Source organism: Lepidochelys kempii, chromosome 1 (assembly GCF_965140265.1).
Source record: "Lepidochelys kempii isolate rLepKem1 chromosome 1, rLepKem1.hap2, whole genome shotgun sequence".
Taxonomy (NCBI): domain Eukaryota; kingdom Metazoa; phylum Chordata; order Testudines; family Cheloniidae; genus Lepidochelys; species Lepidochelys kempii.
In genome coordinates, this window is record NC_133256.1 from 23033976 (window position 1) to 23531535 (window position 497560).

Consider the following 497560-nt stretch of genomic DNA (forward strand, 5'->3'; position numbering starts at 1 on the left):
AAGGGTGCCAAATAGAAGTTTGCCCTGGGTGCCATTTTTCCTATGGCTGGCAACATTAGCCAACATTGGAGGGCTTGATTCTTTAGCAGCTGAACAAGTACTTTATTAATTAACAGTCAGACACACAAGCACAAACTTTCTCTTGACAATAATGGCCACCTGTACTGCTTTAAAACCACTAAAAAAGGAAAGTATCTCGAGTCTTACATTAAACTCGGTTTTACCAGTATCGTCAGCTCTGGGATTGAAAAAACACAGTGCGTCATTGGCTGTGAAGTTTTGTCTGCTGAATCCATGAAACCATGCAAACGGCAGCCACTTCTTGAAACTGGACATCCTGAGCATAAAAATCAAAAAGTGGGTTTTTTTCAAACACAGAGAAGAAGCAACAAAGGCTGCCAGGCTTGATGCTGATGGAAGTTTCCGACAGCAACGTCCTCATTGAATCATAGAATATCAGGGTTGGAAGGGACCTCAGGAGGTCATCTAGTCCAACCCCCTGCTCAAAGCAGGACCAATCCACAATTAAATCATCCCAGCCAGGGCTTTGTCAAGCCTGACCTTAAAAACTTCTAAGGAAGGAGATTCTACCACCTCCCTAGGTAACGCATTCCAGTGTTTCACCACCCTCCTAGTGAAAAAGTTTTTCCTAATATCCAACCTAAACCTCCCCCACTGCAACTTGAGACCATTACTCCTTGTCCTGTCATCTTCTACGACTGAGAATAGTCTAGAACTATCCTCTTTGGAACCACCTCTCAGGTAGTGGAAAGCAGCTATCAAATCCCCCCTCATTCTTCTCTTCTGCAGACTAAACAAGCTCAGTTCCCTCAGTCTCTCCTCATAAGTCATGTGTTCCAGACCCCTAATCATTTTTGTTGCCCTTCGCTGGACTCTCTCCAATTTGTCCACATCCTTCTTGTAGTGTGGGGCCCAAAACTGGACACAGTACTCCAGATGAGGCCTCACCAATGTCGAATAGAGGGGAACGATCACGTCCCTCAATCTGCTGGCTATGCCCCTACTTATACATCCCAAAATGCCATTGGCCTTCTTGGCAACAAGGGCACACTGTTGACTCATATCCAGCTTCTCGTCCACTGTCACCCCTAGGTCCTTTTCCACAGAACTGCTGCCTAGCCATTTGGTCCCTAGTCTGTAGCGATGCATTGGATTCTTCCGTCCTAAGTGCAGGACCCTGCACTTATCCTTGTTGAACCTCATCAGATATATTTTGGCCCAATCCTCCAATTTGTCTAGGTCCCTCTGTATCCTATCCCTACCTGCCACCGTATCGACCACTCCTCCTAGTTTAGTATCATCCGCAAATTTGCTGAGAGTGCAATCCACACCATCCTCCAGATCATTTATGAAGATATTGAACAAAACCGGCCCCAGGACCGACCCTTGGGGCTCTCCACTTGATACTGGCTGCCAACTAGACATGGAGCCATTGATCACTACCCGTTGAGCCCGACAATCTAGCCAACTTTCTACCCACCTTATAGTGCATTCATCCAGCCCATACTTCTTTAACTTGCTGACAAGAATACTGTGGGAGACTGTGTCAAAAGCTTTGCTAAAGACAAGAAACAATACATCCACTGCTTTCCCTTCATCCACAGAACCAGTAATCTCATCATAGAAGGTGATTAGATTAGTCAGGCATGACCTTCCCTTGGTGAATCCATGCTGACTGTTCCTGATCACTTTCCTCTCGCGTAAGTGCTTCAGGATTGATTCCTTGAGGACCTGCTCCATGATTTTTCCGGGGACTGAGGTGAGGCTGACTGGCCTGTAGTTTCCAGGATCCTCCTTCTTCCCTTTTTAAAGATGGGCACTACATTAGCCTTTTTCCAGTCGTCCAGGACTTCCCCCGATCGCCATGAGTTTTCAAAGATAATGGCCAATGGCTCTGCAATCACAGCCGCCAACTCCTTTAGTGCTCTCGGATGCAACGCATCCGGCCCCATGGACTTGTGCACGTCCAGCTTTTCTAAATAGTCCCTAACCATTTTTTTCTCCACAGAGGGCTGGCCACCTACTCCCCATGCTGTGTTGCCCAGCACAGCAGTCTGGGAGCTGATCTTGTTCGTGAAGACAGAGGCAAAAAAAGCATTGGTACATTAGCTTTTTCCACATCCTCTGTCACTAGGTTTCCTCCCTCATTCAGTAAGGGGCCCACACTTTCCTTGGCTTTCTTCTTGTTGCCAACATACCTGAAGAAACCCTTCTTGTTACTCTTAACATCTCTTGCTAGCTGCAGCTCCAGGTGCGATTTGGCCCTCCTGATTTCATTCCTATATGCCCGAGCAACATTTTTATGCTCTTCCCTGTTCATTTGTCCAATCTTCCACATCTTGTAAGCTTCTTTTTTATGTTTAAGATCCGCAAGGATTTCACTGTTAAGCCAAGCTGGTCGCCTGCCATATTTACTATTCTTTCGACACATCGGGATGGTTTGTCCCTGTAACCTCAATAGGGATTCTTTGATATACAGCCAGCTCTCCTGGACTCCTTTCCCCCTCATGTTATTCCCCCAGGGGATCCTACCCATCAGTTCCCTCAGGGAGTCGAAGTCTGCTTTCCTGAAGTCCAGGGTCCGTATTCTGCTGCTTCCCTTTCTTCCCTGTGTCAGGATCCTGAACTCGACCAACTCATGGTCACTGCCTCCCAGATTCCCATCCACTTTTGCTTCCCCTACTAATTCTTCCCGGTTTGTGAGCAGCAGGTCAAGAAAAGCTCTCCCCCTAGTTGGCTCCTCCAGCACTTGCACCAGGAAATTGTCCCCTACATTTTCCCAAAACTTCCTGGATTGTCTATGCACCGCTGTACTGCTCTCCCAGCAGATATCAGGATGATTAAGGTCGCCCATGAGAACCAGGGCCTGCGATCTAGTAGTTTCTGCGAGTTGCCGGAAGAAAGCCTCATCCACCTCATCCCCCTGGTCTGGTGGTCTATAGCAGACTCCCACCACTACATCACTCTTGTTGCTCACACTTCTAAACTTAATCCAGAGACACTCAGGTTTTTCTGCAGTTTCATACCAGAGCTCTGAGCAGTCATACTGCTCCCTTACATACAGGGTCACTCCCCCACCTTTTCTGCCCTGCCTGTCCTTCCTGAACAGTTTATAACTATCCATGACAGTACTCCAGTCATGTGAGTTATCCCACCAAGTCTTTGTTATTCCAATCACGTCATAATTCCTTGACATCACCAGGACCTCCAGTTCTCCCTGCTTGTTTCCAAGGCTTTGTGCATTTGTATATAGGCACTTGAGATAACCTGCTGATCACCCCTCATTCTCAGTATGAAGTAGGAGCCCTCCCCTCACAGATGTTCCTGCCTGTGCTTCCTCCTGGTATCCCGCTTGCCCACTTACCTCAGGGCTTTGGTCTCCTTCCCCCGGTGAACCTAGTTTAAAGCCCTCCTCATTAGGTTAGCCAGCCTGCTCACAAAGGTGCTCTTCCCTCTCTTCGTTAGGTGGAGCCCGTCTCTGCCCAGCACTCCTCCTTCATGGAACGCTTTGCATTGGAACTCCATGTAAACCCATGCACATTGAATAATTTTGACGCAACCCCATAATGTCCATGTGGTATTCAAAACTGGGCCCCAGATTTGCTCAAAAGGTTTCTGAACCTTAATGCTCTCAATCTCAGGTTCAAGTCTGTTAGCCTGAAATGAGGGGAGTGCCACATGATTCATGGTTTATTTGAATATATAATAACCAGCATCATAGTTGTCACTGGGAACTGGACCTTGGAGCTCTGGAGCTAACAGCATGAACCTTTACAGTTTGAGTTAGAGAGTAGCTGCAGCAACCTCATATCCTGTGTAGACCAGGCATCATGGGGATGATGGACACACTCTGAGCATTAATTATAATGCACGAGCCGCAGTGTGAATACACATGGTATTATACTGTGCATGCTCTGGAGGCTGCAAAGCCCCCCTGCCACTGCTGCCATATCATACTTGGGTCCTGAGTCAGCCAAAAAGTTAAGCACGTTTTTAAGACATGTGCTTACTGACTTGGGGGCTTGGGGCATTTCATTGGATATAAGGTAACCAACATCAAAGCTGAAAAAGCCGATCCATATTGAGAGGCTACCTACCTATAAATGAAATTTGCCATGTGCCACCAAAGTACATGGGAAAACTGCCATTGACTTTAATTTTAAGGATCAAGACCTTAAACATAATGAGTCCATTTAATTCACAGCTCCTTCCTCCAGCTGAAAAAGCCAGATTTTAATTGATGAGTTCTCTGCAACAACATGCTTGGTGGTGTGTACCACGCAAAATTTCCCTGTGTCACAGAGCTTGTGACAGCTGGATAAACTTTCAAAATGAAACAAATGTAATTGAAAAAGTTCTATGAAACCTCATTAAAAGCCCAGTCCTGCATCATGACACCAAAGGGGGATTTTGCACTGGATTTCAATGGAAGCAAAGTCAGGTCTTAATTCAAGGAGGGATACATATTGGGGTCAGCTAGGACAGTGATTCTCAGCCGTTTCCATACTGTCCCCAGTGCCTCTGCTGCTTCCCCCCGCCCTAGCTCAGCCAGCTGGGATCCCTCTCCCTTTAGCAGCATAGGAAAGGCAGAATGGTTGCGATTCCTGGCCCCTGATACCTGTTGATATGCTCCCCAGCTTTGCTTAACCCTCAGGTGAGTAATACACAGGAGTCACAAGCATTCTGTTGGGCAGGGCCCGCTGGAGATGGGCTTCTTTGAGTCTGAATCCATTTGCTGCGTGAATCCATTCTGTGTGGGCAATTTGCAAACCCTCACTGAAAACATAACAGCCACCCCCTTCCACCACACAGCAACCCCTCCTGCGGAATTCAGCGCCCCTCTCCCTTGCCTGTAATACTGCCGGGAATTGCATTGCCACGCCCTCACGTTTGGGCCCTTTCGATCTGCATCCTGAGAGTGTATGAAGGCTGTTGTTAGCATTGCAGAGGACATGCCTGCAAGAACGTGCATTCCTCTCTTACTCTTTAATCTTTGCTCCTCTGGCAGGGCCACTGTAGTTCCTTTCCTTTCCGTAATCTCAGCAGTCCCACTTTTTGACAGCTGTAATTGCATTGTGTGGGAAGCTGACTAATCCAAACAGGACTACATGAGGGAGTTTGATTTTTGTTTTGTTGCAGCTTTTGGAACTATATATATATATTTAAGCCTGTGTAAGGAAATGCTTCTATCTGGGCAAAAGGCGCTTGTCACCAGCACAAATGAAAAAAGAATGTGATCTATGTATAGTGCCTCCCAGCTATATGAGCAGTTAACACAAAAACCTGGATCTGAATGTGTTTATACAGGAGATGGGTTAACACATGGTCCCTGGTGCCTCCACTCTAGAGTTTCAACCCAGTACCGAGAAGCACAGGGGTGATGACAAAGAGTGGTTGGAAATTTTCTGTGAGAACTGTCTTTTCAACAGCAAATTGGGTTTTCGATAACACAAAACTTTGGGAAAAAAAAGTCTGATTTCGGTGAAAAATGTTGACATTTTTGTCATTTCTGCAGTGTCTCATGGGAGTTCCCTTTCGGTTGCCTTGTGCTCCTATTCTCCTGTACATACTGGGGTCCCCGGCCACACTACGTCTCTCATGGTGTACCGCCTTCCCTTATGAGGAGGGCGCACTGTGGTGCATCGTGGAAGATGTAGTCCAACCAGGAAGTCTGGCCTAAAGAGGAGAATGGGAGCATGAGGCACCAGGGCAATATTCAGAAATGAAATATTTCAATTTGTGGCAAAAATATTTTGAGTTTAGATTTTTCACCAAAACCTTTTTCCATGGACAATCCCCGCCCCATTCCCCCACCCATTTTTGGACCAGCTCTACTGATGACACTAGACCAGTGGTGGGCAACTTGCAGCCCATGGGCTGCACGCGGTCCATCAGGGTAATCTGATTGCAGGCCGCAAGACAGGCATGGCCCCCCACAGCTTCCAGTGGCTGCTGTTCTCTGTTCCCAGCCAATGGGAGCTGCGGGAAGTCGTGGACAGCACGCCCTTGTGGCCCACTGTTTTCCGCAGCTCCCATTGGCCAGGAACAGCAAACCATGGCCACTGGGCACTGTGGGGGGGCTATGCCCCCAGACGGTCAACGTCAGCAAAATGTCTCACGGCCTGCAATCAGATTACCCTGATGGGCCACATGCAGCCTGTGGGCTGCAGGTAGCCCACCAGTGTCTAACTGTTGTTTAACCAGTTCAGGCTGCTCACTACTAGGTAAACTTCCAGAATAAGAATCTTCATGAGTGTCTTCTTACCTACAAAGTAGGGACATTTGCGATTTTTGCCAGTAGGCTTTGAATGTTGCCTAAAATGAATGAGAGCAGGTGCAAAGGCTGTTTAACCTCTCTTCAAATTTACTTTGATATGAATTAAAGTTATATTACTTACTTGTTCACATGTCCTTCCATGAAGTGCCAGGCATTTAATTCCTCTCAACGTATCATGAAATTAAACTGGAGCCTTTGGTTTTATAAATAGCGTATGCACATTTGTCTTTCCTTCCTCTGCCAATCTGGTGCCGCGAATGTTGGACTCTTCTGAAGGTTGAGTGCAAGGCAGCTTCAGAGCTGGGAGCTAGACTGAACTCTTAGGAGAATCATTTGGACTGGTGATGAGACAAAGACAGCAGACATTACGGAAGGTAGTAATATTTGACTTACAGTGCTGTGAAACTCAACTTTGCATCTACCAGAACTAAGAATTCTAAGTAAGACAAATAGTTTATTCAGGAGAGGCAATAACTGTAGCCATGAACTATATTGTCAGGAGGGCCTAAGCAGTAAATAATTGCAGAGCTTGGCAAAGTCCTGACTACCCATTTGTAGTCATGAAACATAAATGCTATGTTGCATTTATTGAGCCTATTATGTGAATCTATATGTTTTTATGTTGCAACTGCACATGTGAATTAAAATGTTCATCGAAGGTCTCTATTAAAAATATCACTAAGGAGAATAAATTGTGAAAAATAATGTTGAAATGCATAGTGCTGGCTTGCTTCTGTCTTCACACAGTTGCAAGAGAGCACTGAAGAAAAAAATTGTCTTGTTTAATGGAAGCATAACACCTACCTATGTGTACATGCTACTATGAGCTACTACACTAAACAGATTCTGGGCTAAATCTGCCCCATTAATTCAGTGGCAAAACTCCCACTGACTTCATTGGAACCAGGATTTAATCCTCCATTTTTTCACTTTAAACTATAAACAACTGAGAAAACAGCACCAACTGTTCCTGTTCCTAGTGTTCACAGTCAACAACAGCCTGTATCACTTTCTGTTCATTCCCTTTGTAGTTATTAGGTTGAATAGTATTAGTGCGATAGGCCCTTTTTTGTGAAGGTTTTAAACAAGGTGAGAGGACAGGGTGAAAACGGTAAATGAGGCTTTTTAAAAAACAGTTTTTGTGAACTTTTTAATTTTTATGTTTATTTCTTTAAATGACCAATTTCTGATCAAGTTTACTCACTCGCAATTCAAATAAACTTTTAAGGGAACAGTCATGACAGAAAAAGTGGTCAGCATTGAAAATAAGCCAATATAGAAGCTGAAAAACAAAATACCTAACCATAAACAGTAAGTCTTGTGGCAAATTCCATGACTGTCTGTTTCCATATTTGTTTTCTAGGCGGGTTTGCACCTGGATCCCCTGTTAGGGTTCATCTGAACTCTCTCGACCAGATTCTAGTCTGTTACACAAGTACAAGTGCAGAATAAAACAGATGACCAGTGAGTTCAGTGGTAGTATTCTGAATTTACACGGCTCCTCTATTTCTGCTTTGCCCAGTATAATGTTGTTGACGTTTTGCTGTACTCCCGTCTGCACTTTCCTCTAGGAGTGTGATAACAAGGACTTCCAGGTCTATCTTCAAGACAATTGTTGATGGTGCAATCTGAATAATCAGATAATGAAATACCTCTGTCTGCCACTATGTGGTCGATTTGTCTGCCCAGGATAGTAAAAGGATAACAAAGAGATTGGAAACCCACTATCTCATGTTCTCATCAGCAGATAATAAAATAGATGGTAATACATTAATAACAGATAAAATAGATAACAATAAAGATAATAATAAAGATAATAAAATAGATAATAAAAAAGATAGTTTACTACCTATTCATATAATCCATTGCAGCAGAGTTTGAATTTTCTGCACAACCTTACGGGCTTTGTTTATCTTTGCTTTGGAGCTCAATGTGCCTTGAAGGTACTACAGCTAGTTTTGCTCAGTAGTAAGAAATACATCCACCATTGGACTAAATTCAAGCTTTATATTAGTAAAGAACCGATAGAGAGCTCAGATCATTGATTTCTATGAGTATTTATAATAGAATGTTGACTCCCTCGTAGCCATGATCCGTTCTGGTCCTGTGGAGGCTCAGTATAGATGAGGGAAGTCTAATTCATTGAAGCAACATGTGTATTAACTGGGTTGCCACTGTGCTTTCCCCCCATCTGAACAGATGCTTGGAATAGCAGCACAGCCATGATGCATAGTATCTTGTAACAAAGTGAAGTCATAATTCCAACTGCCTCCCAGTGCTCGTTTGAAGGCAGTGGGAGTGATTTGTAAGTAACCTTGGCACAAACCAAGAGACTCCATCGGTCTGTTTTAAGATGGAGCTTGGTGGCGCCTGCCATTTGGCTCAAAAGCATTTCAACAGATGGTACTCACATATGGGTGAGGTTTGACACCGTTAAAAAATCTTTAGCAAGCTCTACTAAGCCAGATATGTCAGGCTGAAAGAAGACCTTTTATTTTAAACATTGCTGCTCTAACTTGTGGGCAACATTTTATATGGCAATTGCATAATTATCCAGTGCCTCTTTAGCCAGTCTATAGCAGTGAAAATATCATGCAAGCCAACAGAGCAAGGTACTCTAGGAGGAAATGCAGTCAGTTTACACTGAACACAATCCTTGACAGATTTCTCTTTGGGTTTCCATATGGCTATGGCATGGAAATCAGTCTCCTCTAGGGTAGTTAATGAGCTCCCCTCTGCTGTTGACAGCTCCTCCATCTGCATTCTGCTTGATCTCCGTGCAGCCTTCAATGCTATTGACTATTTCATTTTATGTGAGCCTCCAGAGTAGCGCAGGCATCTCTGGCTGCCTCCTTTCATGGTTCCACTCTTATATAACAGATCATTCCCTAAGTCTGGCAATAGCTTTTCCTTTCCACCTCTTCTTAACAGCATCTCAAGATTCTATTTTTGGCTCTCTTTTTTTTCTATCTCCCTTCTCCTTCTGAGTCAATTTATCTCAGCTTTTACTCTTCAAGTGCTACTTTTAGGCTGTATATCTGAACTGTCATCTCTTTTCACCAGTTTTATGACTTCTGCTTTGACATCTCCCCTCTGCCTATCCTGATGGGCTGACATTTCATTTATAGGCTTATTATCTCAATTTTATAGATGAGGATAGAGATTAAAAAACTTCCCCAAGTTAGCACAGGGATTTTGTGGCAGAACTGGGAACTTAACCTTCATCTCTTGAGTCCCAGAGTCCAGAACCTTAACCACAAGGTCATTTGGCTTGTGTGATTTTTTGGTTTGCTTGTGGTGTCACACAAATGGCTAGAATGCAGAAGCTATTCTCCATCTCTGGTATCTCCCTCCTTGGCTCAGAAATTCTTCTATTTGTCTCCAGAGACTTGACCCTGAACTGTTCTTCATTGGTGTGTCTCCCAATCATACATTTGGAATATTGTCGACACAGTCCAATGCCTGGACGCCATTTCCAGCACTGTTTATATCTGTGTCTGTGGCTTCCCCAAATCCTAGATCTTCAGGTGTCAGCATGTGCAGAATGCTGCTTGCAGCTCTTCTTGTGTACCAAGGAGCGTGACCACATCACCCATGTCTTCAAACACCTCGACAAGATTCCTGTTAATTTCAGGATACAATTAAAAAATTCTCTCCTTCTCAGAACACTCCATGGTCTTACTCCAAGCCAATGTCTGGAGCATGTCTGTCTCTACTTCTCTCCCTGGTCTCTTTGCATATAGCAGCTACCCCCCTCTCTGTTCTCTCCAACAATCTCATCATATTCCTGCCATCTGAAACAGCTGCCTTCTATCCAGCTGCTTAATTGGCACTCCATCTCTCTTCAAATCTTTGACATCCCTCTCCGGCATTGCCTATGTCATTTAAGTTCTCTAATCCTCTGTTATTAACCCATTCAATGAATGCTTTAATTTGTGTCTCATAGTGCAGTTTTACACTACAGCTCTGTGCAACTTACTTATTCCATATATGCAACACAAATACAGCAGGCCCCACAGCAGCAGCAGTTTCATGGAGACACCTTGGAACTCATTTCTGCTGCACTGGCTGAGTAACTCCCCCTAGCAGCCTTGCTGGCACTCTCTGGTGAACAGAATGGCCTCAGAGACTGAATTCGCCCTTCATCCCTTGAGGCAGTTCCTGCAGATCCAATCTGAGTGAGCACTGGCACGATAGGATCGGGGAGCTTGCTGCCTTTCTTATAGCAAAGTTGTTGGATGCCCATCACCTGTGGTGCTTCCTTCCTGTTGGCAGCTCCAGACTCAGCTACAGTCCCTAGTTCCCTCCAGAGAGCAGACCTGCTGGCCTGTGTCTGAAAAGAACTGGCAATACTTACTAGTGAAACAGTGGGCTCCTTTCATCGTTGTTTAAGGAAGCCATGGGGTACGGTAGTCAGCAAGTTACCGGGAAGCATGGGGCTCGAGTGTTTGAAGCTAAGTGGAACTCTGAGTTACTGTGTGATATTGAGCAAGAAACCTGACCCTCTTGGACTGCTAGAAAATTGGATAAAATACAGGACCTCACTAAAAACCAGATGCTGCTTACAAATTTAACTTCTCTGGATAAATGTAAATACATCACTAAAGTCTTCAGCTATTGGAAAGAACCAAGTCTAATTCTGATGCCATGACTAATACATAATGCGCTCCACTGTGGTTTCATCACAAGTCCCTCACAAGAGGAGGCATGTTGTTGCCTGGTCCTGGAGAAGACCTGAAGGCAGTTGGACCCAGATCCTCAAAGGTTTTTAGATGCCTTGAAACCAATGGGAGTTAGGTGCCTAAATGACTTTTAAGATCTGGGCCATGGTAACTCTGAGATTCACCATCTGTGTTCCAGGTTCCTCTTTACTCTGTGGGGAAGTACCAAACACCAGGTCTGAGGTGTTTGGGGAAGGGGGAGCCAAGCTTCCACCCACTTTTGCCCTGATTTGTCTACTTATGCAGCACCTGTCCCGGGGGCCACTTTCCCCCTTACACTGTTCCTGTGATCCAGGTAGTGGGAATTAGTGCACTTTGCACCCTCTTACTCCCTTGTGGTGCCACACAATATTTCTATGAGCTCCATGTAAGGGCGGTGAACTCTGATATTGTTATGATTAGAATAACTACAGGATTCAAGTTAGTGAAGTCATTTACTAGCCTCTCTAGTGGGGCACCTGGTTAATACTAGTGTCAAATCAGGAGCAGAAAAGCTGTTAGTAGGAGATTGCCATCAGAAGGAGGTAGGTTTTCTTTTGCCAAGAGGACAGTAAGCCAGTGTTCCACAGAACGTGCATCTACCAGACATTAGAGCAAACAAATATAACTCAGTGAAATAACCCATTGTGTTTAAAACGTGCATACCTTCAACTGCATGGGGCTGACTTGGCTAAAATTTCTCCTGCTTTTTTAAACAACTGTCAATTTAAAATGTAACAGTGTATTTTTCTGGAAGCAATTTCTCCCTGCAGTGGAATTGTTTACTTTGAGATCTGAATTTTTTGAGCTGAACAAAGGCACAAAGGACAGCTGGGTGATTTTTATCGGGAGTTGGAGGCATGCCCTTCGTGCCATTGAATGCCCTCCCTTTCAACCTTAAGTAGCAAAGAGAAAACTCCAATAGACTTTATGGGAACTTCTCCCAAAAATAATAGGCTTGATTCTCATCTCACTTAGGCCCTGCTCAGAAGAACGGGAGCCTACATTGTTTTGGTACCAATCTCCACTGTGCTCAGTGAAATTATTCCTGATTTGCACTGGAGAGGGGAATTTTGGAATGGAGTGTGGAAGACTACTAAGAGGAAAGGGCTCTTTAGTCTAGCAGACAAAGGCATAATAAGATCAAGTGGCTGGAAGCTTAAGCTAGATACATTCAGGCTAGAGATAAGACAAAGCACAACTTTTTTAACAATGTGGGTAACTGCCCATTGGAACCAAGATCTGTGGTGGATTCTCCATCACTGGAAGTCTTTACATCAAGATTGGATGTCTTTCTAAAAGATATATTCAAGCTCAGACACAAAATGCAGGCTCAGTGGAGAAATTACTGGGTGAAATTTTATGGCTGGTGTTATGCAGAAGGTCAGTCTAGATGGTCATAGTGGTCTGTTCCGGCCTTAAAAATCTATGAATGAATCTATGGATCAGGGCCAACATTGCTAATTATAATTGGGATAATCCCACCCACCCTTGTGAATTATGCACGCTGGTGTGCATATGTGTGTGTGTGTGTTTATGGGGTGGGGAGGGGTTAGCTCTTTGCAGAATGTGGGCATTTGTATGACCATCAAACGGTTAGTATGCTGGCTCACTTGATCCACAGAAAAACATGTGAATAACATCTTATTAAAAAAATCAAAGTTTAAGTCATATCACAGGATTTTTTAATACTGTTCAAAAAGTACCTGACTCTACATAAACATCAACTATAACATGATGTAGACAACCGAGAAACAATCAAATGTATTTTTAAATGCTAAAATAAATTACATTTATACAGGTAGACCGCAAAACCCAAAGCTGATAAAAATGTTAAATTTTATGAAAAATCTTTTTCAGTTCACATCAAAATAATTTTACATTCTCTATTGTTTTAATAGTATAAGCAGCAACATAAGAAAGGGACAAACACTCACAGAAGGTTTAAAACCAGATTTTCATAATAAGTTATTAACAAATAAAAATAATAATAATAATTACAAGCACTTGTAGCCCACACAAATCTTTTAGAATTGGCACCATCTCTCTAAAACATCTATATTCTATATAGAGGTCAAATTACAAATATCACCAGCAGCTGCCATTGAATCCTATCAGTACATATAATATACATAGTATATTTATTCCCATTTGGCAGATCAGAGTGACTCAGCTGTTTATTATTTAGAGTTTGCACTGTCGTTGCTCAGACAAGAGAAAACCAGCCACGTATGCCAAGTCATCAAGGAGATGAATTTCTTACTTACCTTTATGTTTCACTGATCTGTATTATTTAGTTATTTATTCTTTTCACAGTATAAAATTGTAAATGGCAACTACAGAGATTTCAACAGCTTACGTGTAATGATAAGCTGTAGCAAAAAAGTGACCTTGGGTAGTTCAGTCAAAGTTCCAACATGTGTCGTACATACTGGGAGTGTAGCATATGACTCTTGGGGAAACGTTTTAATTCTCTTTCTGGGAATCAGGAAACAACAGTAAAGCCATGACTTATGGATAAATCATTTCCTACTTATGGATAAATTATCCGCACAACCCTTGACATTTCCAACCACAATTTTATTTGTCTATAGGGATACCTGCTAGGTAAATGGTAAAGCAAATCCATGGGGAAGGTTCTAGCCACTGAACTAAAAGAGTTCTCTTAAGAATTAATCTAATCAACTATTTATGGTGTATGGATCAAGCAAAATCTTAAGAAATCTCTTTCCTCCTACCATCCCCTGATGGAATAAACAGTCAATGTCTACACTTCACTGTCCATGGCTAGACTCAGATCTCATTTACACTGATGTAAACCTGGAGTAAGACCTCAGTGGATTTCCACTGGTGTCTGTTGAGATAATGATCTAGCCATAATTACTCATCGCAAACACAGTAATCTGACTTCTCTCAGAAACTGGCATTTGCGATAAATCTTCCCCTATTTTCTCTCTTTCTGTCTGGTGGGGTCTGGCTGTAGTAATGAGCATAAAGATAATTTTCTCTGAGGCATCAACATTTGCACCTATGTTCTCTATCTAGTCTCTTTTGCTCTCTAGGTAAAGGTTCACAAATGTTTTCATGTGAACCACATGGTAATCCAGAGATTGTCTCATGGATCACCTTTCCTCCTAATCACACTCACATAGACGACCTCCCCTCCCATTTGTGATCACAAACATTCCTGTACCAACCATAGCAATTGCGTATCTGCCCAAGTAAGTTAAGGAAAGTATTTAAGATATTTTTAGCTATCACTTAATGCTGTTTCACAGCAGGAAGTCAGAAGAAGGAGCCAGCACCATGTGATTAGCCAGGTCTTCAGAAGCCATGAGCAAGTGCTCTATGGACCATGATCTAGGAACCTCTGGTCTAAGATATCTATAGGAGGCCAATCGCCAAGTATCTTAGATATTTTTAGGTGAGAAATAGGAGGGGATACATCTCCAAAGTCATACAATAAACAGCTAATTTTCAAATACAGTTCTGCCTCATTTTTTCTAGCACTTTACACAAATGCTTGTAACTGGGCTGCTGTAGTTGCTCACTTTATTTCAGAAGCATGGCTTCCAGAGAGGGCTCAGACCTGCACTCTCCCAGGGCTGGCCTTCAGAACAAGTGTGGGGTTTTGGGGGTGTCTTCACTGTCAAGAATGTTAGTGTTTTCCCTGCAGTGTAAACAATTTCCTTTCCAGCAGCAGAACTGGAAGGTAACCCATCATCTACTTGCACATTGTTTATTCATACTGTGAGGTCTTCCAGGTGGGAACCTTGTCTTCACATCTCCCTGTAAAGAATCTAGTACACTAGTGGTGCAAGGAAAATAATTATTAGAACCTCCAATTTCTCTCCCTTCCTCCACCAAATCCTCTGGACTCTTGCTTGGGACCCTGCAGTTCCATAAAGCTGCCTCTGACTCTTCCAATGCTTAAGTCCTTTGTGTTGCTCCTCATTATTCCCACAAAACTTCTCCTATCTCTATAAAATTCAAGTAAATCCAAGGACCAGCCTGCCCAACAAAATGTGTTCTGCCATCCCATGCCTAGTACTAATAACAAGCTATTCTTCATTGCTGATTAGATATCAAAGTCTTGGAAGTCAAACAGAGAAGAAAAGTACTATCTCAACAGGGCCAGTCTTGAATTCCTTGAGCATGCAGAACTTCCTCTACAGCAAACAGGAGTACAAGGAAAGTGAATCCTTAGTGACAAAAGCAAAGAGTGTTTAAAAGATGGCTAGTATAATGTTAGGGTCCTAATCAACCAACAGATGGAAGTGGTAGCCAACCATTAAACTGAGGGATGAATGCATTATTGGCAATATAAAAAAGATGAACAAACTCTGAACAGCAACAGTGGCCAGTTAGACTGAATGATTCTTCAGAATTATGACCTAGGAGCTGTGTAACAGTGAATGCATTATTTATATTGTATCATGATTTGATAGCCTTCCCCTCTTACTCCTTCTTTTTTCTTAAAGAAGATTGATTAACAACACATTTTAAGGGACCACTTGTACAATCCTCACTCAGGCTGGTAATCACTTACTCATGCAAGCAATCCCATTGAGGGATAATTGTGTAAGTACCTGCCAGCATGAGAAAGGAGGCTACACAACCGACACATTTGTTTAAGGAGTGGCGGGGTATGGGGAGGGAAAAAAGTGAGAAGAGGGGAGGGGAAAGGAGGGAGGGGCACTTAATATATAATATAATAATACAGTCCCTTTGAAAACCACCCACCTAAACTATCCACGAATGAAAGCAGCTCTGTGTTAAAGGAAAACATATACAGTACCTTGCAAATTTTCCATGTACAATATTTCAGATAGTTTCATAGAGGTTTAGAGTCCCTACTAAGAACATATATATTGTGTTCCTGATTTGAAATGCCCATTTTTCCAGATGGACCAAGAAAAGTTAAAAGGTCTGTGTCTCATAAGACACAGGCAGTTAATTAAATAAAGAATTACTATTCCTTGAGCAAAATGTACTGGATCAGGTTTAGGGGAGGGTGTTATTTTATAGTTGTATCATTCAGATATTTTGTTAAAAAAATTAATTGAATGGAGAATTGGGATGTATGGTATAAAATCATGGCAGAGCTAACTTAACAATAGAATAGTAATACTCTTTGCTGAAATGAACAAATGTGCTTTCACTTTTTAATCATATGAAATTTTTCTGTTTTAAAATGCCTGAAAAAAAAACAATTTGATTGAAAAGTATTTGCAGAGCTGCAAAGAAATAAGATTAGTGAGTTTAAAAAATAATACACGGCAGCCTTATTCCGAGGCTCCCTTCCATAAGGCTATCTTCTATATATAAGGCTGCATCAACTTTACTTTGAATTACAGTAAATCACCCACCGCTTCATACTATCCTTATTTATAAGAAAAAAAACCACAAAATTTTGGCACCTGAGGATAGCTGTGTCATTGGGGGAGGGAAGGGAGAAAGCAAATTATACTGGGCATTGTTTACACATAGCTATCAAAAATTATGTTGCTTCTATTCAAATTTTAAATCTCTTCCTGCATGTATTTAAAAATGCCATGACAGCATGAAGTGTACTAAACTGTACTAGTAAATATTTTGATACAGGAAAAAAAATGTCAATAATTCCCTCGCCTCTTCTATGAGCTGCTAAGAAACAAAGAAAGACTCTGTTAGTTTGTATTTCATTAGGTCCCCCTTGTTTGAACATATACTCTGTATTGCTTTGAAAATCTTCTTTTGTCACAGTTCATAGCTGCAATGCATCTGCAGTTAACTAGAGTTAAAATCGTTGCTTATTGAAGAGTAGCTAAACCACCTCTAAGCCACAGGGGTTTTTTCATAAATGAATTATGATCATGACAATCCTTCCATTGATAGTATTCCTTCATTATAATCCAGACTGCTTTCTCAGTATTCTACCTTTATAAAAACTGAGAAAACCCATAGAGTGTTTACCTGTTCCTTAAAAGCAAAGGATATGGGAGCCTGTATAAGCATGGTATTTTAACTGGCAATATTACCATAAGAATGACCATAAAAATGTGTTAATTTCACAAGGGAATGCAGCTATGCTATAGCTCAATAATACTGCTAGAAACAGAATATTCTCCTCAACACTTGTCCTGATAAGGGAATTACAAAACAGTACTCCAGAAAATATTTTTTTGCTACTCCATCATTGGCTGGCAACGTGGTGAAAGAGTCAGGAAATCATCCTCACATTTTGTTGCTATGAAGGTGTATCCAATGTGAATAAATTGAACTTTTAATACTTATAGAAGAGAATTTCATAAACAAATCTGTAGGTTGAGAAGTCACTTGTAAAGCCCTCCATATTGCAGTCACACATTGCAAAGCCGCAGTTTATTGTTATCTACACGTAGCATATCACCAGCATGATACGCTTCAGCAAGAGTTTGGTCGTTATGAAGCATACGTTACTGCTTTTTGAGATCTTCCTAGAAAAAAAAAAGAGCCTGACACATTGGTGCCAGGTTTTGAGTCTGTTAGAAAATGTACATTCAATGTTTGGTCTTCTATTCTTGATAATAGATCAAGGTTCACTTCTGGGTAAGGAATCGGAGTAAATAAAGAAAACATTGTACAGTCGCTTACAGTCTACTTTTTTCATATATTGTACACACAGTTCATTGTTATACTAAAGCAAAGCACTTGGTATGTAACTGATTTAACAGACTCCTTATAAGCCCTCAAAAATAGATGCAGTGTTTCTTAAAAGCCCATGTTTTGTAAGGCCACGAAAATCTGCTCAAAGTTTTGTTTCTTTAACACAGCATAATTAATCCGATGTTTCCATTTATCGAATAATTCTCTATTGCCCCCTCCGTTCTTTACATGATGACCCAATGCCTATCACTGTATCTGTGTAAACACTGGAGATCTTGAAGGCTTGGCTGTCCCCGCTCTATCTGCTTGTAGCTGTCGAGATCCAATGGTGTCTTGAACTACATTCACAATGAAGAAGAACTTTGAGAGTAATCTCTTATGATAAGCTTGTCATACTTCGGGGAGGATGGGATACAAAGCGCTGATTCTGACACTGGAGAGCCGGGAGATGTGCTCCCAGAATCAATGGAGTCTCTAAAAGGTGAGGGAGGAGTTAAAGCCACCAACTCCTCAAGATCTTGCTTCACCGCTGGTGCCTCCGAAGTACCTTCTTTGATGCTGCCACATGAAGGTTTCCTAGCAGACTGCGATGCACCATTGACTTCAATGGCAGGGAGCGGCTGGATCTCTGCAAAAGTGGTCATTGTTGTAGGAAGCTGGATCTCTCTTGGGATCAGGTAGGAAGAGCAGAGAGGAGTGGCCACCATTGCCCCCGGTGTGGCTGTTGAAAGCATCATAGAGTTCAGCTCGCTGATGTTGGCTGTGAAGCGTGTGACCACACTGCTGATTTGCTCCATCAGAGAGCCTTGGGAGGAACTGCTTCGCTGGGTACGTTCTGTCTGGGATATGGGGACATCATCATCTGTTCGGCTAATGGAGGCAGTCCTGTGGCTCACCGTGCTGATAGGCGAGGGGGTCTGTGGCTGGAACTGAGCTGGGTATTGCTCCTCTGCTTCTGAGACATCATAAAGCATTTTGGCACTGGTCTCTGGAAATGTGGCACTGCTGCTGTGTCGGCTACTATCTGTGCTCTTCGAAAAGGGCTTGATCACGGCGGTTTGATTAGGGTTCTCCTTTTTGTTGATGTGGACTGAGAGCCTTTGCCAGAGGTGTGCTCCCCTGCTGCGGCTCTTCTCATTCTGGGCCCATGTGACCGATTTTCCATTAGAGCTGCGAATGAAAATGAGAGAAGATGCTGGCTTACATTTAGCTTTTAATTGTAATGACTCACTTTAACTAGCTCGTTAAATCACGAACAGGGACAGCTGACATTCTGGCACGTATACGTCAGACGCGTTGTAAAGCTGATGGTAAAAACAATATATTCTGCTACGAAAAAGAACAAGCACTGATGCATGCACCAGTTAAGCAGAGGTTACAAGTGGCAACCTGCTACGAGGATGCTCATCTTGCAATGATTACAATAACTTGGTGAATTAACTTCCCACAACAAATAAATTCTCATTACTTCTTTCGTATTAGGGGTACAAAGTGACTCTTCAGTGTATTAATCTCAGGTAATCCCAGGCTAGGAAAACAAGATCATACTGCTTGGCAAGTTAGGGCAGCCACAATCTGGCCTGGTCAAGTGAAATTTGATTATATACTGCTTTCTGGAGAAGCTGCTGACTTGTATTTAAAAATCCCAGTGGCATTACCTGTCCAGCTTGTCTGAGCAGAGGCTGAAAATAACAACTGGTCTCTTGCCTTGTAAACATCACTGAAGAACAGGAGAAATGAAGTTGTGCCAGCCTGGCCCTGATACTTGTCTTATAGACATTTGTGTAATAATAGTGTGGCAATTTTCCCTTACAGCTCACCTCGGTCTCAGAACAAAACTCACAAATGGATCATGATGCATCCGCTCTGGAGACATCAAAGCAGTGACATTAGCAGGAGACTGAGACTGGTGGGCAGTTTTCATTTTCAGGCTTGGGTCAGGTATGTCACTCAGTTAATGCACCCAGGATTTTTAATTGCAGGTCAGCTCAGAGCAGGAGATTGTCCTTGAGGGAAGTAAGTGACCCACAAACTGTACAAGGGCCATTTTTCTGGCCCAATGGCAGGATGAGTTTTCAGACAGTGAGAACAGTGGCAACATCTTGCTTTCCCCTCCTCCAAAACTGATCTCCTTTCAGGCCCTCATCATAGAGACATCTCCCCTTACTGTTTGCTCAGAGCCTCCCCAGCACCAGTACATCCCCCTATAAGAGTGAGCAGGTTCCAGATCTCTCTCACACACAGTACGCAACTGCTCCTTTCACCTCTTCCCCCCTCTGTCAGATTGGCCATGGGCGTGTGCCTGGGCATGCCCATAAAACTCCCATACATTCACCTGTGGCTCTTAGGATTAAAAAAAGACCATGAGCAGTGGTAATATTTCTCCAGAAAAACAGAATGTGACTAAGAAATGATGTCCACAATAAAAACATAGGTCCATACATACAAAATTACATACAGGCATGATTTATATACAAAATAACGGATTTTTTAACAAGTTATTTTGGCTTCCAAAATATTTGCAACAACCATTAATAGTTTTGGAAAGACAAGCAAATTTGAGATCCTGGTTGTGCTAGAACAAATTATCTTAAACAAGGTGTATTAAAGCTGGAAGTGACTACACTTCAACTTTTTAGTTTGTTATGAAATAGTTTGCAGTACTAGAACAATGGGAATTTTGTATAGAGCTTCATAGGGTGCTTGCAGTTTGCAGGGAGTTGCTATTGATTCACTGTCTCTTCCAGGGATCTAAAAACCTCCCAGGGAGTGTGAACAAAAGAACTCCTTCTGGTCGATTCATATCTATGGTTACGATATATGGAGATACAGTCGATCATGTAACATGACACACTGTGACACCTTTTTTTTTTTTTTTTTTTTTACAAACAAACTCTAACAGATGAACACAACCTAAACCTCTAGGGTATTAGCTGTTTGGAAGCAAATTAAGGCTAGGCTGTCCGATAACCTGTGTGGGTGCATAACTGCATAAGGGGGAATTATACTCCATTTCCACTCCTGCAAGCCCTCTTTGCACTCCTACACAGCTCACTGGACATCAGGCCTGCACAAGGAAGTGGATGCTGTGCACCTACAGGTCCCCAGTTCCTAGCAAGCGGGTGGGGAGTGAGTGGAGCTTTGGTTCTCTCCTCCACCACCCTCCGCACGCAAGCCAGAAGAGCTGTGCTTCCATGGGGCGGGGGCAGGAGGCTAGTAATGTGCGACTAGAATAGATCAGCAGCAAATCACTAGCCCCTTGAAGGAAGGAGGGAACAGGGAAGGACTCATGTTTACCTAATGTATTGTTCCATCCCTCTGCTGCGCCAGGGATGACACACCAATGTGCGGCCCCTTAAACAGGGCAAGAAGAAACAGCCCATTCTTATCCTTAGCTTTGATCCATTCTACTCTTCACTGTTCTGTCATTCTGATTCATAACTAGCGCCTGCTCCTTTAAGCCAAAGGGCCTGACATGATTCCTATTCACTAACAGCCAGATGCCGGACCAGCCCTATGTGGTTGTGAAGGGACATAAAGAGAAAGCAATAGGAGTAATATCCCCCCCCCCCCACATCTACCTGCATGGCCTCTTGGGTTACTGTACTTGTACCAGGTGCAAGTAGACTTCTTGAGCCCTGCACCTCTGTGACCAGTTAGTAGAGAAGCAGACAGTCTTGAATGAGAGGGGTGGGGGTGGGAGTGAAGAGCTGAGCCAGCATGAGGAGGAGAGAAACTGGGAGAAGTAATTTTCACCTGGGAGAGCCTCAGCAGTAAATTAACTCTTTCATGGAGCAGCTGTGACTCCCTTGTGTTCCAATTCCTTCTGTGGGCCAGCCTGATGGATGCAGCTGTGCACTGCCCCTCACACAGCATTAGAGGTAAGGGCTCAACCTAGCTGCATCTGTGGCTAAAAAAAGGAACATTGGCTACTTATGGAATTTTCCTCAGGAATGACTGAATGGGTTGGCCCTTAACTATTTCAAGTCCCTTGTTATAACCAGCTGAATTTAGCATGCACCAAGTGAATAGCAATGTATCCATTAAAAAAAAAAGCCCAGACATGAAAAGTCAACAACAGTACATTCAGCAATAATTAGAACATTAATTTCAGGCATCCAGCTTCTCTGTTATATCCTGCTGCTCCTAATTCCTATTCTATCACCTAATGCAGTGTTAATAATGTCATAAGAAGAACTGATCTTGCTAATCTCTCTGTAAAAGTAATTTGATCTTATCTTTTGAGGGCTGTGTGATGTTTGGTAGGGCTGCACCTTGGATTGGGGAGTGGAGGGGAAGGATTGATTAAAGTATCACCTTTTCAATTCCTACTCCAACTACATAGTGCCAAGTTAACTAAATCACACCACAAAGTGCATGCTTTATAGAGAAATAAATAGATAAACACGGACAACATAGACCATGATGTCTGCTAATGGAATATCACAAACAGTTGTTTATATTTATTGGGCTGGACTATGCCATGTTCTGTTGAGTGATGGGAACCTTTTGGTCAGTGATATTCTGGATCAGGGATTCTTCTTACCAAGAAACTTTGCTTCCTCTCAGTTTCTCTCATGGGGACAGTATATTTACTCTTTTCAGCTTCCAAATGAATGCCAAAATGTCTTGTGGAGTACAGAATATATATTAATATGCTACTCTGTCGTGCAAATCTTTTGGTTATGCTGTTCTTCGCTGGATGGGTCATTGATTATAATCCAGGGATGCAAACTTCAAGACAGTGCCAAACATACAACACACAATACAAATTGGGCCCCCCCCTTTTTTTTTTCAAAGAAAGGTCTTTAGTGGTGAAACATTTTTGTGTTTTTTATTTCTTTTTTACAAGGTGGCTAACTTCAGTTTTATGTACTGGAAGATCTCCTCAAAACCTGTCACCTAAAAAATTTTATTCTCAGCCAGTTTGGCTTACAGTGACCTAACATGTACAAGAAATTTAAGGCTTTAAATGCGGCCTTTGAAGTCCCTAACATTCACATCTTCCCTCTACAAGTGTCCACATATTCTGGTAGAACAATAGCTTGTGTACATTCCTTATTCTCTTCCACTCTTTATTTTCTAATCTTCTAACTGGGCTTTCAATATTTTTTAATTTATGAATAGTAAACCAATGTCTTCAAGAAAGGAAAAAAAAAACAGAAATGAAGCCAACACAAATGAATGTTTTCCCCTCTACCTTTTCTCTTTACTAATTTAGCAAATATTATTTTGCCCTTTGTTTTTGTTGATGTAACCAAAATTCTGCATTGTTTTGCTCCTTGTGTTTCTAGATATCTAAAAGAATGTGTAATGCTCTTTAGTCAGATGCCATTATAGAATTAGCAAAGGAAGCATGAAGGCAGTGACTGTGCTTTGCGGAGGGGATAAACGAGAAGGAAACATACTGAAAGTCACATAAACTGGAAACTCTCTATTAACTTTATAGCAAGATTGTCATTCCCATGGATTACTTGAGCTTGATATAAATAATTTGGTGAAATGCTCTTAGTTGTACTATGTGAATATACTGTCTTCCTCTCTTATTAACAGTGGGTAATATATTGTACACCAGTGCAAGCTGAAAATAAGTCATTTATTTTCTTACTAACATCTGTTGGCTACAGTATGTAACTATACATAAAACCCATGGAATTCCATGTTTATGAGACAACCTAAAACAGAGAGCTACACATTTAAAACTATACATTTCTTGAAAGCAGAATAAAATGAAACTATATTTTTAAATGCTGCCTAAAACTGTACAGACCAGATTCAGTCCCCAGTTACACCGTTGAAAATCCGAAATTATGTTGCCGATTTCAGTGGTGTTATTCTGGATTTCTTATCCAAGTCTTGACAAAGTCGTGGTCTGCACACAAACTTTCATGGAAATGAAAAGGTCTCAGTTAAAACTGATTTAGCTATTTTAGTGCAAGTGTAGGTGTGGGTGGTCTTGTTTCTGGAGAAAACTCAATTAGCTAAGGTTGGCACCTAAACTGACTTTAGCCATTTCTATTCCTAGCCTACTGTGCCCACATACAGACTTGAACAGAAATAATCATATTGTTTTATGCAACTAATGTAGTTAGGGCATTGTCTTACTCTATCTGTTTAATCAGAGGCCCCTCCACCCTTCTGCCAAGAAGGATTCTTCAAATGCAAAGAAAACTGATAACAAGCATCCCTTCTCAGAGTTCTCTGCCGCCACCTTTTTGAAGACCTCTCTAAATAATCATTCTCTCTGAAAAAGTGCTGAATAATATTAGCTACTTTATCTAGTAATTGACTTTCCCTGACTGGAGCTTTGTGTGTGTGTCCTGGCACTGGTCACTTGGGCAACTGGCAATTTCAGGTTGATAGAAATTTTTTTGAAATGGCCCAAGTTCCTTTATCCTTCGAAGACTGCAAACCATCCAACTTCTTGCACAATGCAACAAACACTTGGGTGAACTAAGTGGCTTATAAGGACAGCCTCAGTGAGCCTATAAAGAATGTACAGTTTCTCGAGAATGTCATCTCAACCTTTCTGTCCACTTGATCGCTTAGAAAACGGCACTGCCAGCAATATCCATTTCCCTCAACTTGGTGGACAACCAAAGGAAGCCTGGCCATTTGCACTGTAAAGCTGATGCTTCTATATTCCTTTGGAGTTTCGGTGTGGATGGCTTTGGTGGGTTGCTATCTATAAGCTTTACTCTTGATCTGAATTACTCTATTATACAGGGTTGGGCAGAAATGTGCCCTGGATCCTGCTTTATATTTCTCTGAATCAGACTCAAGGAGTCCCTCTTCTCTAAGGCAAAGGTCTTCCCAACAAAGTGTGGAAGTCCAGGGGAAGAAGAGATGAGGAAATTCTTTTTTTTCCCCTCCTTAGATTGAATGAAGCGTTGGAATGCTCGGGATCACTTTTGAAGGAAGACCCACACAAGTCGTACAGTGGGAGTAAGCAGGTAAGCCCTTTCACTGCTCATTTGATATGCCTCTTTTAAGGCTCCCTTTACTTTTTTTAGCGAGGCTCAAACCACACTTTTGAGCAGGGTTCCCTGAAGTGTAGGGATCAGGCCTGCTTGTGTGTGTTACAGCCATATTCAAAACAGTACCTCTGAGGAGGGAGAGGTCATGGGGCACAGGAAAGAGGAGGAGCACCTCTGACGTCCTCTACTGGCATTACTCACCTGCCCTCCTTAATCGTGTGTGCTCGTTGGCAGGTGGATGAGCCTGGTTTTACTGCTGGTGATCTTACTTTGCGTCAGCTGAGCTGCTGTTGGGATCAGTCTTGGACTGAGTGCATTTTGTCTCAGTGCCAGGCCTCCTGTTCTCTTCAGCTGCTGCTGCCTGCTGAGTGCTGCTTTGAGGAGGCGGTTCTGTAGAGTCCCCCTCATCAAATTCCAACAGCCTGTGGGACCTGCGAGCTGAAGACACAGGCTGGGCCTGAAGCTGAGGGGAAAAGAGAGCCCCTGTACCTGGAACCTGGGTGGTCCCCTGCCACAGCTGCAATTTGCAGCTGCCCACCCACTGAGCTTCCCCAGCTGCGGAGAAGGAGAGAGCAGTAATTGGGGGAGTAGCAGAAGAGGAAGAGGAAAGCAACGGAAGGAAAATAGGATGGAAGAACAATGTGTTTCACGGCTGAAGTAGTGGAGAGGTCTGAATGGAGCAATCTATCCACCTCCGCAAAGGCAGACATTTCTGGCAAGATACTAGTGGGCAGGACTCCTGGGCTCAACCTGATTGACAGCTCCAGCTGCCTCTGAACAATCAGCAGGAGAGCAGTGGTGGCAAGTGTAAAGACACATCCTATCTAGGCTGGTTAGCATTTTAATGACCAGCTTTATTAAACACAGCAAATAAAGTGAATAAATAGGCATGTCATTATTTCCCCCAGTGGCACTGTAATTCCACTGTGCATAAGTAGCTCACTAGTGACGTATCCATCAAGCCACACAGCTTAAAAGACTCCTATGCTGTGTGCTTTGTAGAGATAAGAGGTAACCAAACAAATCAGACTGGAAATAAACACTGAATCACACAGAGCAAGCATCCATTTTGTCCTAGCCTGTGTTCCTGGGGGAGCTGTGCACCCATTGCACTTTGACTGCAGATCTGTCACGTGATGGCAAAGAATAAAATGGCAAAGAATAAAAAAGAGTTGCTTTCCTCTAACACTGAACAAGGAACTTTGTTCATATTATTCCTCAAGACCCAGGGACCTCGTGGAAGAGACACCATAGCAGAGATACCCTGGGTCTGGTATCTATACACTAATTCACCAAAGAGCACCGTGTAAGGTCTCTGTTGTAAGCCTGGGTCACACTGGTCGTCATAATCATTGCAACATGTATTTACAGATAACATGTAAGGAGTTATGTATCTATATGGGAAAAATATATTCTCAAGGCCAACAACTTGGGGCTAGAAACAGGCAAGAGATGTTTATCTATCTTTCTGGCTACATGTAAATTGAGTATCGTATGGTTCACAATAGGTGCCGATATACCATCTGAGCAAAATGCTAAGGAAGGGATTGTGAAATTTTTACAGAGGGGGAAGTTACAGAAAGAAATAAACCAGCAGGAGGAAGCCCTGTTTACAAGACAATGGATCGCTGGAACTATACCTAAGACTGCAAAGGGACATCCAATTATCCTTCACTGAGGAGACGAACTGCCAGCCTGTTCTGTCTTATGAAAGAAGGGTCACAGCCTGCCTGGTTGAAAACCACGGTAAAAACTTTGGGTCAGCTAAACTTCATTAGCCCAGGGAAATATCTGGTTAGTTCCGTTTAGGCTCCAGAAAGTACATTATGATTTTATTTTATATGTAACTATTTGTTACCATTATTTCTACTTGCTTCTTCTCAAGTCTCTATTCTTGTTAAATAAACCTCTTCTTGTATGTACTGTAACAGCTCTTAGATAAATGAAGTTGAGCGGAGTAGTGATACTGAGGTGTAACTGATAGGTGGGTGTGTAGCGGATCTGTGAATTCTGAGAGTGTGCAGAGGAACAGGACCTGGCTGTTCCGGAGGGATGGTTGGAGAGGACCTATCACTGACCTGAACAGAGAATGCAGGGCCTGTGGAGGCCTGGAAGGCAGTGCTTCTGTTGCCAAAGGCTGGTGGAGTTGGGGAACCAACCACAGCAGCCACAGATAAGGTTCCCTCACCCTCAGGGCAGGTGGTAGTAAGATGCCTCACAATGCTGGGTACCCCCAGGAAGTGTCAGACTCTTTAGTATGCTGGCAAGCTTGTACAATCTTCTGCACACTTCTAGGGTCCCTCCTATAAGAACTGGTGGCTGAGATTTTTATATCTGCCTGGAGGATTTGGACACCCAGTTCCTGCTAATTTTAATGGAAACTGGGTATCCAAATAACTTAACAGATTTGAAAATCTCAGCCAACATTGACAGAGCAATTTTCATTCCAAAGGAACCCAAAGCAAATTATAAATAGATATACAAACCACAGAGGCAAATCACAGCAGCTGTTTTAACAATACATAGCTGTTTAGGACAGGAAGTGAAGTATATGGTATCTAACTGAAACTACTGGGTGATTTCTAGTAGGACTAATATAATTACCCAAGCTGGAAATTGGTCAGGACCCCAGAGTTAACATTTTTCTTCACTTACAGAGGCCACCCTGAGGCTGCTCATTAACACAAGTGGTCAGGACCTGTGTTTTATTTTCTGTCTGAAATATGGCACTTGCAGCATCACAATGCTCTATCACCTCGAGTCAGTATGATTCAGAGAGAGAAGAGTTCCACCTATCGAACCATCAGCTCCACTTCCTACAGTAGCTAGGTATTCTTTACAGTTCTTCATCCCTGCTTAGCTGAGGCCTGATAAAAAGCCCATGGAAATTGGTGGCCGTCTCTCCTTTGATTTTAATGGGCCTTACATTACACCACTTATAATATCTTTTGGAGTAAAAGTGGAGAAAGTCCATTTCATCTCTCTACAATGAGAATCACACACACACATCATGCAGAACAGGGAGAAAGATTTAGCACTATCTGGATTTTGTTTTTAGTCTCTAGACTCGTCTTGAATTTTTCCAGTCTGATTATTTCCAGTCTGCACAGAGTATCTAGCATGGAAGTAATGTAGGGTGTATGGCTTGACTGATATATTATTGCAGAGACATTTATGTCATCATTGGAAAAATCACTTGTGAATTATTAATCAGCTTCTTATTTGTTTCATTTAATTAAGACAGTAATTTAAATTCTAAATCATAGCAATGCTACCGAGACGCCTACTTTTTGACAGCCTCATAAAACATTCCATTTCATAGCTGATGTTTATGTGATGTAGGTGAAAGATGCTTGTATGTGATTCAGAACAGATTAACTCCCCTTACATATAGCGTAACTTGCATACAGTAACACAAAAATAATAACTGCTAACATTCTAACATTTATATAGCGCTTTCCATCTTGAAGAAGCCCAACCCCTACTATAGGATGCCAATATAAGGATAATTCATCCACCTCAGAATTGTACCCACATCTAGTTTGGAATACGGTAGCAATACTGCACAAGAATTTTTAGAAGTGAATAATGTGTAATTGAAACGACGTGTGTAATGTGTAATTTAAACCCAAAAGACATAACTATAATTTGGTCAGTACCCCCTACAGTCGTGAAAAAAAAATCTGATGGGGTATTTTAATCATCCAAAAATAATCAAAGCCTTGTTGCTATGTTTCCTCAAGACTTCAAGCATCCCTGTGCCTCTAAATATGGGTTTGATACTTACTGGAAAGGAAGAACATCACCTACACTGCTTTCTGCAGCACCTACGGTTTCTTTGGAAGTCTCCCATCCTATTCAGTTCCAGCTCTAGTTAGCTTCTGGGAGCTGACAGAACCACAGCTTGGGCTACTATGGCTGGAGACAACAAAACACCGCCATAAAATACAAATCTAATATCTGTTAAACAACAAATATTCTTAACTGTTTGAGTAGGTCTTATGAATGACAGTCTTGCTATAGAAGTATTACACTGATAAAGTTTCCAGTCTTTCTGACTATTAGGGCATCATCTTTCACAGGAACCTCTTTCTCATCTCTACTTGGCTCAGATGGATTATACTCTGGAATGCACATAGATTCTTCACTGTGAAGATATAAAATATAGGGAGAGTTTATATATATATAGTTTATATATAGTTTTATACATGTAATTTATATATATATATATATATATGTGTGTAAAGTATTTGTAAAAAGGGGAACTAAACTATGTACAATGAAATACAACTGTTTTACATTTACATGCACTTGTTTCCTCTTCAGTTCTCTCTTATTCAGTGACTCTAACTGGAAAAAACAAATCTAATTGCAGGAAATGGAAGTTAAAAATACCCCCAAAGAACAGAGTGCAGAACACAGACAGGTTGACAAACAAACAGCAGGTGTAGATAAATTTTGAACAACCACATGTGAATGAATGGTGCTGACGTTATTTAAGCAGCCAGGATCCCCAGAGCATGCATTGTTATAATCACATGCCTTGTGCGCTTGAGTGAGCGTTGTTAAGCACAAGGGGAACATCATGCTGTGTGCATCTTGGAATGCCTTCCTGCAATTACAGGATGGTTCTCTGGTACAAAAATCAGTAAAGCCAAAGGTACATTTTGTTCACCCCTTTGGTTATGTATTATGTTAAAGTTACATTTCTAAGTTGTTTATAAAGGGTTAAATACATCTTTTAAGAAGTGGTAAATCAAATTGTTATAGACTGCAATAGAATCTAACAGGTCAATACGTTGCTTATTATCATGGCTTATAATCATCTATAATCATCTTCTACCGATATGCTTATAACCATGTATGACACATGTCACTCGCCTGTAACACACTGATCATATTAATCATATGTTAATAGAGGTGGTCGGAAAATGGAATTTCCATCCCATGGGAAATTCCAACATTTCAGTATTTGCTTTTGTCCCAACTTGGGATGAAAATTAAAAATCTTGAAACATTTTGATTGGGAAATATAGGGGAAAAAATCATTGAAACGTTTCATTTCACTAATGTCAAAACATTATAATATCTTATAAAATATTACTCGCAGTGAATATACTTATAATATTAAACATATTATAGAAATATAATAGTAAAATTTAATATAAAAGTCAAAATGAAATGTACTGAAATGCGAAAACCTAAATGAAGCAAAATAGTCTGAATTAAACAAAACAAGAACATTGAAATGAAACTAAACAACTAAGTCATGCTCCATTTTGATTTTGAATAATTGTGAAGCTTTTCCGTCAAAAAATTTGTTGTCATCAATACATTCCCATGAAACATTTCAATTCTGACAGTAAACTGTTCCATCGATTTTTTCCCAACTAGCTCTCTTCATTAATCCTTTAGAAGCTATTTATTAAGGTAACCCCTTATATAAAGTATGACCCACATTTAGATAGAACTCAGAATTTGCTTACTTGATAGCTAGACTCTGTATTACCATTGCTTATTGTTACCTTCTAATGGGCTGGCCAGGGGTCAAAAGTTTCTCTTGACAAGAGCCCCATATTATGACAACATCATGAATGACAAGTGGTTCCGATTACCGAAATGAGCATGGTGCATTTTTTCAGCTCAAACATAACATGTAAACCAGGGGTGGCCAAGCTTTTTTCTTTTGGACATACTATATGGGATGCACAGTCATTACAGATAGAGGATCTGGGCCAGCACTGTCCCAGAGGTGCTCCTCTTGCTCACAGACATATCACACGGCCCCCAGGCCACTCCACTGTATGCTTACCTGCTCATTGTAGCTCTCCCACCATTTCCCATACTCCCTTTTGGGGTGAAACACTCTATTTCCGACTTGTGCTGGGCCAGCCTCCTGCCTTTGTACCTAACAAATCATGACAACAACAGGAGCAAACAGAAAGAAGTGATTTGTGTGCTCGGCTGCCACCCTGTGCTACAGCTGCTGTGCAGAGTGCCACGCGCGGGAAGCCTGCTATTGCAACGGTGGCTATTGCACCAGCCTGCCGGAGGGGTGCTGGAGAAGCTGCATAAGGCCCCCAGGCCCGTGCTCAACACAAGCAGCAGTGCACAGGAGGTGAGCTCAAGCGCTTTCTTTGCTCTAGCAGGAGCGGAGTTATTCTGCAGAGTTAAAACCAAACCAGCCTTTTCTCTCTAGTGTTTCGCTTGTACCAGGTCAATCAGATGCACAGACCGAATGGAAGATTAAGGGAAAGAGAATTTGAAATTAAAGAGCAAAGAGAAGTTAACTAGTTGCTCCTGGGTCACAAAGGACAAGGCCTGAGTTCTCATTCCTAGCTTAATATCCCTCCCTAAACCACTGAGCTCTGCATCTCTGCAGCATCTAACTCATTCTCTCCATTTGTGAAGCCTGAACACTGACCCCTGTTTGGATACACCTTGAGCACAATTTAACACTATGAGTGAATGTCCATAGCCCACACCTGGGTGAGCAAGTGGTACTCAAGGGTCTAATTCATTCCTATGCAGGAGACTAGTGCAAGGCCTGTTCACCACTTACGTCCTCAAAACAGAATTACAGTGGGACTTAATGCAAAGGTCTTATGCTGGCTCTCTGCACAGTGGTGAATTTCACCCTAGTTGCTCAAGTTCTAGTTGTATGGGTTCAAGTAGCTATTTAAATGCCTGAATTTGGGATTTGGAAAACCTACAGAGATACTCATACTGAAAATTGGGTCCCCTCTCTTTAAATAGTTGTTTGTGATATTCCACTGTCAGATGCCATGGTCTGCATCACTCATGTTTAGCAAAATTCTTTAAAGCAAGTCTGTTTGGTTTGATGCTAGTTAGTTAACATGCTCGTTAACATGACATTATCACTAACATAACCAGATAGCTAATTTGTGGACAATTTATTAACCGGAGGGAAAGTAGAAAAGACTAATCCAAAGCCAGCAACGCAGTAAGACAGCAACAATCTGAGGGCAAGCAAAAAGGGAGCAGTACTTTGACTGACAGTTACAGTGAATGCTGGGTAGGGAAACCATGCCATAGTGAGTGGCAAAGGAAGGAATTAATATAGATCAGCCAAAAAGTTAGTGTAGCAGTGAGCTGGAGACTGCCATGTGGGATGTTCTCAGTGTAGCAAAATCTTGTGTTATTTAAAGGTTCTAACAAGTGAGGCACCATCCTAAAGGAAGAAGCAACAATGCTGTAAAAAACTGCTACCAAAGACTCCAAAGTAACCCATTGTGCTGTATGTGCAGTGCTCCCAATTATGAATGAAGACCATGCAGGATACATACGTCTGAATTGCAAGTTGATTCCTACAGTGGAGGAAAAAGTGGAGGGGCTTGATCAGCGGATGAAATCACTGAAAGATATAAAAGGGCGTCAAACTGGATCACACAGGTACTTCCAGCTGCACAGGAACCTTAACTCAAAGAGAACAACAAGAAAGAAAAAGAAAGAAAGAAAGAAAGAAAGAAAGAAAGAAAGAAAGAAAGAAAGAAAGAAAGAAAGAAAGAAAGAAAGAAAGAAAGAAAGAAAGTCTGAACCACACAGAAGAGAGAGGAGCAAATAAGAGGAGGAGGAATGTGACATCACGGAGGAAAGAGAATAGGAAAAGCAGGAGAGAAATACAGACACATTTAACCTTGGTATCCAAAATAGATACTCTGCTCTCCACAAGGCAGAAGGAAGCAAAGCAGAAGGTAGCAGAGATGATTCTATAGAGAAGAAAAAGAGCAACCCAGGGAGGTTAGAGGTCGAACTACTGACTATGAGCTGAATGGTGAAAAGTAGCCACCAGAAGAAAAGAGATAAGTAATCCTGATTGGTGATGTCATAGTGAGAAACCTAGGCTGGGACACTTGTAGCCCAGATAAAGAAAACAGGATAATTTTCTGTCCCCCAGGTCCCATTATAAATGTGATAATCAGGATGCTGGATCTTGGAAAGTCTGCTGGGGGATCCCAATGATTATAGTCTTTTTGAGACCCAATGACACCTGTGAAAGGAGACTTGATATGATCAAGGGTTGCTTCAAAGACCTGAAAGAAGGGATCTGCTCCATGGTTGCTTATGCAACACTAATTTTTGCCAGTGTATTCATGTCATTATGAACCCCCTGAACCGATCTCTCCCTAACCTACTCCCTAAAGTCCTCTTCATGTTACAGTGGAGGAAAAGCATCAAAGAGCACATAAAGGCTGTGAGTCTCTCTGCTTGGCCTCTGTAGAGCCTGCATGCTTCCTTGCATGGAGCTTCTGTAGGATATAGGGTTTTCTGTGCCAATGGAGGGCAGGGAATGTGGGGCCTGATTTTGCCTCAGTGTTGTCTTTATTTGGAAATACTATAAAAAGATTTTGTTTTTCTTCCTAGCTGTTAAATGCAAAGGTTTTTTTAAAAAATATTAAATCTGAAAGCAAAGCACAAAACAAAAACCCCTTCAAATATATTTTTTCAGTTACCATTAACAAGTTCTATGCAAAAATTATTTTGCACTTTAAATACAATCATATGGAGTGAGGCCAAGCCAAGTTTAACTTAACTACTTGTGTACAAGATGATTTCTTCTTTTTTATGCAAGCACCTGAACTATAGAACATCACGATGACTCTCTTCAGCAAAAAGGGTAGGAGAGATTTGCTCCTGTGCAGAGGGCCAGTACAAGAGCCATGTACCACTTAAGCTATATTTTGTGGACATAAATGGGGCATATAGGTTTTCTGCTGGTTTTCTGCACAAGGGTGAGCTGCATCCAGCGGTAGATGTGTTTTATACACAATGAAATGCACCATACAATTCTATCAATAGTAGGAAATTTCAAAAGTAATCCATCGTGCAGATCATTTCTGCACTCGCTCCATTTACAAAATTCCCATTGACCCTAGAGAGGGAATTTAGAGGTGATCTGTACTTTATATGGGTGATCAGCAGAGTATTATGGAGAGAAGAGTTTGCTTGCAGGCTGAAAGAAAATATGACAATATAGTGTGAGCTGTTGCTGTGTGTGCTACATCATGATAGTAGATAGAAAACCCTAAGTAGGATGTTCAGGTGTAAGAAAACAATGGCCTAATTCTGCAGTCCTCTCTCAGATAAAACTCCCATTGAAGACTAGCAATAATTGAAGCATTGGGAAGCCAAGAGGAATCTAGGAATTGCCATCATGGATCAGACCAGTGGTCTATGTAGTTCTGGCACTGAGAATGGCCAAGTGCAGGACACATTTTCTGGCCTTGCTTTGTCTAATATAAACACATAGCAACAGGCATATTTATAAATAATACTACTATTAATAATACCCTACCACAAGACTCTCCTTAGCACACGTTTCACCTTTTGGGGAGAGAAGGAGAGAACAACACGTGCCAGACATGTGGTCACATTGCTGAATGCGCTACTGGAAGGCACTCAGATATTATGGTTATGAGCACAGTATAAAAACCTATATAGAATAGAACAGAATAGAAGTACCAATTACTAAGAGGAAGGTGCAAGAAACTTTGCAGTAGGCAGTTATCGGGTAACCTGCCCGCAGGAAAAGTTTCCTCCTGGCCCCCAGTAATTAGAGGTTGAATTATGCCATCAAGCATGAAGGTTTCTATTCCTTCCAAAATTAAAAAAAGATTAATATAATGACTTAGGATATTCTTGGTCTCCCTACAAATATCTAATACATCTGTGAATTTTGCTAAGCTCTTGGCTTTATTAATATCTTGATGCAATGAGTTAAACGGGTTAACTGAGAATTATGTAAAACACTATCTCCTTTTGTCAGTTTTGAATTTGCTACCTCTACATTTCATTGGCTCTCTCTTTCTTGTGTATTATGAGAAAGGGTAAATAGAAGATCTTGATCTACTTTTCTGTAATATTCATTAGTTTTTTTCTTATGCTCTCTAAAAAGAGTAGAACCAATCTCTGATCATGTCAGAGTGTTTCCCTGTCTCAAAATCCTTCTCATCATCAGTCTCTGAATTCCATTGCCTAAATAAGGATTAAATGGGACTGCAAAATTTAGCCCATTGTTCATGCACCACAAAGCAAGGATAATTTGCTGGGGTAGGATATTAGAGAACTGATATAAATCTCTCTCCACTTGCATTTTAAATGGCTCCTCCACTACCATGCAGGTATTTTATTGTTATTATTTATTGAATGCCAACAGTGTGCTTGGCTCTGATTAATCATAGAGAAACACAGCCTCTCTGATCAACAACGTTTTTCCTTCTCAAGGCAGCAGTAATATCCTCATAAAACTGAAGCCTGGAGGGATGGAAAAGGTGCCATTTCAACAGGAAAAATGAAAAAAACGGAGTCAAATCTGACCATTATTTCTAGGAATGGGCAAAATGGTTAAAAATATGCCTTTTTTCACAAACGGCCTTGCAGTAGACCATTCCTAGAACGGAACCCAAACCAAGGCTTTCTGAAACTCCCTGGAATGCTTGATAAATCTGTATTTGAAGTTTAAAAATAAAATTTCACCCACATCTTCATTTCATGATAGGTTGAAGTGTATGATACTAAAATGCAGCAAGAACACTGGTTCTCATGACAGTTCCAGGTACGTTTTGCAGACTCCCAAGATCTGAACATTTTGAATAAGCCTCTGAACTAGACCCTAACTCCACACTAGGGTAAATCACATACCTTTGTGCCCAAATGTTTGCGAAGTGTCTAGGCTGAGATTGACAGTCGTGTTGGTGAATTTGAGCTGACTGGCAATCAGCTAACTCATGTTTAAACAGGGCCATAAACTCTAGTCTAGACAAATGCTTAAATATTCTTAGCATGTGGCAGTAGGGCATTCTAGTTATGGGGGAAATGATGTAACCTCTGAGCTCAGTTGGTACAATTACAATCTGGTTGTAAACAGTTTGGAGAAAGCTCCTCTCATGAATTTGTTTCCTTCTAGGATTATGACTACATTTTTGCTGTGCACAGGAGTCGGGACTATGTTGGGGAAGCATGTGAATATGTCGATTGCTCCCTGGCTCACTGGCCAAGCTCCTTCATGCCCCTCCATGACTCTTGTTGCAGAGCAGATTCTCCAGGATTTTTCAGGTTAGCCAGGGCTATGGGTAATCATTGGCAATGTACTTCAGGTTTTCTGGTATCCATATGAAAAGAAGGCAAAATTTGGCTTTTAGAATCAGAGCTAATATGGCCTGAAAAGACTGCTTGTGTCCTTCAGGTGCTGATTCAGCAAAGCATTTATGCACATACTTAAGTCCCACTGACTTCAATGAAACAAAATTACTACTTAGGTGCTTTTGCTGAACCTGACCTTCAGTTTGTTCTCCGTACATTTTCAGGATTAATGATTTCCTCATTCCAGTTTTCTCTGCATATGGAGTATATTTCTTATCAAACTATAAGCATGTTATGTTTAAATCCCTAAACTCCCAGTGTCATGTAAGAAAGAGCCAAAGTAGTCTATAATGTTAATAATCCATGGATTTAAAGTCCATAATTAGGCATTGATGAAATGCTGTCATTTTGTTGCCAGAGTTGCTTTTAATGGTGCTTTTTAATCTATTTGTGCTTGGAATTTACCTAGAAACTTGGGTAAAACCAAGCCTTCCACCTTCCCAGACAGTGATACATTTTAACAGTGTCAGCTCATACACACATAATATTTTTCAATACTATCTGGCCCTGACACTCGGAAATGATGAAGATTCTACATTTCACAGCAACAGGATAAGCTCTGCCCTTCACTCTAGATAAAAGAAACAAACATTGCGTGCATGGAGAGTTCTGAATAGTTTTAAACTGGTAAAGATAGAACTCTGGAGAATGTTTAATATATTCACTTGATCTGCTACACTGAGCTACAAAACACACTAGAGTTCTTGAAATTCAGTACTGCAATAATTTGTATACCCTGATGGCATGTCTCCGTACTGTACCATCGTGAAGTGATTGGCTTAAAATGGTCTCACTCCCTTATATTATAATAGTTTTGCAATGCCTAAAATAAGTTATATACTGTTGAACACTTCAGGGTTGAGTTTTTTTAACAGAATACAAGCACAATTGCTTAGTGGCACAATTTCGACAAACAGAATTACTTTAAAGCCAAGTTTATAATTTATTTTTTTCCATGTAGGGTGTAATCTTTTTCTTTATAGTCAATTATAATTAAGCAACCATATGTAATTGCAACTGGTGAATTAAAATGACTTTTCTTGATGTAGAGATCTACAAAGGCTCTGAGGATTCCACAGGTAGATGGAAAGAGCAGACTGTCAGTGCAGACTGAATAGTGCTCCCGTTTATCTTCTTCCTCTAGGGGTGCTATTGAAAAGATAGATCTTCAGAAATCCTACCCACAGAATCCCTGTAATAGTAGAACCCTGCTATTTTATACCCTCTAGTCCATGCACAAAGCCAGTATTCTCACCTCACTTCCCCATAAAAATATAACAATGTATGCAGTGTGTGGGGGTCTCATTACTAAGACCTTATTACTTTTAGTAATAAATAAGGAAAAATGAACAGTGCACAATGCTTTATCCTGGCTTTGCGTTAAACATTACAACACACTGGAAATTTTCAAGCTACTTGAGTCTTGTGGTTTGGAATCCCAAAATATTTACAAATGGAAAAATCACCAAAAACAGTTGATCAGCATTCAGTAAATTACTCTGCAAGGAAGATCTTCTCTGATTAACGCTGTTTTAACTCTATCCTATGTTTCTAGCAAGTCAGCTTTCTTTCTTTTTTAATTATTTTCTATACATGTTATTAATCTGCTACTTCTTTATTCAATTTTCAGCCTTCCTAATCTGGTTTCAGGATTCTACAACTGCATGATTTGGATTTTGGAGAAATAAGATTGCCATAATTTCTCAAGCAGGAGAAAAACCACTGCAAAGCAATGTATTCTTTTGGTCAACTTATCTGTGCTGTAAACCAACCTCAACAGCTGGCAACATACCATATGGACCATATCACCTGACGATAAAAGAAATATAACTGTACCCAAACTAAAACTGTAGGAAGAGGGAAGAAGTTTTATGGATGTAAAGCCTGATTTTAAAGGGTAGCCATTTTAATACCAATAACCAGAGATTGTGCTAAACTAGTTTGGAGAAGTTCAGGTACATCAGGCAATAGCTACCTATTGCTGTCAACTTGCATCTATGGCCAGCATTCATGCACAGGTGCCATCTTCATAGGATTACTTGCAACTCAGTAGAATTTGTGGGTTAGTGCAATGATGGAAAATTAGATAAACAGAGGACACTGTTATGAGGCAAAGTAGTATCCAATTTTTTTTAAAGAGTAATACTGCAGGGGCCCACCTTCTTTGTTTCCTCTTTTCCTTCCTGAAGATATAAGGAAGAGACTTTCTTTTACCTGCTAGCACATACACTGTTTCAAAGCTGGCAGGAAATTTGTATATAATTTAATTTGTACAACTCAGCCTATGATGCTCAATGCAAAGTTATGGGGATACCATCTTAATAACAAAAATAATTCCAGAAAGTAAACTCAGTGTATGTAGCCAAACAATTTATATCAATCTATCAACAATGTTTTAATTAAATTTTAAGTTGAGAAAAAATCCCCAAACAACAACTCTAGCATTGCACACAAATTAAAATTCATTGTAAGCAGAGCATTCAAGATGATCGATACATTATACAGATGGAGTGCTTTAGCAGTAATTCATCAAAATAATTTAGACCTAATATCCTTCAGAGAGTTTCCTAAAATGTTCCTCAATTATTTTACAATCCTTGAAGTTTAATTAATCACATTATCACACTTGCCCAGAAAGACACTGGAGTAAATTATCTATGCAGAACTGAATGATTCAAACCATTCAACAACTTCCAGATCTCAATTTTTGTGGTATACGAATTTAGGACAGCTCCAAATGATCTGTTTGGAAAATGAGCAATTAGTAAGTGCAATCAAACCAGTCAAAAAGATGACTGTTTTCTTTGAAGAGTCATACTCTTTTCCTTTTTCTGTCAAAATTGTTCTCTCAGCTGTGTAAACTGACATCTCCATTACAGTTCATTGAGCTAAACAAGTTTATGCCACATATGGATCTAGCCCCTAGTCTTTTTGGGAATGCTGTAGTTCAAAAGGCAACTTCTGCAATCACATATGTGCAATTAGCATTTGCACAATTTAAACTTCTCTTCCACTAAAAATTATCCTTAGCATCTCTTGCATCCTCCTCTCCATTTTCAAGCAGTAATTTTATTGAGCAACTTCCATTATATTTACTACATTGACAGTGACAGTGAAGTCATACTTTGTCTCTGCTAAGATGTGGGGTTGTGATCCATTATAGTTCTTCACTTCTCTTCAACAGTTACAGTTACTCTAAGAGTATTGTCTCTGGACCATCAAGTCATTTCTGCGCTAAGGGATGGGTTTATTTGTATGTCATCTCTTAAGGGCTGGTTTCTCCTAAGTCACAAGGATAGATCCTACAGAAAGGCTTTCTGCTTCTGACCTCTGATCATTAGTAGAAGAAAAGGCAGGCTATGAAAGACGTCTAAAATTCTCTATGTCAGAATACAACTAATTAGAGATGCCATTCGCATCTCACAGATGTTCTAGTAGTTATGGGGGCAAACACCATACGTGGTGAAAATGCAGCCTGAGTTTCATGGAGCCATCAGTCCTGTGACTGATAGAGAGTTGAAGATAAATCTAACCACTAGAAACTGCACATACCTCCTAACAGAGAAACTGCTTCTCATGAGCACAAATGTATGTCTGTTAAAGGTTGTACTTTGTGTGCCAATCACAGCATACTGTGTCATTGGGCAGTAAAATCACTACTCAAACCAGTGGCAATTACAATGCTATAGATATTGTACATTCTTAATTTTTCAGGGAAGCATAGTAAGTGGCAGAGACATACAGAACATTTAATTGTGACTGACTTTTAAAAATATTTGAAGACAAATGTTTTTGAAAGTGATTTACTATTATTCTTAATTATTTATAGTCACTAGTATATCATTTTATATACCACAGTAGAATTTTCCTTTACATTTACTCATTATCTACATTCTAAAAGTAAGAAAGCCCTTGTTTGAATATGAATAATCACATTTCTTTTCAGCATTTTGCAAGGTTCACCTAATATATACAGTCACCTTTCAAGCCTATTCTGTTTCTAAATGCGTACAGCATACAACCCTTTTGGTGTGCGTAGTCAGCATAAATGGTGATCCAAAATAGGGATAGGTCATTACAAGCAGCTCTGGAGCCATCCTTCTAACTGATCTTAACATAGTGAAATGACCACCTTCTTAGTATCTCTCTGTTTGGGCCAGAACACCAGTCTGAGCAGAACTACAACCATTTGTAAGAACTGTAAACAACTAACCTATAAAATTCCAAAGCCTGTTATTTCTATGCATAAGAAGTGCTCTTCTAAGATCTTCTCTGTATTTATCTATTTGTCTTGCCATCTGATGTACCTATTAACTCATCAGTCTCTTCAGTCCAACAGACCTCTAAGATTTGCTCAGCCTTTTGGTTGTAATGGATGTGATATTGATTCTTAAAGACTATGCGCTGATGTAAAACACCGGTAGACAAAAAAATGCCTCAAGTAATTGGGTCTTGAGAAAGAATTATACACGTGTTCAAGAACTTGTCTACACCTCTGATTAATCAAAACAGGAACTGTGTCTTTGCAAATTGGCATTGGTACTAAAAATGCCCTGTGTTCTGACAGAATACGGTGTAGCCGACTCTAACGACAAACTTCTTACTTAGTGGGGATATGGAAAACAAGTGCCTGCCATCAAACAACAAGGCCCAGTTTTCAGCAAGGATCAGCTATCTTCTCCTGCTGCATCATTCTGGCTTGTGTTCTTCACAGCATGGCCTTGTCTTCTTTCCTCGACTAAACAGTTCCATATCAGGTAAAAATCCTTTTACTTCCCTTAGGATTTTCATCTCAGTAAGGTACATAGAATTTGAATCTCTCTCGGGCTCATCACTGGCATTGCATTGCTGGTGAATATGCATACTGACAGCACCTGATCCAACAGCTTGAAGTCCATGTCTCAGAGTCTGTCCACTGGTTCATGGACTTGTCCTCCAACCACTCAAAATCTGCTACCTGGACTATATGAATGGCTAAAATATTGCTTATAATAGACTCTGTCCTACAGCAGGTTGGTATAATGCCAGAATTCAATGACAAATACTTGACTTGAATGGGCTGGTTTCCCAATGGCTGGAAACTCAGGGCACTCTCCAGAGTCTTCTAAATAACAAATAATAGCAACAATTTACTCTTATATGACAGTGGAGTCTCTTAAAAGAGTTGCTTTGTCTCAGCAGATGTGGAAAAGAGGACTGATTTCTTCATTGTGATGCACTGGTTTTGCTGAGGGTACTGCAGCAAAGACAAACACATTTAAAGAGTCTCTAGTTGTAATGCTGTAAATCTCCAGAGTGAAATACAAACAACTAATCACACTCATGAATAATACTCTCAAAATACTACACAATTAATTTGCATCAGTAGAATCTTGCTAATTCACACCAATTATTGGGAGTCCCATAGTGAATTACTGAATTTTGTGAATTCACAAATAGTGAACAAATATAATAAAAGATCAGGATAAAACATCACAAAATATACTTTATTAATTTCTTTGAGAACTGCAATTTAATTTTAATCCTTTAAGAAATACTGCATAATGAACTTTTCATTCCACCAGGAACTCAGAAGGGATGTTAAACAGCAGCTAATAAAACTAGACATTTTAAAACTTAGAAAGTCTGGGTAACTTGCAACCAAGAGCTGTGAAAGAGCTGGCTGGGAGCTCTCTCAACCAGTAATGTTTATTTTCAAGAAGTCTTGGAACTCTGGGGAAGTTCCAGATGATGGGAAGAAACTAATGTTGTGCCAATACTTACAAGGGGTAAATGGGATGACCAGAATAACTGTAGTCCTGTTACCCTAACATTAACCCCAGGCAAAGGTATGATAAGATCAAGTGACTGGAAGATGACGCTAGACAAATTCAGACTGGAAATAAGGTGCACATTGTTAACAGTGAAAATAATTAACCATTAGAACAACTTTCTAAGGGCTATGGTTGAGTCTCTATCACTGGCAATTTTTAAATCAAGATTGGATGTTTTTTCTAATGATATGCTCCAGTTCAAAGAGGGATTAATTTGGGGAAGTGCTATCACCTGTGTTGTACACGAGCTCAGACTAGATGATCACAGTGGTCCCTTTGGGACTTAGTAGGCATGAATCTACAAATCTAAGCAATGTGCTAATGAAGTTTTAGTAATACCAGATATCACTACCACACTTTGTTATTAAAGTTTAATGCTAATGGACTCTGCAAGTTTTCTGTGGAAGCAGAAATTAATTGGAATTCTTCTCTGTTCACAGGCTCTATCTTGCTGTTCAGATCTGGATGGGTGAAGAGTTTCAAGTGCTGAAGAATTGAAACACATGGTCAGTTGACCATCTACTTAGTCAGCTGCTGTTGAGTGACTACTATGTATCACTCTATGTACATACTCCTGCTATGTAACGATCTCTACAACTGACTTTACAGTATGGCTCATGCTTTTTTTAAAATGGATCCTCACTTTCCATAACAATCAGTGTCACCAAGAGTAAGTGGCCAATCTTGATCTGCTTGTCACTTTTGTGTACATTTGATGCTCCCAATTGACCCTGTCTCTTGTGTGACTGCTGATGGCATTTCCACCCAAGTGGGCTCCTACATCATCACAGAGGGTGTGGCCAGTTAGGACAGCAACAGCTGCCTGAAAAGGTTGCAGAAATCATAAGATGATTACCCTTACCTCCCACCATTTTTTAAAAAAGTGGATCTGGGTGTGGGGGGACTAAGTGGGGGCAACTGGGAAGGAGCATTTGAGACCTCCCCAGCTCTGGGGACAGGAAGAGCTAAAAAATCACCCTTCAAAAGGAAAATGAATGAGCAAGTGATGGCCCAGGCCTGAGCTAAGGAGGAGGTCTTGGATGGATGCACACCTATCCTGGTATTTGTGAGCATAAGCTGGGCATAAGGAAACGTGCCTGTGTGCTTTTGGGAATGCACATTTTAAGGGATAGGCCAATACAGACACAAATGTACTGCTGAATAAACTTTCAGACCTAAGAAGTTAGATAGAACCATTGGAACATTACTTCCAATCTCTGTGCAATAGTAGATATATTCCAAACCTTTTGCTTCTGGTCCCAGCTAGGAATGCTACAAGAGCAGATTTTGTGGAAACATTATGTGGTTTCATCCAGGCTTGGGCATGGAAGTCCATGAAAAATGAGGATGAGACACTTCACCCAAATATTTTAGAATCTTAAAAAGATGTTTGGTTGATATTTTGTGCTAAAAATTGCAGAGGCTTTGCGAGTGAATAGGGTATTCATTTTTTCCCCAACCAATTTGCCTATCTCTCGACCCCTAGATACTATGGTGACTAAGCACTCTGGAAATGCAGAAATAAGATGAGATGAAAGGTAAGTAGGCTGTGCGTCTTTGATTCTGGCTATGATGTGTAGTACATAATACTTTGTGGATTTGCTTCAATTAATGTTGTGCATTGATTTGATACATGATCTTTTCTTTTAATTGAGGAGAGAATGTATTTGGGTGGATTTTGCAAAATCAGAAGAGCTTGCATTAAATTCACAACGTGAATTTCATTTAATTGGGTAATGAATATTTCTGTAAGGCGCACTCTCTACATATTTCAGCATTTGAAAGCTCATTTCAGCGTATAGCCATAGTATTTCTGAGTTTTTGAATTGAACAGCACCGTATGCAAAAAGTCATTTAGGATTCTAACAGATGTACTACTTTATTTAGGCAAGAGCAGTCTCTTTATCTGTCATTTTGCAGCTGACGTGAAAGCTTTGAATGGAGCCATGGCATTATCTGTTTGACAATAATTTGATGGAACACTACATTGTGGTATAAATTAGTGTCAAGAAGCAAAATGTTAATGATAGGGGCCCTTCCATGCACTGGTGACTTAAATAGCATGTTTCCTTAAAAACTCAACAATGACTCACTCCCCATTTTAATAAAACCCCTCTATGCTATTTAAATATGTTGTGTAGTTCTGGTGCATATTTTCTTTGATTGCAAGTACTTTAGTGTTGACTTGAATAGGTTCCAAATAAATAGTTGAGCATAGTACTGATTTATTCTCTGAAATATGTTACTTTATACACCATATTATTATTGAGAAGTGTTTGACCATTAAATAAAATGGTGTTCATATAGTATAGTGGGCAGAATTAAAGTTGAGAAAGCTTTTCTGTTCCACCTTGGAGATGACATCAGATCCAGTAAACTCGGGAGTGGAATCTTAAATTTACCCTATGAATTTAATGTTACTATTTAAAATGCAAACCCAAAAAGTATAAAAAAGGCCTGACCCACAGAAAGTTTTTGATGGATTAATGGACTTTTTTAATTCATGGTCAGATTCTCAGTTGCTGTAAATTGGCATAGCTCTGTTGAGCTCAATGAAGTTATTCTAGTTGGGATCACCTGAGGGTCTGTTTTCATTTATTTTAGGAGTCATTTATCCATGCTCCTCACAAATAAAGGAACTATTTCCCCCTAGAATTCAGATTAAATGGACTTGCTGTTAATTTCTACCCTACCAAACAGATAGGTCAATCTGATAGTTTGGGGGCATATGCTTCTTGTATATATGTACATTGCATTCTGAGTGCTGTACAGAGCCAAGCTCACTACCAGCAAAATAGTAACAATAAAAAAGAACAAATTACTGGTTTATTGGGTTTTTTTTTAGAACTCAATGCTCAGGGCACATGTGTATCAACCGTTAAAAACACAACAGTAATTTCAGGTCAGTGTCCAACAAACTTTTCCACCTGGATCTCCCCTAAAACTAAGAGCTTCCACCAAACCAAACCAACTGCCACTCCCTGCTACTTAGAAAAATCCTGGGTGAGCAAATAGGCCTTGCAGCCTGACCTGAAGTTGAACACATTTGGACTCTAATGATCCAAAGCAGGAAGAATATTCCACAGCTGAGGCTCTTTCATGGAGAACATTTGCTTCCAACCCCTTACAGACAAACCATGGAGCTGTTAGCTTGAGCACTTCGGATGATCTCAACTGCCCAGGTATTGCATGGAGAGAACCTCTATCTGAAGTACCCATGTTTCAACTCATTTAAAACTCACATCTTAAATTGCAAATGAACTGGAAATGAACTGGAAGCGAGTGTTGATCACAGTGTGCCCGTGTAACATATTTCTTTCTTTAAGCCTATACTGACAGGCACAGCCTGCATTAGTGGAAATTTCAGAGTGGTCTTAAGTGGTCACCTCGCAGAGTACACTGTAATAACTGAGGTGACAAAAGCCTCTGGCAAAGGCTGTACCTCCTTCCAACCGGTACAAGTGTGTACTTGACCCTGATTACTACCTGTGCATGAAGAAGCATATGGAAGCAAACTCCCACTGATTTCAACAGGCTTTGGCGCTGCGTATGTGAAGGCATCCAATTCATAAGCCCTAAAATGCATGCCCTGGCTCCCATTTATTTCAATGTGGAATGGAATTTGTCCCTCTGTAATTTCAATGCAATACAAACATAGCTAAGTAATGAAAAGGTATGTTTTCTGCACCTGTACATAGCCAGGTCTTTTCCCACATAGCAGCATTTAGCTAGCTGAAATCAGTCCCATTGCAACCATGCCACAAGTGGTAGGGACCAAAAGAAGTAAGTGAACCTTCCCTATTTTATCTCCAAGCTAGACTGTATCTCCTCCTAAAGATGGGCTTCTGCTTCTGCTGTTCACCTACAAATTCTTGTGCCCTGAATATGCATCTTTTCTTGATGACCATTAAGGGCAAATGCTTCATTGGGAAGTACTACTTGGTCAGTGACAGGACAAAGTACGGTTGCAAGAGTGTAACCTGTTGACAGCAGGAATTGAGGAGATTGAGAGGATGGAAAAAGAGAAGGATCTCAGGAAAAAGGAGAGAAGGTAGATGAGGGCAAAAGAGTAAAGATTGGAAGAGAGTATAAGAGAAAGGAAAATAAGAGAATGGTAGAGAAGAGGTAGAATAGTCACATGAAATAAATCCCTGGAGGCTCAAGAGTTGCCATTAACGACCGAATTTATATTGATAGCTTCACCTCTGATTATGTAGCTTTAGCAGCACTTCTGTTGTCTTACGGTTGTGACTAGATATAAATACAGTATGTTAGTGGCTATGACTTTCACCAGAGTGAAAGAGATTTCGAATGAACATGTTCAGGAAAAGGCAATCATTTATATTTCTTGGGGGGGGGTTACGATCTTATTTCCCTCTCTTTAACACATATGCAGTTGACTCAGCTGATGCTTTCAACCTAGTAATTATGCTTGCTTATATTTGGTTTGCTACTCTAAATGGTCTTCACCCATAGGTAGCCTTTTGCCTGAAACAGACCTACCATGAAACTGAGATAACACAGGTTTCAGAGGAACAGCCGTGTTAGTCTGTATTCGCAAAAAGAAAAGGAGTACTTGTGGCACCTTAGAGACTAACCAATTTATTTGAGCATGAGCTTTCGTGAGCTACAGCTCACTTCATCAGATGTTTACCGTGGAAACTGCAGCAGACTTTATATACACACAGAAATCATGAAACAATACCTCCTCCCACCCCACTGTCCTGCTGGTAATAGCTTATCTAAAGTGATCAACAGGTGGGCCATTTCCAGCACAAATCCAGGTTTTCTCACCCTCCACCCCCCCACACAAATTCACTCTCCAGGAGCCCATATCTGCCCATCCTAGGTGAAATACATCTCAGTGCAGAGGTGAAGTAAATTAAATTGGCTCCTATTTCTCCTTCCACTAGTATTATTCCACACTCAGAAGACCATAATTGCTCCAAACACTCCCATATTCGCAAAATTTACCTTAGAGTTTCACCAGACGATCCCCTTCTTTTCCATAGGTTGACCAGGCTACTTGAGCGGCTTGCAGCTGAAGATGACTTTCCATCCCCTACATGCATGCGGACCACGGTTGACGTGGTGAACGCGCTGCGTACATTCCTTTCTGGCTTAGCGAGGATGATGTACACCTTTGGCACAAACATGCACCCAAGGGCCACAGTGGCACTCAGGCTTACAGAAAAACACATGGTGATTATCTTGTAGTTGCTACCAAAATATATGGGCACAAAGGCCAGCCAAATGATACAGGTGGTATACATTGTAAAGGCAATATACTTTGCTTCATTGAAATTAGCCGGGACATTTCTGGTCTTAAATGCATAAAAGGTGCAACTTAAAATTAATAATCCATTGTATCCAAGGGGAGTTACGACACCCAAGTTGGTGGTGTTACAAATCAAGTAGACCTCTCGGATACTTGGATAATCATGCATTATATCTGGTGGCTCCATTATGAAAAGGGCAACAATTATGCCTAACTGTATACATATTAATATAAATGCAATAACCAACTGGGCACAGGCACTCATGAACCTAGGTTTCTTTGTACAGATTTTCTTCTTGCTGCCAGCTAGAATTCTTGCAATGCGATTGGTTTTAGTTACTAGGGCAGAGTAACTCATAGCTGGGGACAGACCGATGCCAATTCTTTGAAGGTAACAATAAATCCGTTGGGGCTTTGCAATGAGACAGAAAGTACACAAGTAACCCAAGCAGATGCCAGCGAGAATAATGTAGCAGAGTTCTCGGCTGGATGACTTGACAACTGGGGTATCGCGGTACATGATGAATACAGCGGTAACAAACAGGGTGGCCAGTAAACCCAGACAGGAAAAAACAACCGCTGCTATTGGTTCAGGATCGCCCCATCTGAGGTACTGGACTGGGATGAGATCACAACCTGTTGTAAAAGAAAAAGTGGCAAATGGAAATATACAGAGTCAGATTTGTATAACTGCAGTTTCTTCTTGCTAATTTTATCTAATTTCAGTCTTTCCATAACTTTTCAGAGGCGTATGTGTATAGAATGGCAACGGACTAATTGTTTAGATGACATTGCTAGGATGGCACGTGAGACATTTTTCAGTGTTATCTTATTTTAGTAACGTAGAGCATCTTATTTTGAGCCCGTGGGGACATCTTCTAAAAAAGGCCAGTACAAGCAGACATTTGGAGCACGAATTGCAAAAGCATTTAGCACTGGCCTACTTCAACTGACTTCAGAGAGTTAGGCCAACCTGAGAGCTTTTGAGCAGGCCACCTATAGTCATGCTGTGTATTTTGGCATTTTATGTGTAATTATAATAATTTATCAGCCATTTTCACAGTCGTATTACATGAAATTGAATGTAGTTACTCTGTAGTAATATACACCTCAGTGAGGCACCACATCTTCAGTACGACCAGGTATGCTATATTCTGTGTACTATATTGTTGCCTCCGTCTATGGGAACAGAGATGTCAGGGATCTTGCTTTGTCTCTCAGGGGGCATGGAAGGACAGCACTGTTACCCCCTTTTCCGCTCCTCTTCTTGGGTGTTCTATGGGCTCAGAATACACGGCTGGGGTGTAGTGGGGGGCCTGATAGCAATCACTCTCTACGTCATTGTATCCTCCCTTCGGGGTGAAAGTAACTTAAAGGACTTACCAGTATGCCAGAGTCCTGAGCGGGGGCGTGGCCTCAACTGAAAGAGGCGTGGCCTCAACCGGAAGCGGCAGGGCCTTTAAATCAAGATTTAAAGGCCCTGGGGCTCCGGCTGAGAGCCACAGGGCCTTTAGATCACCCCCGGAGCTCCCAGCTGCACAGGCAGCTGGGAGCCGCAGGGAGATTTAAAGGGCCCAGGGCTCCAGCTGCTGCTACCGCAGTGAAGCTGTGGGCCCTTTAAATCACCACCGGAGCTCTGTCACCACTACCCCGGGGCTCCAGCAGTGGGGCTTGGGCAGCGATTTAAAGGGCCCAGGGCTCCAGCCACTGCAGGGAGCCCTGAGTCCTTTAAAGCGCCAGCCTGAGGAAGCTGGTCCGGTCCAGCACAGCGTACCAGCTCTTGCCAGTACGCCGTACCAGACCGTACTGGCTTACTTTCACCTCTGCCTCCCTTCATCCTCATGAGACATTTTGCAAGTAAGGCCTTGTCTTTGCAAGACAAATGGCACTGAGTTGACTAGATGGGTTTAGAAACCAGTTGAGTTAAATCAGTGCAAAGCCTTCTCATGGACACTTGCATTTTGGTTTAGTGTTTATATGAATTTAGTTTCAGCCAGTAAGGAATCAAATTAAGCTCAAAATAATTCACTCTTATACCAAATTAAGGCCATTTACACTTAGGTATTGCACCGATTTAATAAAACCAGCTCTAAACTGCTATAGACAAATTTTCTCATGGAACAGAATATCAGGGTTGGAAGGGACCTCAGGAGGTCATCTAGTCCAATCCCCTTCTCAAAGCAGGACTAATCCCCAATTTTTGCCCTAGATGGCCCCCTCAAGGATTGAACTCATAACCCTGGGTTTAGCAGGCCAACACTCAAACCACTGAACTATCTCTCTCCCCCAAGAAGGAGACAAGGCCTATGTTAGTGCTGTCTCTATTGTCAGCCTTGATTTGGCTGGTTTCATCCTCTGCAATGTGGAACTTCTTCTGGGGTGATGAACTGTTCCCAGGGGAGCAGCCAGGTGTGGAGCCCTTGGCAATCCAGCTCCATTAGAGCTTTGTTGTGATAAGGGCTGATTGGCATTGCACAGGGGTCTCTGAATAGATGCACCTGCCTCTGAGAATCCCAAGGGATCTTGTTTATCTTGTGGCCAAATCCCCAGTCAGTCCCACAAGGGGAACTGCAGCCCCCTTAAGGGAAGATTAGCTGGGGAAGTCTGAGGTTTCCTTCACAGAACCAGTGGTACCAACTCTCACAAACCTCACAACATGTGGTATTTTTCTTTAAGCCTCAGTTGCTGGACTCCACAGATTATGTGGGAACCTGAGCTTTCACTTAAAAAAAAGTACGTTTATAACCCTCATGGTTACAGAGAAAAGCTTGAACACGTGAAATGAATTAATCCTAAAGACTCACAAACCAGAAGGAAAATGAAAAGAACCCCAACATTTACTTATTTATTAAAACCACAGCATGATTTTTAAGCCAATCTCTTGATTTTCTGTAGATTGATTTGGGATTTTTGAAGGCTTGAGCTTTGCAATAGCACCTGTGTCGTGTAGGAGCAGCCCACATACTAGATGGCTTTCAGGCCTTTTACACCTGCTCCGTGCCTACATAGTTCAAACACTGATTATTTTGTAAATCATCATTTTTCAGACCACACTGTTTGATTAGCTATTAATAACATATACTTCTGTCAATTTATCACTAATACCAATGCTAATAATATTTAATCAAAATAAAGACATGCAATTTTTGTTCTGTTACTTCCATAATAATGATGGCTTACAGTTCAAAATGCACTTAGCTACCACGGTGAAAGGTGCTTAAGGAAAACACAGACTTGACAGAGAGGCACTAATGGATGCCTGTAATCTCGCATTAACACGTCATTCCATTTTCCCATAGCTATAACTTTAACAATCAATGCCACAGTGAATTAAATATTTCCTAAGCAGGAAACTAACTACTGGTCTCATCAGCCCCCATGTTGCTGACCTATGACTCTCCAGGCTGGAAGAGATGACTCAGTACATTTTCTCAGCTAATAGGGGAGGATATGGAAACACTTTGTATATGGCTGGACCCAGGAAGTGACACCTCTCTCTTTGCAGGGTGAGGAGGAGCAGGCCAGGCCGGAGCGGCTGCACGGTGAGCTGAGAGCTGTTTATATTTTACACAATCTATGTGTTTATTTACCTACGTTCTTTTAGGATTTGATCCAAAGACCATTGAAGTTAATGGAAAAACTCCCATTGACTTCAATGTGTTTTGGATCAGGCTCATACTCCTCCCTACACTGAATGTCCCTTATATAGGTGACATCTCTCACTGAGTTTTCAAGGGCTCTGATCTTATTATGGAAGGTTCCTTTCTGGGAATGTCAACATAGCAAAACCATTGCCTAAGGAAGGTTGTTTCAGTGCTTGAGAATGTGACATGGCACCTGGATAGGGCACTTGTCTCTGTGCCAATCTGAGGTCCCCCCGGCTTTCAAACACCATTTGTTCTAAACAGAAGTGCCAAGTGTTTACAGATTGAGAATGAGATGGACAAAATAAATAAATAAATAAGAAGGGAGGTACATATCTGCAGGAAAAAAAGAACTCTGCAGAGAAAATTGTTTTTATTACTAAGAAAGAACTTTTGTCAGTAATTAAATCTATTGTCCATTTGCACCATTATTTGTATGGGAGAAAATCTGTGCTTATCTCAGATCACGAGTCTTTACAATGGCCCTTTACAGTTGGAGAATCATGAAGGGGCATTTAGCCAAGCAGCTGCAGGAACCCAGGACCTGATCCAAAGCCCACTGACATCAATTAAGAGTCTTTCCATTGATGTCAATTCAATGGGCTTTGGATCAGGCCCTATAAGCATATGATTCCAAGGTCACACACATGATAGATGGATGCTTTGTCCAAATGCCCTTGTTGAATGATGTGTAAAATAGAGGATGTGACCATTTGTAGTCACTACCTGCCCCCATGGCATTTTTGATAAGAGTAGAGTGTTAACTCTGTCCAAATTCTAACTCAGTTAACTGCATTCTGCCTACAGAAACATACACCTGCCATGTTTCAATCCAGAGACTGATAAATGTCAGTGGTGAGGAAAGTGATCCCTACATAGTGTTTGTATATTAGTTAATGGGGCACTTTGTTCTCTTTTGGGGTGACACATAGTATACACACTGATAACATAATATTGGGCCAGATCCCCAGTAGGCATAAACTGGCATTAGGCCAATGAAATCAATGGAGTTATGCCAATTTATACCAGTCACGGATCTTGCCTACTATTTTGTAGTCTTTTTTTTTTTTTAAAGACACTGGTGGCTCCAATATAAAAACCCACTGTGTGAGTGGGGATGGGAGTGGGAACTGAAAGAAAAAGGAAGATTTTTAAATGGCAGAATCACCAATTCATCTACCTTTGTCTCTCTGCCTCTATGTGAATCTTCTGAGTTTCTGCATTGCTCCCATTCTGCCTTATTCTTAGCTGGATCTCTGCATTGGACAATGCATTTTTCCTTTTCTCTGAATATTTTACTCTCTGCAATATTTTGGCCCATTGGCCCACACAGCCCCCAGTTAGGCTCCTGTAATGTAGGTTCTCTGTGTGTGTCTGTGAAGAGCCTTGGATATAACGAAGCACTTTAATTGCTGGTGTTATGGGAAACTTGCCATTTTAAGCAAATGAAATTTTAAGTCCTTTGAGTCCAGTTCACTCAACTGAAGTAAGAGCTAGCAGGTAACTTGCTGCTGGCATCTCTTTAATGTTTCTATCCATCCATCTCATTGTTTGCACTAGAAAGTCTGGATACCTCTGGAAGCAGATGGAAATAAGGAGGAGGAGCCAGCCACTGTGGGCTGCTGCTACTTAACAAGGAGGAGGAGAGGAAACAGGAGCCACTGAAACTGTGAGCAGGAGTCAGGACTTCCTGAAAGGAAAGAACCCAGGAGACATCTATGGGACCAAAGTCCTCTAACAGCAAAGGAACATTAAGGAAGTTCGGGAATAGGAAGCTCAGCCGCTGGGAAACATGTATTTTTTAAAAGCTTTAACCCTTCCTAAAATATTGATGATGGTGGCAGGAGTCTATATTTCAAAATCCTAACTATTATCTTCTTGAATACAATTAAACCATAATTTAGATACCTTTTTCATAATTGTCTTCTCATCATTCTTTATTGTGTTGGAACCCTCTCTAAACAAGTTACAGCAAATTTACTAACATCATGTTTGAAATTACAGAAGAAGTGTATGTTTTAAATATATTATTTTTCACAGAGAAAAATATATTCCCCATAGTTTTGTTCCTATTTGATTAGGTCAGTTGTAAAAAATATATCAGGCCTGCCCTTCAGTGGGTACAGCTCCACTGGGTTTAATGGACAATACCTACTCTCCTGGAGACTCTTTGGGCCTGACTTCCAGGAATGCTGATCACCCACAATTCATATTTTCAGCGATGGGATCGGATGGTGCTCCCACTTCTGAAAATCAAGCTAAAGACATCTCACGTTGGGCACTCATGAACTGGGGAACCCAGGCTAAGTAGCAAATTTGGACTTCACAGTGGCTTGTCAATTGGGAGTAAGGGCTTGTCTACATGGGGACACTCAGGAAAATAAATCAAGATTAACCAAGTGTTTTAAGATGCATTAAACCCCTGTGCAGACACTTTCATTCAGAATTAAAGTGGACTTAATTCAGTTTAGTTTAATTCATTTTGGAATTTATTCACTTTGAGTCATTTTGGATTAACTTTCCTGGGTGACCCCATGTAGACAAGCCCTAAATGTAAGAATTTGGATTAGAATTTAGAAGGTTCTATTTCTGAGCCTTGTGCTCATATCACTAAAAAATGCCTCTTTGTCTCTTTCCTTTATTTTCAGGGGCTATTAATGTTTTTCCTAGGCTGTTTCCTGACCATATCACTTATGTTATTAAAGGCAGAATTCATTTCAAGAAAAGTAACCCCTTTTATATTAAGTCTAATTAGTCTCTTTCCATTGTTTCTGTATCACACACTCAAACATGAGTGTCGCTGAAAATACAATTATCCACAATATGTCAAAAAAAATCAATGGGGTGCATGGCAAAGGTGCTAGGCAGAATGATCTGTTTCACCATGGAAATACCATAAGGATGTGGGTCATTTAGCCTTTGATATCAGTGCAGCTAAGAAGACAGAGGAACACATTTACTGGCATACTGGTGTTACACAATTTGGCCCTTAGTTACTAAATGCAGACTGATATGATTTTCGTATTGTAGCAGTCTTAGCATGAAAAGCTTTTCATGGCAATAATGAAGTTATCACCATTTCTTAGTGTAACAAAGACATTTGGATTTTTATGAATCACTCTCATTAACATTAATAAAAGTTACCTGTGTGACTCCCATTCACTTTAATGAGAATATGCATCTTATTTATCCTGAAGAAGATTAGGGGGCTGATTCTAATTTCACTGACATTGGCCTAAATCAGGAGTCATTCCACTGAAGTCAATGAAGTTACACCAGTGTAAAACTGGCGGGAGAGCTGATTTGTGATATGTAATCACACTAATGCTTTCTTAAGATAGCACCTGCATGTATATTCCACCATTTCCCAATATATTATAAGACTAAAGGACCTCAATGACCTATACGTCCAGCTTCCATTTTACCAAAGGATCACTTAATTAATGTTTGCTGGGACCACTTTGGTATTTTATATTCACAATGCTGCCTGTAGACTTCTGGAGCAGAAAACATTAGAAAATGATCTTTTTCTGGCAACCGGCCTTTATACACAGCACAAAGAAACAAGGACCCGTTTTAGGATGACTCCTAACTTTTCAACAGAGGTGACTCATGGACATGCACTTATCATCAGTTCCAGCCTATTTCACGCCTTTCAAGGTTTATTACTCTTTTTTAGATTCCCTTAATAAAATTCCCACAAAGAGATGAAAACTCAGGCTATTTATTCTCCTTCATTTTATTTGGAGGATGCTAAACTATATCCAATGATTTATTCCTCAATTAAGTTTAAAGGCTGAATGTTGTTTATGAAATGATGATCAGTAAGGTTATCGTATGCACACATTTGCAGGTAATTGTTTCTGAGGATGGCACTTTGAAGGAAAGGATTACATAAAGTAAAAGAAGGAAAAGGGAAAAAAGATTTTGAACACTATGACAGATTTAGTGGCCAAGATTAAACTAATGTCAATACTGAAAAATGCATTATACATAAAGGAGCCCAATTCTGCTCCACCAGACGTATGCCTGGACACACCTTCCACCTACTTGCACCTCATTGGCAGGGCGAAACATCTGGAAAGCTTGCTTGATTGGTTGGCTGGGGAATCCTCAGCCATAAGGGCATTCGCAGGTGGTATAGATACAACAGCCCTCTTGCCTGCCCCCTAGGGTGCACTGGGGACAATCTCAGGTTGGTGGAAAGGCTTTTATCAGCTGGGGCAGTTTAGCACTGTCTGGAGGGTGCACTATGTTGTGCGGAGAGCAAACTGGCCCCAGGCTCGCCCTAGGGTTGGATGATGGGTGGTACAAAGGTGGAATAAAGCTGCATGAGTATATCTGAAGCTAGAAATTTAGCTGCCTACAAGCCAAGGGGATGAGCACCTCAGAAATAAATTGATATGTTGACAGACAAGAATTTCCCCTCTATTGCTCTTTGACTTGTAAGGGAAAAAGATGTTCGCACCAACACACTGCAACATTTATATACACTAAGTTGTGTGCACAGTACTCTGATATGCAGGATCTTCTATCCCATAAAAATGTCTCTCAGTCTCTGAGATATGAAAACTACAAATTACAGGCAAGCTCACATGTTGACGGGAAACAGCTACATTTTGTGAAAAATATAGATGACTTTATTTGGAGCACCCTCTCTACAGTGTTACAAATTACATTCATTTGTGATCTTCTGTATCACTGAACAATTTCTTCAGCAGTGAGAAAAGGGTAGTATTCACCCTTGGGATCTGATCATGATCATGTTGTTTATTTTATTTATTTCTCTGGATTCCTTTGAAACCCTAGAGGCCCTATCGTGCTAGGCAATGTATGAATACATAGACCTACTCTGATGACGTTATAATCTAAATGAATAAGATAAACTAAGGGTTTATCTGCATTGTCCCACAGTTTGGACTGGGGGGGGTGTCTATAGCAGTGCGTGCCAATGTGCTGCTCTGAACTCCCCCAGTGTGGATGCTGCAGGCGCCCTCTTCAAATAGGATTACATTATCGCAAACTAGGAATCTTTTAGTTTGCACCTGCTGGGTCCACACGGGGGAGTTACAGCAGAGCATTTTGGTGCATACTGTTATTCACACCCCATAGTCTGAATTGTAGGGCAGTGTGGACGTAGACTAAGGGCGAGAGAAAGGAAATGTTGTTAACCTCATTTTACAGATGGAAAACTCAGGCACAGAGATTTAAGAGCCTTTCCCAAAGCTCACTGAAGTCAGTAGAAAAACCGTCATTGACTTTAATGACTTTTGGATCAATTCCAGTGAAAATCACTTCGCAAAGCCAGGAATTAAACCCAGATCTTCTGAGTTCAAGGCCAACACCTTCACTACAATCTCTCCTCACTAAATACAAACTATCTTGAACAACTAAGACACAGCAGCTCTCCTCAACTGGAAAGGGGAGAAAAAAACCCTCTCCATCCAATGATCCCACACACAATATAACTGCTCTACGCCTTGATTCATCCCTTCACTCATTCTTTCTTCCCGCAAAGCCTGGCAAAAGCATAATTTATGCAAATCTAATTTTGCAAAGAAAGAAGAAAACAATAAGTTATGATGAAAGCAATAAATGTTCTATACCGTGGAGTGTTTGGAGTCATAAAAGCAATTGTGTAAAATTGCACTCTTCCTGTACCTGATCCTTGTGTGTCTGAGTTACAGCTGTTCAAATTACAGACAAAAGCAAGTTTTTAATGTCATTATAGTGGCAGAGTCAATATGAGACATGAGTAGATCCTGTTCTGCCGTGCGCATTATCACCAGAACTGTCAGCTAATTCCTGACTGCAGTGTCTTTATTTTTACTCATGATGCCATAAGAAGCATAAAGGAGAGCTACAGTTGTGACATAGTTCTTGTGTATGTGTGTGCATGCATGATTTTAGCAGCTAGGGTCTGATCCTACCAGGTGCTTTGCATATCATCTCCCAGTTATTTCGGTAGGAGTTGAGGGTGCTCAGCACCTGGCAGGAGCAGGCAATCAGCATCTCAAAGCATCCATAGAGACTTGCCAATGTAACTCAACCCTGGTCTGTGCTTTTCATAAGCTGTCATACAAACTGTGCCAGAAACCAAGACTGAGCAGTGATTGCTTCCTGGGAACTGGTCACTTTCTGTTGATCTTCTCAGTGAGAGAGCAAGAGAGAGAGAGAGAGAGAGAGAGAGCAACTGTACATAGAACAAAGGAAGGAGTCATCTTGTTCAGTACTTACAAAACTAGATCAGGTTTGATCCTGGGCTCTCACTGACAGAATGCTTTGTATGGAATACAGCATGGAATTGTCAAGCTCTTTCTATGGAAAGTGCACTGCAAATGCCTGTTAACTGGTTTTCTGGGGTTGGGCTCTTCCTGTTTTTTATCCACACTATTAACTCCAAGCCCAGTTTTCATGAAGTATCCTGGGCTCCTACTCACCTGCCCCCAGACAAAGAGGAATGAATGCAACACCCTTTGCAGCCTTTCACTGCTACTGCAAATGGTAATCAAATGGGCTGCCTAAGGGTGAAGCAGAATTTCCCAGTCTCTGCCTCTCCAGGGTTAGAATGCAGTCTCCATATGCAAACCTAGTCCCTGACAGCTAGGGGCTCAGAACAGGGCCGTAATCTGGCTACATCTGTCCAATATGACCATCAGACCACAAGACTGGGCCACAGTTGTAATAATGTCCTTGCTTTATTTTGCCACATCAAATGAAAACATTTCTTGTAACTGTGATGAAAAAAGAATTCTATTTCTGATATTCAGTCTTTGTCTACAAACAGCCGTCCAAACAAAGAAAGAAAAAAGAAAATGAAAACATTTCAATGAACTGTGAAATATCTTCCCTCCTAATCTCATCTGAAACCAGCTAAGACAATCAAATAGCCAGCACATGCAGAATACATTAGGAAGAAGAACCAAATGTTGCTGATATTAATAGTATCTACCCCCTGTTTCTGCCCCCAAAGTAGCTGCTGCTAAAACTTTGTTGCTATCATTCTTGTACAGTGTCACAAGTCACACAAAGTGTGACTTATTCCCCCACCCCCACCCCCCAAAAAAGGTTTGAAATCAGCCATTAAGGAAAAGGAAACAAAAAAAGAGGAGTCAGCTGGAACAGGCTATCTCCAAGATACACCAAGGCAGCACTGGAATTTCAAACAACACGAATATGAAACTTTATTTCTTTTCCACTCTTCCTTTTTGGACACAGAAGGCTGTGCCCTCAAAAACAATGTGATCATCTGGGGAATCAGTGGGATATTGTTTCTGATTCAAATTCCACTGCAGTTCCTGGAAGGACTCCCATTCATTTTACTGGGGTTTGGATCCGGCCTGTTAAGAGAATCCCCTTGTTTCTGTCTGAAAATGTTTGGATTCTCTCCTTCCGCCACTGTAGAGTTAATGCAGACAATACCCTTGGGTGGGTCATTAAATGAGGGACCTCTGGATCTAAACCCATGAGCTATTATTGCTTGAGCTGAAAGACTCAGCTGTGTTAGCTTAAAGGCTGTAATAGTCTCATAAACCTTTATATGGGGGAAGAGAGCCACCCTGAATAACCATGGATGCTATTCATATAACATTTAATGAAGAGTCCTACTGCAAATTTGAAAAGTATCCATCTCTGTCTTTCCTGTGGAACTGCTTACTTAGCTCTTCCTTTTCTTCAGGAAGGCCTACATTTTCCAAACGTGACTAGTGATTTTGGGTGCTTCCATTGTTAGATGCCCAGTTTGAGACATTTTAAAAGGGCCTGACTTTCAGAGGGTGAGTACCCAAAGCTTTCTGAAAGTCAGTCTCTTTTAAGATATCTCAAGCTCCCTTCTTGAGTCACCCACTAGTGCCTCTAAATGAGCACAGGAGATGCTCCACACAGTCTTCTCAACCTCCTCCAGCTGCACTAGGGCTGGGCAAGAGAAGGTGGGGCAAAGCTTCTGATGTAGAGTGGAAGCCCTGTAGTCACAGCACCCAGACTTCTTTCTCCCCTACCAGTGCCTTCCTGCCTGGCCCCAATGGAATGGAGCCCAGAGCTTTCTTTCCCCACACACCAGCCAAAGGGCACCTGTTTCCCTAACCCTACACACCAACTGCGGAGACCTCCAGCAATCAGAGGACACCTGCCAATTAAGAAGCCAGGGCTGCCCATCATCCAACCCAGACCACTACCAGCATAGTCCCATTATCACCCAAACAACCACCCTACTATCAGAGACTTCAGGGCATCCTGCTAGCCACTATTATTACCACAGGAAAAACCACCACCACCACAGCTGCCATGCAAAGGAGCCCCCAAGAGGAGGTACTGGGGAGGAAGGGGTGCAGGCGTTCGTGAGACATCAGGCGGGGAGGAGATGGAAAGATAGATGGATTTGGGAGTGGGAAGAATATGGAACTGATGGGTTTTGGGAAGGGAAAGCAAGAATTGTCTAAGGGGATGAGAAGTATTTTACCCAGGGAATGTTGCATATATGGCTGAAAAGTTTTGAGGGATCCCCTAGTTAAAATTTTGGCCACATATAACTGTTTTCCTGGCCTCTGGTGTTTACTCTTAGATGGTGTCAGAGATACTTTCCAGTGACTGCTCTTATCAACAGAAATTCTTCCCCCTCCCGCCAATACATCTGGGCTTTAAACTTTTCCTTCAAGTCTTAATCCTCATTTTCTATTTCTGACAATAGTTTTCCACCATTTGTTCTGCCTTCCTTCTTAAAACACATTTGTGTTCTGATGTCCTACAAACATATGAGTAAAGAGATACACCAAGCTCAATTTCTCCCCACTGGCAACCTCCCAGCTCCTCCCCATTACATTTAATCAAGTCTGTGGCATAAAACCAATCCTGGCCATTGAGCAGAGGAAAGATGGAGCCACATTTTGTCGAATGAGCCAGGGGAGATTTTATCAGTGCTCCAATACCTGGCAAATAATGAGATGCTACAGGTGTGGCAAACAGTGAGATGCCATCCTTTTCAGGTGTGGAGTTGATATATTTCCAGGAAGGCACAGCATCAAGCCTCTCATCTGAAGGAGATAGTGGAAGAAAGACTTTTTCCAATCAGCTTTTTATGAATGAAGCTTTGTGAAGCTGTCATTATTACCTGTGACACAGCTTTATCTTGCAGTGAGGAGGCAAAGGTTGCTGCAATAGCAAACATAAGGGCATTTCAAGGAGACTAGTGTGTGCTTTGTAAAACTGAAGGAAATTTTCTGCCAGAATACAAAATATTCTCTCTCTCTCTCTCCTCCCCCACCCAAAAGGTTATGTTAAAAACAAGGCTAGACTGAAATGCATTTTCTTTACAAGCTAGAAATGCTGGCGACCTTAGATATGATTATAAAACATTATTGCTCCATCCACCCTACAGATCCCCCAGAAAAGCATTTTTCAGAAGCTGGTTTTTAATACAGCGCTAAAGAACAGGGGTCAGATCACACTGTTTGTCACAGAAACCCACAGGTGCTTTTATACGTACATCTGTCAGTTTCAGCAACAGTGAGGACATTAAATGGAATTAATCAAGCAGAAGAATGATCTATAATAATGCAGCAGTGCGTGTATTGATATGAAGCAGTAAGCATGAAAATGGTAAAAAAAAGCTACTTTCTTTAAAATTGTGTATATGGTAAATAGATACCTCAGTGGTGCACACATTAGAATACTATAGCTTTCCTACACAGCAAGAGAAATATTTAGTCTAACAACATCAATATCACCTCTATATCCTAAATGCCAAATTCTGGCTGGCTCTTCAGTGCGTACGCACACACACTCTCTCTCTCTCTCCATTATCATCTCATTCTCCCTTCTCCACACCCCATCCATTTGTTTTGTCCATCTTGTCATGAACCAAGATTCCACACTCTTTGGGGTAGGGACTGCCTTTTGCTTCCTGTTTGTACACAGCCCAGCTAATGAGAACCCAATCCATGGCTGACATTTGTAGGTGTTAAGGTAATAAAAATAGTTGAATACTAGTGCTATCATTAGGCAGCTAAGAGAAAACCCGGGCAGTACCAGTGTTGAGGCCACACACCGATGGTCTCAAAATCTGCTAACAGATATTCTGCAGACTTCCTTGCACGGAAACACAGAGGCACATTATTCAGAGCTGGGAGGACAACATTCCAGTGTTTTAGCTTAGACTGCCTGGTGTTCCCAAGGCTATTACAAATTTTGATGCTTCTTAGATTAGTTGTGTTTTTGGGAGGAGTAATCTGCACAGGAAGTTGTCCAGAGGGTCTCTCAACTGGCTAGAATTTGGATGGAAAACAAAATCTAAACACCCCTAATATTTAGTTTTGTAGTGCATATATGACCCCAACTCATGTATAAAGTGTATGAACATTTCCATCGACTTTTGCTGGGTTTTAAACACAACAATAAGTCAGTTACCTGTAAGGTCATAGGTGGGCCAGGAGCCCAGCTGGCACGCCTTGCATGTGTATTCATCAGAGACAAACTCGTTCTCTTTACAAGGTGTACAGGTCCAGCAGCAGCTGACTTCTCCTTTACGGATCACCTGAGATGAATATTTAACAGTGCAATTAGATTTGTTTTTTTAATCGATCTTCTTTAATGCTGCTGAGGTTCCTTATTTGATTTTCAAAGTCCCTTTTTTACTCACTGTTTCTAATAGAGATGAGCCCGTTCTTTTGAGGAAGCCCCTTTTGCTAATATTATTCTTACCATTATAAATCCTTCTGATTAGAACTGGATGATCATTTACACAGCATGAACTGTGACTCATGGGCATCGGGAGAAACAATCACTGAGGATAGTTTGCAACCATCTTATAGGCTGAAATAGGGTCAGATAAATCGTTTGTCAAGCAAACAAAGTTGTAAAGATCTAAATCTCTTCAGTGATCATTTACACACAGAAAAGGGGGAATAATATTGTTCACTGTAGATACAGCATTTCATCCAGTTCTAATCCAAATGTAGCATGAAAAAGTGGGAAACCAGCTTTGCTTCCCTAAGGATTGGGCTGGGATAGGGCTCAGTTTTCATCAGTTTGTGATAGTCTGAGAAAATTCAGGTTTTATGTCCCTTTTCCAAACCAATTCAGATCAGCTACGTTTTAAATTAACATTTAATAAGGAGAATGTAATGTGTGTCCATTTTAACATTCAGCACTGATTTTCACCTCTTTCCATTCAACATGTTACATCCTACTGCACCGTGGCAATTCAAATGTGAGTTTCCCCAAATCCCCATGTATCTTCTCTTGGGCACTGAACACATCTGTGACCCCTGGTGATCTGCCAAGGGCGACGAGAAGGCCTTTCCTCTTTGCGATGAAGTATTCTCTGTGTCGGTGTTTATCACATTCTATCAATTTTTAAACAAATGCTACCAACTACAACATTCGGCTGACTTGTCTCGCCTTTGTAGGGATCAGTTCAGAACGTGGTTTCACAAGCAAACGTCACGGATTGGGATTTTAATCAAATGCAAAGGAGCACAGTCAACCAAAGTCCTGAAAGGCTGTTGTATAGCGCAGAAACCTGGGAAATAAATCTCCTTCAATGGCTTTGAGCGAGCTTGCAAAGAGAGGTGATTGTTTACATTAGATTCTTAAAGGGCAAAATCACCTGAAGAACTAAGTAAATGAGAAAACAGATGGGAATATTTCCAAAAAATTTCCTTTGATTGTGAAGGGTTGGGAATACCCACAACTCCCACAGGAGTGAGTAAGAAACTCTTCACAAACCTCAGGATCAAACCCCCTGTTGGATGTGTTTGTTAAATGGACTTTTCAGCTGCTTCACTGTCCATTTCTTTTTAGAGTAGCAGCCGTGTTAGTCTGTATTGGCAAAAAGAAAAGGAGGACTTGTGGCACCTTAGAGACTAACCAATTTATTTGAGCATAAGCTTTCGTGAGCTACAGCTCACTTCATTGGATGCATTCAGTGGAAAATACAGTCAGGAGTTTTATATACACATAGAACATGAAAAAAATGGGTGTTATCATACACACTGTAAGGAGAGTGATCACTTAAGATGAGCTATTACCAGCAGAAGAGCGGGGAAGGGGAGAGAAAACTTTTTGTAGTGATAATCTAGGTGGGCCATTTCCAGCAGTTAACAGGAACGTCCGAGGAGCAGTGGGGGGTGGGGGAAATAAACATGGGGAAATAGTTTTACTTTGTGAAATGACACATCCACTTCCAGTCTCTATTCAAGCCTAAGTTAATTGTATCCAGTTTGCAAATTAATTCCAATTCAGCAGTCTCTCGTTGTTTTTGAAGTCTTTTTGTTCTAATATTGCGACCTTTAGGTCTGAAATCGAGTGACCAGAGAGACTGAAGTGTTCTCCGACTGGTTTATGAATGTTATAATTCTTGATGTCTGATTTGTGTCCATTTATTCTTTTATGTAGAGAATGTCCAGTTTGACCAATGTACATGGCAGAGGAGCATTGCTGGCACATGATGGCATATATCACATTGGTAGATGTGCAGGTGAACGAGCCTCTGATAGTGTGGCTGATGTGATTAGGCCCTATGATGGTGTCCCCTGAATAGATATGTGGACACAGTTGGCAACGGGCTTTGTTGCAAGGATAGGTTCCTGGGTTAGTGGTTCTGTTGTATGGTGTGTGGTTGCTGGTGAGTATTTGCTTCAGGTTGGGGGGCTGTCTGTAAGCAAGGACTGGCCTGTCTCCCAAGATTTGTGAGAGTGATGGGTCGTCCTTCAGGATAGGTTGTAGATCCTTGATGATGCATTGGAGAGGTTTTAGTTGGGGGCTGAAGGTGACAGCTAGTGGCGTTCTGTTATTATCTTTTTTGGGCCTGTCCTGTAGTAGGTGACTTCTGGGTACTCTTCTGGCTCTGTCAACTTGTTTCTTCACTTCAGCAGGTGGGTATTGTAGTTGTAAGAATGCTTGATAGAGATCTTGTAGGTGTTTGTCTCTGTCTGAGGGGTTGGAGCAAATGCGGTTGTATCGCAGAGCTTGGCTGTAGATGATGGATCGTGTGGTGTGGTCTGGGTGAAAGCTGGAGGCATGTAGGTAGGAATAGCGGTCAGTAGGTTTCCGGTATAGGGTGGTGTTTATGTGACCATCGCTTATTAGCACCGTAGTGTCCAGGAAGTGGATCTCTTGTGTGGACTGGTCCAGGTTGAGGTTGATGGTGGGATGGAAATTGTTGAAATCATGGTGGAATTCCTCAAGGGCTTCTTTTCCATGGGTCCAGATGATGAAGATGTCATCCATGTAGCGCAAGTAGAGTAGGGGCATTAGGGGATGAGAGCTGAGGAAGCATTGTTCTAAGTCAGCCATAAAAATGTTGGCATACTGTGGGGCCATGCGGGTACCCAGAGCAGTGCCGCTGATTTGAAGGCATACATTGTCCCCAAATGTGAAATAGTTAAGAGTGAGGACAAAGTCACAAAGTTCAGCCACCAGGTTTGCTGTGACATTATCAGGGATAGTGCTCCTGACGGCTTGTAGTCCATCTTTGTGTGGAATGTTGGTGTAGAGGGCTTCTACATCCATAGTGGCCAGGATGGTGTTTTCTGGAAGATCACCAATGGATTGTAGTTTCCTCAGGAAGTCAGTGGTGTCTCGAAGATAGCTGGGAGTGCTGGTTGCGTAAGACCTGAGGAGGGAGTCTACATAGCCAGACAATCCTGCTGTCAGGGTGCCAATGCCTGAGATGATGGGGCGTCCAGGATTTCCAGGTTTATGGATCTTGGGTAGCAGATAGAATGCCCCAGGTCGGAGTTCCAGGGGTGTGTCTGTGCGGATTTGTTCTTGTGCTTTTTCAGGGAGTTTCTTGAGCAAATGCTGTAGTTTCTTTTGGTAACCCTCAGTGGGATCAGAGGGTAATGGCTTGTAGAAAGTGGTGTTGGAAAGCTGCCTAGCAGCCTCTTGTTCATATTCCGACCTATTCATGATGAAGATAGCACCTCCTTTGTCAGCCTTTTTCATTATGATGTCAGAGTTGTTTCTGAGGCTGTGGATGGCATTGTGTTCTGCATGGCTGAGGTTATGGGGCAAGTGATGCTGCTTTTCCACAATTTCAGCCTGTGCACATCGGCGGAAGCACTCTATGTAGAAGTCCAGTCTGTTGTTTCGATCTTCAGGAGGAGTCCACCCAGAATCCTTCTTTTTGTAGTGTTGGTAGGAAGGTCTCTGTGGATTAGGATGTTGTTCAGAGGTGTGTTGGAAATACTCCTTAAGTCGGAGACGTCAAAAATAGGATTCTAGGTCACCACAGAACTGTATCATGTTCGTGGGGGTGGAGGGGCAGAAGGAGAGGCCCCGAGATAGGACAGATTCTTCTGCTGGGCTAAGAGTATAGTTGGATAGATTGACAATATTGCTGGGTGGGTTAAGGGAACCATTGCTGTGGCCTCTTGTGGCATGTAGTAGTTTAGATAGTTTAGTGTCCTTTTTCTTTTGTAGAGAAGTAAAGTGTGTGTTGTAAATGGCTTGTCTAGTTTTTGTAAAGTCCAGCCACGAGGAAGTTTGTGTGGAAAGTTGGTTTTTAACATCCAACTGCTGTCAGTTGCAGTTGATTGCACTGTAACCCCTCCCGCAATTTATCCAGCCCTATTTAAATAAATCTCCTTTTTTCAACTGCAGTTACTTCCCCCAGGCCACTCTCCTGCTGGTCGTTCTTGTGATTATTCGAAGAGTTTTGATGTCTCCAGAATATTTCATGTGTTCTGGGTTGTACTGTATTTGGTTTGCATAAGGCCACACAGGAAGGGACATGCTGGATGCTGCTGTATAATGGGACACTGTTGCTTTGTGTGCATCTAGATTCCCTGGGTGAAATCCTGACTCCACTGAAGTCAATGGTAAAACTTCTGTTGACTTCGTTCAATGGAGCCAGGCCTCATCCCCTGTTTTAGTACATGGGCTTTTGTCCATGAAAGAAAATTTGGGATTTATACTCAACAATCAAATGTAAGAAGAAAGAGGATTACAGATATGGGTCCTGATGCAGAACATTTAACTTTAAACACGTTCTTAAGTGCTTTCCTGAATTAGGATCCACAGTGAAGAGTAGAGTCTGGCACTAACCAAATCCTGGATCCAAACATGCCTGAAATTTCAGAAGGTTTAGACCTAGCTCCAAAACTTGTGTCCTGGGCCTATCTCTAGTACAGTGACGCTGTTTGCCACACATATTGCTTGTTTTGAAGCTAGATCACTAAGTTTAACCCCCATGAACACTTATTGTTATTGCAGACTATGGCCTGATTCGGATCACACATTGCTATCTCTTTTTGCTTCGGTGAGTTACTCCTGATTCGCATCACTTTCACTGAGAGCAGAATCATGTCCACATTCCTGTGCTCTTTTCAAACAGATGTCAAATTGTGCCATTGCATCTTCTCATTCAGGGGGCGTCCCTTTGCCCCCTTAATTATAGACTAACACAACTTGCAGACTGCAGACCGCTAATGAAAAAAGGAATTAAAGCAAAACAAACTTGTGATTTTAGCAAATCCAGCAAGTTACTTACCTTTTCATGAGATTCTCCTTTAAACATATTATTAATAATAAATGAAAGATTTTTCCTGTGTTTACTGTATTATTGTTAATAGAAGAAATTAAGGGCTCTTAAGAGCTAAGGCTAGAAATTTCAAAATTGCGTAACTAAAAGTTATATTCCTAAATCCAGATTTTAGCACCTAAATGATGATAATTATTATGAGTTTATTTGCTTTGGGCTGGTCCTTTAGGCCCCAATCAGGGATTGAGACCCCATTGTGCTAGGCACTGTACAAAAACACAGAACAAAAGGATGGTTCCTTCCCAAAGAATTTACAATCTAAGTATAAAACAGGAGGCAACAGATGGATACAGACAGACAATAGGGGAGCACAAGAAAAGAATGAGACAATTATGAAAAGAGTAGCAAGAAGCAGTAATCACATAAACAGCTTTTTGCACTTTTTATTAAGGTGCCAAAACTGGTTTAAGGTCTTAATTTTAGGTTCTTATAGTTGAAAATTTTGACAAACATTCTGGGTATCATTTCACAACTATGCAAATAATACATCAATACAATAAAAAAGCACCCTATTTACCTTTATCTGGCCTTTTTCACACGGTTCACTGCAGACCGATCTGATGACAGTATTTTTCTTTGACCATATTTCATCGTCATCCATCTTCAGTTCACCATTGTCCCAACTTCCAACATTAATATAGTCAAAGTAATCCTTCCCCATTTGCTTAAAATTCATAATCTCATACCTTGCGAAACACAAAATGAACAAACAGTTGAGTTTAGGATACAGTCACTAAATCTTTTCGATTTAAAGGAGCACTATCAAATCAAAATCTAATTAATTAAAAAAGAGTTAAAAGTATTTTCTAGTGCTACATGGACCACTGAGTCTCCCCTGCCTATTGTTGTAGTTATATAAGCATATTGTCCTATCATTTTTAAAACAAAGTTTTTCTCTCTCCTGTTGCTGTGTGAAAGATCCCTATAGAGTATGGGAGAAACTGACTAGACACAAAGTACTGCCAAATGCACTAACTCAGTGGTTCTCAAAGCCGGTCTGCCGCTTGTTCAGGGAAAGCCCCTGGCTCATCGGACTGGTTTGTTTACCTGCCGCATCCACAGGTTCGGCCGATCGCGGCTCCCACTGGCCGCGGTTCGCCACTCCAGGCCAATGTGTGCTGCGGGAAGCGGCGCGGGCCAAGGGACATGCTGGCCGCCCTTCCCACAGACCCCATTGGCCTGGAGCAGCGAACCGCAGCCAGTGGGAGCCACGACCGGCTGAACCTGCGGACGCAGCAGGTAAACAAACAGGTCCGGTGCGCCACGGGCTTTCCCTGAACAAGCAGCGGACTGACTTTGAGAATCACCGCACTAAATGAAACAATAAAAAAGGAAAAATGTTGTTCTCTAATCTCTGTGAGCTCTATCTGGGGTTCTTCTATGGTTCCCATTACTGTACTGTCTGAGTGATTGACAGTCTTCAGTGTATGTGTCCTCGCAACACCCAGGTGAAGTAGGGAAGTACTGTTAGCCCCTTTTAAAGATGAACTGAGGCACAAAGCGGCTTTCCCAAGGTCACACAGGGAGCCTTTGGGATAGCTGAGACTTGAACCCAAGACTTTTAAGTCCCTGAATAGCACCCTAATAACTGAATCATCCCTCCTGCTAGCCTAGTAATTTTAGGGTTCACTTAGTGGCAACAACATACTTGGAGAGTAGTGCGGTTTTTTAAGGTTATGCTAACAACCTCTCCCTTACTGAGTATCTTAATTGTACAGAAGAAGATTGCACAAGACATCAGTGCATGACTATGAAAGCAAATGCTCAATTAATTTCAAAATAGATAGTGAATTTAGGTGCCACATAGTCACTGCAAGCATTTATAAAAAAAAATTAGTGACTATTAAGTGCTTAAATTGATAATTAAAATTGTTGCAGACAGTGGGCAAAAAATGAGGCCACAAAGCCAAGCCACTCTGTCATGTTTACAAAAGGACAGATATTACTCAAAATGTAACATGGGAGTTCCTTGTGTGCAGAGGTTGGTGAGTCACCTGCATTAGTTTAAAGGTCTATTAAGCAAGATAAAAATGTTTTGATGAAGTGCTTAACACACAGGGACTCAGTGGGGATATAGTACATCACACTGATATAGCTCCCAGTGTGCCCCCAAAAGCATAACAATTACATCATAAACAAAACATTTATGCAGCAGTTTTCATCCACAGATCTCAAAGTATTTTAAAGGAAGATATCATTATGTCTGTTTTACAGATGGAGAAACTGAGGCTGGGAGATGAAGAGACTTGACCAAGGTCACACAGTCGGTCAGTGGCAGAGCTACAAGCACTATATCAAGTCCTGTGCCACTGAGAAAGAAAGTAAAAGCTGATGGTAAGATTAAGTGTTATTGAGTGATATCAGAAGCTGGTTTAACACTATAGCCCAGAAGAAACAATTAATCCACCACACAGCCAGGAAGAAGAGTTGTATTTTAGTGCAGTGGTTCTCAAAGCCGGTCCACTGCTTGTTCAGGGAAACCCCCTGGTGCGCCGTACCAGTTTGTTTACATGCCGCGTCTGCAGGTTCAGCCGATCATGGTTCCCACTGGCCGCGGTTCGCTGCTCCAGGCCAATGGGGGCTGCGGGAAGTGGCGCAGGCCAAGGGAGCCGCGATCGGCCTAACCCGCGTACGTGACAGGTAAACAAACCGGTCCGGCATACCAGGGGCTTTCCCTGAACAAGCGGTGGACCGGCTTTGAGAACCACTGTTTTAGTGGGTCTGGGTCATATTTATTTTCCTTGCTCTTTTGGGCAAAAAATGATCACCACTTCAACAAAAGATTGTCTAATCATGTGCAGTGTGGCAACAAAACAAACCTTAAATTAAGCAAGAAGAAATGCTAGGTTGGTTTGAATGACACATACACAATGTGTCATTGTATGACTATGTAAGACACATACACAATGATGAAGGAGCTCAACTAGAAAGGGGGATCACCTGTAGAAATGGAAAGACCCCAAAACAAATAGGTCTTTCAGAGAGATTCATGGGCTCGTAATCACAGCTAATCAAAGCCACTCCCCCACAATTAAATGCTCCACTCAGAATGTTGCCTGATGATGGTACAGCCTGGCACTGGGATAAGTGGCAAAAGACAACCTTTGGGGGATTTAAAAAAATAGCTGTCCCAGAAGTACCTATGGGATCCATACTTAGCTTCCTTAGAATATTGTAACACTCCTTATAATACTGTTTTATGAGGATCACCATTCAGAAGGACAAACTTTAATGCCAATATTTCACAGTCTTCTGGAGCCAAAGACAATGAAACCTGAAGTAGTTACAAAAGAACTCTGTGCAAACATCACATTGGAAAAAATGGAAGGGAATGGAAAAATGGAACTATTGCCCTTTTCATTCTATATCTCGCAGAAGTCCTGTTCTCAGAATAGGACTGGCAGAAATTCCCAGTGCTATGAAGTCCTTTACCTACCTTGGTTGTTCAGTAGCTACTGCTACATTGAAACTAGCTTGAGATAATGCTGTGGGGACTGTAAGGTGCTTTCGGGAGCCAGGGACCAGACACTAATGTAAGTTTCCAGCATTGTCCAATGCACAGGGCAAAATACTTATTGCAAACTCAGTTTCAGAACATACGAATTGGCATGGTGAAGGTGGTAATTGCAGTTACCCTGTTGCTGAAGTCCAGTGTGAACACTAATGCCCTCTTTACTTGGCTTTTCAATTCCTTCTTTAGAGTTTCCATAATATTGACTAGCTAATAATTTTCTTCTTATGAAAGACAATTCCTTACATGTTACTTTGTTTTCTCCAAGTGTTCTCCTAAACAAATGGATTTAAATCCTCCATGAGCCTACCTGTGTGCTTTAAGTTAAGCATATGCTTAAGGGCTTTGCTAGTTCCAGCCTAGAATGCCCAGCATCTTGCAGGATCGAGCATTTGTTGTGTATTGTCAAAATCTTGAGCTCTCTGGGGCATGAAGTGTATTTGTGTTATTTATATGAACACGAGGGCACTGAGGCACAACAGTAACAACCGTAACACCAATTTAGATCCCCCTGTCACTGCATCCCTCCCTGTTCCAACCCCCCCACGCACCCGTCCCCCTCACTGCACCCCCATGCCTCTCACTGCATCCTTCCCCATCCTACCCTCTGCACTCCCATCCCCCTGTCACTACTAATGCAGATATTTAAGACAGGGAAGAGGTGGGGATGAGTTCTGATTCTTTCTCCTACTATTGCTAACTACAGTTGCTGGAGTCCTGAAAGAACTAGGGACCAGTCCAGCTAGAAGACAAAGCAGAAGCTAGGAAATAGAGGTAGACCTTGCTAAAAAGGCTTCTTCTTCATACCTGAAAAGAAAATGTTGCCCAATCTTTATAAATAGAGCTAGATTTAATAATGTGTCTATCACTAGGCTGAAAGATCACAGAAACCAGGTCTATGTTTTTAAGTAATGAGGTCTTTAGAACCTTTCCTCCTCTATATGATGCATTAGTTTGCACATGGAGAGCCATGCTTTACTCAGCGTACACTCAGTGAGGCAGGACTTCTTGACAACCACATTCTCTCACTGAGTAAAGAGCACAGTCAACCTGGAGCCCTTCCCTTGGTGAGTGAGCATCTTGTTGGGGATGCCCTCTACGGTTATGATTAAAATCAAGAGTAAATAACAAAGCAGCATATCTGGCACTGCACTTTCTGATAAATATCCACAGTACCTTCCTGGTGAGTCTCCATTCTCATCAAACAAGATCACCTCCCCAGAAACCCCAGTGAAGTTAGTCTTCATGAGAGAATCCAGGAGTTTTTGACCATCTATAGGCTTCATGGCATCACAGAGACCCGCATAGCCTGGGCATAGTGACATCTGCATGTTGTGAAGACCGTACGCCATAGAATATATGGCATTGATTACGAATCCCATTTTAGAATCTTGAACATGTTGCGTTTTGAGAGTCAACTGACCTGTTAGGAAACAACACAAAGTTTAGTCATTGCCATAGACAAAAACATGATGAATCTTCAAACGTTTTGCTGTGTATCTATTATTAATATTTAAAAACCCTCTTAAGAGACACTAAGCAGTATATATATATATATATATATATATATATATAAAGAGTGGAAAGAACAGGTCCTCTTTTAAACATCTCATGATCTTGTTGGTCTCCATCTCAATGAAGCAATAGAATCTGTGCAGCCTCATTTTCAGTTACCCCTCTTTCACCCTATATTTTGTGTGTGTATGTATCTATTATAACATACTGTAATACTTGGAGGCTCCCAGGAAGTGACCACCATCTACGAGATTCTTTCCACTGACCTCAAAGCTAGTTGATTCAGCCCTTTGTGGTTGGTGTGCCACAGAGGGTGCCTATGTAATAGGAACCGTATGTATCATCTTCTGTGTTTCCGGATTTATGGAGAAACCAAGCGTTCAAAAATAACTAGATAAGTTCATGGAGGATAGGTCTATCAATGGCTATTAGCCAGAATGGGCAGGGATGGTGTCCCTAGCCTCTGTTTGCCAGAAGCAGAGAATGGGCGACAGGGGATTGATCACTTGATGATTACCTGTTCTGTTCATTCCCTCTGAATCACCTGGCATTGGCCACTGTCAGAAGACAGGATACTGAGCTAGATGGACCTTTGGTCTGACCCAGTATAGCCGTTCTTATGTTTTTATGTAAGGAATCGAGAAATCCACTACAAGCCAAGATGCTACCATGGAAATGAAATCTTGAGTGGAATTGGCAAACTGACATTCTGTCAGCAAAGCGTTCTTATTAATATCATACTGCTACCTGGTCGTGTAGTAGCTACAGCTCCTGCTGAAATCTCTGGGAGTTGTGAACACTCAAAACCTTTCAGGTTTATGGCTTCTGTGAGTTACTCAAAACTGAATCTTCCTATGTTTGGTAGTGGGTCTGGAAGTTAATGGGATATGTGGAATTGGAAAGGAGCATCTAACTGTCAGTTGACCCCGTAGAATTTTTGTCTGGTAACAGTGTTAAAGGACACAAACCACTAGTTTTAGGCCTCACATGTAGATAGCCTAGATTATCCCTTGCACTGCAAGTGCAGAGCAACCCTGAAGCTAGCTTAGCTGCCTGCAAAAGCATCACTTCACCCTACGTGGATCTCCAGTGGTGTGCAGCTGAAATAACAGTGCCTGTCTCTCCTTCTTGCAGTCCACATGGCTGATGATGAGAGGGTGTGGCCAGGGCTTCCATGGGATTCCTGGCTACCATAACAGCCTTCCGCTCTTCATAACCTCCCTAATGTGGGGTTTCCTTTTCTTCAGGCCCATCTCTGCAGGGTTTCCTCTTCCACACACCAACCTGATGCATTCTCTTTGCCTTATCTTAGGGACAGTCACCACCCCTCTCCCTGATGAAGACGCCAATAGAGAAGCAGTGAGGAGCAGAAGTGTAAATGGAGGCAGATTACGGTTTAACGGGAGAGGGAGGCATTCCACATCTGTAGTGGGCTGGGTTCTGAGGACAAGTTAACTCATCTGTCCCTTCAAAAGAGACAAGTTACTCATTCAGAAAATTAATGTAATCCTTTTCTGTTAGAAAGAATGTTCAACTTTATGAAGAAAACTTTTGTAAGGAAACCTGACTCTGGTTAAATAAATACATCAAATTTGAAAGTTGGCCAACTTGGTCATTCTGCTCAGACACATTCTATTCAGGGGATTCTGTATCCACGTGGTGAAAGGTCAAAACAATGAACTGACTAAATTTCAGGAATGAGCATCAAACCCAAACCTGTGACTCATGAAAGACTTCAGTACCTAACACATTTAAAGAGAGTTAGGATCTGTTTAAGAAACCTGCCCAGCTCAATCAATACTTCCACCTTTTAACAAGCTTTTAAATATACTAGGTAATGGCTCCTGGATCTGTTTTGCTGCCTCCTTTGGAATTAAAACCTGTGCCAGGCAGCAGGCCAGACAGGAGTTTACAAGGATTGGGAGGGCTCCTCACCAGAGGACTGCAGCCAAAACAAACACAAACCCGCACCTCCTGGTAAGTTCCCATATAGTGAACGTGGCTTTTCATCCATTTCCAGATATCTTCATGTTTTCCAGTACATCAGATTTTCTGGCACAATCCCAATCAGTTATTATTATTATTATTTTATTTATACTAAAGCAGTGTCTAGAGGCCCCAGGTGCATTGGGGACCCTACTGTGCTAGGTGCTGCTCTGAACATTTTACAATCTAAAATCCCAATCCAGGGAAAAAAGAACAAACGTGCTAAATTTTAAGCACACAATTAGTTCCATTGTTGACCCCCCACACCCATCCCGGTCCAGCGGCCCATAGGTATATTGTCCAATTACAAAAGGAGGTATCTGACATGACTTTTCACATGGTGCTGGAGAACTAGCCTGTTCTTCACTCGCCTAGCAGTGGTGACTCCTGTCCCGTAGGGCTGGGCCCAGCTCCTGTGCTGTGATTCACTGAGCCATGTTGCAATGCCACTCACTCAAATTTGGCCCAGCTGCCCCTCCTTCATGACCTAGGGGCAGCCAGGCCAAACTTGAAAGGCACTGCTATCCTTGCACCAGGTCAGCGTGGAGAGTCCGGCCCAGTCCCATAAGACAGGAGCCACTGCTGCCTGGTGAATGTGCAGGAGGCTTGCTTTCCAGCCCTGCCCCCGTCAACCATTCCACACTGGGTTGAGATTAGGTTTGTGGTGGGTGCAGCAGGCATGATCGATCTCATGTGTGAAATACACAGGCATGACAACAGGTGTGAAATTAACAAGCCAAAAGGTATAATGGAAAGTGGCATCACCAATGACTCTTCGCCCCCCTACCCCACCCCCATTGCAAAACCTGGCTCTGACACTGTCTCTCCTCAGAGAGGGTTTGGGCATGTATGTGCCTGACAAGAATATTCCCTGAGAATATAACAATTAATGCAACAACAAAAAAGTCTTGGAGGGGAGATAAAACCTCACGCTGCATTAAAAGAATGTTTAACTATTAGTGAGACCAATTGGAGAGCAATTCCTATGTTCCTGTGTTTTAGTGACCTCTTGATTTTAATGTCCCTGGAAAATGCATTAATTGAAGACTTTATTTGTCATTATCGCTTTACTTCTAGTATACAGTACTAATCTCTTACCTTAATTCCTTATCTTTCTGCTGCTTCCCTCTTCCTGGTGTTTCATCTTTCATACATGTCTCTCCTTTATTGTTTTTAAATTACTTCTTGCATATCCTGTTCAATTTCATTGGTCTTCCTATCCAGAGTATATTTACGGCTAGATGACATTAATAACCTTCAGCATCCATTAATTTATCTTCCAAGATCTTATCATTCCCCGTTGTGTCCCATTGCGTTATCTGATTTGCCGTTAATCAGCATTTTATGCACGCTTGCAAACATTAGCTATGTTGAATGTCAGGCTGCTTAACTTTTTTCCTTTTTTTTTAGCTTGGTCCTTTGGCCTACTTTAGTCGTAGTCACATTGAGAGGCACCCTACAGGGTTTCTTTTATAACCTCCGAGTCTTAACAACATGTTGGCAGCGCTCATCCAGCCAATAGAGAGTAGACTGGATGCTACTCAGCCTCACGTATCATCGGCAAAACTGTCAGCCACATTCCAGCCATCTTTATCATTCATGAATTGCTGCACCGCTCACCCCTTCCCACACCCAAACTCCCTCCCTGAGCCTGCACCCCGCACCCCAATCCCCTGCTTCAGCCTGGTAAAAGTGAGTGAGGGTGGAGAGCAAGTGACGGAGGGAGGGGGGGATGGAGTGAGCAGGGGCGTGGCCTCAGAGAAGGGGTGGGATGGGGCATGGCCTCAGGGGAAGGGGTGGGGCAGGGGGCAGGGCAAGGATCTTTGGGTTTGCACGATTAGACAGTTGGCAACCCTACCGGGCGGGCATGTGAAAGCCCTGGCCATGCTGTAAGAGTGTGCCCAACAGCACAGCCAGCAGCTCGCTGGGCACCAGCCAGCACAGGTGCAGCAAATGCCAAAAATGTCAGGTGGACCGCGTCCGCACATGGGGGTCCATTGACTCTTCTGCCCAGTGGCCCAGAATTGCTGTCGGGGGTCAATTGTCACGAGCAATTTCATATGTAATGGGAATAACTGTGATGTGGGCAGTCATAAGGGAGAATAAACAATGAGCTCTACAATATCTTTTCCAAACAGTCACTATTCTGGTTACAACTACACATTAATCCTTAGGGGTCCATTCTGGACCTGAGAAACCTCCCTGACAGAAGCGTAATCACAACCAATATGTTTCTGTGAAATGTCTTGTTCTCCATGAATCAGCTTTGTCTCATGGAAATCATGTCATTAAAAAATTCCTGACCATCTTTATGAAGGATTGCTGTGTGCCTGCACTGGGGAACAAAAGGGGGCTACATACATCCCCAGGGCCTGTGCAGAAGGGAAGTAGCTGCTGCCAAGTGGCACTCGCCACGCTCTCCTTTGAAGGCTCCACCCCACCAATGCACCAGTCAGAGCACCCAAGATGGCACAGAGTGGGAAGTAATCTGTGCCAGTAACAGAACTAGCTCAGATTTCATTCACCTTGGGGAAGCAGGGGCCAGATTGTGACTCTGAGAAGCACAGTTTGGTTCCTTCCCTGTTGTTGGGCAGTGCACCAATGTGCTTGGCCCTTACTGGAGGAGGATGAGAGGATGACAATCCAGTCCTTAATCATGTCTAAAACGTAGGAGTGGTGCGAAAGTTCACCAGGGGAAAATATGTCTATAAAACTGTTTTGTCATTGAAAACCATTTCATACTTTCAAAAGATAAAAGGTGACCTAAAAGATCTTTCCCTTCTCTCATCTCTGGTCCTGATTTTCAGAGGTGCTGCACTCCCACAGCTCCTGTGAACATTGGGTGAAGTGGTGGGCACTCAGCTTCTCTGAAAACCAAATTTCCTCAGTCTATGACTGAGTATGAACTTTTTTTTTAAACCTGCTAATTATTTGTTTCATTCTCCTGAGGTAATGTTTTTTCCTAATTAAAAATAATAGGCGTAATAACTGTAACGATAGATTACATGTAAAATCCACAGTAATCGAAATTAAGTGGAAAATTGAACAAGCGTATTACATTACAATGCATACAATTACTCAGCCTCAAAATTAACAGCTCACAAACTGTGCTGTTAATTAAAGTGGCCGATAGAATGAATCTGACATGCATCAGCAATAATATTTATTTTAAAATGATATTCCAGCTGCCTTATTACCAATGATGGCTTAAAAACGGAATAACTTTACTCTGAGTTGTAGGAACTCTTGTTACTGGGCTTTGTGCTGCTGTTTTATAGAATTATTACCCAGTCTTTCATTACACATTTGATCTCACTCAGTTCACCTGATAAATTGTAATGAGGCTGCTTAGCTCCTCATAGAAGTGGCTAGCAATCATCAAAGGAAATCTGAGGGAATTAGCTGTTCTGGTTTCTGTACCTGGGGAAAGGATTTCCTTTACATGTGATTGCTTCCACTTGCCACAGAGGGGCAAATTTGCCCCACAGCATGTGGCTGTTGGTCTGCAATACATCAAGGCTCTGTAGTTAGAGAAAATTTATATCCTTCACTTTGGTTTTTAGATTATTTTAACAATACCGAAACACTAAAAAATGGAGATTTGTTTGCATTAAAGTCCCAAATCAGAATACTCCCAAACTTTGGGAAAATTTTGACCTGGATCCAGACTCTGTCCTTGGTCTGCAACTCTAATTCTTTTACAAAGTCTAAAGTGATCTGAGGCCAGTTCACCAAGCATTGTGAGCTTTAAGCATACAGATATTTCCACTCTCCTCAGTGAGACTATGCATGTACTTAAGGTAAGGCACATGCTTAAATACATTGCTGAACTGGGTGTTAGACCCGTATTCTAGAAAGCACTTCAGCAGATGCTTAAACCTATACCCATTTAGAATAGCATTTAAGCATACAGTTAAAACTTCCAAGCATGTACTTAAGTCCCATTCTCTTTGAATGGAACATACACATGAATGTACACTTTGGCACATACTGAAGTACTATCCTCAGTAGGGATCTTCCTGTAGATGGTAATGAGGATGAAACCAGTAGCATTTAATAGAAATTACTCTTAAACAATCAGTAGAATCTAATGGAGAACAACTATGAAATTCTATTTTTATACCACCCTATAGAATTATTAAATAGACAACCATGCCCCTGGGGTAGAATACCATGTGCTGGTTTAAAATGTCCATAGAAAATATATGATTCTTTTCTATTACATGCTGCATGATTTTCAGGATTTACTTGCTCTGTCTTGCACATTCACATAGGGGAAGAATTTAAAAAGAAGGAAACAAACCCACCTATTCAATTTTCCAGCAAACCCCTTTTTGCTTTCTCCCATGCTGCTCCTCACACATGGGAGGAGCACTCTGTAAACATCTGCAAAGCTGCCTCATTAGCCTCCTTCAAAGCCTCTTCGCTATGAGGCCTACAAAAAACTTGACACAAGACAGCTGATGTGATGAGACCAATGGCTATCATAATGAGGCAATGTTATCTCATTGTTTCCTTGTACTCCTCTATTTGTCTGTCTGTATCCATCAGTTGTCTCTTGCATTATACTTAGACTATGAGCTTTTGGGGGCAGAGGCCACGTTATTGTTCTGTGTTTGTACAGTGCCTAGCACAATGGGATCCTGGTCCACGATGGGTTCCTAGGTGCTACAGTAATACAAATAAACAAAACAGTAACTATTTGAACCATAAGCCCCCATATTAGAGACCTCCAGACTGACAACAACAGATTGGCAAATTCAATGGATAAATTCCTTGCCCCATTGATATCAATGGCAGTTTTGTTAGTAACGTCCATGCATCCACTCTATGCCTTATTTTGGTGAGGTTTCAGTTTGCCTAGAGGGAAGATGTGTTAGGAAAACATTGTTGCTCGGAAGAAAAGGCACTAGGAATTTGGAACTCTGTGTGTATATTTTCTTTTGAGAAAGAGGGAGACATTGATATATACTCAGGCTGCAAAGGGCTAAAGTTATATAACATCAAGGGGCTGGCTTAACCTCTTGTGACATGGTGCTGGTGTTGGAGATTCATCGACTTCAGTGGAATTACTCAGCTGTTTAGACCTACGCTCATGTCTCCTTGCCTCGCTGAACTGGGGCCTTGGTTAATCAAAAGCATCTGACCGGTGCCAGAGGGGAAGCACACTCCAATTCTTGTAAAACCCCAAGTATTCTTGGGCTATGGAAAGTCTCCAGTTCAAGGTGTATTTTAAACCCTTTACTCTGACCCTCAGTCCACTTAGGTGGCTCACATCAATTCTCCAGTGACACGGAATTGATAACGTTGAGCATGAAGTCAGATAAGTCTGCACACTTCTCCCTTTCAGTAGTGCTCTAGCTGGGCAGAAAATCAATGTGCTTTGCAACACCAGTTGCAGTAGCGCCTGTTTGGATTAGGTAAATATACTCAATCTGCAAATGAAAAATGGCTTGATGCTAAAATGTTAACCTCAACATGAATCAAAGTATATGTGAAGAGATGGAAACATATCAGAAGTTGATAGAAATGAAAGAAGAAAAGCTATATTCATTTGAGGCTGTTTTTCATGTGCTCTTTACTTTATCATCACATTTTCATTTCGCAGTGACTGTGTAACAATGACTGTGTACATTTTTTGCTACTATAAAATGAGATCTACAAGGCTAGCATCACTCATGAATCTTGTGATAGGATGTTCACCCCACACTGGAGTGGAAGAGCTTAATGGAGGCCTCATGGGCCTGCCAGACTCTGTCCCAGAAAGGAGCCGTGGAGGTGAGTCCTCCAAGAAGCCTAGGGAGGCTGCACAGGAAGCAGCCAAGTGGAGGGAGGCTGCACAGAGCAGCCAGTCAGGGCCCAGCAGACTCACATAAAAGGATCTGCAAGGCCAGAGATAGTCAGTTGCTGTGGGGAGTCCAAGGAGTGATGACTGTATTCCTAGTGGGCTGCAGGAAGGGTAGCACCTTGGACAGAGAAGTTGCTTGGGGGGACCAGGGGAGCAAGAGGGAGCTCCTGGCTGACTGCTGGGACTTGCTGGCTGAATACCCCGAGAAGAGGGCAACGAAGGTGCTGGAGCTGCAGGGAAATGGCCCACAGAATTGACATATCATTGAGCGAAGTTCAGGAGGCTGCTATCTACAATGTCCCTGGGTTGTGACCCGGAGTAGTGGACGGGCCCGGGTTCTGCCACTCGCAACTGGAGAAGTGACTAGACTATTGAACTGAGCTACTGCACACCTGGAAGGGGGAAAACACAGATGGTGACACAGCTGGAGGGCCAATTCATGAAGAGGACACTGCGGTAGTTGGACTGAGGCAGGTCTGCAGGCGGATTCAATGATGGGAAAGACATCACCTGGACAGGATACTCCATCTGACAGAGCTAATCCCTGTGATGGCCAGCAGGAGGCACTGTTGCGGTGAGTGGACTCCATCACAATCTATACACTTTGCATTTGTGAGCGTGAATCTATCATCTCAATATACAGGGATTTGAAAGCACGGGCTAGAGTTTTCAAACATGGAAGACTACGTTTATGTAGCAAAATCCAGATTTAGGCATCCACATATGCAAATTTTTGGCCATAACTCCTATTACTTATTTCAATATTTTTAAAATATATTGTTTATATCAATAGTTGTTCAATATGACATTACTGAATTAAAATGAAGTTGTTGACTATAGGTCAAATTCTGCACTCGTGGTGACCTAAGTGTATTGCTTATTCACCAAGTTGTTCTTTTAACTATTACCTCACCCACTTCCTCCATCCCACCTTCTTGTTGATATCTTCTTGCCACTGTCTTAGACTATGTGGTCTCTGGGTAGCGGTTGTGTTTTCTTAAATTTTCTGAACAGCTCCCAGCACAATTGGGAGTCCTTTGACTGGGGTCGCTAGAAGATACTGTAATAATTTTTTATGCAACTCCTATTGAGCTGAAAATATTTAAATAGATGAAATTAAGGGTAAAATTCTGCTCTCATAGCATGATAAATATGACACATCAACAATATATTATTTTCAGTCATAGGCTTCAGAGCATTTTACTAAGATGGGCAAGTATCAATATCACCCTTAATCATGCCAGAAGAACAGGAGACAGTGTCTGTGGTACAGTTAGGCCACAACTTTACTCACTTGAAATATTTGGGAGTACCTGGCAATAAATAGTGCAGGTCATCATTATTTCCTCAACTGTTTCCCCACTTCCCACTTCCCATCCTGGCTACAGCAAGCCCCTTGCTCGGATCCCAGTGCCCTCCCCTCATATGGGACTTATTGGGGGCTGGTTTCCTGCTATACCTGGTTTCCTGAATCCCCCTCCTGCAGCTTCCTTAAGGGATGCACTGCACACCTGCCACATTTTTTAATTTACTAAGTTGTGATGTGTGAACCTCCCTCCCCAGCCCTACTGTGGGGATGGTGAAAAAAACCACCCCGTCTCAGTCAGTCTGACGGAGGGAAAAATTTCTTCCTGGCCCCCAAGGAAAGAGGTGACTAGTGTAATGCCCACATGGTTCCTGAAGGCATCCAGTCCGACTCTGATTCTATGGGTGGGAAGGTGGATGGTGCCAGCAAGATCCCAGTAAGAGAAGGCTGCTCTGGAACTGCCCGGGGTAAAATACCACACCCTCCTCTGGTCACCTGGAAGGTCAGTACCCTCCACCGAACCTGGTATGGCCACTTCCTGTTCCTCCCTGCTTGATCTAGGTAAGCCTTCCCTGTCCTCCCCCTCTGTCACCAATAGCAGAGGAAGCTCCTATAGGGGCTACAACCCTTGTTCTTTCAGTCAGCTGGACAAAAGACCCATTGCACAGAGTTGCAGTGAGCACATTTTACAAATGAGGAAATTGAATGAATGAAGCAGTTAAGGGTATTCTAGCCTGGTCGAGTCTGCTCCTTTTCCAGAGTTCATGGATGTGGTAGCACTGGACAAAGCGCCAGAGCTGGAGCAAGTATTCAGAGAGACCAATCTGACAAATTTAGCCCTTCTTTTTCTGCTCACAAATTGTTAGCGAACAGATTATTAGGAGCCTACATTTCATTTTCAAGAGTGACAAGGCACTCAGGAGCCTAAGTTCAACTGACTTTCAACAAGATTTAATTATGAAGGGACTTAATTAAATGTATTTTGGTCACTGCAGATAGGCACCTTGTGAGATTTTCAAAAGTACCTAGGCCTCTAACTCCCAGTGAAACCAATGGGAGTTGAGGGCTAGTCACTTTTGAAAATCCCACTAGCGGCTTCTTTGCATTTTCAGGCACCTCAATACATTTCCAAATCTGCCCTTAAGTGCCTAAATTGGTTTTGAAAATGGGATGTAGGGTCCTAAACCACTTAGATACTTTTGAGAATTTTTACTGTAAGTGACAGTAAGGTCACCCAGGAAATCAGTGTCAGGTCAGGGAGCTGGACTTGGGGTCTCATAAGCAGGCTAGTACTCTAACTTCTTGACCAGTCTTCCACTCAGTGGCAGATCTGGGATTAAAATTCCAGACTTTCTGACTTCCATTCCTGCAAACCTCGCTGCCTCAACATGGTATTATCTAGTTAAATCAAGGCTTTAACCTTAGTGATTTTACATATAAATACATCAATAAATCCAGCTGCTTACTGTTGCAAGTCTTGTTGTATTTCGTATTCTCTTGTGGATACCCCTTCAGCTGGCACTGGAACCTGTGCTGCCAGAATTCCTGAAACCAGGGGTTTCGGAGATTGGTTTCTGGCCGAAGCTGCAGGTAATAGTCATCAAACCATTTCACATCAGGAGACTGAAGCTTGATCGTTATTCCACCAACAGCTTCCCGCTGATACCCGTCTGTCACATCGTACCTGTCTGCCCAGCCGTCACTGCAGAGAAACAAAAGAGAGAAAACACTGTGAAGCTACTGCTTCATGCACCATTCTAAAGAACAAGGGAAGTGCTCCTTTCAAATAGCAATAGAAGCAAATAGATGCACACTCACACCAGAGAATTGGAGGGTGAAGTATCAGTAATACTTCTATTAGTAGCATTCAGCATCTTCTATTTTCTCACACTGAGCATTCAGCTGTAATCAGCATCTTCTATTTATATAGTGTATTCTTAAGCTTGTATCCCAAGGAATCCAAACCAGCATTATAAGCCACTGCCCCAGTCCTGAAATTGACTGTGTGCATGTGCACCTCTGCACTGCACTGAGCCCTGCTGACTTCAGTGGGGTGGTGCTTGTTTGGGGATATTCTAGCCAGGGGACAACTTAGCGAAAGTTTCACAGAATCTGTAATGGCATTGCAAAAACCAGACAGGAAGCTGGCTTTTAGATTCATGGCTAAAACAACATCACAGTAAACTGAGATGCCAATGGCAAACTACCAAATGATAATGGCCATCAAGCAGTCCGCTAGCGATTCTCCTCCACTTATGTCACCTAAAATCCCTCCAGAACTCTGACTCTAAACTCCAAGCAGAGCTGGTAGAAATACAGGAAAAAAGTCATGAACATTTCAGTGGAATTCTCCATGCACAAGTTTTTTTTTTCTTTCACAGAAATTCAAAATTTTGACAAAAATTTTCCATAGAAAAATTAAAATTTGGAAAGTTTCATCTGGCTCCACCTCCAAATTTTACATATCTAAGCATAGTGTTGCCATCTACTGCTGTTTTATCATGATTGCTATATTTGGTATTGTTCATAGAGCCCCAGCTTCTGAGGCCATGGGATTATGGGAGAATCTTAGTTTTCACAGGGGAAAATAGAGAGTTTCTCGCCCTCATCATGCTTTTTGTAACATGCAGGAAGACTGCTGGAACTGCATGATCTGTATTCACTTCAGTGGGGCTTTGTGTTAGCACAGAAGTCTGCCTGTCCTCTACACAATACAGGATTGGGGTCATAGACTGTAAGGTCTATAAACATTGTACTTGCAAACACAGAACAAAAAAGAACTGCCTAAAAGAACTAATAATCTGATGAAGGGAAAGAAAGTGCTTCAGATTTAAAATAAACATTAAAGGGTAAAATGAGTTATTTACTGCAAGAAAGAATGAGATACATTTATGAAGGAAAAGAGGTAAGCAGTGATTTTTAGTTGATATCACAGAGAGATGTGCAGCATGCTGCTTTGAAATGTATCCTAAGATTAAGATCATATTAGGGGTGGAAACAGGAGTTAATGTTCCTGAATATGCTAATGGAAATCAATTCTGGCAAAAAGTCTAGCTTCCCCAGAAGGATATTTACTAGTCCAAGGGCTGGAATCATTTACAGGTCTGTCTTGGTGCTATGATAAAAAAAAAAAAACCCTTTCAAACAAATGTAGGAATTATCTAAATAGATTTAGTATATTCAAAATGGTCATCTCATGTTCAGCAAGATTTTAAATGTTTCCACCCCATATAGCAAAGTCCTATAGAACTGAACAACAAATAGCAGCTCTTCTATGGGTTTTTTCAATCATCTTAGCAGAATTACGTCCATACTATAGAATTGTATAGGATTGTTTAAAAAAACCCAATGCCACACCTTTAGAAAGGATCTTATGTCTATAGTAAATGTCATGGGTTGTTAAAGCAATAGTGATAAAATACGTAGGGGATACTAATGATCAAAGTTTTGGAATATTATAAATGAGAATTCTAGGCCACATGTTTTCCATGAACTGACTCCGTGTTTCAATAACATTGGAAATAGCCCATCTTAGCTTCTTTGCACATCAGAGAACTAGGGATTTTTCATATGAAATATAGATATTTAACAGAATTTTACAGGCAACATCCTTATGTTCTGAGTAGGTGTAAAAGGTATGGAGGGAGGAAAATGGGATAGGAAAATATGCATGCAAAGAGATACAGAAGTACTAATAAAGCAACCTCTCAGGTGCACTGGAAAGGGTGTTGTGGCCATGAAGAATGGTACAGAAGACTCCAGAAGAAGGCATTCAGCACAAAGAAAGGGGTAAGTGCATATGCTGTAACTATTGAAATGCTGGTTGTACTAAGATACGAAACGGGGTTCATCTTTTCAGTAGATAAATGGTCTAGAGCAGCTTCAGCCCAGAGAATAAGATCAGTCCATGTGAAGACTACTTGGGTGCAACAGTGTAAGAATTTAGATAAAGAACAGTGTCCTGTCCCTTTAAATGTTTGAGCGCTCTCCCCTCCCAAGTGCAAAACCTTGTCTTTGTTTCAGTTTTGCAGCCAGAACAATAAAGCAAGCACAGTGCACAGTTGTGTTTCTATTAGCTCCCTCTGTGTTTGTGTCTATCTCCTTCTCTGTTGGATCCAGAAATATAACATTCGATGACGAGGAATTTATATTCCAGGAGTGTCCAGTGCTCCCATTGATTGAACACGAAGAAGAAAAAGTATGTAAATAATACTGTGAAAAAGGGGACAAAGTTCACTTAGAGGCACAGGCTGTCAGACTGCTTTTCTTTGCTCCTGGGACACTGGGAACCAGCCAGCTAGAGGGGGCAAGTAGGTAAATAAAAAGGGAACAAAGGATACAAGTTCTGCATATACTGCTAGAACTGTTCAAACAGAGCAGTGAAGGGGTAAACAGCCATCTTTGTTGACCATGTGGAAGCAGGCAGCCAGGCAAACAGCCTGCAGCCTGCACTGAGGGTCTACAGCCAGCAGAGGGAGACCAGACATGCCAAACCCACGAAAAAATGCAGAAATTGGACTTGTTTTTGGCTTAATTGGTTTGTGACTTGCTTGTTGCCTAGTTTTTGGCTTGTTGCTTCATTTTTTGATCACCTCCCTGCAAACGGGTGGGGGGGACAAGTAGGGCAAGGGGCAAGCAGGGGTAAGGGGGGAGAGAGTCGGGGTGCACAGTGGATCCACCACAGTCCCAGACTACACGCTGGGGGGATCTAGTCACATAGAGTGTTGTGGTTCTTAGGGATTGGCTTGTTTTGGTCTCATTTTGAAATGGGATTAGCTTGATGTTTGTCTTATTGTGAAAGTTGGGGTGCTTATTTACCGCGTGAAAGTTGGCAACTGTGATGGAGACCAAGTACAGCCAAAGGAAAAATTCTGCAGTTTGCCATGTAAGCACATGGCCAGCAGAGGGGGTACAAATAGTGCAGTAACAAATAAAAACAGTTTCCTTGTGGCAGGAGATGTCCAGGAGGCATGAAGGTCAACAGGAGAGCAGTGAAATGGCACTTTTTGTGGGCAATGTTGATGAGTTTGATGACAACTGTGAATCATGGGTGGTGTACCTCAAACATTTTGAGCAATTTGTAACCTGCAACGCCTTTCCAGATGGACAATGGGTTTCAACCTTGTTGATAATGATGAGTAAGAAGACATGGACTGCTGTGTGACCTATTATCTCCAACTGTGCCCGGCACTGCCACATATACCACAATTATTGCAGTTGTTCAGGGACATTTTTCTCCTATTCCATCAGTGATAGCAGAACGTATCAATTTCATCAACAACATCACAGAAGTGGGAAGTCAGTAGAACAGTTCGATGTTGTTCTCAAGAGGTTGTCAGAGCACCATCAGTTTGGACAAACAGTGAGTGATGCCCTGCGTGACCAGTTAGTCTCTGGATAATGCAGTGACCAGGTCCAGAAGACGTTATTCACTGTGTAAGTGCCTACATACAAAAAGGCTGTTGAAGTACAGTTGCAATGGAGACCACAGAGAAGGATTCTCTGGAATTTAATGTGAACCAAAAATTTCATTTCATGAATCACTGAGACAGAGGATCATGGGAACATAAGGAATTTTCGTGTGGTTGAAGTGCACAAACTACACATGCTGAAAAGGATTGCTGGGCATGCCAGGTTATTTGCAGAAAGTGCCAGAAGAAAGAACACATTGCTATGAGCCGTGGGAAAATTCAACGATCAGCAACACAGAGTAACTATAGATTCAAGAAAACATCTATGACAACTGAACCTAAGAAAGGACGGAAGTTGGAAATTCATAATCTGGAAGAAGACAAGAGCTCTAGTGACATTGACCAGGATTTAGCACGACACGTGTTATTGCAAGCTGGATTCAGAGATGGCATCTGGGTTACACCGTTGATTGAAGGAGTTCTTACAAGAATGGAACTTGATACTGGAGCTGCCGTCTCATTGGTTTCTGCATCTACCTATCAACAGACTTTGTCACAAGTTCCTCTGGAAGAAACATCCATGATTTTGAAGACTTATACTCCAGGTGAAAGTTCAGCTGGATGGACAATCATTTGTTTTACTCTTATGTGTGACTGAAGGAAAGTGTCCACCACTATTTGGCAGATTTTGGCTTGAGAAGCTCAAGGTGACTTTTATTGAGGCAATCACAAAAGCACCTAAAAATCTTCAGGAAATACTGGACAGGTACTCTAAAGTTTTTGAAAAAGAGCTTGAGCATTGTCTTTGTGAAAATTACTGATAAGTCTGACAGCCAGCCAAAGTATTGCAAGCCCAGACCTGTGCCTCTGCTCTGAAGCCTCAAGTGGAAGCTGATCTGGACCATTTAGTGAACATTGGAGTCTTGTCACTGGCTTCACATAGTGAGTGGGCTACACCCATTTTACCAGTGATCGAGACGGATAGCTCAGTCTGATTTTGGGGGGATTTCAAAGTGACATTGAATCCATTTTTTTTGTGCAGACCAATATCCATTACCTCATACTGAAGATTTGTTTGCTACTCTCAGTGGACGACAGTGTTTCAGTAAATTGGATTTGCTCAGTGCATACCTAAAAATGGAGATTGATCTAGCATCTTGCAAACATCTCACAGTCAACACACAAAAAGGCTTATTTTGTTACAACAGGTTGCCTTTTGGTATCACGTTGGCACCAATCCTGTTCCAGAAAGCCATGGATGAGATTCTGAAGGGAGTGAACAGAGTTGAAGTCTGGTAACTACTACGGTAAATTTCTACCTAATCTGGTAACAGTACTGGCACCTTGACATGAACCGTTACAAGCAAAGATAAAATAGAAATGGACTAAAGAGTATGAGTATACAGTTAAGGAAGCAAAGAAACTGCTAACATCAGCCAAAGTTCTTATGCACTTTGATGCTTTGCTACCATTACAATTGCCTTGTGATGGTTCACCCTCTATATAGTGGGTGCTGTTCCCACATTTTTCCTAATGGCATGGAGAAATCAATTGCATTTGCATCACAAACACTCACTACTCTTGAGAAGAACGATGCGCACACAGAGTGAAAAGCTCTCAGCATTATCTTTGGAATTCGGAAGGTCCATGCCTATCTGCATGGTAGATATTTTACCTTACTGATGGACCATTACCTGTTACTTTTGATTTTTGGACCAAAACATGGAATTCCATCATTAGCTGCTGTTCATATTCAACAATGGGCATTGCTACTTTCAGCTCATTCCTATACTATTCAATTCCACAAAGGGAAGCGTGGCAATGCTGATGGGCTGTCATATCTACCATGCCCAAGCTCCCATCAACCCAAAGAAACTTCAGACAAAATGTTCTATCTCAATTTGATGGATAGGTTATCCAGCACTGCTATGAGAGAAATGGATTTAGCATAACTTGGAGTTGACATAACCCGCAGTCATCTTCTATACTCAACCACCATAAGCTGGAAGCGAGGACACCACATAGTGAAAAGGAATTTGGCCTTGCTTAGGCAGACAAAAACAGCTGCAGCTGCCATGTTACTAACAAGGATAGATACAGTGTAATGACAGATTTATGGGAATGGAAGAGAGTGTGGATAATTGACCTTGAGTCTCTGTAAGTTTCTTACTGGGTGTCTGTAACTATAAGTTTCTTGCTGAAGTTGCTTTGCTGATAAGTAGAATAATGATTTATTATTTGCTGTTTCTAGGGAAATCATTAGCATATTAGGGGCCATTATGAGATATGTGCTTTTTTCTGGAGAAACCTATAAAGAGTTTAGTGGGAGTGTATACTTCGGAGAAGTCTGACTTTCTATGAGCTTGGAGTCTGACAGCTACCTCCCCAGCTGCTAGGAGAAAGACTGGTCACCGGAACCCTGCTGCTGTCACTCCATACCACCTCAGACTTTGGGTAATTATATTTTGGTTTGTCTAGACTTTTGCTGTAGTTTGATGTGTGCTTAGTACTCAATTAAAAAAAGGATTTTTGAGTGGAAGCACTCTTTTTTGTACCAATCATTTCTCAGAAGGAGGTGCTGTGTCCTCCATGGATTTCCTGACATTGCCTGGAAAACAGAGATTAGTTACCATAGCTTTGGGTTAAGACAATTCGGTAATGTTGCTTAGCAAAGATATCAACAAAAAACCCACTAAGGATGATGTGCTTTCTCTTGTGAGGGGAATGGTACTAGAAGGTACAGTGAGGATCAAAAGAAACCCCAGTTTACACAATTCATGTCACGTCAATGTGAATTATCTGTGAATAATGGTTGTGTCTTATGGGAAATGTGAGTGATCATTCCAAAATCACTTCAGTATCAGGTTTAGGAACCTCTTCCTGAAGGTCATTTTGGCATTGTGCAGATGAAGTCAATAGGCCTGGAGTCTTATCTTGTGGCCGCGGACTAACAAAGACATTGAGAGGAAGGCAAAGTGCTGTACTACATGTCAGCAAATTCAATATGATCCTGGCCCAGCTTGTCCACATCCTGGGTCATGGCCTCAGACTCTTTGGAAAGGTATTCACATGGACTTTGGTGGACCATTAGAAGGTTATATGGTTTTGGTTGTTGTCAATGCCCATTCAAAATGGCCAGAAGTTTTCAGAATGACTTCTGCTATAGCTACAAAGACACTTGGACATCTTCGTACCTTGTTTAGCAAATGTGGTTTACCATTACAGTTGGTGAGTGACAATGGACCTCAATTCTGTTCTGAAGGATTTCAGAGGTTCCTAGCTTCAAATGGAATTCAGCACATATGCTCTGCTCCATACCATCCTGCTGAACATGGAGTAGTGGAACACTTTGTACAAATACTAGAGCATACTTTAAAAGCTAACAAGTCTATTTTGAGACATCAGCAGAAACTGGACAATTTCTTGCTGGTATACAGGAACATATCACATGCTAGTACCCAGGAGTCACCTGCAACTCTTTCTTGACATGGTCTTTGCATACCTGTTGGGACCTGTTACATCCTGATATTGCCTCATGTGTTCAATGTGAGACTTGTCAATATTCTTTTCAAGTTGAAAACTTGGTGTGAGCTTGCAACTACAGTTGTGAAGTGAAATGGGTACCTGGAGAACTTGTAAAATGCACAGGATCTGTTTGGTTCATGGTAAAATTATCCAACAGCATTTTATGGAAATCATGAACCAGTTGCAGCCTTGACAAGTACCAGAGTTCAGGGACGTTCCAGTAGGACTTTCTGATCCTCCTATTGAACCACTTTTGTTACAACTCCTAATATCAACAATTTGGTGGAAGAATCTCTGGTACTGGATCCAGTTGATTCCATACTCAATCTAGCTGATTTCTTACTACCTACTGTTATTGTTTCTCAGGACATTGCCACACCACCATCACCACAATATCCCAAGACAGTGTGAAAACCAGTTGTGCACCTGAGCTTATAAATTGTTTAGCTAGTAAATTGCTGTTCCAGGGCAGAATAATCCCTTGCAATTCAAGTCCATCTGCAACTCTTAGTTAGGTCATATGGTGTTTATTGTTAGCCATGTAAATGATAATGTATATGTGTTTGGGAAGTGTTTTAAGGTAGGGTAGAAGAATGCGATATCCCATCCCTTTAAATATTTGAGCATTCTCCCCTCCCCCGTTCAAAATCTCACTTTCCTGTTAGTTTCAGTTTTGCAGCCAGAATAAAGTAAGCACAGCACACTGCTGTGTTTCTATCAGCTCCCTCTGTGTCTGTGTCTAGCTCTTTCTCTGCTGGGTCCAGAAATATCACAGACAGAGTAGACATGTCCTCAGTAAATACACAAGCCTCTCCTTTCAGAGTGGTAGCCGTGTTTGTCTTTATCAGCAAAAACAACGAGGAGTCCTTGTGGCACCTTAGACACTAACACATTTATTTTGGTATAAGCTTTTGTGGGCTAAAACCCACTTCATCAGATGCATGGAGTGAAACAATCTCCATGCCTGTCATTTGTGGAATGCTGGGTACTTTCACTCCCATCTGCTCTCTGAGAGGTTTTGTATGGGTATTTTTCGGTTGAACATTTGACTTCTGTTTAGTCTCTCATCTCTTTTCCCCACAATGCCACCCTACTTTATTTCTCCCTGGCTATGTCTAGTGCTTTGGCTACTGCCTTAGGCATTAGAGTATGTGCACTAGTGATTTCTGCCCCTTTTCCTACAGTGCAAACCAGCACCTGCCCTCACTATGCACTGCAAAGCACATGGAGTATATGGCTGCATCACTCTATTTGTTTCTCCATTTAAAACAATGCAAGCCCCTACCTTAGAAGCTGAACTCTTTGGGCAAGTTCTCCATTTTATGACCACTCGACTTAGCTTGGAATAGGCAGTGCCAAATGCATTTCTGTCTTGGTTTCATAGCTTATGTCTATATTCATGTAAGGATGGATGGCTCTTGACCTCAGCCTGAGTAGCCTGGTTGTGTACTGGAGAGAAGAAGAGGGGGCGGGAGGGAAAGAAAGATTCTGAATTTCCAGGCCAAAGACATTACTGAAGCCCTAGAACTGATTTGCTCCCATTGCTTCTGGCCCCACTCCTCCTCTGGCTCATCCCTTCAAACCACGTTTGTCTGTGGCTCTCTATACCCTCAAAGGTTTGTCCCACGTTTGGGGACAGATCACCAACTGGTGTAAATCAGTGGAGTCACCCCAAGCTGAGGACCTGGCTGTTAGCACGTATCAAAGTGGCATAGTAGCAGAGATGCCCACCTCTTTGCCACGAGGTGAGAAGGTTGAGATCAGAAGGAAATCCCATTGGAAAGACTGTGGGACAGCAATAAAGAATTCTGTATAGCTTGAAGTATGATCCTTTACTTAACTCTGCCTTTGTATGCATATGGTGTGTGGGTGTGTGTGCACGCAAAGAAATGTGATTTTAAAAAAAATCAAATGCCATATGCAAATTTTCTTAAAATCTTACCACAAGGAGTTATAACTAGGGTGGATCATCAGGAAATCCTGGCTGCTTGGAAAAATAAACAGTTCTAGCAGCAGTGGTAAAAGGCTCACACGGCGATTTTTACGAGGTACGTGGTCATGCATATAACTCATTCATCATCTTGTCATGACAGAAGACTATCAGTAAAAGAAAGATGACTATGCAATGAGCAGACATTGCTGCTGCTAGTATACTAGACACACGTACACAGCAAGGGATACTATTTTCAGGATCATGTCATCCCGTCCACTTGCCCGGTTCTTTAACTTTTGTCTTTGTATTCCATGCTGTCAGCCTAATGACTGGTGTTTTCTTATTAAACCATCACATTGTAATGTACGGAAGTATCTTGAAGGATTGTATCACCATTTATGGATCTTTTAAAAAAAATTTTTAAATGCTTGCAAACCCAAGATAATGAACAATTACATCATGAAAGAGGAGGGAAAAATTGGCATTGCTCTCATTAGTGTCAGTTATAGCTAAACTCACAACAAGAGATCACAAAGTAAACTCCACCAGATCTTTAACCAGTTGTTAAAAGTGAAACACTAAAAAAATGTATCATATATAGAGCTGGGAACAAATGTCACAAAAATTCACTGAAAAATGCAATTATTTTGGTGCACCAACATTACTAGTGAATTCAGGTTAAACTCAGTGAATAGTTTTGGCTGAAAAAATGGATTTTTTAAAAGTCAAAATGGTTCTTTTCAGCCACTTTAAAAAGAAACATTTTGAGTTTTCATTTTGAAATGGTGCTTTTTTGTTTCTTAATTTATGTAACTTTTTAAAAAGGGTGAAGAAAAATACTTGAAAATGACTCAGAAGAAAAAAACCTAAAAAAGATCTTTTGGGGTTGAACAAACCATTTAATTAGACCAGAAACCATTTTTTTCTCTTTTTTTAAATTTTGGTGAGAAAAACTGAAAAAAAATTGAAACATTGTTTTTTGCCACCTGAACCAAAAAATCAGTTATGCGTTCAGCTCAAATTCAATGTATTATACTCATACATACATATATGTTTGTACACATACATCTTATGTGTGTGTGTAGATATTTATACATGTATACACACATATTTTACATATTAAAAATACGGGTGTGTACAAAGTACATAAATGAATATATATACACATATCACATGTATGCAAATTCATCAAATACCAACATTTAGTTTAGCGATATAGGTGATTCTATCAGCAAATATCTAGTCTATAATTGTTCTGTGTGTTCTGAGGAAAAAGGATCTTCTTCAGAAATACCAATATGCTAGCCAATCTTCAGTTAAAAACTGACCCGGAAGAAAAATTTGGTAGAGAGTTAAAAGCTTTATTCTGTAAAACAAAAATATGAGAAAGATGATCAGGATCAAAGAATGTGTGCATTCTCTTTTCTAATTTTATTTGGGAACATATACACGAGAGTAAACATCTTGCATTTACAGTATCTTACAGATGTCAAAAAGGATGTTCCAATCTATGACAGATGTGTTTGTTTGCAAATATGGCAGACCATAGTGAAATGCTGACACAGTGAAGTTGCAAATGGCCATATTTTGCTCCGTTATGTTAATGTAAGTCTGAGACAATACCACTGACTTTACTAGAGCTCCTCAGAGCAGATTTTGGTCCACAATTTTCCATATATGACATTATTGCTTATTTCCATGATTACATTGCCACAGGTTTTGGTTTTCCGAAGATGAGTCAGAATGACGGAGAGTTTAGTCTAAAATAACCCTCAGAAAAAAATGGAAGAAGGGAGTTTCACATCGGGAGAAAAGGGTTGCCTAATTTACTTGTATTAAAAAACACTACAGTATTACTCCACAGCAACGCTCCAGTAACATCACTACAAAGCCTTGCACATTTACTGCACTTACAAATAAACATAACAGCAGCAATAAATCCTGCAGAACACTGACACACAATGGTCTAGGTCTTTATGACAGAAACTTGTTGATTTCCTAAAATCTGAATAGGCAAGTAGGATTATCATTGTAATGTGCTGTATAGAAGTGGCTGTACTGACATTTTAATGTAAGTAAAAGTATTATGATTGCTACTGTAAGAGGTGGGAAGTGTGCGTATTCTATTAATACAGTTTCACATGATGAGTGTTCTCTGTTTTGGTCTTTCACGTCTATCATCTACTCTGAAATACCCAACTTTATTAGTAATATGCACCTAATAGCTTTTCATCCAGAATAGCAACATTCCCTGTTCTACATTTTTATTCTGCCTATGCTGGAGTTGATATATGCACAGGATAGTTTGTTTGTTTGTTTGGTCAGTCAATGAAAACCCAAAAACATTTGAAGACAATTTTAAATGAAAGTGAAAACATTTTTGTCTTCATAGAATTTTTTTCATGGAAATAAAATGCATTTCCTGACTAGCTCTCCCTCTAATATCTTTCCGTTAAAATATTTTTTTATATTTTTGAGAAAAAGTCATTTAAAAAAATCTACCATCTCTAACCTAGACACTTTCCCCAAAAGTTTTGGATAAATATGGCTCTGAATACCTAATGTTGGCACCAATTTTGAAGCTCTTATTCTGTATTATTGACTTATGTGCAAATTCCAGTTAAATTCACAGATAAACACTTCAGGCTATATTCAGCTCTGGCATGTGAAGCTATAATAGCAATAAAGTCAATGGAGTTATAGCAGGTCTGAATAACTACAATGTGCTTATACCAACAGAAAAGACCCGCCCACCAATTGTACCTGTGATTTAAAACTGTCTCCTCTTGAAACTTCTGCATTTCAGAATAGCAGCTTCTTTTGCGACCAAAAATGCTACAATTCTTGGCATATTTTATGACCCTTTTATGCCCTAACCATTGTATTTAGCCTTCTCTCAGTAAGTAACACTGCTTCTGGAGAGAGCAGACTGGATAATACACTAGAAAATGTACCAACGCACAAGCCTGGGGGTGAACTAGCTGATCTAATAGATTGTTTTCCATCTCTAATTTGTATGGGTTAAAACCACAGCTGCTGCACGGCAGGTGTACTGGGAGGTTCAGGGGAACAGGTGAGAGGGCACAAGAATTCACTTTCTTGTACAAAACGCATCCAAAAAGCAGTGTCTGCTTGTGTAATAACCTCACTTACAGGAGGAACCCCAGACCATCAGCACTAAAACTGGAATCACCACTGCGTGAGCTAAGGGAGTAACTCTTCAAGCTGGGAGCACTAATTGACACCGTTTGTATGTGAACCAGCTACTAAATGAAACAAAAATCTATGCCAGGATAGGTTACACTAGCACTGTCAGCCATACTCCTCTCCCACATGGTGTATCCCAGAGACCACTCTGAGGGGAGCCCAAACTATACCTTGGCAAAGTTGTAGCAAGGACTGCAAATGGGTGCGCTTGTAGGCATTGTGCCAGCTATCGAACTCATAATGCCACCAGTCATTGTCATGGGGGAAATGCAGCGTCTCCCGAGACCAGCCCAACTCCACTTCTAGTAATCTTACAGTGGCCTGTGAGTCCATGCAAAATGCATAAATTAAATCTCTGTCAAGCCTTTGGAACATTTTCAGGACATCAAAACATAAAGCTGCCACTTACATGTCGTGTTTTGTCAATGAGTTCCATGTAATTAATGCATTATTATTATGTTTTATTGTTTTCTGTGGTGGTACAATCCTGACTGGGCCTTCGGATGCAATCTCCATTGTGCTGAGCACTGAAAACCACAGGAAGATGCAACCCATGGCCTGAGGAGTTTACATTCTAATTTGGTTCAAGATGTAACAGGGGAATGTGATGCACACCAGGAAGGGAAGGGTGGTGAGAGCATGAGGGTAGCTATAAGATCATGTCATTACATATGTTAGTTTTTGCACAACTTGACAGTTCCAAATAATCAGAATTTAAAAAAATAAATAAACATGTCATCATCAAAATTCAGATGCAGGATGCTGGATGAGTGGTATTGCTACTTAGCATTAAGAAGCGGATTGCTGTAACTATTTAACTTGCCAAAAGAGTTATTTTGAACAAAAGGAAATCTGCAATTCCTTCCTCACACACAGACTGCCATAGTGAGCTCTCTACCACTGCATTAATGGGAAAAATGATTCTGCCTAATAGAAACACTTGGAAAACATATGAGGATGTCTGGTCACAAATGAAACTGTTTGCAGTTTATATGTATTAGTCCCCGATACTCACAGGTTATGTTCTCACTTATTTATCTATTTAGTCACTTTCATCATCGATACTCTGCATGACCTCTAAGGATTCAGATTTTGTATTTGTTATTAGATTTTTTGTTTTGTTTTTTCCAGATTTTGCAAATAATGAACATTGACTTTTGTTATTGATATGCTATTTCCATCTTGCCCGTGTATTTATATATGCTTTGTTTCATTATGTGTTTATATTTCATATGAAAACAATAAAGTTAAAAAAATTCAGCTGCTGAGCCGTTTATTTTAGCACTTCGGAATCACCTTCTTTACATGAAGCATTAACTATAAATGCATTTTAATGTTATTGTATTGATAAATGTTAAGCATCATGGAACACTACATATTTGAAACTGTGAGCAATGACAATCTTCCAATGAATCCTTTGCTATCAAATGCGCATCGAGGAGCATTTTATCACCAAATTGTATGGGGAATGAGCCCTTGTGCTTTTGTGCTAATGTGCCAATTTTTTTCTCCCCAAAGGTGGATCTGTTTGGATGTAATATGGCTATCTCTAAAGGTGAGCACATGTTTTTAAATTCAGGTGAGCAACACTTTGAAATGATTGTGTGGGGAGAGAATGGAAATAGGTGGGCCACTGACTGGCTTTTTTTAAGATTGTAATTTCTTGTCTTTGTCTTTCCTTTCATGCAGGTTATAAGAAGAAATGAATTTTAGGGAAAAGGGACATTCAATGGAAAGGAATCCTCTAAATATTTTTAAGCTCATAACACCTGCTGTTTCTGCCAAGATGATTTCTGGTAGGAAAACATATTCAGTCACCATGTAATCACGGCTACTAATTAGTTTGGAGTGTTCAAACTTTGCCCAGCCAAAGACAGCTCTGATGGCATATGTGTAGGCTATGGCTGCACCTAATTCACATAAAAATGAACAGATTTACAGCTGCTGACATCTGTACTTCAGAAGTGAGATCTTCAAAGAATACACAATGCTTCACCTTGATACAAGCTGTCTTGTCTAGCTGCTCAGACTAAAATGGAGCATTGGATATCAGAACCTGTATATTCTGTATTAAAGAGATGGGTAGATGAATGCTACATTGTGGAATACCAAGGGCATTTTTCAGCCTATCTGCCCACTCCTGAATTACTCAGTTGTGAATGAGAGAGGCAAGGTGGGTGAAGTATTAGCTTTTATTGGACCAACTTCTGTTTGTGTAAGCTCGAAAGCTTGTCTCTCTCACCAACAGAAGCTGGTCCAACAAAAGACATTGCCTCTCCCACCTCGTCTCCCTGATATCCTTGGAATAACACAGCTACAACAACACTGCATACAAACAGTTGTGAATGGCAAGCAAACAATCGGTGTACAACCAACAATCTTGGATACATAAAAATAAAGGGATCATGGACCAATGATTGAAAATAAAAACACCTCTATGCCGAGACAATTTTCTAAGGGCCTACTCTCAATTCAATTTATGTAACCCTGACAAAAAGTTAATAAAGTAATGGTCCTACCTTTATAGCTGCGATTACATTGAACATAAAATCATATGGAGATTATGCTTTGCATTGGCAGTTATATTCAGCTATTACTTGCCCACTCTGGTTTCTTTAATTAGATCCATATCAGAATATTTATTCTAGGAAACAGGGCATTGGCAATTATTGAGCAAAGCCCCAAAAGTAGTTTCATATCATCATTCGCTGGGAGTCAAAAGAGTTGAAATAAGCTCGTTTATATTTCACCTGTATAACAGGACTTGCCCTTCCATTAATTAGAAAGAAGAATTACTTTTTGAAGGTGATTAAGTCACTCTGAACTCTTTACATTGCAATCTTCTTGATAGTCACAGCTTTTAAAAATGTGGGATTACCGAAGAGAACAGTGTCACAAAGCCACGTTTCTGCATCCCCCACACCCAGATCTGAAATAGCTCAAAGATGGTACTGCAGAAGCCACTTCCCAAAGGTTCTATAATTTGTTCCATAATAATATGACATTATCAAGGCTATTTTTCTACCGCTGATTAACTCTACATGTGCTTGACTGATAGGATGTTTCATTGCATCACGTCCACCAGGAAAAAAATAGCTTACATCTAATTGGATTTCTCTTGGATTGATGATTTGCTTGAGCTGCCATCTACTGAATGATTTTCCATTAGATATCCAAACACAACTTGTATAGATAAGCAACAGGAGTATGTGTGATAAATTCACATGTAGTCACAATAGCGAACAGGTACCAGAGATAGGCTTTTAACTAAAACTGGATGAATACTGCAACACAGAACACAACACTTGTTTCAATAAAACTGAATTCGCCTGAAGGGATATACAATCCTTTTTAATGTATGCCCTAAGAATCATTTTGGAGGAATTCGATAGCCTGTGTTACACAGGAGGTCAGACTAGATGGTCACAATGGTCCCCTCTGGCCTTGGAATCTATTAATCTTACTTTTCAATTTTTGTCTGCAAAAACATTTACAGGAATAGACAGTGTGGTATATGTAAGTGTGTGTTTTACATACACACTTAGGGTTTATTTTACATACATGTACAAATCTGTCAAATATATACATTATAGAGGGAGCTCTTAATGACCCCTATATTTAGATAACCTAACAATTTCTATAGTCAGAGCTAAGATTAGACCCCAAGAGGGATTTGTGGGATGAAATCCTGACCCTGTTAAAGTCAGTAGGAATGTTACCATTGATTTCAGTGGGGCCAGACTTTCACCTTGGTTCCCAGTCCTGTGCTCAAACCACTAGACTTTTTTCTCTTTGTTCTCTCATGTTTTCTCACACAGCACAGGATGGCTCCACATGCAGTGGTTCCTGCTGGTTCCCGCTAACACTTATGCTGATCCCCTTATAGTTTCCCTCCTGGTAACACTGCTTTGAATTGGATCTGCTTTTGAATGTCCTTATGAGGCTCTGCCATCTCTCTAAGCTAAATTCAAACTTACTTAAGTGTTATGGGCCCCAATTATGAATTTCCTCAAATCACTGTCCTGGAAGCTGAGCACATTCCCAGCTGCTAATCAGATATGAACATTGTAAGAAAGGTTCTTTGCACAAAGAAAGCAGGCAAAAGGTTTGAAAGACCTCACATAGCCAGTGTAACATCATCTGCACTATAACATTCAAAGCCAACTTCTTCCTGAACACTGTGTATCATAAGAAACTCTCTGAAATGACAGACTTAATCTATAATATACATTGAAAGATTCACGAAGCAGGAATAAAAGATGCCTTTCTGCAGTGAGCCACCAATCTCAGGACCCACAGCAAGTTTAAACAAGAACATTCTCACTTCTTAAGAATGTGAAGTAATCTAAAAACACAGAGTAATTTCATTTCCTATATAAATATATTTTATTGAGCTGAAGTAGTTTATATTTCTTATTTGCTTACTGTGGGCAGGGGGGAAGATGAGGGGTTGAAAGGCATTTACATCTTTATTTTTTTTTAAGAGAAAGCATTTTGATATCACATATTTGATATCACTTATTTTACAATACACATTTTTTTCCATCAGAAGGAAAATAATGTATTAATTTAGGCCAAAATTTTCTAACTTGAGTGCTTAAAGTTAGACACCTTCAATAAGTGACCAGATTTTCAAAGGTGAGGAACTCCCATTGACTTCTATGACCATATGTATATCATGTCAAATTCTACATCATAGGAACATAGGAATTGCCCTGCTGGATCAGAACCAAGGTCCTTCTAGTCTAGTTTCCTGTCTCCAACAAGTACCAAATTCTTGTATCCAAACTGAGATTTCCATTACAGAAGGCAGCATTTTGCCCTCAACTCAGTTCAGCAGATGCCAATTCATGTATTCTACTAATATTTTACGTGTGTAATCCCTACTTGCTTGGAGTGGCATTCTGTCCCCTTCTAGTGGTGGCTAGGCCAGCTAGAGTTTGATAAGCCTGCTACAGCCTTAGCTAAGAGAGACATGTCTTTTAGCTCATGCAGCAGAAGCTCATGCGTTAAGCTCCAGACGTCTCAGGTTTGATCCCCACTGCCAACTCCCCTCTGTGGGTCAGCATTACACATGGTTGAAAATGTATGTCATCCAGATAAAGCTCAAGTAATCTGGTTTCAAGTGTGCTGGGGTTGCTGTGTATATAAGAATCCACTCTAGCTTTGGGCCAAGGCACAGGGCTGAAGCCCAGGGTACAGAATCTTGGACAGTGATTAGAGCCCTCTCCCCACATCAATTGTATAAGGCATAGGGTATGGGATCTTCAAAACTGTGGTTACAGTCACTCCTCTCCGAGCCCTTGCTGCTGCTGCTCTCCACACTAGTATGTCCAAAGCCACAGAATAGACTAACCCTTCCCTTGTGTAAGAAGTGCAGAGACCCCTTTGAGCTGTCACTCCACTTGATTACACTTGCAGAAGGTGAAGCTAAAAGTAGTCTGAGAGGTCTTCATAGATTTTAAGGCCAGAAGAAACTATTAGTTCAAGACGATTAGATGGTGCATGGGCTTTCCGCACAGGTGGGCCTGATTCTCACTTAGTGGAATTTTTGCCCACTTTAATGCCCATTTACATCACTGGACCGGTGTACCAAGGCCTGGATGTATATGAGAATCCAGAGGTGAGTTTCAACCTGTGAATATAAGTCCCATGGGCATGAAATAAAGATTTCCTCAAAGATTTCAGTAGCTGGTGCGCAAAGTGAAAAGCCACATACTGCACAGTACATACTCTACAGCATCAGCCATCACACTGTTCCTGAATTAAAAACAGAATTAATCCTTTAACATAGCTTCTTCGTCTACTGCAAAGAAAGAATGTGGGGCCTGATTCTTATCTCACAATGGAATAAATTAAGAGTAACTCCACTGAAACTAATGGGGTTATATTTATGTAAAGCCCTTAAAAGATCAGACTCATACACTAGGATTCCAAAGTTTTTGTTATGATTACCAATATGAGTAATGAATATAGCATGTAAAATCTATCATTATATCTACATACTACTCTACAAATATTTTGCTGTAGTTTTATATTCTGAATATAAAATTGGTAATAAAAGGAATTGAAAAGAAAGGAGAATTCATGTTCTAAGGGCAGAGTCCTGATATTTTGTGATGGTATTTAAGACAGCTTAGATAGATGGTTATTTTACAGTGCAATAATACAACACAACTTCATTTTGTATAGCATTCTTCATACAAACTGGATCCCAAAACACATTACAGAATTAAATAATATAAAGCCGCAGAGAGAAGATGCTATATATTTCAGAAAACAATAGTGTAAAACCAGAATCTTCTTTTCAGTAAAATAAGTGACAGCTCGATGTGATTCATGTTCTGATATATTACAGTCATATTTCACATAGGATTTTGATAAGTAACATTACCTTGTAAATATTTCACAGCTGAATATAATACATGGCACAGTGTAATGTGGTTTAATCTCAAATTATATAAAAATAAATCTACAAGATTACTATCACGTGTGTTTGAAGATTTAAAACAATGGTGAATTATGATAAGAGACCATAATCTGTCATAGATTTATCAATGAATGAGTAGCTGGGTCTTGCTCTGTAACATGTGAATAATTGAAAGGTCTCCAAACTAAAATAATAAACTGCATGGCTAAAATAAACCCATATACTTTCCAGCTTTTCCATTCCAAATGGCACAGAGATTTCAAGACCCACTGCTTGTTTTAAATATCATTGTACATGAATCTTCATTTTATTTTGAGTAGGCATGCAAGGCCCATGTGACTTACTCTCTTAAAGCCTGGGCTTGTCCCACTGAAATCAATGTCAAGACTCCCACTGACATTAGGGATTATGGGTTCGTTTCTAGGATCCAATTACCCAAGCATGGCCAGATGTAGTGCTTACTACTTGGTGTAGTTCCATTGACTCCAGGAACTAGAGTTGGATCTGAACCAAAACCCAAGAACTGAACATCCTTGGATTCTGTTTGAAAACTGGTTCCAAATTTTGTGGCCTGATCCTACCTGTAGTAGAAACTTGATTGTCCTCTATCCATGTGAACTAACAGCTGCATAGGGCTCTCTTATCCCCTTTGTCCTTAAGCTTTCCCATTGTCTCTGGTAATGCCTGAGATAGCTAAATAACTTTACCTCAGTGTCTACTACAGTATTCTAGGTATTCCCAATAGTAAATATAGATAAGTTTTGGTAAAACAGCAAATACTGAGGAAAATGTAGCTATTTATTCACGGAATAATTAGCAATCTTTTAAAGGATAACCACTATATAAAGGTATGAGCTCCAAACACTTGCTGCCAGGCATACTGTTTATTCAGTGAGAAGTCAGATATATAGATTCTTGAAGGAAAAAGCAGAGTCAGTACTGCAGAATCACAGAGCCAGTATTCACCACGCCAGAGCTCAAACCAGAGCTTGATTCTATGGCTCACTTAAGCACATGGTTAAATCCAATCTTATTCAACAAAAACACACACATGCTTAATTTAAGCAGGTGCTTACAGAATAACTGAATAAGGATGCTTTCCTGAATCAGGACTTAAGAAGACACTCTTCCAGTTGGCTAACGTAGAATTAGTATAATAACAAAAATAGGTATTTACTTGGCTTTCAAGCTGCAGGTACTCTTATGACAATATGATAGAGACAGGAAAAAGTGTGAATAAAGAAGATCAAAATAGATGAGTGGGATTTTTAAAATCACCTAAGGGCCAGATTTTCAATAGGAGTTAGATGCCTAAATACCTTTAAAAATCTGGTCCTAACTGCCATATGATCACATGCCCCATTGACTTTTAAGCAGACTTGTTTTCCTGAGAAAAGATCCATACTAGAAACCTTTGCTTGCATAGCTATTTCAGTTAAGGAGTGACATTTTTACAATTATGCATTGCTGGAAAAGCCCCAGTGCAAAAGCAGTTATAGTGGCTAAAAGTGCTTTTGCCAGAATAGCTTATTTTGCTTACAATATTGGTAAACGTTTCTATTGTAGACTAGACCTAAGTCATCTAGGTGCTTTAGACAATCCTATCCAAAGATACTAAATCAATGAATTTAAGCCCCTCCCCCATACAAACAAAAATCCTCTAAAAAGCTGGATTTTCAGAAGTGTTCAGTATTCCCTAATTCTGCTCTTACTGAAGACAGTCGTAAAATGCCCACTGATTTCTAAGGAACAGAGTTAGCTTAGGGATGAGCACTTTCGAAAATCCACCCTTCCCCCACTGCTGACCTTAGGGGAATCCTGAAAACTGAGCAGAAAGAATCCAGATGCCAAATTTCTTCATATTCATTTCAGCGTCTACATGAATACATTACCTTAGTCATTTAACCTAAACTAATCTGCAGTAAAACCTGTTGTGGCTTCACTTAGCAAGTAACCACTTCAGCAAACCGCTGCCTTATTGTATACAAAGCAGTCATTGCTTTCATTGATCTTTTAAATGTCTGAAACCTCCAGCCTCCCTTGTGATAATTAAATCAAAATTGATTGTTTCAACTGAGTATTTTATTTGATTAGTTCTTAAATGTAAGTTGTTTTACAATAGATTTTACTGTAAGCTGACACTATTCTTTCATGTACTTCCCTTTCCACTCTGCTTAAGGTTGCATTTTTAAAAGGGTCACAAAACAGAACCAAAGAATTCATTTTCCATTGTTACTTTTAATCTGAAAGTCTGCAACACCTCAATAAATGAAAACCAGATTTTCACTGTATTTATAAAAATGTTAACTGCAGTGATCAACCCTATTCTGTTTGATTCAGATTCTTATACCATGCTAATCATTGTGGTGACTGAGCACCGTATATCACTTAATGCACTCTATTAGAACTAACATCTGTCATGGCTGGTTCTCTTTTTCTCCCTTCCTCTTCTCCAAGGGAAAATCCTACCCCAACAGGAGTTTTGACCTTGGAAAGGAAGATGTGCCAGAAACTCCATGAAGTCCACTAGGGACTTTACAGTTGCTATTGAACTTATGTAGAAGGTGCTCAGATACTTCAGGGATGAGAAGCCGTATAAAACCCTAAAATAGAGAGATTGACAAGCCTAGATTAGATGTTAGGGCTTTCTGCACTTCATCTGATGGTAAAGCATCCTCCAGCTGTTGAATGTTGAGCATCACTGTTTTAGGATATTCACACATTGAGTAGTTGAAAGTCTTTGGCAAGGTTTTCAAGAGTGACTAGGGATTTGGCATCAGTCCATTTTCTGGGGTCCGAACTGAAAGGGCCTAATTTCCAGAGGGAAGATGTTTAGCACTTCCTAAAAGTCAGGCCCATTAAAAGTATCTCCAGTGAAGTTCTCAGAATCACAGGTCACCTTTGGAAATCTTCGCCTAGGATCTCTCAAAGCAGTAGCCCTATACTTTGTCAGACTTTGCTGCTTAAATAGGATTCAGATATTATCTTATGACAATTAATTATCCATGGAGATTATTTTGCTTCTAGTTTATATAGTTTTCATCTCTTCTATGCTGTGGGGAAGTCTTGCCTGACTTCTTCACATATAGACTTAGGAAAATCCTTTTTGAATAAGTAAACATTGGTAATGACTAATGACAGTAGAAAGGTGGTATCATCTTGTAGCTAGGGCCCTGGTTTCTAGACCTAGCTCTGCCACTGGCCTTGGCCAAGTCACTTCACCCATTTTTGTCTCAATTTCCCCTCTACAAATTGCCTGTGTGCTTGTTCAGTGCCCAGCACAATAGGGGCCCTGATGTGGGAGGAGGCCTCAATTGTAATTTTGTAGTGTAAATTAATAACAGGTTTGAATTTGGTCTGTAACATATTGAAATCAGAATGAATATCTGAAGGAAGGAGTGGGAAGAGGGGTTCATAATAATACCCTGCTTGAGAAATAATTGTAGTTGTTTGAAATAAACGCAAAACGCCTGGAAATAAACAGTTACAATACACTGAAATTCATAAAAATCAAATCCAGTCAAGTTTTCTCATAGAATATAATTAAAGGACAAAAGAATCTGTTCGCTTTTGAAAAAAAAAATGGATTGACAGAGCCTCAGAGGCCAACATTATTTATGAACTTTTTTAAGGAAGGAGAAGAAAGAAGATCTGAAAAAAACTATTTGCTAGAGCTCACACTTTTGAAGTAGATCCTATATTCATTAGTTCAAGTGTTGCATGTACATTAGCTGTCCAGTGTCACAGCATACTACTCAATGGGCTATACTTTATTTTGATCTTAGTAATTGAAATCCTTTAGCAAACAAATCATGTCACAAGTGGAAAGAGTTGCTAGTACATTGCTGACACCAAAATACGACACAAAGCTTTACATTACTTTTATGCAATTGCAATGCCCTTGACTTGATTTACACTAATGTGAAATCAGAATCAGGTGCTGTATTTTAGCTTAGGTTTGGCTGCAGTCAGTGGCCTAAGCTTCTTGGTGCTAGATTTTTAGAAAAATATTGCTTACAGTCTACACTATGAAACAAAGTAGCGTTAACTGCAAATGAACAGGGTTACAATGCAGCAGACAATGCACAATGCAAAGCACTGATAGATCACGAAGTAATAAAATTACTGTATTTAATTAAGGTTTCAGAGTAACAGCCATGTTAGTCTGTATTCGCAAAAAGAAAAGGAGTACTTGTGGCACCTTAGAGACTAACCAATTTATTTGAGCATAAGCTTTCCGATGAAGTGAGCTGTAGCTCACGAAAGCTTATGCTCAAATAAATTGGTTAGTCTCTAAGGTGCCACAAGTCCTCCTTTTCTTTTTGTATTTAATTAATTGTTCCGAGGTCCTGAATGAAAAGTGACACAGCAGTGCAAATATTTTTACTTTCTATCTGAAAGAAAAGAAAGAGGGGTAAGAAATTAACAAGTCACTTCCATCGGAACAGACGTAAGGAAATAGTTCTTTGTATACCTGTATCAAATACTGCAACTATAATATCTTGGGGGCAATTTGTAAGGTTTTGTGTTTGTACAGTTTGTTCAGTGGTTTATGATTGGGGTCTCTACTAGAAATAATAATAGCTGTTTAGAGTATAAAACAATTAGGTAGCCACCTTCAAAAACCCAAATACAGAAAAGCGGTGAGCTTTTGGCCTTTATTCCCATGACATACCCAGGGTATAGTCTATACTGTTGAACAGCTGTGTCCTCTCAATTCTCCAACCTGGGGTGCCTTTTACACTGCTTCACTGTGAGAGCAACCACTCCTGGTCTGCCTATACACAGCCTCCAGCATCTAAATCACTCCCAGCTATAGTCCATGAGTGCTATAGCTAGCCATCCAGCCACCCGTCAATTATATTGCAGAGTAACACCAGCAAATTCCCAGTCCCATTCTTGTTTGCCAAAATGTGTGGCTTGTACTAGCCAGTCCTCTGCTGGACAATACAAGCTCATAGAAAGCCCATCATTTCATTAATAGAAAGTGATATGCACAAATCTTGTTATCTCAGATGGAACACATACTGGTTTAGAAAAAACAATACAAGTTTATTAACTATGGAAATAAAGTTTTTAAGTGATTACAAGTAATGAGGCATAAAAGTCAGAATTTGGTTACAAGAAAATAAATGGTAAAATACAACTAATATCTAACTTAACAAGCTAAGTGAACTTAAACCAAAATGTCTCTCACTGCATGATTTTGCAGTCATACTGGCTGGATGCTTTTCAACCAGGGCCTCTCCCAGTCCAGTGCACCTTTCCTTGTCCTTCAGGCATTGGGGATGCCATGGGCAGAGAGAAAGGGAGGAGAAATGATGTGTGTCCTTTGTTCTTACTTCTCATAGTTATTTTTGATTTGAAAATCATCTCCAGCTGAGGTTCAGAAGGCAGAATGTCTGCTTGCACGGGAACCTCCAACTGTTCCATTGCCAAGATGTAAATTTATCACTCCCACCCTTCTTCCTGCCAAAGAATGGCCACTGAACCACATGATCGTCCATTTGATTATGTTGACACCAGGCTGAGGCATCAGTCTGCCTTTTTGTCTTTAAGAAACTGGTTTGTGCCTGCTTTTCTAAACTTGGAACATGTCTCAGCAATGTCATAAAGTAGAATCTTATAACTTTACATACAATGTTGTCACACATATTTTACCAGGACAATGATGATCAGCAAATTATGAGTTTTCAAATGATACCTCACAAGGCACACTTTGTACAAAATTTATCATAGTCCTGTCAAAAGGATGAAACCTTAAGTATCATGACAAGAGTTATACCTTTACAGAGCACGACCGTGGTGTATGGGTAATAGTAGAGAATACAGCTCCAGACATAATTTGCCCCACTGCATATACATTTCTCACTTAGGGCAGGTCTTCACTACCCGCCAGATCAGCGGGTAGTGATCGATCTATTGGGGATCGATTTATTGTGTCTCGTCTAGACATGATAAATCGATCCCTGAATGCGCTCCCTATCGACTCCAGAACTCCAGCTCGCAAGAGGCAGAAGTGGAGTAGAAGGGGGAGCGGCAGCGGTCAACTCACCACCATCCTCACGGCCAGGTAAGTCGACCTAAGATACGCCGACTTCAGCTATGCTATTCGTGTAGCTGAAGTTGCGTATCTTAGGTCGACCCTCCCCCCCCCCCCCGCAGTGTAGACCAGGGCTTAGATAATCATTACAACATAAGACACTGATTCTCAGCTATGCTAGAGCCACTTTACTCTGTTCCGCTAGCACAAAGGTGTCCTAAAGCCAATTTAGTCAGTCACTGGAGGATTCCCCCTGGGAAAAGGGATCCATAGTCTGTCTAAAGGCACCACAGACGCTCCTATGCTGCCCTTCTTCTTTGACCCATGGAGGGACAAAAGGTATTCAAAAACAAAATCATAAGGTCACATGCCATTAAAAACAAATATATTTATTTAATCACAAACCACACCTCGAATGGAGTCACAATTAAAATATTATGGGTGTGAGTCAGGAAATTAAGCAGCTAGTAGGATCAAAAGTACTTGTTGATGAGCACAGCTGTACTCCACTGGCATTTCTGAAAGCTGCTGTACAAAGCATAGGCTCACTGCTTAAGGTATAACTCAACTAAGCCTTCTGGTTCAACATAAGGAACCTTTTGGCATTTCTGTAATAGCTACTGTAAAAAAAGCTTATTGGAGGAGAAAAGGCACAGTGCTGAAGTGGGTGTTGTAGTGGCACCTGGTAGAGGCAACATGAAAATTACCAGGAAGGCATCTCTGTGCAACATAGTGGGGAATGTCCTTAATTTCACTACAAAAGATTCCCCCATATCAAATGTGAATAGGACCTTATGATCATACAGCTATGTCCTTCCACCAGACCTAAGAGGCCCAATGAGAGATAAGCACATAAGCTAGTTGCAAGGTGACGATGCAACTCCTTCACATGCTTTCTGTGCTCCAAACAGAGATTTCCTCAGTCGCCTCCACACATCTTCATTAGTTTAAAGAGGAAACATGATGTGACCAGTGAATACTCCTGAATGGATGAACTATTGCTTGACAGTTTCAGCAAATGAAGATACATAAGGCAGTCCCAGGTATGCATGTACGTACTGTGCAAGGTGTGCAAGTGCTAAGATATCAAAGCAAATATTAGCAATCCAGAACAACACACTCATTGTGGGCACTAACTGGAGGGTATGTTCTCCCAGACCCAAAGAAACCGAGATAAAGTAAACTAACTCCCCACTGCAGTGCTGTGAAATGCATCTGTCCCAACTACTTCGCAAGAGCAGAGTCAGTGACTCCAGCGACTCTAAATGCTATAGAAGGTATTCTCTACTCGTAGGGGCAGGTGGCTCCTTGGCAAATGGAGTATGAGTCAGGTAGGAAATGAAGTTTCAAAGCAATGGAGTAAAGGAGTACTTCTGGCTGATAGATCTGCTTTGAAGGTCTCCCAGGGACTGCATAAGGGACCTTTTACCCATAGAGACAGTGACTTGCACACGTGCAATTGGTTCTAGAACATCTGAGTTCAATCTTTGGCTTTGCCATAGATTCCCTATGTGACAGAGCAAGTCACTTGATCACCCCGTGTTTCAGGTTCCGCCCTGTAAAATGAGGATAATATTTATTTTCTCCCACCCTATATTAGTCTTGTCTAGTTAGACGCCAAGCTCTTTGGGGCAGGGATTCTCAGTTACACTCTATGCATGGACAGTACCTGGTACAATGGGGCCCTGACTGCAGTTAGGTCTTCTAGTTGCTATGTTAACAGAAATAATAACCACAGTGAGAAATGTGCTTTGTGATTTCAGCACAGCACACACATTTCTCAGTGTGGTAGGGTGGGGCACTGTGACAGGTTAAGGACGGTTACACAACAGCATCAGAGTGAGGGAGAAAAGAATGAGGATGATTCTGTAATCACTATGCAACCCATCCCCTCAAAATAGTCATCCCCTTCAGTCTCTTTCAAAACGATGCTGCTAAAATTCTCTCACCAAATAAAGAAGCAATGATAACCCACTGCAAATAGAACTTATGGAATATAGATAAGACATCATGGAAGCCCAAAGAGGACAGACTACGTAATCAATATGACTGAGAAGAAATTGAAATGGAGAATTTTTTATTTTATTTTGTACAACATACAATGTACAACATACAAATAAATATTATGAAGATTTCTCTTCTAACTCTCAGAAAGAGAAAATGAAGATGTCCCAGTCAAAAGAAAAACACACACACAGTAACCCCAGCAGGGGTGGTCAGTATTTTGGAACCAGTAACCTACAACTTCATAACAGATCTTTACTCTGTGAGCTAAAATACTAACTCCATTAACTGGTCACGATGTTATCTTCTATATAGACTAACCATTATTATTTCTTTGTATTGTGGTAGTGCCTAGGAGTCCCAATCATGTACCACGGTCCCACTGTGTTAGGCACTGTACAAACACAGAACAAAAAGATGGTCCCTTTAGAGGGACCATTAGAGGGAGATGCAGCACATACTGTGTAAGAAATCTAATCAGAACTTTCAGAAAAAGGAAAGTGGTTGTAGAAGCTTTCTGACAATATACTTGCCCCTGAATCAGAAACAGACATGTATGACACCCTGCCCGCAGACAGATTCTCCAGTCAACATGAAACTTGACAACATTTTTACATTTTGTCATGCCAATGGAGCTGGGAAAACTTTTTGATACAAAACCTTTTTCAGTAAAAAACGCGGATCCAGTGACACACAAACATTTTATGATTTCACGTCAATTTCATCAATTTGTTTTGGTCAAAAATAAACCTAAAATAACCCTCTGGAAAAAAACAAATAATTTTGTTTTGAGATTTTCTAAATGAAAATGTTTTGATTTTTTGTCCAAAATGAGTTTTAATTTCAAAATTTCCTTTAATGTTATTTTTAAAAATATCAAAAATGCTCAAAATCAAAGCACAATGAAGCATTTTGATTCTCCAAAAATTACACCCCCCAAAAAAAATGTTTTTTGCTTCAATCCTAACTAATTGCTTTTGAATTGCCAGCAAAGCATAAAGTCTGTTATATGTCCAGCTGTACATGCCAGTACAAACTGGAAAGAGCTCTTCAAAGAGGAAGTTCTGTTGAAGTGAGATGTATAAAAAACAGGGAGTCTCTGTGTATCTGTTTCAGAGTAGCAGCCATGTTAGTCTGTATTCGCAAAAAGAAAAGAAGTACTTGCATCCGATGAAGTGAGCTGTAGCTCACGAAAGCTTATGCTCAAATAAATTTGTTAGTCTCTAAGGTGCCACAAGTACTCCTTTTCTTTCTGTGCATCTTTGTCAATGACACAGATAAAGACAGATGAATGCAGCCATGTTTGGGAAAAACTCCCTTTTCCTTCACTGTGTAAGACGCTTACCATTGGCCACTTAGTATAAGAAGCTGTATTTAAAAATAACGTGTCAAAAGCTTGCAACAGCCATCCCTGCAAAGTCTTATTGCCTATTTCTGGGAACAGTAATTTTGTCTTAAACTCATTTTGTCAGTCTGCTTGTCTTCCTTATTGCTTTAGGAAATCAAACCTAATTCATTTAAAGTATAGTTCAGTTAACATAATAGTATATTAACTAAGAGGATAAGGAATAAATTAGTGCTTCAAGTAGTCGTAATCTAGAAGGTACCTTATTGCATGCTTGTCTACAGTAGGGTATATGATATAACAGCCTTTTATCCACAAAAGTGAATATATCAAGCTGGTAATATTTTAAAAGAGTGTAAAAGATGATAACTTTTTCCTATTAATGAAATTAAAACTGCTGTGGTTCAATGAACGATGTTTATCATCATTAGAGCTGTATGAATAACAGATTTTCTAGTTCTGTCCGTTCTGAAAAATTAGGAAAAAAATTATTTGCTGTTGATCCAAAAACAAAATTTATGGGAATTTTTGGTGAATTGAAAAGTTGAAAAAAATCGTTTTGAGTCTAAATGTTTCACTTCTGATTTAGAGCAGGGATTTTTTTATACAGTTGCATTTTAAAAATATTAAATTGAAAGAAATTTTAAAACAAAAAGTGGTTTTAACACAAAATATCAAAATGTTTCATTTTGAAACTGTTGAAACTAAACATTTCAGTTTTTTCAGAATATATTTTTTCTGGCTGAAACAGCTAGTTAAAACTAACATGAATTTGCAAAACATTCCACTATTCCTGAATCTGTATATGTCACCAACAAAAGTTTTTTCCCTAAAAATTTCATCCTGCTCTTTACATATATATGTGATGATTAAAGTATGAATCACCTACACGGTAACTTGATTTAGAATGAGTTCCAAATGAACTGTGCTCCAAACTCTGCTCTCAGTGACACTAATGCGGAGTTACTCTAATTATACCAGTTTATCAGAGAGCAGAATTTGAAGCTATATCATAGGATGGTGAACACTATATTATTAAGAAATCATAACTACCATCAAATTACCTAATCTTCATCTCCTGGTATTGAACTACAATAGCCCAATTATATATCTCATTAGAAGAATTTCAAGGTGAAGTCTAATCACAATAGATACAGAAAAGATGTATTTGTCCATAAAAAGAAAACGGATAAAATACCTGCAAAATAGTTATGATTCAATAAATTTCTCAGTCTAATTTCTCTTTGAAGGCCATCTGTAGAGTTTGTGTGCGTGACTTTAGTGCTAATGAAGGTATGATATTGAGACTTGGATAATGGATGTAGCAATTTATTCAAATGAGGGCAAGCACAGAGCTAAAGAACCTTGATCTTATTCCAGAGGGACTGTGTCTGGGGGGAAAGGATATGTGAAAACACATGCAATCCCTAGCCTTTGGACTGAGATTACCAGACTGGGGTTGTTGTTATGTAGGAGGAATTTTACCACTGGGAGCTGGATGAAGACCATCATATTCTTTTCATGCAGCCCATCTTAGAGTCCATAGCTGTAAATAACTTTTGCTTTCTGCTAACCAAGAGGGCATGGAACCCAACCAGCAACCTAGAGGTGAAAACTGGCTCTGTGCTGTTACCAAACTCACGCTGGGCCAGCCAGTCCCCTATGCTAATTAACTGCCTGTAAAGCTACAGTTTAGTCCAATTCTGTTGTTCAGTACACACCCCATGAGCTGAATTCCCGTTTTAGAGGTTTTACACTAGTATAAATCCATTGATTTCAACAGAGTTGCACTTGATTTACACAAATATAAGTGAGAGGAAAATCAGAATTCACGGGTTTTAAGTGACCAGCTCCTTCTTTGAGCCTTATCCAAAGTTCACTAAAGTCAGTGGAAAGACTCCTGTTGACTTCATTCGTGTTTGAGATCCAGCCGTCTGAATTTCCAGCCTTTTCAGTACTATTATTTATATACTGAACAGCAATATAAGGGCCCTTATTTCACAATTTATTTCAGTATTGAGGAAATTATTTTAAATTTCTACTGTGGGAAGGTGATTAGCACTATTCTCGGCTCCGGTGGAACTGACTCATGTTGTTCAGGGCAAACTATGCGGATATCTTTGAAGTAGTACAATCATCATATCCATCTAAATGTCAGCAGGCTTATAACTGTAGCATGCTTATGTCATGGAGTCTTTTTATAGAACAGCTCATTTTCATATGCAATGTAGATCATTTCTGTACAGTACAGTAGCTTATGCAGGTACAGATCAGTTTTAAAGGATCTGTTACCAAATGACTTCCATCCGTGCTCAAGGATACTGCCACAGACTCCGCTGTATGGCACACACTAGTCCATGCTCACACATTTCCTTTCACCATATGGTACCTCCAGTTTGACATACTCCCTGTGGCAATGCACCTTTACCAATTCTGATCTGACACTAGTTTTATACCAATGTATAATGTCAATGATTGCAACTGAGTTAGAATTAAAATTAATTAAAATTGCATATCTTCACAAATTATATTAATGGGCAATATTGGGTAAAAGATAATAAAAAATTGTGGTAGCCAGACTAGCAAAAATCTGTTGAAAAAAACAATGCCAGAAGGCCTATCACCTCATAATCTATGCAGGGTCAGGAACTTGGCTAAAGAGCACCAATGAGCTCCTACAGTAGGTGATGCGGGCAGTGCTGCTGGTGGCTCTCACACTGGCTTGTGTAGTGGGAAGAGGAAAATGGTATCTCTTCTTCATATGCAACACATTGTCTCCTTGTGATTTTTATTACCAAACGTGGTTGCAGTAGAAAAAATAAATAGGGCAGCTAGACACTGTATGTATTTACTTAGGTTTAACAAAACATACATGAAACCCTAGCTTTAGGTGTCTTTGCAATCACTTAAAAATCAATACAAAATCATTGCAAAATCTAAACAGTGGCACGTTCCCCTTCCCGCCCCACTAGTGCATAAAACTAAGAGGCAGTAAAAACACATTTAAACCAATGATATTTTCCTCCTCTGAAATTCCCTAGAGAAAACTCACCTCCAGTCAGGCCAGCCCTCCTCAAATGCCTGCTCAAAGAGATGGACTTTGCAGCATGCCTTGAAGGTCAACAAATTCAGACTATTTCAGACCAGGAGGGAAGGGATGAACTCATGATGTCCAGTGGTTAGGGCACTAGCCCAGCACTTTGGAGACTCAGGTACAAGTTCTGTTCCGCCACAGACGATCTGTGTGACCTTGGACAAGTCACTTAGCCTCTCTGTGTCTCAGTTCCCTATCTGTAAAGTGGGGATAATAGTACATGCCTAGATCACAGGCATGTTGTAGGAATAAATATGTTACAGATTGTCAGGTGGGGGACATGTACGTACCTTAGATAAAGGTAAAGGTGATGGGCCCTCATGGAGAACACCCTGCCAGCAGCTCCTCACTTACAGACCAAGAGCATTTCAGTTTGACGTTCCTTACTGATCTCTGCTTCAGCAGTATGGTACAGAGAGAGAGGCTGTCTCTCAGGATGGAGAATCCGGGGCCATTTAGGTAGCTTAAAACAATGTATTAAATCCCATTCAGAAGACCGTAGGCAGCCAGGGCAGTTCATGGAGCAAAGGTCTCAAGTGCTGGTACTGAAACACACCTGCTGAGGTGGAGCAGGTGCACATGCCTGGTGTACGCTTACCAAAACAACTGTGGTACGTCCAACTCACCAAAGGAGAAAGGAAACAGGAAGGCCAAAAGAAACGCTTCAAAGACACCCTCAAGATAAACATCAAGAGATGTGGCAACACAGCAGCCCAGGATAGGGATAACTGGCGAAGACTTGTCAGAGAAGGAAAAACCACTTTTGAGGAAAATCCAACACAGTTCGATTCAGAGAAACTTCTTCGTTACTGAGAAGCCTCCCAAAACTGCACAGACCCTAAAAAGGGAAGATTCTGCAGTGTTATGAGTGAAACAGATCATGGAAGGTAGCAGGTTGATGTATTTAACAAGTTGTTTTCCTTGCACTGAATTACTCAAAACCAAAATACATTGTCAGGTGAAAGGCATGACAGAGGACGAAGCAGCCAGTCATAACAAGAACTAGATGCAGTGATATTAGATGGAAGTCACAGAAAGATCAGGATCTGCTCTTCACCCTACAAAAGAAGTGAGCTGATGCTTTCTATTGTAGCTTCAACTTCTAAATGGACTTAGATATAGTCCCATCCAAAGCACATTGCAAAGAACCAATCCACAGGTGAGACAAGTCATGGATCATAATAGCAAGGATTAAATCTGAAAGAAATAGTCACACCAGTCCTAGCTGGAGAAGATGTATAAAAAGCCAGGTTGATGTCTGATCCTATTTGTTAGTCTAGAACCAACCAGTCAGACACCTGAGCTGTGAACTTTGATGAAAGGACAGCCTCAGTCAAAGAAGCTGATATAGTCTCAGCTGTATACTTGATTTGTTTTCTCCAACCCATTATTAACACCTGTCTTCTCAGTTCTGGGCTTCACTGGCTCACTGTCATCTAATCTTGCCCCCAATACACAGCTGTACTCTCTGCATCAGATGAGAGAGAGAGAGTTATAAAGATGAGAGTCACCAGCACACTGAAAACACTTACAGTCCATATGTCCTCACTAACTCTCCCACCAGCCTCACAAACAGATTGAGTAACGGGGTGACAAAGTAGATACTCAGGATAATCCACATAAAGGAACCCTCGGTCCATAAAAGCAATTGCCTAACACTGCCCCCTGGATCCTCTCGAATCAAAAATGGAAGCCTCTGAGGGTAGCCCTATCCACTTTTACACACACACACACCCCTTCTACCTCTTCCTGAGCTGTCCTCCTATGATTTTGGCTTGCAATATTGAAGTAAAGAATTCCAGGCACACAGAGATGCACCCAGTCCTTTGTGTTTGTTCCCAAAACTCAGACACCAGAACAGCAATAAAATAGCTTGGCTTGAGCTGGAAGAGCATAATGTCTATTGGCAAGCAAAAGAACAGAGCAAGCATCTTACTTGCTTCTGAATTTCTCATATCCTTGGTGCATCTGTTTGCATACCAATGAGCAGAATGGTGTTCCCACTCTAAGGACAACTCAGGCCATGCTTTCTTAAACACACACACACACACACACACACAGAGAAAGATATATTGCTATTTAATAAACTACTGCTTATTATTATATATGTATATAGCAATCAAGGCAACAAGATACTGTATTGCAAACTAAAAGGTATTTTAAGGAGTTAGACTAGTATAAAAGTCAAAAAAACCTTCCACAAAGGGCAGTGTTATTAACAATAATGGGATGAGAATGTTCAGACAAACTTTTGCAAGTTCTCCTCATCCAGACTTTAACTAAACCTACAGAGGCCTGACTCGCACAAGTCAAGCATCAGCTGCCTCCCACTCATTTAACTTCTAGTCCAATCTAATCTCATTCTGTTTCCTTTGACTGCCCTGTACACTTCCTTTCTTCCCATTCTACCCCTGACTCTGGCCCCCTCCACCGGACCCCAACGTACCGGCCATTGCAAATTAAACTCTCCATGTGCCAGAAGAGCAGTGACATGGTGCCAGAAATGAGAACAGGAGCCAGAAGAGAAAGTAGGGGTTGGCTGTGAGAAGGGACTGAAGTTCTAACCTATGAAGAGAACAGGTAGATGAAAGGGTATTAAGAGTTCAAGTCCTTGAGTTAGTTTTCAGATTCAGGTCTCATTTCGAGTCAGTTCCTAATTTGCCAGGACGAGTTCGCCCATTGTATTCCACTTGGTGCTCAGATACTAGAACTGAAGGTCCTATAAGTATCTAAAGTGGATATATGCACAATAAATGAGTGAACTCTTCAATTATATTTAGACTAAAACTTTTTCTTGTGTAAATGTTTATAATGCCAACTAGAAGAGTTTTTGAATAGGAAATAGGTGTGCTGGTACAGGGTACATGATAAGATGGTGAAAGAATAGACAGTATGTATATTGCCACCTACAAAGCAGGAAAGACCATTTGAGCCATTCTGAAATGTGGAAGCACCATTTATGCATATCTGAAATTTCAACAGTTTCTAACTAAATGTCCCATGTGAACTGTATAGAATCAACTAGCAAAGGTCCAGGAAGAATAACACTGATTATTCCTACCCTTTTCTATTGCATCAAGGAGATCTCTTCTGAAGTCATTAATGTGGCCCAATGTTCCTATTAGGCCTGAGGGAAACAAACATAATTCCATAACTTTTTCACCATCGGTACCAGTGGCTATGGATATCAACATATTTTCAATCTCCTTATATTAGCTAGTACCCTGTAATGACTTATCTAAAAAAATCATAGGTAATTTGGCACATGGCTGCTTATTTTGCTGACATTTTGTTTCCACTTACAGCTGTTTTATGGTTTTATGCAAGGGATAAAACACCTACCAAAATCTGTTGGAGATTTAGAACCAGGGTTTTGTTTCATATCTTTGGGCCCAAAGCCAAAATAGAGATCCAGCTTCAGATTCTGATCCTCCCCAAAGCTGAAGGGGTTTGGGACGAAGTGGTTGTCTGGGTCTATCTCTAAATGCAAAGAACAAGAATCATGCACTCTCGCACGAAAAATAGTATCTATATGCTTGCGTGCAGATTTAGCTGTAGGATCACAGACAATTTTTAATGCTTGTGGTAGTGTTTAAAAAGTGTCATGGATTAGATAATTCCATTCAAGGCTGAAACAGTTTTCAGAACAATCTCTACATTTGTTTTACTTTCTTTACTCCGACCAACAGTTACACAATAATTTCAGTTGATTAAGTCGGGAGGACTTTGCCTTATTCACAGTTTCTTTTTTATTAAAAAGTAATGAACCATTTATTCCACTGCCTCTTTCTGCCATGGTGCCACTTATCATAAAAGCTTCTTCTCTGCTCCAATGAAATGGACTTTGGAAAACATTAATTTTCTTTGGTAGGGCAGCACAATTAACTATTACAAATAGCAGAGGCAGAGAAAGCCACAGAGCTTGCTCTTTTGAAGAGTTCTGCATCAAAGACAACAGCATGCTCATCATCAGACTCTGTTGCAAGCTAATTATCATAAACCAGGGATGTTCAAGGAACAATAATGTTTTGTAAAACTAACACTATGGATACAATACAATGAATTAAAATCAAAGATGAATTGGGAGATTCATATAAAGCAATTTAAAGGCAGCATGAAAATTATGGGATGTAATTTTCTATAATTTAGCAAGACAATGTAGTACACACTATAAATGGACCAAAAGAACATTACATTAGGCAGCTTTTTTTAAATAGTGATTACTGTACTTTAGCCTTTAGATTTTGTTAGTAATTAAAAGCACTAAATAGGAACCCAGGTTTTTAGGTGCAGTTGTCCGAGAATGTTTGATATAAGTTGCATTATACAGTATGTTTCATGCACTAATTCGTTATCCACATTATGATTTTATAAAAATGTGAAGCTCAGTGATGCATTTTGCTCAGATTTCATTCCCAACTGGGGCATTCTTTAAATGTTTTCATATTGTACAAACTAATACAGTATATATTTAGGCCTCAGTTTTGCATTGTGATCTGCTTTACACCTGCACCGAGTCCCATTGATTAGAATGGAATTCTACATGGCATATGGGCCAATGATAGATTATGCTATTGCAGAAGCAATCTTAATTAGGAAGAGTGAAATTCTTCACTGACTTTCCCCATATGTCCTATGGATGTGAATGGTATTGCACAGGGTACAAGTCAACAAACTATTTGACCCAATCAGCTTAAACAATACACAATGTAAACAACAACAATATAAAATTGATGTTTTTGTTGATTCTAAAAAAAAGGTAAGGTACCATTACCACTGCAGTTTGATGTATTAATTATACTCATTGCACTTCATTCTCCTTAGAGTAACACCAATGAGAAACAGGGGTAACATCAGAAAGTCAAACAAAAGTGAGGTTAGAAACAAGCTCATCATTTATTATTGGATTGATGTAGTTTCCTGCCACAGGTGCCTCAAAATGTGAATGCAACCATCAGCTTACCATTGTTACGTTATCTCCGAATAGGATACAAAGAAACGGTTTGCAAATCGGGTGACAACAGAGAGAGATCGATGCCACAGTGAGCCATGTAATTCTGAAATACAATTCACTTTTATGAAGACACACCTCATTACTTCCTAATTTCTTTTCAGAAAAATAGACTGGAACTGTACTCAACACTTGGTATCCTGTTATCACTGGCAGAACACATTGGCTAACAGAGTGTATTTGGTCAACAGACATTTCTAAAATTAGTACTGCTGTGAGCATATTAAGTGCCTCGCTAACTTTGGATGTACTCCATTACAGTTGTACAATGCAAATGAGGAAAGGATTAGCACCTAGAAACTGTGTTGAGCAAATGCAAATTCCTTCAGTATTGTTCTCTTAGTATGAATATATTACAACTTTGTATTTGAATAGCAAAATATTTAAGAATTAAGTATGTAAAAATGCATGGGCACTCCTGTCTATTGAGATTAAAATATAGCTGCATTGAAAAACATAATACATACTCTTGCCAACATGTGTTCTACAGAGATGTCCTCCCAAGCAGGAAAAGCTGACACATAGGTAGATAGTATAGTGTGACAAGTTAAAGTTGTCATGCCAATGTGCAGAGAACAGTCTCTTGCACATGTAAGCATGGGAACCAAAATTATGGTGGGCATATACACCTTTAAATGAGAATTCTATGACTTTTCTAGCTCTTCATTCTTAGCATTCATTTTCCTTCGGCTATGTTTTTCCTTGTAGGAACAACTGATTTGATTCTCAAGATATTTTTGAGTTAACACCATCTTTCTAATAGATGCATATCTATTGTGAATGTAAGTCAACAGCCAGTGATGGTAGAGATTTTAGTTCTCTCCCTCCCACCCCCTGCAGGTTACACAATTTCCAAAATTTTCTTGATGTGATCATCCATCCATCCATCCATCCATCCATCCATCCATCCATCCATCCATCTCTTTAAAATAATATTAAGTAAGATTAAATAAAACAGTTACAAGAGTTTAATCTGGGTCTCCCCAGGACAAGGATGCTGGAATAATTTTTATAGTGGGGGTGCTGAAAGTTATTGAACAAAACTGTAAACCACGAATATGATAGAAATCACTTCAAGCAAGGGGGTGCTGCTGCACGCCCAGAACCCCTAGTTCCAGCAGTTATGCCCCAGGGAAGTTTTACAGAATTTTATTATGAAGGGTGAGAGATGGATCTGCAACTATATTTATTATGGCTCATTTGTACGTGATAGACACAACATTCAGGGGCCATTTCTGTCAGCCTTATCTACACTGAGTGAATTCTTATTCCATAAGTTGTCACAGTCAACCATGCTTTTCTCTTTAAAATCTTGTTCTCTCTTGGTTTCTCCTGTCCTCTCCTGGTCCTCCTCCTACCTCTCTAATCACTCCTTCAATGTGTCTTTCCCAGGATTCTCAACATCTTCCCTCCAGCTATCTGTAGAGGGGCCCCAGGGCTCTGTCCTCGGTCCTCTTCTCCCTGTACACTATATCTCTGGGCAATCTCTTCCAGAAACACAAATTCAGCTACCACCTTGTTGTATCAACCAGGCAAGGTACTAACAAGCTTCAACAGGACTTTATTTTCAAAGTGGAAACCACTTTACCAAGCTGCTGCTGCACCCTCTGTAGCTCTCTCCCAGCCTCTCAACTCCTCCCCCCTCCTTCCTGTTTCCTGTTCTTTCAGACTCCCAACAGCCAGTGCTCCCAATTCTAATAATTACAAGCAACATCTAAACACCACACACCTCTATGATGACAACTCACAGATCTACATCTCTACTTCAGACCCATCCCCTTCTGTCCACACTAAAATCTCAGACTGTCTCTTTAACATTCCTCATAGGTGTTTAGCTATCAGTTTAAACCAAACATGGCAAAAACAGAGCTCCTAATCTGTCCCATCCCACAGCCCTCTCTGCTACCTCCTTCCTTGACCACTGTGGACAACACTACCATCCTGCCTGTCACTCAGGCCCATAACCTGTGCATCATCTTTGACTCAGATCTTTCCTTAGGTCCTCACATCTAGGCTATATCTAAATCTTGCTGATTCCTTCTGCATAACATCTGTAAGATGCAGCCTTTCCTGCATCTTCACAGCTAAAACTCTCATCCAAGCTCTTATCACCTTGCATCTTGATTAGTGCAACATCCTTTTGTCTGGCGTTGGCAAAGGCAATCTTGCCCCATTCATATCCCATCCAAAAGCTTCTGCAAAGATCATTTTCCTAGTCCATCTCTTTTACCATGCCACCTCTCTCTTTGCATCCCTTCACTGGCTCTGCTTTCTCTACAACACCAAACATAAGCAAAGATGACCCATGGGAGGTCCATGTGTGGTCACATGCCCCCGCAAATTTACTGAATGGCTTGTATTGAGCATGCGCACACTGACTGAGAATGCTCAGTAACACTCCTGAAGCCGGCTGCCCTCACTCTGTCTCCCCCCTGCCCGCTATCTGCAGGCAGGGGTTGTCTCTGAACATAAGTGACTTGCTTTCCTTTTCAAGCCATTCAGAGCAATCTCCACCCGATCTACCACCTCTTATTGACTATCAAACTGTCAATGCTCATTGCCAGCCCATGATTCCAGTCTCTTCTTCCCACTTGCTTAATTTTAAAAGAAAGACTTTTGTGCTTTCTCCCATGCTGCCCCACCCACTTGGTAGGTGTAAACATCCTTAAACTACCTCATTATGTACTCAAATCCCTCACTTGGCATGATGCCCACAAAAAACTTGATATCAGTTAGACTGCTGGTGTTCAGAGAGCACTGCCCATCACGCTGACCAATATTTTCTCATTGTTTCCTTGAACTCCACTTTATCCATGTGTTGCCTCTTGTCTTGTACTCAGATTGTAAGCCCTTTAGGGTAGGAACCATCTTTTTGTTCTGTGTTTGTACATTGTCTAGCACAATGGAGTCCTGGTCTACAACTAGGGCCCCTAGAGACTGCAGTAAGACTAATACATTATAAGAATCCCATTAATATCAGTGGGACTAATTGTGCAGCAAGGGATTTCACAATGGAGGTAAGGGTGACAGAACTGGACCGTCAGACTCTGGGCATTACCTCATTTACACCAGTGTAAATCAGGATTTACCCCACTGATGTCAACTATGACACCAGTGTAAAACTTATTCAAGGGAATAATCAGCTACTCTTGTGTTCAAACAATTTAAATGGAGAGTAATCAGAAAAATGGTCTGAGAAATACAGCAAAAAGATATGCAAACAATGAGAGAACAGGATAGATTATTTAATCAGGCTATGACTAAGGAATTGGGTGTTGTAAACAATAACTGTTTACATTGGAAAGATAACTGAAAACCATCACAAAAATGTTATGCATGTTTCAAGCATCTTAACAAAATCACTTATTTTAAAGATCACTTTATCGTATTTGAATGAAGATTTAATGCCATCTTTCATTGTTACAGTGCCTGGCATCTTAAAGCACTTTATAAACTCTCTATGTTAATAAATCATTTAGTTCGCAGCTGGAAAGTAGCCACCTCTGGGGTGGAGGGCAGCAGACTGGCTAGCAGTACCTAGCACCACAGTGAATAGAGAGGGGAAGATTCGGTCAAGGACAAAATGCCCACGCCAATAAAAAAATACCATAGTATACAGATGTGTTAAATGTCCCATCTGAAAGGCCCCATAGACTAAAGTGCGTGGAAAGCATTCTATCTGCTTTGAAAGAATGATGAGCTGAGTCAACGCTGTCAAGATTCAAAGCTGGGAAACTCCAGGTATTTCACACTTTAAGTTGATATTTAGCCCTCCCTTTCTGTATTATAATGAGCATCTGGATGAAATCCACACCCTATTGCCATCAGCTTGAATGGAGCCAGGATTTCAACCTAGAGTATTGTATTTCTGGAAGCCGGTGTCTAGGTGGTAAAGTATGTAGAAAAATCAAGGAGAACTCAAGTTGATTCTTCTTCTTAAGCATTATTATTATTATTTTCAGAGCCCCTGAAGTCTACCCATCTCTGCACAAAACATGGAAGTAGACATCAACTCTTCCTCAAGGTGCTTACAACCTACACATGGATGTCAATGGGACTACTCATATGAACAAATGATCACAGAATCAGGCACAACATTCAATAATGGTTACCAGATTGTCAGATGGTGAAAATTAGCATCACTTCTGTCAGGATTCCCCCCCACTCTGAACTCTGGGGTACAGATGTGAGGACCCGCATGAAAGACCCCCTAAGCTTATATTCTACTAGCTTAGGTTAAAACCTTCCCCAAGGCACACATTCCTTTCCTTGTCCTTGGATGGTATTCCTGCCACCACCAAGTGATTTACACAAAAATTCAGGGAAGCGTCACTTGGAATCCCTATCCCCCCAAAATATCCCCTCAAGGCCCTTTAACCCCTTTCTTGGGGAGACTTGAGAATAATATACCAAACAATTGCCTTAGCAATGTGAGTACAGACCAGACCCTTTGTCTTCAGGACACTGAAAATCAATCAAGTTCTTAAAAGAAGAACTTTATTTATAAAGAAAAAAATAAAAGAATCACACCTGCAAAATCAGGATGGAAGATAACTTTACAGGGTAAATAAAGGATTCCCCTCTGGCTCATCTTCACAGTTACAAAAACAGGGATAAAACTACCTCTGTAGCATAGAAAAATTCACGAGCCAAAACAAAAGATAATCTAATGCATTTCCTTACCCTATTTACAATTTCTGTAATTTTATATGGATTATTTTCAGGAGCTGTTGTACCTGTTTGGTCTCTCCCTCCATCCGGAGAGGGAACAACATTGAGAACAACAAACAACTCCCCCCCCCACCCTCAGACTTGAAAGTATCTTCTTTTCTCATTGGTCCTTTTGGTCAGGTGCCAACTAGGTTATTTGAACTACTTAACTCCTTACAGGTAAGGCGATTCAGTACAGCTGCCAAGGAGGGATTTTATGCTACCCTTCTCTTTATATTTATGACAACTCCGTTGACATAGGTGGAGCAATGGCCATTTACACAAACTAAAATGGTGTAATCCACACATCAGATTTCAAATCAATCATTTCAAATCCTGTAAGGAGCCTGTGTCTTGGGAAAGATGTGAAATTCTTTGCTTCTGTTCCGAGAGGGATAAAATGTTCTAGTTGCAATGGGGATATTTGCAATATGGATATCTGTACACTAGAAATTGGAATGTGACTCCAAACTCATCTCACATAATACAGGGTCCTGGATAGTCATCAAATAATAGCTTCCTGGCACTGCTGAACTGGGCTGTGAACGAATGTTTAGAAGGTGATAAGTTACCTATCCCGTTAGCAATCAAATAAGTCATCCTGTCCCCAAATCAAGTTATTTTTGATAAGTTTACAATAACTTTACTTGATTTCAGTGGGACTATTTGCATGCTTAAAGAGGTGCACATGCTAAGTGCTTTCCTGGATCAAAGCCCAAGTATGGCTAGATTTAATTCCAGCTATGAATTACCCATCAGATTGCATCTACTTAAGAGTGCTGAACAATGTTTCTGAGAATGAAGCAAAGCACTGAATTCTAATGCTTCCACTATCCAGACAGTAAATGACTCTGTGCATGAAACAAGCAGCACAGCATGGAGGAAGCTTGTTTTTTTTAGTTTGTCAGTTTCTCTAAACTGCTTCCAGCAGCATGAGAACTTGTGCATGTTCACTTTTAAATGTTCATTTTGTTTAGGCCTGTGGCATGAAGCTAGTGGTTGAAGGCAGAAATAACACAAGCTTTGCACTGACAACAGCTCCCTTTTTCTAGGGACCTTCTGATGTCAGTGGAGCTAACTTCTAATGAACTGTTCATTCATACAGGGTAGAGGGCTTGGGGTGAGCAGCTGGAGGAGGACATTATTTTAATGAGGGAGGTGAAAGGAGGAGGCTGGGAGAGAGATTGTTCTAACTAGGCAAGGACTAACCTTTCAGGAAAAGAACAAAAAAGATGGTTACACAAATGTAGGAAAGAGTTAATGGCTTGATCCTGCTCCCACTCACATTATTGGCAAAACCCCTGTCAACTTCTGTGGTGCAGTATCAGCACCTATGTGAGTAAATCGCTGTGGATTCAGGGAAATATTAAAAAGATAGAAAAAAATGTATAATACAAATGTATAAATTCTTAATGCTTAAAAAGACTGAACAAAAATAAATACAGCATGGCACATAAAAAATAACCAGCTAAGGCTAGCAAAGGTAGAAAGACCACACTCAAGATTCATAGGAAGAAAAGCTACAGTGACATTTATCACTTTGAAATCTAGTTAGTTTCAAAGAATAAATTAGTGTTCGCTTCTGGTACTACACTTGCCACCAAATCTCTCTGCCAATTGTTTTACACTCACATTTTGCTATCTTCTAAAAAAATTTCTCTTTCTTTTTGTTGTGCAGAAGCCCATGGGGATAATACCACCTATCTTACAGGCAGGGTTACTTGGTTACTTTTATAGTTGGTTACTTTTATAGTTCATGCATACATAGATTATTTGGACAGAAAGGACCACTGAAATCATCTAGTCTGACCTCCTGTGTAACAAAGGCCACAGGACTTCTGACTTCATAGGGGAAGTCATAACACTGACTAGAGAAAACGGCCAGATGGAGGGTAGGAGCCTAAATACCTTTGAGGATCTGGACCAATGTGCTGTCAGAGTAAACAAACTGGAAAAACAGAGATCTATTTTTTGTCTCTAATGACTTACAGTTCTAGTAAGCTTATGTGTATGTTATAACAACAGCAAGTAAAAACAGTTTTAAACAGAAGTGTAATTTTGTAAGTGGATGATGTACCTTTATTATTACAAACAAAAGAATGAGAGTGTGTTGCATCCTTTCGCCCACTCCTTTTTCTACATTTGGGCCTAATCCTGAAAAGCATTCCTTACATATGTGAATAATGCCACTGAAATCAATAGGACTAGCCACGTAAGGAACTGATCAAATTTTCAGTGAAGTCAATGGAAAGATTCCAAGTCAAGTTCAGCAAAGCAGTTAAGCATGAGATTAATGTTTAGTGGGATTTAAGCATGCTTTGCTGAATCAGGATGGATTTAAGCAAAATTGCTTTGCTGAATCAAAATCCTATGGAAGTTGGATTGGACCTATAAAGACAGACTGCAGAAGAAAGTGTTCTCTGGATCAAATCCTTAGATTGAAAGGTCGTCACCGCAAGGCCCCATTTTACTCTTTTATAGCAGCTATGTAAGGAAATAATATGACAAATACATGTTGAGGATTAGTAACCTCTATTGCAGCCATATAAATCTTCAATAAATACATGTTAGTAATTGATGTTTATATTTAAAATGCAGTTGTTGTTTTGCAGTTGGACAAGCAGTGACACACAGGTTTGCAAATCTAGAACATCAGTGTTTTGATATGTTTGTCAATTATCTGACAGCATTTTGATGTTTCCATCTATAATTGTGCATGACAACATGGGGGAAAAAGCTGTAAAGTGTGTGTGTGTATCAATATAATGTCCATTGGCACAAACAACAATAATCTTCCTCCGTAATCACAGTTTAAACCATAGAAACCAACTCCTCTAACAAGTATTTCTTCTACTTGTTAGAGGGCTTTCCCTTTACCCTCTCCCCTGGTTCTTGTCACGCAGCCAGAAGGCAGAAGACCAGATGTTCGAGGTGCTGGAAATGCGATGTTTATAGGAGTTAGTTTCCAGCAAGCATGTCCCTAACTCTGATGCCGCAGAGCCTTGTTTCCCAGTGTCCTGCCCCACACCCTTGCCCCTTAGCAGGCATAATTATACCTACAATGCACGCTCACAGTCCCATCCCTTACAATTTATAGTCATGTTCCATTTGGGGGCAGTCTGGGGTCTTCATCCCACCTCTTTTGTATCCCATGGGAGGGCTAAGGAGTGAGGATGTGCTTCGGTCAGGGGCAGGGTTTTCTCTGGCCTTTTAGTGTTTTACCTCCCCTCCCAAACCCCGCTTGCCCCTCCTGACTGGTTGCTTGACCTTGCCTTGAAATAGGAGTTGAGGCAGCCTTACAGTGTGTGCTCATATTATATTCCCGCCATGCCCAGTAACACTTTAACTGCTCTTATCTGTTCCCATTATACGAACAAACCCATCTGGCTAGAGAGAAGCAACATACACAGTGTCTTTGTCCTTTGTTTACACATATTAGCAAGGATCCTTTTGTTCACACATATTAGTAAGAATGTATGCATCAAAAATCAAACAGGCAAGCAAAACCCAAAATACTATCTCAGGCGAAAATACAAGCCTGAATCCCACACTGGCACTAGCGCTCCTAACACTGCTCATGACCCCAAATTACAATTGGGATTTCAACAATTCTTTATGAGTGAAAGCCCAATGCAGTTTGCACTGGCTGCAGTTATCCAAACACCGGTGTCACCACCAAATGCAAGCTCTTTATTCTTGTTGGCTCCGTAATAGTCTTTCCCTGTACAGTGAAGGGATCAGCAGTATCATTGTTTCACAGCTTGGCAAACAGTTGTAATACAATGCTGCTTGTCAAAACGTACTATTTTCCAGGACACTTCCCTTGTTAGACTAAATATAGCTGATGCCCCCTCTGACTCAGGTTAATATCTCCAATGCCCTGCAGCCGTGGTGTCTGAACTGTGAACTGATGACCACTTCCGGCACTGGAGACTCTGACTGTGACTCCAAAGGCTGACTGTATTAAGGAGGAAATTCATATCTGATTACAAACAGAAATTGTGCTCCCTGAGCTGCACCCTGCAATTTTAAAACAGACGCATTTGAATCAGAACCACTGCTACAGAGCCAGAACTCCGTCTTCCACCACTTCCCCAAATGAGCCCGGAGTGCTCGGAGGGACTGATTACCCCTCTAGGGCTGGTCAAAAATTTCTCATCAAAAAGGTTTTTCATTGAAAAAAATGGCTCTTTGAACACTCTGAACATTTTCACAAAGAAGTTATATATCTTGAGAAATGTTTGGATTTTTCAATTAAACCATTTATTTTCATGTCACTTCGAATCAAATGGAAGCAATATTAGAAAGGTTTGTGATTTCCTCCCTCTTTTCCCCTTTATCCCCCCCCTTTTTCAATTGGAAAAGGGCAGAAAAGGGGGAGGGGGAAGGGGAGGAGGGAAGGAAACCCAAAAAATGAAAATGATTTTTTTGTTTAGCTTCCATTCATTTCAAAGTGGATATTTTTCATTTCAAACCATTTTGCCAAAACATTGGAGAAATATTTTTCATGTTGTTCAAATTTTCACAAAAAAAAAATAATTCCCATGTTTTGACTCTCTAGCCCTAAGCTCTAATTTGCTGCAGCTGCTCAAATGCTCCCCCTTCTGGCCACCTGCTGCATTGCAGGAGAGGGGGAAGAGAATCGTTATGGCTATCCCATTGCAGAAGAGCGGGATAGTACCTTGACTGTCTCTGCCTGAATCTAGGGAAGCTCCCCTTACAGTACGCCTCCCGTGCGAAAGGCATCCAGGGCAGCCCTGGAGAGGAGAGAAAAGATGAGATGCTGAGAACCGGTGACCACTGTGATGCTGGCAGATCAGGTACCATTTGTTGCTAAATCTGTAGGCGTCAGCTGAGCACTGACAAATTCATAGCTGGAAACCAGACCAGTTCACCTACATATTAGTATTGTTCAAGATAGGTGTTAGACTTGTGAGAATCTGTTTAATTGTTCAGACTCTATCAAATGCTTGTAAATTGCTGCATGCATTAATCTTACTTGTATTGTCTGTAGCCTATGCTATAATAGAATATGTAAGTTTTGTTTTAAAACTGTAAACATGCCTGCTCTCAACTTGTGAACAGAGTCAGGAAGAGTGGTTTCCCCACCCATCAAGAAGGACTATCAAGACTAAATAGACCACTGAAGGACAAAAACCTTGTTGATTGCCCCATCTACCCATGAAGAAATTACACACAGAAGCCCTCCTCTCATTGGTTTGAACTCTTGGGGAAGAGCATATAAAGATGATCACAAGAAGAAATGGCTATCTTTCTGCTGTTTGGACTATTGCAAGGGCTGGAGCTAAAAAATAAAAGAAGAGCCCCAGAGCCAACCTGGGTTAGCCCTAGAAGACATTCAGTGGACAGATTACTGCATCTCTCACCTTTTGGAGCCTAAGACTGCAACTCATTTGTGCTTATACGTTGCCTGCTTTAACCTGCAAATAACTCTCTCATTTCTTTTTCCTAGCTTATATATCCTTAGTTAGTTTACTATATGTTTTACTACCAGCGTTGTCTTTGGTGTGAAATCTAAGGTACAAATTGATCTGGGGTAAGTGACCTGAATATTTTGTGATTCTGTTGGTGGCAAGCTAGACTGAAGTGCCCAAGGGGACTATGACTCTATGGTAAGACTGTTACCGGGTAGTGATCAATGGCTTGATGTCTAGTTGGCAACCGGTATCAAGCAGAGTGCCCCAGGGGTCGGTACTGTGGCCGGTTTTGTTCAACATCTTTATTAATGATCTGGATGATGGGATAGATTGCACTGTCAGCAAGTTCGCAGATGACACTAAACTAGGGGGAGAGGTAGATACGCTGGTGGGTAGGGATAGGATCCAGAGTGACCTAGAGAAATTGGAGGATTAGGCCAAAAGAAATCTGATGAGGTTCAACAAGGATAAGTGCAGAGTCCTCCTCTCAGGACAGAAGAATCCTATGCACCACTACAGTCTGGAGACTGACTGGCTAAGCAGCAGTTCTGCAGAAAAGGACCTGGGGATTACAGTGGATGAGAAGCTGGATATGAGTCAGCAATGTTCCCTTGTTGTCAAGAAGGCTAATGGCATACTGGGCTCCATTAGTAGAAGCATTGCTAGCAGATCAAGGGAAGTGATTATGCCCCTCTATTTGGCACTGGTGAGGCCACATCTGGAGTATTGTGTCCAGTTTTGGTCCCCACACTACAGAAAGGATGTGGACAATTTGGAGAGAATCCAGCGGAGAGCAGTGGAAATGATCAGGGGGCTTGTTTAGTCTGCAGAAGAGAAGAGTGAGGGGGGGATTTGATAGCAGCTTTCAACTACCTGAAGGGGGGTTCCAAAGAGGATGGAGCTCGGCTGTTCTCAGTGGTGGCAGATGACAGAACAAGGAGCAATGGTCTCAAGTTGCAGTGGGGGAGGCCTAGGTTGGATATTAGGAAACACTATTTCACTAGGAGGGTGGTGAAGTACTGGAATGGGTTACCTAGGGAGGTGGTGGAATCTCCATCCTTAGGGGTTTTTAAGGCCTGGTTGACAAAGCCTTGGCTGGGATGATTTAGTTGGGGTTGGTCCTGCTTTGAGCAGGGGGTTGGGACTAGATGACCTCCTAAAGTCTCTTCCAACCCTAATCTTCTATGAATGTATTTTACAGTGATCCAGTTTACAGTTGTTACTGGGTTGGTGAATTCTAAGTGTCAAACATACAGCCAGCACCTGGAGTGTCTGCCCTGCTTTTCGACAGTCTGCCCTGAGGCTGGACTCACGGTCGTGAACCACGCCAGACAATTTAACAACCAGTACTGGCACAGGTTAGGCCTGCTCTAATTGGTACCAGTTGACTATGGACCTCAAGGCAACAGTATTAGAAGGAGTGTAATGTGCTCTAGCCAAGCCCCTGAACCCCAACATCTCCCATGATGCACTGTGGTCTCTCCTTAGGGCTGAAGTTCCTTAGGGCATCATGGTGGATGGGGTCTCACTGAGAAGCCTGACGTATAGGGAGAATGGGGGCATAAGCCGAGTGGAAAAAGGTCTCAGAGACAATCACATTATTGGTGCTGAAACTTGGGAGCCACTTGTGTGGAGCAAGTAAAGTAAACTAAGTGACCAGCCTGGAGTAAACACAGGATCAACTCCTCTGGAGTAGGTTAAGTATAAACCCCTGAGTGTGAGGGTCACTACCTGACAGTAAGGAAAATGGCACCGGAAGGGTTTAAGGGTTTAAATGTGAGGATGTTAGTACCATACTGCAGAAGTGGGTTAAATCTAAGGGTAGACCCTGTGGACTCCTCAGAGAAGTATTAGGGAAAAACTTGTACTGGGTTAAAAAGGAACTCCAGAGAGTGGTAGTAAATTAAAAAACAAAAAGAATGCCTGGCAGAGCATGGCAGATGTCCATTGAATACCATAAATAAATTATTGGCAGATCACAGCAAAGGTCTGCTGAATGACACTGAAATTTTCAAAAAATAGGACCCATTGGTAGCAAGAGGAAAAAATAGAATCTAGTTTTTTTATCCTAAGGCAAAGGAAGACCATATCAAGGCAGCAGTTTCACAAGGATTATTTCTGGTGGCTAAAATTTTACAAAATGTGCCACCTTGAGCGATGAATGCAGACGGCATAAAGAGCAAACCGAAGTTGTAGAGGAGGAAACAATGGAAACAATGGAAAAGATTCCTGGAAGGTCAGGGAGAAAACAATGTCTGTTACCTATTTGCATAAATCCAAAGTAAAAGACTGCTGTCCTTCAAGGATTGTATGTAGTGAAGACAGCTTTGCAGGCAAAGTGTACTAAGTTAAGAAATAAGTGCCAAAAATGTAAAAGATAAGTTTAAAGCCAATAAGAAAAGTTGGCTGAGAAATCTGTTACTCTGGGTGATAACATAGAAGAGTTACGGTCCCAGACTTTAGTAGCTTGTGAGGTCTTTGGAAGTGTCTTATAAAACAATGACAAATTGAAGTGAGTGATTTAAGAAAAAGGTATATGCAGTTAAAGAAACTTTTGCACAAATCAACACTGCAGAGTTTCTAGGGGACTAGATAGCTCAGGGTAGTGGAAGTGATAAAGAATTAAAGAGGATATCATTAAAATAAAGAGTGCTTGATTTGAGAATAAAACCCGGTTATGGCAGTATAACTTGGTGTAGTCATGCCCGGTAAAATCCTCAGAAATCAAACAAATTATGCAAAGTGCAGGACAGGTAAGGACAACTACTTCCACTATGCTTTCTTCTCCAGGAAGCGTTTACAGCTATTCTGCAGGAAATGGGCCCTTCCTTCTATGTCTGTGAATAATCAGTTGTATGCTGCATGTACAGAGTGACATTTTAATTTGAATTACTGGACTATGGATGATTTAGTCAATATCACTAAAAAGGAAATAGGGATTTATATATTGCTTGACTGCTTCCAAATGTACTAATGGGGATATTTGCACCTGGGGGGACACTGACATGTGTAGGTGTAATGTCTTATAGACAGAGCTGCCGTCAAGTGAGTTCATGCTGCAGGAACAGACTGAAAATTGTGCACTATGGTTGAGATGCTGGGAAGCTGGTAAATTAAAAACTACTTATACTGGGAATGGCAAGTATTGTGTGGTGGCTGAAGGAGACCACTTCTGGTATGGATCCAGGGAATGTTATTTTAATTGGCCTATATGCTGTTTCACACCTGAATTTCCTGTGGTGATAAATAAAAACATTATATTCCCTACCAGTTTTTTTTAATAATGCAACTGAAATATAGGCAAAGTTTAAATTGTAGAAGGATGCTTTATTAGCAGTACCCAAGCTTGGGCATCCTATTCCTCCTTAAGCTTGGATCTTAAAAAACGTAATGGTCAAAACCTCTGAGCATCTTATTATTTATTATTGTTATTAACCCCTTGTTTTATTTCTTCTATTGCCTGAACCAAATGAATTGCATGTTTATTACTGTATATATCACATGCAATAGCCTTGAACATATAATAATAAAATAATTAAAAAAATAATAATAATATTCCATGTGATATATACAGAAATAAACATGTAATTCATTTGGTTCAGGCAACAGAAGAAATAAAACAAAGGGTTAGTGGAACGCACTTTAGAATAGTTGGTACCCTTCACTGAGATCATATTTGAACAAAATAATGAGATAGACACCACCACGGCAAAAACAATTAACCCATGGTGGGCCATTCCAAAGCACTCCTCCATCCTATAGTTCATACATTGTTTGCTTTTAATGGCTGTACAATTAGTAATCACCACTGTAGTCTTAGGAATCTGTTGCTGGGTAATAAGCCTGGAAAATCACAGGCAAAAAGAGAAAAGAATATGTCTGAAATGAAAACACTGTTGTACTATAAAGAAGGGGGTGGGGGAAAGGAGTGGAAATGACAGCCTTTCATGAACAATGCAAGAAGTAAGGATAAGAAGTAAGGGAACAGTTCATGATCTGTACAGGAATTGGTTACAAAAATTAATAGATCAGGCATAAAGTGAGCAATACGAGATGTTAACCAGTAGTATTAAGTTTGTATATAAGCTTATTCATGATTACATACTGTGGAATTGTGGTGTACATTGTCATCACCCACTGACCAACTCAAGTGTAATTTGATTGAATGCCAATAAAGAAACCTCAGTGACAAGTCCAGAGTTGACCTGATTTCTTGGATTCCAGAGAACTGGATAAAGTGTTCTCTGAGAACTTGAGGAGATGTACTGGATAAGCTGAGTGGAAGAGGTCTCGGAGGGAATACCAACAATGGGGCTTGTGGCAGGGGTGTCAGAAACTGGGACCAAACACTGTTGTTGTTGTTGTTTTGTAAGGTCAATGGGAGGATTGAGACAGGGCCCGAACACATGGATACTCCCACTTTTCAAGGGCATCCGGTCAACTAACCAATGTGTCCAAGTGCCTCCCTTACTCTGCATGTGGAATAGGGTGCACATCAGACGCAGCAGACCAGGTAACCCCCACGGGCAGGGTAACCCTCAATCGTTAGCTGCTGCTCAGGGTCACTAACTCACTGCTCTACCAATAACACAGGGCATGCTGAAGGCTGGCTGCCATGCACTGGGGGGATTAATCTCCCTTTGTTGTTCTCCATTACTAAAGAGGAGGAAACAATCCTCCCATCTCCTGAAGTCCCTTCACAAAAGAGGTGGAGAACCCAGTGACCCCTCTGACGCAGAATACTAGTCCCTTGCAGCATGGACAAGGGAACAGACTCCCAGCTGTGCTCTTCTCCCAAGTTTCCTAATGCTTGGTGGCTGGTGCTGAATCCCCCTATTCCCAACCCTCCATTATGCAGTGTACATGAGAGGTTGCTCTGGACTGTGGGAGAGGCTCGAAAGACTGGGGACTAGAATAGATGGGGGATGGGGAAAGAAAAGAGACAGGAAGAGGAAAGAAAATTTGAGGATGAAGGAGAGACGACAAGAGACGAAGAAAGAGCAAGGGGAAAGAAGAACAGAGGAACGTGGCAGAGGCAAGAACAGACACAGAAAAACGAAGAAGAGATACATCAAGATCAGCAAAAGTAAAAGACCTTGAAGGGGAGTGGAGACACGAAGGGGAAAAAAGCACTTACAGCAATAGCCGGGGAGAAGTAGCGGCGGTAATGCCATGATTTTTGCACTAGCAATACTGCAAATAGGGTCTGAGTATGAAATTCACATGCTGGCAAAAGGCCAAATTGCCCGTTTTCACATTGTCTGTGAACCAAACAGCCTGCCTCAAACAGAATCAGGGTGAACCAAGTCACATTGTATCATGTAAAGAACCCAGACCAAAAACAAACCAAAAACAACAAAAAGAACCCCCGACAGTTTGTTTCAGTTGACAAATACTTGATCAAAAATGACAGACCACAAGGAGCAGATATTTGTAATCACAGTTTCTATAGCTACATGACCATGCTGACATTTCTGGCTATACCTTCCAAAGAATGGAGTTTGCAGATAGTTATTTTGTTCACATTTTGGTGATCTCTGTACTGGTTGGAATGGAAATTTGGAGTCACCAAGCAGTGAGCTTGTTGCAATATTTTGACAAAACGTTTTTCTCCAAAACTTCCATTTTTTGTTGAACCCAAAATGTTTTGTAGAAAGTTTTGGTTTCAGTTAAAACTTGCTCAGGTCCAGGATGGAATATGTGGTCCAAATCAGAAAAAGAGAGACCCATCCACCACAGATTTTCTGCCTTATTCAGAGCAGAGACTTGAATGTGAGTTTCTCGCATACCACTTGTGCTACTGGCTATTCTGAGATGTCTGGCTCTCAGAAAGTTTTGAAAGGTCTCATTTTCATTCCAAGTCCCATCTATTCCTCCAGCTGTTCAGCATAATCTCTACCTTATCCAGACTGATCTTAACTCAGCTAGGTTTCATCCTAGGTTCCATCACAGAATGGCACCAGAAAATCAAGGAGACTGGTCCATCCAGATTTAAAGAGAAAGAAAGAGAGCTGAGGTTCATGTCAGTGATACCAAAGCTCCAGACATCTCAGTCTCCCCCAGCAACCTCAAATGTTAAACTGGAAAGTGACAAAAAATAATTCTGGAAGGCCCCAAGAAAGAGAGCTTAAAGAGAATGGAAAATTGATCAGCACAACCCTCTGGGTCCTCAGTGAATCCAAGGAGGGAAGTCACTGTAAAGCAACCATGAGCTGTAGATTAATCAACAACTCCACTTTACCAAAGGTTTTGGAAAGGTGTGAGAGGTATAGACATCTAAACACTGGCTATCACCAGTTCATCATTAGGGAAAGATATCATGGCAAAGTGTGTTGATACTGGGGAACCAAATCTGATATAATAATTCATCAGCATGAATGCCACAATCCAATGTTTGTGTAGTATTATTGCTCATAGTGGATTCCAGTCAGATTCATTCACCTCCAGGACTGAGCCATCGAAAGGGGTCCATTACTATGGCTGTGAGAATGTTTAACACACTGATCATTGTGTGTTACACTTCCCACTCTGTGCCTGATCCACAGAAAATGCAAGTCAATTACAGGCTCCAGCTAAAGACCCTATTTCTTTAACTCAAGCTGTGGAGACTCCTAGTTTCAGATCTAAATGTCCCCGGTTCAACCTCAGTGTTGTCCAAAATGGCAGCCATCACACATGGCTAGACCTCAGCATGAAGGAGAAGGATTTCTACAACTCCCACTAATATCCTGACAATATTAGATCCAATACATGAGTAAAGATTGAAGATTGCTGGCACCTTCCCATGACTGTCCTGGAGAGCATATATTACACATATCACCTTTATACTCTATCTCACTTCATCCAGGTCTGTACAAAAGTTAGCACTTTTCATTAAAGATGTAAAACTATCTACAGTTGATCTTCTGATTTACATTAATATATGGCAGTTGACACTGACATAAGCAAGAAAGAGGCACAATTTGGGAATATGATTAAACCTATTACAAAATATTCCAGTAGTAATCTAGCTAACAAACTTTCTTTCTAATGTAGCCATAACTGCAAATCATGTACAATTCCAGACTAGGTGGTTTTTATATACTCATTAATTAAACTCTAAAAGTGATAACAACTATTATTTAGACATAATTAAAAATTTATCATCTGTAAGCTATTATTTTAATTCCTTACTTTGATTTCAATTTTTAGTGGAAATAATCTCAGGATATTCCTTCCACGTTTTGATGTTGATGAAAATGCATTTTTCAATTATCTTTCAATTTGACAGAGGTTACTCATTTTCTCAACTGTTACCTCGTCTGTTTGGTGAACTGGGACCTCATGCCGTTCCGCTCTCCCTTTTGACTTGTGCAGGAAGATACAATTTTAATACCATCCCCATTGCACTGGTTTAAAATGATGTGGCACAAATGCACTGCCAAGACAGGCAAACACACAGGCAATATATACACACCCCTCCCACAACTCTCCTCTTGAGGAGCCAAGTTGTGATAACAAAAGAAAAAAGATATAAATGATTCTGATTTAAATGTGTAGTTTCTAGCATGCCGTTCTACATGGTTGGCAGATTTCAACATGGCTAAATTAAAATAAAAATTCAAATTTTTTTCCCCTTCACAGTAGAATTCTCTTTCTTGTCACTGGCCCTGATGGAAACAAAGATCCTTCTGAAACAACTTTGTCAAAAGGTCATAGAAATAGGTTATGCTGGATGATATTAACTTTCATTTCATTAGTTACTCAAAAAATAAGCATAGCAGAGAGCATTTATGTGCTTTTAAAAGCGACATGAGGCTAAAAATGATTATCAGAGCAGAAAAGCAGCATGAAGTGAGCAAAGAGCCAGAGTGTGGGAATTGTATGTTAGTGAATAGCAGCTCAAATCATTACTCTGACTTTAATTACCGTAGGTTTGTAGGCTGCCACAGACATGCCATTAAGAGTCACAGAAATACATTGAACCAAATCAATTTCCCGGCCCCCATTATAAAAGTCTTCTGTACGACTACTGGATATCATATGCGTCTGATGAAAACCTCCCTGCAGCACAAATTTCACTAGCACAAGCTATAACTATAGTGGTCACAATTAAAAATTAATTTTGGTTTGAGGTGTATGCACTATATTTAAGTGGAGAATATTGCTGGAATTAGTAATATCTCTAAAATGAGAGTGGACTTTCTAATTGTGACTGGCTTACATAATAAACCTTTATAAGAATTCAGTGGATTTTCAGTATAACCATGATTCTGTATTAAATTTCATAACCATAAATAAGTTATGATAAAGATGATAAAAATGTGCTCTCTTCTCACAATTGGGAACCTCAGAATAAAACTTAGCACTTATATTTACACTTTATTGTTAATCCATCTGAATAATAATTTACCTGAGAGGTACCAAAGCGTTGTCAGAAGTTGAGATTTAGGGGCAGATTTTCCAAAAAGCATTCAGCACCAACAACGGGGGCCTGATTTTCAAAACTGTGCAGGCTCCAATTTAGACACCAAAATAAGTGGCCTTAATTGAGGGTACTGAGCACTTGAAAAATCTGGCTCTGAGATCTTTTAAAAATCTGGACCCACATGACTTGTTGAAGGCCACAGAAGGATCCCGTGGTAAAGCCAGGATTACAACTCAGAACTCACTCAAACAGCACCAGGCTATGCCTCTCTCACAGTATGCTCCCTTTGCCATTATTAAAGTTTCTGCAATAGAAATCCAGTCAAAAACTAAGATGTAATGCTTGGGTTCTGACACAACACTTCACTGGTGCACCAGGACTTTTCTCATACCGAAGGACTGCAGTGCTACAACCCAGCTGGAAGATCTTTAATATCATCTTCCAAGAATTGCATTGCTTAAGGGTGATTCTGCTGCATATATTCTTTGACAGTTTGTCATTTTCATATACTTCATCAAGGCAGCAACAGAGGCCAAAGCCTTCAGATTTAAGTTTTATAGGTCACAACTTTATTTCAGCTTATTTTTGTGTACAGAAAAACATGCAATCTATTAATGATGACAAAGGAGAGAGAGTCACTTAATCTCCACAAAAAGAATTCTGTCATTACGGATCAATTTAACCAGTAGAGTTTTATTAATATTATCCAACATATTTCCTGCCCAACAATCCATCTAATTACAAAAAGATAGCAAATCTTGCCCAAATCAGAAAGAATTCATGACTTCCCTAACAGAAAAGCAGTTACATTCTCAGAATCCACTCGCTATATCTATTTCCACTCCTCAAGCCACGTCAATGGCAACAAGGGTTAAAGTCTACTTGTTCCTTTCATTCAGCAGATGTTACTGTCCCTGGCAGAGATTTCACCCAATGGTCTTTTTCAAGTGGGTGAAGAGGATAGGATGAAAACATTTCCTTTACTGAAAGACATTATTTAAATAGTTACCTGTCTCTTTAAACTCACCTACTTCACTCAAAGGGTTTTGTGCACATACCTAGCTAATTTATGGCCTAATTCTGATCTCCTTACTCATGCTGATAACACCTTTCCCTGTTAATTTCAGTGGAACTACTTGCAGAAGACTATACGAAGTGTGAGGAAAGGTATCAGAATCTGGCCTTCAATTTATAGTTCAGTTTACAAAGTACCTGCCTTCAAAAAAAGAATCTTCAAAAAAGTAGGAAGTCATGGGTTATTGTTAGCAGAGAAATGACAGTTAAGAATCAGTTCCTTGCCAATAAATGTGCTCTTAAAGTGACAATGAAGGCAATGAAATGGAACAGATATTCTCCTTCTGCCAATGTTTGAGAGCCTTTAAGGGGAATCCTATAGTCAGTGCCCTATAGATCTGCATATGATGAGAGTTTCCTGAAGCTACAGTGAGAGTTCTTGTATTATTCATGGCTCAACCAATGGTGCTATCTATCCAACAAAGCTAATTTTAGAGAGCTATTCTAATTGCCATACAAATTACCAAATGCATGCATCCAAATGTAAGAATGCTAAGAGTTCTTTAAATTCAGCACCTCAGCTCTGCCTGGAACCAGGGCTAAGTGTGACAGAAACTGGTTATCAAAGGATGTAAGTAAACCTTTGCTATGCTTAAAAACAGGTTGGTACTGCAGTAATTGATGTAGACAGTAGACGATAATGGCTGACTGCCATTTATACTATAACACAATACACTAAGCGGACACCCCTCCCCCCACCCCATGTTACTCTGACTCTGGATCAGCCCTGTAGCTCAGCCTGGAAGTCACAGCTGGTCCGTTTGCATTTACAAGGGCTGTATTTACAAAGGCTGAGCTACAGGGCTGATCCATTTTAAATGTTGCTCTGTATCCATGTGGACACAGCTGTGCATGAGCCGGCCCTGGGTCGTAGCTGTGAGTAACAGGAGAGGGGGGAAAAGAAACACAAAAATGCCTCCCACTATTTTACCTTTTATTCACCTCTGTGCCAGCCATTTCTCCAGCCTGGCCCCAAGCGCAGAGAGAGTTAGGAGAGGAGTTTTCTTCTGCCAGGTCCAAATAAATTGCAGATCTTCCTAATAGAGCTGGTTGAAACTGAATTTCTGGTTTGCTGGAAATGTTGACGTTTTGAAATTTGATTTTAGTCCAAATGGGAACAACAACAAATATTTAGACATTTCCTGCAAATCAAATTGTCTAAAAAGAATTGGGCTTGGAATTCTGAAATTTCATTTCAAATTTCATTTTATTTCATTTTTATATTATTTTTATATTATTTCATATCGTATCAATAGTAATATATGGATAATGACATGTACCTTCTTTGTCAAGCACTTTGAAATCTACTGATGAAAACTGCTATATAAGAGCTAGGTTTTAGCAATAAGGAGTAATGCATAATACACACTACTACTACTACTGACATCGTCTGACATAACATAATATTTAAAATATTCTATTAATTTAATTTTTTTAAATCATTAAAGGAAGTACTAATTGAAACATGTTATGGTCTTTTTCAGATCTAAGTGTCTCCTGCTTGTTGTAATGAAACATTTGATACTTTGTTCTAGAGCTTAAGGCACCAGCCTAGAACTCAGAAGACTCGTATTCAAGTCCCTGCCGTCACAGACTTTCTGTACAACCTTGGGCAAGTCACTTAGTCTCTTTGTGCCTCAGCCACCATCTGTAAAATGGGGATAATAGTATTGCCCTGCTATTGTATTGAATCAAGTGTAAAACCCAGAACCTGGAGTCCCACTCGCAAGTTCTAACCACCTGGCAAAATGTCCTGTTTGACTATGGCCAACATATCATTAAGTTGCTTTATGTATAGTGTTCTCTCCCTCTGTCCAGACATCACCCTGCCTGCAGCAATCCAGCCTTGGAATGGATATTTATCAGTGTTTATTCTTAATCTGTTTACTTTTATTCAGAATCAATATGGCAAACTTTCAGAACTAAAATAAGCATTGCAGATTTATGCCAGTGCTGCAAGAGCTGTTCAGTAAATAATTATAACATATTATAAATGGTGAAAGCAGCTTTTTGATTTATGCTCAGAGAGCCCTTACACTTTATATAAAAGTGATTTTATGCATGTTCCCTGTAATAAAATTTAACTAGCCAAAATATAGGTTTTTTAAAATGCAATCAAGTCACTTAGTTAATCATGCTTTTGTGGGGCAATTTGTTTCATGTTCCCCTGGGATACACTTCAAAACTTTTTGACCTTCTTAAAAAAAATCTGCTTTTTTGGCTTAGTTATTATGTAGTCCAGGTCAATAATAACTATCTAATTGGTATTAAGTGTCACTATCATTTAAATCAGCTTCTGTACCAGATGACTGGAGGATAGTTAATGTGACACCAATTTTTAAAAAGAACAATATTGTCAGACATATAGATGAACAAAATTGGTTGAGGAAGAGTCAACATGGTTTTAGTAAAGGGAAATCATGTCTCACCAATCTACTAGAATTCTTTGAAGGGGTCAACAAGCACGTGGACCAAGGGGATCCAGTGGATATAGTGTACTTAGATTTTCAGAAAGCCTTTGACAAGGTCCCTCACCAAAGGGTCTTACGCAAAGTAAGCTGCCACAGGATAAGAGGGAAGGTGCTCTCATGGATTGGTAACTGGTTGAAACACAGGAAACAAAGTGTAGGTATAAATGGTCAGTTTTCAGAATGGAGAGAGGTAAATAGTGGTGTCCCCCAGGGGTCTGTTCTGGGACCAGTCCTATTCAACATATTTATAAATGATCTGGAAAAAGGCGCAAACCGTGAGGTGGCAAAATTTGCAGATGATACGAAATTACTAAAGATAGTTAAGACCCCAGGCAGACCACAAAGAGCTACAAAAGGATCTCTCAAAACTGGGTGATTGGGAAACAAAATGGCAGATGAAATTTAATGTTGATAAATGCAAAGTAATGCACACTGGAAAGCATAATCCCAACTATACATATAAAATGATGGGGTCTAAATTAGCTGTTACCACTCAAGAAAGAGATCTTGGCGTCATTGTGGATAGTTATCTGAAAACATCCACTCAATGTGCAGCGGCAGTCAAAAAAGAAAACAGAATGCTGGGAATCATTAAGAAAGGGATAGATAATAGAACAGAAAATATCATGTTGCCTCTATATAAATCCATGTTACACCCACATCTTGAATACTGTGTGCAGATGTGGTCGCCCCATCTCAAAAAAGATATATTGGAATTGGAAAAGGTTCAGAAAAGGGCAATAAAAGTGATTAGGGGTATGGAACGGCTTCCATATGAGGAGAGATTATTAAGACTGGGACTTTTCATCTTGGAAAAGAGACAGCTAAGGGGAGATATGATTGAGGTCTATAAAATCATGACTGGTATAGAGAAAGTAGATAAGGAAGTGTTGTTTACTACTTCTCATAACACAAGAAGTAGGAGTCACCAAATGAAATTAATAGGCAGCAGGTTTAAAACAAATAAAAGGAAGTATTTCTTCACACAACACACAGTCACCGGTGGAACTCCCTGCCAGAGGAAGTTGTGAAGGCCAAGACCATAACAGGGTTCAAAAAAGAACTAGATAAATTCGTGGAGGATAGGACCATCAATGGTTATGAGCCAAGATGGGCAGGAATTGTGTCCCTACCCTCTGTTTGCCAGAAGCTGGGAATGAGCGACAGGGGGTGGATCACTTAATGATGACCTGTTCTGTTCATTCCCTCTAGGGCACCTGGCACTGGTCTCATGGGATTTTGTTTCTTTAAAAATGTGTACAAGGTGTTGGGTTCATTGTGTTCTTTGGCCAGGAAAGGGCTCAAACACAGCTAAATACCATTATGGCAAGAGTCATCGAACGGCACTGTTACACTTAGTGTTACAAGTTCTTTTTCTTAGTATGCAAGCACTGTTTAGTCTTTGGAAAAATGCTGCATTGCTAGCTTTGTTATCCTGTTTCTTTTGAGGAAACTGTGGCAAATAGTAGTTTGCACTCCGCCCTAATCTCTCCAACTGGAGTCAATGCTTGGGACACAGTTACTTCCTGGGGACTGGACATTGCTGCTGGAATTTTGATTCCTGAAAGATGAGATGGTCTGTGTGCTGTTTGATCATCTCTGTCCAAGGGCTGGTGCATATGTTATAAACAAATTACACTAAGAAAATAATCAGATACTGTGACATTGATTTCTTCTTCAATGGGGAACCAAACTGCAAGTTCAAAGATCTGCTACAACTTAGCAGAGGAGTATCAACATTTAAGAAAAATAAACTACCTATGAAAATGATTATTAATTATTTGTATCACAGTACCAAGGTACCTCAATCAAAGTTCAGGGCCTCATTGCGTTAGGTGTTTTACAGATAGATATCAAAGATAATACTCTCTGCCCCAAAGAGTTTTTAGTCCAGGTGTCAGAAAGGACAAAACAAGTGGTCAAAACAGCATTGAAGAGTGAGGAAATGAGGTAACAAAATGCACCAAAGTTTAGCAGAAAAATTCTAAAAATGGAAAGTAAAAGTGTTCATTTCACCTTCAGTAGTTACATTCTGCCTTGTTTAATTCCCTCTGTAGTTTAAGAAGGATAAACTATTCTGCACTGTTGATCCCAATATATTCCGCTAGACAGTGGGTCGGAAGGGCCTATTCAGGTCAATGGGCCATTAATAAAAACAACAGGCCTTAGGAGAAGCTTATCTCCCACCTGGGGAGCCTTCCTGAGAACACTCCAGACAGTCTTCAACTGCTGCATTCCACTGAAGAGGTGGTTCCCACCAGTGGTGGAAAAAGTGATCCTTGTACATAGTTTAAGGGCCAGATTCTGTTCTTAGTTACTCCGGTATAAATCTGTAATGTAGGTTTCTTAGTATCAGTGGAGGTACATCAGGGTAACCTGATGACATAATTTGAACTAGCATTTGGACAGTACTTTGGGATGAAAGTGGTTATACAAATATAAGCTACTGTGATTGTTATTAACATCATCATTACTATGAAGGCAGCAGGAAAGAGCAGCAGAGAACAAACCTGTCTATATAAGATATTTCAACTGTTTTTGCAGTGGCATGCTGAAAAATTCCATTTCAGACCATGCTCCTGTCTGCTGCATCTATGGTTGTGTGTATTATTTCATTTTATTAGTTAAATTTTCTATAGACCGAGAATCAAGTAGCAATGACACAAGTGTGACGGGTTCCCTCTGGGGTGTCACCTGGAACTGGGGTACCACTGAGCCTCCTGACCCACCAACCTGGGCTCCCTCTCAAACTGTACTGCTGCAATAAGCTGCAAGGTCCTCCAGTCTGAACTTTCACCAGCATTCATACAGGTAGGGACACACCCAGCTGCAGTGACATGCAGGCTCTCTGATCAGCCACTGCATGTGAACCAACAATAGAAAGGCTACAGCTAAAGCAACTTCCTGCTCCCCAGGCACACACTCCCTCTGGAGTATAAACCCAAAATTAAACCGTCTTGCACTGCATGGGAAACTGTAAAGCACAAGCTCATAAAGTTCGCCCCCTCCCTCAATGTGGAGAGGAATATGCAACAGCCTTTACCCCTTGAGCTAAGATTCCGATACACTTCACTCCAACTCACTGGTTTAGAGAAAGCAAAAACAAGTTTATTAACTACAAAAGATAGAGTTTAAGTGATTATAAGGGCTAGCAAATAGATCAAAGCAGATTACCTAGCAAATAAACAAAAAAAGCAAACTACACTTAATATACTAAATAGATTGGATATGATTTAGCAGATTCTCACCCTAAGGGATGATACAAGCAGGCTGCAGATTCTTAAGGGACAAGCTGCACTTGCTTTACAGCTTGGAATCCCCAGGTGTTTCATTCACAGGCTAGAAATCCCTTTAGCTTGGGTCCAGCACTTTCCCCAGTTCAGTCTTTTTTCCTCAGGTGTTTCCAGGAGTCTTCTTGTGTGGGGAGTGAAAAACTACAGCTGATGTCACTCCCTGCTTTACATAGCTTTTGCATATGGCGGGAACCTTTTGTTCCCAAAGCTTGGTTCCCAGATGAGTCTGTGGAAAAACACTGTCATCCCAAGATGGAGTCCAGAGACATGTGGTCTGGGGTCACACGTCCTTGAAAAGTCCTAGCAGCCATTACCTGGAGCTGTCTGTAGTATTCTCAGAAAGGCTCCCCAGGTGGGAGATAAGCTCCTCCTAAGGCCGATTGTTTTTTCCTAATGGCCCATTGCCCTGAATAGGCCCTTCCCCACCCACTATCTAGGCTAAAAGCATCTTGCCTAGTGGGCATTACCTAGGCGTAACTACATTTGAAATAGGTACATAGTCGTAATTCATAACTTCAGATACAAAAATGATACATGCATACAAATAGGATAATCATATTCAGCAAATCATAACTTTTCCAATGATACCTCACATGGCCCGTCTTGCCTAAAATACATCATAATTATGCTATAACCATATCATAATTATATCACTATGAAGAATATGGGGTGCAGTGTCACAACAATGTTAACTTTGCTCCCCACTGTGTAATCTCACTCTATTTCCCATGAAATGTCATGAAATTGCAGTAAAGCATGCAATTATTTCAACTGGAAATAATGCCTTAAAACTGCAGCAAGCTGTGTAATGCTTCAAATTCCCTGTGTCTCTGTGGTTGCGAACCTTCCAACACCTTCCCCTGACTTTATCTAATTTGTTTGTTGCAATCTCTCTCCTCCAATTCTTCATCTTGGTGAATAATTAATGCCAATAACATAAAGAGAGAAAACAGGTTGCCTTTTTCACAAGAAAACACAAGTATCTTTCCAAGAGGGAAAAATATTACAATAATTGTTGCTTGGCACTGGGCTCTTGTATTTCAGATTGTTTGATTATCCTGCTGCACCAAGAGAAGCAATCAACATGCATCCTAAACCAGAGCCAGAAATGAAAGGGTATTAGTATCTAGAATTATGCTGATCTCTACATCAGTGATTGCTAATGACATGAGGAACATTATCATGGGTTATTCATATGTTCTTAAATATATATAAATGTATATTAGAATAGTTTTCAAAGATAGGACACTTGCTTAATGGTGGCAGTTGAAAGAACCAGTAACAGTTACAACAAAAGATGGTGGCCGATGAATGCTATTTCCTTTAGAAAAATGTTTTGTGCAACAAAATGTGAAGAGGACTGTTCAAATCAAACCTTAACTACTCACTCATTGTCAGTGAAATCACCCCTATGCAGAGAGTCCACCCAAGACTTGTGCCCCACTTCTGTCCCAATAGCATACAGCCATGTGCTGGCTGACTGTTCAGGAGTGAATTTTACCCTACAGGGCCTTGGGCATGTCAGCTACACATAGTCTTTTAGCCTGAAAATTCCTTTGTTGACCTGCAGGATGTTTCTTGCCCTGAAAGGAGAGTTCCATTGAATACCATTGCTTTCCTCTAAAATAAAACACTCTTTTCCTACAGTCCTCATAGCATTTTCACGGACCAGAACTATATCTGCAAATGGTCCCTCTTTAGGCACAACAGTCTCTTTCTTTTATTAAAAAACTATAGTTTTTCCACTTGCTCAATTCTCACTCTCCTAGTCCAATGTATTTCAACTGAGTGAAAAGATATGCCCCCATGTCTCTATCCACATATACCTATTTACAGATGTAAAGTGTTGGCAGGTATAAAGTCCACCCATGCCTTATTTACCCAGGAAGTTTTACTGGTACAAGATAAGGTGTGAATTTATACTGCTGTCACTATGCAGGTATAACCCCCTATGGACACTCTAAGTCTGGAATAAGAGTGGCTTTCTCCAGGATAGCTTAAAACAGGAAGAAGTAACTCTGCATTCTGGAACAGTGCCCAAACGGGGAGTAATATGAGTGATATAAAGTGATGTAAATTCACACCTTATGTTGTAACAATATAACTTCCCATGTAGACAAGCCCTCTGTCCCCACAGATGTAAGGTGGAGTGAAAAGAAAACTGGGCAAATATATCATAGACACTGTTATGGATATGACATATTATAATTTGCAGGCTAAGTAAAATAATGGGTTTTAGCAAATTATCCTTTTTGTAAAATGGAATCTAAACTTTCCCTTTTCTTGCTAAATTATTTATTTTGAAATTTAAGTATTTTATCGATATTATCTATCTCAGTAACTACCAGGCTCTATTCAGCAGAAATGTTGTTCATCACTTGTGTCTGCAAAAGAGCCTGAAATGTAGTTTAACACCTGTTTGACCTATTTAATTGCTTAGTGTGCAGGACGATTTTAGGAACATTACATGGATGCCTTACACAAAGAACTGAACCAGTGGTGGGCATGCAGATATCATTACAAATCAACTCTCCACCCTGTAATACATGATTCAACAGGACCAAAGCCTCTTACAGAGCAGCTGCAGGAATTGTTTTTTAAATTGTTTGTGCAAATTAATCCAGCCCAGAGCAGGAAATGCAACGGTCTAACCCCTTACCACATATGGAAGGTTAGGTCTTTTTGGTCTGGGATTCTAGCCATCAGCAGCAGGCATATTTGATACTCACAGATGGTCTCTTGGCTGCCCATAATCATACCCATTTCTGAAGCTAGTAATGTTCTCCCAATCTTTTGGCTTGCTTCATTCATAACGGTTACTGTAGGTGCCAAGTGAACATGAGTTGAAATGGGGAGCCTGTATCACACTGAAAGTACTCTCTCTTATGCATGAAATCTCTCCATTGCAAGATAGTTGTTGCAGTGGGACACCCTCCCTCACATCAGGCCCCTCTACCTGATTATAGCAGTTGATACTTATGTGCCAAAAGGATTTAAACATAAGATTTAAGAAAAAATACAGAATCCTAAATTTTCAAAAGTGACTTGTGATTCCGAGTGCCCAGCTTGACGCAGCGTTAAAGGGTCTGTTTTTTAGAGGGTGGGTGCTCAGCACTGTCTGAAAATCAGAAGGGACATCCTACTAAAGATGTCGTTCATTTTAGTCCCCAAGTTACCTCTGTTCCAAAGAGATTTGATGTCCCTTCACATTTATTGTTGAACAGAATAAGTGCTACAATAATGCAAGTAGTAAATAATATTGGGTAAAATTTTTAGAATTGCCTAGGTCCCATTTTCAAAAGTGAGTTAAGCACTTAGGGCCAGATTTTTATAGGTATTTTGGTTCCTAAAGATACATATAGGCACACACGCCCAGATTTTTAAATGTATTTAGGTACTGCTGCACTCAGCATTGCAACACCTTAACTGATTTAGGAGCCTAAATCTCATTTTGAAAACAGATGTAGGCACTTAGAAGCCAAAATCCCACTGAAGTCCTTTTTGAAAATATGATTTAGGCTCCTAAATTAGTTAAGGTGTTGCAGTGCTGAATGCAGCAATGTCTAAATACCTTTAAAACTCTGGGCTCTAGTGGGATTTTGGGAGTAAGAAACTTTTGAAAATCCCACCTAGCACCTGTCTGCATCTTTAGATGCCTAAATACCCTAAAATCTGGCCCTTATGAGTCTAAATGACAATGAAAGTCATTGGGACGTAGGTGCCTACGTCACTTTTGAAAATGGGACTTAGGATCCAAAGTCACCTAGGTGCTTTTGAAAATTTTGAAAATTATCTTTACAGATCACTAAGATTGCTGTAAATTGCATGTGCATTTACAATGTAGATCCTAGTATAAGACTCCTCTTAGAATAGATTTACAACTTGTTATTTTAGTGATCCTAAAATCTTAAATAAAAGAGACTGGGACCTCCCATTGTATCCCCTTGGTAACAGGAAAATTACATTCATGATAGATTGGATTAATCATGCTTGGTAAATCGCTATTCTGATTATTCAGATGGTGAACTATGCCTATACGAAGATACGTAATTAATGCAGTTTGGAAAAGAGTCAAAGAAGCATAGATAGCGCAGTAGGGGAACAGGAGATACTAGAGTGAGAGATGAATTATCTAGTAACTGAAGGAAAGATACTAGGGAGTAGATTCGTAAAGAACAGTGAGTCCTATCCAATTCCCACTGAAATTCACTGGAGTCTTCCACTGACTTTGTTAAGAGTTGGATTGGGTCCACTGAGAGCGGAAGAGAGAGAAAAAATGGGGCCTTAAGAAATTATTCAGCGCTGAGAAATCGGTCCATTGAAAAGGACTATGATTATATTTTAAAAATAATTAGATATAAAACTATCAATTTAGAAAGTACTCTGGAGTTTTTCAAAAAGTTACAGGGCCAAGTTCTCCATTGTTTTCTACCCCCTTAAACCAAATGTCTACATTAAATGGGAAATGTAATGCTTTGTGAAACTGAGCCTTGGAAACATTTCAGACCAGGTAAATATTTTCTGCTCCTTTTTCATTTTCGTGAGGTGAAGCAGTAGCACTGAGATCATCTATAGACTAATTTCCTGTAGTGATATCATGGCATTGTTCCTGGACAATAACACAAAAATGAGATAGCTATCACAATCCGTTTCACTTAAGTTGTCTGCATAGGGTGAACTGACAGTTCTTTCCATTATCTTAAAGTCCTTAGGTAACATATTTGTGTTTTGCTTAGTCCCTCTTTTTAAATCTTTTTCATCTGCCAGCATCAATCACTTAAGCCCTGGTTCAGCAAAGCACTTAACGCATGCGCATAACTTTATGTATGTGAGTAATCACATTGAAGACTTTTCAGGGTCATCTGTTCCATCTCCCTTCCAATGCAGAACAGTTTCCTCTTATAACTTTGCTAGAGTTTTCAGAGTTCACCTCATCTACTCCCCTGTGTAGTGCATGCTTGTCCCCTACATTACATTTTCTCATGTTATCTCTGGTCTAATTTTAAATGTTGCAACAATGGGAGTTTCAACCCATCACGTGTTCCACAGTTTAATAGATATCACCATACAGGCATTCTCCTTAACTCTTCCTTTCAATTTCATCTGGTTACTCCTAACTATGTCTGCTTGCACTATTCTATTTCTTCTCATAAACAGGCAAATACACCTGTGGGAGCATAAAGGCCCACTACGCAAGAGCACCATTCTGCTTCCACTGAATATGGGCATGATATATACAGGAAATTCCATGTCTCTAGCACCCCACAAAGTTGTCCTGGATGGGGTTCCACCTGCAACAGCATGCAGATGTGTTTTGGAGGTGAATCAGTGTTCACAGAATCATAGAATCATAGAATATCAGGGTTGGAAGGGACCTCAGGAGGTCATCTAGTCCAACCCCCTGCTCAAAAGCAGGACCAATCCCCAACTAATTCATCCCAGCCAGGGCTTTGTCAAGCCTGACCTTAAAAATATCTAAGGAAGGAGATTCCACCACCTCCCTAGGTAATGCATTCCAGTGTTTCACCACCCTCCTAGTGAAAAAGTTTTTCCTAATATCCAACCTAAACCTCCCCCACTGCAACTTGAGACCATTACTCCTTGTCCTGTCATCTTCTACCACTGAGAACAGTCTAGATCTCAGTGGTAGCTGATGACAGAACGAGGAGTAATGGTGTTGTGTTGGGGGAAAGGTTTTGGATACCTGAGTAGGTGAATCCAATGACCAAACATTCCCACACAGGGGAAGGGATTCAGCTGCTGTGGGAATAAATAAATAAATAAATAAAAGTTTCCCACAAAACAAAATTCTGGAAAAGTCAATTGTTTCAGGCCAATCAAAACATTTTGTTCCAAATAAATTGCAACATTTTGCTCCAATTTAACCTATTTTAACATTTAAAAAATTATTTAAAAAAAACAATTAATTTCATTTTGAAAAGTCATCTTGAAATGGAAAATCAAAGAGTTCTATTCTGAGAATGTTACAATGGGACATTTTGACACCATCAAAACACTTTCCTGGAAACAAAATTTCATCAAAATCAATAGTTTTTAAAAAACATCTCAATTAAAAAAAAATTAAAAATTTCCAGCCAACTCTACTTAGAAAGTTAAAGTCTGTGGCAAGCCCAGGGCTGGCTGCTCGTGCCATATCATAAACCTACAGCCATTTTTGGCTTGACACCCAAAAGAGTTTTTCATATAATTCATCACCTTCAAGAATCCTTCCAGATAAAGACAGGACATGCCCAGAACATGCTGTTTGCACATAACCACTACTGAAGAACTGAGGCTGGCATGTAGATATCACAATGATTGGAATTCTCTATACAGTCAAATACATTGCGGGTATTACAGTCAGGAGTGGAAACCGGTTGTAGTCAGTTATTTTTTTGATGCAGTTTAGTTTTTTTACAAAGAGTGTACAAAGTCCTGTGTCTCTGAACACAGAAGGAATCAAACAGAAGGAAACAACTTCTTTTGTCACTGCACCAAGAGTGCTCTTTTCAACCTGCACCCCTTACCCAAAAACCTCCCCCGCAGGTTTCTTCCAAAGGCAGCCACTGTGCTTTCAGCTGCTGTTTTGGTCTCTCTGTCTTTTTCATTTTTATGTCAATTCTGTAGGTTCTCTCTTTCCCCTCCCCGCAGCCAAAATAATATATAGCCAAAAGCTTCTGGGTGGGTTTACACACACCTCCTGTCTTAGGTGGGGGCTGATTCTTACAGTAATGTTAATTAACAGGTGAGTTCACACTTACCAATCTCAATCAGTTTTTAACTCAACCCATAACATGATTTCACCCAGCTCATGACACTGTGATGAATGGATGCTACAGACCAGCTCCTGTAACATTCCCTTCATCTGTGAGGGAGAATTTTATACCCTACCCCAGCCCATTTATTCAGCCTTGGTGCAGGATAAAGTATTTAGCCACAGAGATGATATTCTGTAGACCTGGTTGAAACATATATCAGGTCAGGCAGGCTCACCCCAGAGGTCAAGGCACTCAGCTGAGATGGGGGAGATCCAGATTCAAGTCCCTGCTCCGACTGATTAGGAGCAGGGGCGTGAATCTTCATTTCTCATATCCCAGCTGAGCTGCCCAACCACTGGGCTGCAGAGTCAATCTCTCTCTCTGGCCTAATGAATATATATTTACAGAAAGCGGAACACCTCTAACAGGAGACATTGAACCACTAGGCAATAATGTCATCTTACAAGCCAGTGGCTAGAGCCTAGGTCTTCCACATCCCAAGTGAGTCCCTGAACTCCAAAGCTACTGACTAGTCTGGGGTGGGGGAGGGGTCTCTCTCTCTCTCGCTCTTGCTCTCTCAAATTTGAAAGATCTCAGTTTCATTCCACATCAGAACAAGAACAACATTTGGAACTGAGACATTTTTCACGAAAAGCAATTGTTGTCTTCTGGCCAGTCCCAGCTGCCAGTACACTACATTGAATAGAAATCGGAAGCTTTAAGAGCATTTGGAAACCACCTGGTCGCTTTGAGGCCTGGAAATTTTTTCTCTGGCTTGGCCATAATGCACAGGCTTGGCATTCACTCCATCCTTTCAACTGCGGCATGGCAGTGATTGACAGGAGATTCTAGTACCCTTGCTCAGAGCAAATGAGCTACTCTTTATATGTAGTTTAACGATTTACTTTTTTTTTTTTTTGGTTCTGACTCATGATTAAGCATGTTTACCCTCAGACAGATTGCTGTGCCTTCCTGTGGCATCAAATAAATCATTCATTTTTGGCTCAAGTTAAGGGTTTTATAGTTCAAGGTCACTAAGGCATTAGAAAAATGAAATCTCTCTCGACTCAACCATCTAAAAAATTCCACTATACAAATCCAGTCCTCCCTTTTCTCTTTCAGAATTAACCATAATACTAGAAAAGCCTATAACCCTCCTCACCCCCCGCTTATGCGATAACAGACATTCCTTCTTAGTGTAAATTAATCTTTGGGCATGTGTTTTAAATATCTAAATAGTTGCTTCTGTCATTTAATCTCTTTAGGTAAATTTGTCAATACACATAGCATAACATTACAGCTCTTAAAATACCATGTTGTTAAAAGGAATAATTTGTTAATATCTGAGGCTGAAATTTTCAAAGGAGCTAAGGGACTCAGATGCCCCAGTCCCAGTCTGTGACTCCATGTTAAGGCTGTTGTACTGCCTGAGGAGTTCATACTTGATATTTGGTTGGCGAAATCTAAGTATACCACTCACAACCAATTTGGCATGTATGCCCTGATTTTCAGCAGTCTGCCCAGAGGCTGATACTTATGCTCCTGAGCCACTCCAGACAGCTTGCCAGATGGAAGCACAGAACAGAAAGGAATCAGCACCCCTCTGTCCATGTAGGGCTGTGAGGTGGTGTACAAATCCAAAACTGGAAAGGAAGCGGTTAAAGAGCTGCTCTGGGCCCAGGTGTCCCCACCCTGCTTGTGATGCTTCCTATGGACACTGACGGTAGTGAGGCATCTCACTATCACCTGCTCTTAGCAGGAAGAAGCCTTGTCTGTGCCTGCTGTGGGTCAGCCCCCTAACACCACCAGCCACCAGCCGGGGCAACACAAGTACCCCTGTCTAGGCCTCTGCAGGACTCACTGTCTCTCTACTAATTAGCATCAGGCACACTACAGCCCCCAGGCATCTCCCTGGAGTGTCCAGTCCCTGATCCACTGGACACCTGTAGTATTCACAGATTTGATGCTTCTAAAGAAACAGTTTACCCTAGTTTACCAGTTCTATCACAGATCGCCGTTCTGCTTAACACACAGCACTTAGATAAGTCTATAGTGAAATCAAGCATGAGTTTATTTAACACAGCATAGATTCAAGTAATATCAAGTAGAAGTACTGGAAAAAATGATTACAAAAATAAAATGAAATAAAATCATAACATGCATTCTAGAGCCTAGTCTTAATTACCTGGATACTCTCATGTCTTGTAGAGTATTGCTCACCCAAAATCCTCACAATGTTTTACAGTCAGGCTTGCCTGTGATCCTCTTTTCATGAGGCAGGCAAGCTGATTGCCTGCCTCCTAGGTGAAGGACCCTGTGTGTTTTTTTGCCCCTCCAAAATATACAGGTCCCATCCTTTGGTTTCCGTCATAAACAAGACACACCCCTGCTGTTTTGTTTCTTCCTGTAGATTTTTATAGATTTTTAGTATAGATTTTGCAGTCTTTTGACTGGCACCTGGTTCAGTGTGAAAGTAGGCCTCCATTGTAAAGCAGACAATACACAAATGATCACACAGGGAAATAAGCGTCGGTTACCTCCCCCTGAAAGGAACATGCCCAAGGCTCCAAGACTTTAACTGAACTCCAAGGCTTTAACATAAGTTTTAGTATAGATACATAACTCCTTAAATGTTATCCACACTTGCATTTTGTAATGTTTACGATGACCAGTGGGCTACTGGCTTTCAGAAGGGACCTCACATGCCACCCTTTGGTGTACTTTTATGCATATATCTGAACCAAGGGATTCCTGTAAAACCCTATGAACTCACAGTACCCTCTGCCATTTGGCCCCCAGAGGTCCCTGGGTCATACTGCCACATCTGCAAAACATACATGGGTTGGAAGATGAGCTTAAAAGGGGAGCAGAGCAGCTCAAGAGGAGGCAGACAGTGGCAGTGACCTACAGTCTGAGCTCCTGGGAAGGAGCATTGCAGGAACTCCTGCTATCTGATGCCTGGCTATAGCAACTTGGTCACATCACAAAGGAGGGACTTATAACTATCCGAAGGTTTGAGACTTTATCTTTGAGTTCAGTTATTTAATGACTTTACTTTAGTTCATGGAGGATAGGTCCATCAATGGCTATTAGCCAAAATGACCAGGGACTCAACCCCAGGCTCTGGGTGTCCCTAAGTCTCTGACTGCCAGAAGCTGGGACTGGTCAACAGGGGATGGATCCCTCAAAAATTACCCTGTTCTGTTAATTCCCTCTGAAGCATCAAGCACCAGCCACTGTCAGAAGACAGGATACTGGTCTAGTTGGATCATTGGTCTGATCCAGTATCTTATGTACTTTATACATAAGGGGGGGACTAGTAGGCAGAGATTCAGGGAGGCAGCAATATACCACTTTGGGGTGCAGGATTTAGCTGCTTACCACTGGGGCCTGGATTAGAACCCAATGGAAAGGGTGAAGCTGGGTTCTCTACTAATACCTAGGCAATGCCAAAGGCAGAAGTCTACACCCGGCATGGGGAATCCAGTTGAGGGAAAGACCTGAAGACAGAAGAGCTTGGACCTTAGACCCTGACCCAAAGAGATGAATTAACTTCTTCACAAGGGCTATCCCATTGCAAATATAATACTGAGAAGAAACTACAACCAAAAAAATTCAGTATGACAAACTGACAAAACTAAAATGACAGAAGAACATACGAGCCTTGGTATACAAGGGACAGAGAAAGCTTCTGACATTATTTCTAATTTTCCTATTATCTAAAGGACATCCCACAGGAGAGCTGAGTTAGAAGTCAGTGACTGAACACCTTCTGAGAGGAATGATATGCAGAGCGGATAACGGCATGGAACACATTCCTGGTTCAAAGCATTTTAGTATTTAGTAAAATATTTATTTGAACACAGAAGCAGTAATCCAGTCACCTCCCTCTTCAAATGCTTCCATGAACTCCTCATAGCTCCCCACATATCAAATTCAAGAAGTTAGTACTCATTTTCACTCAGACCTGGCCTATATCTGACATGGTCTCCTTTCTTCTCCCTCACCACTCCCCACCTTACACTGTGATGCCAGCCTCAATAATCCCTTCATCTTCCACTCCTTCTTATATGTCTTGTTTAGTGGAATGCATTCCTAAAAGCCATTTGCTAGACCACCTCATTCACATGCCTCCTAAGAACTCACTTCTGCTGTGTCACCTATCAGAAGAGAATCAATTATCCAAAAAACCCAAAATGTATCAGAACCATCAAGATGTGTTCAAGACTCACTGAGTATCTACATGCTCTTATTGTTGTTCACCCTTTTCTACTTCTCATCTCACTGTGCTGCTCATGTTGACGACACTCCCCGCCCTCCCCCCCCAAAATTATTCTTATTTGAAGATCCATTTACAAATAAATTTCAAATTTAGAGTTGAAGCCCTACCACAGAGGCAGATTCTCTCACCCACTTATTAGGAGACAGGATCTTCTGATCAAAAGCAAGCTATAGTAAATTGCTCCTGTTTCAATCTGTCCTTCCCAGAAGTGCTGCTGAGTCAAATTATGCAAATAGCTGAACAAAAAATAGCTTTTCTTGATCACAAATATCTTTGATAGAATAATTTTCATTGTCCCCTAACCTTTAAAGCTAATACAAGATACCCTTTTTGTCTAGAGACAAAGCTATGAGAAATTAACACTTCAAATTTAATTTTGCATTCTACCTGCCTTTGGTTGATTAGGGTCAGCTATAATCAACCTTAACTGTGTGACCATAATGTGAAAATTTGTTTTTTTTTATATTATAAAAATTGTTCTTAGCATGTATGAATCTTTGGGGCCAGGGCCATGTCTACTTATGTGTTCATATAGCACAGCTGGGTCCTAATCCTGATCAGGGTCTCTGGGCAATAATATAAATATCAAACAAAAATAGTAGTGTAAGTATTTTATGTGCTATGTGAGGAAGTTGCCCAGGACATATGGGGCCACAGAAGGCCCTTAAGTAGCTTCCATGCTCAGCCTAAGGATCAGCTAAGCATGAGTCTGAAAATCTTAACCAAAAGATGGATTCCACTCAACAAGAAGCAGCTCACCTACTGTGCATTATTTTAAATAACAATTCAAGCAAAGGAATAGACAAACACTGAATGTGATAAATAATCCAAGCTTGGAGACTGAACAGATAGCTTTCCAAGATCTGCAAGTGATAAGCTAACTTGATTGCCACCTGGCAGTGTATATTTTTAATTAATGTTGCTTTGTTCCACTATTGTGCATCCTTTAGAAATACATAGTGAGATTTCCTTCTAGACATTTGACACAGCTTGCAGAATGACTATGGCACTATATTACATTTAAGCATCTTAATGCCTTTGCAACAGTTTAATTTGGAGGAAAATAAACATTCCCACCATTTCACAATACCATTGCACAATCTTCTTGCAGTAACACTTCATGGTAAATGTTTAGTACTGAATCACTGTGGATGGAATATATAACACTTCATTAGCATTAACTACTGTTATGTCTACCTACTTGAATCTAAGTCAGTATGCAGAAGACTACTGAGACTGAAGTGGAGGCTGATTGAAGAGTATGTACCTTGAAATCCCAGCCCAGGTGAGGCAAAAAATCTGTTTGCCTGCAGATCTTTTACATATTGCCAGGTCATCCCCAAGAATTGAACCCAGAACTTTTCGCTCTATTGCTTGAGCTCCAAGAGTAGCTGCACTCGCTGGTGGTAGGCACGTAGCCTTGTGAACTAGCGACTGAAGGAGGACATGTAACACTCACAGAACAATGGTTACACAGGCAGAACTCTAATCAAAGTCAATATGTTTTCCTGTAGACTAACTAATATATAGAATAAATACATATTACTGCAGTTATGGCCAAATTTTCTGAACAAAAGAAGGGTCCCGAATAAAACAAAATGGGTGCTTTTCCATTTCAAGTGAAATAGCAGGTGTAGTATCTGCACCATCTATGTCCCCAAGGACAGGCCTTTTGCAGGGACTCCATTTACCCAAACATGGCTGGGGAATGACTGATGGAGCCACAACTTCAGAAATCCATCATACAACCTCATACAAACACATGTAATGGAAGTTCAACAGCCATGGAAGCTACCACAGCTCAGAGATGGCAGTAATGAGTCAGGGGGGTTCTGTTGGCAATCCACATCCAGAAGGGAGGGGTTTTTACCCCTATACAACTTTCATTTAGCCTTTCCTGGTGCCAACACGCTTACCTTGGATGGGGACAACACAGAGTTATTGGTCCTTGATGGTAAAATACATTGGGATGCTAATGAAATTTTATAGATTACATCCACAGCAATGCAGAACTGGTCATTTACTGCAAAGCATTACTCCAAAAAGATATAATCAGAAATGATGGGGACATTTATTTTCCTTCATTTACAGTTTTTGTATAATCATGAAAAAGCTTAAACATTATAGAGAGCTTTCCATTATGAAGTCCTATTAAAGCATTCCTATAATTTTGCCTTGGGAAATCGCTTTGGGGTTGACAATTGCCCAGATTGATTCTAGAATATTTCTGCAAAGTTTGGAGAAAATCCCAATGATTGTGAGTTACAGGCCTTTAGAAAATTACCAGGATTAATTTTTGAATTTCTAACATTTTTTTGTCTGCCCTTAGCGTGAAAAAAGCTGTTATTTCCCCTTCAAACTTCAAAAAGTTAAATCTCCTTGGAAATCCATGCACTACTAGCTATTGTTGAAGAAAATAGGTTAAAACCAAACAAATATATTTGTGATTTTTTGTTGTGTATTGTTTGGGGCCCAACTGTGATCCCAGTGGTGATGGGAGTCTTTTTGCCATTTAAGTCAGTGTGAGAAGGATCAGGCTCTGTGTTTTTAAGCCATCTATTTTCTGGTTACTATTCAGAAAGAATATTTCTATGGCTAGAGATAGAGCAGGTCAAATTTTTCATCTGAAAATTTTTAAAATGAAAAATAGCCTCTTTTTAAACTAAAACTTTCATTTTGTTTGAAATTTTCCAGTTTTTGTCGAAGACCTGAAAAAGCAAAAACTGAAGAATTTTCAATTAAGTTTGCTAAATTCACAGTCCTGAAATACTTACGCTGACTCCCAAAGAATTACTCCTGTGCTTCAAGTTAAGCACGTGCATAAGAATTTGCAGGGTGTCAGTGCCTGGGTGACAATAGAGTAAATATTCACCACTACATTTAGAAGCACAAAAATGAATAGTTGAGGACATCATAAATCCTACACTGCCAACTTTTCCCCAAAAAAGTTGGAAAAAACCACTGTTGCATGAAATCTCTTTCATTATTTGTTTGAAATGTAGACTGAAAACATGCTTCCAGTATGCATTCATATTTGAAGGGGTCAGAAAGAAATTCTAGAATTAATCACACAGATTACTGCAATGCTTTAGTTATGGTCCCAATGACTGACTGATTGCTTATACCTCCTAGTAAAATAATACAGGTTTTATTTGTTGTATAGAAAGCAAAATTAAACCTTTGGTCTAAAGCTGCTATACCAAATACAGACCCATGGGAAAATGTATTAATCTAATATCTCCGAGCCGTTTAAATGAATCAAAGACCTGAACATAGATTCGATCTCCAAGAGCTTGGGGAAGGGATGTAGCATGGACATTTTCAAAATTTGTGAAGAGACCCAGTATTAAAGTGGATGACGATGGCATTAGATTTTCCTCCTCCATCATTTTAATTTTTTCCTCTCCCCACTATTGTGGTTTGAATTTTCCTATGTACTGGAACCATTCAGTTGTTCTTTTTATGTATGTAATGTTCAAGATAAAGGAAATCTTTCAATTTTTCTCTTTGATCATTAGGCTGATTCTGTAATTCCACAAACTAACATTATCTTGGAATAACTTTTTAGTAGCTTTGTATGGGATCCTTGTTTTGAGACACAGCATGACTTCAACCAGGCAGGAGTATCAACCCAGTCCCCTCATGGACTTTAGTTAAAATTACTTCTTGAAATCTAATCTAGACTACACATGATAATGAACGTACTTTAAAAGTCTAGACTAGACAAGGTATCTTGCCTTCAACACATGCTTTACTTAACGGGACCAGTTTAACATGTATTAAACCACTGTGTCTTGTCCAGACAGGATCTTTAAACCTGTTAGTTAGCACGTGCGTCTAAGGTGATAACATCACACCTTAAATCCTACACAAGATTTTATGGAACACCTACATTGGAATAAAAGACCTGTGGTTGCCCGGGTCAGCTAACTCAGGCTGCAGGACTAAATATTGCTATGCAGATATTTGGGCTGGCATTGGAGCCTGCGCTCTGGGACCCTCCCTCCCTTTCAGGGACCCTGAGCTCGGGCTCGAGGCTAAGCCCAAATATCTACACAGCTATTTTAAAGCCTGGCTGTCCAAGTCAGCTGACCTAGGCCAGCTGCAGTTGTTTAACTGCTGGGTAAATGTGCCCTTAGTGGCCACAGACCTTCTGCATGACCCCAGTATGGTGACTCTTGGTGGCTTCACCCAAGCCCTTGAAATCAATCCATTCCCAAAGTTACATACATCTTATTATCAGTCAGTTTTCTAACACATTTCCACTAAAACACAGTGGAATACTTTGCTTCTTCACTACTGGGAGATAATACAATACAACAAAGCCTTCTATTCCATAATGGTCATTTCCAGCTGCCTTTGTTTCCTTTTGAAATCTCCCACAAAATGGCAGCAGCTAAGAAGCCAACTTGTGTTACTGCTTCTGTGTTTGGGGGCTTGAATAATCATATGTTATGCTGCAAAATATTCTGTTGTCACTGAATGGGTTGGGTTATTGTCTTGTCATGAATGCTAATGGCATATCTTAAAAAGGAATATCTTTACCTGGACCTGTTTCAGGTCCCAAAGGCGCACTTTTATGTTGCCATTTCTACAAGATGCTTCTGCAGAATGGTCTATGGGATTTGCTAGCTTGAGCAGTTTTCTAATTAACATTCTCATGCACTCCTTCAAATGAATAGATGCAGTACTTCACAACACACTCCCCATTGTCTTTGAATAGAATGTGTGTCTTGCGGTAGGTAGCACTAATCACTACCAATTAAAACTGTAAGGATTATTAATTATTTCTTTTCTTGAAATCAGTGCAGGAAAATGACTGATTAAAACTGAAGACATATTATGTCCCGTACTGGAAGTGTTTCAGTTTTTAACTTTGTATTAATTAAACAAGACACAGGCACAAACTAGAATCCCAGAACATAACTAGATCACCTTTCGGTCTCCCTGTTCCTTGGCTGTCTGGGGTCAAAATGATCCCACAGTTTAACTCAGAAAAGCTTAGGGGATAACTGTGCCCCCCATAGTTCAGGCAAAGCCTACCCCCCCACACACCATCCCCCACACACACCCCCTCCACTCATATGAAGAGGGTTGCTAGCAAATGATATAGAGATATTAGGGGAAGTTTTTAGCGAGTCCCTTTAAAACAGCTTTTCTGCTAGCAGACCCACAGCTAAGAATCTGTCCCATTAGTACCATTTCTTCCTTTGTTCTTCCTCCTCACCCTTTTCTCCTTCCTTCACTTCACTTTTTCTTTCTGTCTGTTTTATAGTTGTTAAATGACTCCATCTTTCAGTGTCTGTCTCTTGCTCTACTGTGTCACACAGTGTATGATATATCTCCATTAGTAACCTCTTATTTCCCCACCATTTCTACTTCTGGTTTTCTCAAAGAGACTGAAGAACAGGATGAAAGCTTTTTTATTTTTTATTTTAATTTAAATAAATGTTTTATTGGCTTTATTCCACGTTCAGCTAAACATGCACTTTACAGTACAGTGCTTGGTATCATCTATGTAGACCACAAGAGTACTTTCTATAATGGCTACGATAAGCATTTTCCAGGAGTATGTAATGAACTGTCATAATTGATTCTAGGACAACAATTAACATTAAGGGATTCAGTCTGGGAGCAAAAAATGGTTTTGATTACAAATTTTCAGGGAGGAAGTAAAAGGAAACCCCATTTGGCTCTTTTGAAGTTAGAAAAGATGGTGTACATACAAGTCTTGCATATTATTTTATTTATTATTGATATGACAACCAAATGAATGCTGGATAATCTACAGGCAGCTAAGACAGCTGCCTTCCTTGTATGGCTTAGAATCTAAATAGACAGTTTACAGACAAGAGGAGGAAGGATGGTTTGTGGTTAAGGCACCAGCATGCGACTCAGAAAATCTAAGTTCAAATATGTGACCTTGGGCAAGCCACTTCACCCTTCAGTGGCTCAGTTTTCCTTCCCTAACTTATAGGGCTGTGAAGATGATACATTCATTAATGTTTGTGAGGTACTCAGTACTATGGTGATGTGGGCCATACAAGTACCTAGCTAGATACAAGACAAAATAATTTTCCCCTATTGGAGGGCTTGATCCTGGAAACAGTGTCTCTTGCATTCCTGCTGGTCTCACTGCTGATGCTCCAGGACCAGAGATCATTTTACTTGCTGTCCCCAGATAGTGATGGAGGGGTGGGAGTAAAGCTCAAGTCTACAATACAAAGTTTTGCTGGCATAGCTATGTGAGGAGGGAGTGTGAAGAAAAATCACACCTCCTAGCCAACATAGCTATTGTACCCTTTGATTTATGTGTGCCCAAATAGTAATTTAAAAAATGAGGAATAAAACCAAACAGAATTCTTTAAGGTTCAAGACTCCAGGGAGGTTACAGATAATTTAATTTAATGGAGGACTGTGAATGACACAATGAGTGATAACATTAAAATGTTATTTATTATAAAATAGGTAATTAAGCAAACAGGTCTGACAAGAAAACCAGACACTGCCTTTATACTCACATTCTAAGATGAAATGATGCTCAGTCCCTAAATGAGGAGAATAGGTATAATCCTTTCTCTATCAGTACCTTTATGGTGGAGGGTGCATCTAAACTAAAATTAGTGTGCTACCCTTTATATAATCAATTATAAAAACACCCTTCATTAATTAACATTAAATCCATCTTTTAACATATCTATATTTCTGCTTCCATAATTAAATATTATCTACTTTCTCATTGACTATTTAACATTAAACATCCTCTTACTTAGTGTCTACATCAATATAGATAGCATTTGCCGAAACATTAACATTTAATCTAAAACACGTCAAACTAGAGTGGACCAAAACATGTTTACAACACGATCTGGGGTTATGTCCTAACTTATCTCTAACTTGCCTCTGAACTGTCTCACTTTGGTGCAATTTGGACCACAACGGGGTTGTGTCACCCCTTACCCTGTAATCCTGAGGTGCGTTACAGTGCTTTGCTGCTGTAGCTCCCAATATGGGGCACTCACAGCTGGACTACAAGACTGCAGGTCACACCCTAAGTTGTGCTAGAAAGCCCTGGTTCAGCAGCGCTGACCCTGGCAGCTAGTCTACAGCCCCACAGTTCCACTCTGGCTTCCACCAGCCTTGGTTACAACCAGCAAGGTGACCCCAACATGCTCCCACTCCCAAATTTCCCACTGTGTGCTCTGCAATGTCGAGCCCACTCCTGGACAGCCCAGAGAAACAATAAGTTTGTCTCTCCTTTAAATAAACCAAAAGTACATTACAGTTTATTAATTTAACTTGGGCAAATACATCCTTCCCTTCAAACACTGCACTGAGTGGTTTCTAGTAAAAATAAAACAAAATTAATAACAACAGGACATAGGTTAAGTGATGACAAGTAAAAATATAAAAGTAGAGATGGTTACAGGCAAATAAAAGTGAAAACACATATCTAAAAATCTAAAACTTAATCTAGCAAGGTACAAGCTTTGTTCAAGATGGTTTCTCTCACCAATCTTCCTCCTTTCCAGCCATGGCTGACTTTCTATCACTCAGGACCTTCCACAGAAGCACAAGGTGCTGGTATCCCTTGTCTTTCTAGGTGAAAGATCTTTTCCTAAGCAGGTTTTTCACCTATATTTACTTTCCAGAGTCTTCAGCCCCTCCCTTGGTTGAAAGACACATCTTCCTCAGCTTCCAAGAGGTCTGTTCCCTTGTGTTCGGAAGCCAAAGATGGCTTCTGTCCTTGCATATATCTTCCAAAGTTCAGTGACCTTGTTTTGAAAGGCTCTGAAACCCAGCAAGAGGTGTGGGTCTCCAGCCTGAGCAGGAATGTATGCACCGCTACTTTTAGTTCCTGAGGTCCCTTCATACTCTGATATTCTATGATTCTATGATTCATTCTTGTTGCTTAGCCTTACATTCTGAAAAGTCTAAAGATAAGAAACACTTCTCATTATAAGCTATGCAAGTCATTTGAAAATAAAGCTTTTGATGGCAGAATTTAAGTTCTTTGGGACAGGGACTGGTTTCATTTTGTGTATATCACTGAGCATTTTTAACAAATCAATTATAATAATTATAATCCTAGAATCTTCTACTGGCAGCATTCATATTGTAAAAATTGACCAGTGGTTAAAAATGCCCAGTACCAAAAAATACAAGCTAGATTCTGTCCTATTTTACTGCTACTTCAACAGCCAGAACACAAACATACCATAATGTTCAATATTGAAACAACTATTTAAAATGGAACTCTGGAAAATTACTGAACAAGGAATTTCCCCTCTACAACCAATATTTGTCTGGCATGAGATTCAAACACAGATTAATTGGCTGATCTCATTTCTGCCTCTAACTTAACACCTCAAGGATACAGTACAGAAGAAAGCTAAGCTGAATGGATAGTCTAATTTATGTGACTGTCTCACAAAACAAAAGCATTTTTTCATCTCTGAAAACTGGGTTGAGGTAAAGAGTGAGGTAAATATAGGAAAACCAGGAATACGTTTTTTGCAACACATTTAGCTCTAGATAGAGATAACCCAGTGCTTCATGACAGACTCTTTAATCAACATTAGCCCAAGTACAGGGCATTTATTTCAATTCAATTGATTTTTGAATAACCATATATGCAGGGACACCAAATTCAATATAGAGGGTCATTTACTACAACTTAATTAAATACCTAAGCATATAGAAACATTTTTGAGAGCTAATATCCTGAAGGCTGATTAGGACATTAATTCTGAAATAAGGGATAGATTGTGCCCTAAGATTTGCACAGCAAATCTGATGTCCTTGGAATCAGTTATGTAAAAGGAGCAGCTGAGAGCAGTTTCTGCTCTAAGTAATGAGTTCATATGTCCTCTCCTGAAAAGCATGACTCTCCAGATCCACATATTTTCAAGGGTTGTGATGGAGGAACCCCTTAAAAAGGATTGGATGCACATGCATAAAGTTTTCCTGTGCTAATATCTGAAACAAGTAGATATGGAGCCTCTTTTTTAGGTATAATTATTTATTAATTAATATTATTATTATTATTTGTATTATAGTAGCACCTAGGAGCCCTAATTATGGACCGGGACCCCATTGTGCTAGCTGCTGTTCAAACACAGAACAAAGAGAGTTCCTGCCCCAAACAGCTTACAAGAGTAAGCTATATAAGAGTATAAGAGTAGCTACAAACAGGTGGAGACATACTGAAGGGGGAGTACAAGGAAACAATAAGACAACATTGGCCAGCATTGTGGGCAGTGGTCTTGGCATACCAGCAGCCTAACCATTCTCAAGTTTTTGTGGGCATCATGAAAAAGGAGCATTTTAAGAAGGGCTTTGGAGGAGGATAAGGAGTTAGTTTGGCAGATCTTTATGTGGAGCATCTTCCGAGAGTGAGGGGCAGCATTGGAGAAAGCATTCTTGGGTCTCTGCAGAAATTATACAACACTCATATATGCTTACAGAAAACAGTTACTTCGTGGAGTTTACTTATTGTTATTGTGTGTGGCTTGGCACAGAATGAACAGTCTATCTTAACAGCCTACCTTAAAAATGTTGAGATAGCAGAAGCCATCTTAGCACTGCCTCTGTATAGAAAAATTGTAAAAGTTTATTGGTATTGCTTACAGCTGGTGTGTCTGATGCAAGAGCCTATTTAAGTGGGATAATTATAGGGATGATGAGGACCACATCTCCAATGTAACACAAACACAATGAATTGTGGGCAATGCAGACAGAAAAAAACATAAGCAGAAATGTAAAGACCAAATTCTTAGCTGCAAAATTTTATAGCTACTGAACAGAAACCAACCTAATTTTCTGAACTCAAGGAGGTCCTCTGACTGTCAGAGGAGCATTGTTTTTATCCAGAACACACAGATTTCTAGAATGAGTGATAATTTTTTGGCCAAAAGTTGTTTCCATTAAATAACATGGCCTTTTTTCAAAAATGAAATTTTGTATGGAAAATTGTTGACATTATCAGTTTTTGATAACACACACTCACACACACACAGCACCCAAACTATTTTCCAATGGAAAATAGGCCAGTTTCAAACAAAATGAAAAGTGTAGCATTTTTCTCAAAAATTGTTTTCAGAATTTTGACCAGTGCTACAGATTATTTATGCAAGTGGCTGTCTAAAATCCTGGCTTTTGCTTAATCAATATTTATTTCCAAAAGCAAGCAGCTCAAACAATGTCTTTCATCTATGTTAGTCCAGAGAAAATTTTAGAAGATCTCTGGGCTTTCCATGATAGACACTCATATGTCACCAACATACAGCTATAAGACACTTGAAAGTTATGTACAAGAATGTGGACTTTGCTATACCAGTCTCCTTTGGCAGAGTCCAAAGTAAGTATAAAATTAAAGCAGCTTTACGTAGGAATTATGAGACAATCTGTATCACAGCAGAGCAATTTTGTTGTTTTATGAACACAGAACTATCGTAGCCTGGCTCTGAGAACATCTAAAACACCCAAAGCTCGAGAAAGTAAAAGCAATGCCAGGATTATTGTCCCTGTCAGCTGACAAAGAGGCAGCATGGGACTAGAAGCCAGAAGTGGAAATGCAGAAACCAGGAAAAGAAAATTACCCACCTGTAATATGTCTTTTGGTATAAATTGTGATACAGTCATACTCTTGGGTCTTGTGCTTCCAGCACAAGCCAGGCCAGGAACTCCCAAAGGCAGAAAGTTTTGAGGTCTGCTGATTTCCTCTGTGTCCGTGGGCAGAAAATTCTGTCCCTGCTTAGAGAGCTCAGCAGTCCCATGGTGTTTTTAACTGTCAGTTCCTTTTCAAGAGAAAAATAGAAAGCACTAAGAGATGCCAGTACACGCTGTCAAGTATGCAGGGAAGGTGGGTGAGTAGACATGAATTTATTTCTGCACATACCTTCTGGAAGAAGAATGAAAGGTAAGTAATTCTCTCTCTCCAAAGTTAACAGTAAAAAAATCCCACTTTTGGGGATTGGCTCTCAGGATCTCTCTAAGAAGAGCAATCATCCATAGAGATTGACCATGGAGAAGTTGACATGCAGCCATCTGCTAGTGAACACTGCCAGAGTTTGGTTTGTTCCCCAAGAAGCATATCTGCCACTTGAGTATATAGAGATGCTTCAAGAATAAAGGTGGCAGGAAAGGTGGACACTTCACCCCAGGGTATGCCCTGATTCTGTAAAAGGGCTAGATTCAAGACTGTTGAATGAAAGTTGAGGTTACAATTTAACACATTCTCTGACTTATCTTGGAAAGAAATAGTGCCCCTTTTCCTACAGCCATGTGACTCAAGAGAACTGTGAGACTGTCTGTACCAGCCTCAGAGAAAGAAAAACAGCTTCTTCTGAGTAACTTCTTCACCTCAAAATGAGCTGGAACAAATGCAGAAAAGGGCTGTTAGGATGATCTGAGGACTGGAAAACCTACCTTATGTGAGGAAACTCAACGAGCTTGGTTTGTTTAGCCTAACCAAACAAAGGCTGAGTAGAGATAGGATTGCTCTCTATAAAAACGTCAGAGGGATAAATACCAGGGAGGGAGAGGAGTTATTTAAAATAAGTGTCAATGTGGGCACAAGAACAAATGGATGTAAACTGGCCATCAACAAGTTTAGGCTTGAAATTAGGTGAAGGTGTCTAACCATCAGAAGAGTGAAATTCTGGAACAGCCTTCCAAAGGGAGCAGTGGGGTCAAAAAACCTAACTGTCTTCAAGACTGAGCTTGATAAGTTTATGAAGGGGATGGTATGATGGGACATGCCTATGATGGCCCATGGCCCGTCAACGACTGCCAGTAGCAAACATCTCTGACAGCTGGAGACAGGACACTAGATGGGGAGGACTCTAAGTTACTACAGATAATTCTTTCCTAGGTATCTACCTGGTGAGTCTTGACCACATGCTCAGGGTCTAACTGATAACCATATTTGGGATCCAGAAGGAATTTTCCCCCAGGTCAGATTGGCATAGACCCTGGGATTTTTTTGTTGTTGCCTTCCTCTGCAGAATGGATCACTTGCAAGTTTAAACTAGTGTAAATGGTGAATTCTCTGTAACTTGAAGTCTTTAAACCATGATTTGAAGACTTCAGTAACTCAGCCAGAGATTAGGGGTCTATTACAGGAGTAGGTGGGTGAGGTACTGTGCCCTGCAATATGCAGGAAGTCAGACTAGATGATTATAATGGTCCCTTCTGGCCTTAAATTTTATGAGTCTATGAGCTTTCCTGAGTTAGGTATGAGTCTTGCGGCTTGCATAGTGGGCTGAAGGGAAGCCATACTTTGATCCCTCCCTGAGATGTCCATGATCTTCAACATGATCAATCTCCTGTGATCTTTTAGGAGAAAACTTTGACCTTCCCAACTCTCAGACAGGAAAGAGGAAGCTAGAAAGATTGTAATACTCATCCATCATATTCAGCACACCTGGTGGGACTAGAGACCTCCAGATATGGAAATGGTTTACCCCAGCTCCTGTCAGTTCCCCCAATCTGATGAAGGAGAAAATCTGACACCTCTAGGATCACCTCACCCATGGCAGGGACACTATCCCTCCTGGCCTAGAGAAAAGTCAGATCCTTCCTGCCAGTGGCTGAAGAAGAGGTGTTAAGCTCAGGCACCCATGAAATGATAGAAGGACCTCCACCTCTAGTCCCCTCACTTGTGGAGTTCCATAAAGATCACTTCTCCCTCTGTTCCTTTTTAACATCTACATGCATTCACTAAGTGAATATGTCAGACCACCCAGACTAAAGTGTAAATGATATACAGCTCTACCTATTCTTCACCACACAGGACCACACCACTACTATTGAGATGCTTGGATGAAAATAGCTCTTGGATGTAGAATAGCTGGCTGAAGCTTCACCTGAGTGAGACAGATGTGATGCTGGTGGGCAGAGGAAAGAATTTTAAAGAGTTTGCAGCATCAATGCAATCTCTGTTAGTTGAAGATAGACGTGCAGTTGGTCTATTCAGTCTGAAATCTAGGAGTATTCTTGGATTCCCCGCTGATTCTGAGTGTGACACTGGCAGACCAGGGGCCAGCTCATGCTAAGGTCCCTCAGTCTCAAATGAACATCGACAAATACATAGCTGGAATCAGTTTGGCTCACCTGTGTGTTAGCATTGTTAAAATAGGTATTAGAATTATAAGAATTTGTTTAGACTAAGAAATGCTTGTAAATTGCTGCATGCATTAATCTCACTTATAATATCTGTATCCCATGTTATAAGGTAATATTTAAGAGTTTGCTCTGTAACTGTACATCACTGGACAGGAGAGAAGCATTAACAAATGTGAAACACTAGTTTCCAACAGGAGGTGCAATGGCTGCAAAGATGCCTTGCAGAGTTCCTTTAACCTCTTATGCTTCTGACATGAGACACAACTCGGACAGTAATTTTTAGTCTCAAACATGTGAGGCCAATATAAATTCTGTTTGAGCCTCTCACAGGTTCTCTCCACTCCTAAGTGTCCAGCAAAGGAGCAACCATGAGCTACCTGCAGCAATTCTGTCCTGTACTTATCAGGCACAAGCATCTGCTTGCAAACCTCACCAGGGCATTTCTTTTTTCCCTATGGGATCCTCCCTGTACAACAAACCTCCCTCTAGAAAAAACTTACCCTTTCCTTCCCCAGCCAGGCTATTATTCTGAGCCATATTTCCTCTCCCTGCCTGGGCTTCAATTAACTCCTGTTGAGTTGCACTTAAGAGCAGACTCTGGCAAAGCAATAGAATCTCCAAATTTCTCCTCTGGGGACAAATGGTTACTTTCAGCTTACAAAAGCCTGAGTATATTTCCCTCCCCCTCACAGCCCTCCCTGCTGTCCATAGACAAAACATACTCTTTCTGGCTGCGGATTATAACATTAACCTGCTTAGACATGGCTAAAATGCCATTACCTTTTAAAATATAAGTGGGAAGCAGATCCCTAATGTCTACAACATCTCCCTTAAAATCCTTGCACTCAAGGTAAACCTTGGCCAAAGGTACAGATACAGGGAACTCAGCCAAAGCTAATACATTTAAACTCTTACCAAGAAGCCTGTCTTCCTCCTTTACCAAACTTACCCTGACCAGAGTGACTTGGGATGCCGTATCACTCCAGCCCTTATAAACTATGCCATTGACCTTAGCATCCTTCATACAATCTTCACTGCTCTCCCAAGACTCAGTCCTAATACAGTTCATTAGGGTTTTCTTCTCCTCTCCTGCTGACTTTGGAGCAATGGTAGTGGCATTCACTGGGACAGGTGGAGGTGTGGATCATGGAGTTACCTTAAATTTTGGGCAATATTTTACATGGCTGGGAGCCCCACGGTGACAGTAGACTACCTGCCTTCCATTTTGGCAGGGGACTTTAAAGCCAGGCTACCTTGGGTTTTTTTTAATCAAAGCTGGCGTAAGGTTTATAGCCAATCCCTTCTCCCCGCTTAATCCGAGTGACATGGGGATTTCCCTCCGCCTGGGATTTGCATCCCCCATCAGCCCTTGATTCAACAGATTCATCAGCAATTTCTGCAGCCTCTGAAACTGTGGATTTTTATTTTTAGGTCACAGATAGCTGCCTTTACCTCATCTGTAACTACCAATAACAATCAGTTTTCCATAATCACCTTCATCTTCCAGTCCCATTATCCCTTTTCTCATAAAATTACACATTTTATGTACATATTCAGCATGAGTGATATTGTCAAACATTCTGAGATTTCTATACTTTCATTGATAGGTCTTGGGTCATTTTAAATCTTTTCAACACATTTTCTTTAAATGGCATGTGTCCCTTAGCATCACTCTCTTCCATATCATTACAAACTTATCTGGCTTTCCCAGTTAACCTGGTTAAGAGGATAGGTATTTGCTTATCCACTGGGATACTGTGCATCCCACATAGTCTCTCAAAGGTGGACAGGAACTCTGTTGTACAGTCAGTTTCTTTATAAATTGGGCAGAATTTCTCCCACCCCCTTATGTTGAGGGGGGCTATAATCACTAGCTGGGGAAGCTCCTTTTTCTGCTCCAGTATTTTGAGCTGAAATGTTTGGGCTTCCATTTACCTGCTGTGTGCCCTCTCCTCAACTTCTCTGCTGGCTTTATCTGCTGCTATTTGTTCCATGTGTCTTTGCTGGGATTTCTCCTCGACTGCTTTGGTCTGCCTGATCTGCAATTCCACCATCAGGCTTTTGTGGTCATGTTCTTCCTGGCTCTCAGGTGCTGCAACTGGGCCAGTTCCACTACACTGGTCTCCTCTGTAGTGTCTGGGCAAAGGGCCCTCTCTATCTACGCCAGGCTCCCCTGGTTCAGAATTTATGAGCAAAGCTCTCAGCTTCTGAACTGGGATTTTCTATTAATGGTATGTTCCCCTTTCCTTACATAACTGCTCAAGGTCTTGCTTCCCACGACCATCATATGACTGTGTTTCATTCATTTTATCTATTCTTTAACCTTAAAAACTCTCATTATCAAGTTTAAACCTTAACAGTTCTGGGAGTATGATCTATAACCCTAACTGACCTGTGGTATGTGAATCCTGACAAGATTTCATCTGTGTCAAGCTGTCCTGCAGTGGCTCAAGAGCACAAACTCAGGGTAGATTGTTAAAAACCAGGGCAGGATGAGAGAACAACCAATATCTGACATGTTGCTTAATGCGCTATTGGAAAGTGCTCAGATGCCACAGTGGTAAGTGTGGTATAAAACCATACATAGAATAGATTAGAAGCATTACGTGCCCCCCTCCCACCAATAAAAAGAGCTTGAGCAGTAGGTAACTAGACTCTTGACACTGATATAGTTACAAAAGTAAAAAGTAAAGATATTAGACCTTAAGTTCCATAATTACTAAGTATCATTTTTAATTGAAAATACAGGTCAATCCTTTCAACTGTTTAAACTGAGTGGAGCCAATTTCATAGCAGATGCTGTAGAGCAATCTGATTAAGACTTTTTTTTTTTTTTTACAAACCACTAATACATTTATTAGCATCCCGTGCGATATCAAATCATTAAAATTCAACTACAATTGATAAAATACATAAACAAAGTGCCTTTTGTGATGCTTTTGCACTGTGGTTATTCATGTCCCGATTCACAAAACTGCACTGGATTTTCCAGACATTAGTGTGCAGTTCTGGGGTTCTACCATGTGTGTAATTATATAACACACTTTGGCGTATATATTTTTTGTAAGAAATATCGCATCTGTGTGGATTACTTAACAAAGCTTTATATTTCATCACTAACAATCTCTATGTTATAGCTGACCTGACATTATATGACAATGTAATGCTTGTCAAGTCAGAAAAGCTTATTTATGCTTAGAAGATCAATTTTTGAGTATTCAACTTATGCACTAAATGTTTTGTTATATTGTACAGTTCATGGGAGGTGTCAACATGCTGATCTATTTGCTATGCCAAACCTCCTTTTTTAGCCAGATTCTGTCATCTTTTGGCCATCTTTACCCTGGGAAGATGTTTCATGTCAGAAAACATGTTAATTAACATGTTGTAACTAACATGATTTTGCCTTTAGTTTGGATAAGCACAGTCTTAGTCGTATTTAAAAATGTAGGTGGACATGGTTAATCCTAGGTTTCAGAGTAGCAGCCGTGTTAGCCTGTATCTGCAAAAAAGGAGGACTTGTGGCACCTTAGAGACTAACAAATTTATTTGAGCATAAGCTTTCGTGAGCTACAGCTCACTTCATCGGATGCATGTAGTGGAAAATACAGTGTGGAGATTTTATATACACAGAGAACATGAAACAATGGATGTTACCATACAGACTGTAACAAGAGTGATCAGGTAAGGTGAGCTATTACCAGCAGGAGAGCCGGGGGTGGGGGGGAAGAAACCTTTTGTAGTGATAATCAAGGTGGGCCATTTCCAGCAGTTGACAAGAACGTCTGAGGAACAGACGGGGGAGGAGGGAATAAACATGGGGAAATAATTTTACTTTGTGTAATGACACATCCATCCCAGTCTTTATTCTGTAAAGGTCTGTAATCGAGTGACCAAAGAGATTGAAGTGTTCTCCGACTAATTATAACATTGAAAAACCAGTCGGAGAACACTTCAATCTCTTTGGTCACTCAATTACAGACCTAAAAGTGGCAATTGTTCAACAAAAAAACTTCAAAACAGACTCCAACGAGAGACTGCTGAATTGGAATTAATTTACAAACTGGATACAATTAATTTAGGCTTGAATAAAGACTGGGCGTGGATGTGTCATTACACAAAGTAAAATTATTTACCCATGTTTATTTCCCCCCCTCCACCCCCGACTGTTCCTCACATGTTCTTGTCAACTGCTGGAAATGGTCCACCTTGCTTATCACTACAAAAGGTTTCTTCCCGCGCCCCTCTCCCTCGCTCTCCTGCTGGTAATAGCTCACCTTACTTGATCACTCTTGTTACAGTCTGTATGGTAACACCCATTGTTTCAAGTTCTCTGTATATATAAAATCTCCACACTGTATTTTCCACTACATGCATCCGATGAAGTGAGCTGTAGCTCACGAAAGCTTATGCTCAAATAAAGTTGTTAGTCCCTAAGGTGCCACAAGCACGCCTTTTCTTTTTATGGTTAATCCTAGTGAGTCTCTCAGATGAACCATGACCAGCAAACATCTCCAGTACATGCTCAATTGTTTTTAATATTGCGTTAGTTAAAAGTTGTTCTTTAACGTGTTAACTAACATGATACATTTTCCCAGTAGTCCCTTACTCAAAGAGTAGCTATATTTTCTTCAGTGACATTACTTGCAGAATAAGGTATTACTCAACATGGGTAAATGTTGTGAAATCTGGCCCTTTGCAAGTCCATTTTTTATTTTTACTGTCTCTGCTTTCACAATTCAAAATACAGTTCAGTTTACCTTCTTATTTATGAAAGCTTTTTTAATTAAAAAGATAAAGATCAACAGAATTCAGCTTGGGCCCTATTCTTTGCGCAGAGACATGGTCTCCCCCCCACCCCACCCTTCTTCCTGAAAATAGTTTCTTTTTGCCAAGATTTACAATGTCTTTTCAAGTATCTAGTGAGCTGAATTTTACCAGAATGAGGTTTAAAGGTTTTTAGTATTTCATCCACGTTATCAGTCGCCTTCAGCCTTAACCTCTGGAGACACAACAGCTTCAGTAGAAAATATCAACTCAGTCATACTCAGGGAAATGCATTTGTTATGTTTGCTACTCTGTCATTTTAATAGAGTAATAGAGAAATGAATTATATCTCAAGTTTACAAATCAGAAGTTTTTATGACTTTTATCAAGATTCTTTCGATAATCACTCACAGATACTAGTACAATGAAATTGTCAGTATAAATCTACATGGAACAGCTAGTGTTTTTATGGTCAAGTCTGTTTTAAATACTTCTAAATCATTTTAAATGTATGATCGGTGGGGAAAGTCTCTCTCCTTTTCTGATTCCTGCTTTCAACTCCTGATTACAAAATGGGACACATGAAACACAGCTATGGATCTAAAGAAAATAAAATAAATAATGCTCTCATGACTACATAATAATCATGGATGATGAACATAACTAGTATCTATTTCATTATGTTTCCATTGCTGTTCTCTAATCTACCCCTTCCATCTGATATTGCTTGCCCATATGAGGCAATTTTCAGGATTACGGCCTTTGTCTGTGAACTCTTTGGACAGGGGCTGTCTCTTATTATGTGTGTGTATAGAGCACATAGCACAATGGAGCCCTGATATTTTTCAGAGACTCTGGGGTAGGGCTGGCTGGAAAACAAGAATTCTGTTTCATGAAAATTTTCATGAGCAGAGACTTGAACCTATGTGTTCTACATCCCATGTGAGTGGCCGGACCACCAGGCTATTGACTATTCTAATTTTAATCATTCTTTTGTTTTGGCCAGAAATTCCATCCTGGACCTCAGAAACCTCCCCAACAAAATTTAGTCAAAACCAGTATGTTTCCACAAAAGTTTCGGCTTCCACAAATAGGCATTTTCCTGTGAAATACATTTTGTCAAAAAATTCCTCACTAGTTCTATTCTAGGGTAATACAAATAAAACAAACAAGAGTAACACTGAGCAAAGAAGGGAGGAATAGTTCAGTGGTTTGAGCATTGGCCTGCTAAACCCAGGGTTGTGAGCTCAATCCTTGAGGCGGCCATTTAGGGATCTGGGGCAAATATTGAGGATTGGTCCTCCTTTGAGCCGGGGGTTAGACTAGATGACCTCCTGAGGTCCCTTCCAACCCTGATATTCTATGAAAAGTTAAGTAGCCATCAAAAATAACAGGCTCACATACTCTCCTTATTCAAATGCCTTCTTAAAACTTACTCTTCTGAGGTAACTCTCATCTCTATAAGCATCACCACCCTACCTGATATGAAACTACTCCTCATGCACTTCAATTTGATTTATCAATCTTTCAGACAGCATGTTCTGTGTGGGGTGGGGACCTGTAACTTTAAGAACCCCTCAATGCCAAATGGTAACGGGCATTACAAAAATATCCTGATCCTGGTATGTACTCTATGGTCTTAAATGAAAGCCAAGGTTATGCTGAGCATTAATATCATTGTGAAATGTATGTACAAATTCTACGTAAGGAGTTAGGTATGTGTGCTAAAAATGTGTTCCTTAAGTCTGTATTAAGGCAGATTTGACAACCAGATTTCTTCTAGACAAAGGATATTTCTTTACCTGTGTCAGTCCGTCCACATGTTAGTTAAGCTCTAAAAACTTTACACAGTAGAAAGCCATTTACATACAAAATTAGAGGGGATGTGAAGTCAGCAGGCAGGAGAATAAATCACAGAGGTTCTCCTGAGTTGGGGTACAAACTTATATTTGGGAATATAAGTGGAAGGCAAGAAGACACCCTTTTATCCTGCTCCTAGAAAGTAAATGGACAGTGTGTTTACATTCATAAAAACATTCATAAAAACGGGATCTCAACCAGGCTTGGCTGAAACATGGCAGAAGACACTGGAGTTGAGATAAGCATATTTAGACTAGAGATTAGTCTGTTAACTTTAGTCTCTAGAAAGTGTGTTATACTTTTGTATTATATGGAACCTGTTGTTTCATTATTCTTACTCACTGTCTCTTTAAACATGACCTTAAACTTAATGTTATTTTCACTATATCTCAGTGCTGTGGTATTATACAAGGATCTGATCCTGAGCTGAATCCTCCAAACTGGTATGTACACTGTTCCCTTGGGGACAGCAAACCTGGTATTACTGTGAGTGTTCAGGGGATAAAGGAGTAGACACTACAGGGGAATGCTTCAAAGGAGCTCAGTGATTGGGGTACACCTATTCTTAATCTGCAAGGCAAAGCAAGGGCTTGCATAGCCCAGAATAGAAAGTATGGGTAGCTAACGGCCTGGAGGTGTCTGGGAGGTGCTGGAGTATAACAATGTAACTCGCTGTCCTGCGCACCCAAAGAATCATCACAGGACCAAAGGCTGCTGCTTTTTAGGGGAGTTTTTCAAAGGCACAAAGGGCAGTAAGGCCCCAAGCTTCTGTTGAAAGTCAATGGGAGAATTGGGGACTTAATTTCCTTTTTGCCTTTGAAGTCGCCCCTCAAATTATAATCATCATCTAAGGGGCTTAAGTATTATTGATATTTAGAAACTTAGCAACCTATCTATAGTAGCATAAGGTGTATTTGAAATGTATTTTAGTCTCTGGTATTAGTATTGTACTCGGACAAACTTATTTAGTGCACTGGATACTGTGCTTGTTATCACAGTCCCCAGAGCATATTGGACTGTACTTAGTCCTTTTATTGCCAGATACAGTGTTCCAAGAAGCAGGACTATAGTTCTGATGGAAGACAAAAAACAATGTCACCTGCAAGAAAATAATCCAAACCATGACAATAAAATAGAAAATACTTTGAATGATTGACACATCCTCAACATTACTTTCCTTGTTAAAAATATTTCCCATAGTGTTTACTCACCTGGATTTAACCTTTCAAGTGTCTTCATATTATGCTGAGAATGGCAAACATAAAAGATCTTGAATTCTAATGCCAACTCTGACACACACTCCTTCTGTGGCCTTGGCCAAGTAGGCCAAAAATGTTAACAGTGGTCAGTGACGGAGATGCCTCGGGGTTTTGGAGGGTTTTTTTTTTTTTTTTTGCTTTCTTTTTCCTGCCCAACTTGAAAGATTTTGGATTTTCAAGAATAGCTCAGTGCCCACAATTCAGTACAGCCTCCCTAGTCATTTTACTTTAAGCACATAGAGAAGGTCTGTACTTTCCTGAATCTGGGCAAGGACTTGGTGTGAATAGTCAGCACCTCTGAAATTTGGGCTGCAAATTGACCACTCAAAAATTGAGGTACTCCAAATCAGAGGCCACTATCAAATATCTGGGCTGTAACTTTTCTTCCTTCGTTTCCCCATGTGTAAAATCATCTGCTTTATGGGAATCAGTAGTGGAGAGGCTGCTGATGAAGAAGTCAATGCTTGAAAAGTCCAGTGGCTGCAGGCCTAGCAGATCCCAGGCTCCCTGCTTAGTGGATGATTGTCCTTTGCAGAACTTTTTTTTTTTTTAAATGTTGCCAGCTATGCACATAACTCCAAACAAGCAGCTGGGCTTCCCTTCTACAAACCTAAAGAACCTTCTTCCTCCTCTTTACCGCTCCTCATCTTGTTAGGTAAAATTAAGCCATTCTGTTTTAAAACATTGTCTCATCAGCACGTCCCCAAATTCTTAGGCCAGCATTGTGATTAGTGAAATGATCCTGTGGGAATCTCATGATCATTGTGTAGGAAGAAAAATTGTTTCACAGGCCTGCCCAAAATGCCAAGGCTGACTCTGGAGTTTAATGAAAGAGACAAGGTAGGTGAAGTAATATCTTTTATTGGACCAACTTCTGTTGGTGGAAGGCACAAGCTTTTGAGCTATGCAGTAGCTTGAATAAGAGGCATTACCGCACCCACCTTGTCTCTCTCATATCCTGGGACCCACACGGCTACATCAACAGTATTAACAACTATAGACAATATCAAATTCTGGAGTCTAATGTACAATAGGGAAATGTCACACAGAATTTAACTGCAGTGGAACCAATAGGTTCTACTCAAATTTAATAAAGGTCTACAAAAATGACTCCACCGACCTACAGAAATTGATAGCTATCCTATGGAATTCTATAGTGGGAATATAATTCTCTTTATATTATAGGTTGATTCTATTACATTTTAACAACATAGAAATTGCTATATTGGTTCAGACTTGAGATCCATCTAGTCCAGTATCCTGTTTCTGACAGTGGCCTGAACCAGAAACTTTAGAGAAAGGTGTAAGAACCCCACAGAAGGCTGACAATTTATTCCCCTGCTTTCCCAACGCTCCTGTGCCAAGCTCAGCATCAGTGGCATGAAAAAAAATAATGACACTACTTAATAACAATTGAACTCAGTGGGTCTAATCATATGCTTAAAATTTATGAAGTGCTTAATGCTTAATTGGATCAGGGCCATTGTCCATCAACCTGTGAAAATTCTGATATTCCTGTACTTATTCTAAATGCTCTGTTTTTCACCCCAAACCATGTGGATTTCCCAGCAACCTCAGAAAATGTCCCAACGATCCCCAGCTGTTTTACATATATATGCTGGTCACTGCTCTTGACTTCTACTTTTATAGGCATAATATCGACCATGTATTTTCAGCCTGGGGGGGGGGGGAGGGTCTCAATTCCCAGGTACGTCAAACAGTTAGTCCTTCTCATATTGCTAAATGGGAGGCAGATTCTGTGCACTCACACAGTACGTAAAGGGTTCTGTTATGGAACAAGTTGAGAAACACTGGGATAAACTATGATATTTTAAAACATTTTACTCAATGCTATTTACATAGTTGTATTTTGGCGTTCTTAAATGATTCTTAAATGTTAATCGCATTATAATTACACTTTGGAAAGCATCTCCTAATTCTCTGTTATTCAACAGTCCAGAATTGCTTTGACTATCAAAATAACACATTATGGGTTTTGATTATTTTTGAACAGCTAGTGGAAAAACATCAATAATTTAATTTTTTTTTTAAATTGCTTTTGGAGTAGCTATAGCAAGGCTTCTTGCACCTTCATCTGAAGCAGCTGGTCCTGGGCCACTGGACTTGCCAGACCACTAGTTTGACCAAGTGTATGAATTTCTACATTTTTATGTTACATTTTATCTCAGAGGAAATATTTAGGAAACAAAGTCTTAGCCTTTGAAAAGTGAGATCTATAACAAAGATGAAAAAGGCTAATGTAGTGCCCATCTTTAAAAAGGGGAAGAAGGAGGATCCGGGAAACTGCAGGCCAGTCAGCCTCATCTCAGTCCCTGGAAAAATCATGGAGCAAGTCCTCAAGGAATCAATTTTGAAGCACTTAGAGGAGAGGGAAGTGATCAGGAACAGTCAGCATGGATTCACCAAGGGCAAGTCATGTCTCCCTAACCTAATTGCCTTCTATGATGAGATAACTTCCTCTGTGGATGAGGGGAAAGCAGTGGACATGTTATTCCTTGACTTTAGCAAAGCATTTGATTCAGTCTCCCACAGTAATCTTGCCAGCAAGTTAAAGAAGTATGGGCTGGGTGAATGGACGATAAGGTGGATAGAAAGCTGGCTAGATCATAGGGCTCAACAGGTAGTGATCAACTGCTCCATGTCTAGTTGGCAGCTGATATCAAGTGGAGTGCCCCAAGGGTTGGTCCTCAGGCTGGTTTTGTTCATTATCTTCATTAATGATCTGGAGGATGGCGTGGATTGCACCCTCAGCAAGTTTGCAGATGACACTAAACTGGGAGGAGAGGTAGATAAGCTGGAGGGTAGGGATAGGATACAGAGTGCCCTAGACAAATTAGAGGATTGGGCGAAAAGAAATCTGATGAGGTTCAACAAGGACAAGTGCAGAGTCCTGCACTTAGGATGGAAGAATCCCATGCACTGTTACAGACTAGGGACCGAGTGGCTAGGCAGCAGTTCCGCAGAAAAGGACCTAGCAGTTACGGTGGATGAGAAGCTGGATATAAGTCAACAGTGTGCCATTGTTGCTAAGAAGGCTAACAGCATTTTTGGGCTGTATAAGTAGGAGCATTGCCAGCAGATCAAGGGACGTGATCATTCCCCTCTGTTCATAGAATCATAGAATATCAGGGTTGGAAGGGACCTCAGGAGGTCATCTAGTCCAACCCCCTGCTCAAAGCAGGACCAATCCCCAATTAAATCATCCCAGCCAGGGCTTTGTCAAGCCTGACCTTAAAAACTTCTAAGGAAGGAGATTCTACCACCTCCCTAGGCATTCCAGTGTTTCACCACCCTCCTAGTGAAAAAGTTTTTCCTAATATCCAACCTAAACCTCCCCCACTGCAACTTGAGACCATTACTCCTTGTCCTGTCCTCTTCTACCACTGAGAATAGTCTAGAACCATCCTCTCTGGAACCACCTCTCAGGTAGTTGAAAGCAGCTATCAAATCCCCCCTCATTCTTCTCTTCTGCAGAATAAACAATCCCAGCTCCCTCAGCCTCTCCCATTAAGTCATGTGTTCCAGACCCCTAATCATTTTTGTTGCCCTTCGCTGGACTCTTTCCAATTTATCCACATCCTTCTTGTAGTGTGGGGCCCAAAACTGGACACAGTACTCCAGATGAGGCCTCACCAATGTCGAATAGAGGGGAACGATCACGTCCCTCGATCTGCTCGCTATGCCCCTACTTATACATCCCAAAATGCCATTGGCCTTCTTGGCAACAAGGGCACACTGCTGACTCATATCCAGCTTCTCGTCCACTGTCACCCCTAGGTCCTTTTCCGCAGAATTGCTGCCTAGCCATTCGGTCCCTAGTCTGTAGCTGTGCATTGGGTTCTTCCATCCTAAGTGCAGGACCCTGCACTTATCCTTATTGAACCTCATCAGATTTCTTTTGGCCCAATCCTCCAATTTGTCTAGGTCCCTCTGTATCCTATCCCTGCCCTCCAGCATATCTACCACTCCTCCCAGTTTATTATCATCCGCAAATTTGCTGAGAGTGCAATCCACACCATCCTCCAGATCATTTATGAAGATATTGAACAAAACCGGCCCCAGGACCGACCCCTGGGGCACTCCACTTGACACCGGCTGCCAACTAGACATGGAGCCATTGATCACTACCTGTTGAGCCCGACAATCTAGCCAACTTTCTACCCACCTTATAGTGCATTCATCCAGCCCATACTTCGTTAACTTGCTGACAAGAATACTGTGGGAGACCGTGTCAAAAGCTTTGCTAAAGTCAAGAAACAATACATCCACTGCTTTCCCTTCATCCACAGAACCAGTAATCTCATCATAGAAGGCGATTAGATTAGTCAGGCATGACCTTCCCTTGGTGAATCCATGCTGACTGTTCCTGGTCACTTTCCTCTCATGTAAGTGCTTCAGGATTGATTCTTTGAGGACCTGCTCCATGATTTTTCCGGGGACTGAGGTGAGGCTGACTGGCCTGTAGTTCCCAGGATCCTCCTTCTTCCCTTTTTTAAAGATTCAACATTGGTGAGGCCTCATTTGGTACTGTGTCCAGTTTTGGGCCCCACACTACAAGAAGGATGTGGAAAAATTGGAAAGAGTCTAGCGGAGGGCAACAAAAATGATTAGGGGGCTGGAGCATGACTTATGAGGAGAGGCTGAGGGAACTGGGATTATTTAGTCTGCAGAAGAGAAGGATGAGGGGGGATTTGATAGCTGCTTTCAACTATCTAAAAGGGGGTTCCAAAGAGGATGGATCTAGACTGTTCTTAGTGGTAGCAGATGACAGAATGAGGAGTAATGGTCTCAAGTTGCAGTGCGGGAGGTTTAGGTTGGATATTAGGAAAAAAAATTTCACTAGGAAGGTGGTGAAGCACTGGAATGAGTTACCTAGGGAGGTGGTGGAATCTCCTTCCTTAGAGGCTTTCAAGGTCAGGCTTGACAAAACCCTGGCTGGGATGATTTAGTTGGGGATTGGTCCTGCTTTGAGCAGGAGGTTGGACTAGATGACCTCCTGAGGTTCCTTCCAACTCTGATATTCTATGATTCTATGAAAGCCTTAAAAATATATGAAGCAAGAAGAGGGTCACTCCAGACAGTTCCCCTTAAAATCTCACAGAAATATTAGACATATTTGTATGTTAACATTCATATATTGAAGCTTCTAAGGGCATGATCCAAAGCTCATTAAAGTGAATAGATAGACAACTACATTCATATCCACCAATTATCAATATTTCAATCCTGCAGTGATGGAATTGAGAAACTAATGGCAACAAGTACAGTTACCTTAATGGTCTCATAATGCTACCATTGAATCTACCATCTCTGCAAGTATTTGGAATCTAATTATTACAAACAGATTCATAAAGTGAAAAGCCACAAGAATGCTCACTGAACAGCTATGACCCAATACATTTTCATTATTAATATTTATTATTTATTATTATTATTATTATTATTTACCTTTTGTAGCATAGTATTTTACCTAGAGGTGCCAGCAAAGACTGGGGCACCATTGTGCTTGATGCTGTACATACATGTGGGAAGAGAGAGTCTCTGCTCTGAACAGCAAGACAGACAAACTGTGGGAGGGGAAAATGTAGGCACAGAGAAGTGATTTATGTTGTGCCATGCCACACAGAAGTCCAATGGCATCACCAGGATCAGAACCCAGGTCTCACAAGTCTAATTCCATGCCCCAGTCACTGGACTACGGCTCATCTTTTTAGCTAGACCACTGTGAAAAATTCATTTTTGCCATTAAATTATATGGGGTCAATCTCTCCCTCGGAGAAGAGAAGCATGTGCATCTCCACTTGGCATCAATAAAAATTGCACACACTTCTCCAAGGTCACAGCTTAGCCCACTATGACACTTGTCCAACATTTGTCCCACAGCACATTGTGATGATTCAGGATTTGCATAAAGGTGCAGGGAAAAGTATTATTTGAAAAAAATGTATACTTTGACTCCCAGAGCCCCACCAGATGCTAACCCATAAATACGGACCACAGGATTATGCATTTCTTGGAGAGAGGGGTCTGAGTCACAAAATTTGGATCTGGATTTTAAACACACAAAGATTGGGGTTGGGGCCTGGATCTGGGTCAGGCAAATCATGTCTTCACCTACAGCAACATGCAGGGTACAGGTACTGCATGTCCAGCGAGGCCGGGTATAAATAGCAGTGTAGACAGTGAGACACAGCTTAGGTAACAGAGTAGAGAACCCTACCTGCCAGAGCCCCCAGGTTATATACCCTACATGGCTCCCCACATGCCCCAACACAATTTTAGCAGTGTAGTGCCCTGCCAGAGCCTTTCCCGACTGAAGTGAAAGGCTCCGGCAGGTGGGGGCGGGGGGAGGGGAGCAGTGGGGAAAGGCTGTGGCATCTCTCTCCTGCCAGAGCCTTTCACTGCAGCATTAGCAACATACCACAGGGACAACTGTGGTCACCGCCTGCCTTTCACTGCTGTGTGTAGCTGTGTGTGTAATGCCCTGTATTTTACATGCTGCCATAAATATTGATATAGACACAGAAGAGTGACTTTGCATCCTCCCTCTCCCCGCACACACACACGCACACACTTCTTCTTGAAACCCACAAGTTTAATTTTTCATTACACTTTTCTTCCTCTGTGACTGTTGTCATGGAAGGGGATAATTTCACTGTCTATGGTGCCATCCTTTGCCATAATCTATAAAACAGATAAGAAAGGGCTACATTGTGATCTAATTTCTAATGCTGTATAAGGGACAGAGCATAGCAATGTCACTCCAGGAGCAGCTGTGGCAAGGAATTAACTCAGTAACAATTTCTTCCATGCAGGGATGAGTAAGTTATTGCAGCTCTTTAGAGGATGCAGTTTACCACCCCACCCCCTTGCACTAACTCAGCTCCATGGGCTGGCATGCATGTGTGAGGGGACTCATCCAAAGCTTTGCCCCCTCATTTGTGGGGAGAGTAACAAACCCATGGAAGCTGCTCTTTCCTTCTGCACAGGACAGCGATCCAGACACTGTGCAAGGTGTGAGGGAAGAACTTGCACCCCCTTTAAGCCATTTTGCCCCCAAGTAATTTTTTTGGATTAATTACTTACAACTAATATTCATTAAAAGTAGTATTTATCTAATTAATAGGTACTAATGTGACAGCTGCCAGATTTGCTGATACACTGGGGACTGAACCAGGAGCTAAAAAGAATTAACTGCTACAGCTTGAGCTAAAGAGCCCACAGGCCCTGTGTGGTGCTGTAAGAGACTCCTGTCCTCTATGGATTGAGCACAGAGGGAATCTGTAACACACACTCACAAGTGGGTTACACGAACACACTGTCAAACCATTTTTAGCTCCTGGTTATTTTAGCCCAAAAGAGGATGGCAGCACGCTTGTGTGGAATTTTACTTCATTTCTGCTTAGGGTTCCACCGCTGGAACTATTAGTGAGATACATTTTGGTTTCTTTTCCCCAAAATTGGAAAAAATTGTGAAAATGAATTTACCACAAATATTTCCACTACTCTAAAATTTCACACCCTCATTTATTTTAAATGAGCCCCTAAGCAAAGGAACTTGTGCAAACCCTGGATCGGGCCTGTTTGTTGTGAAAGTGACCAATCCTGCTAATCTGTCTTTCAGGAAGAAAATGGCTAAACCCTCTGCCAGGCGGTCTTTCTTTCTGATACAGACATTTAGTAATTCTTAGTAAAGGTCTCTTTTTAAATTACCGAGACAAAGTCATTTCCCTCAGATCAGCAATCTTGCTTTGATCTCTGAGCAGTGATACTAAGCTTCTCTCATATATCCCCATATACTCTGCCTTTCCTCACACAGATCTGAGTTTCCTGCCAGTCGGCCTTTCATTTGCCTTCCTGAACTGCCCCCTAGGCAGAACCCAGGTTCTTGCCCACTAAGTTCTTCACACACTGCTCCCCTCTTCTCTTCACTCCAGCCACTCGCATGCTACCTATGTATTTATATGGCGCTCCATTGCTGGAGCATCTGAGTGCCTCATCCTCATTAATGAATTTATCTTCACCACTCCCCTGTGAGGTAGGGAGATATTATCCCTATTTTACAGTGAGGGAACTGAGGCACAGGGTACATTACATGAGTTGCCCATGATCACCAACAGGTCAGTTGCTGAGCTGGAAATGGAACCCGGCTCTCCTGAGTGCTAGACTAATGCCCCTATCAACTAGAGCACTCGTTGTAACACTAAGCTGCATTTGGCTAGACTTTACCCATGTATAGCTGAGTCGTTTGCACACATCTAGTCCTACACAGGCACAGCTGAGCTCCTTGTGATCAATCCCACTTCCTGAGCTGACTTGCTCCTGCTCAGTTAGCCTCTCCGTGAGCAGCTAAGTTGCACGCTCAGCCATTTCTTGCACAGAGATGCAGCTTCTTCCTGATGCACAACCCAGCCTGCTTTTTGAGCACCGCAAAATCTAGCAAATTCAACAAATTAAGGGCTAGCGTGCTCTTACCCCGCCATAGCCAGCAAGGGAAGTGGGGGGGAGGGAAGGGGGATAAAATTCCCTCCTCCTTTATGTGTCTGTATTAGTGTAACCCACATCATAGCCCCTCAGTGTTCAATGGAACGGATGGACCATGCTCCCCCTGAGGCAAGGGAATGAGGGCTGGTGATGGGAGACTTCCTTCCCCTCCTGCACATGCCATCTAGCAGAGCTGGATGGATGCACAGGCAGGAATTATACTGTACTTCATAAAGGGATGTTGCAATTTTAAGTTACACACACTCACAGTCCAAGAGGAGAGTCCTGAAGAAACTGTGCTTCACAGGAGTGGGTCTGAGGCACGATGTCTCCCTAGGCACCTTCTCAGGGCTATGCCAAAGGGCATCACCTAGCCCTATTTTACTAAGGAGAAGGTTGCTTTTTTGTTTTGTTTTGTTTCAAACCAATGTATGGTCAGGGCAAGTATCCTAAACCAAGCTGTTCAGAAAGGAATGCAAAAAAAATTTGCAAGATTATTTTTTGGAAAGAGAAAGTTACTATTTATAGTGAAGTAGCATGAGGAACTGCTGCTAGATGCAAAATATTAGTGGATTTGAATTAAAAAAAATACAGAAAAACAATAAATACCAAAGGCTCAATCCTGTCCTCAGCTATACTGGTAAGAAAGTGTCAGGTATGAAAGAGGAAAAAAGAAACTAGGGCTATGTTTTCACTGCAGAATTAACTGGAGCTATCTACACTTCAGGTAACTCGCCTTGAGTTAGCCTATCTCACGTGAGAGCAACCTCACTGCAGAATAACAGCTGAGCAGCACAGTGGCTGGATTAGCAGCACGGAGTGGTCATGTTAGCAGCTATTGCAGAAGTTTTGTTCAAATATCAGAAAAGAGTCTTGACTAACGGTGAGGAGAAGGAGACAAAGTCAGGTGCACAGTATGAAACAGAACTTTTGCTATTAGAAATGAGTATTAAAGACAATGAGGAACAGAATGCTGATATTGCCAGTCTCTGACCCAATCAAACCAATGTCATTTATGTGATTTAGCCTTATGTAATTTAGCCACATAACCAAGAATAAAATTATTTAACCCAACAAAATTAATACTCCATATTTCTTTTTGCAATATGTTCTGCAGATAGATACACTGTTTAATGGACGTATTTCTTGTACTCTAATCAGTGCCATCCGTAATATTTTCTGTCTGGTGACCTGAGGAGGCCACAAGCAATAAGCACAGATGGATACCATCTTGTGTATACATCTCTACTAAACTGAATAAATGCAGGGTTAAAGTAGCACATAATTTTTTACACTTGAAATTTAGTGCACTCACCTTTTCGTTTGGGGTTGAATCCAATCCCACTAGGCCTATGAGGTAAACATTTGCTGAGCGTTTAAAATGTTTTCCATGCATTAAAAAAAAAACCCTTGAGGGCTATTGTCACAAACATTTTCTGTCTTTCATCTCTGTAGAATACTATCACAGACAGGCAATGCAATCACTGTTACTACTGAGAATGCTGAGAGTTTAGTGTCCATTGAGAGTTACCTTTTTCACAAAGTTTTTGGTCACTGTTCTTTGTGCTATTTATGTAAGAGAAAACCAAAGCTGAGCTGGCATGTGACTCCAGGCCCAAGTTCTATCCGCATCAAAAATCATACTCATGATTAAGGTTAAGATTTTGTCATACTCTTTTATTTTTAGTAAAAGTCATGGACAGATCCCGGGCAATAAACAAAAATTCACGGAAGCCATGTGTGGTGTTTAGATGCTGCTTGTAATTCTTAGAACTGGGAGCACTGGCATTTGGGAGTCTGAAAGGACAGGAAACAGGAAGGAGGCGGGGGGAAGTTGAGGAGGCGGAGTGAGAGCTACCAAGGGTGCAGCAGCAGCTTGGTAAAGAGGTTTCCCCTTTAAAAATAAAGTCCTGTTGAAGTTTGTTAGTACCTTGCCTGGTTGCTACAACACCATGACCTGTCTGTGACTTTTGCTGCTGCAACTCCACGGTTTCTCCCACCACCGTGGTGGCTGGGAGCTGTGGGGATCCCCCTCCGCCCATGGCGACTGCGAGCTGCAGGGTGACCATATTTCCCAAAGAGAAAACGGGACATCCCAGCCACTCGCCCAAGGCAGCCCCCTCCCACCACGGGAGGCTGTCCCCCCATTGCTGGAACCCTGAGGAGGGGCCCCTCAGGAGTCTGTCACCTGTGGCTGGAACTTTGCAGCCCCTTCCATCCCCCCCCATCACTTGTCGCTGCTCTTGCCTGTCACTGGAACCCTACCAGGGCCCCACTGGCTGTCAGCTCCAGAGTCCTGCAGCCCCCGGGGAGGCTCTCTGTCATGGACGTCTCTGGAAATCTCAGATTCCCTACTTCCATGACATCCCTGTCATAAATGTAGCCTTACTCATGATTTATGCAAGGTGTCTGTGTGTAAAATCTTGATGGGGCAAGGGGAGTAAATCCATGATGGAAGGCTATCCCTGTGGACTTGCTCTGGACTGTGACACCCCCCTGCCCTGGCTAAGCTGCACTAGCTGGTATATGGGGGAGGGGGCAGATCCAGAGCTCCAGCTAGTTCCCACCCCTGCCCACCTACCTGTGTGGGAAGAAGAGTTGCAGCCCATCAGTAGCTGTTCTTTCTTTGCCCAGGCACGCTGGACTTGGGCAGTGGATTGACTTTGGACCCTGCCTTCCCTGGGTAGATGTGTAACCAGGTTCATGATTCAGCCCCCTACCTCAACCCCCCATGGTTTGAAGCCATTTTCCAAGCTCTTCCTAAATGCCATATTTTTTTCCTCACAGAAATAATGCACAAAAAGGCCCCACCACTAGACATTATCTAATGCTTCAAAAAATCTTTTCCAGTTTCTGAAACCTCTCCTGTTTGTCACCCCTCACACCATAGTGTGTATTTCTAGGCTCACTGTGCTGTGGCAGGGTGGTTGGCCTTAGGCCTTCTTCTTTGCAGCACACCCAGGGCTTGCCCATTAATGTACACTAAGGCGTAGCTTACTGATTAAACTGCCTCTCAGGAACCTTGCTGCTCACTGTAGCTTATCAAATAAACATGCCATGCTACCAATAATACTCAAATACTCAGCTGAAACAAGCATTGATTCTTTTATAGTCAAACAAATGCTATTGTGCTGAAACAAGTCATCTTTAGACAATAACAAGCTGGAATAGATATATATTCTCTACTAGCTGCAGCAAGGGGAATGTATTACAGAGACTCATCCTGAGTCATGCATCAGTCCCTTCACATTGCTCCTGCTGAAAAGAAATGAGGATGGCTCCAGTGAAGGGGGAGTTTCCAATAGCCACAGAGCTTGTATTGCGGGCTCTTGAATCATCTTTGTGCAGCCTCCAGGATCAGAGGTAATGATAGGATCATTTCCTAGGGACAGCAGGATATAAAGAGACGCTGTGGCACTCCATTAATCTCCAGTTGGCTGAAAGCCCCTTGCGGCCCCAGCCAGCTTGCTACAGTTTAAAGCAGGCCCAGGTTGGGTAGCTACAATTAGTTTCCCCCAGCTCAGCTGTCTCTAGTAGATACTGGGCACCACTGCTTTTATGTCCCACTCATCACCATGGCTTTTTATTGCTGATGATAGCCACCCCACCCCCACATATTTCTCTCTTTCTGAATTGTGTAGAAATACGTTTTGCCAATACAGCTGGGAGACCCTTTTATGCCGACCCTTTTTTTAGTGAAAAATGCAGATTCAGCAACAGCAAAATGCTTTGTAAATTCATATCAGTTTTGCCAAATGTTTGTGGAGGGGGGAGTAAAAATTCTGAACAAAATCAAAATGTTTCATTTTGGCATTTTCTAAACAAAACCGTTTGATTTTTCAGCATAAAACAACTCTTTGTTCAAAAATTTCCTTTAATTTAATTTGTTTTAAATTAAAAAACATTAAAAAATTGTCAAAATTCGAATAAAACATTTCTGATCTTGTCAAAACAAAATTTTTCACTCAACCCAAAATGATTTTTTTAAAAACTTTTCATTTCACCAAACCTTTCTAAAATTGTTGGTTCAACTCAAAACAATTTTTTTGACATTTTGAAATTGCCAGTATACTGAAAAATCCCTAATTCACTCAGCTCTATTCATAGATGAACTTGGTATTATCTTGTGCAAGAAAGTGCATAAATCACTCCAACAGAATAGAGTCTTCTTTTTAATCCAGAGCTGTTTACTATTTAGACTTCTAAAATAAACCATCATCTCAACATGCCACCTCTAAAACATTCTTACAACTAGACATGACAACCCCTGAATATAACCATGAAACATTCTGTATCATTGATCAAAAGTAGGACGTCATTTATATTTAACCTCTCTTTTTTTCCTTTTCTCTCTCTTTTTTTTAAGATCTATAAGTATATCCATTACATTGACTCTGTCTCACAGTCACTGAGGGCCCACTGGGCATCAAATCCTACTACTTTGCAAATGAGCAACTCTTAGTAAAATCAATGGGCGTTTGAGGTTTACATGAACAAAGCACCTAAATGACTTCTGAAAGAGGGACTTAGGTCCTTTTGAAAATTTGAGGCCTGCAACAGAGAAACACCTCCACGTGTTAAGTGTGTAAAAGGAGGTATAAAGGGTGATGAGCACCCACAAGTCCAACTGAAGTCAATAGATTCTCTGTAAATCAGGCCACAAATGGATGGAATAAGGCAAGGCAACAGAGCAACCTCAATAGGAAAAAAATAGCCATAGTAATGGACTCACATTGGTTGAAGATGCAGAAATAAATAAGCAATTACAGTTATTCAAAAAGGTCTGGCGATTGTTTCGTTCTTGTGATGGGTCAATGAGAGAAGGCAGGAGCCCATGTAGCCATGCTATTCTCCATTGTTCACCATCCAAAGAGGAATAGGCAGCATGGTAAAAAGGGCGGGAAGCGTGACCTGGGAAGTGGATAGAGGCCTAGATTCTACAAGTGACAAGGGCCCAAGCCCCATAGATTCCAAGCCAACTGCACGGAGGTGCTTCCTTTCCACATTCTTCACAGGCTCACCCTTCCATCACCCATACAGCCGGCTTCACTGTCATGTTGCTCTTTTTTTTGCCAGCTGTACAGCATGCTTGTGAACCTGCCAACAGAACCTTCATTCTACGGGCAGCATATACTCACCTTTCCAATTGCACTTCCTTGGAGGTGGAGCATGTCATAATCAAGTGACTGTTCTGAGACCCCCTTCATGTAGGCTGGCACCCCTGCCCTCCAGCACCCAAAGTCCATTAATTTATGTGGAATGTGTGGCAAATACACAGAGGCACACTGCACATACAGCAGTCAACTTTCCTCTTTGTGCAATTACCGTAGTCTCATTTCCTGCTTGATTAATGCCTCTAATATTTTCCTCTCTCTCCTTTCCATGCAGATGGAAGTGAGCATTTGTGCCATGATGACTGACCACCAGATCATTTGAAAGAACAGCTGCATACTTGCTTTAGAACAATGCTAATGGAACAGCACTACAGCCAAAGGAAAATAATCATTCATAAATAATCTCTCCATTTTGAAGAGACTTTTATTTCATTTATTTATTTCATTTCACAAAGACTAGACCAGCTGTGTCTTAAAACAACATTCAGATCAGCCATAGTTTTAGCTATTAATGGCATCACATTGATATGCATTTTCAAATAATGTAGCAAAGAACAAGGATAACATAAATCAGAAATAATTATCTATATATTACAGCCATTCTCTGAAAAACTGTATTATGCAGCAATACCTTCCAAACAGGGACACTGTGTACAGTGTAATGTATACACACAAGCCTCTCTGGGATCTATATCATAAATGACAAAGATTCTGCTAAAATGATATCCTGAACTTCAGGAAACACACACGCACAGTACATAACTTATGTGTGTGTGTGTTTGTGCACATGACCCAGTTGTACTATGCATATCAGTGAACACCTATAATTATACAGGGTTACTCACCTGCCTAGCAGCAAAAACTCTCCAGCCAGACCCAAGCGCCTCATGGCCATTAGCAGCCCTCTCACAGTCATGCCCTCACAGAAGCAAGCAACCACTCTTGCCTTGGGCAGGTGGCTCCTTAGCTTTTTCAACAGCTTGTCAAAACTCTGTTCGCCAGCATTGCTATAGATCTTGTAGGAATGGGCAATGCAGATCCCCTCCTTGCCCGACATATCTTTGAAGGCTTCCATTCCACTCTCACCATAGTTTCCTACATGGAAATAAAAGAAACCCACAAACTGTAAATTAATAGATTAAAATTTCAAGAAGGTTTTCCATATTAGGAAATAAACAAATCAGGTTAAATGCATTGGTATTTTATTGGTGTTTACATTACTGATGCTAACAAGGTACCATTAAGAAATATTCTTTTTTTAAAAAAAGAGAGAGAACACAATGCTTACAACAAAATATTTATAAATCACAGAACTAACCTAACCCTTCAAAGTCTGCTAAATTGACTGAATTAGCTCAGTTGCTTTGAGGTTTTTGGCAGTTTTTAAAAAGTAAAAATAATTGTTCAGAACTAATTGTTTGTTTGTTTTCTTCCTGCTTTAAAATATTCTGAATGTTAAAAATGTTAATTAGCAAAAATGTGACTTTGTAAATAACACAATCTGAAGCATACCAGTATTTTAAACATGCTAATAATGTATGCGTGGCAAAAGTAATCCTCTGAGGAAAGGTCCTTTTCTGCGCATCTCTAGAGAAAAGGTGGTAAAACTGAAGACACAGAGGTCATGGTAAGCTAAAATCCTAGGTTTTGTTTTGCTTTTTTTATTAAAGTAGAAATGTAAATCCAAACCAGAATAAAAGAGCTTTCATGCTTTCTCGCATGCTGCCCCTCACGCACAGGAGAAGCTCCTTGTAAACATTCACAACCCCACCCCCCATTATCTCTTTCAAATCCTTCCTTAAAACATTCCTTTGCTAAACTTGACCATGATTTGGGCATTGGTGTCCTGAGACTGAGGCCTAACAAGCAGACCAATATTGTCTCATTGTTTCCTTGTCTCTCTGCCTGTATTCACCTGTTGCTCCTTGTCTTTGATAGCAAGCGCTGTAGAGCTGGGACCATCTCTTTGTTATCCATTCATATGGCACCTAGCACAATGACATACAGGTCCATGACTGGAGCTATGAGGCACCACCACAATACAAATAAGAAGAAGACAGTGAGAGACCAGGAAAGTGAGACTGCTGCTGGGAACTGATCCCCAACTCATCTGTGTTAGTGCCTCAGGGAAAGAAACTCTAACCAGGTGCAAACTTTACAGAATATCAACATAATACAGGAACATACTAAAACAGTGACAATGGAAAGATATTGCATTGAGTGGTTAGAGCTGGATCTGGGAATTTGGACTCATAAGTTTTACTTCTAGCTCTGCCACTGTGTAGCTTTACGACTTTGGGCAAGTCATTTCCAGCCCTCTCCAACTCAGCTAACACATCTATGAAATAAACATCATTTGTATTATGGTAGACTCTTGAGGCCTATTATGATAGGCACCATAAATAAACATAATAAGAGATTGGCTCCAGCTTGAAGACCATTCACTCTAAATAGACAGCACAGACAAAGGGTAAGAGAAAGGAAGTATTTTACACAAAGAGAAATGAGGCATAGAGTGATTAAGTGACTTGTGTGTGAAAGGTCATACTGTCAGTTTGTGGCAGAGCCAGGATTTCAACCTAGACCTTCTGGTTTACAGTCTAGAGTTTTAACCACAAAACTACCCTCCCTCCCATATTAGGATTAAAACTGGTCCAAAATCAGAAGTTCTGCCCGATTCAAATCTGGAAGAACAATCAAAATATGATCAATTCTCACAAAACAGAAAGTTCAAAAACTGTTTGATTTTGGAATGTTAAAATGTTTCATTTTGGCTTAGTTCAATGTCAGTTTGTTTTCCTCTAAGCTGCTGTGGTGTCTCATGGACCTGTAGCTTGCATGTCTCATGACCCATTTTAATCTATGAGCCTGGCTCTTGAGCCAGAATATATCTCCCATGATGTGCCATGGTCATGTGGCTCACGTGAGGCAATGCATCAGTTCATCCAGAGGCTGAGACTGCAGTAAATCATGGGAAATGTAGTCTAGCCAGGGAACCCAGCCGACAGACAAAATGGAGATATTAGGTACTCAAACTACAATGAGGTCCTGCAGCACTTCAGGCCTACACAAATTAATGGCTTACTGACCCAAAATGAAACATCAAGTTGGTTTGAAAAAATATACATATTTTCTTTTGATTTTCCCAACAGAAAATTCAAAAATTATCAGCAAAATTATAATTTGTTGATGGGAAATTTTGATTTTGCAGAAACTGCATTTCCATTGAAAAAAACTTTTCAGTGGAAAATTTCCAACCAGTTGTAATTCACCTACAGAACTAGGTCTCTTCAAGGTGTAAAACACTCAACTCCTCAGATGAAAGTGCAAGTACAAACTGTTACCTTGAGGCTTGCTCTAAAACTGAGGATATGCAATGCAACTACAATGCAGCACAAATAGCAGTTTTCTCAATAAATGTCCCAACCATTGACTCTTTTATAATCAAACAAATACTATTATGTCACAGATGTACTGGTCATGTGTTAGAGAGCTTATTCCTTCACTCTTCCACTTCCCTGGTCCTTCTCGCATGAACAGAGAGCAACAATACCTGAAGTCCGAAGGTGCAAACAATTCAATGTTTATTGGGGTGAACTTCCAGCAAGCTTAAATACAAGTTCCTTTTTCCTTATTTTCAAATCCCAACTTACTTCCTGTTTGCCCCTAATTTATATAGTAATATTCTTAGCTATACCTTAACCAATCATTCTACTGAAATTTAACTAACCAATCCTAACATATTGTAACATGATTAGCTAACCAATTATATCCCACCACCTTAATTAGTTTACACCCAGCAAAATTAATTATACAGCAGACAGAAGCAATCACAGAACCAGACAGAGACCATTCCAATAAACAATAGCAAAGTGGGAACTATAATGACAAAACAATACAGAAGTGAGGATTTCACAACTACATCTATAAAGACATAAGAGTTTCCCAGCTGTGTCTATTGATAAGTGAGTTCTTACCTGACAGAAAACTATCAACCTCAATTTCCTTTTACATCTTCTAGGCACTTCCCTTTCTCTGGAGGTGATAGGCACTATCAGGACAGGATTGTATTCCTACAGCCCAATAGCACCTTCTTTCAATGTGACTACTTTGGAATGTGAGGATGTGACCGGTCGCTTCCCAGCTTATGGTTGCCTCTGTCGCTTAGCCAAAAGCCTTAGCCTAAGAACAGGGCCTCAGACTGTCACAGTAAGAGAAGGACCTTACACTGGCAGACAGTGATTTTGATTCTATCTTTTATACCTCTAACTAGCCAAGTGATAAGAATACACCTAAATTCTTAAAGTACAGGCCTTTACAGACAGGCCTGAATATCTATATCCTAACACTCCACCCCTTTTTTTTTCTTTTTCTTTTGGGATCCTCCTGCCCAGGTATCCCTGGAAAAGCATAGGACATATGGCGACACATTTCCTGATAGGGCCAGGCATCAAGGTGGAAGGTGTCGATGCTTCATCTGTCCCACTGCCCCTTGTGTAGTACCATGCCCTGCACCTTCTCTCATATGGGCATACTACACCTATTCCAATTAGTGTTCCAGACTTCCCAGTATAGTGGGCCCAAGAAGGTTGGGCCCGGGATGTCTAGTACACGTGGGGGGGGGGCTTACTACATTACTTATAGGTTATAATTAGTGGCTGTTCTCTAGGGGGTCGTGCCCCCCTTGATCGTTTCCATATGCAATGTAACACACATATAGTTAACAATACACCAGCTGCTATGATAATCCACAGCAACACCGAGAGTCCTGACCACTGCAGTATGGTCCAACATCCTGGCCACCACCAAAAACAGTGCTTCTCCTCCTTTGATAAGGTTAAAATTTTGTCAGCGCCATCCTGTAGTGTGTATTGTAAGTGTGTCCAACTGTTGGCGCTTTCAGCAAGTTGCTCTTGTAATCTTTGTGTACTTTTGTCCATATTGTGTGTCCATTGAATATCCACAGTGAAATTTGGTATTGTCCAAACCAATTCAACTACTTGGTACAGTATGGGGTAGTAGGTGCTGGTTCAATTGTTTACAACGATTAAGTCCACTGATCCATTGGTGCACCATAGTCCAGGTGGCAGTGTATAGAAGTTCATAATTTTGTCATACACTGGAAGGATTTTGCCTCCTAGTGTTATATTGCAGGATTGCATACATTCCCAACAGAATACACCGTACCCCATATACATTACCCCTAAATGCCCCCCCTTTGCAATAGGCCATTGATCCTGCTCCTCCATAGTCATAGGAGAGGGGCACATCCATATTCCTCCTCTGGATATACAACTGCTTAATGTGATGACAGTCCAATTTACCCCATTCCACCCCCCCCCACCTATTCCCTAATGGCTCCCAACGTGCTCCCTCTTCCCTACTTACTCCCATAGGGTTCAAGGGAACCACCTTATTTGCCTTTCCTTCCCATGGTATCATAGTAACAATTACACAAGAACTGTCCCCACAGGTTGGAGATGTTATTTTCCAGGTAGATGGGTATGTTTTTGCAATTGTGGATAAATATGGGCTAGCCTCCCGATTTAAGGCCATTGTTCTGACCAAGCATCTCTCATAATATCCATTAACATTATTAACTGAGCATTTTGAATACCTACGCGCACTTCTCCCCATGTTAGTCTTCTGAAGCCCTCCTCTACCCATGTCACCAGGTCCCCTGCCCAATGAGTTAACTGCAAGTTTACCTCTACTGCTGTCCTCCACCCTGTGGCAACTGCTGATAGTTGCTGTGCCATTAATTCATTAATTTGTTGTTGAAATTTCACATTTTGGCTTACTAATTGTTTGGTTACCCACTCGTCCCCCAGATTCCATGTACCCAGTATAGTGTTCCCAGCTGCCCACAATCCCCTTTTCTGATGACGATTCCAGGAGTGTCCTCTCACCCACGCATTGAATTGTTGTTTCAATCCTTTTATGTACATACTACAATTTGGTCCACCCACCATTCCTTGGGGTTTACCACCCATGTAATAGAGTGAAAGGACACGTTAAAAAGTGCTGGCTGCACCTGCTCCCACAATGGCTCCCAGACATTTGCTCGTCGGGGAATATTCTTGGCTCCAGGCTGTGGCCACTTTAAATTTGGATTCTTCCAACTTGGCATCCATATCACCTGTAGGGTTACATTCTGTAAAATGGTTAACTCATTGTACACCCAGCGTCCCAAAGGGGATTTTACGCCTAATGTAATATGTACATAACAATCACACCTTCGGGGATTATCTTCCATGGAAGTACCATTGTGGTTACATATGGTAACATCACACCCTAAATGTGGGGCCCTATTTTCCTAAGAGGGTTCATTTGCTCCAGGAGACCAGAGGGTTATATTCTTTGGACCCTCTATAACAAAACCACATAGCTGGGTAACTGTGTTTTCCACTATCGTTAATCATGGCACATTATTATGTCACAAATGTACTGGTCATGTAATATTTCAAGTCCCTGTAATTTTGTTACACCATACAGTAAGTGGTGCCTCATATAAAATGAAAGAAAGTGCTTCAAAATAATGAGGCCACTTACCAAATTATGCAGATTTTCAGCATTCGGAAGAAAAACATCCTGATATTCTAACTCTGAAAGTGACTGAGTTTCCGAGTTGAGAAAACTCTAACTGTGTGGTATGAGCTTGAGGGAGATTCAACAAAAACAGAATGCAGTTTTGCATCAAGGTTCTTGTACAAATCCACTTGTCATAATCATTGCTGATTAAACTACTTTATTAATTATTCATAGAAAATTCCTCTGTTGTGGAGTACTTTTGATGAGGTATGTATATTTAATTTTAGCTATACTGTAGTGGTAATGAACACACTTTGGTGGAAAACTAATCATTGCTCTTAGATTCCCTTATATCACAAAAACAAATTAGTCTGAATTTCCTTAAAGCCATGTTTCCCCTCCAGGAACAGAAAAACCAGGGAAGGCGGAAAATGTTGTGGGAGGCTATGTGAAGTTTTCATCAAGAATTTCTGCCACACATTTCCTGCAAGGGGAAAGGAGCTGGAGTTTGGGGAGTTCATGGAAGGAGAGACGCTTGGTAAGTTTTCTCAAAGAAACCATATTTTACTAATCTATGTGTAGGCTTGGAAGGATTAGATTTTTATTGGTAAGTGTCAGTAAATGTTGATTTCACCCTAAACACCTAAACTAATGAAAAATATTTCCATCAATAATAATCAAAATTTACAGATAGACAAAGTAAGAAAATGCTGCTTGAAAACTTATTAGAGTTTGATTTAAGGATAATTTACTTTGTGTATTTTCGCATGTGATGTTGGTGTGTGCTTTAATGGTTAGAAAGCTTTAACTGTTTGAATCTCAGCATCTACTGTCATTAAATAATTATTGTCTGACCCCGCTTACTGTTCCTCCCACAACTGTGAAAATTTAAGTTACTGAAAATAAAAGAAATGCTTAAAACCCATAATCCTGTGCAACTATGAAAATTGAAATTGTTAAAAGTTTTAAAAATGCTTAAAATTAAACATTGATAATATTGATATTATCCATTGAAATTGTTTTAAACAACTGAAATGTGGTATCTATGTTGTGGTAGTAATATAAGGGCCACAACCAGGTTGGCCCCATTGTACTAAGCTGCAAGTGGGTTGCCTAGGTGGCGCTCCCTTGTGGCCCCTCAAAGTGTGAATTCCCCAGTTGCTGGTCCCTGTCAGTTGGATGCCACCCTTCATGGGTCTGGCGCCATAATGCCTTAAGCCCTCTGCCTATGACAGACTTAAGTCCCACCCCTTCTGAGGCATCAGAGTCCAAAATGAAAGGAAAATTGTGAACTTCAAACCAGGGTCACCCAAGGATTCATCAGCAGGACCCTGCCCTTCTACTCAGGGCTCGTCTCTGTGTAGCCAGTCCCTTTTTATCGGTCTTCCTGGGACCAGTCATCCCATCCACCAGGAGGCTCACCCAGCTAGCAAGCTGTCTTCGGTTCTTGGCTGGACGAAGGCTTCCCTCACAGAGGAAGAAACAGAGCTCTGCTCTGCTTTCCTGGTCAGCCCCTAACTGAGCTGGGCCTCTTCCATTTAAGTCCCCTCTTCACTCCTGAAAACTGTTGTAGGTAAAGCAGGGTGGGGCCAACCATGTCCACAGGCCCTCATTAACTGCCTTCCTACTAGCGTGGGGCCTATCTCCCCTAGCACATAGGCTCTGTCCAAAACATACAAAAATGATAATTCCTTCTCCAAAGAGCTTACACATTAAAAAGATAAGATGTAAATAGATGGGTGCCACAAACTAGTGGGCTGGGGTGCGGGAGGCAGGGTTAGAAGGTGTACACAATTCTTAGCCAATCATTAACAATGATCAAAACTTGTCCCAAGTAAGAAATAGAAGGGAGAAGTCAATTTACTGTTACTTTGTTGCACAATTTAAGTATGTAAGGCTTGTCTACACTTACCGGAGGATTGATGCTGTGGTGATCGATGCATCAGTGTTCAATTAGCAGGTCTTCACAAGACCTGCTAAATTGACCGCCGATCACTCTCCTGTCGACTCCTGTACTCCACCTGGTCGAGAAGAGTAAGGGGAGTCGATGGGAGAGCGTCTCCCGTTGATGTTGCGTAGTGTGGACCCCGCGGTAAGTAGATCTAAGCTACATCAATTTGAGTTACTCTTTGTAGACAAGGCCTAAGACTCATACAACCACACCTAGCGATGAATCTGTAATGAGAAACTGGTGGTTTACATTCAAACTCTGTCCCCACTCAGTCTCTTCATTAGAGCACTTGAAAACTATGAATCTATATTGTAGCTGACTTTGCACTAGAATGTGGGCCAGATTTTCATTGGGTGCTGATCTCTTGAAAATGTGGCCAGAAGTGACTGCTGGGGACTTTTGAACATCTGGCTCCTTTTTAATGTGAATAAATGAAAGCTGAGCTCTTTTGAAAATCTGCTTCCATATGTCTCAACATGTATAAATAAATCATGTATTACATCATCTGCTAATGACTTAGCCCTGCCTCTGATTTACAGTTTGGTTCAATATAAGGCATGTGCATTACCACCTATGTTATAACTATAACCACCTGCTAGCTCAGCTTCAGCTGGATCAGTACTAGTCACTGTTAAGAAGCTTAAAAAGAACAGATTGTGCTTTTTTCTTTCTCCCCCATCCTCCGGGGATGAAAGTGAATGTAGTACAGTATATAATACTTGGATCCGATAGAAAGGGATCTGGCAAATTACTTTCTACTCCTACTATTCCTTCTGCCCAGTAATTGAGCCAATTAAACCCTCTTAATACAAACCTCTGAGATTTAATCTGCATTATAAGGCAAAAGCAACAAGGGTTTTAGTCTAAAAATAATAAACAAAATACACTGACATCTGCTTCTGTCAGATTAGAGGACACCAATATAAGATAATAAAGAAAGGCTCCATAACTGACTGAAATACTGTGCTGAGAGAATTTTGGTAGAGCCACAAAAATTGTTTTATTGCTTTTTGTCCTAATCTGTAATGCAAATTGTTATCAGGCATCTGTCCCATTTTGAAATGAGGCTTAATGCATGGGAACGAAAAAGGAGGCCATTTGGAGAACTTTAAGATATAAAAATTGATAGAGATGTTGGGGAGAAGTCCAATCACCACAGAGTGTAATGTTATAGGAAAACAGAACGGTCAATCAAGAATGAAGAAATGTATTACACCATTTATTTAGCTAGTGATAATCCTACCTGACATGGGGAGCATAGTTCTTTAATCAAGAAGCGCTACCCTTGTTTCTGATAGGTAGGGAAGTGGGTAAACAAATGAGAAGTGGGTAAACTCAGTTTACCCAAGTTTACTCTTGACTACACTGCTGTTAGAAACCTCATCATTTGTGACATTTAAAACTAGAGTGGGGAAAACACTAGAAAATGTACCAGTGAACTACTGGGTTTCTTGTTGACATGATTCTATGACTCTTCTTAGGTTTGGCCATTGCTAATAGTAAGGACAGGGCCAGATTTATAAAGGGATCTAAAGAGGCAGATAGGATTATAAAAGAACCTAACTCACATTGAATGTCAGGAAACTCAATAGGAATTAGGTATCTCAACTGCTTAGGTGCTTTTGAAAATCCCACTAGGCTCCTATCTGGAACTTTAGGTGCCCAAATACCTTGGTAAAGCTGGACCTTATTTTAGGCTTTGTACAAATATAGATAGATAGATGTAGATATATTCTTAATTTGCATGGAAACATATTATTGTGTTAAACATTTAACCAGCTTCATTTTCAGCAGTGGTACTATTAGTTCTGGTCAGATATGATCAGATAAACATTCTGAAATGTAACTAACTCATCAGCAGCTTTCCGGACAAATAGTGTAAGAGGTTTCCTTGACTCAGTAACTAATCTCCCTTTTGGAGAGGTGAAATCATTTGGCTCAGATTAAATCCAGCAAGCATATTATGTTAGTTCTCAAGAGCCAATAAATCCCTACAGATATTCTCTTCCCCTCCCTTCACAATAGCTACCATCCTGAGAGGCAAAGAGATATTTGGACTAATTAATAGGGCTGTATCCAATTAACTAAAAGGATCAAAGGTGATTAATACTAAAAACATGGGGAGGATCAAATGGGACTGTCCTACAGAAAGGTTATCCAGTGAACAAGGTGATCTGCAACTATGGTTGCCAAGCATCCAGGATTGCCCTGGAGTTTCCAGGAGTTAAAAATTAATCTTTAATTAAACATTATGTCATGTAACAAGACTTTCAGGAAATACATCCAACCAAAATTGGCAACCCTACCTGCAACAGCTACAAACATGGTGGGGCTGCTCTGAGTAGCCATGACTGTGGGAGACCTGAGAAATTAATATTATGCCTTAAAGTGCTTTAAGAAGTGGTTGCACGTGCCATCAGGCTCTGTTGCTCTGGATGAGTTCTGTTGTAGCACCTGATCCTGAGTTCCAGGGGGACTTTATTGGTGGAGGTCTCATTGCAAAGCTCTCCATAAACTCAGAACCCACTCATTATTAAAAAGAAAAGGAGTACTTGTGGCACCTTAGAGACTAACAAATTTATTTGAGCATAAGCTTTTGTGAGCTGTAGCTCACGAAAGCTTATGCTCAAATAAATTGTTAGTCTCTAAGGTGCCACAAGTACTTCTTTTCTTTTTGCGGATACAGACTAACACGGCTGCTACTCTGAAACCACTCATTATTGTCACACAGAAATGGGTGTGAGAGTGTGACCTCACCAGGCAGCCTCTGCTCACTCTATGCACCAGCCACTGTGCTAGGCCCAGGGATGGTGGTATGGAGAACACTGGAACAGAGCTGCAGTGGGACCATTGTAATCATCTAGTCTGACTTCCTGCTTAACACTGGCCACGGAACTTCCCCCAAATAATTCCTTTGTGAATTAGAGCAGATCTTTTAGAAAAACATCCAATTTTGATTTAAAAATTGCCAGTGTCAGAGAATCCATCACATCACTCCTTATATCAATATGACTGCAATTACAGCTGGACATGAACTGGATTTTTAGTTTTCTGGGGAATTCCATGATTTTTAAAAAAATCAATTCCAAAAAGGAACAAAATGTGAAAATTCTTGCAAAAAGAAATGGGGGGTGGAGGGGAGAGAGGAGGGGATCATCCTGTGCAGATCAAAATGTTGACTTTGGATAAAAACTGAAACATTTTGTTATTTCAACTATTTACAAATTTTATATTATCTTATATAAAAAACAATTGAAACAGCATCATTTCAAAATGTAAAATTGTTATTGAAATGCCTTCTTTCCATTTTTATGTAAAAATAAACTTTCTTCAAACCAAACATGTTTCCACAAAACATTTTACTTTCAACAAAGCAGGATTTTCATCGAGAAAAACTTCCCACTGTAATATTTCCAGTGAAGTCTAATGGAAATGCTGATCTTCTCCATCTCATGGCATAGGAATTGCTCTCAGCCTAGACATTGTCTAAGCCTGGGTATTTTCATGGCTTTTTGAGTTCTCTCCTGTGAGAGGCTTCAGGTACTGGCAGTTTTTTGGTTTGGATTTTTTTTTTTTTTTGCTGAAGAGATTCTCTTAAGGCCCCTTTCACGCTGGATATAGGGCCAAATGCTGCTTAGCTACAATGGTGTAAATCTGGAGTAATTTCACTGGACTCCCTCTGTATTTATACCAGCATAATTGGGAGCAGAATCAGGCCCTCCCTGTTTATCCTCTGGTGATCTTCAGCTCTTTGAACTCAGCCCTGAATTGTGACACTGGCAGAGTTTTCTCTTCATAGGGCTGCTGCAGAGGCAGCCACTCAGTTCTCTGTTTGGTGTGGCAGCTTTAGAAACTGGGGATTACCCGGCTGCCTAGTCAAAATAATGAGCATTCGGGGGGAAAGGGGAATCATTAATTTGTTTAAATCTTTGCTTAATTCTATCTAATTAATTGCAACAAATGAGAGCTGGCTTCCCTTCCTGTTGGTTACTCAGACAGGCTGTGCCATGGAGATACATCCATTTCAAAGGCGTTCACGCCCTCCGCAGAACTGAGCAGCCATGGCAATGGAATGGTACTTTGAAGAAGGAACTGCATAAATGGGATAGCAGCTAGAGCTGGGCTCTAACAGAGCACAAAGAACAAGGGAGAAACAGTAGGCAACATCCCTATTTGAATTCATTTGAGAGATCTACCTACAACATCCCCAACTCAAACCTTGTCTATTGACTGAAAACCACAAATATGTGGAAATGGAATGCAGTCTAATGGATAAAGCCGGGGATGGGAGCCGAGAAACCAGGGTTTTATTCCCAAATCTGCCTCTGACCTGCTGTGTGACTTTGAGCAAGTCATTTAACCGCTCTGTGACTCAGTTTCCCCTCCCACTCTTAGTGTGATCTTTCTATTTAGATTGTAAGGTCTTTGTAACAGAGATAATCTCTTACTATGTGTTTGTACAGCACAGTGGGACCACCATCTCAGCTGGGGACTCCGAGCACTAACGTAACAATAATAAATAAAAGGATTGTACACAAAACATTTGATAGATCTGCATGAAATGGGGTTAGTTATTAGAACTGGGCAGAAAAGGGCTGTCCTGTCTCACAAACATCTTCAAGTTTTTGAAAAATAAATTCTGTCCCCAATTAGGATAAAATCAAAATCTCAAACATTTTTGCAAGCTGACAATCCAAATAAAAAAAATGGTTCAGGTCAATTTGGTTTTGTTTTGATAATTTCAAAATGTTTTGTTTCAGTTTTGACCATTTTAAAATCTTATCTTTCTTGGCCATAATTAGCTTAAATTTCCAAAGAAATAGTGATTCTTAACAGGAAATCTGCAATTTTTCATTTAAAAACTGTTGACGCAAAACATTGACAATTACTAAACAATTTTGTCAAAATATTTTTCAAGTCGAGAAATTTGTTGAAACCAACCCTTTCATTAGCATTTCTGTACTTGGCATTTTCCTGTAAAACAGTTTCATTGAAAAATTCCCAACCATCTCGTCTAGTTATTCTTACTTTTAAATGATTATTATTGTCTCTTGTTCATTAAAATATTTCATATTTTTAATGGAGTAACTACATCACATACACTAAGCAAAATACAGTACATGAATTGCAACATTCAAATTTAGCTAATTAAATAAAATACATCTGCCCATTATCTCCTTTGGGGATGAGCCATCCTTTTGGGGAAATTGCACATCTTTTTTTGGCTACTTTAAATGAATAAAATCTTTCTTTCCCTCATTAGAAAACTTTGACCTAGTTCCACAGTTTAATGCATCTAACTTGTGTCTCCTTTTAAAATTGTCATTTCCCAGCTTGAACTTAATGGAAAGTCTCATTAAAACACTCCTGTTTACTGAGAATCCCCAGAGCAGAACTTACTAAAAAATGCCCAGACAAGTCTTGTCAATAGCTTTCCTTGTAGACTGGTCACCTTTGATCACTTTATTAACTAGCTTTAACTACAGCTCTGTAATTCCCTTCTGCCCTGAATAATGGTTGAAGTCCTCCATGGGGCTAATATCTAGCACAAGACTTCAAGTGTGACACCTATTGCAGAAACATGATGGTGTCTCATGCTTTCCTTGTTTATAGTCTAAAGATATTAACAATCATCTGCACTTTCCATCTGTGTCAGCCCTGCAATCAGGACATGTGACTGCAGCACAGGTAGACATATGTATCTGAGCCAAGCTAGCTTTAGTCTAGCTAGACCAAAACTAGCTTGGGTAACAATAGCAGTGATAATGTAGTGATGGGCGGGTGTATAAACCTCTAAGGGTATTTTTACCCTGCAGTCCAAGCTGAGACTGCAGTATGTGTAGACATACCAAGCTTGCTTACACCTCGAACAACAATATTAGTGAAGCTTCAGCAGCATGGGCGGCAGAACAGGCTACCTAGGATGACCAGATGTTCCAATTTTATAGGGACAGTCCTGATATTTGGGGCTTTTTCTTATATAGGTGCCTATTCCCCCCCCATCCCCATCCCAATTTTTCACACTTGCTATCTGGTCACCCTAAGGCTACCCAAATCTTCTTGGAACCCTGGATATGTACTGAAGTGACTAGCCCATACTTTTGTCCATGCTGCTGTTGTTTCTCGTGATTTTATTAAACTGTGTGAAACTAATGACTCCACTCCTATTTATCAAACCAGGCTTGTCTATTGCTTGTAGTTTGTTTCTTTAAGTGGGAGACAGGGCACTTAAATAGGGTGTCATCCCTCTTATGGTGGAAAGTCTTTGTCAAAGAGGAAGGTTTTGTAGCATTTCTTAATTGTGGCCGGACTCAGGATTTGGCTATTCTCTTCTGGAATAAATCCTCTAAGCTCAGAACACTTTGTCCCTAGCTGTTGCATCCTTCATCCAGAATTTTGTGATCTGCCTTGTTCCAGAGGAGAGCAATGGTTCATCGACTGGAATTTGGGCTGTAATATAGCTGTGGCGTGGTCCGTTACTTGCTTTCTATCTCAGTGAAAATCAGCTCCCTTCACAGGCAAGTTACTTTGTGTCTATAGAGTGTTGCAGACTGGAACACGGATACCTATCAAATTCACTTATATTATTCATAGAGCAAACTACAATCCCCACAAGGCTTAATATTGGAATGACTCAAAACCAAACATTCTGGTTCATTTCAACAAACAAACAAAACATTTCAATTTCAGGAATGTCAGAATATTCTGTTTCAGTCAAAAATGTCAAAATGAAATGTTTCAACATTTCCAAATTGAATTATTTTGGAATTTTTGTTCTGTGAAAATTTTTTAAATTTCAACTTTTTGTCCCAATTTGCAATGAAAACAGAAGTTGAAACGTTGGCTTTTACTGTGGGATGGAAATTCCAAATTTTGCTCAGCTCCAATTGTTAGTTCTTAACTCTTTTTGGTAGCTTGTAGCTTTTATATACCTAGCGTACTCGGGTGCCCTCATTACTGTAGAATCTGAGCATCAAACCTGATCAAATTGCTTTGAGTCATGTTCACGTTTGCTTATTTGTGTTAATGGCTGAATCGTATTTATTATATCTATAGTCATGCTAAAATGTCTATTTTAAGCAACATCTGAGACCATTAAAGCTATTGTAGAAGGTGACGAGGACTCTCCATGTTAAAACAGAGAAAATGTTAATTTTATGTTTAACTGATTATATACAATTTTATTTAATGTGTTCATTTTGGGCAAATTTGGGTTTGATTATTCTCCTGATTTGAATTGTATGCGAATTTGGTAGTGCATTGAGGTCTCATAAGAATCTGCACATATCTAGAGCGACAACTGGACGGTAAAGGTGCACTCACTTGAATTTCGCAGAAGTGTTGATCAAAAGATTTTGAAAGAGTTAATATGAAGAATCTTGGGAGATATTACTGGTGCTTAAAAAAAATTGTGGAGGAAGAAATTTCTCTTATAAAAAGAACCTATGCTGTCTGGCCAGCAAAATTGTCTCTGGTCCAGAATGGGATTTCTGGTCAAAACACACACTAAAATATCCCCAAAGATCAGGCATTTTGAGTTAGGCAGAGCAGGGACTTGAATCAGGCTCTCTCACATCCCAGATGAGTGTCCGAGCCACTAGGCTACTAGCTGTTCCGGGTTGGGACTTGGTTTCTCTCTCACTCACACTCTCTCACAGCTTTGACAAAACAGCATATTTCAATGAAAAAATATTTGGATGAAAATGCTCTGACCAGCTCTAGTTTTGACCACTCAGGCCTGCACTCCAATCAGTTACCTACAGGCAAAAGGCTTGGCGGATTAAAATTAATCCCACTTCATTCTATTTTGGAACAGCGTATATTGATGTTGTTTTCTCTTTTCCATTCGTTTAGTTATTGTGTCATATATCTTTATGCACAAACATTCTCTCCAAGAACATTCCCCAGAACAAAAAATGCCAAGCGCTGCCACTCCTGGTGCCGGGGTGGGGGGTGGGGAGATGTGGGGGGGGGGCAGCAATCAAGGCAACTGATCTACAAGTTCCTGATCACATAGTCCAGTTGGCATCACACTGCGTGCAAGCAGCATTTGCAAGATCAGTTTTGACACTTGGCGGGGCAGATTAATTAATGCTCAAGACAGTTGCAAAGATGGATCAATATCAACTATGATCATTTAGCCAGATCTAAACAACAACTACCATTTTAATTGTCATTTACTCCCAGGATAGTACTGACACCAAAACAGAGGTGCTCTGGGCCAGTTTTACTGCTTTATTTCTTGCCACTTGCAGCACCAGCCCTCGAAGGAAAGCCATTCGACAAAAGATTTACAGACAGCAGCCCAGCAGACAGGTTTTGCCTGCGGGTGCATAAAAGATGAATGCTGTTTTTCAGAAAACTTTGGCCTCTCCTGAAAAACTATGTGACGCAAAAGCCTTTTGTCCACATAGCAGGTGGCCGAAATGACCATCAGAATTGATACTCCTTTAGCCTCTGAAATGCTTGAGCAAAGATGAGATGATAGTTTCATATGACGTGCTTAACTGTCATCTGTCTTATTTGACATCTTCATTAATGATCTCAAAGAAGGAGTAAACAGCATGTTAATGAAACTTGCAGATGACACTGAAGGCTGAGAATGCCAATTAGGACACAGAATTATTACAATGGAGTAACATTGGGTAGAAAGTTTAAAAATCCTAAATTCTACATATAAAACTGCAATTAAAACATCTGTGGGAAATAATCCAAGATTTATTTATTGTCAATATGTGAGGGACACCTGGAGCAGCAGAAATTAGGGATTACAGCTAATGGGACATAACTTTGCAATGAGATATGGCTCAAAAATGCCCATTGGCACTGCAGGGTGCATCTTGGCATGAAGAAGAAACATAAGAGTCCCTTTCTATATACTGAAAGAGTGAACTAAGTAGAACTTCGTTAAATTACAAATAAGAAGGGGGCAGGGAATATGATAATTGCCTACAAACATTTGAAGGCTGTAAGCACCAAGCAGAGAGAAGAATGATTTGGAATAGAAAATAGGTATGTAATCAGAAGTAACTGGATGGATGGATGGAGGATAGAAAGAAAAAAAAGATAGAAATGTAGGTAAAAAGAAAAAATATCCCGACCATGCCATACCACGTTGTGGAATGGTCTCCTGAGTGAAGTGATAGATCCCTTATCACATGGGACTTCTAAAGCTAGACTACAGAAAACACTTGAAAATATAGTGGAAGGGAAATCCTGTCTTTTCAGCAAAGGAATCAGATCAGCAGTCCTGGAGCAGAAAATGTAATCCACAGTATTTAGGTAATAATAGTAACCAAAAGCATTTCCATTAAAAGCACATTTCTTAACTGCTAGTCATCTGGAGGACTGTAAACTATTTCTGCAGTTAAGAGGGGATGCTGAATACAGTGAATTGAGAATCTTGATTCCAAACATGATTATTTTTCTGCACCAGTTGCAACAGCAAAATTTCAGTCCTATTTGGCTGTCAACTGCTTTTGTCTGGAGTGAGACGCAGCAAGTTGCTTAAGCATCATTATGTGGAGTTCATAGAGTTCCCAATTATATTAAATACAAGAACAAAGAGATCCAGTGAATTAAGAACAATCTGTCACATGGAACTGAAAAGGGCAATGAAGCGTCACTGCAGGTATTTAAAATTTATTCCCGCCCCCCCAAAAAATGTGATAACCACTAACTTTAGAACAAGACAATCTGCAAAAGAGAAAAATCATTCTTCCCCAGCCTGAAAAACTTCAGCACAAAAAAAATTTACAAGAGCGTCACTTAGATTTGGGGCAAGGACCCATCTTTTTATTCTGTGTTTGTACAGTGCCTAGCATCAGTCAATGACTGATGACGGGGGCTCCTATATGCTAGATACTGTTCAAAGCCTAATAACACTAATACTTGAAACAGGAGGGAAAAACTGGAGAAAAAATATAAAGAAGATCATCATTAAAAAGTCAATGTTACCCCCAAAATGCACACAATTATTGCCTACTCTAAGCAGAGCTTAAACAATCAGTGATGTGGTAACACTGTGTGGTAACTGTTGGCAAAAGCTGAAGATTAATGGCAACATCTGTGTGCGTGTATATGTAACCCACACATCTTCTGAGTGTGGTGTTCTGTCCCATCTAGTGGCACCGAGACCACTTAGAGAGAGAGAGAGAGAAAATGAGTCTGCCCTACAGCCTTAGCTAAGAGCCAGTTGGCTTTTAGCTCATGCTGTAGAGGTTCATGCACTAAGCTCCCAAGGTCCCCGATTCGATCCTGCCCACTAATGACCAGGGTCTGTTGGTGTTACATATACACGCACACACACAGCACTAATTTTCACCAGAAAAATACATCAAGGTTAGCTACCTCACTGGGGGCTGACATTGACCCATGATATTGAGGTAGAAGGAGTTAACCTGCATCTTCACTAGAGAAAAGGTTGAAGCGTACATGGAAGTAGGCTACATTGAGGTAGCTAACATTGATTTATTTTCCCATTGTGGGGGCACAGGCTGTGCTACAAAAGATTTCTCCTCCATTCATCTCTAACACTCTTTCACAGCTTTATTGTCAGCCTTATTTGTTCAAGACCACTAGCTTGCAAAGCTCTTGACACCATTATGGACCTGGTTAGACGCCTGATGTCGAGTTTAATACAAACATCCATCATCAGTGAAGCTGTTTCATTGCAAAATGTCACTTACGCAAACCTCTAGGGTGAATTCCAGAAAAGCCATTTTGTGAGAGACAGCTCCAGAGATGATCTATTGCCTTTGAATACTGTCTAGAAAGAAGTTACAATTCTGCCTAGGACTCCTGCCCTAGATTATATTCCATCTGAATTTCCTATCAGTGATGAAACACAGGGCAGGATGCTCTTCAGATGAAAATATATACTGGAAACACTGTGTTGGTTCCAGATATTCAGTGTGATCATGAAAAAATCAAGCCATACCATAGCACCCTGGTCCTGGTGCAGGGTTAACTGGTGCAGGGTTAAATTCAATCTTTTTATAAGGCTGTCACCTTATGAAATTAGTTGTATGTGTATAAAGGAGGCACAGACATGGAAAGAGAAGATGGGAGAGAGGAGGTTTGCAATTATTTATTTACCTCATTAAAAGTGTGGCACTTTAGCCCACAGTCAGAGTAATTCACCACCCTTGTCTATCTGCTGCCTATTCCCTCCTCTATTTTTCCTTTCACATGGGCTTTTAGATGTAGGTAGATAGTTACTAGTTAGATATGCTTCTAACTGGTAACTATCTACTACCAAGAGTTAACCTTGGCATGAACGTTGGCAAAGCGCGTGGCTTCTTCAAGACTGGAGATCTTGTCATTGTACTTACAAGATGGCACCCTGGGTCCGGCTACACCAGCACCATGCATATGGTGCCAGTTCCATGAACATAACTCTCAAACTCTCCCCAGCAACACCTTCCCTCTCCCCCACTTTCTTCTCCTCTGCTCTACCCCCTTGCCTTAGGCTGGAAATTGCTTGCAATGTTATCTGTGTGTAGAGTAGATATAGGTTGCTAAATATCACCAAATGCAGCAGCGGGGGAAGGAGGACCTTTGTCACTCTAAAAGAATACTTGAAATGTTTTAGTTTTTGAAAAGTAAATGACCTTTTTTTCCTAAGGTGATTCTGCCCTGAAGTAGTTGGGAGTTGGTGTAGGAAATTCCTGCATGGTGACGGAACTTGTGCTGCTCATCGCCCTCTATGTAGACTGGATACTGTCTTAAGGGTGAATACAAGGTTAATTTATATGCTTCACTGGCCCACCTTTGAATATTACTGGCATTGCAGTAGCCCCTGGGGGTCCAGCTGAGATCACAGCACCATTTTGTGCTAGACACTGTATAGACCCTGCTCTGAACAGCTTACAATCTAAATAGACAAGAGAGAAAGGTCTTTATACCAGAAGCTGATCTAACCTTAGTTTTCGAGAGGCACCACCGCTCCCTGACTTGTAGACTGCCAGGGTCTAAGAATGCTGTAGAGCAATGATTCTCAACCAGGGGCACACATACCCCTGTGAGTACATGGAGGTCTTCCAGGGGTTGCATCAGCTCATCTAGATATTTGCCTCATTTTACAACCGGCTACATAAAAAGCACTAGTGAAGTCAGTACAAACTAAAATTTCATATGGACAATGACTTGTTTATTCTGCTCTATATACTAAGCACTGAAATGTAAGTACAATATTTATATTCAAATTGATTTATTTTATAATTCTATGGTAAAAATGAGAAAGGAAGCAATTTTTAGTACTAGTGTGCTGGGACACTTTTGTATTTTTATGTCTGATTTTGTAAGCAAGTAGTTTTTAAGTGAGGTGAAACTTGGGGGTACGCAAGACAAATCAAACTCCTGAAAGCGGTACAGTAGTTTGGAACGGTTGAGAGCCACTGCTGAGGAACTGCTGTCCCCCACAACTGAGATGTTTATTGATAAAAGATGTCTTTTATCTCACCACCTGGAAAGCAGCTAGTTAGATACAAGTAGGGCTATGCCTGACTTCCTTAAAGGAGCCATCCCACCCCAGTGGTTTTTGAAAATCTGTCCATATATGTATGTGAGCATGTTGTCCTCTATTGGCTGGTTGCAATTTAGGGGGAAAAAACATAAAGGTCCTCCGCCAAGTAATAGAGGACAGAGAAATTCCTTTAATCACAGCCTGTTTTACGAGTTTTAGGCCCAGATCTGAAGATGTGAATAATTTATTACAGTGTGGCTAGTAGCCTCTCCGTTGCTGAGATTGCAACCAAGGTCTCATAATAAGTCAGATTTTGATCTCATAATTCAAATGAAAATCAACCCCTCATAGTTGGAACTCTTTAAGAGTAAGTTTCACTGGCAACTAGGATTTGTTCTGGTTATTTTCAATAAATTGAGCAAGGACTGGTTAGATTAGAAGACTTTAAAATTGCTTTCTTCTTTTACATTTTTGTGGCATCTAACATTACTGAGCACAAACTTGGCAGTGTAGACAGGGCCTAACGTTTGTTTTCTCTCTTTTTCCAGCCCAATGAAATCACATTATAGATTGAAATTCAAGACATATGTTGGTTTTATTGACTGTATCCACGTAAATTTCATTATTATTTTTTAATTCACCTACAGAGCTTTGAGACCACAGTGATGCATACTTTATAAAAACAGAAAGATTAAAAAAGGATTAGATTTTTGACACTGACTCATGCAATCCGCTGTCTTCAAGGACAAGAAGAGTAAACTGTTTAAGAAATTCCCATTATTTGAAAATCAGACATAATTATCGGAAATCGAGGCTGATGGAGAAAACATGCTGACAAACTATATCGCCTCCAACAGTCCATGTCAACAATTAAATCTTTGATATTTTCGCATAGTGAGACTTGAGTTGTTCATATGACTTGTGAAAGCCCTTTACACAGAATTTCACTCTTACGGTACAAAGACACTGGAGTTGACATATTGCCTGTGTCACTGACAAAGTCTTTTTGACAAAGCAAGGCAAAGATACTGGGAGTGACATACTGTCTGTTGGCTGTACAATTTCCTTCAAAGAATCTTCCCCCCAAAATATCAGAGTTAGAAGAGGAGTATGGACTACTTACAAACTCTTAATTTAATAAATTGATGACCCTTCCAACCTATTTATTTTCCATTTTAAAAGCTTTCTATTCATTTACCCGAACACATTTTTTTTTAAATAAAGCTATTAAAACAATTCCTGGGAAATTTAAACTCCCAGAAACTTCACTGCAAAACCAGATGATGTTGCTATGTAGTAACATAGTTTTCCAAAAACCTAGCTCTTAGGCAAGGAAATTCAAAGATTTTCAGGCCAGAAGGGACCACTGGATTATCTGTTCTAATCTCCTGTATATCCCAGGCCATACCTTGCTACCCTTGTATTGAGCCTGATAATCTGGACTAACTAAAGCAGATCTTCCAGACAGGCAACCAATCTTGATTTGAAGTTATCAAGAGATGGAGAATCCACCACGTAGTTCCCTTGGTAGTTTGTTCCAGTGGTTAATCACCCTCACTGTTAAATGAATGTTTATCTCAGATCTTATACTGCCCATATAATAAATCAACATTTACTTACCTTTTTCAAAGAAATGCAAGTAATAGGTCTGGTGGGTATGGATTTGACAAGCTCAGTTATAAAGACATATTGAACCACATCTGCTTTTTTAATTGGCCAGTCTGCTTTAATGAAGTGTTTGGTAAAAAGACACAATGTGGAATTTGATGTTATGAAACTTATTAACGTTTCAACCTGGGCATAGCCAGCCACTGAAAACTGTAGAGTTGACTGCTCAAATGTAACAAGAATTAATGCCCACAATGTGAAGGTATCATAGTGTGATAATCTTAGTGTGAAACAGATTTGAGTTTAAGTAATGATGCTCTCAGCTGGACTGATTCCAAAATTAGTGCAGAAAACAGAATGCTTTCTGATCCAGAGCCAGATAGTTGGTCACTGCCTTGAACACATGCTCCCTGTGGAATGTACTGTGTGAAAGGAGGAATGCTAGTTAATCGGATTTACAAAGCTGCATGTAATATTTCTGCACCATAGATTTCCAATTTGTTATCAGCAGCTTTAATTTGCTGACAAATATGTTTCAGAAGAGATTTATACTTGTTTTTGTTGGTACATACAAGAAGAGCTACTTTGCATAGCCACATATCCCCTTGGCATGTGGAATGGTTTGTAATTCTGAAGGGTATGCGAATAATGTGGGTAATTTAAACCAAAAGTTAGATGTTAGATGGGGTGGCATCTGAGTTACCCAGGAAAGAATTTTCTGAGGTATCTGGCTGGTGAATCTTGCCCATATGCTCAGGGTTTAGCTGATCGCCATATTTGGGGTCGGGAAAGAATTTTCCTCCAGGGCAGATTGGAAGAGGCCCTAGAGCTTTTTTGCCTTCTTCTGTAGCATGGGACATGGGTCACTGCTGAAGGATTCTCTGCTCCTTGAAGTCTTTAAACCACGATTTGAGGACTTCAATAGCTCAGACATAGGTGAGAGGTTTTTCGCAGGAGTGGGTGGGTGAGAGTCTGTGATCTGTGTTGTGCAGGAGGTCGGACTAGATGATCATAATGGTCCCTTCTGACCTTAGTATCTATGAATAAACCAATATAAATTAGCTTCATAAGTGAAAACACTATTATCATGGTCCTTAAGCTTCAAACCTCTGCAGTGATGCCCATTGCCTGAAAGTGACGGGATCTGCATGTAAGTAAAATGTTTAGAATTTATTATCTCCCAGATGGCTAACACTCTGGGTGATGCTATACTTTGCTCGTGGGTATGGTCCCTTGATAAGGCTTATCCTCATTATGCTGCTTTTCCTCTCTATAGAAGCAACTGATATCAATACTCAGTTATGATATGAATCATCCACATTGGGAGCTGTGACTAGTATCCTTGTCCTTCAGGTATCCTTGTCCTACAGAACCAAACAGCTTTCTAATCTAAGCTAAAGGAAACTGCTTTCCCCCCACACCCCCCATCAGTAGAATAGGTCTCTATTCAATTCTTTGAGCTTGCCACTAGACATCAGCTGCCTATGCACATGCACACACTCACACAGACAGAGATCAAGCAGTATATTACAATGTGACAATGTTCTATCATGAACAAACTGTAAAACGTCAGGATGATTCTGTTCAATCTTATCTCTATTCTGAAAAGCTCATAAATACAAACTTTCCCATGAGATCTTGCAGCATAAAGTTTGGACAAGACTGGACTGCTAGCATTATCTGGAAATGAAGAACCTCATGTTTCAAAGCAAACACTGACAGACCTGATGCAGTCAGGAAGAAATCTCATTTTACCAATCCCATGTAGGGGTATGCATATTTGGCTAAAGGTATTATGGGGTTTCTTCTCCTTCCTCTAAACTATTGATGATTACGGGTGGCACGATGGCAAACAAGACTGACCAGTGGTTGGATCTAGCATAGAAAACCCTGTGCAAAAGGGTAAAGGCAACCCAACCCCCAAAAAGGAAGAAAATTAATATATATTAGAATCTCAAGAAAGTTCAATTTGCTTTACTGCATGAAGATTTGGGTCAATATTATCTGTAACCTAGGTTTGACTTGTCTCTAGCTGATCATGTCAGTGTCAGCTACTGTGTTATGACCTGCTGTTTTATTGTTATTAGTATTTGTTTGTATTAGAGTATCACATAAAGACTCCGGTCAAGAATCAGGGCCCCACTGCACTATGTACTGTGCAAACAAGTGAAATATATCTTCAGTCTAAGACAGCCCACAATACAGAATTATGACAAGGTGCAGCAGATGGAAGAAACAGACAAAAGTCTGACTGGGAGGGATGAGGAAACGGTAAGATGAGCATGTTTTGCAAAATAACCAGCATTTCTTTGCAGCATTTTTCCAGAAGCCCAAGTCACGTTCGAAGACCCAAAGGTGCTAGCTGTTGGACAAACAAAAGAAGACAGTCCCTGCCTTGAAGGTCTGGCACTTTTTTGCACAATATAATATTCTTGGTACTTTATACCTTTCTTAAACAAATATTTTTCAAACACTGTAAATCTCGTTCAGTTTAGAATACATCTCATAACTCCAGTATTTAGAGTCACGAAGGAATTCCAGGGGAGATTACTTATGCAGACTAATATTTCAGGTGGTTCCATCTGATTTCTTACCCATTCTTATATACAGCAACCTACCTTCCTGCAATTCTCTCTTATCTTCAGCCTTACTGATCCAAGCCCAATGAAATCTCTGCACTATTTAAATAAAAATCTAGCCTGGAAAATCATGCTCATTTAAAAGGTTATCGATTCATAAATTCTAAGGCCACAAGGGACCACTGAGATCATCTAGTCTGATCTCCTGCATAACACAACCATAGAACTTCCACAAATTAATTCCTGTTTGAACGAGAGCATATCTGTTACAAAAACAGCCAATCTTGATTTTAAAATTGCCAGTGATGGAGAATCTACCACACCCTTTGTTAAATTGATGGTTAATTAACCTCACTGTTTTCCAGTCTTATTTCCAGTCTGGATTTGTCTAGCTTCAACTTCCAGACGTTGGATTTTGCTATACCTTTGTCTGCTAGATTTATAGGGTACATCTGCATAGCAAAAAAAACACCATTGCAGCAACTCTCAGAGCCCAGGTCAAACGGCTTGGGCTCATGGGGACTACGCTAAAGGTCTTAAAATAGCTATGTAGATGTCCCCCCTCAGGCTGGAGCCTGGGCTCTGAACCCCCCAGCTCTCAGAGCCATGTCTCCAACCAGAGTGTACACTGCTATGTTAAGCCCCATAGCGTAAGCCCCAGTCAGTTGACTCAGGTGCTGAGACTTGCTGTCACAGGAGTTTTCCTTGTAGACGGGACCATTAGGATCATCTAATCTGATGTCCTGTATAACACAGACTATAGAACTTCCCTGAAATAGTCTCTAGAGCATATATTTTATCTTTGAAGAACCAATTATCAAATATTTGTTCTCCATGTAGGTACTTATAGACTATTATCAAATCGTCCCTTAATCTTCTTTTTGATAAACTAAATAGATTAAGCAACCTGAATCTATCACCATAAGTCATGTTTTCCAATCCTTCTTGTGACTCCTCTCCAATTTATCAACATTCTTCTTGAATTGTTGAACCCAGAGCTGGATACAGTATTCTAGCAGCAGTCACACTGGTTCGAAATACAGAGGTTATATAACCTCTCTACTCCTATTTGATATTCCTATGCTTATATATTCTTTTATAAACCTTTTATAAATATTTGGGTAAATATATTTACCCAAATAATATTTTTATACCCTCTCACATCAGCAGCTGGTTTAAAAGAACAGACTCCATGACACCCACAGATTCAGTCAAGACATTAATTCCCCAATTTATTATTTCCCCTAAAAGTTAGTAGAGTTTTTCTGATGAGTTTTGTTTTGGAATTGTGGAAAGAGGAAATGAGTCCAAATTTCTCAATCCGTTTTCTCTGTGTTATCACATTTAACTATGCCAGCCCTGTACGTGGAATGATGTTCTTCCCTGCAATTGCTTTAAACTTTTCACTCAGTGTAAAGACAGAGAGAGAAAGGTATGTGAGTTAGGGAGATTCACCTAAGCACCTTTTGCTCTACTGCAATGTGAAGCATTACAGGATATGTCTGCACCGCATTTTGGAATGAGCCTCACAGCCTGGGTAAAAAGGCTTGAGCTAACAGGACTTCCACCTGTGCTCTAAAAACAGCTGCATTCACAGTGCTTAGAAGTTGCGGCTTGGGCTGGAGCTCAGACTCTGAAGCCCACCCCACTCCCTAGCAGACATACCCACAGAGGGAAGAGTCTAATAGAACATCTAAACAGTTTTTCTTTCATACTTGTCCCCTTTCATCCATTCTCATTCAAAGAGAAAGGATGTTCTCATCCACTCAGACTAAGTTCAACAATAGTGTTAACTGTGACAGCAGATAATAATTGGCTTTAAGAGATTCTATTTTTAATTCAGTTTCAGATTTTAATTCCCACTTTCAATTCTTAGAGTCAGACATACAAATGGAAGGACGGCTGCACTCTGCACTATCAGATAACAGACTCATGCTTGCCTGCAACCTTGGAACTCTCAAGTCATGGGGTGCTTTGTGGAGGCATACAAGGTGGCATCTTGAGAAGAGCTAATGTGACATCTTTCTAAGTAATACAAGAAACATCATATAGAAAATAACTGGGAAGGAAACTATGTTCTATGCCAATAGTCAAAGAAAAAGAGTTTACATTCCTTGCAGGTAAGGCTATTAACAGCTGAAGAAGAAAAAGAGTACAGTACAGTATGTAATGTTCTTTGAGATGTTTAGTCTGTATACATATTCCACAGTTGTTGAGGGCAGTTATTGAGTCACACATTTTGGAGACTACATCTAGTCAGCAGTACACGTTGGAGCAGCACATATTTCTTCCTCTCATTAAGGAGATAATGGAATGAGCCACCCCACCCTGCCTCAGTACATTCACTACCACAAGAGCCCACAACGTCAGGACTCTGGAGTAGTGGGGAAGGCAGTTGGGTAATGGAATATGTGTAGGGACTACACATCTCAAAGAACATCAGTTACTGTGAGGCAAACAACTTTTTCTTCTTCAAGTGCTAGTCCATATACATATTCCACAATTGGTGACTCCAAAGCTGTAACCCTCACTGAGGTAGGTATTAGGAGCCTCTGAGTACTGGACTGCAACATGGATCTTCTAAATCTTGGGTTGTCCCTGGCTGCTTGCACCCACACATTGTGTTTTGTGAATGTGACCAGGTCGCTGCCTTTGTTGTGACCAGGTCACTGCAGTTGTCATGAACTGGCAGGCTCACAAGGGAGGTGTGATAAATGAAGGGGTGGGGTAGCTTCCTTTTATGGACACCCAGCCAGCCAGTTAGCTATAAAATTCCTCTTAGTAGCTGTTCTCTACTTGCTTTACCTGTAAGGGTTAACAAGCCTACAGGTAAAAGGAAAGGAGTGGTCACCTGACCAAAAGAGCCAATTGGAGGGCTAGAACTTTTTAAAATGGGGAAAAAAATACTTCCCTTTGTCTGGCTGTTGTGTTCTCGGGAAAGAGGGGAACAGGGAGCAGTTATGCTATGAGAAGCTTTAAGCCAGGTATGATCATAAACTATCAGATCATACCTAGAATTACTTATTTGGAACTCCCAAATGTGTAAGTAGAGTAGGAATGTTTAGAAAGACACGATTAGGTTTATTTCTGTTTATTTCTTGGCTTGTGGTCTCCTCTGTGCGAACCCCAACTGCTTTTTGTTTTACTTGTAACCTTTAAGCTGGACCTCAAGAAGGTTATTCTTGATGTTTAAATTTTGTAAGTGTTTTTTTTTTAAATCTAGCAAAAGCCTAAGTTCCAGATGTATTTTCTTTCTTTTTGTTTTTAATATATTTTACCTTTTTTAAGAACAGGATTGGATTTTTGGTGTCTTAAGAGGTTTGTGCATATTATTTAACTAGCTGGTGGCAACAGCTGATTTCCTTTGTTTTTCTTTCTCAGCTCTTCCCTGGAAGGGGCGGGGGGTGAAAGGGTTTGAGGGTACCCTACAGGAAGGAATTCCCAAGTGCGCCTTTCTGGTTTCAAAGGGTTTTTGTGCATTTGGGTAGTGGCAGCATCTACCCATCCAAGGTTAGAGAGAAACTTCAATTCTTTCAATGAGAAAATTCAGATTTTTGGCAGCTCTAATTACCATTGATAGTTGGCTCCTTCTATCTCTGCAAGACCTCAGTGGCCCAACCTATCTCCCCCAAACTCTGCCTTTTGAGAGCTCCCCTAATTTCTTTCCTCTTTCTATCTCCCTACCCTTCCTCCATATTCTCTTTCCTTTTACCCATTCCCCTTTATTATGCTGTAAATCTCATCCTTCACTTGCACCTGGAATGCTATAGTCCCCATGAAAAAAATCTCTGGAAACTAAGGTGTTACAATGTTTATATAACTAATATTTAAATAAGTATGAAAAAGATAAAGATCTAAGGTGACTTTTGCCTGCCATCACCCTGAATACTTTGCCTAAAGCCCCATTCCTGCAAATGGTTCTGTGTGAAGTCCCCCCAGTGGGGCTCAGTTTAGGTGCAGGGATTTGCCTGCACACCGTCAACTGCAGGATTGAAATCTGACACTTAAAACCTTTTGTCTTCCAATATGCATGGTGCTCAACAAAACGGGGTTGTGACCCTGAGTGGGGTCTTTGGGCACTCTGACTATACAAACAAAGAATGGTAAAGGTAAATTACTGCTGAAAGCTGAAGGATTTTTTAAAATTTTTTTGAAAATGTTGATATGAAAATGTTCATGAATATGATAAAAGTATATAAAATAATGAATGGACATTCAATGAAACTGAAAGGCAGCAAATTCAAAATGGATGGAAGACTAATAGAAAACTCTTCCTCACAATGCATAATTAGACAGTGGAAACTCATTGCCACAGTATGTTGCTGAGGACAAAAATTTAGCAAGATTCAAAAGGGGAATGGATGTTATATGGCTAACAAAAAATATAAAGTTATACTGACTAATGCTAACAACATTTTTGCAAGGGATGTAAAATCTCATTTGTTAGAGTCTAACTATTAGAGATTAGGATGAAACCTTCTTCATGGAGGGGGATTACCCCACACCTACCAACTGCAGGGTCTCTTGTGTCTTCTTTTGAAGCATCTGGTGTTAGCCACTGTTGGATTAAGACTAGGTGGACGATGGGTCTGAGGCAATCTGGCATTTTCTGTGTTCATTCAGTTATTTCATATTTTCCAAAAACCTGGAGTAGCAGTAATTACTAGTATTAATAGCATTGTTAAATTGCTTAAAGGAAGTCTGCTATAGCACAATGAAATTAGAATCCTCTTGAAACAAAAAAGAAATAGGTAAAATCCACTGGGGAAAACAACAAGAGAACTGAGCTAATAAGAAAAAGGAAAGAAACAAGAGACAGTCTATTGCCTGAAACTAATAATAATAACTAATAATAAAATAATAATAATTAATAATAATTTCCGTTTGTATTGGACCATTCATCCAAGGATCACTAAAAGCTATCCAAAGGTAGGTATTTATCTCCATTTTATAGCTGGGGAAACTAAGGCACAGATTGACTTAGTGACTTGCCCAAGATCACACTGTACATCAGTGGCAGAGCATGAAACAAGTCACATCTAATGATTTCCAATTCTCTGCTTTTATTAATGCTTTACAGAAGGTCAAAAAGTAGATGTCTGAGAAATCCTTTAGAATGAACAAATACACAACAAGGAACAGGGATGTGATATCATCAAGGCACATTTCAAAACACTGAGTTTTTCTGTAAAACTGACTGGGATAGGCCCTGAAAACAGGACCATTCCCAGTTTTCAGGGGCACACAGTCATTTTATCCTTAGAACGTACAAAGCAAAAATGCACCATTAGAGTTTCAGAAAACCAAACGCTATCAGTGTCTGCTCATAATCCAGGCGAGAAAGTGTTCTCTTCCAAAACGCCATGTCCAGTAGGTTATAATTAATTAAGTAATCATTCAGGTGTCTATTGTACATGAAGCTGAACTCCCTTGCACAATGAGAGAAAGAGAAAAGCCTGGAAAAAGGCCTAGCATTGGGCCTTTCCCCTTATTTGTTCTGAAAGAGAACACACTATGCACCAGGGAGCTCCGGCACGCGTTAGTGCTGAAAACCTATCGGCAGTTGTAGGAGAGTACTTGAATAACCTTGCACAGGAAGAGAATAACCTTGTATAGAGAGGTCTTGAGAACAAATCTTAGTTCTGCCCAGAGAGCTACATGCTTCCTTCAGTTATTCCCCACTGTCCCATGCAGCTGCATTGAAATGCATGGGTTGCATGAGTCACTGAGAACAGAATGTGGCTGGTGGCACCATTGAGATTTTTATACATTGCTTTAGACCGTGCTAGAAACTGGGGCCACTTTTAAAGGAACTGCCCTCTGAGCCTTTGAAAATCTCCCCTCTCAAACTTATGTGCCTGAGGTTAGGCACCTAAGTCCACAGTGAAGCATCCAAAGGGTTTGATGTAGGTGACCGAGTTTGAAAATGTGAGGGTTTGGGATACATGAGCAATAGTAATCATTTTATGTATTTCAGTTGTACTTTGGCACCTGGAACATTCAATTATAAAGGATGCCTTCATGTTACTAAAAGACCTCTGAGCGAGAGAACAAGCATATGAACAATTAAAAAAAAACAGTTGGACCCTTTCAGTTAATAATAATACTTTGCACTTATATCTGCTTCTTTTGTTTGAGCAGATCACAGCACTTTACAAACATTAATGAAACCAAACTTTCCAAACCCCTTCTGAGGTATTTTCTTCAGTGGTGTAGCCCTAAATAGCAGCATCCTGGACTGGAGAGATCCCTGCCAGCCTGGCTGTCTAACCCCTGCCCTATACTCCTCTAACCTCCACCCCCACACAACCAGATGCCACCCTAACCAAGGGGCAGTGGCATAAGGAGGATGAGGTCAGGTTGGTGGGGTGCAGGGGAGGGGTGTTGCGGGGGCAGGGTGAGGTTGAAGGGTGGGGAGCTCAGTGGATAATACTGGAACAGTTTTCCAGCTCCAATGATTTTCTCCATTTTGCAAACTGGTAAATTGAAGCCTAGACAGGTTAAGGCTTAGATATTCAAAGGACCCTGTAATTTTTGGTGTCCAACTTGAGGCAGCTATGACCTGATTTACTTAAGTGTTGAGCAACCCTAACTCCCATTACATTAAGTGGGAGCTGAATATGCTCAGAATCTTCCAGGAGGACTCAGCACCTTCCCACGATGGAGCCAGTAGATGCCTCAAGTTGGACACTCAAAATCCAAGTCACCCAAAATCAGTGGATAATTTTTAAAATTTTGTCCTAAGTGACACACATGTCAATGTTACACAGAAAGTCTGTTGCAGAGCCAGAAACAGAACTTAGATTTCCTGTCTAAATCCATGGCACATAAGTCTTTCTAAAAGATAATCTCAGTTCATTTATTGGAGGTGAAAATCTATGGCAAAATTTTAAATTACTCCTTCGTATTAAGACTATAACATCTCCCTGTTAAACAATGACTACCAAGATTCACAGAGTTAAAGATTTGAATCATTGTTCTGAAATGTGTCTGAATAATGATTTTACTGACATTTCATAATAGCATAAAGAAGCTCTTATCTAGCAAGAATATAATACATTTTTTTGAGAATTTATATTAGCAGAACAGACCATGCTAGGTAAGTCACACACCTTTTAAAAATGAATGAATATGTGCAAGATATGCAAATACCTATCACCATGTCAACAATATTCATTTAACATTGGGAGTCAGTGTAAACCTATAAAATCAAGTAAATTCACAATGAGGGCTGAAATTCTGCCTTTCACTCACCTTATCCTTAAGTCAAGATACTGTAGGGGTCTCCAGCTGTGGATGACTCAAATATAATACTAATTTGTATGTAATGTGCTTTTCATTAGAAATCTCAATGTAATTTAAAATATTAACAAAAAAGAAAAGGAGTACTTGTGGCACCTTAGAGACGAACCAATTTATTTATTTATTAGTCTCTAAGGTGCCACAAGTACTCCTTTTCTTTTTGCGAATACAGACTAACACGGCTGCTACTCTGAAACCTGTCATTAAAATATTAATTATGCCTCAACATGCCTATGAAACTGGTCAGTATTAACTCCATTTTACAAAAGGGCACATGGAGGCACAGAAAGATCACATGAAGGTCACACAACAAGCCAGTGGCAGAGCCAGGAATAGAATATAGAAATCCTGATTTCCAGTCATCTGTATGACCAGGAAAAATCACCTCCTCCTGCACAGCATAGATGTGCTAGAATAACAAACCATAATATGGTAAATTAAGAATAGACTTTCAGCCTTCACAATGAATTGTTTTGCTTTTGTGGGTTTGTCAGTCCTTACATAAGTAGAAAAACTGTGCTCAAATAATACTATCCCTTTATTTTGTTATTTATTGATACACATTGACAGGAGTAACCATCTCTAGTTCTGTAAGTTTCATGTTGGAACATCTGCCAAGATAATACATCATTGTGTGCGGATATTTCAGCTATGTGGACATCAATATCCTCAAGGGAGTCTTCTCAGTGAAGATGCTAGTTATTCATTCAGACATCTATCAGTCATATCGAAACATATCTCTTTCTCTCTGGCTTCCCCGAAATTTAGGAAAGGTTGACATTTTCAAAGAAAAAATCCTACCATGCCTTCCATATCTGGAAAGAGTCTGTAATGGAGGCTGGCCTTTTCTGAAAGCAAAACAATATGTGCTGCAATGGAATTTTAAAATGCATTTTCCAAATGCCATCACATAATAAATAAATGATAAAGAACAACAAAACAAATATTTTGTCTAGGTAAACTTAATCCTGCCTCAGTGATGGTGAATGGATGGGGACTTTTCCAGTTCTGTATTTCTCTGATTCTGTGGATTGATTTAAAAAACAGGGCTGGCCTTACCATGAGGTGAACTGAGGTGGCCGCCTCAAGTGCCAGACTGGGGTGGGGGGGGGTTGCCACTAGGACTCAGAGTGTAGAAAATTGTGTCTGCTGCTGGTGCATGTGTATTCTCTTTGCTCTAGATGCACAGAGATGGTGCAGTGCTGTGCTGGGGGAAGGAGGGCACAAGAGACATAACAGGCAGGCAGGAGAAAAGGTGAGAGGGAATTACAGAAAGCAGCAGGAGCTGCAGGGAGAGAGAGGAGGAGGAACCCCTAATGTACCTCTCTAGCACCCCCAGGAGCCTGGACTGGTTAACACTAGCTTCTCAGCTTCCTGTTTCCTGCTGTTTCCCTGAACCCACTGAGGAGAACAGGCAGTCAACTGAAGTAGTAGGAGCCAGTTAGGCCCTTAAGACGCTGATATCTTCCCTCACTCAGGTCCTGCTACCAGCCTGCTTATTTGTCCCCTTCAATTGACTGTTGAGAGCCACTATAGCTGGCACAGAACAGCAGTCATTAGTGAAAGAAGAAAACGCCCCTCTGGGGCAGCATTCAGAAAAAGAAAGCAAGCAAAGGAAGCTTTTCTATCTAAGCAGGAAGGAGCTTTCCTGAGATACATAGACACAAATGTTTACGGTGAGCCTTCTGGCTCCAGTGAGGACGTGAGTGGTGAGGAGATGCCTGATCTTCCAGTTAGTCAGAGTGCATGTGACCTGGCAGCTACTGCAGCATCCGTATCTCCATCTCAAATGGATGTAACCAGGCACATTCCTGAAGAAAAGTGTAGATCAGAGAAGAGTGTGGTGGAGGCGCAAGAAACAGCTGCTGCTGAGTTTAGTTCCTTAACTCTAGATGATCCAGGACTGTGGACCCACTTGAGCAGTAGCCTGAGGGATTTCCTTGTACTGCATGGGCCACAACAAATGAAAAACTTCATGTTCCCAAAAGACAATGAAAATAGAAGTTTCCATCCAAAACATTACTGGCGTGAAATCCATAGTGGTGACAAAGTGGAGAGGCCATGACTTAGGTACTCAAAACCCCAGAAAGCTGCATACTGTTTTTGTTGCAAACTCTTCCAGTCTAATGTTCCAGCCACATTGGGTTCTACAGGAACAAAGGACTGGAAAAATCTGGCTAGAAATCTGGCATGCCATGAGAAGGCAGCAAATCACCAGAGAGCATTCCATAGGTGGAAAGAGCTTGAGATGAGACTAAGGTTAAAGGCCATCATAGATGATCGGCATCAAGAGAAGATTGCATCAGAGTCTCTTTACTGGCAAAATGTTCTTAGAAGGTTCATTGCCATTGTGAGAATGCTTGCTATCCAAAACCTATCACTGCATGGTACTTTAGATCAGCTGTATGTGCCAAACAATGGAAACTTCCTTAAAATTGTGGAGCTGATGGCTGAGTTTGATACTGTACTCCAGGAGCATCTAAGAAGAGTCACCAGCCAAAAAATGTACACACACCACTATCTTGGAAAAACAATTCAAAATGAGATCATATAGTTAATGGCAACAAAAGTCAAACAGAAGATTGTGGCAGATCTGAAGTAAGCAAGATATTACTCTGTCATTCTGGACTGCACACCTGACATCAGCCATATGGAACAAATTACTTTAATGGTGCGTTTTGTAACAACAACAGAACCTAGTGAAAATGTCCCTGTAGTGCTGACTGCCAGAGAGCATTTTCTAGAATTGATTGACATTGATGATACTACAGAATCATAGAATCATAGAATATCAGGGTTGGAAGGGACCCCTGAAGGTCATCTAGTCCAACCCCCTGCTCGAAGCAGGACCAATTCCCAGTTAAATCATCCCAGCCAGGGCTTTGTCAAGCCTGACCTTAAAAACCTCTAAGGAAGGAGATTCTACCACCTCCGTAGGTAACGCATTCCAGTGTTTCACCACCCTCCTAGTGAAAAAGTTTTTCCTAATATCCAATCTAAACCTCTCCCACTGCAACTTGAGACCATTACTCCTCGTTCTGTCATCTGCTACCATTGAGAACAGACTAGAGCCATCCTCTTTGGAACCCCCTTTCAGGTAGTTGAAAGCAGCTATCAAATCCCCCCTCATTCTTCTCTTCTGCAGGCTAAACAATCCCAGCTCCCTCAGCCTCTCCTCATAAGTCATGTGTTCTAGACCCCTAATCATTTTTGTTGCCCTCCGCTGGACTCTTTCCAATTTTTCCACATCCTTCTTGTAGTGTGGGGCCCAAAACTGGACACAGTACTCCAGATGAGGCCTCACCAATGTCGAATAGAGGGGAACAATCACGTCCCTCGATCTGCTCGCTATGCCCCTACTTATACATCCCAAAATGCCATTGGCCTTCTTGGCAACAAGGGCACACTGCTGACTCATGTCCAGCTTCTCGTCCACTGTCACCCTTAGGTCCTTTTCCGCAGAACTGCTGCCTAGCCATTCGGTCCCTAGTCTGTAGCGGTGCATTGGATTCTTCCATCCTAAGTGCAGGACCCTGCACTTATCCTTATTGAACCTCATCAGATTTCTTTTGGCCCAATTCTCCAATTTGTCTAGGTCCTTCTGTATCCTATCCCTCCCCTCCAGCGTATCTACCACTCCTCCCAGTTTAGTATCATCCGCAAATTTGCTGAGAGTGCAATCCACACCATCCTCCAGATCATTTATGAAGATATTGAACAAAACCGGCCCCAGGACTGACCCTTGGGGCACTCCACTTGATACCGGCTGCCAACTAGACATGGAGCCATTGATCACTACCCGTTGAGCCCGACAATCTAGCCAGCTTTCTACCCACCTTATAGTGCATTCATCCAGCCCATACTTCCTTAACTTGCTGACAAGAATACTGTGGGAGACCGTGTCAAAAGCTTTGCTAAAGACAAGAAACAATACATCCACTGCTTTCCCTTCATCCACAGAACCAGTAATCTCACCATAAAAGGCAATTAGATTAGTCAGGCATGACCTTCCCTTGGTGAATCCATGCTGGCTGTTCCTGATCACTTTCCTCTCATGCAAGTGCTTCAGGATTGATTCTTTGAGGACCTGCTCCATGATTTTTCCAGGGACTGAGGTGAGGCTGACTGGCCTGTAGTTCCCAGGATCCTCCTTCTTCCCTTTTTTAAAGATTGGCACTACATTAGCCTTTTTCCAGTCATCCGGGACTTCCCCCGTTCGCCACGAGTTTTCAAAGATAATGGCCAATGGCTCTGCAATCACAGCCGCCAATTCCTTCAGCACTCTCAGATGCAACTCGTCCGGCCCCATGGACTTGTGCACGTCCAGCTTTTCTAAATAGTCCCTAACCACCTCTATCTCCACAGAGGGCTGGCCATCTATTCCCCATTTTGTGATGCCCAGCGCAGCAGGAGCTGGTATGACAAATGTGCTTCTTAAAAAGCTGGAAGATACAGGAATTGCGATAGCTGACATGAGAGGGCGAAGCTACAATAATGGTGCCAACATGAGAGGAAAGAACAGAGGAGTACTGATGTGGATCCGAGAGTTAAACCCTCGAGCTTTTTTTTGTCCCATGCAGTTCTCATTCATTGAACTTGGTGGTCAGTGATTCAGCATCAGCTTCTAGTGAGGCTGCTGAATTTTTTAATGTAATTCAAAACACCTATGTATTTTTCTCTGCATCAACTCATCGATGGCGAATTTTGGAACAACATCTGGGAAAATCGTTTCTGACACTGAAACCACTGAGTGCCACATGATGGGAAAGTCGAGTGGAGGCGATAAAGCCGATCAAACACCAAATTGAGAAGATAGATGATGCCATAGTTGCCATTATGGAGGATAATGCCATGACAGGAACTGTTCGTGGGAGAACAGTGGCAGAAATGGAATCACCAGAAACATACATAACTTCAAATTTCTGTGTGGCTTAGTGTTGTGGCATGACATGCTATTTGAAATAAATGTTGTAAGCAAGAGGCTCCAAGGTGTTGACCTTGATATATCTGGAGCAATGGAACAACTTGACAAAGCAAAGTCATGCCTACAGTCTTACCGGTCAGATGAGGGATTTCAAAACATTCTGAAGAGTGCACAGAAGTTGGCAGAGGTACTTCACACTGAAGCTATTTTCCCACCCATTCAAGAATACAAGATTCACTGAAGAAGATGACTTTTTGATTACAAGGCATGGGATAATCCCATAAGAGACCCCAAACAACAATTCAAAGTTGAATTCTTTAATCAGGTGCTAGATTGTGCAATACAGTCAGTTGAAGAACGTTTCATGCAGCTCTAGGAACACAGGAGTATATTTGGGATGTTGTATGATATTCCCAAACTCGTCATATACCTGAAGAAGACCTACACCAGCAATGCACAGGGCACTAGAGACAGTGTTGACACATGATGACATGTGCAATATTTAGGTGATTAACTGAAAGTTCTTTCAAGATACATTTCAGCAGGATCAACTCCAAAGGCTGTTCTGGAATATATGTGCACAAATAAGATGACCACCCTCTTTCCAAATGCTTTTGTTGCTCTGCACATACTTCTAACACTTCCTGTAACAGTTGCCAGTGGAAAACTCAGTTTCTCCAAGCTGAAGTTAATAAAAACACATCTACGCTCCACAATAACACAGGAGAGGCCGGTTGGCCTTGGAACCATCTCAATAGAGCATGAACTGGCCCAGACTGTGGACCTTCAGCAAGAAGCAGTTCAAACCTTTGCAACCAAGAAGGCACAGAAAGCAACATTTTGATTATTCAAACAGATGAAAATGCCAGTGTTTACTATGCAGACAAGAAAAGTTACATTTGCTGTTCAGGCATTTGAAAGTTAAATGTTACTTAAAATTTTTGAACAAGGCATTTTAAGTTGTTAGCTTAAGCACTTCAAACAAAACACAGTTTTACATAAAATATAAAACAGATTTATTAATTAGGGAAAGATAGATTTAAAGTGATTATCAGTGGTAAAAGGTCAGAGATAGCTACCAAAAAAATAAAAGGTAAGCACGCAGTCTAAATCTTAAATCTCATTAGGCAGTATTTGGATCAAGCAGTTTTTCTCACCCCACTGGATGTAGGAGGTAGAATACAGTTCTTAATACACAGGCTTCCCCCTTAAGCCTAGGACCAGTCTTCTCAGTTCAAATCTTTGTCTTCCCAGCATTCTTATTGCTTCCGGCATAGATGGAGGGAGGAGAAAGGTAAAAGGATGATGCCACTATCCCCTATTTTACATCCTTAGTCCATGTACCTGTAAAACACTAGTCTAGACATGTCCTGGTGGGCTTCACTGAGTCACAGAGTTGAGCAATCCCCCACTGTGTGATGCTTGCACAGCTCACTTACAACATAGTAGACCCCTTGTTTACAATTCCCCTGCTGATTAATGTTCATTTAAACACCCTCCTGGGAGTGGATTCCTTCCTTTGTTGTTACTGGAGAATGAGCAGTGGGTGACTCCCAAATGTACAACATATTTCAATAACAACTATACAACAAAATCTCATAACTTCAAACACATTAATGATATACACATTTTGACAGGATAATGGATTTCAGCAGATAATGACCTTTCATATGATGTCTTACATGGCATGCCTTGTATGAAATATCACAACCATATTTGAATGATGAATATGGGGGTTACAGGGAGCTACTTTGAGGTATGGCGTGTCACAGAAGGGTCTTAAAGCATTGTTAAAATATTAATGAATTAGGATCCACTCATACCATTGTCACTTGGAAAAGTATTATACCCAAATTACAAGTTAGTAACATGAGACAGAAGGTTAACCGACTTGCCTGAGGTGAATCATTAGCAGAGCTAGGAAGAGAACAAAGGTCTGGTCAAAATTTTTCCATTGAAACAGACTTTTGACAAAATTGTGGTTTTGACTAAACTAAATTTTTCGCAAAAAAAGTCTGCTCTCTACAGAAAAGTTTGGGGGGGTTTTTTGTTCTTGAAAAACCACCCACCAAGAATACACCTGGTTTATATGATCCTAATGGAAACAATCCTGCAAAGCCTCAAATTTTGGCTAACCACTCAGGCCAAAGAGAAAACATTATATATTCAAGTCATACTTAATAATAAGAGTACATTATAAAGGATTAACAAACAAATACTATCTGTAATAAACATATTACAAACATGAACCCCTGCTCAAAGCAGGACCAGTCCCCAACTAAATCATCCCAGCCATGGCTTTGTCAAGCCTGACCTTAAAAACCTCTAAGGAAGGAGGTTCCACCACCTCCCTAGGTAACACATTCCAGTGTTTCACCACCCTCCTAGTGAAAAAGATTTTCCTAATATCCAACCTAAACCTCCCCCAATGCAACTTAAGACCATTACTCCTCATTCTGTCATCTGCTACCACTGAGAACAGTCTCGATCCATCCTCTTTGGAAGCCCCTTTCAGGTAGTTGAAAGCAGCTATCAAATCCTCATCCTTCTCTTCTGCAGACTAAATAATCCCAGTTCCCTCAGCCTCTCCTCATAAGTCATGTGCTCCAGCCCCCTAATCATTTTTGTTGCCCTCCACTGGACTCTTTCCAATTTTTCCACATCCTTCTTGTAGTGTGGGCCCAAAACTGGACACAGTACCAGATGAGGCCTCACCAATGCCAAATAGAGGGGAATGATCACGTCCCTCGATCTGCTGGCAATGTTCCTACTTATAGAGCCGAAAATGACATTAGCCTTCTTGGCAACAATGGCACACTGTTGACTCATATCCAGCTTCTTGTCCACTGTAACCCCTAGGTCCTTTTCTGCAGAACTGCTGCTTAGCCACTCAGTCCCTAGTCTGTAGCAGTGCATGGGATTCTTCCGTCCTAAGTGCAGGACTCTGCACTTGTCCTTGTTGAACCTCATCAGATTTCTTTTGGCCCAATCCTCTAATTTGTCTAAGGCACTCTGTATCCTATCCCTACCCTCCAGCGTATCTACCAGTCCTCCCAATCTAGTGTCATCTGCAAACTCGCTGAGGGTGCAATCCACGCCATCCTCCAGATCATTAATGAAGATATTGAACAAAACCCACCCCAGGACCGACCCTTGGGGCACTCCACTTGATACCAGCTGCCAACTAGACATGGAGCCATTTATCACTATCCACTGAGCCCGATGATCTAGCCAGCTTTCTATCCACCTTATCATCCATTCATCCAGCGCATACTTCTTTAACTTGCTGGCCAGAATACTGTGGGAGACCATTTCAAAAGCTTTGCTAAAGTCAAGGAATAACATGTCCACTGCTTTCCCCTCATCCACAGAGCAAGTTATCTCATCATAGAAGGCAATTAGGTTAGTGAGGCATGACTTGCCCTTGGTGAATCCATGCTGACTGTTCCTGATCACTTTCCTCTCCTCTAAGTGCTTCAGAATTGATTCCTTGAGGACCTGCTCCATGATTTTTCCAAGGACTGAGGTGAGGCTATAGGGTGTTATAAACACCCTATTGACCTGTGGTACAACAATTGCTTAAATTTTATTAAAACATCTATTAATCATTTAACAACCCCTTATAAACTATTTATCAGTGTATTGATAATATAAGGTCTGACCCACATTCTTATACTGTACACATCAATGTGTGTCTGAACACCTCTGGGGTATTTGAAATATGGTCAATACTATAGATCAAAATATAAATATATTTATTATAAAAATATTTTCTAAAGGTCTAAAAGCACACATAAAGCCTTTGTTTTTAAGTGATGCAAGATGGTTGTTTTAACTCAATCTTACAATTTACAATTAAATATTTGTATTACAGTAGCATCTAGAGGTTTTTGGACTGAACGCAGGTCTTTTGAGTTCCAGCCAAGTGCTTCAACTACAAGACTAGGGCTGGTAGAAATTTTTCCAATGGACTTTTTTTTTTTGGTCATAAAATGCCATTTCATTGAAATCAAAACTTTCCACAGGAACATGTCCATTTCAATGACATTTTATTTCAGAAAACAAATTTGAATGAAGCATTTTGATTAGGTCAGAACATTCTATTTCCACATTTTCACACTGGGGTGTTTGGCTTTTTCATTTTGAAAGGACAGTGTGCAGACACTAAGAAGCTCTGGCCTTGCCTTGTGCTCTTCCCCACAGAGTATTGCTCCCCAGTGTGGCTCAGCTCTTCTCACACAGGAGTAGTGGACACTCAGCTGAATTAAATGATGTCTATAATAACAACTGGTACCATGACACCAACCAGCCTGCCCTGGCTGCCGATGTTGCCCCACATTGCCTCTTCTGACATCAGGCAACAAGTAGCCTTGCAGAATCTCTCCTTAAAGATGCAACACATGACACATCTACCCCTGTTAAAAGATATGTCCAATCCACTGATCTACCATCTTAGCTCAAGGCACTCCATTTGGACAAATCCTTTAAAGAACCTCAATGTCACCTCCAGAGCGTATAGCAGGTGACAAGAACAAGCTTCCTACATAGCCAGTGCCTATCTTGTGACAGATCCAACAGTCCAGCCCTCATTCCACACCATCTGTGGGTAAAGCCCAATTGCTTCAGATGTAGAGTGATCAGATGTGCTGCTAATGACTATAAGTGGGGCCTTCATGAGTCTTCCCTTTGCCACTATGGCCATTTAGATGATGTAGATCATATACTTGCAGGCTGCATCCATTGGCAAAGGCTGCCTAGTTCCCTCATGGACTTGCACAATGCACTTCCCTCTGCTCCTGAATGGTAAAGACATTTTGACTAACATGTGTGACTTGAACAGCTGTGTAAATGCAATTACAATAACTATAATAATTTCAAATTTCTTTTATATTCCATTAGAAATGATCATATACACATTTAAATGTTGAAATCAAATTGAAAGGTTTCAATTTTATCAAAACAAAACATTTTTAGCAACACAAAACTAAATATTTTTTGTTTCTTTGCAAATTTCAAAATTTGATATTTTGTTCCATTTAGCGATTATCCTGTCTTAAGAGACCACTACAAAGTATCCTCAAATACAATGACTATCATTGTGTTCACCTATATGAGAAAACTATCAACAGTCAAACTATTGTTTCTTATGGTCTCTTAAATTAATTATCTTAACTGTATTAAACTGTCTAAAAACTATACTTAACTGTCTAAACAGCGTACTTTTTATCAGCTTTCATAATAAGTTTTGTCTCATGGCAACAAGCAGCTGCATGAATTGACAGCTGTCCTGCCTAGCTGAAGATTGCAATGTTCAATATTTATGAACTACTGTATTAAGAAACATCCATTATTTATGGTTCATTGAAATTGAAGTATCATGATAATACATAATATACAATAAATCATATGAAGCAGAGGAAATCCATATACCTTTCCATGTAAAATAGAGTTGTTGTTTTTCTCATGGAGTCTGTATCTTTTTCTCTCTCTCATATTCAATTATGTGTAATGAATTCAGAGAAACATTTTGATTAAAATAATTCAAAGACATCATTTACAGCTCACATTATATTGTTAATGAATACACACCATGTCAGTCAAATACCTCATGCTAGACCAGAGGAATAAGTCAATATGGGGCTTTTCAAATAGAAAATAAATAAAAATTTAATCTCAGAATCTTTTGACCCTGAGTATTTAATATCTTTCTTTGAGTGGAAATACATGTTTATACAATTTCATATTGGTGCTGCTGTTTTCTGGGTTCAGTAAACATCAGTTCTGTTTTTGACTGGGTTTACTGGACATGCATTTTACCACTTAGATTCCCTGACAAGAAAGTCTACAAATCTAAAGGAAGGAAGTAAATATCAGAAGGTAAAAAAGTATGCCACAATCATCCTAATATTGTTAATTTCATGTGAGTGAAAAATGAAGAAAGAAGGGGAACCAAAGAGGAATTTGGAAATGGCTGAATATAACATTTGAAAAAAACCTCTCTCTCTTTTGACAAGCGGCGAGAGGATTTGATGGAGAATCTGATAAAAGCTCTGCTACTGCTACCACCATTTAGGGCCCAAATCCTGCAGAACATACACACATGCTTAAATAACTATGGTGTCAATCCTGCACACACTTATGCACATGCTTAACTTTGGGACTACTCAGCATAGTAAAGTCAAGCACCATTGGCATTAATGGGGCTCCTTCATGTGCTTAAGGTTAAGCATGTGCATAAGTGTTTGCAGGATCTGGGCCGGAAGGATTAAAGGTTGACTAATATTTTCATTTCTGGAGCCAAAGTTCCTGGGTCCATTAATATTCGTATGTATTGCTTACAGTGCAATACTAATGTCTCCATTAGAGCTGGCTAAACATTTTCTGTCAGCACATTTTTTCTTTGGAAAATGCTGTTTTATCAAAATCAACAATTTCCACAGGAACATGATAGTTTTGACAAACATTTCATGGCAGGGGCGGGGGAGGGGCAGAAGCATTTTGACAAAGTTGAAACTTTCTATTTTCAACATTTTCAGAATGGAAAGTTTCAAATTTTTCATTTTGAAGCACCTTTTCTTTTAAAAAACATTATTATTTATTATCATCATACAATAGGCTAATAAGAATAAGTGACTTGCCCAATAAGAATATAAAAAAGCTTTTATTTAACCAAAACCATGTTCTGATTCACCCAAACAGATTTATTCTTTTAATTTCATTTCATGGGAAATTTCAAAATTCGACTATTTGTCCCCATTTGGAATGAAAATAAACTTCAAAATCACAGACTTTCCCGTGAAATGAAAATTCTGGTTCCAGCACAGCTGTAGTCTCCCATATAAATCTCCATACAGTCTCCTGTGGTTTCCCTTGGGCATGGAACATTCTTCTTGAAATAAAATATAAGACCACTAAACACTCCAAGTTCCTATTCGAGGTCCCTGTTCAGCAAAGCATTTATTGGTCAACTTCTAGTAAATTATTAGTCCCAATGACGTCAATTAAAAAATGCATACTTAAGTGGGGTTTGCTGGAGTTCTTCTGCTGCAAGATTTACAAAACAAAATAATCCAACTAATGATGGCAAGGTGGAGGGGCAATTATGGATAATTGACATTATTTATTAAAAACAGTATTTATTACTGTACAGTACCTATCACAATTGGTCCAAATCCTGACTGGCTGATACTGTAGTAGAATTAATAAACAGTAGTCACCAAAACAAACTGATTATGACAGACTGGTAACTGGTGTCCTGACTGATCACAAGTATCTACTTGTATCATAATTTGGATTTATGCCAATTATTCACCCAACCTTCCTAGGTATTTCTAGCCCACCCATTACCATAGTGCAAAAGTAGCATCCTAATAATACACTATTTAAGAATAAAATTTACCTGTTGAAACTGAGAATAACTAAAGACAATGGGAAGTAACAACCTTTTCTTTCTAAAATAACAACAACACTATTCCCAATGACTTTCATTGTGAGTACTCATGATGTAAGGCAATAATCAAAGTGAGTAAGGGCTATTACAATGCAATATGCTAGTGAAATAATATTCTAGGGGTTATTTTTGTTTTTGTTCTTTTAGAATGGCTAAATAAATGAAGGTGAGACAACAAGAAATACAGCAGGCAGGAATGGCTCATTGGAAAGCCTAAGTGCAGTGCAGCAGATGTGTGGGACTGGGATTAAAATGGTACAAAAGGGTCATAAAAGGTGGAGGATCACCCAGCAAAGACTAAGGGTACATCTTCACTGAAAAATAAAGGTATGTTATTAATTTGGATTAGCTAATTTAAATTCAAATAGCAGTGAAGACATGACAGCTCAGCTTTTAACTCGGTTTAGCAACTCAAGTTCAACCTCCTGCTCCGCTCTTGGCTTTAACTTGAGCTGCTAACCTGAGTTAAAAGCCAGGGTTCTGTGTCTTCACTGCTCTTGTAACCCAAGTTAGCTAACTTGGGTTAACTAACCTGAGTTAAGAACACACCTTTTTGGCCATGAAAACATATATATATATATATAAAAACAGTGAACGAGAATGTAGGACTAACTAGCTGCAAAGCTAAGTGAGATCCATATGTGTGGGAGGGGCAGCACTAACAATTTTTTAGTGACAAAACTCCACTATTAGGTTAGACAAAATTTTTAAAAAAGTTAATATGAATGCTCAGCCTCTGACCTGGACTGATTTGTTTTTCTAAATAAACCACAACCTTCGACTCAGATTTCTCTTCTTGTAGGCTGAGTGTCTTTTGGGCAGGAAGCTACTGTAGTTACTCAACAGATAATATTGCTGCCTGAACAACAAACATTTATTTAATGAGTAAATGTATTTAATTCCTGACCAAATTTCCCCAAAACCTTATAGAAATGATTTGTGACCTTTTTATACATGGGCCTTAAATAGTTCATTTCAATGATGATATTTCAAAATGGACAATGTATAAAGGTCACCAATACATATTCAACAGTTCAGTCTAACCCGTAGGAAGAATGTTTTGATGGAACATTAGAGAGAGGTACAAGATACAGCATTTACATCCAAATCTCAGTTTGGAACACACCAAAGTTTTCAGAGTCTATTTAGATCAGAGCTTTTGGTTCTACACATTGGAAAGATTAAGGCCATTCTACATAATCTGTATCTAGACTGGTTTCAGAGTGGTAGCTGTGTTAGTCTGTATCAGCAAAAACGACTAGGAGTCCTTGTGGCACCTTAGAGACTAACAGATTTATTTGGGCATAAGCTTTCGTGGATCAGAGCCCACTTCATCAGATGCATGCAGTGGAAAATATAGGAGCAGGTATAAATACAAGAAAAGACAGGAGTTGCTTTACCTCACACTTGGTAAAGCAACCCCCATCCTTTCATGTATTTATACCTGCTCCTGTATTTTCACTCCATGCATCTGATGAAGTGGGCTCTAGCCCACAAAAACTTATGCCCAAATAAATTTGTTAGTCTCTAAGGTGCCACAAGGACTCCTCATTGTTGTTTTTTGTATCTAGACTGAATCTGAAGTATCCCCAAGGTACAGGACTATTAAGATCCAGGGTTTTAGTTCAAGACATAGCAGTCCAGATCCTCAAATGGTATAATATGGCACTGCTTCATGACCTTACAAGAGCTTGTCGATCTACACCAGCTGAAGGTATGACCCTAAGGCTGTTCCCAAAAGCTTGTCTCTGACTGTTAATGACTATCGTATTCTTTCCCTTCTCCATTACTGTTTGAGGGAATACAGGGTCAAAAATTAGAATATAAGTGGCACCAGAATACTCAAGGCTTGGTACTTCTTCATGGACTTGCACCACATGTGGTCATTTATGCCTATGCAAAGTGAGTATAGAATGAGTGCTCCTAGATCAGGACAGTAGAGCTTGACAACCACTTTGCACAGGAGTAAATGACTTCACAAGGTGCAAGGCAGGAGAGAATTAGATCCTCGGTGCTTTTACAGATAACAGCTGCAAATTGGTCTTGCTACAAGTCTTGAGCCTTTGAATGGAAGCCTCAGAAAGTCAAGTGGAAAGAGAAACTAGGGAGGGAATGTTTATCAAGGTGAGAGCAAATAACTGAGAGTAAAGATGCCTGGGTTCTATTCAGGTTTCCCATTTGAGATGATATTTACATAATGATATGGCAATATCCTGTCTTCAAGTTGCAATGTAACAGAATGATTTTTGATGCAACATATTTTTATGATACAACATGTCACAATACATCATCACATCATGACACCACATGACAATGATGACACTTAATGAGCTCCAAAACTGAGATGCATGAACATCCAAGAAGTGCCACCTACAGGAAATATGGATCACCCCCAGTAGTATCACAAAGATCCCAGAAACCGGGGATGGGTTGTGTGGTGTACTGAAAACTGTATTAAAACTGTAATCTATCACTTTAAATGCTTTGGGGGTTTTCCTAGGTGTGCTTGCAAGCTAAGGGGATCTGTAAGGAAGTGTAGAGTCTGTGTCTAACAACAGTGAGTGTGCAAAGAGTCAGCCTTAAAGCAAGGTGGCGTGAGCTGTACCTCTCTGCTTTACGGTGCAGTCTGATTTCTCTGTCTGGGTTTTCGTTCTTGTGTGTTAAGGTTCTGGATTTTAAGAAATAAAGTAGTGTTATGTTGCAATCTTCCTCAAAGAGTATTTTATGGCATTTACTAGCCTAACTTTTTGGTTTGTATGCCATGAACATAACAGTCTGAAACCAGTCCAAACTCTGCCATTGACTCTTTATTCCAGACTCTGCCATTGACACCCCTATGATAATATGAGCAGGTCTCTCAGCCTTTTAGTGTCTCTCTTTCCCCATTTATATATTATTATTATTATTTATATCATGCTCGTGCCCAATACCCTAAAACTTGCCATTGTAAAAACAAAGGAGGAGGAAATTTCTTCCCCAAAATCTTATAATCTAAATGCAGATGCAAAAATTGAGCATAAACAATAGAGAGAAAGGAAGGATGAGGATATCAGCAGTAAGATCACATGGTTATACCAGCAAACAATACAGAATGGGTATAATACTTCACAGGGCCTTGGGAGGCTTAATTAATTTTTGTAAAGTACTCTGAGCTCTATTGCTAAATAGTTCATTAATTATTATTATTACTATTGTTACTGGTGTAGGCGCTGAAATGTCTGTGGCAGAGGACAAACTAAGTCCAAAAGGTGTCTCTAAATTTCCACTCAATTAAGAATCTATATCATTTGAAGAACAATTCTTTTAAGGCATCCTATGCTCCTTAACCAACCATGGCAAAGAATACTTTAATGAAGTAATTTACATTATACTTATCCAGAAAATATCCCTCAATCAATGTACTCCTTTTGCCACCAAGTTTCCATCAAATGTGGAAGACTGGTTATCTGAGGACTTAAATGTTAGAATGGAAATGCCCATTTCATTAGGAAAAGCACTTGCAAATGAAGATCCCAGGTAGCCAGGAGCTGGAAGCTAGAAGAGAAAAGGGCATTGATGGAAACAATGTTACTCCTGACACCTGAATCATTGTTTTCTCCACTGTTGTTTCTCCCTCTCTCTAGTGTTTACTCACCTTCCATAGAAGATGAAAATATTGAAATACATTTAGGAGAAGTGGCATCCACCGGTGGTACAAAAAATGATGACACAAAAATGAAATAGGCTCTAAATTACATCGTTTCACAGACTTGGAATAAGAGCATTCCAACTGCAATGCAATATAAGGCAATTTAAACATGCCATTGATGAAGTATCTATATCACCCCAAGGCATAGAAGTTCCAGTTGTGAATAATTCTGTAAAACATTACAAGAAGATGAGCTGGGAGGGCAAACTAGGAGAGGTGGGTTGCTGAGTAAATGGCTGGCAGATCACTAAAAAGAGAAAGTGCAAAGAGGTGGGTGGTGAAGAAAGCTGGACAAATGCCTCCAAAAATAACTGCTGTGCGTCTTTAGGTTTTCTTTTTAAAAATTATGTCACTGCAGCCATTTTGCCATCCTCTCTGTGCAGGTGGCGATGGAATGCTAGTCCCACACACTTGAGTTCTCACAAACAACAAGTTTCAAAAATAAATCACACGTGCAAGTACTCCCACGAGAAGTGGTATGTTTTATATGGGATGAAAGGCTATGTGAGGCTGCCGGGACACAAGGTATCCAAATTCCCTTGTCACAACATTCCACAAACACCAAAATGGCGACTTTTGCCAAATTATGGAGGGAGGGAGACTGATACAGGAGTCAGTATCCATCCTTTGCTGCCACCATACAGGCTACTGGAATAGCTTAACATTCCTCCATTGTTTCAATAGTTCTACATCTCTTTTAATATAAATGTACTACAGCCAACCAAATAATTTACTTGGCAACCTGGTGTGACAAAGGCCTTTGTTTGTAGTTACCAATTTATTACATACCTCACACTAATTCAAAACTACCATGTGATTTACTCCAAAAAGAATTTTCCAAAGCTGTCCATGGAGTAATGAGTTCCTAAAAGAAGCTTGGGGGTGTGGAATGGCATTCCAGGAAAAATTTGTGGAAGTCTGTACAAGAAAACTACACAGCTACTGGGTAGTCTTACTGCCCAATAGCTTTTACTGTATTTAGAAAGTGATTTAAGACTTTCTAGTACCATTTCAAGTGGCACGCCTTTGTTTGTTTGTAAAAATGTGTATCTGAAGCGATTGTGTGTTATTCCTTCTCTGAAGGTGACAGGGAGTTGTTAACTAACACCTGAATTCATGGTTGCCTTCTGACAGGTCCTGTCAACTACAAGACCGAACCCTGGCCTGTGCTTCAGCAAAGAGTTAAGATGTGAGTGACATAGGAAAGGGGAGTGTAATATTGGTTGTACATAATATGTCCTATCCCATGTTACATAAGAAAAAATCATGCTTTGATCTTCAGCTCCTCCTCCACTGGGACATTTGATTTCTCTGAGCGTATAGAGGTTTTTTTCTTTTTGCAATAGAAAAGGGGGATTTCTCCGCCTGTCTCCCCCCCACCCACACACACCACCCCCCACTCCATGTGTTAGGATATAGATATTCAGGTCTGTCTGTAAAGGCCTATACTCTAAGAATTTAGGTGTATTCTTATCGCTTGGCTAGTTATAGAGGTACAAAAGAGAGAATCAAAATCACTGTCTGCCGGTGTAAGGGCCTTCTCTTACTGTGACAGTCTGAGGCCCTGTTCTTAGGCTAAGGCCTTTGGCTAAGCAGCAGAGGCAGCCATAAGCTAGGAAGCGAACAGTCACATCCTCACATTCCAAACTAGTCACATTGAAATAAGGTGCTATTGGGCTGTTAGGCACTATCAGGACAGGATTGTATTCCTATCACCTCCAGAGAAAGGGAAGTGCCTAGAAAATGTAAAAGGAAACTTAGTTTGATAGCATCCTGTCTGGCAAGAACTCACTTATCAATAGCTGGGATGTGAAATCCTCACTTCTGTATTGTCTTGTCATTATAGTTCCCACTTTGCTATTGTTTGTATAATCTCTGTCTGGTTCTGTGATTGTTCCTGTCTGCTGTATAATTAATTTTGCTGGGTGTAAACTAATTAAGGTGGTGGGATATAATTGGTTACATAATCATGTTACAATATGTTAGGATTGGTTAGTTAAATTTCAGGAAAATGATTGGTTAAGGTATAGCTAAGCAGAACTCAAGTTTCACTATATAATCTGTAGTCAATGAGGAAGTGAGGGGGTGTGGGTGGGAGGGGGTGGGTGTGGATGGGGGAGATGGGAACAGGGAATGGGGGTAAGAAAATTGGAATCATGTTTTGCTAAAGGGGGAAATGGGAACAGGGAATGGGAGTAAGGAAGTTGGAATCATGTTTGGCTAAGGGCAGGAATGGGAACAGGGACACAGGTGTAAGGCTCTGTGGTGTCAGAGCTGGGAAGGAGGATACTACGGAAGGAAACTGGAATCATGCTTGCTGGAAGTTCACCTCAATAAACATTGAATTGTTTGCACCTTTGGACTTCGGGTATTGTTGCTCTCTGTTCATGCGAGAAGGACCAGGGAAGTAAGTGGGTGAAGGAATAAGCCCCCTAACACCATGCTACAATTCGCAACATGTGAACAGGGTGATATTATATATTACTTTTCTCACCTAGCTGGTGAAAAGCCAAATGTAGGTGGTTTTCTTTTAAGTGGCAAAAGATTGCAACCATCTGTGAGAAGAATGAAAAAATAGCATTAAGTTATTCAGATCCTCCTTTTGACTCATGCAGATAATCTGCTGTTAGACAATGGCTGTACAGGTGATCGTTTTACTGTCTCCCAAGTACAGATTCTTTCCCATTATCTTGTACATTAGTCATGTCAAGCTAATGGGGTTACTACTTTTTTCCCTTACATTTTCTTCCTGTTCCTTTTTTTTTAATAGGATGAATATTTATACAACTCAAGGACTCTCTGAAGATTTCTTGAATCCCACAAATAACTTGCGCATCTCTAAGCTATACATATTTTAAAAGTTCCTCATTGTGTGTCTTCCCATATGTGGGAGAATGTGCATCTACTATGTATGACATTTATCTCTTCTTATACACTAACCAAGAAGAAATCAAACAGAATAAGATACATATCCCTCCTTCTCCTCCATCCACGAGCTCTCAATATTTCTGATATGCAAGACTACTTCTCCCAAATTCCACATGTTAAGAGTGAAAAATTGAACAAGAATTCATTCAACGAGGCAGGATGGTAAACAAATTCCTTGGTTTTTTAAAAAACAGTCTATTATACAGGCCCAAGTCTGCTTTCTTTGAACTCTTACGTGGTGCTTGTTATGGAGTGGAGGGAGGAGAACTGGTTGATGATGTCCTTAGTTCCTCTTTCCACCATGAAAACATTTATGTTCCAGTTGTCACTCACTATGAACTTATAAAGGTTATAGGTCTGATTTTTCTACTGACTTGAACCATAGCTAGTCACTTACACCTGAGCAAATTGAGTGTAAAATGCGACTCAAGTAAATGAAGAATTAGGATCTGGTTCCATTTTACACCTGCATTCCATACCTATGCAAGAGGCAAGCAGTGGTGAATCATGCTTTCAGTTATTTCTGAAATGTCATCACTAATATCTCAGAGTTTGTTTACAAATGACTTTTGTCTCACACAGAGGAACACTGATGTCAAGTGCTGCTCTACCAATCAGATCAGGTTCAAAGTGCTCACATTCTAAAATCTTCACAGTTGTACTATAGCCTTTCCACAAATTACTAGTTAATGAATCCTTTACATGATGCTCTGAAAACAGGATTTAGCAATGTCTTTCCCTATTGTGGACTGTCACTATCTTTGAGTCCAATATTGTCAATCACAAATGTTTAAATATCAGGAGTAAGGCTTCCCCAAAAATTATGAATTAAAAATCATGAGATTTTCTAAAAAAATAATAAATTTGGGGTTGTGTTTATTCGCCTTATGGATTCTGAGGCTTTAGAGTCCCCATGGATCATGTTTTCAGGTTTCTCTCTGGAACCATAAGGGCTAGAAACTTTTTTTTTAATTAAATTTGAGATTGTCATCTAATCACATGACTCTAGGAGCTGGAGCTTTAAGGAAAACACCTAAGAACACAAGACTTGCAAAGCAATTGTGAGAGTTGGTAACAGTGACTTTGCTACCAAATAAATAAATAAATAAATGCAAATCAAAGGCCAGGAGCAATTTGGGTTGTATCTGGACTTTTAACACACATGTTTGTGGATCCCGTGGGGTACCATGTGACAAGCCCAACCCCTAAAACAGCTAATCATTTGAGAGAGCATGTATGAACACAGGTTCATCAGCTATAATGGGAATGCTATTATTTTAACAGGGATGGAAGTTCTATGAAGGAAAGCCAGCCCTACCTTACAAATGTCTTGATCTAGTTCCCACTGAAGTCAATGGAGTTCTGCCTGCTTCACACCCGCTGTGAATTGACCTTAACTGTAAAAGGGCTGATTTACTGGAGAAAACATGTGTGGGAACACTTAGGACAAGTCACATCTAAATCATAGTCCCTACTTCTTGATCGGAAGTTATGGAAACACAAAATAAAGGATTTCAACTGTCAAGCTTTCACATATCCATACAAAAATTAAGTGATGATTCTTTAGTGCTCTTGATACTATGTTGTATCACCTTCATTACCTACTTTCAAACAAGGCAAATGGTTTCTTAGTATCAAACTGGCACTCCCTCTATGTTCAAAACTACAGAGGCCAAGAATCAAGTGGGTAAAACTAAACTACAGAATTTATGCCAGTGATGGGCAGTGGTGGGCCGCCAGACAGTTTGTTTACATTTGCCAGTTTGCTGTTCCCGGCCACTGGGAGCTGCGGGCAGCCATACAAATGTAAACAAATGGTCTGGCGGCCTGACAGGCCGAATGCAGCCCACGGGCCACAGGTTGTTCACCACTGACTTATGGTATTTACTTCTAAAGCTGATCTCTCTGGATTTAGATTAAGACACAAGTGTGGGACAGTGTATGGGCATTTCAATGGCCTCTTACTACAATCATAGAATCATAGAATCTCAGGGTTGGAAGGGACCTCAGGAGGTCATCTAGTCCAACCCCCTGCTCAAAGCAGGACCAATCCCCAATTAAATCATCCCAGCCAGGGCTTTGTCAAGCCTGACCTTAAAAACTTCTAAAGAAGGAAATTCCACCACCTCCCTAGGTAACACATTCCAGTGTTTTACCACCCTCCTAGTGAAAAAGTTTTTTCTAATATCCAACCTAAACCTCCCCCATTGCAACTTGAGACCATTACTCCTCGCTCTGTCATCTGCTACCACTGAGAACAGTCTCAATCCATCTTCTTTGGAACCCCCTTTCAGGTAGTTGAAAGCAGCTATCAAATCCCCCCTCATTCTTCTCTTCCGCAGACTAAACAATCCCAGTTCCCTCAGCCTCTCCTCATAAGTCATGTGTTCCAGCCCCCTAATCATTTTTGTTGCCCTCCGCTGGACTCTTTCCAATTTTTCCACATCCTTCTTGTAGTGTGGGGCCCAAAACTGGACACAGTACTCCAGATGAGGCCTCACCAATGTCGACCAGAGGGGAACGATCACGTCCCTCAATCTGCTGGCAATGCCCCTACTTATACATCCCAAAATGCCATTGACCTTCTTGGCAACAAAAGCACACTGTTGACTCATATCCAGCTTCTCATCCACTGTAACCCCCAGGTCCTTTTCTGCAGAATTGCTGCCGAGCCACTCGGTCCCTAGTCTGTAGCGGTGCATGGGATTCTTCCGTCCTAAGTGCAGGACTCTGCACTTGTCCTTGTTGAACCTCATCAGATTTCTTTTGGCCTAATCCTCTAATTTGTCTAGGTCCTTCTGTATCCTATCCCTACCCTCCAGCTTATCTACCTCTCCTCCCAGTTTAGTGTCATCTGCAAACTTGCTGAGGGTGCAATCCATGCCATCCTCCAGATCATTAATGAAGATATTGAACAAAACCAGCCTGAGGACTGACCCTTGGGGCACTCCACTTGATACCGGCTGCCAACTAGACATGGAGCCATTGATCACTACCCATTGAGCCCGACAATCTAGCCAGCTTTCTATCCACCTGATAGTCCATTCATCCAGCCCATAATTCTTTAACTTGCTGGCCAGAATACTGTGGGACACCATATCAAAAGCTTTGCTCAAGTCAAGGAACAACATGTCCACTGCTTTCCCCTCATCCACAGAGCCAGTTATCTCGTCATAGAAGGCAATTAGATTAGTCAGGCATGACTTGCCCTTGGTGAATCCATGCTGACTGTTCCTGATCACTTTCCTCTCCTCTATGTGCTTCAGAATTGATTCCTGTTTGATGGATAAGTGAGTTCAGTTTCCTATGTTATTAAGCTGGCACCTTTCATAGGCGAAATGGAGAAATGAAATACAAAGACATCCTGATAAAAAGAAAGCTTTCAATGATTTATTTTAACCCAAGCTTTATAACCTTAGGTCAGAATTTCCACTAGAGCCCAGTAATTTTGACTGCTCTATTTGAGACATCTTTCAGAAATGTTGAACACCTGCCGCAGTCATTGACCTCAACTGGGAAGCAGGTGCTCAGCATGTCTGAAAATCAGGGTTTCAAGTAGGGAACCCAAAAACTGAGGAATTCAAAATCACTTTTGAAAATCTGAAAGCACTAATACTACCCAGGACATAGTCTTATGAGTTGCTGAAAGCCTTCAGTTACGTTGCCTTCAACAGGCACTACGGATGAAGCTGAAAATGCTGAACTATGAACAGATAGATAAAGCAACTTGCTATGGTTATGGGCCAGCTTTTCAAAAAAGCTCAGAGCCAAGCTTCCAAGTGTTCAGCAACTACAGTTGGCAACAGATTTTTTAAAGAGTTCAGCTCCCATTTAGACATCTAGTTAAGCACCACCATTTTCAAAAGCACTCAGCACCTATGGCTTGATCCCGTTGAAGTCAATAGTAAAGTTCCCATTGACGTGAGTGGGGCTGGATCAGGCACAAAATGGGTATTGTGTTGAGCTTCTTTGAAAATTCTGGTCTCTGAGCCTTATATTTCATTCCTCCAATATCAATAGGAATTTTGGAAGTTTGAGGAATTCACACAGCAGACCTCATGTGAGGTTCCCAAAAAACTGTAGGAGTATCAGGATAAATATTCAAATTAAGGGGAAAAAATTACATAAAGAAGCTCCAAGCCCACAAGTTTGACAACTGTAATAACTATAACATGCAAAACAGTAAAAAGTAGGTTAAATTAAGAGAGTATATAGTAATCCCTTTTAATACCAAAAGAACTAGCAAGAATTTAGAAGGCAAAGCTCCTAACTACCTTCAAAAGATCTCGGATTTACTTTGAAACTAGGCTGACAAGTGAAAAATAAAACATAATATTAATGTAAAGTAACACATCTTGGCCTCAAAAAATAAAACAAGTGCACAGTGAACAGAGAAAAACTGAGTTTGAAAACCTTTGAAACTTGATATGGTGAACTTCTCTTTAAAACTCCTCTTTAAAGCCCTAGATAATACATAGAAAGAATTATAAAATGCCTAAAGAGCACCACCAGCAGAATATAATTCCAGGACACTTCAACATTTTTCAAGTAACAGACTTTTGTTGCTTAGAAATAGAATGCTAAATTCATTCTACCTATTGAAATTGAAGGGATCTTTTCAACTATATGTTTTATGTTTGCAGCCATACTATGATCTGTCGCAAAATAGGCAGTATTTGGCCGGGTCAGTACTGAAATCCTTGGGACTGAAAGATATAGAGGGATTTTATTTTGGGGGAAACCATACTCCTTCCCAGGAATTCTTCAGTCACATGCCATTGGTTACTGAAGATGTGGATGACCATTAAGAAGGTCTAGCTCTTCTTCTGCCTTATGGGGTCCATGCATCCGCAGTCCTGGCTCATCACATTCATCACCATTGGGGAACTTGACCCTCATCTGCTGGGTCCATTGTTAGCCTTTGCTCATCATCCTGAGCAGGGGCCAGTCTGACCCATCAGCGATGGTCACTCTTGCTGGTGCAACAATCCTCAGTAGACCGAGGATTTAATGATTATGATAAGTATTGGAATGGGAAAGGGAGATCTTTAAGGAATGCCTAAATACTACAATGAGTTATTGGTTAAGTAGAGGCCTCGGCTTGATGTGAGGGGGCACTTTGCTGCCAGCTGTGCCTGCTTTTAAATAAAACCTAAAACCAACATCCATAAAAGATATTCACTGCTCTGGCCTATAGTAAAAGAAATAATGACAGTAGTATTGCTAATCTCCATGAAGGCTTGTGGGAAATTCATAAAAACCTTAAGAAGAACCTTTTATTCTACCTCATATGCACCTTCAAATCCCTCCTCAGAACTCTCTTTACTGTGACGCCTACAAAAAACTTGACAACAGGCTGATGGTGTGCTGAGGCCACTGCCTCTGCTGCTGACCAACACTGTCTCATTGTTTTCTTGTTCTTCTCTGTCGGTGTCTATCCATCTTTTATGTGCCTTCCATCCATCCGCCATTTATTTTATACTTAGATCCTTGAGGCAGGGATTATCTCATTGTTTTTGTATAGGTTCTAGCACAACAGGGTTCTGATCCACGACTAGGCTCCTAAGTGCTATGATAAGGCAAATAATAAACTTTTATTCAAGCCCAAAGGTATGGTGTTCTTATCAGTGCCTCCCTATAGGCATATCCTACCGAATGCTACTCTAGCAAGTACTTACGATGAAGTTCAAGTTGAATTCAAATTAAAAACAATTTTCTAGACTCTTTGGAGCAGTCCCAGACCTAATTGGTATTATTGCTCTGAGAACGTTCTCCACCGAGGTCATTCATTCAAAATTAAATAAAATCCTTAATAATGAAGTCTTGTCACAACAGCCTTATAGGCCTTTATAGTTCTGTAGCGATGCTGGTGGCACTGTAATAGTTACCTTTGGGGAAGATCATGGAAAGGGAATAGGAAGAATGTTAAGGCACCTAAAGCAGTGTGAAGTTCTTTGTAGAAAGTAATAAACAGGCTGATTGCTTTTCAATAAATAAACTCCGCCCCAAAGCTGGAAAAGTTTTCAAAACCCAGTCTTCAATCTATCCAACCTTACATTTAATTTGTGGATTTTTTCTTACACTGCAGAATAAATGTGCAATATATTATAATAGTGTGTTAAAATTTTACAAAATATGGTTTTGTTTTGCCAGAAAAATTTTATGAGAAGAAAACATGCTGTTCATTCCAGCTTAATCTTCTCACACAAGACCCTTTGTTCCTACATTGCACTATTCCACACTGTTGTAAATTATTGGTATGTCCCAATTTATCCCTGGCAAAACTTCTCACCCTCTTAATTAAGATTTCAGTCCTTGGATAGTGGCACGGAATGGCCACTGTAATTGGCAAAAGAAATCAAAGGTTTTCTCCTCCAAAACCTGTTGGAATTATATATGATTCAAAATAATTACCATCCAACAGTTGTTTTTTGCCCATTGGAAATGGTTTGGTTCAGTTGGTCCATTTCCCTTGCAAACATGATGGTGTATGTTATGTGGACCCCAACACTACGATTAATACATGTGTTGGCAGTGTGAGCATTGAGGATGAAGAATTGAATGACTATCTCTCCTCTCGCACGTATAAATGGTCTCGCCAGCTCAGACTCACAGATGACATACTATGGTAGGGAAGATCACATTGCATTTCTCTTATTGCCTCTGTTCCATTGCATATAAAAGACTTTGGTCTCCAGGGCTATCAATCACACACTTTTTCATGAGCACAAAATTCAATTTTTAAAGAGATTCAGTGTTTACAGCTGTCAGCTGAGAGTCAATGTGGGCAATCTGATTAATGCAACCAAACAAACTGCCTGGTTGTATATCCAACTTGGGGACAAGCGCGTGTTTTGTCAGCAGATTATACTAGCCAGAAACAGGCTCTGCCTGACCTGATTTGATCCATAGCAGAAGGCCAATTTTCACCTAAATTAGAAATAAATAAATTAGAAAAATGGTTGAAGGTGGAAACACAGCATCATCTAATAGATTTTAAATGGGGATTTTGTCAGAGATATTTGGCCAAGCATGAGTTGTGGTAGGAAGGTGCACAGGTCCAAAAAGGGACTATCGAAACCCAAATGAAGAAGCTGCATGACCCTGCAGCTACAGAATGAATGACATTTTTCAAAATTTTGCATGTCCAAGCTAAAGCTGTTTCTGTGCACAAACAGCCAACACTCGTGGCAGATAATGAGTGAATCAAACTGAAATAACAGTTCATATCGTGGCCTGACTCAGCCACATAAAAGCAAGTTAACCAGAATTTATGGCTGAAAGTCTGTCCTTACCTGACCCCATTATACATGTGGACTACGGAAGTCTCCACCAGTGGGACAGCTATCAAACATATGACAATATGTTGACGTAATTGGGGTGAGTTAAGGATGGAGTTTAAATGTTAAATGTGAATGTCCCTGCTTTTGTTGGTTTAAAAATGATGAGCAAGTATCTAAAAGTTAGTTAACTAGAGGTAAGTGCCTTAAGCAGCACCCCTCTGCTGGCCCCCCTGTCGGTTGCAGTTTAAAATCTTAATCCTAATCTTCAAGCAGTTAATGGATCCAGATTTAGCTACATTAGAGACCGTGTCTCCACCTTTGCACCACCAAGCCAATTGTGCTCTTCGGGGACAAAGCAGATCACAAAGCCCAGAACACTGCAAATGAGACAAAGCATTCTCAGTTGAGGGGATTGAGCTGTGCAATGACTTCCAAGGGAGAGTAGATGAATCCAGAGTCTGATCATATTTAGGAAAAGCAGCAAAATCATTCTATTTGATAAAGCATTTCCAACACAATTACAGCAAAATTCACAGTATCGTCCTACACCTGATCTTTTATCATTCTAAAAGGGAGAAGGAACAGAGACTCCACTTGGGACTTCACTATTGCCAAGCTATTTTTACATGGAAAACATTCGGGTACAGTGGAGATGGACAGCAGTACAACACCCTAAGGTAGGTAGGTAGATGCCCCAAATGAAGGCAAGAGGCACATTCAGCACATATCTAATTTGAAATCTTAACTTTTTCTTCAGGTTCCTTACAGTTACAGCTCACCATGGGCCTAGTCAAACTCCTACTGAAGTCAGTGGGAGTCTTTCCATTGACATCAGTGGGAGTTGGATAGGACCCCAACTCCTGCTTTGTGAGATATCCCACAAAGAAGAAAAAAGAGGCGAGTTCATTACAGTGTATAAGAAATTTCATGGGGTGGGGAAGAAAGACTGGGTACTAAAGGACTTTCTAATCTAGACCAATGGTTGTCAACTTGCGGCCCACTCGCATCCCAATCAGCACACAGCTGCAGCCCCTACACACAGTATATATATTGTGGATGCGGCCCACATAATGCACAGTGAGCAGCATATGCAGCCCATAATGGTAAATAGGTTAAGAACCACTGACCTAAACAGGCATAACAAGAACCAATGGCTGGAAGGTAAAGCTAGACAAATTCAAATTAGAAATAAGGTTCACATTTTTAATAGTTAGGGTGGTTAACCACTGGCATAAACTATCAAGGAAAGTTGTGGATTCTCCTTCTCTTAGAGTCTTCAAATTAAGACTGGATGGTCTGCTTCCATCCAGCACCAGTGACAAAGCTTGATAAAGAGGAAACTGGGTAAAATTCCATGGTGTGTTATACAGGAAGTCAGAAACGGTGATCTAATGGTCCCTTAAGGCCTTAAAGTCTAAGAAATGACAACCAGAACAAAACCTTGGTGGATCATGGAAATTGGATCAGAAAAGTGTTATTTTTTTAACTAAGTAATGTGGTTTTACAAAGGATTGTCATTATGATTTCCTATCCCAAAGGGGATAAAATAATAATACTTAAGAAAAACTTAGTAAACCCATAACATATAGTGAAAGAGACACTTACCCAAACCCCCGTAGCCCTGCTCCTGGGGAACTTGCATTAATGGAATTTCTTTTCCATTTTATGAAAGGTCTAACTAAGTTAACCTGCAAATCTTTAAAAGAAAAATAACTACCTGCTATGCACTAAGCTGAGACTTCTCACAAGTCTGGAAATGGTGAACCCTGACTTCCAGACACTTGAAAAGACCAAGAGGTAATTTTAAAATCATTTATGTGCTGAGTGTATCTGTATTTGGGTTAATGAGTATATGAACTTATATATCTGCAGGACTAACCGGTTACATCATACAGAAAGGCTGTCATTTTCCTGTTCCAGCTCACAACTGTGTTTTCAGTAACATCTTTTATGATTTTTTGTGAAAAAATGATCACACCTTCATGTCGATCTCCCATTTTTCCACTCTGGTAATCATAACACAACATAAAAAGAAAGGGAGTACTCGTGGCACCTTAGAGACTAACAAATTTATTTGAGCATAAGCTTTCGTGAGCTACAGCTCACTTCATCGGATGCATTCAGTGGAAAATACAGTGAGGAGATTATATACATAGAGAATTGTTTCATGTTCTCTATGTATATAAATCTCCCCACTGATTTCTCCACTGAATACATCTGATGAAGTGAGCTGTAGCTCACGAAAGCTTATGCTCAAATAAATTGGTTAGTCTCTAAGGTGCCACCAGTGCTCCTTTTCTTTTTGCGAACACAGACTAACACGGCTGCTACTCTGAAACATAACACAACATAGTTATCCCTGGATACTCATTTTGGCTTCAAACATGAAGGCATTTCTAACCATTGTATATCTTTGCCAACTCAATCTAGTTATTTTTTTGTCTTCTCAACCTCCCTCTTATGAATTTTTACATTATTTATATTATTTCTTTAACTCTATGCAAAATGTTCAGCAACTTAAAATCACTTACACTGATAGCAATATACAAATACATAAGAATAATGATAATCAGATCTCAGTCTACCTTTATAGGCCTATGTATAATGCCTCACATGTTTCTTTATTGAAATCCTACAGCATTAGAGGTTAATGACAAAGCTTGCATTGACCTCAGTGATACAAGATCAGGCCCTAAATTGACTCCTCTGGGTTATTATTGATTTAGTTGGGGATTGGTCCTGCTTTGAGCAGGGGGTTGGACTAGATGACCTCCTGAGGTCCCTTCCAACCCTGATATTCTATGATTCTATGATTATATTTAGCCAAAGCAAGGACAATCTGGAAATATGGGATTAATGACACAGTTAAAAATCAATAGCTATATCTATATATATGCATGCACATATATACATACACCTGATGTGCTTGAAACACAACAGCCCAGGGAAGTCATTGACAAGAGATCAAACACAGGACTTCAGGATCTAGAAGAATGAGCCTCTACTACCTAAATTAAAAGACCAAAGTCCGTTAGATCAAAGGCTGTAGTGGATTCAAACTGCTATATGCGACACAGCCACTAGAGGGGGACAGGGAGCCACAATGTATATGTGTAGGTTACACCTTCACAGAGAATCCCGTGAACAGCACAAGGCTCTGAACACAACCTGCCTAGTTAGCATGGTGAATAACACAATCATTACGTTGTATGAACATGACCAGGGAAAAATCTGATAATAGCTTTTTAAAAACAAAAAAACTAGGACTGATATATCAGGCAGGGCCCAGAAAGGAAAATGTTTAACATTTTATCTACTAACACAATTTAAATTGTTCCCTCTTCCTGAAAGATTGAACGCCACAGTGGCTTCAAGCACTCCTCTTGGTTATGGCTTATGTTCCTTCATGTCACTTAAATATGCTGTCAGTTTTGTGACCAATCACAACGCCCCAATACCAATAACAACTACGTGCATGGAACCAGACAATCACTACACTATCAAAAGAACTCACACCGGAAAATGATAAAAGACACATACACCACATCACCTGTGGGTGCACGCTTTTCACCAAGTGAGCAATCTACATCTGACCTTTCAGCATAGGCAGCATGTGACTGTTGCATTTGGGGAGGCTGGGCACAAGTGACAGAAGCTCCCTAGAAGTGGGAGGGGCCACCGGCTCCTGGACCATGGCCCTGTCCCTCACTCCTCCCTGAGGCCCTGCACCATGGCCTTCCCTGCTCCCCCCCTGAGGTCCCGCTCCTGCTCTGCCTCTTCCCGCCCCCGCTCTGCCACCCCCTGTGGCCCCCAGCCCATTCCTCTCCTCCCTGAGGTGCCCCCACCTGCCCTTTCCATCCCCTCCGTCCCAGCCCCTCACTCAAGCCCCTCGCTGCTCTCTCCTTTCTGCTCCCTCCTGCCTCAAGGGCGAGCGATGGGGAGAGAGGGGGCAGAGAGAAGTGAGCGGCAGGTAGGCCAGGTCTCGGGAACAGAGGCAGAGTGGGGGAGGAAGAGGCAGATCGAGAGTGGGGCCACAGTCTGGGTGCCGGTGGCCCCTGCCCTTCTTGGCAGCTTCTGGTAGCAGCTCTCCAAAGGCGGTGAGCCAGCCCACCTCCTAAGGGAGGTGCACCGCATCCAGCATTTCTTGCCCCGTTTGGGGTGGCTTAGCCTCCCCGAGAATCTCATACCGGCTGCCCATGTCTTTCAGTCCTCACCCTCAAAGGAAACCTGCTCAAAACTTCCAAAAGAGGAGCTGTGGAGCTTAAATTCATTATTCTGCTAGACAGTAAAAATCATGGACTAAACAGAGACACTGGATTTATGGATTATTACAACAATCTGTAACCCACTGACCCCCCTTTTTGTCCTATGACTGCAGAGGTGTTAACAGGCCACTCTGTCCCTTACAATACGTGCTAGCTACTTATGCTAAACAATTTGTTCCACTTTGCATTTTGGTGTGACTCTGGGAGTACTTTTACCAGAACTGAAAAAGAGCTCTGTCCATCTTGCAATCTTGTCTCTCTTACTAACAGACTTTGGTCCAATAAAAAGATACTATCTCACCCAGCTTGTCTCTCTAATGTCCTGAGACCAACACGGCTACAATCAGGGTGACCAGACAGCAAGTGTGAAGAATCAGGACGGGTGGGGGGTAATAGGCGCCTGTATAAGACAAAGCCCCAAATATCAGGACAGTCCCTATAAAATAGGGACATCTGGTCACCCTAGCTACAATTACACTGCATACATTCACAGCTAACAGACATAGTTCAAACTTTCAGTAGAAAGCATTCATGGCAAATGGTTTACAAGAATCCATTGAGTAAAACAGACAAAAACAATCACTAAAAAGAAAGGACTGAGCCAACAAAAATATTGAGGATATCACAATCTGTTTATGAATGTTCCATAAGTATAAAAAAGGCTAGATTTGTGAATTATTCACTATACATTTTGCATTCTGATCCTTCATGAATAATTGTAGCAAATTGCCCCTAGAGAAAAACATGATGCTACTATTGGTGCCTAGGTGCTTCAGTGATGAACTCGCTAGAAATACTCTGAACAGACATAATCGATTAGGTAGATCATAGAATCTTGACATGTAGTTAGACTGAGCTAAATTCATACCCTTATCACTGCAAGAATAGATCTGTGTTGTGACATTTTCTGATCTCGTTCAAACCTCTCTCATACGAATTTGATACGATCACTCTAAAGTGCAATAAATTGTGTGAAAGACAGAAGTATGTTACATGCCTTGAAAATAGTCAATTTTGGATAGGTTTAACTCTTTTATCTTTTCTCCATTAGGTTAGAGAAGCTGCACTGAAATAGGTGGACAATCAAATCACAGGTTTCAGAGTAGCAGCTGTGTTAGTCTGTATTCGCAAAAAGAAAAGGAGTACTTGTGGCACCTTAGAGACTAACCAATTTATTTGAGCATAAGCTTTCGTGAGCTACAGCTCACTTCATCGGATGCAAGTGAGCTGTAGTTCACGAAAGCTTATGCTCAAATAAATTGGTTAGTCTCTAAGGTGCCACAAGTAATCAAATCACAGCAAATGATCTTTAAGAAAAATTCCTAATGTATTTCTAACTAAGCTTCTGTTTATTTTCCTTAAGACTCTGCTTTGTACCTGAATTAAAATATTAACCCAAATTAAAAAACAAAACAAGGATTCACATAAAGATGCAAGAATTACATTGGGTAAAATAAATTAATTTATAATGAGCTCAGCAAAGCTTTTATTTTGCCACAGTTCTGCATTTTTACCTGTTTAATCTGGTTTTTATAGGACCAGAAAGAAAACCAACAACAAGTAATTAAATAATGGAGACAATAAGATAATTTATATAATGGCAATCAAATATCTTTGTGAGATGTTAATATATAACTTATAAAGCAGTCTGTCATCTGTTCCCTCACCCAGCAAATGAATTGCTTCTATTGTATGTTATCTTACCATTTCATATTTCGAAAACTCAGACTCTAGGGCATTTAGAATAAGTGTTGGCATTGTATATGGAGGAAATTATTAACCATTTTGAATCTTAGAATATCAGAGACCACACTATGCAGATTCTGAATAAGCCAATTCAAATTCAGGGAGGATAATGCATGTTAAATAATTGCCAGTTAAGTAAATGTTTCTTTAATTGAACACACGGTATGATACATAAATGACAGATGGCAGCTGTTGTTTCTGTGCTTGGTCAAAGGATTGCACATTTCTTCCAGTTAAAACAGTAACAGGATGATCTCAGTGAAATCAAAGTTAAAATCTGTGGTTTGACTCCCTTTTCCTCTATTCAAGTGCAGCTTTTAAAAATAAATAAAGAGAATATTATAAGTGTAATAGACACATTCTAAAATTCAGCATTGGGTTCCTATGATTAAATCACCAGTTCTGACCATTATAGATCAATGGGGTCTGTATGCTTGCAGCCATAATTCTGTCTTCTTGTGTGTATTACATGATCATATGCTATTTTTTCCTCACAGGAGCTGTCAGCGTGGTTTGAGACTAGGATTTTCAGATCCACAGCACAGACCTCTTCCTTGAGAGGTGAAGGAACAACTGGTAGCTGAAGTAGGCAGTTATCCTCCATATAGAACAATTTCCTGAAGGGGACATGACACATTTTGCCAATGGATTGTTAGAAATGAAACGCTGGGTACATGGCATACACAACTGGGGGCTTAACCCCTTCAAAAATAGGGATTGCATTAATTTGTTTTAAATAATGTTGAGTTTGGAACAGAAGCTCATTTATCTCACTTTATTAAAAGTGGACAAATTTAGTCAAGGTATAAAACTATTGATTAAAATGATATTCTACAGCTATTATTTTAATTGTTTTTTTTAAATACCCACCCCCTCGCCACCCCCAAATAAAAAAAGGTGCCTACATCCCTGGCTGGATATCAAGATTCTGGAGTTCTCTTTCTGGCTCTGAGGGGGGAGTGCATTTTCAAGTGATGAAAGCAATGCTTACAAATGAGATAGTCAAGTACAATGCTCTTGTGCAACCACCCATCTATTTGCAAAATGGATGAAATTATACTTGCTTCTATGCTCGGGGAGGGCTGAGGCATGCTTGGAGAACAGTTTGTGGAGAAGCTTGCCCTATTTTTCTCTTACAGATAATCAGAGGACTTCATTTAGCATGGCTGCTGAGCCACACCTTTCACCTGCACTAAATAGAAACAATATTTCTAAGGTGAAGATTAGTGTTATTTGCAAAATATTTTAAACTATGCAAATAAACATTAAATTTTTTTGAACAAAATTTCAACATGGAGCTACACAAACAGGTTTATTATCAAAAGCCAATTCTGCTTGTCAGGGTTCCCTCCCCACTCTGAACTCTAGGGTACAGATGTGGGGACCCGCATGAAAGACCCCCTAAGCTTATTTCTACCAGCTTAGGTTAAAAACTTCCCCCTGCAACTGGGTAGTCTGGGAGCCATTGTGCTCCTCCTGATGCCTTCCCTTGGAGGAGGGGTATGCCAGTGCATGCCCTTCGCTCACAGCTACAAGCTAAAAGAAAATCTTCTGTGTGGGCTAATGAAATCTTGAGCACTCGGATTTTTCTTAAGAATGGTGTAATTAGCTACTGATATTTAAGACACACATTTTTAGCTCTGAGAGGTACAGAAGGGAGTACGTAACCCACACTAAAAGCATTAGCAACAAAAGCCTCATAGTCCTTGCCTAAGTATTCATCCTACACCCAACAGGCTCTTTTAGAAAGTCATTGCCATGCAGAGAACAGATGGGAGGAGTGGGGGTTAGTGAATGTTGCTTCAGCAGGTTCTAATTTAGGAACTACACCCCAAACTGCAAGGATAATGTATAAACCAATTTAAGGATGAGAATGCCTGGCACCCGGGAGTGCCTAGCAATGCTCTAAAATCTTCTCACTATTGGAAAGAACAAAGGGTCTGTAAGTTTATTCCACTTTATCACCTCTTGGGGAACAGATACTAAAAGCCTTCTGCTTTACAGTCATTGTGGGCAGGGGGAGAAATTCCAAGTCGTTGCACTATGCTCTTTGTAAGATATAAAACTACATCTCCTGAAAGAAAATATGTGAAGAGCTAGAGGAGACGAGCTGTTTCATTTATCTCAGTCACCTGCTTAAACTAGAAGCCAGGGATTGTCTAATAATGACTTTCTTCACTCCCCATGAAAAAGCTACATACAAAAGACAGATTTTAAGGGATACTTTGAACTGAAAAATGTGGGGACATTTTTTTCGGTGGAGCTTCCTCTGGGAGCCATGGAGACACTATCTACAAGTTCTTAATGGTCTCACTAAGGAGGACAACTACTTTAGGGTAAAGTATCATGGGAGAACAATAGCGGATAAGGTGGGGGGAAGCAGTACATGTGACATATCTTGATTTTAATAAGGCTTTTGACACAGTCCCGCATGACACTCTCATAAACAAACTAGGGAAATGTGGTCTACATGCAATTATTATAAGTTCGGCACCCAACTGGCTGAAAGACCTTACTCAAAAAGTCATTATTAATGATTTGCAGTCAAACTGAGAGGACACAGCTAGTGAAGTTCCACAGAGGTCAGTCCTGGATCCAGTACTATTCTATATTTTCATTAATGATTTGGATAATGGAGTGGAGAGTGTGCTTATAAAAATCTGCAGATGTCTGCAAGCTGGGAGGGGTTGCAAGCTGGGAAGGAGTGGCAGAGGTTTGGAGGAGAGGAGTAGAATTCAAAACGACCTTGACAAATTGGAGAATTGGTCTGAATTCAACAAGATGAAATTCAATAAAGAGAGATGCAAAGTACTACGCTTAGTAAGGAAAACTCAAAAGCCCAACCACAACATGCAGAATAACTGGCTACATGGTAGTACTGCTGAAAAAGAGACCAAAGAGACTAAAGTGTTCTGCGACTGGTTTTTGAATGTTAACATTGAAGTGTTCTCCGACTGGTTTTTGAATGTTAACATTCAAAAACCAGTCGGAGAACACTTCAATCTCTTTGGTCACTCAATTACAGACCTAAAAGTGGCAATTCTTCAACAAAAAGCTTCAAAAACAGACTCCAATGAGAGACTGCTGAATTGGAATTAATTTGCAAACTGGATACAATTAACTTAAGACTTGAATAAAGACTGAGAGTGGATGTGTCATTACAGAAAGTAAAACTATTTCCCCATGTTTATTTCCCTGCCCCCCCCCCCCCCTCACGCGTTCTTGTCAACCACTGGAAATGGCCCACCTTGATTATCACTACAAAAGGTTTTCCCCCCTCCCCCTGCTCTCCTGCTGGTAATAGCTCACCTTACCTGATCACTCTTGTTACAATGTGTATGGTAACACCCATTGTTTCATGTTCTCTGTGTATATAAATCTCCCCACTGTATTTTTCACTGCATGCATCCGATGAAGTGAGCTATAGCTCACAAAAGCTTATGCTCAAATAAATTTGTTAGTCTCTAAGGTCCACAAGTACTCCTTTTCTTTTTGCGGATACAGACTAACATGGCTGCTACTCTGAAATCATTCATCAGGCTGCCAATCCTGCAACATGGCCCTGGAGAGCCCAGTGAGCCTGGAGGTTTCTCTCGCATTGATGCTGGATCCTTGCTGCACTCAGGAGAGGAAACTCTTGCAATGGATACTCTCAGTGCAGTCTTGCATTCTGCATAGTTACATCCTTTCCTTGGATTGTGAGCCTTTCAGTTCCTCATGTCAAACAATGGAAATTTGCAAAGTAGGTAGAACTCGACATTTTCCTAATGGCTAGTCAGGATTACACTGACTCTTCTAACAACAGAATGTGTTCAAAGAAAGACATGATGAGGGACAAGGTGAGATCTATGTTCCCCTTCATCAGGAATCCTTCTACAAGAAAATATATTTGAAGAGTAACCAGAGACTATAGGGATCATACGTTAGAAATGTATTTAATAATAATTATGCTGGGATAACATAGTGTCCCTAAAGTTGAGTGAGTTCCCATTGGTTCATTTGCCTGCAAAAGTGGGTAATGTGTGCAAGTTACAGCTGTCTGCATTGATGCATCTTATAAATAGAAACAGGATATGATGCTGTTGTGAGTAAACAGGATACATCACTCTTTCAGTTAACAACAAAATCCCTCCCTCCATTAGACATTTGAAGCACTATGCTTAGGTAATCTAAGAGCATCAACATTCTACAACATGCTGTGATTGCTTTGACACTGTATTATTGCAAGTTGCAAACATTACAATATTCATATCTGATTCAGATCCACTAACTGCCCTCATTTCTAATTTCTGCTTATTACATCTCTGTCATCACTCACCTGGGTTTGTCCATCACCACTTCTAGAACAGTAAACCACATGCCATTTTATACATATATAGCCTGGCATTCATCTTGTTTGAAAAAGAACAATCAAGATTTTAGCAACTAGGATCTCACTAATGTGCAGAACTCAAAATGTGAAAAATTAAAGCAGGAGCAGACTCAGAAGCTACGAGAGAGGAACAAAGAACAACACTCTCCTACTGCACAATATGTAAGCAATATTACATCTGGCGAAAAAGGAGCTCTATCCACGAGAATAGAATTTTTCTCTTGTGGGAAATGTGAGTTTTAAGTAAATTTCTAACTGGATCTCTGCAACTGAGTGAAGTAATGGTGTGGTTGGAATTTTCCAAAGCCTAACTCCCTAACTAAAATGACCTAATTGCCCATTGAAATAAATAGGGATTCTACCATTGGCTTCAATGGGAACAGAATTAGATGAACACTGTGGACTTTTGAAAATCCTGTATATTTGTAAAGAGTTAAAAACAAACATTAATGTCTGTTAAAATTCTAAACATAGAAGGTCCATAGAGACCACACTGAGAATGGCCATATAAAGTAGATAGATGGACAGACCATCCTTAAATACGTTATGTATTTACTCCAGGCACAAATATTTTTGACGTCTCAGAACATTGTATGTTCTGCATAACTATTTGTAGGTTATATTATTAGCTCTCAGACAAGTTCCCATAAAGAATTATTAAATTAATTATATTAACGCATGAGTTTGTCTTTGGAAAATAATTGAATTTGCATTCTGCAACCCATTTGTTCTTGCAGGGACTTGGCTATCTCATTTAGATTTAATCTTTAAGTTTTGTGATCCAGATTTCTTTTAACAAAGTCACAGACCAGCATTTCCCTAAATAATGCACAATCTCTGCTTCAAACTGCAGAGGAGACTGTAACAGCTGTTGAAGTGAATTGGATTATGTTAATAGGCTGAGCGATAACACAGGTGTATGCACTGCGTTAAGAATTGCTGAAATAATGTGAAATCTCCTGTTTCCTGTCATTTATCTATTTACATTCATTACATCTAAATGCTGTGCTCCAATGTCATATACAAGTTGCTGATGTAAATTTATCAACATTAAATTTATTAAAAGAAAATGTAACAGTATTTTTCCTTCATTATTTCCCAATAACAATAAGCATAAAAATATTTCAAAGAGTGTAAAAGAACACAGAATATATTTGGAATTGTTTCTGTAAACGTGGGGGGTGATAACTTGCAGTGCCATGTAATGAATTATTTTCTACTGCACCAAGGACTACCCTTTGCCTTCTAGACCATTTCCTCAGGGGCTCGTTCTAAGACATCTATAGATTATATATACTGTGCAGCAACCACTAAGTGGCAGCTTTGCCCGACCAATAGATCTGTTCGGGACTTTTCCGACTAAGGTTTGGTTTGGTTTGTTTTTTGTCAAAAAATGCTGATTTGTCACAACTGAAAGTGTTCACAGGAGAGGGTCAGTTCTGATGAATTTCTCAACTCAACGATTTTGAAGAAAAGTTTCAAAGTTTTTGAAACATTTGATCTTGACATTTTTAGAATAAAAAAATTCTGGTTTGAAACAACTTTTTATTTTAAAATATGAGCTAATTACGTTTTTTTTAAACATAAAAAATGGTTGAAATCTCAACAAAACTTTTTGATTGACCTGAACCAACTTTCTTCCAGACTTTCAGTCTGCTACAATGTGAGATTTGACTTTTTCCAGTTCGGGATGGGAAATTTTTGATATCTCACCAATTTTCATGGGACGGGAAAACTGTTTCCTGCCCATCTCTAATACCACTCCTTAATAAGGAAGTTGAATTACTTTGGTCATATCCTAGGAAGTTCCAGATGATGTCACTCAAATTCACATGAGATGTAGCCTAATCTGAGCAGAATATGGGGTGGGAAGTATGGAGGTCTGAGGTTCAGGCTTTTTGGAAGCAAATATATTTCTAGACCTTGAAACACTTTTATTGTGTCTCAATAGGGTTACTGAAACTGGGCAAATATATTTCCTGGGTCACAAAGGAAAACAGGACTTAGAGTGATATTTACCCCCTGCTGGGCAATGGAGGTCTTGGACTCTATCCTATGCATTCTCCAGGTGTCTGTTGGGGCCAGGATAGGTTTTGCATTATGTCTTCATAATTGGTGCAATTGCAGACTCTGCTCTCCCTGATGGGAGCCCCCTTTCCACCCACTCTTCAACTATCTGGCAAAACGCTGAAGAAACAGCACATGTAACACAGTGCTGGAAGGCAAACATGAAGGGAGTTTTCTGTATTGTTCTGCTCTTCAGGGAAGCAGAAAGTGAACTGGGGAGATAATAGCCAGACCCGCCACCTCTTGTTAGAAAAGTGGGGGATCTCTGGTTGCCAACCTGCATGTCATGAAGAGAAGGGGGGATTACCCATTGGTGCCTTAACAATGGCAAATACACAACAGTTTGTCACTATGAATAGTGCCAGAAAGAAATACAGAACGATGATCAACATTAGGAAGACAACAAATATGCTAATAAGTCAGCACAGTCACACATGAGATAGGCAACACTTATCCCTCAATGATCAATTGGTGGAACAAGTGAATAGCTTCCCCTCCTTGGGGAGTCTGACGGCATCGATGGAAGTTATGACGAAGAAATCAAGAGAAGGATACAGCTTGCAAAAATACATTTGACAACTCCAAAGACTTCTGTGTTGTCGAAAGTTAAAACTGAACATCTGCGCTTTATTGTTGAACCCTCCCATACGGATGTGGGAGCGAAGCACTTAAAAAGGATGATTCAGAGTGTTCACATTTTGGTGTTATAAAAACATTAAAAATTAACTGGATAACCTGAATTTAAAAAGAGCACAACTACTTGAAACCCGAGGGAAAGAATACCATATTTCTGATTACACATAGCTTGCCAATTGCAGAGTAACTCAGTTCCAGCAGTCAGACTACCGGGCAAGATCGCAGGCAAGCCAGGAAGAGGAAGAAAGAGACCTAGTTATCTCAAGAACATTGCCAGATGGATTGGTATCCAAAGGAGAGTTGATGTTTTAAAGCTCAGTCATGACTGTAAAGATGGAAGGCTGTGGGTTGACAACCTCTGCAACAGAGGCTGGAAAGAGAGAGAAACTGCAGCACAGGAACAGGAGGATTGTGGGGCCCGACAACCACAGTGAAACACACATTTACAAGTTACCCAGGCAGACGCATAGAGCCTTATGAATTCCATGATGCTGCCGCTGCAGAGTTTGGCATCAAATTCACCCGTGGCTGCAGAATTGTACTCTAGAATCTCAGCTTTAATTACTTAACAGTAGATATGTTTCTATGCTAAGGGTTGAGGAGACAATCTTGAAAAGGCAAACCACCTTAAACTGATGGAGTGATGTCCGCCTGGGTCTGCAGACAGCCCAAAACAATAACTGGAAGGTGAAAACTGCTCCATGCATCTTAATGGACTGTTAACGTTAAAGCTTAACAATGACAATTTTACCCAAGTGCTGTGGAATCTAGACACCTTGCTACAGAATTTAGCTCTAGCTTGCTGTGGGTTATATGTGCCCTTGGATGTTCTGCATGGAATTTTTCTTTTAAAACCAAAAGGTTATTGGTCATATTTTATATTTTAAAAGGATAAATAAATGATTGACATATGTTTTAATCAATGGTTAGTCAGTTGTTATAGATTGTTACAAAATCCAATAGATTGCTTATAACCATTGTTTGTAACCATATATAACACCTAATTACGTGCTTATCTATAACACATACTACTCTTGTCCATAATAATTATAATACCTATTAATAACTTACTGAAGGCCCAGAATCTTAATACAAAGTGTGTCCAGATTATCATTAATGATATTCTGAGGGTGTACAATTTGTTACATCTGCCCGGCCATTACCTTCTCTGGAAGAAAACAATTAGAAAAAATGTTTGTAAAAAGCCGATTACATAAGGTTTGTTTTTAAAGCAAACTGTTCAGCATTTTGATCCTGTTATAGACATTGCTTTCGAGCAACTGCTCCACTAGGATAAAGGATCAAGTTTTCCACTGCACTCCCACATACTGACAAGCCCTCACAAGCTTGCTCAGCTGTGTACCGTAGCAAAAGGCACTGAGAAAGAATCAGAGGAATTGTTGCTTTTCTGCATTATCCTCACGCAAACCTTTGGAGAATTTCTTCTCTGCCTTCATTTAAAATTCTGTTTCAGTTTTGTACTTATGACCCGTACTGGACTGACAGCGACGGTGATCTTGCTCTAGTCACAGAATAGCTCTAGCATGGGCAGCAGCAGAGTGGCATTCCTCCCATTGCCTGGTCAATGTGCCTTTTACCCTGACCTAGATAATGCAGCATGAGGGGTGAGAGGATAGGTCAGTCCCTATAGCTTCAGAGTTTAATCCATGTCCTCTCTAGTGATCCTGCAAACAAGGGGCATAATTCTATAACCCCTCTCCAGGGTACCAATAAGTCAATGGGATGGCTTGCAAGAAGTGGCACTGGCATGCCAGCTGGTGGCTTTCATGATGGAGATACCTGACTACTTGATTTCATGAAGTCTAGCTGGGAGCTGTAACAGACTCGTATCCTCTGGACTGGGCAAAGACGGGGACACGTAATGTGATGACCACCATCTTGGCTGCTGATACATCAGGGGATGAACCAAGGTAGAAGCATGATCTGATACAGCTTGACCTAACAAGTCCAGCCTCTCTAGTTGGGGCTGTAACAGAGTTGTGTCCTCTGTGGATTGAGCAAATTGAGGGATGGATAACATGCGTTGGCAGACCATTACATACTTTTCCTCAACAGATGGAGCTCATCCTGAACATCTGAGACCCACAGCAATCTCAGGGCTGCTGTAAATTACCCCCAGCTGCAATGGCTCAGAAGGACAATGCTTTGGTTGCACCACCTCATCTTCCAACTGTGTCCCCTACGCCTAGACTGGGAAGCCACAGGGGTTACATAGACTTAGCCATAAAGGCTGTATGCCACCTGGGAACCCCCAGCTAGTTAGTTAAACCACCTGCAACAATGCAAATGAAGCAGAACATCTGAATGACAGTGAAAGAAACAAATAATAACAATGAGATTAATTTAATAAAACAATAAGTAACCGTAACCTGCTCTCTGTTGAGACCAAGGGGACAGGACCTAGCAGACACTAAAGCAGGAATCTCCAGTACAAGAATGCTCAGTGGTGTGGGTCTCAAGGTTCCATGACAGCTGGAGGGAGGAGTTGGGAGTCTTCAAGCCTGCACATGATATCTAGGTCTACTCTTATCACTATCTCTAAGATAAGAGTCTTCTTTGTGCTACCTTGTAACCAGATAGTCTTGCTGCCATCACTGGCCAATATGGCTCCAGGCCATTCTCCTACTGATAGTAATTTGAAAATCTGGCCATGAGCTGCTGCCATGAGCTACAGCACCTCTCAAGATGTTCTAACTTATGCCAGGGGCCCAGCCATTACCGAGGATTGAGAGGTGCAAAGTTACACTTTACATAATCTTTGTATGCACTCAGACACATGCACAGAGAATCAACTAGTGCTGTGTGCAGTTAAACAGGACCCAAGCTATCTAGCAGAAATTGTTTTAAAGGAAGAGATCAACTGAGATTAAAACTGGACAAATTAGTTTTATTTGCAAAAGTAACATTTCTGTTAAATTGACATCTCATCTTGAATTTCTGCAAAGGGACTAGAGAGCCCTGGAAGTCATCTGGGATCAAAATACCTTACTAGTCTAACCAGCAACTCATGGATAATGCCAGAATACTTACAGGCAATCCAGAATTTCACCTCAGTGACACCAGAAGTAGTATTAATTGGGAATGCAGTATTCACAGAAATTGTCCTCAAGATAAATGCTTGTGGAAGTGTCAAATGATGGCTATAGCTAACGAAAATGAGATTTTAGGAAATTTTTCAGAGGTATCGAAATTTGCTTGCTCAAGTTTACACATTCAAATTGTCAAACACTCATAGAATCATAGAATATCAGGGTTGGAAGGGACCTCAGGAGGTCATCTCCCCAACCCCCTGCTCAAAGCAGGACCAATCCCCAACTTTGTCAAGCCTGACCTTAAAAACTTCAAAGGATGAAGTGAGCTGTAGCCCACGAAAGCCCATGCTCAAACAAACTGGCTAGCCTCCAAGGTGCCACAAGTACTCCTTCTCTCTTTGCGAATACAGACTAACACGGCTGTTACTCTGAAACCTCCCTAGGTAACACATTCCAGTGTTCACCACCCTCCTAATGAAAAAGTTTTTTCCTAATATCCAACCTAAACCTCCCCCACTGCAACTTGAGACCATTACCCTTCTTCTGTCATCTGCTACCACTGAGAACAGTCTAGATCCATCTTCTCTGGAACCCCCTTTCAGGTAGCTGAAAGCAGCTATCAAATCCCCCCATATTCTTCTCTTCCGCAGACTAAACAATCCCAGTTCCCTCAGCCTCTTCTTATAAGTCATGTGTTCCAATCCCCTAATTATTTTTGTTGCCCTCCGCTGGACGATTTCCAGTTTTTCCACATCCTTCTTGTAGTGTGGGGCCCAAAACAGGACACAGTACTCAATATCATGTGTGCAAGATTTTGGACACCCAAAGCTCAGATTCACACTTACGTAAGGAAGCTAGATAATTAGATTGAATAGCAATTTATGCAGGTACCATTTGTGAGTTCAGAGTAAAGGTTTCGAGTACCCACAGTAGACATGTGCTTGAACCAAAACCCTCCCTTCAAACATGCATTAACTGTGTCTTTGCCCTTCTCTAGCCCCAAGCCATATCTAACCCAAAACTTTGTATACAAAAATTTGATGCATAAGTCTTAAAATGTTTTAAGCTTCAGGTACTAGAACTGCCCAAGAAGATCAAGAATCCACTTATCAGTGCTTTGTATGGTAATGGCTCTACGCTCAATTAGATTCTGTGTAATAATATTTTGATTGAAAGCTTCAGTAATATACTAATACACTGGGCACCCCTCACAAGTGAACAGAGAGAGTTGCAAAAGCAAGCATGTGAAAGGATTAATTTGCCCTGGCATTCGCGGCTCTCCTGGATGTACTCCCAAAGCCTTTGCAAAAGGTTTCTGGGGAGGGCAGCCTTATTGCGACCTCCATGGTAGGACACTTTACCACTCCAGGCCAGTAACACGTACTCGGGAATCACTGTACAACAAAGCATTGCAGTGTATGTTTGCTGGCGTTCAAACAACATCCGTTCTTTATCTCTCTGTGTTATCCTCAGGAGAGTGAGATATCATTCATGGTCACCTGGTTGAAATAGGGTGCTTTTCTTCAGGGGACACTCAGAGATGCCCATTCCTGCTGGGCTGTTTGCCTGTGGCTGAACAGAAATGTTCCCCGCTGTTAGCCACGGGGAGGGGAGATGGTTAAGGGGGTAGCCACGCGGTGGGGGGAGGCAAAATGTGACCTTGTAACGAAAGCACATGTGCTATGTATGTAATGTTAACAGCAAGGTTTACCCTGAAAGAGTGTAGCCATTGTTTTATAAAATGTGTCTTTTTAAATACCGCTGTCCCTTTTTTTTCTCCACCAGCTGCATGTGTTTCAATGATCACAGGATCTTCTCCTTCCCAGAAGATTTTCTAGTGAAGATTAGAAAGAAAAAAAAACGCACTCGTGATTAAATGTTCTCTGAGCTCATGCTGTCCTCCCACACTGACAGAGCACAGACGAATGCGTGGAGGCAAATAATGTCAGAGTGCAGGAAAGAACAAAATGACTGGGAGGAGAGGCGGCGGGCTGAAGAGAGTAAGTGGCGGGCTGAAGACAGGGCTGAAGCTCAAATGTGGTGGCAGCGTGATGAGAGGAGGCAGGATTCAATGCTGAGGCTGCTGGAGGATCAAAACAATATGCTCTAGTGTATGGTTGAGTTGCAGCAAAGGCAGCTGGAGCACAGACTGCCGCTACAGCGCCTGTGTAACCAACCGCCCTCCTCCCCAAGTTCCGTAGCCTCCTCACCCAGACACCCAAGAATGCGGTGGGGGGGCCACCGGCCAACCAGCCACTCCACCACAGAGGATTGCCCCAAAAAACAGAAGGCTGGCATTCAATAAATTTTAAAGTTGTAAACTTTTAAAGGGCTGTGAAGCATTTTCCTTCCCTCCTGCACCATCCCTCCTGGGCTACCTTGGTAGTCATCCCCCTATTTGTGTGATGAATGAATAAAGAATGCATGAATGTGAAGCAACAACGACTTTATTGCCTCTGCAAGAGGTGACTGAAGGGAGGAGGGGAGGGTGGTTAGCTTACAGGGAAGTAGAGTGAACCAAGGGGCGGGGGGTTTCATCAAGGAGAAACAAGCAGAACTTTCACACCGTAGCCTGGCCAGTCATGAAAATGGTTTTCAAAGCTTCTCTGATGCGTACCACGCCCTCTTGTGCTCTTCTAACCTGGTGTCTGGCTGCGCGTAACCAGCAGCCAGGCGATTTGCCTCAACCTCCCACTCCACCATAAACGTCTCCTCCTTGCTCTCACAGATATTGTGGAGCACACAGCTAGCAGTAATGACAGTGGGAATATTGGTTTTGCTGAGGTCTAAGCGAGTCAGTAAACTGCGCCAGCGCGCCTTTAAACGTCCAAATGCACATTCTACCACCATTCTGCACTTGCTCAGCCTGTGGTTGAACAGCTCCTGACTACTGTCCAGGCTGCCTGTGTACGGCTTCATGAGCCATGGCATTAAGGGGTAGGCTGTGTCCCCAAGGATAACTATAGGCATTTCAACATCCTCAACAGTTATTTTCTGGTCTGGGAATAAAGTCCCTTCCTGCAGCTTTTGAAACAGACCAGAGTTCCTGAAGATGCGAGTGTCATGTACCTTTCCTGGCCATCCCACGTTGATGTTGGTGAAACGTCCCTTGTGACCCACCAGAGCTTGCAGCACTATTGAAAAGTACCCCTTGCGGTTTATGTACTCGGCGGCTTGGTGCTCCGGTGCCAAAATAGGGATATGGGTTCCGTCTATGGCCCCACCACAGTTAGGGAATCCCATTGCAGCACAGCCATCTACTATGACCTGCACATTTCCCAGGGTCACTACCCTTGATATCAGCAGACCTTTGATTGCGTTGGCTACTTGCATCACAGCAGCCCCCACAGTAGATTTGCCCACTCCAAATTGATTCCCGACTGACCAGTAGCTGTCTGGCATTGCAAGCTTCCACAGGGCTATCGCCACTCACTTCTCAATGGTGAGGGCTGCTCTCATCTTGGTATTCATGCACTTCAGAGCCGGGGAAAGCAAGTCACAAAGTTCCATGAAAGTGCCCTTACTCATGCGAAAGTTTCGCAGCCACTGGGAATCGTCCCAGACCTGCAACACTATGCGGTCCCACCAGTCTGTGCTTGTTTCCCGAGCCCAGAATCGGCGTTCCACAGCATGAACCTGCCCCATTAGCACCATGATGCATGCATTGGCAGGGCCCATGCTTTCAGAGAAATCTGTGTCCATGTCCTGATCACTCACGTGACCGCGCTGACATCGCCTCCTCAACCGGTATCGCTCTGCCAGGTTCTGGTGCTGCATATACTGCTGGATAATGCGTGTGGTGTTTAATGTGCTCCTAATTGCCAGAGTGAGCTGAACAGCCTCCATGCTTGCCTTGGTATGGTGTCTGCACAGAAAAAAGGCGCGGAACGATTGTCTGCAGTTGCTCTGATGGAGGGAGGGGCGACTGACGACATGGCTTACAGGGTTGGCTTACAGAGAATTAAAATCAACAAAGGGGGTGGCTTTACATCAAGGAGTATTTCAGGCAGGACTTCACGGAGGGTTCCAATAAGAAATGGTGCACCTAAGATATTGTTCTTATTGGAACAATGAGGTTAGTCTGGCCTCTGATTGATACATGGCTAGATTTACCTCGCTGCACCTTCTCTGTGAGTGACTGCAGTGTGACCTAGAGGAATGAGTCCCCTAGACGGGGGGAGGGGAAGCAAATGTGTACAAAACAAATCCGGTCTATTTCCTGTTTTGATCCACTCCATCTATCTTTTACATCTTTGGCTGGCAGCAGACGGTGCAGGAGGACTGCAAGCCATCCTCATCTCTTGCCTGCCTGGCAGAAGATGGTACAATAGGACTGCTAGCAATCCATATCACCTGCCTGCTCACCTTAAGATGGTTCAATAGGACTGACTGCAGGACTAAAGAGAATGACCTGGTCGAGTCACTCCAAATTTAGTCCCTGCACCCATGTCTGCCCAGGCGCTCCTGATCGACCTCACAGAGGCGACCAGGAGCACCTCAGACATGACGATGACGGCTACTAGTCCTACTGTACCATCTGCTGCCACAAGGCAAGGGGTTGCTGCTGCTGTGTAGCAATGCAGTACCACGTCTGCCAGCACCCAGGAGACATACGGTGACGGTGAGCTGAGCGGGCTCCATGCTTGCCGTGGTATGGCGTCTGCATAGGTAACTCAAGAAAAAAGGTGCGAAACGATTGTCTGCTGCTGCTTTCACAGAGGGAGGGGGAGAACGGGGGCCTGATGATATGTACCCAGAACCACCTGCGACAATGTTTTAGCCCCATCAGGCATTGGGATCTCAACCCAGAATTCCAATGGGCAGCGGAGACTGCGGGAACTGTGGGATAGCTACCCACAGTGCAACACTCCGGAAGTCGACGCTTGCCTCGGTACTGTGGAAGCACTCCGCCGAGTTAATGCACTTAATGCACTTAGAGCATTTTCTGTGGGGACACACACACTCGAATATATAAAACCGATTTCTAAAAAAATGACTTCTATAAATTCGACCTGATTTCGTAGTGTAAGATCAATGAGTCTGCTACAGCCTGAGTTAAGCGCCATATGGCTTTTAGCTCATGCGGTAAGGCTCATTCATTTAGCTGCAGCGGTCCCAGGTTCGATCCTGCCTGCCGACGACTGAGATCTGTTGGTGTTGCACTGGTTTTCTAACAAAAATAGATTTTGATAAAGAGAAAATTTTCCCCTAAAAGGGCTGGTTATATTGAAAATTACACACACACACACACACATTTGTGCTAATAAAAATAATTTCCAGTTCTATAATCCAATCCTGCTGATTCATCCTCATAACATAAATTCATGGTAGGGTAGAGTCTGAACAAAATAAATGAGTTAGTTATATAAATGTTGCATCAATGATAATTGTGGGTGCACAACTGCAATATGAGGTTCTTTGCCGCTTTCTTTTCTCTTTTGTTAATGAGCAAATGTGGGACTCTTCCAAACCCTTCCTCCAAGAGCCAGAATAAAGGAATAACATAGGTCTTGTTTTCATACACTGTATGAATTTTACGGGGAGTTTAGTAGCACATTTTAAACTTTTAATTTTTGCAAGCAACAGCACCTCTGTTATTGGCAAGCATCGCTAGAGGGAAACAGAGCGCTAGCCAGGGTTTTACCTGTGAGCCACAAGTAAAAAGTGTTAGCAAATGAAGTCTGCAGTAGTCCTAGGCAAGCCGAGGAGTCCCTCCCTGTGTTAATTCACTTGGAATACTTAATTAGCTAACACTTTCCATCCACAACAGTTGCAGGTCTAACCTAGAGTGGAGCTGGGTGCTCTTTAAATACATTCAAATGGTAACATATGCAGTTGCTGTGATTCAGGATAGTAGGAATGTGTAACACAATCTCACTGTGGCATACCATAAATAACAGAACACAGAATTTTGGGTAGCTTTATTTTTTTCAATCGCCTTGTGACAGCAGAAGTACTTCACCACCCTTCTTTCTCGATGCGGATTGCCTGACAGAGGTTGGCCTATACTTTCCTTTCCCCCCTTTTGTCTTTCTTCTTTAAAAAAGCCCAAACAGATAAGTAGAAAAACTTTTACCAAGCACACATGAAACTTTAAATGAGATGTCGTAGAACTATTATTAATGTATTTGAATTTATTTAAGAAAGATTTTCCCTCAGCGTCTGCTGATTTATTGAGCACATAGGAAAACACATAATGTCTCTGCTGGGGGTAATGGGAATACATCAAAATTCAGTTTCTCTCTCTGCTGGGTGGCTGCAGAAATACAATAACCACACAATGAAATGTTATCAATACTACAGTCTCTCTAGTCACAAAAGTATTAGAAATAGGACCACGGAGTAGGTATTATTTAATATCCTTTGAGTATGTCTAGATTACAATAAAACACCCACGGATGACCCATGCCAGCTGACTCCGGCTCACAGGGCTCAGGCTGCAGGGCTATAAAACTGCCATGTAGCCATCGTGGGGCCCCGGAGTCCAGGCTCTAGCTGATGTGTGAACATCTATACTGCAATTGTACAGTGTCTCAGCTCAAATCAGATGACATGGGCCAACTGTGGGTGTTTTATTGCGGCCTAGATAGACCTTTCAGGGGTATAAGGGCAACACGGGAGGATCCAATCAGCCTTCACTCCCTTACACATCATGTGCACGCAAAGGGGGAGGGCACTCTCACAACGTCCGTTGAGTGAAAGCCTCCTAAAAGCGAGCAAGGCAAGGCAAAAAGTTCATAGATTTTAAGGCCAGAAGGGACATCTCCTCTCCCCTTCCACATAACCCAGGCCATAGAATTTCACCAAGTGGTTCCTGCATCATGCCCATAATGTCTGGCTGACCAAGAGCTGACCTTTTCTTTTAGAAAAATGTCCAACCCCGATTTAGAGACTTCGAGGGATAGAGAATCCACCATACCCCTGTGGAAATTTGTCCAGTGGTTACAAGCCATGAGAGCTTCCAAACTCCAGCCCTGAAACCTTGGATTGGATGGCCTATGGGTGGGTGGGTGCTTCTAGCACATGATGTCCTCAGGTAGTTCTCTTAGACCTGGCAGGGAGGGCGGGTGGTGCAAGGAAGCCCAGAAGTCCCTGTCCCCATCTCTGTCTCCTGTCCTGCTGCTGCAGTTCCTGCTCTACTGCTGGCACGTTTGTCATTTCAAGCTTCGTTGTCTTAATCTCCAGAGCATTAGAGAGCTATTATGAAAATTATGTTCTTACAAACCAAACCACCATATAATCCTAGAGAGTCTTCTGTCACAGGGTTTAATGTGCTCATTTTCACATGCACATCACTGATCTCCACGAAGGGTGCAATTCACCCCAGTACAGGGGCTTGGGCAGGGCTTCCATTAATGCAGGGTTGAAGTGTGGTTTAGGTGGCCTATCAGGCCATTGGCAAATCCCCTACACTAGGCTGAATACACTGGGGTGAATTTTAACATCTGTAGGCTGAGTAGTCTTGTGGTTACAGCAGGGAATCAGAACATGAAGGCTTTATTATTGTTACTATCATTATCTATTTGTACTACTGTAGTGCCTACAAGCCCCAATCATCAACTAGGGCCCTATTGTGCTAGACACTGAAGAAACACAGGGAAGATAGATGAGGCCTACTCCAAAGAGTTTACAGTGTAAGTATAAGACAAGAGACAACCGGTGGGTGCAGAGAGGGGAGCACAAAGAAACAAGACAATCTTGGATTGATTGATTTGATACTTTATTCTCAGTTCTGCTGCTGGATTGCTGAGTGTGACCTTGGACAAGAGTAAGTCACTTAACCTGCCTGTACCTCAGTTTTGTGAGGGGGAAAGGGAGGACAAGAGAATGGTAACGGGAGGATGATTACATGGAGACTACTTGTGCAAAGAGCTGGCCAAGGGACTGTTTTCCAGTCCTGAAAATATTTTTAAGAGCTTGAAAATATTTCCCATCTTGAATCAGGACAAAAAAATCAAAATCTCCCCCACCCACCAACCCCAAATGAGAAATAGAAAAAATCTGGTTTGAAATTTTGGTTTCATTTAAAATTTTTTGAAACATTTTGTTTCAATGATGATCTTTTTTTTTTCTTTAATTAGCTTACATTTCAAAAGGAAAAGTTAATTTCAACTAGAAAATTGTTTTTTTTCTTAAATATAGATACTACTTTTGCACATCTCCAGTCAAATTGTATGACCCTTGAGTTTATGAATTAATTAAAAATCCTTGCTATTGAACTTACAATTTTGTGTGCCAATTCTTTTATGGAGATTATCCAAGCCCCCCGACTTGGTCCCATTTAGCTGTTTGAGCTTGGCTTCCACATCGGATGTGGACATTTCTGCTTCCATATCCTCATTCCCTTTAGCCCTCCTGCCACTGCTCCCAAATCTCCCTGCCCTTACTGAGAAGGCAAAAACAGAGACAAAGTATTTGTTTAGATGTTGGGCCATAACTAAATTATCTTTAATCTCCCCCCATCCTTAGTGTTTAGCAGTCCCACTTCTTCTTTCCTTGTTTTCTTTTTACCCCTATGGCTAAAGAACCTTTAACTATTGGTTTTAAATTTCCTTTGCAAGGTCCAACTCTGCTTGGCTTTTGACAGGTCTCACTTCTATCCCTACACTTTCTGACCCCCAAGAGACAGATTTCCTTGCTGATCCATTCCATCTTCCATTCTTTGTAGGCTTTCTGCTTTCTCTTAATAACTTGTTTGAGATGCTGAGATGCTCGTTCATTCAGTTTGGTTGGCCATCCTTCCCTACAAATCTTTTCACCTTGCTTGGGATGCAGTTTTTGTAACTTTGACTTAAAGTAATCCCAGGCCTCCTCCACATTAAGATCCTTGAGTTCTTCAGTCCAGTCCACTTCCCTAGCTAATTCCTTTATTTTTTTTAAAGTTTTTCCTTTTGAAATCAAGGACCTAGCTGAAGACTTATTTTTGTTTATAATTCCATTTAGTTTCATCTGAATTAACTCATGATCACTCGAACCAGGGCTGTACACTACAACCTGTTCTTCTAATTTTACTGAAGATCAGCTGAGCATCCATTTCTTTAAGCATCTTTCCCAGCCTGATTTAGGTTTCGTTGATATGTCCCAGAGAGAAACTAGCAGTATCATTTGTTCCCATTTGAAGGACAATCAGTGAATAGTTTTCTACTCCCATTAGGATCCTCTTCAGCCTCAGGTCCACTTCCCATATCTTAGCTCCTGGCAGACAACACAATCATCTGTTCTGCAGATCAGCTCTGGTGACAAGCCTTCTTAGGAACCTTCTTCTTAGTAGGGAGTCTCCAATCAAATAGACCTGCCTCTTCCTGGTGTGGGTATGATTCTCTGGCTTTCCCCCTTCTTTTCTTTCTGGCTGCAAGTCTTCTTGTCTTATATTGTCACTTGCAATCTTCTGTGATTCATGCTTTAGCCTCCTGGGGCTCCAAACTCTGGCTACCTCCATTGACTCGCCCCTCTTGCAGGACTAGCTCCTCTTCTCTTCTTTCTTGCTCTCCCATCTTCTGTTACTGACTGCCTGTCCCCTTCATTTTCCAACTCAGAAAATCTGTTCTTCAGTTCTATTCCTCCTTCCTCTGCCTTTTTCTTGTAGTCACATGCTTTCACTGGCCACTTTCTTCATCCAGTCTACCCTCCTAGTTCTCTTGTCCAGCATGGATCTGCAAGTCTTGAGGTTTCCCTTCAGCCTCCTCTCTCCTTCCCTCCATCATCCACTCAAATCCACTTCAAAACTCAACCATAGTTTCTAGCTGCATCTCCAAACCTCAGATCTTCTCTTCCATCAGATCTATCAGGTGACGCTTCATACAAATGAAGCACCCTTCAGGTGCCCTCCAGAATAATGTACATCCCACAGCTTCCACAGCCAGTGATCTTCCTTGTCTCTTCCATTCTTTGGCTCACTATCACTGCTGCCTTTGCAGCTGTCGGAGCCTTCCTACCTAAGCTCCCCTCAAGAAAGAAGAAAAAAACTCAGAAAAACACCACACACATCCTCTCCAAATCCCACTCAAACCCTCCTGTTTCCACCTCTGTTTGCTGGCTCTGTGCCACTGGCTGGACAGTTGGCTGCTTTTATAGACCTGCTTAATTGGGAAGCCCTATCCCCAAAACAAGGTTCAGCTGTGATCGAAGGCTCTGCTTCTTTCATGAGGATGTCCTCATATAAATGTGACATCAGCATGTTACTGTGTGGTGTCCAAGATGCTGTCAATTATTTTCTGATAGCAGGTAATGCAATTCAGAGTTTAGCTTCTTCTTCTCATGTCCTTCCACCACAATCATAGGTTTTTCCAGGGTTAGGCACACGATAGAGCCCACTCTGTAGTCTTGTTGGGGGGCCATACCAGAGTCACTCATGTTGAAGCCCTCTTAGATTCTCTGAATCTGAGACTGCTGCTGAACACCGACCACTACACGGTAACAAAAAAATATGAGGTTCGCTTACCAGCCATTCCTCCCTAGTTCACTGAATGGACACATTTCAACCAGACTACCACACTTTAAACAAACCATGTATATTTTCCCTACACCATACTTAGCTTGATCCTGTAATACCATTCATGGTACAGCATAAGGTAGACATCAATCCCTTTTATGTTTACTTAGCCCAAGCAAAGCCTTAGGGAGACATTAGTAATCACAGGCTGTATGTTTTTAGCCTGTGAGCTAGACAATCCGGGTCTATCTGTCACCAGCGGTTTCAATAAAGAATCCACTTTATACTGATTGCAATAAAATCCTGACTCTTTAATATCACAAGGAACATTATAAGGCATTAAAGGGACAATAGTAGTGTCTAAAAGACAAGTAAGCAATACCCAGACCTAACAGCACTTGCTTTTGACTCTGAAATTCACTATAACTGTTCAACCAAGTAGAGTTTTACATGTCTGAGCTGTCCACTTAAATTACAGCGTTGCACGAAGGTATACAGTGGTCATCACATGCTACATTTCAACCAGGAGGTTTCCAGCTCTGCTGGCAATCAATATTCTTCTCACCTCTCAGGTTAGGTCATACAGGCAAATGCCAACAATACAAATGCCAGTCTGCATGATAAATATCCTTTTAATCTTAAGACATTTATCAGGGTCTCAGATCTGTACATGCTCTGTTGAGGCTTCTTCTGAAGAAAGACATTTTCTAGCTGGAACAATATTTTCTGACAACATTTTTTGTCTCTTTTTTCCATGATCAAGAGCATGGTACAAAACGAATGAGCTAACTTGATTTTTTTTTTAATGCGTTATCCCATTATTCTTTTGGCGTTTATCATGAAGGCTGCGATATATGGCCCCAATTCAGTGAAGTGCTTAAGCACGTGCTTACTTTTTTGTGGGATTTAAGCATGTGCTTTGCTGCATATTTAAGCACGTACTAATTTATGTGCTTTGCTGAATCCAAGCACTTATGTCTTAGAGCAATTAAGTTTTGGTTTAGCAAAGCACTTAATCCCATGGTGAAGTCCCAATGACTTCAGTGTACCTTAGACACATTCAGTCCTGAATAATGATGCTTTCCTGTGTGGAGTCCATGGCTAGGAATGTTAAACTTAGCTGGACACTGACATTACAACAATGTATTTAACTGCTCACAGTAAACAACATGGACCAGATTCTGCTCTCGGTTATGCTGGATCCGAGTAGCTCCAAAAGAATGGTGTAGCCTGGAAGTCTCTTTAAGTTCCCAAAACAGACTGAGCACAAGAATGGTGTTATGTTATGTAACAGGGGGGTTTCATATTCCTTATCTTTAAATTAGCCACAGCACAGTTAGCAGGGGTGCTGGAACAATTTTTCAGTGAGGGTGCGGAGAGACATTGAATCAAACTGTAAACCCTGTGTATGATGGAAACCACTTCAAGCCAGGGGGTGCTGCAGCACCCCCCGCACTCCTTCTTCCAGCACCTATGACAGTTGGCTTTAGTGTATACCAATATAAATAAAATTTGTGCACTTTCCTTTTTGTGGTTTGTGATCTATGATTATCAAGTCAAATTATTTTAATTAAAGAGTTGTAGGATTCTGAAATTAACATATCAGATGAGAAGAACCAATGCATTGTATGTAACACACACATTATTCCATAAACATCTTTATACACACCCCACTCTGACCTTCACTACCATTAATTCCATGAAGGAAATGGCATTGTAGGATTTGTACCACATAAGTATAACAAAGGGGAAATGCAGTGGAGGGCAGATCACAGGAGCAAAAGGTCAGTGTGATGCAGAATACATGGGGCCTTGATCAAGGCAGAGAAATTGACATCATACACAGTCATGAAGAACGTCTACACAGAGTGGTCCAAGCTTTCAGGCAGGCGTGTTCTTCTGTGTGTGCATGTGCATTTTTGTACACAGTTAGTTACCACTGATGCACACGTTCCCAGTGTACAAACTGTTCTGGTGTATGGGTGGTGAGATGTAGGCCATGTCTATGTCTGCATGCACAAACCTGTGCATTATGGGGAGGGCAGCTGGGTGTGAAAATCAGGTGCGTATAAAAATGTGAGCGCATTTAAGCATGTCTCTTTGAAAATTTGGGCCTGTCTGTGCCAGCTGGAAGAGTTACTGTGGGTGCCACCACTTTGCTCCAGTCCAGTGATGCCAACCCCGATCTGCCGTTTGTTGGCTTCCCTAACAAGTACCTTCTTGATTTCTCCATGACAGCTTTCACGTGTGGAAATCCCTTCTCCCAAAATCTGCCTTATCCTCATTCAAATCCTTCCTTAAGGCTCTCTTCTACTATGATGCTTACTGGCTGCTAACTGCTAGGCTGTTGATGAATTGAAACTTCTGCTTCTAAGGTGCTTATTTATCTCCATTAACACTCCCCCACCCAATATGCAATGACTTCACATTGTGCATCCAACTTGTTCCACTAAAAGAATGTGCTAGTAGCACTGTCCTTGTCCTTCTCCCTTCCCAAGATTGTTCGTTTAACCCATCTGGTCTTACACAAATATGATAAGCTCTTTGGAGCAGGCATGCTAAGTCTCGTGTGATGGAGCTTTGACCTAGCTGGACATTCTAGGCATTACTCCAGTACACATTGTGACAGAGGGCATTTTCCTGCAATATCCTGGATAAACCATAATTCAGTAAGGTTTAACTTAATTCAGTAAGTTTAATACCTTTGGGATCTATTGTATTAATAATGCAATTGTTTATGTAACTTTTCTAGGTGATGTGACTACTGTAAACCTTAGGGAAATGTTAGGAGCATCAAAGAATTGTTAGGGACAATAGATATGAAGTGGGTTTCCTAGGCAGTACTTGGGAGGCCTTTTGAAGCTATGCCCTGGGGAGAAAAATCCATTGTCTGCTGATTACCTGCTCCTGGAAACTCTAGGTCAAAGACCTCTCAAACTGTATAAAGGATCAGCTAAAGTTTTCATGCGTGTGCTACTTCTGAGCTGAGGCCTGCTGCAGTTTCCACGGTAAACATCTGATGAAGTGAGCTGTAGCTCACGAAAGCTCATGCTCAAATAAATTGGTTAGTCTCTAAGGTGCCACAAGTACTCCTTTTCTTTTTGCGAATACAGACTAACACGGCTGTTCCTCTGAAACCTGCCATAAGAACTTGTGACCACTGAAGAGACCCCTTTGTGGGGTTTGAAAGACTAATCACCTGCCAGAGCTCACCTTGGAGGTGGGGTGGTCTCTAATAAGCTTGTTAGTATGTATATATATATATATATATATACACACACACACAGACACACACACAGAGCAAGGGGGGTTTTTGACAAATCCATGCTGACTGTTACTTATCACCGTATTATCTTCTAGATGTTTGCAAATTAATTGTTTAATTATTTGCTCCATTACCTTTCCAGGTACAGAACTTAAGCTGACTGGTCTGTAATTCCATGGGTTGTCGTTATTTCCCTTTTTATAGACCGACACTATCAATAATCTCAACCATACTACTTCCATCTCAACCACAGTCCAAGTGGATACATTTTTAATATATAAGGCAACACCTCCTCCCTTTTTCCCCTGCCTGTCCTTCCTGAACTAGCTATACCAAAATTCCAGTCATGTGTATTTATCCCACCAGGTCCATGTGATGGCAACTATGTCATAATCGTATTTATTTAATAGCATTTTGAGTTCTTCCTGTTTATTTCCCATACTTCTTGCATTAGTATACAGACATCTAAGATATTGATTTGATTCCTCCCACCCCACACTCCCAGTTCTGTCTTGTCTCTCCTTTATCCCTGCTATAACAGCGCATGCTCCCCCCAAATTCCAAACCTTCTCCCAAGTCTCCATGTTCTTGACTTACCTGCAGGCTTTGGTCATCTTCCCCCTTTGAATCTAGTTTAAAGCTCTCCTCACTAGTTTAGCCAGTCTGTATCCAAATATGCTCTTTCCCTTCCTCGCTAGGTAGACCTCATCTTTGCTTAGCAGTCCTTCTTCCTGGAACAGCATCCTGTGGTCAAGGAACCTGAAGCCCTCCTGGCAACACCATCTTCGCAGCCAGGCATTCACCTCCAGGATGCATCTGTCTCTGCCTGGGCCCCCACCCTTGACCAGAAGGATCGAAGAGAATACCACCTGCACTCCTAAGTCCTTCACCCGTACTCCCAGAGCCCTGTAGTCACTTCTGATCTGCTGAGGGTCATACCTTGCAGTATCGTTAGTGCCCACATGGATGAGTAGCATGGGGTAGTAGTCAGAGGACCAGATGATCCTCGACAATCTCTCCATAAGGTCTCAGATATGGGTCCCTGGCAGGCAGCATACCTCCCGGGATGCCATGTCAGGGCAACAGATGAGTGCCTCAGTCCCCCTCAGAAAAGAGTCACCAACTGTCACTACCCTATGTTTCCTCCTGGGAGTGGTGGCTATGACCCTCCCAGCCTTGGGGGTACATGGCTTCTCCTCCTCCACCTTTGGCGGTGGTTCCTCATCACTCATTGCCAGGGCAACCTAACAGTTTTCCATCACCGTGGTGGGTGGGTTGGGAGCAGGTGTGGAGCACTGCCTGCTGCCTGAAATAACCAGCTGCCAGTGTCCTCCCTGCGACAGAGCCATATCAGCAGTCCTCTGTATCTAGATAGCTTCCTCAGCCTTTGATGTCTCTATGTGAATACTCTCAAGGCATTCCTTTGGGGCATGGATGCTCCTCAGCCTGGCAACCTCCTCCTGCAGCTCTCCCACCTGCTTCCTGAGAGATTCCACCAGCAGGCACCTCTCACACTGGGTGGTCCTCCCAGCCTAGCTTTCTGAGAGAGGAAATGCAGGCCACAGTCTCTGCGAATCCACACCAGGATCTGGGTAGAGGCATCCGTGGTTAGGCTATGTGTCCTGATACAGGCGCAGATGGAGAAGCATTGGCACTGGCGATGCGGCCCTTCCTAACCATAGCGATTATATTACAACTCTCTCCTACAAACTACCCTGTTTGCGGTCCCCTGTTTGCTAGCTCCCCTTGGTCGCTTAGCTTCTGCCTTTAAGGCCTTCTCTCCTAGTTCAGCCCTACCCCCCTCCTTAATCACACCAGGGAGGGTAATCAGAAGGCTGATTGACGCTGATCAAAGATGGTCAAGGATGATCGAGGGAACAAAGACTCAAACGGTCCCCAGACACACAATCCCAACTGACCCAGTAACTGAAATAATGGAAAGAGAAAGAAACACACAAATAGCCAAACAAACTCACTCATCCCAAGGTTAGTACTCGCACCTTGTTTGTTCAGCAGGGGGGTCTCCTTCTACCCCTCTCAAGCTCTCCTGTTGGCAGTCCCCTGTTTGCTGGCATGTCTTTTTCATCTCCATACACTTGGCTAATTTCCCAGTTAATGTCCATCAAGTTTCCTTTCTCTTCTCCCTCAGATAGCCTATCCAGCCCTACTAGTAACTTATCATGACAGCCCCTTGTGAAGCTATGCAAGGCTTGAAAAGCAACAGAATTTGCCGCCATTCTCCTGTGCAAGGAGCAGGGGATGGTGAGCCCAGTCAGAGAGATTCTGCATCTTCTGCCTAACTGTGGGCCACAGTATTCCTCTCCGCTGCAGTGGAGCTGTGGGGTCAGCCAAGGGGAGGGTCACCAACGAGTGGGGCAGGGGGAACTTGAGGGCACAGCCAACTGGTCCACAGCTAGGTCCATCGATCTACTAGGCAAAAACGTCAAGTGTAGGTGGAGTTCCTGAGCAGAAACCAATACAGACTAAGGGTTGCTCAGTAACAGCTTCAGAGTGGAAGTGCTGGTGATTTCATGGTCTGGGATCAGGACAAACAATGTTCCCTTGGCCCCGTGATAATCCCCCATGCAAAGGCCGGTTACTTAGGCTTTTCAAAAGAGACCAGGATTTGGCCTCTAATGTCAATGCACCACTCTTTCTTTGTACTCTATTGATTCTCTGAGGTAACAATGTGACACAGATCACCCATTTCCACTTTGCTATGTATGCAGAAGGCTCAATCCTATGTCGCTGACGTTAATGAGAGTTTGGCCATTGACTTTCAGCTAGAGCAGGCTCAAGCATTCACAGAAATCTATAAATAAAAGCTACTCGTTTGCTCAAAAGCATGTCACAAGCCTTATGGACAGTAAATAGTCCTTTGTGATATCCTGTCACCAGTACACATAACATTATGATCAAGCACTCCATTCTCTTTCTCATCTGATCAGGGATGGGCAAACTAGAATTGCACAAATATCACAAGGAACACCTGTTTATGGTATTTTCATCTGTGACGTGAAGCAGCTGTAACCCTGAAGAACCCTCTTGGGAATGAGGGGAAAAGGAGAAAGATGTCACAGAATCGGACTTCTTTATTCAATTGTTTGTGCTGGGAGGGCAGCCTGGCACACCTCAGTTTTCAGTCAGTTAAAATTTCCACCCACTTCAATGGGCATTTGGCCTGAGAAAAGGCTACAGGATTTGGTTACTGAAAGCTCTATTTCTTCTAATGTTATCCTGATTTTCCACTGAAGATGACATTAATGATTTCTTCCCACTGTTCCATATCAAATTTTCTGCATAAGATTAATCAGTGGACCATCCACTGTCTGCCACACAAAACACTTTCAATCTAGACAAGTTCTCTGCTTAGCCTCTGAATTAAAGGACCCCAAAACACTTAATCTAAATTCAATTCATTATTAGCCAAGTAGTTAATGCAATCAGTGCAGAGAAGTCTAATTCATAAAGTACTTTTTTCTGCTTTGTTAATATTCAGCTTCTCAATTCATTTTATTCTTTATCCACGTGGGTGAACAGTGACCATTTCACTGACAGATCTAAGGGACATATTGAATTAATGGGAGTTAGGCGGCCCTCTCCCAAAGACTTTCAAAGGGAGTTGGGCACATACTTGCTCACTGTGCCTTGGGAAATCATTCCCCTAATGTACAACCCTCAGTTTACCCACTGCCATGGACTGCAACTCGGCAGATCCATTTATTGTATGATCATCAGTAAATCATGTAACCTCTTTATGGCTCTGCTTCCCCTCTGTAAAATGGGGATAATAGCATATCTCACAGGCATGCTGTAAGGCTTAATTTCATGAATGTTTCTAAACCACTTTGAGATCCTAAGATAGAAGCAATTATTCAAGTGCATAGGATTAACCAGTGATGCAAGTAGATTTTAGCCCTACCGGTATGCATATGTGACTCATGGGACTCAAAGAGGGGCACCATCTAAAAATTGGCACGTGACTCCTTCCTTCCCTGCCCCCAGCCCAGGGTCCCCGTGCTCTCCCAGCCCCCTCCCCATCCCACGTTACCTGCGGGGGATGGTTCTGTCCTCCCACTGCGCCAGATACGGATTTCTGAACCGCAAGCCTCTCCCAGGAACCGCAGCTGCATCTCCTGTCTGGGGTCTGTACAGCCCTGCTGGAGGACAGGGCTGGGGGCAGGGCTGAGGATGGTATTGATGCGCTGGAGGAGCTGCTGGCGTGGGGCCCACATTCTGCTCCTTTCATCACTGCAGTTCCCACGAGAGCCCTGAGGTTCAGTTCAGCAACTAGAAATCGGTATCCACCGCTGAACTGAACTGCTAGAAATCGGCATCTGCTGAACTGAACCTCAGGGCGCTCCCGGGAACTGCAGTGATGAAAGGAGCAGAACTTGAGGCCGCTGGGCAGTTCTGAAAATGTGTCTTTCCGGTGCAGTGTACCGGCAATAAATATCTTAATGGTGCAGCATACCTGACTGTATCTGCTTACTTGCACCACTGGTATTAACAGTTGGTGGAATGTGCATACATAGAGTGCAAGCCATGGGAATTTCTAAAGCACATTTAAAAGTAGTTAATGTATTAAAATTCTGAGCTAAATGCTTGCAATTATTTCTTAACCTGCAACTAGCTAGTGCTGTATCTCTCAAGTCCCAGCTGTGTCTGTACTCCTAAGTCTTCACAGCAATCATTACAACATACTGGTGACAGATGAGTCTCGAAAAGGTTTGGTGTTTGGGAAACACATACAAAAGTTTCATAGTAATAACAACTTGATAGTGGAACAGATTGCTGAGGGAGATCATGAAAAAACTGTTTTTATAAATATTGAAGGTCAGGTTAGACCAAATGTGAGTGAGAAAGCAATAATGTGCAGGCATGAAAAATATAGGGGCTTAAATTGAACCCACAAAGTAGATTTTTCTGATCCTATTTTGTGATTCATTTTCCATCGTATGGCACTGGTGTATACTAAAGGACCAACCATGAGTCTGATCACTCTGTTTTTATGCTGCATCCCATTCTCTCAATGGAAAGAATGCATGACTAAGGAGGATTTGGACATGTGTATTCACATAAGTTTCTGTATTTCATTTTGAATTAGGCAAATGCACTATATTTTATGTATAAAAAGTGCATAATGCTAACATCCAACTTTAAAGGAACCAGAGCATAATCTGATTTCTGGTTGAATTTATTTTGCCTTCAACATACTTGTCTTGCTTTTGAACTAGTGTATTGTACGCTAGCTATAAAAACTATATTCTCTTTTAGCTATTTTCGCAACTTTTCTTAATTAGCACCCCAAGCCCCCAGGCACATTCCAATATTTTTATATTATGCAACCAATTAACACCATCTTTATTCCCTTAGCTGTTCAATTTTCTTGCATTTAAAAATGATCCCTGGTTTGATTACACTCAAAGATGAAACTGCAAAGGCCCAGAAAGCCTAAGAGATTTTGAAGAAGTAGGCACTTATCAGAATGCTAACTAACACATCTACGGGTTTATGTTGGTTACACTGGGGCAAACTTTAAGCATGGATTTTTAAGGTTTTTAAGGTCAGACTTGACAAAGCCCTGGCTGGGATGATTTAGTTGGGGATCGGTCCTGCTTTGAGCAGGGGGTTGGACTAGATGACCTCCTGAGGTCCCTTCCCACCCTGATATTCTATGATTCTATGACACAAAAGCTGTCAGGAAGAGGAGATTTGATCACAATATAAATACATACACAGGGAGAAGATATCTGATGTTAGAGGCCAATTCCATTTAGCAGATAGATGCATTGATTTCACTGGAGCTATGTCTCTTTACATCAACTAAGGATCTGCCCCAAAATAGAAAAGGAGTACTTGTGGCACCTTAGAGACTAACCAATTTATTTGAGCATGAGCTTTTGTGAGCTACAGCTCACTTCATCGATGAAGTGAGCTGTAGCTCACGAAAGCTTATGCTCAAATAAATTGGTTAGTCTCTAAGGTGCCACAAGTACTCCTTTTCTTTTTGCGAATACAGACTAACACGGCTGTTACTCTGAAACCTGCCCCAAAATAGATTGCCTATATTTCACAACACAGCTTCAAGAGGTTTTAACACCAAAGTGTTTTGTAGCTGAAGGAAAATAAGCAGTCTCTCCTTACTTGCTTCCATTTAGCTCAACATTAGCATTTTACCTAGTTATCCTTTTTTCTGGTCCTGTAGCTATGATTAAGTATTGCCACGAAAATAAAGACAAAGAGAAAATTATGGACCCAAAATGGATTGCATTCTGTTCAAAGCTACAAAGGAAAAGATTAAATGGTGTTAATGATGTGCAATTTGTTTGCATTCTGGTGATAACTAGTGTTTATATTGAGTTGAGTGGAAGTACATATCTCTTACGACTGAAGAATATTAGGTAACAGGCGTTATCAGAGCTTATTTTAGAATTTTTATGCCCTAAATATACATATAAATGAAAGGCTGCAAACGCTAATTACTATCTTTGTTGCCACTGTTCCCAGCATAAAGTTATGTGTTTATTTGATAGATTTGGATATATTACCTTCTTGACAACAACACATCCATAATAACACAGCCCTAATTGCTAGACATTTAAGTTCATTTATATTATTTCTCAGCTAAGCAAGGAAACAATTGCTATAACAATTTTCTAACGTAAATCTGACAACCATTAAAGCCAAAGCATTGTTGTGAATAATTATTGTCGAACTGTTCTATCTGTGGTATTTATATGGCCCTTGTTACCATAATACCTGAGCATTTCACAAACTTTAGTGTATTTACCCTCAACACCTCAGTGAAGTAGGGCAGTGCTATTGTCCCCATTTTATAGATAGGGAAGTGAGGCACAGAGAGGGACAAATGACTTGCTCAGGATCACACAGGAAGCCTGTAGCTGAGCAGGAAATTGAACCCAGGTCTCCCAAGTCCTAGACTAGCCCTTCCTCTCCCCAACCACAACGACATGTGCTGATAACATTTCCGCCTACAGTGAATATTTAGATGTTTACAGTTTAAATGTCATTGTTAGAATGTTCATTATGTACTCTTCATGCAAACAAATAATGATTATGCATTTATTTACAATAGCACCTAGACATTTCAAGCAGGATCGGGCCCTATTGTGCCACTTATATTGTAGTATGTGAATACAGACAGACAAACAGTCCCTGCTGCAGAGAGCTCACAATCTGATTCAAGAAACTGGGGACTGGTTTTCAAGTAAGATGTTTACGTGTTCCTAAATATGGCCTTGTAGTCTCACATCATATTCCAGAATATTGCTACAGAAGTTTCTCTTCTTTACTAAAACCAATTTAATTCAGAAATACGCCTATACCAGGGTCTGGCTTCCCATTGTCTTGGTCCAAAAGTTGTTTTCCAAAGCATACTCTCTTTCAATTTTCTTTCAGATTATGTATCACTAGTTTCCAATCTGGGAGACCACCATTGTCCAGGTGACAGGAGACCTTAGTTCTCTGCTAAATTGTGCCATTGACTTATCACTTTAGGAACGCCGTTACCCCACCTATAAAATAGCGATAGTAATTCGCTGCCTTGGTAAAGCACTTTGAAATCCGGGGATGAAGGAATGCTAGGCATTAGAACCCTGCCAGGAAGCAAGTGGGTGTGAAAGAAGCAGTTTTCTAACAATTTAATAGTAGAAATGATGTTATTTCCTGCTGTGATACACTGAAGAGGACCAGTGAGTAAGTAGTAGGAATGCTCAATAAAGCTCTCCGTTTAGCCAGCACGGTGGACTTGAGCAAAATAAATAATTTCATCAAGGTAATTAATCTACTGTTAGGTCTTGGAAGCACTGAAGGAATCCCATTTGTAGCAGACATTCAACGTGGTAATTAAAAGGAACATACTGGCATGGCCTCCTCACAAAGATACATGTCCACGGCTGATTGGAGGAATTAGCATTGTTACATAGCTTTTTGCTGTGGGAGAGTGCCAAGTTGATGCATTAAGCTTGGAGCCGGGGCTGGGAGCAAGGTTGACAAAAGGACAATGCTCACTGCTCATTCCTTGCAAGCTTTCCGTTATTTAAGAGAATGGAAGAAAATACCCACAAAACACCTCACAACAGCAACCCTGAAGAGATAAATCTGGATTCCCAGTAATTCCATGTGCTACAAACAAGCATGAGCCAAACCGCTGCTACCCAGAGAATGTAATACCTCTTTGGGGCCAGATTATGTGAATAAGGAGAAAGCAATTGCCCAAGTTAACGGCAAATTGGTGGGTAAATGGGCAATGTAATGGATAGGAACCATAGCTGGGGCTTAATGAAATCCTATTTCAGTTAAAAAAACATTTGACTACTCTTTCTGCACAATTTCATGAGGTTTGAGGTTCATACAAGCCCAGAAACTGCAAAACTCACATAGAACAAGTGTTTCAATTATTTCTCAAAGAAACATTTTTACCCAATTCCCTTTTTTGCTTCTTCTGGAATTCAAAAAGAGCAAAAAGATTCAGTGAAAGATACAAGTGAACCTTGGCTAGTTTTGCTGTTAGACCCAAAATTAAGTAAATTCCATTGGCTTTTAGGATTCTTTGATTTTCATTATAAATGATTAGCACAAGTCCAGCCATAACCTGTTCCCAAACTCTGCAGCACATTCAACTTGAATTAGTCCAGCTGAAACAGTATCCACCAGTTAAAAAATATACATTGAATGAGAAAGTAATGGTAAGTCCTGCTGGCACTAAAGGGAATGGAAGTTGGGTCTTATCCTTTTCTTGCTCTAAATGATCCAAGAGCAACAGCACAATGGAATAACAGCTTTTGAAGACATAATGTGTATAACATAGACAGAAGTTAGGTTATTTAAAGGAGCAATGGGGAATTAGGTTCCAAAATCTCTTTGGAATTCAGTGGGAGCTGGGCAAATAACTGCCTTAGGTTCCCTTGAAAATCCCAACCAAAATGCATTTGTCATTTAATCTATTTTTTAAAAAAATTCTAAAGCGTCTAGGTGCTATTTTACATTAGCAATAGGGCCAGACAACCCCCCAGATCTTAGGTTCACAGATCTAGAAGATACTGAATCTGAACACTGAATAATGCCCAGATTTGGGAAAGGTCACGCTCAGAACCTGAATCTTCTAAGTCTATTATTGGAGGTCAGGGAGTGGAGGGACACAGGGGGAGGAGGAGGTCGGGGAGTGGAGGGACAGAGACTGATACTGGATAAGTAGTACAGGTGGGAAGCCTGGAATTGGGAGCCAGTGTGTGGGTGGGGAGAAAAACAGGGGTGGAGGCCAAGGGGGAGGAGAGAGACAGATCAGAGATGGAGTCAGGAGTGGGAACTGAGATTTGCTGGGCCAGGATCCTGGAAATGGGAGGGTGGGGGAGAGATACTGGGACTCAGACCAGGAGCCTGTGGGGAAGACTAGAGCTGGGGCAGTGAAGCTTAATTTTGGCATTTCCTAATTTTGGATGTATTGACTTTGCAACCTTCATGTTTTTAAATGTAGCTTTTTGTGTGTCACAGAAATATAGTGACAAATTCTCTCAGTTACACTGGCACACATCATTGAAATAACTGGAATTATACTGGAGTAAAATGAACAAAAGAGGAGAATCAGACTCACAAGGGGTTTGGATGCAGAGCTGTGGTTGGATCTGGAGTTTTGTTTCAGACACATCTCTATTTTACATTTCTTAAATTAATTTATCTTTATCATGGGCCAAAGCAAACATTTCAGATTTGGATTTACAATTGAGATTGTGGGCAAAGATGTCAGATTTTGGCATGGTCTCAGTGCCATTTTTAAGTCTACGTTTTTAAAATCCAACCACAGTATAAAATGCCACATGACAGCTGGTTAGTGGGTTTGAAAAGTGATATATTAGAAATAAAGAAAAGGTGTTATTATGTGTTAAAGAAGCATTTTGTGCTACGGCAGTAATGATTAATGCTGACAAGACCAATTTGATTCAACTCCTCAGAGAAATTTTTTTTTTTTTTTTTTTTACTACAAAACATCTGGTGCTTTAACTTTCCCAAAACCTGACAACTTAGTTCTCCCAAGCACCCAGAGGCTTGTCCATTGGGCATCTGAGTTCTGTTTAATTCTAAAGGATCCCAAATCACAATTCTAAACTGCAGCACAAAGAATATATAAGACCAACTTCATCCACCACAGAAATGCAGCCTACTCCTCATGAACAAGTGACAAGAATTAAATAGACTTACCATCAGGAAAAGAGGGAAATATAGTAAAAAGAAGCCACCAGTTGCAAAATGGCCTTTTTCGGGCAGCAGTTTGGCTCTGCCAAATTTAAATGGCCAGCCCACAGAAGGCATCGTGGGAATAAAGCTTCTAAAAGAAGGCCACTCTGAACTGAGGAGAATTAGGAGGAATGAAGTAATCACACAGTAAAGTGTTTCTATGGAAGGGCTACTGCTGTGTTTTGTATGCCATCGCTGTTTCACAGAAGCCATGTCTAGAGTAAACTATGGCAACTATCAAATAGTAAGGCAAGGTTTAGGACAGGATGATAAGGATGATTTAACCACTTGAAACTGCAGAGAACATTAGTGTAGTGAGAATGTAATTGCCTAAGCTGAAATGGGGCCAGTTGTGTGGCCAGGTGCTTAAAGCTAGAAAGCAAATGGATCTCAGTATCGTTTTCAAGCATGCATTTTTAATGTTTAAGAGACGAGAGATCAAAATTAAATAATCTGTGTCTTTGAGATTCATTCTGCTTCCTGTGTTAGATGTAAAGCCTTATTTCTCATGGCCCTCAACAATAACAATATTTCAGCTTACTTCAAGCTGCATGAGGTTTTCAGGACAATAAAATGCTGAATTTGTACCATTTAAATTGCAGATTAATGTTCAGACTTCTCCTGCTCAGGACCAGATTGAATAGAATCTGAGGTTATAGGGATTCAAAGGTCCTTAAACATAATGACCTAATTTTGAATTCATAAGGTGCATGATATCGTCTATTGGACCATCTTCTCTTGGTAAAACAGACAAGCTTTGGAGATTACACAGATGAGATCATCTCACTGACAGATGAGAGACAATGCTAAACAATATATTGAGATGATGGGGCCTTAGTCTTCTTTTTTCATCGCTAATTGCATTTGATCATGCCATCCATGCACTTCCACATTGTAGCCAATGGTTAAGGATTTTAATTTGTTTGATGGTATGAATGTGCTAAGCACATGTCACATTTCCTTTCATATCAGGGTCAAGATTTTTACAAGTGACTAGCGATTTTGTAGGTGCCCAAACTGCAGATCCTTTGAAGGGGCCTGATTTTCAGAAAGTGCTGAGCACCCACCCTCTGAAAATTAGCCTCTAGAAAAAGTGACAGGTTTCAGAGTAGCAGCCGTGTTAGTCTGTATTCGCAAAAAGAAAAGGAGTACACACACACACACACACACACACAATATAACCTAGCAGCAATATTGTAGTTTTCTAGACAGTGAGGGGTTTTTTTTTCCATTCTGCCATGTGAAGATCCACATTTGGCTCTTCCCCCACATCAGAGACTATATCGCACTGTCAACTATAGTGCAAATAAAGTCAAGAGTGTTGAGTGCACTTACAAGAGGCTGCATGAAAACATCAGCATGTATAGAGTGAATTGAGACAGATTAGTCCCACTCTGTTATGAAGCTAACCCAGTTTTCTATGGTAACATAAGATCCTTACTGATTTGTTTGCTTAGTTCTGGCTCAGGCAAACTCCCACTAAAGTTAGTAGGAGTAGAGCTCATTAGAAACTTTTTCTCAAAACAGCTTTTCTGTGACAAAAAATAATTTTGAGCTGATTATTTTTAGAAAATCATATACATTTTGATAAAAGATAACAGAAAACAATTTTGAATGAAAAAATTATTTAAGAAACAATTCATTTTGGAAAATTTTAAAATATAATTTACATTATATTTTACTTATTAATATATATTTTACATTATTCCATGACCTGTCAGTATTAACAGCAGTGCATAATATATACTTACGACTGACGTGTCATACTATGGCATAAAATAATATTTAAAATACTCTTTTTTGAAACATCTTACCTGCTTTTCTTCATCAAAGTGTTTCTTATTTATGTTAGAGAGACAGGCTGGGTGAGGTAATTTCCTTTACTGGACCTACATCTGTTGGTGAAAGAGACAAGCTTTTGAGCTTACACAAAAGCTCTTTTATTTATGTTGTAATTAATCTGACACATTTGTAACAAAAACCAAAATTTCAGAATGTTCCCATGAAATGGAAATTAAGCGTTTTGACCAGCTCTAAATATAAGTTTGCTGAGTAAAGACTCAGTAAAGAAAACCAAGAAGGACCCCAGGATTTGTGCCATAACCAAAAGAAGAGGATTCCCTGTGCTCTTGATCCAGTGTTCAAATCTCAACTGGCAAACCCACGGGATGACAGTTTGTGACTTTATATTTTACCACTCTATTTGGTGTGCCAAATATTCAGTTAGTATTTCTGCTAAATAATGCACTATTCAGTAGTATTTGACTGAAATAAAATAGGGATGTAGCAATAAAGGAACCGATTTATAGCCAATGGGAGTTAGGCACCTCAACACCCTTAAAAATCTGGGCCATTGTCAATATAATGGACCTGATTTTTTAAAAATTGCAACAGAATATTAGGAATATAAACAACACCTAACAAAACTGAGTAAGACTAGTGTGTATAAAAGAAGAACTTTTTGTTTTAATTGGCATTGCAATCAACCTCATAATTTTGCATATCAGCCCATACTAGTATTTCTTTGTTTTTTTCTATGCACAGCTTGTGACAGCTTTAGACAGGAAACTCAACGTGTATCAGTTAGAAGCCATGTATCAGTATCAGCCTTTTATTTGAAGTCAACTTTCAAAACAGCTCAGCACCGGGCCTGACATGCTAAACATCTGTCAAACATTTGAAAAGAAAGAGAAAAACTCAGAAAGGTCAATAAAACAGGAGGGGAATCTAGGGAAAGTGCCAAGAAACATATTGATGTTGAGTCTCTTCTACTCTCGCATCCCCCACAAAACGTGAGGAAAACTCACCAAAGCCATCTGAGTAAGAATCCAAAGCAAGGCTGGCTTGTCAGACAGAGAGCTCTAAGTGATCCAGATCTCTCATCTTCCCTTGTCTGAATTCCTTAAACCTCCAAGAAATGTGGAAGCAACCCAGTCTCTTTTTGCAGGGGCAGCTTTTCCTTAGCAGCTAATGGAGCTCAGCCTCACCAATAATGTCACTATTGGGTTATGTGGCAGATGCTCTGCAGGGCAAGGTGCAGTACCTTGTGTTGACACTAGGGGTATCCAAATGCCAACGGAGCTGCTCTGACAGACCTGGCTGCCAGTGAAGGTTGGCACCTGGTCTGCAGGAGAAGGAGCAGGAAATACAAACTTCTGTGAGGCTACTTCACTTCTGCAGAATACAGGGCTGCCTTGCACACTCCCTGATGCTTTTGCTCCTGCTTGCTACCTGCAGCCCTGTCTCGTGCTTTGGACACAGCGTTTGTGTTTAGAATTGATTCTGGCAAACAGGACAGGAATTTCCAAATGAATGGCAGATGCTATGAAAGCATAAGGGTGCTGGGTAGGTGGAGATGATATCCCGAATTTTAGCAATAATTGCCAGGCACAATATCACTTTATTTAAAGGACTCTCACCCCTGGACAATGTCCTCAGCATTGACACCCTCTGGGTAGGTCATGTCTTGTTGCTCTAGGACATTGTCAATCCCCACATCCCAGTAGAGAGCACATATATATGTTGCAAGTCAATGTGTGCGGTGAGCAATCTCCTGCAGCAAAAGGCTGAGTTCACACACCATGACTAACTGGGTTCTATAGCATTCTGCTGCACAACTAAAATGGAATTCTTCCAACAAATAAATCTCACTCTGGAAATCCTGTCAACAGGTTCAACAAGGAATGCCAGCTGAATTCTACTTCCTCATGTAAATAATCAGAATGTAGATCAACTTGACATTGTAACAACAGTTCATCCTGCTGAGAAACAGAACTGCAACTCATCATGCCTTCCGTGTCCTTTGAACTGCACTATGGAGATAACGAAGTACCAATGAATAATTCAATAGTTCTGTCTGAGAGAACAGTGGGCGTTTTACATTCACATAAGTGCATTTCAAATAGACCTCAAACACTGAACATCAAGCAATGCTGGCACTTATAGCCAGTATTGTCACGTTTGTCCTATTACACTAGTCTCAGAGCTGGGATACCATTTGTTAATTTCACAAGAGAAGTGACCAAATTCAATGAAGGGTAGTTGGATTCTGCCTACCGAAAACTGGTCCTGCCTGCTTGATTCAGAATGTTCTTCTCTTGTCGTGCTAAACTGTTGTGGGATGTTCTGACTGCCATTAAACAGCTGCCTAGAGATGGATGGATTTGAGCAGTGGGTGAAGAGATTCCATGAATAGAATTCATATGTCAGTATAATGGCTGTCAAGCGCTTAGGCATCCTTTCAGACGGAAGTGCTCCTGTTTCTAAATATAAGATTGTTGTGTGGTGCCATGTTTGCTACATGCATGAATGAGGACATCTTGCTGTTGGCTGTGGATGAAGGGTGGAACAGCAACTCTAAAATTCCGTTGGGATCCTGGAGAGCTTGGAATCTATAGGCTCTGGTATCTTCCTAATGAGGTGGTAGAGTGACAAATCCAGCTAAAAGGCCAAATTCAGCAAAAGGGGAATTGCAAGTAACTATCTGGGAGGAGCATTTGGAACAAAGTAAGGATCATATAGGGGTCTTCTGTACATTTCATGAGGCTATTGCTAATCCTGTCACTTTGGATTCATCCCCTTTCATTATTCCGCAGGACTTTGCATGCTCTCTTGAGTGGGCTGTGGAGTCTGTGTTATGGTTTTTTAAGGGTCACTGAGATTTTTCTTGGGTGCATGAGTCAAAATGTTTTAACACCCAAAATGCTGGCTAATGCCCCTTTAGAGGTGTCCTGATACCATGGCATGATACAATACAAGCAGCAGAATAGAACCGAGTTTATAGTCTCCAACTTTAGGTGTTCTTTGGAACATGGTGAGCCAGAAGCTGCTTTGAAGAAACATTCATCTTGAGACATAAGATTTTCTATCAAATTTCTCAGGGATTTTTCTCTATTTTAATGAAAAAGAGGAAAGGTGATTTCATAAAACTCAGGAAAAATTGGGACAGCTTCAGAATAAAGTTCCCAATTTTTCTAATTCATTGATAATATGAGGGAATGTCTCAGTATGTCTTTGTTTTCTGGATTTGGGGGAAAGCAATGTCTGTGCTTGGCCAACAATGAGGAAAAGTTTTTGCTAAACCAGGCCAAGGTTAGAGCTAGCCAATTAAGGGTTTGGGAAAGCTGAGCAGCCCAAGATTAGAGATTTAGGACACAAGGTGCCAGTTAAAAAATGTCCGAAGGGAAAAAAGGTGCTTGAGAATTCAAGATGAACACTGATGCAATTCAGTTTAACAAGAAATTTCTTTTTTTTTCAAAAGGCTCTTTAAAAATACAAAATGGAATGAAGTTAATATTCAAGCAAACAGACTGTTATTGTGCAAGATTTCTCATTTGCATACAACCTTAATCTGATTATTTGGTGACAGCTCAATGCTAGAGCAGTCTGACACAGCTGATTTAATTTAATTCATTTATTTATACGGAAAAGCAAATCTTATACATGATTCAAGTTGTACAATAACTTGTCAAGTGTTTCTCACAGTGAGAAGTGCATAAAGGACTAGATCCCACGGGGACACAATAGTTAATCAATAGTTAATTCAATGTTTCTCAAAGTGTCGTGCGCATGAAGGAGGGAGCGGGTGCATGCAGACTCCCCAGTTGTTCACCAAAGTCTCTGCTTTCCTTTTACGGGAGTCACTAACTGTTATGGCTACAAAGAAAACCTGCAAAACGTGAAGGAAATGTAAACGATAGACATCTGCCTGAGTTTGCAGAGATGCTGAAGCAATAGCTCTGTGGTATGAACTACTGCATTCATGGCAACACAGGACAGCTCAGATGCCAATGACAACACTTGAAATGTCACCCTTTAACTATTTCATTGCTTATCAAAGCATGGAAGGATGGAGAGGGGAAAGATGTATAGATCAAGATATGTAATCCTTATGGTAGGGTTGCTGAAATGGAGTGGCAACAAGGAATTTTTCATTTTCCTGAAGGAGACATTCAGCTTTCAATCTGTTGACTTTGTCAAACAGATTACAATGTATAAATACCTTCATCAGGAGAAAATAGTGGGTACTAACAGCCTCCTGAATCTAGTGGAGAAGCTGAGAAACAAGAATCAATGGCTAGAAGTTGAAGCCAAGAAAATTCAAAACTAGAAATTAGGCCGATATTTCTAACAGTGAGCATTGGAACAAGCTACCAAAGGAGGTGTTAGATTCTTTATTTCTTGATCTTTAAAATCAAGATGGGACGCCTTTCTGGAAGACATGCTTTATCCAAACACAAGTTACACTTTAGTGAAACACAGGTCTATGGGCTCAATACAGAGGTCACTGGATGAAATTTAAGGGCCTGTGATATACAGGCTAGGCAAGATGATTTGATGGTTCCTCTGGTCTTAAATTCTATGAACCTATGAAAATAGATATGGTAATAATGAGCTAATTGATGTAATCTGTGACAGTGCTATTGTTAACCTGTTATCAGGACTGTATTTTCCTGATTATACTGTACACTGTATTACAGTGTACAACGGGGCACCGAGCCTGAGTTCCATTGAACAAAACACAGTATCAGGAAAAACACATGTTGCAAAGAGTAACCAATAGATGGCAGTGTTACATTCATCATTCATTTCTTCAGATTGATTTTTCAACTGATCTATTTCCATTTCCACACAAGGTTTGCAGGCTTTTCGTGGAGGTTTTTCCCCCATCTTATCAGATTTATTGCTTTGGCTTGTTTCTTCTTTATTTCTTCTTTCATTTAATGTATGCATCAACATGTTATGATAAATCAAGTGAATGAATTCCCAATACAACCTTATTTGAATGTGATTATTTTAATCTTAAACTGTTGAAAATTAGCATATAACAACATAAGAGTGCATGGCACTTTACATAGGGGCTGATCCAAAGCCCAGTGAAGTCAATGCAAGCCTTCCCGTCAGTCCCCTAGTGAATAAAGACATTTGGCTCTGCGCACAAGAATTTAAAAGGCTTTGATCCTGCAAAGGCTTATGCGTGTGCTTCATTTTATGCGTTTGCGTGGCTCCATTGGAAGTCAATAGTACTACTGTAGTGAGTAAAGTTTCTCATGTCCTTATTTGTCAGCAGAAGCAGGAATTAAATTAGTCAAGAAAAGACATAATTAGTAGGAGATAATAAAAGGCTGTATTGTCATCATAGCTATTTGTAGTAGAAAACTGGAAATCAAAGGAATCGTGTTCACAGATACATCATCAATAATGCCTGTAGGCAGGTAAAAGGTAAAATGGAACATTTTATTGGCTATCTTACATCATCCTGACATAATGAAGGCAGTGAACTTATATCCTGAAATAATGCCCTTAAGCCAAAATGTCTGGGCTGTGAGGATCTTCTTTCATAGCTTCTATTGGGAAGTGTTTGTTTAGCTTTTCTGACAATTAACTGGAATCCTGCAATTATTATTTCAGATCATTTAGACTGGGTCCCTATCCTGCAAATCCTAACGTAGTCAAGCAGTAGTTACTACTCAGAGCTGTAAGCCAAGTAGGATCAGGCTCTTAAACTGAAATGATAAGGAAACCTAAACTCTGTGGCTTATTTTAACGTAAACCAACGTGTCAGCTGGAATAAAAAGGTAACTTCACAGTGAAGGCTCCATTCATCAATATTTAATTCACGTATGCATGGCTCTTCGTTGATATGTGGTACCACCATACCAATTAGCATTCCTCAGCCAGAATAGCTGAGATATGCAGCTGGGGGCTGGCATCAGAACTGACAGTATTCTTACAGCCGCATGTCAAGTACTGGCACAGGGAACTGATTTTTGACCTTATTTAGGGCAGCTGCACAAGTCTGAACACAGGCAATTGCACTGAAACCCTACTCGTTAGTACAGCGACTGCCTCCACGGATACGAGCAGCCATGCTGATTTCAAGGCAGAGAATTTCTTCAACATAGTCTTATTCAAACATAGCTCCCTCCACTTGGGGAGAAGGTGGTTTTATACTACACATGCTGCCTCGTACCCACTGTGGGAACTTGGAATTGATGACTCTATGAGGTTATTTGCTAGTCAGTTCTATGTGTGTCTGAATGCTGTTTAACCATTTCCTAGCCAACTCTTTGTAATCCCAGTGAAGTCTCGCAAGGACAGCTTTGCTGATTTTTTGCGTTACCTTTTACTACGTTCCTCAGAGGTGTTCACACTAAAACATGTATCCATTGCTGACAACAGGCATCAGCTACTGGTGTAGAACAGAATGTCAGCTGCAAGTGTGGGCCCAGCCAGGCAGGGTTCCACTCTGCTTCCAACAGCATGGCTAACCTGCTTGGTGCGAGATCTTGTGCTTGAGCATGTCCAGGAAAGGCTTTGCCCCCGGAGTTCCCAGTGACTTCACTGGGGTTGAGGTTGCTCAGCCCTTTACAGCATTAGAGCCTGGGTGCTAATCTTTCTCATATTTTTTTTTTAATTTCTCCCTTTGTTTTTCTGACATTCAATTTGCCATCACCCAAACTCCATCAAATACTAGCCCCCTGACCCTGGAAATAATAAGTAATACACCTCAATAGCAATAAGAGATACCAGAAACAGTTTTTTCACATAACATAGGGCGAGGTTACTGGGCTGCATGAAGACAAGAATACCTGAATGCCATATTCTTTGTTTGTGTGGAGTTTCTAAAATACATAGGAACCTGATGTGATATTTGTATTAACTGTGGTTACAAAGTGGTACATTAACTGGCCTGTATGTATTACAGCAGTGACACACACAAGGCCAGATCCCAATCCCACTGGAGTCAATGGGAGTCTTTCCCTTGCCTTCAGTGAGATTTGGATCAGGTCCCCAACCTTCTACATTACTGGGAAGTAGCATCAGTCACTGATGGTCCTGAGAACTCAGCAACAAGGGTCTGGGTGGTTGTAGTACATGAAGCCTTACATTAGGAGCAAAGATGCTGCCTGTCACCATGGTAAACACAGTAGGTATATCTACAATGCAATAAAACACCTGTGGCTGGCTCGTAGGGCTTGTGCTGGGGGGCTATAAAATTGCAGTGTAGATGTTCAGGCTCAGGCTGGAGGCTGGGTTCTGGGATCCCCCTGCAACTTTATAGCCCTGTAGCCCAAGCCCCCTGAGCCTGAGTCAGTTGCCATGGGCCAGCCACGCATGTTTTACTGCCATGTAGACATAAACTGAGTGTCAGATAACAGATAGGGAAAGCCCGTGCTCTGTGTTTTCAGTTGCTTTCCTTGAGTTAAAACAAACATGGCTTTTCCTATTTCTTTCTCTTCTCTCCACAAGGGTCCAATTCTCTGAGGTGCTGCATGCCCACAACTCCTGTTAAAGTAACTGGGAGCTGAAGATGCTCAGCACCTTGAATGACTGGGCCCCAGCTACAGAAACATCACTCTCAATCCAGCCATCTCTGCGTTTTATACAGCTCCCACTACCATCACAGAATCATAGACTCTCAGGTTTGGAAGGGACCTCAGGAGGTCATCTAGTCCAACCCCCTGCTCAAAGCAGGACCAATTGCCAACTAAATCATCATCGTCTGAGTGAAAAAAATACGGAGTGTAAGTTCCATCTGTTTACATGAAAGCAAGTGTATCCACAACATATTAATCACTAAACAGGAGGTGAGAAGTTTTTATTATCCCTCTTCACGCCTCAGGAACTGAGGCACAAAGATTGACTTTACCAAGGTCAAGGCGATTGGCCTGGGAAGCCCCAGTGATGCTATAACGTAATTTTTCAGCTGCTGGAAATGGCATATTTTTCCCTACCAGCAAAAGTAAAATGATACTGCAATAGTCAGTACAAAATGGAAGGGAACTCAATCCTCATGCTTCAAGGCACAATCCAACTGCAAATTGACAGGGGGTAGGAAGAACTTCACTTCCTGGGTGAGTTATTCCAAACGTTCACTCCTCAGTGTTTCATACCTTCCTTTGGAGCATCTGGGAATGGCCACTGTCAGAAACAGGATACTGGACTAGGTGGAACAGAGCTCTGATCCAAAATGGTAATTCCTATGGCCCAGATCCTCCCAGGTGTTTAGGCATATTGAAATTGCTGGGAGTTAGGCTCCTAAATACCTTTGAGAATCTTGGCCTATGTTCCTACAATTGACAAGATTTTATGTCATTAATTCTTATGGGCTCATTTCTGGGAGTTGCTGAGTGCTTTCACCACCGACTAAGTTGGATTCCACTAAGAATCAGGCCCTCAATGATCTCATTACATTTTTTAGCTCACAGGGAAATCAAAGATGCCATAATAAAAAATGCTATACAAACGTACTGCAATAAAGCAGTGAAACAAACACTACATGGAAAACTGTCATCATTGTTACTTACTAAATCAGAATGTTTCCTTAAAAAGATGAGCCAGTGAAAGGAAGAAAAAATGCATTTTACCTTATTACTCATTTCTAAGCATCTTCTACAGCTCATTCCCACAGGATATTCTATACAACACAAGCCAAGAGAGACCCCAGAGCGCACCCAGTAAAAGAAAAGATGTGGAGTAGCAGTCCTGGTCCTCTCTAACCTCAGATACAGAAGATGTTTCTACCCAGAAACAAAAATAATTGGAGTGTACCCATATGATCTGTGAGGTGAAGAACAAAAGGAATCTAGGACTCCTAGTGGTGTACAGACCACCAGAGGGAAACCCTGTCAATTTCATGGAGTAGCTCACCAGTGTGATACTGCAATCCACCAAGCACAAGGAAACTGGGGACCTCAGACTCCACATAGACAATAGGAAGGACACAATAGTACTGAGCTCATGGCCTATGTGGAAAGGATGGGGTTCTCCCAGGCAGTCCCACATGTGCAACAGGACATAGGATGGATCCTATCTGCAGGAGTGGATATTGGAGATGTCACCGACGTACCACCCAGGGGCTTTTGAACATCGTGCGGCATGTGATCGAGCTCTCCTTGAGTGGTGCTGAGGATGCACAGCTCTCTCATAGATGATGCGGGACCCCTGTGATCACACTGATCTCAGTGTAACTGCTTGCCATGAGTAAAGTGATCAAGACTTGGATCATACTGGAACCACATGGCGTACACCTGAGTGGGATCCAGGATCCCTGAGCATAATGATGTTTTGTCTATTTTTTAAAGAACTAAGGCTATTATTTAAACTGTTAAAATAGAAATGAACCACAGAGAACATTGTTTTAATAATGATACTTTATAAGGGGTTGGGGCTTTTTTTGACTTTTTTCATTTGTGCTTTCTGTTTTTCAATTCTGAAGTACTTAACCAACAGCATAATTACATATCAATAATTTCCGCAGATATGTGCTTATTCGCATCTGTTGTTTGAGAAACAGAATAAGCAGTCTGAGCAGATACACATCTTATTAATATGCATATGTTTGCTGCAATATAAAGGACCAAATAAATCCTGCTTACCTTACTCTTGGGAGTAGATACACTCTAGCTCAGCCACAAGTTATGGGCTTGAGATAGGAATTACCAGTGAAATTCTTTGGCTTATGTTACCCATGAGGCTTGACTAGACAGCCATATTTGTGTGGCTAGCAGCACTGGCCAGCCCATTGGCCTAAGGATTCCAGAAACCTAGGTTCTGTTCCTGCCTCAGCCAATGCATGACCTTGAGTAAGTCACCTTACCTCTCTATGCCTCATTTTCCCCCTCTATAAAATGAAGATGATGATATTGACCTCTTTTGTACAATGCTACTGAATAAAAAGCAATATAGGTATTAATGGTCATCTTAAAAATCTAGTCCCATTGGCTACAAGGAGAATACTTGTGTGAGGAAACCAAGCACAATAAGGAGTAAAAGGGCTGCAATTTGGAAAGTACGTATACTAGGGGGAAATCAAGTAGTATGTACACCTGCTGATTGCAGGATACGTCACCTTTCTTTTTGCCACCGTGCTACCTGGAGATCGTCAGAACTTTCTGAATTCAAAACTTCACACAAGCAAAAATGTTTTGACTTAGTTTTCATGATGTTTTTCCCTCATTTTTTTGACTAACTAGTGAGCTAGTCAAGATTGTTCAAATTAAATAATTTCGTCGAAATAATTGGGGGGAAAAAGATTTTTTTGCCCATTTTTTGACTAGCTCTAGTCACTCCCCCTGCTTTGAATTGAGCTGCAGCAAGTGGAGTTGGGTTAATGGGGACTACAGTTGTCTACAGCGGGATATACTATTTACATCCACCAGTGCTAAGTGGCAACGTTTAACCTTGGGAGACGAGCATCCTTATCTCCCAGCATAATTTGAAGGCACTCAGCACTTCTCACAAGGTGCTCAGTATCCTACAAGATGGGACTTAAACTTCCTAAGTGACTCACACAATGAAAAATCTATTTGGCCTCTACCCACAGATACTGAAGAGCTAAGAAATCTTCAAAACAGAAGCTGTCATTATTTTAGCTGTTGGGCACCAAGAATTTAGCAAGGCTCAAAGAGGGATTGGTCCTTTGTATGGATAATAAGAATAACAGCTGTAGTAGGTAGTGCTAATAAAGTCATGGAAGGGTATATTGAAACTCACCTTTTAGGGTTTAAGCCAATCTCTAACTATTACAGTGCAGGATGAGACCTCTTGGAGAGCAGATTCTCCCACATCTGCCTACTGCAGGCTTCTTACACCTTCCTCTGAAGCACCTTGTGCTAGCCACAGTTGGAGAAAGGAATCTGGATGAGATGGACCACAAGTCCGATCCAGCCCAACAGTTCCTATGTTCCCATGTCACTCTGTTCCTAAAAAATTATCTGCCATTTTAAAACTGCTGTGGCTAATTTAGCTGAATTGCATCTTGACTCTGCCAGTTTACTCACAGTGCATATATCTTACTTCATGATAAGTCCCAGTCTTATTAATCTTTTCTCATATAGCAGCCGTTCCAGACCCTTTATCATTTTAGTTGCCCTTTTCCGAACCTTTTCTAATTCTATTTTTTTTATATTGGGTGACCAGATCTGCATGCAGTATTCAAGATATGGGCGTACCATGGATTTATATAGAGGCAATGTGATATTTTCTGTCTTATTGTCTATCCCTTTCTTAATGATTCCCGACATTCTGTTTGCTTTTTGACTGCCACTGCACATTGAGGGGATGTTTTCAGAGAACTATCCACAAAGACTCCAAGAGCTCTCTCTTGAATGGTAATAGCTAATTTAGACCCCATCATTTTATGTATAGTTGGGATTATGTTTTCCAATTTGCATTACTTTGCATTTATGAACACAGAATTTTATCCAATTTTGTTGCCCAATAACCGTCTTTGAGAGATCCTTTTGTAGCTCTTTGCAGTCTGCCTTGGACTTAACTATCTTGAGTAGTTTTGTAACATCTGCAAATTATGCCACTTCACCGTTTACCTCTTTTTCCAGATCATTTACGAATATGTTGAATAGCACTGGGCCCAGTACAGACCCCTGGGGGACATCACTATTTACCTCTCTCCATTCTGAAAACTGACCATTTATTCCTACCTTTTTTCCTATCTTTTAACCAGCTACCAATCCATGAGAGGACCTTCCCTCTTATCCCATGACAGCTTACTTTGCGTAAGAGCCTTTGCTTCGGAGGGACCTTGTCAAAGGCCTTCTGAAAATCTAAATACACTATATCCACTGTATCCCTCTTGTCCACATGCTTGTTGACACCCTCAAAGAATTCTAGTAGATTAATGAGGCTTGATTTCGCTTTACAAAAAACATGTTGACTCTTCCCAACAAATTATGTTCATCTGTGTGTCTGACAATTTTGTTCTTTACTATAGTTTCAACCAGTTTGCCCAGTACTGAAGTCAGGCTTACCGGCTGTAATTGCCGGGATCACCTCTGGAGCCCCTTTTAAAAGTTGGCAACACATTAGCTATCGGCCAGTCATTTGGTACAGAAGCTGATCTAAATGATAGGTTACAGACCACAGTTAGTAGTTCTGAAATTTCAAATTTGAGTTCCTTCAGAACTCTTGGGTGAATCCCATCTGGTCCTGATGACTTATTACTCTTTAGTTTATCAGGTTGTTCCAAAACCTCCTCTAATGACCCCTCAGTCTGGGACAGTTCCTTAGATCTGTCACCTAAAAAGAATGGCTCAGATTTGGGAATCTCCCTCACATTCTCAATCATGAAGACTGATTAAATGAATTCATCTAGTTTGTCCACGATGGCTTTATCATACTTGAAGAGATTGGGGTGGGAGTGGCCAGGTCTAGGAGGCAGTGGGGGAATGGGGCTTTTTACATTTTTGTTATTTGTGTAACATGTTTTAATATTATTCTTGTGGTCTTAAGTGTGCTTCATTAAAAATAATATCATGCATAGCCAAGTGATCTTGGTACACGTAGGATCAGTGACACAGAGAAAGGTAGGAGAGAGATCCTGGAGACCAAATTTAGGCTGCTAGGTAAGACATTAAAGTCAAGTAACTCCATGGTAGCATTCTCTGGAATGCTTCCAGTTCCTCATGCCTAGCCAGTTAGACAGGGAGAACTGAAAGGTCTCACTGCATGGATGAGACAGTGGTGTTCAGAGGAGGGTAGAAACTGGGGAACCTTTGGGGAAAGGAGGAGCCTATACAGGAAGGATATGCTTCACCTAAATCAAACAGAACCAGATTGCTGGAATGTAAAATTAAAAAGATCGTAGAGAAGTTTTTAAACTAAGGGATTGGGTGAAAGCCAACAGATGCAGAAGAGCACCATGCTTCAGATAGAGACATCCTTAAGGGAGGATTTATTAAAGAGGATACTCTATACCCTGATAAAGAGGAGAGGATAGAAATTGATAAAGCACAGATAGGAACTGAAGAGAAATAGCCAAACAAAAAAGCATCCCATTCAGTTACACCACATGAAGGCATCCAACTGGGTATTAAATGAGGATACTGATATAGTAGTGGGTGACCCAGCTAGGCTAGGCTATGCTAGCTGAGGAGAGGCAGAGGCAAACCAAGACAAAAAGGATCATTTTCAATGTTTAGAACTTTATAAGGAAAAACCCCAAAATTGTACCAGAAGTATAAAGAATTGAGAACCTTACTGACGATTTACTATGTATAATAATAAACTGTATGTTACCAAGGTTATCATTAACCTTTGTGAGCTTGTATGCGCTGTGCAGTTAGTACCAAATGCGTTGTTATTAACAAGAACAAAAAAGCCTACTTAATGTACTGTATCACTTCCTCTCGTTGGCTGTAAATCCAGTTCCGCTCTTCCTGTCCTGTTCTTTGCTTCTCTTCAGCTTGAAACACTCCTTAGATTTGATGTCCCTGTGGCTGCACTTCTTTTCACCGAGTTTACCCACAAGCACGGTTGCTTCACTCGGTGACCCTCACTTGTCCATTAAACACCTTTGAACTGTATTCCGTCAATAGATGTTCAAATAGTCACTCTCTGTTCCTGTACTTTAGATCCTTTGTGGGTGGACTTCTCGTTTACCGTTTTCAGGACTGATTCTCATCTAACAGCTTTTTGATCAGTTCCCTTTTTCACCCATTATATTTCCTTTCATGTTTTTTTCCCCTGATACTCTTTCTCTGGTAAGTCAATTGATTTTATTTCCCTCTACTTCCATTCTCTAATAGTGCCTGCTTCTCCTGACCTGAAACCTTTCCTATTTTCCTTCTTTCCTCCTTCTCACTCCCCTACTTTTATTCCCCTGTTCTTCTTTTATTGTATCCCCTCACCTCCTGACCCAGCTCTGGTTCATCCTTCCAATTGCCCCTTTGGATTTCGAACTCCCCACCCCAGCTGGAGCTGCAATCTCATGGGAAGTCTCTCACCTCAGAACAGCATTCTGTGTGGCTGACGGTGAAGAGTTATGAAGGGATCTCCCAAAAAGAGGTGACTGGGCAACAAAATGGCAGATGAAATTCAGCGTTGATAAATGCCGAGTAAATGCACGTTGGAAAACACAATCCCAGCTATACACACAAAATTATGGGGACTCAATTAGCGGTTACCACTCAAGAAAGATCTTGAAGTCATTGTGGATAGTTCTCTGGAAACATCTGCTCTGTGGCAGTCAAAAAAGCGAACAGAATGTTAAGAACAATTAGGAAAGGGATAAAGCAGAAAATATCATAATTCTACCATATAAATACACGGTACACCCACAGCTTGAAATCTGTGTGCAGTTGTGGTCACCCCATCTCAAAAAAAAAAAAGATATTAGAATGGGAGAAAGTAGAGAGAAGGGCACAAAATGATTAGGGATATGGAATAGCTTCCATACAAGGAGAGATTAAAAAGACTGGGACTGTTCAGATAAGAAAAAAAGGTGACTAAGGGGGGAGAATATGATAGAGTCCATAAAATCATGAATGCTGCAGAGAAGGTAAATTGAAAAGTGTTATTTATACCTTCACATACCAAAAGAACCAGGGGGTCAGCCAATACTTTATAAGGCATCAGGTTTTAAAACAAACAAAAGGGAGTACTTCTTCTCACAATGCACAGTCAACCTGTGGAACTCACTGCCAGGGGATGTTGTGAAGGCCAAAAAATAACTGGGTTCAAAAAACAATTAGATAAATTCATGGAGGATAGGTCCATCAATGGCTATTAGCCAAGATGGTCAGCAATGAAACCCCAAGTTCTGGTGTCCCTAAACCTCTGACTGCCAGAAGCTGGGCCTGAACATCAGGAGATGGATCACTTGATAATTGCCCTGTTCTGTTCATTCCTTCTGAAGCATGTGGCACTGGCCACTGTTGGAAAACAGGATACTGGCTTAGATGGGCATCAGTCTGACCCAGTATGGCCATACTTATGTTCTTCTGTACAATCATATGGGTCAGGGTCAGTCAAGGCACATGAAAAGGTTCCCGGGGGCACATGATAGGTGAGAATCTCAACTTTCATTTTGGAAAATTACCTACCCCTCCTTGTTGGAAAGAAAAGCTAGAAAAGCCCTGCATGTAGGGGATGCAGTGACCTCTCTGAGTCAGAGAGCCTGAAACAGAAAGTCTAAAATGTCTCATTCATCTTACAGTCTCATTCATCTTAATTTTGAAAGCCGTTGCGGATTCCACCATCACCTAACACAGGGCACCCCTCACTGCTGCCGGCCCGTCATAGCTCTGCTGGGGTGTCATGAGCAGGGACAAGTCCCTGCATGGGTGAGTGGGAGCAGAGACCTTCCTCCCCCAGGGCAGGACCAAATCTGTCTGAAGACAGGGAGTGGGAGTCCGGGGGGTTGGGGGGCAGCCTACTGAAAACGAATTAGTAGCAAGCCCCTCCCCAGCCCAGAAAAGTGCTGTTGTGTGGATGCCACTGCAACCCACAGAGGCAGGTGGGGCCATGGTGAGGAGGGTGGGGCTTGTCTGAGGTCTCAGATTGTTTTAGTCAGTCCTTGAGCTCAGTATCCCAATTTGGGAAACTAAGATTATGCAAGTAAATTACCTGCTTCCTGGGGGGAGTGAGGGGGGGATTTAAGAGCAGATCTTCAACAAGAAGGAAAGAACACAAGCCCAAATGGAGAAAGAACAGGTTAAAGAATATTCAGTGAAATGTATTCAAGTTAAATTCATCCGAGGGTACTTAAGAAACTGGCTGCAGCAATCTTGGAACTGCGAGCAATGATCTTCAAGAACTCATGTAGGACGGTAAGATCCCAAAGGACTGGAAAAGGGCAAACATAGTGCCCATTTTTAAAAATTATAGACTAGTCAGCCTGACTTCGATACCTGGGAAGATACTGGAACAAATCATTAAACCATCAATGTATAAGAGGATAACAGGGTAATAATGAATAGCCAGCATGGATTTGTCAAGAGTAAATCATGCCAACCCAACCTAATGTCCTTCTTTGAGAGGGTTACTGGCCTAGTGGATAGCTGGGAAGCAGTAGATCTTGATTTTAGTAAGGTTTTTGACACAGTCCCACATGACATTCTCATGGAAAAAATGTGGATAAATATGTTAAAGGCTGTTATAAGGATGACAAGAAGTAATGGGCTTATCCTGCAGAAAGGAAGATTTAGGATAGATATTAGGAAAGACTTTGTAAAAGTCTAGAATAGGCTTCCAAGGAAGGTTGTGGAATCCCTATCACTGCAGGTTTTTAAGAACAGGTTGGACAAACCCCAGTCAGGGATGGTCTAGATTTACTTGATCCTGCCTCAACACAAGGGGCTGGACTAGATGACCTCTCGAGGTCCCTTCCAGTCCTCCATTTCTATGATTCTATGATTCATTTCTAGCAGGTTAGTCAAACCATCTGTACTGACTGCTCTGCAAATCACTGCCTGACATAACACTGTAATAAAATCAGCTCAGCATCACTAATAGGCAAGTCTCTCTCCCAGAAAGATTAATTTCTTCCTTCAAGATGACTTTCATGAAGGTGAAATCTGTGATATTGGCAGGAGAAACCAAAAGCTGAAAAACAAGCTGACTGGAAATCAAGACTGGAGGCCTTCTCTAAATGAGTTCACACTAGCATGCTCACAAAGCCCATCTCAATCTCTCCTAATAGTACGGGATAGATTTTCTGTCTATAAAGATCACAACGTGTACTTGAAGGACCAGATCCTGATTTTGTTTATACTGGTGTAAATCCAGAGTAACTCCACTGTAGTCATTAGAGCAGCTGCAAATTTATGCCAAGAGATCAGAAGACATCTATAAATCCAGATTATTATTTGGGATTAGGGAAAACAACAAACAAAGAACAAATATAAATCTCCATGAGGGGCGTGATCACAGGGTCCTATTTGTTCTGTAGAAGAATGACTGGAAAACGAAGCTAGAAAAAATGCAGGTTGGAAATAAGACAACTTTAACAGCAAGAGCAATTAACTGTTACAACATTATTAAGGGACGTAGTTACTTCATCACCCCCTAGAGTCTTTAAATTGAGACAGGACAGCTATCTAAAGGATATACACTAGCCGAGTCACAAGTTATTAGGCTTGATAGCACTTACATATATTGTAGGAAAGAATAATTCTCTCCAATGCATGATTTACTGGGATAAACCTTGTGTCATGCAGGAGGTTACACTAGATGATTATTGTGATCCCCCTTTTGAGCTTAAAATCAATGACGCAATGAACTCCAACTTTCCTGAATTCATTACAACACTGCCCTCTGGTGGGCAGGCAGGGAGCATCCTCACATGTATAGGTGTGGTGCACAGAAAACAGAATTCTAGCATCTCCTTTACATGGATGTGGTCATATATGGGGCTTAAATTCAGTTGGAGCTGTCCGGAGCAGAGTTCTGGTAAATATTTTCAACCCCCCTGGAGTTTTTATAACATGTTTCAGGGGAAGGGGGCTCCAGGAAATACTCTATAAGACTGTAAGCCCCAGTTATATACATCAGAGCAGGGGAGCATATGTGAATGCTGTGAATATTGGTATTTCTCTTTCCATTCCTTTCACTTAAGCAGTCCTTAACCCATAAAGGACCAAATTCCACCCTGGGCCTATGGAAAGGGAGAGCAGTGGATTTTTTGAGGGGGTGGAACACATACAGCTGTTTACTCTTCAGCTCTTTGCCACCCTACTGTCACACATATATACCGTATTTTTCATATTTGTCATTTGGATGATAAAATGGCACCATGTGCAACATCAACTCAATCCATCTACAATTCACTATCCACTAAGGCCTTGAGAACCAAAGCCGTTGGAAGTCAGTGGGAACCTTTCCATGGGCTTTGAATCAGGCCCGAATGCAGCCTCCATTTCTATTAACATAGGTAGCCCTGACTCCAATGTTATAAAAATCAGTCCATCTGTAAGTCTCTGACTGCTGAGATTTACCATCTATAGTCACAAACATTTCATCTTGTGTTTGCATAAGCCATTGCTGTTCACACCAGAGTCCATTTTAGATCTTTGGACACATTGACTTATTGGCTCCTCATCTGCCTGCCTTAATCAGAAATTATTTTGAACTATCAAAATGGAAAGAAACCACACACATCATTGCATCTTACACTGAGGCACAAATATTCCTTAATGAGGCTTATGGGTACAACCACTCCCTGATCAAATTTTAGCGTTCAGCATTGGAACTCCAGTGACTGTCTGTATCACTCTCTCCTCAGTATATGACCTTTCTATACATATAACTGCACAAGTTCTACTTAATGTTACCCACTATGAATACAGAGGAATTTGTGGATCATGCATTCATTTTCAGTTGCACAAATACCTAGAAAGTCTGTATTTCATTTTACTTCCTAAAACGTCTCCCATTTTGGCATCGCCCGTCATAACACCTTCTTTTATCTGCCTCTCCTTTTTAAGTCCTTTTCATTATTTTTTTAATATAGTACTTTGCAGATGCACAAAACAAAGCATCATTTCCTTTCATGTCTTCAGTTTCCAAAAATGTGTTTCTCAATGAGAAACATACAGCACAACTCTGGATTTGCCTCAGGTCACATACATTTCCTGGAGTGTGCTGTGGACATTCTTGGCTGGATCCTCAGTTGTACCAAGTTCAAACTGCACAAATAAAGTGACAAGAGAAAACGGCTGGTCCAACATACACCATCTAGGACAGAGAGACTGTCCCACCAACCCAAGATCAGAAAGGGCCAATGGTTAGGAATTTGGGAGAACTTCTCCACCACAGGCTTCTTGGATGACTTTAGGCAAGTCATTTACCCTTTTTCTGTGACACTACCCCCCTCTGTAAAAAGGAGATAAGAGGGCTGTCCTAAACCACAAGGGTGCTGTGAGGATAAATACATTAAAGATTGGGAGGTGCTCAGAGGCACTCAAATACTACTGTAATGGAGGCCATATAAGTGGATAGGACAGGACAGAATGCTCCTATTCCCCCCAGGGCGGGGTGATTAGATTAGTTTCAAGTCCCTTTTATGCTACTTTATCATTGCTGAGGGTCTGGCCCTTTCTATGGGCCAAAGTTTGCATATTACCCTTGTTCTGTTGGATAAAGTTTGAGGTCACACACAGAGTTTTATCTGCATGCCTTTTACCATCAGTTACAAAAATTACTATATTTCAGTTTCCCACAAAGCCTTGATTTCGTTCAGTGTTTAATTTGGATTTTGTACAGCCCAGAATCTGAGTGTATTTGGGGTCATCTCCAAATAAAACCAAACTTCATTCAATATTATTTTCCTCTTTATTATGTTCTGGTTTTGAAAAGAGAAGGGGATGTGAGAGTATGAACTAGCAGTTACCCTAAGCTAGAGCTAACTTACTTACTGAATTACAGACCATTTACATTTCCCTTTTCCTGCTCCTTTTGATTTTGGGTCCCCTGGTATAACGTGAACATGGCATGACTTTTGGAGCATGTGAATGTCAGGATAGATGTTACACCATGCTACACACACTGTTTTATTTATTGGTAAGTGCAGTTGTTCAGCTCATCAGTTGCAGTCCTTCCCCAATTTGCAGCTGTGTAGCTTTGCTAATTTCCACCTTCATTAGTGATATTTCCTGGGAAGTGAAATTAAATTAACCTGACAATTCATTAGGTCTTATTCTCTTCATCAAGATTATGTATGTTAATACTGCTGATGTTTGTTCTCCTCACTGGTATTTCTAAAGATTCTGGGGGAGACATTTTAGGATGCGGTTGAAACAGTTGCATCTTTCAAAATGCATGTACACATGTTGCACTTGCAAATGCAACAAATACCACTAGTAAATTGAATAAATGGGCCTCTCAGTGCTGCTTCTGCATACTACGATACATTTAATTGCAGTACATTACACAGCCATTAGATGTCTCTGTGTGCTGGTAAACAAAAGAGACTAAGCAGGGACTCAAGCTTCAAGGAAGCCTGTGTGTTTATGTCCATATTCATAGCTGTTTTCTTAAATCAATGCCTTCTGTTTAAGAAAGACAGTTAGTCCATGTATCGTAAGTCTCATAAATGCCAGATTTACATGGAGAAAAAAACATTTCATGTTGTCTGTGGATGCAATAGGATTGTATGTTTTACAAGCACAATAATTGTACCTTTTTGGACATTTAGCAAGTATTATTATTAATCATTTACATTTGTATTTTGATGGCACCTGGTGTGTGAGATACTGTCCCCTCATACACAAGAAGAACATTCAGTCCCTTCCCAAAGAACTTCCATTCATTTACTTCACAAAGACTGGACATTTTCTCACGATGCAGAAAAATACAGCAGCTCACCAATACAGAAGTTTGGGAAACACTATGGAACAGATTTTATAACTCTGGCCTCCATTTCTGTGCTTGTAAATAGCAGGTGTGATTTCAGCCCTCGGTAACTTGCAGGTGCAATATAGGCAATTTTGATGTCTAGGGACCGAATGCATAAAACTGGTGTTTTACTGGCTGCCAGTAGCCTCCAAACACAATTCAAGATGTTGGCTCGGATTGAAATAGCTCTACATAATAAAGCACTTACAATATTTCTGTTTTGTTCCAATCGAGGAGTTGGAGCCTCCACTGAAAGGAGGACACAGTCAAAACCACAATAAGGCAAGGAGAAAAAATAACGTATTAGTTACCAAACAACTAGAAGAGTTCTTGGGAAAATACATAAATAAGGCAAACAATCAATGATTTCACCTAAATGCCAAGACGTTGCTCTTCTTTTCTAGCAGATAATGATAAAAATGCTTCCAACGAGCTTTCAAAAGCCTACTGTATAGTGACAATGGACGGTTTTAAACATGTAATTTCTTAGCCATTTGAAATGTTCCACCATGTATAAATAGCAGAAGGATCCAGAGACATGCTGAACTGATCCCCTGCAGTGTGCATGATGGATTGATATTCTGCAATCCTTCTTTGTTTAATTGCAATTAATCCTTTGACTCTGGAGTGGAAAAAATATCAGAAGCTTGTGAAGGTCTCTCAGTTTGGGGTGAGTGGAGGGAGGGGAGCAATGCTAGGGAATAAGGGTGAAATTCAGCCCTGACTACATACATACTTGTTTGGAAGCACAATTAATAATTATCATTATTTTTAACCTGCTGAGGCATACAGGCTTTGGTCAAGGCCCTTTGTACTACGCACTATACAAAACACAGAGTCAGAGAAACTCCCTGCCATGCACAGCTTACAATCGAAAGAGACAAGACACAGAGGAGGAGAAAAGAAATGTTCTTATTTCCATTTTCCAGATGAAGAACTAAGGTGCAAAGAGCCAGATTTTAAAATGTATTTAGGTGCCTAAAGATGCCATGGGATCTGCAAACACCTTCAGATACCTAAATATCTTTAGAAATCTGGCCCTAAGAGATTAAGTAACTTGTCCAACTTGTCATTAAGAAATCTTTAGTGCATTAGTCCCTGAAGTAGATAGATGCTGTTGGAGTTGTGCCTGTCTAACTGACAGCAGAATCTGGTCCCATGTGTTTATGATATTGAATGTCTTGGCATTTTGTGGGCTGAGACTTGTCACACAAAGGTGTTTTTGAGTCACTTGCAGGAACACCCACTCTTCCAACAATAAAAGCAGTAAAAAGCCTGTGTGTGAATGAGAAAAAAATATTAAAAGGGCTTTTAATCTTTCAATTTTCTATACTGTCCAAAAAGCTTAAAGTGATTACTGCCCACCTGTCTTCCCTGTGGAGTTTTATTGACAGATGTATTTTCCTCTTGATAATGTAGGCACCTAGAAGCCAGGCTATAGACACCTGGAGTAGATAAGGATATCTATATAAGGTCTCAACATGTATGTACTTATATGGCTCCCGACACTGTAGGATCTGAGTGCCTCATCATCTTTCATAAATTTATCCTAACAACACTTCTATGAAATAGGATTATTATCCCCATTTTACAGATGGGAATCTGAGGCACAGTGTACCTAGAACCTCAAAGGTATTTTGATGCCTAACTCCCATTAATTTCAATGGGACTTAGGTACCTAAATACTTACAAGGATCTGGGCCAGAGACACTAAATGACTTGCCCAAGGTCAGATACGAAGTCTATGGCAGAGCATAGAATTGGGTCTTCCAAGTACCAGGACACTACCCTGAGCATCTTCAAGTTAGATAACACCACAACAACTCATGGGTCCATCCTTTTCTCATGCCAAATATTCTTAGAATAAATTTTCTGCTGGCTTAATTCTGCTGGAGCTTGTTTCCAGCCCCACTCACTGGCCAGAGTAGGTGAGCCATGCATGAGCTGGGGGCAGTAATTAACTATCCCTGGGAGCCAGAATTGTGATTCAGAGGTTTGACTCTCAGCACAATTCCTCTTTGTTTGGTGCAATTTACACATCAACCCTCCTGAAAGGTGGTCCTTAATGTCACAATTTAGCCCTAAGTGAACAGCTTGCAAACAGCTCATATAATGGAATTTGTCTGCAAAACTGTTCACTGAATAATTATGAATAATGCATAGATCTGTAATAATCAGCATCAGTTTGGGAGTAGAAATAAGGATCAGTCTAGCCATGAATGATTCAGACAGCTCTAGTTACAAGGCACAAGGCCAAAGAAAGATGAAGATAGTAAAATCAGATCAGAGAGGAGGGTCAAGATATAACCGAAGAGGTGAGCTCAGTGGACCAAGAAACCTTTATTTATTCCATAGTTTCTTATTTCTATAGAGCTTACATTCTTATTGAGTCTTACATAGCTGACCTAGAAAGAACTTAATTTCCAATCCATATTGGCAATTGGGTATTGGATAATTCCAATTATTATACAGCATGAATAAGGCTTGATATCTCTAAACACACTCGGTGATAGTCAGTCACACTGGCATTTATGCTTTACAATTTCCCTTACAGTTGGACACCTTTGAAATGAACATTAGGACTGAAAAAACCCCACCCCTTCACAGACTTCCTATGTGACCTCGATCAAGTCATTTTGACTCTTTGTGCCTCAGTTTCCCATCTGAAAATCAGGATGATACTACTTCCCTACCTCACAGGGGAGCTGTGAGGATAAATATATTAAAGATTGTGAGTGGCTCAGGTACAGCAGTGATGGTGGGATGAGGATAGATAGATAGATAGATAGATAGATAGATAGATAGATAGATAGATAGATAGATAGATAGATAGATAGATAAAGGATGGCCATATTGGGTCAGACCGAAGATCCATCTAGCCCAGTATGCTGTCTGCCGACAGTGGCCAATGCCAGGTGCCTCAGAGGGAATGAACAGAGCAGCTAATCATTAAGTAATCCATCTCCTGTCGCCCATTCCCAGATTCTGGCAAACAGAGGCTAGGGACATCACTCCTGCCCATCCTGGCTAATAGCCATTGATGGACCTATCCTCTATGAATGTATCTATTATTTTTTGAACCCTGTTATAGTCTTGGCCTTCACAACATCCTCTGGCAAAGTGTTGTGTGAAGAAATACTTCCTTTTCTTTGTTTTAAACCAGCTGCCTATTAATTTCATTTGGTGACCCCTAGTTCTTGTGTTTAAGAAGGAGTAAATAACACTTCCTTATTTACTTTCTCCACACCAGTTATGATTTTATAGACCTCTAACATATCCCCGCATTAGTCATCTCTTTTCTAAGCTGAAAAGTCCAGTCTTATTAATCTCTCCTCATACGGCAGCCATTCCATAACCCTAATAATTTTTGTTGCCCTTTTCTGAACCTTTTCCAATATATCTTTTTTGAGATGGGGCGACCACATCTGCATGCAGAATTCAATATGTGGGCATACTATGGATTTATGTAGAGGGAATATGATATTTTCTATCTTATTATCTGTCCCTTTCTTAATGATTCCCAACATTCTGTTCACTTTTTTGACTGCTGCTGCACATTGAGTGGATGTTTTCAGAGAACTGTCGACAATGATGCCAAACTCTCTCTTGAGTGGTAACAGTTAGTTTAGATCCCATAATTTTGTATGTATAGTTGGGGTTTTGTTTTCCAATGTGCATCACTTTGCATCTATCAACACTGAATTTCATCTGCCATTTTGTTGCCCAGTCACTCAGTTTTGTGAGGTCCTTTTATAGCTCTTTTCAGCCTGCTTTGGACTTAACTGTCTTGAATAGTTTTGTATCATCTGCAAGTTTTACCACCTGACAGTTTACCCCTTTTTCCAGATCATTTATGAATATGTTAAATAGTACTTGTCCCAATATAGACCCCTGGAGAAGACCACTACATTATCCACCTCTCTCCATTCCAAAAACTGACCATTTATTCCTACCCTTTGTTTCCTATCTTTTATCCAGCTACTGATCCGTGAGAGGACCTTCCCTCTTATCCCATGACAGCTTACTTTGCTTAAGAACCTTTGGTGAGGGTCCTTGTCAAAGGCTTTCTGAAAATCTAAGTATGCTATATCCACTGGATTGCCCTTGTCCACATGCCTGTTGACCCTCTCAAAGAATTCTAGTAGATTGGTGAGGCATGATTTCCCTTCACAAAAACCACGTTGACTCTTCCCCAACAAATTATGTTCGTCCATGTGTCTGACAATTCTGTCTTTACTATAGTTTCAACTAATATGCCTGGTACTGAAGTCAGGCTTAGCAGGCTGTAATTGCCAGGATCGCCTCTGGAGCCCTTTTTAAAAATTGGCATCACATTAGCTATCCTCCAGTCATTTGGTACAGAAGCTGATTTAAATGATAGATTATAAACTATAGTTAGTAGTTCTGCAATTTCACATTTGAGTTCCTTCAGAACTCTTGGGTGAATACCATCTGGTCCTGGTGACTTACCACTGTTTAGTTTATCAGGTTGTTCCAAAACCTCCTCTAATGACCCCTCAGTCTGGGACAGTTCCTCAGATTTGTCATGTAAAAGAATGGCTCAGGTTTGGGAATCTCCCTCACATCCTCAGCTGTGAAGACCAAAGCAAAGAATTCATTTAGCTTCTCCGCAATGGCTTTGTCATCCTTGAATGCTCCTTTAGACAGATAGACAGATACTGGATTTTGATTTGCCCTCTCAATTAGGGCATTATCCAAATCCTTTGAAGTAAATAAAAAACCTCCTCATTAACTTCAATAGGTTTTGGATCAGGCCCTTAGTGGAGTGGTGATTTGAAGAGAGAGAGAGAAGGAAAAGCTTTGCCTAACGATTAACACATTCTAAAGTCCCATTCTACTATGAAAAGCAACCATGCAAAAATACTGTAGCACCTTCTTACTCCACAAATTTGCTCCACAGGATCACACAGTCACACAGTGTTTCAATATTTAATGGCAGCTAGCACTGCGGACCCAATGGAGAAGTGGGAAATGGAGCTAGATTCTATTCCTTCTCAAGCTTCATCAACAGAACCATTAACTAACTTTCACCTGCAAAGCCTCACTCAAAGTCTTCCCTCATTTGCACCTATCCAAGCCAGTTCTACTGATGCCACTCTGTTGGACACAGTAAGGGTGCACAGGTGTAACCGAGGGCAGAATTTGGCCTTTATTGCTGGCCATGATGCAGGTGAAGGAAAGAGCACAGCCCGACTTTCAGATCCCAGGCTAAATTTTCAGGGCTGGTACTTAGACAAAATATCCCTTTATTTGCCTACTCAGCAACTGTGCTATTCAAGTCATTGAGTCACAATAAATATGGCAACCTCTGAGACTATTTCTATAGTCATTTTTTTTCAGAGAAGAACCACACTTGGAAAGGTTTGCGGAATGTACAAATCTGATAAAGTAAATTCATTGGGAAAATAGCGAACATGCAGACCTCTATCTGGGCCAACGTGCAGTCTCCCTCGTTACATTCAGAAACGCTCACATAATAGAGTGTGCTATAAGTATTAATTGTTCACTTCAAAATATATATGGCAAAACGCAAACAGAATCAATTCAAAACAGGAACTCCACACCTCAGCCATAAAAACACACAAGTGTGTTGAATAATCTTGTAGATATGTTTCGAGTTTTTTAACCTATTCATTACCATCTTTTTCCAGGGGACAGAGAGTGAATGAGAATAATTAGAGCTGGGCAAATAAAGGATTTTTTCCATTTGGTGGAAGTTTTGAAGAGTAAAAGAAAAAATAACCATCATGATTTCACGGTGAGCCAGGAGCCCATTAGCCAGTTTCAGGACACTGTGGATGTTACTGCAGAGTACCTTGTGATGATGCTTGGCATCACTCTTTCCAAGTCCCTTACAGCCTTTGCCATGACCAGATATGCTGCTATCACTGTTAGCCGGTAGTGAAGACAAGCCCTAAGATCCCTCTGCTCTCAGAAATCTTCTCCTCATGTAGGTACTTGTAGATTGTGATCAAGTCACCTCTTAAACTTCTCTTGGATCATGGATAAACTAAATAGTGACAGCTCTTAAGTCTCTCTCTCAGTAAGGCACATTTTCCAGACCCTGTGTCATTCTTGTAGCAAAAACACAAACAGCCGGAGAGGTGAGAAGAAAGAACGAGATGAAAAGGTAGGTTATCAGAGGCAACTGCAGGCTAATTAATGGGAAACTTCAGCAGTAAATGATGCATGTTTGCAGGCTGCAGCTGTGCTGGCTAGCCAATAAGGGGAGCATTAACAGCAGCCTGGCTGACACACAGAAGAAGCTTTCTGCTGGAGGAAGCAATGAAAAAAGATATGCCTAGAAAGGAAAATCATCTGTGGAATTAACGTGCTAAGATACTGTGTCACAGTTCTGGTGTCCACACTTCAAATAGGACATTGAAAAGGGTTCAGGAAGAGCTACACGAATGATACAGGGTCTGGAAAATGTGCCTTACTGAGAGAGAGAGCTGTCACTATTTAGTTTATCCATGATCCAAGAGAAGTTTAAGAGGTGACTTGATCACAATCTACAAGTACCTACATGAGGAGAGGATTTCTGAGAGCAGAGGGATCTTAGGGCTGGTCTTCACTACCGGCTAAATTGGCACCTCTGCCATGGATTCATGGATCAGGAGAAGATGCAATAAGTCGATGGCAGAGAGCTCTCTTGTTGATGTCAGGGCTTCACCTCCCCAAAAGGTGTTAGCTATGTCAACAGGAGAGCATCTCCCCTCACCATAGTGTGGTGTAGACACCACTGTATGTCGATTTAAGCTACATCAATGTAAGTTACGTAATTTAGATCAACATACCTCGTTAATGTAGACCAGGCAAGCAGACAAAGGCATAACAAGATCCAGTGGCTGGAAGTTGAAACTAGGTTGATACAGACTAGAAGTAGGACACAATTTGTTAATAGTGAGGGTAATTCACTATTGGAACAACTCACCTCTGGATGTCATGGGTTCTCCACCATTTGAAGGTTTTAAATGATGATTTGATATCTTTCTAAAAGACATGCTACAGCTCAAACAGAAGTTATGGGCTTCATACAAAAATTACTAGGTGAAATTCTGTGGACTTAATTATGAGGAGGTCAGACTAGATTAGCATAATGGTACTGACTTGCTCTAAAATCTATTAATCAAGTGTGGAGAGGAGCTATGGGACCAACCAAGGAGACTTGCTGTGTGACTTCAGTGTTAGAGCAACTGAAACTTGTGGGTTTTGAGCACACTAAAACACTTTGACCTTCAAGCTGTTCCCAACAGATCAATAAAGCCACAGACTAGGATTAAAAGGCTAAAAAACATATGGAGTCTGGATGACTCTAAGCACTTCACTTCTACGTTGCTACCTCAAATCCTTCCTAGGTTGGTAACAGACGTGTTTACCCGTCTGGTGGCTTTTCTGGTGTCAGTCTGGGCTCCAACAGACAGGTATACATGTCTCAGCAGCACCACAATTTGCACTAATCAGTGTCTTTAATGGCAGTCCAAACATAGGGATCTCAGACTGAATGGGCATGAAGAATTTTAGGCACACTGGCATCACCCTGTGGAATCCATTGCTGCTACCCTCTCTTCACTCACAGCTGCCTAAAACTGGATGTCAAAATCCAAGTAGGTGACTACTTAAGGCACCTAAGGAATGGCTTAGGCTCCTAAAGCATCTCTCCATCCTCTTCTAAATCTCCCAAATACAGATTTAAGCATCCACATTTGAGAACCGGGTTCCACGTTGAAACTGTTGTGTTGATAGAGCTCTGCCTCAGGTACAATTGAGCAAACATACGGGGGTGGATCATTCAAATTCGAATCTTCTCAGCCAGGCACCTTTTTTTTAAAATGTTATTTTTATTTTATTGCTTTTTTTACCTGTCTATGCTGAGCTGCTAAGCTGAGTTTTGGCCATGTGGAGTCATGCTGTGAGAGACAGCTTACCAGAGGTCCCTTTTCCAGTGGACATGCCCAGTTATTGCCCTTCCACATTACCTTGCACTCCTTTGCTGAGCACACGGAAGTGGGTGTCCCACACGCATCATTAGCTGTAGTTGATACTGTTTAGGCCTTACATACCTTTGTGGTTTGGGTCATGATCTAGGCTGGTCATAAATCCAGTCAGACAGAATCAAGGATATTGCTCTAGCTGAATCTTTATTGTGGTTTACTTGAAGTGTCATCCATAGAAGGTGGATAAGCAGTTAGCTCATAAATAAGGATTTTTTTTAAATAAATTGGGTTGTCTCAAAGATATATTAATGGCCTCCATTATTTTCTGAAGGGGATATGGAGCCTGCTCAGTTTTTTTCTTCTTTTGTAGAAATTTGAAACCTGCCAGTGAAACAGTCCTCACTGGTCCATATTCCATGAAAAAGGATTTTCGTGCCATTATGACCCTTTAAGAACTGCCTGGTGGGCATGCGCAATGCATTTGGCACAGGGCTTTCACCAAGCTGGTAAAGTGTGCAGTTAAAGATGATGCACATTGGGCATGTGTGTCTGATTCATTTGACTGCGTGCTCAGTAGTGAGGTCCAGGTGAAAAGGGCTGAGACACTTGAGGAACTCAGCAGCTGGAGAAAGAGCACTGACATGATAATATTTTGCAAAGCCAAGTGCTTTGGTCCTACTGGAGATTTCCTATGAATACATACTGGATCATCAACCACATTCATTTTAAGAATCCAGGATTCATGGTTGCCCAATTCCTCCCTATCCAGCCAAAAAGCATCGTTCCAAAATCCCACGCCAGCATCATAAGTTTAAATGGAAGGGTTTCGTTGTCCCATTTAGCTCTTGGATGATTATTGTTCAGAAATAATTGTCCTCATTAACTCAAGCCTTCATTTCCACTGCAAATAGTGAATGTATTCCACATCACTCTGCAAGATTATTAATACAAGACCACTTTTATTATATGCAATATCAGAAATATAGCCATCAGGAGATAGCCTACTTTTATATGTAGTTCCTCCAATAGACAGAAACAACAACCTACTGATTTACAGGTTTCAGAGTAACAGCCGTGTTAGTCTGTATTCGCAAAAAGAAAAGGAGTACTTGTGGCACCTTAGAGACTAACCAATTTATTTGAGCATAAGCTTTTGTGAGCTTTCGGATCCGATGAAGTGAGCTGTAGCCCACGAAAGCTTATGCTCAAATAAATTGGTTAGTCTCTAAGGTGCCACAAGTACTCCTTTTCTTTTTACTGATTTACAGGCACTAACCAATGCAGATCTGACTCCAGCACCATTAGGATTAGCCAAAGGTGGCTCTCCAATCACTCTTGATGCATGTGAACACTGACGATTTACCTGACATTCACTCTTTCACTGTTTATGTAAGGAAATAAATTGTACTGTCAGAGCTAGGGAACTAGGCTGGGACTCAGGAGACCTGGATCTAAACCCAGTTCTTCCACTGACCTTGAGCAACTCACTTCTCTTCCCTGTTTCCCCTCCTACCTTATGTCTATTTAGATTGTAAGATTCTTGGGGGAAGGGATAATCTCTGTGTGCTTGGATAGCACATGCCTGGAAAATACGTAATAATATTTTCCCTCCACTTCAGGGTTACTGGGTGAAATATTATGGCCTGTGTTATGCAGGGGGTAGACTAGTGGTCTTTTAATCAGCCAGGATGGACTTTCCCTTCACTTTCCTCCCTGTCCAGATCCTCTACCAAGGGCAGCCATGAGGGGCAGGATCTCTCTACCTCCTGGGAATGGAACCTTTCCCCCTCAAGAAGTCAGAGATTGCATGTCAGGGTGCCCTGCCTATACACATAGACAGAAGGGAATAAGTGCTGACACTTGGGCTTACAGAAGACCCCGCAGGAGGGGCCAGGGGTTGCTGTCTCAATGGTTAATGCATGGGGATCATGAGTAAGATAGTAGTTAGGCATAAAAGTGGGATTTAGCATTTTAAATCTTATTTGAAATAATAATAATAATAATGGGTGTAAATCAATAGGTAAATGTGCAAGAGTCAGGAGGTTTAAAAAGAAATAGAAACTAGGCTAGGATGAGTTACAGTTAAAAAATAAAACCTACAAATAACTAGGTAGGCAGGTAGTTGGGAATAGTTCAGACATATTTTTAAAAGGGGAAATAACAAGACACGTGAATAGCTTCACCCGGATCTATTTTCATGTATGTGTTGAATCCCTTTTCCCCAACCTTCATCTGTGTTTTGACATTTTTTTCCCTCTTTGGGATAGCAGCAGCATTTGGAAAGTGCCCAGAACATCTGAATAAATATATGAACGAATTCCTATTTCTATAGCCAATTTTTAAGGCAAGCTGTTAGTGTTTTACGTTTATTTGCGGAATTCTGAGGATATTCAGACAGAGAGGACATGCTCATCATCTGGATCGCCAGCATGTGACATCAGATGGTAGGATCCCAATGTGTGCCTCTGATTCTACTCTCACCCACTCCCACTGTAAATCAGGAGTACCTCCAATGACATCAATGGAGCTACTCTGGTGTAACCATGGTGTAATCCGGCCTTGGAGGTTTCCACTCGCCAAGATCTTTATTTCCATGTAAAACACCCCTATTGAAACATAGTACTTTAAATGTTAGGTTCTTTGAAACTACTCTGCAAAAATTAACCAAACAGACATTTGAACAGTAAGGATCTAACCCTCAACTGGTGTAAAACAGGGCCACTATGTTGAAGTTGATGAAGCTCCGTTGAGGATCTGCCCTTACGTTCTAATAATTCTTTCCAGACTAAGCAAAGAAAAGTCCTTGATGTTTCCTTCTATACTTGTGGATTCTTGTTTACTAGAGATTGATCATAAGATAAAACACAGCATTCATTTGAAACATCTGGAAATCCAGCTCTCCATCAGCGGTTACACATTTTTGGGGGAGGGGAGGTTAATTATTATTTTTTAGTTTAGGTGGTGGTAGCATCCAAAGGACACAAGGCATTTTCCAAACACAGAGGAAGACAGTCCCTGCCCCAAAGAGTATACCATATGAAAAGATAAAAACAGACACAGATACAATTTGCAAGCAAAGGCCCAGATGGTGAGCAACCTCTGTGTGGCCACGCAGGGATAGAAAGACAAGCAAGAAGCTTCCCCACAACCTTTCTTGGGGCTGCCTGCAATAACAAGACACCGAAAAGTGGACAGGGAGGCTTCTTGCTCCACAAGCAATGGCAGGCGCAAACTGCATTCCCCTATCTGTGCAAGGAACAACTCTAGGAGAGATTGGGCATCTCTCGGCGAGACTGGGCATCTCTCCAGTGATGCTCCACACCACACTCTATCCAAGGGTGTGGCTTAAAGGCCACCATCTATTCCATGTGCTCAGGATGGTGATAAGCAAACATCTTACTAATTACACATTTGGTGGTAGTTGGGTCCCTTCTTCCCATCCCCAAACCCATCCATCCCCCTTGTCTCATCCACAACAGTGATCTCCAGCTTCAATTCCAGTATCCCAATCCCCCTCCTTCCCAACATGCAACCACCGCCATGTAAACGTCTTCTGTGGTAAGATTATCCGGGGATGCATGTTACTGTCTGGTCTATGTTGTGTGTCCATGATGTGTGGACAAAGACATCGACACAAAATCAACTCTGCTTGTGTTGGACACGTCACCTGTGACCTTAAAACGGGGGTGTTGCTTGAGCAGAAGTTGGAAGCATTAAAAAAGTGACATCATATGATAATATGCAACACTAATATATCAGTTATATCCTCCCCCTTTTTCAAATCATACTCCCAAGCTGATATTCACACACATGTTGTGATGGGAAGGTCCAACGTGGAGGTATGCCAAGGCCATCATATGGCCCATAGCAGCTTCAGCGCATGATGTGATGCTTTGTGATTTATACTCTGTTACATTAAACTGTTAATATATTCATGCATACATATCTGAATAAGACTGCAATTACTCATCAGCCCTCAGTATCAGGATGGGAAAAAAGGCTTTTAAAAAATCTGCATAAAAGTTCTAAAACAGTTTACATTCACTAGGGTTGATGGTCTTTCAATAATTAGGTATAAATCCTATAGAATGTGTTATGGGCATCAACCAGAGTAGAGGAGGTCACCACACCCATGCATCAGGTCAATATTACCCAAAAAAGATGGGTAAAATGCCTATCAAAGCACCAGATCCACAGTATGTGTGGGGGGCAGGAGAGGGGGAAAGAGCTGTTGCCTAATGGTTGTGATAAAGAAAATAGCACATCTGTAGAGGTGTTCAACACTTGCTCGGCAAAGAAACATGCTGTTCTTTTGGACAGGATGCTCACTACTACATATTTACTCGACCCCACGTGGTAAACACTGTGTACTGCACCCCACTGCCCACTCTCTGGTGTTGCTCAGGCATGTAAGAGCAGGGCTTATAGTGGTTTGGGCTTGCTTTTCCTCTCACTTACCCCAGTGTAGTAAGCCAGTGTAAGTCATAGGGGTATCAGGCTCTTTATCTCATTTGTAGTCTACCTTCACTCCTCCCTATCCCATGCCTTTACCGCATGCACTTCACAGTACACTGTAAAATCTCTAATCTTGGAACAAACTTAAAGGAAGGAGAGGCGTGTAGGGTACAATTCTGGCCTGTTACACACCTACATGGAACATCAGGGTGTGATAAAGGTGCAAGAAGGCTCTTCCCACCCATCCCCAAATGCAGATGAGCAGATATACATGAAAAAATTGACCTAGTGGCCCATTAAATACTAGAGAGAGGTCCTAGCAAAATGTTCTTCTTGATCCTAAGGAGGTGTGGTCACTCAGAGCATCGGCCAGGTCCTCAAGTCTCTTATGCATACGCTGATACCGGCATCAAGTGCTAATAAGGAGCATGTGGCAAACTACTGTCACTGCTCTCCCAAGCCCCAGTGCAGCTCATACTGCTAAGACCAGAATTAGCTCCTTTAGCAGTTGCCACCACCATAAACACAATGAATATTCTAACCGCTGTATTGAGTAGTAGTTACATTAAGCTAATTACCCGGCCAATTTTTAAATGCCACCTGAAGGACTTTGTGTAAGTGATAAATGATAGGAAAAACACATTTCACACTGTGAAACTCTGGATTTCAAACCTTCTGTTCAATCAATACCAGCCCAATGTCACCAAGACACACCATGTGTATGAAACTAATCTTTAAAGTAACATATGCAATCCACACCATTCAGAACTAACAGGTTAAAAAAAAGAGGCAACATTATAATCATCTAGTAATTAACTACCACTGCTTGCAAATCAAAATCATGCTTGGATGAAAAAAAGTAGAACACTTGCCTTCAGTATGTACAGCAGAAACATAGGTCCAGTTATAGCGTTTGACAATGTCCACCATAGCTCGAGCTTGCTGTGCATCAGATGGCACGACTCTCATGAAATACTTGAACAGAGTTTTGTCGCTTAGGTCCATGCTTGTGGCAGAATAAGCAATCTGAGGTATATTGAAAAGCTGCAACAAGTTCTGGACCTGGATCGCTACTGAACTAGAACCAGGGCCAATGACGCCGACAATGGGTTTCTTGGAGCGGATCGATGTTGAAGATCCATCAACACAGCGCACTATCCCCTCTTCTTCTTCCGATGAAATAAGAGAGTCCCTTATGAACTCAATACTTTGCTCCAGAGCCACAGCAGAATGCCAACAAGAGTCCCTTATTTCACAGCCTAGTGTTATATTTGGCAATAGTGTTGGGTCCAGATTAATTCTGTCCAGAGTATGAAGCATTGCTTCCACTCTCTGTATGCCATATTGCTCCCTCACCTCTCCACATTTTCTCTCATGGACCTTGTCAACAGTTGGCTGATGGTGGACAGAAAACAAAGCTCCAATTATAATATCACCAGGCATATGTGCAACCACCCTTCTTTCATTGGATTGTGCAGAAACCAAAAACCCAAAGTTCCCACTGACATCTTCCTTCGATAACAGGATTGCAAGGAACAGCAAAAGGACCATCTTAGGAAATAGTTTAAGCTGGTAGAGACAACATGATGGAATAAAACGGAGAGTTGTTAAAAAGTAGTTAGAGAATCTTTTGGATAAAAAGAGCAGGAAGCTGATGGTTAACCAGGCATTTCCGCCTATTCTCTAGGGAACCACCATCGTCTCCAAGGGAACAGCTATGCAGAGCTGCACATGTGATCATAATCTTCATAACCTTTAAAAAAAGATAGGGGAAATAGCTTTAAAATCAGTTGTAAGGATGTCTATTCCCTCTGCTGTCAATAGTGATAACAGCACATCACACATTTACTTTTTTCATTATCTTGCAAGCTAAAAAATCTGTTTGTGCTTTACCATTTCATTATGCTAGGTCAGGTCCTCAGCTGGTGTAAATCAACAGAGCTCTACTGAAGCCAGGCTGTTTAAAAGGGATACACAAAAAGCACTTGGAGGGGCTAATTTCTAAGGCACAAATGGCAGTTCATTCCCACTGATCATCAATGGGACTGATGTGCCCTACTTCCCACTTGTGCCTTTGAAAATCTCCTCCTTAACCTTACGAACATTTGAATATTGTAATTCAGAATATATCTGTGATGCACAATAACGTACTCTGGGCCATATTACGCTCCCAATTACACCAGTATAAAGCCAAAGGAATTCCACCGCCATCAGTGGAGTCACTTCATACCTACACTGATATACATGGGAGCAGAATCTGGCCCTTCAAATCTTTTGCAAAACTCAGCTGGTTCCAAAAAGGCTATAGATTTCCATTGACAGACAGATTTGAAAACAATCACTTTTGTTAGCAACTACTAAGTACCTAATTTTAATTAATATCAATATTATTTTAAATACTTAAATACTCTGCATTTAGTCATAGATGTAGTAAATTAGTCCTGATATCGGACTGGCTGAAAGGTGTTTCCTTGTTTTGCATCCATAGGTCAAATTCATCACAGGTGTAATAAGTGAAGGCAATGCCACTGATCTCTGTAGAGTGGAACCCACCCACACGAACGGTAAGTGTAACACTTTGGAATATAAACTGTTCCTACAGATCCCCACGATAGAAAACCAACAGCGTACATGCAGTGCAGACATAGTGGTGCACAAAACATTTTATGCACTCTGCACTGCAGACTAGAAAAGAGCTGCATTTGATTTTTTTTTATTGTTGCTTTGATACTTATTTTTCATTTATCATCAAAGACTTCATATCCTGGTCAGCATAGCGAAGTCACAGGGACTTAAAAATACTCAGAAGCTCACAGCAGGTGCTTAGCACATTGCTGAACTCTGTTCAAAGAGGTCTCTTACATGCCCTGATCCAGCCAAGACTGTAGCACATTTTAGGCACTGTGCATTGTCCTGTTTGTGTCATGGGACTATTCACAGCACGTAAAGTTAAGCACATGTGGCTCTGAAGGCTCAGAGCCAGTTAGGAAAACCACATACCCAACCCTATTCATAATGAGCTAACAGTAAATTCTAGACAAGATTCTAATCTCAGTTACACTGTTACACATCCACTGAAGTTAATGGAATTAGGAACAATTGTGGATCAGACCAATGGCTGAGTCTCGTCCAGTATCCTGTCTCTGACAATGGCCTATACCAGATATTTCAAAAGAAGCTGCAAGAAATTTCTGCTGCAAGAAGTTATGCCACATATCTTCCTAACCCCTTCTCTTAGCGTTGTTTTGACACGGGTGTAACTGATCAGAATCTAGCAAATTCCTACCTTATCACTCACAGGTATATAGTTCAAGCCTGTGCCACAATGAAGTTAAAGCTCATAAAGCTGAAAGCAAGAAATACATATTCCAACACAAAAGACATTCGTGTCTAAGGATAATCAACTTTATTTGGACATTTTATCCTCACTTCATGTTTTAAAGAAGCATTCTAAAAAACTATTTGCACAGAAGTATAGTCATGCAATGTTTAGTTGAACATTTGCAAATTAATTTTTTCAAAGAGGGGTGATAATGAAGCAATACTGAAAAGAAATGGTTCTTGTAGTTTTCAGTATTAATAGAAAGTGCTAGCAATTAAATACACCTTGCAAAACTGTTGTAAATCAGTTTAACAAAGTGCTTCATAGTCTATGAAGACTTGGAGTATCACTACAACAATCCTCTGCAGTGAAGCAATAAAAGTGATGCAATTCAGGTTAACTAGTCTCAATTTAATTACAGAATTGTGCTACTACTTATCTTAGATCCTCCAACTGTTTATTGTGTGCCTCTGAAAACAATTCAGTATCAGTTGTAAACTGTTTTATGGATGACAAAACACTCTAGGGTACTTTTGTAAATTATCAGGACAGATTTAAATTAATTTATGGTGTAAGTTTTTACTTATTAGAATGTTTAACATGTCTATTTTCCCCTTTATTCCAATGCAAGCCCCATTATTCAAATCAGCTGATGTTTGTAAACTGTGTTCAGTTCCTCGGGTAGCAAAGCATTATTGTTAAATGGCCAAATTCTGGCCCTGGCTCAGAGCAAGGCTGGAAGTGCAATTATAAAGCGCTGCTCACCTCCTGGCTCTCGGGGTAACTATGTACTCAGCAAACAGTCTGAGTGTTTTTGGATGAGGTGTTTAACAATGATTCTCCACCAAATGTTTCAAATTCCTGTGTACCATTATCACACCAGGCCCAGTCCAATGCAGCCAGGCAGGTTAGTGACATGAGTCTTTACATTTACAGCTTCAGGTAACCAACTCGTTTTGTACACTATGCATGTGAAGGGGGTGCCAGGTTGTCAATTTTTGCCTTCCCTGGCCTCAGAGTGTAGAAAGCAGAGCCCGGCAGCCTGTTCCTTTCAACTCCAGTTTACATCTATTTATACTGGTGTTTGTTTGAAAAATTATCTCTGCAAGGTAGAGAGCTAGAAAACAAAAGCTGAGGTTCTACTTTACATTTCCAGTTCACCAAAATCAAGGGGGCCCAGGGCTGAGGGCTCCATAGGACCCAAAGGCCAACTCTGAGAGCCCTCAACTCTCACTCCTCAAAGCCAGGGCCAGAAAGCCAGATTCTGATCTTAGTTACATCAGAGTTAACAGTTATATCAGTTACACCAGAGTAGCTAAGTGACAGACTAAATTTACTTGGGAATTTACCCACGTCACTAAGTGAGCCAGCGGAGTCACTTGGGATTTACATTGGTACACTTAGGACTCTGATCCAAAGCCCACTGAAGTCAATGGAGAGACACCCACTATCTTCTATGGACTTTAAACCAGCCAGTGAAATTACATGGAATTTACACTGGCATCATTAAGTTCACCAGTGGAGTTATTTAGAATTTACACCAGCATTAAAGAGAGGTCATCTGGCTTTGCAGGCAGGGCACTGAGGGATGCCATCAGGGTCAGCATGGTGAACACCCCAACCTGGCCAAAAGGTGCTCCTTGGCTAAAAGATAGTTGAGGAGAGATTCAATGGGCTGCGCATCCCACTGGCATTTCCTGTGAGACAGCTCTAATATAGAATCGGGTAGGGGACCCATCAGAGTGTTCAGGTTTGAAGGCAGTGAAGACCATGTGCATAGTAAACGATTGGGAACTGCTGTTAATACACCTGCACTTACTCTTCTTCACTGATGCACATGCAATCCAACAAAAAAAAAAAACACTCAAGGTATGGATCTGTTTGCCCACTAGTTTTACAGTGGTGCAACACCACTGGCTTCAAGAGAGTTACTCCTGATTTATTCCAACATAAGAAAGATGGAATTACTGATGTATGCCAGTTTTTTGGACATGGCCAGGAAAATATTTTAAAAGGCAAAAGCTATCTGCCCTACGTATAACAGTGTATATAGCATATGCTGAGCACTGGAATCTGCAGCCACCAAATATATGGTGGAAACAGAACGCCTGCTGTCTTGTCAGGAATGAGAGACATTTTGCATGAGCGCTTCAGTTGGTGTAAACTGGTATTGCTCCATTGAAGTTAACAGAGCTACCCCAATTTACTCCTGCATGGAGCTGATGGACCACACAGCACTCTGTCTTGCCTCCCTGCTCTTTTGACATGTACCCTGCCCAAGCCCTCTAGAAAGGATGGGAGCCAGGCGTGTGATCACTATGACACCCTAGGACTCCCCTGTGCCAGGAGGAATCCTCAGATGTCCTTTTAGGGCAATATTCCAGCTGATTTGTGTCAAGGACAGAGCCTAAAAGCACAGTAAATTAACATCTCCAGCACTTTGTGTTAATACTGCATCATTCTACAATTATTTACTTGAACTTGAAATACTAAACTATCTGTAACTATAATTGGTGGAGAAAAAACAACAATAAAGTGACTTTCCACTGTATTTCAATTAATTTACTCCTGATTCCTCACAAGCCACTAGGAATCTTGAACATTTTGCTCTTTCTTCAAAACATGCATGGTTGGGAGTTTATTTGGTGGGGCATTTCTGACTTCCTTTGCTTTATGCTCCAGCAAAGGAAACTTTGCTTGAGTCTTTACAATGTAAAACATTTCCTATACAAACAGCTCACATTAGAGCAGTGCCCACTAGTGATGGTAGAGTTAAAGCCTGCCTGCTTTTCTGTTATGCTTCCCTGTTACATGGGGTTTGTAGTTCACCATTACTGGTGTATAATCTCAGTCAGGGACCGTTTTTTAATTGTTTGGCGGGAATTGATTTGGTGCATTTTACATTAGGAAAACAAGAAAATCATTTTACTCCTAGACAGCTTTTCTACAGCCCTGTAACCTTACAGACACCGATGCCTATTAGTTTGTAATATCTTAAGTTCCTTTGAATAATTTTTTAAACATTTTTAAATGCCTGTTATGTATGAGAGAAAATCTATCTACTCTGTATGGGCTTGATCCTGCAAGGTGATGGAGGCTCTGGGTCAAATCCAGCAAAGCTCCTAAGAACATGCTCAACTTTAAGAATAGGAGGAATCCCTTTGTTTCAATTGAGTACCTACCTAAATTTTCCTGGATTGGAGCCAGAATGCGTAGCACCTAGTGAGATCAAGACACATATGCAATGACAAATTTCACTCATTGTGTAGAAATACTCCTCATGCATCTGCAGATTAAATGCTTCCTAGGCATACATAGACACCAAACATAACTGCTTCACTGCCATCCAGTTGTTAAAACAATTAAATTAATGTAAAGCCTATCCGATTTAAGCCAACAAATTCTGGGGAACTCTACGTTCAGGATTTTCACTACATGGGAACTGAAAGTGTCTGAAAACAGTCACTGATGTATTGGCCCACAAGCCCAATTGTGCAATTCTTATGCAGGCAAATCTCCCACAGAAATCAGGAAGTTTAGGGTGCATAAGGGATACAGAATAAAGATGTCTATGCTCTTCACTCTATAGGCAGAGCATTTAAACTTGGGTAAGGAGTGCAACTTAAGGATGATAAGACTTAACTCTGATCACCTGGTTTTTGTTGGCCGAAGACTGTCCCTGCACACTGAGACCAAGTGATTTTGGGTGCTGAACTGGAGAAATGTTAACGGAGCTGGATTTGCAGAAAGTGCTGAGCACCCACGCTAGGAAATCAGGTTCTTTTAAGATGTCTCAGGTTGGGCATCCAAAAATGGAAGCACCCAAAATCACTAGTTGCTTTTGAAACCTTGACCTATATTAACAAGGTTATTTTGTGTTTAGATTTCAAAAGCCATTGAGCTTTAATTTAAAATAAATAAATAAAAAAGACCAAAAATCAGAGTTGCAAGCCATTGCACTGTGAATTCCAATGGGCTTTGGATCATGCCCTTTAAGAATAGATTAAACTGCTGAACACCAAGGGACAGGAAATAAAAACCACTATGTAGTTCCATTTACAAATATTGAAAATATAGAGAAAGACCATAAAATCATAAAATGGACCAATGTAGTAAACTTCTAAATACACATTGTACCATCATAAAGGGTTATATTGACTTCTCTAGTATTCTTTGCTCTAAAACAGTCCCACAAGCTCCTTTATCTATTCTGCATTCCTTTAATGCTTTGATAAAGTTTTTAATATGCAACTAATATTCCAGTAAAACAGCCAATGATCTTTAGAAGGCCCCACAGTACATATACAAGGTATTACTGTTGAATGACACAGAAACTAATATTATGTTGAATGACACAGAAACTAATATTTCCAGTGTGCTTTCAACTATGCTTAATCATTTTATTATTAACAATACCGTCAGATCCAGAAGAAGTGATAAACAGAAAGCAAGGGAAAGTGACAACTGCAGAAAGTATCACAGCAAATCACTATACAGGGGGGGCATGGAGAGCATTTCCATATTGCCACTTTACTAAAGAAGCAGATATACATCAAAATATATAAGTAAATAAGAGGCTAAAGCACATATTTAGGATCCAAAGGGTAATTGCTTAGCATTTAAAATATAAAAGCCAAACAAAACTATAACAATACCCCACCCACATAGCACAAACATTACTATCTGAATGTGTTTCTCCTCTGTTAGGTGCTATAGTAAACTACAATGGAATGTTTTGCAATATAATAATAAAATCAAAGATGAAAGAGACCTGTTAGGTTTCCTAGTGCATCCCCACTCTCTTTTCAGGATTGTTCCCTGATGGGCAGTTTCAAGTGCTTTTTCTAGCCTCAATATCTCAAGGGATGGGGTTTCCACCACTTCCTTTTGGAGAAGTGATACAGTGGTGTAATAGATCTCACCAATGGGGAGTTTCACCTGGTAGTCAAACTAAATTTTCCTTCCCTTTTACATGGAGCAGCTGCTAAACTGTATCCTCAATCCAGTTAATTCTCCTCAAGCATTAGAAGGAGCTGTCTATGGTACTTAACAGGCCACTAGCAGTTGGACACCTCCGGAGACAGACACTCAGCTGCCAGGCACCAAGCTAGGGATTTCAAGAGACAAGTTAAGGACTGGAAAAATGGGCGGGGGGGTGGGGGGGGCATGAAGCTGTATTGTAATAACTCTGCCAAATTGGGCTACAGGTTTTGAATTATACACACACACTAAACAAGGGTTTATAAAGTATAGTGCAATCTTACCTACAGGTGTAGCCGGCTAGAATATATGTCTATACACACGCATTTATGAATTGGTTCTTAGACCTAGCTAGCTAGATCTGTCTAAATATCTGGCCTCCTCACGGTAGTATCTGAGCAGCGGGCAATCGGCAGTGGATGTTGGTACCCCCGGAGGTATTATCCCCAAGTATTCGCTGGGGAATTGAGAGTAGGTTGTGTGACTTGTCCCAAGGTCATACGGGAAGGCTGGGGCTCAGCTCTCTCTGGAGAGCAAGTCCATTGCCTTTTCCACTACACCGCCCCTCCTGCCCCGCTGAGCGGGTCACACAGGTCCTGTAAAACTCGGGAACGCCTGGTATTGAGAGGTTCCTTGTCTGCCTAATCGTGGAGGAAGGTCTCGCCTGCAAAGCCGCAAGGTAACGAACTAACTGGCGGGTCCCACCGCCCATTCCCCACGCAGCGCGCAGAACACCGCAGCCGGGGCTGGCCCCAGGCCCAGGTCACTAGGCAGGCTTCCCAGGCAGACATACCCACAGGGCAGCCATGTGCAGGAGAAGCACGCTGCATGGCGCTGCGCCCCTTCCTACCCCAGTCACCTGCAGCCTTGGCTTGCTTGGAAGCCATGCGATCAGGGCACGGAACAATAGGGGGAAAGGGAGGGAGAGCTCCTGCTGGATCCGGAATTCCTTTAGCTGCAACGGGGACCGATACCCGCCAACCCCTCCCCAGCCGAATTACCTTGCGGATGGCTGCATTCGCCACTTGCGATGGGGTGTCAATAGCCAAGACGCGCAGGCAAGGTGCCTCCTGCAATGTTTAACGCTGCCATTGATAGCAAATCCTATCGCAGACCTCTGCGGGGGGAGGGGGGGGCTGAATAATCCTCAGGTCTCTTTGGAGAGGTCACCACCCGGCAGCAGCGCCTTTGGCCCCATTGGCCAGCACTGTCACTCCTCCAGCTACCAGCACGTCCTGTCGTCTTCCGATCCCAGCCAGACTCTGAGGACCGGGCACTTCCTCCCCCTCGTGCCACTCAACACGCTGCTCCCCCAGCCTTGCCACTGCCTCATTTGCAAGAGGCGTCTGGATAAAAAAAACAGCTGGATCTTTGCTCTCTGCTCTCCAGAACCTCTCGCTGCCCAGACCTAGCAGGACAGAGCCTCCTGGCCCCTTCCCTCCCCAGCACCACAAGTTTTATAGCCGATTGGCTTTTGAATCCTTCCCTCTGCTCTGAGTCCTTTTGAATTTCGCACTGCAGGGAAGTTGCTTCAGGTGAATGAAGGTTTCAAAGGCTCCCCACTAAATTTATTCCATCTCCCCCCTCCCGCTTCCCAACTGGTCCGGCAACAGGGCTAATTCGATGCCATACATGATACCGGGGATGACCTAAAGCCATGAATGTGTCTCGAGAACCTGCTTCTGGACAGCAAGTAGCACCTCAAGCTTTAGTTATAGATGTAACCCCCCCCCCACACACACACACTATACACACAGTGTTTTCTCTGAAGAAATAGCTCCAGAGACGAGCTTGCCCCTATTGTTTCGGCCAGCTTATTTCTCCACAAAGTTTTACATCCCCCTACAAAGACCGCTGTAGAGTGGAGACTGGTTTCTGGTCAATTTCTTTCTGGTTTAATCACACGGAGGAGCCCACACCGGAGACCCCACCGCGTGTGCGGACGAGGCCCGGGGTGCGAGTGGGGGTTGAAATTTACATGCAGAGAGATTAGCATGGTCTTCATCGCAACTTTTTAGTGCCACCAAGTGGCACAGATCCCTCTAGGAGCTCAAGCAGCGAGACCGCCCTGGGCTCAGCCTGATGCTTATTTGAGGGGAGAAGAAAATATTTTTTACATCCAGATTTCCCCCTGGGGTTGTACCCCACGATTGTACGCCGCTGGGTTATACGAAGCCTCCCAGGTGAAATGGGCGCAACACCGCGTCGAGAGCAGCCCAGTGTGACAAAGCCAGGGACAGCCAGGCGAGAAGCAATGCACCGGCCAAGGGCGAATTCAGAGCTGCCAACTCGGATGCCAGGATCCGTGCCAGCTGCAGTCTCCTTAGTTCCTCTCTTCCCCCTCCTTTATCCCACCCTCGCCTTTCCCGAGAACAGGTATCCCCGTCCCCCTCCTGCTGCCTTCACTATCAGCCCCCCCACCCCTTCCCCGCATGACCCCTGAAAACTGCCCCACTCCCTAGCGGCGCTGGAGACCTACAGCCTTTCATCTCCCGATGTGTGCCCTGGTCCCGCTCCCCTCTGCCCTTCGCCGCCCTGCTAGTTCAGTGCCCTCCGTCCCATGCCTCCCTTTACTCATCCCGCACGCCCCGCAGCCACATTACCTGGGTCCCCTCCTTCACTCCGCGCCTCTCACCAGCGTCTTCTGCTCCCTCTCCTTGGCTCGGCTAGTGTCTTCTGCACCTCCGCATACCCCCTGCGCCACACACCCACCCACACACCCACCCCCCTATCTCTTTCCAATTCTGCTGTACCCCTCTATCCTTTTCCGTCCCCCCAAACGTGCCTGGCTTCCCTGCAGTCCAACCCTCCGCCCCCCTCACACACACCCAGCAAATTCCCCTCCTCGCACATCCAGCTGCACCTTTGTGCAACAGTTCGCCTGGGAACACGACCGCGGGTGCGTGGTTCTGGGGAAGGGAGAGGGGGCCTGGCTCAGTAGCCACCCCTGAGTCTCTACAAACTCAACACCTCCCAGAGCGCTGCGGCACGAGCCGCAGCAACAACAACAGGGGGAGGGAATCTCCTCTCTATTCCCGGCTATTATGTAAAAATGTCATGTAAGTAATAGCTGATCTGGACTTTACAGGCTGCTGCTGGGGCTGACTGTTTACCAGGACGTCGTTGCAGAGGAGGATTAGTTCGTGCATCCATTTTAGAGCATTAACATACTTTTGCTGCCGTTCCCGCTGCTCCACAGCCTGGGTTTCGGCCATGCCCGGCTCTTTCCTCTCGTTGGATTTGTTGTTGTTGTTTTTTTTAGTTCAAACATTATTCTCTGCGAACACGAGGTGACCCAGATCCCAACCAACTGATCTGCACCAGCCAAGCGGGCTGGTCTATCGCACGGACACCACCTCTGATCAGCGCCCGAACCCCAAACACCTGTCCGGCCAGGGGCTACTTTCTCAAACTTGCTCTAGGGGGAAGAGGAGGGCACGGGGGGAAAGAACAGCTGCTGGAGCCCAGCCCTCCCCCCCAAACACACCCCATAGCCCCTTCACCGGCCCGGCGATCCAGCCTTCAGGACACCGAGCCCAGGAGATGGCTCGGGGAGGGGAGTGCTTACCAGGACTCCTCCACTTAGTCCCAGCCCGCTGGCTGCCCCTGGGAGACGGCGCCGGCTTCACACTCTTCCGAAGCTCTCGCCGGCTCCTTGCGGCAGCGAACGCCCCGGCCGCGGCGGCGGCGGCAGCAGCCAGTTCCCTAATGCAGAAGACACCGCGCGCCCGCCTGTGTGTGTGTGTCTAGCACGTGTTTCCTCCAGCCGGCTCCGGAGCGCAACTGGAAGGAAGGCGGCTGCCTGCCACACAGTTCACACCTGCGCTGGAGGTGTCAGGGCGAGCCGGGCCCACAGTGCTGGCCCAGCAGCGCCCCCTCGCGGGGCACGGGCCTCCCAGCTTTTGCTCCTGCCCTCCCTACTCGCGTGGGGGCAGGAGGGAGGGACATCGTGCTGTTCTCCCCTCCCCCCTTGTCTTTGACACCATCCGGCGCGATTGATCTGTGAAATTCCTAGAAGGGCTGGAAGCTGCAGCCACCGATGAATAGGGTGGCTAATATATTTAGCAAAATCACAGATGGAGAGAGAGAGGCGATGGGGTGGGGGGGAGAAAAGACAGATAGGGATCATGGTGGGGGGAAATGAATGTCCTGTCTGGAACTGGGAAGTTATCTGGTGCCTGACTGCCCTCCAACAGGGATTTGGGGGAGGGGGGGACTTCATGGGGGGATTTTCCTGGTTCCACTGAGCAATCACTGACTACCTTTCTCCCCCTACCCACTTCCCAAATACTGTTCCTACACTCCATTTATACAGTATAAATATAAACAAGCAAGAACAGAATGCATCCTACCACTAAGTGATACCTAGGCATCTGGATTTCATTCTATTGATCTAGATGATAATGTAGGATATCCAGTATATTATATATAACATACATATATTGTATTCACATAAACACATATGCTTAATCTGTGCCAAGTAAACACTCATCTATAGTACTATATTCTTATTACTATTATCATCACATGGGTGTGTCATTCCATGTCAGATTCCCTTGTCTGAGTTCAGCATGCCAGATGCTTGTAGCAGCTGGATCAAAGATTAAAACCTAGCTGAATAAAATGGATGAGGGCAGCCTTGACACTTGCATTAGTTATGCAGGCTATTAACCTTCTAATCAAGCTCCCAGTAAAACAGGCTTGTTGGTTTTGCAAACAAAAACAAAATATGGTGTATTTAAATTTGCTGCACCTTCTGTATTTTACAAGTGGGCTATTCATTTCTCTGGTGGCACATCTTCTTATACAGAATTGTCTTGTCTATGTTCCAGATTCTGTATATGTTTTAACAATATACAGTGGAAGTAATCTCCCTGCAAGCACGTAGTAATACTGTCTATAAAGTGATAGTGAATGAATGAAAATTTAAACACATACATAATGTATGTATAGAGAGAGAGAGATAGGACAATTAATAATATTCTCATAGCACCAAGCAAGATCAAGGCCCCATTTTGCTAGGCACTGTACAAACACAGAGTAAGAGGGAGCCTCTGTTCTGAAGAGCTCACCATTTAAATAGACAAAGGGTGGGATAGGAAACGGAGGCGCTGCATTGCAGCAGGTTACACAGGCAGAGCCAGTAACACAACCCAGGGCTTTCAAGTTGCAGGCCAGTGTCCTGTCTCCTGGACCCCAAACTCTCTGGATACAGCTACACTGGAGCTGGGAGTGAATCTTCCAGCCCAGGCAGACAGACTCACTAGCTAGTACCCTACACGTAGCAGTGTGGAGGTTGTGGCAGGGGTGGTGGTACTAGCTGCCCAAATAAAAGCTTGCCTGACCTTCAGCATTTGTATTTGGGTAGCTAGACCGTGCTGCAACATCCACACTGCTATTTCTAGTGTTCTAGCTGGAGCAGAGCTAGAGCATGTCTGTCTACTGGGCCGGTAGGCATGCCCCCAGCTGCAGGTAGACAAACCCTCTAAGGCCAACATTTCTAGGGCCAAAATTTTAGAAGTGGCCTCTCACTTTTGGTCCCTCAGTTTCTGGACAGCCAACTAGAGACATTCAAAGTTAAATAGGCACTTTGGAGCATTGCAAGATAACTTTTAGGTATCCCCCCTGCACTAGAGAAGAAGTTTTTTGGAGGGAGAGTACAGAGAAGATGCCCTTGGATATGGCCACAGGTGAACTTATGAAGAGTCATTTTAGGAAAGTGAATGGTGCAGAAACCAGTTTGCAGGAAATCTAATGAAAGAAGAAGGATCAAGCTCATTGTAGGGTGTGCTTTTTCCAGGTGCCCTCCTCTACCCTGATTCCAACTTTTCTCTTCCTAGAGAGCCACTGTCACTTCCAGAATGGTGTTAATGAGCTGCACCTGCCACAGAGTGAGCAGAAACTCTGTAGCATTCTCCCAGGTTCTACATCATCAGAGGTTAAGTCAAACTATTTTTTCATTTAAATTTTTCAAATTTTTCAGATGTTGACAAAATTGGATGAAAATTTGTGATATGTTCATGATTTTTCTTGTTTTTCCACTAGCTCTAAATATTACTATTATTCACATGCATTTACCCATCCACATTTATGTTTATTTTCAACCACCATTCATCCAAAGAAGCCGAAAGCACTGTTTACAATTTACATACAAGGATCACTTCCCCAATTAAATACAACTCAGAATGAGGATTAGCCACAGTGGGAATGGAAATTTTTGGTTATAGGCACCACAGCAAATCTCTACATTTAGGAATTTGCCTAGAGTAGACAGGACCTCCGTTTAAAGGTATCACACAAGGTAAAATGCATGAACTTCACTTGTGGATCTCAGAAGGAAGAAGGGCTAAGCTTCTGTGTTTCCAGGAAGGTTCAAGCTTTGTGCTTAGATTGCTAACACTGTTCTCTCTGACCCAGAAGTATGTAACTTGGAGCTATGATACCAATTAAAATTATAAAATTCCAGTTTCTGCTGAAAGGTTTCAGATCCGAGTAGGGAGCTCTTAACAGTCACAGTGAAGGATGAAATGTTCTGAAGCTCCCAGCTGTGCAGCTGTTAACAAATTCACATACTCGAAGCTACCGTCACTTAAGGATGAGGGACTAGTATAAAGTCCAAGCATTGTGGATGAAACACTAATGCTAAGTCCCATTCTGTTTTTTGTTTGTTTGTTTTTGACTGCTACATGTGCTCCTAACTGGCTTCCAGCATTGCCCCTTCCGCTGAACTGTTGGGGAGGAGAGTTGGGGGCCCAATTTCTCCATTGCCCTGAACCGTGTGAAGAGATTTACACCAATGCAAAGTGAAAACAACTCGTTACCATTCTGATTCAGTTCTGTTTTACACTCCCTTTGCACTGGTGTCAATGAAACTATGGTGCAGGGCAGAGGAGAATCTAGCCCTAGGTCTTGAGAGTAGGTTTGTTCTTCTCTGGGGACCATTGTCTTCAGTGGGAGTTTTGCTCAGTCAAGGACCACTGAGTTTGCACTGGGAAGAGAGATTAATGGCAGAGATTCAGGATGCTGAGTATATTTTATTTGTAAAAGTGGAAGGAAACAAACAGGAGGAGTCAGTTGAGCTGCGTCCACCAGTAGTAGTTGGCACACCAGAGGAGTAGGAGGAGAGAAAACAGATTACATTCACCTGTTCATGGAGAGGCAGCTTCAGGACTCTGCTCCACTTAAACCATCAGAATAGGGTGTAAGTGGGACATGGGAGTGAACATCATCCTAAATATATCTCAAACCTTTTCTCCATGAATGAAGATGGCAAAGCATCACAGCAAAGCCAAACACAGGTCATTCCATTTGCAGAATCTCAGTTGCAACACTGATGTTTCTATCCCCTTTTGCCAGAGAACCTCTCCCTCAGACACGGTGGTCTGATCTTTTCCCCTCCACTCCCAAGATATTTAAATTCAACTAGACAAAGGACCAGTTTGTGGTAGGAAACAATCCTGTGTTAGCAAGGACACAGACTAGATCAGTTCTTAATCTGGCAGCTGACTGGTGTTCAGAAGGTTCTGGATCCACTTGTTTGCTTCCAGCTCTTTCTGTAGTTGTACAGGCTCCTCCTGGCAAAGAGGAGCTTGGATATTTGTAAAAGTGGCAGGGAACAAACAGGAAGAGTCAGTTTAGCTGTCTCTGCCAGTAGCTGCTTGTATATCAGAGGAGGAGGAGAGAAAACAGCATTCACTCTCAAGAAGCCAAAGCCACTAGTAGACTAGTTAAAATACAGGAGAATTGTTAAATATTTCAGTTATTTGTTTCTAGTAACGTCTTCATTGTGCTATTGTACATGTATAAAGGAAGGCACAGTTCCTATCCTGAAGAAGGTACTATGTTTTCCTGACATTTCTTTCCCATGTAGCAATTGTGGTAGCTGCCACAGAAATATCAAATGGACTGAAAATGAAAGTGGAGATTATTCACTAGATACTATGTCTGTTCAGATGGGTTCCACTCTGTGAAAAAGTCTGAGGACCCCTAAACCAAATGCCCTAATGGGGTTTTCTATCTGTAATTTCTAGTGGGATGACTTCTTAACAGTCAGCTGGCTCCTAGATTTGTGAAATGAGTTATTTCATTCAAGAGAGGAATGACACAAAAACAGGATTAATAAATGAATATAAAGTTACATATAACTGCACAGTTCCCATCAATATATAATTGAATAGAAAGAGGAATTAGCAGCCTATTTGCTTATACAGTTGCAGCACAGATGTATTCAGGACAAGCTTTGTGTTGTTTTCAGGGTAAACTTTGCCTTCCCTTAGATCACAAAACTTAGTCTGCCAATCCCAGGTATCTTCTCAGAGTAGCTAATCTCAAATCAACTAGGTACTCATTGGTTCCATTTGTCCCTATGATTGCCCATGTCCACTGAGGAATTTTACAACTGGGTTGCTTCCCTTAGGAGGCTGGGTGATAACATAGCAACCTTAGACTTGAGAGTAATACAGAAGGGATGTCACTTAAACAATCACACCTCACTTATATTCAATGTCTCCCCAGTCTCTCTCCCGGTTTCCTCATCTAAGGCCATGGCTGTACTAGGCAGTGAGCCCAGAGGTTGATGGACTGAAACTATCTGCTGCTAAAATGCTTTGCTACTCAGATACCATTGTGAGAGTAGAAAACTATAAATTAATAGAAAGGGGGCACTCAGTGGGATGATGGCACCCTGGACATGAAAAAGCGTCTGTGTCTTTCAAAAGAATGGTATGTCAATTAACAGCCATCTGAAGTAACCTGTTTTTCAGCAAAAGTCACTAGCACTGATCAGAAGAAATGTAAATTCTTGCTTCTCCCCGTGTGTCAAGTTAACTGTCAGGCTCAGCTTTAAGTGGCTCCGAGACAGCTAATGTGCTATGGGAACACTCTGAGCTATTTGTTTATCTAACCTAAGCTAGTGCAGGGATTTCTCACGTACCTACCACCTGTCTGGTTGACAGAAATACTTACCTCTGTCTGGTTTCAGAGTAGCAGCCGTGTTAGTCTGTATTCGCAAAAAGAAAAGGAGGACTTGTGGCACCTTAGAGACTAACCAATTTATTTGAGCATAAGCTTTCGTGAGCTACAGCTCACTTCATCGGATGCAACCTCTGTCTGTGTGCACCAAGGTTTGCCGTATGCTTTCTGACCTTCAGAAAGGATCTAAAAAATCCCAGTTAACTCCAAGAAGTTCTCACAGCTAGTAGCATATTTGATTAGGATGAAATGAGGAACCTAGAGAGAGAAATATTCCATAGAATGCTGGTTTAGAAGAGAGTTTGATGAACCCACATTTGAATAAAATAATTTAAGTAAAACCAGGGAAACAGAAGGTAACTTTGAAATATTTTAATACCAGAGCTGAGGTGGGGTGTTTTTTTTGGGGCGGGGTACATAAACCACTCTCTGATTTCATATGAATTGTCCCTGTATTGAGCTTTCATCTTGGTGTCAGAAAAACAAAGTCATAGAGTTTAAGGCCAGAAGGGATCACCCGATCATATAGTCTCATGCCCTGTATACCACAGGCCACAAACACCACCCAGCACCCACAAACTAACCCTAATTAGACCAAAGTCTTACAGGTCACAGGAGAATGAACTATTATGTGCCACACACAAAGAATAGGAGGGACTGAGGTGCACCCGTGACTGAGACGCACATAATGGTAGGGAATTGTTTAAGTGAGATACATCCAGATAATCCTGGCAACTGACCCACTTTCGCACCCTGCAGAAGAAAGTGAAAAAAAACCCAAGGTCACTGCCAATATGACCTGGGGGAAAATTCCAACCCCAATGTGGTGATCAGTTTGACCCTGAGCTTTGAGCAAGAACCAGCCAGCCATGCACCTGAGAGAATGCTCAGTGCCACCTCAGACCTCTGGGCCACACTGTCCAATGTCCAGTCTCCAGCCATGGCCATCTCTGATGCTTCAGAGGTTCAGAGGAAGGAGATTTTTTTAAAAAGCTCCCGAGATACATGGTGGGGGGGGGAGGAAATCCCATCCTGACCCCTGCAGGTGGCCAACTGAAACCCTGACACATGAGTGTTTATGAACATAAGACAAACTAGATGTCCTGCCCCATACCATCACCAAGCAACCCCATCATACAATCACACTCCTAAGTTGCCCAGCTCTCTCTGAAAACCGCGTAAGTTTTTGGTCCCCTTCCCCCCGCCCCACTCCTATTGGGAGGCTGTTCCAAAACCTCACAGCCCTCAAGGTTCAAAATCTTCTTCTGAGTGCCAGCCTCAAATTTTTCATGACCAGTTTATATCCATTTGCTCTTGTGACAACAATGTCCTTTAGCTTAAATAGCTCATCATCTTCCCTGGTATTTACCCCTTGAGGTATTTATACAGAGCAATCATATCTCCTCTGGGCTTTCTTTTCACTAAGCTAAGTAAGCCAAGCTCTTTCAGTCTCCACTCAGAAGATATACCCGTCAGTCCACTGATCATCCTAGTAGCTCTTTTCTGCACCTGTTCCAGTGCAACTTCATTTTTCTTGAACACGTGTGACCAGAATTGTACAGAGTATTCCAGCTGAGGTCTTACCAGGGCTTTGTATAATGGCATTAGTACTTTTCTATCAATTGTAAATGCTTTGCCTGATACATCTAAGGATCACATTTTCCTTTTTCACCGCCACATCACATTGGTGACTCACAGTCATGCTGTCATCGACCCACACACCCAGGTCTCTCTCCTCCTCGGTGGCTTCCAACTAATAAGCTCCCAGCTTGCAGCAAAAATTCTCATTATTAGACCCTAAGTGCACAATGTTGTATTTTGTACTATTGAGTTTCACTCTATTTATGTCACTCCAGATGGGGCCATCCAGATCTTCTCGTATAGTATTCCGATCCTCCTCTGTCTTGATGATGCCTCTCAACTTTGCAGCAAATTTAATTAGCACACTCCAACTTTTTGTGCCAAGGTCATTAATTAAAAATATAGAATAAGAATGGTCCCAAGACCGATCTTTGAGGAACTTCACTAGAAACCTCCTTCCATTGCAATAATTCACCCTTCAGCACAAACTGTTACCTTCTCCCCCTTAGTCAGTTCCGTATTCACTTTACTATTCTTGTACTGATTCTTATCTTCCCTAATTTAACTAATAATTTCCTGTGAGGTGATAGGTCAAATGCTTTCCTGAAGTCCAAGTATATTAGATATACTGCATTTCATTTATCTAAAAAAATTATTTTCTCAAAGCAGGAAATCAGGTTAGTCTGGCATGATCTACCTTTGGTAAAGCTATGCTCCATTACATCTCCTTTATTCATTTAATTATTCTTTCTTCTAAAGCCTTGCATACTACTGTGGTCAGACTAACAGATCTGTAATTGTCTGGATCATTTTTTCTCTTTCTTAAATATAGTTACAACATTAGGTATTCTCCAGTCATAAAGTACATTTCCTGAATAGATAGATTTATTAAAAATTCTGGCTACCGAACTAGCAATCTCATGTGCCATTTCTTTCAGTATTCTGGGATGAAAATTAACCAGTTCCCCACCCCCTGATTTGAATGCATTAAGCTCTTTAAGTTTTTCTTCCACCTCAGATGTGGTAATTTCAATTTCTATGCACTCATTTTCATCAGCCTTCATGCACGTGTTCTATATTATCATCCTTATTAAAACCAAGGCAAAGTATTCATTTAGTTTTTGGGCCATACTTAGATTATCTTTAATTTCCTTCCCATCCACGCTGCATAGTGGCCCAACCTCATCCTTATTCTCTTTTTTTGTATATAGCTAAACAACAATTATTTATATTAATTTCCTTGGCAAGAACTAATTCAGCTTTACTTATAGCAATTCTCATTTTATTCCTATATTTTAACCTCTATGATGTAGCTTTCTTTGCTGATAAACCCCCTTTCCCATTCCTTATAAGCTCTCTACTTATTCCTAATAACCTTTTTGAAGTGGCTATTCACCCAGATGGGTCTGGAGCTTTTCCCTACAAGTTGTTTCCCCTTGCTTGGGATGCAAATTTCAGATAGTTTTTGTATAATTCATTTGGAGAAATTCCAAGCTGCCTCCACATTTAAATCCTTGAGCTCTTCAGTCCAGTTGAATTATTTAACTAATTCCCTTAATTTCCCAAAATCTGCCCTTTTGAAATTAAAAAAAAACCCAGTTGATGACCTTGTTTTGATTATCTGTCCATTTTATTTAAATTGAATCAATTTGTGATCACTCAGTCCAAGATTATTTCCTAAGACCAGCACTTCTATGATGCACTCACTACTCACCGAAACCAAGTCTAAAATTGCATCGCCTGTTGGTTCGGTGACAATTTGATGAAGAAAACGATCATCCATCACTTTCAGGAATAACTGGGCCATGCCAGTATTAGCAGCATTTATTCTCCAATTTATATCCAGGAAGTTAAAGTCTCATATTATCACACAATTCCTAACAGTATTTATCTTTCTAATAATATTAATGAGATTTCTATCCGTATCTGAGTCTGACACCTAAAGCAGATCCACCTTTATCCTTATAGAACCTCTTTTACAAGCCTTCCCCCGCAGCGATTTTGACCCAGACAGATCTTGTTTTCTTCATACTATCACTTCTTATTTCTTTACAGTTTACTATGTTGTTGATGTATAATGCTACCCCACTCCCTTTACCTTTATTCTTATCTCTCGTAAATGGCACATACCCTTCCATGTCAGTATTCTAATCATGACAGTTATTCTACCATGTTTCTTTAATCCCTGTACAATGTAGTTTGGCCTCCTCCACCAGTAGTTTCAGTTCCTCCGTTTTATTGCCCAGACCACTTGCATTCATACACAAGAATTTCATTTGTTTCCCTTCGATCTCACCCAGTTTTCTAGCTGGATTAGATATAGTCCTTTTACTAACTGTAATACGTACCTGACCACTATTCCAATCAATATTTTACTTTCTTTCTCCTGGCTCTCCATAGTCTTACTTTTCAGGATGCCATTATTCCTCACTATATCTTCATTTCATTGATTTTCCTCCTCCTGTGTATTGAAGCCAGGCATGGAGATTACATGAGTCTCTCTCCCAACCTTCTCCCTCATCTCCTTGTTTAAAGCCCTTTTTATCAATCATGCCAGGCTTGATCCCAGAAGGTTAATGCCCCACATACTCAAGTGGAGTCCATCAGTCAAGAAGAATTGTCTTTCTGTGAATGCTTCCAAATGGTCGATAATCCCAAAATATTCCTCATAGCTCTAATCCTTGAGTCATCAGTTGATCTTTATTATCTTGTCATGCCTTCACCCTCTTTCTCTAAGGACTGGAAATATTTTTCTGAGTATCACCTGAGTTTACACTTCTTTAAGTGTCTTACCCAGCCAAGTGTGGTCTTCCTTGATCCATTCCAGTGGGAATCTGGTAGTGTCATTCATCCCAACATGTGGCACAATCATTGGATTTTTCCCTGCTCCCATCAGGATCCTTTTCAGCCTCACAGCTATATCTCATCTCCTTTTTTCTGGCAGATAGTACACTTTTCTCTTCTCTGGTTACAGTCTGGTGACAGGCCTGTCAATTCTTCTGAGTATGGAGTCTCTGGTCACCTAGACCTATTCCTTCTTGATGTTGGTCTGAATCTATCTTATATGTTCTCTCATAGTCCCTTGTACATCATCCTCATTTTTCCTTAGGGTACAGTCCCTCACTAGCTCCAACATCTCTTCCTCTTTCTTCTGCAGGGATTAGCTTCCCTTCTTTTCTTCCTCACCACCCCATAGTCTGCCTGTCTCTCCTCCTCATGCCCCAGCACAAGCAACCTGTTACTCAATTTGATTTCACCACCACTAGCTGTTCTCATTTTCTGCTATGTCCTTCTTCCCTGGATCACCCTCCTCTTCTAACAGTCTGCCCTCCCCGTCCTTTTATTCAACATGTGTCTGCAAATCTTGAGTTATCTGCACAACCTCCTCTCCTGAATTATTCCTTCAAATTCCCATCTGAATTTCTTCCTCCCCAGCTGCATCACTAATCCTTGGATATTCTCTGCCATGAGCTCTATCGGGTGACATTTAATGCATAAGGAGCTTCCATCAGATACCCATTCCAGATGATGTACCTCCCACATCTTCTGCATCCAACCATCTTCTTTGTCTCCTCTCATCCTGAGGTCAATTCTAGTGCTGCCTCAGTAGACACCATTGTCTTCTCTTCCTAGACCCTATTTCTAGAAAAAAAAGACAGGGAAAGGGAATAAAATCCCTCCCCCCACCAAACTCCCACTTACAAACTCCCACAGAATCTTTCCTTCTAGCTGTTTTCTGTTCCAATGTTCTCTAGTGACTGGCTTTAAACCTAGCCAAATTTGGTTAGCTTGGGACCCTCATTAAAGGATATCAGCATGCACTGAATCAAACCACACACCTGGAACAAATCACCGTACCTTCAGAACACAAAATCACCACTCTCCTCTCAGGCCAAACTCCCCCAGAAACTCCATTGTTAGCTGCTAGCTGTTCGTTGCAACATAATAGCTTGCTTAAGTTTTCCAGCTGGTTTGTGGAGGAGGCCAAACACTAGTTATACTGTGAAAAGGCAAAAAAGAAAAACAGTAGACATGGCAGACCCACGGATATGGCCACCCACTTCCAGGAGGTGTACCAATGTAAACACAAATTTCAGATGTGATCTCACTTTTATTAAAAAAATCAAGAGCATCTGTGCTTTGCAACATCAGTTTTCTTTGGAACATTCATGCCAGCCTGTTGCAGTAAACGGGGTAGGCTTTGCCACAGGGATGCAGCCCACAGAAGGGGTCATTCCTGATGAGGAAACTGAGACTCCCTGCTTCTCACCCCTTTGCTCTCAAGGGTAGTAATTTATCACTGGCCTATGCCATCTGTGCCATGAATAGGAATGAAGGAGCCAAAGCTCTGCCTATCCCCACTCACCTGTTCTGCAAGCGCATAGTCCTGCATACCCAAGGTCTGGGTGGCCTGCAGGGATATAAGCAGGGGGTGGAGGGAAGGATTCATACTCCCTCTTTCTCTTTTACACATGTACATGTGATGACCAGCACCTTGGCTGACACTGAAGATTGAACCAGGAAACCTCAGCACTAAAGAGATGAGTTTGTATGGCTATAACAGAGTCACATACTCTGTAGACGGGGGACACGTAAAACACACTGACCAATAGGTTACACATATAGTCTGGGTCACAAGTAAGCCCAATACATTGTGTTTTTTTTAAAACAAAGACAAATTATTATTATTTTAAAGACAGACAAAACAGACAGAAAATAGCAGCAACCCAAAACAGAGTTTATACTCACCATGTTACTATGTATAAATGAATCTATGTATAAAAAGTTACCAGAAAGACAACAACCTCTTATTAAACACCAATAGTCAATTAATCACAAGGGGTGCACTCACAAAATACCTATAATTAGCTTGTCAGGACCAGGCTTAAGCACATATTTCTCTTGTGTTACTTCTAGGGACCAAGACCTTCCCAATAAGGAAGCTGTAGCTATTCTGTGTATTTAGGACTAGCTGTACTTTTCCACTTTCCTGACACAACTCTTTTTGGTTACAAATAAAGCAGAAGAGACCCACTTAGAAGCAGAGGGAGGTTAGGATCCTTGAGATGAAGGTATAAAAGCTTTGCTGGTGGGATAAGGGAAGAGATTTCAAGAGATACAGAAAGACTTTTGGAAACATCAATCCAGAATTTCTTCGTCTTTGGATATAAAAATATATTTGCAGGCTGCCTTTGAGATTGACACCGCCAAGAGCAAGAGGAGTCTTCTGAATTACCTGTCAGTCAGTAATACCTGTTAAAAATTGTACTGTAAAAATGAACTAAAGGGCTAAAGCTAAAGTTTTATATGAAACTTTTTATATAAAGTTTCATATAGCTTTCATATATATACACACACACACATACAGAGCGAAGCAATGAAGTTTAGCAGGATCACTTTGGCAATGATTTGTTTAGTGAGAAATGCTCCAGAGAATGTATAGTGACACATCTTCCATGTCATCACATTCAAAAAGTCTTTCACAGCAGATAAACCTGCCACAGTGTAGATCATAAGCAAATCATTCCAGCTAGAAGCAAATTATTATAATATTGTTTCTGTAATAAATGAGAAAGGCCTAAAAACAATGTGAAAAATGTCACCTGAGCTTTCAAGACACACAGGCCTTGATCCAGTGCAATGGTCACAGTTCAGCACAGTATGTAAGCACGCACTATAGGCCTTGCTGGAGCCCTAGGAATAACTAACATTGTTAATCAGAGGCTGTGAACCAGAGTAGGCCAGGTCTTGGCAAAATAGCAACACACTCGGTATTAGCTAACACCAAGTAAGCACATTCCTGACCAGAGAGGATGGTACAAAACCACACAGATCTCTCAAGTAACTCTGTAAATGCATTCCTACGAGATGGTACAAGAACAGACGACCCCTCGTAAGATAAGGATGGGATGGCAGGATAATGGATGAGGATGTTTTGTTTGAACTAACAGGTACAAAAATAAGGGTGATAACTAACAATATCGGGAGTGTAATACAGAACTTGTTTGTATCAGTGTATAAAAGGAGAAGTCATAGGAGGGGCAGGATCCTGGGGTCCTGATTGAGCTGGTACCATTGTCGCAGGCATGCATGTGTTAGCGTACCTGTAACTCTTCTGGGGTGGTAGTACAGTGCTTTTGTAATGCCAACAGACCCTGGGTGGCATTGAACCTGGGGCCTCTGGAGCTTAGTGCATGAGCCTCTCCTGCATAAGCCATATGGCCCTTAGCTATGGTTGTAGAGCAGACTCAATCACTCACTCTCTCTCTAAGTGGTCTCGGTGCCACTAGATGGGACAGAGCACCACACCCAGGAGGTGTCTGGGTTACACTTTGTCAACCATAAACCTGGCCGAGCACCTTTGCCACTGAACTGAGCCTGCAGTCTGTCTTCATGAACAACATTGAGGTCTGCTGAATTGATACACTGCATTCTCTGCTAGTGCAGCTGGGATCGGAGCTCTAGAAACAGTAGCACTTAGCAGCCTTAGGCTTGGTCTACACTGCGGGGGGATTGATCTAAGTTACGCAACTTCGGCTACGTGAGTAACATAGCTGAAGTCAACGTACTTAGATCTACTTACCATCATGTCCTCTATTCGACAACAGATGAGGCCTCATCTGGAGTACTGTGTCCAGTTTTGGTCCCCACACTACAAGAAGGATGTGGAAAAATTGGAAAGAGTCCAGCAGAGTGCAACAAAAATGATTAGGGGGCTGAAACACACGACTTATGAGGAGAGGCTGAGGGAACTGGGCTTGTTGAGGTCTACAGAAGAGAAGAATGAGGGGGGATTTGATAGCTGCTTTCAACTACCTGAAAGGGGGTTCCAAAGAGGATGGATTGAGACTGTTCTCAGTGGTAGCAGATGACAGAACAAGGAGTAATGGTCTCAAGTTGCAGTGGGGGAGGTTTAGGTTGGATATTAGGAAAAACTTTTTCACTAGGAGGGTGGTGAAGCACTGGAATGGGTTACCTAGGGAGGTGGTGGAATCTCCTTCCTTAGAAGTTTTTAAGGTCAGACTTGACAAAGCCCTGGCTGGGATGATTTAGTTGGGGATTGGTCCTGCTTTGAGCAGGGGGTTGGACTAGATGACCTCCTGAGGTCCCTTCCAACCCTGATATTCTATGATTCTATGACATCGATGGCTGACGCTCTCCCGTTGACTCCGCCTGCGCCTCTCACCCTGGTGGAGTACTGGAGTTGATGGGAGAGTGCTCGGCAGTCGATTTATCGCGTCTAGACTAGACACGATAAATCGACCCTCGCTGGATCAATCGCTGCCCGTCAATCCAGCGGCTAATGCAGACAAGCCCTTACCACCGCTGCAGCAGCAATGACACTCCACAGCACTCACAGTGACCATAGGCCCAACTTTAAGCACTGGCATATTCCCATTGAAATCACGTGCTTAAATAAGGCACATGTTGAAAACCTCTCTCTATCTTAGGGTTTTTTACTTCCGCCCATGACCATAGTATCTGAGCATCTACCACATAAACCAACAGCAATAGTAAAATCCCTAGTTGACTAAATTCTCATGGAGCTTATTCAGTAGAGTTCTCTCCTACGTCAGACACAACAACTGAACTGGGCAGAATGGTGAATTCGATACATGAGCTGGAATCATATGGACAACGACAATCTCCATGTTTGTTGAAGAGGAGGGAATATTTGTAAATTTTCACCTAATGGCAAATTATGGAACCAGGATTAGGCTCCTTGGATGAAACTCTGGCTCAGTTACACATCATTACAATAGCACACTGACTGCCCCCTCTTGGGTGACACACTGGGAATTGCTATGGGGACCCATTTTCTATGGAGCAGGTGGCAGTTGCCCACCCCGACCTTGGTTTGTCCCTCATGGACTTTTAGGCAGCTACCTAGCACAGATGATGTCTGGGTAGTTGCCTATGATGGCAGATTTGGTGCAGCCACCCCTCATCATGATGAAAGAGTGGCTGGGCCAAAATTGAATGGTGTTTCTACCCTGGGCACCAGGTCACAATGCCACTTACTCAAATCTTGCCCCGCCACCTCCCATCAAGAGAGGAGGACAGCAAAGCCAAATCTGTTGCCCTAGAGCTATGAGCAAGGGGGCTGCAGATGTCTCGAGTAGCCTCTGGTGCTGCCCCCTCTCTTCACCAGCTGAATAGGAAGCAGCAGTGGAGACCTGGGCCAGATATAAATGTGGGGCAATTCGGGCTCCAAACCCTGCCCATGCTGCCATTAGTGAGACATGCCCCTCCCCAGCCCGCCACCCCCTGCATTCCACTGTTAGCCCCCCACAAGCACCTGCAGCCTTAGTGGGAGGCAGAAGTGGGGATGCTGACACAACTTTGCCTCCCCGCCCCCCGATTTTTTCTGAAATGAAACCCCTGGAATGAAACTAGGGATTTCCAGAGAGAAAAGCATGAGTCTGTACATCTTGAGCTAAAACACCAGGTTTTCAAGCTGAGTGCTGTGGACAGACCCAAATCCCCTGTAGATTGGGCATAGAGGAGAGGGCATAACATATAATGACCAGTGGGTTAGACAGATGAGGGTAGAATTTATGTCTATGACAGGAACTGTATGAAGCATCAACTCACCAAAAGTGACCGATCAAGAGGAGTGTCACATTCTTCTCACAAGTGTTCTATATAAACCTTAACTGGGATTTTCTTGTTTGGTTATTTTAAAGAAAGACAAAGTATAAGAATTGGCAATAGCCTCAGCTTTTGAAAATGTGGTACTTGAAGCCAATGGCCACTGTTCAATTAGAACAGTCAATTGAATTGGAATAACAATCACAACAGTAATAACGGACCTCATCCCCATACCCATATATCTATGCTTAGAGGAGAGTGACTCCTCCGCAGTGAGGCATTCTGCTTCTGTGTCACTGCCCCCCACTTTCTCTTCACAAGCCCACTTAGAGAGCTGGAGATGTCAGGAAGGCAGTTAGCTGGTGGGTAGGTGAGAACCGGATGGAGCAGGGTAGCCCACTGGACTCTTCCTCTTCATTCTCTCCACCCTTCAAACCCATACAGGGAATCTGGACAACCTTTAAGTCATAATCCCAGGTAATATTAATTTGTGCTGATTTTTGTCTCCCTCCAATTTAGCTGTGATAGGTGGAGACCCTGGAAGAACAGGATGCTTGAGAGCCCATGGATTGATATTGGGAAATCCATGGTTTCAGGAACCTAACAGATTTTTTCTGGGTTGGGGAGGCAAAACAACACTTTTGCACCAAGAAAGACTGAATAGGTAAGTCTGTGAGATGAAATCCCATGAGGTTGGCAGAGGGCTACTCAGAATGTGGGTGGCACCTTCTTTATCATTTTGACTTAACTTGGGAAGAGGCCACTGTAAGTCTTGTCCATGGCTGAGTCTTCAGTGAGTGAGAACAATGCAATGCAAATGAAGTAAAGCTGTTTGAGACCTTGCAAGAAGACTTTCAAATAACAAAATAATGACACTTTGTAATCAGGAGTTCTGCTCGACTGAGATGAAAAACTACCCACCAAGCTTAATTTAGCAGATTTTACTACATTATGATTTTAAAGAAGAAGAAAAATACTGCAGAGATGGAAGACATAGGCACCTAGGTAGAGATCCAGACTGCATGCTTTGCCCATTTGATTGTAATTTGCAGAATTGTGAAATTGTCAATATTTGCAATAAGAAAGGGACTTGAAACTCGTTGCTGAACAGAGTTCCAGCATCAGTTGTGCTGTTCAAAAATAGCACCCAAAAAGATCTTTTGAATATTCCAAAGCCCCAACTTTACAAGGGAAATCAACTGCCCATATACTTGAGCATCAACCTCCCCCTACAAAAATCACTTGCCCAGAATGGATTCTGACATGTAAACATCAGTACAAGAACATTTTCTGTAACTACACAAATAACAAGCTGTTTAGTCTAAAGTATCGGAGATTCAATATGTCAGCACTAACAAATTACAAGAAAGGCAGATAACAGTCTTTACCATTTAGAGACAATGCCTATATGGTTAGTACTACAAGTGCCTGTTGCTTTTGTTACCTAGGAAACAAGTGATTGCATCTTATTTTTGGCATAAAACTGTAGGTGTATGAAAGATCTGAAATAAGCCCCCCCCCCACCCCCAGTACAGAAACCAGTTCTGATCCAACAAGAGTAATGAGCACAGCCACTGGGAAGCACAACCTTGTGGCAAATAGAGAGCCAACCACAAACACCAGCCATTATGACAAGGTTCCTCGCTGCACAAATTCTACAGAACACTGTGCTATGGTCTGTGGAATGCAGGAGGTCAGACTAGATGATCATAATAGTCCCTTCTGGCCTTAAAGTCTGTGAATATTAATAAAATCCGTGACCACCCAGAAGCAACTCACATCAAGATTTGGAAGCACTCAATGGATTTTAGTGAAACAATGTAGTTGTTTCAGTGAAATCTGTTTGAGTGCTTTCAAATCTTGATATAAAGTTGCTTCTGTATCACAGCAACTGCAGGTTGCTTCGTAGATTTTAAGGCCAGAAGGAGCCATTAAACTCATCTCGTCTGACCTCCATAATAACACAGACCAAAGAAACTCACCCAGTACTTTCTGCATCAAGCCTATAACTTTTTGTTGAGTTATAGCATATCTTTCAGAAAGGCATCTAGTCTTATTTGAAAGCCTTCAAGTGATGCACCACATCCCTGGGTAAGTCATTCCAATGGTGAATTACCTTCACTGTTAAAAATTTGCTCCTTATATCTAGTCTAAATTTGTGAAATTTCAGCTTCCCATCATGTTTCCAACCATGTTTTCCATACCAACAGCCAGTGATGTTACTGTAACATATCTGGAAAAATCTTGATCATGAAATATTGTGCAGCTTTTCTAAACAACAAAGCATCACCAAGGAACTGTACTCATTGTCTTTCTCTCTTCTTTTACCTCCACTATTTGGAAGAGTCATATATAACTTTTTTATTGTGGGACAGCAAAAGGTAAAAAGCAACATAGGCACCCCCTTTGTCTTTGATCTCTGGACCAGCATCATTCTGTGTATTTGGGTATGACAGACTGTACCCCTATATTCATCTTTTTACAGGACCAGGATACATTTTGTACAAAGACAGGTTTCAGAGTAACAGCCGTGTTAGTCTGTATTCACAAAAAGAAAAGGAGTACTTGTGGCACCTTAGAGACTAACCAATTTATTTGAGCATGAGCTTTCGTGAGCTACAGCTCACTTCATCGGATGCATACCACGGTATGCATCCGATGAAGTGAGCTGTAGCTCACGAAAGCTCATGCTGAAATAAATTGGTTAGTCTCTAAGGTGCCACAAGTACTCCTTTTCATTTTGTACAAAGTATGCCTCGTGAGGTATCATTTAAAAACTCATAATCTGCTGAACATTATTGGCCAGATATGTATAGCAACATTGCATGTAAAGTTATGAGATTCTACAGCATAATATTGCTGTAACATGCTCCAAGTTTAGAAAAACAGGTGCAAACCAGTTCCTCAAAAACAAAAGACAAACCAACACCTTGACCATATGTCAACAAAGTCATGTAGACTATCACCTAGTTAAATGGCCATTAAGCCAGGAAGAGGGGTGTAAGCAAGAACTTTACATAATAATAGAACAACTGGAAGTTCCCATGTAAACAAACAAGCTGTTGCCTGAACCCCAGCTGGAGATAATCCTCAAAGAAAGGGAATGGTGTAAGAATAGAGAACACAGACAACAAAAATTACCTTTCTCCTCCATTCCTCTCTGCTCACAGCAGCAACAATGACTGAAGAAACACTGAACTGAGAGAGGGGTCCTGGCTTGGAGGCTTCTGGCCAGTAAAAGACTGCAAAAAGCAGGTAGTGAGAAAAACCTTAGCTTTGAATCCATTTAGCTTGCTAAAATAGGTATTAGTTTGTATTTTATCTATTTATTTTCTTTGTGTCCAATTCTGATTTTTATGCCCCATTGCTTGTAAATCACTTAAAATCTATCTTTCTGTAGTTAATAAACTTGTTTTATTATTTAAACCAATGTGTTTAGATTGAAGTGTTTGGGAACCTCCACTTGAGATAACAAGGTTTCTGCATATCATTTTCCATTGATGAAATGAGCTTGCATTGTCCATTAGAGAGCTGGGCAGTACAAGATGCACATTTCTGGGAACAAGTCTGGGACTGGGAATTTTCTGGTGTCACCCTGTGATGTAATTTATGATTGGTTAGCTAAAACACGCTTCCAGTTCAGCTGGGAGTGACTTTGCATGCTAGCAGCTGTATGAGAGCAGGACCAGGAGTGGTTGCTTTCACGGAGAAGCAGTGTAAAAGACAGCCAAAGATAGAGATTTGAGGGGATACAGCTGTCCATCTCTCCAGATTGTACCCTGGGGAATGTCCAGAGTAACATTCATATTTGCTAGGTATATACAACTTTTGGAAAAATGTTACATTGGTCCTCGTTTTGTGATCATTTACACAGGTGCAACTTCATCAACTTCAATGGGATTACTCCTGATTTACACCAGAGTAAATGAGAAGAGAATGGGGCTGGTCCATCTCTAGATGAATGCATGTAATGACCACTATACTAAAGGCAGCTTTGCATGCACAGCAAGAAAACATTGAGCTAGATCCTCGGATGATATAAATCAGCTAAGCTTCATTGATTACAGTGGGTCAATACTGATTTACACCTGCTAAAAATCTAGCCCATTGTCATTAAAAGTTATGGCCCTGATCCTGCCATGTGAGCTGCATTCAGCTGAACCTTCTGCAATACAAAGATCCATCTTTTTGCTCTGTGTTATATAGCACCCAGCATAATGGTCCATGACTAGGGCTCCTAGGTGCTACTGAAGTTCAAACAAACAAACAATTGACTTCAATGTGATTTGATGTGGGCATAAATATCTGTCCACATGGATCCAACTGCAGGATCATAACTTCTGTCAGTGAAATCTCTTGCATTTCATTGATAGAAGGGGTAAATCCTTTAATAACGAGAGCACTAAGGACATAAAATACAAAGCTGCTTGCCGAACCCTAACCCTTCAACTTTTACAAGTTTAAAAAAAAAAAATCAAACACATAAATTAAAGTGAAGCCTGGATAGCTTTAAGTTACTCATTAATTCTGAAGCTCACTCTGTGTCTCATAATGTTAATACTATTACCAAGTCAATAGACAGAATCATTTATTTTATCATTTGAAAAACAAAACAAAGAATAGATATATTCCAGTGTGATAACATTACATAGCTTGCAAACTACTCTGTGGTATGCACCCAGACCAAAAGGATCATCTAAAAATTCCACATTCAGAGACTTCCACTATTTTTTTATTATCTTTATAAAAACAGATGCATAAAAACTAAGGTTAATTGCATACACTAATATCCGTGACTTACTCAAATGAATTTAGTAACCTGAAGATATTGACAGGGAGGATGTAATCAGGGTGGAGAATACAACGGGGGAGCCCAGGACAAAGCTCATGGGAGCAGGTAATTTTTGGTGGATGACCTGACATTGTGGATTTCTCTCTCTCAGGAAATCAAAATGAACTAAACTTTTAGAGCATTGGGCAAGACACACCTCTTTGCAAATCACAGAATCAGAGAAAGGTAGGGCTGGAAGGGACCTTGAGCAGTGCTGCCAAAACATGAGTGTCTGGGGGGGGTCACATGGCCTCCATCACTTTTTACCTGCCTTAAGGGCAAGTTATGGGGCAGGGGGTGGAAAGGAACATGCGTGGGTGGGGCCTCAGGGATAAGAGGCAGAGCAGGGGTGGGGCCTTGAGGGGGAAGGCAGATCAGGGGGGCAGGGCCATGGTTCAGTTGCAGGTGTCCCCCCACACTTCTAGGGAGCTTATGGTGCTCCTGACCTTGAGAGGTCATCAAATCCAGCCTCCTGAGCTGAGGCGGAACCAAACAAATCTGACAGGTGTTTGTCCAGCCAGTTCTTAAAAGCTTCTAGTGATGGAGATTCCACAACCTCCCTTGGTAGACTATTCCAGATCTTAACTACCCTCATAGTTAGAAAGCTTTTCCTAATATCTAATTTAAATCTCCCTTGCTACAGATTAAGCCCATTACTTCTTGTCCTACCTTCAGTAAATATGCAGTACAGTTAATCACCATCCTCTCTATAATAGTCTTCAAATATTGTAAAGGCTGTTATCAGATCCCTACTCAATTGTTTTCTCAAGACTAAACATGTTCAATTTTTTAAACGTCTCCTCATAGGTCAGGTTTTCTAAACCTTTTACCATTTTTGTTGCTCTCCTCTTGAGTTTCTCCAATTTATCCACATCCACAAAGTGTGGTGCCCACTACTGGACACAGTGCTTCAGCTGAGACCTCATCAGAGCCCAGTAGAATGGGAAAATTACCGCCCTTGTCTTACATACAACGTTATGTTAATATGGCTGTTAAATACATCCCAGACTATTAGTTTTTTTCTGCATTGTTGGCTCATATTCTCTTTGTGATATGCTATAATTGTCAGATCCTTTTCCACGGGACTACCTCTTAACCAGTTATTCCTCATTTTGTAGCTGTGCGTTTGATTTTTTCCTTCCCAAGTGTAGTACTTTGCATTTGTCTTTATTGAATTTCATCTTATTGATTTCAGACCAATTCTCTAATTTGTCAAGGTTGTTTTTAGTTCTAACCCTGTCCTCCAAAGGCTTTCCCTTAACAGAAACAGTGACAACATGGCAACCCAGTGCCCTTCCTGCCTGCTACACAGCTTCCTTATAGGGAGATCTATGGAATAAGACATCACAAAGGGAGGATCAAGAATGATGGTCTTTACTTGGACAACAGCAAGTCTTTTAATACTTGTATTTGCCATATAAATTCCCCAGCGGTGACCATACCAGAAATCTGTAGCTAGATTGGGGGGGTAGAGGAATAGTTAATCATACGAACTAAAGCTGAGTTATCTGCTCTTGCCTCAGCAGCCCTCATTATTGTGACTGTGGGTTAGACATGTTCTTAAGTGGAGAGCTGATGCCATCAGCCTCAGAGTGGGAGTGGCAGCTACCGCTCTGGTAAGGTTGTTTGAACATTTCCAGTTTAAGGTTCTGTTTTCAGCTTTATGCAGCTTTCAGAAACTATCATTTTCCAGGCTGAAATATTTCCAGACTTGGCCACCCACTTCTCACGCGTAGCAAACTGAGTCCTTGCCCCCTGCCTCTGCATGGAATACTAGAAAGGGAAGATGCAAGGAAGTTACCAAAAAGAAACCATATGACTCCTCCATCCCCAGTTCTGCATAGGTGGGACAAGATCTATGTGAGAAGGGGGCCTCTGCATATGGCTCTCAGAGGCCCATTCTGGTCCAGTGTAACTGCTCATCTGAACAAAGTTAGACACATGCCTCCCTGTTTGCAGAAAAGGGGCTCCTAGGTGCAATCCTGCATTTCTTGAATCAATGGGAGTTTTGCATGTGCCAGGAATGAAGGATTGGGCCAAATCTCTTATCAAATTCTATCCTTGTAATGCTAAATATCTCATGTTATTGTTGCCCTCCTACACTGGTAAGGGAGATGGATTGTAAAATGTCTGCTGTACAATATCAAAAACGATAACATTTAGTAAGTGAAATGATCTATTACACAGCCCAGGACATGTTAAGATTGGAAGTGTCAGTCACTTTATAATTAAAGGATTATCAGAGTCAGGAAGATTTATAAGAATGAGATATTGAAATTATCTCTTTGAAGACTGATCATTCCGTGTACATTTTGTCTGTAAATGGCAAGTGTGTTAGTCTACAGCATTTCACTCGCCATGTGATATTTATGTTATTGGCCTTTAAAGCTACACCGTTGTGCTTTCTACGGAAAACAGAAAAATATAATTAATCTTAAATCCGATTAATGGGATAAATAACAGTTTTAAAGGCTTATTGTCAAGACAAAAATAAGGGCCCTAACTCTCCAATGGGTTAATTCTGCTGGCACTACACTGATTTAAATCGGGAGGCTCCAACCATTTTCAGATTCTCCTTGTACAGGGGACTCCCCAGGTGGCATAGAGTTTCCCTAGTTCTGTTTATGCCACTCCAACCTGCTACCAGCATAGAGAATAGGGCAGGTAAAAAGGCATGTGACATCCTTATGGCCTGGTGAGTTACAGCTGCCAGAATGGCCCTTTGGGGGCCATTGGGAGCTCACATAATTAGAGTGGCCTGAAGGCTGCTCTGGTTAATGCTAGGGACTGACCCAGTGCTAAAAAAACCTCTCAGTCTCAGGAAAAAGCCAATAAAGAAGTAAAGCCACCTTTACAACCCCTGACACATGCTGCACCAAGCTTTCTACCATGCAGCCCAGTTCTGGCCCAATATATTTACAGACATGTACATACCTATGTTACTGACAGATTATAAAGTCTGGAAAAGCCTTTTAAATATCTCAGTCAGCATTTTTTTGTACTTTTTATGTTTCACACAGACTGGAAAAAATGAAACTGAACTAATCCAATGCATTTTCATTTCAAGTTAGTTTCACTTTCTAGGTTTCATGTACTAGCATAATGCTATTGTGTTTGTGTCCCTGGGACCGCAAAGGAATGTCCCACTAAAAATCTGGTTTTGTTTAAATGCAAAAGACCTGTGAATTTATTTCCATTCCTACATCTTTTGTTTGACATCTATATATTTTTTTCTTAAATGAGAGCATATACGTACCTAGAGCCACGGACTGATACATATTTGAAAGAAAGCAAGGGGAAAAAAGAATTTTGCAAGACTTTTTCCCCCCAGTATTGTCTAAACTAAGTTGACAGTGCCTGTTTAATATTAGACCTATTTTAAGAACAAGTGTGTCTAGTTTCCTATACATTTTGGCCTATTTCTGAGATAGGTCTGTTCTTCCCAAAAGATGAATTATACTTGTTGAACCCTATTATTAGTGTATACAAAAGCTGACACCTTTCAGTCAAATGCAGAAACATTGAGCAAATCCAGAAAATGTGGGGTGTAACAGGATAGCCTGCCCCTTTAAGGGCTAGCCAGCCCTCTTTAATTTTGCCCCACCTGTGCTGAGTGTATGGCTTCAGAAAGGGAGGGAGCCCAGCAGTTAGGGACTGGCTGTGGACAAGAGCAGATGAGTTGGGTTGTGGCTGGAGAGCTGAGCCACAGTGTCATAACTGAGGCTTGGGTAGTCAGGCCTAGCGGTCAGGGCCAGTGTCTAAGTCCAAGAACTTAAGTCAGGGTTCAAGTGCTGAAGCCAGGTGCATCTATCTGCTTTCTAGGTATGTATATGCTTTGCTTATCATTGTGATATCTGAACACATAGAAACTGATGGCAGTGAGAGTTGAGTGTGCTCAGCACTTACCAGACCTCGAAATAAGGAGAGCCCTTTCGATAGTTTTTAAACTTACCCAAGAAAAAATCATGAAGGTCCCCCCACAAGGCGTCTTTTGGCATCAAAGAGCCAGTCTGGCACAGAACATTTTATCAGTTCCCACAGAATGCTAATGAAAGTGTTGTGAAACTGAGTTAGTGCTATTAACTTTTTTGGCTCAATATTGACAAATTATTTTTGAAGGGCTTCATAATTCATATCAAAATATCAGCTCCTGATAATTACTGATTCCCTTTGATGAATCTGGCCTTCATGTTTTAATAATTCACACACCTTGAAGAGATTTTTCTATAACTCACTACGCAAATATACCAGTTGTTTTCCTAATAAGATTTCAATAGGAACATACTTTATGGGCACAGGTTTCAGAGTAGCAGCCGCGTTAGTCTGTATCCGCAAAAAGAAAAGGAGTACTTGTGGCACCTTAGAGACTAACAAATTTATTTGAGCATAAGCTTTCGTGAGCTACAGCTCACTTCATCAGATGCATTCAGTGGAAAATACAGTGGGGAGATTTTATATACACAGAGAACATGAAACAATGGGTGTTATCATACACACTCTAACGAGAGTGATCAGGTAAGGTGAGCTATTACCAGCAGGAGAGCGGGGGAAGGGGGGAGCTTTTGTACTGATAATCAAGGTGCACAGTTTACTGGGGAATGGGCAAATCATCCCTCGTCCCAATCCCTGTGGCTGTGGAAGATTCTGATCACAACCAACCCAGTGAGACTGAGCTGAATTTAGGAGGCGGGTTCCGTGGCTGGACGTTACCTCCTGCTGGAATCACAGTCATCTTAAACAGGACGAATGTATTAAAGGAAACAACTACATAGAATAGACATGAACAAAAAGGCTTCAAAACAGCTTGAGTCCCCAGGTTTATTTCCCTCAGTTTACCACAACCTTTCTGGAACTCTGAATGGCCAATCAACAGAGCCATCCAGTGGCTGAATAACATACTGCAAGCACACATTACATGACTCCTCCTGTAAAACATATAGAACAGCTTCACAGGGGCTCTCTGTGCCCCATTATGGGGGACATTGGGGATGGGGCAGGGAATGCAGCAGACGCAACTGGAACCCTAAGTCTGCAAGCGAGGACTCTGATGGCAATCTGCAGACTGAGAGTGGAATATTCCATTCCTCCTACACTCCACAAACCTCCTTGGGTATTCTCAGACTGCTAACTGAGGGGAAAATTTAGCCTTGAGCAACATTCGTTTTAATGAAGAATATACTTCTCCCATCATATTTTGATGCTGCAATTATATCCTAGCCACGTTTTAGCAGTGCACAGTTCCCACAGAATGCGTAGTTCAGCTGGTGCTATTAACCGTATCCAGTTTATAAAACCGTAATTAATATTTATATGTAAAGTTAATAATGTTTAAAACCTACCAGAGCAATTATCAATGTCATCTCCACTGAGGGCATGTCACTGTATGGGACCCAATGACCCTTTTCACTTAGACAAAAAATGTTTATCTGAAAGTTTTTAAAGAAGAGAAAAAGCTACTGTTTCTTCAGCCAGTATGTGCTATAAATAATGGAAAGCTCAACATCTGCAGGAGACTATAACACCATCTTCTATAGGGAATGGAAGAAGTTGGTGAAAACCATTTAGTGAAATTCAATACTAGTGTTGCTATTTCATTTCATGGGGGTCCTCAAAATCTGGCATCACATCCCCTGCATGGACCTCCTTTGCCCACTTACCCTCTCTTGTGTACTCATTGGGAACAAACAGACTATTGACTTCTCAATTTCTTCATCTTCCAAAGACAAACCCAGCTCTCAGCCTGAGTAATCAGAGCAGACTTTTGGATTCCCCTGGCTGATTCTACTGGTGACCCAGGTTTGAATAGATTTCAATGGATATGCATCTGGTAATGCGCTGTCTTACAATAGTGACGGGGTGATCTCTTGGCCCCAGGGAAATCAATTCCAAAATTTTCTTTAACCTCAATAGGAGCAGGATTTCACCCATGTTTTTGTGGCTTTATCAATGCAGAACTACATTATTTTGGGGTGAAAACATCTTTATTTTCCCTGATGTTTTCTGGCAGAGGCAGGCTACATATCAATTCTTCTTTTACACAGAGCCCTTTTCAGAATGAGGAGCTGAGATTTCTGTTTGGCATTCCATGAAAACTGAGCAACACTTCAAGTCTTATTTATATAGTTTGCTAGGGACTAGTTAGAGAATTTCTACACAGAAAGTCCAATTTGATACAATTGGATTCTTTGTTAGGATGATCATTGGCGGGGTGGGGGGAATTATCAGAGATTACATCTACTATTTCTGAGTCTTCAATGCAGTTGGACCTTTGAGCACTGTCAGACAGAGTTATGGAAGGTTAATGAGGTTTTTTGAATGCTGAATAATATATGCCTTTTTCTTCTCATCCCATATGCTAGTGAGAGGTTTCAATTTATAGAAATAGGAGTGAAGTTATTATAAATTGCCTGCTTCTTACTATGTTTTTTCCCCTTGTTATGATCTAGGAATGAACAGCCATGTGATACCCTCTGTTATACAGAACAGAGTGAAGCAAAATAAAGTGAGAGACCCCCAACCATGAACTACCTTCCCACACTTTTCCCCTTGAAACAAGGTGGCCCTGCCTCTAAGACCAACCCCTGCACAAGAATTGCCTGGGGCTCAGCAAGTTCAGAGGTTGTGAACTGGGAATGCAGGGAACATTCACTCTCCACGGCATTCCTTCTCCTCCAGTGGCCTCTGGGAAATGCCTCCCAGTCAGAGTTATTTCATTTGAGTTGCCCCTTCCACTAGAACCTCTGGAAGGTAGGTGCTTCAAGTGGTAGCTGCAGGAGGTTAGCCCATGAGTCTGGGAACCAGTTTGCAAATACTGGCATCCCAATTTGTGCAGATCTTGGGAGCAGCCACAGATCTTGCAGGCCAAACCCCTTTCTTATTCTACAGAGAAATAAAACATCACTTTGTCAAATGAGATCATTTAAAGAAAAGACCTTGAATGGGAATGCACAAGATTTCCTCTCCTTTAGTCCGATAGCAAGGATTTTTAATAAATCTATTTATGCAGGGGAGGTACCATGTGAATGGAGAATAGCTAATGTCATGCTAATATTTAAGGGGGGGGGGGAAGTGATCCAGACAATTACAGACCTGTTATTCTGACTTCAGTAGTATGTGAAGCTTTAGAACAAATTGTGAAGGAAAGAATAATTAAATTCATGGAGTAATGGTAAAGGGGATGTAATGCAACCTGTCTTTACCAAAGTTACATCATGCCAGACGAACCTGATTTCCTACTTTGAGAAATGTTTCAGAGTAGCAGCCGTGATAGTCTGTATTCGCAAAAAGAAAAGGAGGACTTGTGGCACCTTAGAGACTAACCAATTTATTTGAGCATGAGCTTTCGTGAGCTACAGCTCACTTCATCGGATGTAGCTCACGAAAGCTCATGATCAAATAAATTGGTTAGTCTCTAAGGTGCCACAAGTACTCCTTTTCTTTTTACTTTGAGAAAATAACTCATTTTTTTAGATAAGGGAAATGCAAGAGATTCAATATACCTGTACTTCAATAAAGCATTCGACACGGTACCACATGGGAAATTATTAGTTAAATTAGAGAAGGTGGGGATCGGTACAGGCATCATAAGGTGGATAAGGAACTGGTTAGGGGAAGAAAGCAGTGGGTTGTGCTGAAAGGGGAATTATCGGACTGAAGGGAGGTTATTAGTGGAATTCTTCAAGGATCGGTCTTGGGACAGTCTTATTCAATATTTGTATTAATGACCTTGGCACAGAAAGTCTGAGTGTGTTAATTAAATTGGTTGATTATTCAAAGTTGGGAGGCATCATCAATATGGAGGAGAATATCAAAAACATTATATGGGAAGATCTGAATGACTAAAAACGGGAGTGACAGAAATGAGATGGAATTCCATACTACAAAGTGCAAGGTCATGCACTTAGAAACTAATAAGAAGAACTTTTGCTATAAGTTGAGGGTGTTCAGTAGGAAGCGACAGAGGAGGAGAGAGACCTGGGTGTGTGGGTCGATCACAGGTTGACTATGAGCCACCAATGTGATGCAGCTGAGAAATAAGTAAATGTGATCCTTGGATGTATCAGGTGAAGCATTCCCAGTCGAGAAACATTAATGTCATTGTACAAGGCACTGGAAAACCTCAGCTAGAATACTGTGTACAGTTCTGTTCACACATGTTCAGGAAAGATGAATTCAAACTGGAACAGGAGCGGAGAAGATTTACGAGGATGAACAGGGGAATGGAGGGCCTATCTTCTGGGAGGAGATTGGAAAAACTTGGTTTACTTAGTCTAGCAAAAAGAAGGCTGAGAGAGGATATGATTGCTCTCTCTAAATAAGTCAAGAGGGATAAATACCAGGTAGGGTAAAGAGCTATTTAAGCTAAAGGACAATGATATCACAAGAACAAATAGATATAAACTGGCCATGAACAAATTCAGCCTAGCAATCAGAAAATTTCTAACCAGGAGGGGAGTGAGGTTCTGGAACAGTCTCCCAATAGGAGCTGTGGGGGCAAACAACTTACATGGTTTTCAGAGAAAGTTGGACCATTTAGGAGTGTGATTGTATGATAGGGTTGCTTGCGATGGTAGTGGGTAAGGCTCAACAACCCTGGGCCTCAGTTCCCGTTTATGTCTGCAGCATGTGCATGGGTCACTTTCCAGGATTATCTGGTTATATCTCAATTAATCCTTTCCCTGCCATTGTGTTGGCCTGGGGCCACTGGTGCACTTTAGTCCCTCCTATTCTCTTTGCTTGGCATAATAGTCTAGTTTCCTGTGGGCTGTAATACTTTGGGCTAATTCCAGTTGTTGGGTTAGTGTGCAGATGCTGGGTGGTGTTTGTGGCCTGTGATATACAGGAGGTCAGACTAGATGATCCAGTGGTCCCCTCTGCCCTTAAATTCTGACTCTATGAGATCTTTCTGACTACAGTTTGTTAACATTTTCAAAGTTTCAGAATTTTTAAATTTCAAAATTTGATCTATCACCATGAATTTACAATGACATTTTCACAAATTGTCTCCCTCCCCCAGCCCCATTTCGACCAGCCTTAAAGATGGACAATATTTTTGCAAACTTCAAAATCCAAGCATTTTTCAATGTCAATAATCTGAATTTTGAAAAACAAGAATTGAAAAAAATGATCAAAAAAATAAATAGTCAAATATTTTCCCTTTTCCCCCAAACAGCTCAATTTACTTGTACTTGGATCAATTGGCCCAAACTTTTTAATGTTGTTATTCTTCTTGCTCCAGCATTCCCTACTGGAGGGAGGTTGTGTGTTTACACACACACACACACACACACACACACGCACAGAAGAACCATTAACGTTCTTCTCATGAGCATCTTCAGGAGTCATATGAACCTTTGGGCAGATGAGTAAATTGGGAGGGTATTTAAACACATCCAGAGAAATGTACATATCCACTGTTTACTGTATCTATACTTCCTATATTTTACTAGGCCATTGTGTGCCAAAGCAAGGTGAGTATTAGCCACTGGAAGTTGTTGTCACTGTTTCAGAGTAACTGGACCTGTGTCCTCCCTCTCTGTGGCCCACTCCAGAAGTGCCCAGTCAGGTCTCAGATCTCCTGCCATCACCTGTCTATGGGCTAGGATCCTTGTTCCACACTCTTCTGACCGGGGGGATTTAAGGCTGTGCAGTCCCCTGCCATCCTCTGTCTCCCTGAAAGCCAATGACAGTGCTTTTACTGTAGTTGCAAATTACACACAGCTCGTTCTAAGTACATTTAAAGTAAAAGCATTACAGAGAAAACAAACAGATTTAAACATACACTAAACACACCAGGAGTCACCCATTAGTCTTTCCATCCCTTCTGCAAGTGTTGGGGCACCCATTGTACCGATGGCCCTGAGTCAATTTAAATCCAAAAATCCTTTTTTTTTTGTCTGTTGGTCTCTGGAAAACCCAATTTGAACCAATATACCAATATATTGCTGTGTTACTCTCTGACTGTGGCTGCTGCTTTTCTGCATAGTCTTTTATACCTGACTTCATCCAGACTATCACATGAGTGCTTCCTAATAAACCTCTTGTTTTCATCAAACCTCCTCCAATCCTAGAAGCCTCCTGTAATAGTTAGCCTGTGATAGCTTGTTCCTCCTTGGAAACCAACCAGATTTCGGATTCTTCTCTGCCTAGTTGGGACAATTTATTTGAATGACTGCACTACCCAGGTTTTAATAGAATTCTATCTGCCTTGAATTTTAGAGCAGGGACCCATCTCTCCAGTCATGATTGAGTACACAGGCGGGCACATCAATCAGGTCATCAGCTGTGCTTGCAGGATATTAGTATGCTGGTCTGGAGGTAAAACTCGATTACTTATAATATTCAGAATCGTTTCTCTGCCACGAGCATGCTCCTTTCATATATTTAAACCAGTGTGTTTAAGCCTCATCTCCTAAAGATCATTCCTATAGGTCTGTAGGTATTTGTTTTAGGCTAAAAAGATGGATCATGGTAATTTATTATCTGCTTCTTAGTAAAGAATCCTGCTTAGTATAATGAAATTGGTGAAGCCTTCTTACTCAACTGCCAGAGATTTGATTTCTTTTATTACCTTAAGATTACATTTTAAGTAGAAATTAAATACTTTAGTCCTAATTATCTGTAATGTAAACATACTGGGCTACCTATATGCAACTTAGTAATGGCTTGGGCCTTTTATTTTGAATAGATAAAATTTTGATTCTATTTTATCTTATGTAACCTTCCATTCTTCACCCTCCCACCTAATGGAGTTCTGGATGAAATAGAATCTGGATTCAAACTTTTGTACTATGTTATTCAAAACCAGTTTGTCTCTCTTTTCCATCGTAGGGCTCAAACTGCACTCTCGATCACACAGATCTTGTTCCCTTTCTGTCACCCTCACTCAGCATGTGATAACACCATTTAAAAGGTCCTGCACTTAGGGACTAACAACAAGAATTTTTGCTATAAGCTGGGGACTTATCAGTTGGAAGTGACAGAGGAGGAGTAAGATCTGGGTGCATTGGCTGATCACAGGATGACTATGAGCCACCAATGTGATCCAGCTGTGAAAAAGGCCAATGCAGTCTTAGATGCATCAGGCAAGGGATCTGCAGTAGAGATAGGGAAATGTTAGTACCATTATACAAGGCACTGGTGAGACCTCATCTGGAATACTGTGTGCAGTTGCTGGTCTCCCACGTTTAAGAAAGATGAACAGGTGCAGAGAATGGCTACTAGAATGATCAGAGGAATAGAAAACCTACCTTATGAGAGGAGACACAGAAAGCTTGGCTCGTTTAGGGTAACCAAAAGAAAACTGAGGGGAGATATGATTGCTCTCTCTATAAACACATCAGAGAGATAAATACCAGGGAGGGAGAGGAGTTATTTAAGTTAAGTATCAATGTGGACAGAAGAACAAATGGATATAAACTGGCCATCAAGAAATTTAGACTTGAAATTGGACAAAGGTTTCTAACCATCAGAGGAGTGAAGTTCTGGAGCAGCCTCCCAAGAGGAGCAGTGAGAGCCAAAAATCTAACTGGCTTCAGGACTCACCATGATAAATTTATGGAGGGGATGGTATGATGAGATTGCCTACAATGGCATGTAGCTGATCTGCGACTGCGAGCAGCCAATATCTCCACTGGCCAGTAATGGGACATTAAATGGGGAGGACTGTGAATTACTACAGAGAATTCTTTCCCAGGTGTCTGGCTGGTGAGTCTTGCCCACATGCTTAGAGCCTAACTGATCGCCATATTTGGAGTCGGGAAAGAATTTTCCCCTGAGTCAGACTGGCAGAGACCCTGGGGTTTTTTCACTTCCTCTGCAGTATGCGGCACAGGTCACTTGTAGGTTTAAATTAGTGTGAATGGTGGAGTCTCTAACCTGAAATCTTTAAATCATAATTTGAGGACTTCAGTAATTCAGCCAGAGATTACAGGTCTATTACAGGAGTGGGTGGGCAAGGTTCTGTGGCCTGCAATGTGCAGGAGGTCAGACTATAAGGCCAGAAGGGACCATTTATGAGTCCTCCAAAACGGAGTAAGGGTGCAGAATCTAGCCAATAGGGAGTAGCACCTGTGCAACAGACAGCACAATTTGGACCTATTTATGTTATCTCATGCTGCCCTTCCCACTCTTTCCCTCTTCTTTTTGCTCCTTCCTAAGGCTATGTCTACACTGGCAATTGAACGACAAAACTTGTATCTTTCAGAGGTGTTAACCCCTTCCCCACGAAAGACAAAAGTTTTGCCGCGACAAGTGCCAGCGTGAACAGCACGTTGTCAGCAGGAGCACGCTCCGGCGACAACGCGGATGCCGCTCGTGGGGGGTGGAAGTGTTTTGTTAGCAGGAGAGCCTACAAACAGCGGCTACACGGCGTGACTTTTAGCCATGCCGCTAAAAGCTGTGTTGTGTAGACATAGCCTAAGAATTCCTTTTAATTATGTCTCTCAAAGGGCCACATCTTCAACTCTTTCCCCACGTGATTCTTCTTTCTACTGTACCTGGTCTGCACTAACTTTCTCTAAGTCATTTGAGTTCTTCTGACATCCCTTTATCCAACATTATACTGAAATATTATCAGTGATAAAACCCTTTGCAACTGCAAGAGTGATTCCCAAGCCCCTTTCACCATCCCAGATTGTCTCCTTGGGAGCTAAATAAATCAATTAAAACTTGAAGGCACAGAATTGTCTAAAAATCTTTTTAAAAGAAGATGTTAAGAGAGAGCATCAGCACAGTGATGGTGCCGGCACAGAGTGCCTGAGGCAAGCAACAGCTGGGTTCGTTGCCCGGTATGCGTCGCGCCAATGACCACAATGGGGTGGAGAAGCAGAGAGATTTATTTGGAGCTCCAAATAGGGCGCAGGGAGACTGAGCTGTCTCAAATCCTGCAGAAGCGCATGCAGATTCCAGTATACATTTTATACCTTTGCCTACTTCACTACACAAGCTTATGCAACCAATTACCTGTTGCCCCATACAATACCGTAGCCAATCAGTTAAATACCGTAGCCAAACAGTTAGCCAGTTGTGTTTTTCCTCAGTAGCATTGCCCGAGCCTTGCCTTATTTGGTCCTATTTGTTACTGGTTTATGCTAAACATTTCTGCCTTATCTATCTGTTTCCCAGGCCGAAGCTGGCCTTGGCTGGCGAGCCATGTGCAAACCTGTCTGTTTGTGTGCTAGCTTCCTCAGAGTTATGCAGGATCACAGAGGGCTCAAGGAGCAAAGGGGCCTTGGTTTATCCAGGCCTAGAGCAGGAGGGCTTCCTCGACACTCATGGTCTTCCACCCTCCCGAGTTACCTAGTGTAGTGCCCAGTGTCCCCAACAGTGACTGAGAAAAAAACTACTGCAATGTCAGCAGTTTGGTGCTGAAATTATTTTCTTTGACCTTTTCTGAATGAGAAATGTCCCTTTCTAAATATATGTTCATTTTCTCCCTTAAAGGAAGTAGAATGGGATGAAAGCAGACTTTGAAAATCAGTGGGAATCAAGAGCTATTTCTGCATGTCACTGTGACTTCTTGTGCAATCTCTATAGTTCTGTATTTTGATTGTGCAATTTGGTTTTTAACAGTATGGCTCACATAATTAAGTCAGAGAGCAACGTATGACAGCTGTAGGGATGGCTCGGCTCAGAGGTTACAGCATGGGACCAGAAATCCACCTTCTAGTCCTGATCCTGCCATTGATTCAGTGTGAGATAAGGTGGGCGAGGTAATATCTTTTATTGGATCAGCTTCTGTTGGGGAGAGAGAGAAGCTTATAACTTGTCCTGTTGGGCCCTAAACTCTGCGCCATAGAGTCTGCTGCAAATCAGCTGTTGCAGAAACATGGTGTCAGGGGGACAGTGGTAAAGCCTCAGATTCACCTTTTTTCTGACCACTGAACAAGGAATTCCAGTAGAATACGAAAAAATAGCATTATCCCTAAAGTAAGTGTGCGTACACATGCGTGTGTGTATACACCTCTCTGCGCTTCAACGTGAAACGTCCACCCAGAGCCTTCCCCAGCCCCCCTCCTGCCTGGCTTTCTGTCTCTCTTCTCAATTACCTGGCTCTACACCAGCGAACCTAGCAGAGCTAGTTAAAGCCATGGAATTGCATGGGTTTCCTAAGCATCCTGACACTGAAAACTAAACGGGTGGCAGTTCTTTCATGCAATGTACAACAAGCCTAGCACGAGAAATGAAAGAGATGAATAACAGAGAGAGCACAATAAACATCAGTGGGGTTAGAAGCAATTAAAAAAGCAACCCTCAAACCGCAGGCCCCGAGCCCACGGAGACCCTGTGATAATCTTTCTGCATTGCTGGAGCATAGACGGCAACAGGATTAAGGCTCCTCGTGCTCCTCAGCAGGATCATGTGATGACCTGCTGATTCCAGCAAAAGGCAACATTTCCCAGCCAAGCTCTCCCTTGCTTTGCCTGTCTGGTGCTCCAGCCGCACGGAAACTCTCAGCAATCCTCAGTCAGTGGTAATCCCATCCCCTTGCTTTTAAAAAAATGTCCCGCAACAACAGAAACCCCAGTTTCACAAAAGACAAGACGGAGGGAAATTTCTAAATGTGCAATTCAGCCAGCAGTTTAGGGACAGTGGAAGGCTCCCCTGCTCCACTCACAGTGGAATGATTGCCATGCTGCTGCAAGGCAGGCAGAGAGGGACATTCCAGCAGCCTGCGAGCTGCACAGCTAGGCTTTGCATAGGCCAGCAGAGAAGAAGAAAGGGGTTGTGGATGGTCTGGAACACAGCCAATGTAACATCAGTTACAACATGTAGATCCAGGGTCTGCAAACTCCCTCCCAGGGCAAATGCAGGGATTACGGTCCCTTTTCCAGATCAGGGGGTGGATGGTTGCAGCGCTGTCCCAGGTCGACTCTCTCCCCTGCAATTTCCTCCCTGTAATTTCCCTTGTACAAAGTTTTACTAATGGAGAAAGCCAGGAAGCATGTCCTGGGCTGGTGTTAACTGTCATAGCTTCACTAATTTCAATATAGCTACTGGATGAGGACCTGCCCCTAAAAGTTTATAATGGGACCTTCTGTCAGAGAAGGGATGCTGTGAAGTTATTCTGCAGTGAACCAGGCTAGGAGGAAGAGAAGTGTTTTCAGTCTGAACGCGTCACCAAAACCAAACCCTTAATTCTGCACTGGATCCTACTTTCACACACTCTTTGGCCTAATAGGGTCATTTTATGAGTCTCATATTGAGGGGGATAGATTAAAAATAGATGAATAAAGTTTATTTTAATCCAGAGATTTGCTGTGCTTATTTAATTCAACAGACAATCTATTTTTTTTTTAAAAAATCATTATTCTAATGCACATAAGCAAACAAGGAATTAAAATGGCTGTCACTATTTCTATATCCAAGTTTTACTTGATCCAAAGTTGCCAGAGGAAAAGGATCATGTGACAGGCAGAAGATGACTGCTTATAATAAGTCTGTATATGTTGAACGCTAAAGGGGCAGGGGAAAATAAGTCACTTGGATTTCACCCAGAACATGTGATAATCAGATTAACAGAGAATTGTGTGTATGTGTAGTAGATGGCAAAGAAGATTGAAGTGTGCATGGTTTAAAAAAAAAAAAAGACAGGAGTGAAACTTTCCCACCGGAGGGGAAACATTTCTTTCATATGCAGGGCTGTGGCAGGGGTTAGATCTATTCATGCACTGAGACACAGCACTGAAGGTTGCCTGCTGTTGTGTGAGGATGTCTCTCTTGGCCCTGGGTTTCCTGCTGGGGATTCTGCAGCCTTCATCCGGGCAGTTCCCCCGAGCCTGTGCATCTTCAGAGAGCCTGCTGAGGAAGGAATGTTGCCCACTGTGGGCTGGGGATGGGTCCCCTTGTGGAGAACTCTCTGGCAGGGGCTCCTGCCAGGAGATCCTTTTGTCCCGTGCCCCACTCGGGCCGCAGTTCCCCTTCACAGGTGTGGACGACAGAGAGGACTGGCCTGCTGTGTTTTATAACAGGACATGCCAATGCAACAGCAACTTTATGGGATTCAACTGTGGGGAGTGCAGGTTTGGCTTCTCAGGGCCCAACTGTGCCGAGAGGAGGATGCTTATGAGAAGAAGCATCTTCCAGCTTAGTAGCAAAGAGAAGAATAAGTTCCTCGCCTACCTCAACTTGGCAAAGCAAACCCCGAGCCAGGACTATGTCATCGCCAGTGGAACCTATGCTCAGATGAACAATGGCTCGACCCCCATGTTCAGGAACATCAACATTTACGATCTCTTCGTATGGATGCATTACTACGTCTCTCATGATACCTTGCTAGGTGGGTCAAGCGTATGGAGGGATATTGATTTTGCCCATGAAGCCCCAGGTTTTCTACCTTGGCATCGGCTGTTCTTGCTGCTGTGGGAACACGAGATCCAGAAGATCACAGGGGATGAGAACTTCACCATCCCTTACTGGGACTGGCGAGATGCTGAAGGCTGTGATGTCTGCACTGACGAATTGATGGGAGGCAGACACCCCACTAACCCTCAGTTACTCAGCCCAGCATCTTTTTTCTCCTCGTGGCAGGTAAGGACTGGCTGGCAGGGAGGGAGGGCTGGAAGGGTGGCTTTATGCCAAGAGATCTGATACATTACGTGCTAATCGACTTGTGGCCAGAGGGAAATCTAGGTCACCAAAAAATATACCCAATCACCTTTTGGGTGCATCGCTGCACCTAAAGCAAAGTGCATAACACAACATCGCAACAGTGCTGGACAGAGTCATCCAGCTGAGAGAAAGTAGGGCATTTGTATGCAAGTCGCCGGCACACAGCCTCTTCACGGCAGTGTTAGTGTCTGAGCAATGGAAACAAAAGCACGGAGTTGTCATCAGTGTGCTCTGCAATCTGAAAGGCTTTCCACCCCTGCCCCCTCACCACCTCTTTTTCCAGCCAAGATTTTTAAACTATCCAATTAAGCTTATCTAGTTTAAAGTGAAAAGTCTTTAGTGCACCAAAAGGATTGGCTATGCTGTTAACAGCAGTCATTTCCAAATAAAGGCCGGTGATTTATTCAAAAGAAAAATAAAAGCTAATCTCCCCTGTTAAAATGGGCTAAGAATTTAGCACTCAGAGTATTCCTACATTTCAAACACCGTTCAGCTGAATCTATAAAGCAATATAGCCTTGCTTATTTATCTAGCTGAAGTGGATACATTGTGGTGTCCTAGTGCTATGCACTTTTGGAATTTAAAACTTTAAAGGCTAGGTCCTTAGCTGGTGCAAACTGGCATCATTCTTTTGACTTACTTGGAGATACACCAATTTACACCAGCTGAGGATCTGGTCCTTTGTTTCCATGATTTAACGGACTGTAGGACAAATTCACCAATCTACTCCAGCAGCTCTATGATGCTCTGGTGTGACAAAGCAAAGACAAACTGGGCTAACACCAGCCTAGTAAACTGGATTTATGGCTGCTTTGCATCCCCAGAGTAGCACAAAGTAGTCAGAATATACCAATGAATCTGACCCTGTATTTTGAACTGATGCAATGGCTCCTTTCAGTTACAGCAGTGTAATCAGAGTATTGATTTAAGTGGAATTCCTCTGGATTGACACCAGTTCAGAATTGTAAAAGTACCGAAATTGGTCCAGTATATAGAATACAAGCAGCCAGAAAGATGTCATTTGTCTCAGAGCGTGGTTTTCTCATTCCAACAAAATGTGAAACTAGCGAAGTCCTGCAGAACTTTATTTATATAGTCCCATATGTGCATATGGTACTTCGCATGGGGTGAAATCCTGGCTCCACTGAAGTCAGTGGGCGTTTTGTCATTAACTTCAGCGGAGCTAGGATTTCACCCAGAGAATACAGCAGACCCACATCTGATTTCTCATTGGGCTAAACCAGGAGTATCATGAAGTCAATGAAGTTGCACCAGTGTGAAACTGGTGTAAGTGAAACTAGAATCAGGCCTATATTGCCTGTCCTGTGGAGTATGAAGTCTAATTAAGACATATATAGCACACTGGATGACAGGTCAATAGTAACAGGGTGCAGATAGTATTACAGAATTAGCAAGTTTCTAGCTGTCTCCATACGTACGCAATAATGTTTTCCTACAAAGGAAGAGGGGTCAGAGAGCAATGCTTTGCTTACCCTTTCGAAGGTCTGACTGATATAGGTAGATATGTATAGCTTCCCTATCAATGTAGTATCTGAGCACATAAAAGCTTTGCTACTGTACATTTAAAAACAGTGGTATTCTATAATTTACCATTTCAGGCTGGCTGTCCTTCAGATAGCCCATAAATGAAGCAAAGCTTCTCTTAAAAGACAAATCTCGTCAAAATAAAGTCTTTGTATGCCTTGAGCACAAAAGTGTTGCTGTGGGGAAGGGGGAATGCAGCATGTTTAAAAAAATGCTTAGTTTTGGGGTAAAACTTCCCAAAGCACCTGAGTCCCATTGTCAACATTTCCTAAGTCACTTTTGAAGATGGGGTTTAGGCACCTAAGTCACTTGGTAATATTTTATGAAAGTGCCTATTTGTTAAAACTTTCAAACCAGTTCTAACTAGGACTTTGCATTCCGTGCTCTGATTCTCCTCCAACACCTATGTGTAACATTACTGATGTCAGTGGATTTACTCCTGAATTACAATGGCAAGATAGCAGAATCGTGTTTTGATTTGGGGAGCATGTGGTCAAGGTACAAGTTAGACTGATGTTCCTTTGGTACAGTGGTTCTCAAACTATGGGGCAGGCCTCCCAAGGGAGGCATGGGAATCTGTCAAGGGAGGTGGGAGCTGTGAGCTTTTTTTTTTCCTTTTTTTTTTCTTTTCTTTTTTTAAGAGCTCTGGCTGTCAGCCCTGGGGGGCTAGGGCTCGTGCAGAAGGGCCGTGCACAGCCAGGAGGTGCGGGGATGGGATAAAGGGAACAGCCAGAGCCCTGCCACCCTAGGGCTAATAGCCGGAGCCCTGCCATCCTGGGATTCTCCTTCCCCGCCCCCTCAGACCCTCACCAAGAGGCAGCCCAGGCTTGGTCTCGCCTTTCCCCTTCACCCCTGCAAGTCCCTCACTGGAAGGTGGCAGCAGGACTCCGGCTGTCAGCCCCAGGGTGGCAGCAGCAGTGCAAAGTTAAGGGTGGCAATGGGGCACTAAGTCTGCTGTGAAAAGTAATATTGACAAATATCGCTTTTCACATCACCACCCTTACTTCTGCACTGCGGCTGGCGTGGCGCTGCCTTCAGAGCTGGGTGCCTGGCAGCTGCTGCTGCTCTCCGCTCTGCCTTCAGAGCTGGGTGACGCTATATGCACTTGTGGGGGAGGGGGGCATAAGCGACTATAAACACAAGGAAGGAGGGCATGATCAAATGTATTTTGATTACTGCTTTAGTAGCTCTGAGGCCAAATGTTACTCTGGCTTACAATTAGAGATAGGTAGAAAATGGTATTCCTGACCCACACAATTTTTTCCACTCTTCATTTGGATGAAACCAAGATTTTTTTACCCCCCCCCCCCAAAAGAAAATAAATATGAAACTGATTCCATAGCCCATTGGTTAGGCACTCATCCAGTATAGCTGGGGAGGGATAGCTCAGTGGTTTGAGCATCGGCCTGCTAAACTGAAGGTTGTGAGTTCAATCCTTGAGGGGGCCATTTAGGGATCTGGGGCAAAAATTGGGGATTGGTCCTGCTTTGAGCAGGGGTTGGACTAGATGACCTGCTGAGGTCCCTTCCAACCCTGATATTCTATGATGTGGATGGTCCAAGTTCAAGTCCCTGCTTTCAATCAGATAGAATGGGGACTTGAAGCTAGATCTTCTCCGTGCCAGGTGAGCACCTTAGCCACTGGGCCATTCTCAGGTGAGTCATTTGCTCCCTCCCTCCTGGACCTGAACATTTTTTCACAACAAAAGTTTCATCACAACAGATGCATTCTCATGGAAAGCTTTGGTTTCAACAAATTGCCATTTTCTGACATAAAAAGGTTGTCAGAAAATTCCCAACCAGCTCTACTGACAGTGGAGTAACTCTGAAGTCAGAGGAGTGACTTAGTCTAACACTAGAATCAGAATCTCATTCCATAAAACTAAAAGGAAACAAACAGTCTTAGCTTCAGCCGGAAGGCAACCATAGATCTAGGGCAGTGTATGCTGACTGCCAAAGCACTGCCAGTCAAATAACAAAGGGGGTGGAGGGTTGAGAGATGTGTAGGAATTCTGGCTTTTAATAGGGTAATCTAAATGATAGAGAGGAGAAGAGAAACAGCTAAAAATGACATTAAAATAAAGAAGTATCACAGTGTCCTTTTAAAATCCACAATGCCCTTTCAAAATGTAATAAAATAATGACTGCGGATTCTGCAGTGTTAGGAAAATTAAGACATGGTGGCACACTCAAAGGGTTGTTATGGATTTGTTTAAAAAAATATAAAGTGCCTATTTGTAGCACAGCATCTCTTTCTAAAGAAAGGAGCAAAATACTTTATTCCATGGCAAAGTTGCTATGGCAACATGGATACCCATGCCTGCATGCTGAAATTCTAGCTCCCCCCTCTCACTTTTTTCTTCAGCTACTGCTACCACTTAGTTGAGTGAATTTCTGTCCATGGTTTTTTTCTCATTTTTATCCTCTAAAAAGACTTCTGACTCCTGCTTCTGTTAGGAACTGCTAATATGTTTTTTCTCTCTAGAATTTACCTTATCCTTGCAGATGTTTGTAACTAATGGCTGAACTGTTGGTTTTAGATTTCTTTGTCTTAAATAAAACCCATAGGCACTCATTAATGCTGTACTGAGCTATGCAATCTCCTGCAAATCCGGAGCAAGGGAGAAAGAAAGCAGAATCTTTGCATGGAAGCTTGAGAGGTGATTTTTTCGGGGGGTTAGTTCTTCAAGATAATGTATTGGCTAAGAGAAATCAGCACTGTGCCCTGTTTGAATGTTTCTGGTCCACGTTCTGCTCTCTGGTGCACTGGTGTAAATTTAGAGTCACTCTATTAAAGTCTATGGAGTTACCAAGGATTCTCTCTGGTGAAAGTAAAAGCAGAATTTGGCTCATTTTGTTGAGATTGAGCGTTCGAGTCAATTGGGTTTGGGTACATTACAGACAAAATTAGGAAATAGAGTATAAATTCTACCCGGAGTCACTAGTATTTATTGGCTGCTTTGTTCCACTCCTGTAATGGAACACAGCTAGATTGGATTGGGCCTGGTGTACTCTGGCACCTGGAAAAATAGACTGACTGAGAGGAAGTAATTGCACAGACTGGACTAAGTTCTGCTTTCAGTCACAGCAATGTAAGGTCACTCCGGGCTCGATTCTCCACTACCCTGGCACTCCATACAAACATTTACACCTGTGAAAATGTGTATAAAATGCTGCTGAATCAGTACGTGTCTGATGTGCACAGGGATGGCAACGGTGAGGAACCCCTGTATGGGGTGTGCAAGTTGGATAGTCGGGCACATTAACTAAGGACTAGGCACAGTCTATTCATCATAGAGGTGGGTTGATGGCTGCATAATTAAGGGGGCAACCAGGGCATCATTCCAAGCACTATTTTCTACCCACATCCAAAACCTGTAAAAAACACCTCTGATCACCAAACCAAAAAAGATCCAATCCTCCTTTGCTCCAGTATTTCTTGTGGCTTTTTTTTTTTTTAAGTGTTCTTAGGCTAAAGCAGATTTTTTTAAAAATTTTGAATAAAATTGTGCGCATTACTTTAAAGATATTTGTTTAGCCAAACAAACAAACAAACAAACAAACAAAAAAAACCCTCACATCTCATCTCACTTATTTGTACAGGGCTGTCTGCTTATTTGGCTATTGTGACCAAACCAGGCCAGGAAGGGATCTCTCTACACAGCATTTTGGAGCAAGCGAAAGCAAGCTTTCCAGGCCTAGCGGGGCTCACAGTACTGCTCTGAAAATGCCTGCACAGACAGCACTTTGAAGTTGCGGCTCAGGCTCTGAAGCCGACCCCGCTGCCTAGCCACAGGTACCCATATCTCAGAAACTGCTTATGCCTCTGACTGCAATTTACAACACAATAAGTTTAAGACCATGTCTGCTGCACAGGTTCATTTTCAAAAGAAAAAAAATAAAACCCTGACAGCTGTTTGTGAGCAAGGAGCTGTCAATCAGGTGGTCATCAAGATTAGTCTCTTTGCTGTATACTTACAGAGATTTTAAGTCTGAAACACGCTGTGTTACAGAGAGATTAGAATCTACATGCTGTGTTCCATGGAGATTAGGCTCTCGGTGCCGCAGAGAAATGAATAGAAAGAAAGCCCCCAAACAAGAAGCGTGGGCCAGATTCTCCCATCAGTTATACTGCTGTAAACCCAAAGTAATCCCACTGATTTAATTCACTGGATTTATTTTGGATTCACATCTGGGAGGAGAGTTTGGCCTATAGTTGCTAGTCTGTTCCCCACATATGTAGCAACAGCGGTAAAGAATGGCCTAGTAAAAAAAATAAACCTCAATGACAGAAATGATCAGAAGTTTAGAAATTCCCAGGTCAGGTTTGTCATCAATGCTAATGCACACTAATAATTCAGTGAAAAGGGATCTGACCTGTAGGAGGCTGAGTCTGCGTGTGCATTTAGGGTGCAGGGGTGGCCACACCAAAAAGGCCTGGCCTGGCGCCAGAAAAGCAGCACAACATCATATGCTGGCAAACGAGAAGGGAAATACCAGCAAGAGTGAATGAATCTTTCGGCAGTGATTTGCAATAATATCCCCTCCGTGCTAGCAAACCCCAGCTCTGTTGGGAGGTAAGATGTCCTCAGGCATTGGGCTGCCCCTCTGCAGAGGGAGGAATTTCAACCAGAGTTAATTGAACATGGAGAACATACCTTATAGGGGTTAGGTTTGTTTCAGTCGTGTCACTTTCAGTAGCGCCTTTAATTTATGCATATGCAGTAGGGGTCAGAAATTCATAGACTGGAGACAATTTGTCACCTTATGCCCTGGCAGAGTTGTCTCTTACAATCTCTTTGAAGTTTTACTTCTACATTTTTTTTTTATTCTGTCCATTTGCTAATCTATCTTTTCAGCCCCACAAATGTTTGAAAGAGCACTTCATGTGCTCTTAATTGGGTATAAATATGCATAATCTCTTTCAGAGTTCCTTGCTTTGTTTTAAAGACGAGACATTACTACGATAGGGTCTCCAAAGTTCAGCTTGTTCCATTACACAATAGCTCAGGATTCTTCTCACATCTCGCTACGTTTGGTGAGTGAGTTGCATTTGGATGCCACCTAACTAAGGCCTGATTGTGCCAGGCCCTAATGCAGCCATGTAGAGTCATACCCCAGGGCAGCCTCCATGCAGCTGTATTTCAGGTGTGAGGTGACAGCTGGGGCTGCAAGCCCAGTCCCACGCCAAAGCAAGCAGGTGGGGATGTCCAGAGAGGGGTAGGGAGTGGGTGGAGTCTTAGCCCACTCCACTCAAGATGTTGGCCGGTGGAGCTGAAGCGAAGTGCAGTAATATATACTTAGCAAAGAGGTGTGTGAATTATTATCCCATGGGAGCAAGGCAGGAGTACTGAAAGATTTGTGAGGCTGAGCTACGCACCGCCCCCTAGTGAAGGCAATGAGCACAGGCTCAATCTAGGCCTTAGTTTATTCTCCCTTTAAAGTGTAGATTGGTATATATTTGAACATTTTCCCATGTATTTGAGAAAGTATTTATCACCATTAACATAAAATTTTTGGCTTGATGTTTGTAAACAGTGCATGTCACTGTTCTCATTGTTGTAACCTTAAAGAATTATCACAAATAATGCCGGCATTAAAAAATGAACTATTTACACTTCAGAGAGTAAGCAATTTACAAAAGTTTAACAGAAGACTGAAGAAAGTCTAAGGCTTCAGTCCTACAATTGGTTCCACATGGGTGTAGGGATCCGTCTGCACAGAGACAACTGCAGAATCAGGGCCTAAGGGTTGAGGTAAAAACCCAACCGCTTTAAAGAAAGGTGTAAATGCTACCAAACTTTTACAAATATTTTCTAGTCTTAATATTCCATTTGAAAGTGTGGAGAATCGGACCCTTTTTCTTGGGGCCAGCTCCTCAGCTGGTACAAATTAGTAGAGTTCACTGAATTGTGCTAAAAGATGACATGAAGAGCTCTACAAAGGAACCCATTTCCAGAGCACAAGAAGAAGTTTTATTAAACCCAGGAACTATGCTGCATATTCTTGAGTGCCATCTACTGGCACTACCTATTAACTATTTATATAAATGCAGCTATTGTGCATGTTCATAACTTCAATGGAGCTGCGCTTATTTATGCTTGCTGAGGATCGGGCCCTTACAATGTTTGCAGGAGTGAGCATTGTCCAATGTGAATCTATGAATTTGTTCCAAAAGAGAGAAACTTCAGTAGAGCAATTTTTAAACGGGAGGCCTGATCTTGAATTAGGAGAAAAGGGGGCGACAAAGGCCCATTTGTCATAGCTTTTGAGGCCAGGAAGGCCGATTATGATCATCTAGTCTGACTTCCCACATATCACAGGCCACAGAACCTCACCAACAATTTCTGCATTAGGTCCGTAACTTTTGTTTGAACTAGTGAATACCATTGCTAGAAAGACACCCAGTCTAATTTTAAGGCCAGATAGAAAGTCACAGACAGTCATTTTCACTCCCTTTTCTTAAAATCAACATTTCTTGACACAGAGCTACTTGATTTCTTATAAGCATCCCACCTCTGCTGGATTGCATATAAGAATCCAGCCAAGTAATGATGGCTAGGTTGAGAGGCGGATGGAAATATCTGGGACTTTATCTATTTATAGAATGAATAATGATAAAAATCCCAGTGCATATGACTGTCCTACATTTATGTATGATTTGACTGTTTCTCTCTCACCCTCCTAGGTTGTGATTCTAAAAGCCGCTCTGTGCAGGCAGACTCCTGCAAAGCCCCATGGACTGCAGTGGGGTTCCATCCAGGTGTTGGGATGAAACCCAGTTCAGGGCAACACATACCTATTTCCAACAGCAGCCCTAGGAGTTTTAACACACGAGGCCGAACTGAAGTTAATGAAGTGACACCAAAGATTAATTTGTTTGATAAATTTCAAAACTAAGACTGGGGGAAAGGATGATCTTGTGGGTTAAAGGACCTGGCTGGGACTTGAGGAATCTGAGTTGGATTCCCACATCAGCCACAGACTTCCCATGGAATTTTGGGCAGGTCACATCATCTTTCTGCAGCTCAGTAAAATGGGAATACAACAATTCCTTTTCTCCCATCTTTTGCTGTCTTGTCTATTTAGATAGGAAGCTCTTTGGAGCAAGGACTGTCTCTTACTAGGTGTTTCTACAGAGCCTTAAACAATGGGTTCCTGATTCTGATTGGGGCCTCCAGGCACAATACTAACAATAATCTGTAAAAACTGTTCACTTTTCCATTTGGGCTCCTCCAGATCTGCCTATCTCTTTCTGAGAAGTGGTGCCTGACCTTGGATCAGCCTTGATTTTGTTCCCTCAGAACATGCAGTCCTGACCTTGAACACTAAAGGCCTGATGCTTGTTTCATCTCCATTCTTTTTCACACATTTTATTGCATTATATTTACTCCTGATTTTTACACAGAGAGCAGAAGCTGGATCCATGAATCTATGGGCTAGATACTCAGCTGATGTAAATCAGTGAAGTAACTTGTATGTGCTGGCCTTATTTAGTTGCAAAGTCAAGAAGTCAAAAGTTAGGATTTACCTATTTTACTGTTGCCCACGTAGCTTTTATTCTGACCCCATGTGCATCCATCTTGTGCACTGAATAAGGGAGGGGTCCTGTGGGAAAAAAAATAGCACATGATCATGTAATTAAAAATGGTCTCTCCCCTTGCGACATGTGCATTAGGATCATTAAGGTTGAACAGACAATGGTAAATCTGGCATTTTCAAACTTTAAAATTCTTGCCTTTGCAACCTAAATAATAGTCTTTTAACTTAGAGGGTTTTTAAACATTTAATAAAACAGAATGTGTCCTGTTCAATCCCTTCTGTAAGAGCTAAGTATTATTATTTGTATATATTTTGCAGCAGTTTGTCATGAAAGTGTTCTCTTAACATTCCTCCCTATAATTTACTGACAAGCTTTAAGGTGCCACCAGACTCCTCGTTGTTTTTGTGGATACAGACTAACACGGCTACCCCACTGATACTTGACCCTACTTGGTCATACTAGAGATTAATGTTGGCATATACCAGCTGTGCCCACTAGCGACATTAGCTTTAACAGCATTAGAAAACTGCATCACATAGAACATAGGATGAAAACCACAAATCAAACGCACTTGCCTAACTGAAAAGAGCAAGGGTTCCCTTTCTCGGCTACCCTGAAGTTCAAAGGTCACATCTCACATTCTGCAAAGCAAATGACTTTCTCTGTGGCTTCTGATTTTTTATTTTAATAGCCTTCAGCTTTTCTCCCAGTTTTTAGAACTGCTTGTGCTGGGACTTCTCTCGAGCCTATCTGTACTGGCAAACATTGCACCTTTCACTACACACCTATCCAAATTGCTCATTCAACATTTCAACTCTGACCTTCTGGAGCACTACCTTGATCACAGTTCGCCATTACCTTCCCACCTTATTTTGAACTTCTCTGTGCAAGGCATGGATTCTTTGGGGGAAGTCTGGGCCTTACCACCAGTCAAAATATTATATTGTTGTTAAAGGTAATAATGTATAGCATTGCATATGTAGAAAAGGTACAGCATTGCTGCAGAAAAGGTAAAATATGCCAGACAAACATGAGGGACATATTTTGCTCTCAGTTACGCCCATATGACCTTAATGAGGAAAATAGAATTGCATGGGTGTAGCTATAGAGAGAGTGTAACAAAGTCTATGTCCCAATATACTTACATCCTAAAGATGTAAGAGGGGGCTTTAAGGGAGGAACAGTAAGATTAATTATTTATTAAAAATAAATCAAACACCATTTGCATTTTGGGGGGTACTGATATATCTGGTCTTGACACTGCCTTTAAGGATGAACAATCCTACTTTCTTCCACTTCATGCTTACAGGATATATTGCCTCTTGCACTTCTTGTTGCTCAGTATTTTATTTCATTAAATACAAATATACAATAAGCATGAAGGAATTCTTTGGAGATTTCCCCCTGGCCTGTTTTCTGTTGCACATCCACTTTCCACACATGCCATGACCAAGCACACAGACAAGGCAGACGTTGGTCACAGAGTTTTATGTTTTGGTGGGGATAGAGAGGTTTTTCTGTTTTGTTTTTTTTGTTTTATAGCGGGAGAGGATCATTAAATGCAGACATAGCTATTGGCCCAGATCCTCAGCTACAGCTAAGGAGCACACAGTGCAACTCCAGGAGCTTTTAAGCCAATAGTCCTCTTTTTCATTTTCATAGAGTTTAAGGCCAGAAGGGACCATTAGATCACCTAAACTGATCTCCTGCCTACCAAAGGCAATTAAATTCTCCCCAGTTCTGGTAGGAGATCAGGTAGGTTCAGGTAGGTTCCTGGCATAGGTTAGAGTAGTCTCAGGTTTGTCCTAACTTGTGTTAGTTGTGTGTGGCTTCACAAGGCCAATATGGAAGCCAAGATACAGCGAAACCTGGACACATCTTTTTTCCCCAGGTCACTTCTCTTATGCGAACAGTTGAGGTAGGGAAGAACTGCTATGCATAGGAGCTGCTATGACCACACTACTACCATACTCAAGGAGCTGACTGAGGAGATATCTGAGCCATTAGTGATTATCTTTGAAAAGTCATGGAAGATGGGAGACATTCCAGAAGACTGGAAAAGGGAAAATATAGTGCCCATCTATAAAAAAGGGAAATAAGGACAACCCAGGGAATTACAGACCAGTCAGCTTAACTTCAGTACTTGGAAAGATAACGGAGCAAATAATCAAGCAATCAGTTTGTGAATACCTAGAAGATAATAGGGTGATAAGAAAAAGTCAGCATGGATTTGTCAAGAACAAATCATGTCAAATCAACCTGATAGATTTCTTTGACAGGGTAACAAGCCTTTGGGGGGGGGGGGGGAGGTGGTAGATCTGGTATATCTTGAATTTAGTAAGGCTTTTGATACTGTCTCACATGACCTTCTCATAAACAAGCTAGGGAAATACAGTCTAGATGGAGCTACTCTATGGTGGGTGCATAACTGGTTGGAAATCGGTTCCCAGAGAGTAGTTATCATTGGTTCCCAGTCAAGCTGAAAGTTTCAAGTGCTTTGGAGGATACGATTAAAATTCAGAATGATCTGAACAAACTGGAGAAACTGTCTGAAGTAAATAGGATGAAATTTAATATGGACAATTACAAAGTACTCCACTTAGGAAGGAACAATCAGGTGTACATATACAAAATGGGAAATGACTGCATAGGAAGGAGTACTGCAGAAAGGGATTTCAGTGTCATAGTGGATCACAAGCTAAATATGAGTCAACAGTGTAATACTGTTGAATAAAAATCAAATAGCATTCTCAATGTATTAGTAGGAGTGTAGTAAGCAAGACACGAGAAGTAATTCTAATCAGTAGTAAGCAAGACAAGAGAAGTAATTCAAAATCAAATAGCATTCTCAGGGGGTGAAAGTAAGTCGAGTGACTTACTGGTACTCTGGGGCCTAGGGCGGAAGGGGTGGGGTTGAGGGGGTCAGAGCCAGCCCCAGCCCACCCTATAAGGTAAGTGCCCCCCCAGTGGGGTAGCAGTAGCAGCCCGGGGCTCCGAGGGCTATTTAAAGGGCCTGGGGCTCCCCTCTTCTACCGCCCTGGCCCTTTAAATAACCGCCGGAGCCCTGGGGAAGCGGCGGGGCTCCAGGGGCTATTTAAAGGACCTAGGCAGCAGAGGCAGCTGGAGCCCCGGCCCTTTAAATAGCCTCTGGAGCCCCCGCTACCCCAGGGCTCCGGGGGCTATTTAAAGGGCCCACAGCTCCCCTGCTTCTACCGCCCCAGTCCTTTAAATAGCCGCTGGAGCCCTGGAGTAGCGGCAGCGGGGCTCCAGTGGATATTTAAAGGGCCCGGGCGGTAGAAGCAGGGGAGCCCCCGGCCCTTTGAATAGCTGCCGGAGCCCTGCAGCCGCTACCCCAGGGCTCCAGCAGCTGGGCTCTGGAGGCAATTTAAAGGGCCTAGGGCTCCAGCCACTGCTGGGAGCCCCAGGCCCTTTAAATCGCCCCCCGGGGAAGCCGGGCTGCCCCAGTACGGTGCACCAGCTCTTGCCGGTACGCTGTACCGGGGCGTACCAGTTTACTTTCACCTCTGAGCATTCTCAATGTATTAGCAGGAGTGTAGTAAGCAAGACACAAGAAGTAATTCTAATCAGGTCTACTCCATGCTGATTAGGCCTCAACTGGTGTAGTGTGTCCAGTTCCAGGTGCCACATTTCAGGAAAGACGTGGACAAATTAGAGGAAGTCCAGAGAAGAGCAACAAAAATGATTAAAGGTCTAGAAAACATGATCTATGAGGGAAGATTGAAAAAAAAAATGGGTTTGTTTAGTCTGGAGAAGAGACGACTGGGATGGGGGGATATGATAACAGTTTTCCAGTACATAAAAGGTTGTTACAAGGAGGAGGGAGAAAAATTGTTCTTCTTAAGCTCTGAGGATAGGACAAGAAGCAATGGGCTTAAATTGCAGCATGGGAGGTTTAGGTTGGATATTAGGAAAAACTTCCTAACTGTCAGGGTGGTTAAGCAGTGGGATAAATTGCCTAGGGAGGTTGTAGAATCTCCATCATTGGGGATTTTTAAGAGCAGGTTAGACAAATACCGGTCAGGAATGATCTAGATAATACTTAGTCCTGCTTGAGTGCAGGGGACTGGACTAGATGACCTCTCGAGGTCCCTTCCAGACCCAGGATTCTACATCACCAGAAAATCCCTCTGTACTTGGGGATGATTGGTGGACAACTTTAAAGCACTTGTGCATTGGTGATATTGGCACAAAACAGCTGCACTGTAGATGGCATTACCCAGAGCTGAAATGTAATCTTTTAAGAAAATCATGCTGTAGTATGACACTATTTAGCATATTCCCATCTAAGGTCATTACATGGCCCCCATTGCCATATAGTATGAGTGCATCTCAATCTTCAAAGTATTTATTGTCACAATATCCCTGCGAGGTAGGGAAGTGGGGTTATCCTTATTTACCAGATGTGGAAATGAAGCACACAGACACTAAACAACTTGCCCACATTCAGACATGAAGTCTGTGTCATAGCATAAAACAGAGACAATTTAAGAAGACAAACCAGTATGCCCTTTTCCTTATTTGTGCTAAGGGCCAGCTGTGCTTACTCAATGGGACAACTTGTGATTTAAGGTACTACTCAGTGTCCTGAGTAACGGAATCAGGTCCCAAGTACAGAGAAGATTCCCCCAAACAGATGATCCAAAACACAAGACTGGTTATCTCCACCCACTTCTTAGGAAGTAAAAGCCAGATTTCTGCAGTGATACCCCTGAAGCCTCACTGATGTCAAAGGGACAAATTCACTGCTGCCATGAACAGGTTCAACTCCATTCATGTCTGTAGGGCTGTGACTGCTTATATTAGTAGTAATGAATTTGGCCCAGACACATTGCATGGGACTAAATATTCACTATAGAGGATATGAGGGAGTTTCCCACACCTATGGCATTCTTTTTAGGTGACAAATCTGAGGAACTGTCCCAGATTGAGGTGTCATTATAGGAGGTTTTGGAACAAATTGATACATTAAACAGTAATAAGTCACCAGGACCAGATGGGATTCACTCAAGAGTTCTGAAGGAGCTCAAATATGAAATTGCAGAACTACTAACTGTGGAATGTAATCTATCATTTAAATAAGCTTCTGTACCAGATGACTGGAGGATAGCTCATGTAATGCCAATTTTTTTAAAAGGCTCCAGAGGCAATCCCGGCAGTTACAGGCTGATAAGCCTAACTTCAGTACCGGGCAAATTGGTTAAAACTATAGTAAAGAACAGAATTGTCTAGCACATAGATGAACATGATTTGTTAGGGAAGAGTCAACCTGGCTTTTGTAAAGGGAAATCATGCCTTAGCAATCTACTAGAATTCTCTGAGGGGGTCAACAAACATGTGGATGAGGGGGATCCAGTAGATATAGTGTACTTAGACTTTCAGAAAGCCTTTGACAAGGTCCGTTACCAAAGGCTGCTAAGTAAAGTAAGTGGTCATGGGATAAAAGAGAAGATCCTCTCATGGATCAGTAACTGGTTAAAAGATAGGAAACAAAGGATAGGAATAAATTATCAGTTTTCAGAATTGAGAGAGGTAAATAGGAGTGCCTCCCCACCCCCGAGGTCTGTACTGCGAGCAGTGCTGTTCATAAATGATCTGGAAAAAAGGGTAAACACTGAGATGGCAAAATTTGCAGATGATACAAAACTACTTAAGTTAGTTAAATCCAAGACAGACTGTGAAGAGTTACAAAGAAATCTTGCAAAACCGGGTGACTAGGCAACAAAATGACAAATGAAATTCAATGTTGATAAATGCAAAGTAATGCCCATTGGAAAACATAATCCCAACTATACATACAAAATGATAGGGTCTAAATTAACTGTTACCTCTGAAGAAAGAGATCTTGGAGTCATGACTAGTTCTCTGAAACCATCTGCTCAATGGGCAGTGGCAGTCAAAAAAGCTAACAGAATGTTGGGAATCATTAGGAAAGGGATAGATAAAACAGAAAATATTATAATGCCTCTATATAAATCCATGGTACACCCACATCTTGAATACTGCATGCAGAGCTGATCTCCCCATCTCAAAAAGATATTTTAGAATTGGAAAAGGTACAGAGAAAGCCAACAAAAATTATTAGGGGTGTGGAACAACATCCATATAAGGAGAGATTAAACAGACTGGGCCTTTGCAGTGTGGAAAAGAGATGACTAAGGAGGGATATGATAGAGGTCTATAAAATCTTGACTAGTGTAGAGAAAATGAATAAGGAAATGTTATTTACTCTTTCACATAACACAAGAAGTGGGGATCACCCAATGAAATGAATAGGCAGAAGGTTTAAAACAAACAAAAGGAAGTATTTCTTCACACAATGCACTATCAACCTTTGGAATTCTTTGCCAGGAGATTTGTGACGGCCAAAACTATAACAGGGTTAAAAAAAATTAAATAAGTTCACAGAGTATAGGTCCATCAATGGCTATTAGCCAGCATGGTAAGGGATGCAACCCAATTGCTCTGAGTGTCCCTAGCCTCTATCTGCTAGAAGCTGGGAGTGGATGACAGGGGATGGATCACTTGGGGATTTCCTGTTCTGTTCATTCCCTCTGAGACACCTGCATTGGCCACTGTCAGAAGAGAGGATACCGGGCTAGATGGACCACTGGTCTGACCCAGTATAGCCGTTCTTATGTTCTAAATGAGGGCTGAATTTGCCCCTAACCCAAGTGGCAAGGTCATGTGCATTTCATATGGGGAAAAATATGTAATTTCAAAATGTTAAGTGTGTGTCAATTTTAAATGTTACATGTTCTTGTCGTATGAAAGGGGGCCACTTACATAAGTCATTTTTGTAGTTTGAAATTAATACAAACATCATTTCTTACACACAGGTTATCGCATTTGCATTTTCTGCTCTGGGTTCTATGGGTCGAAGAACTTATTCTGAAAAATAAAACTGTTTGCTTTTATCCTTTTTGTAACCAAGACAACTGTGCTGATGGAAAATATTTTACACAGGTAATTTGCAGCCTATCGGAGGAGTACAACAGCCGGCAGGCTTTATGCAATGCCACCAATGAAGGCCCTATACTTCGAAACCCTGGGAACCATGATAAAACAAGGACACCTAGGCTCCCATCTTCAGCTGAGGTTGAATTTTGTCTAACGTTGACTCAGTATGAATCTGGGTCCATGGATAAATTGGCCAATTTCAGCTTCAGAAACACTTTGGAAGGTAACGCATTTTATTCTAGTATGGCATTTCCAGTCATAGAATGATCCTTTCCAGGGATGTAGCATAATGCTGTTTCAAGATGGAAGTTGTAACTTATGAGTAAGTAGAGCCTCTAAACCTTGGGCAGCTTGGACTGATTTCATGGGGTGGAATTGACAATGTACCTGATGTCACAGTTCCTCTTGGAAATCTCTAAGGGTGCGTCTACACAGCAGCTGGGAGATGTGATTCCCAGCTCAGGTAGATGTACATGCACTAACTCTGCTCAAGCTAGAGCCTAAAAATAGCCATGTAGCTGCACACCACACATGGTCCCTTCGGCTAGCCACTTGAGTACAACCCCATCCAAGGTCCCAGGTGTGTGCTCAGGTGGCTATCCCAAGCCACTGTGGCCACACTGCTATTCTTCATCTGCTAGCTTGAGCACAGGTATATTTACCCACACTGGGAATCACTCCTCCCAGCTGCTGTGTAGACATATCTACACAGGGTAGGTCTACACTGCAAGTATTTGCACTGTGGTGCTGAGTCTCATAGCCCAGGTCAATTGACTCAGACTTGTGGGGTTTGGGCTGAGGGGCTAAAAATAGCAGCAGAGAGGTTTCTGTTTGCGCTGGAGCCTGGGTTTGTAAACCTGGTGAGGGAGGAGGGTCTCAGAGCCCAGTCTCCAGCCCAAGCAGGAATGTGTACACTGCTATTTTTAGCCCTGCTGCCCAAGACCCACAAAACCAAATCAATTGACCCGGGCACTAAGACTCAGTGCCATGGGGTTTTCTTTGCAGTGTGGACATACCCATAGTTAGAGATTAGGTTAATTTTTGACACATGAGGTTTAATATACCTTACAAAAATGCACATTATTGGAAAAACGTGACTTCTCCTCCTATGGAAGTGGTATAGTAAAAATAAGGACAAACTTTTATACCAAGTACATACACAAGAAAAGTGCCAAAACGAAGATAGGTAGTTAGAAATTTGGTCACCCTTTTTAGCGTACTCAGAGGAGGAGAGCACCTCAGCCAGCAAGCCAGAATCTTTAGCCAGGTTCCTTGAATATTAACCTGATCCTGAGTAAGTAATAACAAATATAAGATGTAGCACGTTAACATTTTATTGCAACCTTGCCTTAATGAAAAGTTGCAAAAGGCACAATTAACTATAAGCCAGTCCCTTTTTGAATCTTGCTACCTTGCTAATGATGCTGGAAGATTATTTCTATTTATAAAATGTTTGTATTAACTCCTTCAGTGCTGCCTCATATGCCCGGGGCATGCGGCAGGACAGGTTCCCATTAATGCCCCACATAGCTGGCAGGTATGTAACCTTCTCCCAGAACATGGTGACAACAAAGGGCCACAATCATATTCCACCACAACACGAAAATTGCAGCAAGGACCAGCAGTTGAAGCCTTTAAATTTATGAATTATTATTATTATTGATTATCATTCTCGGTGCAATGGTGGGTGCCATAAAACACTTTACCTCCTTCACAACATACAGTGAAATATTCTCAGATCCGAACTGTGGGCCAAAGTCTCCTCTTACACTGGTGAAAGATTTGGAGTGACTCCATTGAAGCCACAAGAGATTTCAGACATTGAATGACCCCAGGCCTGGAAATAGTTGGTGCTTGATGCAGTGGAAATGGAGAGGCAGTGGAAGTTTTGGAAAGAGGGAGGTGATATGGCTGGAGAGACAAGCCAGAGAACCAGGAACATGGATTTTTTTTTGCTGCTGTGTTTTGAATGGATTTAAGCATTGGGAGGCAGGGGGAGATGATGTCAAGGCCAGAAAGGAGGAGAGCAAAGTAGTCAAAACATGAAATTATGAGGGCCTAAATCAGAGTTTTAGCAGCATGGACAAAGAGGAAGGGCTGGATCTTGGAGACGTTGCACAAGGAAAGGCAGCACGTCCTGGACACAGCCTGGATGTGGGAGTCTACAGAAAGAAAAGAGTAAAAAAAAAAAAAAAGACACCCAGATTACAGGCCCAAATGACAGGTAGGATGAAAGTGTTGTCCCTGCTTCATGAGACTGGAAGGAGTGTGAAGGGCTTTGGAGAAAAAAAAAAAAATGAAGAGCTCAGTTTTTTCCACTGCTGAGCTTAAATTGGTGTCTGGATGTCAGAAAGGCAGGCAGGGAATGTTAGAGTGTTGACATTATGTTTCATATTACAATTAGAATTTAGTTTTGTATAGCTTCTTCATGCAAGATGCATCAAAAAACACTTTAAGAGCTATCCCAGAATATATATATATATAAAAATTTTTCAAAGGTATATTAAAAGGCAGTAGCACAGATGTCCAACAAAATCGCACAATAATCAAGAAAGCACTTAAAACCTGCAGTACCTGAATAGGTTGGGAAGACCTATTTTAATTCTTATTTTGCAGTCTGCTAAACTAGCAATCAATGTTTTGTCTGATTAATCCATGGAACCCTTTCTCCAGTGCTGTGTCTTCGTCACTTTAATTTCATGGCTGTTGCGCACAGTCATAGCAATTTGTGTTGAGACTTGTTAATATCTTAGCATGTGCTCCCAACAACATTGTGAATGGGTTATTGCTTTAATTTGGATTGTGCTACAGCTGAAAGGACATTGAGGCATATTTTATAATATATATATGGCAAATCCACTGTTCTTTATAATAACCCCTCAGAAGTTCGACACGGATATCTTTCTTCTATCCCAACACCCATTCTTCCACCACACACACATGCTAATTTAAAAGAATCATAGAAAGCCAGTGAATGATGGCTGCTGACAATATATTAACTGGGGCTTTGGCTAGTTCAGATTTAAATGGTTCCAGTGAAAGAGCATCAACTACACTCCAAGGGAGACTAAGTGGCCCATTGAGATCCATGATAGGTTAATTTCTGTTCTGATTTTAAGGGGGTGGGAAGGATGGTCAGATACTACCCTGCTCCCGGAATTGCTGAGGGGTCTTCACAGGCTCCACCTCAGGGAAAGATGGGCTTGGGGAGGAGAGGTTGAGTCTGTGGTGATACTAAGAGCATGAACCTCCTCTCCTCATCTGTTCTGCAGAGATTACATAAAGAAGGCAACACAGCCCACTTCTGCAGGCTCCCTCTGTCTGTTCTAGGGATCCTCCTTTAAGAGAGCAGTCATGGCTACTGGAAGCTCTTGTAGAAAAGTCAAAATGGAGCCACCCTGCTAGGGAGCAGGTGTGGAGGATGTTGGAAGGGGCAGGGGTGACCAAAGGCACAGACTGAGTCTCCCCTTTTCCCCACAAGCTCTGCAAAGACCAAGGACCTCACCCAGAACCCCCTCTTAATTCCGTGGAGCAAAATTCTTCATCCCAGTCTCCTGAAAATGACTCTGCAAAACCTCTGCCGGGAGAGGAGTCTTCCTTCCCAGCACCACCCCTCATCCTCCCATGTGCATTTCCATGGGAGGAGATGCTCTGAGCCACTGTTGTTACATATTTCCTAATGTTCTACTTTTGCTGAGTTTCATTCCATCACTCTGGGTGAGAGTGTATCTCCCCATGGAACAGCTTAAAACATTTCTCTCCATTCAGATACTTGTATGCAACACTCTACTCAGTTTGGCTTTCAGCTACCCCAGTGTGAATATGGAATAACTCCCTTGTCTTAGATGCGTTGCACAATATAAAGACCCTGGTGGTGATTGACCTCATGCTGGCTTCACAGAGGTGTCTGTTAGAGGGCTTTCCTTGGTTCTTGTCACGCAGACAGCAAGCAGCAAAAGACCAGAAGTCCGAAGCGCAGACAATGCGATGTTTATTGGGGTTAGTTTCCAAGCAAGCATATTTCGAAGCCCTTCACATCAGTCAGGCTTATCTCTGATAGTCTGTTCCCCCGTGCTCCGTTCCCACCTCTGATGCCACAGACCATTTACCCCCTCTCCCCCCTTCCCAGCTCTGACACTGCAGAGCCTTGCCTGGGTCCCTGTTCCCCGTTCCCTATTCCCGTTCCCTGCCCCTTAACAAACATGATTCCAATTTCCCTTGTACTTCCTGTTTGACCCCAATTTGTATAGTAATATTCTCAACTATACCTTAACCAATCATTTTACTGAAATTTAACTAACCAATCCTAACATATTGTAACATAATTCTCTAACCAATTATTTCCCACTACCCTAATTAACTTACACCTAAGAAAATTAATTATACAGCAGACAAAAACAATTAGAGAACCAGACGGATTAACAATAGAAAAGTGGGGGCCATAAAGATAAAACATATAGAAATGAGGGTTTCACAACCACAACCATTGATAAGTGATTTCTTGCTAGACAGGATGCTATTGCAAGATCTGTTTCTTTATCTGGTGGTAATGGGCATGATCAGAACAGGATTGTCTTTGTAAATGCCCAATACCACCTTATTTCAATGTGACTGGTTTGGGATGTGAGGATGTGACCTTACTCTTCCCAGCTTATGGCTGCCCCTGCTGCTTAGCCAAAGGCCTCAGACTATCCTAGTGAGAGAAGGCCCATACACAGGCGGACTGTGATTTTGATTTTTTGCTTTATACCTTGATAACTAGCTAAGTAGTAAAAATACACCTAAGTTTTTAAAGTATAGGCCTTACAGGCAGGTCTGAATATCTATATTCTAACAGTGTCCCCATCCCTGATGTTCCACAAGATTTCCTGGTCATATGAACACCCTATGCTCTGATACTGAGATTTAGTTCCCTGTAAAATTATTGAGCAGAAGGAACACATGGCCTTACCCTGGCCCCACAAACCCTTCTCCTGGTATTAGTGGGTCATTGAAAACAAATGTGAACAAATACTATTTTTATTATAGTAGTGCCTACAGGTCTCAGAGGTTGGGACCCAATTGTGCTAGGTACTATACAAACGCATAAGAGATATTCTTACAATCTAAATAGACAAGACAGACAAAGGGTCTGAAGAGGGGAAAGAGACAGAGAGGTGAAGTAACATGCATAAGGTCACATAGCAGGTCAGTGGCAGAGCTCAGATTAGAACCCTGGTCTCCATCCAGCACTCTATTAAAACCCTTAACTGAAAAAGCAGCTACAGGGGGGACATTTGGATACTGCATGATATCCCACTAAGTTCGCTGGCACAAACCCTTCTTATCATAACAGTTTGCTACTTCCATGTGTACTGTCAATGCATCACAAAGTTTGCTTGCAACAATGGACTAGATGGCTGGTGTTAAGAATACTATGCAAAACTGAACAAATATCTACATGGGACTAGGTTGATACAAGAACTGTAATTGTATTCACATGACACCTGGTCCCAAACCACTGACCTGATACAATGTCAGTTTCAAGTACATTTTTCAGCGCTCTTTTTCTAATAGAGTTAAACAGAAAAACAAATAGTAGCAAAATATAAAACCAGATTTTCAGAACAGCCTATACAGGTTCTGTTCAGCAAAAATGATGCACATCCTTTATCTGTGCATAAGGCTACTGCATAAACTTTTGCACACTGCAAGTCCCCTGAATGCCTTTAAGGGACTTTGACTCTAATAGAGTGTGATCTATTCATTCCCCTCCACCTCTAAGTCACCAGACCTGATTCTCCTATTACATTAGTTTTATGTGGTGTTAATTCAATGGAGTTACACCATGTCATAAATATACAGCTAAGGGTAGCATAAAATCCCTCCTTTACCTGTAAGGGGTTAAGAAGCTCAAATAACCTGGTTGGCACCTGACCAAAAGGACCAATAAGGGAAGAAGATACTTTCAAATCTGTGGGGGAAGGTTTTGTTTGTGCTCTCTGTGTGTTCCCCCTTGAGACAGAGAGACCAAGCAGGTAATCCAGCTCCTACTGAAATGATACATCTACAATTATAGAAACTGTAAGTAATAGCAAGGAAATGCATGAGAGTATCTTTTGTTTTAGCTTGTGAATTTTCCTATGCTGAAAGGGAGGTTTAGTCCTGTTTTTTGTAACTTTGAAGTTTTGCCTAGAGGGAATCCTCTGTGTTTTAAATCTTATTACCCTGTAAAATTACCTTCCATCCTGATTTTACAGGTGTGTTTCTTTTACTTTATTACAAAGTTCTGCTTTTAAGAACCTGATTGGTTTTTAGTGTCCTAAAAGCCCAAGGGTCTGGTCTGTGCTCATCTTGTTTACCTATTTGATTGGTCTATTATTCTCAAGCCTCTCCAGGAAAGGGGATGAAGGGGCTTGGGGGGAATATTTTGGGGAAACAGGAACTCCAAGTGGTCCTTTTCCTGAATCTTTGTCTAACTCACTTGGTGGTGGCAACAATAACATCCAAGGACAAGGAAGAATTTGTGCCTTGGGGAATTTTTTAACCTAAGCTGATAGAAATAAGCTTAGGAGGTCTTTCATGCGGGTCCCCACATCTGTACCCCAGAGTGGGGAGGGAACCCTGACACACCATGAATGTAAATCATGAGTAAGTGAACACAGAATCCGACCAATAACCTTGTGACCATGTGGTTCAAGAAGCTATTTATACTTTTGAAAGGGACAGGATCATGATGTCTCATCCTCTAAACAGACACAAAGCCACACGAAGAATGGGAGTCTGGATGCTGCTTGCTGAGAAAAATAAATATGTTTGATGGGCATATAAGATCACTGCGAAAGTTTATGCTCACAGCCATGAGTAAGGTGTGTCATTGTGACTGCTTAATTTTTAATTGTGTTCAGATGACAAGCTTTAAATTGCATAACACTGCCACTGTTAGGAGAATGTACTGTGCCTTTAAAAGCAGAGCACATGTTAGAGCAGTGTTTCCCAACCATCAGGCCTGAAGAGGTGTGCAGTGGAATTTTTTTAAAACCTACATGTGAGAACTAACCCTTCCCAGGTATTTTAATCAGTGTCGGCGCCGGATGGCACTCTGTACTTTTGCTCTCCAGGACGACGCCCCTTTCAATATTACATGCATCACATTCCAGTCCCCGAAGTGAGGTTAAGAGGGATAACAAGTAAGCAAAGATGGTGTGCCCTGATTAATGTAATGTGCTGCAATGAGTCTTTGTCGATGATTCATATAAAAAAAGACATATAATTCAAGCCTAAATTTTATATTTACATTTCACTGGGGGTAAAAGCTAGAATGAGCCTGACCCAGAACAGCACTGTCATTAATTATATTGCATTTAAAAACAGCAGAGAAAGTCACACACATTTTGGGAATGAGAAGAAACGATTAATAATTAATTGCTTGTTATGCCAAAATATTATTCTCAAGTGCATGTCACTTTCTCCACTGAGCATGCTTTTGTCCAGAGTTCTTATATTTAGCTTTAATGTTAGTTTCCATGTTAATGTTGAAAATGTTAATTCTGGCACAAAAGACAGATAACTATCTAACATTAGCTGCCATGGTTATTTTGATTTTAACCCTACTAGCCTTGTTCTGGATTGGCTCATGAATATACATGAGACAAAATTAAGAATGACCTATGATAACGTAACATTGAGTCTACACTCATATGACCTTGACATTATGGGAATCAAGTGGCGGTTAGTGTGTTTTTCAGATCTTAAAAATCTCAAAAGTTACAGTGTTGAATTTCAAGATGTATGACCCCAAAATGAACAAATATTTGAAGAAAAAAGATTTTGGTGGTTCCACCTCTACTCGCAGTGATGAACATAAAACTAAGAAACTGAAAGTGGTGAACCGACACCTCTGTGAGAGCTATCTCCAATATGGATTTTAGTCTACAGGTAAACCATCTTGCCCTCTTCCACAATATTTCATGTGCAGGGAGAAATTCTCAAACTTTGCCGTGGTGCCAAGTAAGTTAAAATGACACCTTACAAGCAAACATTTATCCCTTGCCAAAAAGGACATAATTTTTTATGCATTTGGGGGATCAGAATGAAAATCAAGCACAATTGATGATCTACTGTGCAGCTGTTTCTGACAAAGCGCTGGAAGCGAGCTACGTGGTCAATGAGCTTGCAGAAAAGGCAAAAAAGCCACATATAATGGCCGAGACATTAATTTTACTAGCATGCAAAGAAATCATAAGAGTAATTGTTAGGTGCATATGCAACCAAGGAAATTGAAAAAGTTCCTCTTTCAGATAACACGATAAGTCACTGCATTGATGATATTGAGATGGTGCTCCAAGAAAAATTAAAATCAAGCAGAAAGTTTGCGTTGCAGCTTGATGAACTGACTTATCTGTGGCCATGCTCAATTTTTGGCTCATGTAAGGTACGTTGATGGAGACAGTATCAAATAAAAGGTTTTGTTTTGCAAAGAACTGTCAGGTCACATGACTGGAGAGGAAATATTCAGTGAGACAGTCTACTTTGAAGAAGGAGAACCACACTGGAAACATTGTATCAGTGTTTGGAGCAACCTCCATGACTGGCAAAGTGAAAGGCGTTTGTAAGCAAGGTTAGGGAACAAAACCCAGTGTTGGTGAGCCAGTGTTTCCTGCACTGTGAAACTCTCATCACCAAAACACTGCCAAAAGAACTGTTGTTAATGAACTTTATAAAATCATGCCTTTTCACCTTGCTGTGTAAGCAAACGGGAGTGAAGCACCCAAGTTTACTTTTTCACACTGAAATATGATGGCTTTCCCATGGAAAAGTTCTCTCATGCTTGTATGAGCTGAGAAAGGAGATGAAAATGTTCCTACCTGTGGAGAAATCAATGGCACATCAGCAATCAAATCTGTGTACATGTTGCAAAATGCTTGCCTATCTGATTGATATATTCTGCTGTCTCAATTAGCTGAACGGGAAAATGCAAGGTGAAAACAAGCATCTCTCTTCAGCACAGCATGGGTTTAGGTCTAAGTTAGCCCTCTGGTGTGAAAAAGTAGCAAAAGGAACAATAGAAATGTTCTCCTTGGCAAATGCAGCAGATCCTGCTGGCAGTAATTTGGTCAATGTCATTTCTGAGCATTTAGAAAGTCTGGAAGAAAAATTCAGTTCTTCTTTTCCTTCTATTAATATAGACTGGTTCCAAAATCCTTGGAGTTCCTCTGCAATGCAAAGCGCTAAGACTGTTACAATAATGGCTCAAGGTCAGTTTGCCGAATTAAGGATGGACCACACTTTGAAAATAAAGTTTGATGATATACCGTTAGACTCTTTCTGGTGGAAGGCGACTATCCTGTAATCTATGACCATGCTATCTCCATTCTGTTGCCCTTTTCAACAACATACCTGTGCGAGTTAAATATTTCAAGCCTGACTTACATCAGGAACAAAGAGAACATGTGTGGTCGATGGAGCAAGAGCTCAGAGAGGCACTGTCAACATTTCCTCCCAGGGTTAAAGACTCTGCACATCAAGACAAGCTCAGATGTCTCATTAAAAAGTTTTTTGTTATTTATTTTTCATATAATTTGTGGTCATTCATCACAGAGTACAGCACTGCTCTGTTCATTGAATTCAGAGTTCCATTCCATGTCGGACAGTGCGAGGCTTGGATCTCTGACTTGGAGTTTGGCATTTGATGTTGTTCACTTCCAAAGTCATACAAAAGAAGAAGTGCCTCAAAGATGAAAAGGTAATGCCATAAGTCTTGATTATAATAATATCCTTAGTTGATGTTTCTTGATTGGTACAACTTTTGTATTATTTGTTGTTCATCATATATTAAAAATTTATTTTTATTTGGAGTCTTGTTGGTGTGAATGTGAGAGTCGACTGAAAATACTTAGAATCATAGAATATTAGGGTTGGAAGAGACCTCAGAAGGTCATCTAGTCCAATCCCCTGTTCAAAGCAGGACCAACACCAATTCAAGCATACTTGTCACAGTCTGTACAATAAAAGTGATCAGCATAATGTTACCATCATTAACTTTATTGTACAGACTGTGAATGGCAAGGGTGGTAAGCCGAGGCGATAAGGAGGCGAGATCATCTTCACACAATATGGTGGTGTGCCTCAAAATAATTAAAGGTATCAAGGTGTGCCGCAGCAGAGGAAAGAGGGAACTGTGTTAGAGGGAAGTGGACCGGTGCTAGTGGGGAGAAGTGGTTGGAAGCAGTCTAGTGGCAGCTTCACTAGACAGATCACTGGGAAGTTCTAATCAAGCCTTACTACTTAGAGTTCAGCCTATTTCTCCTTCTTATGAATTCACAAGATAGCACATGGGACCAGAGTGAGGTAGAAGAGAGGACAGAAAAAAAGAGCACTGTGGTGAAGGAGTAAAGGAGTCCTAGTAGAGATGGAGCAACTAAAAGTCCCCAAGGAGTTGAAACTCTCGGGTAATGCAGCAGACTCCTGGAAGAGATTCAGGCTGGCTTTGGTGGGAAAGAAGACCAGCAGAAAATATCAATCTTCGTAAACCCTTGAGGTCATAGGCGATGTGTGGGGGGCATGTGGAGTTTAAAGTTCAAAGCAGAACTGCCTGTTACTGATGGCATGTTGTTTAGAGGAGATAGAACAGTAGTGTCTAAGATGTTACAAGCTGACATGCTCACAAGAGTACATTAAGGACACCTGGGCATGGAGAAATGAAAAACACAGAGCCAGAGAGATACTGCGCTGGCCACAAATGAAGATAAAGAAAACTGTTAAAATGTGTGAAAGGTCAAAAATATCAACCTAAACAGGTAACATAGTCTATGCTGATAAACAATGAACAGTTAAGGGCATGGTCTAAAGTTGGTATGGATTTCTTTGCATATGCAGGTAAAGACTATATTTTGATTTTGGATTATTATTCTCATTATCCCAAAGTTGTTTTCTTTAAAAAAAAAAATCACATCAAAACATAGAACCATAGAACTGGAAAGGACCTTGAGAGGTCATCTAGTCCAGTCCCCTGCACTCAAGGCAGGACAAAATATTATCTAGACCATCCCTGACAGGTGTTTGTCCAACCTGCTCTTAAAAGTCCCCAATGATGGAGATTCCACCACCTCCCAAGGCAATTTATTCCAGTGCTTAACCACCCTGACAGTTAGGAAGTTTTTCCTAATGTCCAACTGAAACCACCCTTGCTGCAATTTAAGCCCATTGCTTCTTGTCCTATCCTCAGAGGTTAAGAGGAACAATTTTTCTCCCTCCTCCTTGTAACAACCTTTCATGTACTTGAAAATTGTTATGTCCCCTCTCAGTCTTCCTCTTCTCCAGACTAAACAAACCCAGTTTTTTTCAATCTTCCCTCATAGGTCATGTTTTCTAGACCTTTAATCATTTGTGTTGCTCTTCTCTAGACTCTCTCTCTAATTTGTCCACATCTTTTCTGAAATGTGGTGCCCAGAACTGGACACAATACTCCAGTTGAGGCCTAATCAATGTGGAGTAGAGTGGAAGAATTACTTCTCGTATCTTCCTTACAATACTCCTGCTAAAACATCTCAGAATGGTGTTTTGGTTTTTTGCAACAGCATTATAATGTTGACTCATATTTAGCTTGTGATCCACTATGACCCCCAGATCCCTTTCCAAAGTACTCCTTCCTAGGCAGTCATTTCCCATTTTGTATGTGTGCAACTAAGTGTTCCTTCCTAAGTGGAGTACTTTGCATTTGTCCTTATTGGATTTCATCCTATTTACTTCAGACCATTTCTCCAGTTTGTCCAGATCATTTAGAATTTTAATCATATCTTCCAAAGCACTTGCAACCCCTCCCAGCTTTATATCGTCCGCAAACTTTAGGTGTACTCTCTATGCCACTATCTAAATCATTGATGAAGATACTGAACAGAACCGGACCCAGAACTGATCCCTGCAGGACTCTATTTTATGCCCTTCCATCATGGCTATGAACAACTGATAACTACTCTCTGGGAATGATTTTCCAACCAGTTGCGCATCCACCTTATAGTAGCTCCACCTATGGGCATGGCTACACTTGCAGATGTAGAGCTCTGAGAGTTAAACCAGCCCTCGGAGAACGCAGTAGGGAAAGTGCTGCAGCGTGTTGTTGTAGTAGCCAGACAAGGTACTAACAAACTTCAACAGGACTTTATTTTTTAAAGTGGAAACCTCTTTTCCAAGCTGCTGCTGCACCCTCAGTAGCTCTCCCTCAGCCTCTTCAACTCCTCCCCCTCCTTCCTGTTTCCTGTCCTTTCAGACTCCCAACAGCCAGTGCTCCCAGTTCTAATAATTACAAGCAACATCTAAACACCACATTCCCTCCTCTCTTAAGAAACTCTCCCAGTTACAACAAACGCTGTTCTAACCACAGGAACAAATAGGAAACAAGGCACTATACTGTTGACAGAAATATTACACTGAAAACACTATAGATAGTCTCTAGTCCAGACAGGTGGTCGTCTGGGTCTGACAGGCCATTTCTCAAGCTCCGGTTCCAGTGCAATCTCTTGTTGTGTTGATACTACGGTGAAGTCATCCATGCAGACTGGGTGTTGGCATAATCTCCTCTTTGTGCATAGGCAGGTGCAAGATAAGAAGCATTCCATAGCCGCCCATCAGAAAGTCGATAAGTGTAAGGTCCCTTCTTCTCTATGATTTTAAGAGGAGCTGTGAATTTATGTTCCCATTTGCGTAAAATTCCAGGTTTTTGTATTCTAACGAAGGAACCACACTGAAACTTTGGTTCCTTAGCACCCCGCCACTTGTCTGTGAAAGCCTTATACTTTGCCTGGTTCTGTTAAACTGTTTTTCTCACATCATCCTCTGTTGTTGCATCAGGTCTTGCCTTTAACAATCCAACAATGTTCAATTTAGTATTCATCTGTTTCCCATGCATTAACTCTGCAGGTGATCTTCGTGTTGTGGCATGTCGTGTAGCCCAATATGCTTGCAAGAAATCAGTAGTGAAGGGTATCCACAATCGCCCTTCCAGTTAAGCTGTTTGCAGATTCTTTTAAACTTCTGTTAAACCGTTCAATTTACCCATTGGCTTGAAGGTAATATAGGGATGACCTTCTGTGTAAAGTGTTTCTCTCTGCTCAAAAAGTTTCAAACTCCAGGGAAGTAAATTGACTACCATTATCTGAAGCCAGTTCTTTGGTGTTACCTTCCCTGCTAAAAACTGAAGAAAGGAACTTAATTACTGTAGCAGAAGAGATTTGCAATGTAAACGCTACCTCAGGCCATTTCCTGAAATAGTCTATTAAGGTGATGGCATAACGACAGTCAATTGGAGCAGTATCAAAGGGTCCTACAATGTCAATTACCACTTTTTCCCATGCAGATTCAGGAAGAGGAACAGGCTGTGATGGAGGGGTACATGTCACTGCTGTCTTATCATGCATTTGGCAAGTGACACAGGATTTTATGAGTGCGTCAGTTTGAGAGTCCATCCCTGGCCACCAGTACAGATCCCATGGTCGTCGTTTGGTTGTGACAATTCCTTGATGAGTATCATGTGCCAGCTGTAGGAGTTTTGACTGTAATTCTTCAGGCACAAGTAGCCTGTGTATTCCTTGTAGCACACAGCCATCGAGCAAAGAAAGTTCATCCCAAACTCTAAAATAAGGCAGCAAAACTGGGTCAAGGTTTTTAGGGTTACTGGGCCATCTCTTTGTCAGAAATTCCCGTAGTTTTTGTTGAATTGGACACACTGAAGAAGCAGCTTGAAATTGTTCTCTTGTAACTGCAGTAAGAGTGCTTGTAATAAGTGCAACTACTACATCCTCATCCTCCGGTGGACCATATGGTGAAAGCAAAAGCAGGCAAGAAAGGCAATCAGCGACCACATTTTGGTTTCCAGGCTTATATTCCAGTTCATAACTGAAAGAAAGTATCTTGCAGACCATCGAGCAATACGATATCCTGCTCTTCCCAGTCCTTTCGTGGTGAGCAACGTTGTCAAAGGGCTGTGGTCTGTGCGCAACTTGAACGCGTGGCCCCACAGGTAAGTTCTCCATTTTTCAGTAGCCCAGACACAAGCAAGTGCTTCTTTTTCGACTGTAGAATATTTTCTCTCTTAGTGTCCTTGAAGCAAATGCAACAGTCCTTTCTGTGTTGTCCTCATGAAGTTGTGTGAGGACAGCCCCAAGTCCATAATCAGAAGCGTCAGTAGTTACAATTGTGAGCAATGCAGGACTGAATAGTGCAAGTACTGGACTATGTACAATCAAGTCTTTCACCATTTCGAAGCTAGCTTGTACATCCGTTGTCCACACTAAGGTTGAACTTCTCCGTAGTAATTCTCATAACAATTCAATGACAAAAGCATAACTGGGACTGAATTTTGCATAGCAGGAGATAAGACCCAAGAAGGAACGTAAGGTTTGCAAATCTGTTGGAGGAGGAGCACTTGAAATTGCCAGGATATGAGCCGGATCAGGTTTCAGTCCAGCCTGTGAAATTGTATGCCCCAGAAAGGAGAGTTCAGTTTGTCTAAATTTGCATTTGGACCTACTGAGCTTGGGGCCTGCTTTGCTGATGCAGTTTAGTAGACTGCAGGTTATTGTCAGGCTCCTCCAAAGTATTTCCAAACACGATAATATCATTAAAATAGCACTGAACTCCATGTCGATTCTTCAAAATCAATGACATCATTTTTTGGAAGTCACTTGGGACTGACGCGAGACCATATGGAACACGTTTAAAACAGAATAGTCCCTCATGTGTAACAAATGCTGTGAGGTCTCTGCTATCTTCATGCAACATAACCTGGTGGTATGTACTCTGCAAATCAAGAGTAGAAAACATCTTTGCTCCACAGAGTTCTGCAAATACTTCTTCTCTGTGAGGAAGAGGATGGCTGTCAATCAAAATAGCTTTATTTGGCTCCCTTAAGTCCACACAAAGGCAAAGGCAAATGCCTCCACACTTCTTCTGCATCACTACTATAGGAGTTAATCTCTTCAATAATGCCCTTTTGAACAAGTTTTCTAAGTTCCTCTGAAGCAGCTTCCCTGACTGAAAATGGTAAGCGCCGTAACTTCTGTCATACAGGCATCACATTATTCCACATTTTAACTTTATGCAGAAACCATAAGCACAGCCAAGTTTCTCCTCAACCTGGTGTTTTGTTCCAGCTGAAACTGGTGTGTGTACCACAAGAGTGCTTTGCTGAGGAAAATTGATTTGTCCATTAACTACCCTGAGATTTAAAGCAGCCAATAAATCTCTGCCAAGGATAGGAGTGCCTTTGTGGACAATGTAGAACTCTGCAGTTACACAGCAATCAACAAAAGTAACTATTGCTGGCAGGCAGCCACGGAATATGGGTTTTCAAATAGCACACCAAGTGAAGTTTGGGTTCAGTAAGAGGCACATCTTTAAAGTAATGCAAATAGATGGAATCAGGTAGTATAGATACTGCTGAGCCAGTGTCCAACATTAGCTGAATAGAGTGTGATTTGCCTGAGGGTATGGTGGAAACATTTACCGTGCACTTTATTTGTTCTGGAATATGTGCAGTAGTGATTTTGTCCATGCTCAGCACAGTAACATCTGGTATTGTAACTGCATGCACCTGTTGATTGAACTGGCTGCTGCGACATACTTTAGCAAAATGCCCGATCTTTTTGCAATGATTGCACTGAGCTACTTTTGCCGGACATCCTGTGTAGCTTGCAAGGTGTTGTGGGGATACACAGTGAAAACATGCTTTTACTGTATTTTGAATTTGCTGATTTGGTGGGTTTTCCATTAGTTTTCCTCTTGTAATTTTTGTCTTCAGTGGATAGTGAACTTTTCTGCAAAGGATTCACAGCCTGGACTGTGCCTCCTGTATCCATGTCATTATTTTGGCTTCAGCTGTAGCTGACTCAATCTGGGTAGCAATGGTTATTGCTTTTTCTAGTGTAAGTTGTGGTTCTAGAAGTAAACGTTCTCTTACACGAAGCATGGTTGTTTTCTCAATGAACTGGTCTCTAATCATCTCATCTGTCATATTCCCAAAGTCACAAATTACAATCAGACTCCTCAGGGAAGCAATATACTGCATTATAATCTCCCCTGGTTTCTGCTCACGCTGGCAAAATCTGTAGCGATTAGCTACTACATTAGCTACTACTTTTGGTACAAAAAAGTTCTTTAATGCAGAACTTTAGTGCAGTCTCATATTTATCGTCTGCAAGGGGAAAAGTGTAAAATATACGCTGCCCTTCTGCTCCAAGGCAGTGGATTAGCAGAGCATGCTTTCTTACTTCAGAAATCTCTGTAGCACTGATTGCAAGCAGATAAGTCTCAGACATATGGATCCAGGCAGTAAAAGCAATTGGAGGCTCATCTGGGCTTTGTAGAAAGAGTACAGGTGGGTTCATAGGCAGAAGATCCATCCTCATTGACAAAATGTTGTAGGCAAGGTACTAGCAAACTTCAACAGGACTTTATTTTTTGAAGTGGAAACCTCTTTTCCAAGCTGCTGCTGTACCCTCAGTAGCTTTCCCTCAGCCTCTTCAACTCCTTCCCCCTCATTCCTGTTTCCTGTCCTTTCAGACTCCCAGCAGCCAGTGCTCCCAATTCTAATAATTACAAGCAACATCTAAACACCACACGTGTCCACACTGTCAGATTCAAGCACACTGGCGTGGCCACATTAGCAGCTCTTGCAACAGCCACAGAGAGCAGAGCATTGTGGTAGCTATCCCAGCATGCAAGTGGCTGCAACTTGCTTTCCCAAATGGGGGGGTGGTGTGGAGTGTGACAGGGAGTGTGTTGTGTGTATGTGGGGGGAGAGGGAGTGGGTTATGGGGGGGCTGAGAGCATGTCAAAATGCTGTGTTGTAAGTTCAGACAGACCCTGCTCTCCCCGCCTCTCATGCAACATTCCACACTAATGGTTGCTTTGTCCCAGAGCAGATAAGCATCCCAGCAGTCAGAAACGGAACTTTGAAAGGGCATATCTGCATTCCTGCAGCCGATTCCAAACAATGACAAGAGTGGCCACTTGACTTAAGGGGATTATGGGACATTTCTGGATGCCGATCAGAGCACAGTAATGCAACACCTCATTCACACTGACGCTGGGGCGTTTCAGCCGAGGCGCATCAAGCATTATGCTTTTCGTGGAGGAGCATTCATAGATTCATAGATATTTAGGTCAGAAGGGACCATTATGATCATCTAGTCTGACCTCCTGCACAACGCAGGCCACTGAATTTCACCCACCACTCCTACAAAAAAACCTCACACCTATATCTGTGCTATTGAAGTCCTCAAATCATAGTTTAAAGACTTTGAGGAGCAGAGAATCCTCCAGCAAGTGACCCGTGCCCCATGCTCCAGAGGAAGGCGAAAAACCTCCAGGGCCTCTTCCAATCTGCCCTGGAGGAAAATTCCTTCCCGACCCCAAATATGGCAATCAGCTAAACCCTGAGCATATGGGCAAGATTCATCAGCCAGATACTACAGAAAATTCTTTCCTGGGTAACTCGGATCTCACCCCATCTAATAGCCTATCACAGGCCATTGGACCTATTTACCATGAATATTTAATTACCAAAACCATGTTATCCCATCATACCATCTCCTCCATAAACTTATCAAGTTTAATCTTAAAGCCAGATAGATCTTTTGCCCCCACTGCTTCCCTTGGAAGGCTATTCCAAAACTTCACTTCTCTGATGCTTAAAAACCTTCGTCTAATTTCTAGTCTAAAATTTCCTAGTGGCCAGTTTATATCCATTTGTTCTTGTGTCCACATTGGTACTGACCTTAAATAATTCCTCTCCAGTATTTATCCCTCTGATATATTTATAGAGAGCAATCATATCTCCCCTAAACCTTCTTTTAGTTAGGTTAAACAAGCCAAGTTCCTTGAGTCTCCTTTCATAAGACAAGTTTTCCATTCCTCGGATCATCCTAGTAGCCCTTCTCTGTACTTGTTCCAGTTTGAATTCATCCTTCTTAAACATGGGAGACCAGAACTGCACACAGTGTTCCAGGTGAGGTCTCACCAGTGACTTGTATAACAGTACTAAAACCTCCTTATCCCTACTGGAAATACCTCTCCTGATGCATCCCAAGACCACATTAGCTTTTTTCACAGCCATATCACATTGGCAGCTCATAGTCATCCTATGATCAACCAATAGTCCAAGGTCCTTTTCCTCCTCCGTTACTTCTAATTGATGCGTCCCTAGCTTATAACTAAAATTCTTTAATTAAAATAACTAAAATTGTTATTAATCCCTAAATGCATGACCTTACACGTCTCACTATTAAATTTCATCCTATTACTATTACTCCAGTTTACAATGTCATCCAGATCCTCCTGTAGGGTATCCCTGTCCTTTTCTAAATTGGCAATATCTCCCAGCTTTGTATCATCCGCAAACTTTATTAGCACACTCCCACTTTTTGTGCCAAGGTCAGTAATAAAAAGATTAAATAAGACTGGTCCCAAAACCTATCCTTGAGGAACTCCACTGGTAACCTCCCTCCAGCCTGACAGGTCACCTTTCAGTAGGACCCGTTGTAGTCTCCCCTTTAACCAATTCCTTATCCACCTTATTCCTTATTCAATTTTCCTATTGATCCCCATCTTATCCAATTTAACTAATAATTCCCCATGTGGCACGGTATCAATTGCCTTACTAAAATCTAGGTAAATTAGATCCACTGCGTTTCCTTTGTCTAAAAAATCTGTTACTTTCTCAAAGAAGGAGATCAGGTTGGTTTGGCACGATCTACCTTTTGTAAAACCATGTTGTATTTTGTCCCACTTACCATTGACTTCAATGTCCTTAACTACCTTCTCCTTCAAATTTTTTTCCAAGACCTTGCATACTACAGATGTCATACTAACAGGCCTGTAGCTACCCAGATTACTTTTTTTCCCTTTCTTAAAAATAGAAACTATGTTAGCAATTCTCCAATCATATGGTACAACCCCTGAGTTTATAGATTCATTAAAAATTCTTGCTAATGGGCTTTCAATTTCTTGTGCCAATTCCTTTATATTCTTGGATGAAGATTATCTGGGCCCCCTGATTTAGTCCCATTAAGCTGTTTGAGTTTCGCTTCTACCTCAAATATGGTAATGTCTACCTCCATATCCTCATTCCCATTTGTCATGCTACCATTATCCCTAAGATCCTCTTTAGTCTTATTAAAGACTGAGGCAAAGTATTTGTTTAGATATTGGGCCATGCCTAGATTATCCTTGACCTCCACTCCATCCTCAGTGTTTAGCAGTCCCACTTCTTCTTTCTTTGTTTTCTTCTTATTTATATGACTATAGCACCTTTTACTATTGGTTTTAATTCCCTTTGCAAGGTTCAACTCTACTTGACTTTTAGCCTGTCTCACTTTATCCCTACATGTTCTGACCTCAATAAGGTAGCTTTCCTTGCTGATCCCTCCCTTCTTCCACTCCCTAAATGCTTTCTGCTTTTTCTTAATCACCTCTCTGAGATGCTTGCTCATCCAGCTTGGTCTACAACTCCTGCCTATGAATTTTTTCCCCTTTCTTGGGATGCAGGCTTCCGATAGCTTCTGCATCTTTGATTTAAAATAATCCCAGGCCTCCTCTACCTTTAGAGCCATAAATTCTTCAGTCCAATCCACTCCCCTAACTAATTTCCTTAATTTTTGAAAGTCAGCCCTTTTGAAATCAAAAACCCTAGCTGCAGATTTATTTTTATTAATCCTTCCGTTCAGTTTGAACTGAATTAGCTCATGATCACTTGAGCCAAGATTATCCCCTACAACCATTTCTTCTATGAGGTTCTCACTACTCACCAAAACCAAATCTAAAATGGCATCCCCTCTACTCGGTTCAGCAACTACTTGCTGAAGGAATCCATCAGCTATCGCATCTTGGAAAATCTGAGCCCTATTATTATTACTAGCACTCGTCCTCCAGTCTATATCTGGGAAGTTAAAGTCTCCCATGATCACACAGTTTCCATTAGTATTTACTTTATTAAAGACATTAAAAAGGGCTCTATCCATATCCAAATTAGATCCTGGCGGTCTATAGCACACCCCAAGCACTATCCCAGGGGAGGCTCTAATAGTTTTCTTCCCCAATTTAACTTTTGCCCAGACAGACTCAGTCATATCCATTTCATCGCTTCTTATTTCTTTACATTCTATCTCATCATTGATATACAGTGCTACTCCACCACCTTTACCTTTATTTCGGTCTTTCCTAAACAGCACAGACCCTTCAATACCCGTAGTCCAGTCATGACTACTATTCCACCAGGTCTCTGTTATACCTATAATATCTGGTTTCACTTCCTGCACCAGTAGCTCTAGTTCCTCCATTTTGTTACCGAGGCTCCTCACATTGATGTACAAACATCTTAATTTTTGCTGTTTGGCCTCACTCACATTCTGTACCCTATTAGGCACGGTCATTCTACAGCCAGTATAACCTATTAGACTTGTATCTACACTGCCCTTCCTCCTACCCACGGCTGTATCCACTCTTACTTCATTTTCTTTCCTCTCAATGCTAAATTCTGGTGTGGAGATTACCTGGACATCTCCCAACCATCTCCCCCAAATTCCTAGTTTAAAGCTCTCTTAATCAGTTGTGCCAGCCTCCATCCTAGAAGTCTATTTCCTTCCCTACTCAGATGAAATCCATCCCAAGAGAACTGTCCTCTATCCATGAATGCCTCCCAGTGGCCATACATCCCAAAGCCCTCCTTACAGCACCACTGCCTAAGCCATCTATTGATAGTCATAATCTTGTCACACCTTTGTTGCCCTTCTCTAGGAACATGCAGAATCCCACTAAAGATCACCTGAGCCTCAATTTCCTTAAGCATCTTTCCCAGCCTAAAATAGTCTCCCTTAATACTTTCCAGAGAGAATCTAGCCGTATCATTTGTTCCCACATGAAGGATAATTAGGGGATTCTTTCCTGCTCCCTTTGGAATCCTTTTCAACCTCAGGTCTACATCCCGTATCTTAGCACCTGGAAGACAGCACACCCTCCTATTCTCTGGATCAGCTCTGGTTACAGGCCTATCTATTCTTCTCAGTAAAGAGTCCCCAGTCACATAGACCTGCCTTTTCCTAGTGACAGTGCTATTCTCCAGTCTATCCCCTGTTCCCTCTGGCTGCAAGTTCTTTCCATTCCTATTCTCCCTTGTAATCCTCTTTAACCCATCCTGTATCCTCCTGGGGCTCATATTTGGTGTAATCTCCATTAACTCTTCCCCTTTTCCTATAGGACTAGCCGCTCTTCTCTTCTTCCTTGCCCTGTCACCTTCAGTGACTACCTGCTGAGCCCCTTCTTCATTTTCCAACTCTGCAAACCTGTTCTTAAGCTCTATTTCTCCTTCACTAGCCCGTCTTTTCCTTTTCCTGGTTCTTTTAGTCACATGCTTCCACTGACCACTTTCCTCACCCAGTCTCCCCTCAGAATTCCCCAGTCCTGCTTCCATCTGCAAGTCTGAGCTTTTCCCTTCAGATACCTCATGCCTTTGCTCCATAATCTGCTCAAACCCCTTCCTAAACTCTACCAGACTTTCCACCTGCATCTCCAAACCTCGGATCTTTTCCTCCATCAGCTCTATCAGACGGCACTTCATACAGACAAAACTCTTACCAGGTGCCCCCTCCAGGATCATGTACATACCATAGCTTCCACATCCAGTCATCTTCATTGTGTCTTCTGCTACATGGGTCACTCCCACTGCTGCCTCTGTATCTGTCATTGCCTTCCCACCTAAATCCTGTTAATCTGGGAAACACAAACCACACCAAAACACCACCACCCACAGCAAGAAACAAGCACTACAAGACAAACTCCCCTTTCAAACTCCCACTCAAACTCCTCTGTTTGCTAGCTCCTGTGCCGCTTTAGCTGCCTGTGCCGCTGCCTGACTAGCTGCTACCTTTTAGGACCCCTAGTCAAAGAAGCCCCGCCCCCTAATCAGGGCTCAGCTTCTCTCCCAGCACAAAGCCCCTACAAGCCTCTACACATACAAATACTACCAATACAAAACCAAACACAAATATCGTCTCCTCCAACAGAACTCCCACTCAAACTCCAGGAAGAAAAGGAGTACTTGTGGCACCTTAGAGACTAACCAATTTATCTGAGCATGAGCTTTCGTGAGCTACAGCTCACTTCATGCATCCAATGAAGTGAGCTGTAGCTCACGAAAGCTCATGCTCAAATAAATTGGTTAGTCTCTAAGGTGCCACAAGTACTCCTTTACTTTTTGCGAACACAGACTAACACAGCTGTTACTCTGAAATCAAACTTGAGGAGCGCTCCAGCTGCACAGTCCAGGCCCTCTAAGTGCCTTGCCAGTGTGGATGGGTCATGAGTTAGTGAGCCTGGGGCTGCTTTAATGCACTCTGACGAGCAAGTGTAGCCATGCCCTAAGTTGTATTTCCCGAGTTTGTTTATGAGAAAGTCATGCGAGACAGTATCAAAAGCCTTACTGAAGTCAGGGTATACCACATCTACTGCTTCCCCCCATCCACAAGGGTTGCTATCCTATCAAAGAAAGTTATCAGGTTCATTTGACATGATTTGTTCTTGACAAATCCATGCTGACTGTTACTTATCACCTTATTATCTTCTAGGTGTTTGCAAATTGATTGCTTAATTATTTGCTCCATTATCTTTCTGGGTACAGAAGTTTAGCTGACTGGTCTATAATTCCCCAGGTTGTTCTTATTTCCCTTTTTATAGATGGGCATTATATTTGCCCTTTTCCAGTCTTCTGGAATGTCTCCCATTTTCCATGACTTTTCAAAGATAATTGCTAATGGCTCAGATATCTCCTCAGTCAGCTCCTTGAGTATTCTAGGATGCATTTAATCAGGCCCTGGTGATTTGAAGATATCTAATTTGTCTAAGAAATTTTGACTTGTTCTTTTCCTATTTTAGACTCTGATCCTACCTCATTTTCATTGGCATTCACTATTTTACATGTCCAATTGCCACCAACCTTCTTGGTGAAAACCGAAACAAAGTCATTAAGCACCTCTGCCATTTCCACATTTTCTGTTATTGTCTTTCCCCGCTCATTGAGTAATGGGTCGACTCCGTCCTTGGTCTTCCTCTTGCTTCTAATGTATTTGTAGAATGTTTTCTTGTTTTCTTTTATGTCCCTACCTAGTTTGATCTCGTTTTTTGCCTTGGCTTTTCTAATTTTGTCCCAACATACTTGTGTTATTTGTTTATATCCATCCTTTGTAATTTGACCTAGTTTGACCACTGCATTACAAGATACCTGCTGTTACCCTCATAGCTTTACATGAGCTCTTGAGCCCAGATAGTTAGGACCTGGTTCTGATCTTATTTACACAGGTTTTGTACCAAAATAACTCCACATAGGGTCAGATTCTGATTTCAGTTAGTGTAAATCCAGAATAACTCCATTTACTTCAATAGAGTTACTCCAGTTTTACATGAGTGCAACTGGAATTCAGGATCAAACCGATTGACTTCAGTAGAATGACTCCTAAGTTACACCAGTGTGAGATAAGTATTAGATTAATCATATGCTAAAATAAAGTTTATAGTGTGATTTTGTGATTAAACTGGGAACTCTCGGAATTAGGGTTCTAGTCCCACCTCTGTTGATGGGTGACCTAGAGTAAGTCCCAGTGCCTCAGTTTACCCTTTTGCAAAATGGGGGTAATGACAGTGACCTCCTTTGTAAAACACGTTGAGATCTACTGATGAAAAGTTCTGTGTGAGAGCTAGATGATATTATTGTTACATGTAGCTACCAAAAACATCAGCTGCACTGTTGAATTTAGCCCTGAAATATCTCCTATAAAAAGATTGCTAAGGGCTAGCGCTTTAGCTGATGTAAACAGGTATAGTGCCAACATCTTCCATAATCAGCTGAAGATCCGATCCTCAGAATCATGTTATTTAACTTAAGCCTGATCTAAACTTAAAACTTAGGTCTACATAACTATGGCACTCAGAGGTGTGAAAAATCCACCCCCATGAGTGCTGTAGTTATGCCAGCCTAGCCCCCATTGTAGACACAGCTAGACTAAGAGAAGAATGCTTCTGTTGACCTAGCTACTGGTTGCTTGGCTCCTATAGCTGATGGAAAACTCTTGCTGTTGCGGCAATCTGCATCTACTCAATGGGGTTACAATGGCATAGCTACAGTATTGAAGCTATGCTACTTTAGTGCCCATAGCAGAGACACGGCCTTATTTTACCCTTCTCATGTATATAAAATAGACACATCAGTCTGCGTGTGTGCTTCTCTGCAACATGGAATTCTTCTTACAGCCACATTCATCCCCAGATGTATTGGAGTCAATGCGACCCAGGCATGCACCTTAGAGAGTGAAATGTCACCTTCAAAGTGATTGGTGTCCTTAGCACTTGACTTGGAAATAGTGCAAAGTGACTTTTACTTAAGTGCATTTATAAAATCCAACAACCCTGAAAATAGTTAAATATCTTTATGTGGTTAAGTGATAGAGTGTGAGAAATGTTAAATAATACACCAAAAGAATGCAGGAGGTGGTATGATGTATGGGACATTTGCCGCATCACTGCAGTAATTAATGTTGATAATACTATCGAGGCCCCGAATACTCTCTGAAATCTACCATATACACTTAATGCTGTCAATTCAGCAGCAAATGAGGAGTAATGAAGGAAGACACTACTTGACTTGCACTATGTTTATACAGCTGTGGCCCTGACTGATTGTATATGGAGTTCCATGATCTCTGCTGGTAGACTGTTAGTATAATGAAATAGCATCTATTAAAAGACAGACACTTGAATGTTTTATGAAGACTGCATGTATATAATTATAATGGAAAGTATTGGGCAACTATAGGTGACGCTATCAGCTCAATCTATAATAAAGTTTGGGCCACAGGTCCAACTGGTGTACATTGGCATAGCTCCATTGAGGTCAGTTCAATTCCATTGAACCACTGGTTTCTTGATTTACAGTGCTACGAGCAAGAACAGAACCAGGTACGTGGTCTTTAAGAATTTTATTCTGCTACAATTTAAATCACTGGCAAAGCTCCTATTGAGCTCAATAACTTAAGATCCAGCCATAACTACTGGTTCTAGCACATCACGTTCCAATGGGGCTTCCCTCCAAGAACTTCTGAGGTTTATCATAGTGGTGGATTACAGATTCACTCCCTCTCTTCCTCGTGGAAGTACAATTTTCCCTAAAATGCTACAAAATTATTTTAGTATTGTAGATTCCTCTGAATTGGCTCAGCTTGGTTCATCACCCATTGCCTTGAGTAAATGGCTGCTCTGAGACCCTTTCAAACAAGTCTAAAAAGAATTCAAGTGAAATCATAATAAAGGCCGTACTGTGTAAAAACACACAGGTAAAAGTGATACTCACTGCATTTAATTATTATTTCTTCTATCTGTAATATTTATATGAAATCTTCCACATTAAGAGCCCACAGCTTAGAATTAAACATGACCTAAGACGTTAGTTCTAATACTGTCCCGGTTAATCAGTGGGTGGTATGAATGATAATGTCCACATTAGGCAAAACTGGCTCTCGGGGAGATTTCCCTATGAAGAGGCTGCCCTGATTCAGTGCATCTTAGAATACAGAAGTATTCTTTATAGCCCTTTTCATATGATAACTCAAGTGCTAACACCATTTTTAGGGCTGAAACTTGTCAAAGCATCTAGTTTCCTGGCCAGAGTACTCTAGAAGCAATATAAATAGTACTCTACCCATCTCCCTTCAGCCCTCCCCCCCCATAATGAGCTGTAGTATGATACAAGTGAAGGGCCTGAAGTCTTATCCATTTTAAGAAGCCTGACAAGTAGATTTTTTCCAGCTGATTTTCATAGAACCATTTCATAGAAGTGAGAGCTGAAAGAAACTTACCATGTTATTGAGTACCTAGATTTATAGTTTTTAAAACTAAAAGGAACTATTAGGATCATCTAGTGTGGCCTCCTGAAAAAAAATGCCATAAAATTTCACCAGTAATTCCAGAAAACCCAATAACTTCTGGCTGAACTAGAATATACCTCTTTGTCCTTGCCAGATTGCCCCACACAACACGTTTTCTAGTGTTTTGTCCAATCCAGTTTTAAATTTTCTAAGTGATGTGGCTCCCATCACTTCCCTTCAGAGACTATTGTACAGCTTAATATTTACGATCAGGAAGCTTTTCCTGATCTAAATTTCCCCTATATTAATTTCATCTGATTACTAATTAATTCCCCATATACCACCTTAGGTAATTCCACTCCTCCCCTGCTGTGTCCAGACCTTTCAGATATGTGCCCCTTTTTCATCTTATTCCAGCTATACTTATGTAGAACTTAATTTTTTCCTCAGAAGCCAATTCCTCCAGTCTCTTGATCATCATTCTTCTTCTCTGATTTCCCTTGGATTTGTTAACATCATTGTGAGACTTCAACAACTGGAAATGAGCTCAAAATTTTAGACTTATGGAGAGGGACTATTACTACTATTAGAAGCACTGCACTTGCACCTAGAAGCCTCAGATGAGATTAAGGCCCCATTATACCAAGCACCGCACATTCACATAGTAAAAAACAGTCCTTGACCCCAAAAAGATCTTACAATCTAAACAGACAGACAAAGACATATGAGGTGAAGTGGCCATACTAAAAGATCAATCCCAAAGCTGGGAGTAGAACCCAGGTCTCCAAAATCCCCATTTAGGGCCCTGTACACTAGATTAGTGTGTTTCTCAACCTTTTTGATTCCAGGATCCAGCTTGCTGCCTTCCTAACCTGTGTCAGAGAGTTCTCAGGGACCGACAGCAGTCCATGGACCAGTCGTTGAGAAACACCGCACTAGACCACTCTGCTTCCCCCATTACTTTACTGCTTTGTGATATAATAAAATACTCTCCCAGGTTACTCACGATATTATAATTTATGCTGTTCTCAAAGCATGCAAGGATCTTTCCAGACAAAGAGACAAGGTTTCTGCCTTACTACATTTACTGCCTTACTACATTTACAACCTTAATCAACAATGTAAAATGTATGGACAGGAGAGGAGATGTGACAAAGTGATGGAGCACTGAACTTTAGCGCTGAAGGCATCTTGTTAGTTCCACTATTTTTGTTAAGTTTTCATTTTAAAAAGATTTTCTGTCTTTTCTGATATACTTCAGTGTCAGGGAGGCCTAGCATGTGTGTGTGTTCTGGTAGAGTGTTTTAAGGAGTGATTCAGAAGAGAGAGTAGAAGCATAGTAAGCTAGGTTAAAGAAATACCACATTTAACACCAACTTCAGTAATACCCCACTACAGCATCAGTGGATAGGTAGGGTTGCAAGGCATCCAGTTTTTGACCGGAATGCCTGGTCGAAAATGGACCCTGGCAGCTCCAGTCAGCACTGCTGACTGGGCTGTTAAAAGTCTGGTTGGCGGCACAGTGGGGCTAAAGTAGCCTCCCTGCCTGCCCTGGCTCTGCACAGCTCCCCAGAAGTGGCCGGTGTGTCTGGCCTCTAGGCACAGGGGCAATCAGGGAAGTTCCGCATGCTGCCCCCACCCACAGCGCCAGTTCCGCAGCTCCCATTGACCAGAAACCGTGGCCAATGGGAGCTGCGGGGGAGGCACATGAGGACATGGGCAGCACACACTGCACAGAGCTGCCTGGCCTAGGGGCCAGACATGGCATCTGCTTCTGGGAGCAGCATGAAGCCATGGCAGGCAGGGAGCCTGCCTTAGCCCTGCTGCACCACCTGAGGTAATCACCACCTGTATCCCGAACCTCTTGCCCCAGGTAGGAACCTGCCCTGCACCCTAACTCCCTCCCAGACCCTGTATCTCCATCCACTTCCCAATCCCCTGCCCCAGCCCTTAGCCCCCTCCTGCAAGGCAAACCTCTCATCCCTGGCTCCACCGCAGAGCCCACACACACCCTCAGCCGGAGCCTGCACCCCCTCCCGCTCCCTGAACCCTTCATTTTTGGTCCCACCCTAAAGCCTGCACTCCCAGCTGGACCCTTCACCCCCTCCTGCACCCTAACACCCTGCCCCAGCCCAGTGAAAGTGAGTGAGGGTGGGGGAGAGCTAGGGACCGGGGGGGGGGGGGGCTGAACTGGGTGGGGTGCAGAGAAGGAGTGGGGCAGTGGGCAGGGAAAGGGTATTTGGGTTTGTGCAATTAGAAAGTCCCCCAACCCTATGGGTAGGACAGGACCCAGGAGGGCCTATAGAGATTATCCTAACCCTGACACCATAGGGTATGTCTACACGGCAGTTAAAAAGCTGTGACTGGCGTCTGCCAGCTCACTTGGGCTCGCAGGGCTTGAGCTAAGGGGCTCTTTAAATGCCTGAGCTTGGGCTGGAGGCTGGGCTCTAGGACCCAGCAAGGTGGGAAGGTCCCAGAGCTGCAGCCTGAGCCCAAGCCAGCCACAATCAAACAGCTTGAGCCCCACAAGCCCAAGTCAGCTGGTATGGGCCAGTCATGGGATTTTAATTGCAGCGTAGATATAACCATGGAGACTCCGAGAAAGAGACAATACAGTGCCGTATTGACACTCTGAGGGATCTCCTGCTGGCTAGGGAACACCTGTGCTAGCAGGAAGCTAGGTGAGAGCTCAGAGTTTAAGGCCAGAAGGGACCACTGGGGCTACCAGGGCCAGAACCAGTATGGGGACACATGGCCCCTAGAGTAGGGGCCAGGTGTCACATATTCTCCAGTGTCTGTTGGGTTTGGGGATGGGCCCTGTAGCCTTTAAAAGTCCAGTCCTCAGGGCAACCCTCAAAGAGACTTCTTTCCCCAGAGCCCTGTCCTGTAGGTTTGATTATGGAAGGGGATGACCTAGCTGACTATTTGTTCCAACCTTTTACTACTCCTACTTTTTGCAGTGCAGTGATTCGTAAAGGCCCCAGTCAGGGAAAAGTGCTCAGCACTGTACACACATAATAAAAACTATGACCCCTGCTCCAAAGAGCTTGCAGTCTAAGTATATCACAAAACACAACAGGTTGTTTTGGCTTACGGACTAGTAATTGCCAGGGTCAATCTCCTTTCATTTACTTTTCTCAGACTTGTACAGCTTCACCAATTATCTGTGATTTGTCAGAGACACAGTAAGTCAGTAAAATAATTCCCTTAGTAGGTTTGGGCCCAAACACATTTCCTATTCATATGAATAAAGTTCACATGCATAAATATTTTCAAGATTGGGGTTTTAGAATGCTTTAACAGCCAGAAATATTGGACAAAGAATTAAAAATATAAATCAATTAAGTAGTTCGTGTAGTGGCATGTTGCTTTAGTTTTATAGCAGTAGTTTTAATTTAGTTTCTTCTAATGTCATCTCTGATGTGCCTTCCAAGTATACTAGTGCTCTTTCTTTAAACATTTATCTTAGTATTATACTAAAGAGCTGAACATAAATGAAATCTAATTAGTAGGTACTTTGAGCTTCTATTTTATTGAAATAATAATTATGCACATCTTCATATCAGTGTATGATTTCCTCTTCACATATAGGCTTTGCCAATCCACAGACTGGAATAGCGAACATGTCTCAAAGCAGTTTACATAATGCACTTCACATCTATATGAATGGCTCCATGTCCCAGGTACAAGGATCTGCTAATGATCCCATCTTTATCCTTCACCATGCCTTCGTTGACAGGTGAGTTTGACTCTTCCTCGTAAAACTGATCTGTTTTGTGTATTTAAAATGCGCTTTTTTAACGTTAGTATCAAAATTTGGATAATTTAGATGCTATTAAACTTACAATATTTTCAAACATACTGTACATAACTGAGCTCTTCATTCATTTAATCTAATTGACAGCAATTGTGTTGTAATTTTCATACTTGCTTGAATGTTCACTGTATTAAAAGAGTGTTGAAAGACAAATGTATTAATAATAATTCAGTGATTTTGTGGTGATAGAAACTTATTCTGTGTCAAGAAGGCTGAGTCAAAAATGTGATTTACTTTAATATTGCTATGATCAGATGGAGCCCTTCCTCTCAATTACAAATATTACTTTTGTTTGAATCGATCATTCATAAGAAAAAAAATCATATCAATTGTTCATAAATAAAAATGTCAAAGTCCAACTTTTCAGTGAGACACACAACTGTGAACGCCTTCAGCTGGAACAGAAAGGAGCTGTAGTTATGCAGGCAAAAAGAAAATCAAACCGAAGGAAGTCATGTTCGTTAGAAACAGGAAAAGAACCTCAGTTCTGAAAACAATGGACAAAATTGCTAAGAGAAGGATTATTTTCCTTCTTTGACAGGGTTACTGGCCTAGTGGATGAGGGCAGCTGTCGACATAATGTATCTTGATTTTAGTAAGGCTTTTGACAAAGTACCACTTGACGCTCTCATAAGCAAACTAGGGAAATATGGTCTAGATGAAATCAATGTAAGGTGGGTGCACAACTGGTTGAAAGACTGTTCTCAAAGAGTAGTTATCAATGGTTTGCTGTCACACTGGGGGAATGTATCTAGTGGGGTTGTGCAGCAGTCAGTCCTCAGTCTGGTACTATTCAATATTTTCATTAGTGACTTGGATGATGGAGTGAAGAATATGCTCATAAAATTTGCCGGGGAAGACACAAAGCTGAGGGGAGGGGTGGTAAGCACTTTGGAGGACAGGATTAGAATTCAAAATGTCCTTGATAGATTGAAGAATTGGTCTGAAATCAACTGGATGAAATTCAATAAAAACAAATGCAAAGTGCTACACTTAGGAAAGAAAAATCAAATGCACAAACACAATATAACTGGCTAGATGGAACTACTGCAGAAAAAGATCTGAGGGTTACAACGGATCAGAGACTATATAAGAGCCAACATGTGATGTGTTGAGTCTTAGGCCCAGGCCTGCGAGTTCCCAGGCAGCCATCACATGCTGGCTGCCACCTGAAGTCTGCTGAAACCCCAAGGGCCAAGGAGCTAGTACGACTACAACCTCAGCCAAGGCACCACGCACAAAAGTGCTGATTGGAGGATTGCCCAGCTCCACCGATTGGTCCGACCATGCTAATTAAGCCAGAACGAGGCACAGGAAGTTGACTGAGCAACTAAGTGATTTCCCGCAGCAGCAGCAGACCCTGCTCATGTCTGCATTCTGCACCCAATCCTGCTCCGCTCCTGCTTTCTCTCCTAGTTCCCACCATGGTCCTGCTCCGTGCCTGATCCTTGCCTCCCTTCCAGTTCCAGACCTTATGCCTTGCTTCCTGGCTCTAACCCTCAGCTCTGACTTCTGACTTGATCCTTAGCTCTGGTAGTCAGCAGTCGACTCTGTTACTGTGTCTCAACTCAGTTCCCTGACCTGGATGCCTGCTCTGCCCACTGCACCCGACTCCTGCTCTCACCAGTAGGCCAGACCGCCTGTGTCCTAGTCCCTAATATGCAGTTCCAAAAAAGGCTAATATCATTCTGGGTTGCACTAAACAGGAGCATTGTATTTAAGATGCAGGAGGTAATTGTTCTGCTCTACTCAGCACTCAGATGGAGTACTGTGTACAGTTTTGGGCACCACACTTTAAGAAGGATGTTGACAAATTGGAGAGAGTCCAGAGGACAGCAACAAACATGATAACAGGTTTAGAAATCATGGCCTATGAGGAAAGGTTAAAAAACTGCACAAGTTTAGTCTTGAGGAAAAAAAACTGAGCAGGGACCTAATAGTTCTCAAATATGTTAAAGGACTGTGGACAGTGCTCAGTGGTTCTCCATGTCCACTGAAGTAGGACAAGAAGTAATCTGCTTACTTCACAGGAGGAAGATTTAGGTTAGATATTAGGAAAAACTTTCTAACTAGTTAAGGTCTGCAATAGGCTTTCAAGGGAGGACACTGTTATGGAAGGGTTTTAAGAACAGGTTAGACAAACACTAGTCAGGGATGGTCTTACTTGAAACTGCCTCAGTGCAAGGTAAAGTACTTGATGTCCTCTCAAGGTCCCCTCCTGCCCTACACTTCTAGGATTTCTGTGACTTTCCAAGATGTGAAGCTGAAATTAAAAATGTAAAATATTTTGTTTGCCAAAATATATATGTGGCTACAAATATTTATATTATAGTATTGCTATTCATTTGCAAAGACCAGAAAGTAAGCAAGAAAGAAACGTGGCCAGTTAATCAAAATACAACTGCAAAATCGTAAATATTAGATGAGCAACGCTTTTAAAATAGGTTGAAATTTACCAGGTTCTTATCAGATATGTGGATACCCACATGGTTCTGAATAGCAGCAATGGAAAATGGCAAGGTTCTGGTCAGATCTCCTTCTGCTGTACTTGTAGAAGCTCAGAGCAGCAGCAGAGACACTGGAATAGTCTGTCTGCAGACTTGGGAAGGCAGCAAAGGGCTTCTCTGTTGGTGTAAATTAAAATAGCTTCATGGACATCATTGGAACCAGGCTAGATTTACACCAGCTGAAGATCTGGCCCTAGAAATATAATTTTCTTCTTGTAAAAGGAAAGCTCAGATTTTGCAAAAATTGATGTCACTCCCTCAGAGAAAAATTCCTGTTCATGAGAGTGAGTGGATTTTTCAAGCTCTACCCTCTTCCACACATCACTCTGCTCAGTAAATCAATCAGCTAGTTTGGTTGGAAGAGGTGAAACTATAAAGCTGGGAATCATCTGTGTACTAAAGACACTTGTGACAAAGTCAGGCCAGAGGGCTGCAAGAGGGTGTGGGAAGGCAGATATGTTGGCCTTTAACATTCTAGGGCTCTCTTCCCTATAAGCTGAGAAGGGGTTACCTCAGGTCATTTAGGAACACTTGGATCCAGTTAAGAGCTGCCTGAGACCTTTTAAAACCAGGAGGGAGATAGAGACACAGTCTGCTACCAGGCTTGTGGCAGAAGGAAAGTAAAGCTTCTCCAGGAGGGGAGGCTATGCTCCTCCCCATAGGAGAAGCAGACAAGCCTGAATGCTTGCTAGGGGAAGGACTGATACCCGGGGGCAGACTACAGAGCGACACCCAGACCCAGCGAGGAGGCAGGGGAAGGTATCACCCTTTGTTTTTGTGTTTATGGGACTATTCCCCTTTTGTTTGGTGGAGGATCACCCCATAGGCCTACCCTGAGGCCTACCCAGGAAATACGGCCAAAGGAGCACAGAAGGGGTGAGGACGAACGCTGCCCAGAGTGGGCTAGAGCTGATTTACCCCAGGCCCACCATTTCCAGAGGGGGAAGTGCTTGGTCCGGTGAGATGAAGGAGATGCCTTGCCACACACTGCAACCCATGTTTCCTCACTGACCATCTTAACTGCCCCAGGACCCGTTGAACAGGATGGTTGACATGAGACCACAACCCTCCGAGCAGAAGACCAGTGCCCAGTCTTTCAATAATTTATTATATGCCTAGAGCCACAGAGTCCTCCCAGGTAGAATTCACTCCACGCAGCGGGACCAGCACAAGATCTATGCCTCACTTCAGTTCCACCGGGACCAAGGCTTACATGTTGCATAGGCCTCCATGCTGAATTTCACCCCTAGTTATTGGGAGCCTCTGGAAGCACTTTCAAAAACTGTAATCATTATCAATTTTCTAAGATAAACTTTGCAAAGAAAACATCATTGGATCCTATTGGTAATGACGAAGTAAATCACCGAACAAAACTGTGAAGACAATGCAAAAACTATCACACAACCTCAGACTAGCTGTGGCAGAATAAATGCAGCTAATGGTAATAATGCTGCCTTTTGCATAAGTGACAAAAAAAAATACATTAGCATGATTAGGGTTACTTAGCAGCCTTATCCATGACAGATTAATCATGCTTTTAGTTGTAATTAATAAGTAGGTGACTGATAGGTAAGTACAGTACATTTAATAAACTGTTTCTCTCCTACATAGTCTAAGGGCTGTGGAGGATTCCTTTTCTGAGAGGCAGGCAGGCATACAAAGAATAGTGTAGAAAGAGAGAACAATAACCACTGCAGCTGTGGGAAAAGTTCTGTATCAGCCTCAACTTTTGTGCTTGAATCAGAACGCATTAGAACGCTGATTGTAATTACCGTGTTGGGTCTGTGGGTTTCTATTTCTAACCCTCTCTGCCTAAGGACTTCAGTAGGAGTACCCTACCCACTGGCGTACTGAGTAAACATCAGGAGACCTGTGAGGTGATGGCCTATAGGAGAGAGATTTAAAACAAGAAGCCTATAGAGCAAGCAGGTATATACAGACAGTGATACCAACCCCTACTGTTGACCTTCAGACCCTCGTAGAGACAGAGAACTGTGCTATACTTTAACTTTTTTTTCCAGAGAGGAGGGATGGTCCAGTGCGTTGGGTGATAACCTTGGTGATAGTCTCCGGAGACTCAGGTCTAATTCCCCTCTCCACCAGATTTCCTGTGTGAACTTGGACAAAGTCACTCAGGTGCCTAACTTTCATTGATATCAATAGAAGTTACGTGTCTGCCAGATCTGGCTCAATCCTGTAATTCCACAAATCTGTGGTGTAACCCTGCAAATGGCGCCAGCTAGGGTCATGACATGCAGCCCTTCATGTGTTGATAAAGTTTGACAGCATTATATGCTGGGGTGGTTTGGTCCATCCTGGTGACCTAGTCAAAGAGCAATGCCACTTTTCAAAATAATGAGCAGTTGAGGGAGGCCAGATCTCTGTGAGATTGTGACATTTCAATCAAAGACAAACCACTTTATTTTCAGGATTTGGTGCTGGCAGCGCACTGGAATACCTCTAGACACTCCAAGTCCACTTGTAAAAGGATCTAGGGTTCTGACCCATATAACAATACATATTTGATAGATCCTGAACTTTGTCTCAGTGCAAAGATGTTTTTGCATCCATAATTGAGACATGGACTTCACAAAGGAGGTGGTGAGACCCATTCATCAAAGAACGTCCGGTTTGCTGAAACCATTTGAACTCTGCTTGTAGCCTAGGTAGATTAATTCACAAACTCTATTCATGGCCCTTGACTACACCTGCACCGGGGATTCTGGTGGCCCAGCTCTGATATTCTGGACCTCAGTCTTCTGCCATGAGATGTTCAACCCACAGTGTGGGTGGGATCTTGGGAGGTGAGGCTGAAATTCTCTGACAAGCACAATGGATGGTCTTCCATACTGAGTGATAGTGGGTCTCCTATTCACACTCTCCCCTACCTGCAAGTGTGCAGGATATAAAAAGGGGAAGGGCAGCAGATTTAGGTGGCAAATAGATGTGTCTGAGGTGAGCCTTATGCAAATGAGACACTTAGCAATACAGTCTCTTCTTCAGTCACACCTATACAGGTAGACTGGAGTAACTTGGTGCCCACACAGCAGCTCTGTCATCAATGCAGGATCGGGTCCCTCACCTATTATTTGCTTGTTAGTTGGTAACCAAGGACCGAACACACAATCTAATTTTTAAAAGCAGGTGATCTGCATGAACTTTCTATAAGGTGGTTGTACAACTGGTTGAATAACTGTACTTAGACAGTAGTTATCAATGGTTCACAGTCAAGTTGGAAGGGCATATTGAGTGGGGTCTCAGAGCAATCTGTCCTGGGCCTAGTTCTAGTCAATATCTTCATAAATGATTTGGATAATGGCATAGAGAGTACACTTATAAAGTCTGAAGAGGATACCAAGCTAGCAGAGGTTGCAAGTGCTTTGGAGGACAGGAATAGAATTCATAATGATCTTGACAAACAGGAGAAATGGTCTCAAATATTAGGATGAAATTCAATAAGGACAAGTGCAAAGTACTCCACTTAAAAAGGAATAATCAATTGCACAAATACAAAATGGGAAATTACAATGTAGGAAAGAGTTCTGCAGAAAAGGATCTGAGGGTAGATCACAAACTACACTTAGTTGATCCCTAGGCATGTTTACATAATAAACATGATTCATAACAATTAATTGTTATTATGTGGATGATTCAAACAAAGCATCCAGTATTAGAAATAGAGTTTCAGAATTGGTCTCAGGCCTCGGGATTTTGTTGCTGACCCCTGACTAGTGGAATAAGTCATAAGCACAAAGCAAGCCTGAACATAACTCATCAGGGCTTTCATCCTTTCTTGAAATGGCTGGACTCAAAGGATGGACACCATATGGAGAAGCTGTCACATGATATTACTAGATAGTGAGAAGGCAGCACTGGAACTTGTTTACAACTAGGGCTGATTGAAATGCTGGATTTTGCTTCTCTTTTGTTTTTCCCTTGACGGAAAATAGTTTTTTTTTGACAAAACAGACATTTTCATCAACAAATTTCCATTTTTGTCAAAACCTTTCAGGTTTTTGTTAAAAAACTGAAGATTCCAAATCCCCAGACTTTCAATTTATTGGTAGCTAACCCCCACAGATTTCTGGGTTTTGGTTTTCAACAGCCTCCTTCCCCCTCCCCAAAAAATTTAATGACACCCAAAAAAATTACGACTCCTAAAAAGGGGATTATTTGAAATTTTTCATCATAAAAATATCATTGCTTGACCAGCCCTATCCATAACACTCTTGAATTTGTTGTCAGCCTATTTACAGCACTGTTGGATTGGATACACCTATGCAACCAAGCCACCATTAGTAGCACCCTAGTCTCACAAATTATAATAGAATTTAGTACAGTCAAATCAAACTGAGGTTCTAGCAATTGGATACATTTTTGGATTTCACTAAGCTTAATGATGGCCTCAGAGCCTAACTGGAACATTACTGACTTTGAAGTTTCACATCACAAAAAACACGTGGGCATCCATAGTTTGACATTGCTGTTGGCTGTACGATGATCTTTCTGCTAGCTGCCATCTAGGGCTAGATTCTTTCTTTAGGAGGCAACATTACACAGTGATGTGCATGCACACGTGTATGTGTGAGCATTCTACCGCTCAAGGATGTAAAATTAAGCATACGACCACCCAAAGGGTGCTAGAGAGGGAGAGGAGGCCAATGATATTCTTCCAAACAGGTACAGTTCATAGAAACATAAGGTTGGAAGGGACCTCAGGAGATCTAGTCCCACGCCCCTGCTCAAAGCATGACCAATCCCCAGTTTTTGCCCCAGACCCCAAATGGCCCCCTCAAGGATTGAACTCACAACCCTGGGTTTAGCAGGCCAATGCTCAAACCACTGAGCTAACCCTCCCCCTTACTACCATCCTGTAAGGGCACTCCCCTTACTACTGAGCCCCATGAGAACTCCACTGTTCTGCCTGGTCAAGGCTATACAGCAATGCCAGCTGTCCTATTCCTCTCCCCCCTTCCCCAGGGTGCTCTCACAGCCCATCCTGGATGGCTGCCGAACTGGCAGGCTGGAGCTATATGTATCTATACAACTTCTCATCCTCCAGCGTACCCAAAATTTAATGATATAAAGTTGTCCATTCCTATTCAGGATTCAGAGTAGCAGCGATGTTAGTCTGTATCTGCAAAAAGAAAAGGAGTACTTGTGGCACCTTAGAGACAAATAAATTTATTTGAGCATAAGCTCTCGTGAGTTTTCTGCTGCCTTCTCTGCTTCTATGGTGTTTCTTGATGGCTTTTCTCTCTCTTTCACACGCACACACACACGCTGTGCTCTCTCTCTCCCTTCCTCCCCCAAAAGAATATCCATCTCCCTGTATTTGAGTTCAGTCCTCAGTGAAACCCCTCCAACCCACCGAGCTCAGTTTCCGACAGGCCTTACATGTGAGGTACGTTTTGGGTTGTGGCTCCTATTATTTGAGCTCTCTTACATTTATCCTGAACGAAGGGCGGCTTTTACATTCACCAGCTTCAGAGAGATTTCACCCAGCTCCCTGCATGATGATACTGGATATCATTACCATGCTAAAAATGGTTATGGAACGAACCAGCAGCTGGAAACACTAGGGGCTATATTGTTGCCGAGCATCACAGCCCTGCACTGGGAGCAGCACAGAACAGCCCCAGTGGCAGTTATTGTGCCGCTCTTAAAAGCATTGCGGAGTCTAGCACTCAGCGTCGTCCTGTGTAGGCCTTGCTGTCCCTGATTGCAAAGGCTTTAATTGTGCCTGGCCCTTCTGCTGGAGGGAAGTCAGGAAGAGACTTCTCCTATGCATGAGCTGGGAACAGACTAGTGCTAACCCTCCCAGACGCAGACAGATCAGGACCATGAGTTAACAAATCCTTGACATGAAGGGTTACAGGTTTACTGTGACTGTGGATGGTGGTGCATTATTAATGGCTGCCTCTTCACCTGCCTTTGTCTAGCAGATCTCATGTGATTCCAAGCCACAGTTCATGCAGTTCCAGAGAATATCATTTGTCACATGTCATCATTTTTTGCCAATATATCTGACAAAGCAACATGAGACTCCCTGAGCCCCTATTGAGTGAAAAATGCAATAAAACTTAGCATTTACTCAGTGCTTTTCATCTTTGCAGTGCATTTATAAATATTAACCAATTAATCCATGTACTAATGTCATATAATCCCTGTTTAACCACTGTGGTTAAGGTACTAGACTCAGGTGATCTTGATTCAGTTGCCAGCTCTGCTACATGCTTCCTGTATGACCTTGGGCAATTCACTTATTCTCCCCTGTCTGCTCATGGAGAATTCAGGCACAGAGAGAGATTACTATCTTTCTCCCCACTCTCTCTTTTTTCTATTTTGATTATAGTCTCTCAAGGTCAGGGACTCTAGCTCACTGTGTTTTAGAACAGGTTGGAAACCTGAAATGTTTCCTGTAAGAAATTTCAAATGGAAAATCTTGTAGTAATTTTTCAGCTGAAAAACTTCAGCTTTTTCTGCACAATATTTTGAATTGGTCTGAATAAAATAGTTCATTTTTTGAATCAGCATTTCAAAATAAGATAACATTTTCCTGCCATTTTGTGGTTTTAAAAAAAAAACCCTAAAATGATATTTTAAGATTAAATGAAAAAAAGCTTTGCATTTCAAAATGTTAATTAGAAATGAAAGCTTTTATTTTGACATTTCCTGTGAGAAAAGCTGAATTTTTTTTATTGGAATGGACATTTTTCCAGAATTTTTTTCTCAACAAAATGTTATTTTTTGGAAGGAAAAATATCTGCACAAAATATTTTGACTATATAAAGTGCCCTATACAAGGGGTCACTAATTCAACTAGGGCCTCTAAATGTTATTTTAATACAAATAATAATAAAAATAATCTGAAGATCACAATACCAGAATGAGATTTCACCTGCATGTAACTCTCCTGTAGGCATCACATTGCAGAATCAAGGTCATGAAGGAGCCAGAACTGGAGCTCAGAAAGTCTGACTTCCAGTCTTGTGCTTAGACCATGCTCCTCTCCAGTGTTCAACTCTGAATAAACCATTTTATAACAGGCTGTCCCCTATTGGACTTGCAATTTAGTACTTTATAGATAGTGAATAGGAATAGCCAGATTAACACTTGAGCTTTTCTCAAAGCTATGCTACAAGGAGAATTTTTTTGGGTAGACTGCTAGCTGGAAAAAAAAAAGATTTGGAATATTGAATAAGGAGTCTGTTTGATTCCTCCCATGTGGAGAGAAAACAGGACTTTGTGTACACTTTGTCAATAAACAGATTCTAACAAAGAAATACCTAACTGATTCATCAACTTCTCCTCCTAATGGAAATAACCAGCAAGACCAAGGACAGTGGCTAACCGCTCGGGTCAAAAGGGTAGCAATATTCAATTTACTCCTGGGGGAATTCTGCGCCAAAAAATTAAAAATTCTGCGCACAATATTTTAAAATTCTGCAAATTTTATTTGTCAAAACAACACTACATAATCATGCCAGTTTCAATTATTTTTGTAATTTATTTCAAAATACCTATCGGCAAGTATGTCTGTAATAATACAGATGTATTGGAGCATCAGATTTCATGGGTGAATACCCACTTCGTTGCATGCATCCAATGAAGTGGGTCATATTCACCTATGAAAGCTGATGCTCCAATACGTCTGTCTATAAGGTGCCACAGGACTCTTTGCTCCTTTTACAGATCCAGACTAACACGGCTACCCCTCTGATGCTTGTAATAATACAGACACACAAAAATTCCCCCGGGAGTAGAGAATTAAAGAAACCCCTATGACAACCCAGTTCCTGTTTCTCTGCCCCTTCCCCCCTGCAGAGCCCAACCGGGGGCCAGACACTACCCTCCCTCCCCTGCATCCCAGAGCCTAGCCACGGGCCCCTGCTAGCCCAGACACACCCCAAACACATCCATGGGCTCCCCTAGCTCAGACATCTGCCCCCTCCTCCTCAGACCCAGCCATGGGGGCTCCCAGCCCTGACAACCCCCCCACCCCACCACTCAGAAACCCAGGGATCCAGAGGGAGAAACAGCCTGACACTGGGTCCCAGGCTTGTGTGGAGTTTCCTGCGCACTGTGGTCTCCTTCCCTCAGGGCATGCTGGGAACTGCAGCTGCCAGGCACCCTCTAGTTCCCTCCCCTGCCCCCGGGCAGTGTCTTCTATGTGCAAGCTGGGCTCTGCTGGGTCCAGCAGCCCCTAGTGGCAGCCTGCAGCCCATTTCTGTGGGAGAAAAGAAATTCTGTGCAAAAAAACATTAAATTCTGCATTGTGCAGTGGCGCAGAATTCCCTCAGGAGTATCAATTGTACCTTTTTTTCTGGGGGTCATTAGAGATCTCACAGTTTTCCTTCACAACCCCAGCATGACCTTGCATCTGGTTAATATATACATAACACTTTCCTTTTACGTAAAGCTGGTTGAACTGGGCCATAGTGGACAGGGAGTCAGCAGACCTGCGTTCTATTCCCAGTTCAGTCACTGGGTGACCTTGGGCAAGTCACTTCATCTCTCTGTGTCTGTTTCCCCTCCCACCCTTTGTCTGTTTAGCTTTTGAGCTCTTTAGGCAGGAGCTATCTCGTGCCATGTGTCCGTACAGATCTCAGTTGGGGCACTATTGTAATACAAATAACAATACACTAATTGCCAATATGAAAATAGTTAAGGCTGTGATTTTCAAATATGCCTAAAGGAGTTAGATACCTGTGATTTTGGTACCTAACTCCCTTAGCCTCACTCTAAAAGAATAGTAGAAAAATATGATTCTATGCTCAAAGATATCCTAGGCTGTGAAACAGTCTCAGGATATTTCCCTATTCTCAAAGCCCACACGCATATTAATTACATTTTTCACAACGCTTCCACGTTGGCAGCTGCCTGTCAGATTTTCTGCCTCTCTCCCCCTTGCATACATTACAAAACCCATGCTGAGAAGTGTGCCAGGGCAAGCATGCACAATGCATATCTAGCGGGCTGCTCTGCAGAATGGAAAGGTGATGGACAGCAGGGAAGCAGCAATGCACATCCCTATCACTTCCCAAATGAATAACAAAATTGCTTTATTAGCAGCCATTGCTGTGCTGAAAGCCGCTGTGCTGAAAGCCTCCATGCCACAGAACCCAGCGTTACACTGCAAGACGGGCCATCACAGGAACCAAAGTGAGCACAGTCAGGGTGGGCCAGAGGAGGGCTTGGTTAGGGGCTTTCAAAGTGCCTGGAGGCTGGTGTATGAGTACTGGTGGAAGGGTGACCATGTTATAAAGAGCTCAGCCTCAGCAATTTTTGGAAAATATGGTTTTCATCTTAAAACTACAGTAACTAAGGGGAAAATCTACACCCCACTTTGCTCTGAGGTGTTGATTAAGCACATCTAAAGCATAGCAAGCCAGTCCCCGTCTTCATTATCAGAATCACTTCAGTCATGTTCAAGTGGGTCTCCTCCTGTGAGTCTCACAGTGTAACCTTGCTTCTCTGTCTGTTTCTGAGCCTGTGAACTCTTTGGGAAGAGATGGTCTCCTTTTGGTTTTTCATACAGTGCTGCACACACTATTGACACTGAACCAAACGGGATTGTGGCTTTTATGGCACAACTCTGATTTGGGGGCTGGCTGTGCTGTCCTCTTTCAGCTCCTCTGGGACATCATGCCTCAGAATCTCACAAAATGCCCTAGTACGCTAGGGTCTGTGTTTGAGAGGTGAATCATATGCCTAGGTAGTGATTTTTGGAACCATTACATCTATTGAGATAAGGTATTTCTATCGCCTCCATTATCAGAGTATCTGAATACCTCACAATCCAGAATGTATTTATCCTCACAACACCCCTGGGAAGTAGGGCAGTGCTATTACCACCCTTTCACAAATGGGGAACTAAAGCATGTAGAAATTTAGCAACTTGCCCATGGTCACACAGAGCAGGGAGTTGTACCCAAGTCTTCCAACTCACAGACTAGAACCCTAACCCCTTGGCTAAAGGCAGGAGGAGGTCCTCTGGCCTGTATTATGCAGGTCAGACTAGCCCTTCTGGACTTAACAATCTGTCAACTGGTGAGCACTTCCTCAAGTGAGTACAGTCAATGTGAGCGACGGTCCCATAACATTACCACACAAGGTGTGTGTATATCCCAATCCACCTGGAGCAGTTATAGAATGGATTACTGCCTGGGCTACATATTATGCAAACAATTAGTGATTTGAAAAGAAAAGGTTACTTTGTACTGTGGAGAGAGCTCTCTTCTCTCACAACGAGATTTCTCTCAGTAGAGCCTGAGGACAATTGATCCAGACAACCAATGTGACCCTGAATTTCCTTTCCGCTGCACCTTTGCAGTCATAGCTGCCATAATTGTTCATACTGAAAAAAAAAAATTCCACAGGAAAACATGGTATTTTTCTCACCCACACGCAGACAGCATCTATTCATCAAAAAGAAACGATCTGTGGTTGTGATCTATATGCTTACGGGCCCTTGTGCACCTTAATAATGACAAGCTCAAAAGAAATAAATTACAGAGCACAGAAGTACGATCCATAGAGGCAATCCAGCAACCTCTATGGCCATCCATTTTAATCTACTTGGACACTATATTGTTATCTTTTTCTTCAGGGGAAACTACGTATTAAACTTTGGAGCAGCTGGCATTTGTACCATCTCTTATTTCAAGTGATTTCCCCTTCCCTTCTCTCTATCCCCACCTAGATGCAAAATATGGCTTTGGTGAAGCAAATAGAGATAAGACCTTTTGGAGGATGATTCTTAAGTTAACAATTTATTCATGCAACACAGCGTTGCATTTATAAATCCTTATTTCTCCTCTTTTGAAGAGCAGGGAATGACGCATAAGGGGGACTATGACATTTTCTTTTACACACAATAGAAGGACACAATTCTGATCTTACTGGGTATGTCTACACAGCAGAGAAAAACGTGTGACTGTCCCATGCCAACTGACTCAGACTCGCAGGGCCCAGGCTGTGGGGCTCTTTCATTGCTGTGTGGACTTCTGGGCTCAGGCTGGAGCCCGAGCTTTGGGCCCCTCCCTCCCTGCACGGTCCTAAACCCCAGGTTCCAGCCCTAGCCCGGAAGTCTACACAGCAATAAAATAGCCCCACAACCCAAGCCCTGTGAGCCCAAGTCAGCTAGCATAGGCCAGTCACAGGTGTCTAGTTGCTGTGTAGACATACCTAGTGCTTCAGTTTAGTTCAGACCTAGCTAATGTGTTCTCTAAGCCTGACAAACTCAACCTTTTCCTAATGCAGGTGCAGGGTAATCTTTAGCTTGAATGTAGCTATTTAAATAGTAGGTTCCTGCTAGTCTATAAGATGGCCCTGATGTAGCTTAGAATACTATTCTATTCTTTATAGGGTCTTATAGCATACACAACACTGCAGTGTCTGAGAGCCTTCCAGTGGTGCATTGACACTTGTCATGTATAGTTCATTCTTTCATCCTTCAGTTAAAATCCATTTTAAGGTGTTATGCTGCATCTACACGAAGAAAAGGGTCAAGTTTAGGCCAGGCTTAGCATGCATTAGCTAAGCCGGACCACTTTTACTCAAGATGAGAAGAGACTCTAAAGAAGAGAACCTGCTTCTCTATTTAGGCAACAAATGCATAAACAATTATTATTGTATAATGGCTTACAAAATATTCTGCTGCAAACTGGAACCCCTTTTGCATCCATAGGCACAACTCAAAAGGCTTAGAGTTTGTGAAAAGTTTGGATACTCACCCAGAATTTTGAGTGCTTTTGCATACACAATAATAGACCAGAAATTCCATGACAGCTGGGTTCCTTGTGCTATTTCCAGCATATCTGCTCCAAGAAGTGCAAAGGTATGATACATGAGGGTTAAGTGGGAGAAATTAATTTGACACTGGAGCTTTAAAGAATGCTCACTTTGAGTTCAGTTCCTGAAATGAAGATACACAGGTTCCTGGGAGCCGGGCTGAAGGAAGGGGTTATATTTTCCAGAACTCCATTGTCTTCTTTAATTGAGTACACCCACATCCAGCTAAAAACAAAACTCTGATTCAGACTCTCCTCCAACTCACGTCCTTTCTGCACTGGTGTAACACTCTGGCCTTCAACGCAGTTACACTTGACATCCACCAGTGTAAGTGCGAAGACAGTCATAACCTATCATTATGTACCATTTCCCAATTATAATAATCATACTCATTTGAGCCAAATTTTTGTTTGAAAGCTGGCTACTGGTCAGAGCACTCCCATATCTAGGTTCAGCCCAAATTGTATTTTTAAAAGCCAAGATAAACACAAACGTTTTGTATCTTCGAGTCCAGATGTTCCACCTTTTCAGGGATGTGTATGTGGCTTGCTGTCAAAATCACTCTACCTAGATATTTAAATTTCCCATAGTATCTGAATACTTACCTGGCTTTTTTGGGTAGTCTAGTCTGCAAAAAAAAAAAAAAAAAAAAAAAAACCACCAGGAACATTACACTGAAAAAACTCCCTTGGTGGGAGTTGGGGGAGGGAAGAGGGTAAAATAGTTTTCTGGGATACATGGTCAACCTGTGTGTGGATAAATACTGTACACAGAGATTTACTACCATAATATTAGGTGTGGGAGACCCCTTGGTGGGCTAAAAATCTGATACTTGTACTTTTTGTCCAGTACGCATTTTAAAAGAAAATCTTCTGTTCTTCTGTGCTAACTGTTCAGACTCTTAGAAACCCCACCTGGTTTTCTAACAAAAGCCATGTGCAATGTCTTAATTTTTAATCATGCACTCGCCTTGTGCTCTGTGTAATCTGTCTACAACCAGACTGAGAATTCCCATGGTACCCAATAGTCAAGTTAAAAAAAAAAAAGTACGCAGCAATATACAGTGGTGCAACTTTAAAACATCAGCATTCGCCAGCAGTTATAACACAGTGATACCTGAGATACCAGTTTCCCCCAGTGCCTAGAGATGTAACTGCAGCACATGTAGCTACACCTGAGTGAGCTTTGATCTAAGTAGCTTGAACAACAATAGCAGTGAAGTCACGGCAGTGCAGGCTAGCTGCTTGAATAAATACCCACAGGCCTGGACAGGCTTGCACAGTCTCTACTGCTGCAGCTTCACTGCTATTGTTATTTGAGCTAGCTAGGTCAAAGCTCACTCAGATATGTCCACATGTGCTGCAATCACACCTCTGACTGCAGTATAAATATACCCTTAAGAATAAGAAATACCTGTGGTGACTTTATAGTAGCTGGTGACAAGTGCTAACTATGTAAATGGGGACCACTCCAGGAGACAACGCTTGCCAGAACTGGACTGTAGTTAACTTCTCCCTCCATTTGTTTTCCTTTTTCTTTCCCTTTTAGAAAGAATAAAAGCTGTAAATTCCAAAGGAAAATACACCGTTCTTGCTAGATCTATTTTACTAAATGCAAAACCTACAATATGTCTGCAGTGTGACATTGATGTAAAACTGCTGTGAGAGGTGAATCTTTCATAGATTTGAAAGCCAGAAGGGACCATTGTGATTATCTAGACCAGTGGTTTTCAACCTTGTGGTCCGCAGACTGTGTCTAAGGGGTCTGCAAAAGGTGACTAGGAAAATAAAGTTTCAGATTCCAGAAAAGGCATTCCATTTTTCTCATCAAAAGTATGCGAATACCCCCATCTACAGGTCAAAATCCAGAAGTGTTGTCTTTACCATAGAAACCCAGAGTTTATCACCCTTTCCCATGCGGTGTCAAATGCTGTGCTGAGCACATGCAACATTTATAGTTTAATTCTGTTCAGCCAGTTTTCATTCTAAGAGCTGGACTTCACTACAATCTGCAATCGATGCAGCAGGGGTCGATTTAGCAGGTCTAGTGAAGGTCTAGTGAAGACCCGCTAAATTGACAGCAGAGCGCTCTCTGGTCGACCCCAGTACTACACCTCTCAGAGAAGAGTAAAGGAAATGGACTGGAGAATGTCTCCTGCCGATGCTGCACAGTGAAGACACCCAGGTAAGTTGACCTAAGCTATGTCGACTCCAGCTACGTTATTCACATAGCTGGAGTAGCCTAACTTAGGTCGACTTACCGAGGTAGTGAAGACAAGCCCTAAAATTTCTATGGTAGGGATCCACGAACCACAGGTGGAATTTCCAAAGGGGTCCACACCTCCATTCAAAATTTTTTAGGGGTCTGCAAATGAAAAAAGGTTGAAAACTACTGATCTAGGCTCACCTCCTGCATAACACAGGCCATAGGACTTCCCTGAATGAGTTCTTGATTCAAGTCCAATAGCTGTGCTTGAACCACAGCATGTCTTTTAGAAAAACATCTAACCGTTGTTTTAAAATGTCCAGGAATGGAGAATCCACCACAGCGGAGGACTCACAAGGGAAATAACTCCTCCAGGTATTCTATATGACTTGTTCCAGGTTTTAAGATTCTCTCCTTGTACACAATATGTTCTTGTGCTCAACATGTTCTAGGAGGGCACGTTATTTAACGCCATAATGGAATTACATGTGGCCATGCAGTTTATGCTATCCTTTATCTTTCTCACTGGCAGCAAATCTGACTATTTTTATCATATGTGTATTCATTTTCTTGACTTATTGCTTCATTAGCCATCATCTGTGCTGCATATATTATTCATGGAACAATACATATCCAGCAATTTTTTTGGTGGCTTTTTTTTTTTTAAATTGCCATCAAATGACTCTTCTTCCTCCTTCCACCGCCCCCAAACCAACCTTCTTAAAATTAATTTTCCACTGAGGCTCATTTCAGTTAATTTTCTATAATCTGGTATGTATTGGACAGTGCTACAAGGAAAAGATTCAAATCCATCCGATATGTAATCACAGGAAAATGTTATATTCCTGCTTTTTATGGATGGGTTTAATTTTCTTTGTATAGGAAAGGTCTGCCCCTTACAACTCACCGTATCAAAACTCTTTGCAAAAGCAAAGTACATTTCAACAGAACACAATCATGTATGAAAATTCAAACAACTGAAGTGTCAGCCTAGTGGGAGTCTTCATTACCTTTCATCTTGGGGAATCATTTACCATCCCTTTTCACCTGGTGATGTTGAAGCACCTGGATGTTAAGTGACCTTGCTGAAATTCACAGAGCGGGTCTGTGGCAAAGCTCAGAATAGGATCTTAGAAGTTTAGAGCTAGAATGGACCTTGAAAGGTCATCAAGTCCAGCCCACTGCATTGAGGCAGGACCAAATAAACTTAGACCATCCCTGACAAGTGTTTGTCCAACATGTTCTTAACATCTCCAGTGATGGTGATTTCACAACCTCCCTAGGAAGCCTATGCCAGAACTTAACTACCCTTATAATTAGAAAGTTTTTCCTAATATTATTAAAATGGTGCTAATGTCTGTTTATGAATTCAGTTATTTTGCTACAGTAATAACAACACATTACACATATATAGCACCTGTCATTGGAGAACCTTAAATCATTTTAATGAGGCATGGTGACATGGTGTGGTGATTTCCTCAAGGTCATGCAGCAAGCCATTAGCATAGCCAGAAGTCGGGTCTCCCGACTCTCAGTTCCCTGCTCTACCTACTAGCCCAATTGCCTCTGGTTACACTGTATAAGATACTAGATTCTATCAACAAAGGCAAAATGCAAGTGTGGTGGATTGATTTGGTGGGAGCTCTCTCCTTGGGGCAGGGACCACCTTTTTGTTCTGTGACTAACACAATGGAGTCCATGACTAGGGCTCCTAGGTTCTATCACAATACAAATAATAATATTCAAAGGCACAAGTATTGGTTGGCCGGTTGTTGTGCCTTTGAAAAATCTCCTAAAAAGTTTGTGAAACTGCATATTGGTTAGAGCAAGGTTTTCCAGTTACTCACAATTTAGGTTCTGAACTCAAGATACCTTACAAAGTCTGGATGTTCAGAAACAAGATGCTCAGAAACCCATAAGGCATCCCAAGCTGAGTATTCAAAAACTGGGGTACCCATAACTTGAGACAGCCACAGCATCACCCACCTTCGAAAATCCTGGTCTTAGTTCATACTTCTGACTAAAGATGCTGCTATGGTTTCCAGTACCATATGTATGAGCACCTCACAACACCCCTTTGAGACAGAGAAGTACTATTACCCCATTTCACAGATGGAGAACTGAGAAACAGAGACTAAGTGATCTACCCAAGGTCTCCCAAGCCTTAGGCTAGTGTTCTAACCACAGAACCATCCTTCCTGTATGGTTTTTCACATTTATTTAGTGATCACTGAACCTCTTTATGTTGCAAACTGTTTTCTGGAAGTTTAAGTTGATCAGAGAGTTTAACTTCTAATTAAATAAAAAAAAGAAGTTGGAATCGAAAGTTTTGAAATAATTGTTCAATTTTGTCAATCTGATTGTCTCAGCTGAGCATTATTATTCTGACAAGAGCGTTCTTCTAGACAGGGCTGCTGAAATTAGCTAAAGATGAGAGCCATGAATGAGGAATTTAATCAAGATTAATACCTTCATTTGGGGGGGTTGACAAGGTGGATGAACACAGCAATGCTTTCGTCTATTAAATCATTTGGTCCTAAAAAAGAACTGAGGTTCTGGTCCTAGTTCTGCCTGGGTGGGAGAGAGCTTTGATTTGCCAGCATAAGCAGAATGTCTCTGAATTAGAGTCAGTCATTTTTCTTGGATGACAAAAGATGCAACTTGCATGCAGAATCCTTGTGTAGCTTACAGACACGTTAGTGCCAGTTCAGCTGTTGGGGTAGTCTGGAGAAACCCTTTCCCTGAACTAGTAATGATTAAGTTAGCTATGGTTGAAATACACATCCCCCAAATAATGGCCAGGGCATGGAGCATTCTCCACAGCCCCTCACCAGTCACTGTAGCTGGATTGAAGTGTGACTCACAGCTCTGTCTTGCACCTTCCTGGTGGTTCCAACCCCTGAATCCATGTAAGCAGAGATTCATTGATCCCGCCCTTAGCTTGTCCCCAAAGTTTGCCTCTGCAACAGCAGTTTCTAAGCCAGCATGGAGCCCTCCTCTCCCATATGTTGTTGGTGGACAGGCTATCCCTTGTAATCTGATCACTCCCTTCCCCATTCAAGGATATTCCTGAGCCATCCATGAGCTTGCTGCTAATGTGTGAATTTCCCCTTGTGGGACTAGATTATTGCAGTGTAGGCAGCTGGAGATCAGGACAGGGATTTCAAAAACAAAATCTAACATACTGAAAATATGTAGGGACAAAATTAGAAAGGCCAAGACACAAAACAAGCTCAAACTAGCTAGAGACATAAAGGTTAACAAGAAAAACATTCTACAAATGCATTAGAAGCAAGAGGAAGACCAAGAACAGGGTAGGCCCATTACTCAACCAGGGGGGAAATAAACAGAAAATGTGGAAATGACAGAGGTGCTTAATGACTTCTTTGTTTCGGTTTTTGCCAAGAAGGTTGGTGGCAATTGGATGTCTAACATAGTGAATGCCAGTGAATGAGAGGTAGGATCAGAAGAGGCTAAAATAGAGAAAAAACAAGTTAAAAATTATTTGGACAAATTCGAGGTCTTCAACTCACCAGGGCCTGATGAAATGCATCCTAGAATACTCAAAGAGCTGACTGAGGAGATATTTGATCCATTAGTGATCATCTTTGAGAAGTCATGGAAGATGGGAAGACTAGAAAAGGGCAAATATGGTGCACATCTATACAAAGGGAAATAAGGACAACCCAGGGAATTACAGACCAGTCAGCTTAACTTCTGTACCCGGAAAGGTAATGGAGCAAATAATTAAGCAATCAATTTGCAAACATCTAGAAGATAAGTTGAAAAGTAACAGTCAGCATGGATTTGTCAAAAACAAATCATGTCAAACCAAACTGATAGCTTTTGATACTGTCCTGCATGACCTTCTGATAAATAAACTAGGGAAGTGCAACCTAGATGGAGCTGCTATAATGTGGGTGCAAAAGTGGTTGAAAAACCGTTATCAGTTGTTCACAGTCATGCTGGTAGGGCATAATGAGTGGGATCCTGCACGGATCAGTTCTGGGTCCAGTTCTGTTCAATATCTTCATCAATGATTTAGATAATGGCAGAGAGAGTATACATAAAGTTTGCGGACAATACCAAGCTGGGAGGGGTTGCAAATGCTTTGGAGGATAGGATTAAAATTCAAAATGACCTGGACCAACTGGAGACAGGATCTGAAGTAAACAGAATGAAATTCAATAAGGACAAATGCAAAGTATTCCACTTAGGAAGGAACAATCAATTGCACCCACACAAAATGGGAAATGACTGCCTATGAAGGAATACTGCGGAAAGAGATCTGGGGGTCAAGCTAAATAGGAGTCAACAGTGTAATGCTGTTGCAAAAAAAGCAAACATCATTCTGGGATGTATTAGCAGAAGTGTTGTAAGCAAGACACGGGAAGTAATTCTTCCTCTCTACTCTGTGCTGATTAGGTCTCAACTGGAGTATTGTGTCCAGTTCTGGGCACCACATTTCAGAAAATGATGTGGACAAATAGGAGAGAGTCCAGAGAAGAGCAATAAAAATTATTAAAGATCTAGAAAACATGACCTATGAGGGAAGATTCAAAAAAATTGGGTTTGCTTAGTCTGGAGGAGAGAAGACAGAGAGGACATAACAGTTTTCAAGTACATAAAAGGTTGTTACAAGGAGGAGGAAGAAAAATTGTTTTTCTTAACCTCTGAGGATTGGACAAGAATCAATGGGCTTAAATTGCAGCAAGGGTGGTTTCGGTTGGACATTAGGAAAAACTTCCTAACTGTCAGAGTGGTTAAGCACTGGAATAAATTGCCTGGGGAGTTTGTGGAATCTCTCCATCATTGGAGTTTTTAAGAGCAGTTTAGACAAACACCTGTCAGGAATGGTCTAGATAATTAGTCCTACCACTAGTGCAGGGGACTGGACTAGATGACCTCTTGAGATCCTTTCCAGTCCCATGATTCTATGAAATTAACAACTGGGTAGCATAGAGGGGATCAAACTCATGCAGAAAAGGCCCAAGCCATGTCTCTGTAACTTACTGACCTACCTCAAAAGACTGCATGACCTCCTCCTTGGCACCCTAAGGCGTTGGTGTGAACAGGAGGGATCGGAGCCACAGAACAGCTTTTCCCCATACCACTTAGCACCTTGTGAATTTCTGAGCAGAAACCTGCATCAGATTTTAGCAGAATTAACTCGCAGGTTCCTGTGCTGAAGTTTGGGGGGGTGGGGCTCCCATGTACCTTAATGCCACATTTCCTATTTTTCAGAAGTTTAAGTTTGTCTTACGTTAACTCTTTCTTTCCTGATTTCTAGGTTAAGCATAGATACACTCTCTGTCCTGGAAGGGTACAAGGCACTGCTGGTGGACCTTAATTCTGCATTGACAAACTACCCCCCCCCCCTTTTTATTTTGAGGAAGTCGTGGGAATGAGGAGGTCATGACTGGGGATCATCTTTTAGGGGGCAGAGGGAGGCTTCCTGAAAGTACCCACTGCCACTCAACTACAACCTCTATCCTCCTCCTGGCCCATCCATGCCCACAGTAGGACTGTAGGGCTACAGGGGGAAGGCAGGTGGTAACTGATGGTCTCTGAGGAGCAAGGAGAATGGAGGAGATCCTCATACCAGCAAGGGAACTAATGTAGGGAGAAGGGGCCCTGTACAAGCTTCAATGGCATGGGAGGATTGCAGAGGTGTAAAGTGACCCATTCTTTTCAGACAAATCAGAATACCCCAAAGAGATGAATGCTGCCTGACACCATAGTTCTAAGTGTGAACTAACCCATTCATTTCAATGGGTGTTCTTCCTCTCCCGCCCCATGCTGTCAACCCAACCAATGTTAAATATGAATGATCAAGACAATCACTCTATGCATGTGGATTTAATAAAATAAGCTCCTTAATGGGAGTTGGAGGGCTATATATTACAAATCTCTTGACCAAATGACTCCAAATTGGTACCAAGAAGTATACCCATTCTAAGAAGCTCACTATGCACAATGATTCTCGAGTATTTTAAAAATTAAAAGATGCTCTTTTAAGGAGGGGGGCTGTATTCTTGGGAACCCCTTGATCAAATTACCCCAAATTTGCATCTCAAACTGTATACTAGCCTCTATTGTGGCATACCAGTTTTCAAGGCAATCAGTTATGCATGTGGATTTTAGAGCATTCTGACTATTAAAATCAGCTCCTTGTTGAGGGAGAAAAGGCTGGGGGTTATCGGAGGACACCATTGACCAAATGACCACAGCTCAGATCGCTACTCCTAATCTGTCACAGCAATATTATTGTGGAGCGATAGTATCACCACAGCTAAGGTGGCACCAAGTTTTCATTTTAACAGGAGGTGAGAAAGGAGTACAAACGTTCAGCTCTTTGGGTTAGAGTATCATTTGTAAAAGTTTATTGTAGCTTTTCCACTGCTTCGTTTCATATAGCAGTTTGTGAGATAAAGTATCACTAGAAGTTTGCTATGACTGTCTTTAAAAGGACCATGGCCCACGCGACTACATTTTTCTAGCGTCTGACATTTCCTTCACACCCCTTTCCCCAAAAACTCTATGTGTGATCTCTTAGTTTGTGTAGATGAGATGAGTAATCAGAGAAAGTTGAAAAGGGCGTCTGTGTTTATTTTTCGTGATAAACTTAAGTTACTGCTCTGTGTCTGTATCCTGGCGCTGTATCAGTCAGTCAATGTCAACCTCACCCCAGTCCTTCAAATAGAACTCTTCCTGATGCTCAGCAACCCCTTTTGGTCATGCGGACATTGATGAGTATCACAGCTACTTACTTTTCTTCATTCAGTCCCACTGTTCAGGAAACAGAGGAGGACCTTGCTTCATGATTTCATTACCCTAAATCTGCTGCTTACTACAAACTTGTGTCCTCCCTCTATTTATTTAATGTCATTTTCCTAGAGGATACTTAAGTAAAATCTGAGCGGGCATGTGAATATCAGAGCATTTTGAAATATCTGCTCATAAGCCAGAAACTTTGCTCCCTGAGCATAATCTCCAGAAGGAGCTCCTACAGAACTGAGCAATAAATATGCACAAAACATTCTCAGAGAGCTACCAGGACTCCAACTCACAGTGCAGTGGTGCTGTTTGGGTTCAGTGGCCACAGCACGTCGCCTTAAGCTGTAAGAACCATGACATTTTGATACCACCTGATTTTTGAGGGAGGGATGGGCTGTATATCAAGAATCCCTTGGTTCAAACCACCTTCAATTTGGACCACTAACACTGGCCCAAGCCATCATGACTCCCAGCAGTTTTCAAGACAATCTCAGTAAACATGTGGATTTTAGACCACTTGGAGAAATCAGTTGTTCAAGAGTAAGCTAGTCTCAACCTTAACTATAGTGCAATCACCCTGCTAGAATAAATGAATGCTTAGACGGATTACAGTGTGAATGAAATGCAGATACTGTGCCTAGATTCTGAAGAGCACAAGTATTAAATCAAAGGGGCAGTAATATACTTAATTCAGTCCCATAGTTAACATTCTGGTTATGTGAATTAGCAGTAATTAACTATCAGAAAGCACAACTACACTGTAATTACACTATAATTGCTGCATAAATTACAGTCACTGAATTATAAAACATAACCAGGATCTGCAAAGCATTGCAGAGACCAAGCTTGAGCCTTCGCTGCCTTGCGCTTTGTGCAGGTACCTACAGCTGTGCTAACTGAGAACCTAGTAGGCGTAAAATGCTACCATGCTGATCTGATAGCATTTTACACATACCCTCAAATTCACTTTGGACAGGTATTAATCACTCCTCAGGGCTCAAGGTAGCAGCGAATCAGGCCCACTGAGTTTCTCTGTTGTTGCAAAGAGGAGCATTGTTGTCTATTTGCAGTATTAATCCACACTCTCTTTCCTCTACAGTATTTTTGAACAATGGCTTAGAAGACACAGACCTCTGCGAGACGTTTACCCAGCAGCCAATGCACCCATTGGACACAATCGTGAATATTACATGGTCCCATTTATTCCTCTCTACAGAAATGGAGAATTTTTTACCCCATCAAGGGAGCTGGGATATGATTATGAATATCTAGCAGACCCAGGTAATGTTTAATGATAAGCAAATTCTGAATCTGCCATGTTTATATAGCAGATATGTGTAGAGAGACAAAGTGTGAAGGGTGCCTTCTTAATCAGATTTATTCAGTGAGAGTATTCGCAGTCATAGCCGATTGGTTTAGCGACCAAAGGAAGTTTGTCGCCTGTCAGTACTGCGCAGCCAATGCAGGCAGCTATGGGAGACTGTGTAATTATCAACAGAATTGTTAAAAAGAATTCCAAACACAGGGCCATGTTTTGCTTCCAATTACACCAGTGCAAACCCAATGAGTACAGCAGGACTGAGTCAGATTTTATTGAGGGACCAATACAAAGGCCACAGGCCTGGTGTAAATTAGCACTTCTCCATAAATCAATGCTGATTTACTCAAGCCAAGGATCTGGCCCCATGTAACTGCATAACTTGGAGGCATAACTGAGGGTAGAATCTGACCTGCAGATTCTTTATTAGTGGTGATAATGTGCAAAAGAGACAGCACTCAGCTGGAGTTTCAGATACCAGGCTCAGGTTTCAGGACCAGCAGCTGGAAAATCATCTTTTATACTTGGAAACTGAATACATCTGTTATCTTAATTATCGAGGATTAACTTCACCCCAACAAATGGCCAATGAACTATTTAAGTCCTCAAAATAAAGCTTAAGTAGAACTTAAGTGATTCATGAGCTTTGTGCTGGCTCTTTGCACAGGGGTGAATTTCACCATGAGATATATAGTGCCACTTCTACAGAATGCAACTAAAGGGCTGCACAAGGGTCTTTATTATTACTTAAAATAGATTTAATGTGCATTGTTTAGAAATGGTATTGATATGTAGGATGAGGCCATTTAGCAGTGTAGGCGTCAATAAGATCTGCATGCACTAAGATAAAGGACAAACTTTGTTCTAGATCTCCCAGAGCTGAGGAGCATTCAGATCCTGGCCTTTAGTTCAGCGATTACTAAGATAGGCCACTGGAATGATTAGACCAAAGTTGAGGGGCATTTTGATCAGGGAACTCAAACCTCTGACACAAGGTATAGCTAGAAGATCAAGACTTTTATTAAATATCAAGAAATGAATGAGATCAAGGAACAGTGCAACCTTTTGTGAATGTGTCTGTTCAGTTGCAAATGCAATCGGCAGCCAAGAGTCCAGTAATCATATATCAAAGGCAGCAGAGACATTTTAGCAAGACTAACATTTACCCTAATAGCTTTTTTTCACTCTGTCAGAACAATACTATGGTACTTTCAGGCAGCTCTGGCCCTCAGAAAGATTTTGCTTCCTAGTGACAGGGTCTGACTTCTGCATGCTTAGTAAACTGCTCCAAAATAGTATTCAGCCTGCTCATTCAATTCTTTTGTTAAAGACAGTCTAGCAGCTTGTGATTCATTGCTATCCCGAAAGCACATTTTTATGGCTGATTATTTCAAGTATCATTGTCCTAGCTAATCTGATGACCATTTTAGAACTACAGCATAAGCAGGAATCAGTGTTTCTCTTATGATTTTTTTAAACCGTTCTTGAGATTTTTTTTTTTTAAAGTGGTAGTTTTGGGGCTTATTTTGTATTGTCGTTTCTGAATCTTTAGGATTCATGTTTTCAAGCATCTCTCTTGAACTAGAACCTTTCATTTATTTTTAAATGAAACTGTGATTCTCACATCAGTCACTTAATTCCAGGAACTGGGGCTTTAAGAAAAAATGCCAAATATTGGGAAAGTTCAAAATACTGCAGAATACATTAGCATTGCAGAAGTATACAGAAAAATCAGACAGGAGGAATTGGGTATTAAAAAACAACTAAAAGTGGTTAAATGCAAGTATTAGAGAGACAAGGTGGGTGAGGTTAATATCTTTTATTGGTCCAACTTCTGTTGGTGAGAGCTTTTTCAAGAGCTCAGTGTGGCTAGAAAGCTTGTCTCTCTCACCAACAGAACTTGGTCCAATAAAAGATATTACCACCACATCGACCTTGTCTCTAATAGCCTGGGACTGACAGAGCTACAACTACATTGCAGTCAAAATCAAGTTTGTCCTTTCTAATCGTGACTATTGCTTTGCAGAAGGGTGGGTTAAGACAGATCTTTATTTCTGCTGAAAGATCAGCACTAAGGGTGAAATTCATACCTGTACAGAGAACCTGCACAAGGTCCATGTGCCACTTAAGTCCCTCTTCAGTCCAATTTTCAGGGCTGGAGCCTAAGAAATAATTGGTTCAAAATTAAAAATGGGCAAGAGCAACAACATTCAGATTCTGAATATCTAAAGATTCAGGTAGGTTTGAGTGTTTGAGGTTGAGGAGACATAGCCATGCTAGCTCTGATTGAGCTTGCATGCTAAAAATAGAAGCATAGCCACGGTGGCACAAGTGACAGGAGATGCCAGCTGCCCAAGTACATACCTAGTGACCTGGATGGAATTTTACTGAGGATGGCGAGGCCCTCCTGCCAAAGCAACACTTCTATTTTTAGCACACTAGCTCAGTCAGAATTAGTGCAGGTATGTTTATTTGAGTCTCCATCTTGAAGAGTAGACATAGCCTCAGAGAGAGACAAGTGCTGGCTTCTTGTTCGAAGCGCTCATATGCTGCAAGATACCAAAATGCTGCAACGTGATCAAGGAGGACTAGAAAAGATGAATCTGTGATCAAAGGCAGGGAGCTACACTTGATTTGCATGGTAGGTACAGTGTAAAGGTACAATGCCAAAACAAATTAATAGTGGCAATTGTCTCACAGATCATGGTCTGAGAAGAGGTAGAAGCTTATGCAGAACCTTGCTGATGAGTAAGAGTATGGCCAATGGGACGGGAGTAAGGGGAATGAGGAACGGTCAAATAAAAGTTTTATGTCAAAGCAGATGGGGGAAAGGAGTGATGTGACAATAGCAGAGATTCAGTTGAGATGTTGAAATGAAGTGGCTATCTGTGATTATAGCTAGAATATGAGCAGGGAGGTAGGGGACATATAAAAATGCAAAGGGACCCAGTGAGAAAGTGTCAGTCCAGGACAGCAGCAGCAGATGTCTGAGCAGCAGCAGATGTCTGGAGTCTTGCAGGCTAGCTTCCCAGTGGAGAAGAAATCAGTAAGGTGGAGTCTGCATATATTCAGTGTCTTATTTACACATACACACCACTCCTGGAACAGAGGTGATCATAAGGAGTAATCCCTTCTTTCATGAATTACAACCCAAATACGCATAGCCCAGTCCCAGGAACCAACTCTGCCCCAAGAATTAACTCAGGCTGAGGCAAGGAGCCCACTATCCCACTCACCTTGCATAATAAAATTAATGCCACCACACAGCCTATCTTCCCAAGACTGAACGTTTGCTTGCATGCTAATAAAAGACTTGGAAGACTGTAACAGCACTGCCTGGTGATGCCTGCCATAATATATATTATAGTACAAACAGGATGCTGAGTACTAGTGTTTGAAGCCCAGGCCAAGTTATTTCCAGAAATAATTCCTTAAAGCTAACTCCTGAATCCATTTTTAGACAGATGCCCAACTTTCACCCAGCAGCTCCCCTTGATCTCAGTGGGAGATATTTGGTGACCTCACTAGGTGTTGTGGGCTGAGTCACACTTTTGAAGAGTCAGGCAGATACCTAAATATAAACCTAGGAACCTAACTACAAGTTTCCATTTTTGAAATACTGAACTAAGGTGTTTGATCCTGTAGCTTCAACATATGCAGTTGAAGAGGGATGCTGGACTGCAGGCAGAGTAAAAGGTAATGGCAGTGTGATTAAAATGGTGTAAGGATACTGTCTTGAGTGGCTCCCAGCTGTGAGTTCTTACCTCAGGGCAGACTAACACAAACAGGGCAGACACCCCAAACTGGTGGTGTGGTCGATAATTAGATTTAACCAAGCCAGTAACAAGTGCGAACTCCTGGATCACTATAAGAGAGTTTTACCATGGAGTCACAGACAGTCCCCTTAGACTCTCCAGTTTATCTTGCCACCCACACAAACTTGACTTAGTGATAAATGATCACTCACACCAAAAATCACACCACATTCAGGTAGCTTCTAGTTCCAAGAGACCAGTTACTTACTCCAGATCACTTGGTACCTTAGATCTCACAACAAAGACAACTGTAGCCAATGCTGTAATAGACTATCTAAAGGTTTATTAACTAGGAAAAGGGAATAAGAGTTATTTATAGGTTAAAGCAAGCAAACATATACGCACAAATGAGTTACCATCTAAATCCTAGGAGTGACAAGAGTTGTAGTGATCTGTCAATTCAAAGCGTCTTTCAGGGCAGACCCAGGAGAAAGCTCCTGGTGACCTCTGGCTTCAGTTTAGAGTCTCTGGCCCCGTCAGAGTTAAAACAGACAAAAAGATGAAAATTTTCCTGTGATTTTATTTTATTTCCTTAACATTCAGCTTCCAAGTCCACAGGACAAGCTTCCTTAAATGTAGAATTTCCCCGGTGCAATAGGGCCAACCAATCCTTTGTGAATCCCGTGCCTGGGTTCAGAAGTTCAGAGAAAATATTTTCAAAGTTATAAAGCAAAACTTACATGTTTTCTTGTAGCATGGAATACAGACACTACAAGTGAGATTAACACATGCAGCAATTTACAAGCATTTCGTAGAGTCTAAACACATTCCTATAAGATTAATGGTTATTTTGAGCAAAACTAACAGAGGTGAACTGGTCCGGTCTCCAGCTATGCGTTCGTTAGTTCTTAGCTAATGCCTGCAGTCTTGGCAAGAGTTGGCATCTGGCCTACCAGTGTGGCAGATGCTTAATAGGCCTGCAGTGCAGCTTTCTAGTTTGGTGGATATTTGGTGTGCTCCTGAAGGCCCAGTCTTAGGTGCAGTCAAAGAGACAAGACTGCTGACACCCATGACTTTGGGGAAGTCCATCTCCAGAATCAAAGTTTGTCATCTCCAATCAAACATATCCTGTGATGGCAAATTGACCAGCAGCATAGTAGCACCCAGACAGACCCATGCCAACTTCAAGAGACCTTGATGACTCTTTCCATCTTTGAGGTATTCAGCAGCATAAACTATGAGCTAGAACTCAGTTTGGAATCAGAGAGCTGACAATAAAATAGCAACAGATAGGTGAGATAAGTTGCAGATGCCTGGATGATAGGATGTAATTAAAATTGACAGTGCATGTTCAATGTCCCTTTGGAATGCAGTTTAAATCCCTAAACTGCATGACTGAAAAAGGAATTAGACTATCAAGTCAGAAAAGAAAAGACGAGACAACGTTTCCGTCATGGGAATTTCCTCAGGCTCTGGGAAGTGAAAAATAAGGTTAATTGGAAAAGGAGGATGAAACCAAGAAACCAATGTTAAAAATGAGCCTCAGAGGAGTAGGGAATAGAGGTGGAAAGTTTGGCTGTTAGCTAAAGCTGTTTAATTGATTACAGTAAACATGGATTTTAAAAAGTCAGCTTCTCTCCTTACTTTCATGTCCTTTTGTAGCAGGCAGCTACCATTTGGGAAGCCAGGAACAAATTTTAAAAGTTATAACCAAAGAACATTGGATATTGTATAGCTGTGGCTATACAGATTTCTTGGAATCAAGATGAGCAAGCTGTTAAAAAGCAGCTTTGTCAATGTGATTGTTACTCTGGGTAAATCAGAAAAAAACATGCTATATTGTGCTATAGGTACATCGGGGAACATTTGATTGATATCACTTAAAGATACAAAAGTAACCCATTTTTGTCAATAACCATTTTATATGCGTGTATTGTCAGTCCTGGGTGTGTGGGTTGGAACCTACTGTAATGTGATTTTGCAGTGAGAGGTAGAAGGCTCTACCCAGCTTCAGCCTTTAAAAACAATCATAAAACTTTTCACCAGCCTATACACACAGGAACTGATTCTCAACTGCTGCCAAGCAGAGTGAGAGGAGGCCTGCCAGGGACCCAGTCATGGCTCCCTAATCTGCCCAGTTTGGGCACAAATTAGAACTTCAAGGGAGCCACCCTAATTTCCACAATGGATGATCAAGCACCATGATGCTCCACTCCCACAGCAATGCCCTTCCCCCAGAATGTCCCTTACACAGCAGGAATTCCCCACCGACTATCTCTATGGCCATGATGACAGTGCAAAGTGGACTAAGCAAACAAGAATCTGTCTGAATAAAAAAAAAAAAAAACTACTTGCCTGGCCTTTCCCCCCCTCATAACTAATGGTGATTAAAATCCAACTGACATTTTCTTTGTCCATCAAGAAAAACACAAACAATGACTCACTCTGGGGAAGCAGAATTGTGCAAGGCTGAGCTAGATACATACAATTTCTTTGTGGTCTCAAACGTTGCTTTTAAAACTTGGTGTCAAATAGCTAACTGGATAAGGCAATAGAAATGCATGTGACAGGAAACAGCAAGTCATTGCCAATATATTCTGGGGTGTATGTGAATGAATAAATGATCCAATGGCTTTTGTTATTTCCCCTTTTGCTAGCCAGCTGAATTTTGGTTTTGATGTGTCCAGAATTAACCCTGCAATGGTCTTATCCTAGACCCAGATTGGGTAGAAGAAATGTTTAAAAGGCTGTTGTATCATATATCATATACTAAGTAATAACATGAAATGACTATTCTTATAAAACTAAACACACTGTTTATTAAGAGAATGATTTACAGAGATGCTGCAATTGAATTAGCATCCTAATCATGTGCACACTGATTAACTTTCTGGTGCTTCCTCCAAACTCTTTTCTGCAACCTATGCTCCATCCTCCAAGTCCCAGCAGGTACTAAAAGGACTTATAAAGAACAAATCCACCTTTAAATTTAGTAGTGTTCTATTGTACCAATGGTGCACTGGCCTATTTTTCAGGGCAATGCCACCCTGGCAAAATCTCTAGGCAGCACTGCACTAGACCAGCCACTGGGAATAGGAGTGTTTCTTCTACCACTCCTAGCAGCCATCATAGAGAGTCCATATAGTTCCATGAATAAAACAGACATGTTGAGTGATTGCAGGCGTTGTTTGTTTTTAAAAATAGGCAGTTAAGAAACTGCATGTAGGGAGTGTGCTGGGGTTATTTTTATTTGTGTCTGGAAAACTGAGGGATTGGGAGATTTTGCTGGTAATTGTTACTAATTGATGGTTAGATGTCAGGAGGAGGGATTAGCTGCTCTTTTGTTTTGGAATAGTTTAATTAAGAGTTCATTTTTAATCAATGACAAGGGCACCTAGCATTTATGATGAGCTTTCTTTTAAGTTTATTAAATTAGAACACATAAAAAAATAAGTTAAACAAATTTGACTCACCAAAGTGTGTCTCAAGTAGAGCTGGGTTAAATTTTTCACCCAAAACTTTTGTTGTTGAAAAATGCAGATTCAGCGACACCAAAATGTTTTGTGAATTTATGTTGATTTCATTGACTTGTCTGTGTTGGAGCCTTCACCACCCGAATTTTTTTTCCAAAAATCAAAATGTTTCATTTTGACATTTTCCAAGCAAAACGTTGATTTTTTTTTTATTCAGAATGATTTTGCATTCAGAAAATTCCTTTAATTTTATTTTAAAGATTTTTTTAAAATGTTAAAAAAATGCTCAAAACTGAAATGAAGTGTTTCATTTGGGATGAAAAAATGTTCTGTTGGACCCCAAACTATTTATTCATTCATTCAGTAAATGCCAGTTTAACTGAAAAAATCCATCAATCACCCAGTTTTACTCTCAGTGTTTCAGAGGGGCCATGTTTGCAGTGCTCTCTGATCTGGCAGTATTCTGAATTAAAAATAATTGACTGTGGTAACTGGGTCTTTGGAATTCTATGGGGTTCTAATCGGCAGTCATATTTTTACTGTTGTGCATTACAGATCGCTGGGCCAGAGCCACCAGTAGGCATAAGCAGGCTAAGCAATTGCTTAGGTCCTTGAGCAGCTCAAAGGGACCCCCTATTAATTAGTAGTATGTGTAGTGGGGCAAAATATTCCTGTTTAGGGCCCCCAGTTGGCTAGCACTGCCTCTGAGGACACTCCCTGCACGGGCATCCGAGTTGCCACGGTAACTTCAAGGTCATGATTGCATGGATCTTTTCTGTGGCAAAGGAAACTGAAAACAGGCAGCACATGCCTGGAGGTGGCAGTTTGCCTCTAGCTTGTTAGAGAAATCCTGGGTGGGTTGAGGTTAAAACAGGGCAGGGACATGCTTAACTGGGTTTAAGGCAGTGGTAAAATGGAAGACAGTAGTAGTTCCCCTCTGTTAGATCATGCAGCAGCCCCTATCTGTCCCTGTGCCACATTACATTTCACCGAAGATAAGGCTGACAAATGAGGAGCCCTTGTCCTCCAGATTAACAATGATGGAGTCAAAGAATGGTTGCAGCATAGCGTAAGGTTTTAAGAAGCCACGTAGGACCACATTTTGTTCCGGTCAAATTCTGCAGGAAGGAGGACTGAGCAACAAGGCTCATTTTCAGTGCCCTTTTAGCAGTATCAAGATTTCCATGGTAAATTTCCTGCTCCAATTTACTTAAGGAGCTGAAATATTTCCTGATTCAGTGATATTTATAAACACACAAGTACACACAGACCTAAAACACCCAAGACAATATACGTAAACAGCACAGTTCTCATTATATTTGCAATCTCATAGCAAAAGGCATAACACAAATGGGGAAGGGATTGAAAGAGCACAACAAAAAATGAGAGAAGCAGGCCTCATCCGAGAATAAGTTGCAACTAAGACCTCAATATCTAACATTTTTCCTCAAAAATTGGGTTCATATTTGTATACTTCCTAACAAGCCACTCATATTCTTTCTACATATTAGCCAGACTCATAAAGACAACTACATAAGTAGCTTCTCATACTTCTTAAATAAGTTCTCAGGTATATTAAAATGCTCAAGAACTATGCTCCCTCCTGTTACCCTTCCACAAAGGATCTATTTTATCACCCCTTTTAGATTTTTCTTTTCTCCCTATTCTCAGACAAAAACCATTGAACTAGAATCAAGGACCAGAGAATGTATTGATACCAGTTATTGTTTGCACTGCTCTAACTCTTAGATGCACCAAACTGGGATAAGGGCCCCATTGTGCAAAGCATATAACAAGTCAGCCCCTGCCCTACATAGCTTACTGTCTAAACATATGAGAGACAATGGGCCAGAAATTTTCAGTGCAGATATGCTGTGGCCCAACAGGTGGGAAAAAACTGAGCAAGACAAAGTCATAGGGAAGTGATTGGAATGATAAAAAGCACATCCACTGCCTGGGAGCTTAAGTTCATAACCATTCACTTAAATAAGATACTGGATTTATAGTTTATTACAACGATCTGTAACCCACTAACCTCCCTTTTTTGTCCTATGACTGTCAAGGTGTTAACTGGCCACTTCACCTTGAGGGGTCTCTTATAATATGTATTAACTATTTACGCTAAACAATCTATTCCACCTTGTATTTAGCTGTGACACTGAGTACCTTTCCCAGACCTGAAGATCTCTGTGTAGCTCAACAGCTTGTCTCTTTCACCAGCAGAAGTTGCCCCAATAAAAGATATGGCCTCACACACCTTGCCTCTCTAATAGCCATGGTTAGAAACTTAAGGGTAAAAAGAAAACTTTGGCATAACAGTATTAACAAACAAAAACCAGCCATTTGGAAGCCAGGAAATTCAGAATTAGGGTTAGAGCTAAAAGAAACCCATACATTGGCAGGTAAAAAAAAAAAACAAAAAAAAACCCGAATCCTGTATTTTATGGAAAATAGTTGTGACTGTGAGAAAGTGCCATCTGCTCAACAATAAGAAATGGAAAATAAAACAGGTACTTACCAGCTAGAAGAGAGGAAAGTACAACCAGCTCCAAAATGGCCCCTTTAGAATTGTAAGTGCTTGGCTCTGTTGTGTGTAAGGGCCAGTCGCAGAAAGGCATGCTGGGAGAAAGTGTTCCTACAAATGGGAAACCCTGCACTAGAGAGTGAGCAGTTGCAAGGGAGGGGATTAACTTTGATGTGATCATCATAGGGAAAACTCTTTATAGCAATGGAAGATGGTTAAGGTCTAGTGGTTAAGGTGCTGTCTGGGGATCCAAGAAACCTGGGTTTAACTCCTTGTTCTACCATTGACTTCCTACATGGCTTTGAGCAAGTCACTTAACGTTTCACTGCTTGAGTTTCCCCATCTGTTCAATGGGGATTACATCACAGGGGTGTCGTGAGGATAGATATATTAAAGACTGATGTGGTTTTCATTTTGGAGGTGGTCTTCACAAGAAAAGGGCTAGAGAGACTTGTTATTTTTTTCTCAGTTGAATGTGTTGGTCCCCACTAGTCACTGAGTGCTGTCTGAAATTCCTCTAGTCTAGAGTCCAATAGACCATTTGGAATACATCAGTATACAGCTTCCCAGCACTGCTTTTTCCTTTTTCAGTGAACCTCAGCTGAAGTTTCTAGGACAAGGGATTCTGGGACAAAAGTGTCAAGAATGCTGCAAGGACTTTCAAAGCATAATTAATATTGATGCTTTCTGAGCCCCATTTCTCCAGAACAGCTTGTCTAAGTCACCTCAGATATCATCTTTAAAAATCCGCTGGCCATATCCCATGCATGCAAAGCTTAAAATGAAAATAGCTAAGGGTTTAGATGAGATCCAATTCAGACTTAAAATGGAATCCTTAACTGTAGAGAGGGTATTCTATATTTAATATCCAACAGCACTAACTTCCTCACCTTTTGACTATCAACAACATTTACTTCTAAACATCTGAGCAAATTTCCTACTGCACAGGTGTATAGTCATCCAGTAGTTTATGCTTTCCTCACCCATAACTTATAAGTGGTTATAACTGGTTCTGTGAGTAATTCAGTAGTTGTGCTTCACTGAGGAGTCACACCAGCATTAATGCTGGGATTGATTCATGTGGCTTTTTCTGCCTGTTTCCACAGAGTTTAAACCAAAATGTCAAAGCCAATCAAAACAAGTCAGTCAAGATTGCAGAAGTTCATGCTTTCCCAGGGAAACCACAGACCATCTTGGGTATACTTTAAACAGATCCCAGGAGTCTTCAGTGGATGGCAAAGCATTCAGCAACCACCTCCCATTTTGGGGCTGCACCAGGGGCTGAAGTGCCTGGGAGCCTGTGTGAGTTGTGGTCCCCTATGGACCACAGCCCCACCAGGAATCTCTGATGTGCTGTATGCAGCAGCTCTGCCTTCAACATGCCTCTCCTGCCCCCAGCCTTGCCCCTGGCAAGTCCCCTATGGCAGGGCTTGGGAGGAGGTCTTTGGAGGGCAGACTCCCACCAGTGAAAATAATTAGAGTTGGGTGACCAGATTCTGACATCAATGAAACCAGTGTAAATCCAGAGCGTAACATCAGTTAAGTCAATGAAGTTATTCTAGATTTTCACCAGCATAACCAAGATCAGACTCAGGCTCATGGCGTTTCAGAAAGAATACCTCTTTATCCACTCTGATAATGCAACTAACTCAGACTTTAGGGACTTCACTCCATTCTTTACCTTGAGGGACAGGTCTACACTACGGCAGGGATCAACGCTCTGAGATTGATCCAACAGTGGTTGATTTAGCAGGTTTAGTAAAGACCCGCCAAATCTACTGCATATTGCTCTCCAGTCGATCCCTGTACTCTACCCCCGACGAGAAGAGTAAGGTAAGTCAACGGGAGATTTTTTCCCATCAACCCCCCGCGGTAACTCGACCTAAGGCACATCGACTCCAGTTACATTATTCATGTAGCTGGAGTTGCGTAGCATAGGTCGACTTACCGCGGTAGTGTAGACATAGCCTCATTTTCCACTACCTGGCACCTTGAGTAGACATTTACACTTGCGCAAAGGGAGTACAAAGTGTGTGGAAAGCATTACCAAACCAGCATGATAGCCCTGTGCACTCACTTTCCTCAGATGTAAATGCCTGAAAAAGAGACAGGGTGATGGAGAATCAACCCCATAGAATATAAACCCCATTGGGTGAGCAGGATCAAGTTTGGCACTGGTCTCCTACTCCAGAGTCTTGTGTACATTTATAGTGCTACATAATGAAGAGCTAAACTAAGAGCTTTGACTCTCACGGTGCCCTTGGGATAATGGACTGAAATAATCACTGAATTGGAATCAGACTGAGTTGATTCCAAACTATGATAGAATAAGCCCGTTTGCATTTGAGAACCACAGCTTTACAGCAAAGACTGAGAAGTACCACACAGTGTGTAGAAGCAGGGTCAGATTCAAGAGGAAGAATTATCCAGTGGTTAAGACACAGCATGTCGGGGGGGGGGGGGGAGAGGGGGGAGGAAAGAGATCCAGATCAATGTTTTCAAAGACTGGTGCCAAAAAATGAGGTACCTAAATCCAAATTTAGACATCTAAATAAATGGCCTGGTTTTCAGATATGTTGAAAACCACATCTGCAGCTCACATTAGTACCATTAGGAACTGTGGCTCCTTATCACCTCTGAAAGTTAGGCCAGTTATCTAGGTGATTAACTTTAGGCACCTATATTTAGAATTTTTGCCACTACTTTTATTCTTAATTCCATCCAACATTTCCTATGTGAATTTGGGTGAAGTCATTTAGGGGCTCGTAGGTTTTGTGCCTCAGTTTCCCCATTTGTAAGTTATGGATCATACTTATCTTCCTCATTGAATGAGCAGAGACTTGATTTATTAAAGATTTTAAAATACTTTGTGACTCTCAGATAAAAGGCACTATAGCAACACAAAGCATTATTATTATTCTTCAGAGTCTTCCAGCATGCGCCATTATATAACTGCTAGCTTCCACAAATTGACAGTGCATTACATAACATAAAATGAGTTTTGTCATTTTTTTCAGTTGACTCCTTCCAGGACTTTTTGATGCCCTACCTGGAGCAAGTCCGTCAGATCTGGCAGTGGTTAGTCGGAGCAGCTGTGGTTGGTGGTATAATTACTGCTCTGATCACAGGACTCATTGTTCTGGGGTGTAGGAAGAAGAGAACGGGAAGCACTGCAGAAACACAGCCCTTACTCATGGAAAGTGAAGATGATCACAATGTGTCTTATCAGTCAAATTTATAAAAGCCACCTGTAATCCAGCAATGCGGTTCAGGTGCTAACCCTAAATCAAGCATGCATTGTTTGGTACATGTTTACAGAATATCTTGCTGAGATGCACTGCATAAGGGGTGTGGAATGTCCTGAATATCATTGCTCATGTAACATGCAATATTGTACTGTAGTGTATTATCAAAGTCTCCTCATAGAACATTTCCTAAAAAAACTAATGTATGCTACTCTGCTTCCTGTGAATACACCAGGTATTCCCTATTCTTAATTAAACAGAATTCTCATAGAACCAAACTATTTCCCAGGTTGATGGCTCCTGCTTTTGGTCATCTGCTATTTTATTTGCACTTTCTAATGTTGTTCTGAATTTATGCCCCAATCCTGCAATCAGAGCCATGTGAGCAGATTCACAAGTTTCATACAGGGACCAGTGTCTGTCTGTATCTGATTGCAAGACTGGGGATATTATACCCTGTTGTTCAGATGCTTTTAATTTAAGGGAAGAATAATAGAGTGAGTAATCTGGAGACAGATTTTTTTCTTTTAAGAAAGAATTATTTCCCTTCCACCTTCAGTAATAATGTGTTTGTCCTTGATTGAGTGCCATCAGCAGCAAGCTGTAGCCTCTCAAAAACTGCTCCTCATTTGTTTAAAAAGTTTCAATTAGGCTTTTCTTATAGTTGTATTTGTTCTAAAGCTAGAGTGGAAGCCTCGTTCTAGCTCTTTGCCAGCCCTGGACAGTTTTTGACTTGCAATTGCTCGTAAAGAAAGATGGGTTCACGCTCTTTACAAACAACCAATGCATCACAGAATTAGATGTATTTACCTGAATAACCTCAACAGAAATGCCTCACCCTCAGGAGTGCAGACGTCTAAAAAGCTGTTAGTAATCCCAATTCACATCTCTACCCAGCAGCATCAACTCACATATCTCTGCTCATTCATCCTATTGTCATATACTGGTTTTGGAGAATAGTATTATATTGTGGCTGGCTCCAATTACTAAGAAAGTCCATGTACTTAGGCCGTGTCTACACTACCAAGCTTACAGTGGCACAGCTGTACCAATACACGGGAGAGAGCTTTCCTGTCAACATAAAGAAACCACCTAAATGAGCGGGTATAGCTATGTCAGTGGGAGAGCATCTCCTGTCAACATAGCACTGTACACACAAGCACTTATGCCGGCGAAACTTATGTCACTCAGCAGAATGTTCTTTTCACACCCAAGAAACATCGTTTTGCCTACAAAAGGGGTTGTATAGACATGGCTAGATTGGTATAGGGTTTTGCATCCCTGCCCATCCTGGCTAATAGCCATTGATGCACCTGTCCTCCATGAACTTGTCTAGCTCTTTTTTGAACCTTGTTATAGTCTTGGCCTTCACAACATCCTCTGGCACAGACTGACTGTGTATTGTGTGAACAAAAACTTCCTTTTTGTTTGTTTTAAACCTGCTGCCTATTGATTTCATTTGGTGACCCCAGTACTTGTGTTAGGGGAAGGAGTAAATAACACTTTATTATTTACTTTCTCCACACCAGTCATGATTTTATAGACATCTATCATATCCCCGCATTAGTCGTCTCTTTTCCAAGCTGAAAAGTTCCAGTCTTATTAATCTCTCCTCATACGGAAGCCGTTTCAGACCCATAATTAATTTGGTTGCCCTTTTATGAACTTTTTCCAATTCCAATATATCTTATTTGAGATGGGGCAACCCCATTTTCATGCAGTATTCAGGATACGGGCATAGCATGGATTTATATAGAGGCAATATGACATTTTCTGTCTTATTATCTATCCCTTTCTTAATGATGCCCAACGTTCAGTTTGCTTTTATAACTGCCACTGCACATCGAGTGGATGTTTTCAGAGAACCGCCCACAATGACTCCAAGATCTCTTTCTTGAGTGGACACAGCTAATTTAGACCTTTACTTTACCTTAGCAATTACATATTGTGGCAAAATACCTTGTTCGCTTCAGTAGTCTCAGTCCTTTTTAGCCTTGGAGACTCAGGTTTGGGGCAAGGCAAATCTTATAGGTGACACAGGGTCCTGTTACTCCTCTCCTAAGTCAGTCCTTTGTGCTTGTTTTCCCTCCCTTCTGGGGAGGGAGTGCAGCCTCCCTACTGGGAAGGTCTGGTATCTTGCTGCAAACAGCCTACTGGCAACTTCCCTCCTCCTCTCACTCTTTTCCTCCTACCACCCAGGGGAGGGTTTTAAAAGGTCCCAAGTAGTTGGAGTCAGCTGAACCTAATTGGTTCCTTAGCAACCCCTTTTCCAGCTGAACCTTATTGCCCTGTGGTTCTCTCTCCTCAGTGGATAGGGAGGGGCCTTTTAATTCCCTGGGACTAATTACTACCCCCCCCCTTTTGTAGCTGTTTGTCCTGGGTTTACCACAATATTTAAAATCATCAAAGATTTTAACTCTTTGAATATTAAGGTAAATGGATTTTTAGTGGAAATCTTTTAAAAGCCAATTCATTTTTTATACATACCTTCCTCTTTAATTGGCATTTGACACTCCTGGAATTTTTCCCCTCTATTTTTCAGATTGTGAGCTAATGACACATTTAAACTGCTCACATTGCCAAACTGCCGTTTTACTCCATCTTTTTCTCTGTTTTTTAGCAAAAAAAATTAACAAACATAATTTAATGGATCCGGGTGGTGAGTGGCCTCTAGCACCTTCCATGCCTTAACACAACCCTTTTAACAAACAATTCAAGAAGTCTATAATCATTAAAATGATCAGTGACAAGCATTTGAGCAAGAGTGTTTATGGAAGGGAGTACAAAATCAGGCTAGCTATTATCCTTTCCCCAAAGGTATGGATGGGGCAAGTCCACAATAATGCCAGTACCCTTGAATTCTCTATAGGTTGATTGTATTTCATATTCTTGGACATATTACTAAGTGTTTTGTCTCCAATAACCGCATATTCTATATTGCTTTTAGTTGCTCACTGTCACAGCACTGTGATTGATTTTTTCCAAGAGGAAACAGTGTGGCTGTCACTTGGCCATTGGCCAAAGCTCTTCTATTCTATATTTTAACCATTCGCAGGATTCTTTAACTACTTTTAACTTGATCAACAGAAACAAGACCATTACATATACTTCTTCCACACACACTCTCCCTTCTAGGGAGTTTTTATATTTCTCCTTAATCACAACATTACTTTTTCACCATGTCCCACTGCTCTTCCTTGGCTAAAACATTTTTAACAAATCTCCCTCTATGGGAGGTTATACTCACATACTCCTCCATTATTGTTATGAGAACTTACTTTTTTGTCTGGGTGTTTGAAAACACCACAGCTGGAGGCCAGAGGCACTTCTCCCTATCATCTCCCAAGCCTTGTTAAATACCCAGAATCTCTAGGTCACAATCCCTAAGACCTAGACGTGACAGTAAGATGTCTTGGACTCATGGCCACCCACGGATGCCAATGTTGGGGGCATAAGTTGGGAAACTGAGTCACAAATCCACCCGGTTTAGACTAAATCAATCAATTTTTACCTTTATTTATACAATTTCAGACAGAATTCTTATAGCTTACAGTGTCCATACATACATTTATGCCAGACAAATAATAACAGACAAGACAGAATTGATAAGTGGGCCCAAGTTACCACATTCTGGGACACTGGGAAGTTTTTCCATCTTCAATGGTAGTTGCCACCTTCCCTGATCACTAGGTCTGGTCCTTCAGTCCCATTCTTCAGTTTCTGGTCTGGTGTTTCTCCTGTTTGGGCCCATGTTCACTTAGGTCTGTTACATGTTTCTACATTACAGATTACTTACCCTTTATGCAATCGGCTTTTAACATATCAACCCTTTGGGTTTTAGGTAACCTGTACTTTATGCATGTGTAAGCGGGGGAACAGTCCCACTATTGTGGGGAACTTTCCTGGCTTCTGCACTACCCCGGTGAACTGGGCTAGCGAAAGGATCTGAGTCCTCGCTCCTACTTCCTTTACCCAGTGGCCTCCCTGCCCTTGAGGATTCCCCTTCCACTCTCTTGTCTGGCAGAGTCCTCGTAACCCCAGCAAGGCTGGGCCCAGGATTCCTGGAGGGCTCGACCCCCAACCCTGCTGTGGTCACCTAGGACAGGGGCTAGGGTGTCCCCACTCCGGGGTACTCTCTCTGCACTGAGCACTTCTCTGACCCACTGACCGTTATATACAAGTTAAAGCAAATGCAAGTTATTTAACCAACAATTAATTTTAAAAAGAATAAGGAAAAGTGGGAAAGGTTAAAGGAAACACATCAGCCCGCTCTGTGGCAGGGAACATCACAAACAGTGTCTCTGGAATGTCAGGGCAGTTCACAGTCTGTTCCTGGTAAGTCCCAGGCCACCTTCTCAGGCCCTGGCTGTGCTGCAGGGATGCTGTGGGTTGGACACTTGCTCTGGTGGTGGCCACACGCTCTCAGGCTCTAAGTGGTAGGGCCCTTCTTCCCAGTGTCGCCCCTGCCCTGTCAGGGTTATGATCCAAGCCTGGCCTGCAGAGCCTCTTGGCTGAGGCATCTCCCTGTGCTGGGCCTGCTGCCCAGGGTCCCCCTCGGTCTCCCCAGCTGCTCACCGCACCCAGCTCCAGACTGCTCCAGCCCCAGCTCCACCACTCTGTCTCTGCACTGCTGCTGCTCTGCCTCCAGCTCCCTGGGCTGCTTCTCTGGCCCCTCTGGCTCTGGTTGCTGCAGCTCTGCTCCCAGGACAGGTCTGCTCTGCAGGCTGCTTCTGTGACTCTGTTCCCAGCACTGACCTGCTTCCTGGGCTGCTTCTCTGGCCCCTCTGTCTCTGGTTGCTGCAGATCTGCTCCCAGGGCAAGCCTGCTCTCTCTGGGCTGTGCCTCTGGCTTTGGGGCTGCAGCTCTGCTCCCAAGACAGGGTCTGCTCTCTCAGGGCTGCTTTTCTGGTCCCTCTGGATCTGGCACAGCTCTGCTCCCCAGCTCAGCTTGAGCCCCTGCTTTCTCCTTCGCTCAGCCCCACTCTGTCTAACCTAGGCAATTCCAGCTCACACGGAGGATGGGACCTCCCTGGCCTCCTGACTCCCTGGTTAGCCTGCCCACCCTGTCATTCAGGCTGACCTGGAGCATTGGCCTCTCCCCATTGTTCCTGGGGACTATCAGTCTCAGGGTCCTGATTTCCCATAGACCCTTCCCCTTTTAGTACTGGGAGCTAGCCAACCAAAACACCCCCACTGAATGTTAGTAAGGGGGCAATAGTCCCCTTACACATGTACAAGCTTCAGTTACACAATGTCTGTATTTTTCCTTCTGGGTTTGTAATTTCTGAGTTATGTTTTCTGTCACCCTTACCTAGGTCTACCCAGAAAAAAGAAGAGGGGTTACTTATCATTACCTTTGTGTATCTTTTACTTACATCTTCCAGCACAATTTGTTCGGTCAGCAATAATATTTTAAGATTAGCAATTCTGTGTAAAAGAAGAATTGGCAAAACCACACTTATGCCAGCAAGGATATGGCCTAAGAGTTACTTCATCTGTATCCATTCATTATTCATAATTACAAACCATTAAAATACAACTATCAAAATCTTAACCTTACCATTAACAATTCTTCGTTTGGGATTTCAATGTTATAAATCAGAATATGTTATTCTCTGCTGCCCATAATCTATTAGAAAGGGGAAGGGGAGTGATGGAAAACATGATTCTTCAATGTCAACATTTCTTTTCTTTAAACATGTTTTTTTAATTCAAAATCCAGTTTTATTAGTAAACCATGACAGAGAAACTTCTAGAAATTTTCATGTGAATGTATTTTGAGGGGTGTCCCAATTTCAGGGCCTTCATATTTAGTTGTTTTCAATGGTACCCCAACAGTTCATACAATCCAAAACACTTGACTTATCTTAGGTGATTGTGGAAAAGAAACACACATTTGAATTTTGTACATTGATGGGTTTGTATTAAAATCAGATGAGCACAATGTTTAGTGTGGGCTCCATTTGAAATTTGCAGTCTCTGGTCTAACGTGGGTTTGCAAGTAGGCTAAAAATTCCATCTAAACAGATTTTATAATTCCGAATGCTTCTCAAATTGTGTATGTGAATGTATCTAGGCTAAATGTTCTATCTTTAGTTAAGCTGATTGAAAAAAGGGGTGAATTTTGAGGGGATTTTTTCTTTTTTTTCTAATTCAGTGGAAAACAAATTGCTGTAATTTCCAAAAAAAATTCAACCAGCTCTAAGCTTGAGTTATGTTTTGTAACAGCAGGTGTGGTGGAGCTTAGACTGCCGACTCTAAAAGGCTTTGGAAAGAATTTTTAACTTTTAACTTCAGCTCTTTACAGAAAAGAGATTGTTTCTCTGATTTTGTGTATCCAAAATGTCAAGATTGATTTTAACCAGAAGACTACAGCATTTGTTGATTCCTTGCCCGATTTATTCATATTACAGGACACACAGGATCTCTGAGCAGAGTTAGCTCCAGCTTCTGCAAGGCCCTATTCAAAATGTACAAGTTGTGACTTTTGATTAATGTATCATTTCAAAGTATTAAAATGGATGAGAACTCCTCTCCCCCTACCCCGCCATGGGTGTCTCTAACAAACTCGGGCTTCGATGATCACCCTTAAAAACTTACCCATTGCCACAGATAACTGTTGTGTATTTGGTCGTCGTGGTAATAGCACCTTGTTGTTGCTATGGCAACTGAGTTAGATTATTATGGGTTAGCCTAGCCAGTTTTGGCTGGTTTGGTTAGTTCAGTGTGTGGAAAATAAATGGCTGCTTTCATGGCTCACAGCTCTGTGTCTCAAGTGATTTCTTCCTAAAACTGCTGCCCCCAAGGATACAACAGTAACTAAGGTTTCAGAGTAACAGCCGTGTTAGTCTGTATTCGCAAAAAGAAAAAGAGTACTTGTGGCACCTTAGAGACTAACCAATTTACAGCTCACTTCATCAGATGCATATCGTGGAAACTGCAGCAGACTTTATATATACACAGAGAATATGAAACAATACCTCCTCCCACCCCACTGTCCTGCTGGTAATAGCTTATCTAAAGTGATCATCAGGTGGGCCATTTCCAGCACAAATCCAGGTTTTCTCACCCTCCACCCCCCCACACAAATTCACTCTCCTGCTGGTGATAGCCCATCCAAAGTGACAACTCTTTACACAATAATAATGCGTTGGAGGGGTTTTAGTTGGGGGCTGAAGGTGACGGCTAGATAGTTTAGCTCTCCAGCTAAACCAAAACTCACCCTAGATAATGTGACCGGCTCTCCAGCAAGGGTGTGACTCAATCTATCCTTGTTCACAGGTTCTCCACATTTGTGTGATTTCTTTCCTTGGTGGGAAGACAGAATTGGAATTTCTGACCACCCTGCCTTGGAAGTCCCAGTTTTTGGTCCCAAAACAGGAAGCTAGTGATCAATTCACATTCCTCCCTTACCAAAGGTCTCTTATTTCATTCTGCTACAGTCCATTAACTTCCTTTAGAGGACTTGACTATGTTTGGCTCTCTAGCCTCAGAACCCCTCTGAACATGCTAATTCAGGAAAACTCTTTATTGTCAACCCTCCTGTTCTATCCTGAAAATCCATATCAAGTTTCCCTCCCCAGGGTTCCCATTCTGCCAGCTGCCTCCGTCCAGATCCTTTCACAGCTTCTTCCAAAACCCATGTAGATTTTGTCCTTGGCCTTTATAGCAAAGAGACCGAGAACTCCTGCCCCTTTTCCACTCAACGGAGTGACTGACAGCCTACACCTCCACATGTTCTCTTCACAGGGGGACCTCACAATAGCTGTCATTCCCTCCCAGACTCTCTCATACTGATGAACAGGAGATTACATCTTACTAGGGTATTCCACACCTTTATAAACGTAAGAGTGATCGGACAAACTGTGATAATCACTGTGGCATTATCTGTGGATAATCACTATGCTGGAAAAATCCTTTCAAGGGTTATATTGTAGTTTATAGGTAAGGCTTTGGTATAAATTAAGGTAGTAATGCAATGAGTCTACAAGCCTCAAGGCCTGTAAGGCAATAGTTTAGCTAAATTAATCAAGATATATGGCCCCCAAAAATCTTAGCATAAGCAGCTAACTAAGAGTAACCCTAGATCATAAGGTATCACAAGATAGAATGCTGTAATACAAAAGTATGACTAAACTGCTGACAGAAAACCACAAGTTGCTAGTTTATACCAGTTTTCAATATTTTAAAGTTAGGAATATCAGCAGATGTCCAACCTCATGGATACCATGGTAACTGATGGATGTATTTGCTAATAAACTTGAGGTCAAGGATTAGTAACCAATGGGAGAAGGGTACAGCAATGTTAGTAGGGTGTTGATAAATTGTATAGTCAATTGCTTGAGTACACTTTGGTTTGTTATGAAATACATTCAAGAGCCCAAATAACCAATATCAGTCAGGTTTATTAATATGATATAGGAAAAAGGTTCTATACAATACCAGTCTCCGAAGAGCGGTCCTCTTGCATTCACCTTACACTGCAGGAATGCTCCCAAGTTGCACATTTCACCTGGTATTATTTACACAATTTTACAAGTTACACATTTCTTTACACATCACTGAACTCCAACCCACCAATTTATCCCAGTTCCGTAACTTGTTGTTCTATTCCTTCCTTATCTTTGTTTTGGATACCAGCTTTCTAGGCATTGGTCCATCAAGATACTTTCCTAGCTTGCACTAAGACATGGAACAAATGTGTCTTGATTTTGATAAGTTGCCTATCTGCTTGTGCCAAATGCTTACTTCAGCAAATGCGAGGAGTTATGGGATACTTAGCATAAGTGAACAGGATTATGGTATAGGTCAGTTTAGTATATCAATATTAAATATTTGTGCTTAATGTTATTGGTGATTAATGCATACTAATATATACATGGTGTGAATAATAAATATTATGATATATATGTATGTGCTAGCCAACATATATTAGTCATCATAGGGTGAGAAAACAAATATGGAAAAAGGGATGAACCCCTTCTGAATATGCATAGGCATCAGTGTAACACATTATAAAAGTTGTATCCCAGTCTGTGTGCCTTGAGAGATATAACTCTCGGGAGATGCCAGGATGACAGCAACAGGTGATGGTGATGAGGAAGCCAGTGAGGAGGACAATAATGACTAACACTTCAGGTTGTTCTGCCAAGGATGGTGTGAATATATAAAGGCTCAGATGCTCATTCTGTATTATCTCTAGTTTGCTGGGTTGGAGGGTTTATAACTTTGCTAACTGTGTTAATAAAACCATTACAAATGCAGAAGCATTTTCCTAGCTGTGAGTGTTGCAGCCATGTAGGTCGGAGTTTCCAACTGAACAGTAATTCTAATACTAGTGGGCCCTAACCTTGGGATGAGAACTTACCAAACCTCAGAGTGTTAACTGGGAATTCATACAACAATACTGAATACATGTAACACCTATTTTGTAGAAACCATCTTTGCTAAGTCTCAATGTGGATTTTATTCTGGACTGGGGACTATATACATGATCTTCACAGCTCATCAGCTCCAAGAAATATGCCAGAAGCAAAACCATGTCGTTTTATGGTGTTCATTAACTTAGCCAAGGCTTTTGATTCTGGAAATTGTGAGGGACTCTGGAAACGCTTTGGATGCCCTGTAAAGTGTATTTCTGTCATTCAGCCCTTCCATGATGGGACGATGGCCTCTTTTTGGTCACTAATGGCATCCCACACTTTTCTCCATCCTATTTTTGGCTGATAGATGCATTTCATAACACTGACAGAGGAGTATTAATTCAGTTCCACGTCAATGGGAAGTTGTTCAATCTGCAACACTTCCGTGCTCACACGAAATAGGCAGATTTATGCATCAAACAGCTTTTATTTGCTGATGTCTGTGCACTGATTATTCATTGATTGATGACGTTCAGTTTATAACTGATCAGTTTGCTTGTGCAGTTAACCACTGTGGTTTCACAACTAGCCTAAAGAAGACTGAAGTGCTGTACCGACCCGTGCCGGAGGATCTGCACATTCACCCAATTATTAAGATGAAAAATGCTCCCTTCTAGTCCATGGAGAAGTTTGGTAACCTAGGGAGCATGCTGTCACAGAATACCACAGGATTACCCATCTTCTGCCTATAGAATGACAAGAGCATCAAAATAAGCACTAAGCTAAATGTCTATCGGGAAGTTGTGCTAGCAACACTTCTATATGGCTGTGAAACATGGACCACATATCATGGCCATATAGGAAAACTTGATCAATTCCATATGCTCTGTCTTCAGTCTGTCTGCAGGGTTAAATGGGGGACAAAGTTCCTAATACCAAAATCCTTAATCATTGTTGCATGTCTGGCATTCAAAGCATTCTCGTAACATCTCAGCTGCATTGGTCTGGGCACTTTGTTCGTATGGCCCATTGAAGATATTAACACCATATTTGTATGGCCAATTAAAGCAAAGCACCCGGTCTCATGGTGACAACTACAAATGATATAAAGCAACACTGAAGTCAAACTTGAAAGCCTGTCAGGTTGATCGCAGTAGCTGCAAAGCAACATCCCATGACAGAGCAAGGTGGCGGCAAATTTGTCATGTTACCATTAACCGCTTTAAAGCAAGGTGCATCAACACCTTATGCAAAAAATGTAAACAGCACAAAGCAAGGATACAACAGCCTGTGATGCTCATGGACAATTTTGTCCATCCCACATGTAGTTGTGTTTGTGTTTCTTGCATCAGTCTGATCATAGAATCATAGAATATCAGGGTTGGAAGGGACCCCAGGAGGTCATCTAGCCCAACCCCCTGCTCAAAGCTCCCATATATATGTTCATTTACAGTTGGCGTTAGTGCTACAGAGCGTTACTGATGCCGCAGCATTTTTACTGCTGCCAGAGCTGTGGTTCTTGGACCACCAATGTCAGCTGCACTAGCAGACAGTGCAGTGTGTTAATTCAGCAGATTTCAGGGTTATTCATAAGAAACACCACAGGTTCGGTTCAGGGGCGAAGGCGCTCGCCTAGGTTTATTGTTAACCAAGCAAGGTAATAGTGCTCCACAGGAGCTACAGGTACACTAAGACAGATATGACTGCGACACTCATAGAATCATGGAAGTGGAGGACTGGAAGGGGCCTCGAGAGGTCATCTAGTCCAGTCCCCTGCATGCAAGACAGGACTATGTAATAACTAGACCATTCCTGACAGGTGTTCTTAAAAACCTCCAAACATGGAGATTCCAGAACCTCCCTAGGCAATTTGTTCCAGTGTTTAACTACCCTGACAGCTAGGAAGTGTTTCCTAATATTTAATCTAACCCCCCCTCCCCTCTTGCTGCAATTTAATCACATTGCTTCTTGTCCTATACACAGAGGTTAACAAGAACAATTTTTCACCCTCCTCCTTGCAACAACGTTTTATGTACTTGAAAACTGTTATCATATCCCCCCACCCCAGTCTTCTCTTCTCCAGATTAAACAAACCCAATTTTTTCAATCTTACCTCATAGGAATGTGTTTACGTAGTTACTTGATAGGTCTGTATGTTTTTGTACCATCCTCTCAGTCAGGAATGGGCTTACTTGGTGTTATCTAATATTTAGTGTGTTGTTGTTTTGCGAAGGCCTGGCCTACTCTGGTTTACCACTTTGGGTTCACATGTTAGTTATGCTTGGGGCTCTTGCAAGGTCTACAATAATGTTCACTGAATCCTCATACGCTGACACTGACATTAGAGGCCATCCATCAATGTTTATGTCCCATTTATATTTCTAGCCATATCACCTTTCCCACCATGATTTACTAGGAGGCCTGCAATTCCAGTGGATCATGGGAAGTACAATCTTCAGAATTTCTCTATTCTCAGCGGAAACTTATATGAAATTTGGTACTGTTTTTTCAGCGAAAGAGTTATAAGTACATCAGTAAAAGGTATTAAAGAGGTTTATAAACTCTAGTTATAAGCAATTTATTGTCCTGTTATCTATAACAACCAGTGATAATTGATTAACCATTTATCAAAACATCTAATAATTATATATTAGCTCTTTATAATCTTTTATACCTGTACTCTTAATATAAAGGTGACAAATAATGCTTTGGTTAATGAAATACTTGTATCAAGTCAGTGGGAGGATGTGTCTTTCCCTTGTGACTAAGGCCCAGATCATACAAAGACTTACACACATACCTAGCTTTAACTAATGCCATAGGGTTACTCATATATTTAAAGTTGTGTGTGTTAATAAGTGTTTGCAAGTTCAAAGTCCTACATTTATCTCAAGTTGCAGGAACAATATTAGTGATACTATCCCCATATTGATTTCCTTATTAAATACTCCTGGGGGAAGTCTATGCCAAAAAAATAAAAATTCTGCACACAATATTTTAAAATTCTACATATTTTATATGCCAAAATACACAATATAATCATGCCAGTTTCAATTATTTTGGAAATTATTTCAAAATACTTGACAGCAATTATGTCTGTGACAATACAGACTACAAAAAATATTCAGGAAATGTTTTTTGACAAATAGATTCTTTGCTAGTCATATTAATACAAAACTTTGAGTAATAATTAATTTAAACTACAATACAGAAACATATTTCCCACACCCTCAGAAGCAGTGCAAAGGCTTGGGGGAGTCAGGGGTAACAGAGGAGCTGAAAGGTAAGCAATTGCTAGAAAGAAGCCTGGGAGTGACCCTGGAGGGTTGTTGGGTGTAGGTGGGAAAAGTACGGAACAGGATTTTGGGGGGAGGGGAAGGATTTTTAGGGAGTTGGGGAGCCTCCCCCATGCAGCCTCTGGCTGCCCCAATGCCTCTCTCATACAGTCAGGCACATCTGCCCTTGTCCCCGTGTGCTCCTGCACCTCTACTCCCACCATCCCCATGTCTCCCTGCAGCCTCACTCAGCCAGGCATATCTACACATGTCCCCGTGTGTCCCTGCACCATCCTCCCCCATTCCCATGTATCCCTGCACCTCCAGACCCTATTCAGCCAGGCAGAGCTGACCCTGTCCCCATGTGTCCCTGCAGCCCCAGTCAGCCACTTCCACTCCATTCATCCCCATGTGGCCCTGTACCCCAACGCCCATTCAGCCCCTGGTTCAATGTTGTCACCCCACTAGCTCCTGTACCTCCACCCCAGTCTGTCCTACCATTAGCCTTTCTGAACCCGTCTGTGTGACCCCCCCCCCCGCAGGAGCCCCCATCCCCTACTCTGTCTGTGCCCCCATACTGCATGCCTCCTTGCCTGGCCCCACCAGCAGGGAATTGTCAGGAAGGCAGCCTCGGCCCCCTCCTTCTCTGTAGCTAGCTGCTCTGCCTGGTGAGCCAGCTGCCCCCTCTTCTAGTGCCACATCAGCCCCTGGTGAGCAAAAGGTGTAACTTCAGCTTCTCTTTGCCTCCCCCTCAGAATCTGCGGGGGGAGGGGCAGAAATAATCTGCAGGGGACATTAATTCTGCCCTTGTGACACAGAATTCCCCCAGGAGTTATTAAAGCAAAAAGAAGTACATGACTGTCATTCAGAAGTCTTCTTTGGAATACCTGGCAGTCTGATTATAACGTAATCAGTATTATATCTCTCTTGCTTTTGTTGAAAAGTGTTGTCTCTGTGAAATTCTTTAATTTTTGAAGCTGAGTGCTTTCTAGCAGCATCATTATGAATCTTGTTTTGAAAGGGAAAGAAAATGAACAGCTGTCACTCTTGTTGTTCCTCTGCCTGTATTTTGCTGAAATTCATATTTTTAGCGCCTGCCCTCTCCAAAGAGGCAAACAAATAATTCACCATCTGTGTGTACAAGTATGAGTGCAGTGCAAGTCACTTTGAACCAGTCTCCACAGAGAGTTGAAAACTAACAATGCTGGGTTGTTAGACAGAAAGAAAGAAAGATTTTTGTCTGTCTGTCTTTCTTTCGTTCTTTCATAAACTTGGATTTATAGATTCAGTTGCCTTTGTAATTACTGAAAACAAGTTTATTCTTGCTCACTCGTTCTTGAGGTTTTTTTAGTGCCTAGTTTATAAATAGGTTGTCCACTTTGTGGCTGTACGTTCCCTCTTCTCTCATGGGGGCAAGGGAGTTAATACTGCAACTAGGAGCACTGGAAGTCCACTGGGTTAGAAGAGTCACAGAGAGCCTCCATGCCCCCTATGTACCCACAGATCCCATTCATACCTAGTGGAGGAGCTCTGCAGTCTATTGTTATTTCATGAGATATATACAGTGCATTGAGGCTGTATTTCTACCATAAGCCCAGAGTAAGAGGCAGTGCATAGTTGCACCACTCCAGGAGCAGACCCACACTGTGATTCAGAGTCACAATATGATTCCTTGTCCCTACCGTGCTCCAGGGAGTTAATCTGCAGCAGCCCTATACCTGGCACAGATTACCACCCCTCTCCTGAAGGCATTAATAGTTCTACAGAGGCTGTTCTCCCCACTGAGCTCTGACCTGCAGTAGGGACAGCTTGCTTGGGTTATAAGGGGACATCTTACTCCCCCCACAGATCACAATTGTACCTATAAAATGTATAAAAACATTCTCATCGTTTTAAATTAAAGGAACACATATACCGTAGCAGTGTTTTAGGTTGCAAAGTTGTAAACATTTTCCTTTCTGTAGCAGCTTAAAAATATTCCTTTTAGGTTTCATAGCTTCATGCCAAGTGTAAGTGGGAACCTTTTACCGCAATACATTTTCATGCTGCTGTACATCTTTCCAAGCATACTTCTGACATCACTGCAGTAAATATAAAGGAAAGTAGTTTACAGAACTTTTTAATTCATGAGAATGAGCTGTGCACCAAGCTATCCTTGACTTGCATACCACTCAAAACCTTCCTGTAATCAGATTTTGTTTTTCTCCATCAGTTATCGATGAGCTGTCTTACAACACTAATGATGTTAGCCACCTTCACAAGCCATTCAAGGTGTATGCACAGTGTGCCCAGCCATTTGATAGCATCATCATCAGCCAGGTGAAGAGCCGGTAAACTGCCATTGAAGTAAGTCAGAGAGCACTCGTCAAGGATATGCAACATAGTCTGAAACTGACCACATGTACATCGCGGGTCATTAGAGAAACTCCATTTGAAGAGATTGTCCTCACAATTGCCTTGTCCTGTTCAAAACCAGTTCTGGGATAACCACATGGGCCTTGGCAAGTCAAAACCTGGTGGTCAGATGGTTGGGTTGGTGACAAGAGAGTGATTAACGACTGTTGTCATTGACCACTCATTATGCCAAGCAGATTCTATTGTCACGTCCTGTGGTGGCATAAGTGACCATAAAGTGAATCGAGAAGACAGGCTAACTGGCGGATGGTTGAAGATATCTGAATACAGAGGCAAGCTGCCGTTCTCATGGATCTTGGCCAGGAGTATGATGGAGGCCCCCTCAGAGCAAATATGTTACTAAGTATTGGCAGCCATGACAATGGAGTTGCACGTAAACATAGCTCTGTTAAGCTCTATATCAACCAGCCTCGTGAGAGATGAGCGACACCAGTCAGGAGCACAGTGTTTTGCTGTTGAATAGCAGAGGGCAAGGGCTGATGTTTTAAGCATCTGGGCACTCGCACTTCAGGTTGAGCTGGCCAGTTTTCTAAGCAAGTTGTTCCAAGTGCTAACTTTGGCTGCTGTCTTCTTCAAGTGGTTGCGGTATGTCAATGACCTATCCAATGTCACAATGAGGTAAATTGGGTTTGGGCTGTGCTGCAGGCATTGGCCATTTAAGAAAATATTTAACTTGTGGCTTACTCTTGCATTATGAAGATGAAATACACCAGCAACAGTGTAAGAAAAGCTCAGCTGCAGGAGCCATTGACTACAGTAGTTTGCCGTGAGCGTCATATCATCATTCAGGACCTTTGCAGTTTCTGAGGAGTGAGCTTGATAGCTGCAGCAGATGTCGTCAGCATAGATAAACTTGTATGAGAGTATTGCTGGCAAGTCGTTGATGTAAACGTTGAACAGCCCTGGTGAAAGAGCTGAAACTTGATGAAGACCATTAATCTGACATTTCCAGGAACTGCAATAATCACCCATGTGTGCTCTGCACCACCTTTTTTGGAGGAAGATGTAACCGGGCGCAGATTCACCAGCAGCGCCTCCTGCTGGTCATCTCAGGGAATTATCTCACCAGCCTCCAGAGCGGCCTCTTCAGGCCGGTGTCTCACCTTGCTCCTGGCTCCCATGTCCCTCCCAGGACTCCGGTGCCCCTTTCACTGGGTCTCCCACTCCCGGGGAACCCCCACCCACTATGCCTACCTCGCCTTAGTCGTAGGCTCCTGCCAGTCACCAGCTAGCCCCCGCGCCCTGGGGCAGACTCATCACCAGCAAAGTTGGGTTTGGACCTGCTCCCTCTGCCTACCCGTGGCTGCCCCTGCAACCCCCATACCTAATAGGCCTTACCAGTCCCACAGCCTGAGGCTTTCCTAGGCTGGAGCTCCCAGGCTCCCTTGGCCTTTCCCCAGCCCTGCTCCAAACTAGGTCCTCTATTCAGGTCTCTGCAGCCAGGTCCCTCCCTCTCAGGACTAGAGAGAGAGAGTCCTCTTCTGCTCCTGGCTTCCCTGACTTTTATAAGGTCCGCTGGGTCTGTTTGGGGCATGGCTCCCAGCTGCGGCTGCTCTGCCAATCAGCCCAGCTCTTCCCCGCCCCAGCCCTCTCCCAGGGCTATCTTAAACCCCTCTGGGCCTGAGCGGGTGTCCACCCCGCTACAGAAGAGCTCTACCACTTCGATCCCGCAAAATGGGGCAACTTGAGAGAGTTTACACAAAAGGCCTCTGTGACAAACTATGTCATAAGTGGCGGTCAAATACAGGAAGGTGGCTCCTGTCTTTAAATTTTCTTGAAAAACATTTTTGATAAAGGTGGTCAAGGCCAAGACTTGATCACAGGTTCAATGTCCTTTCCTGAACCCTGCCTGCTCAATCTGCAAGACACTGTCCAACTCCAGAGCGATTTGTTGGAGGATCAAGTGCTCAAACATCTTAAAACATACTGACAGCAAGAATATTGGGTGGTAACTCACCACGTTGCGGGGGTCCTTGCCCAGCTTGAGAATGGTGATAATCTTTGCTCGATGCCAAGTATGTGGTAGCTTCTTCTCATTAATGACCTGTATATAGAAATTAGTGAGCCACTTTGGTTCCAGGTACTTAAGGACTTCTGGCAAGATGTTATCATACCCTGCCACTGTGCTTATCATGTGTTATCATACTCTGCCACTGTGTGTGTTATCATACTCTGCCACTGATGGAGTTAAGGGCCTTAGGTAGCTCATCGGCTGTAAATGGCTCTAGTTGACTCCTGCCCACATTCTAATGTCGATGTTGACACCATTTGTCATATACTTTGCATTTAAAGCACTTCTCCAGCTGGACCTTTGCTACCCGCAATAGATGGCTTGCAACCTCCTTGGGCTTAAACAGTGGGCAATTTTGGTGTAGAGGTCATTGGGCAGCCCTCAGCCAGCAGATCAAGTTCCAGCATTTCCAGCTGGAATAAGTGAAGTCAAACGTCTCCTTCCACTGAGTGAGCCTGGCAGAGTCCAGAGACTCAATCGGATAGTCTGCAATGTGAAGCCATTTCAAATAAATAACACATATGCAGAATTTAAAAATATAACCTTTTGCAAACCTAGCTTTTAAAAGGCCTCTTTGTGTGGAACTCCTTCATGCAAGATGCAAATCTCTACGGTATTATTTTTTTCACCCAGCAGAAAGATTCAGAAATCTCTGCTAATAAGGACAGTGGAGGGGTTTGACCTGAAAGTCTAACTTTCCTGTGGTAAATCTATTGTGGGATTGCAAGGTGGAAAAAGCTACGCCCTTAGTGGTACTTTATTAAATTTAGTGTGAGATGATTTCACTTTCAGATGACCTCCACTGTCCATAATGAACTCCAAAAAATAGTTAATTTTTTTTTACAGTGACTAAAATACCTAAACTATGAGAGCACCCTATATTTTTTAATATGATTGAAATGGTTCCCAAACTCACACACACAGTACTGGTATAATTATTTCAGTTCAGAATGTGATCTTTACTAAAAGAGCTATGCAACCCCTCATGTAGAACCAGCTATATTGCTTTAAAGAGAACTTAGAGAATCATAGAATCATAGAACTGGAAGGGACCTTGAGAGGTCATCTACTCCAGTTCCCTGCACTCATGGCAGGACTAAGTCTTATCTAAACCATTCCTGACAGGTGTTTGTCTAACGTGCTCTTAAAAATCTCCAGTGATGGAGATTCCGCAACCTCCCTAGGCAATTTATTCTAGTGTTCAACCATCCTGACAGTTAGGAAGTTTTTCCTAATGTTCAGCCTAAACCTCCCTTGCTGCAATTTAAGCCCATTGCTTCTTGTCCTATCATCAGAGGTTAAGAGGAACAATTCTTCTCCCTCCTCCTTGTAACAACCTTTTATGTACTTGAAAACTGTTATCATATCCCCTCTCAGTCTTCTTTTCCAGACTAAACAAACCCAAAATTTTTTTCCATCTTCCCTCATAGGTCATGTTTTCTAGCCTTTTAATCATTTTTGTTGCTCTTCTCTTCAATTTGTCCACATCTTTTCTGAAATGTAGCGCCCACACCTGGACACAATACTCTAGATGAGGCCTAATCAGCGCTGAGTAGAGCGGAAGAATTACTTCTCATGTCTTGCTTACAACACTCCTGCTAATACATCCCAGAATGATGTTTGCTTTTTTTGCAACAGTGTTACACTGTTGACTCATATTTAGCTTTTGGTCGATTATGCCCCCCAGATTCCTTCCTAGGCAGTCATTTCCCATTTTGTATGTGTGCAACTGATTGTTCCTTTCTAAGTGGAGTACTTTGCATTTGTCCTTATTGAATTTCATCCTATTTACTTCAGAACATTTCTTTGTCCAGATCATTTTGAATTATAATCCTATCCTCCAAAGCACTTGCAACCCCACCCAGCTTGGTACTGTCCCAGATTTTATAAGTGTACTCTCTATACCATTATCTAAATCATTGCTGAAGATATTGAAAAGAACCAGACCCAGAACTGATCCCTGTGGGACCCCATTTGTTATGCCCTCCAGCATGACTGTGAACCACTGATAACTACTCTCTGGGAATGGTTTTCCAACCAGTTATGAACCCACATTTTGTAGCTACATCTAGATTGCATTTCCCTAGTTTGTTTATGAAGTCATGCAAGACAGTATTAAAAGCTTTACTAAAGTCAAGATATACCACATCTACTACTTCTCCCCTATCCACAAGGCTTGTTATCCTGTCAAAGAAAGCTATCAGGTTGGTTTGACATGATTTGTTCTTGACAAATCCATGCTGACTGTTACTTACCATCATATTATGTTTTAGATGTCTGCAAATTGATTGCTTTATATTTGCTCCATTATCTTTTCAGGTACAGAAGTTAACCTGACTGGTCTGTAATTCCTTAGGTTGTCCTTATTTTTACAGAGTGGCACTATATTTGCCCTTTTCCAGTCTCCTGGAATCTCTCCCATCTTCCATGACTTTCCAAAGATAACTGCTAATGGCTCAGATATCTCCTCAGTCAGCTCCATGAGTATTCTACAATGTATTTCATCAGGCCCTGGTGATTTGAAGGCATCTAATTTGTCTAAGAAATTTTTAACTTGTTCTTTTCCTATTTTAGCCTCTAATCCTACCTCATTTTCACTGGCATTCACTATGTTAAACATCCAATCACCACCAGCCTTCTTGGTGAAAACCAAAACAGAGAAGTCTTTAAGCACCTCTGCCATTTCTACATTTTCTATTATTTTTCCCCCCTCATTGTGTAATGGACCTACCCTGTCCTTGGTCTTTCTCTTGCTTCTAATGTGTTTGTAGAATGTTTTCTTGTTACCTTTTATGTCTCTAGCTAGTTTGATCTCGCTTTGTGCCTTGGCCTTTCTTATTTTCTCCCTACAAACTTGCGTTTTTTATTTATATTCATTCTTTGTAATTTGACCTAGTTTCCACTTTTTGTAGGACTCTTTTAGGATTTTTAGATCATTGAAAATTTCCTGATTAAGCCAGGGTGGTCTCTTGACATACTTTCTGTCAAGGCTGATTCCCCACTCTGGCACTTTGAGTGCAGAAGGTGGGAGCCTGCAAGGATTCTAACAATTAATACTGGCTACTCCAGGCTTGTATTAAACTCCGAAGGTTACAGCTTTTCTCTGACCTTGGATAGGTAGATGCTGCCACCACCCAAGTTCAAAAACCCCTTTGAGACACCAGGAAGGCACACTTGGGAATTCCTTCATGTGGGGTAAAAGCTGAGAAAGAAAAACAAAGGAAATCAGCTGTTGCCACCAGCTAATTAAACAAAGTGCACAAACCTCTTAGGACACAAAAATGCAATCCTGTTCTTTAAAAAGGTACATTTTATTAAAACAAAGAAAATACATCTGGAAACTCAGGCTATTGCTAGATTTAAAAAGAGTAAATGCAAGAATTAAGCATTAAAAATAGCTCTCTTGAGGTCCAGCTTAAAGATTAGAAGCAAAACAAAAGCACCTGGAGTTAGCACAGAGGAATCCACAAACCATAAAAAATAAAAGGAATAATCCTAATTGTGTCTTCCTAGACATTTCCTGAGCTACTTACTTATCTGGGGTTTTAAATGAATAGTTTCTAGGTATGATCCTGATGATTTTTTCATACCTGGCCCAAGCGTCTAACAGCATAGTTCTGCCCTGTCCCCTCGCTCCCAGAGAACAACCACAGACAGACAAAAGGGGAGTCTTGTTTCAGTTTTAAAAAGTTCTAGCCTTCCTATTGGCTCTCCTGGACATGAGCCCATTCACTTCTTTTAATACTTTACAGGTAAAGCAAGTAGAGAACAGCTACTAAGAGGGATTTTATAGCTAACTGGCTAGCTGGGTCCATAAGAAGGAGCTACCCCCCACCTTTCATTTATCACACTTCCTATCTTTCCTATGCAGCGGGATAGTTTGCTCTTGTGCCCTTAATAATGTCTCTTAGAAAAATCGCCAACTGTCTTCAATTGTTTTTCCCCTTAGACTTGCTTCCCAAGGGATCTTACCTACCAACTCCCTGAGATTGCTAAAGTCTGCCTTCTTGAAATCCATTGTCTTCATTTTGCTGTTTTCCCTCCTACCATTCCTTTAAAATCATGAACTCTACCATTTTGTGATCACTTTCACCCAAACTGCCTTCCACTTTCATATTCTCAACTAGTTCCTCCCTATTTGTCAAAATCAAATCTAAAACAGCCTCTCCCCTAGTAGCTTTCTCCACCTTCTGAAATAAAAAATTGTCTCCAATACATTCCAAGAAATTGTTGGATAATCTGTACCTGCTGTTTTATTTTCCCAACAGATGTCTGAGTAGTTGAAGTCCCCCAGCATCACCGAGTCCTGTGCTTTAGATGATTTTGTTAGTTGTTTAAAAAAGCCTCATTCACTTCTTCTTCCAGGTTAGGTGGTCTGTATTAGACCCCTAGCATGACATCACCCTTGTTTTTTACCCCTTTTATCCTTACCCAGAGACTTTCAACAAGTCTGTTTCCTATTTCCATCTCAACCTCAGTCCAAGTGTATACATTTTTAATATATAAGACACCTCCTCCCTTTTTTCTCTGCCTCTCCTTCTTGAGCAAGCTGTACCCTTCTATGCCAATGTTCCAGTCATGCGTATTATCCCATCAAGTCTCTGTGATGCCAACTATGTCATAGTTGTGTTTATTTACTCGAATTTTGAGTTCTCCCTGCTTATTCCCCATACTTCTTGCATTAGTATACAGACATCTAATTTGATTCTCCCCCCCAGCCCCAGTTCTGTCTTGTCTCGCCTTTATCCCTGCTATAACAGCCCATGCTCCCCCCAGATTCCGACCCTTCTCCCAGGTCTCCATGTTTTTGACTTACCTGTGGTCACCTGCCCCCTTTGAACCTAGTTTAAAGCCCTCCTCATTAGGTTAGCCAGTCAGTATCCAGATATGCTCTTCCCCTTCCTCACTAGGTGGACCCCATCTCTGCTTAGCAGTCCTTCTTCGTAGAACAGCATCCCATGGTCAAGGAAGCCAAAACCCTCCTGGTGACACCATCTTCACAGCCAGGCATTAACCTCCAGGATGCATCTGTCTCTGCCTGGGCCCCTACCCTTGACCGAAAGGATAGAAGAGAAAGCCATGTGTACCCCAGCTCCTTCACCCTTACTCCCAGATCCCTGTAGTCACTTCTGATCTGCTTATTCCCCTTCCTGTACATAAGATATGTTGGTACTTATATTAAAAATTCTTTGGGCAGGGACAGTCTTTTTGTTCTGTGTTTGTAGAGCACCTTGCACAGAGCCATGGTCCATGACTGGGGTGCCTTGGTGCTATGATAATACAAATAATAATAAATGCACCTTTATACCAGTATAACTACAACCACAATAGGGGGGTTGTGCCACTCTAACTCTGCTGGTATTGTTAAAACAGTACAACTTGTGTGTTAGACAAAGCCTAACATACCTGGCTCGCCATTGCGCTGAGCCTTATGTAGTCAGTGTAAAGTGTGGGGAAAAGAGATAATCAAAACAGAATGGTGATCTACACCCACTTTGAATTCACTCTGCACTGGTGTGAATGATCACACAAGGTGCAGGCCCTATTTTAGACCCATCAGGGGATTCAGATACTATGCACTTGTCTAATTCTATAGTCTGTGCTCTAGATTTTTAAACCTAGGGGTAGTTAAGAGCCTAACTCCCTTTGACATTCAATGGGAGTTAGGCACCTAACTGCCACATGTACCTTTGAAAATCACCCCATAGGTGCCTGAATTTAAATCCACATTTGGGCACCCAAATGGAAATGGTCTGATTTTAAAGATGGTGAACATTTGTAGCTTCCACTGACTGCACTGGAAGCAGGAGGTGCTTGGTGCTTCTCAAAATCAGGTCATTTCAATTTAGGGGCAAAATTTTACTTTCCATGGGACTTGTACTCCTAAATCACTTACGGACCAGATTCTCAACAGTACTGTTAGGTGATTTAACTCCCATCAAAATCAATGGGAGTTAGGCATCTAAATACCTTTGATGATCTGGGCCTTTGGTACTTTTGACAATCCTGCCCTATCTAACTATGTATTTGGTAGCCTAAATTTAGGTGCCCAAGTTTGAAAACTTCAGTCTGTGTTTTTACCAGCCCATGGTCCTATAGAGCATTGTCCATTGATAGCAGTGGGAGCTGTTATGTTCAGAATTGTGTTTGGGGGAGGTGGGGTGTTTTCTTAAAGATGATTAGTATGGGAGTCAGAACAGTGTCTCTGATGGAAATGTCATGCTCTGAGTAGGAGATGTACCACTCTAAAGAGAAAGCTTCCTTTGGAAAATTAATCCGCAAAAAGGTCAGATGCCTGGATCTAAAAACATTAAATTTTCAGGAAAACTAAAAAGTCTGGTTTTTGGAGCTGGAACAGGCCCTTGGCTACTGCCTCACAGCACTAGAATATATACTTCAGCATTACTAGATAAGAGCAATTAAGTACACTCATATGTTTGCCATGACATTGCTAAGACTGTATGTTAATCATATGACCATAAAAGTCATCAGAACAAAATCTGGGGGGAGGCGAAAAGAATGCAAACCACAGACATGACATTTAATTACTTTTTGCTTATGAGAACAAAAGAGAGAGATGGCAGAAATGCTGGAGAAACAATCACAGCTGTGTTGATTAAACAAATTATTACAGTGCCCTAATCCTGCAACTCCCTGCAACATGCATAACAGGAAGTGGAAGTTTGCTGTGTTCTAAGGCAAGTATGAAGATAGGTTATGGATGGATGCACTCGTGGTTAAGCATTCGGTGCCATTCTCCAGACTGAGCAGGAATAAGTATTAACCCTCTTGCACATCTGCTCCCTGAACATGGGATATCTAGGGCTGTGTGTGAGGAGACACAGGCATAAGGGTGGGTTGTGCCACAGTGCTCATTATGCAGGATCAGACTGGCTGCCATTATCCTGCTGTGACGTTCCCCTGGTGTTATCTGGATTGGTGACCTGCTAGGTCACTCCAATCCTCAACTCTGGGAGCCAGCCTTACCCTGCTCTGCTGTGAGAACCCCCACTCCTGGCCTGTTCACGGACAGCCTCTAGTATGTAAATTGCTCCCAGCTACATGAGTGAGCACTTGTGGCCAGCCGCTGCTTGGATTGTGCAACCGAATGACACTAGCCAATATCTCTGGTCCCAGACACCACCCTAGGAACCTCCATCTTGCAGTGTCCCGTTATGCCTGCTGGACGCTGCAAGCTTATATGAGTTCATCAATTTAACAAAGAAATTGATATATACCAGGCCTGTTATCCTAAGGGGAGTCTCCGACACGCTTCCAACCAAATGCACTGCTTCAGGTAGAATAAACAAATTTATTAACTACAAAACATAGATTTTAAGTGATCATAAGTCAAAGCACAAGTCAGATTTGGTCAAATGAAATAAAAGCAAAGCACATTCTAACCTGATCTTAACACTTTCAGTGCCCTTACAAATTTAGATACTTCTCACCACAGGCTGGCTGGTTGCCCTTCAGCCAGGCTCTCCCCTTTGATCAGCGCTTCAGTCACTTGGTGGTAGATGGAGGTGGAAGAGAGAGAGAGCATGGCAAATGTCTCTCCCTTTTATCATGTCCTTTCCTCCCTCTTGGTTTTGCCCCCACCCTTCAGAGTCAGGTGATGTCATAAATATAAAGGGAAGGGTAAACCCCTTTGAAATCCCTCCTGGCCAGGGGAAAGCTCCTCTCACCTGTAAAGGGTTAAGAAGCTAAAGGTAACCTCGCTGGCACCTGACCAAAATGACCAATGAGGAGACAAGATACTTTCAAAAGCTGGGAGGAGGGAGAGAAACAAAGGGTCTGGGTCTGTCTGTAGTCGTCTTGGCCAGGGACAGAACAGGAATGGAGTCTTAGAACTTTTAGTAAGTAATCTAGCTAGGTATGTGTTAGATTATGATTTCTTTAAATGGCTGAGAAAAGAATTGTGCTGAATAGAATAACTATTTCTGTCTGTGTATCTTTTTTGTAACTTAAGGTTTTGCCTAGAGGGGTTCTCTATGTTTTTGAATCTAATTACCCTGTAAGATATCTACCATCCTGATTTTACAGGGGGGATTTCTTTATTTCTATTTACTTCTATTTTTTATTAAAAGTCTTCTTGTAAAACACTGAATGCTTTTTCATTGTTCTCAGATCCAAGGGTTTGGGTCTGTGGTCACCTATGCAAATTGGTGAGGCTTTTTATCCAACATTTCCCAGGAAAGGGGGGGGGTGCAAGTGTTGGGAGGATTGTTCATTGTTCTTAAGATCCAAGGGTCTGGGTCTGTAGTCACCTAGGCAAATTGGTGAGGCTTTTTACCAAACCTTGTCCAGGAAGTGGGGTGCAAGGTTTTGGGAAGTATTTTGGGGGGAAGGACGCGTCCAAACAGCTCTTCCCCAGTAACCAGTATTAGTTTGGTGGTGGTAGCGGCCAGTCCAAGGATAACGGGTGTAATATTTTGTACCTTGGGGAAGTTTTGACCTAAGGTGGTAAAGATAAGCTTAGGAGGTTTTTCATGCAGGTCCCCACATCTGTACCCTAGAGTTCAGAGTGGGGGAGGAACCTTGACAGGTGAGCATTACCTCATTGTAGTCCCAAACTGATCAAGCGAAGGGGAGTGAGTCACTCGAGAGTCCAACAGATCCTTTGTTGCTGCCTAGGCCAGTGTCCTTTGTTCCTGTGAGGCTGGGCTGAGTTTGTCCCATACATGTCCTGATGAGGTGTGAACTGCCCCTCTGCTCCTGGAGAGTTTTGCCTGGGCTTGTTTTAAGCAATAAGGACACATTTTCAGCCTCATAACTAAATACATGAAATTACAACCTATAACATTACTATAACAACAATGCTCAGTGCATCATGAGCCTTCCAAAGACACCCAATATGACAAACTTTGAATTGGATACCACACATTCATATTATGAGGATGCACAGGGAGGTGCAGGGTGTTCCCCCAACGTACAGAGCGTCACACCTGCTTATCACATTTTACCTAGTATTTATACGCCACACTGTGTCCCTATGCAGAGATTAAATTAAGAAGCCAATGGAAGAACACTGCTCTGACCCCTCTGCCAAAAACAAAGAGACCAAGCTCCCACCGATTCATTGGCTGTTGCAGTGGGAGCTCCCCCTGCTGTTTCAGTTTGTTTTAACTAGGCTGGTCAAAAAATTTCCATCTAAAATCCAGCAAGCAAAAATTGGAGTTTTCAGTTAAAACAAACATTTTTGCAAAAAGGGGCAGTGTTCCTTAAAATATTTGCTTTTTTGGGGCAGAAAACTGAACCCCTCCCCATACCAAACTTTTTTTGGCAAACCAATGCCTTTTTTGTGGCCAAATTTTTCAGTTGCCAAACATAAAATAAAATAATATTTTGACAAAAATCTAAATTTTCCATGGGGGACACTCCCCCCCCCCGCATTTTCTGACCCACTCTAGTTTTAATCATTCCACCAGTGTTGGACAAGAACAAATCTTGACAGATCAACTTTCCTTTATTTCTAAAGCATGCATGCTGTAGAAGATGGTGTATTTGCTTTTTCCATGTGTTTCTTTTCCAACAATAAAAAAAAAAATCCCTGAAAAGGAATTTAGAACATAAGAACAGTCATACTAGGTCAGACCAAAGGTCAGTCTAGCCCAGTATCCTATCTTCCGACAGTAGCCAATGCCAGATGCCCAAGAGGGAATGGATAGAACAGGGCAATATCAAGCTATCCATCCCCTGTCGTCCACTCCCAGCTTCTGGAAGTCAGAGGTTCAGAACACTCAGAGCATGAAGTGGCATCCCTGACCATCTTGGCTAATAGCTATTGATGCACCTATCGTCCATGAACATTTCTAAATCTTGTTTGAACCCAGTTATAGCTTTGGCCTTCACAACATTCCCTGACCACGAATTCCACAGGTTGATTGTGCATTGTGTGAAGAAGTACTTCCTGTTGTTTGTTTTATATCAGCTATTAATGTCATTGGGTGACACTTGGTTCTTGTGTTATGAGAAGGAGTAAATAACACTTTTTTATTCCCTTTCTCCATACCAGTCTTGATTTTATAGACCCCATCATATCCCTCCTTAGTCATCTCTTTTTTAAACTGAAAAATCCCAATCTTTTTAATCTCTCCTAATATGGAAGCTATACCATGCCTCTAATAGTTTTTGTTGCCCTTCTCGGTACCTTTTCTAATTCTAATATGTCTTTTGTGAGATGGGGCAACTAGAACTCCATGCAGTATTAAAGGTGTGGGCGTACTATAGATTTATATAGTGGCATTATGATACTTTGTCTTATTATCAATCCCTTTCCTAACGGTGCCTAACATTCTGCTAGCTTTTTTGATTGCAGATGCTTTCAGAGAACTATCCACAACGACTCCAAGATCTCTTTTTTGTTCAGTAACAACTAATTTAGACTCCATCATTTTGTATGCATAGTTGGGATTATGTTTTCCAACTTGCATTACTTTGCATTTATCAACATTGAATTTCATCTGCCATTTTGTTGCCCAGTCACCCAGTTTTGTGAGATTCCTTCGTAACTCTTTGCAGTCTGCTTTGGACTCAACTATATTGAGTAGTTTTGTATCATCAGCAAATTTTGCCACCTCTCTGTTTACCCCCCTTTCCAGATCATTTATGAATATGTTGAACAGCACTGGTTCCAGTACAGACCCCTGGGGGACACCATTCTTTACCTCTCTCCATTATGAAAACCATTTATTCCTACCTTTTGTTTCCTATCTTTTAGTCAGTTACGGATCCATGAGAGGACGTTCCCTCTTATCCCATGAGTGCTTACTTTGTTTAAGAGCCTTTGGTGAGGGACTGTGTCAAAGGTTTTCTGAAAGTTCAAGTACACTATATCCCTCTTGTCCACATGTTTATTGACCCCCTCAAAGAATTCTAGTAGATTGGCAAGGCATGATTTCCCTTTACAAAAATCAGGTTGACTCTTTTCTAACAAATTGTGTTAATCTATGTTTAATCCACACGCCTCCTGGCTGTGGTGTTCTGTCCCATCTAGTGGCACCGAGACCAGAGAGATTAATGAGTTTGCTCTACAGCCTTAGCTAACAGGCAGTTGGCTTTTAGCTCATGCGATAGAGGCTCATGTACTAAGTTCCAGAGGTCCCTGCTTCGATCCCGCTTGTCGACGACTGGGGTCTGTCAGTGTTACATATGTATGTGATAATTCTGTTCTTTACTATAGTTTGAACCAATTTACCTGGTACTGAAGTCAGGTTTACTGGGCTATAATTGTCAGGATTGCTTCTGGAGCCTTTTTAAAAAATGAGTGTCACCTTAGCTATCCTCCAGCCATCTGGTACAGAAGCTGATTTAAGTGATAGGTTACATTAGTAGTTCTGCAATTTCGCATTTGAGTTCCTTCAGAACTTTTGGGCAAATACCATCTGGTCCTGGTGACTTATTAATGCTTAATTTATCATTTTTTTCCAAAACCTCCTCCATTGACACCTCAATCTGGGATTGTTCCTCAGATTCGTCATCTGAAAAAAATGGCTCAGGTGTGGGAATCTCCCTCACATTCTCTGCAGTGAAGACCAATGCACAGATTTCATTTAGCTTCTCTGCAATGACCTTATCTTCCTTGAGTGCTCCTTTAGCACCTCAATTGTCCAGGGGCCCCACTGATTGTTCAGCAGGCTTCCTGCTTCTGATGTACTTGCAAATTTTATTGCTGATAGTTTTTGAGTCTTTTGCTAGTTGCTCTTTAAACTTTTTCTTGATCTGCCTAACTGGACCTTCGCACATGATTTACAATTTAACATGTCTTTTGTTTCATCTTCTTATTGTTAAACTAACCAACCTAGCCCCCACCACACTCGTGTGAAGAAGTAACAAGGCACAATTTCTATATGAATACTTATATATATTAATTATTTCTTTTTGGTTTCTCACAAAAAAGTATTGATTTTGATAATTATTCTGAAATCGTTGAAGTAGTCTGCACACAAATTGCTTTCAGTTTTTCTCCACAGCAAGTAGAATTTTCCTCATATCATTTTCACGTCAGGCCCTTATACTACAAAGTGTTGAAGGGCTGAGGCCGGTCAGAATTAGGGGCACTAGGCACCTCTCGGTAGCTCTGGGCTCTTTGCAGGATTGAGACTTTCCAAGACAGTGGGTGCACAGGAGCCACGATCCAGCTCCCACTAATGTCAATGGAAAGCCTCACCAACATCAATGGAGGTTGGATCAAGCACTTACATTTTTTTTTTTTTGAGACAGAGATTCCTGGTTCTGGTCCTGACTCAGCAAAGTCATACATAACCTTAAATACATCATTAAACCCCAATGACTTCAGTGGGACTTAAGTACATGCTTAAGTAAGTCCCTTACGTGAAATACTTTACCCAACAAGGATGAATTTTAGGCACATGCCAGGAGTTAAGTATGAACTTAGGTGCTTTGCTCAACAGGGACCACTAATGGTATTCCCCATTGTATATGGGATCTTTCTGAAATCCTTACTACTGCTAATATCAGAAGAAGCTTTTTAAGGTCACAATTGGAATCAGCAGAAGATTTGCCATTGATTTCAGTGGGTGTAGAATCAGTCTATGTCAACCCTGCCTATAGTTTTCTTCTATCCTTGAATTCTAGAAGAGATGTTCAGAGCTTAGATGACTGGCATTGTTTCTGAAGCTAGTGTTCGTGAAATGCGGTTCGTATGTTCAAATGGGACAAATCCATCCCTGTGTTTAATTTGATCTCATTACTGGAGTTACAACAAACAGGAACATTTTTGGCCCAGTTTCCTGTTTCCATTGTTTGTGTATTTGTTTGAGATCCCAATAGGTGGCAAATGAAATGAGTGTTTCCAAAATATGCCATGCAAAATGCTTCAAGTTTACTTACAGTACTAACAAATATATATACACACAGTGCTTCTGTCAAGGTTCCTCCCCCACTCTGAACTCTAGGGTACAGATGTGGGGACCTGCATGAAAAACCTCCTAAGCTTATCTTTACCAGCTTAGGTCAAAACTTCCCCAAGGTACAAAATATTACCCCCGTTATCCTTGGAATGGCCGCTACCACCACCAAACTAATACTGGTTACTGGGGAAGAGCTGTTTGGACGCGTCCTTCCCCCCAAAATACTTCACAAAACCTTGCACCCCACTTCCTGGACAAGGTTTGGTAAAAAGCCTCACCAATTTGCATAGGTGACCACAGACCCAGACCCTTGGATCTTAAGAACAATGAACAATCCTCCCAACACTTGCACCCCCCCTTTCCTGGGAAATGTTGGATAAAAAGCCTCACCAATTTGCATAGGTGACCACAAACCCAAACCCTTGGATCTGAGAACAATGAAAAAGCATTCAGTGTTTTACAAGAAGACTTTTAATAAAAAATAGAAGTAAATAGAAATAAAGAAATCCCCCCTGTAAAATCAGGATGGTATATATCTTACAGGGTAATTAGATTAAAAAAACATAGAGAACCCCTCTAGGCAAAACCTTAAGTTACAAAAAAGATACACAGACAGAAATAGTTATTCTATTCAGCACAATTCTTTTCTCAGCCATTTAAAGAAATCATAATCTAACACATACCTAGCTAGATTACTTACTAAAAGTTCTAAGGCTCCATTCCTGTTCTGTCCCTGGCCAAGACGACTACAGACAGACACACAAACCCTTTGTTTCTCTCCCTCCTCCCAGCTTTTGAAAGTATCTTGTCTCCTCATTGGTCATTTTGGTCAGGTGCCAGCGAGGTTACCTTTAGCTTCTTAACCCTTTACAGGTGAGAGGAGCTTTCCCCTGGCCAGGAGGGATTTCAAAGGGGTTTACCCTTCCCTTTATATTTATGACACGCCCCCCAAATCTCAGCTAGGGTGAAACACTGGCTGGGATTTCTTCCTGGAGCTCTAGGAAAACAGAGTTAATAAGACACATGCATCTCTAAATATACTACCAAGTACATAAAGACTAACAATATTTTCCACATCTCAAGGACGATTTTAACCAGTTGATTCTGGGAAACTTTCACGGGAGAGTGCATCAGCCACTTTGTTAGAAGCTCCTGAGATGTGTTGGATGTCGAAATCAAAATCTTGGAGAGCTAAACTCCACCGAAGAAGTTTTCTGTTAGTTTCTTTGACGGTGTGAAGCCACTTTAGTGCAGCATGGTCGGTTTGCAGGTGGAAACGCCGTCCCCAAACATATGGGCGTAGCTTTTCCAGAGCGTAGACAATGGCATAACATTCTTTTTCAGTGACTGACCAGTTGCTTTCCCTCTCAGACAGTTTTTTGCTGAGAAACACTACAGGGTGGAATTCTTGATCAGGTCCTTTCTGCATTAAAACTGCTCCCACACCACGCTCGGATGCATCTGTGGTTACTAGGAACGGTTTGTCAAAGTCTGGGGCCCTTAGTACAGGGTCAGACATGAGTGTCGCTTTAAGCTTGTTAAAGGCCTTCTGACACCTTCCGGTCCACTGAACAGCATTTGGCTGTTTCTTTTTGGTTAGGTCTGTCAGTGGGGCAGCGATTTGGCTGTAGTGCGGTACAAATCGTCTGTAATAACCGGCCAAGCCTAAGAAGGATTGAACCTGTTTCTTTGACTTTGGGACAGGCCACTTTTGGATAGCATCCACTTTGGCCTGTAGGGGGCTGCTAGTTCCTTGACCCACCTGGTGTCCAAGGTAAGTCACTCTGTTTAGGCCTATTTGACACTTCTTAGCCTTAACAGTTAGTCCTGCCTCCCTTATGCGCTCAAGGACTTTTTGTAGATGTTCCAGGTGGTCTGCCCAGGAATCCGAAAATATGGCCACATCGTCAAGGTAGGCGACTGCATATTCTCCTAATCCCGCTAGGAGACCATCTACAAGTCTTTGGAAAGTGGCGGGTGCATTTCGCAGCCCGAAAGGGAGTACATTAAATTCATACAGCCCGAGATGTGTGATGAAGGCTGACCTTTCCTTGGCAGATTCATCTAGCGGTACCTGCCAGTACCCCTTGGTTAAGTCCAAGGTAGAGATGAACTGGGCCCTTCCCAGTTTCTCTAATAGTTCATCTGTGCGTGGCGTGGGATAGTTGTCTGGGCGAGTTACAGCATTTAGCTTACGGTAGTCCACGCAAAAACGTATTTCCCCATCTGGTTTGGGAACTAGAACCACTGGAGATGCCCATGCACTTTCAGAGGGGCGGATTACACCCATCTGTAACATATCCTGGATCTCCCGTTCTATAGCAGTTTTAGCTTGAGGAGACACCCGGTAAGGGTGGACCCTAATTGGGTGAGCATTACCTGTGTCAATGGAGTGGTATGCCCGTTCAGTCAGTCCTGGGGTGGCTGAGAACGTTGGCGCGTAGCTAGTGCACAGCTCCTGGATCTGCTGTCGCTGCATACGCCCAAGGGTCATGGAGAGGTTCACCTCTTCCACACCACCAGCACATTTCCCTTCGTAGTAAACACCTTCAGGCCACTCAGCGTCGTCTCCTCCCTGGGCTGTAAACTGACAAACCTTTAATTCTCTGGAATAAAAGGGCTTTAGAGAATTAATATGGTACACCTTAGGCTTTCGGTTGGAGGTGGGGAATGCTATGAGATAATTAACAGCTCCCAGGCGCTCCTGGACCACGAATGGCCCTTCCCACGATGCTTCCATTTTATGGGCCTGGAGCGCCTTTAAGACCATGACCTGGTCTCCTACTTTGAAGGAACGCTCTCTGGCATGTTTATCATACCAGGCTTTTTGCTCTTTTTGAGCATCCTGTAAGTTTTCTCTAGCAAGGGCTAAAGAGGTTCGGAGAGTGTTTTGTAGGTTGGTTACAAAGTCCAGAATGTTAGTTCCTGGAGAAGGTGTAAATCCCTCCCATTGCTGCTTCACCAACTGCAATGGCCCCTTAACCTCACGGCCATATACAAGTTCAAATGGGGAAAACCCTAAACTGGGATGTGGTACAGCTCTGTAGGCAAAGAGCAACTGCTGCAATACTAGGTCCCAATCATTGGAGTGCTCATTTACGAATTTACGTATCATGGCCCCCAAAGTTCCATTAAACTTCTCCACCATGCCATTTGTTTGATGATGGTAAGGAGTGGCAACCAAGTGATTTACCCCATGAGCTTCCCAAAGGTTTTTCATAGTTCCTGCCAGGAAATTAGTCCCTGCATCTGTGAGGATGTCGGAGGGCCAACCTACCCTGGCAAAAATGTCTGCTAGTGCCTGGCACACACTTTTAGCCCTGGTGTTGCTTAGAGCTACTGCTTCCGGCCATCGGGTGGCAAAATCCATGAAAGTCAGTATGTACTGCTTTCCTCTGGGTGTCTTTTTCGGAAAAGGACCCAGAATATCCACAGCTACTCGCTGAAATGGAACTTCAATGATGGGGAGTGGCTGGAGAGGAGCTTTGACCTGGTCTTGGGGTTTTCCCACTCTTTGGCACACCTCACAAGACTGGACATAGGTAGAAACATCCTTGCCCATTCCCTCCCAGTGGAATGACCCCCCCAAACGGTCTTTGGTCCTGTTCACCCCAGCATGGCCACTAGGGTGATCATGGGCTAAGCTCAAGAGCTTGGCCCGGTATTTAGTTGGAACTACCAACTGTCTCTGAGGATGCCAGTCTTCCTGGTGTCCCCCAGAAAGAGTTTCCTTGTATAAAAGTCCTCTTTCTACAACAAACCTGGATCGATTAGAAGAGCTGAGAGGCGGTGGGTTGCTCCGTGCCGCCGTCCAAGCTCTCTGGAGGCTTTCATCTGCTTCCTGTTCGGTCTGGAACTGTTCCCTTGATGCTGGAGACATCAGTTCCTCATGGGATTGTGGACCTAGGCTTGGTCCCTCTGGAAGCGATATAGGGGATGGAGCTGTTTCTGTTGACTGTGAACCGCTCTCCGCTGGTGCACTATGTTGGGATTCAGGCTCCGGCTGAGCCTCTTGTGTAGGGTTATCGGCTGCTGCCAGTTCAGGTTCGGTGGGGCCCTCTGGTGTTGAGGTTGCAAGTACTGGATTCAGTGCTGACACGGGGTCTGGTGTTGGTTGTTCGGCTGGTTCCGGTTCTGGGACTGGTTCCGTCTGGGTCTCTGGGACTGGATCCACTACTGCTGTTGCAGACATTGGCCTGGGGTCCAGGTCCATCACCTCTGACTGGGTCCTGATAGAAGTTTCCGGAACAGAGCTAGGCCTCACGGCTTGTTTAGCCTGGTTGCGGGTGACCATTCCCACCCTCTTGGCCTGCTTCACATGATTGGCCAAGTCTTCCCCCAACAGCATGGGGATGGGATAATCATCATAGACTGCAAAAGTCCACATTCCTGACCAGCCCTTGTACTGGACAGGCAACTTGGCTGTAGGCAAATTGAAAGAGTTGGACTTGAAGGGTTGAATCGTCACTTGGATCTCTGGGTTGATTAAATTGGGGTCCACTAAGGAAGCATGGGTAGCTGACACTTGTGCTCCGGTGTCCCTCCACGCGGTGACCTTCTTCCCGCCCACACTCACAGTTTCCCTCCGCTCCAAGGGTATCTGGGAGGTATCTGGGCCTGTGGACCTCTGGTGTGATTCCGGTGCAATGAACTGTAATCTGTTGGGGTTCTTGGGGCAGTTGGCCTTTACATGCCCCAGCTCGTTACACTTAAAACATCGTCCAGCTGACGGGTCACTGGGACGAGGAGGGTTGCTGGAGAACGGGGTGGTGGGACGATAAGGGGTCTGGAGGGTTCTTTGGGAGGTAGGTGGGGCTTTGGGCGGCCCCCGGTAATAGGGTGTGGTCTGGGGTGGTCCCTTCTGGTCTCCGCTCCAACTGCGACCAGTTTTCTTCTTCTCTGCCACCTCCACCCATCTGGCTCCAATCTCTCCTGCCTCGATTACAGTTTTGGGTTTCCCATCTAGGATGTATCTTTCTATTTCCTCAGGAACACCCTCTAAGAATTGTTCCATTTGCATTAGGAAGGGCAAATTTACTGGAGATTCAACACTTGCTCCTGATATCCAGGCATCCCAATGTTTCACAATGTGGTAGGCATGTCGGGTAAATGACATGTCTGGTTTCCACCTTAGGGCTCTGAACCTCCGACGAGACTGCTCGGGTGTTATCCCCATTCTGACTCTCGCCTTGGATTTAAACAGTTCATACTTGTTCATGTGTTCTTTAGGCATTTCAGCTGCCACCTCAGCTAAGGGTCCACTGAGCTGCGGCCTCAGCTCTACCATGTATTGGTCAGTAGAGATGCTGTACCCAAGGCAGGCCCTTTCGAAGTTTTCTAAGAAGGCCTCAGTATCATCACCTGCCTTGTAGGTGGGGAACTTTCTGGGATGGGAAGTGGTACCTGGAGAAGGATTGCTAGGGTTTGTTGGTATATTCTGCTGGGCCTTTATCCTCTCCATCTCCTCCACATGCTTCCTTGCCTCCATTTCCCTCTTGTGTGCAGCCTCCTGTACCTCCTTCTCCAGCCGCATGAGTTCTATCTGTCTTTCATGTTCCCTTTGTTTTTCCTCAGCCTGAAATTTGGCTAATTCCAGCTGTAGTCGAGCTGAGGATTTGGTCATTCTAACCTCTCTGTTTTTAACTAACTTTACACCTGAGGTTTAGAAATAAACAAACAGAACTTGGCTGTAAAATTTTGCTGTGCTGGAATAGAATACCTATTCTCTGATAGTGATTGTCAGCCTACAGAAAAAGACAATTCCCTTGTCTCTGCTCTGGGCCCAAATTAAAGCAAAAAACCTCCAACTACTTGGAAACCTGCTTACCCAGCCCAAAGAAGAAAAAAAAAAAATTTCTTTTCAAACCTGTGCTCCTTGTAAAACAAAAAAAAAATCAAAATCCTAAAAAAAAAAACCCTGCCACTTTTGTCTCCAGGCAAATGGGTAGAGCACACACCCCCTATTTACTTTTAGGAAGAAAAGAAAAAAAAACAAACCTCTGGGTTGGAAGACTGTGAATTTCCCTGCAGGAGTTAAGTACCCTGCCTCCAGGCAAATGAAACCTGCAATTCACAAGATAATCCCCTTTTGTCTCTGCTTGGCCACAAAGCAGAGAGAAACCAAGCTGCTTTCAGTTTCAAAGCTGCCTTCTGGACTTCCTAAAAATTCCTTTTTAAAATCTGTATTTCTAGTTCAAAAAATCTCAACTGGATCTCAAAATGATTTCAGGTTAATCCCACCGCTGCCACCATGTCAAGGTTCCTCCCCCACTCTGAACTCTAGGGTACAGATGTGGGGACCTGCATGAAAAACCTCCTAAGCTTATCTTTACCAGCTTAGGTCAAAACTTCCCCAAGGTACAAAATATTACCCCCGTTATCCTTGGAATGGCCGCTACCACCACCAAACTAATACTGGTTACTGGGGAAGAGCTGTTTGGACGCGTCCTTCCCCCCAAAATACTTCACAAAACCTTGCACCCCACTTCCTGGACAAGGTTTGGTAAAAAGCCTCACCAATTTGCATAGGTGACCACAGACCCAGACCCTTGGATCTTAAGAACAATGAACAATCCTCCCAACACTTGCACCCCCCCTTTCCTGGGAAATGTTGGATAAAAAGCCTCACCAATTTGCATAGGTGACCACAAACCCAAACCCTTGGATCTGAGAACAATGAAAAAGCATTCAGTGTTTTACAAGAAGACTTTTAATAAAAAATAGAAGTAAATAGAAATAAAGAAATCCCCCCTGTAAAATCAGGATGGTATATATCTTACAGGGTAATTAGATTAAAAAAACATAGAGAACCCCTCTAGGCAAAACCTTAAGTTACAAAAAAGATACACAGACAGAAATAGTTATTCTATTCAGCACAATTCTTTTCTCAGCCATTTAAAGAAATCATAATCTAACACATACCTAGCTAGATTACTTACTAAAAGTTCTAAGGCTCCATTCCTGTTCTGTCCCTGGCCAAGACGACTACAGACAGACACACAAACCCTTTGTTTCTCTCCCTCCTCCCAGCTTTTGAAAGTATCTTGTCTCCTCATTGGTCATTTTGGTCAGGTGCCAGCGAGGTTACCTTTAGCTTCTTAACCCTTTACAGGTGAGAGGAGCTTTCCCCTGGCCAGGAGGGATTTCAAAGGGGTTTACCCTTCCCTTTATATTTATGACAGCTTCTATGTTAATTAAAGTAGTACGTCACGAACTAAAACCAGTTCCCAACTCAGCTGCTCTACCATGTTTTGATAGTGGTGGAATGTTTTATTTATTCCGAAGTCATGATGTTTTCTGTGAAGTGAATACCTTGAGAATACAGTGCAGTAATTACATGAGTAATGTACAGTGCTTTGTCAGATACAGTACAAGGCATGAACCCAAGTTAGTACCTCCTGGTAATATAATGGAACACAATGTTGCTCAACGACACATGAACAGCAAAAGAACCCAGAAGAATGGTTTGCTTGTCAGGATGGCCATCGAGATAAAATGGTAATTTAGTAATTTTGGAAAAGGGGCATTCTTGCTCTAGTGCAAAAGAATCTTGCAATTTATCTATATAAATTAGTAATGTGGGAAGATTCAGTGACTCATAGCACTATGATATAACAATAGACATAATAATACTTGGCAAATCCATAGCACTTTTCATTTGAGGAACGTCAAGTGCTTTACAATAATTGATTGTCACAACATCCCTGTGAAGTATATATTACAACCCCATTTTACAGATGCGCAGACTCAGGGACCGAGATATTTAGCTTGGGATTTTAAAAGTGGAACCTAATGCAGTTATGAGTCAAATTCTCATTCAAATTCCTGAATCCCTTAAACTCCTGCTCAAAATCTTAGGTTATGTCATTTGACCAATGTCACATAGTGAATCTATGGCAGACCAGGCAACGGACCCCCAGATTCCTGATCTACTGTTTCCATCTCTAACCAAACCAATAATCTACATTGCCTCCCATGAGCACCAAACAATTTAGAAAGAGCTGACATGGAAAGCGAATCCTACATCTGACCTAGGAATAAGAGAGTAGTAAAAAACAAAACAAAACAACCCTCCCCTCCCCAAACAACAACAAGAGAATTCAGCCCTTAGAGTAACAATCAAGATAAAAATATACAGGAAAGACAGGTGCCTAGGTGCTTTTGATAATCCCATTATAGGTTCCTTACACCCCTTTGGAAATGCCTACTTTTTTAACCCAGTGTTTCAGCTGGGAACGTATGTAAACTTGGAGCTGAGATGGTGTTTCCACCGGTCAGTTTGAATAAAATGCACTTTTATTGGAGGGAGGGAGAAATAATGGAACCTTGTGTTGTGATGGGGCAGAGGTAGTGCCTAACCAATGGGCTCTTGACTATTCTGGGGTGGCCTCTCTCTCCACCTTATGTGAATTTCCAGCCTGGTCCTGAGGAAATTGTTGTCAAAACCCAAACACTTCCGCTCACAGTTTTAGTTTTGATAATTCAACATTTTCCGAAGAAAAACATTTTTTTGAAAAATTCCGGACCAGCTTTACTCACACAGCTGCTGTATTCCTCTTCCAAACTGCTGTTTTCCTCTGTCTATAGCTTGCCTCTGCCTGGGAGTTCACAGAGAATGCTGTGCAGCATTCCTAACCACTCTGCACTGAGTGCAACTCAGGACACATTCCACTCATTACATGGGCTCTCTGGTCTTTTGCCTTTCTCTGGGATTATTACGGGGAGACGGCAATGCTGGGATGCTTTATTTATTCTGTTCAAAGCAAGTGTTACATTTCGAACACGCAAACAACTCTACTCTGAACCAGGGGAGGATTCTTCATCGCTGAAAGAAATGATGCAGTATTTCAAAACTGAAATAAATGCTCTGATAGAGAGGAATATACTCTTGGCTCCATTACTACAGTGTGAAACGAAGGTTCTTCACTCTCTTTCCCTTCTAAAATTCTTCCCCAGGGGTGGAGGAATATCAGACTCACACTGTGACCTTGCAATGACAGAATTTTAATATGCTAGTGGTGCACCAGACGTAATGCAGCAGCTTCTCTCCCCCCAGTGTTGCTAGGTACCGTAGACATTTATGGAACTCTGCTTCTCATTGTCAAGTCTGTCCTTACCTAGAGTCAACAGCAACTAACCCACGATTTATTTATCAAACCGTCAGTGCCACTTGGAGTGAAGGACCGTGCTTGCAAACAGAGAGTGGCAGTGAAGGAGTTAAAAAGGCATTGCACGCCGAGAAATAAAACGCAGTAATGACAGAAGCTGATACGGCCTTTTAAAAATGGTAACTTAGAAATAGCCAGTGGTATTTATATTTCAAATGCACGACATACTTCTAAGGCATTTACCAAATTATTCCAGATTTCCTCTGAGTGCCGGTATTTTAACTCTGATTTTTGCATAGGAAGGGTTTTTGTTTGCAAGCATTAGTTCAGAATTATTGCAATAATATATCTGCACCTTATTTGACAATGGGAATGATTCCTGTGGAGTCTGGTAAACCAGGGAAAATTTCCCTTCTGCATCGTGGCTGCTCCCTGGCTCTAAATATTTCCTATCTACTCCATTTGAGGAAAATATCCTTCCTTCCTCCCCTCTAGCTACAGAGCTTTTTCTTGAAGCATCTTTGGATTAATATATTATGACAACACTTACCCGCAGCTTCAGGATCTTCTCATGGCTTTTCCCCTGGCCCCAGGTCAGAATATTACAAATCACCAGCCAAAAGGCGTACATCTCGGGTTGGGGGATAGGAAGATTTTGACAGGAGGCATAGAGGAAGGCACTTATGTTGTGGGTGGGTGATTTTATTGAAATTTGACATGGTCCTGTGCTCAGACTTTCAAGGTCTCCGCTAAAAGCCAGGCTGTCATTTGATTTGTTGCTTTCCGCACCTCCCCCATTATAATGGTATGTATCTAGAGCAGGGGTTTTCATACTTCATTGTACTGAGACCCTCTTCTGACAACAAAAATTACTACAAGACCCCAGGAAGGGGGACGGAAGCCTGAGCCCACCCGAGGCCCGCTGCCCCGGGTGGGGGGGTCCAAAGCCTGAACCCCACCACCCTGGGCAGAGGGACAAAAGCTCAAGGGCTTCCGCCCAGGCAGGGGGCCTGTAACCTAAACCTTGGGCTTTGACCCCAGGCCCCAGCAAGTCTAAGTCAGCCCAGATGTTCAGAAGTGGGCCCATAATGTACTTGGCACATTACATGATGGATTTCTGTGATACTGTAACTGCTCCCCTCAGTGCTACAAGGTAGGTAATGTGATTAATACAATAGTGATTAATTATTTATCAACATACATTAATATAAGCACTTGAAGAAATGGCCTTTGTTGCTTGAAACCTTTGGGTATGACAATGCATTGCACATGCTGAGCCACTGAAAGGTGTCATAGGGCCCGATCCTGACCGACTCATGGCACTGAGCACCCTCAGCTTTGTTGGAGAATCCTTAAAACCTCCAGGATTTGCTCAGCTCCTTGACAAATCAGGCTCATATTGGGGACCAAAGAGTCTCATCTTAGTGACATGCTCTTCACCAGTGCAACTTCACAGTAGCCTCAATGCACGTTATTACTCTTGATTTCCACCAGCAGAAGAGGAGATTCAGACTTGATATTAAAATTCAGAGCATGGTGGAAACTCTCCAGTTGGAATATACGTACCCATGCAAGATGCACCTCCATTACAGTAAAGGTCAGTTCAGCTCGCAAGCCTGAGATATTTTTATGAGCTTCCAATCTTTAGTGTTGAACTCTTTTAAAAATATTGCCTCTGTGAAAAAAAACGGTAGTAAAATGGAATGTATAATCTACAGAGGAGCAGATCCAGCTTTTTCTTAAATCATGCTGATACGCGTATGAAATAACTGCTCAGCTGAGGTAGAAATTAATCCTCATACCAGTTATTTCGTTACAAGTAAACCTTGCTTTTTAATAACTGTCTTCTTACTCCTTGCCTGCTACTGGCAACAACTTATTAGCCTCCTGCAGGCTTCTTCAAACAATGTCTTACTGTTTAAAACCATAGCCCGGTGGGCTGGCTCTCTCTGAATGCAGGGTTTTTAGCTTGGAGAACAAACCTCTTGCTAAACCATTACTCCTGTGATTTTTTTTTTATATGGGACTAGAATTACAGCTTCCCAAGCAGTCAGCCCATCATGCTCACTATTTACACCTTCCCAGCCAACTCCTAGTCGGCCATTCTCCTCCCATTCACATGCTAGTAGGATTTAAAGCCCTGGAATGAATTCTGTTCTTGTTTGTGCTGGATGTGAATCTAGAGGTATTGCAGTGAAGCCCATGGGTTATGTCAGCATGAGATCAGAACTGGCCCCTGGTACGGCATGTCTACTAACATGAGACGTGAAAATCATCAACATAACACAGGACTGGAAGGGACTTCCCAGGCCATCCAGTCCAGTCCCCTGCTACTGCAGGAAACCCCATCATATAATCCCGTTCATAAATTTAGCAACTTCCATCTTAAAGCCAGTTAGGTTTCTTGCCCCAACTTCTCTTATTGGAAGGCCATTCCAGAACCTCACTCCTCTGATGGTGAGAAACCTTCTTCTAATTTCCAGCCTGAATGTACTCATGGCTGGTTGACAGCCCTTTGTTCTTATGCCAATGTTGATTTTAGGTGCTTCTCCCTCCCTGAGGTTTACCCCACTGAGCATGAGGGCTGAAACTCAGCCACACTGCAAACAGCCCACACGCAAGGATCACTACAAAACTTACATAGTGGGATTGTGGTGGAAACTGAGTGTGTGGCTGCACACCCTGTGTGCTATGGAAGGGGTCTCCATGCTGGCCCCAAATAGGCTGCTGCAAAGGGAGATTTATGGGCAGGCCAAGAAAGGGGCCATAGGACATTGACTATACAGATCCCACAACCCTAATTCCCCTGTAGGAGAAGCAGCACTTACTACCAGCACATGACAGAAATAATGGCCCCGGAGGTACGGCAGTGCAACTCAGGAATGTGTCTGCGAATGGTGGGAATGGATATCAACCTTTGCCAACCCTACCCAGTCCCCAGTTGTCCCCATTCAGGCTCAGTTATGCAATCCTTAGTGCCAAATGGCAAGCACTTATCACATGAGTAGCCCCAGTGACTTTACTGTGACTGCTTGTCAGAGTCAGCACCCGCCAACGTAAATGCTGCACTAGTCTCCTGCACCAAGCCCAGCTCCTCAGGGGTTGTTAGAGAGGGCAGAATGTCACACAAGACAGTGGGGGTGGCTTCAATCATGGGATGAGAGGAGTTCGTGCCATTTTCAATGCACAAAAATAAAAGCACTGAAAGGTTAGTGACACATAAGGCAGACAGAGAAAGGCACCTGCTGTAAAAATCTTTATGATGTCTCAAGCAAGAAATGGTACAATACCCAGAGGGATTCTCCCAAACAGTAGGGAGCTCCTGATGGCCTGGATTTTATGGCATGTTTCAAAGCACAAAGAGACGTTCAGTCATGCAAATCCGGTTGATCTGTAAATGTGGAATTAAGCACTCACTTTCCTGGCATTTATTTTTATATCTTCTTGGCCTGGGGTGAAAATGCTGTGTAGTAGAAGGGCACTACACTGTTTTTTGCCAGTCTGTACACTCAAAAGCACTGTGTGTAGGGCAGCCTCCAGAAGGGTCTATTTGTCAATAACATTTGCTGCTACTGAAGTCAACAAGGCAAGATTTCAGTGTCACAATCCCCAGCCCTTAATCTTTTTGCTGCTGTAAAAAG

General features: G+C 41.5%; 2 protein-coding genes and 1 long non-coding RNA gene across 7 annotated transcripts; 2 read left to right on the forward strand and 1 right to left on the reverse strand.

Moving 5' to 3' along the window:
• Positions 1 to 12708: 12708 nt before the first annotated feature.
• On the reverse strand, positions 12709 to 334783 carry GRM5 (glutamate metabotropic receptor 5). Of its 4 annotated transcripts, XM_073336753.1 has the most exons (11): positions 334494 to 334783; positions 323496 to 324376; positions 190119 to 190368; positions 81671 to 81906; positions 70726 to 70972; positions 66556 to 66724; positions 60902 to 61028; positions 46553 to 47492; positions 30415 to 30510; positions 28588 to 28749; positions 18710 to 18795 (listed from the first exon to the last, which is right to left on the reverse strand). In XM_073336753.1, the coding sequence occupies exons 2-10, from the start codon at positions 324172 to 324174 to the stop codon at positions 28620 to 28622; spliced, it is 2874 nt and encodes a 957-aa protein (XP_073192854.1). In that variant the 5' UTR covers positions 324175 to 324376; positions 334494 to 334783; the 3' UTR covers positions 18710 to 18795; positions 28588 to 28619. The 4 variants fall into 4 exon arrangements, with proteins under 4 accessions (XP_073192841.1, XP_073192845.1, XP_073192854.1 ...); XM_073336740.1 differs by lacking the exon at positions 28588 to 28749 and having other exon boundaries at positions 12709 to 18795; XM_073336744.1 differs by lacking the exons at positions 28588 to 28749; positions 30415 to 30510 and having other exon boundaries at positions 12709 to 18795.
• Positions 84244 to 100209, forward strand: LOC140908861 (uncharacterized). Of its 2 annotated transcripts, XR_012157994.1 has the most exons (4): positions 84244 to 84402; positions 87867 to 88069; positions 95799 to 95859; positions 95970 to 100209. It is a non-coding gene; the product is annotated as an uncharacterized lncRNA (long non-coding RNA). The 2 variants fall into 2 exon arrangements; XR_012157992.1 differs by lacking the exon at positions 87867 to 88069 and having other exon boundaries at positions 95799 to 95835.
• A 35827-nt stretch (positions 334784 to 370610) lies between the features above and the next one.
• Positions 370611 to 454871, forward strand: TYR (tyrosinase). The gene is made up of 6 exons (XM_073317890.1): positions 370611 to 371429; positions 387582 to 387798; positions 417050 to 417197; positions 441660 to 441841; positions 451842 to 451844; positions 454648 to 454871. The coding sequence occupies exons 1-6, from the start codon at positions 370611 to 370613 to the stop codon at positions 454869 to 454871; spliced, it is 1593 nt and encodes a 530-aa protein (XP_073173991.1).
• Positions 454872 to 497560: the final 42689 nt, after the last annotated feature.

What these genes read in the sequence shown, in the direction of transcription:
- TYR (XM_073317890.1), top strand. Translation starts at nt 370,611, where the DNA reads ATGTCTCTCTTGGCCCTGGGTTTCCTGCTGGGGATTCTGCAGCCTTCA. An exon ending in CTTCAGAAACACTTTGGAAG is followed by an intron (nt 387,799 to 417,049) that starts GTAACGCATTTT and finishes CTTCACATATAG; the next exon opens with GCTTTGCCAATCCACAGACT. An exon ending in CACCATGCCTTCGTTGACAG is followed by an intron (nt 417,198 to 441,659) that starts GTGAGTTTGACT and finishes TTTCCTCTACAG; the next exon opens with TATTTTTGAACAATGGCTTA.
- GRM5 (XM_073336740.1), bottom strand. Translation starts at nt 324,174, where the DNA reads ATGGTCCTTTTGCTGTTCCTTGCAATCCTGTTATCGAAGGAAGATGTC. An exon ending in GAGTTTTTGCTGCTAGGCAG is followed by an intron (nt 81,907 to 190,118) that starts GTGAGTAACCCT and finishes GTTTCTCTGCAG; the next exon opens with TGACGGCTGGGCAGACAGGT. An exon ending in GTGAAAAAGGCCAGATAAAG is followed by an intron (nt 61,029 to 66,555) that starts GTAAATAGGGTG and finishes TATTCATCTCAG; the next exon opens with GTGATCCGTAAAGGAGAAGT.